General features: G+C 45.4%; 17 protein-coding genes and 1 long non-coding RNA gene across 53 annotated transcripts; 8 read left to right on the top strand and 10 right to left on the bottom strand.

Annotated features, from left to right (window-relative positions):
* Nucleotides 1-8,098: 8,098 nt before the first annotated feature.
* Nucleotides 8,099-145,875, bottom strand: TTLL5 (tubulin tyrosine ligase like 5). Of its 14 annotated transcripts, none has more exons than XM_027720031.2 (36): nucleotides 145,739-145,874; nucleotides 145,062-145,228; nucleotides 141,303-141,412; nucleotides 139,405-139,487; nucleotides 138,481-138,587; nucleotides 137,807-137,937; nucleotides 137,309-137,391; nucleotides 135,286-135,355; nucleotides 134,908-134,992; nucleotides 120,626-120,727; nucleotides 120,413-120,504; nucleotides 118,264-118,371; nucleotides 108,607-108,688; nucleotides 107,683-107,744; nucleotides 107,126-107,217; nucleotides 104,183-104,224; nucleotides 101,146-101,259; nucleotides 100,712-100,803; nucleotides 100,046-100,108; nucleotides 99,075-99,113; nucleotides 97,976-98,121; nucleotides 96,640-96,952; nucleotides 92,533-92,653; nucleotides 90,759-90,905; nucleotides 88,456-88,556; nucleotides 84,445-84,578; nucleotides 83,741-83,854; nucleotides 82,933-83,343; nucleotides 80,930-81,120; nucleotides 62,480-62,634; nucleotides 33,108-33,285; nucleotides 25,613-25,833; nucleotides 18,502-18,587; nucleotides 8,932-9,048; nucleotides 8,614-8,647; nucleotides 8,099-8,531 (listed from the first exon to the last, which is right to left on the bottom strand). In XM_027720031.2, the coding sequence occupies exons 2-36, from the start codon at nucleotides 145,139-145,141 to the stop codon at nucleotides 8,501-8,503; spliced, it is 4,137 nt and encodes a 1,378-aa protein (XP_027575832.1). In that variant the 5' UTR covers nucleotides 145,142-145,228; nucleotides 145,739-145,874; the 3' UTR covers nucleotides 8,099-8,500. The 14 variants fall into 14 exon arrangements, 11 of the variants coding, with proteins under 11 accessions (XP_027575832.1, XP_027575834.1, XP_039245618.1 ...); XM_027720033.2 differs by having other exon boundaries at nucleotides 96,640-96,931; nucleotides 145,739-145,872; XM_039389684.1 differs by lacking the exon at nucleotides 145,739-145,874 and adding an exon at nucleotides 145,644-145,664.
* A 145-nt stretch (nucleotides 145,876-146,020) lies between these two features.
* ERG28 (ergosterol biosynthesis 28 homolog) lies at nucleotides 146,021-148,551 on the top strand. 2 transcript variants are annotated; one of them, XM_027720046.2, is made up of 4 exons: nucleotides 146,021-146,232; nucleotides 146,405-146,495; nucleotides 147,799-147,858; nucleotides 148,028-148,551. In XM_027720046.2, the coding sequence occupies exons 1-4, from the start codon at nucleotides 146,100-146,102 to the stop codon at nucleotides 148,176-148,178; spliced, it is 435 nt and encodes a 144-aa protein (XP_027575847.1). In that variant the 5' UTR covers nucleotides 146,021-146,099; the 3' UTR covers nucleotides 148,179-148,551. The 2 variants fall into 2 exon arrangements, with proteins under 2 accessions (XP_027575847.1, XP_027575850.1); XM_027720049.2 differs by having other exon boundaries at nucleotides 146,026-146,232; nucleotides 147,740-147,858.
* Nucleotides 148,552-149,286: 735 nt separating this feature from the next.
* FLVCR2 (FLVCR heme transporter 2) lies at nucleotides 149,287-187,192 on the bottom strand. 8 transcript variants are annotated; one of them, XR_005566593.1, is made up of 12 exons: nucleotides 186,542-187,192; nucleotides 174,842-174,983; nucleotides 173,505-173,645; nucleotides 168,443-168,510; nucleotides 167,557-167,660; nucleotides 160,741-160,851; nucleotides 160,204-160,309; nucleotides 159,610-159,721; nucleotides 159,139-159,194; nucleotides 156,107-156,203; nucleotides 151,586-151,712; nucleotides 149,287-150,616 (listed from the first exon to the last, which is right to left on the bottom strand). XR_005566593.1 is itself a non-coding variant. In XM_039389689.1 (12 exons), exons 1-10 carry the CDS (start codon nucleotides 187,055-187,057, stop codon nucleotides 156,120-156,122), a joined length of 1,440 nt encoding a protein of 479 aa, XP_039245623.1. In that variant the 5' UTR covers nucleotides 187,058-187,192; the 3' UTR covers nucleotides 150,550-150,616; nucleotides 151,694-151,712; nucleotides 156,107-156,119. The 8 variants fall into 8 exon arrangements, 6 of the variants coding, with proteins under 6 accessions (XP_027575845.1, XP_039245623.1, XP_027575846.1 ...); XM_039389689.1 differs by having other exon boundaries at nucleotides 150,550-150,616; nucleotides 151,694-151,712; XM_027720044.2 differs by lacking the exons at nucleotides 151,586-151,712; nucleotides 156,107-156,203.
* A 10,309-nt stretch (nucleotides 187,193-197,501) lies between these two features.
* Nucleotides 197,502-207,584, bottom strand: BATF (basic leucine zipper ATF-like transcription factor). 2 transcript variants are annotated; one of them, XM_039389681.1, is made up of 3 exons: nucleotides 207,503-207,584; nucleotides 200,582-200,686; nucleotides 197,502-198,163 (listed from the first exon to the last, which is right to left on the bottom strand). In XM_039389681.1, the coding sequence occupies exons 1-3, from the start codon at nucleotides 207,551-207,553 to the stop codon at nucleotides 197,957-197,959; spliced, it is 363 nt and encodes a 120-aa protein (XP_039245615.1). In that variant the 5' UTR covers nucleotides 207,554-207,584; the 3' UTR covers nucleotides 197,502-197,956. The 2 variants fall into 2 exon arrangements, with proteins under 2 accessions (XP_039245615.1, XP_027575979.1); XM_027720178.2 differs by lacking the exon at nucleotides 207,503-207,584 and adding an exon at nucleotides 202,444-202,509.
* Nucleotides 207,585-214,549: 6,965 nt separating this feature from the next.
* Nucleotides 214,550-236,409, bottom strand: JDP2 (Jun dimerization protein 2). 2 transcript variants are annotated; one of them, XR_005566589.1, is made up of 5 exons: nucleotides 236,318-236,409; nucleotides 225,006-225,229; nucleotides 220,325-220,429; nucleotides 218,639-219,490; nucleotides 214,550-214,637 (listed from the first exon to the last, which is right to left on the bottom strand). XR_005566589.1 is itself a non-coding variant. In XM_039389680.1 (3 exons), exons 1-3 carry the CDS (start codon nucleotides 225,204-225,206, stop codon nucleotides 219,305-219,307), a joined length of 492 nt encoding a protein of 163 aa, XP_039245614.1. In that variant the 5' UTR covers nucleotides 225,207-225,229; the 3' UTR covers nucleotides 218,432-219,304. The 2 variants fall into 2 exon arrangements, 1 of the variants encoding a protein (XP_039245614.1); XM_039389680.1 differs by lacking the exons at nucleotides 214,550-214,637; nucleotides 236,318-236,409 and having other exon boundaries at nucleotides 218,432-219,490.
* A 41,088-nt stretch (nucleotides 236,410-277,497) lies between these two features.
* FOS (Fos proto-oncogene, AP-1 transcription factor subunit) lies at nucleotides 277,498-280,197 on the bottom strand. Its single transcript, XM_027720191.2, has 4 exons — nucleotides 279,905-280,197; nucleotides 279,247-279,486; nucleotides 279,029-279,136; nucleotides 277,498-278,898 (listed from the first exon to the last, which is right to left on the bottom strand). The coding sequence occupies exons 1-4, from the start codon at nucleotides 280,043-280,045 to the stop codon at nucleotides 278,290-278,292; spliced, it is 1,098 nt and encodes a 365-aa protein (XP_027575992.1). The 5' UTR covers nucleotides 280,046-280,197; the 3' UTR covers nucleotides 277,498-278,289.
* Nucleotides 280,198-303,059: 22,862 nt separating this feature from the next.
* On the top strand, nucleotides 303,060-319,128 carry TMED10 (transmembrane p24 trafficking protein 10). The gene is made up of 5 exons (XM_027720015.2): nucleotides 303,060-303,356; nucleotides 307,400-307,520; nucleotides 311,930-312,003; nucleotides 316,306-316,432; nucleotides 316,882-319,128. Exons 1-5 carry the CDS (start codon nucleotides 303,108-303,110, stop codon nucleotides 317,001-317,003), a joined length of 693 nt encoding a protein of 230 aa, XP_027575816.1. The 5' UTR covers nucleotides 303,060-303,107; the 3' UTR covers nucleotides 317,004-319,128.
* A 3,847-nt stretch (nucleotides 319,129-322,975) lies between these two features.
* Nucleotides 322,976-350,948, top strand: NEK9 (NIMA related kinase 9). Of its 2 annotated transcripts, none has more exons than XM_039389683.1 (22): nucleotides 322,976-323,288; nucleotides 324,453-324,630; nucleotides 327,593-327,648; nucleotides 328,525-328,595; nucleotides 332,448-332,553; nucleotides 335,484-335,615; nucleotides 336,250-336,360; nucleotides 336,925-336,989; nucleotides 337,894-337,944; nucleotides 338,672-338,864; nucleotides 340,079-340,223; nucleotides 341,203-341,403; nucleotides 343,092-343,138; nucleotides 344,020-344,103; nucleotides 344,487-344,595; nucleotides 345,131-345,292; nucleotides 345,669-345,839; nucleotides 346,054-346,113; nucleotides 346,651-346,841; nucleotides 346,995-347,159; nucleotides 347,842-348,054; nucleotides 348,428-350,948. In XM_039389683.1, exons 1-22 carry the CDS (start codon nucleotides 323,100-323,102, stop codon nucleotides 348,548-348,550), a joined length of 2,823 nt encoding a protein of 940 aa, XP_039245617.1. In that variant the 5' UTR covers nucleotides 322,976-323,099; the 3' UTR covers nucleotides 348,551-350,948. The 2 variants fall into 2 exon arrangements, with proteins under 2 accessions (XP_039245617.1, XP_027575814.1); XM_027720013.2 differs by having other exon boundaries at nucleotides 322,977-323,288; nucleotides 343,948-344,103.
* Nucleotides 326,344-331,367, bottom strand: LOC120324904. 2 transcript variants are annotated; one of them, XR_005566591.1, is made up of 3 exons: nucleotides 331,286-331,367; nucleotides 326,972-327,089; nucleotides 326,344-326,457 (listed from the first exon to the last, which is right to left on the bottom strand). It is a non-coding gene; the product is annotated as an uncharacterized LOC120324904 (long non-coding RNA). The 2 variants fall into 2 exon arrangements; XR_005566590.1 differs by lacking the exon at nucleotides 331,286-331,367 and adding an exon at nucleotides 328,947-329,058.
* Nucleotides 350,949-352,627: 1,679 nt separating the features above from the next.
* Nucleotides 352,628-356,017, bottom strand: ZC2HC1C (zinc finger C2HC-type containing 1C). The gene is made up of 3 exons (XM_039389670.1): nucleotides 355,846-356,017; nucleotides 354,145-355,184; nucleotides 352,628-353,472 (listed from the first exon to the last, which is right to left on the bottom strand). Exons 2-3 carry the CDS (start codon nucleotides 354,973-354,975, stop codon nucleotides 353,203-353,205), a joined length of 1,101 nt encoding a protein of 366 aa, XP_039245604.1. The 5' UTR covers nucleotides 354,976-355,184; nucleotides 355,846-356,017; the 3' UTR covers nucleotides 352,628-353,202.
* Nucleotides 356,018-356,199: 182 nt separating this feature from the next.
* On the top strand, nucleotides 356,200-357,407 carry ACYP1 (acylphosphatase 1). The gene is made up of 2 exons (XM_027720026.2): nucleotides 356,200-356,341; nucleotides 356,758-357,407. Exons 1-2 carry the CDS (start codon nucleotides 356,258-356,260, stop codon nucleotides 356,971-356,973), a joined length of 300 nt encoding a protein of 99 aa, XP_027575827.1. The 5' UTR covers nucleotides 356,200-356,257; the 3' UTR covers nucleotides 356,974-357,407.
* Nucleotides 357,408-357,762: 355 nt separating this feature from the next.
* Nucleotides 357,763-377,997, top strand: MLH3 (mutL homolog 3). 4 transcript variants are annotated; one of them, XM_039389668.1, is made up of 13 exons: nucleotides 357,764-357,936; nucleotides 358,488-361,848; nucleotides 364,807-364,905; nucleotides 365,569-365,639; nucleotides 366,676-366,780; nucleotides 368,691-368,763; nucleotides 369,415-369,486; nucleotides 370,458-370,566; nucleotides 373,631-373,790; nucleotides 375,006-375,029; nucleotides 375,231-375,312; nucleotides 376,597-376,748; nucleotides 377,483-377,997. In XM_039389668.1, exons 2-13 carry the CDS (start codon nucleotides 358,560-358,562, stop codon nucleotides 377,588-377,590), a joined length of 4,344 nt encoding a protein of 1,447 aa, XP_039245602.1. In that variant the 5' UTR covers nucleotides 357,764-357,936; nucleotides 358,488-358,559; the 3' UTR covers nucleotides 377,591-377,997. The 4 variants fall into 4 exon arrangements, with proteins under 4 accessions (XP_039245603.1, XP_039245602.1, XP_027575819.2 ...); XM_027720018.2 differs by having other exon boundaries at nucleotides 357,764-357,944; XM_027720019.2 differs by having other exon boundaries at nucleotides 357,764-357,968.
* Nucleotides 377,998-378,347: 350 nt separating this feature from the next.
* EIF2B2 (eukaryotic translation initiation factor 2B subunit beta) lies at nucleotides 378,348-384,010 on the bottom strand. The gene is made up of 8 exons (XM_027720024.2): nucleotides 383,833-384,010; nucleotides 383,158-383,278; nucleotides 382,460-382,608; nucleotides 381,581-381,744; nucleotides 381,203-381,298; nucleotides 380,191-380,328; nucleotides 379,502-379,568; nucleotides 378,348-378,835 (listed from the first exon to the last, which is right to left on the bottom strand). The coding sequence occupies exons 1-8, from the start codon at nucleotides 383,993-383,995 to the stop codon at nucleotides 378,678-378,680; spliced, it is 1,056 nt and encodes a 351-aa protein (XP_027575825.1). The 5' UTR covers nucleotides 383,996-384,010; the 3' UTR covers nucleotides 378,348-378,677.
* Nucleotides 384,011-393,740: 9,730 nt separating this feature from the next.
* PGF (placental growth factor) lies at nucleotides 393,741-399,662 on the top strand. 2 transcript variants are annotated; one of them, XM_039389723.1, is made up of 7 exons: nucleotides 393,741-393,851; nucleotides 394,023-394,062; nucleotides 394,711-394,907; nucleotides 396,352-396,428; nucleotides 398,116-398,145; nucleotides 398,235-398,254; nucleotides 399,025-399,662. In XM_039389723.1, exons 1-7 carry the CDS (start codon nucleotides 393,786-393,788, stop codon nucleotides 399,087-399,089), a joined length of 495 nt encoding a protein of 164 aa, XP_039245657.1. In that variant the 5' UTR covers nucleotides 393,741-393,785; the 3' UTR covers nucleotides 399,090-399,662. The 2 variants fall into 2 exon arrangements, with proteins under 2 accessions (XP_039245657.1, XP_027575875.2); XM_027720074.2 differs by having other exon boundaries at nucleotides 398,235-398,297.
* A 5,284-nt stretch (nucleotides 399,663-404,946) lies between these two features.
* On the top strand, nucleotides 404,947-412,948 carry RPS6KL1 (ribosomal protein S6 kinase like 1). The gene is made up of 10 exons (XM_027720071.2): nucleotides 404,947-405,375; nucleotides 405,689-405,813; nucleotides 406,627-406,719; nucleotides 407,551-407,598; nucleotides 408,322-408,454; nucleotides 409,763-410,632; nucleotides 411,440-411,529; nucleotides 411,683-411,765; nucleotides 412,058-412,153; nucleotides 412,273-412,948. The coding sequence occupies exons 1-10, from the start codon at nucleotides 405,138-405,140 to the stop codon at nucleotides 412,381-412,383; spliced, it is 1,887 nt and encodes a 628-aa protein (XP_027575872.2). The 5' UTR covers nucleotides 404,947-405,137; the 3' UTR covers nucleotides 412,384-412,948.
* Nucleotides 412,949-414,163: 1,215 nt separating this feature from the next.
* Nucleotides 414,164-431,510, bottom strand: DLST (dihydrolipoamide S-succinyltransferase). 2 transcript variants are annotated; one of them, XM_027720073.2, is made up of 15 exons: nucleotides 431,410-431,510; nucleotides 426,995-427,028; nucleotides 425,654-425,702; nucleotides 424,581-424,636; nucleotides 424,145-424,219; nucleotides 423,694-423,749; nucleotides 422,872-422,983; nucleotides 422,186-422,347; nucleotides 421,816-421,901; nucleotides 421,050-421,147; nucleotides 419,125-419,255; nucleotides 418,487-418,560; nucleotides 417,546-417,629; nucleotides 416,838-417,005; nucleotides 414,164-416,372 (listed from the first exon to the last, which is right to left on the bottom strand). In XM_027720073.2, the coding sequence occupies exons 1-15, from the start codon at nucleotides 431,476-431,478 to the stop codon at nucleotides 416,238-416,240; spliced, it is 1,389 nt and encodes a 462-aa protein (XP_027575874.1). In that variant the 5' UTR covers nucleotides 431,479-431,510; the 3' UTR covers nucleotides 414,164-416,237. The 2 variants fall into 2 exon arrangements, with proteins under 2 accessions (XP_027575874.1, XP_027575873.1); XM_027720072.2 differs by lacking the exon at nucleotides 431,410-431,510 and adding an exon at nucleotides 430,731-431,156.
* A 4,178-nt stretch (nucleotides 431,511-435,688) lies between these two features.
* On the top strand, nucleotides 435,689-438,879 carry PROX2 (prospero homeobox 2). Its single transcript, XM_039389697.1, has 4 exons — nucleotides 435,689-437,224; nucleotides 437,747-437,854; nucleotides 438,305-438,499; nucleotides 438,601-438,879. The coding sequence occupies exons 1-4, from the start codon at nucleotides 435,689-435,691 to the stop codon at nucleotides 438,784-438,786; spliced, it is 2,025 nt and encodes a 674-aa protein (XP_039245631.1). The 3' UTR covers nucleotides 438,787-438,879.
* A 16,633-nt stretch (nucleotides 438,880-455,512) lies between these two features.
* YLPM1 (YLP motif containing 1) lies at nucleotides 455,513-493,364 on the bottom strand. 6 transcript variants are annotated; one of them, XM_039389718.1, is made up of 21 exons: nucleotides 492,318-493,364; nucleotides 486,861-487,103; nucleotides 485,698-485,892; nucleotides 483,754-484,490; nucleotides 478,607-480,853; nucleotides 476,152-476,257; nucleotides 473,847-474,327; nucleotides 472,623-472,715; nucleotides 472,063-472,237; nucleotides 471,769-471,914; nucleotides 471,230-471,384; nucleotides 470,565-470,627; nucleotides 470,156-470,275; nucleotides 469,697-469,873; nucleotides 469,395-469,478; nucleotides 469,086-469,169; nucleotides 467,573-467,659; nucleotides 464,516-464,567; nucleotides 459,361-459,491; nucleotides 457,437-457,616; nucleotides 455,513-457,074 (listed from the first exon to the last, which is right to left on the bottom strand). In XM_039389718.1, the coding sequence occupies exons 1-20, from the start codon at nucleotides 493,353-493,355 to the stop codon at nucleotides 457,470-457,472; spliced, it is 6,561 nt and encodes a 2,186-aa protein (XP_039245652.1). In that variant the 5' UTR covers nucleotides 493,356-493,364; the 3' UTR covers nucleotides 455,513-457,074; nucleotides 457,437-457,469. The 6 variants fall into 6 exon arrangements, 5 of the variants coding, with proteins under 5 accessions (XP_039245652.1, XP_027575856.1, XP_027575855.1 ...); XM_027720055.2 differs by having other exon boundaries at nucleotides 471,230-471,417; nucleotides 473,847-474,090; nucleotides 492,318-492,909; XM_027720054.2 differs by having other exon boundaries at nucleotides 471,230-471,417; nucleotides 492,318-492,824.
* Nucleotides 493,365-493,837: the final 473 nt, after the last annotated feature.

Raw genomic sequence — 493,837 nt, 5'->3', positions numbered from 1 at the left:
GCTCTAGGGCCAGCTCCATTGTGCAGAAAAGGCTTCTTGCCCACTCCAAGTGTTTTTAGTGGCACACAAAACATCATATCTATAGTTCTGGCTTGTCTTCTCTAACAGGTGATTGAAAGGCAATGAAATCAACCAAGAAGGTAAAGTTTTCAATACATATAGAGTCAACAGCACTCTATCTACACACTTGCAAAACTATACTAATTTGTGGTTTTATGGGTTGCCTATAAACAACATGAATTGTGGTTTAGAGTAACGGCAGCAATTTGGATATAGCACAAGGAGCAAAATCTGCCATCTAATTCTTTAAAGATAACATCTATTAAATTTTTACTTTTACATTCAAAATCACTAGAAAATATTGGTCAAAAGCTATATGAAATTATTATGTTTAGTAAAAGAAAACCTGGACTTTCAGATCTCTGCTTTACCAATATTTTCTTTTTGTATACAGGAAGTTGTTTAAACTCTGGTTCAGTTTCAATGCAATTCCAGAAGTGAGAGATGGAAATAACTAAGCTCAGTGTCTCTTGTCCTTTTTTGAAGAGAGGTTTCAGACACCCTGTACAAATGCAAGATCCTTTATCATGTAACAAGTCAATCTAGAAGAGATGAGACAGTTTACTCATTGGATAACAGATTGTCTTAGAAATTAATTCTGGTATAGCAACAAGAAATACAGCAAATGAAAATTGCTAATTAATGGTTGCCATTACCCTAAATGATAGTAATGCATTTGAGATGCCACTAATGCCCATAATTTCAGAAAGAATTATGGTACAGCACTTTGGATGTCACAGTGTGTTTCCAGGAAAAACCAGTTTCCAAGATTACAGACCTCAGCTATTCATCTGCTTTTAGAACACCCTTATCTAGGGCTAGGTTGCTTTGGGAAGATGCAAAGGTGGTGGTCTGAAGGCATTCAGTCAAGCAGCTGGGCCTCATACTGGGCCCAGTATGATTTCAAGGAAAATACACTTAGGGATAAGGACCTTTCTATCTAGTACAGAATAACGGTTTATTTACAGCTGTGGTTTGTGGCAAAAAAACCCCCACAACATATGCTTAGTTTCCCATATCCTGCAGACTTAGTGAACAGCTTTCAGGCAGAAATTCTGTCCCCTATGGTTTATGCTGGTACTGTTGAACTATTACCCAGGAATACCAGTCTTTGAAGCGGTACCTTCTGAAGACAAAGACTGATTTCTCCCCCTTTCAGGGGCGCAGTGGTCTTTGTGCAAGGTGATATTCTTTGTCTCTCATTCCACCTGGTTGACTAGGCAAGATCATAGAATCATAGAATGCTTTGGGTTGGAAGGGACCTTAAAAATCATCCAGTTCCAATCCCCCTGCTATGGCAGGAGTCACTAGACCAGAGTGCTCAGAGCTCTACCTAGCCTGGCCTTGAACACCTCCACGGACAGGGCATCCACAACTTCTCTGGGCAACCTGTTCCAGTGCCTCACCATCCTCACAGTAAAGAATGTTTTCCTAATATCTAATCTAAATTTACTCTCTTTTAATTTAAATCCATTTCATTTTATCCTGTCACTCTTCTGACGTGCTCTTGTAAAAAGTCCCTCTCGTCTTTCTTGTAGGCTTCCTTCAGGTACTGGAAGGCCACAGTTAGGTCACCCCTAAGCTGTCTCTTTTCCAGGCTGACAAACCCAATTCTCTCAGCCTTTCCTCATAGGTAAGGTGCTCCATCCCTCTAATCACCTTGCTGGCACTCCTCTCGACTCGCTCCAACAGCTTGATATCCTTCTTATGCTGGGGACCACAGAGCTGGACACAGCACTGCAGGTGGGTTCTCACCAGAGTGGAGTAGAGGGGCAGAATCACCTCCCTGGACCTGCTGCTCACACTGCTTTTGATGCAGCTCAGGATACGTTCAGCTTTCTGGGCTGCAAGTGCACATTGCCAGGTCATGTCCAGCCTCTCATCCACCAGCACGCCCAAGTCCTTCTCGGCAAGGCCGCTCTCAATCTGTTCCTCCCCCAGCCTGTACTGATACTAAGGGTTGCCCTGAGGCAGGTGCAGCACGTTATATCTTGTCAAACCTCATGAGGTTCCCATGGGCCCACATCTTGAGCTTGCCCAGGTCCCTCTGGATGGCATCCCATCCTTCATGTGTGAGGGAAGAAAAGGAAGATGATACCTCATTGCTGTCCACAGAGGCCAATGCAAGAAATAATTAACAAGTAGGCATTGGGCACGCTGCAGAAAGCAAAGGTGACTTCCTTTGTCTGGTCTGCCAACAGTCAGCCATTTCTCACTACCTGTTTAGATACTCATTCATCAGATACAGAAATCAGCATGAGGCATTATAATAATATATCATGGCCGGTGCATGTACATCATTTGATGAAAGAAGCCAGCTGGGTGATATCAAACCAGAGATTTCCTGACATTTTTCAGGAAGGATTTCTTTTTCCTCCTCTTCAGGAAGCAGTCAAAACAAAGATTTGCTGTGCAGCCAGGGGCAAATCTTACAGGATTTGTGCAATGCACATGGTGTAATGACTGGGGAATGTCTTGGTAACCATGTTCTGGTCCTTTCTTGAAACAAAAAATTGGTCTTTTGAAGTGCCGAAACCCTCTTGCAGGTAGACTAGATGCTTGGGAGATATCCATTGTTTTCAAGGATTTGTAAGAAACTCCACTTGTGGAGGAAAGCAGTAGCAGACAGTCTGACTCACAAGAGTCTTTGGAAGACACCCAGCTTGCAACAAGCTGCCTTGCATGACACAATTTGACATCTGGAGACTTGCTACAGAAATTTCTGAAGTATGGTTCAGGATCTGAAGATCTCATTTGGACACTACCATGCTAAGTGCTCTATCATGCTAATCTGAAGAACTAGAAACAAATGAACACAACAACAAAGAGAAACAAAACAAAGGAGATGGCAATAAAATCTCAGGGAAGGATGGTGTGGCAACAGTTACAATGTGCTAACACATTTTAAATTGTCCTAATTTTTATCCATTTCACCTGCCTTCAGCCAAGTCATCATTCAAAAGACCCAAGAAACTTGCTGGGCCACAATTTGGCAGGAACAGTCAACAATTTTTATTCTTAGATATTTTTCGAAAGAAATTTTTAGTAAACATGTGGAGACCCGAGTTTTGTAGGTCTGTGGATAAGAAAAAAAGATTCCTAGCTGGTACCATGGACAAAATGTATACATGACATTTTCAGAAGATCATATAAATAAGGCAAAACCACTTGAAATCCATGAGGTAAACCTTATGCAGTAATTACTGGAAACAATGTGGAAAAATCCCTTGTCATTTTTCTTCCTCAATCTCAGAAAAAAAACAATTTTATAGGAAAATGAGAGAGTGACAGTTTGGACTTGGCAGTACAGGAACTTTTCAAAGATTCCCTCCTGACTTTTGACATGATAGTAGTCAAGACACAGGGATTTATTCAATCACCCCAAAACATATTTTGGGGAGATTTTATGACTTTTCAACATAACTACACCAAGTACAGTAACTTGTCTCCTCTTAGTGTGCAGGAAGGAGACTATGCTTTACCCCTGCTATAACTGTGGTGAAATAAGATTTTTTAAAATACTCTTGCAGGGGCACCAAATTGAACTAATGTTCTGGAGTTGTCTTTCATTGCACATCCCAGAACAGGAGCAGGCAAAAGGCTAAGCACAGTGCTGAAATTGTTTTTAGAGATAACAGCGCCTCTTTCAGCTGCCTCAAACAAATTATAAAAATTTTGTTAATAAAAGATGCATTTTAACAGCCCCTAAATTCTTAACAATTTCATCAAATTTGGCTTTTTTAAGGCCAATTTGATTTGTTTGTCTGATAGGTTAGATAAACAAGCCACTTCTTTTCAAAGAATATAAGATTTCTCAAGCTCATTGTGTGTGCTGTAGGCATGAACTTGTAGAGAAGAGGCTCTGTTAAGTATACTCTTCTCCCTAGGGAACCCCTATGATTCACTGAATACCACTGGCAAAAGCCTCACACCAGGGTCTCCATACTGATCAGTGATTCTCTCCTTTATATTGGAAACAGCAGTGAAAACTCTGTTTCAATGAGGGCCAGTAAAACATTTTTTTTTGGTAAGGTAATAGACAGAGCAGACTCTTCAGGGCAGACTTGGTGTCTTCTCACCTTTAGTTCAGTTGAGTTTGTCCTCCTGCATTACAACTATACAGGGAGACTCAGAATCCAACAATTTTGAGATCAGTCTGTGTTTCCTAACTGCTCATCTCTAAGTCAGCAGGGAAACTTCATTCTGTGGAAAAGACAGCATGTTCTAAAGTGGGAAGAAACCAGTTACCAGGTTCATTAAGATGTTTCAGCTTTAGAAACATAAGGTTCTAGAAAGAAGAAAAGGAATTCAAGTCCCATATTTAAATAAAGCCTCAGAAGCTTCTTTTGGAAGAAACTTATGACAGATCCACAGGAATAATGCATTCAGAAAGGAAATGGTATGAAGAGGATTAATCAGCCATTTACTGCAACCAAAAATCCAACTATTTAAACAGCAGCAAGTAACCTATCCAGATTTAAACAGTGAGCCCAGGATTATTATGAGCAGCAAACGTAGGACTGACTGAGGAAAAAAGTCCTTGGCAGTTTTATCAAGTAAACCTTAAAAAAATAAGTCAGGAGCCAGACTACTTTTGTTTCTAGCAAATAATCCAAAATTACTGGAAATGTTGTATTAGTACAAGGTACAGGCCTGAAAAAATGAGGGCTGAGAATCCAAGTCTGTTCTGTAAAGTCATCTGTAAGTCAATGATCTCCTTCACAGGTAAAGAAGAAGAATGGTCTAGCACTGCCAGCCATTCAACTCCATGCACATTGAAACTCCATATTTTGATATGAGGAAGAGGCACAGCACTGAAATTCCTACTCGTAAACAAAGGTCTTGATACCAAAACCTCCTTTCACAGTGTGGAACCATTATCGGAGATATGTATGTCAACCTTTCAAGCATCATAATGAGGAGCATTTCCAACAAACCATGATTGCCCAAAAACATTCTATTCTCAAGACTAGATAATTTCAGGATGTCTTGCTGGCATCCAAGACTAAGTGCTCTATCTAGTGTCACGTGCTCTCCCACTGATGGCACTCACATGACTTGTGAGGATGTTTTAAAGGCCAAGATAAAACATGTAAAAGGGAACTTAATACTTCATGTAGTGAGTACAAGTCAGCTCTTCTGGAGAGGAGAATCTAATACCTCTCCCTTAATTTTTATGTTGTAGTATGCTCATCAGCTAAACACAGCACAAAATGCTGCGTGAACTCTGCATTACCTCAGCCTCCAGGACTCTGATGTACACATTACTCCTTTCAAGACTAACAAATCTGATTCTCTGTCATTAGAACAGGGTGCATAATTTAGAAGTGATGCAAACATCACAGAAGAGGAGAATCCCTCAATTACATTATTCAGTGTCACCATTGAACCAGTTTCTAAATGACTGTTGGGGCATTCTACTGGTAATTTTCTTTTCTCACAGTAAAAAAAGGCACTTTTGATGAAACTCGTTGATGAATACAGGGAAGTTAATGTCAAAAAAGTAAAGAAAAAATAATCTGCACTTGAGGAACACATATATAATTCTACTCCCCTTGTGCAACTATTATAAATCCAAAATGCTTTGCTATTCAACTTTCCTCCCTTGTACTAGAAGACACTTCCTATAAAATGCCTGCTCTCCCAAGTTGTGTGGGAAACAGTTCTATGCCTTCCCACTGAATCTCTTAACTGAAGCACGCTCTGAGAGGTTTTTGAAAAGGGACAGACATGGAGGTAGCAGAGCTGTGAAGAGACAAAATGCATATGTTATCTTTCAGTAGCAGCACCCACCATGCACAAAGACATATATGGACTCCAGGCTGAGGAATACAGATGGATGGAAAAATAAGAGACTGGAATCACAAGATTTGTTCCTGATTCTCTATTGCACATGATCTCAATGTAACAGCATTTGTGCTCAGAGCTGGGATCAGCAGATTCCCAAGGCAAAGGAATACTGCTATGTCCTTTGATGCTCTGGCTGCCCTAACATATCCTGAGAATGAACAGCAGTTTAAGGTCTAGGTGTTTGGCTTCAGGTAAACGACCAGTCTTGATACCCCTAGGGGTTTTTTGTATTTGTTGAAAACAAGAAAAATTTTCCAGGGGCAAAGGATGCAAGGCTTCACTCTCCTGATGCTGACAAAATTCATCCCTTCAAAATGATGGTCATAGACTGCACTGTGCATTTTTCTGAATACTTAAAAAATCTTAGAGACAGGATGTTTGACATACTGCTACTAAGTCATCACAGTTACAGGTGTGAGGTGGGCTACATCTAACATGCAATGCAAAGAAGTTCAGAAAACATGGCTATAAACTGAGTACAAATTATTATCCCAAAATGAGTGGGTGGGAGATTGGCAAAGCTGCAAAACAATTAACCTGTGTTCATAGTAAGTCAGCATTAACTGGTAATTTTCTTGACAAAGATGTAACAATGCTGCTTCTGCCAATAATTCTCTTAAGACAATCACCTTTCCTGGGCTAACTGTATTTAAATCTCTGTCCTTCAAACATCTCTATAGTTTTCAGTGGTGACTGTGATAACCTAAAAAAACAAACTAGAGAACAAAAACAGACATGAGAGTTCCACAAGGATGTATATCCTATAGCTACTCAATCCTGCACATGAAACCCAGTGGAATAAGGATAACTCAGATCCTTCAGGAGGAAAAAAGGAACAGAATTGTTATTTACTGAAGCTAAATCTTATAGGGAAGTAGCCCCTCCAAAATCTCCAGAATGGAGCTGGAAGGTACAGCCAATACCACACATAGCAGAGTAGGCTGTGAGAAGACAGACCCAAGATCTTGAAGTCCACAGCTGCTGAGGATGTGCAGAAGTCTGAAGTAACAAACTCTGCAACCAAACTTTCACTAAGCATGAGCCAACAATTTGATGCACCAGTAGAAACATCTATCTTCAAGACCTATGGGTGGAATTCAATGACTACAGACAGAAAGGACATGGTCTGAACATAACTTCACAAGATTTTACAAATCTCTTGGTCACTGATGATATGTGATGGCAGCACAGGCAGCAGAAAAATGCTGTAGAGATGCATGAAGAACACAGCTGAAAAAATGCAAAGAAATCCCGACAGGATCATGACTGTCTAAGAGAAATGAAAGATAAGCCAATGAAGGAAACAGCTATATCAGAGAGCTGTATTTTGGACAAGTGAAGTATTCAATGTGTTTCATATGTGTGAGTGGAACAGAAAAATTCATGCTTTAAGCAAGTGATGGTATTAACATAATTATTTAATCTTCCCTCAATTTATCTGGTCTTGAGTGACAGAAAATATGCAGAATTCAAGAGTGGACAGGAACACAATCGTTTCAAGAGAAAACACTTTCCCCTTCTGACATGGTTTCTTCTGTCAGCCCTTTGAGTTGATCATTATCTACTTGCCAACAGATTAGAATGATCTCTTAACACTGACTATACAGGCTATAACTGATAGGGCAGCTATGGAATAAGAAAAGAGGTCAAACAGGATGTTGAATCCAATCTCAGAGGACTCTGATACAAGCAAAGGGAGATTCTGTACCCTTTGAGAATTGAAATCATACTCCTTGGTGTTGGACAAGGCAGAAGTTGCAAAATAATGAGTTTTCCTTTATCCGGGCACCAACAAAGAGCCAGAGCTGAAGCTGCTTCCTGTTCATTTTAAGGATGGATGGATCTTCTCTCCAATACGCTTTCCAGCTGCTGATGTTGTTTTCTAACACAAGCAAACTAACTTTCATAATGTTAGGCAAATTTTAATTTAGTGGCTGGAGTGCTTCACCAAGCCACTACTGCAACTGATAAGAGCCACCTGGGCCTTAGGATTCAAGCTTGGGTCTGAAAATATCAGCCAATTAAAAAAGTTTATAAAGCCTAAACAAACAGAAATCAAAACACAAAATAAGCCACACAGAATATAAGCATCCAACAGTGAAACATAAAGACAGATTTAAAATCCTGTCCAGTAAAATGACAGCAAATATTTTGGGGGTGCGAATTAATAACTGAAATTGCAACCAAAACAAACAAATGAAATTACTTTATTCAAATGGATCATTTCCATGGCTCTGTGCCAAAATTCAAGATGGCAACAAACACAGATATCTCCAGTCATATGTTCTAATATTTTTCTCTGCTGATGGTTGCCATGTGATGAAAGCACAGAATTGTGGCTGTTACCAGACTGGGACAGACTGAAATGGCTGAGCAAATGAGATTTTATGTTCAAACCTGGACCTTAGGAAGAACAGCTGGAGGAAAGATTTCTTGTCTTACAGAAAGATCTCACAGTTAGTGATCACGAATAGGTGGAAGGAAGGGACCCAAAGACTCAGCAGCAGAAGCTCTCAGAGGCAATCATTCACCTCAGCTTGCAGGCGTATCACCACAATCTGCTTCCACAGATGTTCAGTGGGTTTTCCTCTCACCAAGGCCTCCTCTTCTCTCTTTTCTGGTTGTTAGGGGAGTGTGGTGGCATGAAGTCACTGCTGCTTTTTCCTTTACCCCATACTTGAAGCAATGCTCCAGATTCCTCACCTGGTGTGTGTTAATCCTTCTCTGCGAGCAGAGGCTGGAAAAAAACAAAGTTTTTTTACTCAAAGATTTTAAGTAATCATGGAGGACTGTTATGTGTGGAAAAACTGCTCTACTGCTCTGCACATCTCAGCCATTACCAGAAATCTGGGTCTCCCTATCACACAAAGTCTCTCTGCCCTAGTAGAGGAGATCACAAATCAATATAACAAAACTTAAATTCATAAACTACTGTGTGAAAAAGTAGTCTTGGTATTCCTCTTGAGCACCAGAATACCTTCTTCACTCTTTGCTTCTGACTCACATGACTCATCTACTCACATGCATCCTCCTCTAAATCCTTCTTCCATATCAGTATGCTTTGTCTTTTTTCTTTAGGTCTTTTACTCATTTCCTTGTATGGGAGTCTACTTCCCCACTCCAAGACATGTTGAGGACCTTGGTGCAGGAGAGATGGGGGGTATAAGAAGGCTGATCTTTAAAAGAAACCAAATGGGGATAAGGAAAAATAAATTTTCTTCCTGTTATTATAAAGATATATTTTTGACTTCTACATACTGCAACATTCTCCTATTTAGGCATGTTATGGGGAAAAGCCAGTATCATCTTCACTTCTTTTACTTAAACATCCTTATACAATCCTTTAAAAAGAAAAATCCAAACCACTTAGAAATGTACGAAGTTTATTTTGGACAGTTTGCATTTTGCAGCTAATCTAGTAGGTAAAGCTTGTCCTGTGTATTGGCACATTGGCTTGCTCCTAAACATGAGTGACAGTTGTTGAGAGCTGTTTATTAAAAATATTGCTGTATCTTAAAAAATACACTCTCCTTGAAAGTCCAGCACAGAGCCAAACATCACAGAGCACAGAGGACCTGGAAATATGTTTCGAAAGCAGGATTGCCAGCTATGTCACTGCACAGAAAGTTTGGAAACTGAATTAAAAATCAAACTGTCAACCATGTGTATTAAGATAGGATACCAGTCCAGAAACTTATCCCTTGGCAATATGCTGAAATAAAGGAAACAAAGGCACATGAGAGGCAGCCAATTTCAACCTCATTTCCCTCTTTTGAAGAGACCTTTGAGCTTTCCTATTCCTACAGAAATGCACAGTACAGTTTGTCTTTTCTCACAAACTGAATTAAAATCACTTTGCTCGAGCTCTTGCATGGCTACCTTGAGGACTGAGCACAGAGAGGAGCATTCCTATGTCTACAAGCAAATATATAGGTTCCTAACATGAGTGCAGCTCATGGTCAATACAATAATTTCATAAATATTAATGTGTATAATTCTATGAAGTTCTATATTTCAAAGGTACTGGTGAGCATTTCATCTCCTCTTCTGGTTGAGTAAGTGGAACAGAAAAAAACCTCATTCCTGACAGGAGCCAGTATTAAGGGTTGATTCTCTCCAGTGATAAGAGTCATTGCAGTGAATCACCACATAAAACAGAATGAATTTCCTTTATTCTCTGCCTGCCAGGAGGTGTTAAAATATCTGCCCGTATGTCTGTCCACATGTTTACACACCATTATGTCATACATGAGTGCACCTCAAAAACTCAGAACAGTCACACAGTGGGAAGAAAAGGATTACCTCCATTTTATGGATATGTTCTGAGTTACAAGGAAATCACAGGAGTTCTGTAAAGTCATTTAAGAGATGCCTGCACACTAAAATTCAGTGCCATATAGACTTTCCCAGCAGAGATGTACACAGCCTTGGTCACACACCAGCACCTAATCTACTGTGCTTCCAAGCTGCAGGAATGAGACAGAGCAGAGAAGAGCACTAGGCTAGATGACAGTACTGGGTCAGGGACCCATGCTAATATTTTTTAGAGCTAGTTTGGGCTGTTTCATCATATCTACAGAAAGTTTGCGGCAGAACTGAGAAGCATGTTGAAGTCTCATGAATCTAGTGTTGAAAGCAGGAACTTTCTTTCTCCCTGAAAAGCTAGGATTATCCTAGAAGTTCAGATTTTTTTTTTATCCCAGAGCAGAGGGAATTTCTAATCCGAGTGATGCTCAGCATTCTCTTGATAATATACAGTGCAACTAAGAAAGGCAATAAATAAATGGGGTTTATTTATATCCACGGCTGACTGACACTAGCAAGCAAGGACAGCTGAAAACAGAAAGACAGCCCTCCCTCCCCCATATTTTGGGCACAATTTCAACCTGCCTTGCTGGACCAGGCAGGCCAGAGAAAGCACCAAGTCCAAGTCATGAAAATTTTCTTGGGGGCGTGGGAGGTGGGGAGGGTGTGTGTGTGCGTGGGGAGTGTGATGTACGTGTGTGACACAGACAGTACACGCAACTGTCACAAACAGTATAAACAACTGTATTCCAGTGAAGTCTTCCTGCACAAAAAGAGCAGCAAGCAGACTCATTCACAAGAGAGAAATAGCAGTGGAAATCAGCATGAGCCTTCCTGCTTCCCATTTTAAAGAGACTGTGTCTTTAACACATACACACCCTGACTGCTAATGCCCTTCTGTACTTGACAGCCTTCATTCTAATATCTCTCATTCACCTCCTTACTCCCCAGTTTTTTGTGGCTCTCTCTTCTCTGGCTCTTCCCCATGTTTCATTTCATAATTTCACACTCCTTTTACCCTATTCACACCCATTTTGGCTTCTATTTTTAGTTCTCAATAAAATAATGCCAGATTAAAACAAAATCCAATTTGGATGGGCGAAATCATCCTCTCTATAGGTAGCTTAATGCCAAAGGGCCAGATGTGAGACAGAAGTAGCCAAGATATTATATAACCTCTCCCCAGTCTTTGCACACCTGATCTTGAATGACATTTCCAACACAGCAAGAAAATACAGGCAGTTTGTCACCACCTCACTACTGAGAACAAGCAATGATCAGCTGCCAGTCAGGCAAAAATGCCAATTGCCTGAAGTCATTACTTATCCTGCTTCAGAGTTTTCTTTGAGTCTGTCAGAAGTGAAGGCTCCTAAAATTCAAGCTGGGTTCTAGTTCTTAAACAGGAAAGCCAATTTCTAGAGACTGTTCTTTCCTTTTCCTCCTGCTTTCCCAGGAGAAGTCCTGACACTTGGAATGTCCTTTCAGTGGCATGAGATCAGTAGCAACAGGAAAAGCTCCTTCCTTTCATAAAAGAAAGCCAAAAGGGTGAGTAAAGGTGTGAGAGGCAGGCTGCTCTCACAGGTTAAGGAATAAATGTAATTTCTGATCACTAGAAGTGAACACTGACCCTCAGATCTACCTGAGAGGCCATGGCTGAGTTGGACATTGTCTTCTTAACATCATCTGAGAAGGGCCTGGAATGCTGCTTCTGGCAGCACTTTACACTCTGCTGAGATTTAATGAGACTTACATACAGTTTTTTCATAACTGGATAAATTCAAACATAGTCATGTCCTGTTGATGACTTCTATCTATTTTAAAGGTACTGATTAGAAATATCAATATTTGCTCATTGCTAGTGATAAGGTAATGTTCCCTGCCCCTTCAAAGAGTATTAAGAAATGGGGTAAGAAGAAGGTCTTTTTTAACCCTCATCCTTTCCTTTCTGGTCCATCTGGTACTACAGGCTTGTGTGTCATTATCTGACCTGGGACTGATGCAACAACTAAAGCAGGGAGAGGAACTATTTTTTCCCCTTCCTCTTTGCCCCCTTTATAAAACTGTGGAAGTCAATATGGGTAAGAGAGAGACGATCCAGGATGTTTTGGTGATGCATGAAAGAACAATGGATTTAGGAAGATAATTATTAGAACAAATATGAAACTAAATATCCTTTCATTGTGACTGATTCTTTGCCCTCCCATAAAGGGAGGCACAACAGTAGGATTCAACTCAAGCTCCACTGCTTTCCAAAATATGATAAAATGAACCAATTCTGTTTCTCAATAATCCTTTCTCTGCATGGAGACAGCACTACAGAGAGATGCTGACAGAATGTTAACTGTTAACAAAAGGCTGCAGGGCGAGAGGCCGCACTGGAAAAATACAATGCAAAGTGCTGGATATGACACTGGAGTTCCCTCTTCAGTGACCCACCTAGAGCTTCTCAGCCAGATAGGTGTGTCTGGGAGGATTTATGTGGAAGAGCTCATCATTACTCCATTCCTGGATTAGGGTAAGTAATGAGGTGATATCAAAAGTTGTTCTGTGTCATAAAATATCTTGTGCTGGAGATGCCCAAGTAGTCTGAGGTCGAGGTTACTTGAGGTGCCCATTTGAAGGTCACCTTTTAAAGTGAAGACCACTTGTGCAGTCAGTCACAGCAACAACAGAGAGAACCAGGAGGGTGGCAAATGAAGACTGGAATTAACAGGATTAGTGAGAGGGAGGAGGCGTACCAGCAATGTGCTGTGCAGAAACCTGAGTGATTTCTTTTCCCAGCTGCTCCTGATGAAGGATTTGGACAGTGTGGTGAGACCAGCTGAAATCATAGCCAAGGTTCCTCTTGGGAATGTGGTAACAACGTAAAAATAAATACACTGGTGTTCAACAATCTATTGCCTTCTGAGACTACAGGAAACCTGGCAGAAGCTGAGGAAGCCTGGACAAGGCTGGGCAGCTGGGAATTCCACTCCAGTGCAACAAATGGCTGTGAGTCTGAAACAGGCCATGCACAGTGGTAACAGTACATATTCCATCCCATTCCTACCCTTTGTCATCCAAGAGAGTTGAGAGACATTGGCTGATAAAAGAATCTCCAAATTCCGGGCATTTTTTTTCTGTTTAGATCTGGCAAACAATATGAAGTGATTATATATGTCTTGTTTAAATGCCTGCTGTGTTTACTTGCCTTTTTTTTTCTGGTTCAGAACAATTTTAAAGCTTGTACTTTTGCATACCTGCTAAACCAATCTCTATTTTTCCTTAGGCTCACATAAAAGAGGCTGCATTTAAGGCATGATGTTAATTCAAGCAGTGGGTAGACAACAGCCAGTCAAGGCTTAGCACAACCAGAGTTAACTCCAATTTCAGAACCAGACATACAATAACATGACCTTCTTTTGAAGGACCATACAGTAATCTTGAATATAAAAAATTTTAGAAATACACGGTCTACCTGTAGATTTTCTGTAAAATGAAAAAAATCTGGAGCATGCCAGATGGTGAGAAGAGGAAGTACAAAAGTGCTCCTTACTGTCACTAGTTTGCAAGCAGGCTCCATTCATTGCTCTAAACTGGACCACACCACTTGTTCATTCTTCATACTTGGATGGCATTCAGACACTGCTCTCCACCTTAGCCTACAGAAGAAAATTACTAGAAAACAAAGAACAGCAGCCTGCTTTCTGCATGGAGGAGATCCAAACCAGCTTATTAATCCCCATATTCTTCAACTAGTCTCTTGGTAGTCCAGGATCCAGTTTTAAGTCCTTATAGATGATGATACACTTTATTTCAAAGAGTTGCATATTTTCAGGACTTGGCATTCATGCAGATTTGGAGGCCAGGTGAATGTCCAAAATAAACAGACAACTGTGCATCACCCTGCAACTAAGCTGAGACACAGACCTAGGAATCACAGGGAATAAAATCAAGTCTATACCAAATAGCTCAAGAAGTTTCCTCTCTAGTTTCAGACTGAGTTTTGACATTCACTTGTATGACGTATTCTCAAGGGAACTAAAACATAAATAAATTAGTTTTGGACTCATGTTTTAAACCAGACTATGCAGAGATCCAAGACTTTCCATGAATTATTGGTCTTCACGGCTGTCAAACTCAAAATGCACATTACCAATTTTTACCTCCCCTAATCAGTAATTCTAATGTTTTTTCTCTCCTCCCAGCACACACAGTGGAAAAGTCATGTGGTCACTAGTAAGGTAAGCATTAGCACAATAAAACTGCATCACTGTTAATCAGTCTGAGTATAACAAGGTGAAAGTCCTATCAAGTTTGGAGTCAGGCATCAGTCTTGCCTAGTTTTAATCATGATTCATATTTTTTTGTTATTAGATAGGGTATTAGTGGATTATGGTTTTACCATATCAAAACAGAACCCCAGAAGCATTCTGTGTTCTGAAGTTTTAAAATAAAAATTTCACAAACTCTCAAGAAGCTGTCAGGAAATGAAGGGGAAAAGCCTAAAGACAAAACATAGATTTCACTCATACAGTAACTCAACATTTGCTGTTACCTTTGCAAATGAGAATGAGAATCGCATTTTGAGTTGGAAGGGACCCACATGGATCATCAAGTGAATGGCCCATACAAGGATCAAACCCTCAAACCAAATAAAATCAACTTGTGCATCTACTCCACAACTACACGGAGGGGTTATCCATACTTCCAGATTGTTCCTGTCTGCAGGCTCTTGCAGAGAAGAGTACAGCTCAGGAACAGAGAAGCTGCGGTTACATTTCTGTGAAGTGCTCTTCATGCTCTATTTTCCCTAAAACCTGCTTTGTGTTAGCATTTTCAAAAAGGAAAAATAATAAATATAATTAATTCCTAACTGTGAGGTCCTACATATAGCCACACATTCCTTGGCATTACTTTCCAATTGTTCAAACTGGAAAATTCTAGTGGAAAAATTATATCTTTTTCACCTAGATCTTCACTATTTTGAGAAAATGAATTCCCACATTATTCACCTAATGGCACTAGAGAGAAACAGAAAATAAAGCAGCAAAACACAAAAAAATGTCTCCATACACCTTACATTTTTAATATATAAACAAAAAATGACAAGTCTGACCATCATCTGAACTCATCATATCAAGCACAGCCTCCTAAAGACAACCTGGAACTGAACAACCCACCACAGCACTTAGCTTAGCTGTTACTCAGCAAGTTATATTCTGAAGAAGACTTGGAGAAGAGAACTGATTTCTTACTTCACAATCACCCTATTTCAATAATACTAATTGAATTGCTAAATTCTGTGAAGCAGGAAACATTCAGTGTAATGCTGAGGGACCCTCAAATTAACACAGAATAAAAAAAGTAATGCGATTATGGCTGTATTTTCAGAAAGACTGACAACCCACCAGTGGCTGAATTTTCAACTTCAGTGAAAAATCATGTTAGATGCATTTTGAATGCTCCCTAGAGCTAGTGATTCTTGGTATTTCTTTAATAGAATAAGTCCTGTTAAACTTTCAGGAATTTTGATAAGAAACTGTCTGTTCAGACACTACAAATAACACCCCAATGATATCTTGCAGATTTAGCTTCCTGTCTGTAGATAGTAATGAGGATCTCTGCCTTCTCTATCATTACATCAATGGCACATAGCTCACACAACTTCTGCCTCCTCATTAAATGTAGATGAGGCCCTAGGAATCAGAGGCTGCCACACTGTCTTCTAGCGGTGGCTTGTTTCAGAATCCTGAGCTGCTTTGCAGAAACGTTGACTTTTACTCTCCCTTTTATGTCAAAGGATCTGTCCTCAAGAGACTGAGCCCACTGCACAAGTGTCTACAACTGCTATTCTGCAGTTGGCAGCACTAACCACCAGTGAACTGTTTTTTGGATAATCTGGTTAAAAGTTTCCATACTGCCTGACTCTCTCTTCCACTGAGCATCATCCTGACTTCTGGTTAGATGACTTATGACACCTTCATGCTGCTTCTCCACAGAGGCCCATAACTATTCTCAGAAAGGCTGTTAGAGAAGAAGGCCTATCCAAGCTTCTCAGACATTTTTGAGTATTTGTTTGTGTGTTTATACAGAGGTTCTGCCTGGTTCCTCTTTTATCTCTGCAACTTTTCAGAGCCTTCTATCTTTAAATGCTTGCAGTTTATGATTTGTGTGTCCAACCTCTCTAGTTGGTATTTAGGATACTAAATATATGTGAAACATAACCCCAAATAAGCTGTTGCTGAGGGGAAATTGGGGCTCTAGAGTAAGCAATCAATGGAGAGAGTGAAGAAGAAAACCAGATGTTCCTACAGCAAGGACCAGAGTAGTTTCTGAGACACACAAACTGGGCACCAAAGCCTCTGACGCATACCAGTGGCATGGTGCAAAGCAGAAGAAAATATCATTCCCCAGTTTCCAAGAACAAACATTCTGCTATAGTTAGTTTCATCATCGAAACGCTTAGCACTGTTTGTGGAGCTATATACCTCTTCTAGCAACAAGGAGGCTTTGAGTGACCCATTCACTATGGTGCTGCTAGCCTACCCCTAACCAAACTAGAGCTTTATGTAAGCCCTGACACTCTTAGCTACATGGCAGGCTAAACCCTTTGTTTGAGCTTCAGAGAAGATAAGTTTAGTACAGTGCAGCCAGTCTAGTCCTACAGGAGGAAACATGAGTTGAAGTTCTCAGTTCTCACTGGATTAAGAGTATTCACAGAGAAGGTGACTACCCTGAACTTTGTAGTTCTTATCTAGCCTATATTCTTTCTCCAGCTCTGACTGTTGCCTTCCAGCATTAATACAATCAACAATCCTCATGCATGCGCTGAATAAATACTCATAGAAATGGGAAAGGACAGCAAAATGCTACCTATAGTTATCATGGACACATAACAACAACAGTACCCAGAGAAGATGTAAAGATTCTCTTGCAAAAGTTAAAATTACAGCGGGACAACTGTGACAGTGCCCTTTGAAGTGTGAAAAAGAAGGCAGAATTCAGCACACAAACACCTTTCTCTAAGTCCACTAAACAAACAAGTTTCTTCAATATATTGAGAACTCCATTTTTACATTTACTTGCAAGTTTGTCTGTAACCTTACTTAATATCTGTACTAAAAACTTAACTTGAACTATATAGTAGACCAGAACTTCTGCCTCAGCTACACATAATTTTGTTGACATAATTATGTTGACATAATTTTGTTTATTTTGATAATCCCATCATATGCCAGAATACATTGTCACGTTCCAATGTGCTGTAGGGTCTTTTTTACTGACTAAGGCTATTCACCCTATAAAATTTCTGGTAGGAATTTTTGGCAGGTGGTAAAGTGTGGGAGGCAGTTTGGAACTGTACATTAAGTGCATTAGCTAAAGGATCAGCAATAAAATCACCAACATTAATAATGAAAATGTCATCTTTAAATTTCAGAGATAAATATCGAAGAGATGAACTGGGTAGTTCACCCCTATGCAACCTTTTCTTTCAGCCTATGAAAACACACAGATCACTGCATTAGTGATACTCAAGTCATATTTTCAGGGTTTCACAGCAAAACAAAAGGTCGGAAATACAATTTTTCAAAGCATTCTAGAGCATAATTTGTCCGTATATTCCATTACAGCACTATCGCAAATTACTGTGGGCCGTGGATAATATGGGTTCCTCAAGACTACATTCGACCTGCCAACAGGTCTGCATCCATGAAAAATGGATTTGGGTCCTCATTTGCTGAGAACTTAACAGCATATAAACCTGTTTGAATTAAGTAGCCATTAGGGAACAATGAAGATTTGATTCTGTAAGTCTCTGATTTTCCTTTGGGAACTTTCACCTCTACTGATTGACTTCTCTATGCAGCTGACTCACAAGTCTCAGCTATGTCTTTCTGAACTCAGGGGCTTTTCTGCAACAGTGAAGAAAAATGTAAAGAATGTTCCAGCCCTATATTACAGGCCAAGCTTAAACAACAGAGTATCTTGAGCCAAAGCCTAGAGCAAAGAGGAGCCATTTTAGCCAAGGTGCTTTTTTGCCCCCCAGCCACATTTTAAGGAGTCTTCCTCTTCCAACTCTATGAAACTCAGCCTTTGCTCCCTCCTGTTTAATCTTTTTTAAACCCAGGAAGAATAAATTCCCTGCACAGCTGAACCCAGATTGTTACCTAGGAACCACTACATGCAGAGGAAGCAGCTGTTTCTTCTTGCTGGGAAAGTTTTTTCCCCACCAGTTCTTGAAAAAGATTAAAGCATCCCAGCATGCCCACCCCCACTTTCCTGGTCTTTGGCACTGGCACTCACCTGTGGAATTTGTCCCTGGCTCACGGGATGCAGCACTGTGAAGGCTGTTCTGGAATCCATTCAGTTTCTTTTCAGTGGAGGTCACCCTAAGAGGTAAAAGCATCAAATTAGACAGTGATAAGAAGTGATATATCAAGGAGGAATGAAACTCAAACAAAAAATTGAGAATTCTCCCAGTTTACATCATCTCACTGGGATTGTAACTATGAAGCTGTGTCTGAACACGGTATGAAAAAGGCAGAGACAGCAACTGAATCCAAAAAGATAGAGCAAGACAGATGAACACTCAAGCCACTAGCAAGACTTCCATGTGATTAAAACACTTAATTGTCTCGTGCCTTGGAAGCTGATTCTGGAGAATAAAGACCATAGTAAAAGGTACCACCAAGGTACTACTTGTAATTACAACAAGTAATGCTGTGGTCTTCTTATTCCAGTGATTTGAACTAAAGTGATTAACTAACCTTCAAGCAGAAATGCATATGCTGTCAAAAACATGCTAAATCCAAAGTTAAGTCCTTGCATCTTGCCTCAGCAGAGAGAACTCATCTAGGCAAGGTTTCTTACTTATCTTGGAAACTGGGACCCCTGGGATCCATACAATTTCCAGTAGTCCAATGCCATTCCTCAAGCATTCCTCAATGCAAATCCTCCTGCATTGATCTTAGCATCTGACTTACAGCAAAAGTATATCCTGTGGGCTACAACTGCACTTCCTTTAACTTACAAAGATTCGTTACCAAACTGAGACCACATCTTCCTACATAAAACTGGGTCTACTCAAAATGGAAGGGTAAGCTATACAGCTGCAAGGATCTATTCCGTCCTTATAATCTATACAATTATTCACCTATTCCTGGTTTGTCCTCTCCTCCCTTATTCCTCCTTGCCTTTCTTTCCTCCTGCCCAACTCAATTCTGATCACCGCAGACTTCTGCGTGTACACTCATCTCTACCAGAGTCCTTCTCCTTCACTCCTTCAGCTTTGCAGTGTTACAGTTACTGTCAGCTCTTCCCCAAAAAAGCACTGTCATCTCCAATCCCCATGTGATGCCCTGACAACTAACAGACCCAGACACACCTGTGCAGTTTCTATGGTTTTATCTGAAACCTTTTGTTTTCAGATTTCAAGGTCAGCAAGTAATCCAGGTGTTCCTGACAGCTAAAAGGCCTGTGAGGGACTCCTATATTTTATCACAGCAGGATTTCAGTGAAACAAATTGGAGTCCATACAGGAAGGGGGAGGATGCAGATACATTTGTGTAACACAACCCCTTACTTCAGTCAGCCTTAATTGCAAATGCTATTGTCAAATGAAGGGCCTGTTTCTATGTTTATTGTCTCTTGGAGAGAAGTTTGGATCTGTATTTATCGTGTCTTTTGCGCTGATACTGCACAATCCTTGTAGGAGCTAAGAATCCAGATGGATCTTTATCCTTCTTACATAGAGATTCCATGCATACAATGAGCTAGTCCACTTCGTTAACACAGCACAACTGACAGTCAAATTCAGCTCACCCTTCTGTCGGTAGAATGCAAGACTAGTGGTTGAAAATGTCATCAAGAATGCCAGCAAGTATAACAACACAAAAGCAAAACAGAGAACAGTCACACTTCTACCTTAAAGTGTGGTTTATGTTCTCTCTACAGACTTGCCCTTCTTCTCTGCCTACTCACAATGTACCTTGATTCTTGCAGTTTCAACTGCCACCTCCAGACAGCTCATTCTCAGCATTGCTCCTGGGATCTCATCCCTCACATTTTCTGTTGTGTCCTGATGGAAGCTTCAGTGGCAGAACATATTCACCACTTAAACTGACTTAATCCCTTTCCACTTTCTTCCTCCTCGGGTTGGCTGAAATCCAACTGCCTTTCTCAGTTTCCTGCTTTTTAATGTCTGTGTTGTTTTTGCTTCCAGTTCTCCAATTGTTATATTCTCCATTTCTCCTTCTTCAATACTAACAAAAGCACTCTCCCCACTGTCCTCTCCATTTAAATATCTGTCACTGCCCTTTTCTGTCTCTTATACAGCTAACCCCTCCTTGATACTAAAAAAGTTCCTTCATTTAGGCACTAGACCAGCCCTAAGCTGCTCAGCCTTGGACTTGTTCCACAAGTGACAGAGAAATACTTTTTTGACTAAATTTTGAAGACGTTTGTTTTAACAACCTATTCCTGGGATGTTCTGAACACATTTAAAGATCCAGTGGAACCAGACAGAATTGACACTAACATATTCATATCACAAAAATCCCAGGTTTAACAAGAGGATAGCAACAGATGTAAAGTCCCAGGGCAAGGGAGTCTTTTTCCTCTTTGTTGTTCTTGGACAAGGTATCCCTGCATGTGTATCTGTGTGTATGACCTGAGGCTAGCCAAGGGCTATGAGCTACAGGTCTAGTAAGCCCAGCTGTGTCGGGGTGTTAAATCAAGGCATGTCTCTCAGATGCACTGCTTTTGCTGCCAAAAATGTCTAAGGGTCAGGCAGCCTGATTAACCCAGCTACTCAGGAGCTGAAAAAACAAGCGTGCCGCAGTACAGCAGTAGCAAAAGGTAAAAAGGTTCCAGTAACAGTTACATGCTTGTTCTCCCACTGCCTGTCCTCTTTTCAGTGGCACTCATTTACATATGTGATGTACCTGGCTCACTTAAGACACTTCACGCATGCCTGTGAATGAGCACGCATGGGCAAAACAGGATATAAACCAGAACCATAGTATTTTACAGGGCTTACTCTGTGACCATCATCTACTTTTGGCACATTTGCTAGGCTTGGCCAGCCTGTCCTAGAAAAGCTGGCTACTGCTGTGTCCAATTGCAATCAGGACTCTACCCTGCCCTGGGATGGACTTCCTGAACCCTGGAGAAATGCATCCCCTCTACCCTATTTCTGTACTAGTTACAATATAGGAGAACTTTGGCTCTTCTACTGCTGGCACAGTGGAAAACAATTATACAAGGGAGAACAAGGCAGAAAAATTTTTGTGCTGTGGTGTTGGGACTTGAAGGGAATATTTGTTTCAAAAGGCTTCCTGAATAGAGTTATGAATGACATTTAGAGCAACGTTCAGCACAAGAAATTACGCCACGCTGATCAATGTCCCCAACAGTTTGTGATGTTTCAGCCTACTGCTGATAAACTTGGTGACCTTCTTGGTCTCTCTTTCCTTGATAACATCTTGAACTATATGCTCCTTTTCTCTACATAGCATTTCCTCTTTTTATATACAGTGGTATAAAATTGACAGATGAATTTTTATGACATCTTGTCTTTGACTAATACTTCTGTTCACAGGTTCTTCAAAGCCTCGCTCTACCTGATGCTGTCACAGTTACAGAGCAGGTTTCTGAAAAGTTACTAGTGCAGAAATCTGTATTTACTATGACTTAGTCATTCTAAAAGCAGAAAGATTTTTTGTCTACCATCTGTACCAGTTCACTCTGGGTTCTGACAGTTGAGCTAATATATTTTTCTATTTTGCATGCTGTCATTAGTAATATGAAGATTCCATACATCAGATGCTGCTTCCAGGAACATCTGCTTCATTCCATGGCTTATGAATACTATATCTATGATCTGTCCCAAAATGTTGCTCTCAGCTATCAGCAGTCTCTTCACGGTTCACAGACCTGCCAATAGTAGGTCTGAGCAGTGAGCAGTGGGGAAAGGTCACAGCCTGGCTCTTGGAAAGAAAGAAGAGCTTGTTGTGCTAGCTGTCCAAAAACTGTCTTTCTACTTGTGATATGAGGACATTTAATCAAAACTATGGAGCCCCATGAGACCATTTTATGGGACTGCATTTCAGCATAGAGCTGCATATTTAAACCATTTCTCCCAGTTAGTCCTTTTTCTGCACCTTAATATGGGCCCCAGTTTTCCACTCTGTTAGTTCAAGCAAGGAGTCTGCTTTGGACACAATCCATTATAAAGTCCACCTACCACCTTTTACAAGTTGAGAGACTAAGAAAACAAGAGAGGCCAGGAACTGAAAAGACAAGATGGAATTGTCTGGCTGTTCCATTACTTTTTTCCTTTATGTTTCAACCAGGGAAGTGTCCAAGTTACTAGATAGTTTTTGAATTAGTCAGTAATGTTCATCTTTAGCATCTCATTCTGTTTATAGTTGCGTTTTCTACTTATTTCTTCCTCTTCTGGAAGCCATGTGTGCTGGCTGGGAGAGAATTGATAATGCATGCAAGGAGGAGATAGGTCAAAGAGACAAAGTTGATTTTAGTTTGTGTTCACAGTCCAGCCTCTGGAGAAATTCTACAAACAACTTTAAAAAGATGATCTTTATTAAGATGTTAAACAAAAGCCAGGCAATGTGAGAGCAGACACAAATAAGGTCTAACTTACTGAAACATATGGGGGGAAAAGAAGAGATGCGAGAGCTTTAACAATAGAATGGGATTAGTTTCAGTGAGTCTCGTGGAAATAATACATAGCACTAAGATCCTCTTTCAGGAAAGAGATCAGGAAAATAGCCAAGAATTATCAGGGGGTGAGAGAGGGCAGCAAATGAAAAGTGACCAGACAGACAAATGAAGCAGCCAAAAAGATGTTACAGAGAGGGATATTTGCTATGTCATAACCTAAGGATATGGCAGTCCCACACTGGAAAAGTACAATTCTGAGTGCCACAATGCAAGCACTCTGATAAACTGAAGAAAATACAGTACATTTAAGACAACTAAGGACTTGGCAGGTGGAACTACTATCTGAGGTGAACAAAACCTCAACAAGTCTAAGCAACATTAGGTTACTCCAAGAAATAGAAGGATATTCAAAAGATGGAGAGTATTCATAAGGGAAAGTGTTCAGGGTGGTTCAGGAAGGAGGAACAAGATACAACAGGATGAAACAAAGGAAAAATTCAGAGAGCACATCAGGAGAAACTAGCTGATAATAAGCTTGTCTAGATTCTTAAATAGGCTGTTATAGCACACAGTGGAGTTTCTACCACTGGACTTTTTTGAAAGTAGACTACACATGGTGTCCAAGAATACTTTGTACAAAATAATCAGGGACTGCAGAAAACAGGCTGGAGCATGCAAAACATCTTTTTCTTCTCTAATCTATATTCTTTTGACACAGAGGCTTCTCTCCATTCACCCCCCCGATGATGCATATCTGGTCTTTTCCTGACAACAATGAATGGATTAAACTGGCCTGAGACATAGCAGCTTTTAAACGACCAGCCAGAAATATATGCTGGAAATATAGCTGGGCACTGCTGTATTCCATGTAAGTGAAAAAATGTTACTGTAAGATCCCATGAATGGCAAGAATGGGTTTCGAGCCTTGTGTTGGAGACTGAAAGGCAACTTGGAAAGTATTTCCGGAGTGGCTCCTTGCAGCCTTCGATACTTGGATTAGTTTTCTGAAATTCTGAAGGAATCTTTTGCTTTTTTTCCTCCCTTCTGTGCATTTTTGGTGCTGAACTTTTTCCGGTTTTCCCACACTCCTGCCTGTCACAGAGCAGAAACCACAAAAATGCAGCAAAGTAAAGTCTGTCCAAGGAGCTGCAATTCCATCTCACAAGGATAAACATTTCCTCTGCCAAGAAGTGAGCACAGCACACCGGCATCTTCAAATACACATCCCAGCTGCCCAGCAGAGAAACCCACTGACATAGTCTGTCACCTGTACTAACATGAGCTACCCAACATAAAAGAAATCAGATAGCAAACCTACCAGCATATACCTGCCAGACCTGATGATCACATCATTTGCTGAGTTGACAAAGTTCATTAACACCTTGTTTTCCTTTTAAATAGATTTGGGGGATTAATTCAGTGTGCTATCTCCTAAGATGGCAAGAGTACAGGCAGGAAATACAAGAACTTCCTCAAAGCAGCTCTGTTCAAGTTCCTTAAATATGCTTTGCCATTTCAAATTTGATCCACACACACTGACTGTGCCCTAGCATCTTCATAAGGTGTCTTTCATTAGTAATCTTTTACTAAGTAAAACTTCTCTCTTTAAACAGGAAGGGAACTGAGATTCAGGAAACCTCACAGGAACTTGCTCTGAAAGCTTTACAGCTCTGCTGGCTGTAGAGTAAGTACAAGGGAGGAAGTTATGAATGCAATTTTTTAGAATGAAATAAGTCTGAGGATAGATGAGGAAGAATCTAATGAAGGACTTAGTCTAAAGCAATTCTGTCATTTAAGGGGAGATAAACAAAGAACTGAGGAAGCTGAAAACCCAGAAGTCTTGCTCACATTTTCTCATAATGCACAAAAGAGAAGACACACAAAGAAATGGAAAGGAAGAAAACTTACAGTCAATTAGCAACATTTCATGGGGAATATTTTTGTTTGTTTTTAAAGGTAACACATGCCAAATCCATCCATCTAACTTAGAATAGCAAGCACTATATAACTAAAAGCTTACTAAAAGTTAAAAGAAGGATTTCTACAGATAATGAGGAAAGCTATCATTACATCAGGCACAATATAAACACTTTAAATGAAATAAACACTTGTGCTTGAAGACCTAAGTCAAACATTGTATGTTACATTTATGGGAAAACTTGGTTCAAGGGTAGATTAGCTTGTTAAAGATATTGGATTGCTTTGTTAATTTGTTTTGCAGGTTTTTTTGGTACCCTCTTCTGACACATCAGATTCTAGCCCCCATCAAAGATTAAACATGGAGCAACTCAAGTGCCTAAACACAGATGTCTAGTACCACACTTCATACTCTAAAGCTATTTGAGACATCTGCATGAGACTGGCAGATGCAACACAAGATCTACAGAAGACCTGTACTCATCTGGAACAGCAGCTGGAGGTCAGCTGGAATAGCCCTATGCATCTAGAATGTAACTAGCAACCTGCATTTAGGTTACTGAGTCCTACCCTGGAATCAGTCTGGAAGTTCCTATGTTCTTATGTTTGTATTACAGTTTTACCTTCCTTACCATTGTGAAATACAAAACTGCAACATAATGCACAAGGATTTCAGTACACACACCTCAAGAGAGATCTATCTCGGACAGCACAGCAGACATCGGTCAAAGTCAGATGGAGACAGGTTCTTCTCCGATATTTATTTTTGGGAAACCAGTGCCAACTCCCTATTGTGGATGGAAGAGATAAAACTTACTTGGAAATCCTCTGGGCTGCAGCCTTTCTGATCACTGCCTGTCTGTGGTTTGTTGGAGGCTTTGGAACCAGCTGAGGAGGTGTACTCTGGGATGGCATCACTTTGTGCAAACTGGCTGCCTTTTGGATACTACAAGTGGCACTTGATGTCTTGTGGGCATCAGAGCCAGCTGGCATGGACATATGGCTGGTGCTGGATTGTGAGTAGTTGGCAAAGAGAGCCTGGGTAAAAAAACAAAACAAAACAAAACATAGTAATTGGTGATTACCTCTGTGAACATTGCTGAGAATGCTGATGGAGGTGGGTGACGTTTTTGTGGGGGATAACATCTGTCTGGTGAAGGCATGGGACTCTCCCAGGGCTCCAGTGAGAGTCCCACGCATAAAAAGAAGAGTTAAGTGGTCAAATCAGTAAAGTAGTTTTTAGAGCTGAATTTTATGCCTTTGGAAGCTGGGACTACCTTCTAGGAAGGCAGACAACCTTATTACTGCCACAGAATTATATTATTCTGGATTAAAAAACATGAGGTCCAATCCTCAATCTAACCTTGCAGTGGGCTTCCACCCACAAAGAAGTAAAGCTTTCATTGTGTTGACTGACTTTCTGCATTTATCTTGCTAAATTACTCTTTATGTGGGAGGTGGGACTGAGATACAATTCTAGGAAAGAAAAAGGTTATAGGGTAGATGTTACAATGTCAGTTATTTGGTCTAACCCTATACTTCGAACAACAGAAAGGCTCTAGAGTACTTTCTTCTGAAAAAGAGACTTTAGGTCCACTTCTGACAAAAAGAGAAATCTCCAGTAATATCAGGGGACAAAAAATATTTCTATTCTACAGCACGTGGGAGAGTAATATTGGAGATTTGACACAGGGGACAAAAGAACTTGCATGTTATGACACACTGGAGAACTGAGCTGTGGACTGGCAAAGCAGGGAGTGGAGAATGTTTCCCTACGGCAGCTCTGCAGACTGCTAAACTCTCTTCAGAAAGGAGCAACCTGCTGGGAGTTCTGCCTTGTCTTTCCTCGAAGTCAGTCAGATTCCCAGCACAGAAGCAATACCATAACCTTGTAGTTTGGCAGCTAGAGGTCAGCGATAGGAGATGAGGGGAATAGCTGAGCCCTGGCCAGTTACCTCAGTGTGACCCCGGGAGCAGTGCCCTTCACTGAGTTTGTGCTCAGTTTCTTCTCTGGTGGAAAATACACAAAGCCACAGCGAGTGGGCTCCGGGCTCCAGCGAAAACCACAGTCTGAGAGTTGGCTGAGTCTCAGCACACAGACAGGAAAAGCCCCTCTCCCCCGCAATTCTCTGGCAAATGGCAGGGCAGTGGAGTGTGGGAAGGCGTTTCTGACAGGCAGAGCTCTAGGGAGAAAAGGAAGTGCAGAAGCCAAAACAGGCCTGTTTCCTAACTAGAGCTCACTGACAAGATGCCCTTGGGCTCAACCTTCCTTAACCTCTCCCTTCCCTGAAGCTCTACCTTGATTGCAGCTTTCAGATTTCGAATTAAGTAGCTAGTACAAGTGCAGAAGTCTGGAAAATAGCAGTCACACCCCACTTCCCCCCAGCAAAATAAACTAAAATGGAACTTGGTTTACTCTTGCATCTCAGAGCCTGACACATCATGAGCTTGGGATGGAAACCCTCAAGTCACTGCTCCCACTTCTTCCTCAGGGATGACATCTCACTGTGCTGTTTGGTATTATGCATCTTCCCTGTAAGTTCTTTTTCTTTAACGTTATTAAAATCACTAAGATCCTGGAGTCAACAAAGTATACAGTCATAACCCCTTCCCTGCGTTAATATGCAGTGGCAAGGAGATCCACGACTCTGAAGAAATAGCAAGCATGGATGCTCTAACAAAGTCTGATCAGCAAAAGCTGGGCTCAAATCTGCCTTAAGAAAGGTCATGGATGTTTTTCACGGGGTAACAGACTTCCAAAAAGGCCTTTGTCTCTACACTGTCCCGAGATTCTGGCTGTCTTCCAGGCAAGGATGGGGAGACTGGAAGCTGACATGGACCATGGCTTCTGGATTCAGCTACAAAGTATACTGCCCTGCTGTGAACTCCATGGGGACAGGACAGGAAATCAGGAGAAGCCACTGTGCAAATAAAGAGGGCAGCTGGGGAGAGCAGAGCCTGGCCACACAAAGGAAGGGTTGGGAAGAGAATTCAGCACATCCAAAAAATAGGAGACAAACCTCATTACTCAGGATTCTGAAGGCTAAGGGTCTAGGGAGAGCAGAAGCCTAGCCTAGCCTAGCCCTGACAGACACAGTCCTGAAGCAGGCAGCACTCTACAGCTATTGCTGCTGCAAGTAAAATCTTTCAATCACACGTTGCAAGCTGGCAGATTTAACTTGATGTCAAGGACACATTCACTACCCTAACAAGTTCTTAGGGCTGCAAATATGAAAAATAGTAAGAAAGCTATGAGACTTTTTAGCTAAAAATCCTCTAAAGCATTAGTGAGTTAATTCTCTTGCACAATTCATCGGGGAGGTAGGACAGCATTAACCCTGTCTTGCCCATGAAGAATGTTAGCACTGACAGAGAAAGTGCTTTTCCCTAACCCACAGACTGAGCAATATGAAAAGTTAGGTTGAAATGTTTGAAAAGCTGTGAAAAGATCCTAACTTCCAAAACCATATTTGCTTCATTAGACCACACCTCTCCTTGCTTCCACATCTACACATGGATACCATACACAAAGTGTTAGTTGTACAAAAAAGAGTAGTTTCTAATTAGAAAATCTCAACATGTAGAGCTTGTCAGTAAGGAAGATGCACATCTAAGAGTATTAGCCAGCAGCAGCTAAGCTTGGGCTGTTAGTGATTAAAAGCAGAAAGGTACTGTAGCACTTTGAAGAAAAGCAGATATATTAATGATCTTCAAAAACAGAAAGAATGTTCCTGGCACTTACTATTCCTGTATCTAACACCCATCCCTAGCGCAGTAATGGAGCAAATGTTGCAAGCAAAAACATGTTCATTGTGTGAGCAGGAGGTAATGAAGCCCATTTCCTGAGAATCTGTCTTACAGTATCTAATACAAAGCATACCCCAAATTATGCCTCCCTTCATGGGTCTGGGGCATTCTTGTGTTGATTTTGTGCTGTCTAATTAGGAATGGTCTCATGCTGCAGCCTTTGCCTTAATGGGAACAGTAGTTTAATCCCCTTCCCAGATATACAGCTCTTTATTTTAATGAAATTTGTATGAAACATAGCTTTGAGATTTCTATCCCGTAGTCATTCACTTTCAATTGGATCAGCAAGTCTGAAAAAGACAAGACTCAGCAGTGTATGAGAACTGACAGACAGATGCTAACACACATGTACTGCATAAAGATACATGCAGCTAGTTCCAAATCACTGGTGCTGGAAACTGAGATGTTTATAAGCAATAAACAATAACAAGGATTTAAGTTAAAAAAAGAAAAGTAAAGTAAACCCAACAAAATAAACCCCACCACTTTTAGAAAAGCAACTGTGTTTCAGATAACATTGCAAAAATACAGAGAATTAATAAGCTTGGAAGACCTTTCCAGTCATACAAATGGTTTAGTGAAAATTCTTTTGAATACATATTAATGCATTCAGTTAAATCAGTTTGAATGGAACAATCAGTGGAGTTGAAAATTCACAGAGTGACGATAAAGAACAGACTTGAAATGTACTATTAACTACCATTGTGTTAAACTGCAGTAAGAGGAGCATCTTGGGGTCATTAGGAAATTTAAAGAAGAGCAAACTCAAGGTATGCATAGACTGTCCTGATGCATGTCCTCCTTAGTAAATTCTTCAGAGCAAGGATAAAATACACTAAAATCAATTGACTTGGTGCCTTCTCCTTTATCTCTCTCTTGGTACTGATAGCTCTCTGGGGCAAGGATTGGGCTATATCATTGTATTAGAAAGACAGTTAATACATCTGGGCATTACCATAATTCTAATAATAGTGACAGGATCAGAAACATGGAGACAAAATTTCAGCTAGTATAAATCAGCACAGACTACTGCTTTTAGGATGGTTGTTCTGTTTTACTTAGACTGAGACTTTGACTCATCAGCATCACAAGACTCAAACAGGAAAAATGGCAGTTAGCACATTTAGTGGGAAAACAATCTGAGGGAGAAAGCTGCAAAACAAGAATGAACATGAAACTGAAGGGAGAGATACTGCAAATCTGACAGCAGTTCAATATATAACAGCTTAGAAAACCGTTTCATGATGTTTAAGGCAGCATTCAAAGAAGCCCTGTGTCTTCAAATAGGAATAATGTAGTTCTAGGAATACTAGGAATATTATTCTGAGTACTCAACATTCCCAGTCGGATCTAAATAAACTCTAAGGATTTCAGAAGAGAGTCACAAACATCGAAAGAAAAAAATTTGCTGAACTCCATAAAACGAGGAATATTTCAGAGAACATACTATTTTTAAAAGACAGAGCAGAATTATTTAAGATTAACTTAGCCCAATGTTCTACAGCATAAAATCTACTTAAACTTCTCATTGAAAATGTAGTCACATAACTGCCCACACAACTGACTAACATGATTCATGTCTTGTTTAGCATAAGCCTTTTTGATGTAAGTAGGACTGATGGGGATCATTCCACCATATGATTGTACTTTTCTTGTTTTAATTTAGCTTTTTTCCCATGTGAAATGTTTGGCATAAAATTCTAAACCCAGTAGATGCTAGGCTAAGCAGACAGAACATAGCCACACAGAAAAAGGAAACTCCCTCACAGCTAATGGCATCCTTCCAGTACAGGAAACAATTAGAGAGTAAACAATGAGGGTGTATTAACTGTCTTGCCAACTGCAGTGGTGATACTAACATCTAGGTCATAACATGTCACATGAAGTCTCCTTTAAACATTAAAAATACTGCTATAAGCCTGTTTTTCTTGTCTTTTGGTTTGATTTTGTAATTCTTTTTCCTTGATTTTATTGATATCCAATTTAAGCTTCTTGTCTTCACGTTCAAACTCTTCCCCTTTCTATTTTCTTCTCTTTTCTCAGAGTGTCTACTGTCTCTGTTCCTGGTCCATGTCACTCTACCTATTTGTCAGATTCTCATCTGGTCAGTTTGGTCTTTTTCTTTTTGTCCAGTGAATGAAGTACCTATTCTGTCATCAAAGGTCTATTTCAACTGTACTACACTGCATGAACTAACTTGCCCATACAATGAGTGAAAACTGTTGGTTGTTATTCCTCTTCTTCCACCTACACAGTATCTGCTACTCCGCAAATTGTTAAATGCCTGGAGAAATCATCATCATTCTTAAGTGTCTGGAAAGTGGTCAACCAAGAGTGGGTGCTGGAACAAACAAGTACACAACAAGCCTTCATGATAAGATACATCCACTGCATGGTAGATGGGGCTATTTGTATTACACAAATACTTGACTAGAAAAGCCTGCGCTTTCTAATGCATCCATCTCACCTCCAGCATATTGAATTGGTTAATGTACAAGAGGAAGCATTTGCCTGTATTATTAAACATGGTGCTTCTGTTATTTGTTCATATATATATATATATATATACAGTCATACATATGACCAGTCCCTTTGTCACAGACAACATGCATCTAGTCATGTTGCATGGTCATGTCACACTCAGGGTGTGCCTCGAGATACATTAATTAATAGATGTACTTCAGCGACTGACAAATGGCTATCTTGCCTTCTAACCATAACAAGAACTTCAACAATCAGATGAAACAGGCTCGGAGATACCTTGGATGCATTTCCCAAAGCAGAGATCATGACACTCTTTCAAGTGATAGGCCTTTCCAGCTTGGGGGATATATTTCTTCTGTTGAGAGGAGGCTGATGAACTTGAATACAGCAGGCAAGACAACAAGGATGAAGTAGATCTCAATACATGGGAAGGAACAGAAGGGAAACAGCAGGCAATGGGAGGTAGGTAGCTTAGGTGACACTGACTAGGAAATGTGTAAAGCCATGCAGCCTAGATAAGCTACATCAACTGCGGCTAAAAAGAGAGGACAAATGAGGGCCAGCATGAATGGTGGGGCAGAAGTCAAAGCAGTCTGAGTGGGAAGATGTAGGGCAGGGAACACATAAGCAGCAGAAAAGAGAAGGTAGTTCTTGGAAAAGCCAAGTCAAAGGACTGAAATCTGAGAACTTAAGTCAACAAAGTAAAAGGTCAGTGATAGGAAGATAGAGAGGGTGCAGGTGATAGATGAAGATGAGGATAGTGCCGTGACTGGAAGGGGCATCAGAGGATCAATACAACTGTGACTGGAAGAGGAGGGCTGGCTGGCTGGCTCCATACAATGTCAACTGGGAGAGGAAGCGTCCAAGAGACAATCATTTTATCAAGATGTGGTTTTCCTGACAGAAAGTCTGAAAGCCCCCAAGTTCAGCAAATACCTTTTTTCATTAATGACAAATTCAGTGCAGCCTGAGCCCTTGAGCATGGCAATGGCCTCTCCAAACTGCTTGGCTCTGAAGGAGAAGGGAGGGACAGAAAGGAGGGGGACGTTGTGGGTGTAAGAGGAGGTTTAACAAAGAATTACTTTAACAGAAACTCCTGAGTAATGGCTCTGCCCTGGCCAAGAATAACATCAGCTCAATGTCAGCAATTAGAAGAGGGCTCAGCCAGGTCCCATGGCCAGTTCCAGCCTCTTCACAGGCACAAGCCATTTTACAGCCCTTTCCTGAGCTCATGAGCAGCCACAAGTGCCCACCCATGGATTAAGATGAAAGGAAGACCTCCTGCTTGAAGGAGGAACAAGAAGATTGTAGGTGAGGAAAGCTGAGGTGGAAACTGCATGGCTAAGTAAGGGCCTTAAAAGAAGGAGTGCAAGGGGCAAAAGCAGAAGGGCCTCTCCTTCAAGATGCTCCCAGAAAAGGATGAGGGCAATTTGCCTATAACCTTTCTCAAAGACCGTGACTAATGACTCATCTGCTTCGCAGGAGGGAGGGTGGGTGTTTGGACCTCCACGTGTTACCTCTGTTCACAGGAGTCCAGTCATACCAGACTGCCCAGAAAACAGCTCCTTACTAAGGGAGACCAAACTCTTTTGAGTGAAGGTTTGTTCACCCAAAGACTTCCTTCACTTTAGCAGGGAAGCCTTTTGGACATCACTCAGAATATATCTCTCTCTCCATAATAACAAAGTAAGGTAACAAGTGTATCAATGAAGTCACTGTAACCTTGGAAGATTCCACAGGAAGGGTGGAAATGCTGTTCAAAACACAGTGGTCCACCTTTGGCATCCAGAACATCATTAATACAAGCTCTTAGATGCTAATGCAATTGAAGAAGCTATTGGGAACTACAGCATCAAAATGCTATTAAAATCACTGTAGGTAATATTAATTTCTTTGAAACACACTTTAAAAGCTACTTTCTTCACGAAAGTTGTGCCACATGTACTGTCTCTGGGTTTGTTCTGCACATCTAAGACTCAGTCAGCAGTGCTACATCCCAGGCAGGATTTTTTCTTAGTTACCTGTTGCCGTGCTTGGTTTTGCTCTAACAATTGTCGTGATTGAAGTTTCTGCTGCTGAAGTTGCTGCACAGCAAAATGAAGCTGATAGTTGGGATGTGCCAGTGGACTCTCTGTCACCCTGTTGTAGACACTGTTCTCCATCTCTCCGTCACAGGCAAAATGATGGTTCTCTGGAGCCCTGAGAAAAGAAGAGCCATCATGTTTTCACCACTCTCCGTATAAGGACTCCTGCCTATAAGGCACTGCTGCTTCAAAAAAATCCCTTAATACTTAGCCAGCTATGAATTTGCAGTAAGTGGCTTTAGCAAGCACAACACCTGCTAGAGGTGCCATGTGCCAAGTGCAGTCTTGCTAAACACTTTAACGAATTCCAGTCTGGGACTATTTTACTGGACATTCTCTTGAAGAGAACCAAGAAAAAGAGAGTAAGAACTCTAAACTGGAGCATTTCTGTGGCTGATTAGCATTGATGAGAGGTAGAGTTGCAGCAGGAAAAGAGCTAAGGATTCCCATCACTAATGAGACCATTATTTATTTGGATTTGTAGATATTTTAATATACTAACACAGGGCTTACACTAAGCACACACATGCTGAAGTGAGAGTGGAATAGAAGAAAGACACACAGTACAATATCCACAGAGGATAAATGACTGGCTGAGTGAGGTTGCAATTAGGATACATATTGACTCCATACAGTTACAATCCAAAAGACGTGGGATGAGTTAAGATAGGTTCATTTCTTTCATCATCAGACTAATGCAAGCCTTTCCCAGAGGACAAAAGGTCTCCCGCAAAGAGACAGGAACTCTTAACAACCCAGGCTTACACGGTGGGAGTTCAGCTGTGGCCTGCAACATGATAAATACCAAAAGGAGCTCACTGGCTTGCTTTGAAGTTTGTAAGCCTTGGTGAGAAGGCAGCAGCAACACAGAAGGCCGAGGGGCTTTGCAGAGAGCAGGTGGCCGACTGACAGGACCACAAGGTGTCCTGAAGAGGCTACAATGGCCCAGCAACTCACACATTCTGTGCTCACAAGACAGTATGCCATATGACCTACTGAATCCTGACACTCTGGCTAATAAACCCCTCAATCCTCAATGCCTGAGCTTCCCAAATTTCTGTTATCTCTGTCATTCATCTCTCAGCCACTCCTTCCACTCCTTCCATCCTGCCCTTTGGATTCTCAGGGCAGACTTCCCTTATATTTCCTATCCTCATCATAAATAACTAGGATGTAAAAGATAACTGGTGTCTTTTATGCCACAATTTGGAGTGTAGGTCATGGTTTTGGCAAGGAAGTTAACTGCAATCCCTTTGCTTCAGGATCCTATTAAAACTTACAACCTACATTCTGTGAACATGTCACAGCTTCCCTTGAATCTGTTGCTCCTTCCTCCACAAATTTTTTCATCACTGCAAACCCTTAAAATATTCAGAAGAATGTTTCAAACAAGACCAGAGACAACTGCCAGCCCTATTTACTCTTCCTCAAAAATAACCTTTCAAAGTAAACTGAGGACAAGGACTCCAAACACTAAAGGGTCACGCTCCATACTCAGCTCCTCAGCAACAAAAGAGTATGATAATTCAGGAGAAAAGGAGTTCAGCAGCATCTTCACCTTCCACCCTCTGGACCTCCCCCCTGCTTAGAGCACCACTACTACTTTTGCTCTTACGGGCCATGAGTTGTAGGTAGCTTTCTCTAGACTTACCTGTTCAAGGGATCCCACCTATGTTTCTTCATTCCTTTGCTTGCACTGTACCCCAGTGCAGCACTAGAAAAATGACTCTTGCTCCCTGCTACCTTTTGCTAGAAGATTCTCAGTCTTTCAGTTCTTTTCCTTTCACCAGTACTTGGAAAACTGACAACTGTAATGTTGCTGACAGTACTGAGGACTTGAAACCCAAGGTCTGAAGCTGGCTTTGTGGTTAACCTTGGAAGAGCTGCTTCCCTCTTCTGAACCCGCCTCCCTCTCTTCTGCCCCAGTAATGAAGTCATGATCCTCTCTCTCCTACTGTGATTCTACCTGCAGTTGCTCAGCTCTGGATCCATGGGATGTGTGTGTGGTGCTGGCGCCCCAACACTGTTGCCTACTAGGCACAGGATACCACAAAATGCACAACTTTAAAGGAGGACAGGACAAGGAACAAAGAATCTTTGAAATGATCCCTAGCTGTCTCCTCCCCAATCCCACCAGCTCACCTGCTGGGTTATCAGCAGGTTGCTGTCACTTGGACTCATCCCAAGGGTCATATCTGCTCCTTCCACTGCATAGATATGGACTCCACTATCCACCCTGATGTTAAAGCTCATTGGACTTTACCCTTATGTGAAGCAGCTGGACTCTCTGTTATCCTTCCAGTAAAGTCAGGTCACGCTGACAGGTGAAACGCACAAAGGACTGTGCTCAGACTGGGATGCAGCCTTTGGGAGATGGCTGGGGATTACTGCAGATCAGCCTTTGAAACAAACATTACACCAGATACAAAGCTGAAGAGCGTTCAGGAGCCCCATCAAAGTCATGTTAGTGCTCAGTAAATGACCTGATTAATTCCTCATCAGAACTTATGAGAGATTATGATCTTCAATACCTCTGTTTTGGACTAAACAACAACTGTATTTGTCTATTTGCCTAGAATAACTTTTTCACACCAGCTTTTCTCAGTTGAGAAAATTAGGTTAAATTCAGTTACAACGCTCCTAAATAAAGTAAGCCAACACAGGATTAAGGGGTAACTCTTCTGGATTTTGTAACTAGTTAAAACACATTAAACCAGAGCTAGAATAAATGGACAGTTTCCACAATTACCACGGAGGTTCCAACAAGAACCTGTGCAATGATCTCTACTTTTCAAAGATTTCTAAGTGATCTGGGGGAAAAAAGAGTGAAATAATAAAAAAAAAAATCTGCTGGTGAAAAACTGAAAGCCACCGAGAAGTGAGAAAAAAACATCATGTTACTGAATAATCAGATTAAATAGGTAGATGGCATTCATTTTAGTAACTACGAAGTCATGTACCCAGGGAAACACAACCCTAGTTTTACACAGTGACAGACTTTGAACTAGCGTATTGGGTTTCTGTGGCCAGGTTTTGGTAGCAGGGGGCTAGAGGGGAGGCTTCTGGGAGAAGCTGCTGGAAGTTTCCCCCATGTCCTGCAGAGCCAATGCCAGCCACCTCCAGGATGGACCCACTGCTGGCTAAGGCTGAGCCAGTCAGGAATGATAGTAACATATTTAAGAAGGAGAAAAAAGTTACTGTGCAGATGAAAATTGCAGCTAGAGAAGAGTGGAGTGAGAACATGTGAACAACAATGCAGACACCAAGGTCAGTGGAGAAGGAGGGGGAGGAGGTGCTCCAGGCACCAGAGCTGAGGTTCCCCTGCAGCCTGTGGTGCAGACCATGGTGAAGCAGCTGTGCCCCTGCAGCCCATGGAGGATCATGGAGGTGCAGAGATTGCCCTGCAGCCCATGGAGAAGACCCATGCCGGAACAAGGGCCTGGCAGGGACCTGCTGACCCATGGAGAAAGGAGCCCACGTTTGAGGAGGTTTTCCTGGTGCGACTTGGGGCCCTGTGGGGGAATCCACACTGGAGCAGCCTGTGCCTGAAGGACTGCACCCCATGGAAAAGTGACTCACGTTGCAGTGGTTTCTGAAGAACTGTTGCCTGTGGGATGGACTCATATTGGAGAAGTTCGTGAAGGACTGTATCCCTGGGAGGGACCCCACAGGAGCAGGGGAAGGACTTCCCTCTCTGAGCAGTTGCAGAAACAACAACTGCCCATAACCCTCATTCTCTGTCTCCCTGCACTGCTGGGGGAGGGGAGGTAGAACTTGGAAGGAGAGAGGGGTGGGGGGAAGATGTTTTTAAGATTTATTTTACTTCTCACTATCCTGCTCTGATTCTGTGAGTAATAAATTTAACTAATACCCGCACTTCAAGTCTGTTTTGCCCATGACAGTAATCAGTGAGTGATCTCTCCTGTTTCTTAACTCATGAAACCTTCGGTATGTTTTCTCTTCCCTGTCAAGTTGCAGAGGGAAGTGAAAGAGTGGCTTTGGTGGGTACCTGGCATCCAGCCAGGGTCAACCCACTACAACTACTTATTTTATTCAGGAAGGAAACCTTATAACTATAGCTCTAATAGATTTTTTTTCTACGAAAACATCACTTAAATCCTCTCAAAAAGTAAATTCAGTGTAAGGATTTACAAGGAAAGGCATAGAGAACAAAAACACTAACACTACTATGCTACCATATAAACCAAAATTGCATACATCTCTTGCACATTGAAGATGGTTCTAACTCCTGTCCCTCCTCCCTTCTCAAAAAGCACACAGTAGAACTGGAAAAAGTACACAGAAATGCTGTAGAGATGATCAAAGGTAAGGAACAACTTATATATTGAGGAATGACTAAATAAGTAGGGATTCTTCAGCTTGGAAAAATGACAACTGAAAAAAATAGGAAATACATCTATAAAATCACAAGCTTCAGGGAGAAGGAGAAGAGGGAACAATCACTCACCTCTCATACTACAAAACATAGGAAAAACTGAATGAAGTCATCAGGTGGGCAGGTTAAAACAAACAGAAGGAGGCAGTTTTTCTCATAACACATAATTAAACTATGGATGCCTTCTTACTACGGGAAGTTAAGGATGCCAAAAATTTAAAGGGTTTCAAAAATGATTAGACAACTCACAGAAGCAAGAGCCACTAACACTATTTATATACAAAGATATCATCTCCTGGCTAGAAAATCACTGATTATCAAGTCCCAGAGAATACTGGGGAAGTATGACCATTCTGTAGCATCACCCAGTGCTCTTCCCACAGAATCTTCCATGGGCCTGTCTGAGCAGGACATTGAACCAGGTAGTCATCTGCTCTGCAAAAATGCAGCCAGTGTTGTTTATGCATCAGGGTTCTGAAACTAAATCTGTTTCAGGTCTAAGAAAGAAGTTAGAGAATTCAGACAAGCACACTTTAAGGTATTCATTCAAATTAAATGATTAATTCCAGAAGGTAATGTCTATTCCAACTGCTCTCATATCTACCTCCAGCTCAGAACTTGCAATACATAAAATTCATCCTCTGATCCAAAAGAATGCTTGGGAAGCTAAAGACTGAGTGATTATCTCTAAAATGTAAAAGTCAAGACAAAATAAAGGAGGCAAAACTGATGTAAATGAAACTCCACTAAAATCAGACCTGCTGATAGCCAAACTGGCTTTGTGCCACATGTACGACATACAGTGATTGCAATGTGAAGGCCACTACTTAAATGGCAAAACTTTATTAACATTTCTCTGATCCTCAGTTCTTTTGTTTTGAGATATCTGGCAATGGATGAACTGTTATGCAATTACAAAAACCTGAAGACTGATTTTTAAAAATGCACCAACATTCCTGCCTTTATCCAACCTTTGTCCTTTGTTCAATGAACCTCAATGTTTTCATTTGGTTTCTAACCTGTTTTAACCCACTTTTTCTGTTTTAACCAATATATGATCTATATAGCCCAAAATAAATTCTTTAAGACATAATATTGCCCAGATAAGTTTAGTTTAAATTACCCAGGAAAGCATCATTGAAACTATGTTATTAAATCTTCACAAAGAACTACCTTTAAAAAGACCAAATAAAACCTCAATAACTTTGGCTAACATATTCTTGCAGCACAGTCTTGTACACAACTCCCTGCAGTTCCAATACCTTCTCTCCACATGACAAAACACAAGAGAACTTACTTTTTTTCTAGATACCATATTGAAAATGCTGTTGCTTGCCTAAATAGATTTTACCCTCACGGCCAGCAGAATCCTTCTGGATTAAATATGCTTCTGTTGGCTTCTAGGGGTTTTGCTTCTTTATAGACAAAAACTGACATAAATTGACATTATGTTGCATTTATGCATTATGTTGCAAAACATAACTTCAACCTTCTATAATATAAACATTCAATACTTGACAATAGAAGGCCAGTGCATTTGCCAGTCTTAAGGTCACTTTTGTAAAGAAATGTTTCATCTGCAGTTTTAGGAAGTCCTCACATAACACGTTATCAAATGCTGATATTACATCTAAGGCAAATGTTTGCCCTGGCAGTGAATGGGGCTTAGGATCTGAGACTCAATACACTGCTGCCAGAGAAACACTCCAGCTCTCAATCTATTTCCCATGTTCACAGGAACGCACCATGGAGCATCTCCTATTCTCTGTCTCTGCCTGTCGGATGATTTATGGAAGCATGACACCTTTGCACCCCTAAGGAGAAGTTGGCTCTTCTGCCAGCTGGCTCAGCACCATAATGAAGGCTGGGAAAAAGCTGTAGAGGACCTCACATTTTAATAGATACTAAAGAGTGCACATGTTAGGGAGAGTATATAAATACCTCAAACTGAATTATAAGCTTTTTCACAATTCACACTGTTTTAGGCAAAGCCAAAAATAGCCAAAAAACCTCTCCACGCTCCCAATGGAAATAAGGATTGTAGAGTCAATAATTCAGGATTATTGCTTGGACTAATAATGATTGACTGATTATTCAGTTCTTCACATGTACAGACAACAGAGCTAGGCAGAGACGCACACACACGCAAATGGGAAATAGAAATTCCTGCCTGTGGCACCAGAAAAGATTTGGTTTCATTCTGTCAGCCAGGCTGGTTGTGAGCAATCTTCTGACAGCTTGCTCAGGATTATTTTTGAGTTGCTTAGTTTAGAGACCTGGCCAGGATTCAGGCTTTCACTGTGTACAGGAAATCACAGCTTTTGGCATTATGGCCCATCCTTTGTAAGCAAGATTCTGTCCTTCCAGCAGCTCTTCAGGCTACTCAGTGTTTTTGGCAAGAAACCCACTGTGTTCCTTTCTTTCAACAGTAGTTTTCAGAAAGGCTGGGCCAGCATTCCCTCTTCCTCTTCACTGACAGCAAAACCTCCCTGCTGCAATTTTCTGCATCACAAAAGATACAGGTTTGCTTCTGAAACCATCTTCATGAATATGTCAACACATCTCCATGCAGTTATGACTGGAACCTAGTCTATAAGTGTTAGAATGCCATACATTCATTTCTAGATTTTCTGGTTCCAAATTACCTTTCTGTTCCAGTTCCCTTTTCCAATTCATTAGTTCTATTCTAATGCAAGCAACCCTTATGCAATCAACTACCTACACCCATACTAGGAACTAATGCCAGTGCACTAAAATACTATATACTAACAAAATACTAATAGATTTATTCATTGACTACAGAAAAAAAAGTCTCTATGAAATCCAGTCTCCATACAGAAGGGATGTGGTTATCAGCTCTTACAAGAAAGGAGAGAGCTGGCTTCTGTTTCCAATTCAAAAAGATTTGAAGGGAATTCCAAGGACTGAAGTTGTAGACAAGACTAAAGCCCAGAATACCAGCTACTGAAAATCTCATAGTTGCAAAGAACTGTAGGACATACAGCAAGTCTGTACTAAAAGAATGACACTTGTAACTAGCAATAACCCACATTCCAGCACCCATCACTGCTAAGGAACTTATTCAAACATCTGACAAAGCAGGGTTTACTATAACACAAGCACTGCTGGGATGAGTAATACCAGATATTAAAAGACAACAGTAGAGAACAGCACAAAGAAAAATATGTGAAACTATGAGAAAATAATCAGGAGAGGGGACAGCAGTGCAAGAATAGAAGGATTTAGAATATAACTTTTAATGCACAATTTACATACAAGTTGGGTTTAAAGCTTCCAATGGTCCCCTCAAGAATTAAGGATTTTTAAGTCTCATAAATACTACAAATTGGCCTTCCATTTATATTTCGACTGAAGCCTTCTTCCAATGGCACAGCTGGGCAGTTGTTTGATACCAGCTCCTGTGTGGCAGGCAAAAATACCAATTCGTGAAGTACACTGGTTTTCCCCATATAGCACTCACTAAGCAGGCACTTTTGAAGTATTTGAAAAGTGCTTACACTCCATTGAAAGGCAGTGCAAACTAGGCTTAAATTACTTGTGTAAATGAAGCTTCAGCATTCTTGAAGAATATTCCTCTATGCTTAAACCTGCTTAGTTTCTGTGAACTGATAGGATCACAGCAAGAATCAGTATAGCTGAAGGTCTAGCAAACTCAGAAAAGAATTATCTTCCTTTTAAACAAGGAAACAAGCTGACAATGAAAGTATTTTGCATCTTTTCCTGTAAAGGCTGGGGGTTAGGATGAACAAGAGCCATTGCTGACAATAAGGGAACCCAGTGCATTTATAAATCACTGCTCCCACCTTTCCATGGAATGTCAGACAATCTGGGGCAGCAGTTTCTTTCCCACAGGGCATTCAGGTGGCACCACCAGTCTAGAAAGCTTTCAATACAAATCCTCTGTGAGCACCAGCTGCTAGAAAGTAGTTGGCATAGTAACTAATGATTCTGTCTAGTGTGGTAGCTCCCAGGATCCTGCTGACTTATGCTCAGGCACTCAGAAAAACACAGAACATTTTCTTTGGCACACCACATGCTTCTTCCATCCCTAACAATAGGCCCTAGATTGGGGCTTGGCTATGGAGCAATGATAAACAGAGTGGGATAAAGCCCAGGATGCTGGGGGCCTGGCTGGGATGCAGGACTGTTAGGCCTCTCACAGGGCCACTTGCCTCCAGGTCTTTCTTTGTCTTTCTCCCTCTTTCCCTCCCCTCAGCTTCCAAAGCAATAAATTAAAAATTGAAAAACAGTGCAACAAGTCTTTGAGAATGGTTTGCTCCTGGCCTCTACTGTTATCAGGAGTGTGTATGGAAGAGTGACTTTGGTGCAGTTTAGTCAGCAGGAGTCTGTAACATAGCAGGAGCTATGTAACAAAGATAAAGAAAATAGCTTCCCAAAACACCAGGGGTAAACAAAGCATTTTGAATATTCCTAAAAGAGCTCAGCCTGGGACTTTGGAGATCTGAGGCACAGGGAGGGAGCTGTCCAGAACTTGCCATGGTGCAGGTCCTTAGAGTCTGTAACATAGCAGGAGCTATGTAACAAAGATAAAGAAAATAGCTTCCCAAAACACCAGGGGTAAACAAAGCATTTTGAATATTCCTAAAAGAGCTCAGCCTGGGACTTTGGAGATCTGAGGCACAGGGAGGGAGCTGTCCAGAACTTGCCATGGTGCAGGTCCTTAGAGACAGGGAAGGGGCAGGAGGCAGCTGGTCTGTATAAAATGAGGATGCCAGCATCTGACCCACAATCTGCTTTTGTGCTCTGCAAGAGAAGCCAAGGAAAAGCTTTTAAAGTTAATGAGCAGCCTTTTAAGGCTGCATTGGCACTATAAACTTGTGGAACTGCATTCTGGGTTCAAATCCAGTTCAAAGTGACAAGTACAGTCTCCCACGGCAGAAGAGCTGCAGAGATGTAGGAGAGTTTCTGTCCCAGACCATCAATTAAACTTTCCCTTCTTAGTGATAAGGCATCTTGAAACAGTTTCAGCCTTAGTTTTTCAGCTCCCCACTTCCCCAGCAGCTCAAGTTATTTCTATCTACACCACGGCTCTTACCATCAGTATCTTTGTGCCATGAGACAACAGAAGATGTACAAGGTCCATGTAAAAAGCCTTGGGACTGAGTTGGTTTAGGCAAAGAACATGAGAAGTTTTGTGGATTTAACTATAATTTCCAGATCCATTCACAGCTTAACTGTAATAGCTACCAGAGGCACAATTCAAGCGTCCTAGCACATTTTAATATGCATAATATCTAGCAAATGTCAGGAGTCCCTCTCTGCTATTCTTACAATTCCCCCTTTCAGCTCTGAGAATTGATATTGTTACAAGAATTTTATTCAGAAACAAAGATGTGAGCAAAAGCATCCAACTCATCTCCTTGTGGTGCAGGATTAGCATATATTTCAGTGGCTGCAGGAGTCCATGTGTCACACTCAGCTGCACAACTCCATAGGCAGGTACACATTCAGTGTCAAGAATTTTCCCTGAGATTCCCAATAAAACTTTTATTTTCTCTGTTTCATTGTGTGACATTCCTCTTATTTCAGGACTAAACCTTCACTACCAGAGCTATGCCTCCTTTGAGCTCAGCCAGCCTTGGCACATTTAACTCCCTTCTCTTTCCTCAGCTCAGTCCCTTCTGGCCTTGATTGCATATCGCTTTTATGTGAAGTTTTTCCACTTTATTATTCCAGATGTGCATGCACCATGGCTACACAAGGAAAGCCCACTGCCTTCTTGCTCCTTCACTTTATTCTACGAGTACTATCAAAGTTCATGGGCTTCCTTCTTTTCTGGTATATGTTGCTGTATAATTTACTTCCTGCTCCCTGGCTTCTGAAAATGACTTGCTGCTTTCCTGCCATTGAAAAACCTGGGTTTTGGAACAAAAGTATTTTCTTATAACCAAGGCAATGCAGATCAGGAATTTAGTGCATTTTACATCTTAGGTCTCCATATACAGACAAGGTCATGAATGTTCATGTCTAACGTGCTAGGTTAGAAATGAGGTGCATCAAAACAGCCTTGTGACACTCTAGCAGGGGAAGGGCAGGGTGAGAAATTACAGAGCACTGAAAAACCTCTGCAGGCAAGACCTAACCTATCTCTACCATTCCTGGATTTAGCTGGCATTATCAACCTCTTACTTTCAGAAGCACTAAATTTGCCAGTCTCAGCAAATTAAATGAAATATTTACACTTTAGTGGAGCCAATTTTTGTCAGGCCCACCATCCTTGGCACCATGCCAGTTACAAAATACTGTCAGTCTCTGTAATTTGAGGAATACTTGGCAGGTAAACATTGTATTTTTTTTCTTCTCTTTACACATGGCAGCTTTGAAATTCACTAGCAGAAAGGCTAAATCAAGAAGATAACAGCCAGCTGGCTGCAAACTTCAGTGTCTTCGTCCTACTGTGGCTCATCAGGTCAGTGGAGAAGCAATGAAGGCAACTGAGCATATCTCTGCCAAGTGATCTAAACAAAATCACATACCCTTTCTACCTTCAATTAGTGCAAACACAGGGGTGAGCTTTACTGAGTGGAAGGTGGTTTTGACTTCATGTTGTATTCAGAAACAAAGATGTGAGCAAAAGCATCCAACTCATCTCCTTGTGGTGCATGTATTTCCACACCTGCAAATACAGTCAGAGCCTGCCAAAATATTTTAACAGCAAGACATATGCACAATAAGACTAAAACAGAGATCTGGTATCATTTTGCTCTCATAAGGAAGTTTTGAGGAAGATTACCTGTTTAACTCTGACATGCACACACCACTCCACCCCCAATCTTCAAGTATTAATTAATTAATTAAGTTCAGACAAAGCAGGTGGACTCAATGAATTTACCTCACTGTAAATCATCTTGTCCGGGAGCTGCTTTATGCTGATGACGCTGCCCTTGTGGCCCACACAGAAGCAGCTCTGCAGCGTTTAACATCCTGCTTTGCAGACACTGCTGAGCTCTTTGGGCTGGAAGTCAGCTTAAAGAAGACAGAAGTTCTCTATCAACCTGCACGTCAAGAAGTCTTCCATCATCCCCATATCACCGTTGGCCAATCAGAGCTCAAATCAGTCCAACAGTTTAATTACCTTGGTAGCCTCATCTCCTTGGACGGTAAGATCAACAGGGAGATAGACAACAGGTTAGCAAAGGCATATAGTGCCTTCGGAAAACTCCATAAAAGAGTTTGGCAAAATAAACACTTGAAGAAAAGTACCAAGATCAGTGTTTACAAAGCCATAGTGCTGTCTACTTTTTATATTGTTCCAAATCATGGGTCATCTACCTCCACCACCTGCGTCTCCTAGAACGCTTCCATCAACGCTGCCTCCGTACAATCCTAAACATTCACTGATCAGATTATGTGACCAATACATCTGTTCTAGAACAAGCAGCAGTCACAAGTATTGAGGCCATGTTGCTGAGAACACAGCTGTGATGGGCAGGGCACGTTTCCAGGATGAAGGACCACCGCCTCCCTAAGATCTTGATTTATGGTGAACTTGCCACCGGCTGCTGCAAGAGAGGAGCCTCGAAGAAAAGATACAAGGACTCCCTGAAACAACATCTCAGCCTTGGCCATATTGATCAACATAACTGGTCTACTCTGGCCTCAAATCAGGGGGCCTGGAGACACACCATCTATAACGCTGCTGATGCCTTTGAGAACGCACGCAGGATCACTCTTGAGGAGAAAAGACAACGCAGAAAGAATTGTACCTTGCAGAATATACCACCTAAGGAGTCTTTCTGTTGTGTCTTTTGCAACCGGACATGTCTATCTTGTATTGGCCTTATTAGCCACCAATGTGCTTGTAACAAATGTGGATAGAGCCTTTCCCAAATCTTCATTCATGAAGCCTAGCCATGATATGATGATTGTCTAGATCCTTTTTGACTACGGTAAGTCATTCAACTTAGAACATGTGTTAAGTGCCATCTTAAATTTGATCACTTGTCCTAGCCCAGGCAGACCTTCTGGGGTGAATATACGCACGCCACAGAATTCAAAGTACCAGAAACTTAGATGCAGTATTGCACCACTTAGAGATGGGAAAGGTATTCCTCACTAAAGAGGTTCCACTGTAAAACTTTAACACGGATCAAGCAGATCAACTTGATGAACATGATTTGTAATTATGTTCTCCTACTTTTTCACTGTAGACAAGTATATTAAAAACCAAACTGGAACAGACTTATGTGCTTATTTATTTCTAGACTTAATACCTTTTTTAGTGCTTTATGCAAGCAGACTTTGCTTTTTACGGGTGGATAGCAGCAGTAGCACATGAGGATAAAAACAGTAAATGGTCACTGCTATCTGTCTAGGATATGCTCATGATCAGGTCCGTAACTAAAATCATTAATCTCTCCTGCAAACCCATATTCCTTACCTCTGCCTAGAGAGGCAGGGGTTAATTCAGGACCACTAAATTAGCCCCGCACCCTGTAATGACTCCTTTGAAAAGCCACTCACGAAGTTTACAGGGAAAGAGTGAGAGCATAGCTGCTGTCCCAGACAACATTTGGTTCCTATTACAGTGAATAAATCTCCCCCTCCTCCTTTTCTTTTTTTTCACCCTTTTTATATTAAAAGTCCATCAAACACATTTTTTCTCTTTCATATTTTCCATTAAGTTTCCTCCAGCACAGGCTTTCCCAGAGTGTGGTGCTCCTTGCTATCTGTGCTCAAGCAGCAGCTGCAAGATCCCAATGAATAAGAAAATGGGGAATAAAGAAAGCAACTCAGGCTCCTTCTCCAAGTCCCGAGAGGCAAGCGGAAAGTTACAATTGGGCTAAACTGGTGAAATCTAGAGCACTTGAGAAGAATAAACAAACAAACAAAAAACAGGCTGTTGAGTTTTGCAGGGTTAGGATTCATGAGATGGGGGATAGTACTTAAAGCACTGCCCCTGCCCAGAGCTAGATACCCCTGCCACCATCAGCCTCCCAAAAGACACACCACAGGGCCTTAAGGACACCCCCAGGGTTGTGCTGTCCAGGTCTCTCCACTGGAGGCCCAAATGAATTTTTTAGTTCCATACGACCACAGAGTAGAGACATTTCATGCACCTAACTCTGGGTGTTCGTTGTCTAAACATTAAATATGAGTACACAGAGAAACCTCTAAAGAACGTGTCAAGCCTCTAGATTACAAAAAATTTGCACTGAAATTCATGAAAGCAACCAACTTTGCTTGACATCCAGTAGACCTATCACCTTATGTCGTAGATGAAGACCCTCTTATGAGAGTCTCAGAGAAGACTTGATAAATCTGGCAGCTTAGATGGCCTGTCTACAGGAACAATGCATGCTGAATATACAGTTCCCTGACACCATGTCTGTACATTTCAAGCCCCAGATAACAGAACTTCATAAAGGAAGCAACAGCTCTACATTTATAATATATAAAGGAAAGGCTAGAATCTGTTCAGCACTTCCAGAGAAAGCATCTACAAATTGACTTAATCATAGATTGTGGAAAGAGTCATCTGAGAGCTAGCTGGACACAGTCATATTAAGATAAATGTTCCAGGTAAAGGAGGTAGAGTAGCAGCATGACACCAGTAAGATGCATCTGCTGCATTGCCATTCAATAACACAATTAAAGCTGTATAAAATCTAGCCTAGATGTTAAACAAGACAAAAATACAAAACAAGAACTGAAGGTCACTTCTTTGGGTCCTAGCTGTGAGGCTGTATGCTTGTGGTTAACAGTCTCTTGTTTTTGAATAATTCCCCAAGCACTGACAAAAGGGCAGAGTAAAGGTCTTCAAGAGACCTCTTCCCTTACACAACTGAAATTTATAAACCTAGCTCCAATGTAATGAAGCTAAACTAGTTTCCTGATAAAAAGATAAGACTTACACAGTCCCTTGGACCCAATAGCACTTATATGCTGACTGAGGAGGTGCCTCTAGCATTCTTATCTTACCCATTTTATAAACTCAATTCTGTATGTATGGGTAGTTTCTGCTTTCCTCGTGCCTCAAGTGGATTTATAAGGTAACAATGTATAACATGAAATAGACTGTATATGAGTGTGATCTACCTTTTAAACTGGCATTTTTTCCTCCTCAGTTTCCTTTTACAGTTCTGTTATGCTGGAGTTAAGGAAAAAATTCCTTTACTTCCTCCTCCTGTAAAAAGATCCACTCACCTGCTGTGGCTCCCTGAACATTTAACAATGAGTTAGAGAAAGAAGAGGAAGAAGTGACTGCATCTATGTCAGCACACACTTTCTAAAGTCTATAACAAAATGATTACATAAAGTATAATTAGGGGGTGTTGATGGAATATGCTCAGCTACACTGAGAGAGGACAATAATAGCACGAGTTGTTACCTATTGAAGAAGCTGACCCAGTAACTGTATATGCTACACAGGCAAGACCATCCTATCATATATATGGCAGGAAATTAAAAAAAAAAAAAAAAAGGCTACTTATTACAGAGACCGCAGATAGACACTACAGAAAAAACCATGATATACAGACTTTCAGCCATCCTAAGAGCAGCATGGCACACTGACACCAAAGCAATACCAGGGTTGTGGTGCTAGCTGATTTTCTTAAAATCTCTGCAAGCCTCATTGATGGTCACAAAGCTTTGTATTTGTATTGTAAAAGATAAGTGCTATTTTTCACTCCATCCAACTTCCTTAGAGGTAACAGATACTTTATGGAAGTGCTCATTATTTTGACCAAGGTAGCATGAATTACTAGCAATGCTTTTCTCAAGCTAAAACTGTCAGAAGTTTTTCAGGTCTGTAGCGTTCCTTCTAAGAATCTTCCACAGATCCCCTACTTGCAGAAAACTACTCTTCAGAAAAGAACAAGTATGCTGTATTTTGATGATAGCTAAAATCTAGCCTAAAAATTAACTTCGGAGCTGAATGGCAAGTTTAATTTTGATTTAGATGTTATATATTTTTAATACAGAAAGACAAAATATTTTAGAAATTCTATAGTCAGTACTGCTACAAAAAAGGAAAATAAATGGTGCCATCTCCTTCCCAAAACTTCCTATGCATCTGTCTGCCTCTATTGCTTCCAGAAATGGGTGTGACATACCAGATTTTGATTATAAAGAACTACAAGAAAAGAGTGCAAAGACTTCTATTTTTATAAAGCCTTACCTGGAAAAGCTAGTACTGCAGAGCAAGAATCTCCCCATTTTTTGACACTTTGTCCTCCAAGGATTAATACCATAGAAGCATACTGCCTTACCAGAAAAGACCATTCCAGATTACAATGATTTTGGCCTCCTTGCTGGTCTTTTGTTTTAAGCTATACAGATATAGTCCCCGTTGCACTCCTACTATTGGGATCTATCTACCTCTACACCTGAAAACAAAGCTCACTTTCCAGCATTTCCAGTAATCCAATGTTTCAACAAGAAAAATCACAGAGGAGTTCATATTATCATAAAGAAATTCAATATTAGTGGAATAAACTGAGTTATACCATCTTATTTCTGGTAGAGAAGAGTTAAGGGAATAAAGGGGAAGTTCCCAGCTATCTGCCTCCATGAGATATAGCAGAGTGGTGTCTGTCCCTGCTTTAACAGAGACTTTATATGAAGCCTTAGTTTAGCCACATTTCTCTGTCTCTCTCAATCCCCATTGAAAAGATGATCTAGTCCCTCTAGACTCAGCAAGGAGTTCTGGGACATCACAGATGTGAATCTCTGCCCATTTTATGTGGGCATTACAGAACAAAAGATTAAAATTACTATGATTATTTGGGAAGCAGACAAAGCAGAAAAGGTAAGAAAGCAGCAATGAGAAAGGCAAAGAAAACTGAAGTGAAATAAATTCATTATTCTAATAGGCCCAAGCAAGTGCAAGGTGCTTCACTGACACGTGGCACAAGGCACTACAACTCAAAGTGTAAAATATAACAAAACAACACTATTGCTAATGCCCAAGTTCTTGGCTTAATTAAATTTATTTTATTTCCTTCTCTCCATTCTGGCAGTGTAAAGAAGAATACACTGCATGAAGGCTGGGGGCACAGGTGCTGCACAGGGCTGAAGGCAGCAATACCTGGCAGCTGCTAAAACAGAACATCAAAGTCTCAGCTCCCTTTCAACACCCATCAGGCAAGAATCACTCCTCCCCTTCAGCTTCTTTAGGAGCTGGTACACTTAACCACTTCAGCATGTTTGGCAGTTCTGCAGGCACTTCCGAGGCAGGTGGTGCAGTGGAAAATTATGGGAGAGTCCCGAATCACTCAGTTCTCTCCTCTCTCCCCAGCGGGCAGAAACACACGTGCTGACCAAGCAGACCAGCTGACAGAACACAATTAAACACAGAGAACACAAAGTTTGTGTGACCTCAGTAAACTGAGTCAATAAAATCTTTCTTCAGGAAACTGATAAATCTGATGACAGACAAAGTCTGTCATTAGAGGAAGATGAGTAAAAGGATGTTCCCATAATTATATTTTATAGTATCAAGAGATGAGATAGCACACTCTAAAAGGCAGTTCCCAGACTTGTCTAGTATTTGTTAAAAGATCCCTGTCAGACCTTGTCTGCAGAAGATGTTCAAGTTGCACAAAACTTACTTGGATCACCCAGTGCCTGAAGTCTTTTACATGACATTTCTATCTGCCTACAACTGCAGGCTAGGAGGTAGCGACTATAAGCACTAGTTTTATTTGCAGCACCTAGAAAAAGCTTTTAGATTCTCTCCATTTGAACAGGTACCCATATCTGTCACATTTCCTCCTCCAGTATGGACAGAAGAGTCTATGATGCAGTTGTGCCAGCCTGGATGGTCATCCCAACTGCATACGATATCCATCTTTTCTCCTTGAGGTTTGAGAAGAATATGAATGCAGGCATGGTGCTGTTTCCTTAGGGATTCAACTTTGCTGGATTCATTAATGACTGATTTTGGGTAAGCCTTTCAATTGCTAGGTCTTTTGGACTGTATATGGGTGTTGAATATTTCTACTGACTCCAGAAACCAAAAGCCAAGAGTAGGTATCTTCAGAGGAAGTGCAATAGCTTTCACAGGAATTTGTGGTTAAACATGAAAAAAAGTTACGCAATCCTATATTCCAGTCCAACCCAATCCCTTTTTCTGGAGCCAAAATGGAATTGTTTCCTATGAGTACAGAGAAAATTGTATAAATAGTCAGAAACTCCCAGACTCAGGAACACAGATGGGAACCATGGAATCACTACCTCAGGAATTTCATCAAGTGATTGCATGTAATTCTGAGCCTGAGCACATCAAAGATGCAGATGCTAAACCCTTAAAAGGACAGACCAAAATGTTCCAGCCACTTGTGGAATAATGTACTTTCAAGACTACCCTCCTAGCATAGATAAGGCACATCAAGAGAGGACAATAACAATAGTGTCCACCGAGAAATCTACATTATACACTGTTTCTTTATACTTGATGCCTTTCATGTTTTAGCAAATGTTCTAAATAGAGTAGACTTTTCTCAAAGGCCACAACTGGTACATTTCACAGAAAAACTGATCTGTAGTACAGAAAATAGAATCCAAACATGGCCTCCAGAAGGCTCAAGTAACATTTGCTAAGAGGTTAACCTTCATGTTGTGTACTGTATTTAAGGCTCTTGAGACTAGCTGGAGTATAAGACAGTAAGCAAGCTCTCACATAAAAGTAATAGTGTTAGAAAAAACCTGAAACTAAATGACAAGAGTAGTTGTTACCTAGTTTTGCTACCTGACAATACACACCATAAACACCAGAGTGAGATTTTGACAAACAATACCCAGACAACTGTGCATTTTGTAGCAACAATCAGGACAATTCACAATTGAAGTTACATGATATCACGAGTTTAGATAATTTCAGAGGGAGACATGCAAACAGCAAAATATCCAGCACCACATTTCTTTTCCCTTTCACAGAAATGCTTCTCAGCAACACAATGTTTGCTGCACTCATATTCAGGTTCTGCAATGCTTTAGAAATCCTAATATGTTAACTTTTTTTTTCCTATTTAAAAAATATCAATAAAGAAAACCATTGCACTACATGAATCACATTCTGTCTCTTGCACCTCAAAACAACCTAGAAATTGGTGCATAAATTTTGTTCTTTTTACACAGATAGTAGAGGATACTTTCATATTTAAATCATTCGGGTTACTATCAGCAGCAGGAAAGTGGAATTTCAGAAACAAATGAAAACATGACTCTGACCTTTGAAAAAAACAAAATCAGTTACGCAAACAATGTCCTGAACAGAAAAACAAAATATTTAAATGGATAAAAACGTATTGGATCCAAGTTTCTTGAAATATACCAGAATAATCCTATTATTAAAACTGGGTTTTCAAAATTATTTTACTAGTACTTATTATTTTATTTAATACTTTAAAATGTATTATATGTGTATATTTATATAAATAAAAATAAAAAATAAAATATTTGTGAACTTGGATAACAGATAAAGTTATTATTTCTGTGGGTTTTTAATGAAACTAATTCTACATTAAACACAGCTCCTTCTTGAGGCTTTTCAGCTTTGAAGAAAGATAAGCAACTTGTCAATATTCAAAACCAAACTCTGTGAAAGGTAGCTTTTCCAAAAAATCTTTATAGAAATCCTTTTTTGGAACTGTTCATAAGGGATAACTCTAAGTTTCCTTGATTTTTTAGTAAGGAATTTTGAAAACAGAAGGCTAGTGGGATCACTGTCAGTAGAAACCAAAATCTCATTCTCTTGGAAAATATTCTGGATATATCATATGAAGTTCTTTATTGGAAAGAGATGTGTTTATCAAGGCACCACATTTTAAGAGCAGAGAAGTCCATGAAGAATCACTTCTGGGGCTGAGAATTTCAAGAGCCTGTGCTTAGATGTTCCACAAACATTGTTTTCTTTGTTGATTTCTTCACAAAAGATGAGACTGTGTTCTCTTTGCCATGTTGACTGCCTGAATTGGAAAGCCTTTCATTGTTGTTCAAATTATCATCCACCAGGAGATATTTAACGGAGAAGTCAAAATCTTTAGCATCATGAGACTGTCAAAGAATCTTACGCCCAAGAGTCTAGTGGAGCCAAGATGAGAAATTTATTGAACAGAACACTTTCTAACAAGTTATTTCAAGCTTTTACTAACACCACAGTTTGGGATCTTTTAGGAAACAGTCATGGGAGGTAGAAGTCGCTACACTAAGGAGTATGTTGTCTTTAACATACGAAAAATTCTCATTTCAAATTCAGAATATGACTGAAAAGTTTTTCTGATCTAAGTACCAGTAGCAAGAAACAAAATTCCTAAACTTACTCATTTTCAAGTCTCAGCACCTCCAACTTTTCAAAATGCTAAGAGGTGTCAGCTTATCTTCATTTTACTCATCAGCACCTTTATTCCGGTATTGAAAAAGAAATAGATGGTCCAAGACTTGAGGTTTCCTCCTCTTTTTCACATGCTCTACCAAACATGAAAGTTTTCTGAACTGAATTTTGAAGAAATCTCATATTTTCAACACTGAAGACATTCATGGCCCAGTTTGGCTACACTCTTCACAGAGAAGATTCTAATTTTTTTTTCCAACAATAAGCAAATAAAGAATTCTTTACGGATACAAAAGGTTTGGACCACATAAGTCACAGCCCTTTTGCTCCAAAGGATGACTCTTGCCCAGGCTAAGCACCCCGACAGACAGCTGCCAATAGCATGTACAGCACTGCCAGATCTTCTTTGACTAACTTTTCAGTTAAATCCGACAAGCCAGATTGCAGAAAGATAGAAAGGGTAGTGAAAGACACTTACTGAACCAGATGCAGTCAGAAATTCAAGCAAAGAAGTCAAGCAACATAGAATCATATAACGTCCTGAGTTGGAAGGGACCCAGAACGATCATCGAGACCAACTCCTGGCCCTGCACAGGACGGTCCCAAGAGTCACACCATGCGCCTGAGAGTGTTGTCCAAACGCTTCTTGAACTCTGGCAGGCTTGGTGCTGTGACCACTTCCCTGGGGAGCCTGTTCCAGTGCCCAACCACCCAGCAGCTGGAACACAAAAAATGTCTTTGATAACGTTCTCTTACTTTGAAACTCCTTCTTCTAAAGGTTGTTGTCTCAGTGCCAGTTTTAAGTAGATTTGGATTAGCCAGGCTGGTTTGGTAGCCCCCCACCTGGTTTGCTGTGAACAGTACTTGGATAAGAAATGTTAATAAAAATGCAATGTGTGCAATACGAGCATGTCTGGAAACTGGCATCATTAAGCACTATCTACTTTTTTTTGCTCCTTCTCCCCTCCCTTTTTTTTTTAAAGAAGATATCTTTCACCTACTGTTACAGAATGAAATCCTAGAAATAACTTTCCTGCTTTTGATAAAAGATTCTTGGTATTCCATCCTGACATTGCATAGCCTAGCTTTAACAGTGCACTTCATAATCTTTGTAATTGGCACTGGTTCTGGACAATCCAATAACAAGCTTTTCTAAGTGACTAAAATGCTTTCTTGCTCATTACCAACCAAAGTTCTCTTATTCAGAGCATTCTGGTCAAATTACTCAATGGTTGATAGTATCCAGTGTTGGGTAAAGACTCAGAAAGTACTACTAACCACAAACATACTCATTATTATAAGTCACGCTATTCCCTAAACAAAAAGTTGGTGTTCCACAGTGGAGTTCTGGTTGACCCATCTTCAGATTACACAATATACATACACCTATGAGACAGTAAAAAGGATCACCAAGCAGAGCTGTCACCAAATACATAGGGAAACTGAAATAATCCTGACTTTTTTACATTTTCCCCTCCCCTTTTTTCAAAAGAGGTTTTTGTTAAACAGTGGATCCCTGCATGGTTCACAAACAGTTGCTGCTTGATACCTGCAGCCCAGAGAAACCCTGGAGAATAACAGACTGACATGGGGCCAACAGAATGCAATTCAGAAACCGGTGTCAGCTACAAAACTTCACCAGCCTGAAAGCTGGGGAAAATTAGGTAAAAGCAGGATCTTCGCAGGAAAGGCCCACTAATACTTTCAGGGATAGGAAAGGGGTTTCTTTGTGCTTTTGCAGGGAATTCCCATCTATATCACAGTATAAAACACCAGAAAGAATGCCATGTTCATCCTGAGCAAGTCAAGCTAAAGCATGACCTCGGCCTGGATGGAAAATACGAATGTGCATTGGTGGTGGAAACTCCATTGTACAATGGAAGGTAGCTCCAAAACAAATCCTAGCAGGAAGGAAATCCCTTTGGTCCTTTTTGCTACCTCCTGCTGTGGCATTTGTACTTGGTCACTGAAACCCTTAACTCTGAGCTTGATTCCAGGCCCTTTGGCTGCTGACTTCAGAGGGTTGTCCAGGAACTGCCCCACATGAGGGCTGCCTTCTGGACAGGCTTTCTACATGGATCTCAGATCACACCCTACTTACAGCATCTGACAGGCTTACTGAGATAGCAACATAATCCTGATCTAATTTCTCCTTCTCGGCTGCACAACACCGATGTCTTCAACATAGCTGTTTAAGACCTTTGCTCTCACCAGTAATCAAACTTCCCTTTAACACTAGCCTAAAGACACCTCCATTTTCTTGAGGTGAAAAGGTACAGGGCAGACCTGCAAACCTTCAAAATATTCACAATAAATTCAACTTCAGTACAGTGCTGGAGAGCATAAGGCAAATGAAGGAAGAGTTGCTAACCCCATCTTGCCTTTCATAAGCCTGGCTTACAAAGGGAACTTCCATTTTTACAAAGCAGCATTCTGTATGTCTGGTAGGGAGGATACGGAACATGCAGCTCTGAGATTTTGAAGTGTGACCCATGGGAATAGCACAGTTCAAAGATGGGCCCATTCAATCCCTCTGTTCTTAGGCCAGATGGACCTGCCCATGCCAGAAAGGACACTCTTCTGGGAACCTTCCCAATGCCCTTCTCAGCTGCACAATGTGAACTAATTCCAACAGCTATGGCATGGTAGCACAGCTTTCATTTACACCTCACTACCTGTAAGGCCAATCAATGGATAAAGCTTGAGATCCTTGTGTGGGGAAGAGTCACAGATGGATAAAAATATTATTAGAAAAAGATTTTAAAAAGGGGAAAAACCAGACATTCGTGGGATTCCCTGCTCTGTGCAGAAGGAAGGGCTGGGCTGGAAAAAACAGGGCCCCAGGTTCCTGCCAAGCTGTCTGAGGCCCGTCCTTTCCAAATAGCTCAAAGAAACAGCCAAGGCTCCCTTGTAACCCTTTCAGAACTCCTCTAGAGAGGGAGGCTGCTGAAGCCAGAGCCACTCCCACAGAGCACCAGACTACAGGGTCCCCTCATTCCTAGAAGGCCATAAGCAGCAGAGTAGATCTCCCCCACAAGAGCTACAGGCACATTAACCCTCTGAATACCACTATTTTAACAACTATTTTAATGGTGAATTGGAGGTTTAAATAAATGCAGAGGAAAAGCAGATCTGCTGGTCACTTTGCAAGATGAAATACCTAGAACCTACACAGCATATTTGAGAGACATTCGATATCAGGGATAACAGGAGGAGATTATGAGTCAAGTAGTGCAAGACACTAAAAAATTTCAACTTGTTCTATATTGAATTAGATATTTAATAGAACAGAAAACTGCAAGTAACTCATCACAGCCAACAAAATCCACCCGTGGCAGCTGGAAGTAGGAAAAGGAGAGTTCACTACTGAAGAAATGGAAAAAAAGAAAAAAAACAACTGCAAAAATGAACTGCCTATACCTGTTGCTCAGTTTGACATTTACTGCAATAATCAAAGAGAAACAAGTGCATATTAATAAAAATTTCAGTGTTTAGCATGGGCAGAAGCCAACAAGATATTGGTATATGTAAGTTGAGTTAGAAAATAAAGATACACTAGTGTTACTTACATGAAATCAATGTTTTACTCCTACTTGATGTACTATTTTCATTTCTTGTCATCTCTATAAAGATAGTCAGACAATTACTAGAGAGTCGGGAAAATTTCCATTTAGAATTTGAAAAGAATGGGACTGTTTAGTTTAGAAGAGACAAACAAGAAGGGAGATGATAGAAAGATACAGGATAAATAGTGCAGAAAATAAATCAAGCATTTCTGTTTGCCTTCATGTAATCTTATTATAGGTACAGAGACTTTCAGCAAATTTTGGAAAAAAATTAAAAATGGAAACTTTCGTATAATATGAAATTCACCTGTGGAAACTCACTGCTACAGCTTAACAGGACTATATTTTTTGCAGAAAGTAAAAATATATGATTAACAACAATATCCACACCAGACTATATAGAACAAAGTATTGTGAGAACTACAAGCCAGCTGCTAGCCGTTGGAGGGCAAAATCAAGTTTTCCTCCAGACAGGGAATTTCCCTGCTGCCCATCAGAACGTTCTCTGAACTTCTACTGAAGATGTTGGTGATAGTTGCTCTGAAGCACAGGATATGAGAACTAGAGGGACTAGTAGCCTAGTCCAGGATGGCAAATCCTATGTTTACATTAGAATAAGGTCAATTTGTGGAGGCAGCTGTAATGAGAAAACCCAAAAACATTATGCAGTACTGGCTTGGGGGAAGGTACAAGACCCCCATCACTCCCATCCACCTGTCAATACGGGTTGTTTGCTTGGAACAGTAGGAAAGATCCTCATCTCTTCTCTGAAAGGAAGTCATGTAGTCAAAAAGAAACCTGTCCCCCCACAAATTTTTATTTGCAAAAATCGTAATTGTCCAAGGCCAGCAGATACAGGTAATGCAGACACTGTGGCCTCTGTGCTCAGCCACAGCCCATCCAAGGGAGGCACCAGGCTACAGCTCCAGCAAAGCCTCCCAGAAGCAGCTGAGCAGAGTCCACACTCACACTACTCCACTGGTGCCCTGTTCTGCCCTGCTGCGAGGCCCCAGTTCTCGCCTCCGGCTCACAGCCCCAGCACTGGCTCCTATAGTCTCCCTCCAGGCAGCACAAACCCCCTTTGCCTCTGGAAAGGGTCCTGTGATTAATCTCACTTATTACTTCGGAAAAGTAACAGTGCAGCGGCTGCCAGCCAAGTCCGACTCAACGTGTCTGGGGAGCTGAGGCTGCAGGGCCAGGCCTCAGACTGTCTGGGCAAGTCACGAGCTTTCTGCCTTTCCTCTCCTGGAGGCTCCAGACAGTCAGAGCCAAGGCCTAGCTGTGGGAAGCAGGGATCCTGCAGGACTGTGCCAATCCATGGTGCTGAGGCTCAGGGCGATTTCCAAGCAGGATGGAGAGCAATTGGCCCTGACATCACAAGTTTCCTTAGTGTGACCAAAATATACATAGAAAAAAAAATACAAGGCAAGTCATGTATTTCTAAAGTTTAAGTCAGCCAATTCACTTCCACAGTTAACAAGTTGTCACTGGTGACCCTGGAATACGTGTGTGGAAATAAAATAGAAAAGATAAGAGGTTGTTGCAGAAGGAGAAGGCTGTTACAGGCACAAATATTCGTGGTTGCACGAGTAGAGGAAGAACATGCACAAACTAGAAACAGGATGAGTTGCAAGAACATACAGGCAGTAGTTCTATTTTTTGCCTGCCCTCCTCAAACCTCCTCTGAGTAGAAGGTAATAACAGAAAACTCCAAATTCAGAGCTCTCAGAAGTGCTGCCTCTCAAGGACGGCAGGCAGTGTCATCATGACAGAGCTGCGGAGGCGATGCAAACAGAGGTCACAGAAAAATCACTGTACCCACCCTCAATTACTCCTCTGCCGCGAATAAAGAAACTGAATTACTTCAGGCATTAAGGTAAGCAAAAAGGGAAGAGAACAAGCACTATGGGGAGACAGGAACAGACATGTGGCTATGCTAGCAGAGGGCTGGACTCAGTGCTGTTGGGCTGCTGCTGCTCTGGCACTTCTGTACTGCTCAGCCAGGGAGGTGTTACGGTCAACGCAGTTTGCTCAAACTGAACTGAGGGCTTACTGTGTATCCCTCAGTGCTTGCTGCTTTCCCCCTTCATTTCCTCCAGAGGCATCACTGCAGCACGGCCTCCAAGTTACCTTACACCTAGATGCTGTGCAAACAAACAGGCTGTGAACACTTGGCAAATGCAGCACAGGACAACAGTCAGGCAGCCTCGACTTTGCAAGGAACTGCAGGGAGCTCAAAACAAATGATTTGGAAGAGAATAAAAGTCATTATCAACCCAGAACTACAAGGCAACACATATGTAACACAATCAGCCCGTGATTGCTGTCTGGGGTCTTTCAAGCAAAACTCAAAGATTCAATGAAACTAGAGAAGCCAAATACACCACTGCAGAAAAAACTCTCAAAAGACATCTGGGATTCTTCCTCACAAGTCCAAAGGATATATACTTAGTATGATCAGAACAGAACATCTGAAACCTAGAACGTGTCTTACATGTACCCATAGCAGTAAATGAATTCTTGGAGGAGAAATCCACTGTCTTTTGCAAAAAACAAGTGGCATAGCAGCTGCAAATTCCAGTGTCAGAAGCTTCAAGTAACCTCTGACCGCCGTCCCCATTACTAGGGGTTATGCAGCACTTTGCCAACAGGTACTTTAGTTTATGTTCTGAATCAACAAGCTTCACTCTGTCAAACAGCTGATTTTTTACCTTTATTATGCATTCAAGATAATGCTTTATCAAGAGCAGTTCTAGTGCGGTCTTGGCTTCAGTGACTGGTAGTTTCACTGGATAATGAGGAATTACTTCCATATTTGTGGTCCTTAGATTACATTATTAAAATTGTGATAAAAATAATATATGGCAACCTTAAATAATTCTACTGCAAAACATGTAATCACGTTTAGTGCCTTTACAGCACAATGTGAGGGGGTGACAACCCTACCCAAATAATTGAGTGAGAACTCAATCGAGACAGAACTGAAATAGGGCACTGAGACAGGACTAGGATTAGAGTGGGAGAAAACAGATTTGACATAAATTCAATGACGTACAGAGGGTAACAAAGGCAGGTCTGCAGTAAATGTGGCAGATGCTGACAGCCATGTTACAGTAGTCAAAAGTAAGCCCACATACAACTTGGAACATCTCACCTGTTGTGGAGCTCTGCAGGCTTCTTTGTTTGAGGTGCAGCAAAAGACTAAGCCATCATTTGAGTGGGAATAGCACCAATGCTTATAGAAAGTGACAAAAAAATTTTAAAATGCACAGCAGTGTAGATTTATAAAACAACATTTTAACATATTCAGAACTGTCCTCTGTCTCCACATTACAAACCCAAGATCTCCTTTGCCTTTTGGCAATAGGACTACTAATTTGGCACCTCACCTCATACAGCCAAAAGAATTCAACAGAAGGAGTCCTTCTGAGAAACATTTAGATAAGTCAGTACTCAGAGAGTGGGTATTAAAGGGGAGAAAGATTTGTCAACAAGAATAGTCCAAATCCTATAGATTGCAAACATCAGACCAAAATTTTCAAACCAACCTCAGCAGCACTAAAATGGCTTAGATTTACCACAGAGTCATACAAAAACTGTAGGGACTGCATTTCAGAGGCAGATATTTGAACTGGAGCCAACTGCAAGCCAGATAAGAGACCCATTTACAAAACATTTTCATCCTTGCCGAATTCTGCAAGTGATAGACCAGAACCTTAATGGAACAAAACAGAAAGCTTTTCTTCAGTTATCCAGCACTGAGCACAGACTGACACCCATCAGATGACCCTCTGTGAACTGCTTGCTCCAATGTAACTAATCAAGTAGCAAAAAAGGCATTTACAATACAAGATAGCAATCTCCATATATCATGACCTTGATATTCTTTTTGGAATTCTCTCATAAAATAAAAGTTCACAGACCAAGTAATCCAGCACTGCCTCAAGAATGCCTTTTTTTTTCATTTCCAGATTTACAAAAAACTTTTAACTCACAGTATTCTGGCCATTCAATAAAAGCATCCATAAAGATAAAATAATTCAATAAAGAGTCCTAAGACATCTTTCTGTCACTTTCTCTGAGGACAAAAACCAGAGCAACTGAAGTACTGAAAGACTAAATGATTCATAAAAGGTTTGAAGATGGAATCTTTTATCTGTTGTGACGGGAAAATTCTGAAGCATTTTCAGATTGCTGTGGAAAATAAAACAGAAATTTTAACTACAAGCATTAAACTATGCACACAATGCTAGATGAGGCACAGCCCTGAAAGTCATTCAGAGCAGAGTTCTGGGCATTAAATGGTGGGGTTTGCAGCTATATCTGTGAGCCCATGAAAAGGTGCAAGCAGAGTCAAGAAAAAGAACGGAAGCTCTAGGACAGCCTGCATGCTGTTGCTCTCCCAAGCCGTGTAAGAAGAAAACGCAGTTTACACCTATTGGGTAAGTTCTTTATTTGGATTAGGTAATAGCTTGCCTGGCTGGGCTCCAAGAGCAGAATCACTACCACCTCTCTCAATAACTTTAAATCCCAGAGGCAAACATTGTCCTGGAACAGAAACAGGCCAGGAATTCATTTCTCACATTCTTCGTCTTTAGGCAGGGTGAAAAGCAGTGACTGATGGAATAAGAACAATTTTACTTGAGCTTTCCAAATCCCATTACAATTCTCCTACTGAAGGACCCTTGTGGGAAAGGATGACCACTCTGGTCACATGCCTTCTCCACTGTGTGTCTCCCTCTCTCACCTCCCTCCATTTTCCAGCAGCATTCAGATGCCAATGACAAGAACCAGTGTTTTCATGTGTACGGTGCTTTCCAGTCCTAAACTCATGTGCTGGAGAAGCTCTGCTTCATTATTCTTTTTAAAAGACAAAAATGAAAGCTTAGGCAAAGGAATAAATAATATTTACTGGAGTGGCAAAGGAAGAACTCAAATCTCCAGCAGTTCCGGGCTTGTATTCAGCCTACAGCAAGCTTGTACACAGCAAGCTTGACTTGCTCCTAGTCTACAAGATCTAGACTTCTGTGAGTCAATCTTGCTACTCTTTCAATCCCAGGAAGAATGGTTTTACTGCAGAATCACAGTCCTCTGCCCTGATTCCCATGAGCATACTAGCTATAAATATAAATTCCAACGTCCAAAATTCATATGGAGCATAAAGAAGCCATCTGGAAAAGAAAATCTAATAAACACTGCTCTATCTATGCGGTTCTATCTTTGAACAATCTAAACTTGATATTCACAGAAAAAGCATGAAGATGAGGACATAGTGGAGATTTTTGCAGCATTCTGCATATATGTCTCAACACTAGCAAACTTGAACTTAAAGATGCAGAGAAATCAAAGATAGACATTTCCCTCTCAGCCTACATGTTCATCCAGGCCCTTATTTCACCGTGAACCTGACAGCTCTGGGAACATAACTATTATCATAGGCCTAGTTTCCCGATCTGAGAAGAACGATTACTAAGCTCTTAGATAGAATCATGGAACTGTTTATGCTGAAAAATACCTTTAAGATCCTCAAATCCAACTGTTAACCTTAACACTACCAAGTCCACCACTAAACCATGTCCCTAAGTGCCACATCTACGCATTTTTTAAACACTTCCAAGTGGCTCCACCATCTCCTGGGCAGCCCATTCCAATGTTTGACAACCTTTTTGGCGAAGAAATTTTTTCTAGTATCTAACCCAAACTTCTCCTGGTGAAACTTGAAGCCATTCTTCTTGTCCTATTGCTTGTTATTTGGGAGAAGAGACCAACATACACCTTGCTACAACCTCCTTGCAGGCAGTTGTACAGAGCAATATTGTGTTGCCCCCAAGACTCCTTTTCTCCAGGCTAAACAACCCCATCTCCCTCAGCCACTCCTCAAACTTGTGCTCTAGACCCTTCACCAGCTCCACTGCTCTTCTCTGGACACACTGCAGCATCTAAGCAAGAAGCCAAACATAAATTATAAATGAGCTCCTGAGTACATTGCATTCTTCTTCCAAAAGCTAGAGCAGCAATTTTAACTTACCTGACTGCTGAAGAGACAGATCTTTTGTCAGCTCTATGAGTGTCTGACTGAACAGCCCACAGTGACCCTCTTTTGTTGAGTGGTGACCGGTAGCTCTGTGGGGCAGCTGCATTCCCCTTGCTTATAGCTCCACTTGCCAAGTTCAGGTTTGTTAACTAAAGAGGCAAAAAAAACAAAACAAAAACAAACCCAAACAAACTATCAGAAACATTTAAAAGCCAAGAAAAGAGTAAAAGGCATCACTATGTAAATGGGATAGAGCATTTACTAAGAAAAGGGAAACTGCTAGAAAAGGGAAATTTTCAGACGCAAAAAACCTGTGCTAGTTGCATAAAGCAGTGGAAGAGATGACATCAACAGACACTGTGCTTGAAATGAATTCAAATGCTAGCATGAAAATTCAACCCTTCCATTCACAGAACAAAGAGGGGAGAAAAATCCCAAAGTAAGAAAGCAACATCATGTTCCTGCCATGTGAAAAAAATTAAATCCACGTGCACTAATCAAAAGCTAGAAGCTCATATTACATTGAGCAGAGACCAGACTAACTCTCCAGTCATCATGAGCTGTGTAACTAAGCCAGCAACATGCACCTGTCCTCTCCCTATCCCTCTCTATACATACATACATACAGGTACAACACAAAAGCATATGTATCTTGGATATAAAATTCAAAACCAAACTCGACCACACACAAAAGAAGCTTCCCACACAACCACTTGCAAACTGTTCACACAAGTAAACATACTGAAATCATGTTAGGTGTATGTTTGCTAGATCAAGCTCTAAAGAAGTTATCTGTGAGTTTTTAAGCGTATAATATGTATCTGTTTCTTTCTCTGAGCATTCTTCTTGAGTTGCTTAACTTCTTGAAAGACCAAACTGCAGGCAGATGCTATCTGTTAATGTATTGAAGAAAGCCTAAATACACAACACAATGGATCTACTACAGCAGTGTAATGGTTTACACTTGGGGAAAAAAAAAAATGAAGGTCACAAAACACTACAAACATTGAAAAGCTAACTCTGTAAAGGCCTCCCAGTCAAGCCCTGCCAGAATTAAGTTTATGACTCCCTTTAATTACATGATCACGTGTTACTTTTTAGCAGTGAAAACACCCAGTTCTGCACCAAGACTAGGATCAAACAGCAAACAAAACTTACCCATGTTGGCCCTCCTCACTTTGGTGGCAACTGAAAGGCATAGAGCCAATGAAACATGAGACACAGACAGAAGAGTCTAACAACTAGCCCTGCACCTGCTCCAGATCTCAAAGGTAATTGTTATTAAGTCACTTAAGGTGTAACTTCAGCATAGCTTAACAATGCTCTTTTACCAGAATTTGTAATTGAACGAGTACAAACCAGCTTCATTAAATAACTACACTCATACTTAAAATGGACTTGTTCAGGATTACAGACCTCATATCCTCTCACTGAACTCCAGAACGTGAACTAACATTGCAACTGAAGTAGGTTGTCACTCCTTTTGTGGTTTAGTAGTACAAGGCACTAAGCATTTTGTAAGTTCAGAAATCTTTAATTCATTCCTACATCAAGTTCTGGACAGAATTAAATTCTAGCGGTAACACACTTGGCTTTTGCCCACTTTTCCAAAAGCAGCCATCCACTTTCATCTCTTCTCAGCTCTAGTCTTTTCTCATTCTTTCTTCTCATCTGTGTGTCACTATTCTCACCTAGTCAGTTCCAGCTTCTGCATGTCAGGTGTCATTCTCCTTGTTTTTCTCAGTACAGTTTTGTTCTAACAGATTTGCAGCACTGTCCTCCCTACTAGTTCTGGCCTATGAGACACACCATTTCAGGCCTGAAACTTTCCACAGGAGTAGTTACTTGATCTGTTTTTCCACACTTCCATTCTTAGTTCCTCACATATCCTATTATCCAAGTGGTTCTAGTTCTATTCCCCTCCCTAGTCCACTCCTTTTGCTAACTGTTCTTTCATCTGAATGGTTCTCAGTGTCTTCTCCCAAATTATGTCCAGGCACAAATTTCACAGCCTCCTTGTCCTAGCTGTTCTCCACACCGTGGCAGAATTCCCACTCCTTCTGTACTGAAGTCAGACAAGTCCCCAAACCATCAAGGACCAGGTCACTGAGAACGCAGGAGAAAAGGAGTACACTAGGGATACAAATACAGAGAAATTGAGTTTAGCATGCTCAGTGGGGAGGGAACCTTCAGGAAGTTAAGAAGGTCTAGCAGGTATTGCTGAGTATATTTCACTTGAAGCTTTTCAAACAACTACTGTGCAATCAAGCTCGGACAAAATTTTAAATTCCAAATTGCTATTTCAAAGCATGGGAGATCCAGAGATTTAAACTAAAAGTTCTGCAGATATTAAAATGCATAAAATATTTTTTTTAATCCAGCCTTGGTTTTGTCTGGAATACTTCATCTTGCCTGAAGTGTTCTGAACACTGAACAATAAACATAGAAAATATGAATCCAAATAGATGATGTTTCAGAACACTACAATTAATTTAAGACAAGATCTTACAGTGGGACATATCAGGCAAGCTTAGTAATGGCAGTGTTATCCACCTTATATGGAAAACAGCATTAGCTGTCATTTTGGTGCCCATACCTCACCCTTAAACGTTGTTGTGTTCTGTAGAATTTAATTAAAATTTTAAGTTTCTACATTGCAATAACAGAAAGCTTCAATTTAGGTTTAGTTCTGATTGTGCCAGGCACTATACAAATACCTAACAATGACAGTTGCTGGCTACAAAGAGTTTATTGTCTGAAAAGAAGCAAGAATTGTAATGATGCAAACACAGAGGGCAACATGGTAAATTAAACAGGTTATATACAATTCTTAGCTTGTCAGCAACAACGATCACAACTTTGCTAACATTTTCTCTTCTCATCATCTTGATACTAAGATGCATTTAGTCTGATGAATTACGGCCTCAGTCCTGCTCTATTATTGTGACACGCTTACATGCTTTCCTCTCTAATATTGTATCATTGTTTATTTGAAAGCTGTCTCTCTAAGCAAAGCAGGTGAGCAAATAGCTTCCCATGGGTAGTAGGGCCATTTCACACATTCCAGATAGACAGGTGTTTAAAGTACAGCAGATTAAACACAGGCAAGGGATTCAGAATGAGAGAGCGAATACCAGCAAGGTTTAGCTGCAGCCAGTGCAACCAGTCCAGCCAGACGGGTGTTACTGCTTGTTACTATGCCATGCACTGAAACATTTCAGCTGCTATAATTAGCTTGCCAGGATGTTGCATTGAAGTATTGCTGAGACACCCCCAACACATCCGTGGTCAGCAGGGGCTTCATTTTCTAGTCTTCCTGTGCACTTGATGGAACTGCATTATTCCCTTCACAGAGGCAAATACTTAGCAACAAATCAGTTGGTATTTTGGTGTAAAAGAAGGTAATGTATAGCACCTGGACCAAAAGAGCCATAAAGAAGAGCTTGTAGCTTCAGAAATTGTAACAATGGAGCAAAAAACAAACGAATTAAAAAAATACCCCTAAACCCTAGAAAGTCAGGCTAGCGAGCTCAACAGAGAAGGTGGTTATTAGTGTGGATCTACAAGAATAAAGTTATTTTTCACACTGAGTTGCAACAAGATGGGTTCAAACTCTCCTGTTCCTCATTAGCAGCAATGGAGTTTAGAGTATTTTTCCTGACACTGACAGTGTGACAGGAGACCTGTGCATGCTGCAGTGCACACTTCAAGCATCCCTATTTTCAAACATCTCTCCTCACATGAATGCATTCTTCATGGAGTCTATAAAAGGCAAGACAATACACAGCTAACACCTCTCAAGACAGAAAGATTCATAAAGTTTTGCCACAATTTTTAAACTGTCTGGGACAGCAAAACCATCAGAAGCTGAAAAGAACATGCTGACAAAAGAACATCATGGGATAGTAAATACCAAAGAGTTCTCACAGAAGGAGAAAAGCCCACTTAATGTACTTCTATTTAACATATAACACAAAGAAACAGGGTTGTCACAGCCATATCAATAAATAGAGCCCTGTGTTAGAAACAGCACATATATGCAATGTTATACTTAGTTCAGTAGAATGCTAATAAGCCAAAAGACACATTATTGCATAATGCTAAAATACATTTTGTCCTGGATTACACAAAAATTCTGGTATCCACCTTTTCTTTTTCCTCCTAATATGCCTTTTTGGTGTTTTGCCTTCTTTAAAGAGACTGAACTGCTAGTGATTCACTCACTCAAGCATTGGACCACCTGCAGTGACCGCCCAGGTGCTGTAAGAGACTGGACTATTGGTGCTCATGGCTCAATCAGCAGTGTGCTTTGCTAACAATGTCCAGAGTGGCCACCCAGGCCAGGGGCTGAAGACGTGCACATCCAACACCTCAGCCTACAAACTGCCCGTTAAACAAGATAAGGAAAGAAGCAAACCCTAAGAGGTGGGGTAGTGCTTCTTTTTCCTTACATAGATTACTCAGCTGTGATAACCCCCAAACATTCACACCAAGCCTGAAGGTATTTATCTCTTGTTGACAAGCCATAATGGACTCACCTGCAAAATCTTAGAAAGTGTCAAAGACTCCCTAGTATCCCACTCACAGTATTACATCATCCAATGCAAAACTCCCTGCTCCAGGGGAGGTATTGGAGGCATTCCTACCTGAACCTGAGTGTATATAACAGTTTTGAGGCTTCTACCATCACCTTGATGGATCCAGACTGCAACCACCACTTCAACCAATAAACATCGAAATTGCAACAACCAAGTCTTGTTGTGGATCCAACGGGTGTCTTGCCGGTCCTTCCAGTCACCTGGGGGGTCTGCAGTCCTGCCCCAACTGCCTGTACCGGCACTGCAGCCACTTCCTGCCAGCGCTGACTCTCCAACTTTCCTGACAGGATTCCCAGGCATGGGGAGGCAAACCACATAGAAGGGCAGCCATCTTGTCTCTGTCCTGTGGCTGTGGTTTTCTTCCAGGTGGAAGAGACCAGCCGCCATCTCGATTTGGTCTGGTGGGTGGGGCTCGGGAAGTTCCTCCTCATCAGTTGGTTTAACTCAGTTTTATCAGTATTGTTATTAGCATTCATCTTGGTACAGAGTTATTTTTTCACTTACACCTGGGCATATTTGGTATCTCTCTCTCTGTACTGGAGAAACCAGAGGTATTGAATCTGAGACTTCTTTTTGAGGTCTCTGCTTCTCCAAACTGTTTCAAACCAAGACACCTTTTTACATTTATTTTTAAGTGTTACAAGGTAAGTTAATGACTGCAATCACAAGGAAGAGTCAGAAGAAGAGCTTAATATCTTTAACTTTTCTGATCTACATTATACTAGTCCTTCCAGAGTTTCCATGATCGTATTCAATAATCTTGTTTCTATAATAAAGTTAGCATTTTCTTTTTGATCTTCTCTAATGGTTCAAAGAAGCTAAATCAGTGAATTATAACAATGACCAAAAAAACCCCACAACCAATAACTAGTGCTACAGATCAGCCTCCACAGATTCAGGATAAGCCTCCCGAAAGCCTGAGTGTTTCTCTTGCTAGTTTACGGGAGTCAACCAGGATGAATAGGTTGACACATCATCACTAGAAGTTGTTACTCTGCCCCTATTGGCAGGCAGTGAAAAAGTTACTTAAATTTTCATTACCAACATCCTGAACAGCAGATCCTGACTTTCACTGGACTATGTGTTACAACACTGAGCAAGCAGTACACTACAAAAATTGCCTACTTGACCCTCCCCAGGTTGGCAGTTTTAGCATTTTTCTGGCAGAAGCCAGTCATATGCCTATAAAGTGCTGGGGATTCGAGATCTAAAAAAAACTACAGAGTCTAAGATCATTTCTCTTACTTGGAGACACACTTGCATCCCCTCCAGTTCACACATCTCACATTTCCATTTGGATCTTTCTGACTAGTGAGGAGGAAAAGATTTCCAGAGTTCAAGCCATATCTCAAACATCAAGGCTAAGAGGTATGCCAAAAGAATGCAGTAATTTTTTGTCTCTTCCAAAAAAACCTTCAAAATGATAAAAAGTTCACAGTCAGAAACGGGAGAAGACAAAGTTTTCAGCACAATGTAACCTATCAACAAGTTTCAAAGGTATATATAAATGAACAGTTTATTAAGAAACTTTTTTGTTTAAAGAAAGATTGGACAAGGATCATGGTAAGATGCACATAAGATCACTGCTACTCTACCTTATGACCAGACCAGAATCTTAAAGTTTTGATGTGTCAGACAGGACAAGATGACACTGCATCATAAGCTCAAAGAGGGAACCATTCCACCTGAAAACTGAAAATGTGCAAAAATGTCTCAACATTTGTAATGTGTTGTTTTCCTTAGCCCTTTGATCTATTTCTACACATGTGCTCTCTCTGCACATGTATCCATATGTTTACCCAGTCTGACTCCCTCAAGAACCCTTCAGTCAATCCCTAATTCTCCATTTTATTACTTATTGTTCATCCAGCAATGCCATCTTTTCCAATAGCTTGTAAATGAAATGTGTTTTTTCTTTCATTACCTGGCTTCCTTACCACTGTAGTTGATAGTCACTTCCTTATCACTATAGTCAAGCCTTCCTCAGACAGATACATCTAAGGCTTTCAAGATCAGTAAAATTTTGAACAAAGAGGAAGAGCTAAGAACTTGCCATTTGTAAAAAAGAAAAAAAAAAAAAAAGGAAAGAAAGAGAATTTTGCTTTATTCTTTCAGTTATATTTTTCTGCCTTCAGAGATGACTATGACTAGATGCTATAACAGTATAAATACTCACTGTTAATCTCTTCTCTCCCCACTGTATGTTGTATTTTCTTGGCTTTACCACAGAGCTCCTGTCTACATCTGTGATCTAGCGCAGGCTAGCATGACTTGGTCTAACACAGCACACAGGTCTGCCAGTACTACTGGAAACAGTCCAGCTGCCTTGCCTTCCTTAATGCAACAAGATACTGAAGGCCATCCCAGTATGGGAAATAAACACCACTCTCTCTTAAGAGGCAAAGGAAACCCCAAACCATAAATAAAACACACACACAATCACTGTCTGAATAGTGGCACAAAATATCCCACTACAAATTCTGTGAAGAAACCACGCAATACAGATCTTTCTAGAACCACCTTTTTGTTACCCAGGCCATCTTGCTGACCATACCCCTTACTAAAGCACCCTCATTTTAAGTACAGACTTAAATTTGCAGGAGGAACCAGCCAGAAGAGAAGAACTGGGGCTAGCAGGCTAGGAAGTGTGAAATCTGTGTGTTTACCAAGGCTGATCTGGCCAAAGGCCTGTGACATTCCTTCTCTGCTCTCTGAGCCTACCAGCTTACAGGATATACATATGCATACAGAGCACAAGTGTTCCAGTCTCCAGAAAATGTTCCAGACAAAGACCTGCCAGAGACATTCCTGGGAAACCTGACAAACTTGCAAATTCCTTTGTAGTGTCTCCAGCATATGCATCCACTTAACAATGAAAAAAGAAAACCCAAGTTAGCGCTGCTGTTGTGGATGGCTGAACTCCCCTCTTCCTTCTCCTGAAAAAGTCAGGCTTTCATTTAGACACTCTCTGTCTCAGAACTTCCCAGTGGAAGTGATTTTTATAAGGCACAATCCTGCCAGAAGTTTGATGATCAGGGTGTAATCTTTCCCAACAAGAGTTCTAGCTGCTCAGCCTGGCCTGTTTGGTGACTATCTACAGATGTTGCTGTATAACAACAAAACTCTCTCCTCCTATTCCCTTTGGAGCCTCAGAGCAAAAGGGGTTCAATTTGAGCACTGCAGAAACTACATTGATATTTTCACTTCCTACAGCCTCTGCTGAGATGGTTACATTACTGCTGATGCTACAAATTAGTAGTACTAAAAGTAATTCCAGCTTCTGTGTGAACAGCTGGGGTGAGAAGGGGATGGGGCCCTACACCAGTACAGAGGTATGTGAACAAGAGGAGAAGAATGCCCCTCAGACTTTATGTCCTGCCTCTTGCTCCTCTTCCTACAGTAAGATGCCTTTTTATTTTACACTTCCCTTCCTCTCCATCAGTGGAAGGGTAAAAACCAATGAAATGGTTATATAAGGAAAATAATCTGATTAAGATGCAGGTAAAGTGGGTTGAGTCAAAGCAAGGGCTTATCACTGAAAAAAACCCAAAACACAGCACCTCAGTGGGAAAGCATCCCCACCAAATTCCTGTAAGTATTTGCTGCACCCTGAGTTTATTGGTCTTGTTGCAGTCACCACGTTATGCTGTTCAGCTCTAGACATGAAAGAGCTGATATCCACTGGGTCCTGTACAGTGTGTTTTGGCAGACTGGCAGTTTGCTTTGTGGCACTTTTCTTCTGTTGAGGATAAGGCAGGCCAGGGTACCACACTGTGCAAAGACAGGTAAATGAGGAGTGGTGTGGCTTCCAATATTGTCATAGCTGATGTTTAACATGATGAAGCTCGTTATTTTGGGATTCCTGTGGCACATTTCCACAGGACACCATAAAGCGTTCCTTTCAATTCTTCCTCACTCCCTCTCCCTGGTCCTAAGGTTTAGTAAACTCATCTGCTTCTTGCTAATTTCAACCTTCTGTCCAAATAAAAACCATACAATAAGATAAGCGCCCCATCCTCCTATGGATCTGTCAGTATGTTTGCAGAAATCCTGGCTGCTGGATCTTGGGTACTGACTGTTTGCATAGCAGAGATGGAGGCAGCTCTGTATAGCGTTTGCCTGGGTGGTCTGATGTTATCCCTGTGATTAAACTCCTCAACTGCAAGAACTGGAGCTATTCCTGATGATAGCTGGGACCTGAAATCTCACACTCTCCCTCACAGAGAGGGTCAGAATTCCTACCACGTTTCCCCTCCTTCTCTTCCTCCTCCTCCTGGTGAAGCTGGCCAATTCAACACATTCTTCAGTTCACTAGCATTAATAACTACAAAGTACTATAGCCTGGTAGATATCAACTGTAGCCCTCCCCACCAGGAAGTGATACAGACCTCACACAGATATAGCATTGCAGAAGAAAACCTTCTTTTTACCTTACAGCATACTTCACAGAGAAGTAGCATGCTATTCACAAAGAAAAAACCCATATGTATCCAGGATCCAGCCACCTGGCTCTAGATCTACACACACGCTGTGCATTTTAATGTCCTCTCTGTAGAAAGTCCTGCAGTGCAAGCACATGGAAATATTTTATGCTAAACATACATGAAATTTAAAATTTAGACGTTAGAATTAAGGCTTGGTAAGAAACACAGCAGAGAGAAAAGTAGCCTGGATGATTTTGGTCACAGTCTTCCTCCATCTATCCATCATGAAAAGCCAGCAGCTAACAGTAAGTACAAGCAAAAAAACACCCCCGTAGTTCAGCTGTCCAGAAGTCACATAGTTAGCCAGTAAGATCCCTAGATCACAAATGAAGGCAAGAAAGGCAATTAAGTCCCTATCCAATGAAAGGGGCTTACAAAACTGTATCTTCAGGTCTCATTCCCCAGCTCAACACCAATGTACCTGCCTTGATTCTCCACCTGTACTGTTGCCATCTTAGGCTCATGCAGGGTAACTGGCAAACTGAGCAACAAAATTTCAGGACAATTGAAAACTTGTATTGTTAACATGCTGACAACACTGCGGGTGAATCACTACACATACTGACAAACACATCAGCGCTCTGCAAAAATAATTAGCAATCATTTGATTGACATAACTAGGGAAATCACTAATTTCAGATACTGATTTAATCACAAGTGTCTCAGTAACCCACTTGCCATAAAGAAAATACTTAGCTTGACTACACTAAAGCAGTGTAGCAAAAAAAATTCTCAAATATGGAAGCAGCAGCATAGCCCATGTTCTTCAGTATACAAGATAAAAGGTCAGTTCAGAGCAACAGCCCAGCAAACTCGCTATCCCATCTGACATATCTCAGAAGATGGAAGAAATTTAAGCTTCCATGCATCTAACCGAAACATTTTATTGATAAGGAAAATGAATTTGTTATTTCTGTATGTTAAAACCTAGGGACTTATCATTTGCAAAATGCTCATTATTCTGTTTGAGGTAACTACAGCCTGTTAAGTTTTCAGCCTTAATGGTATCCTGTTGCAGGGAGTTTCAGAAGGTAAGTATATTCTGTGACAATAACTATTCACTTTTATTATCATTTTTTATTTCAGTATCTTCCTACTAAACTGAATATCCCCTTCTTATTATAAGAAACATGAATAAAATCAACTTTATTTACCTTGTCTTCCACTGCTTGGTATAAGTCCTTCATGCCCATCTCCTCCCTAAACAAACTTATTTTCACTTCCTCATTAAAATTTCATTTTGCAGTTGATTGTTGCAGTCATTCATCTGTGAATCCCAGTTATTTTTCCCCGAGTTCACTTAAGGAATGGCAACCAGAATTGAAAACAGTTTTTAAAGGGAGGTTATGTAATTCATGCTTACACAATTACATACTATTTCTTATCCTGTTCCTTAAACAATTAAAAACTTTTGTTTGCTGCCTTTACTGCTTGACTTAGAACAGGTATCTCCACTGAGCTTTCCAAAATAAAATTCATTTTTTCTTTCCTAAAGAAATAAGCTTTAGATTAGTCATTTAAGTGGCTAAAATTATTGATTGTCATACTATTTGTAAACGTTGAACTTCATCTGCCAGTGTCTTGTCCAATTAATGAAGCTATTAAATTTCTCTTAGTTTTACTAATAATAATCAACAAAAGAACACAGATGTACTGACAAATTACCAGGAGGTAGGCTCAAGTCTGAGTTTATAGCACACCCCTAACTTCACAGTCATTGAACACAGGACTCTTGCAGCCCACATTATAATGAAGGACAACGAGCTATCTCATGTAGCAAACACGAGCTGCACAAGCATGTGTTCACATGGATGAACACTATAGAGTAGTTAATCTACTGTAAATTCACACTCCATATCACCTTGCAACAACTTGTTTTTATTTTCATTCTTTAGGTAATAAAATGTCAGTCCTTGCGAACCTCCTCCTTTCAAACATTTAATTTTACACTCCATGTACATTCTGTATTCTGTATCTTCAGTTAGCCACTTGCAGTGTAGCAAACTGACTAGTTACTCTTTTGTTTGTTTTCTGGTTTTTTTTTTTGATCTGTAATAAAACTTTCCAGACACCTTGCTGGCTTAACAGTCCTTGCTAAAGTTGTAAAAAACTTTTTAAAAAGTTGCAATAGTTCCACTGGATGTTATTTTTCTCAGTTCAAAGAATTCTAATAGATAAGACATGGGTTGGGTGTTTTGGGTTAGGGTATTTTGTTTGTTTTGTTTGGGTTTTTTCCCCCAACTTACGTTTATCTCTGTGAATTCAAATTCTATTTCTATTTAATATATATCTCCTAGTGGAGCAAGACTCATTACTTTAATTTATAGGAAACTTTAGGATCCTTATTACAGAAAGGCACATGTGGCCTTTCTGTCCTATATACCAGCTTTATGACTGATTGCACCTTTCAGCAGAAACTTTGCCACTTCACTGTTGTGTTTCTGAACTCCTGAATGTATACCATCCAGCCATAGAAATCTCACAAAGCATTTTTTTCTTTTTTTTTTTTTTTTACTAGGAGCTTAATTTCATTACCTGGCAAGAAAATGTATCTCCTCTTTACCTACTACAGTGAAAAATAATGCAAAAGAAATTATTTAGTACCTCTAATGCCCCCATCCTCCAAATTTATTTTTCTATAGACCTAGACTGTATTCTCACTGCAATAATAAATTAATCTATCAATGGCATATTTAAAGAAATCTGATTTCCTATGGCACTGCCACATGTCTCCCTGGCAAATAACCACATCATTCACAAGTCTGCTGCCTATGATATCTTCAAGATCTTTCCTCCCCACATCCTCCTAACTTACAAGCAAGAAGCAGTACACATTGCAGCAAGTTCCAAATTAGACTCTTGTTCACTGCTAATTAATATATACATTCTGACTGGCTAAGCAGCAGCTTAGAGCAGATATGTTGAACTCCACTTGATTTTACCCCTCAACTGAAAGACTCTTATGGATCTTGCACTTCTATGCACTTAACATCTTTCACAAAACAGCCAAGAACATACTATAATTAAGGCTAATGTAGTCAAAACAAGGAATTTCAACACGGGCTTTCTCTTTCTTACTCATTTTCTTACGACCTTTTGAGATCAGATACCTCCTTATCATCCTACTCAGCCACAGACTTACCAGGTTAATGCTGGATCCTCAAAGGCACATTTTCGATAGAGATTCTGTGTTGCTTGCTCCCAGACATACCAGGCAGTTAACTAGAGGCACACCTTTCTATTTCTGGATGCTGTGGAGTACCACAGTTAGCTGGTGCATAATTTAGGCAAAAATTAGGCAGTGTTTGAAAGATATGTTATGGATAGAGGTACATAACTCCCACTGTTGTCATAATCTCAGATTTACTATAGATTTTATGTAATCACAGAAACATCATAAACCTGTGGTTTTAAATAAATGTAATTGAATAAAATTCCTCAGAAGTAAAAGCTAACATTCATTGTTAACAGCTATATTTAACAATAAATTCTCTCCCTAGACACTACAGTGTACACATTAATTTTTAATGCTGAATATTTATCATAATATCATAGTATCATTTGGGCTGGAAGGGACCATAAAGATCATTTAGTTCCAGCCTCTACCAGCGTGGGCAGGGATACCTTCCACTAGAGCAGATTGCTCAGAGGGTCCTATCCAACCTGTCCTCGAACTCTTACAGGGATGGAGAATCCACAATTTCTCTGGGAATCTCTTCCAGTGTCTCAACACCCTTACAGTAAAGAATTTCTAATATCAAGTGTCAAGTTCGAAGCCATTCCCCCTTGTCCTATCACTACGTGTCCCTGTAAAAAGTCTCTCTCCAGCTGTCCTGTAGACACCTTTTAGGTACTGAAGGCCAAAATAAAGTCACCTCAGAGCCTTCTCTTCTCCAGGTTGAACAATCCCAACTCTCTCAGCCTGTCTTCACAGGAGAGGTGCTTCATCCCTCTGATCATCTTGGTGGCCTTCCTCTGGACTCATTCCAACAGACTGATGTCCTTCCTGTGCTGGGGACCCCAGAGCTGGACACACTACTCCAGGTGGGGTTTCACAGAGCAGAGCAGAGGGGCAGAATGATCTCCCTGGACCTGCTGCCCACACTTTTTTTGATGCAGCCCAGGACACAATCGGCTTTCTGGGCTGCAAGTGCACATTGCCAGGTCATGTCCAGCCTCTCACCCTACCAGCACTCCCAAGTCCTTCTCGGCAGGGTCACCCTCTATCTGTTCATCCTCCAGCCTGTATTGATACCAGGGGTTGCCCTGATCCAGGTGCAGCACTTTGTACTTAGTCTTGTTAAGTCTCACAAGATTCCCATATGCCCACTCCTCAAGCTTGTCCAGGTCCCTCTGGATGGCCATCCTGCTGAGGGTGCACCTGATGCCACTGTGTCACTGATGAAGACACTGAATAGCACTGGTCATGATACAGACCATATCCTTCATAACATAACTGAAGATTGTCATACTCAAATGTGTCCTTAAGGCAACATCTTTTCTGCTCTTACCATTAAAGACAGCTACAGAAGTTACCCAAACAACTTCTCCTTTTCTAGTCTAAGATAGAATAATACTACTCCACTTTTCTCTCTATTCATCTCTCATTCATTCCTGCAACTGGGCAGTAAGGCATTGTACAGTGATACAAAGGAATTAAATAATGATTCTTAAGGACTCTACATCAATTTTTCTATTGTATATCACTGTGAAGGCACTCTTGTTTTCTCCAGGTTGCAAGAATGAGGATGCACTAATGACATTTCATACAATATAATGGAAAATATTTTTTAAAAACACAAATTAAAGGCAAAATGTTCTCATACGCTTTGTGAGGACTGAAAATTGAGTACAATGGAACAAAACCACACATCAGGAAAGCTTTAGCTTCCTACCATCTCCATCTCCCATATACTAAGAATTGCACATTCTGAGTATCAGTGTGAAGTTCCCATCTGGTGTTTCAGAAGTGAATGGAGAAGGCTGTCAAGACAGAAAGCTGATGTAATCACAAAAATCTTGTTTTCTTAAGAGGACAGATTTTAAACATCTTATTCAAACTCCATCAGACACTTACACTTAAAATTTTGCCTTTGAACATCAACATTTCGGCAGTCAATAATAATATAATATCAATAACTAATAAAAATCTATCAATAAAAATAAATAAATAATAAACTAATTTAATATAGAGGCTAAAAAACAAGAGTGTAAGAGAGGAAATATAAAACAGGTGCTTTGGACATGGGAAGGGAACAGTGAAGAACAGCAGAGATTGGAGAGGGACAGAGGTGGAGTCCCAGCCAGAATGACAACATCATTCCAAGCACAACTGCTGAGGCTACATTCCTGGGAACCCCAGAGACCTACACTAGTGCATGGATACCAGAAGCAATTCTCACAAAAATGGGAATGGAAAACAAGCTTCCCAGCTGCTCTTGGAAGAAGGTATGCATTCAGAGCACTCCAGCCCCCAAAATCTGGGCACAACAAAGGGAACCAAGGCACAGACAAAGACATTCAACTCTTACATAGTTCTTGCCCTTTGAAAAGAAACACACCCTACAGCAACAGCAGTATTTTCAAGTCATATACCCCTTCAAATAAATGATCCTAATCTTATCATGAAACATAATTAAATTGAAATATCAAGTCCCTTTCATACAGGCACTTACAAACAAAGCGAACTAACTCCAAGTTTCTGGAATGGTTTTAAACAATTGTACTATTTTTATTATTTAGGTAAGTAATGTTCTCTTCCAGGGATCATCTTCACACCAATTTATTTTAGAATGCTTTTTTAAAAATACTATCATATTTCAAGTGGTGTAAACAGAGGACTGAAAAGGGGGAAAACAACAATTCAGAATCTCCTGTCTAGAAATGCATAGGAGAGTAGTGCCCTGTTTAAGTCACCTGGTTACGAGACCTATCTCTCACCTTCTCTCAGTTTTCAATCCCTTAATTGTCTTGTCCCAAAGCCACCAGTGTTTCATAACCCAGAATCCCCAAAAACTCCCATCTCAAGCCTTTCCCCCTTTCAGCCCAGACCAACAGTCTTTTGACTTCCCCATTCCCTCTAGCTGTTTACTAAATCCTCTATCACATGTTTCTGTCTTTTCTGCCTCCATTTTCCCCTTCCTGGTTCAGACCAAATCCTGGTCTGCCCAAATCCATGATATCTATCATTCTGCAAATCACCTTCCAAACTGCCAGCCTACTCTGCAATACCTGCATTTCTGTTTATTCAATCTCTCTGCTTCAAATCCACACCCATGCCTAGTAGCTCAAAACCAGGTGTCCTGGTTCCAGGTCCCTCAACAATAAGCCCAAGCCTTGCTTGGGTCCTCCAGTTTTTCCTGTAGAGGTACTTGCTGTCATACTATTATGCTTTTATTGTACGCCGATACCTCTTATTGCCCTTCAGTGTCATGGCAGCCCTGTCTTCTCACAAAATCCCTTGGTCCTTGTTGCAAAACAGGCTTTAAAAGTCAGGCTGGATGAAAAAAGTAATCAGAATGACTCTTTGATGACAGAAGAGTAGAATGCATCTAGGTTAAAAAAAAAAGCACAAGTAGTAACTTGTATGCGTTAGTTATGTCCATCAGGCTTTGCAGCTACATCTGAACTTTTTAAAACACTGCTTTTTCAAGTGTGACTAAAATAATGGTCTCAGCTTAGAATTACTATGTGCCATAAATTCTGTACTGAAGAGGCAGATTGCCTTAAAAACTGTCCTCAACTGAATCTGAATTTTCATACTAAACAAGCTTCAGATTTCATTTCTCCAAAGGAATCATTTAAAAAACATGGCCAGGAGAACCACAGTAGAGAGCAGAAGTCTAGAAATGAAAGGACACAGGTTCAGGAAGGAAACTCATTGTCAGACAGAACTCCAGCTCTAAACTTTTCATTGACTCATGAATTCCTTTCTACATGGATCTTTTTCATGATGACAGAAGATGACAAATGCAACCCAAGCCATGTTTCTATATTTCACTACTGAACCAAAGCCTGTAAAAACACTGCATAGTCAAACACAAAATATATCAGTCAGAAAACCTACAATGTCTAGTAGGAGCTGAGGTGTCTATTGTTTGCTTGTCACAAAGAAGGGAATTAGCACCTCCATTCTCCTACTACACATTTCCCACTTCTTCTGTGGTTAATATCTTGGAAGAACTTAGAAGCAAAAAGCAATGCAGACACATTTACTATAATCAACATATTTCCAGAGCTATCCCTGTACTTCATAGCCTGTTTCAGACTTGAGTATACTGTTGGGAGAACAAAGATTGCGTGTGCACAATTTCCTCTGCATTTCTGTAGGCCTTGTCTTGGCATAGCTAAAGCACAAACAGTAAAAGAAACTGCGTAGCTAACATGGCTTCAGCCCTTGAAGTTAGAACAAAGGAGGATCAGTGCCAAGGTGAAGGTGGAGTTTCAAGAGGGTAAACGTGTGCCCTCAAGATCATATGGACACCTGTTGTAGTCCAGTTAGCACTGGACAACAAAGTATGTTTTTCTTATGTACCCAATACTGTAGAAGAGGTGATCATGCGTCGGGATGTAGAAGCAGTAAATAATGAGTATCCTTCTTGTAATAAACGGACATTTTGTTGATCATATTGGTCTTAGCACAATCTGTCTCTATCCCCTCCGCTGATAGTACACCTACACTGATTGCCTGACTGACAGCTAAACAGGTTTCAGTTGCCAGTGGAATATGTTCCTTTGTCACTCAAAACAGCTGTGCCCAGGAAGCTACACTGTCCTTCCCATGCAGAGCTTTGTGAATTCCTCTCTGAATTCCCCTTTCTATTCTTTCTAATTTAACTAGCAGCAAATAGCCATAGTAGGAATAGAGAAGTTTAAAAATCATTTAATAGCTACACAAATGGCTGCAAGAAGACTCCTTGGTTTCTCCAGATAGACCTAAGAAACCAAAGCAGAACGGGTAATGAATGGTTTTAGGGAAAAAGTCCACGAATTTATTTTTAAAAGTTCCTTTCTGAAAAGACTGAAACGAAACAGACAAATTTCAAATTTTTTCCCAAATATTTGTTTAGATACTAACTTTTATCCGTGGAGGCAGTTTCCATCATATATTTAGCTTTCAACAAGTCAGCATTTCCTGAATGAAAATGTTTCACTACCAAGTTTCTTCGAATAGTTTTATCAACAAACTTTAACTTAAAACCAGCTGAGAACCAGACTGACAGCTCTGAGTATTACCGGACAAGCGAACAAGAACAATTTGCCTAAATAGGATCTGGCCTGGTACAAGATCAGTCCTCAGCATCACTAGTATATTCAGTGCTCACATTCTCTGCTGAGTCCATCAACATGAAGGGGCTGTGCTTTTGTGACTTATCCGTTAAAAGGTGAAGACCTATCTGCAAAGAAAAATCATTCAGCTTCCTAGAGTTATAAATGCATCCCACATTTTGAAATAAACATACTGCCAATCATTTAACCAGATATTAAAAATCCAAACATATATCAATAAAATTGAAAGAAGCAAAAAGAAGCAAATAGCAGCAGCTGTTGCAACTATTAAACATGCCTCAGAAAACTTAGCAAAACATAAATTTAAAACAATACTTCCAAAACCAAAGAATTAGAACAAAGACATTTAAATTGTTTTTCTCTAGCAGATAAAGAGAAAAAAAATTATTTTCCAAGGCAAAATGCCTATTCTGGAGAATCTCCAGTTGGCAGCTTAATTAACTAAGAAATGTCCAACTTGAACACCTATGACGAGCACAACTACAGTATTTTATGAAGAAAAAAAGGTCTACGTGTGCAGCCATTTAGGACATAACTCAAAAAGAAATATGAAACTAAGTGGAATTCTACCAGAACTCAATGTAAGTTTGATATATATCACCACATTTAACAAAAGAATTATCATTTCCCATGTTAGTAAGTACTTCATTATGTCTTTATAATGTTATTGGAATATAGAATTTACATCAGAACCCATTCTGCAGACTTTCATTCCCAGCACTGTGATGACACACTGGAGCAATGAGGAAGCAAATTGCATGGAAGCCCAAATCTGAAAAGACTTGGGTTTATTGTTTAACAAGACAAGGCATGGATTTCATTTTTATAACATATTTTCTAATTCTCTGCTCAGTCTCACTTTCTCCTATAAAAGGACTTCAGCAACATTCTTGTAATCTCACAGAAAATTAAAATTTTGGTTACTGTAAACACTTCAAAACAACAAGATGACAGAAATCAATTTTCATGAGATTTACTCCTTACAGCATGTCTCATCCCAGCCCAGTGCTGACACAGAAGCCTGCAACAAACTTCTCTCTTGCACAGGGACTCCAGCTTTAGTGCTTACATACCTGCTGTGTAAGGAGACTGACGTGGCTTGGTGGGGAATACTGACAGGCTGCTTGCTTTTCTGTCAGCTGCTGCAGTTCTGCTGCTGCCATACTGGGGCCATGACATTTGCTCTGGGAAGAAGTATATTCAGCTTCTTTTTGCATCCTGGCTGAGCCCACACGCTGCCCACTTGAACTGCGATGGCACAAACCTATCAAACAAACATTTTGATATGCTTACCCAGCGGTATGTCAGACTCAGCCTGCTGATCGCAGAGACATAAAAGCAGATATGCCACTAGGAAGAATACAGAATACCTCTATTCTTCATGGGTATTGACTCTATGAGCAATTATCAACTCCAGACCTGTATTCCCTTCATTATAATATATCTAGTAGCACCCAATTCCAGAGAACACTGGCTGGTGTTACCTAAGTTAAATCTATAATGTTTTTCCTAAAGGCAAATGGATCTCTTCAAGTAAGCTGTTCAACTGGGAAGTAAAATTTATTTTAATGCCAGAAAGCTCACAGTCTTCAACTTCCTCCTGAGGGGAAGAGGAGAGGCAGGCACTGATCTCTTCTCTGTGGTGACCAGTGACAGAACCCGAGGGAACGGCCTGAAGTTGTGTCAGGGGAGGTTTAGGTTGGGTATTAGAAAAAGGTTCTTCACCAAGAGGGTAGTTGAGTGCTGGAACAGGCTCCCCAGGGAAGTGGTCACAGCACCAAGCCTGCCAGAGTTCAAGAAGTGTTTGGATGATACTCTCAGGCACGTGGTGTGACTCTCAGGGTTGGTCCTGTACAGGACCAGGAGTTGGACTTGATGATCCTTGTGGGTCCCTCCCAACTCTACGTATTCTGTGATTCTGTTGTTATTATATATAGCAACCCTAGTGAACATGTGCTGACCCTGACACACAACCTAAAACAAATACATACCATCATTCAAAATACAAAAAATTAGGTATCATCAGGACCAAGCTCTTAGCCTATATGTGGTTCCCAAAACTTTCCAAATAGATTAAAGTCTGCACCCAAATTCCTACAGTTTCTTCTACCCTTCACATTCCTTACACTCTAAATTTGCATTGCTCAACTGTGTTCTACCCCAGCATGATAGATTAGAAGTCTCTAAATCGTGGTTTTAGGATACTCTTGGATATGGCAGTGCTGAAACATCCTAGAGAATGAGTTTCAGTAACGAGTCATTCAGATCTTTCTTTTTTGGAGGTCTTGACACACTTCTTAAGTATTCAACACCTACAAGGTTTCATTACAAGATTTCTATGCTTGATAGACAGCCAAAGAACTAAGAACAGCACATAGAGAGGACAGGGCTTCTGCTAATAAAAACAATATTAAAATCACTAAAATCATTTAAAATCACTAAAGTGAAATTATTTCAGTAATATAATAAAGAAAATATACAATATTTAATTTCTCAGCTCTTTCTGAACAAGTTCAAAGGCTGAGTTCAAAGCACAAGACTGAGGGGAGACCTTATCACTCTCTACAACTACCTGAAAGGAGGTTGTAGTGAGGTAGGGGTTGGCCTCTTCTCCCAAATGACAAGCGACACGACAAGAGGAAATGGCCTCAAGTTGCACTGGGCAAGGTTTAGATTGGATATTAGGAAAAATTTCTTCACCAAAAGGGTTGTCAAGTACTGGAACAAGCTGCACAGGAAAGCGGCTGAGTCACTATCCAGGGAGGTATTTAAGACACATAGATGGAGCTTTTAGGGACATGGTTTAGTGGGGGACTTGGTAGGACTTGATGAAGGAATTGTTGGACTTAATGATCTTAAAGGTCTCTTCCAACCTAAATGATTCTATGATTGCCTGTTCATCTGGTCAATAAAAGGGTATCTCTGGCAAAACAAGGGCTGCATCCTGCAATCCTACTTCCTGTGAGAAATTTAGCACCATTCAACAAAATTCAATTCTGGAAACATAAAATTTTTACCTACTCCAGAACATCTCTGTACTCAACTAGCAGGTTATTATGCATCCCAGAACACTCACCGACTTTTGCAGAAGATGGTCGGGACAATCTTTGGCTGTAGATCTGAGCAGCTCTCTGAAAAGACGAGAATGGGCCAATGGTGTAACTACCAGGACGACAACGATGTAACCCTGCAAGGCTACAAGTCTCACTGGACACTGAGTTTGTGAAAACAGAAGAGCCGTCAGAAGCTGTGCTCTGCAAGGAGGGTAGTGGGGGTGGGGACTGAATCAGCCTGGGAGCAACTGGAGGAGCCGGCAATGAATGGTGACCATCCACCTGCGAATTTTCAGAGGCTGCAGGCTGAGACGGTACCCAGGAACTGGTACTTCTCTGGAATGTTGCACCAGAAACAGAGGAAGAAGCACTAGAACGGCTGCATCGAGGTAATTTCACTTCAGCATTTAAAGAGAAGGTGGGTCCTTCTGGAACTACAGAAAGATAATGAATACACTAGATGAGAAAAAGCTGCTTTTTAAATCCTTCGATAATATCAATACACATATGCCTCTATTCAGACACACTGAAGCCAAAATAACCTTATCTACCAGCAGACAAGAAAAGGCTCTACATGACAAATATCCTCTTTCAAGGTCTGCCATATTCAGATCTTCCCCCAACAGAGAGGCAGTTAACTCTTATCTAGTGCCCACTTTACAGTATCTTCTACTGCATTTAAAAGTAAAACCTGAAGAATCTTCCCCAAAATTGGGCATTTGAATCTCTCAGTTTGAACCCAAAGGTTCCAACCTTAGTTTAAAACTGTATTAAAAACACTATATGCCTTTGATTTTTTTTCTTGATGATGATTTAAGCCAGTTCACTTACAGGTTGATTTAACTTCTTTGGGTTTATAGCCTTTTAGTGCTCCTTCTGCAGGCAGATCTGCAACTGAACTTTTGGGATGATCACCTTTTATTTTTTCCACCACCTCAGGATGCTCTATAACAAAATCAAGGAGTTAGGATGTAGAACATTGCAAACTGTGGTATCATCATCAGAAGACTACAGAATTAACCTTGCCATAATAGACTTTCTTGCCAATATTTCCTGTAGACCACGCAGCTTTATTGATGACAATTGAGCTGTCAAGTATAGTAGTGTGGAGTACTGGATATATGTCTGGCACTGTTCCTGCTTCCATGAAATGCCTAATCAGGCTCAAATATACAGTTTCAGCCCTCCAGTCAGTATGCTCACTGTAGGCAGCACAATTCAGGCCTTGATTTCTTTCATTCCTTACTTTGATTTCAGGATTCTCTGTTCATTTTAATTCTTATGGGCTTCAGTTTGCACATTTTCATTTCAGTCATGACCCACCATAATTGCCAGTCCAGATTCATTCCATTTCACTTCAGGCAACAAAGTTAGGAGTGCAGTTACCCCAGTCTTCACATAACAGTGAGTTAAAAAGAAAAAGATATGCAGCCTCAAAACTGAATAACATTATGGAGGGGTTGTTCTTTTTTCAGACTGAAGTTAAACTGGATTTGTCTTCGCAACATCATCTCAGAACTGTCTGCAAAACTTACCACCTCGGGGCTGCTTCTCTGCCTGGTGACTGCTGTTCCTGTGTTTTGTGCTTGTGGATTTTGCTCCTAGGAAGATACTTGCTGATTTGTTTTTGTGTGTGTAAAATGTCAGTACTTCCTCCAGGTCACTTTCACTACAACAAAGAGAGAAGAATGGATGTAGAGTGAGGATGCTACGCTTTTTTGCATTCATGTAAAAGACAAGAAGTGATAACGAGACTCAAGAGGTGAGTGGAAAAAAAAGGTGAGACCAGACAAGCTAATGCCTTGCTCAGTTCCGCAGGGTAAGAGCAGAAGGAAAGCAACATGCCTTGGCTAAACCTGAGAATCCCACTGAAATGCCATCTTCTTATGCGGTAGAAAATTCAAGTCTTCCCAGGATAAATAAAGAGCAAGTGAACACTCCAAACACATTTGGGGAGATCGGGTCAACACGAGAGATTCCATTCACAGCTAAATTTGTGAATCTTCCCCAGGTGCCCTTTAGAACAAGCAGCTACCTTTTCACAAGAGAACTCAGCTCAGCCTCTGTTTTATAGTCATCATTAGTAGTTTCTACTCAGCAGTGGGGGGAGAAGAGGAAAGAGAAGGAAAAAGCTTGTTAATAAGCCAAAACTGCAGGACAAACAGAGCAGGCAATATTTTTGTGTAACTTAGAAAACTTGCATATGTTTCTCATTTTCTTTACAAGAAGAAAGTACAACTGCCCCAGTATCCTAAACACCTATTGGTCCCAAACCAGTATCATTTACTTGGCCATTCTAATTAGAGCTTATGCAAGTTGTAATTCTAATTGTTTTGATTTGCTTTCCTTTTGCTTTATAGTGTTGCCTCAACACTACTGAATGGCTATATGGCAGAGCAAACACCAAAAGCACAAAGTACAGTGCCAGTAACACTACAAGAAAACATAAAACAGGAATATAAATTAGAATAGTAACAGTTAGAATCCTTCAAAATATCCTCTGCATATTACATGTATAACTAGTCTTAGCTAGCCTGAGTTTTGGTAACAGCAATGCCTAAAGCTGATACATTGCAGTTTGGACCTTCAGGGCATGCTGCGAAGTTCACCTTTTCTCCCAAACCAATGAGAATAGAGGTGAAAAGGAAATGTAAGAATGAGAAGTTGTTGGTGAAAAGGTGCTGTAAGCTTTTAAAGCAAAGTTAGCAGTGTAAGTATACGCTTTTACAATGCACTAAGGACATTTAGAATCAATGGTCGTAACATATGTGTAACTAAACACAGTGCCATCCATGTGGTATCAAAGTTAGAGAGTCAAGGAGACAATCTCAATTAAGAAGCAACATTTTTCACCCATTTTCTCCACTGTACTGCAGAACAAACACTCAAAGTGGAAATCTATCCCCTCTGCTTTGCTCCAAATGACTAGCTCACTGATTTTAGCTTCAAGCACAGTGCCAAGTAGTGTCAGATACCAGAGTTTTCAAACATACCTGATACTTAATAAGAAACAGAAAGATCATCACCAGAAATTGTCTGATCATTGGCAAACCATTCTTTATCATTCAGGCAAATGATCTAGCAAAAATCTCCATCCTCAGCCTAGATTGCGCATCAGGCCACAATGGCATGACAGCCAATAACATGGAAACACAAGAGTATGCAGTTCTGTCCCATACAGCCACCTCTTAGCTTTTCTGACAAAAAGGAAAATGACCTGCACTAGGACACAACAGACATTTTAGTGGCCAGAAAGGTCAGAGGAGCAAGAGCATGCCATAGGCCTATGTAATATGCATTCCAGTTAGAGGAGTAGATCCTGTGGTGTACGGTAGTCAGACATCTTTATCTGAAAAGCAATAAGATTTTTCTGGGAGCCTATAAATCTGTTAGAGTAATGACTCCATCAATTATATTAGCAAAAGGTAAAATTACTTGTTTTCATGAGAATGTATCATCAACAGAGACTGTGAAATCTCCTGAACTTAGTTAAGACATCTCAGATATCACCCACTTCTAATCATTCACCAAGAGCGCTATCTGAACACAGAAAAAGAAAGAATGGTTTCATAACTGGTCATGAAAAAGCAGCACTGACCATCAATCTTCCAAGAGAAAACAGATGAGCATAAAATCTACCTGTCCAGATATTGACAGGGGTGTCCTAGTTAGGACAGCTGAGACCAGTTCATCACTGGATGGGTGTAACCCAAAACTGTGTATTCTATAGCCTTCCATGCCATTTCCCAGAAACTGTTGTCAATAGACTATTCGCACCCTCTGCCCAGAGCAGCCTGACTCCTCAGGCTACAAACTAGGTGCTAAGAGGCCTGCCAGATAGAAGGGTGTTTTTGTCCTCACGCCCATTGAGGAACCCCCCGCCCTGAGGGAAGTACTGAGCATTCCTGCCTGAACTGGAGAAAATATAATCTTGGAGTCCTGGGACTTTTTTAACCACTCGTGTGATCCAGAGGAAGACTGCAGATCACCGCTCTCAACCAAACTGCAGACCACCACTCTCAACCAGACTGCAGACCACCACCCTCGACCGGACTGCAATCACCACTTTTGACCAGACTGCAACAGCACTCTCACCAACAGGTTTTTCCCCTCTCCTTTACTTTGGACTCAGGGGGCCCAATGAACACCACTCTGTTCATGCCCCAGGGTGCTGGGTTATACATTTGGGTTTTGTGGGTTAAAACCGATTGTTTGTCTGTATGATTGTACTTATTGTATTATTTTATTAAATTGTTATTCTGACTTATAATCTCTCTTTTGGGTTGAGTTCATTTTCCCCTGCTGGTTTACCTTTAAACCAGCACAAGGGGTCATTGCCCATATAAGTATGTAATACATGGGTTAAATAATGGAGTCAAGAGGAATTACTTTTAGTGCTCAAGAATCAGAGACTTAGAAAAAGTAATTCCAGTTCACTGAACAATTTCAGACCTCTCCATAGTCAGATGGCTGTAATAACACTTGGTTTTCATGCAATGCTACAGGCCTTAAGGAATACTTCACAGAATCACAGATTATGCTGATTTAAGAGGGACTCAAAAGGATCATTGCCTCCAACTCTTGGCCCTGCACAGGACCATCCCTAAGAGTAACACCACGTGCCTGAGAGTATCATCCAAACACTTCTTGAACTCTGTCAGGCTTGGGTGCTGTGACCACTTCCCTGGGGAGCCTGTTCCAGCACTCAACTACCCTCTTGGTGAAGAACCTTTTTCTAATACCCAACCTAAACCTCCCCTGACACAACTTCAGGCCATTCCCTCGGGTTCTGTCACTGGTCACCACAGAGAAGAGATCAGTGCCTGCCCCTCCTCTTCCCATCATGAGAAAGTTGTACACTGCAACAAAGTGTCCCCTCAGTCTCTTCTCCAATACTTAACTATTTTCAAAATGTGCTTCCTACTAGACTCTTTTAAGGCAGACAAAGCTCAGAGACAGAAAATGCTGCTTTTTCATTGTGAAAGTAACTGTTTGCACTGAACTGCCTTAGCAGGCCAAATAAGAGGCCTAACTCCCATCCTTGCTCATCTCAAAGTCCAGACCTGGAGACTTCCTGAAGAGAGGGAGCAAGCATAAGAGAAGAAACTTAAGCATCAGAGCCATAACTACTGTTTGGCCTCAGCAGCTCAAGATTATCTGAGCAGCAATTCCAGTTTCATTCTCCTTCCAAAGTATTGCCGTATTTACTCCAGTGTCACAGAAAAGGAAATCATTAGTTCACCAGCATCCATTTGAAATTTACACAGGCCAGGGCAACCACTGCTGTCCTTTGGGAAGCTACTTAATGGTCAAAACATCTATCGTATATCCTTCTTTATGCACCAGACGCTGATGTTACAAGTGAGGTTAGGTTGCTGGAAGGAAGACAAGAGAAAAGACAAGTTCTCTACTCCCCAGCAGGAAGAGGTCCTAGAGTCAGTAAAGGTATCTAAAGGCCTTTAGATCCATCGAATCATCTTTAGAATAACCTCATCACCTTCAGGGCTTGGAGATCCTTTATCAAAGCAAATAAAATCTATTCTTACCTTGCTTTGGTAATAAAGTTCTGAAAACCTTCAGGATTCACTCCCTCCTCCTCCTCTTCCTGTTTCTTTTTTGATCTTTTCTGAACCATCTGCTCCGTTTCCTGTTAAAAGCAGTATCAGTAAGTGTCTCTATGTTCCATGGCATATCTACAGCTCCAAGAATACAAAAAACAGTTCCATGGGATCTAAGAAAAAAGAACGTCAACGCCAAAGAGCCAAATTATAAGTATTTCACTATGCGCAAGAGCATGAATAAATAAAGAGAGCCCCCTTGACAGCATCCTAAGCATACACTAAACTCTTAATTCTTCCACCTGACATAATTTATTTGCTGAGAAAAGATCAAGCCTTCATAAATATGCGTGTTCCTTCAAATACACTCTTTGCTGAGACATAAGGAAGTATGGAGGAGAAAAAAAATTAAAATCATTATTTATAGATATTAGGTCCCCTCTCTACTTTTGTTGTTTATGTCACAAATAGAGTTCCTCAAAACAGCTTTTATTTGAGCATTTGTCCCAAAAGTAGACAGATATTCAGGAAGGAGGGAAAAAATATAAAATTATAATAAAGAAACCGAATCAAGGATTTCTATTGATGACATCCACATTTTCCACTGTAAACTGTATTTCTCTTGAGTTAATCTCTTTTGTCATGCAGCCAATTGCTGAGGGCTTATATACATACCAAAACCACACTGCTTTAGCAAAAACTAAGAAAGTAAAACAGTACAGCCTGTGGCAAATATGCACTTATACACTAAAATATACTGGAGTAAGTGGTAAGCCTTTGCACGTGAAAATGAGAGCAAGCTCTCAGATACAAATGATCTATTTTACACCAGTAGAACTGGCTGACACTAGTGGTTGTACTAACACAAATATTTTTATTCATTAAAAAAAAGCTTCAGGCCTGTCTGAATTACCAATACCAGTTTAAAAGCTATCTCTGACCAGACCTCCACTTCATTTCTGCCTGCTGGTACCCTGAGCATTCCCAGAACAAAACAGTCAGATACATCTTTCGAAAGATAACTCAAGACAGGGAAGAAAAAAATCAATATGGAACATGTCTCTACCCTTCACTACTTAAGTAACTCTCTGGACAATATGTGATACTTTTTACTTAGTTTGCTGGAGGTAGCATTTTTTTCATTACAGAAGATACATAGTGGCTAGTAGGAGTCCCTACTAAATCTGAAGTTACAAGTCAATGAAAGAAGTCTGTATGCTGGAATCAGACATCAAAAAACCTCACAGCCTAACAGTCTCTCAGTGGCTTAAACATGTATGCCCCAAAACATCAAGTGATATGTTCTCACTTGTTCTGAGAAAATGTTTATGCACTGATTTATTACCAGTTGCACAGCTTTATTTTGTGAATTTACTCAAGAGTTAGCAGAAAATCCTAATGTTTGAATGCAATTTGAGTGGAAATTATATTCAAAGCAGCTGCATTCTTCACTGACCACAGAGCCACCCAAGTGTTTTGTGGTTACTCCTAACACAGTAATTCAGTGAGCATTAGGCATACAAGGCACTCCCTGGAACAGATTTGGTTCCATACCAACCTTGCTTAGACAGATCAAGTTACCAGATGTCAATTCTGACTAGCTAATGTAAGTGAACATCCTCTCTCCTAATGAGTAGAAGCTTGAAGGCCTCAAAGCAAAATTTCAATTACACTTGTTCTAACACTAAAGAAATGCTAGGGGGCAAAGGAAAGGGGAAGCTGCCCTTGCAAAACAAGGAGTAACATGAGACCACTATGCTAAGAACAGCATCTTCTACGTCTAAAGATGTGCGAATTATTTAAATTATGACCTATGTGTCCTTAACACTGAGCACACAGAGTCCCTTACTACAGATAGGTAGCAGTCCCTCACTACAGATAGGTAGCAGTCCCTCCATATACCAAACAAATAGTAAAATACATATTTCATAATGTTCTGTACAAAAAAATTATCTCTAAAGAAGCACCATACAAATAAGAAGTGGGAAGAGCCATTATAAAGCACTAGAATCGAAGACAAGGCAAAGAAAGAGCAAACTGCCAATTAAACTCGTCTTCATTTCTGCACCTCTTTTTATGCATATGATTACTGGACTGCATATATAATGTACTAATACTGTTGTCTATCAGACAATTTGAACAGCAAAGTACCATTACTGGATGCACAGCTGCAAGCAGGTCGCGTAAATGACAGAACACTGCCTTTGATACAGCCTTCAGAGACACTTCGGAAAAAGAGAACAGAAATCAAAAGAGCTACCAAAAGAAAAATTAAGAAAAAAATTAGTCACCTTGTTATAACAGATTATGAACTCGCCCAGCTGGCGAGCCAGGATACGACGACGATCATTTAGTCCTAAACGACGGCTGGGGAGCAGCAACCTCAAGGACTGACGGAGATTGCTGGCAGCTCGCTTCAGAAAGCGGATCACCAGCTCCTGTAAGCAAGAGAGATGGAGTTAACAATGGACCATCTGCAAGATGTGGGGAGAAGAGAACAGAGGTACTACAGCAGCTAACGAGTGGCAAGAACGAAAGATATCTCCTGAGAAAACAAGACGAAACTGGCAGACAAAAGCATTCTGCAATACATGTTTTTAGTATAGCTCTACAAAACCAAGTTGGGAGAGGAAAACGGTGTGCCTTGCCTGAGGTGGGTCAGAATTTCGAACACTTGAGAAGTGCTCGTTTGAAAAGCATGATAAAGGAAAAAAAAATAACCAAGCAGCAAAAAGCAGCAACAACAACACAGAACAACCTGTAAATACTTTAGGAGAACATTTCCATAAAAGAACTTGCAATGTGTTAAAGGAGGCCTGTGATAAAGTGTACTGACATAAAAACCCTCTCAGCACTACCACAGGGAAGAAGATCTTTGTCAGAAATCCCCACACATCTCCACAGGTATCACTCCACTGGGGCAGCCTCATTTCATCACTTTTTATATATATACTATTGCCACATTCTCTCCACAGTAATATATGACTACATTTACAGCTGTGTAATTTCAATCCCTCACCATGTCTATTTGACCTCTGGTGGGAAAAACATATGGCAAGGCAGATCCTAAGTCAAGATGCATCTTGTGGGTGTTTTGAACCCCTTCTGTCTCCCCTCTGGATTTGCTTTTGCTTAGGAGTTCTATTAATGCATAAATGAGCAGCCTCACAGCCAAACTATTGGATTTCACAGCTTGCCTCTCACTGCCATTACTCCAGGCTGGTTTGATCTGTTATTTTAAACATTATTTTTCACAGTACAGCAGACAAAGTGACTCTCAAAATCCAGTTTTAATTTCCACTTGGAAAGAGTAGAGGTAACATTTTCCACTGAGTTGACTGATTATTCTTGACATGCAATTTTATCTCTGAACTGCATTGGCTGTTTCCCTGCAACATGCACTCAGTGAAAATACATTTGAATATGCAGAAAGCTCAAGAGTCTATTGTACAAAGCTCTTTTAGGAAGGTTTGTGAGGGTATCTGGGCTTGCAGCACTCTTTAAAATGCATACACATCAAATACAGGGCCTTAAAACACTGCCTAGAAAAATTAATCACTTTTATTTTCTCTTCTCAGTGGCTTTTACTTTCATTTCCTCTACCTAGAATGCAAGGAAGATTCCTAAGTGCAGATGTCTGGATACAGTAAAATATTGCATAGGAGAAAAAGCTTAACTGGGTCCTGTTCCATTTGAGTAGATGTATATTTTGTTTATCGCAGTAGAAACCAGATCCTGACAAGTCATCTTAAAGAATCTTTAAAAGAAGAATTCAAGAGCAGGTAAGCTCAGACATCAATGGAGGAGAACCAGCAAAAGATCTGAGCAGTGTGAACACCAATCACACTCCAGTCACTAAGAGCTGTGTACTCTATCATTGCTCTGAGGTCAGTCCGCAGTCCTTTCTAATCTGTATATTAAAAATACAGCACTGGCAGCTGGACAAAGATAGACAACCACCATCTCAGTTGGATTTCTATTCTTGCAACGATGGGAACAGACCTCAAAATTCTCCAGGCAGATTTCAGCTTGGCTTTTCAATCTGGCCAACACAAAGCTTCTTACCATTTGCTCATCCTCTTTGGCAGCCCAGGCAGGATTCTGGATCTGGTCACCAGCCTCCTTCATCAGTCGGAACTGAACGTGCTGTAGATAGGCAGAGAAAGCCGTACGGGCTTGCACTTTGCTGTGGGCCAAAAGGATCAATCAGCTATGTTCAGAGTAGGAATGGGAAGAATTACAGAAGTCAGGCACAGCTTATGGTCCAAAGTGCAGTCAGCAAGGACCTCCTAAGGTGCATTAATGCTGATGCTCAAACAAAGGGGGACCCCTTCACCCCCACCAGCATTTTCAAGCAGACCTTCAGTTCACTAAGATAGGATAGGTATTGCAGGAGATATAAAAGACAGCAGATACTCTTAAGTTCTAAGATCATTTCTAAAAATGGAATGCTCTTCCTGCCTTTTACAACCTTAGTTACTCTTCTCCAAAAGGCAGTAACATGAACATCAGCAAAACTGTGTATTTTTAAACCAAATTCAAGGCTCTGCTGGGCCTCTGTCTTCACAAACATTTTGAACACAACAACAGACCATAAAATAAACAAAGGGCTTGGTACTGGTGCCAGAGTTATAACAAAGGCCCTGTAATTCCCATTAGAAATGAAAGAATTAAATCTGTGAAAGTGAGCTCCTCCCCTGCTGGCCTAGGGACACAAGCCAAATTTCATTGAGCAAGGCACCACTGAAGAATGAGAGAACATCAGCAAAATGTGCTGTGCAGCTGGCTGAACATGTTGGGAAGCTGTGAGCATGAACTGAGGAAAGAACTGGGAGTGACACATCACTTCTCATTCCCTCACAATGGCAGTCATTTTAGCATATGCATTTGTTGTGAGAGAAATTGCTGAAAGCTTTACCTAATTCTGTTCATCGTCATCATGGTCTAAATCCTATCCTCAAGCATTCTGCTCTTGCAGTCTCTGCTCTTCCTCATAGTTTTCCCCATAGTTGCTAGAAGCTTTTCATAAGGATGTAGCAGCTTTAGTGTCACAGATAGATTCATTCCTCTTTCTATCACCGGCAATGTCCTAATATTTTCTAATAAATTATCAAGTTTCATCTCAAAATAAACTAGACTTTTGAATCCATTACTTTCCTGGAATATTACTCCAGAACTTACTAGTTTTGTAATTAGGAACCTTCTTTTACTACCCAGCCCAGCTTCATTCATGAACAGTTTATATTTGCATTTTCTTTCTCCACTTTGAATGTATTTATGCACAGCAATTATATCCCTTCATAGTTTTCATTTTATTAGGGTGAACTATCCACACCTTTCAGTGTCTTCTAACAAAGCACCCACACTGGTGGCACGATGAGATTAACAGCTCACCCCTGACTGCTCCACTCACAATTTACCTTCCAGGAATATGAGTGATAGTGTCTGTATACAATACTCCACAGGAAGTCTCAGAAGTATGTCAAGTGATAAACCCTAAATCACATTTGGTGTTTTTATGTGTGAGCTAGAGCTCTGCAAACCTCCTGTGATCAACCAGCATCCAAGATATTTTTCCTTATAATTAATTTCCAGTTGATGAACATCTAGTCGACAGAATTTCTGCTGCAAATTATTAATTCTTAAAAGCATGCCCTTGCAACTTGGTGCTACTGAATTTCATCCTAGTTATATTATTCCTATCCTCAAGGCCATCCAGTTTTTCTCATATTTATTCCATTACTTTTCTCTCATGGTAATAACTCCCAAATCTTTTCCATCATCAAATTTCATTAGCACATTTCTACATTTTGTGTCATTCTTGTCTTGATTATTAAAATCAGGCTCAGACTGATTCCTGAGGAACCTCACCATATTTTCTCTACTTGTTCTCTGCTTCTTAGGAATATTCACAGATACTTACATGATCCTCATAACTCCATGTACCTGAGTCTCTCAAATAGCACTAAAAACTCCGTGCAGCAATTTAGCCTTTCTGGTTTACAGTGTTCCACAGAAATCATACAACATAGTAGCACTTAGAGTGACCAATGCATCAATTTTGGTAAGAACTGAAGTTAAAATAAAAGACGTCGGAAGTATCCATACATCTGCTTAATCACCAACTTTTGATGCTTCTGGAAGACCATACCAGGCCAAAGAGAGGCTAAGCAAATGATAAGTTCACAAGAGTCTCAAACTAACATCCTCTGTGGATAGCTGTACCTGTACTATCAACTAAAACCTGATGAAAATACCTGGTTACAATTCCTGTCTTCCAGGAACTTCAGACAACTCCAGAATGCACAGTAGGCCTTGTAACACCTCTGAACTCCGTATGCTGCTAGTCACCACACATACCTTCTTTTTCCCCATGTGTGGAACATGAGGAGAACACACTGAATCCTAGCTAAGAACCAACACTGTCTACATCAGGCCACACTATATCAGAAAAGGGTCTTCTTCTCAGAGGTTTGTAGGGCTGCCAGGTTTGTTTTAGGTGCAACTCAAACATCTCATGATCAGGAGTTCAACTAGAAATTAAGGAGCCTCTGTTATCAGCATCAGCACAATGATACAGTTCTTTGCCTGCACCTGATACTTCTATGACTAAAAACTGAAGAAGGTCCTTGTATAACACTGCATCTCCTATCATGTGTAGGATATTGAAACCTGAAGTCTTAAATGCAGAAATACATAAATCCCTTTTCATTTTATTTCCTTGGAAATGGCACAGTTGGGGGAACAAGTTTCATTTGACCGTCACCTCTTTATCAGTAACACCCCATGGGTGGAAGATGGAGAAATTTCCTCATCAGGCTGACTAAAGGAGAAGGAAGTCCTAGCACTTACAAAAACTGACCAAAACAGGCCTGGTTTCTCTTGAATGAAAATTTCATTACTTCAGCTCCTCTGTTGAACCCACAAGCAGAGTTTTCATCAATGACAGATCAGATGGGGCCAAGCCCAGCACAATCTTGGAACATGGGGTCAACCACAAGCCTTACACATCTCTGTGGGGAATCCCAGCAGTGCTGGGTGCTGAGTAAGATTCTGCCAGGAACATCAGACAGAACTTACATTCTTGGCAGGAATCAGTTCTATATATATGTAGATATAGACACAGCATTGCTATGTTCATCCTCAAAACAGGTTTCAGAGTTTTCCCTGTCAGAAGAACAAATGCCCTTGCCACAGTAAGACATCAGAATAATCCCCAAATCCACTGGATAATCCATAATTTCTCTCAGAAACTAAACTGAGAAAGCAACAACAAGATGCATTTATTTTCTCTACTTTTGGACATTTTTCACAGAAAACATAATACTGCTTCTTGTCTTACATCCTCTTACACAGATATACATGATCAGGCCTTGTTAGCCTTTCTGTCCATCTGCAATTAGACAGTTCTTCTATCCACATTCAAGTGGAGGATCAAACTTCAAAACATCTAGCAGGACCCTGGTTGGTGTTACTCCACAAAATCTCCTCCAGTACCTCTCTTTTTTCCAAGCAACAGAGCCAGGCATCAGAATATACTCTGTTCTACAACGTCATATTCAACAACATGCAACGAGATGTTTCAGTCATTAGTCACTCTCAAATGACCTCCTAATCTTGCTCTCAAGCAGGCAATGACCTTGAGCAGAAATTATTATCAGAGGTAAAAATTCTATCAAAAACAAAAATGAGAAAACTAATTTTATGGAGAGAAAGCACTGAGATCGGTACTGACATATTCTTACCCAAGTGTTCTTGGAAAATTTAACATATATCTATATCCACTTCATGGCAAATGCAAAGAATGAGAAGACAAAGTTTAGAATTCAGTAGCAGGCATCTTGCATTAAGACAGAGGCATTTCAGAAGTCTGAATTGACAAAAAAAACCCAGGTTACATCACCAGATTAAAGAATAGCAATGGAAACTACGAGTTATGCTTTCTACTGATCCAGCAGGTCAGGCATTTAGGTAAACTGTCAGACTTGGCAACAATCTCCCTTCTGTGCCAACGAGTTGTTAAGGTAGCCCACAGTAAGACAAAAATCCAGGCCCCTTTTCTAATGTCTTATCTCTTCACAGTTAAAATGTGGCACTAAAGGTACATACTCTGTATTTTAAACAGTATCAGCTGCAAGTCAAAGCTAAAGGCAAAATGCAGCTATCTCTCACCTCAGGTTTCCATGCTTTTGAAGAATCTGAAGCAAGTTAAACCGAGATTGTGAGTCTAGTTTTTGCAGAAACAGCTCTTCTCCATCTCCAGTTTTCTTGTCAAGTTTCTTTGGTAACCTCTCTTTACAAGCAGTTTTCACCGAGTCAGAGAGCTTTGGCTTGTTTTTCACCTGGGTGTCCGAAACAGAGCAAACAGTTCTATCTAGCTCTTCATCTTCATCTGCATCCACCTCCTCTTCCTCCTCACCTTCTGTGTCTGACTTGAGGGACAGCTTTGTTGATTCTGATATGCCTGTAGTAGAGGAGAAATCACCTATGCTAGTTAAAAAAAAAAAAAAAAAAAAAAAAAAAAAAAAAAAAAAAAAAAAAAAAAAAAAAAAAAAAAAAAAAAAAAAAAAAAAAAAAAAAAAAAAAAGTGGAAAGGACTTTCCTTTGGTTTAACCCTACACTCTTTTCTGCTAGGACAGAACACCACCATTATAGAACATAATCTTAAGTATCACTGCCCTATATTATCCTTTCTGTCTTTCTGCTTGTGCACTGAACAGTTGAGAAGACCATTTTCCCAATATCAGAGAAGACAGACCAAGATTCTTGTTTTAACTTTACAAATGGAAAAAAAACCAAAACCACAAAATCAAAGAGACAAAGGTATTTTCCTATATTTTATCCTGGTTCTTACATGTTTACTGGCATGTACTGACCCATACTTAACATATATATACACTCATTTTTTGTATTCGCTGTATCAAATAAACCAAAGGCACAAATCTAAATTTCCACGTGTCAGGAAAGATCATATACCTCAACATAGCAGCAAAAATAATTTTCTAATGTACAATCTCTCCCATTGTAGCCAGTATCACACAGCTACTAGAAAGAGTTCAGATACTGGCTTCAGGAACAGTCACCTGTGAGGATCATTCACCTCTGTACCCTTTAAAGTTTTTTTTAACATCTGCTTGGATAAGAAGGATTTCTCTTTCCAACAGCTTAGAGTCACTGCTATGTAGGAGAACCAATCTGCAAGGTCTCATCTTTCTCTGAAAAGCTGGAGAACTACAGAGGCACATATACAGTTGAATTTTTTACCCAAAATGTAACCACAAGCTCAGCTCCAAGCAAGTACTGATTCCCTTTAATCATATACACATGATGTGGAAAGGTAGGAATGAAATTTTAGGCAGTAAAAAACAAGAAGCTCAGAAGAGGAATGAAGTGAAAACTATTAACACTTGAAACCAGAACAACTCCATTCACACACATTTCAAATGAGTAAGTCTCTTACTTGCTTTCCTTTGACTAGCTGCTCATCTAAAACTCTAGCCATGCATACCTGATGATCTCATCTGTGCTGCTCTAGCCTTGCCATGACATCGCCGACGCTTCCGTAACTCCAACGAAACAAGCTTTCTCTCATAAAACAGAGCGTGAGAGCCCACAGTTTCCATCCTCATATCCAGCCTTCCATTAAGACCTGCTCTGGGAAGCATAGTACAGAGACATCCCTCAATCTCTCTTTGTACTTCTCTTACTGATGATACAAGAGATCTAGTAGATCAAATTTCTTCGAGAAACTTTCTTTCCTGATACAGGGAAGAAATATTTATCATCAGTCTAACTCTGCTCTATTTAAGTCTACAAATGTTTGCAGAGTTTTGCAAGTACTTTACAGAACATCATCTCTCAAAGCCCCAGGATGCACTTATCTAGTGTCATGCTTTCATGACTGAATAGTATCTGTCCGTCAGCAGCTGGAAATCAGCAGCAGCTACAAGGCACAATTAACAGGGAAAACTGAATTGCAAGAGTACAAAATAATGGAGGGGGATGTAAAGAGAGCACATGGACCTCAGTCCAATCATCTGAACCATTTATGTAGATCGCTTGTTCTTCACTGTTTGGTCAGAAATAAGAATTTTAATATAATCAAAGCGGAAAACGTCAAACTTTCTACAAGCTCTGCCTAAACCAAGGGACAAGGAGCTCTGCCAGATTTCTTAAGGAAAACATACAAGAGTAACAACTTTCTGCCAGTGCACAAAGTTCCAGAAAAGTGCTCTCTATGATTTAAGTGTAAACATCAACAGAAAATTCTTGCTACTTCATTTATCTTTTAGATCTAACAAAGTATGGGTATACGAAGCCCAAAACCCTCATGCACTACAGGATCTTTTGAGAGAACTCAATGATGAGGCTTATAAATATGGCAGGAATACCAAAGTGGGAAGAAGAGCAATTTTAAGGTCCAATCCAACATGAGCTCTCCACATATGGGTGTATTCTTTTCTCACTGTATTTATGTTTCTAAAATTATTTTCATGGATTTCAGGCAGAAAAGGTGTTGACACACAGATTGAAGGATAAAGTTATGCAAATCTAAATTTAGAACAAGTCCTACAAAGTACAAGTTATTTAATTAAGACACCATTTACCGGGATCTTCCAGTGATGAAGTCTCTTTTCATCTTGCCCCTATAAAGGGAAAAAGATCAAAAATTACCTTCCATTCTGTATCAGCCTGGATTAAAAAGCCTACATAGTCTTTCATATGTACAAAGAAAGGACCAAATTTACAGAATCACTTGAGTTCTCTGTTAAAGGAGAAAAAAAAAAAAAGAGCTCCAAAAGAGGAAATCTGAGCAGCTGTACTAGAACTGATGCTTACATTTGTCAGGCTTAAGTTGGAGAAGGCATCATTTGGAACTATTCTTTAGACACATCCCTGAATGTACACAGAGAAAAAAAAACCTGTACACTGCTCATGCAGGAAGAGTTTCTGTAAATATTGTGTCCTTTTTCAGCCTCCTTATCCTTACCTGGTAATTACTTTATAGTGGATCTCAAATTTGGGTAAGAAGAACTATTGAGAAGGAAGGGCATTAAACAGAGTGAAAGATACTGCGTACAACTCTCAATGGAAGTTCAGCTAGTGGCATGAACTGTCTTTTCCACCCAAGCACAGTCCAGAGAAACAGGCATCAAATCATGCTTGCACAGATCAAGACACAGGGATACTAAACCATTGGAGGAGTCAATTTCAGTGCTTACTTTACATGAGGACAAGCTCTAATGTAACTTGAAATTTGACACAAAAGGTAAGCAAAGACCTATAATCCCTTCATAGTAAAACCTACGTGCCTAAAGTTTTCTCACGTCTATAGTAATCTTTGTGCTCCAATGATTCCCATGACTTGTGCATTGTCCTTTGTGCCTCTGGATTCAGAAGTACAACACGTAAATATGAGAAACCTCCACAGTCACCTCACACGCACAGAAAAGATGAGCAACTATCACCACCCCTGTAAATCACAGAATGATGTTTGTAACATTGGATAAGTGATGAATCAATCCTTTTCATGATGTTCATGCCCTTTACCTCGCTCCCAAACAGAAAAGCTTTCTACCTGTCCTTAAACAAACGTGTAGCCAGCATGTAGTTCATTGATGTCTTGTGCTCTAAAAAGGATCTAGAAAAACAAAATTCAGGATTATCAAGACAGAGCTCAACACAATGAAAGGTAGCATAACACAGAAATAAGTGACCTGTATAAAACATCCCAGAACTGGATTCAGATGACATGCTGTACCGTAACAGAAAAGAGGAAAAGAGGAGAGCTATCGTTTTTCAGCTAAAGTTCTTGGTGATGCAAGAGACAGAAAACATTACAGATTGCAAAAATAAAATCAGAAAAGTCTACAATAGTATCACTTTCAGAGTGAGTGAGTCCTATATGGCATTTAGGGCCTAATGACAAGAGTACATAGTATGCAGCTCTAGGACATAAAAGTAGATAGCCACAATGGATTACCTGAAGGGAAGACACTTTTATTCTAACAGAAAAGCAACACCAGAAGCAATTTTTGACAGCTTTCCATGGGATGCAGTTAGGCAAAGCAGCAGCTGATAAAAACAAGGGATCAGAAAAAAGCTTCCTCAACACTAAAATAAGCTCTACCAAAACTTTCAATATGTCTTTTTGATTACCAGGATGGGTGATCTACATATACCCAACACAGAATATCCCTCAACACAGAGCATTAGTGCTATCTTAATGGATTGTTATTTTTACCCATAAAGGTCCCATGTTAATGGGGTAGGGAATATCCGGATGAAGCCTCCTCTCCGTTCATTTTCCTCTTTCACTCTCCTAAGAACTTTTATCTGGAAAAAAAAAAGAAAGAAAATAGCCAGCAAAACAGATAAAATCAAAAATGAACCTTACAAAAATCTCTGAGTTTCAGTCAAGGGGTTGGGCACATATGACATCCTTAAGAAATTTTGTCTCGTGTTTAAATTCCAAAGGAGCCTATCACTGCTTCAAGCATACCTGGCATAATTGAGGGCATGGACAGTACCAGCAGTAAAAGCAAGCAATTCTGTTTTTAGAATTATACATCTTCTGTCATGTTTTTCATATACGCGCACTTGCTCTTTGTTGAGCAAATAACCCCACATACTGAATGAAAGCCAAGGTAAATAAAAGTAATATAATAGTCTACTTACCTCCTCCATAGACAGGCCTACCACAGAGCTGCTATGCTTTCCTGTTGCTTTTTCCCTGCCTAAGGGCATCGAGCTTTTAACTTCAGCATCGCTGGCAGACAGAGGACGGGTACGCTGTAGAGACAGTGTGAATCCAGATTTTTCTCTTTTCCTCTCTCTATTTTCTTATTAAAAAACATTACATTCAAATTCCAGGACTCCATTCCCAACAGGAACTACGCTCCAGAGCATCACAGTCAGAATTCACAATTCCACACTCCAGTTGTTGAAGAGTCCACACCCCAGACAGCACTGAGTGTGAGCATTCACATTATTGGATTTTAGCACAGCAATTCATGCATTGGCGCCAATATTTACACCCCTGGCCCCTTCCAGGAAAACATGAGACATACCCAAAAGCAGCAAAGTCAGGATGTCATACAGAAAAATTCTCACCCATGGGGCACTAGAGCCAGCATCCACAGGTTCCAAATACACTTAGATTCACACATCAATGGTACCAGAAGCCTGATTCTCTGTTCTAATTGTGTAGCTACAGTAGAACAACAGAACTGTAATTCACTGATGAGATAAATGTTGCAGGGAAAAGTTCACCACCTGTTATTCTTTTGTTACTATACTGCTAGGATGTCAGCTTACTACTTCTTGCACTTAAGAGACAGATCCTGATATGTACATAGACACATCATGCAAATTTGCATAATTATGCAAATTTTTTAAAATTAGAAAATCAATACTTTGCAGACAGTCTCACTAAGCTTATTCTTAACCTGATGTGCAGTCGTGACCAATTCTAACAAAAGGAATTCAAAATGTCTTCAAATTATCAGGATTATAAAATCTTCAAATCTGAGCAAGACTGAAATCTTTGAACTTGTTCTCAAGTACTAGCCTTAGGCTCATTTCATTAAAAATAGCATTTCAAGATTCTAGCTGAGAAGGTCTCAGGCATTTATACCAAATTAAAATTTTCTTTTAGCTCTGTACTGAGTACAGAATGCACAGAGGGCATTTTTAATCTAGAAAGAAAAAAAAAATGACAGAAACCTTAAGCTGGATAAGTCCAGGGGAATATTCCATACTACTCAGGTACAAATAAAATCCATAGCAAGATCAGGTTGCATCTTTATTTGTAAGGACTATTAGAATTGAATTTCATTCTCTCTGTTTCATTAGATATTGCAAGTGGCTATGCAATCTGTAGATGAAGCAACAGCAAAAGCAACAGGCATTGCACTAGAATAGGTTACACTGCAGTGACTGGTACAGAAAGATCCAAGGACAAAACAGATATAGACGGTGCCAGCTGAAACATTGTCAAGTCTAATTAAAACTGATTTAAAAAAAATAAGAGAAAATTACACAATCTGGAAGACAAGGTAGGAGACACAAGCATTTGCAGAAGAAATAAAAATGCCAGTAATCAAACAGGTTTGCCTGATGCTGTAGATGATACTAAGTTGAAAGGCTTTAGTCTTTCTTCCTAAGCTTTCCTCCATTTCAAATCCACAGCTCAACAACTTCGCTTCCTCTAGAATCTCCTGATAGGTAACCTTCTCTTAAAAACATTTCCTGGCACTAATATAACAATCATCATCATGTGAGAACTGCTGCTCAAAGAGAATATTACAGAATTTTTTCATCCTATTAGATGAGCTACTTTACTAAAGGAACACTTGAATACAACAGAGATGATTTCACTGATTACAAACAGAAAATATATGCCTATGTACTGGCAGCTCTGGTTCCTATCTGAGAACAAAATTACACTGCTGTCAAAAGGCTAGAGAAAAACTCTAACTTTACTGGGCTTCCTGCACAAATACTTTTTTCAGTGTTTCACTACAGAATACCCTCTGGCTGTAGCACAGAAATGTCTCCAGCTTCACAAAGAACTTGTTTCCTCTTTGACCCAGCTTATCTTTAGAAGCACAGATAAATCCAACCGCTCTGGTATATCTCCAAATTCTGCAAGTATCCCTAGTTCCCATATCATGATTCTAATTTTACTAAGCACTGACAGCACTTGGCACAAAGATCCTTCCTATTCTCTACAAAACCTCATTATTCAATAAGACTCTTTCCGCTAAGCCTCAGCTAAACTTACACAGAATGACATAAATAGCAGTGCATAGAACGAATTAGGTTCTCAAGATGATTCCATCTGTCCTACCTTCCCTTCCTGCTGGGAAACCTTATAAAAAAACAAATTAAAATAATTCCTATTACATTCATGCAGGAAGCCCAGCAGCAAAATAATACCTACCATGTCCCCACACAGCCAGGTGCTTAGAATTGTAAACTATCATTGATTTGTCCATATGGCTTGTATGAAGGGTGCCAAATATGACATTTAGAAAGGTAAATCAGTCTGACTTATGCTAACAACAGTCTATATTTTTCCATTAACTTTAAGAAATCCTTCTTATCTCTATTTTAAGCCAGTTCACTCTCAAATTTTTACAGCGTCCTTCAGATGACTGTCTCACAGAAAATTATTACTTCTTTCATAGGGCCACCTGAATTTTGTCTGTGCAGATTCACCTGTGCTTTCCTTATTCCATCCCCTACAGTACAAAGACAAAAATTCCTACTCCTCCCTTTTGGTGTGACACTCCTATTTGCTGCTGGTTTTACCAGTTTCTCATTGGTTTTTGCACTTTCCTTTTCAATGGCCTACCTACTGTGCTGCCAGTGTTTTCATCATTTGATGATCAGAGTGACAGCTTTATCTTTAAACATCTCTAACAATGTCTTTAAAATGCAGTTCAGAAATACTTGTAGTCTCTCAGCATAACTCACCTACTTTTTTTTTTTTTTTAAGCTGCTATTAGTGTTTTAAATATTTTTCCAACATTTGATTTTGCCACATGGAAACGTATGTCAGTCCATCTTCTCTTGTTGACTTTCCTCCACCCCGCACCAGGCTATTCTAGTTGTAAAATATAGTTAGGGCCTAATTGCGCCAAAGCATTGTACAAGGTAATGTTTGAAATTGTCTCCCTCATATTGGTGCTGGGAGCTGAAGGGTACTCACCAATCTGGTGTTTGCTGTTTGTGACTGTGCAGATGCAGGACGCTGCAAGAGACACACAAAAAGAATAAAAACCTTGTGCTCTCGAAGACACTCTCATCCTTGCCTGAGTAGCAGAGGAGTGGCAAGTACCCTAAGCAAAACACTATATAAGCAAAGGGTGGTGAGGCACTGGAACAGGTTGCTCAGAGAACTTGTGGATGACCCATCCCTTGAAGTGTTCACGGCCAGGCTGGATGGGGCTTGGAGCAACCTAGTCTAGTAGAAGGTGTCCCTGTCCACAGCATAAGGGTTGGAACTTGATGATCTTTAAGGTCCCTTCCAACCCAAACCATTCTTCGATTCTATGATAACTGAAGTCCAGAGATATAGCTAACCACTTCCACCATCTCAGTTCAGATCTTCCTCATATCCTGCACAAACATATCCTATCCCCATTCCAAACACAGCACTAATCCTAACCTCAGATGTGTTCAGCTGTGCAGAATGCATCTGGACATGCAATTTTCAAAAGCATACAGAAAAGAGCTCTGAACTACGCTACAATGACCAAAACTGATATTTTTGTAAGACGAGAGTCACTTAGATAAAAATATTTAATAGCTATCTATTAAGCAGAAACAGATGCTGTCTAGTAGAATTGTTCATAAAACAAAGAGGATTAAAAAAAAGTAATAATCCTGAAATTCCACAAGACATTTCATTTAAATAGCTCAACAATATTCCAGTTCTTGTGGAGAAACAAAATACTATTTAACATTCTGAAACAGGTGCAGAAACATCATCAGAATATCAGAAAATACCCTGTACTACTGATCTGGCATCAGGTCCACAAGCAAGACCAGTTTAATGACAGAGGCAGGTTCAAAAGGAAAAGATTATCATAAGAGCTTATATTTTTCTTGTCTTCAGTGGTACTCAGGCTGTCTCCTCTTCTCCAATGCCCAAGAGGTGCAACTGGTGTAAGAAAGGCTTCTCAAGAGACCTAACTGTACTACTGACAAGTTCTTCTCTACAGCTGGTCTATACAAAACAGGTCAAGGCCCCTTTATTGCTTACAATTAACTGAAAGAGCTCCAACCCAAATCAACAAGATTACAAAGGAAGAAGCTAAATTGTTCATTTCCCTAGAGGGAGAAATGCTCAGAGAGTCAAACCAAAGGAATTGCACAAGAAACTTGCAGTTCAGTCTGGTGAAACCCAGAAAACAGAATAACTATCTCGGGATACTTATTCAAGAGAGTCTCTCAAGAGCACTGGTATCAGTATTTCTTTCCCAAGCAGCAATTTTACAATGATTAAAGATAGTCTGTGTGAACAATCAAAACTCAAGACTTCATGAAGGAGGAAAGAAAAACAAAAGAGGTTCAATGTACCCTTTTCAACTGAGAATGGGAGAAGGTATCAAAGATCCAACAATCTGAGATAAAGAAGAAGACAAAACATTTCTGAACAATGGGAAGATCTAAACATCTATGTAGCCATGGAATTTCTATTTAGGTACATAAGAAAAACATGCTATAAAACTTTATCACTGGATTATAAACCTGTTCCTATTAAACATAGGTAATGCGGACACCTGTCCCAAAAGATAAATTAATCCCACTTCATAACCGTTGCTCTCTCATATGAATCTTTGCACATTTCAACTGGCCAGGCTTTACATCTCTTTGTGGTTTTTTTTTTAAGCAAAATAAAGTTCAAATCCTTAAAATTCAATGCTTCCCAGCAGCATAATTTTCTGAGACTGTCTTGTATAATTCTTTTCAGATAAAAGATGTCAAATCATCAGGATCTGATCACATTACTCTCAGAGAGAGAGGGGTACTTTTTCTGGAATGGTTCCTAATTTATCTGATGTACCTTTAGTCTGCTACAAAGAGCACCTTTATGGTCAGAGGGATCTGTATTTAAAACACTATCTATTAAATTGGCCTTAGAAGTTTTGGACTCAGACACACATCCTATAGATACTCAAATCCCATCTTACCAGCTATTCATCTCTCTCCCAGTGACTAAAGACTGAGTTTTACAAGAAAAAAAATATTGCAACTTCTGTGAGTTTTCCCTATACCAAAATGGACAGTGTATTGGTACACTGTCACTGAACAAAAATGACCTATCATTTCCTAACTGAACTTGAGCTACTCAGCCATGTTCACGTCCCTCACAGCAGCTGTTAGGGTGCACCATTTGCCTATTTGCCTGAGGAGAAACGTGTTTAAAGTCCAAGCGACGTACCAGATCTCCCTGCCTTTTGTGAACGCTCCATTTCCACAGATATTTATGGAATCCATTTCATAGCCAAAAACAGATAGGAAACAACTGCCATTCAGCATTACAGTGTTAAGAAAGCACTACCTCAGCAGAAAAGGCAACGGGCAGTCACAGCAAGCCACATGAGGCCTCAGTCCAATGATCCATGGGAGAGGAAGTAAGAGACTCCAAGACAGAATCGGAAAAAAGTCTTAAATTTCAAATGCAAGAAGCTTTTTCTGCCTAGAAGGAGATCTCGGAGACATTCATAAAGCTCTAGGGTTCTGGAAGCTTGTTACCCACAACAAAATGAAAGTGGCTGAATAACTCAGGTGCATAACTGAGGTGCATCCCCTGAGTCTCTTAGAATCATAGAATGGTTTGGATTGGAAGGCACCTTAAAGATCATCTAGCTCCAACACCCCTGCCATGGGCAGGGAACCTCCCACTAGACCAGGGTGCTCAGAGTCCCATCCAGCCTGGTCTCGAACGCCTCCAGGGATAGTGATTCCACAAACTCTCTGGACGTGTTCCAGTGCCTCACCACTCACACAGTTAAAAATTTCTTCTTCTGTAGTTATGCTAGAAATCCAGATCATCTCCCTCACTGCCTCTCTCACCAGTGAGTCAACTTCAATGAGAATGACTTTTTGCTATCCTTCTCAGCTCTGGCTTGTTAAAATCACTTACCTGCATCTTCTGGTATGGATTTCTCCTGACAGATTCGGCTGAATGATAAATGGCCCGGCTTGACCGCTGGCCTGGATCCTGGCACACAAAGCCTAGGGGCATCAGGAGCCAGATGAGAACTTTAAGACAGGCAAACCCTGACATATAAACCTAGCATTCCTGTTCACAGTCCCAGTCTGTACACAACCTTCTTGTCCCTGCCCAAGAACCAATAAGGAAGCTTTCCATTTTCATACCTTGCTTTGTTTAATCCCAAACTGTACCTTCCATTACATTTTTTTAATAAAAACTGTAGCTTGCTTCAAAACCAAGTACTTAAAAAGAGTAGTGTCTTCAACTATGAAACTGGGGACTCTTAATACCATCTAAGCATAACAATCAGACAGATTATCCTGAAGTTGAAGTGTACACATACCACCTCCTAGTGCTAAATACAACTGCTTTCCTTAACTGGAGTTTGCCTCCATTATACTCATCTAATAACATGCAGCTCCTAAACCTACCTTTTATTGGTCTTAAATAAGGGAAGGATCGAAGGAGCTTTTTGCTACACTCACCTACAAGAGTGAACATATCTGAGAGCATGCTAGCTTTGATCTTCAGGTCCAAAGGAGCATCACTGTCCCCACATGCAATAGAGGACAAGAGAAATTATTTGTCTGGCATTAAATGAGAAGAATGCATCAGCATCCAGTGTATCTCCCAATACAGTTTCTTTGTACTGATTCTTAACAGAGGCGAAAACAACATTGGAAGAAAACCAGGCAATTTTCACACGTATAGGTAAAGATCAAACAGCAACAATTAATCTGTTTATCCTTTTTCCACAGCTTTTAGTGTCCTAATGCAGACATGTACAGCTTTGTTTTAGCTCTGCTTAGCTAAAGACATTTTCTATGCTACATTTCATGAAGTAGATAAAAGTTACTGTCATAGAGTTCTTAAAAACCACAATTAACTACACCTCTCACAAAAAAATCATAATTGAGAAACCTACAAAAATAAATCCCCAATTTTCATTAGAGCATGAGGGTCGGCATAAGAGTCAAGACAACACTCACTCTTTAGATTTTAGCTAAAGAGAGTACTAGGCCAAACATTTGAGCCCAACCATTCATCTACATACTCAACATAATGACTGAACTCTGCTTGGACTCCATAACCTTAAAGCTTCTATCAGTCAAGCAGATTGAAATCCCACACAACGGTCTGCAAAGTTTCAAAATTCATCTACGATGGGAGATTATGATGATGGACTGTGAAAAGGAAATAATTAAAAAGAAAATGGAATCCCAACTGAGCTCTTTCAAAACTTATTGCTGCAACAAGTTTGTTTATGCAAAGGAAAAAGCAAAGGATTATCCTCTCTGCCAATCAGCAGTGGAACAAATAACCTGCAGGTATCATGAAATCATGCCCTCCTAGTTTCAAGGACAATCATCTCCAGCAACAGTCCTCATATGAAACTGGAAATCACTTACCAGGCCAATGATGGGGACAGGTTCACTTCCAACAGCCAGGGTTTGAGTGTGTCATCAATAAGGACATCAAAACCATACAGCTCTGAAAACACAGCAGACACTCTTAAGTTCATCTTACTATATCTTTAAGCATTCAGGTAAGGTCCAACACTAGTCTCTATCAAGTCATTCCTAAGTCATTTATGTTAAATCCAGTGAACTCTCTAGAGCTGAACAAATAACATTCCACAAGGGGGAATTTTCACTTCCTCAGAATCAAGATTAAATATATTTTGTCTGTGGGGGAGAGAAGGGAACAAAAAAGGAGTCTTAGGGAAGTATTATACAGGAAAATAAACTATTTGTTGCCCACAAACCGTAGTTAATGCAAAACTACTACTTGTTGTCACATAGAATTGACACACACAGCAGGTTCAATCTACTGGATCCTGGAAACAACAGAACTTCATTCTCCTCTTCACTTTTTAATCCCTATATTCATTGTTCCAGTCAGCTAGAGACAATTTGCTTCTTTTAAGCATCAGCTTCTTTTCAATTATTCCTATATATTTTCTGCAATATCCTCATGGGATTACAGACTTCTAGGCAGCCCCATCTACATGGACAACCTCCCATGGACAACCCGTTAGCTTATTGACAGCTTGCCACTTTGCAGCACACCATGATAGAAATATTTTTTCTTTAGTTTCTAAAACATTCTACAACATATTATATCTGCTAGATGTGTTCTGCTCTACACAGGTCTGACTGAAGCCAGCTTCCCATTCCAAGACTGATTTTACTATTTCACTCTATACACACTTTCTCTCTAGTTTGGAAAGAGTCACAAGAAGGATGCTATGTAAAAATGACTATAAATCAGAAGTTGCCATTTATGCAATTCCCCCTTCCAGCATTAAGAAATACAGTTAATTATCACCAGGGCAACTTAGACAATTTTTTTTTTTTTAAAACACCACAGAAAAGGGTACTGGCAGAATAGGAGGATTTCCATGGAATTAACCAGTTCCCTAGTGATTGGAGTAAAAGCAGGAAGTTTCTTTGCCATACTGCTTTCCTTGAATTCTGGCCTTGGCCTTTAGTTGCCTGCCTGACATTGATTCTGGCTCTGGGGAGTTGGACCGCTTGACAAGATCTTCATATGCAGACAGCTGTGCAAAAGCTCATGTATCTTATAACGGGAAGTTAATGAGCTGTGGGGGGGACTTGGAAGGGGGAGAAATGGCAGCAGAGTGAGCATTGCGTGCTCACTTTTCTAGACTCTGTAGCCAGACACTGAGTGGGAAGCAAAACAGCAGAGAGTTAAAGAGCTGGTTCACTCCAAAGAAATGAGGCTGAATCTACATTTGGCTCTCTTGCTCCCCAGACAGGAAAGGTTGCAGTAGAGGGGAAAGGAGGAGGTGGGGACTGTAAGTGTAAACATTAGCAAAGCACTTTGACAGGGGAGGCTTCTGATGACTTTAATACATTATTTCAAAATATAATCTCAGATTTGATGAAGACCCATGACTCTTAATGGCATAGAAAACTCCAGTGGAGAGGCAGCTCATGGCCAAGGCAGAGAAGCCAATGAGTGGGCCTGTAGCAGCTGCTGATCCACAACCTCCCAGCCCCAGTCAGGAAGCAGCACATTTTGTTTTGACTAGCTGTTGCTTCTTTTGCTGCTGGCCATTCCCTCCCTTTGCCCCTCAAAGGAGCTTTGCTACATTTTGGCTCCTCTGACCTGGTCCTCCTCTCCCACACAATTCTCTTGCAATCACTTGCTCTTTAAACTTCCATCTTTCCCACCCAGTTACTCACTCTGTCCACTTTTACAAATACACAGGGGAAACCTCTTGACCTCAGCTAGCCCTAACCACGCTGCTGGAGCTTTACATTCCTTTCCCTTGTGTCTGCCTTGTTTATTAGGACAGTAAGCTCTTCCGGGTATCCCTGTTGACTCAATTCATCAGACATCTAATGTCATCTGCAATGCCTCACGGTCTCCTAAGAAGACTCCACTGACACTTCATAATGCCCCAAGTTTTATGTATTCTAGGTCAAATCTACAACCCCTAGACAGATGTCTCTGATACTTCATGGCATCAGGAGCTATGCAATATCCATGTTCTGGCAACAGAATCAAGCCTCACAGGTTCCACATAGGACTTAGTACAAAGATGTGCTCAACAGTCAGAAGTTTACCCAGAAATATGTCCTTGGCCCTCTTCCACATTTAGAAAAGACACTACCTAGATTAAACACAGAAGTAAGTAGTAGTATCCTTTCCACTGTGAAACTCCACTATCATTTGTAAAAATAAATACATAGGCAGAACAAGAAGCATAGCCAGATCGAAAGTATATCCTCTGCAATTACCAACTTAAGCAGGACTGCCATTTCCCTCTGCAGAGAGAGTAAAGAAAACAGAATAACTGAAAAACACACTTCATTCTGTGGCAACAGTACATTCATGACATCCCACCTACCCACCAAGTGCCACTGTTATTTGTAAGAGAAGAACAAAAGAAACTAAGATACCAAGTTTCCATAGTGCCTTCCCTTGCTCCCCTCCTCTCGCTACTACAATCCACAAAATGTGTTTCACCGCTGCAGTTTGCTAAAGAGACTGGAATTATATCAGGAGGTACCAGCTGTTGCCAAGACACAGCAGGAACAGCCTGTCTCTCCCCTCTAATCCCCACTGCTGACTGAGCTTCCCATCCTCCCAAAAGAAGGCCTATCTTCAGACTAAAGTCTAACAGCAACAGTTCAGCCAGAGATTTTTTTGCAAATGACATAATTTAAGACTAAGAGGAAGGCTAGAGATACACTCTCAAGCTTTTTGGTTCTGATAAACTTCCATGTATTCCAAGTTTAGTTTATAATCCTGTCCAAGACTACACCGGTACTCCCTTTCACAAAATATCCCCAAAGAATTTGTTATTCTCTGTAAGTCTAGAAAGTAAGTCACAAGTGATAGCATGGTAGCACAAACAAGTTTTTCACGATTTTGCATAGAATGAATAAACTCAATTCCTAGGGGGTCACCGTAATTCTGGTCTTCGTTTGCAGCTTCTTCCCTAGGGAAAAAAGCAGCTTTACTGCAAAGTACATATTTGGCAACTGAATGGAGACAACCTGAAGTTATGAAAGGACGCAAACAGAGTGAAAAAAAATTTGTGGAGTATGCAACTACTCTGGTTTTATAATAAAAACCTGATCATCTGATTTTATGCAGGAGCATATTTACAGACATTACTAATGCAAGGAATTACACCTTTGCCACTGAAATTCAAGTCTTCCCTTATTCCTTCCTACTTTTTCTGTCCTTATATAAAGGTATCTTGCAAACTGTGCTTACAGACAACATGAATAAAGGTGTTAGGAAAAAAAAGAAGCTGTTAAAAAGTTAACTGTGCTACAATTTCATCCAAAGCAGCAACCAGTGTCAGGGAGAAAGACTTCCAAGAGTATAGCGACGGCCATAGTGCTTTGCTGAACATGCTGCCAAACTTAACGCTACAGAGACCACACAGTATTTTGTAAATGAACTTCATCCCTTTACCTAGTGATGGTACAGTACCTGTTTCAACTCAGTTACAGGGACATGAACAAATCCACATGTTGGGGGCTATCACAGTCAGGTCCCAAATCATTCCTGTTACTCTTACAGAAGACCAGCATAATAATTTATGCTTTGATAAGCAAAAGGTCACACTGTCATATCAAGTAATAAAATAGAAGACTCTACTCTGTACACCAAAGGCTTTGGGGAAAGTACTGGTGTTGTAGTCTTGCGCAGGAATTTGCCTTGCTCTCTAACTAATACAGCTTAATTCCCTTTTTTACAGAGCTTTATTTTAACAGATAAAGGTTTTATCTCTCAGCGTTATTATAGGAAAGGACCCAGCAAGAGGGAACAAAATTATTCCACACGTTGGTGTTCTTGTCTGCACCATGAGATGTGGCCTGCGTCTGCCAGAGTTTGTCGTACTAGTTTGGCCAAATGTGTGATTGCCTTACTTTTCTGCACTATAGGTAACCAGAGAAAGCCCATCACTCATAAGATGACTTTGCAACTTTCTTTCCTTCTACTGAAGCCTGAAGGACACTTAGTCACATTCCAAATAAAAGTCTTCAGAAGTGGATTAACTTCACAGTACATACATAGGGACATAGAATAATTCACGTTGGAAGGAACCCATAAGGATCACTGAGTCCAACTCCCTGCTCCTTGCAGGATTACCTTAGACTAAACCATATGACTAGGAGCATCATCCAGACACTCCTTGAACTTTGACAGGGTTTGTGCTGTGATCACTTCCCTGAGGAGCCTGTTCCAGTGACTGACCACCCTCTCAGTGAAGAGCCTTTTCCTAACGTCCCATGTCAACTTCCCCTGACACAGCTTCATTTCATTTTCTTATGTCCTATCACTGGTCACCAGAGGGCAGATCAACACCTCCCCCTCCACTGCCCTCCTTAAGAAAGCTGTAGACTGCAATGAGGTCACCCCTCAGACTTTCCCAAGATCAACAAGCCAAATGACCTCAGCCACTCCTTGTCAGTCTTGTCCTCAAGACCTGTAGTGGGTTTGTAACCCTCTCTGGGAGAGAAACAGAACTAGGATAGGTCACCTGATGTATATTTTACCAATAAGCTATTCCATACCATGTTACGTCAGCTCAGATATAAAGAGACGAGAAGGAAACAACTTCCTTCTTCTCTTCTGGGACGGTTGCGTGGGATAGACGGCTGTTTCTGGAGGAGGAAAACACCCTTCCTGGGGAAGTAGTCTTTATTGTTAGTTTTCCCTGTGTGTATAGTGCTTATAGTTCTTCTTTTTCTTCTCTATGTAAATATAAAACCGCCTTTCTCAGCAGCCTCGGTTTTGGAAGTTTTTTTTCCTTTCCCCCTTCCCTCCTTCTTCTCCCTCTGGGGGGCGTTGGGCAGAGTCTCGGTGGACACAGGGTGTTCAACCAAACTAAACGATAACAAGACCTTTCACCATCTTGTTTGTTCTCCTTCTACATAAACCACTACTTTCTTTGGTGAAGAGAAGATTACAGCTGAGCTGAGCTCATCACCTATACCAAAATCAGACTCAGAATCATCCTTCAACCCTGAAATCAGAAAAGCTAATAAGGCCACCTTCAAGGCTAACATCAAAGAACAGGAGTCTTGGTGCAAATTGGGCTGCCTTTATAATCCTAATCTTACTGGGTAAAGAATCACCCATGAAAGAGAAACATTTTCAACCCAGTATGTGATATCATAGTGAGCAAAGAAGTTAATATCCCAGAAACCATTTCTGGACATCTTATGATGTCCTTATGACACAGAGGAATATAAGAGTAGATGTGCAGCTGTCCTCCACAAATATAGGTGCCTAAATTAACAAAATGTAGTAGCGGGTTGATCACAATAAAAGTCAGCTGATTCCATAGATAGATGGGTACATGAGGTGAAGGAGAAAGCGAGCATGTTTCCTGACCTTATTAGCCCAAGTTCTTCTGATTTTAAGCTCCCAAACTCCAAGAAGGTTAGCTGCAAGAAAACCAGGAGACAAGAATAATCTGGTGTTCCTTACTTTCACGTTCTTGTCTATCTGCCAAAGACCTTAATGTCACTACAAGAACCAGGGGCAGTAGAAGATGGAATGAGAAGCCAGGACTGATTCAGACTTTGGTAACACATCAGTCCACTGATGATAAATTGGCAATGCTAGTCATTTCTTTATGACTGTTTTTGGAAGATTTAACTCTTTCTAGGTATACCCCAGCATCCTGAGAGAGAAAACTGGTGCTACCAAGCTGAGGACAGTTTCCTAAAGAAACCAGAAAGCTTCTGCAGCAACAGGGATCTTGAATCTTTCAGCTGAGCTCTGGGTGCTAAATCACCAATAATCAGTTAGGTACCGTTTAGAGCCATGAAGTGATGAGTAGAAAGATCAGTGCAGGGATAGACCCCCTATTCCTATAGTACCTATGACTAAAAGACCTATCCTTTGAAGTCATTTTACCTCTCCAGGTCAGCTGACAGTTTTGTTAAATTTGAAGATATAGTTACATGACAAAACCTACTTTGCTCATTAGATAATCACAATACCTGTCTTGAAAAGTACAGGCCTCCTGAATCTGATCATAGCCAGAGGACTCTAAGGACAACCTTTTTCAGATTCCAAATGGCATCTTTACATACCAGCTTTAAAGCAAAGACTGATGGTAAGGCTATAAAAATAGAATGAATTAAGCTTTGCAAAAAAAGGCAAGGGAAGGGAATCCTTATTCAGCTTTCCTGTGACATGTCATCTAAGAAACCAGAAAAACATAGGGAATATGCATAGTATATGTATGGCTGACCCAAGTCACTAAACAGAGACTTACCTCATGTCAAGCAAGTGTATACAGAAATTCCTTAAGAATATCAAATTTTTAGTGCCCTGCAAAAGTCATTATGGAACAGGTCAGCATTGTTCAATCCTACAAAAGACTTCCCCCAAATAGGTCAACTGCTACTATTAAGAAAATAAAATGTTCATGAAGAACAGCAATCATAGGTGCTTGAGAAACTGGTGATTAGATATAAATGAAGACTTTTTTTAAGCATTTAGCTCCAGGTCAGCACCACTAAAGTAGTACAATAGTTTATTGTTTGTTCTATACCATCTTAATGTAGGTGTGATTACAAGCATAAGCCTGACCAATTTGGCCTTAGGACACAGAAGCAACTAAATTAGAAACTCATTGCTCTGGTGGGATCAATATGCCCATTACCCTACCCTGCCTTCTTGATTGCAGAAGAGCTCAACAGCGTCACAGCTGGCTTGACTAGAACTGTGAATAAATCAGGGGATTTCAATCTATTGCTTCTTCAGGCTCATATTTCAGTGAGTGCAGAAAATCCAGCACTGGATGCTGGCAAAAATGTGCTGCATCCAACTGCCTTCATTTCATGCCCTGCTAAACCATCCTACAGGGAGATTTTTCAGACTGTCTGAAAGCAGGCCTCACTGCCTTTTCTAGCCTATCCAGAAGTGCTTACTTCAGGAGGGAGAACAATGCAGTCTTTAATTGGCTTGGGCATATGCATTGCTATTGTACCTCCTGTTCTCACACTGAGACATCACATCCCTCAATGTCAGTGCAAAATCTAGCTTCCTCTTAAAAGAAGGCTCCAGAGGCAACCAATAACTCAACTGGTTACGAACTTCAGGACAATGCAGTGGTTTGGAGACCTGCAGGATGCCCTCCTCTGGAGCTACTTACTCATTAAGACAGACTTTACTAGGAGCTTAATTTTACATGAGGTATTATTAGCTAATTACAAAGAACAAAATAGAGGTTTGAGATCACTTTGTTAATAACAGTGCATGAACAGGGCAACAAAATCATGTAGTACTTGCACTGCTTCCTGTGATGCACTTCAGAAGACCAAAACTGAGCATCCCAAGTCTTCTGAAAACTGGTTATTTACTGGAATGCAGTAAACAGCTCACGTTACATAGCCAAAATGGGACTCACTACAGTCTTTCAAACTGTCAGCAGCACTCCACTTTGACATTAAAAAAGAATCATCCCGACCTACCACTCTCACTTTCTAGGCAAGCATTGGTAGTTGAAATCAGACTATCTCCCTGGTCTTATTTTAGAAAATGCAGAAGGCATGAATGAATTCTTTTCCTTTAAATCTAGAAAACAAGTACATTACACATAAAAACATCTACTTGGAAAAGGACTGAAGAACCACTAACTTGTTGGAGAAGTGGTCAACCTCATCTAGACAAATAATAGTTATAATTTAATTTTTAGCAAGAAGGTGGCAATTGTACAGGAATCCTATTCCCTAGAACAGCTTTACAAAAACTAGAGTAGAATACACAGTTATATTTTTTAGAAGTTTTCCAAACAAGGTCCACCTCTGCATTTGAATCTCAGATAAAGGTTTCTGAAGTCTGAGATACTTTTCAAATGATCGGCCCTTCTCAGGGCACACATGCAGTTCATTGTTCACACCCAGAATGAAAAAAGAAAAACTAAAAGAGTTGTGAGACTCTGCATGCTGGCCTTGAAATCTTCATTCCCAGTTTTCTCCTTTCCATTAACAGCTAAGCACTGAGCCATTCTGAACATCTCCAGCTAGAAAAAGTGTCTTTTTACAACAGGGTTAAAAGTGGCACAACCAAAGAGTGTCAGAACAAGAAACACTGGTGACAAACGAGCCGTGCAGCATGACGACAGTTCAAATCCTTGGGACAAGGACCCTCACTTAACTGTGGGGGAAGGTGGCAAAAAGTACTGAGCTCTGGAAATGCCTAAGGCTCCCTAGGGAAGCAGTATGGCTCCTACTTAAGCTCTCTTTCCTGGGAAGCTCTTAATTTATGTTTACACTGAAATAGATGGAACAAAACAGTTTATTTGCGGGGGAGCATCTAAGAGGGTGGTTAGTGCAGCCCTGGGGAGGCAGCAGGAAGTGGGATAACCTCAGAGCCAGGCCCACCAGAAAGTACATGAGGAACATTAGTTTCCATATACACAGCTCAGAGGAACTGAGAGACACAACTGAGGGAGGAAAAGGGAGAAGCCAAAATAGAGGCAGTTGAAGTTTCTTTGGTGTGCTTTTTTTTTTAAATCCAGTTCTTGATAGTTCAGGAGTAACCAATCAAGTGCTATTTCATTGAAACTATTATTTAACTCATAAATCTCCATGCATGACAAGGTCCTTCAGCTTGGAACAAAGACATCAGGATCTGTCTCATCACCCCCAAATATCCAAAGATAACAGCATTTACACAGGAGTGTTGAAAGCTACAGAAGTGTCAATATCTAAAGTGCAGTGCAAGGACCACATAAATGGATTTACTTTACCTGTCGCAGCTAGTTTACCTGATACCTAAACACTGGATAGCTTAAGCCAAGCTTGGCCTTCGGCTTAAGCATTGACTGGGACTCCATCTTTGTGCATGTATCCACATGAGCAAAGGATGGCTATGAGCAGAAGGAGGCCTCTTTAGGAAAGGCTGGGAAGCAGCCACTGGAAAGTGGGAGAAGGCACACTGTGGTACCAGCCGCTGCTTTCTGGACCTCGTCCCAGCAGCTGCTGCCAGCGAGCTCTCAAATCCCTTGCCAGCACATAGTTGTGCTTCCAGCGCCTGCCAGGAATGGGCTCTGACGCCACCCTGTGGCCTTCTCGCACAAGCACAAACCATTCACCACCACCATCATTCCAGGCACCGCGCTTCACCTTTCTCCCTAATCCTCAGACGCACGTAGGAAAATGCAGAACTACATTGTTTCAGGTGGCTCAACCAAAAATATCAAATGCTCTAAAAGTGTGTTTAATCATCCACAGCAACCCTTTGCGAGGGCACTAGTGGGTCAGTAACTTCAACTTTCCAGCGCTTCCCCAGTTCCCTTTCAAGTCCCTTTTCATCACCCCATTTTCATTTTCTATCACGAGATTTTGATGACTGACACTGGTACAGGGTCAACTAAGATCTAGCATCCCCTGCCCTCAAAGAGGCCTATAATGAGGAGAAATAAAATAAAAACAAAACAACCAAAACAGTTTCCAGCTTTCTAGAATTACAAATTGCATATTTCTCTAGCATCACAAAGCTGGAGGTTTCAAACAGTAGTCAAGAGGCAATCAACAAAGATGTCCCCAATGCCTTACCAAAGCAGCTGCCACGATGTGAAAGAAAACTTTTACAAGCTGAGGCAATGGACAGCTCAGCAGAAACTACAGTCTTGATAATCAGGTCCTCCACGTTGGCCATCAGTGCTGCAAGGAGGGGAGGAGAGGAGAAAAAAAAAGGAAAAAGTAGATTGTGAAGTAAAACATAATATCTAGAAAGGCATGAGAATACACATATGGATAGATACCTTTGTGAATCAAAGCACATAAGAGCCTATGGATGACAAAGCAATGATGTTTAGAAATCCATTCAAGCAGAAGTATATAGATACATGCAAAAGTATGCTAGTGCAAAAATACTCACAAATGAGAATGATAAATGTGAGTATATGTACAGTGCAGGTAAGCAGAAACATATGGCAAATACATCAGCACAAGTCAGCTGGAGTATGACCACTGCCCACTCAGAGGATTAGGAAAGATTAAACCAGAGTGGGTTAGTGAGATAAATGCTTAAATTACAGAAAATAAACCATAGTCTCCAAGATATAAAATTTTTTCTTGTAGACTTTCATGAAATAACTGTTCTGTGATGTTGCACCTTCCTCTAAAGCAGCTGTTCATAAATCTTTTCAAAATTATATGACTGGTGACAGCTTCCAGTCCTGCTGACCTATAGATAACCTGCAATAAGAAAGCATTTGCAGCTCCTGCATGAGCCTATGAACAGAGCTCCGGAACAGGAGTCTAAGCAGACAGAGAGAGGAAAAGGCAAGAAAAGATGGATATTAGATGCAGACCTGGATTCTACACTGGGCTTGGGATGAGTCATGCAATAGAAGGAACACTACACTTAGGTTCTGTTTTCAAGGACAAGCAATAGAGAAGTGAGAGGAGAAAGGAATGAACAAATACTGGAGTCCTGCTCTCAAAAGTTAGTAAGGATGAAAGGACAGCCTTCCCCACCCCTCAAAGGGAGCACAAGCAAATCCACGCAGACAGAGGTAATCCCTACTTCAAAGAGAATCTACTACAAACCACTTGACTAGAGAGTTTGCTTTAGGCCTAGAATTGCTTCTTCTCATGCTCAGATGATGACATGCAGGGACCTGAGCAATTACAGAAGGAGCATACAAGCAAATTTAGATGTGAATTTCTGTACTAGAAGACAACTAAGTGAAGCCAACACAGCATAGAAACATCCCAGTGCACATAAACATTCTAAAGCACAAAAATCTTGCCAGCCCAGACAAGGCCAGCATTTTCCAGCCAGCATTCTACCTCCCTATGACCAGAATCAGATGCATCAGAGAAAGGTGCAAGAAGCCTTTTAACGTATAGTTAAAGAAACCTGTTTGCATTGCTCAGTAGTTTACTTAATAATTAGGAGGGCACATTTTATACTTCAGGTTGGGGTGAGGTGTGGAAACGTATCAATATAAATAACTATGTGCTCACGGCTTGCTGCATACATATCATGCAAGTGATTGGACAGCCATGCACACACATGATGGAGGAAAAAGCCTACTTCCATCTGAAAGCCAGATTCAAACCCCTTTATCCAACATCTAAGTGTTCCCTGGCAACATTTGCAATATGGGCCATAGCTGCTACCAGTAGTTTAACTGATGCCTTAGTATCACAGGCAATTTATCCCTTAAAGGATATACCCGGATTCTGCTCTGCAGATGCATTTACTCCCAGCAGACCTGGCAAAGGTGTGGAAGAGGGAGCTGTTTTATATGAAACACAGACTGAAATGAAAACACTCAGCAAAAACCTGAGCCATGGAAAGATGACACCACATCCAAGAGTCATTCAAACTGGCACAGTTCTCCAGAGGTTGGTCACTCATCAGACTGAACAGGCCATGGGAGCAGTAGAGGGAGGGAAGCTTTTAGAAGGAATGGAATGACCTTAAGAAACGGGAAATGTAGGTAAAACATTAAGAAACACACTCTGAGGAAGTCTCAGAATACTATTTGCAAAAAGGAAGGGGTTACGCCTCAACTCTGGGGATAGGGAATAAATGCACGGCTCTAATGCTAGAATAAGGAACAATGCTTCCCTCCACCCTTCTCTGGTGCTAATTGGGACTCACTGGGGCTCGTCCTTGACTTTTTAGGATTCACACTAGTGAGATGATTAAGATCCAACAAAGGAATAAAAGAACAAGATCTGTACTGACCTGCAGTGTCTCTCCCCTCTTGTTTTAAGTACCTCAGCATTGCACTCATGCTCCACTTGTTTCCATAATCCTCTACTTCAGGATCATCACAGCTAAAAATAAAAGAAAGAAGCAGATTAACACCACTGGTCTACCTCTATGGATCAGCATTAAACCAACTTAGGTAAACTGACCCAACCTCTAGAGATCAAGTTCCATTTTCCAGCCAAGTACCTGACATAATCTCCACTCTTCTTGTTGACACTGTAGTTGGTCAGATGCATGAACTGGTTTTTAATGTTCTTGGATGCCTGGTCATACCTCACTGTTGCAAACCTGTAAAGAGGGATAAAGATTAAGAGTCTTTCTTAAAGTGGCATGCTTGCTAGGTACAGCAAGCATGTCACTATAGACCACAGAACACTAAACAGACCACTCAACAGCTAGGGACAGAATGCATGCAGTGAGACTTCATTAAATGAAACCTCTCCACATAAAAAATATAGTTCATCCTCAAGGGACACATCCAGGTGCATTTAGTTTGTTTTCCAAGGTCTTAGAGAAAGAAGTTTTTTCTCCTAGGAGCTTTCACAGTTCAACAGTCTACACATCATGCTAGACATTTTTTAGATTTCCTTAATTTGCAGTCCCTGGACTTTCTGGCCAAATAGGCCACTTTGCTTTAGACAGTAAGTGCCACAATAAGACCTACCATGAATACTTAAGATCCACTGGTCCTGGGAAACACACACATTCAGAGCACTCACACTACATATGCATACCACAGTCAGTATTTCCTGAAGCCTCATACAGGCATGGGTCAGTTTTTGTGAACTCTATATGGACATCTTAGGAAAGAGGGGAAACAGATTTCTACCACCAACAACTACACAGCCTACAACTGCCAATCCATTTTCTCAAGAGGCATCCACAAAACCAAGTACAACCTAAATGCCAGACCAATTGGTCCAATAAGGCAGCATCTGCTCCAAGATGCTGTCATTCTTAGGGACTATGCAGCCCTTCATATCTCAAATATGTCACCTAGATGAGTACAGGGAAGATCACAATGAGGAGTAAGACATTGCTACAAGCTTATCTGAGCTCCATATGAACCCTGCTACAGTCAACAATTACAGAGTGAAATCAGCCTGTTTACTGTAGAAACAGTGGCAACCTCCTGATTGAAAGGTATTACCTTATAGTGTAACCAAGTACCCCACCACCACTCCCTTAGCCATGCCCTACCATCACAGATGTTTGTGTTGAAATGAATCAAATAATTGATTCAACTGAAAAATAGCCCAGGATTTTGTTTTGTAAGGTTTTGGGGATTTTTTTTTTTTTTTTTTTGAGTTGAGGTGCAAGGCAGAGGGAATAGAATGTAAAAGGGAGAAGGATGCCAGGGGACAAAGCTAGATCATGCTCCCTGATCTGGCTACAAAGTTAAAACTTTATAAGCATTTTTTTCCTATTTTTCCAGTGGCCACTGGAGCTATCCAAACTCCAAACTCTTTCCTCAGCTATCCATTTTCATTTTACCTGTACAAGAGCATCTGTGCTGCACAGCAAGCCATCTAAAGCCAGTCTTTTTTACTGAAATATGTATTAAACCAGATCAGGCCACTGCATGGGTACAGAAACGCTTGTGGTGACACAACACAGTGGACACCACAAGCCTCTAAAAGAGCACAGGAATAGAGCACAAAATTGCACTGAAACAATTTAGTAATCTTATCAACAGGACATCTCTTTAAGAAGAGGTCGAATGAATGTTGAAACAATATAAGCTTCTGGGGGAGGAGAAGGAGCTTCCTGCAACCAACTGCTAGTTGCTCGTGCTACCCCTCCACTGCCATTTGCAGCCAGAGGAGAACCGATCATATACCTGTGTCAGAAAAGGAAAGGGTCAAAATGAGAATGAGAACAGCGGTCTGGAAGAGTTTTCTCTCACGAAGAGTCCTCAGGAAGGACTGTTTCTCTTGATAGCCATGCCAATTTAAAATGTTTAAAATTACATCTTGTGCAAAAGTTGCTTTCTAAATCTGTAGTTGCATGATCAGCCTTTGTCAGCCTACAGATGTACTGCAGCTGAAAGCTCATCACCTGCTGAGGTGCACACTCCAGACACTGTACTTCATCTGCTTCACAAATCAGGTAGCCACAGGCAAGTCAGATCACTTCACAGATCTGACTGCACAACCACTTGAGCATATTACAGAAAGATACCAATTAACTTTCAATCAGATGCAGGTACATCCTCTTTCAAACATAACAAAGGACAGTGTTAGGATACAGAGTCAGAACAGAAAGTGGGCAGTGCCTCCATTTACGGTCAGGTCACCAAACAACTTTAAAAAAAAAAAAAATCAAACATTAAGCAGATGATAATACTATTTGTGGTGACATTTGCAAAATCTTACATCTAGACAAGGACATGTTATCAAGTTAAATGTAATGGAATAGAATGTGAATATAATGTAATAGAATAGATGCAGCTGGAAAGGACCTGCAATGATCATTCAGCTCAACAGCAAGCATTTGCTTATGCTGCATGTAATCCTGATTCAATACAGATTTTAGGTCTCAGACTTTGGAGAAAAATAAATAAAACAAAAAATTGAGAGCAGAATCCAGGGCATCTGGTTGGAATAATAACCAGTATAAGACACTGATAATCACCAGAGATCTAACAGCAAGTATGTTCCAGTTCAAAAAAAAAAACAAAAAACAAAAAACAACAACCCCAACCAACCACTAACAACCAAAAAACAAAGCAAATTAATGAGAGGAAAAACACCTTCACTCTGACAATCCTCCTGTCCCACAACAGCTTAAGATGCCAATGTCTCAAAAGAGAAAAAGTGGAGTAAGAAAGGGTAAAGTCAAACACATGCTGTCCAAAGAAGCCCCGGCAAGAGGAAAAGTATGTACCACAGAGGGCAGGGTTAGCTGCAATAAAAGGGGAGTAGATATGGGTGAAGCCTCAGTGCAGGAAAAAGGAGTGTTCAAGAAGAATGGAAGAGGAAGAGAGGGAGGGAAACTTGGATCACCTGGTTATGCAATGAAGTTAATGTCCAGAAAAGAATGCATCACCAATTTGCTTTATTAATAGTCATCTCTCTTCATCCTTCCCCTATTATTTTCCATAGTTCAAAAGAATCTGAACTATAAAAAGACATCTAACAAGTTACACCCAAAAAAAAAAAAACAATCCTTCCTTTAGAAAGAACTGTCAAAAAACCAAAGGTTTTATTTCTCGATGAAAATGAAGCCACTACTTCCCTTACTTAGTAGCCATTTTGAGAAATAACTTTCCACAAGAACTATACCAGCAAATCAACGAAGATGCTCATCAGATTAAACTTATCCTTAAATACAAATGTGGAAGCGAGGGGGAGGAACCCTCCATGATGTAACTAAGTGGCAAAGTTAAGAGTGAAAAATATTTTGCACCGTATTTTTCCCAACTTTAACTACATTTGAAATCAGAGCATCTGGCAACAGAAAAGAGTTTGGAAGTTTGGATCCCCTTTCCACATATTTCCACAGCTTAAAGTATTTGAATTTCTTCTCAGTTTAACCGAAAGTTTCCAGGATTTAGCACTTCTGTTTTGAAAACAGTGACAACAGTCCTACCATGTATTTTGTTCTTTATTATGATTTCATTATCTCCATCTTAACAATAATTTATTGAAAGCATATGGAAAGCATTTGTTGATTATATACTTTCAGCCAGATCCTGGAAGATACTGAACACAAATAGTAAGCCATGACAGGAAGTCATGGCTCCCTCAGTACTTCAAAGCAGAGGACATTTAGGTTTACCATGCTTTTTGGCTTATGTTTTTAATTGTTCATACTCAGAAATATAAGAATATGAACCCTGGCAGACACAGACAATACTCTAGAGAACAGTATTTCTGTACCTTGCAAATGCTTGCATTCGCTTCCTTCTACAGAGCCCATCCTTTATTGTTAGGTGATCTGAGCTCCATGCCCACAGAATTTACATTTCCATGGGGACTGACTATTCAGAAGGTATTTCATTGTGTTCCACAGTTCTCAGTACAAAAACTTTCTCTTTTATTAGGATGCTACCATCTTAAGGGACATCATGGGCCACCTCAGCAATGCATCAAAAAAACCCAAAACAAAACATTTAATAACTCAAATCTACTATCAAAAAACCCCCAAGCTTTATACAACAGAATTCAATGCCAGCTTTAATACATTCACCCAGAGCTAGTCTGACTAGCCTCATGCTAAGTGCAAGTCTGCAAATAGAAAATACAAGTTATTTCTAGAGCTTCTATCAATAGTCTCTGGATGTCAGAATGGTAACAGATCACAAGTACAATGCTGGCAATAGTCCACACTCCTTATACTTGTGTTTTGTACTTGCTTTGGATGGAAGGCTGTTACTACCTCTGAAATACCAGTTACAATTACTGTCAGTACTCTATAGCTCTACAGCTTTTCATATTATACTTTACTGTACCTTTCTTCCACTGTAGTAACTAGGCTACTCATCCACCACACTTGCTCTCTCCAGGAAAGAAAAGGAATTTGCATGCTATAGAATGTCTTGCATCAACAGAAACTTACACGCTATTTTTGGAGAAACCAAAGTCATAGAAAAAGGCCTTATAGTAAGAGCGAAAGGTAGGAAAACTCCAGTGCTTGTAAAATCTTCACGGTGTTAACCTGAGATTAGAATAAACTCTTGAGAAATCTTGCAATCTTTTAGAAGATGATTCTATTTCAGGGCTTTGCTCTTTTCCAATTTCATTCTGGGTCTCTACTCTTTTCCAATTTTATTCTGGGCCACTACTAAGAATAGAATATGTGTCACTTAAAAGATAAGGGCCAAGATCCTAAAAGCAATTCAGAAACTATATGCTAACTAGGCACAGAAAATCAAGGGCGAGCTTGATGTTTTCCCAGTAACAAAATTTACCACAAGCATATGCTGCAATTTCTGCACGAGCTATTTTCATAAACACTAAAGGCTTCATGCCCAGGTGTCTCATATTGCTTTAATCCAGCCAAAGTGATGAAGGCACAAGTAAGTGAGTCCAGATCATCGTCTGCCAGGATAGGACTGTTTTGAGCCAAAGCATTACTCGTGGATGCTGCTATGTGGGAGCCTGCAATTAGACAGGAATCCAAGAGTACTCTTAAACCAGAGGCTGGATTGTCCACACGTGGAGGCACATCTTCAGCCAAAAGAGTCTATTTTATCAAGTGAAACTCTTTTAAACACTATCTTCTGCTTACTAATACCATCTCTTCTTGCTCTGCTTCAAGCAACCGTCATTTTCCCCCCACTGTGATCTGTTCCTGTCCAAGTTATGGACTACTCCATAGGCCTTGCAATGCACAGACCCAAACAGACTTAACAGGCACTGTTGATAATGTGTGTGGGCTGAATGGTTCAACAACTGGATTCATATTGCTTTTAATTCTTAAAAAGAATTTTCCTGTAGGACTTGTCAAGTGAAAAAAAAAATTAGGAAAAGCGGAAGTTTTCCACTATTAGACAGGAAGGTCTTCTGCCACTTCACTGCATTCTTCTGACCCCACTTCATCTAAACCAGAAAATCTTACTGTTAACAACATGAAATGTTATGTAGGTAGCCAAGAAAGGAATGAATGTCTGTTCTATATCCACCATCAGAAGGGTATCAACTCTGTTTTGACCTGAATTCAGATTTGCTTTCTCCATAATGCAAGTTCTAACCACCAGTTTTCAAAGCTGAATCACTGAACTTTCTTTAACCTGCCCATGTACTTAAAGAATGTGCAGAAGAAACAGGTAGAGGATGCAAGAGGAATGGCCCCTATCACAATATCAACCTGGTTCATCTCTATATGTATTACTCAGAGATAATACAGCTTACAGCAGCAAGAACACAGGAAGCACCTTCCCATGTCCTGTTGTTATGTACTGCTTGTATTCACTGTCTAAACTGAATGACATGATATTCATTTTCATTAACTTGTTTACCTGGCCTTACTGCTCAAAGATCCTCCCCTTGTAATGAATCTTATCCTTTCAAAATATGAGGAAATGGATAAGTTAAGAAATTTAAAGGACACGTATTAACATGACATACAAGAGATTAGATTCCGAAAGCCTCTAAGCAGAAATAGGGTAGGAGAGCTTCTACCCCAAAACTACAGCTGGAGACAGGAAAGGTTAAACTGAGGTTGACTGTGCACTGTTCAGTTTCCACACAAACTGCTGTCAGTTTGTAATACAGTAATACAGTCTCCCAGGCAGAAGTAGCAGCAATCATATTGTGTGAATAGTCCTGGCAGTCTCTCTCCCTTTCACTGCATCTTCGTTCCCCAGCAGGACAGAAGAGATGCCCTTCATTTCTGAATTCAAAACTTAGAATAGAGAAGTGACACTCGTACTTTCCATTGTTCTGATACACCTCCCCGTGTCTCAGCTGGTCACAGCCAAGTCACACTGGCATATGTCAGCTTGGATGAAGACAACAACCAGTTCTCTATATCAGCAACTACACACCGCTACAGAGCTCACCTTCAACAATAGCACATTTGCCTTCCCTCTGGTTGTACTTTCTCTTGGAGAGGGAGACAGAGCAATCAGAAGGGTGGCAGTAATAGCAGCAGGCAGCCAGGGCAGCACAAAAAGTAAATCAAGGGAGAAATCCTTATTAATTCCTTCAGACTCCAGAACTACTCTCAATCTCCAGACTAACAGTATACTACCTAGAGATATCCCCACTCCCTGCCTCCCTGTCATGCTTCAGTGTGACCTTTGGTATTCAGATACTGACAGGTTACTGCTCTCCTTCCCCTTCTTGTAAGAGTTCATTATAAGCCTAATAAACAAGCTTAAGCTCCACCTTCAATAAACCATCTACTCCACAAGTGACATGCAAGCTTTTTCCCTGCTCACCTAGCAAACTACAAAACACTTCAAAGCTCACATCGGAAAATCCCCAAATCCACCCCACAAAACTTTGGCCCTAATCCACACCACACACTGCCTTAACCCAAAGAACCTACCCTTTTACTGTCACAGTTTCAGGCAGGACATTACCTGAGGGATTGTACACCACTCTTTGCCTTATCTCCAGCATTAGTTCAGGAAATTATTTGACCACAAGACTAAGTTTTGCACGTAATTTTGAAAACATGTAAACTGGATCATTAAATATTTACTCAAGATGTTACATGGTTTTACATGAAGCTTGGTAGCTATGTAATGCTTAGTTGAGGCATCTAGTCAGGGCCTGGGAAAGGAGGAGGAGAAGATAAAAGACCTCAGAGTGGGAAGAAGGAAAGAATAGTTAATCCCTTTTCTCTCAAACAAGTGCTACAAAAATTATAAACTTTTCCATGACTGCACATAGAGTTCCTGCATAAACGCCCTGGAAAGAGTCAGTGTAGTGTTTCTACAAGCATGCTCCACAAATTTTATGCTTGGAGTCACTTTCCCAGTCCCTCGTGTCCCACACACACATTAGACTTTAGCTTCCCTGTTAGTCTATTAGCTGCCACTTTGTTTAGGGAACCCAATTCCCTTACAGTACAGGATGGAAAAAGGAAGTCTAAAGACCATCACAATCCCCTTATCTCCAAATCTCCTACATTAGTATCTTTCACAGCATCCATCTGATACATCAGCTAGCAACTGAGTATGAACAGAAACTAAAGCTTGTAAGGGAATTACTAAACATAAAAAGAAGTTTTGGTGACACCAAAGAGTGGCAGAGTTTCTTTAACTAAAGCTGAATAAAATTATTCAAGCAGTTCTATGTTAAAGAGCAAGATCCAGGAGCAGTTTTACCAGATGTCTACAGGAACAGGAAAAGAGAAGACTTTTTTCCCCCCATTTATCTTTTCACAACAAACTTGCATGTTTCCAACTTATGCATTGCCATAGCAGGATTTTGAACCTATACAGCGTAAGGAAACACCATGAGGGTGACAAAGCATGGTACAGGTTTCTCAGAGAGGTTGTGGCGTCTCCCTCCTTGGAGATATTAAAAAGCCATCTGCACATTGGTTCTGAGCAACCAGACCTAGGTGGCCCTGATTGAGCAAGGGGTTGGATCAGATCCCTTCCAACCTCAGCCACTCTGTGATTCGGTGTTAAACATTCTCTAGTTCAGACTGTCACCAAGAGTTGACCGGCCCTTATGATTTTTAGTACCCTGTCTGTTAAGCACGACAGTAGGGTCATGTAGTTATACATATATATACATACACATATACACATATATAACATACACCCAGTTATGCCTGGGTAAACCAGTCCACTACTCAAAGACTCAAAGAATGGTGGGAGAGAAGGAATAATGTGAGGAATGAAAGATGAGGTGGGGTCTATGGAAGAGATAAAAAAATAATTTGCTAGTTAGTGTTTAGCGACCTTTCCTTCAGAATTTCCTAAAACATGACATCAAGAAGACAGGTTGCTGGAGCTGACAAGGCACACATCTTTTTACTGGATATGCTAGGTCAGTACTATAATTATATCTCTACAAGATACACAAATATGGCTCAAGGAGCCATTTTTCCATTTTTTTTTTAAACAACTCTTTCAACCAGAAAAGCAGTTTTGATCATGCTCAACAAGAGTACCTTGTTCAAAATGAAACTCTTGTACAAGAATCACATCCTATGCCACAGACAAGTGCCTAGTTATCTACCATGGGAATCAGATTTAACAAGGTCATGACTTAAATATGATTTAAAAAAAAATTAAAATACTTATATTGCCCATATATATAAAAATATATATAGTAAGTTTAGTTGCAACTCTCAAACAGTAGCAGACTGAGGCACAACTACCCCATTTTAGAGAAGAAAATTCACGGTAAAAAACACGTATCAGGTAACAGGTGTCTGTGTAAGCAGTAAATTTCTATTAAGAGACATATAGAGATAGACAGATAGATCTTAATTAAAAACTAAGGAAGCAACATCCTGGCTTGATGCACTATCCACTGGCCCAAAGTCCAGCAAGTACATCTAGCAAGTAACACTGCTCCACAGCATCTGTGCAAGGCAATGTCTACTGAAGTGGTTGTAGCCAATCCCAGGTGTCCATGCAGAAATGAGTTACGCTCCCTAAGAAGCAGAGGCCTGTTGGGCAAGGGTTACTGCAAGGGGGATGGGGCTACTGCAGCCAGCTTGGCCAGCTCTGGCCTAAGTGCAGCCTGTGAGGCAATGTGAATTCCTTGGCTCAAAGTGAACACCTGAATTCTTTGGAAACCACAAGAATCCAGCACAAAAAAGGCAAATAGCCCAGAGAGGCCAGTGTTAATTAGGAAGCAAGGCTACCGAAGGAGGGAGTGCCACAAGGCTGAGTGGTGCGAGCTCAGGTGGCAGCATGGCAGCTGGTTGCAGCTGCTGTCTAACCCCAGAGTGAACTCTCGTGTTCCTCTGGAAAATCTCCCCAGTCTGCTGCTCCTTGGGCCCTTTGCAAGAACATTTGGTTTTCAGCTCAGTTTTGCTTTTTTTTTTCCTTTAATCTATTTTTCAGATTCAGTGTAAATCTGAATGAGAAGTTCCTGCTGGGCTAGGACCCTTACAGCTATTCAAGCTCAGAAATAGGGCTGCCTAAACAAGGTAGTTTAGCAAAAAAAGTAGACTATAGAGAAGTCCCCTCCAAACAAGGAGCCATTTCACTATGAATTCCCCACACTAAGTGTCAAGCCCTCATTATGCCTGCAGGTACCAAGCAAGACAGGTCCACCAAGCTCTTTTCTGTCCCATAAGGAAGTACACAGAAGGAAGTTAGACAGGAGAGAGAGTTGACAAAACAGGGAAGGCTCACAAACAGCACAAGCTATTCCTGGCCCTATGTTCTCTTCAGCTGTACTTCAGGCATAAGTCAGGCTTGTTATTCTCTACTTGCATGAACACCCCTCCAAAAACCAGCATCATCCACCAATTCAGCAGCTGGTTCTAAGAGCTGCCTTGGGACTCCCCATAACTGGGCTTGGTGAGTCACCTTCAAAAGCATGTCAAAGTTTATAATTAAGTCTGCAGTTTATTAACAATGTACCTCTTATTCAAAATAGGATACAAAAGGCATGCAATATATTTATTGAAATCACCTGTTTTGGAAGTCTCAAATAAATAAAACTACCTAGATGCACGTATAACCAGATGACTGAATTACACCTTCAGGTAAATCTGGACCAAGCTTGCCAAGATCATTTCATTTTCCAAACCTACACTTTCGATGCAAAGGTCCCAGGTACAATTCTCCAGGCTGTGAATCACAGACGACCAATCTAGATTATATTTGTCCTTTCCAGTGGAAAGTTACTAAATATCTGCCAATTGAACAGCAGCACATTCTGTCTACTTTTTTTTTTTTATGTACTAGAAAAGTGTTCAACACGTTTTTCAATCCAACGGGAGGATCTTAAGTCACCCAGTGCCACAAGAAAAGCTGAAGCTGAATTGTTATACACATCTGGGTACATATCCTTCCCCATCTCCTTCAGAGGAAACTTTTCTCACTCTTCCACATGGAAAATGAAATACAAGGTACAAATGTTGGATCCATAATCCCTCAGCTCTGAAGCCTCAAATTCCACTCTAGATCATGTCATGACACGTCTAGCTGTGCCAAAAGAAACTAGGTCTAATGAAGTATCTAGTCAAACATCACGAATGTGTGTTATACCAAGTCTGTTCCTTTTAAAGATGACTACATCTTACTATTTTCTGATAGCACTCCTTTTCTGATAAGGTCACCAACTTTACTGAAACAGTCAGGTTCCTCTTGGAGTATGCAAAGCATAACACTGGAAGGGAACATGACCTTTCAGACAGACTAAAAAAAAAGAAAAAAAAAATTAAGAGAACAACCCAGAAGGTCACCCTTACTACAGTTCAGAGACTACCTGCCTTCAGAAAGCAAACGCAAAGCATGGAAGTCACCACAGTGCACCAAAAGCACTAGCAGAGGTTGCAAAACCAGATTCCTTTGTTCTGCTGGTGATTTTCACCTTAGATTGCTTCAATATCACCTTTGATTCTAGATCCTGATATTACCTCCCAATTCTCTGCTAAAAATTACTTCTACTCCTAAGCAGTGTAAGTTTTTTTCTTAAACAAAGAATTAAGAACAGCTTCCACTCCAAGGTTAAAACATTTCCCTCTCCATGCACAGCTAAAGTTTTGTCCCAGCTTTAAACCAAAGCATTACATGTGAGCAATAAAAGGGTCTCTCCGAGCACTTAACTTGCAGTCAAATGGAACACAAAAAGGCCAAATAGGAAGCCATAATCCAGTAGCTCCAGGTTCCTTAACTCTCATCAACTGAATCTGCAAATCTAGAGCATGGGGAAAATCCGAATGGCTAAAGCTAAAGATCACTAGTGCCATCTGGAGGCCATACAGAACACCCCACCTGATGTTTTGTCAACCTCTGCTCACCTTGAATGTTGTCCTCCCAAGAGAGCTTGGACAGCACTTGCTGCACGAACACATCAACTCTACAGTCACAGAAGATGGGAAAAGCTTAAGAGTAATTAAAGATACTGGTTGCAATAAGCTTATACCTATCATGTGAAGCCAGTCAACTACAAGGCTGACTGTAGCTGACACTTCAGCTGAAATTACTCAGTGGGCATTGAAGCTTAGTAACAGAACTAGAACTACTCTCCAGAGTCAGGACCTTGGAAGAGAGATAACATCTCATTATTTCCTCTATACCAGTTTCCCAGTTATACTGGTAGAGCTGACTTATACCACAGAATATATTAAGATACCTAATATCCCATTTATTCTCCATATACTATCTACCTCTCACAGAGAGCTGTAAGATGGGATGCAATTTGAAGGAAAGGATAACTACCATTAGTAATACTGTGGTGTCCTGTTCCACTTCCCTTGTATGTCAACACCATGTGCTTCAGATTTGATTATCATTTAAACAAATGGAATCTAAACACACATAAAACTGTTCAGGATTTCAGAATGCTGAAAAGTGATTTGCAAGTATTACTGCCACACGGGATCTTAGCAAGATGGAGAGTCCAAAATTGTTGAGACTGATGCTTCTGGATGGATATCCAGAAAGAAAGTTTAAGTTAATTGCTCAGGGTTGACTACAACACTGTTTCAAGCTCTAGAATTGAATTCTCTGACTGTCAAAAGAACAAAGGAATTCAGCCAGACAGTCTCCAGGTTATCAAGCACAGACTATGGCTCACAAATTATCACAGAATCATAGAATATCCTGAGTTGGAAGGGGCTCACAAGGATCATCAAAACCCAATGCCTGGCCCCACACAGGACAGCCCAAAGACTCACATCATGCACCTGAAAGTGTTGTCCAAATGCTTCTTGAACTCTGGCAGGCTTGGTGCTGTGACCACTTCCCTGGGAAGCCTGTTCCAGTGCCAAACCACCCTCTGGATGAAGAACCTTTTCCTAATATCCAACCTAAACCTCCCCTAAGAACAGATCTAACTGTTGTGTTCAACTCCTTAATGCGTGGGTATAAAAACAGAGCCAGACTTTTCTCAAAGGTGCATAGCAGGACAAGAGACAACAGTCAAACTGCAACAAGGGAAATTCTGGTTAGATATAAAAAACGCAGACACAGTAAGAATGATCAAATGTTGAAACAGGTTGTCAGGAAAACTACAGAAATTCCATTCTTGGAAGATACTAAAAACTTTATTGTATAAGGTTGCAGAGCATGTGCCCAAACTTTGAAGGTCTTAAGAAGGAGGTTGGTCTAAAAAACTCCAGACTTCCCTTTCCACCTAAATAATTTGATGATTGTGTCTTAAGGGATTCACCAGAACTGTCTAATCAGTGTATTTCAGCAAGAAAAATATACTTATTTCCTTCCTCGCTTACTTCCCCAGACCTCTAATATTGGACTGGAATTGTTAAAACAAAAACAAACAAAAAACCCCACATCCCAAACCATACACGGCCCCATTTACACTTCCTCCTTCCCCACCACAAGGAAAACATGTTACTCTACTGTCAGAGATAAAAATGCACACTTATCCTCAGAGTAGAACACTTGTGTTTATACAGATGGATTTTTCCAGACGTAAACTCCTACAACAAGATCAGCAGAACCACCTTTAAGACATTAACGATGGTGCAAATCCTATTTTGAAGGCCTACTATGCACTGCCCATTCTGAGAACATCCTGCCAAAAACTCTTTTTTCCCCTCTCCACTTTCCAAAAACATGCAATATTAGCAATTAACAATTTAATTGCCAATTCTCAAGAGAAAAGTCTTGCATGCCACATATGCTTAAGGCTCCCTTTCTAGAGTGAATATAGTTGTCAAGCTTTCCACTGATGAAGATGAGCTTCTCTGTTCTGCCTCCCTTTAGGGAAACAATCTCTTCACATTATTTTTGAAGGCAGAGGCACATCACAACACACCTGAAGGGTATTCATCTATTTAAAGGGCGATATTTCTTGTGGGATCATTATTAATGTATTCTTTGGGATTCATTATCTGCTTTGGATAAAGATAATTTGGACTGAGTACCTACCCAAGTCAGAACCACGGCAGGCACGAACCCTAGAGATATTCATTCTGAATACATCATATGCGCTTATAAGACAGATACAGCATTACTTAAAACTGTGCAGAAGACAGTCCTAAGGTGCTCTTTTCTCTAACATAACTATACTTAAAACTCTAATCTGTTGGAAATTCAGAGGGGTGATTGCTTCAAATTTATTACTTACAGCACCAAGCCTGTCTGAGCTCAAGACACATTTGTACAACGCTCTCAGGCACGTGGTGCGATTCTCGGGGTGTCCTGCGCGGGGCCAGGAGTCAGGTTTGATGGTCCAATGGGTACCTTCCAAATCAGCATATTCTATGATTCTATAAATATTTAGCTAAACTTCTGTGATGAAGAGAAACAGGTCCTTTTGGTAGATAAGTACTCTTCCTGGGGAATTTTTGGTATCTTTCATGAAAATTAGTATCTTGCAGAGTAAAACCACTGAAGTAGTCTAAACTCACTTACTGGGTACTGCAGAAAATACAAATACTGACTTAGTATTTAGAAGAGTAGTTTAAAGTATTAAAACAATCACCAATACAGCCATCAACAGTTCTCTGACTGTTCTTCTTTTTTAAGATAAATTTGAGAAAGTCTGGATTCCCTTCACCTTGGAGAATGGAGAAGGGGCACAAAGGCACCAATAATCCAAAGAAGTTTCAAGAAGAATCCAGCCTTGAGAATGAACATGCCAATGATGATGTGTTTGGCCATTCAACCTTTAAGAGTTGAAAACTTGCTTTATTTATTACATATGTAATAAAATTCCTCACTCAAGATCTAATAATCTATATAAAGAAAACTGATGGGAAATGGCATGATGAAGTATCATATATATATAAACTCCGCAGAATTCCCTAACTGGCACTTCCCTCATTTACTATTGTTTCAGGGGTACAGATCCAAGACATGTCTGGATCATCAAGTGCAGGTACACTGAAATAGAACAGTCGTCCCCTACCTGGCCAATCCTTCCTCATAGAGATAGATGACAAGTGGATCGTAGGATGTAACCAGAACATAGAGGCGCACATCGAATTTGAAATCTGAAATACAGTTGTCAAGAGTCAGTGACTGCAAACATCTTTCAGACATCATATCCAGTTGAGGAATTTCAACAGACCCTGAGACTAATAAACCATTATCTGCTGCTGACATAGGTGCCTGAAGCTTTCCCAGTTGAAAGGTTTTCAGGTTTTAACGAATTCTCTAGTTACATTTTTCTGGTACTAGTCAAAGTTAGACCACTCAGTTATTCAACTAAATTACTGTAAACGTTAAAGAGATCCTCAGATGCAAGTTGGGGGAAGAGAGAAAAGCAATTCCTAAGCACACTCACCATCTATGAGCAGGGGGTTGTTGATGTAACGAGAAACCAGGATGTTGTCTTCCACAACAATCTGGCTTGGCTGCAGAGGAACAGAGAATTCAAAAGTGAAAAAACAGGAGGCTTAAGGAATAAGATGACAACTAGACCAAACTCATCATTTTTTCCAGTCTTGCCCTCCTAAAGCCACCCTATACCAATCACTACATCTGGAGAGGGAAGAAATAAAAACAAAATGAAAAAACTTAACAGTCAGTCACAACATATTTAAGGTAATTAAAACCCACCCATTGAATCTTCCAGTGTAATGTTCCTTAGAGTAGAATACAGATTTAGCAGCCACATGGCAATGATGTAAAATAAGCAGGAAAAAAGACATATCTAAGAAGTGATTGTTATTCTGTTTGCTCCTCAAGGGTTAACCAAACACATAAAGGAGGGGTTTAGAAGACACTGGAAGGAGCATGTAGCTACAGTTGGTAAGGAAGTCACAAGTGAAGAAAATGATTCCTCCTTTATAACAAATCCTGGGCTGGTATCCAACCTTCTTGCCTACATGAATAAATACTGTCTACAGAGGCTCAGTTCAGGGCTCCTGTGCCAGGAAGAAGCTACCCTTTAGGCTCAGAACAGAAAGCTCTAACTATGACAAACATACATTGCAATGTCATGGGATCTGTTGAAAAGGCTTTTACTTTTTGCTGTAGGCAAGCCTTTCTTGGGATCAGTTTTAACTAGTCGTACAAACAATTTCTTGTACATTTTCTTGTCTTCAGTTTGCAAAAGAGCCAAGATAACCACATGATTCTGCCTTTATCCAATTTTGCATGTGTTCAGCCACAACACCAGCATCATGAGCAGGAAACCTAAGCATATAAAGTGCATTTATACAGTGTGAGGGAACAAGCTAAACTTCCCTCAGCACATTACACAAAAGTGACATCCTGTTCTATTATGGATCAGAGAAATGCAAAGGTTTGTTATTTTGTTAGTGGAGGAGGGTCGCTTTTAAAAACTTTCATGATGAGATTCTAGAAGACACTCCTTTAATGGCATCACACTGAAGGAAACTGGCTTGTGGGCTAAACTAGCTGAAGTGTTTCTGGAACAGAGATAATACACAAAGGGATATTGGTCCCAGAAGGGTCTTTTCCCCAGGTCATGGTGAACTGCCATTGAGCCTGAGCTCATTCCTCCCTTTCAAGCAAAGAAAACTGAGTGCAGCTCTGGAAATACTTACCTCATACACTTGGCGAATTGCTCCCTTATTTTATGGGAAATGATCCAAGTAGAGAACAGATGAGGCAGCATGACCCCTTCAGTGCAGGGAAGGCTAAGGGGCTTTGAATGAGTGGGGGAAAAAAAAGGACTCAACAGTCAGTTTCACTGCTGAGAATATTTATTAGAATCCCCTCGTGTATTTGGCTCCTTTTCAGATGTGTTTGTTACCTATGACAACCTAACTCCCTGCAAAGCCCAATAAGAGCAGAAGACAATATAACCAGCATATTAGTTCAAAGAACTACCCTCATTACACCTCAGGAAGGGCACACTGGCCTTTAGATAACAGCTTTAAGACTGACATACTTCCTACTGTATAAGGTTTCCTTTTAACTAGTCTTTTTCATGGGAAAGAGGGAGACAAGGGGTCTGTTTGAGGACTGTTCAGGTCCTCAGGGAAACAACTAAGGAGAGAGTTCTAGAAATCTTCCCAAGGCCAGCCTACTGTCAGCCACAAGGAGAGCATGAAGCAGCACAGCTTCCCAAACTCTCTCAGGGAGTATAAACTTACTCCTAATAAGCTAAGACTTGAAGGTAGATTGCAAGATAAGCACAGCGTACAAAGAAATAGACTGCTTTTGGTTACACAGCACAGGTCCAGGTAGGCTTTGCCAGCTGCTCAGGGCTGTTGAACTGCTTACCAACATATGCTTGAAATTCAGAGTAGGGACAGTGTTTGGTTATGTTGGCCTGGAAGCCAACATAGTTTTGAACACAGCGTTACCGAAGAGCATTCCTTTTGCTGAACACTTACATTGTTTATCAGGTAAACACCTCGACCCCTGGAAGAGGCCACGGGCTTCACTATCCATGGTCCTCTGTCCTTAGAATAGGTATCTGGTTAAAGAAAAACAGCACAAGTCTGAAATATCTTCCATTTTGCTTATTTGCAGAGAAACAAGAATCAAGAATGTTGCCTATATTCCTAAGCCCTAAGTCTCCTTTTGGCACTTCTCTCTTCAGTTCTCCCGGACATTAGTCAAGGATATTGTGAAGCTGATCATCAACAACCCTGTGCACATAAAACTCGATTTTGGAGCTTGGCCCACATCAGCTTCTTGAGGACTTACACAGGCACAGAGCAAGCAGCAGAAAGAAATCATGTGGGCTTTTTCCATTGTCTTTCCAGTTTTCTTTAATTTTGTCACCTTAAACGCTGGCATAATCAAAAGGCTAGGATATTAAAAGTAATTCCCTTTCCCTCACCCAGTTATTTTGCTTTAGGTCTGGGCATCACTAGCCATTCACTTACTACAGAAGTCCTGGTACTCTGTCGGGAGGATAAAGGTCTGAGGTAAGATATGGAATGTCTTGAATCCATGGGCCAGCTGCATACGAGTGACATTCCTGTACAGTCTGTCCTTTCGTGTCAGTTCATACGACCTGAAGTCCCAAAAAAAGAGACTGTATCTATTTTTTTTTCCCCAACGTTACAGCAACTCTTTATCCTAGATATTAAAGTATCTTAGATATTAAAGCCCTATAAGTTGTCTAAACCCTAACCTGCAACACTCAGTAGTTTTACTGTCCTATCACTGTATTAATATCATTTGTAGCACTTCTTGAAATTCCCAAGACAGACTGAAACACAGCAAACTGTTGGAAGGCTGGTTGCAAACCTTAAAATGGGACATATGACTATCTGTAACTGAAAACCCAAAGTCCCAAATACTTTACTTACACCATCAAATAAAGAAAATAAAATTAAAAATCCAATAAATCCAATATTTGGGCTACAGACAAGCACTTCAACTCAAACACTATCTCCCCAAAACCCCAAAGACCATTTAGAATGAAGACAGCATGTGGCACAGGCCCAGTATGCTGGGACGTTATCATGTATACTCTATTTTTTAAGGTATCTATATTCAAAGTTTTGCAAATCATCACAGAGATATTCAGCAAAACATGATATCAAGGCCTTACCTAGGGAAATGATTGACTTTCTGAATATCTGTAAGGGAACGCAGCAAGTAGGGCTTCAAGTGTGATCCTGTCCACATGAGATTATAATCAGTGCTATTAGGGTGAACCTAAAAAACAACATAAACACACATACAAAACCACAGAACTAATGAAAAGCAACAGCACTGGTCCTTAGGTCTATGAGACCAAAGTAGTTCTAGTTTAAGACCATCTCCTCTACGCATCTCTAATATAAGAGTAACTCCAGCCAAACTCCTGCCCTAAGCTATTTCCGTCCTGGGAAATAACCGTGTCATATTTTTCTAAACAAACTTGTGAGTTTGTTCTTTTTGTAAACTATTTAAACCCAATTTTTAAAGCGTTTTATATCTCTTCAGGAAACTTGTGAGACCAATTCCTTAATCTGGTGTTATTCAGAAAAAAATCCACCCTAAACACACGTCTCAAACTGTCATTAGGGGCATACAGGAGACTTTTTAGAGAAAGATAGGTGATGGAAGAGAAATGTGGAACTCTACACCAATACTTCTGTGACCTTGTAAAGGCTGAGAGATTAATTCCTTCAGATCTTTCCAAGGGTATGAGATGAGGCTTTAAAAGCAAAAAGATTAAAAACACATTACCAAAACTTCATCATCCCTTTTTCCTCTAATTTTGCAGGCTTAAGACTAAAGGGTACTCCTTTGAGAGTGCAGAATCATGACATATTTTCAGTCTGACCGTCAGAGTACTTTAAAAAGAAAAAAAAAAAATAAAAATTCTCGAGGGGGTCCACAGCAGCTTCCTGGTTCTAACCCTGCAGAGTAAAAAAAAAAAAAAAAAGCCAACCCACAAACAAAACACAAAAAACCCCCAGAATAACATCATTGTCATCATCACCTCCCAGCCCAGCACATAACCAGATGAGAAGTTCATGGTACTCACCTCATGGAACCCATGGGCAGTCAGAATGCTTCGAACCAGCCGGCTGTCTGTTCGCACTATCTTGTAGGACATGTGGTAGCGCTCTGTTAAGAGGCAACGAGACATGATATTAGAGTCTACACCTAGAATAATAAACCAAAGTTACTCATGTTACCAAAGAAGAGAAAAGGACTCAGCATAGTACAACTGCATTTAATTCACAGAGAGTAACAGCACATAACAGGGAAAGGGTGATAGGAAATGCCTATCCATCTCTTGGAGCATTAACTCCAATGATGTCATTGAACTAACTTATCCTTAGTTATAAAATAGTTGCACCACTGAACCCTACTGTATCAAAAGAAAGCACAGGACATCCTAACAAATACACGAAGTATTTTTTTAAAACATCCCTGTATATAGACTGCTTTATAACACTCCAAACATGATTTTAGCTCTTTCTTCTCTATTCAAGATCAGTATTTCTAGCTAAAAGTAATCCTCATGCCTCTTACTGACACGGCTAGCTTATATGATCACCTTTTAGATCACAACAACCCAAAATAAAAGACTGAATTTTTGTTTACACCTCATCCACCTGTATTGATCTTCCAACAAATAACTGCAAAATGTATCAGGATATAAAGTAAATAGGACAAGGAGATAAAAAGATAAAATCGATACCCAAGTAGAAAGTCATAAAAACAAAAGCAGTAAACTCTACTGGAGGTATAAGGTAAACTGAAAGCAAGTAGCAAGACTAGAGGCCAGTTGTCATATAAAAAAATGTGGCATCCATAAAAGTTCCAAGAGAGAAGACACAGAAATTGCAATGCTAGAATGACTCAAAAAGGCACTTTAAAAATTGGTTCAAACTGAGAATAAAAAGGTGGAGATTAGATTAAACCTCAGGAAATATGTTCTATCCACAAAAATAAGTCAAAAGAGTAAGAAGTATCATAATCTGGGACCAGACAAAGCAGAAGGAAACTTAATGAGTTGCACTATTCAGCAGTAGACTTGTTAAATCACTTGAGAAAAAGCAGAAGAGACTCCACACTCCAGTTAGAATACAAGTTACAATTACCATCGGCTTCTGCCACCATCCACGTATGTTTCTAACTCACATGAAAAGGATCAGGAGTTTCCACATATAAATCACCTTCTCCACCCCTTACCCCAGTGAGCCAGAAGCATTTCTGCTTGGATAGCATATTAGAAATGAAGGCATCAATTACCTAAGAAAGGAAGAAGCAAGAGAGGAAAGAAGTGTCAGCACCTTCACAGAAAGAAGATTTTAAGGTTTTCTCCAACTCAGCACATCCAGAATACGCACCCAGCTGTACACACCCAAAAGTACTAACTCTCTCAATCCAAAGTGATTGTTTTTAACAAGCTAGCCTCTTATTTAGAGGCTCTCCCTTATTTGACACAAGACAGGTTTGGTCTCCCAGTTCAAGTGCTGCCAGTAGTCATTTTGCTTATGGCCTTCTCTCACTTGTGAGGCTGTAGATGCACAGACCTGTTACTACAGTTTATTACTGTCCATACAACTGTGGGGCTGGCTGCTTTATTTCCCAGTGAAACCCCCTCAAAACTCACTGCAATGACTGATTTTAAAGTTCTTAGCTATAGTGAATTTATATTCTGGTTCTAAATTCCAGCATAGCCTCCACGTTCAATTTGAAAGCAGACAGTTCCAACTCACAACACATCAAGAACCAATGGAGGGACAAACACAGACACTTGTCACAATCCAAAAACATCATACACATTCACCAGTGAATCAAGCATTTCTGAACATCTCAGTGCTCAAGAGACAAGAGAGGATTGCAATTTCCGTCCTCTTCCACAACACAAAGAGAAGAGACTTTCACCTCATGCCTTCAGGCCAAAACCTCCCACATAGTAACACCCACCTCCAATGAGGCGGAGGTAGCTGTCCTTGGTCAGAATGGCTTCAGCATGAAATACCAAGACAGGGATCCGCCTGCAGCCACCACCGGTCCACTTGATACATGGATGATCCCTGAAATGACAAGACAGTCAGTATAAGCAACTGCTGAGCCTCATACACGCAGTTACTTACAATGAGGACACAGCAATTCTCCGTACTTGCCCATGTTTGCCTACCTAGCCTTTGGGCAGGACACAAGCAAACACACCATGGCAACAGAAGGATGGTGAGGAGGATTGTAAACACAGCTAAGTGACTTGCAGCTTGGATGTGGAAAAATACATGTAACATTCTAATTGTTGTCTATCCTGGTGTGTTTGACAAGTAGGACATCTGTGGTCAGATAACGCAGGATCTAATAGACTCTGAGGCACCCTACTGAACATGCCTGAAATTCCTGTCCTGCTGTGGGAAAGGTCAAAGCATAGTGGTAAGCTACATCTGCAAGAATCCCTGAAAAACAGGTGTGAACAGCAGCTTCAAGTGACTCTCTAGCAAGGACCAAGCTCCACAGTGCCTGTATCCCTGCTTGAATGCCTCTGCCCAGGTGCTGCTTTGGGGATCCCACAGTTAGCAAGGTAACGAAAATAAATTTACTCTCTGCATTTTGGCCATGATTTCATGGTTGCTCCCAAGCCCTGCCTGTGCTGACTTGCATACCCACACACACACTAGGCATCTGTGGTGGTTCCAGGTCCCACCCTAGCTGGATACCAGGTACCCACCAAAGCCACTCTATCACTCCCCTCTGCAACTGGGCAGGTGAGGAAAAATATAATGACAGGCTCATGAGTAGAGAGAAGGGCAGGGAGAGATCACTCACCAATTACCATCATAGGCAAAACAGACTCAATCTGAGGAAATTAGCTGAACTTACTACCAATCAAAATCAGAGCAGGATAATGAGAAGTAAAACAAATCTTAAAAACACCTTCCTCACCACCCTCCTCCCTTCCCAGGCTAAACTTCATTCACAATTCTCTACTTCCTTCCCCACGGTGGCAAAGGGAGACAGTGAATGGGGATTACGGCCAGTTCATCACACGTTGTTTCTGCCACTGCTCAGGGAGAGGAGTCCATACCCTGCTCCAACATGGGGTCACTCCCACAGGAGGTAGTCCTCCACAAACTTCTCCAGTGTGAGTCCTTCCCATAGGCTACAGTTCTTCATGAACTGCTCCAGCATAGATCCCTTTCCACAAGGTGCAGTCCTTCAAAAACAGGCTGCTCCAGCGCAGGGTTGCATGGGGTCACAAGTCCTGCCAGTAAACCTGCTCCAGCATAGGCTCCTCTCTCCATGAGTCCACAAGTCCCTCCCAGGAGCCTATTCCAGCACAGGTCTTCCACAGGGTCACAACTTTCTTTTGGGCATCCACCTGCTCTGGCATGGGTCTCCTCCAAGGACAGCCTGCCACACCGTGGTCTTCACCACAGGCTGCAGGGGAATCTCTGCTCCAGTGCCTGAAGCACCTGTTCCCCTCTTTCTTCACTGACCTTGGTGTCTGCAGAGCCATTCCTCTCACATATTCTCACTCTTCTCTGAGCACAATTACCTCTGCACAATAACTTTTTCTCTGTTATCACAGAGGCACTACTACCATCACTGATGGGCTCAGCCTTGGCCAGCACCAGGTCCATTTTGGAGTTGGCTGGCATTGGCTCTGTCAGACATGGGAGAAGCTTCCAGCAGCTTCCCACAGAAGCCACCCTGTAGCTCCCCTGCTAACCTGGCCACGTAAACTCAATACAGCATCCTTGGTACTCAGCTATAAAGGGAATCTTCCAGATCACCCTCTTTTTGGGTTGTTCTTGCCAGCCTGAGTTCTGTTTAATTCGTATTTATTTTACTGAGTACAATTTGGGAAAAATCTCACGAGCTTCCACAGCTACAGTTCTCTGAATGTATAGCCTGAAAACAGCATCTATAATTCAGGATAAACCACAACTGCTGGTATCCACACAATCAGCCCTTGCAATGCAGGTTTCAGCCTCCAATTTCAGAACTGCAAATCAGTGTGGTCTGCCTGGTTGCAATCCTGGACTCTGAAGTGCACAGAAAGGCACTAATGCAGAGTTTGAGAGACTAGAACAAGCTTGGTTCAACACAATGGATAAACTTGTGTGTTCTTCCTTTTTAATTCCTGTCAGATACAGTGGAACGCAAGTCCAGAATTCAAGAACAATGTCCCCAGTCCGCCACTCAAGCCACAGGCTCTGGGATACGGTCATCAGTTCTGTGCAAAACAAACAAGACAGCATTGGGAACTATCGTCTCCTCAGAGGAATTAAGAACACATCAAAGAAATTAAGACCTGTCACATGAAATTCTAAGATCACCCAAAGGAAACCTGTCAACCTCCCTAAGCAAATAAAACAGGCTGCTTATTACTCACTGCGCAAGGAGATTAAGAAAAAGTTAACAAAAAACAGAGACTGAGGAGTTGGAGAGACATCTTTATCTACACTAACAAGAAGAAATACAAAGACTGGCAGAGATACACAGAAGCATTTGTCTAAAGAATGTGCAAGATCATTGTCTGCCAAAGGTTTGGAGAAACTAGAGAAGACAAAACACTTCCAACACTTAAAACACATGAACAGAGATAAAAGGGCAGTATTCTGGTGGTGGTGCATCTCCATCCCACCTCTTCCTAGAGCTAGAACAAGGGCTCTTAAATGTAGCCTTGGTCTCTTAACCAAGTTATTACCATTATCACCCAGACAAATTAACTTCATAGCACTCCCATGTGCTTCCACTACCTCTAAAATATAGTTAAAAAAAACCCAAAACCTACTACTAGGGTGTAATTAGCTGTTAAGACTGGAAGGGACCCAAGAAGCTTCCAGAATTTACACTACAAGCCAGAGCCTTATGTAAGTGGGCAATGAGCTGAGGCAAAAGGACAGGAGTTTATATTAAGCCTGTCCTGAGGATTTGCAGCAAGGCTCAATCCTCCCACTGAAAGTCATTCATTTCTAGCATAACCCTTGGCCACTTGATGCAGACACACTTTTAAAGTTACATTCTAGGTGAAGTCAGTTCTGGACCTTTCCATCCATGAGGATCTAGCAAGTCCAAGCCAACCACTTGGTATGAACTAAAATTCCTCTAAATGCCTTCAGTTGCTGCAGTTTGTAACTGGGCACTTAGGCACAACGTGCACCCAAAAGAAAACTAACAGGACATGTTACAGCTGAAAAGAAAAGGGATGCCACTCTGGCAAAGAATAAGGGAGCAACTTCTTCATAAGCAAAGATAAAACAGGTTAGTAAACAAAGCTGGAACAAACATAATTACTTATACTAGTAGTAACAGGAACTCTAGCAGTTGAGTTCTCACAAGACAGTTTTTTGAAAGGACATAGAACATTGTATATCATTCTACTGTACAGATTTCTATTCTCTGCAGCAGTAAAAGCTAAACCAAAAAACGAAACAAACAAAAAAGGACATAATAAAAAAAGTTCCCAGCTTAGGAACATGACAGAAAGAAATCAATGAAACTGCAGACTTCAGAGCAGCCAAGGAAAAGCTGCACGTCCAACCCTACGATGGTCTTTTAGGCTACCAATGTAGCCTGCCCACAGGCTTGAGGCCCAAACCAACCATCTTCCACTTTATAGGTAGGAGGGTAAGAAATGCATCTGTCTTTTCAGATTAGTACAAATCCTGCAGGAAGCACAGACACATAAAACAGTTCAAAGGGTTTTTCCCTACTTACTCCAGTCCATCTATAGCATCTTCCTCCTCCTCTGAGGATGAGCCAGTTTCCTCCAGATCTTTAGCCATCCCAACTGGCATTTCCTCTAGGAGTTTTCATACAGCCCAGTCTCGGTAACCTCCAAAACTCCTTCCTGAAGATTCAAGGGCTCTTGCAAGAGTGATCACCTGCAAAAAAGATTAAAAGCGCGAATGCACAGCTGAGCAGGGCAGCGAGAGAAGCGAGATAACTCCCACCTCCTACCAGTACATATTTCTCGCAGGACAATCAGCGAGCGTATTACAGGCTGTAAATCACCTCCTAGCCAGGAGAATAAATGAAGAACCATCACCGTCTAAGAGATTACTCCCCACCTGCCCATGAGGGCGCCTAGAGCGCGTACCGCTGAAGCACGTCCCGTCCTGCCCCGTCCCTGCCCTGCCCTGCCCTGCCTCTGGCCGCACACCCGCGCCAGGCCGGCCCGGCCCAACGGGAAACGCCCGCCGAGACCACCCCTTCGCCCGGGGCCAGCCGGACACCGTAACGCCTCCACCGGCCCAGGAGCGGCCCTCCGGTCCCAGGGGCGGCTGCGGCCCGGCCTACCCCGCGCCAGGCCGAGCACGGCGACACCCGGCGACCCCAGAAACAGCAAGAACGGCGGGGACCCGCACGGCAACAAGTCGCTGTGCTCGCTGTACCTGCCCCGCGCAGCCGGACCGGGCACACCCAACGACCCCGGCCCCTCCCGCCGCTTCCCCGTTACTACAACAACCGACGGGCGGCGGCCCCGCCCCGGCGCGCAGGCGCCCCCCGCCGCCGCACTGCTCAGGCGCGCTCACCGCCCCCCGCCTCCTTCCGCGAAGGGGGCGGGGCCGGGGCCGGGGTAGAGGTGGGGCCGCCTCCCTCGCTGAGAGGGATCCGATTGGCGGGGGTGGCCCTTACGTCACGTGGCGCGCGCGTGGAGCGGAGCGCAGCGGCCAATCGCAGCACCGGGCGGTGTCGCGCGCGGGGCGCTGCGGGAGCGCCGTCGGTAACGGGCCGAGTCCGAGCAGCGGGAGGATGAGCCGGTTCCTGAACGTGCTGCGCAGCTGGCTCGTCATGGTGTCCGTCATCGCCGCCGGGAACACCCTGCAGAGCTTCCGCGATCACGGCTTCCTCTCGGAGAAGCTGTACACCGCCAGCCCCGGCCTCGGTAAGGGTCGCGCCGGCCGCCCTGGCGCCTGGAGCTCTCCTTCCAGCCATGGGCTTTGGGCTCTCCTCTGGTCCCACCTGTGGCACCCGCCTACTGCGCCGCGCCGGCAGGACTGGGGGCGGCAGGCGGGGCCATGCGTGGTCTCCATGTGCTCCTTCCTTCCTTTGCGCAGTGAACGGGCTCCAGGCTCGGACCTTCGGCGTCTGGACTCTGCTGTCGTCAGTGATCCGCTGCCTTTGCGCCATTGACATCCGCAACAGGACGTATGTAAAGAAACGCCCGATTGGTTTGCTTACTAGTCATAGCCTCAGCAGCTAGCTTAGAGGGCAGCGCGGAAGAGGTGGGAAATCAAAAGCTATTCCTAAACGTCCTGTAGTGTTGACAGCCTTCCCCTGAAAAAGCTCAAACACCAGTGCAGGATTTGCGTGATAGCAGCTGCTCCCTTCTGCCTCTGTGGGGACAGCCTGTGCATTTGATTTCTGTTCTTAGCTCAGGCAGAAATCGGTAGATCTGAGAGCTTCTTACTCTCACAAGTTTCTGAGCTCCAGCTTGAAAGCGTTTTCTGATGGTGTTTCTGTTCTGTTGATGAAGCAATTGCTAATGCTGATGCTCAATACTTTTTGTACTATGACAGCTCAGCTGAAGACTGTGGCAGGTTGAGGCGCCCCCTTGCTGTGGCCTTAACCCACTGCCTTCTTCCCTACACTCTTACCGGGGGCGGAGGACAAGGCCTGAGGTGCAGCCTGGTGCTGAGGTGGGAGGCAGGCCATTTCTCCCTGTGCTAACAGAAATGTTTCTGAGAGGGATTTCCAAGCAGGCTGACTCAGGGTCTGTGCTAGGCAAAGCCTTTCTTGGAGGTTGTTAGAACACACTCTTTTGTCACTGCTTCCCTAAGCTCCACAGCAGAAGTCACTGTTCACCTGGCAGCACATCCTTGGATTGCCTAGGCTTGTCTGAGGTAGGGAGGTGCAGGGATTCAATTATATGTTTTTAGGGTGTGGTGGCAACACCAAATCCCATTAAGTCGGTTGTTCCTTTGAGGGATTTGATCTTGGATCTCTTGGACCTGCTCCCTTTCATCAGCTGTGGGCCCTAGGGCATAGCAGAGCACAGGTGGGAAGACATGTTGGGTGATGCAGCCTGGAGTCAGCCAAGTCCTGTCACCCCAGTTCTCTGCTCACCCTGTTGTCACCCTCTTTTTGTGGTTTTTGTGAGAAGTTGCACATACTTCTCACTTCACTAGTGCCCTATTCGTGCTCTCCTCTCTTCACCTGCCTTCAGGCCAGATAACGCCTGTGACTTTCAATGCACCACTGAACACTCGGCCCCATTCTCCCCTCTGCTGTTGCCCAGGGAGTTTTTGCACCTCACTAGGCAAGGGACCAAGTGCCCTCTGTGCTGACAGTGAGGGCAGAGGGGACAGCATGCAGGTTTGCCTCTTTTCCACTCAGCCATACTCATGCCCCTAGTATGATATGATAACCTGCTTTCTTCTGCTCTCCAACAGCCTTTATCACATCACGCTCTTTACCTTCTTTTTGGCCCTTGCTCACTTCCTCTCCGAAGTCTTCATTTACCACACTGCAGCCTTGACAATTGGAGTTATGGCACCTCTCATGGTAGCAAGTGAGTATTGCTCTGTATCCTCCCCCCACAAACTCCCCTTGGAGCTATGACCCCCCAGAAAAACTCCCCATTCAGCTACAGGCTACGGGCAGGGATGGGACGGTGGGAGAGAATGCTTCATCTCTTGTCCAGCATTTTCTACACAACTCATCCTGTATCTCCATCACAGGTTTCTCTATTATGGGGATGCTGATTGGGCTGCAGTACCTGGAGGTAGAAGCACTATCACAAAACAAGAAGAAAAACTGAAGATGAGGGCTCTGTATAGGTCAGCGTCATCCCCGGTCTTCACTGCCAGACTTCCACTAAAGCTCAGCTGAACTTCTCCAGGACACCAGTCCCAGTGGTGGATCAGTGCTGGACTCTGTCAATCACTGTTCATTACCAAGTCTTTTTTTCTTGTCCAGGCAACATTTCAACTGACTGATGTCAAAGACCCAGAGGAGTTTGTGTCAAGCTTGTGGGGGGCATTTGATGACTGACTCCCTGGATAGCAGGCAAAGTCTCAGGCATGCCCAGTGCACTAAGGACTTCTCTCCCAGTGTAACTGTAGGGAGAAGGTGCAGGGCTATCTAGGATTCACTGAACACTTTGGACCAGAAAGAGAGAATAGGTGCTACCCCTGGCACTGCCGTGTAACTTGCATGTATGTGTTCATCAGGGGCCATTTCTAATAAATGACAGAAAACTGCAGCATGCTATGTTTGTCTTTCTGCTACACAGAAGTGGGTAGAGGATCAGAGCCTTGTACTCTATGTTGCAGGATACATCATCTCTCTTTACAGCAAACCTACCTTTGCCTGACTCCTTCCCAACAAAGTTCCAGGTCTGACTGCTCACATCACACACGTGAAGAGGGTTGCTGCAGCTCTCCCTTCCGCAGCATGCTGGTGATAGCAAATTTGAACTGTATGCATCTGTGAGCAAGGACTGACCTACCTGTGTAGTGAACTATAACTGTAGAAGATGAAGAAAACACGAGCAGGTTGCTTAGACCTAGACAAAATAATGCCCAAAACAGTGGGCTGCACACAGAAAGTAGGAAACAACCAGCAGGAACTCCTAGCTGGGAAGACAATTCACATGCAGAAGAAAGAGAGGAAAAACACGGAAGAAAAGAGCACAGCAGTAGCACTGGGCAGAAAAATGATTTTTCCATTCTGCAAAACATTTCAGCCTGTTAAAAGAGCTACATGTAGATTGTTTCAAATATTTAATATGAATCTGTCAGGTTTCATTGTACACTTCCAATGTTTTTACATTAAAACTTCTATTTAAAATCATTCTAAACCCCCATCCTCAATCCCAAACTACCAAAGATAGGACTTTAATCATAGAATCTGCTGAATTGGAAGGGACCTATCAGGATCATCAATTCCAATACCTGGCCTTGGGCAGGACACCCCAAGAATCACACCATACACCTGATAGCATTGTCCAAACACTTCTTGAACTCAGGCAGGCTGTATCAAAATGCAATGTATCAAAGACTGTTATAATTTCACCCAAAAAATATTTTGTCAAAAATGGTATGTCAGAGAGCAGTATTTTTAACTGTTCCACCTCAGTGCAGTTTTTGTCCCCTCCTTCAAATGATAAATGAATAACTGCGTGATTTAAGGACACTTGATGTCTCCACCAGGGGTGGGATGCTGCAAATGAAGGAGAAGTGATGTAAGGATCTGCATTTATGTTTAGAAGATAAGCAGCATACAGATGGGTAGTGTCTATAAGACACAAATGCTGGTAAGAGGGCAGCTTCTACACTGGAGCAAATCTGGATTCCCATCATACCCCTCTCTATGGCTGTGAAAAGCAACACAGCCTTGGCTGGTTTTCTTAATATAACACTTCACAAAAGTTTCTATGTACTGTTGAAACATGCAAAAGGCACTTTTTTATTAAGATGGAAGACAGTCAAACTTGTGGTTTGACTCACTAATGTATTACTAATATTACTAATGTAGTGACGAGCTAGGCTTAGGTTGCAGAACTAGTCTTGCCTCCAGGTAGAAGGAGGCATATTGGTATCTCTCAATTACTCCTAATATATAGGGACATCAGGCCAACCCCAGTGAATTCTGAGCAGAGGTTTATCCAGACTAAGAGTGCTTCATCTGGGAAAGCCAAATAATAAAAACAGAGCTGGCAGTGACTGATGCACTGCTTTTCACTTGCTGGTGATGTACTGAGGCCTCCACCATCACCTGTGCAACACAGAGGATCACAGGCACCGAGGCAGAGCAATCCCTCTTCCCGAGACCTAGCTGAAAGCTCTTCCAGGTCTACTCACAAAGTGTGGTCCAGCTTCTGCATTTCATGTCCCAGTTTGCCTGTGAGAGGAGGCACAGCCACAAGCAACGTGCCACCCTCATGTGCTCAGGGCTAGCCCGGTACTGTGGCTTTTCTCAGCACATGTGCTTTTTCCAAGCACACATGGTGGGATGGGGTGAGACACAGTGGGTTTTCCCAACTTTTTCTCCCAAGCAGCAAAGTCTCTAAAATAGCAAGATGCAAAGGTATAACTGAAGAGAGCAACGCCCTTCTTGTTTTGCTCTTTCACATTCTCCAGAAGCAGCTCACTGGGCTCCTGTCCTGATGCTTCCTCCCGACCATGGGGCACATGTCACAGGAGGGTGGTGCGGGTAGCAAAGATGGGAATGAGGAGGGCTGCATCTCTCAGCTCTGCCACCCCTCCATTTCACAACCTTGATTCCTCAAGAACTATGGGATTAGTGTAAGCTTCTGGCAACACTTTCTGCAAGTCAGACAGAAAAAATAATATGGTTAGGATCCTGGGTGGCCAGACTCAGGCTTCAGAGACATCAGCTGGCCAGAGCCTGCCTAATTTTTAACTCCCTGCTAGTGTGCAGAAATCCCCAAAGAAGAATCACCATCCTCAGAGAGTGCAACTGGTTCCCTCTTACTTTTCCAGACACTTTGACTGCCCAAACAAGGGTCACTGGGGCAGCAGAGCAGTGCAAGGGTCTCACTTCCATTAAGCTACTTGCTGCAGTCCTCAAAGCACTGCTAATACACTGTGGGGCTGATACCTTCAGTGGTACCAGCCTCACAGCCAGCTCATCAACAACACTTCACTGTGACACAAGCTCAGCCTCAAAGCAGTGAATTGTAGGGCCAATTCCCTGGGCAAGGGAAGGCACTGGGAACTCTATGCCATGAGGCAGCACAGTGTCTGTGCAAACACCAGAGAGAACCCACATCCTGTGCATCCTCAGGAGGCTCAGCACAACAAATAGCTTCTCTGTGTCCTTCCTCTGGCATGTGTGAGGCCTCAACTCCCAGACACATTGCTGGTTTGCTCATCCTCAAGTCTTTTTGTCCCCACTCACATTGCCCATTCAGGGCTGGCACCCTCGGTCCTGCTTCTTCCCTATCCCCAGCTTGGATTTATGGCTGGGATAATTCCACAGAGTTATGCCTTCTAAGTTCCTTACTCATATCTTAGAGAGCAAAGATACACAAGTTCTTTTTCTTCATAAATCCTGTAGAAGAACTAGCCTGATTACTCGAAACCTTAAGATGGAGGGAACTGTAGTTATTTCCCAGGGGAAAAGCAAGGAAAACAAAGACTGCTGCCCAATTCCCACCACTGTCACAATTCCAGTTCAGCCTTCCTGGCTGGAGCTTGATGAGCTCTTCTTCTGAGCCTTTCTGGGGTATGTTAGGATTAAACCTGAGACTTCTCCCAGGGGATTTCTGATACCTCTCCGAGTTCTGATTCTGCCCAGCTGCCACCAATTCAGAAGACGGCATGCAGACTTGTAAGGGTGAATGTGGAGCTTCCTGCAGCCTGGGCTCTGAATTTACTCACTGTGGGGTAAGACTGACATCTGAGGCAGAAGTCAGAGGCGCACGAGAAAGAGGATCACATCGCCAGTGCAGTTCAAGAGAAGTCCAGGCAGCATGGAAGCAAGAGATATGAAACAGTTTCATTTTGAGTATGCTCTTACACAAACTGCAGGTGAAAAGGGTTTATAGAGATCAGCAGCAATATCCCAAAGCAGAGGAGTGAGATCAGGAAAGCTTCAAAGACATGTCTGGAAGCAAAAGCTGGGAAGCAAAAGCCAGGAAGTGCAAAGAGGTAACTTCTACAAGCAGGAGGGGTAGGGGAATGCATGCTGTAATGCTACACTTAGGAATAAGGCGAAAACTGCATTTAGACTTGGGAAACTCCACTAGAATGCACTATGGAAGCACTTTAGCAACTCTGAACAGGCTCCCCAAGAACCTCTGGTGTCTGAGCACCACTGACCTGCTGTGGAGTTACAGAAGCAGAGTTTTAGGAGATCAGTCAGTCTGCAAGGCTCCATCACCTTAGGAAAGGAAGGCTGCTCTCATAGCTGGCAGTCACAGTAGTGGAAAAGGGCACAGAGATGGCCTGCCTATGGCTTTGGGACAGTTGGAGAAGGCTATTTGCCACACAGTAAACATGAAAGGGAGGAGGGAAGTTTGGAAAGCAGAGGATGGGTACATTGTTTGTGCCTGCTACACAAAATTCCAGCATTATTTTATTGGCAGTATTTCACTAGAGACTGAGCATGGTGCAGCTTCCGAGGGAAACCAGTAAGCTACTGAGGGTGGATGCTTGTCCTAATGACCTAAGCCAGCCTCTAAATCACACTGGCTTTGGAAGAAAAAGCAACATGCTTTTGGGTATTCCACTGCAATCCAACAGATGCATCTTTGCATCCAGGCAAACATACAACCAGCAAAAAAGGTATTTGGCACTGATTGAGTCCTGACTTATCCTCTGTTATCAAGAATATGTTTCTCACACACACAAAAATCAATTTATCTACTACTCTATTAGATGGGCAGACAGGAGTCTCAAGTGCCCTGAACACACATTAATCAAATTTGCAAGTTTCAAAGAGGCCTAGCAAAGCCCAGTCTGAACAAAAAGACAGTCCTGCCATTTTAGAATCCTGCACTCTAAATGATAGCTGCTTTCCTAAAAGCCCTCAAAACTTAAAAGTATTTCCAAACAAACATAGCCTAAGACTCTTCTTGAACAATTCAATCCTAAGTCAAAAGAAACCAAAAAGTATTTCCAAGCAAACATAGCCTGAGACTTGAATAATTCAATCCTAAATCAAAACAAACTGTAGCAGATCAGCAAAAGTGCTTTTTCAAAACGCAAAGAAACAATGACAGAAGGTTTGCATGGATGCTGGAAACCAGGAGAAAATGAGCCCAGGCAGTACACAGTATATTAATGAGTATAATGTGTGTGCTGAATCAACTGACACTACTACAAAACCTTAAGGCACAATGTTGGAATCGCTTCAGATGCACTTACAACAAAGGTAGAACACAGAGAGTCTCATTATCATGTAAAATAGGCACTTGATCCAAGTGTCCTGAGGTTGGAAAGCTAACCCAGATGGAGCTCTGGGAACTGAGGTAGACAAAAGTGAGAGGATTGTTGGGACCATACTACAGTTTTATTAATAGAGGACAAGGAGTACACAATGCCATTAGGCTAATTTAATCTACTAACTGCAACATCTGTTCAATTATAACCATTAGCAGATAAGGGCACTGATAGAAGACAAACTGCTACACAGCCAATGGTACAGTGCTTCAGTGGGAAGTGTGAGGACTGCACAACTCTACGGCTCTGCATGATCTGGAAGCTCACAACTGACTCTTAAATGTCACTCTTCTCCTTGCAACAACCACAGATTCACAGAATTGTTTAGGTTGGAAAAGACCTTAAGATGACCCAGTTCAACTATTAACCCAGCACTGCCAAATCCACCACTAAACCGTGCCCCCTAAGTGCCACATCTACATGTCTCATGAATACCCCCAGGGATGGTGACGCAACCTCTTCCCTGGGCAGCCTGTTCCAGTGCTTGACAACTTTTTCAGTGCAGAAATTTTTCCTAATATCCAATCTAAACTTCCCATGGAGCAAATTGATGTTTCCTCTTGTCCTGTCACCTGTTAGTTGGGAGAAGAGACCAACCCCCACCTTGCTACAACCTCCTTTCATGTAGTTGTAGAGTGCAAAAAGGTCTCCCTTGAGCCTCCTTTTCTCCAGGCTAAACACCCGCAGCTCCCTGAGCTGCTCCTCATAAGACTTGTACTCCTGACCCTTCACCAGCTTCATTGCCCTTCTCTGGACATGCTTCAGCACCTCAGTCTGTCTTGTCTGAACACAGTACAAGAGGTGCAGCTTCACTGAGTACAGGGGGATGATCCCTTCCCTAGTCCTGCTGGCCACACTATTTCTGACACAAGCCTGAATGCCACTGGCTTTCTTGGCCACCTGGGCACTCTGCTGGCTCATGTTCAGCAGCAGTCAACCAACAGCCCCAGGTCCTTTTCCAACAGGCAACTTTCCAGCCACTCTTCTCCAAGCCTGTAGCACTGCATAAGGTTGTGACCCAAGTGCAGGATTCTGCACTTTATCTTGTTGAATCTCATACAGTTGACCTCAGCACGTGGATCCAGCCTGTCCAGATCCCTACGCAGAGCCTTCCTACCTTCCAGAAGATCAACGCTCCTGCCCAGCTTGGTGTTGTCTGCAAACTGAGGGTGCGCTTGATCTCCTTGTCCAGTTCATTGATAAAGATATTAAAAAGGGCTGGTCCCAATACTGAGCCTTGGGGAACACCACTAGTGACTGGGTGCCAGCTGAATGCAACTCCATTCACCACCACTCTTTGGGCTCGGCCATCTGGTCACATTTCTACCCAGAAAACATTGTACCAACCCAAGCCATGAGCAGCTAGTTTCTCCAGGAAAATGCTGTGTCAAAGCCTTTACTAAATCCAGGTAGACTACATCCACAGCCTTTCCCTCATCCACTAAGTGGGTCGCCCTGTCATAGAAGGAGATCAGGTTAGTCAAGCAGGATCTGCTTTTCCTTGGGACTTGTCGGGACCTCATTGCTGCACAGCATTATTGAAAAATCAATAATGGATAATAATCTGAGGGTTGTACCAGGGGAGGAAGCTTTCTCTTCACATCTTTAACCTTGGCCCCAGGAAAGCAGCAGACTTTCCTAAGAAGTAGGTCCAGTCTGCATACTGGGCCTTCTGTTCTGTTCAGAAGGGAGTCTCCTATGAAGATGACCAGTCTTTATGGAAGCAGTTTTGACACAGGGCATCAATACCTGAGCCTAATACTTGAGCTTTGCTTGCAGTATCTGTTTTGCAGCTGAGATGTCAGTGGTAACACTGGTAACTGCACCAAGCTAAGTCTGCTGACAAAGGCGATGACATAAACTTCAGCCATCGAAAAAGTTCCAGTATACCCCAAGTGGGTTTGCCCAGCTCATGCAGCTACAGCTCCTCAACTACTTGGTCCCAAATCAATACCACACATGCACCCTGCTAAAACTGCCAGACTGCAGCATGGAGACAACTTCAGAAGCACTCAGCCTGGAGAAAAATCTTTCCCTGCCCATGGGACTCTTACACTTCCATCAAAGCATAGCAGCTTCATGGTCCCTGTAGCACATCCCTTAGTCTTAGCAGGATTAAGTCTGGATTTCCCAATGGATTCACTCTGTTTTTGCCTGTTAGTCCTGTTGGCTGTGGCACTAAGGGACACACACACTCTACAAACACCTTGAAAAGCAAAGGGTAGCAAGGTTAACTTGGCAGACCAGCCAGCCATGTGAAGCAGGGGACAGTGAGTAATAAAGCATACCACACCAAGCAAGAGCTGAGCAAATGACAAGTGCCACTGAGATTCACAGACCAGCAAGCACAGTGCTTTGAAATTTTCAGGAATTCTTATACCAAATGGCACGAACCCAATGACTCTCTTATTGCTAGATGTTTTTAAACTTCCTTCTTGAAGTTGGCCATGCACCTTGGCTGCGATCAAAGCCCACTCTCTACAGGGTTCCTTATATCACCTCCAGCCAAGAAACTGGACTGTAAAAGTAACGTCAAAGAAGAGTCTGCCAAAGTCTGCACCTCCTCTCCCCAAGAACTGACTGATAATTCAGTTCTCCATTTAACCCAGCACCAGGCTTTGCCTCGCTGCACCTATTTGAATCTCTATGACTCTATCTGACATGAGTCTGGTGGGATCTGCACTATGTCCTTGGATGCTGTCTTGTCTTTCCTCTCAGATGAGTACCTGAGAAGGCCAGAAAGATTCTTGATACTCTATGGCCATTGCTGTCACCCCAGAAGTGCCATTGGCTTGGTGCCTGTGCCACCCCGTGAGTGTTCAGAGAAGTAGATTAGTGCAATTTTCCTACCTTGGTGTATAAACTAGTGAGCAGGAGTGGGAATTGATGGGTTACAGTTACAAGCTACAGTCCCATAATCCATGATCTGATTGCTGCCTTGGAGTCTCTGTAACAACAGTCACAAGTCACCATCCCTGAAAATATGGAGGCAAGTAGGGAAGGAAATGAAAGTGGGGCAAAATAAGAAAGAGAAACAGGCAAAGGAAAAAACCAGTAAAATCACCCAAGCATGTGTAAGGCAGCTGTGCCACATAGAAAAGCTCCAATACCTTACTCCATCAGAACTCTCCACAAAAGCAGCACACAATGCCAAAGCCCAGCTGGCTGATCCCTGGCTGAGCCATCCATTTAAGTGCCAAACACCAGATTCAGCCTACCTTCAGTTGGTTGAGCACTTGTGGTTGGTTGTTAAGCTTGAGAAGTAGCCAGGTGAGCTCAGCCATGTGGAGGCCACATTTGAGACTGTGGAGGGTGTCCATCATGACTTCCTCAAAGCATGACTCTCAGGGGAAGGAGTCTTGACTGACTGAGACCTGTTACCTCACACACATCCCTCTGGTTCTTTCTACTCTCAGTTCTGGAGGCTTTTAGGATTATAAAAATGACACCTGTGCCACCTTTGCTCTGGTTTCAGTGCTCTCCCCCCTCCAGCAGCAAGCTCTTACAATAGTATTTAGACTGAAAAGATTTATACTAAAAATGGCTTAAGCAAAAATGTACAATTTGTCTGGTGAGAGAAATGTCTGACAAACAGAAAGGACCTTAGTACTAGTAGGCATCACCTTCACTGCCAAATGACCTTGGGTCCATTCCTGGGCCTTCCACATACATGTTATGAATTAATTCACCATGCCACCAGCACCTCTCATTACAGCCCTGCTGCCCTAGGGCTTGCAGAGGATGGTTTGGCCTTACAATTCATCTTCTGCCTTTGACTTCAGAACAGTTAATGGAAGGATACAAGCAATTGGGTGTGTATCAAAACAGACTGGTCTTTACTCCAGCTCAACTTAGCTAAGTGTGTTCCAGTTAGCTGCATTCACACCAGGATTCTGGGAGAGCAGTTGTCTTCTAGCTTGGTCCTGTAGACCATGATGCTCACCACTGCTAAAATCAACCAAAGTTGTAAGCCTCAGAGCAGAAAAAGAAGAAGAAATAATGTTTTACTTATTGCAATGGGGGGGAGGGGACTCCTATATCCAAATTGGATAAGTTGTACAGCCTTTTTTCATCCAACTAGTCTAGAATTATAGGTACAAGAACTACTCAAGGTAGCATGAACTCCCTTACCCTACTGTACCAGGGTGAATTTATGCTGATACTTTTGGTCTGTGTTTGGCCCAGCCACCTGTGACAGTCTATTCTTTTCCTGCCAAGTTATGGGAAAACAAGCACTGATAAACGGGAAAGTTGTCCTTGAAGAGAGCTTCTTGTATAAACTGTTTTAATTGGCGTTCTGTGATCGGCTAGTTGTCCTCCAAGGGCACTTGGAGGAGAAAGTGGGGAAGAAGATGAGGAAGGCTCGCCCCCAGACTCAATTAAGAAAGACCCCCAAAACATACTGCGCGTGCGTCAGGGGATTTCCGAAGTTCTCACGCGTGCGCAGAAGAGATGCACTTACATACCCGGGAGGTGGTGGGACTGAGGGCCTCTGGCTGGGCGGTGCTGGCCACACCTGGGAGGTTGTGGCCACTCAATTAACTGTATAAAAAGCAGATGGCGCTTTCTTGATGGGAGCTAACTTCACACCAAGGACAACGTTGCCTTTTGGCGGGGACGCCTGCCAGTTTTGTGAACTTACTGACTCTCCAAGGATGCAGCTTCTGCTATGGGTAATTATAGGCATGCTAGGTCGGTAAGATAACTTTATAGGCAACAGCTGGGTAACTGAGAAAGTCGTGCTGGGGGCTTATTTCTCTCCTCCTTCCTCCCTTTTGGCTTTGTTCGTTTTGTTGGCCACCTCTTGATAATAAATATTTGCTTTATTGAGTTCTTACGGTGTCTGTTTTTTCACATGTCTATATATCTCGGGTCCTCCCCAATACACCTTACCCTCTGCATTTGTGCTCAGATAGTTCAGTAAAAATAAAAACAAAATAAAAATCAAAAAGCATGTATTTTGTAATTGAAAATCCACCTTCCTGAGCAGCTGGTCAGAGAAGACCTGCTTCTTGGACCTTCTGGTCTTTCTCCAGACTGGACTGGTTAGATTCTCTGGACGAGGGCAGCACTGTCTTCTGAATAGAGCTGACTCCAGCTGGCAGAGAACTGAGATTTACACACTTTGCTAGTCATGGTCACTGATGGCTTCCTGAACATTGAGTGGATATCTCTGATAACGTCGTAGAAGAGGAGCCCGGAGGATTAAGGAAAATAGCCTCTAACAACCAGTCTCCTCCCTTTCCCTGCAGAAAGAGCTTCTAAAAGTATGTGTGCAATTAGTTCACTAGAGGCCCCCTCCCACATGCAAACAGCTGCATTTATTGCACAGCATGTCACAGGGACATCATACCCCGAGTTCTGGTGAGCAGATATGAACTAGTAGCCTTGTCCTCAGCACTCTGCAAAGTGTAAGGAGCCAGGCTGCTCAAGCCCTCATTTGGGCTTTGTAACCCAGCTTCCTCCAGTCACATATACTGAACCCCACTTGGCAGCTGATGGCAGAATAAGAAGAATAACCCTAGGGGCCTAGAATAATAGTTAATCAGCTCTAAAAAAGGGCAAAGCACTGAAGGGCTCAACACATTTTCAGGGGAGAGAAGTGAGTACAGCACTGCCCTACATCTGGTTCCAGCCAATACAAAAATGTGTGAAGCCCTGCAGACTCCCAGAGGACCAGAGCCTATAGATTCTGCGTGACATTAACAGTGAGCAAACACAGGCCTCAGCAGCTGGATGTGCTGGGATTACATCCACCCGTCTGAAAATGCCAACAAGGAGCTTCCCCACAAGCCAGACCCTTTGCTAGAAAGGAGAGAGGTTGCGTGTTGTCCTGAGCTAGTAACAGGGACACAGCAGGGGTTGAAGGGAGGTTTACTCACTGTGTGTTCATTTTCCAAATTGGCCTGTTGTCTTCGAAGATCAGCCTTAATGAATGCTGGAACAGAGGGAGGAAGAGAGATGTGAAGGCAGTTAAGTCACCATGCAGAGACCAAAGCAATTTCCCCAGGATTCAAAGGAGTAGCAGAAGCCTCTTCTGTTATGTTATGGTGAGCAAGGGAAACCATTCTCCTGGATGAGGCTGAGAGCACTTCTGAAACAAGCAGGATACAGATTCCTTATTGCAGCATGCAGGAGGTGCAACCTTGAAACCCAACCAGCAGCCAGAGCAAGAAGCCTTGGATCTTTTTAACACAGATCAGATGCTTAAAGAAGAACAACAGCATTGCTACAGGACTGCTGTGTGGGTTCTGGCCTTTCCTGAAGACACCACAGCACACAAAAGCCCTTCAACCATATGCCAAGCTCAAGGGTAAAAGTCAGAGCAGAAGAACACTGAAAATTTTAATTACCTGTCATAACGGTCCCCAGGAACAGGAAGGAACAAAGAAAGAGGTTTCCTGCCTTCGTTCCAAAGCGATCCATGATTTGCCCTTGGCCAATGGTGAAAGCAATACCAAAAATCTACAAACAAACAAAGCCAGTGTCCAGCTGTACTCCTATTATAAAGCAGCCCAAACAGCTTCCCAGCTTTACCAAAGTATCAGAGCATACAGGCCAGTCAAACAGTTGCCCTAGTGAGGCTAAAGTTTGGTTATAAACACATCCAGAGGCACCTCCTTGCCACTGATGGGATGACAAATGACCTTTAAGGCTGGAATCCCATCTCTCACTGGAGAAGAGCCAGGTCCTAGGCTGTTAGGAGCAATGTTGGAAAAGGCAAGGGCGACTGGCATCCTGATGGATTTTCTTAAACAGAAACAGAATGTTTCTGTTTGTCACTAGAGAAATGCTATGGGGAACATAAATCAAAAAGCCAGGTCTCAGGGTGCTTAGATCTACAGTACATTACACTAATAATGGACAAGAAATAGAAGTCAAGGCTTGGAACTACAATTTAATCTCTGCCTAAAAAGAGGCAAGCAAAGGGAAAACAGCGCACTTACCTGTGCTGAGACATTAAGGAGCCCTGATGATGTTCCTTCTGATTCTGGGTATGTCAACTCTGCAGCAAACTCAAAGCCCAGGGGAAGGTATCCTGTCATGAAAAAACTGTAAAGAAGCACACAGAAAGGAAGACTCAGCAACTGTCAGAAGGAAGACTGAAGAGGCAGACTATGGCCCATAGCTCTAAGGGGCATCACCCCCAGCACGGTCAAACAGCCACTTAGGCAGACATGCTTTTCGTTCTTGTCCATTGGTCATCTATTGGGCTGCAGTATCCCTGGCTTTCCAAATGTTTCCACTTGATTGCCTGGAACAATTAAGGCAGATGCAGCTGAGCAGGGTCACAATAACGTCCCTGACTCTAATGAAACACATACCATACAAGTGAGAGATGGGAAGAGCAGATAATTTTTTCCTTAAACCATGCAGGAGCCATGCCCATGCTATGTCTCTCCCCAGTCCCTCCCACACCATCAGCTTGGCCTCCCTGCTCATCCCCTAGCGTGTCGAGGAAAGCAACCTGCACATGAACTTACCCCAGCGTGCCAGCAGTCACAAAGACCACCCAGAGATGGCCTAGGCTCAGAGTGAAGGTGTAGATTATCATTCCCACTAGAGACATGATATAGACGACTAGTGTTGTCTGTCTGCAAGAAAAAGCAGTCAGGTTTTCATTTAATCCAGTCCTCCTTTTTGCCCACAGATCTTGGTATAGCTTGTAGCACATGGTTAAAAAAGAAATTTTAAAAAGTTGTACAGCTCTCTCGCCATTCCTACCAGACAGAGGAACTGGACTGACAGAGAGCATGAAAGGACCTGTGCACACAGCAGGGCAGTAGAAGGAAAATCCTACCATGGGCTGACAGGTGCCTTGTCATGTCCTGTACATGCCACTTGACGGGGAGAACAAAAGCCAAATAAAACAATCACTAATCTTTCTTGGGCACCATTTGTACTACAACCAGTTGAACACACAGGAGCCAAGGAGATGGAGCCCTCTCAAGCAGGAAAAGCAAAAGAGATGTCAACACTACTGCAGTCTTATGGCCATATATTTTTCAGTGCTGTCCAAAACAGCTTAATTGCTGCTCCCTTCTGTTGTTTAAACTGCCTGCTGTATTTGGAGAGGTGATGTGCAAGCTGGGTTGCCCTCACAGCCTCATCCTCAAGCCACGGGACAGTGCTAGTTCCACAGCCAATCGCAGCTGAGCCACAAGCTCTTGTCTCTGTGCAGAGGAGACAAAGAGACCTTGTGCTCAGGAAGCATGCCAGGCAGATCCTGGGAACAGCCAAACCTGCAGCCAGGCCACGTGAGGATCATCAGTGGACTCAGTACTGTGAGACACATGCAGCAGTCCAGGCCAGCTTTAAAAAATTCAAAACGTTTAGCAATTGTCATCCCTGACTAAACACCAAGAAAAGCCTTCCCACATCAAAAAGACTAAGGCTCTGTTTAGTACAAGAGGCAGCTAGTAACTTTTCATAGTACATAGTTTTTAGGAGGGAAAGGAGTATCCTTTACCTGACTCAAATTCCACCAGGATTTTGATAGTCGAACAGATATCAGAGTTAATAGAACCTTTTTACCACTGTCTTTTAGGAAGAAGTTAAAGGTATAACCATGAGCTGCTTGTTTACTTTCAACCAAATTTTAGTCTTAATCCATCAAAGAATGTGTTTGATACCAGTTCCTAGAATTCTACTGAAGAAACTAAAACTCAAACTATTTTCACTTTTCCTTTTTAATGCAAATGATCACTGCCAAAACTCCAACCCCAAGTGGGCAGCCAGTATTATAATGGGTAATAAAATGTTTCCAGTACACTGAATTACTACAGATAAATCCAGACTGTTCTAGCTAAGGTTCTGTCCTCCCTCACTGCTGCAATGACTGCAGTCAGTGGGGTCATACTCATATGTCAATTCTTATCCAAATACAGGCCTTAGAAGCTAATTTCAGGCTTCAGCTATTGATCCATACTTACAAAGGTTCACCAGACACATTTAATGTATTGAAAGGCTAAACATTTTGCTGTGACAAGTAATGTTGTTGTGTATCAAAGGAGTAGTTAAATCCCTTAACCTCCAGAATACATTCTTTCCAATGTTTTCAGAGGAAAAAAGTCATCTGTGAAGGTGGAATAAAGGGATGGCTTACTTCTGTTATAATTCACTGCAGAGAGCTGCTACATGGCTGGCACACAGCCTGGAGGCTGTAGAAGAAGAGCTAAAAGATTGACTGAGCAATCAGAGAGCAGCCCCAGAAAGTCCAAGAGATATGAGTAAAAGCCTTTTTCTGCTCAATACAGGTTCCTCAGGTATCTCCCGTGAGTTCTTATGTCTCCCAAGCCTTAACAAGCAGCCATGGAGAAAAGAGATGATTAGGAAAAGACCTCAAAGCTAGAATTAGAGCTCTGTGCTTGGGCTACACAGACCAAGCTTGAACTGGGTGCTCCTTCCATAAACAGGAGTCTCCAAACTACACAGCAGTAGTAAAATACACAGCAGTGCTAAAATACAGTGCAGGCCTCCAAGAGGTGGCTGTGGCCCTAAGAAGTTTAGTTGCTGCCAGCAGCGACACTCAGCTGGGGTTTTGTTTTGTTTTTTTTTTCTCCCCACAGCCCGTTTTTGGCTCAGTGCACAGGTCTTAGGATAGTCACACAACATCTCACTCAGTTTCCCACGCTTATGATTCAAGTATTCCATGTGATTTGTATCTGATTCTGTGTCATGACAGTTGCCAAGAGTTGCACTTTGCCGCTCATCTCCAAGCAAAGGTGATGAACAAGATAGTGACCGGATGTGGTTGGGACTTTGTTTCACATTAGTGCTATGTCATTAGTCAAGGTGCAAGAAAGAAGTTCCCAGAACATACAGTGCTCCACTGAGAACTAAAACAGGCAGGCTCACAGAAGCAGACAGCTCTTGAAGGTGTTCTCCACTGAAACTGCAGAAGTAAACGGGGGGCACAACACAGCAAACTGATCTTGCCATGGGTACCTCATCTAGCGCACATTAGCTGGATCTAGGGGACTAGAGTTTTCCTCACTGACCTCCCTGAATCATTAGGCTGCAGAAGGATAAAATGTATCAACAGACCCTTGTGAAAAAACAAGACCACAGGCTTGAGTGCTGTGGGAATCACAGACCGGGAAGTGCCCTGAGGCCACTCGCCTGAGCGCTGCCTGCTCAGGACAGCCGCCCACAGGAGCTGAACAGACAGCCCTGGATGCAAGTCCTGCTGCAGAAAACAGCCTTAAGCACACAAGCAGACTTCTGCTGGACCAGACTTTAGCAAGACCTTGCTCCCCCGAGCATACCACTGATGACAAAAAAGGAGATTTTTAGTACTCAACAGTCCAAGCAAGACCCAAAAATTTTAAGAGGGTTTAACTGAAATACTGGCAGACACTGGTGAAGAGGGAAACAAAGAAACCACCGGGGAAAGACAGCGAGGCAGGGTGTTTCTCAGGAAGTGGCCTTTGTCACTAGAAGACAAGAATGCTCTGTGACTCTGGGGGCACTAGGAGATGGGAAGAATGCCAGTTTAGCTTAATAAGCCTCTTATCATAGCCATAAATCTTATGGGAGAGAGAAAAGCACAAAGGAGAAGCAGATTCACAGAGGACATTGGCACTGCATTCTGGTGTTTTTAGCAACCTGTTCTCATGATGGCTTCATAGAGACTCATTATTATTGTCTGGAAAACTCACAGCCTACTTACCAGGCTGCCTAGTGCAGTGTGTACAAGTTAGGAAGTTAGGCATCCTGCTACATCACCTTAGGAAAGCTGGGGTTAATCCAGCTCTGTGCTCTGGGGTTTGGGAATGAAGCCCCGCGCACCCATGCGGAAGCATTGCTCCAAAGGCACTGGTGCCAAGTCTCTGTGGCAGTCAGAGGAAGATCTGTGAAGGAGCCAACATGCTTGTCACTTAGATGAACCTAACCTGCCCTGACACTCATCTGCCCTCCCAGTCACATTCCCTACCCTTCTGAAGAGGCAAATTAAAGAGCTCACGCAAGGGATTGTGAGAAAAGAGAGACCTTGGGGGAAAAAAGCCAGACAGGGCCAGCATGAGCAGGGAACAGGACTGCAATGAAGAACAACTCCTGCTGTTCAGTCAACTCCAGAGGAAGCCTCAGAATATGCAATGGGCATGGCCCAGCCCAGCCTTGTCTCAGAGGGTCACTTGGATGAGGAAAGCCAAAGTGACAGGACCAGACTCACAGGGGACTGACTGCAGCTGCAAAAACACAAGTCAAGCAACGTCTGAAGCAACAAATGAACAAGCTCAGGGAGGGAGGGGGTAGAGGTCACAGCCACGTGCAACAGTTTTAGCTGCTCACTGGGATGTTGTGTGCAGCTCCAGAATGCTCTGCTGTACAGACTGGGATGACAGATGGCCTCCACAGGCTTTGCCATGAGGACAGCACATTCCAGGCTGCGCAAGACCCTGAACAAAGGCCTTGTCCCTGTGCTTCCAGAAGAATCTCATTGCTGAAGACACTGAGGTGTCAAATGCCGGAGAAGAGACAAATTGGAGAAGGCTGGTTTCGTTTTCACCACCCCCTCATTCTTTAGCACTTGGTTTTATGCCACTTTCTTCCTGTATAAAGGTCACAAAAATGGACAGCATTGGTAAATTGTTTATATAAAACACATGGCAGGACAGGGCGAAGACATAAGCACTACATAAGGACTAACCTGGGAAAGGGCTACAACAAGAAGGCTCAAATTGCTGGTCAGGTTGGGCTGAGAGAGATCATTCACCTTTCAGTGGAAGAGATCCAAGTGCCCCATTCTCCATTATGTAAGTCTTTCCTCCCTCCCCCACATTTTAATGCACTTTGGACCTGTACAGATCTAAGTTTAAAACACCACTTGGGGTCCTCTGCCTCGTCAATGGAGAGATGGATATTTCTGACGTCTTGCCTTATAGAGATGCAGCAATGAAAGCGGAGAGTGCTGACTGCAACCAGCTGGATGTGAGGCCATGGGAACACTGCACTTAAAACCAAAGCATGGCCAAAGAGAAGTGATGATTAATTCAGTCCCCAAATACTTCATTTCAAGTCAGACTCCCCTACAAATAGCAATACACCCAGCAGTCCCCAGGTGTCACAACGCCATCCCTCCTCTGAGCCAGGAACCTGAAGGATGCACATGGAGCCTCATTTAACTTTATGTCAAAACTTTAAAAATCTTTTCCTAAATTATTCAATGATTCTAAAACGTGTTCTTTTGAAGAGGTGGGCTGCTCTTAACAAGCCATAACACCAGAAACAACCCTAGTTCTGGCACTGCTCACTCATCACTACGTAACTAACGTATTTATTTTTATTGACCAAATTTGTGCCTGCTAATTCCAAAAGCAAGAATGGTGCAGGGGCTGCTGCAGGGATTTGCCTGCCAAATAAGAGCAAGAATGAAAGGCCATTTGGTGCTCAAGCATGACAGATGGGGAAAGCCTGACTTAGCACAGCTTCGCCCTTTCAAGGAACTGCTGATGGTACAGTAAAGATCAAACACACATGTAGAGCTCTGCAATTCCTTTTGTTATTAACCTTCCCCTGCTCCCCTCAATCACAGCTGGATCCCATTCATTTGCTTCCCTCTCTCTCCAAGCTGACTAAAAAAAGGACTTGATATCTCTTTTTCCTGATTTTCATGTGCTTACCACTTCATTCTTGACACTATCTCAGAAACGGAGGGAAGGGGGAGGGTACCTACCTAGAACATCTGGCATCTTGACAGTTTTTTTAAATAGACTTTTAAATGGGGCTAAATAAAGACTCTATGTAGCACTCCGAAAAAAAATTTGCTAGTTTCACAGAATTCCATTTTGTGGGCTGCAGTGGAGAACAAATTCTTAGTAGTGCTTTTCCTCACCTAAGGCTAAATCTATCCCCAGATAGTCCCTGGGGTCTGTAGGATAAATTCCATGGGTGGCATAGTCCTATTTTTCTGCACTGTCAGCCAGCTCTGCCTACTTACGTGGTCCCTCCATGGAAGCAGGGGACATGGAACAAATACAGGATTTGTGGATTTTTCCCCTCACCCATTCTGCCAAATTTCAAGTCCCAGCTCTGCCTGGTGAGTGACAAAGCTCTTCAGGCTTCTGTGACGCAACCTACCCTCACTTACGGAGAATCAGGAAGATCATCCAGTCCCAGCTGAGGCTACCTTACCACTAGCCCTGGGCTGGAAAGAGACACAAGTTACGTTGAATGGTTAGCTAGTGCAGTTCTAATAGTTCCAACAGTTGTGTTTCTATGTCTCAGGACTGACAAATGAGAACTCAGTGCCACACAACCATCTAGAAACAGCAACAATCAACCTGCCGGTCTTCGTATTAGTCATCTAGTCCTCTTTCCTATGACCCAGGAGTTCTCACCAACCATTCTTTCTTATTAGAGAAGCCAATTTTCTATCTATTTTTGATCCCTGTAGTTTACAGCTAGGGCCAGAAGCCACTTCAGAAGTTGCAAACCCACAGCTAGCCAGATTAATCTAAGCTGTCTACAATGAGAATGTGCTTTTCTGAACCAAGACACCAGGTAGGATAATGGCAGTAGGACTCACCCAGATGAAAAGCTGCTGCAAAGAAAAGAACTCCAAAACTGCCTTCAACTGCCTTCACCAGCACATCACCAGTAAAGCCCCGTCTCACCAACCTGCTCAGACAACAGGTTATAGCACAGTTCTCAAAGACAGCAGAGAAACCAAAAAGCTGATTACATGGACCCCAATGTAAGACACGAGAGGCTCTCTACATTCCATGGGGTATCCTACAGAGGTCTGCCAATGAGATCTGAGTGCCTGAGGACTGGGAGCTGCAGGACAAGCAAAGACTTAACCGTCTCTTTGCATATGGCAGGGTATGCTGGCCAGACCTGCCTTCCCAACCCGCCAGGCAGCAAACTCAGAATAATCCACCAGCAACCCCAATAACCCTTATGCCTGCCCTAAATACAGCAACGCACCCTCACACAATGCCTCTGGGCACTGGATTCAATGTGCCTTTTATTAAGCTGGACAAAGATTCACAGAAGCTGGTTTGTAAGGGCTGAGAAATGGTCCGGTACTGTCTTGATTTTACTTGCGTCAAGAACTCTCTCATCCCTAACAAAGCAGCTGCTGGGCCACCTCACCCTCTCCCTATGTTTCCCTAAGGTCACTGTATGGGCCCAGTACAGACTAACACACAGCTCCAAACTTCACTTTAGACTAACTGGATTTTGAAGAACCATATTTTTCCCTACAAATCCTCCCAAATATTGTGCCCCCAGACTCACACAGTATGGGGGAAGAGCACAGTCACCAGGGACACAGAGGCAAACAAGGGACTTACTTGTAGGTTTTGGTTCTGTCCAACCAGATGCCGGAGATCAGAGCCCCAACTGTCCCCGACACTATAATGGTGAGTCCAATCCTGCCAGCATTCACCTCCTCCCCCTGTGATGAGACACACACACACTCACACAAATGCAGGAGCTAAGTCATAGCCAACAAAAAGCAAAATGCAGAAAACCCAGAGAAGAAGAGACATCAAAGTTAGCTCCCTACATGTTTTCTGCTGGTAACACAATAACCAGAAGTACCCTTTGCAAGAACACTTTTGGGCCCACTATGAGCCAGTGTATTCTAGTCCAGTAAGAAAAGTGGTTTGGCACTTCTCTCTGAGCCAGCCCAGAGAAAAAGGTGTGCACTGGCCAGCATGAACAGATACTTTTAGAGGAGTCAGCATAAACCCTATGAAGCTTGCTCTCTGGAGTTAGGATTTGGGCCAGATTGACTAGGAAATATTAGGACCTACTATAAGGCAGCACAGAAAGGAGCTCTCTGGCATACAGCACCAGCAGTAAGCTCTACAGTAGCTCAGGTACTGAAGCACTCCACTCTTCTGCCACCAGAGCACCAGTGTGGGCAGCCTCCTGGAACAGATGTCTTAGCAGAAATCATAATCAGGAACAAGGGGAGTCAGTTGCTGGAAGATTTTCTCAGAAGTAAACACTTTCATTCAGGGTGCAAAGGAGCTGTCTTTGCTAGAGCTCACTAGCTTTTGCATGGGGTGGTGTAAAAGAGAAAAAGGAACCAATGCTCTCTTTCCAGCCAGCCAACGTGTGCCAGAGCCAGCCAGAAGTGCTGTGACATCGCATTTCTCACAGACTCTCCTTTGGCAGCCAGTGCTAGACAACAGCAAACATCAGAGGACCACGAGGGTTGGATACACTTACTGGGTAGTGGTGGATCACCATGCGGTTCAGCAGAGTGGACAGGGCGTAGAAACAACCTGCATTCAGACCTAAGAGGGGGATAAAAATGCAGCACATTCAGAGCCTGCTACTCTCCTGCTGGGTTGTGGAAGGGTAGAAAAGCAGAGAGAGGAATCTTTGGGAGCATCAATCTAGTACAAGGCTGCAGAGTCTCAGGAGACTCAGCCAGAGTGGCTAGACATTAGAATACTGAAAGAAATGCAGACATTCAGGCCTCAGCATGCAGGAGGAAGCACCGTGCAGTTTCAGGATGGTTCTTACCTTAGCAGCTAGAGGAAGGGCTGTGCACATTTCTGGTACTGAAAGGTCTTGCAAGTCCCTCATGGGGTCTCAACCCTTCCTCACATCCAGATCCATCTTTAGCACTGGAGTTTTCTCCTTCCCCCCCCAGCCAAATCAGAATACTAGAAAAGCACCTGCCTCAGCATCACACCTTTAACAAGGACCCGGGATTCAATTAACAACAGTGTCATTGACCTGAGCATTTTCCTTCCAGAGAAGAGCCTGATAGCATTCTCCCTGCTGACAGCCAGTAAAAAAATATTCTCTCCAAGCCAAGAAACAGCAGAAGGCAAGCAGAAGCAGAGCCGATAGTGAAGCACAGACAGCACTACCCCCAGGCACCTGCTATGTGTGTGTCTGCATGGGAAAATCTTGCATTTTAAAAGATATCACTGAGGCCTGAAAAAAACCCAACCATGAAAGTAATTGTATTTCTGAAAGGGAAGTTAGATTAACTGTTACACGCATCGGCCAGCTGGTGAAGGTTTCTCAGTATCACCCAAGGTGAGAATGAAACTGTTGGGGTGATACTGGTCAAGCCCCATTGAGACACACTGCTTCAGCTTACATGCAACTCTCTTTGGTTAAATGCCTTCTCAAAAGGGCACAAAATCCAAGCGCTTTGCTAAGAGTAGGCAAGAACATACGCACGTGCACTGAATCAGCAGTACTGCAGTGGCTACACTCTCACCTTGGGTGATACTGAGAAACCTTCACCAGGTGGATGAGGTCTGTAACAGTCAGCACAACTTTCTTCTCAGAAAGTCATTTACACTTGCAGTTAGTTTCTCTTCAAGGCTTCAGTGATCCTGAAGTAGGGGGGTGGGATGGGGGACACAGATTTCACCACTGCAGCTCACACATCTACGGGCTCCATAAGGAGGCACGGTTTTAAAAAGTCTGGGACAGATGCCTGAAATCCTCACAGAACAGATATGTGTCAAGTTCCCACTTCCTACTTTTCCTCTTTCAGCCTCAGCTAAAAGCAGAAACTCACAATACATGACACAGAAGTGCAGTCTAGCAGGCAGAGCATTAACACAGGGAACAAACCCCTGAGCTCCCCTAACTCTGAAGTCCTCTAGCTCCCCTGATCCTTAATTACTCAGCAATTCTGCACCTAGCCCAGTCTTCCACTAAACACTGAATACCCGTTGCACTGCACAGCTCATGGAGTACTATGAGGAGCCACAAGATTGGCAGCTGGGATTGGCAGCTGAAGGGGACATCACACTTCCTTTACACACCATTATAATTTATTGTGAGGGTGGTGAGGGACTGGAACAGATTGCCCAAAGAAGTTGTGGATGCCCCATCCCTGGAAGTGTTCAAGGCCACACTAGACGGGGCTCTGAGCAATCCAGTGTAGTGGAAGGTGTCCCTGCTCACGGCATGGGAGTTAGAACTAGATGATCGTTAAGGTCCCTTCCAACTCAAACCACCCTATGATTAAGCAAAGGTCACTCCCCAGTTTTATGGCACACAGAACAGATGAAAACTCTCATTCAAGTGATCCTAAATAAGCCAAGTGCCTGTGACAATGCTTCCTGCTCCAAAACCACGTGTCAGAAGGTTACAGGAGAGGCTAGTAAGTTGAGTGACATGCTCTTAAGGCAGGAGGAATCTAGCCAATGCTTTCCAAGAGTTACTTGAGAAGGTCGGAAACGCCAGCAGAGCCAGCAGAGATGGGGGAGAACAGTTGGAGATCTCACAGCAAGGAGGCGCCCTCTAGCCTTGAAAGCTGTCTCTTTGCAACACTTTGCCGTAGCAAAACAGTTCTAGAGACCGTAATTCAGCTTCATCCTATCTCCACCTCTGGATCACCCCACTCATTAGGAGACATCACAAACTGCACTGCCAGGACATGGGAGTATGGCAGATCAGCACAGTCCCTTCGCTACTTCACTTCAAAGCTGGGCGTGAACATAGACCAGTCATTTGTGCACCTCTACTTCTCACCCAGCCAAGAGGACAGCAGCCTTGTGAAAATAGACAGATGCTGCTCTGGTAGTTGATGCTGTCAGTACAAAAGCTTCACAGCAGCTCTGTGATGCATATGATTTCCAAGACTGAGAAGGGCCCCTACTTCCAAGCTGGGCAGAAAGTAATGCAGAGTTGGCAGCAACACTTGGCACCACAGTCAGGCAAAATATTCTAAGAATCAAGACAGTGTGCCAAATTTGCATATGCGAGGGTTGGCAAAAGCTGTAGGCACTTTATATGTCACAGCTGCTCCGTGAAGTTTCACCGAGAATTACAGCTGTTTGAACGCCCATAAAACAGGCAACGGTTGTTTCCAACAGGGCAGTGGCCATTTGCCCACGCAGATGAGGAAAATCAGAACTAGTAGCTGGGAGCAGGACATCTGAAGGTCCACCCCCACCTGATTCATTAGCTAGTTACCATGGTTTGCTTGTAATGTGCTGTAGAATAGCATTTTTGAGACCTCACAGTGTCTCCTCTATTTTATAGAGGCCAGAATGGGGAACTTTATTGCCTATGGCTCCAAAAGGAGCCCTTATTAAGCCTCAGACTAGAACCCAGGTCTTCCGTAGGTAAGCAGCCTATTGCTTACATGCCAGACTCCCGGTTTTCTTGTCTTCACCCATGTAAGCCTGCAGGACAATGGTTCCTTATGCAGATCTTGCTGCCCTGCCTCCTCCTCGCTGCCCCATCACCCTTCCAAACCTTGATGCTTTGAGACTGTCTCACCACTCCCACTTTACCAGCCTTTCCCACCCTTTCCTGCCTACTGCCTCCCAGTAGCAACATGCTCTCAAATGCAGAGCCCAACTCAACAAACTCGGACATTTCTTAATGTCCATTCCATGTTATGCCTCAGCTTCATGGAAGCAATGTCAGCAGCCTTAGGAAAAGGCTATCTGAGGGCTTTCCTCAAAAACAGTTCACTAGTACTGACACAGAGGCAGTGGCACCAATGTTTCCAGCACTGCAAGTCTTACCACAGGAAAGGAAATGACAGCTGCTAGTAATATCAAGACCTTAGAGGTCTGCAGACCTGTTCTGACCTGGCATCATGGAAGGGTCCCCATTCTTTCTACAGCCAGGGGAGATGAAAAAGCAGCAGGTATCCCCCTCCCTCCCCTGGCATATGCTGTGTTAACACAGAAGCTGAAAGGCTGCAGGTATCTTTGTGTTAGCTAGGCAGGATGATTCAGTTGCACTCATGTGGCTGCAGATGTCTTAAATCTTGGCCAACATAATTTTTGACTTAAGTAGGAAAAACTGTCCCCATTTTAAAGCCAGAGAAGTTTAAAAAAAAGTTTCACTGCATAGTTCCCTCTCTGAGCAACAGTCACCATCTCAAGTCAAGCTGTAGATTGACATGACGCTGACACAAAGAGGAACAGAATAAATGCACAGACCAGCAGGAAGAAAAAATAAATTATGAGCCACTGAAACAGCTTTTCCACATTGTTTGTGACTGCCGGAAGGGAATTATCCAGGACGATCAGATTCTAAACATGCTCTTCTGTACTGAGACCCCTCCTCTCTCCTCTAGGACTCGTTGCCTATCAAAATAAATGCTTTCACCTTCCCTTTCCCTGAAGCATAACTGTGTACTGTGCAGATGGCACAATCCAACTTCAGACACAGTCTGCCTGACAATTTTTTCTGTCTTCACTTTCTGAGAGGGCATTGTGTGCTATGGGGGGGGAAAAAAAAGCCAAAACAAGCAGCTGCAATGCAAACCAGTGGAGTTTAAGAGCAATCTGAGAGGGGCATTTCTAGAAGTCTATTGCACTGAGAAGGAAAGAAGCATAGAATTCAACAACCCCAAAGACCATTAGCACCCTCAGAAGGTACAAAGCCACTATCTCATTCTCTCCAACCTGGTTACTCATCCGCCAGGTCCTTCAGATACAATTGCTGGCATAATGGTAGAACTTTCAGCAATATTTAACTTTCTACCTGAGGAGCTTCCATAGCAAGACAGTAGGAAGAGTAAGGACACAGCTCCCTGCAGACTAGCTGGCTACAGTATAACTTATTATGCAGCCAGGCAGAGACTACAATGGCCTTTCTGTTAAAGAGAAAAACACTGTTCCATATGCCAATTCAGCATCAGGGAATAGATTCAACACAGTACATTGCCCTCAGAGAAACAGACTGAGACTGCTAAAGAGAAGCAAGCAGCAAATTCAGAGTGCCAGGACAGATGGCATAAGAAGATGTTCTCCAGCCTTTCCTTCTATTTGTTTCATAGGGACTGCCTAGGAAGCTGACGAAGTCTGCACATCTGCATAGTCCACATGACCTCTACTGGGATGCCCAGCAGTCATACCCTTGCCTTGGGAAATGACTTTCACTCAGTGCTGTGACGTGCACTTAGACACTCCGATATATTTCTTAGGTAAGCACTTAGATTGGCTCATTGCAAGTAACTAAGTGACTAGGAAAAAAGAACAGGTTAAGGAAAAAAGAACAGGATAAGGAAGAAAGAACAGGATAAAGAAATCTCCTGAGCAAAAAACAGCCAAAGTTTGGGAGAACAGTAGTGGGGGTATATTGTCCTCTGTGTACTTGCCTTGCTTGTATTCTTCCCTAGGCATTTGCTTGTAACTACTGCTAAGAGTACTGGGCTATAAGGATTCCTAGTTTGTGGCAGGACAGCTATCTTCATGCTCCCCTAAAACAACTCTGGCCAGTTACTGCTCCAGCAGAGCACAGAGAGGGAGGGAGGAGTGATAATTGCACAAGGAGAAAGGCCAGACCTTACCGTAAGTGACCATAAGGAGCAAAAAGTTGGCATTGTGGAGCAGACGGAGGATTGATTGCACGTAGGAATATTCTGCCGTTGGTCTTGACTGGATCAAGGCCTGAGCTCGGCTTGGAGGGTTCTGGGGCTTCTCCTTGAATACTGAAATCAGACACAAAGTATACCTGTTTGTAATGGTGTCATCAGGGGCCCTGAGCACACACTGTGGGTAGAGACATTTGAGGGATGGCAGAGAGACTAGTAAAACCAAGCATACAAAACACACCAGTGTCCTTAAGCTTTGATCTCCATGCATGAACTCATCCAGGAACAGGAGAGCACAGGCTCCCTCCAACACTAACTCCTCCCACTAGGAAAACGCCTTGCATTTCATTCCTTTGTCTTCAGAAGGATGATCAGCCAGCTGCTAAAATATTATGTGGATTTACAAATGCCAAAGCAAATTAGGAAAAGTCAGACAGCAAAGATGGCCTCTGAAGAGTCCAGTGCCTGGTGAGCAATGACCTATGTATGCCAGGTTTTATTTCAGGCCTGGAACTTTTTAGGCTGGCCAAGTCATCTGCTGTCCCTTACTAGCATTAGCGTCCAGAATTGCCAGTCGCAGGCAATTCTGCTGTGCCAGGTGCTAGACAGCCATTCTTGTACCTTGTCTATTCCCTGCCCCAGATTCTTTGAAGTCTACATCTGATTCAGCCACCGGCAACATGAACAAACTGGCAAGAGGAGCCTATCCAAAAAATTCCACGGAGTTCAGTAGACAACGTCTGCTCTCCAATGAGCATGTCAGTCTTTCATGCTAAAGATTTGGCTTCTACTTCATGGATTAAGCATGAAGTAGGAGAATTGCACCTCTGGTCTCCTGCTACTGCCCTCAGTGCTTCCTTCTATCCACTCATAACTAGTTACCTTTTTTTCTCTTAGGAACAGCTTGTTCCTGTGATGCCATATAACCTGCCTCTTTTTCTCTACCCTGAGGAGGTCATCAGGTCCAAGGCACAACCCAAGGCCCAGCACTCTGTAGGGAAGATAACTGTGAAACTTGGAAGACTTCTGTTGGTTTTTAAAGGATTTACTCATGCCATGGTTTTATTAAGCAGGCAAAAGATGAAATGAACAATTTGGCAGGCTCATTCACAACCTCTTATACTCCCCTTCACATGTGCAGTTCATCAAGGACTTGAAGCAGCAAGATGGGGTATTGCATGACCCTGTCAGCTGCATGCTGCATCACCAGATGACCTTCCCCACCCATTTCCTGGCACACAGCCCCCCCCCCCATCCCCAGGTTGATCTTCTCAGTCCCACCTGGTTTCCTGTGCATGCTCCCACCTCCTTACCTAGGATGACCAGGATGAATAGGGCTGATGCCACACCTGCAGTCATGAAGAACATGATGCTGATGTGGTAGGCCAGCTTCTCCACATCCTCCACATTAGGAATCAGAACTGGAGGGACTACAAAGCCCACAGCGATACCAAGCTGAGCAAGAGAGAGAGGGGATAAACAGAGGCATGATATGAAACCACAACACTGCCACCACCCTATAGCTCAGTAAAGGCTCAACTGAGCCTAATCCGATTTCACAACCAAGATGAAAACCTTCCTTACCACCCAAAAATTAAGAGATAAAGCCAGCTACCCTTTGCAATTAGGCCATAAGAGAGGTTCCCCCACTGCACTTAAAACTGTCAGGATATTCAAGGCAAGGTTTCACAATAGAATTGAGCAGAACGAACACTTGCCTCCATTGAAATGGAGGTCTTGCTTCCCCTGACCTCCCCCATGCATGTATGTTCCTGTCCACACACACATCCCACACATCCCACCTGCTCCGATGCTGGCCGCATTACCCAGTAATCCAATTTTACTCATTAAAAATGACAGAAAACAAGACCATCAAAACCCACTACAATTTTTACTAGGTTAATGAGTTGAAACAATTCATTTTCCAATCGGACAAGCACAAGGAGAAAGGGCCAAGAGAGAAACCTGCCCACTCATAATAAGTGAGATATTAATCTGGCTCCGTCACTTTATGACACTGTTACAAATGAGCGCCCTCCCAAGACAAGACTCACCCTATGACCACCAGGAGAACCTAGAAAAACATCAAGGTTGAAATCAAAAGAAGTGCTGACAGCACGTATCCTACACACTGAGGTTGCTTTTGTGATGGGGTTTGGCAACTGACCCTGGTAAAATGCTCTGAAGGGCTACAAGAAGAAACCCCTACAGCTACAGTCCCTACTGTGCCAAAAGCCCCTCATATGTTCAGCTGAGAAGCTCCTGCAGTGGCAGCATGCAGCCTGGTGAAGATATTAGGCCTTTTAACTCCACAGCTATTTCTTCAGTTCAGCAACAAAGCAATGCAGCACGACAGGCTTTGCCACACACTTTGCAATGAGAGCGACTGACAGTAGCACAGACCTTCAGTGCCACCCTCAAATGGAAGAAAGAAGAAATCACTGCTTCAGTGCTTAGGAGCACACTCTTCTTTCCATAAAGTGGGAGCCAAAGTGCACTCAGCATATTCATGAGTACTCCAAACTGCAGAGGAGCCTACAAAAGCCATTTTTCCCTCACTCCTTGAGTTACACTGTTTGTGCCTGTATTTCAATCACCATTTGGTTTCCAAGGACTGTGTATTTACCTGTCCCCCCGACTCTTCCCAAGCATTTGCAGGCATCTTGGTCATCTGAAAAAGAGGCATGCTAAAGCTCAACTCCCACTTGCTCTCAAGGCTCTGCACACTCACCCACGTTTGGGGAAAAAAACATTTTTTTGTTGTTTAGCAACACCCTCACTTAGCAACACAGGCCTGATTTAGGCCTATATTTGCTGTTGTGGACAGTGACCAGGCACACACAAGAGCATTCAGTAACTGGAAGGACTGAGAAGGCATCCAAGAAAGAGAGATACCAGGTGGCCATGCAGCCATTCTCATTCTTGCTTGAAACAGAGATTTCCAATCTCTTTTGCAGGCTACGCTATTTGCCTGGAGACAGGAAAGCACTAACAGTAGCAGCATAGTGCTAACTGAACCAAGACTGAATAGCAGCTTAAAAAAACAGTGGTTATTCATGCTACACCAATATAACCTCTATAAAGCCACTGAACTCATCACACTATGAGTAAATGAGGATATAGTCAAAAGTCCACTGCATTTAGTGTTTCCTTATGGGAAATATTAGATTGATGGGAATCAATTAGCACAACCATGACTCATTGTTCCAGACTGGAGAGGATACTGTTTATGCCTCACAGCCAACTGAACAGCAACAAGACAGCCCCACTAGCCAACTACTTCCCTAAAGAAGGATTCTGCAGTGCTCAATGTATTCACAGTCACTGGAAAAGGTCTATGACTCTACAGGTATAGAAAGTAAGGACTAAGAAAGGCAAGTACTATGCTGCCCATAAATCACAACAAAGCACATAAGCTACACAGATCAGATGTCCCAAGAGCCCTGTAATCCAGGCATGAACTCAGACATGTTGCCCAGGTTGCCTTCTAGCAAAACCTCCTCATGCTTTCTGCATGCTTTCTCTGTCATATCTCCATGTTTCTCAAATGCCTCATTTTGGAAGGCCCACTCACTGGCCAGGATAAAAATCTCAGACCAAATACATTTCAGTTGCCATATCTGACAGTTGAGATAAAAGTCAGCTTGTGCCATCCAGCCCGAGAAAACTCTCCACAAAATGCCTACTCCTTCATCCAGCTGGTGGATTTTTGAGACAGGAAGAACACTTATGTTTCAAACAGAGATATCTGCTACCCTCAGACACCCTATTTAGCTTACAAACAAGTAATTTTCAACCATGTCTGGCCAAACTTCTCCTGTATCAAACAGTATGCCCTCCACTGGGACCTGGAATAGCCTGGGTAAGGATCAGCAACAGATACCTGTGCTAAATTCATTCTTGGTGCTGGGACATTGCAGGGAGCCAGGGGGAGTAGCCACCAAGAGATTACAGATGTGCCCCATCAGTTCAGGGTACTGTCAGGAATGAGAACACTTGAGCCTTGGTTACGTGGACTGAAGACAGACGCAAGTTGTGCCATCAAGTCAAGCTTGGACTGAAAGAGCTCAGGAGGAAACTTAAACCATTAGGAAGGATAAACCTTCCTAACACCCACACAGCATAGATAGCCCCTGACACAGGACCAAACTTGCCAGAGCTCAACTTTGTTCAGACATGGTCTATCCTCAGCCTCTCATCGCAGCGAGTCAGGCCAGCTCTCCTCCTCTGCACTGCCCACTATCAGTGAGCACGACTATCAGCTGGCTTAGAGGCTTCAAGCTCTGATCCTCCTCAGATTGCATGCCTCCCCTCCTCTGCACAAGCCTGCAGCTGCACAGAGAGAGTAACTGCATTAAACACAGAAGCTCACAGAGGGGCAAAAGCCTGCTTGTCTCTGCAGTGCATTTATTTTGCTCTGCTTGTGGCCAAGTGCAGGCCTGTGGCTCTGGTGTGCGTGGTCAGCCCAGGATAGAGCCACCCTGGGCTTCACTCCTATCTCTGTAGCATTCCCAAAGGTTCAACCTTAGAGGAAGAGACTCTCAACATAGCTCCTTTCCACTCAAGGGAAGAGTCCTACTGCCTCTTACATATCAGGTCTCACATGTTCCCTACACCCTTTAACAAATAAGGTCTATAAACACCTTTCTGGAAATTGATCCTTTGTCTTACCACTGTTTAATTCTTGGAAGAACTAGGCTGGATTCCTGTGCTACATGCTTCTTGGCCTACTTCTCTCTGCAATCACACACTAGCCACATGAGCTGCTGAACAGCAGCTAAACAACAACAGGAGATCATGCTTTATTCTGACTTTTGACATAAGTTTCTCCAGGACCACAGTTGAGATGCAATCTTTCTGGTCTCCCTCTAGCTGTTCCTTCCTGAAAAAGGATCTATCTGATATACCTAGCAGAGAAGGTATTGAGTGTCTGTTGTGCAAACTGTTCAGAAATCCTTTACTGGGAGGTCCTACAGTCATAATTTACCCAATGTGACACAGACTTAGCATTTTTGGACACTACTTGTTGCCTTTTCAGAAGACCTGAACAATTTTTCTAACTATAAATGGATGTTTTGTCCTCTCCCTTCTCCTTCCAAAAGAAAGGAACCACTTTTATCCATTAAGAGTTCATTATACCTTTGGTAGTAGAATGAACAAAAAAATCATAGCAATAGGAACTACATTTTATATTTCAGAGCAACTGATGCTATTAATTCTGTGAAGATGAATCTCCCTGACCTGGCCAAAACTGAAGATTTCCTGAAGGATACTCAAAAACCCTGGATTAGTCATAACATTTTTACCAATGAAGACAAGCTCTCAACAACATGAAGAATATTATACTGCACATATTTTACCTTTCACAAGGAGATTTTTAGCCTGGTTCTCAGCAGATCAGTACCCGCATCACCATCAGCCCACAGACAACACTGTAACCGATTAACCAGAAAATTCAAAAGGTAACTTAGAAAGAGAAAAATAACTTTTCTCCCTTCTCCACACCTTTCACATGAGGGAAAATAAAGCAATGTAAAACAAAGGTTGGTTCTGCAACAATCTGTTTTACTTTTCTTACAAAGACCATCAGTCATAAGGGATCATAATGCAGTCCCTCTTACCAGCATTTCCAACCTTTATATAGGCAAAAAGGAGTCCAAGACCTATAGAGATAGGCTCTAGTTCCCAAAATGTGGCACATCACTCAACATCCTCACACTCAAAACCCCCAGGACTGCCCTGATCCCCAAGGATCTCTCTTCAGGAACCAGGCTGCTGGCACTTTATTTTAAAAAGGCTTTGGGGTAACTTTTAAACAGACTACCAGGGAATCAACAATGACAACAGAGTGCACTGTTCAGACAACTTTTTATTTAAAGGCTGGTTAAAGACAGAAGGAATGTATTTCCTACCTGAATTTTGTCAAGGAGCAGTCACAACAACATCATATTCAAGATTCAAGTGTATACAAGAATAGCCAACAAAACCAAGACCAAGTAGCTAAGAAGATGGTACAAATGTACCCAAAGCCTTGAAATGGAAAATGAGATCTCTTAGGTTTAGGTGATTATATACTCAAAGTCTGCTGAAGGAAGATAATCAGTGGTATATCAGCATAAAATCTGTAAATGAATGATCGATGGAAGAGTGGAGGGTGGGAGGTGGACCTCCACCTCAAAAAAAACTAAGAATCAGCAACAGGAATACAAAAGCCCTATGAAATTCCATAAGTACAGATGTTGACAGAGGAGACCACCAAACCCAGAAGGTCAATTAAAATGTTAAAAGGTCGAAAGAGAGAGATGCTGCAAAAGCAAAAAATATACAACAGTAAGAAATTTCAACAATGCCCTTGCAAGCTAAATAAGTGTCATGACAGGGATGATGCAGAGACTGCAATTTTTGGATTCCATAAATACTCTTTTCTGAGGAGAACTTATAAGAGGCAGCACAATTTGTGATTTAGGCCTAGAGCAGCACAGTGTGACTACAATCAATATTACAGAATGGTTCTGCGCTGCACTCAAATTCAGCTTCCTTGCAGCAGTGACAAAAAAAACACCCTCCAAAGCACTATGGCAATATATAACTCACAAGAGGAAGCTGCCTAAGAGGAAAGAAGTGTGTTAAAAGGAAATTAAAAAAAAAAAAGCCTAAAAATTAAATGCTTGCAAGTGGCATTCGGACTGTGCAAAGACACTGCATCAGAGGCTCATTGTAAGCCTAAAGCATATTAGCAAAATATTTTAGAACAGAATAAAAGAACTACAGTTAAGTAAAAAACAAAAATTAAAAAAACAAAACCACAAGCAAACCAAAAAAACCAAGAACATAACCTAAATCAAAAATTGAATCTTATTCCTTCAAGAAAAGAAAAATGGCAGCAAGCTGGACTGGTCTGACGTAAAACCATAATTAAACCAAAAAAGCCAGCAGAACAACTTTACAAACCGAGTCAAAACTCTTCAAACACAACAAAATCAGAAAACATGACAGAAGGTCTGTAGGGCCAAAAAATGATCACTGGGGAAGGAGAACATTCAAGAAAGAGGAGGTCTTCGGCCAGCATTCATGACATGATAATTACTGGAGGTTTCCACATCAACAGAACCTCTTTACATAGCAAAAGTCAGAAGCATTACGAGTAGAAGATATTAAACAATTTATTTCAACTAATTTTTTCTACGAAGCATCAGGACTACCTGGTATTCATCCAGGAGTTCAAAAGAACAAGTCAACAGAAAATCCACACCACTCATACACAAACACATCAAACTACTCTGTTACCAGATATTCAAATCAGGAACGGAGGAAGGGAAAGTGATGTGAATTTTTAAGAGGCCTAGCACAGGCAGGAGTCCCAGGAAAGCCCAAGGCCAGCAGCCTCCTGGTTTGGCCAACTGGGCAGAAACTGCAGCAATCAAAAGATCTTAAGATTATGCACTGATAAACACCAATTCAACAGGCTTTTCAGACACCATGATTTCAACAGTCTTAGCAAGTTTCCAAGACAAGACTTTGGAGAGTTAGGAGGATACACTCCACATCACACTTAGATCACCCCTGGATTCACCCAGGGAAGTCCCTTGAGGAGAAGCCTATTCTAGAGCTCCAGAGCCTATTCCACAGACTCTTCCTCTACTCTTGTCTGTGTATCAAAGCTCTGCCTTATGGTGCTCCCTCCTTTTCTAACTACGGGTGCCTCCCATGCTGTAACCATGACATTTCACAGGAAGAGCTAAACTTTTGGACCCTACAACTCATGTATCGCAACGGGCAGAGAGCAGCCAGCCACCCGCTTCTCACAGCCCGTGATTCCAATTGCACATCAACTTCCCGATACTTTGCTATGAGCACAGGTCTCAGCTGCCTTTCTATACAAAAGGCTGCAGTAGAACTGAAAACACACAACTGAGGAGCTATTTAAAGCGGGAGATGCCAGTTCCTACCAGTATACTTTTGTATGGATTGCTGCCCAGAATATGCTTCTTCCATACCACTGAGAGCAAAATTAAAAGAGACTGTCGAAATCCAGATAGTCAGGAAGTCAACGTACATATTTGCACAGCTTGTATTTGCACAGTTTAGACAAATTTCTTGAAGTGTTTTAAGAAGCAGAAAGGACCCAAGTTGTGAAAGGAAAAATTGTAATCTAGCCTTGTGATGAGATAAGATAGGTCTTAGGCTCTTTTTACTCTCCCATTGATGTGGAAGACAATTTTTTTCAAACTTGTCTGAAGATTGCACAACCAAAGCTCTTCTGTAAGCAAAGCAAACTCCCTTCCTCATCACACTTCTGCTTCTGTGGCATCATCTCATAAAGGTTAATATGATGCAACACTGCACAGTGACCTATGCAAGTCATTCAGGGCCCGTCAGCCTTGAATGCACCTTCCCCCAGTTTGCAGGGAAATAAACAAAACACAGGAAAAAAAGCAGCAGTAGACAAGAGAAAGAACAAAGTAGAGACGGGTTTCAGCTCTGACAACTACCTCAGCTGCTGCTGGAATCCTCAGCGAGAATATAATACTTTGGTCAAGGACCTATTACAGTCACAGAATAAAGCCAGTCCCACGGATCCCTCAGGGCAGGTGCTGAGGGTGCCATAGGGCAGGCCCTCCCAGCAGAAACACTGCAGGCATTCATTTAAACTCACATGCAGAACTTCACCCAAAACCCAATGCTTTGATGAGGGAGAAGGGGGAGCTGCCTTTGGTGTATGGCTGGGAAGAGGGCACCAGATGAAATGGGTAGATTAAAGTTCATTTCAGGCTCCCATGTCCACTTATAGAAAGCCACATTGCTATTTGGTCAGCACACCCTCCCACAATGAGCCACATCCAGGACCTTGGAGAGTTGGCCACGTTGCACTCCTTGTGATCCAAGTGTTCTGATCAACCGCGCCCTTTTTACAGAGGGAGAAAGGAGACAGGGCTGGAGAATGTCAACCATTAACTACTGCCACTACAAGCTCCTCTCTGTTCCTTGCTAAAATCTTCTCTATTCTAATAGTTAAAACTCTGGGAGGTACAGGGCCAAGCTACAGAGGACAGTGAGGCAGATCACCACCTGCCTGTATTTCTAACAGGGATCAAATCTCATCTGTAGGGATGGGGAGCCTTCAGCAGATAAAGAACAGCCAAAGAAATCTAGAAGTCAACTGGAGACTGGAAGACAGGAATTCCATAGGACATGCTCCATTTCCACAATGCTTCTAGATTTTCGGATACTGCCTTCCCTAAAGGACAAAAGGTACAGAACAGAGTTATCAGGGAGGCATCAAACAAACACATGCTCGGCAAAAACAGCACTGCAGGCTCACCAGCACAAAAGCAATGGCCATTCACATGTTGCAGACCAATTACACAGGAAAACCCACCCCACCCTTTACCCCAGGCAGATTCTTTCCCCCAATTCAGAATAAAAGGAAAGGACCCATCAGAAGTGAAAGAGAGAGCATCTCCCTGAATTTCATTCACAGCTCATCATCCAGTTTGTCCACTTCAAAAGCCACCACCTAATCACTGCTAGACTGGCATTCCCAGCAGGCTGCAGATATCACCTAAAAGCTCTGCCTCAGGTCGTTTCTGTTATGGAAGCCCTAAACCTCTGAACTCACATAGTAGCTGCATCAGAATAGGGACAGACCTAAAGATCAATAAGGTGCTACATCATTTGCCCCCAGAGGCAGAGCTTAATATGAGGCTGAAGTTTTCTTTCCTCGAAAACCACATCACCACCTTCTATCACCCTGCTAAAAAAGAAAAAAACAGGCAAAATCACTGCAAAAAAATCATTTAACACCCCCACATCTTTACTCCCACCAGCTGCTTGTTTCTCTTTGTCAAAACAGCAAGAACCAGGAACAAGGTCTCCCTCAATAGAAAAAAACCCCAACACTGGTGGTAAAGTAATATAAAGTCAAACCCATAAATGTTCTTTCTTTGTCCGTGTGCAGCACAGTTATACACTTCTCTGCATGCTGCCCATGTCCCTTGCCCATCAAGTGACAACATTGAGATGAACTAATAAGAGACAGATATGCCTAAAACAGTAGGCACAGCAGTCCAGCACGCACTATGGCAGCTGAAGAAGAGAGCTGGTACCCAGCCATCAGACTCCAGCTTATAAATTTCAAAAAGCCATGAGAATTTATGGCTCGTTATTTAAACATCCCCACCACTGTGTTAGTTCTGTCATGCCACAGCACCATGTGCATCCTCATCGCCAAAAGACAGAAGAGCAAGTGTGCTAAAGGAAGGAGCAAGATCTGCTGTTCCAACAAGCACGTACAACCAAATGCTATTACCTCAGGAAAGCGTTTTTTCCCACTGCGGTCATGTCACCAGAGAGAATGAGAGGACAATCTCTCTCCAGTGTAGATGTTAGAAGTCTGTTTAGACCTCTCAGGTTGGTCTGAACCAGGAACTGGAAGCAGCTGATTAATCAATACACCCAAATGGAAGCATGGCCTTATGCAAACGGCTCTCCCCTACCCACCCCTTGTGTGTGGGGCTTCATGCAGACATCCAGCTCTTCCACAAGTAACACTGCTGACATAGCAGGCACACTACTACTGATGGCTGTATTTCAGAAGCATGTCAGACAAATTCCTCCCAATATTCAAACAAATCTGAAGGACATTTCTGTAACACTTCTGCATATTTACCCCAGAACTTAAGCCTGAACACGACTCCCCATATAGATTTTTCCTAGTCTTTCAAGCACTGAGAAGTGAGTAATATTTTAATAACACTACTACAATAATGCCAAAGCATCCAACATGCAAACTCCATTCTATACTTACCCTTACATGAACTTGAAGGAAAAAGGAAAAAGGAATAGAAAAACACCTGTGTATCTTCTTGTTAGAACGCAAAAAAGTAAAATGCTAAGAAAATCAGCAGTGGGTAAACAAGTGAATGTGATCACCTCCTCCACAAATGTTCTAGAAGCTCTCCAGCATGTATTCAAGTGTGCTTAATCTAACCTTTCTTTGTACTTCAGATATCACAGCCAACACATGGCCAGAAACAAGTGAGGTGATTCTAATACCCTACTAGGGATTGTTTGGTTTTTTAAAGGATTTTTAACACCTGGTCTGATTGATTCAATGATTTACTGTTCAGGGCTAACTTTGAACCTAAAGACTACCATCACTCAGCAAACAACGTCTATTATACTCTTTGCCAACACTCCCTAACACACACTCTTTAACTGCAGTCAGGAAAACTGGATGCCTCTATTTCTTCCCACTGCCCAACATCATCAGTAAACAAAATAGCTACTTTCATTCACTGTGATTCTGCATCTCAGGACCCTTGACTATGGGAATTAATAGGTCTTTCCTATGGAGTATGCTCCATAAGAGGAAAGTCTGAGCTTACAAAGAAAAGACTATGTACTGAACTGAAGTCTCACTGTCACGTCAGTTCAACTGCCAGAGCAGTGTGGAGCACCAAAAGTGTAGCCAAAGTTTGCTTTCCACAACCGTTATACTAAACTGCTTCTTTTAGGATGATGAGGATTCCACACAGGCATATAGTACAGGCTGACAGCTTCACTGTTTAGATTTCTTATGCACACTGTTGAGTAATTCCACCTGAATAATTTTTAAAAAGTCTGACAGCAAAACTCTGAGTTACTTATTTGCTAATGCCAAGTTAGATGCCTTCCACTCTAAAGATTCATTTAAAAACACATAAAACCCAGCCCGCTAGAATGGGTGATAAGAGCAAAAAGGAAAGCTTAGATGCACTCAGAGAAAGATAAATATGTTTTCTCTTTTCAAAATGTAAAGCGGTCTCCTTAATTCCCTAGTGGTGTTCTGCAATCTTCAGTCCTTCAGATACCATCCCCAAGCATTCACCTCTTTTTCCCTCAGCAGTATTTAAATAAATACAGAAACACGGGAAGAAGCCTGCATTAGAAGCTACCAGAACTGCAAACCATTCAAATCTGAATGGCAGCCACTCACAGGCTGAATGGTCCAGGGTGATGCACAGAGTCACGTGTAGGGGAGTACCTAGGTGTCAAAGCAAGGGGAACAGGTCCAGTGTATCAGCTAATGCCAGGTTCTGCTTCCCTCTTCTTCATGTCAGGGCTGCAGAGCCACATTCATTCTACTTATGCCTCATTGCATCAGTATTGGCCTATCCGCTTCGTTCAACTGGTATGATTGCGTTTCAGTGCAAGGGTCAAGAAGCTATTTTCCTGATCCTTTCAAAGCTGTGTAAAAATGTATCTCCTCTGAGCTCTAGCTGGCTACAAGAAAAGACAGTCATAGCTTGAGCAAGTGTGGGTCACGGGCCACCCTGACCCACGCTGATGCAAGAGTGCTTGGGGAACTGACCTCACACTAGCCTGATGGAACTTTTCTTTTTTTCAAAGCAACTGCTTTGAAAAAGCAGAGGAACTCTGTATCTACTTTTAAGAGGTATCAAAGTGCTAAAGTCCTTTTCCTCCAGGGCTCAGTGACAATACTGTTTTCAGCAGACAGATAATCTCCTTTGCCCCATCCAGTTGTCAGCGGGAAGAGGATATTGCAGTGTCAAGTCCAAAGGCAACTGCAGATCCGAGGTTTGAAGGACACTGCCTAAAGCATGTTTCTCAGCACTGTGCATTTCCCTCCAGCCCATCCATGATTTTACTAAATCACAACCCTGGACTGGAGATTCACAAACATGGGAAGAGGAGAGCACTGGAGAAGACCCTGAGTCAAACATCTCTCAAATCCAGAATAATATCCAACCCCCATGCTGCCCCAAACTTTGTAGACTTAGGTCCCGCTTGCCTCTGTTGTCAGCATCAGCCCACAGCGGCGTTTTTCCAGGTACCAGCTGCATTTCCCAGCGGGAATTTCCGGTAAGTGCCTCTTATCGCTGCTGCTGCCCTCCTGGCCCCGTGCATCTCTTCCCCCTCCCTGGTTCTCCCCCTTAGCACTCCCAGTCCCCGACAGGTGGGTGACAGCCAGCCCCACATGCCTGGCCAGCCGAGAAGCAGATGCCCATTACCTGGTTCCCAAAGACCGCGATGGAGCAGGCGGTGGAGACTTCGTGGGAGCCAAACCAGACAGAGGCGATGCGCGAGGGCATGCCCAGGATGAAGACCTGGGCCAGGGCACAGATGACCTGCCCCAGGACGGTGACGGGGAAGAGATGCGGCTTCATGCTGCCCAGCTTCACCCAGGCGCCCACAGCATTCAGGGCCGAGCCAGCCAGGGCGACGAGGCGCAGCCCCCTCTTGTCCAGCAGCCAAGCGACAGGGAAGAGCAGGGGGATGTAGACGAGCATGTAGCTCATGGAGAGCCAGTCGATGGCGAAGGCGCTCACGTCGTAGAAGCGCACGAAGACGTTGTTGATGCTGCCGTACTGGATCCACTGGAAGGCGTTGCACAGGGAGTAGCTGCTGAAGAGCAGCAGCACGGCCCAGCGACGCCGGGACAGCTGCACCTCGGCGGGGGCAGCAGCAGCAGCCCCTCCTCCCGCAGCCGACTGACTCCGTGCCCCGGCGGGCTCCTGCAGCACCATGCCGGCACTGCAGGCCGTCCTCGGCTCGGCTCGGCTCGGCTCGGCTCAGGTCCCCGCCGGTACTACCTGACCCGGCCGCCCCCGCCGGGCTCACTGGCGGCCGCCGCACTGGGAGGCGCCGGCGCCCCCGCCCGGCCCGGCCCGGCCCTCCCCGCCCACCGCCCCGCCCCGCCCCGCCCTGCCGCGGGGACGGGAAGGGCCCGGGCCGCTCGGGAGGGCACGGGCAGATCTGCCGTCACTGCCCAGCCCCGCCGAGCGGCCGCCCTGGCGTTCCAAGGGCCTGTGGCACGAGAGGCTGCAGCCGGCAGTGATGAACGGGCTGAGCAGAACTGTGTCCTGGGGGAGACTGTGAGTGGGCTGTGCCCGACCCTGCCAGAGATGCCAGGGTGGAGTCCTGGAGGAGGAACCGGTTTGGGTTTCGTTTGGGTTGGCCTCTGGTTGTTTTTTTCGTGACGTGGCACACTAGAGAGTGAAAACATCCAGTGAAGTGAAAATTAAAACATCCCAACCCAACTGAAGCAAAAGAGCCAAAAGTGATGTTTGTTTCCATCCTCACGGGGAACTCGCAGTTAATGAGTCAGCCCTTGTTTTCCCATTACTTTAGCAACAAGCCACTGGCAGATGCCTGCCTGGAGATCATTTATGATCTACAGTTCATTTAATTAACATCATGTTACCTGAATTGCATAAACATTCCTCAGTGCAAGGGCACAAGATTATTAGTGTTGTTCAGCTCTCTTACAGCATTTAACACAGAGATCAAAACTAATTTGAAAAAATGGCAGCAGTGTCTTTAGGGTGTTGTATTCCTGACAGAAAGACTTGGGTCAGAGAATGAAAAGGTGAAGTTTCTCTCGCTTGTATTTACTTGGTAGCTACATTATAATGTCGCCCTTTTACATACTTGGTGGAACTTGTGGCATGCTCTTCACAGTGGTACAACATAGTCATTATGTAGCCCTTTTACATAATAAATAAGAAAGACACATTCAGAAGCCAAAGTCAGAAAAGAGGTTTTCAGTCCAATTTATTATTAAGTTAGGCAACCAAAGTTACTCTAAGTTTTCCACAGAGACAACAGAAAGAACAGAGTAATTTGTTCTAATAAATTTGTAATTTTATGTTATCAGGAATGCAATGAGTGATATTGGTGCAGAGAGGGCAGAAGTGAAAAAAGAGAGCTGGAAAAAGACTATCATAGTCCAACAGCTGCTTAGTCTGAGAACTGTGAGGTTGTAACAGTAAAATAATGCATAAAATTAACTTTTAGGTTCATCAGATTTGAAAAGGCCTTTACAAAATTCTCAACAATATTATACAGAAATTGAAGAGATAATCATTATCATTGATTAAAGAGCAGTTGAAAAGCAGAGATAAGAAAAGAAATACACAGGCAATTTTTAGGATGGCAAACTGGGTTTGCTCAGAAGACTAACATTTATTAATAATTCCTTAAGCAGAGCAAAGAACAAAATTTGCTGATTTTGCAGACGTTATTGAATTACTAAAGCCTAACTTAAATATGTCACCTACATGTTGCATTTAGTTCTGTAGCTGTAGCTATCTGTAGCTGGAAGTGTTATCACAGTCCATGGCATCTTTAATTTGTAAACTCAGATAAACACAGGATAATGGAGTTAGGTACTGTATGGCATCTGCTCTAATCAAAGGTCTCTGGGCAGCAAAGAGGAAGATATCCAATGCAGTTTTCAGACTTAAGTCACAGAAAAAGAACAAGCAGAAGGAGTATAAAGAAAAAATATTAGGAGTTGAGGAGACACTGACACACATTAGGAAAACACTGACAACAGTTAAATTTCTTTACACGTGACTAAAGAAACAACACACACATAGACAAATCTTTAGCTATATGGGAGACAATTAAGAAACACAAGTTTGATCCTTTACCTCCCACCAGCCCTACTCCAGACTGGGGTCAGAAACAGTCTATCATCTTGTGTTTTGTTTTAGCCCCACCTTGAGCTCCTAAATTTCTCTTAAAAATCCTTTTATTCATTACCAACATAGTCTGTAGCAAGTCAGAGCCTGCCAAGTAAGGAGTCATTTGCTCCAATGTCTTAATCCTATCAGAAAAGTAAAATGGTAAATCAAGAATGACTAAAACACAGACCCTGCTGAAAATAACACCTGAAACTAGATGCATGAAAGTGCCCAGCCTGTCAATTGATTTTGAGCCAGACAGGGAAGCAACCCTGGCTCCCCAAAGCCTATTCAGACAAGTATTTTTCATACCTATAGGCCTACACTTCCCAGAACTCCTGTCCTCTGATTTCAAGGCTGATTTGTTTTGTTTCTGGTTCTGTGAACTGTTCAATCACCCCTTTACAAAATTTGCCAATTTCCGGACTAAAACAAAATCCCTGTGCTTTGCAGTTCTTCCTCTCTCCATTGCCACATCTGTTTCTACTCACATGAGCCTCTTTTCCTTCTTGAAGCAACAGAGCAGCTGCTTTTGGATTTCCCTCATCAGAGCATCTTTATATAAAAATTTCGTAGCTATGAAAAATTATTTATATTTCAGGACGACCCCTTGAATTGGATTTTAAAGCTAGAGAGAAATCTCCTTTACATGGAGATAAACATAAGTGCTAAAAAGCTTATAGAATCCTGTAGCCAAAAGTATCTGTGAAGGTTGGAAGGCATTAAACCAGAGGCAGAAGAAAGACCCACATTAAATGTAATGGTACAGGCCATCAGATAGAACCTAACCTCTCTGTAATCTTCTTCCCTACTGATGTCAAGAAATCCAACATCTGACTCTCTTGGAATATATGCTGCCTTTATGACCAATGAGTACATGAAATTCCTTTACGTTCTGTAAGGACTGAAGAACTTGCCTTCCAACAAGCTCGTTATTCTCAAAGCCCACCCAATAAGTATAAATGCTGGGGATGATGATGGCAATGATAATCCAGCTTCCTGATTTCTGCATGGCAACGGGGCTCAATGACAAGCAAGACAATATGAATGGGTGTGGAAATTGGCTTGGAAGTTGTGCAGAAAGCATCATAGAAAATTATTGTGAAAAGAATAATTCCTTGATGTCTTTTCTACCCCATACTGGATCAGAGGTCCAAGGAGTAGGTGGACAAAAAATGAAAGTTGCTAGGGAAAAGCAGGTATTTGAGGATCTACTGAATCTTCCACTTATGCAGTTCTTTAGGCTCCATTTAAATGTGAAGTATCTAAGCTCAAAGGATCACAGGATGTCCCTTGCTTTCAAACTTGCAGCCTTGTGATTTCTGTCTCTAAATTTCATCATTGCACTTACAAAGCCTAACTAGTGCAGCTCTTGGGCAGCTCTATTGCATTTTGACTGATAGCGTTTAGGTCTAGAGGAGCTGTCAGCAGATATCCCATACAACCTTTCACAACAGACATCACAGGGTTAGTGGAGGGAGAAGGTTTCATATTGGGTTCAACACCCAAACTGCTTTAGTGGAATTCTTCAGAGGTTAGGTAGTTGTACCATAAGACCAAATGGCAAGACTCGAATAGCTGGCAGAGCCACTTACTTCTGGGTCACACTTGGATGCAGTCCTCAGCTGGAGACACACGGTGCAGTCCGTGGCAGGGCTGCGGCGCTGAACAAAGCCAGCAGTGTTCCCCTACGGAGCAGGGAAGGCTGCGAGCCCTCTGCTGGCACCTATAGCTTTCTGCATCCCAAGTGCCACCAGAAAGCAGGACCCAGTATACAGCTTATAAATGCCGTGGGTTAGTTTATTACTGTAGATTAGATACACCCTAAACCCTTAAGAATCTTTCCTGTTACATTTCTAGTGTAAAGATCTGGGTACATAGGCAGTGATTAACAACTCCACTCATTACAATGCAGCATGCAACCTCTTCAGCACTCAAAATTTTGTAAAAATTACCTTCCTCTACACAAAACACAATGGCTTGGTTGCACACTCTAAAATCTCATCTAGAGAAGACTGCAGACCTCAGAACCATCAAAGTTGTGCAGGGGCTAACTTTGAGCACCAAACCTATCCTGTTCAAAGTTTAAGGCCTTTCAAAAGTATAACTCAAGGAAGGGAAATAATGTTTTGCTCCCCTTCAGCATATTTCATGTGTAGCTCTTGCTCTCTAAGAGCTTTACTGGGGACGCATCACCTATGTCTATTTTACAGGGGCACAAGGAGTTACGGTAATTTGCCTGGGTGGTTTGCCTGTGGTCCTGCCAGGGGCGTGACTGTTTTTCCAGTTTGATACCTTCCAGCCTGGGCTGCAAGGGCTTTCCCAACAGCAGCCTGAAATACCACCTCTTTGCAAATCCAATCTCCCTGTTCAAAGCCTGGCTTTAACACAGCAATGGCCTTAATTTAACTCTGTCTAGTTCAGGTGTGATGTTTGTGTGACTAAATCATGCAGGTCTGAACTGCAAAGAGTACATGGGAAGGCATGACTGAAGTGCTAATTCACTGCTGCCTTTTTGCAGCAAGAAAAAGGTGTAAAAAGGAGTGTGCAGTATGGAAGAGCACTTGCATGCATGGTACCTCAGAAGTGCCAGTTTTTGGTTAGTGCACACCTCTCCAGACTCAGGGCAGTTACGCTACCTCTGCATGGCTTTCTGCAAACAGATATCAACTTGCTCTGCCCCATCTCTGGTCTGGCCGGATGAGAACCGGCTCTAATCCAAAAACTGTGTAACTGTGGTTAGTCTGCTGTGCTTCTTGAGCATCTCAGCCCAGCTCTCAACTCTTGCTTTTGAAAAGCTACGGAGATATAGGCAGCTGTGTGGAAAGCTGTGCATAAGCTCTGTCGTTGGAGCAAACCCACCTCACTCCTCTGCTGTGTACCAGGCACACACATGAGACATGAAAATCAGAATAAAAGAAGTGAAAAAGATCTAGTTAGACTCAAAACTTAGCCACAGTCTAGATTTTCATCCCCAGTCCAGATCAGGGTCACAGATTAACCCCAAATACCAAAGCTCTAAGTTTATAAGCCCTTCTTACTCAGCATTCTCCAGCCTCCATTTCAGTGAGTCATATTAGTTCATGCCAATGACATAAAAAAAGGTTTTCATCTTCTATTTCTTGCAGTTGACATCAATTGATAATAAAAGAGTGCTGGAAATGTGCATGGTCTCACTGCTGAACTCAGGCATGTGCCTCTTCTTTCTCCCACTCACACTGCAGCAAAAGAGACAAACTTGGGAAAAGTCCTGAGGATCATGACACCAAACCATCGCTGTTGTAAGGGCAGAAAAGTTGATTGCATCTTAGGAAAAGAGCACAGAGCTGGTTGGTGCAGAAGTTGGGAGGAATGTGTGCTCTCTCTGCATGGATGTCTCTGAAGCAGTAGGACTTTGAGGAGCTGCTGTCTGCAACCTCAGCTGCAAGAAAAATTACAGTCTCATGTAATTTTGTAACTCTGCCCTGGCAAGCAATGAATATACATTCCCTACCATTTAATTGGGTAGATTTTTTGATTAACCTAAAAAAACTTTATCTATACCCATGTTGCTCAAATCCCCTCCGGATCGCTAATCAATAAGGTGGCAAAACCACGGCAGAACCCAGACAAAGTGAGCACAGTGATGTTTGCTAGGAAAAGTCTCACCATTTCATGCCATGCTTTGCTTTTTCTCTTCTTGACAGCTTGTGATTTTTAAAAATGCTTTGTCTCTTAGCAGTGATTCCCGATCTTCTTTGATCTAGCATCCAGGCAGCAATTCTTGTATGACAAGTGCTGCTTTGGACACTATGATCATTGTAAGAAGCAGAGAGAGGGTCTCTTTTGTGGGTTGCTGCTTTGGTCCAGTATGCAGCAGATTATCCTCTTGCTGATGCAGGCTGGCAGCTCTAACAGAAGTGAATTCTGAGATGGGATTTGTAAAACAAGTACATAAATACTTTGGAGCCACAGCAAAATGGGCAACAGAGCTGCTTATTCTGTCCTTTGCCAAACGGAAGATGTGCCTCTACTTTTCTTCTGACTCCATGCAAACAGTGCTTGGGTATTACCCTTTTTGTACCCCTCAAGAAGAAAAATTCACATATGAATCAATTTAGAGAAAGGGCATCACAGTGATGACACCTGAGTTCATAAAACAGCCCCATACAGTGGGATGAATGCACCTTCCCCTGGACTGGCTAGCTCTGTGTCTCCCCACCTTGGCACCTGCCACACGGAGAGCCTGCAGCTGAGCTGAGGAGTATGAAGCAGAAAGGGAATACCAGACATAAAAGATTGCCCTGGGCTTCGCAGCGGGAGAGATACATTAAGATTATGTCAGCACTGAATGTCCTGTCTTTATTTATCTTACCATAAAAGCATGCCTGAAATGCTGATACAGGTGGCTTGTAAAGTGCTGAGCCTGTGATTTTAGGGGGACGGAAAGAGAGAAAGTTACAACACCCCCTGTGCTTTGTGACTTGCTATCCTTCTGCACAGTTGCCAGGATTCCTCGATCCATGGGAGGTATTGAATTTCAGTAAAGGCCGTGAAGGAAAATGTAATTCTCTTGTTCCCCAGTTGCCTTCTCCATCCTCTGCTTGTATCAACAGATGTTTGCCACACATCTCTGTTTTCTCTGCAAAGAAGACACCAGTCAGCAAGTGAATGTGGAGGCAATGGTCACTAAGGCTGGAAAAGCACCCCCGGCAGCTGCCTCATAGTGCCACATTACACCTGCTCTCAGTTCCGGCCGGCTTTGCCCAGTATGCAGCAGAGCCCCAGGGACATGGCTGTTGGGCACAAATACAGCCCAAGTGCTTCTACAAAAGCCTTTCTGGATATCAAAACACTGAAATCTACCATTCTTATCTCAGGTCCTGGTGAAGGTGATTATAGTTAATCAGGGCTGCAGTCAGATCTGTTTATTTTAGCAAGTAGCTCCCTCCACCTGTGATGCTTTTCAGGCTCAGCCCCCACATCCAGCCCAGCGATGCCTGCAAACACCTCTGCAAGCCCCTCGGGAGCTGGGGAAGGTGGGGAACACCAAGCCAAGCTCCTCATACCCTCATGCAACAATGGAAACATGCTGGGACCACAAAGCAGAACAGGTCCCTGGACCAAGAACAAGATCCTTGGCTAAGGGAGACTATAGACTCGCTCTTCCACTTGGACATGGACATCCCCCTTCAGGCAGCCTTACCCAACACTTGCCATCACACACATTAGCCTTGAGCCGCTCAGTCCTCCCTCTAGTCTGGCAATAGCCAGGCTAACAACCTTCAAACCGGCTCTGCCAAGAAGAGTGCAGGTGCAGGCTGGGAGCGCTCAGCTTTCGCCCAGCAGAGGCCAGCACGCAAGCAGTGTTTCGGCAGGCTGTGCTCGCAGAAGAGCTGTCTCTCTCCCCAGCTGGCCTTCCCCGGCTGGGAAAGAGTCTCTCAGCCTCCTGTGACTCCTCATCTATGTACTGCTTGGAGAGAGGTTTTCAGTGAGGGACAGGTAGCGCCATAGACAGGCGCAGACGTCCTGCTGGGTAGGGACAGGCTACCACAGGACCAGCCATCACCCGGTTTATCCAGTTGTGTTCCCAGAAGCATCCCCTTCCCTTGGAATAGCCAGCACGACAGTGGTCCTGCAGGCTGGGCATGGCCAGGTACCACAGCACTTGAGAAATGCCAGACGCCGTGGAAATGAATGTCGAAAGGAATTGCACTGCTGGTAGGAGCAATCGAAAGCAATCGGGGATAATTGCCCTGGCCACCTCCCTGCCCTTTGCTCCTCTTTTAGGCTCATTTACAGTTCATTTGAGGACAGCGAGGGCCACACCGAAGAACAGGCACTTGGCTACTTCGAAATCTAAAAGAAGTTGCTTGAAGAGTGGAGAGTAGAGGCCCGGAGCCCAGGAAAAAGAAGCAAGAGACAGCGCCGGTACAGAAGTGAAAGAATCTCCTCACACAGCCTAAATAAGCAGCTTGTGCAGCTCTGCAAATAGCCTCAGGAAAAGATCTTTTTCTCAGCCACTGGTTGAAAGGGCTAATGGCTCTGAAAGGATCTGTTGTCCGATGCTGCTTGGGTGATAAGGACATTCCCCCAGGAGAATCATTCTTCATAACAAAGAGAGACTGCCTCCGAGACACCTCACAATCACTATAAGCAAACAGAAGTCAAAACAGGCTTGAACTGTGCAGATCATCTTCTGTGATCAGGTTTTTGAGGGCAAGACTGGGGCAAAGACAAGTCAGATTGGAAGATATGTCTCCTAGCACCAGCGGAACACCCAGTGTTTGGCCAAAACGGCTGAGCCTAGTGCTGCTGCTAGGAGGCCTTCCAGCTCACAGCCAGCCATGCAGAGGAGAGACAGCTTAACTGAATGTGCCAAGAACATTGTTTAAGTTTTGGAGAGGATGTTGTTGCAAACCTGTCTTCCAGTCTCACCACTTACCGCTTATTTTCGTTCTGAGTCGCAGTAATAGGTCTGAGACGTTACCAGTGAGTAGTCTAGCAATTCTGTGGGCATTATGTGAACCCCACCCAGTATGAAGGATCTCAGACCTCGACAGCTCTGCAGCAAAAATATTGGCTTCATGTCTGCGTGGGCATAGTTGACATATACATCAGTGTAGGACCTTCTCCACCTGCAGTTAAAACCAAGCTTAGCATTTTATAGGCATGAGAAAACACAAAGGGCACAGCAAGGATGGAGATCTCTTGTTCTAGGTGACACTGTTGTCAGTGCAAGCTGTGCTAGGGCTCAGTTGCATCCTTCAGTGAGGAGCGTGAGCCTGCAGTTCCCTGCACAGCAAACCCCAAGCAAGGTAGCCAAAGCTTTTTTCTGTGACTGTAACCAGAAAACATGGAACCATCAGAGCCCTGAGGAACACCGAGTGAAGAATCCAGGAGAAAATCTACCAAAAGCTGAAGGAGCAGAAGCAGAGCCTGTAAAGACAAAGGCCTCTAGAGCTGGAGGACAGTTGTCTCTCTCAGGCTTGAAAGGACAAATCCCAGAGAAAAGCACTTTGGGAAGAGCCTGTGTAGCCTGGGTGACTGAAAGCGTGGCCTGTGCAAGGATCGGCAGCTCTATTTGTTGAATCAGTGGATGGAGTGAAGCCTATTGGTGTGAGATCCAGCACAGAGGGCTGGCGTAAGACACAATGAAATTGTTCTTGTAGATGTATTCTGCATGTCCTGTATGCAGAAACTCAGCTGCCTGGCTGGAACAACCACCATCCTTCCCTATGTGTGCACATCCCCCTTGGGGCAAGGGGCAGACCTGCACAGACAGGGAGGGCCAGTGCAATTACCCGTTGCCTCAGCACTGCTTTTGTAGGGTGGTGGTGCCCACACCCATGCCCACGTGCTGACACTAAGTGTCTCTGACTACAGTGCTTCCCATGCTGGCCCAGAAACTGGAGGCAGAAGCACCTGAATAGATCATGGAATGAGAAATCACAGTGCTACCTGTGCATCTCCTGAGGGCAGCTTGCTGAGGCATGGCAGTATTTGGTTATCCTCCTGCTAGTGCAAACCAGAGAGAAAATGTGGGCAGCACAGCACATTACAGACTTATCCAACCTCTCTTGTGGGCTACGATGATGGGCCAAACCCCATGAAATATGCTGTTTCCCTGCGCCTGAAAGAAGGATATCTACGAATTGAATCTATTTCTCTCATTTAAAAGCCTGTGTCAACAGCACTGCTTGTGCTGAAAAAATTGCAGCTGATGTTCCTTTAAGATGGCAGCAGTCCTGAGCCACCATTAGCAACAGGACCTGCACCAACAGGTGGGCTTCAGCTTTGTGTATAGAGTGGGGGTGGTAGGTGACTGCTGGCTGGTGGGGTATAAGGTGTAGAGACCATCTGTATGGACCAGTTTGTGTTTCCAGTAGATCACACCCAGCAGTACCAACCTAATCTTCTCTGACCTTTCAGGTTTCATCTGTTTCAATGCATGAGGTAGTGCAGTAGTCTTTTGTAGAGCTATGACTGGTTGGGCAAGGGGAAACAGCATAGGCTACAGCTACATACCTTAGCAGGGTGCCTTGAAGCAAGAGTCCTGCTAGGTCCTACTTCTCCTGTGCACTCCAGCACAGCATCACCGCTTCCCTCCATGCCTGAAGGCTCCACCAGCCCACCAAGAGCTGCGTGTGAGCTACCATGATATGGCAGTGCACCTCCACGCATGCAAGGGGAACATGTGGAGGTATAGCCATCAGTAGCAGGGAGCCAAGAGGGTCAGCAGGGAAGAGACCTGTGATGTTACATGGCACATCAGATTCATTAGCCAAGTCCAGCCCTGCAGCAAGGAGGGACCCATCCTCCCCAGGGACCCCATCACTTCACAAACCATTGCTCCTCAGCCTGCCTAGCCTATGCACATGGGCCCCCATTCTAAATGTGAGGCTGCAGTTGCTGGCCCTGGATTAGACCTCTGCATATGCAGGGCTGTTTCTTGGACTCCTAGCTCTCCCTGTCCTGCCACCTGTGTCTTCACTGTATCATGCCAGGATTCACTCAGACCTTATTTTGGAAACAAAGAGTTAAGAATTTTCAATCTTTATTTTACAAAAATAAACCAGTTTTTCCCTGATACTCTGTGGCCCCCAACCTCCTCCACCCCTGCTCCCATTCCTCTTCCTGTAGCTCCGGCTGTTGCATGTCACATCCAGCCACTCTTATGGAGGCTGTCGGTGCTGCACGCTCTTGTGAGTGTGCCCAAACAAGCACCACAGAAGGGGGTTGGTGCCCTTTTGTGACTGCCTCCTCTTCTCAGGATCCAAGCTGGAAACTGTCCCAAGATGCTTTGTGGTGGCTCTGCCATTTCTGTACAGGAAGTAAGTCTTAGGCAAGTCACTCAGAGTACACACTTTAAGAAGGAATGTCCACTTGTCCAATTCCTTCCCTTGGATGGAAAAGTGAGCCCCACGAAGTTACTTCTTGCCATCAGTGGAGCTGGCAGGCTGTCGTCCTACTTCCAGCTCAGTGCTGGAAGCGTGGGGAGCTAATGTGGGGCTGGTGAAAGGAGTGTGTGGCGTAAAGCACTTCTGGAGGCGGTGGAGGGGATGTCAGGATGGAGCAGAGTGGTTCATGGGAGCTCAGCATCGAGGTGAAGTGCTTCATCTCCTCTGTCAGCTGCTTGATCTCCCGGCGCAGGGCAGCGTTCTGCCTTTCCAAGTCTTCGCTCTCCTGAGGACAGAAAACCACAGGGACTTCCTCAGTGTGGGAGCCGATGAGCTAGGGACAGGGGGGTTGTGGTCCTGCGCCTCTCTGCCCCACAGAATTTCCAGAATGACATATTTCTGGTAAATTCGTCACAGAGCCCTGCCTGGGCAAACCCTCCTCCCCCAGCTGGCCAGACCGGGTGCAAGTGCGATGCTGGCGGCCCCAGACACGCTCCCCAGTGCCGGCTTACGAGAAGTGACTGTGGCTTGCTCCCGCCCAGGCTTTCTCGCTCCCTCTCATGCACACGCACATCTCCGGGTGCTTCCCGGGCAGCCCAGCCCCCGGGGGAGAGCGAGCTGAATAACCGCCGTCTTTAACCAGAAAACCACCTGTCACAGGAAACCTGTCATTGCCCTGGAAAGAAGAGACTCACTGCTTCCTGCTAGCAGCCGGGGAAAGCAGTGGCACGGTGGGGAGGAGGGGAAGACACTTGAGTCAGAAGAAAAGAGAAACTGAGGCCTCAGAAGAACTGAATCAATACTGTTATTAATGAGAATAACAACAAAGGGGTTAATAAAGATGCTCAGCCTCGTCTCAACGACACTGAGAGCATCGAAGCCTTTGCTACCTCACCTTGTGAAGTTCAGCCAGCTCCAGGTTGGAGCATCGCAGGCACCAACTGACCATGGAGCCAGCAGCCTGGGCAGGACCAGAGGAGGGAGGGAGGATGCAGCAGCAGGCTTTGCAATCTCAGCCGAGACAGCTAAAGCAGGACTCAGCACTTTGAGGCCCTGGAAAGCTGCACCACCACCTTGGCAAAGTGAACATGTCATCCCCCTGCTCACCCCTCCGCTGCCATGCTGACTTCTGATGGCACCTGCTCTCTGCGCACAGGTGAAACACACCTACCAGTTACAGCTGCTGTCACTGCAGGAGTCACACAGCATCTCAAGGACATGACCAAATTCTTTGGAAATCATGACTGCTATGGAACTCAGGAACTGATGGGAATCACCCAGGGGCTGGGAGCTCCAGCCTCCCCATGACTCATTCCTCTCAAAACACAAACTACAAAACCCTGGGGCAGATGGAGCTGCTGGCTCCTTTCATACCACCATAGCTTAAGCTGAGCCATGCTCTTCTGGGCAGAACCACTTCAAGGAACCAAAGTCCCTGATTCAGAATCGACCAAAGTCAAAGAGCGCTCAGGGAATAAACCCAGGAGCAGCAGGCGTTCACTATCCACCAGGAAATGAAAAAAAAAAAACTAGCAGAAACTCACCATCCATCCTCTACTTGCTTCTCTGCATTTTTACATCTGTCTGTCAGGATCCAGGACTTAGCTTTGCTGCTCCCATCCCCATGGGAAGGCAAGGACTGTGTGCTATCAATGCCAGCTGAGCGGTAGTAATCTCAAATGATTTGCTATCTGCTCTAAGAAAAGCAGTCCAATTCTCGGTGCACAGCTAGGTGGGATTTTCCTGGGGAAGGAACAGAGCCCATATCTACCTCTAGGATTACCTTGGAGAGAGCACTGACCCCAAGGAAAGGGTATTTCTTTACCCCTCTCAGGCACAGTCACCCAGAGCCACTGCTGCTGGCAGATATTATGCAACCAGCCTAGAGCCATGTCAGCTCTAGAACGATCATCACTTACTGAGAAAAGAGTGAAATCTCTGCCTTAAACCCAACTCCAACCATGCGATGAGGCCACTATGTCAGGAGGAAGGTTCAGGACTGAATTCTCAAGAATTATTCCCAAAAATTGGGATATGGGGGTATATGAAGATCGCTAAGTCAAAGGACGGTTTTTTGAACATGAGCTCAACTACCACTTTTCAAATGACAGCCAAGCCAGTGCAGGGATAAAGATGGTCTCTGTCCACTGCAGGTTGTGTGTTCTTCATCCTGCCCACCAGTAGCCCAAAACATATGGGACTGCACTTATCACCGTGCAAAATTCAAAGGATCTCAGCCCACCAGAAGTGGCCATCCCTTCTGAAAAGCAGACATCTAATTCTTCGCACCAAGAAGAGCTGCAAGGGTGCCAACAGTGCCACAGAAAAGCATCCCTGTATGCTGTTACATCTCTGCATAAATGATGGCATGAATCACAAACCCAGGGAAATTCAGCCCGGGTGAGACTGTGCTTTCAAAGAGCTTCTGAGTGACTCACTCCGAAGAGACTGGAAAAGGAAATCAGTAATGAAAGACTGAGAGATAAAGATGGATTCAAAACTAGGTGCAAAACTAAATGCTTCAGTGGCAGTCATCCTGGGCTGTGTGCTCTTGCTGTGAGTGCTAACTCCTGCATCCTGCCCTGGCCTCAATTCTCCTGTCCTGCTTCCACTGAGAATCTCCACACCAAGTCCCAGGGGAAAAGCACATTGTGTCCTATGTGAGCCCTCAGTACTGAGGACAAAGAAGAGTGGGAGTGCTCACCAAGTGCAGTGTGTCTGCTTTCTGAGTCTGCCTCAGGCGGCTCTTCTGGGCAGCGATACGATTCTTCTCCCTCCTTTGGACTTTTCTCACGTCATCAGAAGAGTCCTAGGGAAACAAGCCATAGAAATAACCGGGGCATTCCCTCCCTCGCCCTTCTCCTGCAGAGCAGTAAGTGGGAAGGGGACACAGCAGATAACATGACTGAAGCACAGGACATGGGATACACACCCTCCATGCCAGGATAAAGCCATAGCCCAGGGACGTGATGGTTTTGGCACCCTCGTTGTCCAGGAGGGGCACATCTGATACCCTTAGGCATCCCAGTACTGCTGGGAAATGACTACTCTCCCTTCACCAACACCCAGGCCTGGGATATGGATTGATGGACCAGAGTAAGGACCTCCTTCTGGAAGAGAGACAATTTGAATTCTCGTACAGAAAACCTTTCCCTTCCCTGTCTGTCTGGAGGGTAATGGCAATGTGGACATTTCAAATCCTTGGATAAACCGTTTTTTCCAAAGATACAGTCTGTGTTTTCCTCCTTTCACCCCTGTAGGTCCCTCCTCTCTCCATCACCCTTCTCCCTCAGGCTTTATTTCTTGTGGACCCTACCAATGCAATGTGGCCCTTGCTTTGTTTGACTAGACAGACTCTGAGCTTTTGTTTTTAACTCAGATCTCATTTGCTTCAGCTCTCTGATTTCTGTGCTTGCTCTTTCCTGGATTCTCTTGGTAGCAATGCCTGCAATGCTGACTGCAACACTTCCTTTGGCAGGGAAGAACAGATCTCCAGGCTCCAGGTCATGAGCTTCACAGACCAGCCATTCTCTGCTGAGATCTGGTCCTTCTGCTGCCTTCTGACAGTTGAAACTGTCAAACAGTCTCTTTCATCTTCTATTTTCATATTGCACTGCCCCTTTTGTGGACTCTTTAACATCCACACCACCACTTCTCCACAAGACTACAAAAGTCAGCCACAAAAGTTATCTTCCCAGCCCATCAATCTGTCCACATCCTCTCCCCCCTCCCCCCACCCAAGATTTTTTTTCTTTGAACCTAACCGTTTTGTCCTTGCTTTCAAGACCCTGAAAATATCTCAGATACAGAATCTTGCAGGTTCTTCATGAAGTCCAGTCCCTATCCTTTGGCAAACTCTGTGCTTTATCCCTTTCTCTACAAGGATGCCTCCTCATCCTTGGTTGCAAACCAAAAGTCATCTGCCCTGATCATCCCCAAGATTTCTGAGCAAAGTCTCAGGTACTTGCCATTGTTGCCAGCCTTAGAGAAATGGCAAATGACAGATATAATAAAGCTTAGCCAGAAAAGGCAGTGGGAACATCTTGGATTTGTGTCAGTATCTGCCAGCAAAAGACCTGCATTAAAGTACACCATGCAACAAACCAAAATCCCTCTGTCAAGCATTACTGAGATGAAAAATCTCTGAGGCTGAACAGAAGAGAAAGCAGACCCAAAGTGTCAGGGCCCTGAGCTGCCCCAGTTCATGGACAGGAGGTGCCTGCACAGGCTCCTTGCCAGAGCACCAACTCTCATGATGAAGCTTCCTGCCTGCCTGGCATGTGTTGCAGGATCCACCATGCCTGGGGTCCTGGCCCCTCAGTTGCCCCAGCATAGCCACAGGTAACCAGGTCTTCTCTCTCCTCCTTTACCCACCTCAGTGGCTAGGGCTCCTGCCAGCGCCCTCGGCTGAGTCCTGGATCCCTCTCCCCACAGCTGTTCTTAGAAAGCTCTGCCATATTGTGCTGTGAAAACACCAACGGTGGGTGCCACCCTACCTCCCACCCATCCATGGCCCACCCCAAAGGACTCTCCATCTGGGAGAGCTGGGGAAGGTCCCTACTTTACCTGCTTGCTGGGAGGGGGAGACTGGCTGAAGCTGCTGGAATCACTGCTGTCGGAGCTGTGGGGCATGGCTCCTGGCTCTGGCTCCCAGGGTCTCTTCAGCTTCCTTTGTCCTCTTGGTGTGCCTGCCTTCTGTCTTGCTTCTCTGCCTCTCCCCACCCTCCTCTGTCACCCCTGAGATAGCCCTTGGCTTCCCTGCTCTCACCCGTCCCAGAAGCACACTGTCCTCCTGCCCAACACTCCAACACTTTCGCTGCCTCTCCTCTCGGAGGCTCTGCACCTTCCCTTTAGGTCTCAGCCTCCTGTGGTTTCTCAGAACCTCGGGGATGTAAGCTGAAAGTCACGTGGCCGGAAACTTTAAGGCAAAGAAGAAAAGTTACAGAAGAAAAAAAAATTAATAAAAAAGAAGAAGAAAAAAAAGCACATCTGGGAAAAATGAGCTTCAAAATAGCCTGAAAAACCCCCGAAAAACACCTTCAGGCAGTTGAAAAACAACAAGATGGGTTTTCTCTGAGACAAACAGCAGAGATGGAAAGGAAGAAAAGCCCCAGCTCTGGCTGTGAAACTTGGACCCTCAAAGGAGGGCAGTGCGGAGGAGGTGCTGCTGGGAGCCCCAGAAATTCCAGGGGCACTGTGTGCCATGCCAGCCCCACGCAGGCAGGGGGTCAGTCTAGGCCCAGGCAGCCTCAGTCACCCCAAGCCAGCTGGGGAAATTCCCAGGTAGCCACATATCTCCCCACAACCCACCGCCTCCTGCCATCCCTGACACCATTGATGTGGGTCCTGAGGAGGGGACGGGTACCCTCAGCAGGTGCCACGTAAATGCTGTTTGTGCAGATGGCTTGCATGGGTACGATGAAGCACCAGTCCTATCTAAGAAGGCGGCTCAGGATCATAGAATATTTGGACTGGATTTGGTAGGACTAGTATTTTCTATAAAGTAAAGATATTTAGCACTTTAGAACATTCATCAGTATGTCACCACTGGCCCATAAGGGGAATATTAACCCTGGCAGACAAATTAAAGTGCCGTAAATGTAAGGATCTATGGATCAGCCCATGCAGACAGGAGTAAGGAGAAGCTGCTTTGCATCCCCTTGTTTGTCCCCTGGGCTGTGCTCTGTGGGACTACTTCCATCCTTAGCATGAACCTCAGAAGACTGAAGACATGCAAGCAGCCCTTGGGACAGCAGTGCTTCAGTGCTAGTGGCTCTGGAGGTGACAATGCGGGAGAAGGGAGTGCCAAAGCAGGGACCATTTATTTTCTCATCTGCTCATGTTATCGGATCCACCAGGATGAACCAGGAGTACACACCAACACAGACTCTCTACTCTCAGACAGGAGCACATATCTTTGGAGTGACTATGTTCTTGCATGCGCTGTAAGGAGCAGATATAGAAACAGGCATGAACCCATCCACAGTAACCCTCTCCTGTGGAAAGCAGCAATTCACAGTTCCTCCTTACTGGTTTTTGTTGCATATTGGAATTCTGTTTGAGTTTCTCCTGCCTAAAGAAGGAGCAGCTAGCAAGTCTCAGCAGCAGAGCATCAGCAAGGGCACTTGAGATGCAGTGGTCACTACAGCAAGAGTATTGGCAGCTTTGGGTTTGCAGCCATATTGCAGCACAGAAAGTGCACGTGCTTGGAACGCAGTGCGGACTTGCATGGGCATTGCTGGCATTTCTTCCCATCCTTGCCACTACTCATAGAGCCAACACATGGGCAAATGTGGGGCTGAAAAAGGACCACATGGGGCTGGCTGCAGGCTGAGCAGCTTGGTGAAATTGTCTGGCTTAGCTCCAGTAGCAAAACTGCTCCATTTTGACCCATTTCCCTCTTTAGAAACATCCTGTGGCACTGGTGCCCTACCCTTGGCTCTACTATCCAAACATTTCACAGCCTGGAGTGTATTTTTTCTCCTGGTGTGCTGTAGAGAAATGTTAGGATCCACCACACTTTCTAACATGGCTGCAAGGGTTTGCTTGTTTGGCATGAACCACCCTGAGGGACCTGATCTCCTGGCAGTACAGCCCCCCTGTAGTAGGCAGGGCTCCTCTGGTGTGGCTGGCTCCAGGCATGAAGTAGCCGAAGGCATTGGTGAGATGAGGGGCATTGAGTTCAGGTTTCCCAAGGCACCAGATAGCAGCACAACTGTTGAAGGATCCATTCACTTGCTCCATTGCTACACTTCCTCTGAACTCTGCAACCCTGAGCGGCACTTCCTTTCCAGGTAGCACAGTGCTGGATTCCCACTCTCCTGAGGAAACCACACTCCTCTGCTGGTGAGTGGGTCTCAGAGACTGCCTGTGGGTCTCAGCCCATCCTGTTCTGCATGCTACTGTTACTCAGGGCAGGATGGAGGGAGCTTCTTCCTCAGAGAAAAATATCCTTGTTCCATTATTGGGCAAATAAACTGAATTCTTTCCTTTTATATCTAGCAAGGCCAGTATCTGAAGGGAGGCAATCGGGAAGGTGGCGGGTGTGTTGGCAGGAGGTGGTGCAGGGAAGCTGGGTGTCCTGGCAGGAGCCGGACAGTCTGTGCAAAAGTGTCCAGAACGTGTCTATGGCAAAGGCTATTCTTTGATCCACAGGAGGAAAGTTTTGAGCTGCACCTTGGTTTGCCCAGAGCTGGGCTTTTATTAACAACTGATGGAGACACCTCAGGAGAGAGCAACAGCAGGGGAGAGGGCTTGGACACTTGGTCTTGCTGAGTGGGACTAAGAGAACATCCCTTTTTTTGCCTTGCCCAAACACACTCCTTGCCCTCAAGCTGGCTACAGTGCTAATGAATTCCTGTCACTTATGAGTGAATAAGTGTGCTGTGAGACAGTATCTCCTGGTGGGAAGATGGCAGAGCCTTCACAGTGCTCCTCTGGGCTGGGCAGGACCCATGTTGTCTCCTCACAGGCAGTGGCCCGTGCCATTCCTCTGGTCAGAGATGCAATCCCCCAACCCAGAGCAGCAGAAACGACCAGCATGGCTCCACCAGCACCTGCTCACAGCTCTGTGGGAGCTGCCCTTGGCACCTGCTGCAGGCTGGGGAGCTGGTTTCCTGCTGCCCCTCCCCAGGCTCTCCCCTGCTATGAGGGGGAGCCTCAGGAGGCACTCTCCTAATCTTGGTGCTTGACATAGGTGACTAAATTTACAGTGAATAACATCCCCTGAGTTTCTCTCTGGGATCATTTAGGTTTCTTGATCTTGATCACAGTAGCAGTGAAATCACTGTTAGTGGCATTGGATGAACTTGCAAATGTTAGGTTACTGCTGGACTAGCAGCTTGATAGAGAAGGGCTAGTTCCAGAGAGTTTTAAAGGAAGTATGGGGCCATCCAGTCCTGCATTTGTCCCTTCTGAATAACAGCACGCTTAAGGGAGTCCTGTTCTTCTGGGACAGAGTGGCTACAGGGACTCTGGAGGTTGGGCTTAATGTGATCTCAACTGCTGAAGAAATGGAAAGCAGCAAGATGCAGTTCAGCAAGAACAAATGCAAATATAAAGCAAAGCAAGATGTAGATAGAAGATCTGGGGAATAACCGACCAGGGCAGCAGAATAGCAGGGAAAAATCCAGGGGCTGCAGAGCATTGAAAGCCAAAGCTTTGCCAGCAGCACAGAGGTGTCGCAAAGGAGCTGGGTACAGGTCTAGGGTGCTGGGACAAGGCAGAGGAGATCACTGCCCTGTACTGCCTGTGCAGGGCCAGTACCCATTAAGAGTCCCAGGTCCAGAAGTGGAATAGTCCAGAAGAGAACAATACAAAGGATAAATACATAGAAATATTGCACTAAGAGAAAGGAGTGAAGAAGTTGGGTCCATGTAGCCTAGAAAAGAGAAGTCTTGGGGGTGGGAAGTGGGTGGGGAGGAAGGAGTGGTCTTTCATATGTTGTAATGGAAAGGGTGGTCAATTGGTTTCTGTGCAGCCAGAGCAGGGTAAGAAGCAACAGGCTCCAACTGCAGCAGGAAAGGTGTAGATCTGAGGTTCAAAGCAAGATGAGCATAGGAAGACCTTGGGATGGGCAGTTCAGGAAAGTTATTCAAGCCTTCCATATGAAGTGGCTGGGAAAAAAACCTCTATTGGAAAGGGTAGAGGTTGAATCCTGCCTCTGTAGGATGTTATGTTTCCAGGGTTTAAACAAGGAAAAAATGAAATTTAAAAAAAAAAAAAAAAGGGCTCCTCAGAGCCCAGAGAACACGTGGGCCATTTCTCAGCCTTAGCTGCAGCCAGCACCTTTGCCTCCAAAGTCCATGTCCCCCTGTGTAACTAGCTTCCTCAGCACGGGTGGGTGCAGGAGTTTCCTTTCAAGCCCTCTCGCTTGCTACAGGCTTATGACAGTAACATTCAAAACTGCATCTCATCCCATCCATCTCACTCATCTTGTTTGCACAATCATTCAGTGCATAGTGCTATTTAAAAATCAAGGCTACAGCAGCTACCAACTTCAGCCTCCTATAAACCACTGAGGTTGTTTCTGCTTCGCATGTAGCATTTTATGCAAATAATTTCTTACAATATTTGGACAATTGCAGCAATTTCCTTATCATTCCCCACATGAGTTTGAAGACCTTTGTGTAGAAATCAGTGCTGATAAGAGATGTCAAGCAAATGTCTGTGTTGAACAAAGTCCCTGTTCTCTACCAGATACTTCTGCTGTGTCCTGCTCTGTCAGCATGTATTGGTCCTGTCTGTGATGTGGGCAGCTTCCCCAGTCTCAGTCACCAGAGCTATTTCATCCTGGCTGAGCTGAATGAGTGTGAGAGGGAGGTCATGTCAGGAGAGCTCAAGCATAGTCCCAGCAAATTCATCCCACCCAACAGAGAGCAAACACCCATCACACCAGCACTTTTAGTCCTTACTGGATGCAACCTGCCAATGTACAGGAAACAGGCACTTTACAATCTGAGTGTCTGATAAATTACAAGTACTGTAAATTAAGCACTCAAAAGTATGGAAATCCCAGAATTAACTCCCTTAAACACACTGTAATTACACCCTCATGCCAAGCAACATGCTGTGCTCTGTAACTTCATGACCCGCTAAGGTTTCTTCCCTGGGAAGGCTGTGTTACCTTCATTGCTGTCCTGCAGTCAGAGACTGCTCCAACATCCTGCTTTTCCATTTCTTCATGGATTCTTTCTAGTGCGCATTGCTTCAGTGCTGAGTGAGTTCTTCAGGGTTATTAATTAATCTATCTTCTCAGCCACCTTTTCAGGTTCAGGGTTGGGGGTGGAGTTATCCCTATTTAACAGGTGCAAAAGAAGAGACAAAGAGAGATTCAGGTTGTAAGTACTTCATTTTGTTTTGAACATGTTTTGAAACAACCAGAATCTAAATTTTTCAGTGGTTTTGGCCCTATATAACACTTAATTTAATCAAACCCCAGATCCTCATGTCTGTGACTGCAGCTGCAAACTTTTAGCACTTCTGTAAAGCAGCTCTGGCAAATGAGGAAGACGCGGCTGCTCCTGTGAAAGCTCTTGCTTATGTGGCTTACCAACTTACAGAGTAACTTCGAGGCAGGGGTAGACACAGACCCAGCTCTCCAGGGAGGCATCAACTGTCTACCAGGAGACCCTCCTTTCTTTCTGCAATCCCTTGCTTCACCAATTGCATGGGAGTTTCCCAGACCTGCTAAGAAAGGATGCAGCCTAGCTGACCAGCTTTTTGCTTTCTCCAGCCAAGGTCCAGTCTGGGTGCTGAAGAGGTGGCAATCCAGGGCAAAATGCAGGAAGTAATCATATACACAAGACAGCTGAAGTTAGGTTGCCCAGGCAAACCATTTCTGGCAATTTCTAGCTCTGTGGTACTTGGCTTTGCCAGTTTTAAGGGGGGGAGGGGGTTGAATGTCGTTAGTAATGCTTTCTTTGGTTCATATTTTAAAAGAAGGAAGCTATAGAAAGGAAATGCCAAATATGTTAGCTTTCCAGATATGGACAACAAGCTCCAGGTAGCTGGGGTACATCTGACCTCACCGGAGGGGGAAAGCAAGCCTGGCTAGAGCTCTCAGCTGAAGGATTGGCAAGAGGTTGTCAGGGTCAGACTTCCAACATGTACTGGAGTTTCTGTGTCAAGACACAGACTTACTAGAGTTCACCCCAGGCTATTTTGAAGAGGTGAACCACATTCTCCTGTCCTATACAAATAAACTGGTTGGGTAATTAGTTGAGCAACCTCTAATCTTTTCCTGGTAAGGACTTTGCAGCTCATGAGCAAGTACTCAGATGTGCACTTACAGGAGTCTCCAGGTTAGCAGATCCCAAACTCCCAAATAGAGTACATCTATTTAAGGCAAAACTTTCTCTCACTGCCTCCACAGGCCCTGTCTAGCTTCTGGGATCTTGTCAGAAATGGACCAGATCACCCAGCCACACTTGGGACACTGAAAAGGCTCAGCTGCCAGACGCCCCCCAGTCAACCAGGGTTCCTTTGCTTCCGCTGCCTGGGCTGAGCCCAGCAGTTGAACTATCCAAGCGCATGGACGGGGCGTGCGGAGGGTGCAGATGTTGTCTGACAGTTTGACTCATCTCGGTGGCAGTCTCGTTCGGTGATGACGGGGAAGGCCCAAAGAGGAAGGGCAGTGACCCGTTTAACCAGAAGTGCTGATCCACCCAGGGGTAGACTTACTGGTGTTGGTAAGTGGCTATAGCCCCAGCATCCTTCATGCTGTCCAGCATGTGCATTTCCAGGCTACCACAAGAGCAGGAGAGGCGCATGTGGCTGTCCAGCCCTGCCACAGTGGCAGTAGGACCCAACTCTGGGCCTCTGCTAGTGCTGCAGTGAATCCAACTGAAGCGACCAAGCAGCAAAAATTGTGCTCCCAGGGGATGACCACAGCCTGATGGAGGATTTGATGTTTACTGGGTATTGGTTGCACCCATGATGCATGGCATGGGGGCGGACGGTGAATGTGTTACTTGTCTCTTAAATTAATACATGATTCTTGAGCGTATTACGTTGCTGCTCCATGATGCTATTCAGAGGAAAATGTTCTTCAACACCACCCATCACCATAAAACATGTCCAAGACTCCCAAGGATTAAGTACAGCTTATTTAGGGCATGTTCTTACAGCTAGACTCCAAGACACCCACCTCAGCAGAAGATGGCTGTAAACAACACTCATACCAGTACTGTGTTCCCACCCCAATGGGATCTGCTTCAATATTGGATTACATGGATGTTTACACTAGTTCTCCCTTCTACCCACCCCATTTGGTGGGAATGAGCTTCCGAAATACTTCAGCTCATGCAGTGTAGCTGGAGGAGGTATTCAGCACAAGTAGCTGCACTGATGGTTGCACATGCAGTGAGCTTGTGCCCGGGCATGTGTGAGGCTTGTACAAGCAGTCCTGGAGCACAGCACGTCAGAGGCAGCACGGGGGAGCATGGACTAGACAAGCTGTGAAGGAGAGCTGTGCAGAAGGTACAATGTGCAAGTAGTGCTGATTGGCAGTACCACACTGGCAGAGTTATCAAAACACAAATATGTGTCCAAGCCCCATCAGCCCGGATGCTCTGCATTGGCGCACACTGGCGCACCCACGGCTCTCTCATGCTGCCAGCTCTCTGGGAGACAAGCCATCCCACAGCAGGCTGCCAGGAGAGGCAGCAGCAGGGCTGAGCCCCTGTCCCACACCTGGTCCATCCCCTGGAGCCCCTGCCCAACTCAGGGCTCTTCAATGCCTTTTTGAGAGAAACACGAGGAGGGAGGGAGGCTCATGGTCCAACACCCAAACACAAGGGAGGACCCATTTAGTGCTGGCTGTTTCAGAGGGCTTACAAAGTCCCACAAGTTTCCTCAGGGGACTTAGAGCAGCAGAGGTAGGGACAGAGGGAGATGGATAGTTTCACATGACCATCAGTCCTGTTCTTTCCATCCTCACACTTCAGTACCCTGGCACGAGAGACAAGCTCCATAATCAGCCTCCTGGGGCATGGCTACTTTGCCCACAGCTTTGGCAGCGGCTGCTAACACCAGTGCCCAGACACAGGTGACCTGCACCTCATCCCTGACAGTGCTTTGGAGGTGGGATGAGGGAGAAGTGCTGTACTCTAAGCCATGCCAGTGGTGCTGCTGCAAGGCCCTGACTTGAAGAGTCAGTCCTCCTGACATAAATAATACTGTCAACATCGGCTTCAAAGAGGGGACAGAAAAAAGATGGAAACTCCTTCCTGCCATTCTTTACCAAACTCCAAACTTGATGTCCAAGAATCATGCCATCTTCTGTCTTATTTAAGCCAAACTTTTTAACTTCAGTTTTGGGTATCCTTGTTTTTCATGTTAATACCTGGTTCCTTGTGAGCCCTCTGAAATTGTTGGCCAAAAGGGCATCTTGTCCACCTGCACAAACCACTTTGCTGGCTCTGTGAGAAGTATGTCAGTTTACCAGTCTGAAATGAGTTGTCTTTCCATTTCTTTGAACATCTTGTGAGGGGGTGAGCAAAGGAACAGACTTATCTCTGAGCCAGGCATTGCTCTGCACATCTCTATCATATGGCATTTCACTAGTTTCCACTCTAAACTAGTGGGACTTTTAGTCCCCGCATGGGGAAATTTTCCTGCAGCCCTAATTCAGGTCAGCACCTGTCTTTGGATGTCTCCCAACTGTCTGCCACAGTGGGGCAGACAAAAGCAACCACAGCATGCCAGGGAAGCTTCCTCCCTTGTACCGTGGCATTACAGTTATAAAGGATGGATTTTCATCCCATTCGTTGTGCAGCCTTCCTCCTTTCCCTGCTGCTGCACAGTGAGAGGGACCCATCAGGTAGTTCTATCCTGAATTTGGAGCACAGCCTTGTACCCATTGGCACTCTCATCTAAACCACCTATGTGCCAGCTGGCACTTAGGCATGCTCCAGAGCATGGGTGGGAGAAATGCTGAAGTGCTGCTACCCCAGCATATGAATCCAGCTGCTGAGCAATGCCAGACTTGTGGCTGCAGCGGATGGTTGCTATCAGATGTAGAAATGTGCCCCTAAGTCCTGCCTGAATGAGGTTCCATCTCATGTGCAAGTGGCCAGGTAGGGTACACTGGCAGTTTGCATTGCTCTTAAAACTTGTGCACGTGATCAAGTGACCTGAGGTGTCCAATAGGCAGCAGAACAGATGTCTGCTTCTGCAGCACAGACACAGAGAACACCTTGCGCCTGCAGCCAAGGGATTTTGTTTGAACCAGTGAGTTTGGTTCTGCCAGTCTGTTACACTGGCAGCATGGGGTGCCATCATCCTGCCTGGTCACACAGCAGTGCCAGCATGCAACCAGCACCTATCAGCTACTCATCTATTATCTGCTGGCTGAAGCTGGTGAGTGAATCAGGTCACTTTGCTTGTAGGGAAAGTCTGCACAGAAGAAAAGGGATGCCTCACTCAGCAAATGTCTCCGCAATGCAGCAGTGCCTCTGTCTGGCACCCAGAGAGCTTGCCTCTGTCACAGAAGCCAGTAGCCCGGGTACTGAGAGGCACTTGCAGATACCCACACAGTAGCTCTAGCACAAACCCCCTCTTGCTAACTGGTCAACAGGTGTTCAGCATCACCTTGCAATGAGCTGTCAGTAGCCATTTTATCCTCAATCAGAAACTATTTGTTAGCCTGCCCAGTGACTTGACTGGATTTGGGAGCCTACAGGCCTGCAGCACAGCCTTGCTTCCCACTTCCTCCTGACAACTCCATGCAATTTCAGGACAAGCAGTTGTCCAGCAAATCCAACCAGCCCAGATAATGCTGCTGGAATTGGGGCTATGGCAAAGCAGAGGCAGGAACTGCAGTGTCAGGAGTCAGGACTTCCCCTGACAGTGCCACAGATGACAACTCAGCAAATTCATTCTGCAGAAACTAGATAACATCAGCACAAGGTGGTGGTTACTGGCAAACAATCCTGTTCCTGAAGCTTCATCTGAGACGTGACAGGCAGCAGTGAAACCTCGTTGTCAAACAGTCCCAACCTCTGCTTTTGCTGAAACCTGTGCAAGCTTCTGGAAGTAGCTTCTTGCTGGTATTTCTTAGGAGCTCTAGGTTTGCAATTCTGGGAGCCAGGGTTGGAACGGGGCCTTTTTGTCCAGCAGAGTCCCTTGGGCTGGACAGGGATGTGGAGCTATCAGTCCTACCCACATCCTGCCTTGAATGGCAGGAGTTTTTCCTCCTCCAAGGGGCTAACCTTTCACCAAAACCCATGGCACCCTGCACAGACAGCAGGATACAGGGCTGAAGAACCAAGAGTCAGTCGCACAGAAACATTCAGAACAGCTAAGCTGTATTAAATTTGGAAGTGATTGAAGTTCAGTAAACCCCTTGGCAGATGGTCTTAATCAGAATTAGAGCAGTCCTGATACAAGACAGCTCACTCCCTCCCCTCTGAGCAGGCTTTGCTCACAAAGAGCTTATCACCACATGCCATCATACCCACTGCCCACTCTGCTAAATGCATCCCTGGTCTGGAGTCCACTTGAGTTGGTCACTCCAAAACACCAAACCAAAGTAAACCCATTTTAACGCAGCAGCAGGGCATCTGGAGGAGGGTTTTTCATCACCACACCAGCCCATCACTTTAGCTAATTGGGAATAACTTCTTGAGCACCAGATGCAGAGAAAAGGCAAATCCCAGCCATGCTGTCCGAGGTGCCAGCCCTTCCCGGTGGTCCTGCCTAGCGAGAGCCAGGGAGTCCTCCTGGCTGTAGGGAAGGATTTTTTCCTCAGATGGAAAGTGTTGGTGGCAGAGACGCTGACAGCAAGTCCACTGCCAGTGGGTGCAGCTATACCTCCAACAGCACCTGCCCTGCCTGCCTCCATCACTCAGACAGGAGATGACCCTGGCCACCCCACCAACTGCACGGTGTGTGGAGAATCACGCCCTTAATCAGAGACAGGTAACCCAGCCTGCTTTGCCCTCAGGGCAGTTTCCGGAGCCCAGCAGGAGCATGGTGCCTCCATGCAGGCCCAGGGCCTGTACCTGTGTCCCACTGTCTCACGCCCATGCTTCAGTCACCAGCAACCAGTGATCACAAATAAGCGAAAAGTGTACAAAGGCATGGGGAACCAAGTGGTACTTCCAGGCTCAGGGAAGCACTAGTTAGTTTTTCTCATTTCTCTGCAAATATCTTGGCAACATAGTTTTCCCTGGCTCCAGTCCTGCACTCAGTCATGGGCCATGCTGGTGCCAGTACTGCTCAGCATAGTCTGGCATGCATGGTAACCAAAGCAGTTTTCGCGACTCTTGGTAAATATCAAAGCTGGGGATTTTTGGGGCTTATTTTACAGCAAGTTGAGTAGACGAACCAATAAGGACAAAGATAAATGAATACCTGTTGCCCTTGGCTCAAAATGAAACAAGAGAGACAGGTCACTGGCAAAGGTTAGTTAATATCACTTACCACACTGTCACGGAGTCGCCCTTGGCCCCTGACGAGAAAGGCAGAGGAGGCAGTTTTTCAAATACAAAGTGAGAACAATACTGTGAAAAACTGCAAATGGCCTCCAAGCATCCCTTGCCTGTGACCAGCTGCAGGCCAAGGGAGATGTTGGATGCCTTTGCTCCCAGGACAGCACACAGGGACTCTCACCTACAAGGGGACGGGGGCAGCAGGTGGGGAGAGGCTGAGAGGAGGAGTAATGGAAGGGAGCTAACACAAAGCTTTGGGAGCATGATGCGCTGCTCATGATTGCAGGAGAGAGAGTGAAGAGCTGGCAAGACCAGGGACCCTTCTAGGGAAACTGAGTTCCTGCTGCCCATGGGCCCTGCCACTTCTCAGGGGTCCAGCAAGAAGAAGGGAGTCAGGTGTGCAGTGTGGAGCTACAACCTACTGTAGGTGGATCCTCAGCCCAACATACCTGCAGTGCCTCAGGCCTGGTGCTTTGAGGCAAAGTGGCACCTACCTTTCCTTGGGAGAGAAGAGGTAAGAGTGGCTTTGCAGAGGAAACTGGGGTAGTATGTGAAGGACACCAGGGAGCTGCGACAAGCATCTAAGCAATAGAAAAGTGATGGGGCTCACCTGTCTGGGATTCAGGAAAAATATTGTACCACATCATCCTGGGGAGAGCTCTGTTCTGAACTAGGGAGTATGGGAAGGAGCACAAGGGTTATGACCTGAATGTAGATCTCACAAAACAGGAGATAGGCATGTGCTAGATGAGGCTGTTGGCACATCAGGAGTTCCTGCTGGTGGTCCTGGTTCTTGAGGCACCTCAAGTATCTCAGAAGCAGAGGGACCTGCAGGTGAAATAGCCGGGAAGCATTAGTGTTGCTGAGTGGGGTTATGTCTGACAAGAACCATCTGACACCATGGGGTGGCACCATGAACCATAGAATGACAGAAAGGTCTGTGTTGGATGAGATCTTTAAAGGTCATTTAGTTCCAACCCCCACCATGGGACACCTTCCTCTAGACCAGGTTGCTCAGAGCTCCATCCAGCCTGGCCATGAACACTTCCAGGTTGAGGCATCCACAACTCTGGGCAACTTGTTCCAGTGCCTCACCACCCTCATTTTAAAAAGTTCTTATATCCAATCCAAACCCTTTTCCAACGTAAAACTGTTGCCCCTTGTCCTATCACAACAGGCCGTGGTGAAAAGTCCCTCTCCAGCTTTCTCATAGGCCTTTTAGGTACTGGAAGGTCTCTACGGTCTCCCCAGAGCCTCCTCTCCTCCAGGCTGAACAGCCCCAGCTTCCGCGGTTTTTCCTCAAAGGAGAGGTGCTCCAGCCCTCTGCCCATTCCGGCGGAGCTGCTCTGGACCCGTTCTGACAGCTGCCCCCCGGGCCGAGAGCGGTCAGCACTCGCAGCGCTCTCCCCGGCCGCGCAGCACGCAGGGCGGGCGCTCCGACACCCGCGCCCGACAGTGCCCCAGCGGGAGCGGTGCCGGGGCCGCCCGCCCGGCCCGGCCCCGCCCGCCCCGCTGCTCCTGCGGCCGCGCGGCGCCTCCTGCCGGCGGTCCCGGCTCCCGCCGCCTCCTCCCTCCCCGCCGGAGCGCGGGAGCAGCCCTGCCCGCGCCCGGGGCAGCAGCGGGGCCGGGGGCAGCCTAAGGAGCACACGCGAGCGGGACACGGCGAGGCCACCAGAGCGGCCGGCACGGGGGCACAGGGAGAGGGAGAAGAACCGGCCGCGCAGCCGCTGCCCGGTGCCCAGGCACTGGAGCACCCCGCCCGCCGACGGGCTCCTGCGTGCCTGTCTCCAGCCACTTCGTGTGCGGATTTACGTGAGCACGAGCGAACCTCTGGCTGGAGCAGCCAGCGAGCGAGACAAGAGCTGTGTGCCAGCAGCGGCTGCCGTCCTCAGGGCTCCTGCACCCAGGGCCAGCAACTGCGGCTCTGCCTACAGCCAACTACAGCCACCCACGGAAGGGATCCACGTGTGTGTCTGTGCGCTCATCAGCATGAGGGGTGCAGCCCCGACGACAGGCTGGACCGGGAACGTGGGGCTGGCAGCAGCCCCACATCTATCAGGCTATCGGCTCCAGCACCACCGTCAGCGTACGAGATCACATCAGCTCCGCCCGGCAGCGGCCCACAGCGCACCTAACACAGGATGTGGTGGTATGGAATGGCCAGGAGGTGCTTCCGGCCCTTTGAGAAGTGTCCGTTGACTTTTCCAAGCCAATCCACATTACCAGTCCTCGCCGTACCTTCCAGGCGGGAGGACACTGCCACAGGTACAATAATTGCTATTTTGGTTTGGAAGCATGTTCTGGCATGCAGCAACATAGGATGTGCCTGGCATGTGCCTGCTGCTCCTCCCCAGGCCCAGAAGATGCCATGGTAAATGCACCAGCCTGAAAGGTGTTCAGTAGGACCACCTCTCCCATGGCAAAACTTGTAACACTGCTAAGGTGGGGGCTGGGTTTCAAAAGGACACGTGCTACTAGACTCAGGAACATCAAGTAGCCTGTCTCCTACAACAACCAGGAGGGATTTGCAGCCCTCAGGACTACACAAGAGATGGAGCCTTTTCCATTCAATACTCACAGGCTGTGGCTTAAAGAGGAAGAGGCCCAAACTCTCTACATTAACTCCAATGGGTTATATCCTAACCAAGCCTCCTGAAAAGAAATACCTAAAGTTTGAGTGGCAAACCCCTTGGTTTGCAGTAGAATGGAATGCAGCAGAAGGTTGTCTGGAGGACAGAATCATGGAGTGGTTTGGGTTAGAAGGGACCTTAAGGATCATCTCATTCTAACCCCTGGGCATTGCCAGGACTCAAATAGCTCCTGCCCAAGCCTTGGCTAAGCATTAAACTGATCCATCCCTCTTCAGCTACTGCCTTTGCCACTGCTTCTAGCATGCTTGGTTTCAAAGGGCACCTTATATTTCTCATCCAAGCCAGCTGTTTTCATAGCAGAAATTTTTACTGCAGTGTGGCTATTTGCCAGAAAAGGGCCATTGTCTGCCTCCACAGCACTGCCACTGCTTCTGGAAGGTATGTGACAGCTGACAAGCTCTCCAGGTGAGCAAAAAGCACAAGATGCCTGTAGCTGGATCTGATATTCCACAGGGAGCACCTGCTGACCACAAAAGAGGAAAGTGATACTTGCAGGAGTCTGGAAATTCATTACCATGTACACTTTGCAGAGGGAAATAAAGTCCTGAAGAGATATGCAGGCCCAGCAAGGGCTCTGTGTCCTTTCAGCAGAGCTTGATGAGAGACAGAGGTATCGTATTTTTTTCAAAGTATGAAGATTGGCTCCTGACAGCAGCTGAGGAATGGGTCACATCTGAGCCACCTACTCCAGGATCTGGGCAGAAGGAACAGCAAACATACAGCTGCCCAGCTTCAAGGGCTGCACAGCAGGCAGTGGCAGCCAGGCCAGACGCTGTTTTTCTCCACCAGCTTTGTTTCAGGTCCTGCCCTTGCTTATCCCTCTAGAGAACCTCAGCCAACAAGTTCTCCTAGGGCAAAAACCTTGTCTCTAACAGATCTAACATGCTTCACACTAAATAAGGCACCTGGCAGCATTTTGTGAGGTCTCAAAGGAAGAAGTTATGGAATGGGAGGGGAAATCCAGGAAGGAAGTATGAAGAAGAGAAAAGACTAATGTCAGATATCCCCAGAGGTTAAGGATTAGAAAAGGGGGCTACAGAGAGAGAAACATTCACTAGAGAAGTAGTCATGCTCAAGGAAGACCTCCTCCCATGCTGTTGTCACCTTTAGGTCAAGCTCATCTCAAACTGCTTCAGTGCTCCTGGCTGGAGAGTGCATCTGTACCAGATGCTGAAAGTTTCTTTTCACTTGCAGTTTGCATCAAAGTAGCCTCATCCACAGTGGAAACAGGTTGGACACTAGGAGAAGACTGGGTGCGCCACTGCTCCTCTGAGAGCCCTCAGTGGTGCACATATGTGAAGATGGGGTCTGCCCCAGTCATACCTTTGAGTCAGGAACATAGCCATACTGTCAGGGCTTGGTTATTCATATGGGGATGCTGATTTTTCAGTTCCAGCACCTGACTGATTATCTTCTCAACCTCCACACTCCTGTGTTCAGCACCAGCCAAAGCCCAAGGCAAGATTTCAGGAGCTTTCCCAGCATGTCAGTTAGGGGCAAGGCTAGGACCTGGCAGGGACCCAAAGGAACTATTCTATACCTCCATCCACAAAGGGATCACAGCCACAAAGACATCATGATAGCTCCCCCCTCTCTTTCTCATCCCTGAAATGAGTTCAAATTGCTGTAACTGGGACTGAAACAAGAAGGACCGGGTAAGGATGAGATGGTCTCCCTCTGCCTTTCCAGCTGGCAAGCCATGCCTGCCTGTCCTCTTTGGTGCAGCACTGAGCTACTTCTTGCTTGACAGCAGTCAGAGCTGCCTCCAAGGCTCCCAGCTTCTCTAGGGTGAATTCTCCCAGCCCACAAGTACTAACACAATCACAAAAAACAGCTCTGGGACCTGCTCTACCATGCCACTCAGCCAGGAATGCACCCAATGTGTTCAGCCCTGGCACATGCTGCCACAGTGCTGAGATCTTCCCAGAGCCCACTGTGGCCTGACCCAAACAGAGGTACGGGAGGACGGCATACACAAACATAACATTTACTGAGAGATACAGAACTGAATATTATGAAGGACATACATGGATGGAGAGGGTAGCGACACCACTGCAGAGGGCAGCTTGGACCCCCTTCCCAGCATGCCAGGAAAGGAGCTGGATGCTACCAGACAAGTGACAGAATGGAGATAACTGCGGCATATGTGTTTGTATCAAACAGACCATCATAACATACATTTCTATGGGATCACGTCTAGTGATTATATAAATCCTTATAGAGATTGCTGTATAAAAACTTTGTAAAAAATACTTTAAAAAAGTGTAAAAATGTGCATTCAAAAGCACGGCCGACACGGACAGCTGGGCTGTAAACATTATACTGAGTGTGCTTGTGAGGGGCGCCTGCGCCACCAAGCCCCGAGAGGCCTGCCCACCAGACGGGGCTGCATCAAGTGTTTGTGGTTCTTGGGTTTGGGTTTCCTGCTGGAGCATGCTCCAGGAGCAGCAGCAGCCTCTGGGCAGGGTGCTAGTGGGCACCGTGCAGCTGCCACTCCTCTGCCTGCCGCCCCTGCTACCCACGGGGTGTGTGGTCCTTGCAGGACATGTGGCATCGTGGGTCCCCAGGGCTGCGAGCAGGCTGGAGGGCTGTGATGAGGTATCACAGGGAGGTTGACCTCACTGGTGCCACTAGCCCTGCTCCCAGGTTCAGCCTCAGAGTACATGGTTGGCAGGTTCCTGATCTTCTCTGTCCCCATATTTGGTCCATAGTTCCCAAGGAAGCCCACTGGGTCCTCACTGGGTCCGCACCAGGTCTGGGTGCACAGTTCTTCATACAGTACATACATTAGAGACCCTGGAACACCCTGCACCACTGTCTCCTCCTCCTGGCCCAGTGCCACCTTCACTTCTTCTCTAGCTGCTCCAGCAGCGGGTTAGCTTCGCTCTCGGGAGTCTTGATGCTGTCTGTCCGCACGATGCAGGTGGGACGGTGCCGGTTTAGCATCAGGATCAGCTGCTGCCTCTCCTGTTTCAGCTCTTCTATCTGGGCCTTCAGTTCAGCATTCATGAGCTCTAGACGCTCAGACTCCTAGCAGGACAGGAACACAACCACATGTGACTTTACTCCAGCAGGAAGAGATACGAGGAGAAACAATTTGGCCAACAGGCCACCTCTGCTCAGTGCTGCCCCTCAGCCCTTGCAGCATGGGAGTGGACTGAAGACCTGCCAAGGCACCAGGTCCCTCCAGGCAGTTCATCCCCAGCCCTGCTGCCTTGTGCTACCTAGTGCCACCACAGGGAAATACACAGCCACTGCCTGGGGCAGGTCTCTGCTGCACCACAGCAAAACCTCTGCCTGGCTGCTTTCTGTGGTCTGGAAGGGTGCTTGGGAACAAACCTATGTTTAAATTTTCACCCCCCCACATCTGCAAGGACCTGCCCTTGTGAAATGACTCCTTGTCCCCCACTGTGTCATTTGCCCATGTTTCACCACTCTTTGCAGAAAAACAGCAAGGTGCTGTGACGATTTTTCTGCTTTGGAGTCAGGGGTGAGTGGGCATCTGGCTTTGAACAGGAAGACCTTCAGGAATTCAGGCAAGGGGCCAGCACGGTGCCAGCCTGTCCTGTGCCATGCTCATGTGGGTGCTCCTGCTCCAGCACTGAGGCAGGAACACTATCATCCCTCCCCCACCACAAGCCCAGAGCCCTACTCCAGCCCTGGCACCACAGGTAAGCTCTGCCTTAGCATATACATGGCCACCACCTTCAGAGCCTCATGAAAAGTGGGGGCCTGTATTTTCCCAGAAAGAGGCACAGGAGCAAGGGGAGGCTGAGGGGCAGTTCAGGAGGAAACGTTGCCTACAGCTGTAGCACCTTCCTATGGAGGTCCCTGCTGTGCCCTGGGACAGACTGGGGCACCCACCCGCTGCAGGAACTCCGTCCTCTCCTTCTTCTTGTTACGACATCGTGCTGCTGCTACTTTGTTTTTCTCCCGGCGCCTTTTCCTCCTCTCCTCTTCCTCATCCAGCTGCAACAGGACAGAGAAACCCAGGTCAGAGCCAGCAGATGTGGGTTGGGGCAGGAGGTAGGGGTAAGCATCTGGCAGCCCCACCAGTGGCAGGGCAAGATGGCAGCCACCCATGTCATTGGCCTCCAGTGACGTGATCTAATCCTCACCAGGAACCAAGTGTGCTGCTGCTACTACTCTGTCCCCACAAAGTGCTCTAACTCCACTTTGTGGGGACACAGAGAGGGAGACCTGTGCGGCATCCACAGCTGAGGGCCTGGCTGGCAGGGGACAGATAACCCTTCACAGGGCTTCTCCCTTCCTGAGAAAGGGCAGAAACAAGGAGAACGGAGCCCCTTCCCACAAAGATGAGCACTGTTTGTCACACAGACATCTATAGGCACAGCTCTGTGAGCACAGTCATTCAAAGCATCACACAAGCAGCCAAGGGTAAGAGGTAGAAAAACCTGAAAGATCTGCCAGCTGGGCCTGACTGTTTCCCCCATTCCAATGCCTGGGACTGGTCTGCTGCAGCTTCAGTGCTGGCTGAGTCACAGGGCAACCATGGTAAAGTGGGGACAGGTCCTGCATCCCCTGTAAAGAAGCAGGACACAGCAGTGCCTGCACTGTTTGCTATGTGCTCTCTGACACAAACCACACAGACCAGGTCAATAAGCCCTATGGGTTGGAAACCTGTAATCAAAGTATTTAGGGATATTTGCTACAAAGCCTGTGTAAACAGCCTATGGCATGCTTACATCCAAGAACCCAAGCCAGCTTCTTCAAGAAAAATCTGAGTGCTGGAAAGCCCTGTGAAGTCAGCATCCAGGTTACACTTAGTAGCATGGATAGAGATCAAAAGGTCCTCAGTGCCTTCATCCACATTTGGCCTGGGACTCTCAAATTTGAGATGTCAGACTGAACTGCCTCACTCCTATTGACTGATACCTGATGGCCAGATCTACCCACATGTAGGTGCACCAATAGTTCCTGCTGGTAATGAAAGCTGCAGGTTCCATCATCCACAGTAAACTGTGCACAGTGCTAACATTCACCAAGTCCAAAACCCACTAAGCAAAACATCTCAGTGTGATGTGTAAGGACTGGATGAAACATGGACTCAGCAAAGGTGAAGGGGTACCTCAAATAAGCTGCATATCTGATACACAGCATGTGGCATGCTTTAGAAGGCAATGTCCAAGTTTTATAGCACAAATAGATTTTGTATCTTCTCTACCTTACTTCTCAAGCATTATACCAAAGTTGCTATTTGAGCTGGGGCTAAAATATTAAGCAAAGTCAGCACAAGCTATACACAGACTTCCATAATGCCAGGCTGCCACCATTCCTTTGCCAAGGCAGTGTCATGGGGCACCATGTACCACACTTAGGAGAACTAGGATGGGAATTGCACTGATACCCCAAGTCTAGTCAGAAATGGATAGCTCACACTATAACCACATAACTCAGATGTGACGGGTGACAGCAGAAATTATCAGCTCTTAAAAAACTTCCTCCCAGAGTTTAAGAGGAGGTGGATATCAGGGTAGCCACGATCCCCCTCTGCACATTTAACAACCACTCATCTCCCCCTAAGACGGCTTCTTGGCCTTTTAGTTCAAGGATTATTGTGAGGGTGCAGAGAAGGAACACGTGCTCACAGCTGCAAAGCTCAAGAAGCACCCCCAGACTTTGCTGAAAAGTACATCTTGGGTTGTAACAGGAACTGGAAGACCAAACAGCAACTGCACAAGCCCTGGGAACTGCCTGACATATTTCCATGCCTCATTGCTCCATTCAACAAGAATCACAGAATAAGTGACTGTCCCTGTCCCCTTCAGCTTCCCTCCACCCTGCAGAGGGCCCAGCTGTGAGGGGTGTGTCCTTAAGATGGAGTACAGATGCTCAAGGAAGTTGGCTTAGCACAGATAGCGGCCGCTTGAACTCTTGGCTCTGCTTTTTGACCACAGCTCCTGTAACTTCATAGAACCATGAAGGTTTGGGTTGGGAGGGACCATAAATATCACCTCATTCCAACCCCCCTGCCATGGGCAGGGACACCTTCCAGTAGAGCAGGTTGCTGAAAGCCCCACCCAGCCTGGTCTTGAACACTTCCAGGGATGGGGAATCCACAACTTCTCGGGGCAGAGTAACTCTCTTCTTCAAGAAAACAGGTTTCCTCCTGTCTGCTTCTGCTTGATTTCAGTTTAGAAAGGTGACATGGCCCTGGTGCTGGGGGTTAGGACTCTACTCAGAGGCACAAGGGCCAGTGATGGTATATCACCAAATGTTATGTCTCAGCAGTTGATCTCCAGGGGATCCCTGTGGGAGGTGTGGGGATGCCTCCTGAATTGCTTCAGTCAGCAGCCTCAGAGACCGAGGTGATCATCCGCCCGAGAGGCAGGGCTCTGCCCCAGAGGGAGCACCCTAGGCAGGTTGCAGTAGTGGAAGAGCCCAGCAGCACCTCTCTACAGCTACTCCAAGAAGAGAGCAGCTTGCCCAGTGAGGCTGTCCATCACCCTGTGGGGAAGCCAGCACCCAATACCCACCGGGTGGGTTTTGTGTGCACTCCCAGGCACAAACACCCCAACACCAGGAGATGCTGGTGCCCCCAGCAGAGCAGAGAGAGCTGCCTGTGCCCAAGCTCACAGGGAGCAGTCTGCCCTCCCAGGCACCACACAAAGCATGGCATGCCTGTTCCCAGTGCTCATGGGCTCCGGCTCCCTGCAATAGGAAAGTAGCTGCAGGCTGCATTGCAAAATTATGTGTGGGCAGCTTCTTGGCTACTCATGGGATAAGCAGCTACCGCTTTATCTCCCTCAGGCTTTTGCTGCAAAGCCTTGCCAAGGGCAGCTCCATTTGCTGTCTTCAACTCCTCAGATTCACAGGTCATGTAGGGGAGGAACCAGCTGCAGGGAAGGCAGTCATGCAGGGGCTGTCAGTGGCTTTCCTCTTATCTTTCCTCCACATGGTGTCTCAAAAACTGGCTCAGAGGACACTCAGCACTTTCAGTACCTACTGTGGGGCAGAACTGCCCTGTCCCTGTTAAGCAGATGCCAGTGAGATCACATGCCCATGCCCACAAAAAGCAAAAGCAGCTGTTGCAGGGCCAGCTCAGAGGTGCCTGAGATGCCCCAGGAAAGGAGCTGGGCCCAGGAAAACAGCATAGCCACAGACTGCTTCTTTCTTCCCCAACCCATGAAGCAAAGTGGGCATTACAGGCCCATTTGCTGTAGGATACCCAGGCCAAGAGCTTGCAAGAGAATTTGGCTTCAGCTGCAAATCCATGACTACTTTGTCCATGGAGGGACCAAAGCCACTACCATCCCCCAAGCCCTTACAATGTCCTCTCATGGCACCCTAGCCCAGCTCCTTCCATTGCAGAGCTGCCCAGTCCTTCCTCAGGTGATCTCCAGGCTGCACAAGCTGACTGGACACTCCCTTGGGCACGGAGCTCCTATGCAAGGTGATCAGATGGACTTCATCGTACCCGCTCTCCCTGCAGGAGTCCACATCAAGGGGCTAAGGGGAAAGAACAGGGACCCTCCCCACAGGTTGGCCTGGCTACTGCTCTTCTGCCAAAAGAGTTGGGCTACATTAAGTGTCAGCACCATTTGAAGAGTGGGTTGCTCCCTGGAACTGCTATTTTACCCCCTTCAGCTCACAGCTCATCACAGGCAGCTTTTCACATCATCTAGCACTTCCTTGCTCCTGTCTCCAGAGAATACACATCACCCCATCCTCACATGGCATCATCCGAAGTAACCTCACATACAAGCACTGTTCAGAAGGGCTGTTTATCGGACCTTCTGAGAACACCCACCATCCTCACCAACGTGGGACCTCTGAACTGGTGGGTTTCCAGCTCCATCTGCAGGCAGTGGGAGGTGCAAACACTCACCACCTGTACAGCCAGAGTCAAAGACTGGAGAACCAATATATAGGACAACCACGCAAGGAAAACGCTGTGCAAGTGTCTCCCTAGTCCCTTCAGCCTAATTCTGATGTGCCAGCCTGCGGTACCAAGCAGACATCACCCACCTTCCCCATGCTAGGAGACTCAAGGTGAAGCAAGGGCCCACCCCAAGCAGGGGGGGCAGGGACAGCCCCCACAGCACAGGCTGAGTCACTGCTGCCACTTTGCACCACTTGCATGTCATCCCCACTAGAGAGGCAACAGCAACGCCAGAAGCACCAAGGCCTTGGTTGGCACAGGTGACAGTTTGTGCGACTCCTCCTTTGGGTGCATGCCCCAACCTAGGGACATGATGGCTGCACCAGACCCCACTCCACAGGCAGGGTTTGAGTTCAGCCAGCTGCCAATGGCTGCAGGGGACCAGTCAGGTCTGGGACAATGAGGCCACCACTGCCAGCCAGTATTGCAGGGACAAAAATTCAGGCAGGTGGAAGAGGCAGCTATGAGAGCAGCTACCAACATGCATGCACATCAAACAGGCAGCGTGACATGCTTATAAAACACACTGCTGGCCAACCTGGCAGAACAGAAAAGCACAGGCAGGAGGGAAACCCAGTCAGGTGCAGACAACGACCCTGCAAGGTCACCTGCAGCCAGCAGCCCCTCCCCGCAAAGACTCACCTCACTTTTCACAGACTGGGGTCTCTTCCCAAGCTTCACCTCCAGGAAGTGGAGCGGCGAGATCATGGCCCCAATGTTGCGGATGTCGGCGCACTTCAGCTCCTCGGCAGTCAGGGCTGTGCCAGGCAGTCCTGTCAAAGGGCCGAGCCCAGGCAGCGCGCCAGCCGTCAGGGACGGGTCGGGGATCTGCCCTGGCATCATAGCAGGGGAAACAGCTTCGTAGGCTGGAGGGAGAGTGAGACATCTCATTACAACCCAGCCTCATGACACAGCACAAGACAAATTCATTCTACAGTCCCATCACCTAATGGAGTGAGAACCAGGGAAGGGAGACGTCCTTCCCCAGGGATAGCAAAGGCAGAGACTAAGCAAAACCTGCATGACAGAAACCAAAATATATTAATCCTGCTTGGAAGAATAGGCTACTAGGATATAGATCAGGAGTATGGCCAGTCTGCACGAGCGAAGATTTGGGAAAGGTCATTACCCTTCGAGCCTGTGCAGTGGATTTTTTAGGTGAGACACAGTGTGCGCTGAACTGAGCCCCCCCTTTAATCCTGAGGTTCATCTGCCGGGGCCGAGCAAGCTTGGACAGTGGCAGTGAGGTCCTCTGGACGTAGGTTTGTTTAGAGTGACCTTCTCTTAGATGGATGGCCTTACAGGGCTGACGAGCTCCATCTGCCCGGGGGAGTTTTTCCCTGGCCGGAATCGAACCCGGGTCGCAGCGGTGAGAGACAAAGCAACAGAAGAACAGGAGCTGGCTGCAATGACAGTAATGATCCCACAGACTACTGGGTTTTGGCACATCTGGTCAGGGCTGGGACACAGCACAGAAAGACCACAGATAAAACTGCAAGATAAAAATCTGCCACTGTACAAACATATCCCAGCACAGATGTGAGGAAGCAAAGGCTGGAGGGGAAATGGAGCAAGGTGAAAAGACTTCTTCTGTCACAAAAGAAAAACAAAAAGTTGCAGTGTAAGTGAGAATAGGATCAGGACAAACTTTGGCAAGTCACTTATGGGCAGAAGAAAGGAAGTTATCAAGAAATATGAAGAACAAGCAGCAAAGAGATAAAGAAATAAAACTATACCTAAAATGGGAAGCTCCCAGAGCTGGAGCTGTTACATCAGTCCAAAAGCAAAGGGAGCAGATGGTTATTGGCTGCAGCACAAGTACATCCCTGCTGTGTAACTGGCCTGGGATACCTACAAGTCACCTATTTACAACGCAAGGAGTCAACTTCTGTCTGCACAGCAACCATTTCCCACCCTTCCTCAACTCAACATGTCCCAGTGTGTGTGCACTGCTCTCCTTGCTCTGCCCAGTCAGACCAGTCCCAGCACACTACAGGAGCCTCCAGACATCCACCCCATCCTGCCCCAGTGCAGGAGGCACTGACACAGCTGGGATGAGGACTAGCAATGTCAGGAGAGATAAGCAGGCTAAAGGAGCAAACCCAACCACTGTGCAGCTTCCTGAAATCACAAGAGCTAGTCACAAGGCAGAATTCAAGGAATAGCTGGGGAAACTCATGGAAGCTCTCATAGCACCAACTGCCAGAATGAGGAGGTGCATTAAATGAAGGATAACATGTACTTGCCCTGCTCTTTCCGAAGCATCCACTCTCAGCTGCTGAGAGACTAGGTTAGAGGTGATATAGACTTTTGGTCCAGGCAGTATAGTTGTGCTAAGCAGAGACACACACACACTTTGCCAAGCCAGCTGCCACAGTTGCTCAGCACTTGCCATCCTGGGGTGACAAATCTATGTCAGTACTAGAATGAAAACTTGAATAAAGCTGCGTGTGACACAGGACTGCTGGGTCACAGAGTCACAGAACAGTTGAGGTTGGGCGCAACTTTTGGAGATCACCTGGTCCAGCCCCCCTGCTCAAGTGGGGTCAGTGGGAGCAGGCTGAAGAGGGTTAATCATAACAAACAGAGAAGTTAAGGATTTCTTGGCACTGACACATCTCTTTACCTCAGAGATTATATAACATATTTGTTAGTGTGAAGGAACAGGAGATAAGCAGCAGAAGGGAAAGAAAGACAAGCATACATGTTAGTCAAGGGCAGAGAGGCTAATGCAAGTTCCTGTACAGACAGGAGGATTTGTAGCAGAGTGCACACAAGCCTCAATGAGCTGTGAGCTGTCATACAGTCTAACCTGCCACCAAAGAGGTCCAGGTGTCAGCACGAGACATCCCCTGGAAGAATTTGCTCAGCTGTGACCAACAAGACTTGAGAAAGAGCATGGAAAAGCAAATGCAGCAAGATAGAGATTATGAAGTGGCAAGCAGGAATCAAGCCCTCTGCTCCAGTCACCCTTTAGGAGACCAGAAAGGGGAGAGCAAACCAGCATTCAGCAGTGCCAGGAGCCCTGCTGTGGGGAGAGGAAGCTGGGCCCAGGGACTGTGATCTGCACAAGATCATTAAAGCATGAAAAAGAGAAGATAGGAAAGAGAGACAAGTAACTTCTGAAGTGAAATGATTCTACTTGATGAAATGGACTCTGCCCATTTGGTGACAGAAAAGAAAGAGAAAATATTTGGTAATGATACTTGACCTCAGAAAAGACTATAGGTCAATTCCTTGAGATTGCAAGGACCTAAACTGATCCAAAGTATTTGCCTTCCACAGTGATTTCTAAACCAGTTGTAATTCCACATCAGCAGTAGTTGCCTTGTACGCCGTCTGGAGATGCCGATGCAGCAGGGCTCTGAAGCTGCACGCTACCTCCCTCCCCCCCTTCCTTTCAGGCCTACACATGACTAAGATGCTTCATCTGTCCAGACACCAGCACCATCATACCCTTAGGCTGCCCTCCAGACAGAAAAATGCAAGTTATTGTGCCTGAATCCCTACCGTGTTCCTCAGAGACTGCCCCTCTCCAGCAGAAAAGCACTAGGTCAGTGAGGTGGCATGGCAAAGGGGAAGTGACCCCAGAGGCTCTTCCCAGGACACATTGCCACAGGACACAGCTGTTGTGGCATTAAATTAAGTCTACCATTTTGGGATAGCTGCACACACTGCAGATCTAGCCATTTCTCAGATGCTGCCACCAAGGCAACATGCTGTGGCACTGAGGAAGACACCTGCCAATAGCAACACACCCTGGGCCAGCTGTTGCACGACCCTCACCAGCAATCCCACAGATGTCCATACACAGTTTGAACACCTTGAGTTTAAGCAAAAATTTAAAAAATAAAATTAAATTAAAAAAACCATCTGAAGTCTCTATCCTGCAAATACCATGTGAGCTGCCATGGAACAAACTGATTTGGGGCCTTGACCCACCCTTTCACAGGCTTCAGGCTGGAATTGCCTTGAGCCCAGCACTGGATAATGAAATCCATTCTGAACTTGGGGGATCTAGTTTTAATTTATTCACAGAATATGCTGAGTTGGAAGGTACCCATCAGGATCATGGAGTCCAACTCCTGGCCCTGCACAGGACAATCCAAGAGTCAGACCATGTGCCCAAGAGCATTGTCCAAACACTTCTTGAACTCTGGCAGGCTTGGTGCTGTGACCACTTTCCTGGGAAGCCTGTTCCAGTACCAAACCACCCTCTGAGTGAAGAACCTTTTCCTAATATCTAACTTAAACCTCAGCTTCATGCCATTTCCTAGAGTCCTGTCGCTGGTCACAAGAGTAAAGAGATCAGTGTCTGCCCCTCTGCTTCCCCTTGTGAGGAAGTTGTAGACTGCAATGGGATCTCCCCTGTCTCCTCTTCTCCAGGCTGAACAAACCAACTGACCTCAGCTGCTCCTCATAAGGCTTACCCTCAAGGCCCTTTACCATCCTTTTGGCCCTTCTTTGGATGCTCTCTAATAGCTTTATGTCTTTTTGATATTGTAGGGCTCAAAACTACACACAGGACTCAAGGTGAAGCTGCACCAGTGCAGAGTAGAGCAAGACAATCACCTCCTTTGATGGGCTGGCAATGCTGTGCTTAACTGTCATCACAACATGCAGCTGACAGCACCCAGGCTGGACAGTACAGGTCCTCAGCCAGACTGAATGCAGAGTCACTGCAATTTATGAAATAAAGAGCAAGGAGAAATCTGTTTTCCAGACTGTGGCACAATCTGGCCCCTGAGTATCCTCCCCCCTGCACTCCTGAGCCTGGGGCAGCTCCCTGGGGACAACTGGCTATTTGAGGAAACAATTTTCTCTGGCACATCTTTTCCTTTTACATCTTTGATCTGGTAGCTTAATATGCCTTGAAAGAGCCTCTGTACCAGTGTAACATATGGCACAGGTCAGAGTGAAGGAGCTGGCCTAGTATCCAGTATGCTCTAAAAATGTATCCTGGATCCAGGGACTGCACTGCTAAAGCCCACATTATACCTGCATCAGCGTAAACTAAACCTAAAGCTGATCAAACAAAAGTGCCAGAAGTCACCTGGAAGAACATATTAAGATGAGCTGAGAACTAGGTGGAAAGGGGAAAAAGTGACTTCTACAAACAAGACCTTGCTCAAGGGTCAAGAAGCTCAGAAGCACATTGAGAACTCCCAAGAGACAAGTGCTTGGAGAGGAATGTAACACCATTCCCAGGCAGGGCTATAACCACAGACAACTAAGAGAGAGATGTCATCCCTCTCTGCAGAGCAGGGGTGCAGTAACAGATCATCCTGCCCAGTTCTTGATGGCCCTCAGCCCCAGGCATTGTCACTTCCTGCTGATTGAAGGGACTCTCTTGTTCCACTCCTCTTTCTCATGTAAGCACAGCTTTTTTTTCCATCCTAAGTCCCAGATACTTTCACATTTTTTTCTGGTTAGTTCTAGAGGTAAGAAGTTGTACTTAGATCATGTAAAAAAACCCCAGGGCATGGAATTCTCTTTAATACTTCAGTCTTCTTCCTGAGGCCGTTACCCTGGCAGACATGTCTACCTATAGCTCTAGCATATTTCTACCACATTCACCTGGTAGGGCAGAAAAAACTTTGAAGTTCAAGATCTGAGTTTAACCTTTAAATTGCAGTTTTTCAATACCACATCTTGCTGGATGGGGTGAATATGGCTGGTGCCTTGCCAATTCATAATTCCTTTCTAGATATTCCCTTGCAGTGTTTGTTATTTCTAAGGCACATGAACCAACTCACCTCTGTATTCCTTCACTTTCTAACACAGTGCTTTAGATAGGATTCTTATTAGATTTTTTCTGTTCAGAACTGACTCATAACACAGCCTTTTTTCCTCAATGCCAGGCAGTCTTTCAAAGTCTCCTTACATGAGCTTGGAAGTGTCATGTCTCCAGCAAAACCTAGTTTTCTGCTGTCCTACAGCTGAACCACACAATTCTTGCATTGTATCAGCTATGCTTTTTCACATAATGAAGCCAACAGCAAAACAGCAAGGGGAAAGAGAATGTGCAGTCTTACATACGACCCTGGGATCTGCATGACACCAGCTGCTTAAGTTTACATTCACCGTAGCTATGCCTTCTGTTCTAATACTATTCATCAAGATGCTCCAGAGTGAATTAAGAGACAGAGAAGCCTTTCTTACAACTTCAGTTTAAGGATGAGCATCTTATCTTACTCAATGCTCTCTTCAGCAACTATCTTTGCAGCAAAAATCTGGTCAACACTTGAGTTCATGGGTCAAAATTCAGTTTGTATATCCTCAGATTGGACTCTACACTCTCTTTGTTCTGGTTAAAATGCTGTAACGCAAGACTTGACCTCTTGCCGAAATGTCTGTAAACCCTCCTAACTAATGCAGTAACTTTTGCATCCTTGCTTTGGCACTGTTCTTCTTGTGTTCTCAGTCAACTCAGTCATTTTATCAGCAGTCTCATCCCCAAAGAGCTGACAACAATACAGCTTCCTTTGTTCACCTTGGTTTTGCTGCATCTTTCCTACCAGTGACAACTGTTTCTGTGCTTTGTCCCCCAATTTTGTCCTTACGGTCAGCAGTCTGTGACACTGACTGATTTAATATTTCTTAAAAGCAGCAGACATTACTTAGTTTTTCTCCTATTGCTGGAGTCTGTTATCTTCTGGAGCCCACGACTTACAGGGAAGAAGCTTTATGAAGTTGGTACTGTCCCATACAGTTGCTCAGCTTCCTCAGTGACACTGTCCCCATATGTCCTCCTATTCTTTCTCCTGCAGTTCTAATCTTCATATGCTTGGGTGCTTTTTTGTGTTGTTGTTTTTTTTTTTCTTCCCATACTGATTTTGTTGCTGCTTTTTCAGGGGACTCTTTGTTTGGTTTTTGGTTTGTTTTTCTTTTTTTAAAGAAGCTGATGTTTGCACAGCAGTTACGGCATAAATCTAACATGCGTAGGCATAATTCACGTAACCCAGTATCCCTGGGGGCTTGTACTCTGGTTGCTAGCCTGTATTCACACCCCTCCTGCCACCTCCTCACTGCTATTCTTACCCACAGACTAAAACTGGCACAGGAATGCCTACCTGTGTTGAAATCCTACGTTCATTTCCTTGTGCAGAGACTGCCTCAGTTTGTATCCACTGTTCTCCCACGACTATCCTATGCATCCTCACTTATCCAGAGGTGCTGTTTGTTTCTGTACAAACCCAATGCAGGTGCTACTGTTGCATCAACAGCATCATCCTGTAGAGAGGACTATGACATCCCATAGCAGGCTCTGACAGCCACATTTCAATTTAAACTGCCATTACTGAGTTATCTCTGGTGTCAGTTTCCTTGGCAAGAGTGAAGGCTATTTGCAAATTTATTTTCAGTTTTGCTGTTTATAATATAATCGCAGTTTCTTACAACATAAGCTGACATCTGCAGTGGTTGATTCAAGTACCCTTCCGATGCTCAGAGAGCCATTCTAGCACCTAATATTGCCAGCCAGTAGATTCTGACATTCTCTATATACCAGCATGTTTCTCTTTTCCCCATCTTAAGCACTGCACTAAGGCACAGTCTGTCCTACTAGCCCTCCTCTGTGCTGCCTGCAGAACCAAGGCCACGCTTGCCTGCTATTCTCTCACTCCAGGCTCGACCTGGGTGCCTACTATTACTTGTCAGCTGCCACACATCAGAGCACTGCCAAAGTCTGCAAGTCACCATACAAGCAATCTTTGATCTCTTCATCAGTGTGTTAGCACCTAACATACTATCACCTTTTGTATGTACCTTCTTGGAGCATTTAAGCCACAGCAACTGGCCTTTCATATGCTCCTGACCAATAGGCAACAACAATTCTGCAGTGGAGATCAGAAGCAGTGCTACCATCCACGAGAAGCAACTTCTGGTTCCTTAAATTCTACTACAGCTTTATTGCCATTTTTAAACTTTTTTTTAGCTCTTGGCTATCAAATTAACTCAACCTGTGTGTGATACATTGATCTTTCTAGTTCCTCCTGTTAGCAGAAGGATGATTTATACAAAAGCCCTTTCCTGACATACCCAACTTCTCATGCCCCAACAATGTAACTTCCTAAACAAAGACAGGGCAGTTGGCTACAACTCCTTCTCTGAATCACTGAGCCACTTGTTTTTTTTCCATCTAGACTCTTCTGTCTGAGGAGACTGCAAGGTGTTGAGCGTCACTGTAGCCTACAGACCTTCTTCCATCTCAAGGTTTAGGTCCCAGTGAGCACCAAGTTCAGCATGACCAAGTTGAAGGAAGAAAGACTCCGTGCTCACAGTGCCACAAGTACCTTGCCATGCAACTATGGCTTTCCTCTGTTGTCTAAAATGTGATACTCTCCCATTCCCACACAACTGCTATCTGCTTTAGATGCATCTAGTTTTGAGCAGCACTTTACAACAGGTCATCTCTCTCCTGTCTAGCTTCTTCTGGACTGCACTGTTAAAAGCAGTAACCTGAAGGGCCAGTGCCAAGGGGCATATTGCTCAATGTCAGTTATTTGCCAACTATCAGAACACAGCAGCAGACAAGCCCTTTGGGGTAACCAGTCTTTTTAGATACCCATGCAGTAGTGCTGGTAAACATGAACTTTACCAACAGCCGCTGTGTATTCATTCATTCATTAGTTGAACCAGTTGATGCAAAGGAACCCACCACCTGTAGCATACTAAAGAGCTGTAGTGACACCTGCTGGGATAAAAATGTGCATGCTCTCTCTTTACCAAGGATCTGACATTACTGTTTAATGCCATCGGGGAAATTGCCCTTTATTTAAAGGCCAGTTAAAGGCACGATCATTGCACAGCCTACCAAGTGGACCAAGGTGGAGCACACCGCCTCAGTAGGCCAGACACCATAGTTACCTCACTATCTCCACACTCCACTTCCATTCCAAGACGGAGAGACAGCTCCTACAACCCAGGTTCTGGATTTGCAGGACCAAAGATGCATCTCTGCCCTTCCCATAGACACCTCTGGCTGCCACCCTTGCTGTTCCCTTCCTCCCAGAGGCAACCTCATGTGGTGGGAGAAGAGTTGCAGTGTTTGTGAACACCCACTTATGCAACATCCCACCTCCCAGTTCACAGAGTGGAGTGGGGGGCCACAATGCTAAAGAGAGGAAGGAGCTGTGAAGAACTGTACCTCAGGAGTTGGAATTCTAAACCCATTTCACGAGTGGGAACATTCTGGCTCGGTCCTGCACATCTAGCTGGCAGGAGGAACATCCAAGTCATTCACAGACAGAAAGCTATGAAAAGCTTTCTAAAAACAGGAATGCAGAGAGCCTTGCTGCCCTTCCTCCTCTCCTCCGTTAGGGAAGCTCACAGCTCCCTACACTGCACGCATGGGGCAGCCCAGAGCAGACAGCCTCTCTTTGGCAGAAATGCTGTTTTGCAGCCCCCCATTCAACGGAGTACCACCATTAGGTCCCCACACCTGCCTGTCTAATGCTTTACCTTCTTACCCTTTTTATGAGGAAGGGGGATGGTGGTTCTCCAGTCCTCAACTTTAGAATAACCCTCTTTTGCCACTAGCAAAGCAGTCAACTCACAGTCCTTCTTTCTCCCTGAGCATTTTCCTCCATATCTTCACAGGGTAGTAAAAAGCTCTAGTTTTGCTGCTCCAACCACTGCAATGCAGCAATTGACTTGCAAGCAACCTGTGACAGCAGGGTTGTGTACAGCACCTATCATAGCAAGGCTCCTCTATTGCAATAACTGAAAAAAAATTGCCATTGATTATCACATTATCTCAATCAATTGAGATTGCAATTAATTATTTTGGGGTTGCACCGCCATATGATGGCAGTATGGAGCAGAAAGGTAAAAGCTATCCTATTTCTACTTGAAACAGGTCAAAGGGCTTTGAGGAGGAAGGAATATCCTGGTCTGAGAAAGGCTGCAGCTCAGACATTGAGGTTAACAATTGACTTGTTGAAATTCCTCAGGATCTCCCATAACCACATGTGGTCAGGGCTAGAATCTGCTTCAAGAAGACAACCCTACCCTAGCACAGAGCTCTGCCCCAGGGGACAAGGATGGCATCAGAGATGAAAGGCCACCCCCTAAAAACTCTTCAGAATTATGCCCTGAATGCTAGGGTCATTCACAAAGACCTCTAATCCATATAAAGACCAGCTCTGGCTAGTTTGCCCTGCTCAGCTGAGAGGCCCGTATGGACCTTCAGCTCCCTGGCTGCATGTTAAAATAGCCTCTGATGTTTGGAGTGATACTTGGACAGTCCAAGCAACTGAGAAATGCAACTAAAAACAGATGGCATCAGGTTTGCTGTGCCCCCTCCATGCTGCACTGGTACTGCAGGACACATGTGTGCTGGCAAGGAGTCCATGCCGCTCACCATGGCTCTGCCTCCTTTGCTCTTGGGGCCAGGCCCACCACAAAAAGCCCACTGCAGTGAAAAGAGCCTCTTAACAGCTTCACACTCAAGACATTGCATGCTGCCAAGTACCTGGCCCAGGCAATGCAGCTGAAGTAGCAAACACTAGCACAGGGAAGGTGACCACAGAGCAGACGCTCAGCACTGCCTGTGCTTGAGCAGCCTAGTTGGAGGAGAGGGCAGGAGGAGACAAGAGGTGTGAGGGAGTATTTACTCTTCCTTGGCAAGGAATAGAACACAAAGACCTTTGCATCCTGTAAGGAAGGAAATGCTCAACTGTGAAGATGCAGGAAAAGCATCCATAGGTGTCTCTCCAAGGAGAGAGAAGCAGCAACCTGCACACTAACTCGGCAGATTTTGTTCATCCTCCAGACCCCAGGAACAACCAATTGCTGCATGACACAGGGATGGTATGGATAGCAGCTCCTGCACCCACACACTCAGCCCCCAGATGGGTAGGTTTTTGCTTTTTTAAATCACTAGGAGTCATACTAAGAATCTGAACTCCAAAGACTGGCATTCCCAGATGCCCCCACACAAGCATTCACCAACAAATTCCCAGTACAGACTCTGGCAAGAGCCTCCAGATAGAGTTTTTCATGCAAATTTTCCTCAAAACTAGCTAAAAAATCCTGGTCTGAGCTGCAGAAGCATTTGTTTCTGCTGAGCTCTTGGAGTCCAAACACACACACACACTCACAGTTTGGCAGTGGTTGTGTTCCAGGGCTGGTAATGCAAGCCATGGAGCAGGCTGCCAAGACAAGCAAGAGAACGAGCCAGGCCCCGTTTCATTGGCCACCATACACTGCATATGGCCCTGGAACCAGCCAGCAGAGTGTTCTCACCCTCCTTGAAGGCATAGGAGACCCTGTGTTTTCAAATACACCTCCACAGGGCCTTCATTAAAGGAAAATGGAAACATAATGTAGCTCTTGCTCCCTTGGTATTTCTCCCTTTCCCCCAATTTGCTCTCAAACCTATTTCCCTTCCATGGAAAAAGAAAAGTGCCTCCTGGAGCAGACCGTGCAAAAGAATGCAACTTCCATTCAACTCCATGCCTGACTGCTAAAGCGGACTTGGGACCGCGCGGTGGGGGCATCTCCAGGGCCCCTTTCCTTCCCGGGGCCCCGCGGGCTGGGGGCACGGCTCAGCGACAACCCGCCTCCCCGGCACGGACCGCCGGCCGGGGGGAGTCCGCGCCCCTCACCTGCGCGCCCGGCCGGCAGGTGAAGCGGAGGCGAGGCGGGCGCCCGAAAGCGGGGAGAGGTCGCCCCGCAGCTGATCAGTGCGGGGGCAGCAGCGCTGCTCTGAGCCGCCCATGCGGCTCTGCGCACCCCCGCGGAGGGTCTCCGCGCACCTCCGCGGTGCGCCCGACTGCCCGGAGGGCAGAACCCTGCCCGCTGCCGCGAGATGCCGGGATGCTCCTGCGGGTGCCCTCCGCCCCAGCCCCCGTCGCCGCTGTCCGCCACCCCCGCGGAGCCCCGCGCCGCCGCCCGCCCCCTGCCGCAATCCCGGCCCGCCCGGCGAGCCCCCCGCCCGCGCTCACACCCACCGTGCAGGGGGACCGGGCTGCCGGGGTACCCGCGGGGCCCGGCCGCAGGGGCCGGGCGCGGGCTGCGGTCTCAGCCCCGCCGCCCGGCTGCGCGGCGCTGCCCCGACCCCCGGGTGCCGGTGCCGATGTCGGTGCCGGCAGCCGCCGGGGCGCCTTGGCCCACCGCCGCCGCCGCCGCCGCCGCCGCCGCCGCCGCCGCCGCCGCCGCCGCCGCCGCCCCCCGCCGTCCCGGTGCGCGCCTCCCGCAGGCTGTGGCAGGCGACGGGGTGGGTTGCATCAGCCCCGGTTATATAGCGGCCCCTGGGCTGCGGGGAGGGGTCGGGAATGCGGAACCGGCCGGGCTGCCAGCGCCACACGTCAGGGAGGGCGGGGGAGCGGGGCCGCGGGGCGGGGAGCGCCGCGCAGGGGTGGGACCAGCCGGGACACCTCGACATCCCGTACCTCGGCATCCCGCACCCTGCACCCCGTGGCGCGGCGTCCCGCACCTCGCGGCCCGGCATCTCCGCATCCTGCACCCTGGGACTCTGCACCCGCCACTCCTTGGCACCCCAGTGCCCCTGCAGGCGGTATCTCCAGCATGCTCCGGCACCCCTGGACCGCTCCGCACCACGGCGCCTCGGCACCTCGCACCTCCCGACAGGGTGCGCGCCTTACCCCCGCTCCTATTTGCGCCCCTCCACACTTTCCGCCCCGCGCCTCACCCGCCCCCTGCGCACGCCAGGACCCGGTGCCGCCACAGCCGTGCCCGAACCAGCCCGCTCTGTGCGGAGCCCCCGCTTCTCAGTCCTGCGCCTGGGAAAAAAGAGGCAAAGACCAGAGAGAGTATCCAGGGCAACAAGCATCCCCAGCAGCAAGCCCACCTCGCCCAGGGCAGCAAAGGCATAGGGGCAGGGAGGGCTGCAGGATCACCCTGTTGTGTGGGAGGCAAGATACTTCTCATGCCATCCTAGCCCAGCCTGGCCTGCTCACGCCCCACCCAATGCCATCTCCCTCATACAAGGGTCAACGACTGTCAACGCCAGCTCCACCAGACTGGCATGGAGAGTAGCCAGGAGGAAGCAGAGGGGTTTAAGGCTCCTCTGCCCAGCTGCTTTGTTTTCTTCCCATATCATCACTGGGACATTTGGGAGGGAAATTGCCTGAGGCACAGGCACATTCATGGTGCCCAGTGCTCTACCACCTTGATGTCAGATGGAGATGGTGGAGCAAGTGATATACTGGGCCTTCCTGATAACTGATTTGTGTGGATTTGATTTCTCCCTCCTCTTTCTGACATCGGCCTCTTCCCACCTGCATCTGACAAGACTGTTCTGGGATGCAAAGCTCTTCACAGCCACAGGACCATGCTAGACCTGCCATAGGTACTAGATGCTCCAGGGCTGTTCTAAACCCTTTCAGAATAAAAATGCTCATTTTTCTTTAGAATGAAAAAATCCTAAGACAAGTTAGCAAACCAGTCAGGCTGAGCAGCACTACCCAGTTAAGCAATAGTGCCACCTCTCTGACCCACCCAGCTGCACAGAGAGGCACCATCTACCCTGCCTGTTTTCCTTCCCCTGTTTTTTCAGTCATTGTTTCTTTTCAGCATTTGCCAATTTCATTTTTTTTTACAACTGACAATTCACACTATTCATCATCCACAGGGTCTCGGCATCACTACTTCCAGCCTTGTCCTCTTCATCTGTATCTCAGCAAAAGAAAGAGAATTCAGTTGTGGAGAGCTGGGACTGAGCAGGAACAGGGGACCAGAAATGCTGCATTCAATATAGGATATAATCTGCCCAAGTTGTCCTACAGAAATAGGTAACAGCCTGGCTTGGCAGAACACTGCACACATATCCTCATTCTTATTCTTCTCATGCTGTGCTTCTTTTATTATTTTTGTTTTTAGAGAGGCAAAATACTTTTTATACACCTTTGCATACAACCCCAGTATTTATTTAATCTTGGCACCTCATCTTGCGGGGAAGGGAGAAATATGAGCTGAGATATATTTTTTCCATATGCATTCCTTCACCCTCCTACATCAGATAGGACAGATTTTTCTAGTGCCTTAAGCTGCAGGTATCCCAATGTGGTTGACAAATAATATCTCTCTCTAGCAAATAAGAAAAGTTGCCTTCAGGGCATGGCAGCTCCCTCACAACTGCTGCATCCTGAGGGAAGGGAGAGGGCAAACTGGGGGGGATTTCATAAGAGGTGGATGACCTGGCTGAGCAAGGTCCAGTCCAGCATATAGTTCCTCCTGCAGCCCTTCCCTGCCCTGGGGAAGGTGGGAAAGTGCTATTTCCCCTTCTCTGCCAGGAGCTGGAAGGAAGAGAGCTCTGTCTTCCACTGTTTTTCTCTTTTTCATTTCCCTTTCTCTAGTGGGTAAAGCTGAGAGATCTCATTGCAACATAGACATCTATTGCCCCAGCCTTGAGTACTGGTCCCTTCCCTCCCAGCCAGCCCTCACAGGACGGAAGCAGGGACCCCACACCTACCAGTCTGTATATGACCAGCACTCAACAGCATGTTTGCAGTGCACAGATTTCAACACTGTGCCGAAGAAGGTTGCGGACTGAGGAGGAGAGCCCCTCAGCCTACAATTTTTCCTTTCCTGCTTCCCCACTGCAGGTCCTGGGGGCAGCTGAGCCTCCCTTATTATAATAATCCAAGTTAGTCCTAACTGGGACTTGTTTAATTTAACTGTTGAAGAGCTAGTTCCAGGGAAGCAATCCTTGTTTGGGACAGTACTTACGCACATGTTTAAAGGGACAAGCTTGCATCATTTTTTCTTGACTTGGGAACTCTTATCTCACAGGGGAGTTTTCCTCGTTCTTGCAGCCGCCTGTGCTTGAACTGTTCTTTTCCCGAGCTGGTTTTGCCTCATGTAAACACCAAATATGTTTACTTTTCAGATAGTTTCATTTTGGCTACGAAAGGCATAACAATTCATTAGGAATTTTTGGCTTCAGTGGATAAAAGTGAACAGAAAAGTCACCAACAACAGGCTGCTTGCTGAAAGATGCAGAGTGGTCAGATAAACACGTCTGGTCCTACCAGAGCCAGTCAGTTTTGCTGCTTGCTGACAGAGACAAATTAACCAAATGAGAATGGCAGCATCTGCAATGGAGACAGAAGCTGTTGAGAAAGAAAGCAAAAGTGCCACTGCACAGAACATAAAAAGGCTGCCAATACCTTGCTGCTTGGCAGATGGTTTTCTCTTCAGATGAAAGGGATGATTTGCATATTTTTGTCCAAAATAAAGTGTGTGGAAGGTGAAGGCTCATGGATGTGGAAACACAACCCCTGCAATACAACATGGGGACAGAAAGTTATCAGGAACAGAGCGAACTATAGAGCAAAACACAGCTGCACCAGCACAGGAGTTTGACTGTAAGGATGTTGCTCTCAGTCCTTGGGAACAGTCATTGCTTTTCACCTCTGCCTTCTCTACGTGGATGAACTGTGCAGCTCATCGGCTGGATTCAGGCATAAGCCAGGACACCAAAGGACGGCACCTCAGCCATCCTTGTTCTTCTCATCCCTCTCTTCTGGATTGGCTGGTGGCCCTCTCACAGCAGGAGTGGATGCTGCCTGGAGCAGGCCTGTGTCTTCTGAACATGGGCAGGGAAGGCAGAGTCAGTACTGGTCCCTCTTGCCAGGTTTCTCAGCATCACTCTTCCTGTTAAGCACTGTCCATGGCACGGTGATGAGTGCCAGAGACTGACAAGGCTCCTGAGGGTCCTCAGCATTTAATGTGCCATGTTCAAATGCACTGAGAGCACATTTAAGACCCCAGCAATGGTAGTCCTTTGCTTGCTCTCTATACTTTCCTAATGCCACCAGTAGTGGAGATGAGCTCCCGGTAATCTGTCTGGGACATTCTTAGCTAACAAAGCCAATGATACACTAGACCTAAACATCTCTGTTGCATGTCCAAGCACAGTTTTACATGCTTTAAATTAAGTAATATTCTAAGTCTAATCATGATGCTAGCCACCCCAGTTCACCTTCTTTCCGTAACCTCTTGAGGGCTGACTAGCACAACAACATGTACATGGGAGATGCCTGGGAAACATAAAGCAACCTGGTGTTCTACATGTAAAATTCTCTCTGGTAGTTCCCCTCTGTGCAGGCTGACAAGGTTAATGATCTCCTCCCACCCACTGAGGCTCAGGAAGCTGTGCTGTGGCTCTGCTTAAGTGGGATTCCTCAGACCTGTTCCTTGCTCCCACACTTGCCATCTAACATTTGCTGCAGGAAATAGTGCTTTTCATCTGTTGCCCATCCACTTAAATCACACAAATCTTCATGAATCTGCTTCTTTTTTTCCTCATATTTGTCTTCAGTATTAGTATGCAATCCTGATGGCCAGTTCTGGAAACATTCACTGAAGGACATGACCTAGGACTTACACATTCAAACTCACATAACTCAAAGTACAATATCTATCTGCAGCAAGAAAGAGCTTCACCCTGCAGGAGAGGATGGTGGTGATGCAAGTAAAGATGTAGCTGCCCTTCGGCCACCTGTGGCTCCATGTCACACAGTCCCCAGTGGCCACAATTCAGTTCTGACTTAACTGTTCCCTTCATGCAACCGTACCTCTGGTAGGGTTTCTAGTCTGATTTCTCTTTAAAAAACATTACTTTCAGTCATTTTGCAGAATTGGTCTGGAAAGTGAAGGGAAAAATCACACAGGCAGTAGAAGTGAGAGGATGGTAAACTGCCCCCACGTCACTGGGATAAAGCAGCTGTCTGAGCTGGTGGCAGTGCTGAGGCCTGAGCAGTCAACACCACAGCGGTCAGACAGCACCCTAGTGGACGTACGCTGATGGGCCAATTGATCCCCAGGCTTCCTGTTTAAAAAAATGGGACTGATTTGATACTGGGGCTGACAAATGCTGTGCAAGAGCTTGTCTCTGGCAGTGCTAGATCCTTAAGTTAAATAATCTTTATGTTGGACAGTTGTGGAATAACCTCTCCAGAAAGGAATTTCCTTCTTATCTTTGTCAGTTAGGCATTGGATTAGACTTTGAAATATGTAGTATTTCCTAAAAATGTTATAGTTCTGCCTAATTCATATCCCTTCCCCATGTATCTTCTCTGTAAACTGACATGTTGTGTTCCTTGCAATCCCTGCTCATGTGGAAGGAGTTTCATCTTTTTAGTAACTTTCTTTATCTGCCTGTATCTCCCTATTTTCCCCAGCAAGGGTGATGAGAAGCACACAAGAGTGTTCCAGCAGAAGGTCTATCCCAGACTCACTATTGTCTGGATTAGTTTCCATTCTGCTATAAGGCCACCCTTGCATGGTTCCCAGGGACAGGCTGCTCTGACTCTTCAAGGACTATGGTTTCTACATCTTTGCAGTATTTCACCAGTGCCAGCACAAGTCACCTTGTGGCCACTTAGCCTCATCAAGAAGTTCCTGTGAAAGACACTGCTCCCAGCTTTTTGAACATCCACGTCCTGCTGTTATTTCCTACAGCAGGAAACACTCCATAACTTCTAGCAGCTCCAGGAGTATGATTTTCCTTTGCAGACAAAAGTGAGTTGCAAATTTATTGCTGCAATGTAGCAAATCAGGTGAGTGTGGAGGGGACCTGCAGATCCTTAATGAGCACTCCTATGTCTGCAATTCCTTGCCTCTCTCTGCCCTCCCCTATTGCTGCACACAGCTGTTGCTCTCTACCACTCTACTCCTCAGGTGCTGGTGCCCAGTCCTGGGGACTGTTGTTTTCTAAGACATCAGCCTTTGCTTTTAGAAGTTCTCACTGCCTGAGGGTGCCTTCTCTGTAGCAACTGAGCTGCACTATTAGGGGCATTTGTCTTTTTTTCTTTCTGGTATACGAATTACTCAGCTTCTCTGCAGTGCCTTAGCTGCTCTACTTTCTTCCCTGCTCCCAAAACACATCAGCCCTCTCCCAAACTTCCTATGTTCAACAGGCTGAATGAAGGTCCTATAATTTTTTCTGGGTCTTTATGCTTCACATTTTCTTCTTACCTGCCAGACTTCCATCTAACATTTTCCCTGGTGTAGCCTGTGCACCTACCAGCTGTTTTAGGCTTAGAATCACAGAATCATAGAATAAACCAGGTTGGAAAAGACCTCCGAGATCATCAAGTCCAACCCTTGATCCAACACCACCGTGGTTACTAGACCATGGCACTAAGTGCCACATCCGCTCTCATCTTAAAAACCTCCAGGGATGGTGAATCCACCACCTCCCTGGGCAGCCCATTCCAATGTCTGATTACTCTCTCTGTAAAAAATTTCTTCCTCATATCCAACCTAAACCTCCCCTGGCAGAGACTAAGACCATGCCCTCTTGTCCTACTGCTGGTTGCCTGGGAGAAGAGACAGACGCCCATCTGGCTACAACTTCCTTTCAGGTAGTTGTAGGGAGCGATGAGGTCTCCCCTGAGCCTCCTCTTCTCCAGGCTAAAGGATGTTCATTTTCTGAAGGATCTCTTTGCCTGGAATAACCTCTTATGCCTTGTGTCCTAGACAGGTTGGGAGCAGGGAGAGGTGGGGATTCCTTGTCTTACTCTGGATATTGCCGTTTGCTGCAATAGTATTATTAAAAAAAGAACCATTGAAAAACCTCTCCTTGATATTTATCCAAAACTCTTTCTCTCCACAATGCCCTCTATCCTCCTTTCCCATTTCATTTCTCCACCATCTCTTCCTTACCCTGCTCCCCTGCACACTTTTCTTTCTCGCTTTTCTGGCTTTCTTCATCCCTCCCCTTGTACTCCCTCCTTCTTTCACTGCCTCCCTTCTTCCCTCCCTCTCCTTGGCTCAGTGTTCAAAATCCCTGCCCATAGCGACGAAAGGAAAAACAACAACACAACACTCCAGCCTGAGGAGGCCAGAACACGGGATTCCTTCCGAGAAAACTCAGAAACCAGGGAAAGGAGGGAAAGCAAACAGTGAGACCAGGACGAATGCTGAAGAAAGCATGGATATTTCAAGGGGGAGGGATGAGCTGGTATCTCAGGGAAACTTGGTGGGGTTTAAGACAAACACAGAGGCATGATCACAGGTCCAACCCAAACACAGCAGAGCAAGTTCTGCTTTCTGGGAGAAGGAGCGGGGTCAAGAATCCCAGTTCACACAGAAAGAGCCCCAGTGCACAGAGGACAGAGATAACTGGACAGATGGGAGGAAAGAGAAAGCAGTGACTTGCTCTAGGGAGTGAATGGGCCAATGCCCTGAGCCACAAGCAGGAGAAATCCCTGTAGTGGAGGAAGAAGGGCTGACTTCCCCAGGAATGGTGGGGAATTCGTCCTACCAAAGGGAGACTGTGCACCTGGGGCTGAAGGGTTAATACCCCACAGGAGGGCCCCAGGGAATCCACTGTAAATAGGTGTGGTTTTCTCTGAAACTCCAAGAGGTATTTTCTTTCTGTACCAGTCTGGACAGGTGAGAAATCGGAAGAAGTTGGAGCCTGTGCTTCCCACTAGCACAAAGCAGGGCTGTTAGTACAGGTCTCACTGTTTGTTTGCACACTCCAGCCTGGCTGCTTAACTCCGTAGTACCCAGTGCCAGGAATCTCTGGCAGTCAGCATGGTGGTCCCCTGGGTACAAGCACCTGCCTGTTAATGGAAAGCCACAGATTAATGGAGCAGCACAAGAAGCCTTAGTGAGTTACTCATTGCAGAAAGGATAATTCAGTGATAAGCAAAAGAGCCAGATACAGCATATGCAGGAACAGCAACTCTCTTCCTTTCTCCTCCTCCCATACCTCATGAGCCTGCACCCCCCACCCCATGACTGCATTTGGTCCTCCTTCCTTGCCTCATCACTCACAACTGCCCTCCCCATGCCACATCTCCACACTAAACTAGAGCAATTTTGTTTCTTTCCACAATCCACCCCCCTCTCTTGCTGCCTGCTACTAGGCAAGAATCAGTTTTCAGTCTCCTTTGCTCCATTTTTCATTTGTAATGCAGACCATTTGAACCTTGAGGATAATTTTCTCTTCTTCAAGTGAATTTTAAACATAGCTGGCTCCCAGAGAGGTAGAAGAGACGCTGGATCACTAAATTCAGACACAAGCTCTAACAGCATTACTTATACAGTCCCCTTCATAAACTAACCAGGCTAGATCTTGAAACCAACTGGAATTTTGCTCTCCCTGTTCCCACTAGAAAGCTGTTCAAGGATCCTACTGCTTTGAAAGAAGAAATATTCTGTTAATCTCCACCCTAAATTTGCTCAGGCAAGGAAAGACAGCATTCATGCAGCAAAGTGCTGGGTAGAACAGAAGCCTCAGAAGAGAATTCAAACAAATCCAATTGAATCACAAAGAATAACACTGAGGAATGAAAGCAGAACTGTTTGCAAAGCAATTAATCTCAGTCTTGGAAGTGCTGATTCCCCCAGCCATTTCAGATCCTGAAGGCTCCTCAGCCCTAAATAGTCCCCACATGCCTTCCATTCCCCAAGTGCGGAGTAGAGCCATGACACCAGTGTGTCTCTGACCAACAGCTCTTTTGAAAACTACTTCCAAGCAAAGGTATTTGCATGAAGACCTAGCCCCCATCCAGTTCCCCTAGTCCTAGCTAGCACAGCTGCTGCCAAACTGCAGCTGAGCTTCAGCCCAAGAGAGCTGCAGGAAAGGAGAATGCCAGTGTCTACTGAGAGTAGAAGGTATATACTGTGCAAAGTTCAACATATAAAACAGCAAAGTTATGTTACAGAGGGTTGAAAGCTTAAGGATAGATACTATAAAGCCCTGGGAAACAGAAACTGCAGGTATTGAACCTTCCTTTTGTCCACCACTGCTAGACACCACTGCAGTCAGCAAGAAGTTGTTTATTTTGGGCTTTTGGTCAAGTTCCATTTTCAAGAAGCCAAAATAGTGATGTTAGACCCAAAGGCATGTCACATCCCAGCAGAAACATGGCTCCCCAACTTACATGGGTAGATGCACCCAGGCCACAGATACTTGCACTGAATCATAGATTCCTGTCATCCAACTGTGGATGAGGATAATGGGAAATACAACAGAAGAGAGGGGGTAACCATCTGCTCCTCTCGCTTGATTGCGCTGTGAAACTGTTGGCTCTGTTTGGGATAAACCAGCACTTATTTCCAAGGCAACAAATTGCAGTATCATAAACAACAGAGGACCGCGAGAATCCTGCAGGTTGGAACTGAGAGAAAGATCATCATTTGTGGAGGCACAGGTGGACCAAGCACAGATGAGGCAGGACTCTCAGCTCTTGCACAGGGTGCTGGTTTTGCCAATGTCACCATTTGAGACCTCTTCCCTGCTCCTCCCAAGGACAAGGCACCCTTGTGGTAGGGTCTCATCACCTTGACCACATAGTACAGCTGGATGTTGTCACAGCCACAGAGGGGCTAACTTGCCTTCCAGTCTTGTGGGTGTATTTATCTACAATGTGACTGAAGGAACAGCCATAAAAACCGTAGGTGCAGAGGGTCCTTTTGGTGCCCAGCATCTAGAGCTACAAGCAGTTGTGGCCAAGCACAGCAGAGGCATTACTGGGATAAAACCCATGTATTCTGCTGCACCTTCATATGACAAGTGCTCAGACCTAAGCAGGGGGATCATAAAGCTGGCTCTGATGGCCTGACACAAAGAGGCAACTCTAGGTTAAGGCCCAGAGAGAGGCACAAGGTAAACATAAGCAGAACGCATTATATTAGCATGACTTGCTGTAGGATTGTCCTCTCTGCCATTTGGTAACCGGTCTGGACCTGGGGGAGACTGAGTTGGATAAAAGCTGGAGGAATAAAACTGCAGCAGAAAGAGAAGCCTTCCTTAGGGGAGGAATGAGGCTGAGCAGGAGGAACAGGAGTGATAGGCAAAAGCGTCACTGATTTAGGTAAGGCGCTCAGTGCTAGAGAGATAATGCCCTGCAGAAGAGTACAATCAGTTCAGGAGAAAAGAGATCAAAAGGAGGAGAGCTGAGCTATTTACTGAGGATGAAGTATGTTCTCTGTGGGGCAGATGGACCAGGTAAGCACATTTAAGTTCAAATCACGGGGCTAAATGTGGGGTGCAATGAAGAGAGAGGAAGCTAGTGGGTGAAGAGAGAGAAGCCAAACCAAGAAGAGGAAATAGGAGTGAGACTGTAACAATAGATGGCAGAAGCTGTAATCACAGGAGATATGAGCTGCAGGGATTCTGACAGCTTAGGTGTCTGTTTAAAATGCAGACTTAGGATCCAAAAGACTAGTCTCTGTTGGTCTCTGTACATGCAGCTGCAGAATGGGGGTGCCTTAAATGGCAGGGAGCTTGATGGCTGGTGTGCATCTCTCCCACTGTATCACTGCTGCAGTTCCTGAGATGCTCACCCCATGTCCTCCCAGTGGTCCTGGGATTCTCAATCCTCACATACAGCACAGGCACTCTCATGATGGGACCAGGTGAGTTCTGCTCCTACATAGCAGAGAGCAAACCACAGAGCTGAGGAAAGTCACTCTGTACAGAGGGCAGGAGGAGCAGGAACAGAGGGTTGGAGAAGCTGCCCTGCTAGGGCGCTGAAGAGCTATAGGTAAGAAGAGGTTCATGTGTATGAATATACATGGGAAGAATCCCAGGAAGTGACAGAATGAAATGGAGAAGGGTAAGGGACAGAGGTGCCACAGCTGACCTGCTGAGGTTCCACAAGCCAACAAGAAACCCTAGAAACTGGAAGACGAGAGAGGGAAGTGCAGGGGTTGCAACTACCCACAGAGAAGGGAAGACAGCCAGCGAGAAGGCATACTTGCTCACAGGCAACTTTACTGAAGACTCCTCGAAAAAATCATTAGGAGCAGAGTCTCAGAGTAAGAACAGTTAATGGGTTACAGGAAAGATCCCAAGGCAGAATTGGGACGGCACAACCAAAAGATCCCATTGTGCAAGTTCTCAGTGTGGTGAACTACAACCCCTTGATGAGTCTGAGAGTGGAACAAGGGGCAGAGGAGAGAAGAAGAATGCTGTCCCTCGAGACACTTCAGCAATCTGCATGCTCTGGAGTTAACAGGCTGCCAGTAGGGACTGCGTGAGCCAGCACTACTGTACAAGCTGGACTGGACTTTCCAGGAACCAAGGAAAACCACAAAACATCTTCATGACATGGTCAAAACATGTGGAGTAGAAAAATGGCTTGGCTCATTACAATTGATAGCCATCAATCAGTTTCCCCAAAGGCCAGAACAGATATATCCCATGTGAGACTGGATTCTCCACTGCCACCAATACGTAGGAATAATGAAACCAATTTTAGCCTATGACAGCAAGAAGGATTCACTGGCCCCTTATGGGTTTTTCCCCTGAGCAACACACTATCTCCATTTTGGAGTGGGAAACGTTTCTGCCCTTCCTTTCCCTGCTCAATTCTTCCATACAAACACCTTCCTGTGTGCACTCTGTGACTCCATCACGGCTTCCTATTAAGAGACACTGTGAAAAAGGAAGTCTTCCTTTTGTGCACAGTCAGCCCTGTGTCACTGCTTGTTGGATTCATGTGCCAACAGGCCTGAGGAAATCCAGCCTGGGATGTGGCTAGATGCTACAGATAACATGGCACATAGAGACAATATACAGCTTGCCCTCAGGTGTGTGAGGGGTTAAGTCCACCAAGAAAATGCTTCTGCTGCTTAAACAAAAATTACTCTTTTTCTTCTCTTTTTTTTTTTTTTTTTTGTTAAGGAGTTCATGAAAAGGCAAAGAAAAAGAGATGCTATTTGTTTTGCCCCTGCTGGAGCCATGAAGGGAGCTCTGCAGAGTGGACAGTACAGTCACTGTGGCATCGCAGCAGTGAGGGAGCTGAACCGGGAGCTGTGAGGTGAAGGTCCCTGTTTAACAGCTTTCCGTTTGTTTACCAAAAAAATATTGTTCCATCATAAAAATTCTCAAAATAGTTCACATCTTGACAGACTGACTGGCAGCTACCCAGCTCTGCAGGATCCTGCTAAATGAAAGGAAATAAAAAGAGCTAATCTGGTACCCACGGCCCAGTGCTTGCAGATTGGGAATCTGCACAGTCTCAGGGCTCAGCTGTCCCAGTAGGTGCGGAGTAGGGTAGAGAGTCCTCCGATCAAAGGACTGGGTTTACTAATGGCATCAGCTTTTCCATGGGTGCTAGGCAGGCTGGTGAGGAAGGCAGTGCTCACCTTGCAATGAATAACCAGCTGCTGCTTTATTTTTATACCAAGGGTTTTTTCGCCTCCCCCCAGCTCTGTAAAGCTTTACCTTCACAAGACAAGCTGCCCCACACTAATGGCTGTATCTCTCCAAGGTCTTCTATTCCTAAGAGCTATCAATGGCTCCTTTGGGGGAATTTTCATACAAGCTTTGTTCTGAATCAGTTTGACTCCTGGCTAGCTAATGTATTGCTTGCTGCTGAGAAGATCTTAGGATGACAACCTACTGTTGCTGCAGATCCCAGTGATCTTATTATTTATAAATGGAAAGTATCAAACAGCACATGGCAGCCAAGTCAAAGATAGTCATCCTCTCTGTAAGAAGAGCAAAAGGCCACTGTGAGGCCCTGCAGCCTGCCACAGTGACCAAAGAACCGTGCGCACTGTGACTCACAGCACAGAGGAGCAGCAAACCCAGATTAGGTCATGCAGAATTAGCAGCCTCTGTGGAAAGAACCTATCCTCGCCAAATCGCAGATGTCTCCCCAGCTGCAGAGTTAACTTCTCCATGGCCCCCATGGCGCCCAGGGCAGGTCTGATTTAGGGAGGGAATGAGGGAAATTTGCACTCCAGATCATTCCCAGTATTTGCCTCATGGGACTCTCCATTCATTCCCTAGACATTTTAGTATCCAGCTTTCAAATCAGGTCAGGCTCTAGCAGCAGAGTTGGGGGATGATGGAGAGACAACCATTCCCCTCAGTGCTTGCCCCCAACAGTGGTCTGCAAAGTCAGGCTGGCTTGTGCTGTGGGAAGGGTCAAGGCATATAGGGCTGGGCTGACTGTGGTGGTTCCTCTTCTTGTGACAAGATCAATTTTGCCTCCCACTGCACGACATTCCTGAGCAGTGTCACACCAGCTCAGCAGCCAGATATGGGAGCCGTTTCAGTACAGATGAGCTCAGGGCTTGCTTGGTTTAGGTACCCCTGTCACGAAAGAGAGCTGAGCTGGTGGAACAACTGGTCAGCTCTCAGCCAGGCCATCCACAAGCCAGACAAAAGTGACAGGTGACATTGCTAATGGATTTCACGCAACTCTGAGATTCCTTTCATACTGCATATGGTGTGCATGCTGCCAGTTGGGGCTCCCTTCACCTATCTGTTGCACCTGGGAGAAAAGCTGACCAGTTTTGACCAGAGGTATGCTGCCATTGTAGCTGGCTCTGTCCCAGGATGGGCCACTCTTCTTGATCCATTTCCACACAGCTGGTGCTGGGTAAGCCGTATGGGTTCTTATGATGGAAAACAGACCTTAGAGCATTGGGTACTACTTCCATCATTTCAGCCTCAAGGGCACAGGGAGCTGAACCCTTCACACCACAGAAAAGAGCAAAAGAGCCTTTAGTTGAGGAAGGGCCATGGAGGAAGAGGGGATATAGTTTACATATCAGGGCAAGTTGGAAGCATCCTTGGAAGCCCTTATAAGCAATACACAGTTTGTAGCCACCCCTTACAAGTCCAGGAAAGCAAAGAGCCTCCATGAGCTTCCAGGTGGATCTCCAAGCAAGCATGCTATTCTTCTCCTGCCCAGACTGGCCACCATATCCAAGTCAGCACCCACTCTTTGCCTTTTCCCCTCTGCATTCAGCTCCCACAAGCTCTACATGGGAGTTTAACAAGTACCTGGCAGGAGCACACAGGGGGTGTTTCATGGGTGCAGACAGCAGGACTAAGAGAAGAGGAAGTGTCTCTGAAATGATGCAGCCTATTTTGGGATAACTGTGAACAATAGCCTTGCTTATCTGAGTGTTGAAGTGCCTGATTCTTATACTTTATTTTTCCTTTGTGCTTACTTTCCTATAGATTGTGAGTGGACTCCTTGTACAGCTGTGGATGTACTCTGACAAATGTGCTTCAGGATAAAAAGTGTCTTCAACCACCAGCCCCTTTTCTTGTCTTTCTTCCCCATGTTTGCCCGTGTCTCACATTTGCACAGTCAGGTGCCTCTGGTCTGACATTTTTGTGTGGTAAGGCTGCTGTAAGGCAGGGCTGGAAAGTGCTCTCCTTCAGCCCTCACAGAGCTTGTTGGGGACAGAGAGTCACCACATGGATGGCATTCAGCCACTCTCAGCCAGGACCCTGTAAGGCAACTGCCACTGCTGTGCTTCCAGGCCCTGAATCACCCATTTCCTCTTCCACTGGTGGGGCAGGTGATGCACAGGACTGGCACAGTTCTCCCAGAGCCTCTGTCATAATCTTCCTCTTATCTTATGATTACCGTTTAGGGCATAATCATCAGCAGACCAAGCAGGTAAGGGCACAGGTGAAGGGTGTTTCCCTTTCACATTTTAATGCCCCAGGGCTGGCACTACAATTCATGCTAAATAAAACCAAGGCTTCAAGTTTGGAAAGAAGACAAAATGCTGCCATCTTGCTCCTGGGTTACCAAACCAAATCAAGGGCTCATCAGTCACCAAAAACAAAACTCTCAAAACATTGGCCTTAACCCCATCTTTTTGAGTGGTGTATACATTGGAGATGGTTGCTAGTGTCTTTCCAAGAAACTAGCTGCAGAGAAACGTGTGGGCTTGGCCCTGTAATCTGCGTGTCTGGGGCTCATTCAGGTCCATAGACCTAGTTGCTCTTCTCATCTACAGCTCTGCTTGCTCTGTAGGCAGGGCTCCCTTTGCCAGGGTGTTTATAGTCTTGGCCACATCTCAGCGGAGATGATTCTCACATAGTCTTGGATGTGACTTGTCCATTTAAGACCCCATTCCAGCCCTTGGCTCATATCACAGAACAGCCCCCAACCAAAATATACATTTGCTTTTCTGCATTGTTTGCTGGGACATCCTTCTACTCCGAACAGCATGTGAGTGAATCAAGCTGTTGGGGGCAGGTCTCTGGGATCCCACTGCCAGCAAACAAAGCACAAACTGATCACTGCTGTATCAGACTTCTCCTTCAAATAAAAAAGCTCAGAGAAGGGGCTAGGAATTGAACTTACCTCTGCTCTGAAGTACTGAACAAACAAAAGCCTGAATACAGGCTTTGTGGCTCAAGGAAGTCAGCAGAACTCCCAGGTGCACCCTGTCAGCGTCACAGACCCCTCAAGTCCCACCCTGCTCATCCCCTGGCTTGTGTATTTGGTTGCTATCAGAGAACTCTAGCTCTTTATCAAGACTCATTTTACATTATTTGTTATTGTTACATAGCAAGTAATCAGATTCATTATTGCTGTTTCCATCTTGCTAGATATGGGACTCCCACCCCCTCCCTGGGGAGACACAGTTCACTTCTAGGAAGTATTTTCCTGATGCTCAGTCTAATTTTTCTCCTTTGCTAATGTAATCCCCATCTCTTCACAGATGTTTGGAGACAGCAATGCTTCCTCCACCTATGTCATCTTTTGGCTAAACTGGTTAGCATTATGCTCAATCTATCTCCCCTGTCTGTCAACACCTCCAATTACCCCCAATTCAGATCATAGTATTTGGTGAACTGTTCGAGAGAGATTCTCACTCCCTTACACAAGAGGAAAATCACACTGGCCTTTCCCGCAACCATAACGCAACACAGCTCCTCTGCCTGATTTGCTCCCCACTGGGGAGCCTTTTGAGGCTGCACTCCAAAAATTAGTGAAAGTTATTAGAAAATCGATTCCATCTCTTATCTTTCTGTTTCCATGTAGACAGGACCATGCTTGCTACAAGTTGCTGCTCACAAGCATAAACAAATTATCACAGCCCTTTTTCAGCCAGTCTGCAGGCAAGTGTCCATGCTGGAATCAGTGAGTCCAAGACATGAAGTTTTGTAAAAGCCACAGGGAACAGTTATTACCTGTTTCTCCCCTTCCTTGAATTGCCTACAACTTCATCTCTTTTGCAAGTAGGAGGGTGAGAGCTGATCTCATCCATCACAGATTGCAGGAGGAAGACCAGCCCATGCATTAGGGAAGGGGGGAAGCAAGACTGTGCATTGGCAATGAGCAGCTGGCTACAGGAGAAAGCTCTCCCATCAAAGCAGATTAACAGGCCCTATTTTCACTTGTTCTCAGCATGACACAGCAGCCCAGTCAGTTTGTTGTAGGTCTTGTTGCATGAAGCTCCAGAGGGAAATATTTCACACACATTCTCTACATTCTGGTTTGAGAAAAATCACAAAGATAGTTGCCTAGTTCAAGCAGTCCCTGGTTGACAACATTCTTCATGCTCCTTGTGCCATGTGGAGTATTGCTTACTTAATTCACATCAACTGGCTCCGCCTTTGGGCTTCTCCTTCCCACTCTCCCAAGGATCCTGTGACAGTGGGTGGATCAGGATAAAAAAGCAGAGCTGAGAGCACCTAAGCGATCTCTGCATGGTATCACTCCCCACCTCCAGAAAAGAGATGCTTTCTTAAGCAGCAGGAAGATGCACTGTGCTGGCCACAGCTACGATGAACAAGGAATGTCTTATAATCAAGCAGATCCTCATTGCACGACTTGGAAGGGGCTCTGACAAGGGCTAGTGGTCATGTAGGGCAGCTGTGGGGTATGGAGAGCTGCAGAAACAGAGCAGCCACAAAGGAGAAGTAGCATGGGAGAGCTCCTGCAGAACTAAACCTATTTTTTGCGTGCTCTGTGGCAGCACTAAAAGCACCATTGCTTGTTTATCTCTTCTGGAAGTGGATTAACAAAACTGGAGAATGGTATGCAGAGTTCAGTGTCCTCGCAGAGAGCTCATGCAGAAGAGCCCACTGCTCTCACACTCTTTGCCCTCAGCATTCTCTGCTACGTGTGGTAGAGAGATTGCAGCAGCAAGGAGAATTAAAAAGAGAAAGAACCATCCCTTTTGATGCCTGGTGGTGAGAGAAAGCCATTTCCAAGCAGAGTGATGAGCATGGGAAGAAGGAGTATTAATTCCTCTCTTGTAGAGATCTGGAAAGGACTTGTGAATGTTTCCTGCGTTCTGCCATTAACAGTTCTGCAGGGTGATATCATCGGGGCCTTTTCCAAACTCAGAGCGTCTCAGACATTACACCACCAGGTTTTGGCTGCCTATACATATCACCAGCTACACCCACTCCAGCCCCCTCCCTGCAACACCCTCAGAGGGACCAGTGAACCCTCTGCTGCCAGACTCACCAAACCTCTGCTCAGCACTTCAGCAGTCACAAGCCTCCAAGACCTCATCCCCAGGCATTGTACCTACACCTACACAACAGCTTTCAAAAGAAGCTCAGCTAAAAATAGATTCTAATTGCTCCAAAGAGTCTAACATTCTGAGTCCCATTATTTTTAAGCCCAAGAAGGCAAGTGGCTCACGATGCCAGGCATCAGGATGCTGACAGGTGGGTTTGGAGGTAGAAGGAGGAAGGAGGAGAGCAGGTGCCTCCGAAGAGTATCTCCAAACAGGCCATGGTCAATGCAAAGGTCCATTTCTCTTGTGCTATAGAGCAAGTACTGGGGAAATTAACAGCTCACAGTTGAAAACCTGCTCTTGGTGAAGGCACTTGCAAGCTGGAGGAAGGAGAGCAGCTCTCCCTAGTCCCCAACAGTTACGTGCTTATGTTCTGCACTTCAGCAAGTTCATCTCTGTTGCGCAGATCTTGCTAGCTGCAGCAGGGGAGAGTTGCAGCTCTCCTCTATGTATGGTGGGGCTCATGTCCAAACTAGTTCTGTGCCAGCATAAAGAGGAAATGTCTCCACTGACATTAATGATATTAGTCCAGAGTGTCAAGTTAGGCCAAGTGAGAGCAGAATCTGGGTGTGCTGGAGATTTGCAACCACATAGCAGCCTACCAGCACAACAGACAAAAACAGTGTGTCAGCGAAGATGTTTTAGTTTCAATTTGTCCAAGAATCACAAAAAAGCAGCAGTCATTTAAAAAATGCCTGAGCTGGGTTCCTCAAAATAGTGGGAGTTTCGTTTAGTGCTTACCCCAAGCAGTGTGTTAGCAACACGCTCAGGGCGCCTTCTGTAGCGAGCAAAAGTGCCAAAGGCAGAAGAAAAATAAACAAATAAAATGCCTAGGCTGTTCCACTGGCCAGTGCAGATGTCAGATTTGCTGTTAATAATGCCGATGATTTGACCTGCTTCCCTGCCTGCAGTCACGTCCAGGAAGGTGTGAGGAGCCCCACAGATGCAGAGAGCATGTGCTTGAAGTGTGAGATGGTCCCCTAGTGGGTTTGTATGACAGCCTGGCAGCTCTGCTCTACAGATGTATTCTGTCAGTATAAAACCTCCCAGGGCTGTCAGCCTGCTTCCAGCAGCCTCTTCCACTCCCCCTTATGCTTAAGGATCACAGAATTGCAAGGCTTTCTTCTGTTTACTGTAAGGACATGTTGCCTGGATCCTTTTTGGATGGAAACTCTGCTACTTTGCTCTCTAGCAACCTTGGTCAAGGTTCCCTAGAGCTTTTTCCAGCCCACAGGACAGTTTAGTTGCTCCAAAACAAGACTGGTTTGCTTCAAATCCAGTATTTGATCCAATGGCTCAGCTGCATTCCTGCTAGGATATTGCCCTTGGTATCACCACTCTGCCTATTTAGCAAGCAGTCCACAGATGAGAAAGACAAGTGCATGCCAACAGTTACTGGGTTCACCAAAGCAAACTAACCACAAAGGTCTAGAGCTGGCAGCCTTTCATCAAGAAGAGATCTGCTCCTAAGGCTCTGCTCTTCCATTGCTCTGGCAGCTTTCTGCTGCTATTGTTTCCCCTCTCTCTCTTTAGAGATTTATTTTAGTACTGACAGGGACACTGCAAGGACCTTTCTTTCCTTTCTCCATTCTAAGGCACTTCCTTTTTTCTCTCTCCCACCCTCTGTGTAGATGAGAGGGCCCATTTCCATGCTGTGATTAATTCCTCTTGGCCCTTACAACTCAAAACGATTTTCTGACTGCCGGTTTTGTCCCTCTCTGATTCAACATGCACCTTGCATCATATTAAATAGCTCCAAGCACTTCCCCTTGGGAATATGGGTTAAAATACGTCCTGAGTCCTCGGAGTAGACACTCAGAGAAGGACATGGGGAGTACGGGTAAACACTGATGCCAGTGCACAGCACTGGCAAAAGCATTACTTCCCTGCTTTAAAAGGGATGTTGACCGCTGGGGAATGGAGGAGGAAGACAGATTCCAATGGCTGAGAGCTGCACTATTTGCCCCACACTAAGCTCAGCCTGTTTAGCCTCTCAAACAGAAGAAAGTGCCTTTATTCCACTGTAATCCCTGGGAGTAAACATGGGGCACTCAAAAAGTCTTTAATCTCCTGAAGAAAGGAAAAACGGGAACCACAGCCAGATACCATAACCAGGCAACCTCTGATTAGAAATAAAACACTGTTTTGTAGAGTGTGGCTGATCAGCCTGTGTACATGGTAGATTCCCTGTCTCCATTTGATTCTGCACTGAGGCTGGTTAACCTCCCAAAAGCACTGCTGGCAAGCACATATTATTGGGTGTGGTAACTACTTGAAATGAAGGGGCCAGTCTTATACAAGAGGTGAGGCTGGATGATTGCCTGTCAAACTTGGGGAGTCTGTGAATTGCCAGAGCTCTCGTTTTGCCTGTGGCATTTCTGTAAACCTGCCACTGGTGCTGGTTCAGTGCTGGCACATGTCCTGGAAGCACACTTTCTCCGAGCTGTTCATTGTTCCAAGTCTGCCGGAGATTTAATTTGCTCCCATGCCTCTGGCAAGAAAATTTCAGCTTTCCTTGTATAACCTTGCAGAAGCAGGGGGCATGGTGACCAAAGGGGGCTGGCTGCACACTCGAGTCACAGACAAGAAACCTGATCTAGCTGGAGAGGAGGGTGGCTAGTGAAGGTAACCCTAGAGTCACAGAGCACACGGACAACCCAGCAAATCAGCTCAGATGAGATACACTGCAGTGTAGCACAGATGAAGGAGGCACTCCCACAGCATGCAAATAATCGCAAGGATCCACTGGCAGAAGTTGTACAGCAGGATATCACCTTGTGAAACTGAGCTACGGCCCTTCCAGGGTAATGTGGAAAGGTGCTCCACAAGGCAAAAACTATGGTTCCTGCTTGGGTATGAGGTTGTTTATGCCCAAAAAAAAAAAATAAAAAAAAAGGCAAACATACATAAGGCTGTGCATCCACAAAGTTTATGCATAGGCAGCACCTGCGGGAAACTTCAGCTGCTGTGTAGCACCCTCTTAGTTTTTGTTGCCGCATAGATCTGGTGCAAGGGGGCAGCATATACAGACAAGGCAGTGAGGACTTCCCAAGCAAAGAAGCCTTGGAAACTTGCTAAGAATTGATGGGTTGCACCTAAATCCCTGCAAAGTCTCTCAGGATGCAGGCACTGCTTTCAAGCTTCAAGCCAAATTAAAGAGGAGCTTAGGATGCAGCCAACCAAGTGAGTCTCACACTCAGTGCATGAAGCTATAGAGGTGTATCTAAACTTTCACTCATGAGCACAGACTGTCTGGATTTCTTTCTGGAATTAAAAAGCACAAGCTGATCTAGATAAGAATCTTAGTACAGAAGAAAACAGCTGGTGAGCCTATTTCCATATTGATGTCCTTTGCCTTTCCATATGCCTCTCCCACACTACATTGATCCTGGCTTCCTCTTCGCACCTCTCCCATCCCCTGTTCTGGCTAGTCCTGATGTATGTGTGTGCTGGCTGTGATACCAACACACACGCCCTGCGTATACAGGTCACAGTTGCCAGACCAGGGTCCAAACCATCTGCACTCTCCATGCCTGTGCCATGGCATAGCACTGAAATGGGACTGATCCTTCTGTGCACCTGTAAAGCCTCTCAAAACCTGTAGAAATGTAACAATCTTGGAAATTTCTACTCTTCTCTCAGATTTGGTTGAAGCTGTCCCTCATGTTCAAAAGTGGCTGGAAGGGCTCCATGGTAAACAGCATGATTACATAGGCTTTGTCACCTTAGGAAACTGTCCAGAAACAGCCAAGAGGCTCATACACTACATCCACAGCCCCACAGGTATCTTGCTGCAAGAGCACATGGCAAGAAGGTGCGCTTTGAGCACAGAGCACAGGCAGCTGCCTGCCAGTGGTGCTTTGCTGCCTTTCCATCTTACCTGCGCATTGTAACCTCGATGAGAAATAAACTGCTTATTAGGCAGCGACCCCAGGTTAGTCTGGTTTTGTTGATGGTGGGTGTCGATCTTCACTGAGATGAGTCATGACTTGACACTATTTTCTGTGCTCTCCCTCTGTCTCCAGCCAGCACACCGGGCATCCTTGGCTCCCAGCCAGGGTGCAGGGGGGAGAGTGTCTCTCACTTGTTTATTGCAGGACTGGAGGATGTTTAAAGGAGGGTGGTGATGGGAATCTTGGGAATTTCACAGCACACATAATGGCAGCTGCAATCCTTCCTGCAGCTGACAAACTCCGCCCAGGCCAGAGTATAGAATTTTTTTTTTTGTCTAAAGACAAATCCATTGACCAGCTACTTCTGGAAATGAAGGCACTCTCAGGGATTGTACTAGTTTCAAAGCAAATTTAAAACCCATAATCACTCATGGCCTCATCTTTAAAAGGCACGAGTCCAAATCAAAAACTATGCGTGCAGCTGCATGCTTAGTAGACACATGCAGCTACCATGATTGCCTGCACAAAGAGAAACACTTTGACAGGAGAGAGTCTGACCTAACCTGTGGCAAAACCAGGTCCATGCTGAACCACGCAGCTTCAGTGGTGATGGTGTCAGAGTACAGTCACAGCTTTAGAATAAAAAATTCTCCAGTCATTCATTTAGTAAGGAAGCCCTACAGATTATTACTAAAGCTGAAAGAATTTGTTTAGATCCATGCTGTGTTTCACTATGAATGTTTATTTTCTTTCAGCACTTCAGCTTGGACAATGACACTAAGCTAATTAGTTTCACATGTGTCCATACTTTTAAGCTTTTCTCCTTTACAGGATTTCATGACTGCAATACCAAGGTTGTAAGCATGATAAGCAAAGGCATATTTGGGTTTTTTTTGAGAAAGTCTTTGCTTGATCAAGTGATTTTCATCAGTTATTTTTTATCAAGTGATTCCAATAAGTTTGCTACTAGCTAAAGACTACACTAGAGGGTCGAAGCTGATCTGATCATGTTTCCTTAATTAAAAAAAAACCAAAAAAACAAACAAACAAAAAAAACCCCAACCAATCAGCCAAAAAAAACCACCTGATTTTTTTGGGGAGACTGAAAAACTTGCAAGCAGAAAAACTCTTGCAGTCAGAGGAAGAGGAATCAACTCTGACATGATACATTATTATTTTCAATGCCTTACTACTCGAAGGTCAGTGGTATACTTGAAGCTTGGAAGGGCACCAAATGCCAAGACCCAGCAACACCACACCTATCCACATTTGCAGTTCAAGACAAAAAACACATTCAGGGGCTCTACAGGCCTGTCTGTTAATTATCCTTTTCAAAAAAGCACTTGGACTCCTTACTAGAGTCTCAAATACAGGAGTTTGGGGAACCCCTAAACAAACAATGCACTGGAGTTTCTGAAGCTCTTTTTTTCACAGGCAGTTCTGTCTGAGAGTGCAGCTAAGCACTAGTTCAGTGTTGAATTGCTTATTTTCTGGCTATGCAGCATCAAACACAGGAGGTCCAGATCCATCACTGGCCATGAGTGTGTCACACAGGACCACTTAAGAAAAGAAAGAACCTGAAAGGCAGAAGGAGCTGGGCAGCAGCAAGCTCTAACTGCTGCATGTGTTTTCCACACTGACATCACAAGCACTACTGTCAGGAGCAGTGGCACAGCAGCCTGGGTGCTGAACACTGCATCACTTTACAGGATCTCAGTTCACCTTACCAGGGACCTGTCATAGCAGTGGAACTCCTGTAGCAGAGCTGACACCACATGGCATCCTCGAACTACCAACATGGATCAGCTAATTCCACAGGATAATTCTCAGCTGCATGCTTCTCCCTGGACCCACACCAATAGCTCCCCATAAAAGCCAATGTCACACCTCCCTTGCCGTCCTGCAATTACTCCGTACCAATTTTATTTTCTTCTCTCTGCTTCCTTCCCACATTCTGCCACAGCTTCTGTGTCTTGTCTTCAGTAATTTCTACTGATGGACAGTCCTGTTACCCATCAACACCAACCTTTTGGAGAGTAAAAGCTCCATACAGCTATAGCACAAGCAACAAGAGATCCTACATTGCATCTATGCAAAATCCAGGGACCCAGCAACTGCAGCTGTCGTTACACACGAGAGCTGATCCATGCACTGGCAACAGCCACCTGTCCGCATATCAAGGGGCTAGAGGCTGCCACTGCTATTGCTTCACTGTATTGACCTGTGCCACAGCTCTGGCCAAATCACTGGGCTCAGCAGATTACCCACAGCAGCAGTACAGCTGGCAAGTCTTACCAACTCATGGTACAGCATCGGGGTGACCAGCTGCAGGAGGAGATGAGTCCAGGTAAATATGTACCAGCTGACACTGGGGATAACTTGGAAACAAAGTCTAACCTGAACATCACAGAATCTGATGAACCTCTAGAAAAAGGTCCTTCTGACTTGCCTAAAACCCCCTAAATATTCCTCCTCTGCTGAAGCCTAAAATAAAGAAGAACAAGAAAGTGAGTTCCTTATAGCATAAAGCAAGAGACAAAATTCCCCCTAGAAAAAGTGCAGTATTTTCCACACTGGTGGCTGTCTCATCATGGAAAGACATCTGAGACACTTCATTAGTCACTGCCTGCAGTTTGCCTCTTCAAACACATCCCCAAAACAGTGGAGACCAAAAATAAAATGAGGAAAGAGGAATCTCTCTATCTCCTTGAAAATGTGGAATTACCTGGAGTGGCAGTTTAGATGCCGGGCAAAGCATTTTCTTTGTATGTTTTATGGGCCAAACCCTGACCTCTTCTCCAGTGCTATTTTCATCTGCAAATATCTCCTCTAGAACAGGGGCCAGATCCAGAACTACACTGCTAAAAAAACCCAGAAGTAATTTTCTTCAAACAGGTGTCTTTACTAGTAAGTCCAAATCCTGAAAATAATTTAAATCTGCCAGTTCTCAGTGGAGCTTCTCTCACAAGTTTGGAGATGTGCTGGTAAAGAAGCTCACATGCTGAAAGCTAGGCTGGATGTAAGTATTAAAAGTCCTGCCAACTGTGCCGCTAAAGGGGGATGCAAGTCTTCACTGGCAGGGTCAACAGAGACCACTGGGAGGAGCCAGAAGAATGGAGAAAGCAGGAGGGGTGGAAGAAGGTACTGCAGTACCTAAAATGCCAAGAAAACGGCTCAGTATCTTTTCTGAACTCTGACAAAGGGCAAAATCACTATGTCAGAGTCTTTTAAGCTCCCTGACATTCTATGGTTTTTATCTGTCATACACTCATCACTTCAAAATCGAGGAATAAAACTGGACCTGTCCTTCTAGCTCTGGCAAAGACTGCATGTGAGAATCATAGAAGTGTTTAGGTTGGAAAAGACCTTTAAGATCATCAAGTCCAACCATTAACCTAATACAGCCAAGTCCACCACTAAACCATGTCCCTACGTGTCATATCTACATGTCTTATAAATGCGCTCAGGGATGGTGACCATTTCTCTGGGCAGCCCGTTCCAGTGCTTGACAACCATTTCAGTGAAGAAATTTTTCCTGATATCCAGTCTAAACCTCCTCTGTCACAACTTGAATCCATTTCCTCTTATCACATCACTTGTTACTTGGGAGAAGAGACCAACTCCCACCTCCCTACATCCTCCTTTCAGGTAGTTGTAGAGAGCAAAAATGGTCTCCCTCAAGCCTCCTTTTGTCCAGGCTAAAAAGCCCCAGCTCCCTCAGCTGCTCCTCTTAAGACCTGTGCTCCAGACCCTTCACCAGCTCCGTTGCCCTTCTCTGGACATTCTCCAGCACTTCAATGTCTTTCTTGTAGTGAGAGGCCCAAAACTGAACACAGTACTCGAGGTGTGGCCTTAACAGTGCTGAATACAGAGGGACGATCACTGCCGAAGTTCTGCTGGTCACATTATTTCTGACACAAGCCAGGATGCAATTGGCCTTCTTGGCCACCTGGGCACACTGCTGGCTCACATTCAGTGGCTGTCAACCAGCACCCCCAGGTTCTTTTCTGCCAAGCAGCTTTCCAGTCCCTCTTCCCCAAGCCTGTAGCACTGCCTGGGGCTGTTGTGATCCAAGTGCAGGACCCAACACTTGACTTTGTTGAACCTTGTACAGTTGGCCTTAACCTATCAATCCAGCCTGTCCCAATGCCCCTGCAGAGCCTTAGTACCCTCCAGCAGACCAACATTCCCACCCAGCTGTGAACTGACTGAGGGAAAGGGTCTTCAGAGCCAGCCAGGCTCGCCAGAGCAGGCAGATAACTTGGCAAGGGGAAGGCAAGGTTAATTCACTTGTCCTGGCAGTCAACCCACACTCAGCTCTTGCGTGGACATCCCTGCCTGTGACTGACGGAAGGACAATTCCTGTCGACTAAGCCAGGCTGCAGAGCACGCCGACGGAGTTGCGAGGCAGCTGCCCGCCCGTGCTCCCCCGGGTGGGGGCAGTGCGGCGGCGGGGGCGACTGTCTCCTTCCCTCCCGGCGCCCACAGCCCGTGCCCCGGCCATGCCCAACAGCTCCAGCTCCAGGGCCGCTCACACAAGCCCAGGCCACGCCGTCACCCCTGGCGTTCCCGAGCCGCGGCCCGGCTGAGTGGGCCGGGATGGGCACCGGGAGCGGGAGGCGCGGGGTGAGCGCGGGGCCGGGACCGCCGCCTGCGCCCTCTGCCGGTCACCGCCCGCAGCCACCACCGTGTCCTGGGACCCGCCACGACACTGCCAGCGCTGGAACGGGATAAAACGGGATGTGGGGCGCCTCATTTCAGGCGCCACGAGTGTACCCACGTTCTGGACGGGGCACAGCGGGGAGCTGCTAACGCCACCGCCTCCAGCCAAGCCTCTCTGCCTCCTCTCACTTCTCCCTGGGCCGGGAGCGCTCCACAGGCGAATTCCACGTACCTGGATTCCCCTTGCAGAAGAGCAGCAGCCCCAGCTCTACCAGGGCAAAGGCTTTGCTTTTGTTGTTACAGCCACTGCAGGCTCCTGGCTTCTGTCACCAAATCTTCATTGCGGGGTACTCATCAAGCCCCAAAACAGTGTCACTTCCTAAACCACAAGGCCTGGAGCTCACTTGAAGAGCAAACATCCTGCCACCAGACCAAGTGTGTTCATTTTGGTGTGACAGCCTTCACCAGCACAAAGACTAAACCTCTGCTTAGACACTTACATTGCCCTCAGTTTTCTGCAGCCTCAAAACAGGATCCAAGGAGCTTCCATAAAGGAAATAAGGCAAGAAACATTGAAAAGAGGGCAAGGGAAACAGTGATGAATCATTTTCCTGGTGAGCTAACACCCATTAATTGATCAGCTCCAACTTTCTGTGGTGGTGAGACCCTATACAGGTGCACAGCAGTCCCCACAGCTGGCAAGCCATGGTCTCTGCAGGACAGTCTGCTGTGGGACACACATTATCAGCCTCAACACAAACAGATTTGCCTTTTTCCTCACCACCCTTCTCCCACAGGGCAGCTTGTAATTCCAAGATGCAGTTAACAGCAGCCAGTTATCTGGAAATGACTAGCTGCGATTTCAGGCTATGATAGATGGCACTCACTGGTAATCCTTCCCTCCCTCTCTCCATTAATATTCCTTCTTCCTCCAGTTACCAGAAAATACAGCAGTGCTTCCTTCTGCCTGCCCCTCTCCCCTCCCTCCAGGCCACTCCTTTGGAGAATTGGATCCACAGCTGGATTGTAAAATAATCCAGCTGTTCCTATGACAACGTGCTGGCAGTGGGCAGAGATGACGCCAGCACGCAGTGTTGGCCCATTCACTACCAACACCCAACACTGTTTTGGTTTGGGAAGCATTTGTTTTTCTATGCGGGCAGCTCTGCCGAATACATTTCTGAAGGCCGGAGGGGCAGGAGGAGCCACAATCCCAGAGACGCCAAGAAAGTTGCTGGCTCTGTGATTTACCCTTGTTTTGTTTTGTTTTGTTTTTTTGCCCCAGCTCCATCTGATGTGAGGATAAAAACCCCTCCAGCAATCTTGCAGCTGCACTCAATCTTTGCAAGACTTGATCCAGAGCCTGATTTGAAAGGCACAGTGCAAGACTTTGCGTGTCAGGCTTCCACAAGAAGAAAAAAAAAAGGAAGAAAAACCTTGGTTATAATCAATAGGGGCCACACAGCCTTTATTTTAACATCTTGCCTGTCAGCAGAAGGTTTGCAGGGTAGAGGGAAGCAAAGGAAAAGCTTGCTCCTTGTGAAGCATTAGCCAAACACCTAGCTGGACTCACCCAGCCTCTCCAGCTTTGACAAAAGGTAGCTCATGTACTGAGGGATTTGGGCAGAGCCCATTAGCAGGAGCAGAAGGACCTTGCTGTCAGGCTCAGCAAACAGCAGAGGCTCCTCAGGTACTGCAGCTATTAAATCTCCTCAGCAAAGCCCCCTCCTTCAGGGTCGCTGAGGTAATTCTGCACGCACAGCTCTGCAACTCCAATGACAGGGCTCCAAAAGGGAAGAGTAGGAATGCGCTTGACAGTCCTCAGGAGAGGAAGACAATTTCCCTGGGACTAATGCCCTCACTCACAAGGAAACTCAGTACAGCAAAACGCCCCTGCTCCCAGCATCAACAAAATAAGAGGTAGCATTTTTTACTGCCTGAACATTTCACCGTCTCCATTTTTATTCTGAAGGTCTTGAGAACAGAGCAGAGTTTATAAGACAGGCAGGACTCTGTAGCTGCATAACTGCTAACAAACTGTTTCCTTTCAAACCCAGGTAATTAGCAACCATTACATGCACAACAGTGGCCATTTCTATTGCAGGACTGCAATGACCAGAGCTCCCACTGCTCTGCCATCAACATGCTGAATGTCAGAGGATAGGGGTGCAGAAAGGTGGTCCTCAGTGAGAAGATAAAATAGTGAAGTTGCTCATGTTTTTGAAGAGAGATCTCCATGTGCCTCTCTGGCAACAGGACACAAATAGCCAATTAACCCAAGCAAGTGCAATGAAGGGATTGTATCTCAAACTACACTCTGACCTGGCATGGCGAGCAGCTGGACATAGCAGGCTGTCAGGTACAAGGGAAGTCAAGAGATCAGATTAGCTTAAACCTATAGATGCTTCTTTGATGAGAGCAAGGGAAAAAATACAACTAGAAGAATGACTGTTTCTGGAAATGCCTTAGACATTGCAGTCCCAACAAAGCACCATAGTAGCTATCACACAGTTGTCAGTTGTGTTTGGATAGACTTTTACAGGCTCAGGAAGCTACTCTTCCAGTGCTGCACCTGGCATGGCTGTAACACTGATGCTTCAGGGTGCCTCACCTCCTCAGATGACCACAGCCACTTCCAAATTGCCCTCAGGATCTGTCCCCTGCCACTCTTCAATTATGTAAAAGTTCTGGCCATCAGAGACAGCAACAGGTTGCTGCCTAGTTCAGAAGTCTTGTAACTTGCCTCTCCTCCTCCACTGTCAAGGAGGAAAGACAAGCTAACTTTTAAGAACTGGTTGCAGTGCTGCTGCTCTGCTGTACACTTTACCCAAACTCTTATCCAAGTCTTAATCCTAGTTTCCCTTCTCACCACACAAGGATTTCTGTCCTGGGTTCAAAAGATCAGAAATAAATGTCATGAGCCGTATGTTGCCGGGCTTTCTTTCCTGTTATCCATTTTGCAAGGACATAAGTAATTTAATAGCAGTGCAGAAGTTTTGAGGTACCTTCCAGCTGGGATGTATTTTCCTACATTTTGACTTCCTTTAGAAATGACTCACAGTGTTTCAATCCAAGAAGCTCTACAGCCTCCTCTGAGCCCTTCAGCCTCAGTGCCACCTGAACATCCAGCACAGTAATTACAGCAAGACACTCCTTCCAGGATCTAGCCTCTGTCCACTGTTCAGTAATGGGGTCTCTCACTGGCCCAAGACAGGCTTAACCCATGATCTCCCTAAGTCCTTTCTGTAGAACACAGCTCAAAGAGTCAAAATCCAGTAAAATAAAGAAAAGCAAGGCTCTTCCCCTGACTAGCATAGACTGTGGGAGTCCAAGTTCCTTTGTGCTGTGCTTTAGTCTTCAGCACTTCTTACAAGTGCCAGATCCCAGCCCCACAGTCTCTGCCAGATCCCACTCTACAGTCTCTCTCAGACTTTTTACTATTTCCTAGGGCAAAATCTGATAAGAGGTTGCCAGGCCCCTGGTCTGTATGGGGTTTACAGGAACAGACCACTCTGTCCAAAGCTTCGTTAGATAAACTAGACTCAGTATCAGCACATGTACATATTTGAGAGGATTAAGAACAAGATTTCATCAAAAGGTATTTAAATTATCAGACTGCACAGAAGATACACAGCAAAGCAAAGGACCCTGAGAGCAAGTCTGGCCATGTATCACCAACCTGTCTGTTCCATGAAAAGTTTACCTGCCTACTTGGTCCCACCCCAGGAAGCACCCTTGTGAGGTTTGGCAATCGTGAGAAAGCAGATTGGTGAGAGAAAAGAGGCAGCCTTAGAGCGGTGTGAGTGCAAATGGGAGATGGGATGAGGTGAGTGACTGTGGTAGAAGTTTTGTGGAGAGGACTAGAGGGTCTGTCTGGGGCAGCTGGCAAAGCAGGCTGCTGCACTGGGGATGGAGCATCAGCTCTTTGGTTCTGATTGAGCCAGCAGTTGACTTTAGTGAAGCTCTCAATGCCACCTACCCTAATAACCTTAGAGCCAAATTAGTGAGATAGTCACATATTCACCTAATGAATAATGTGGTGGGTTGGAAACTGTACAGATCATCATGTTTAAAGCCAGTCAGCACTTACTAAGTCCAAGTGACAAACAGTGGACTTGAGTAGCATCTCTTAAGGGTCAATACTGGGACCGGTACTCTCTGATGCCTTTATTAACATCCTGAATGATGTGACAAAGCTTACAGACAGCAAATTAATGCACAACACCAAATCAGTGGTAGTGTCTGACATGCTTAGAGAGCAGTGCTACCACTTGGAGGAATCCAAATAGGCTGGATGAATGGCTGATAGGAACTTCATGAAGTTCAAAAATAATCAAATGCAAAGTCCCCCACCTAGGAGGGAATAGCTCCACACAACAGTACTCAGTGCCACCTGGCTGAGGAGCCACTTTGCTGAAAAATTGTTTGGCATTTGTGAAATATTTGGGAGCGCAGCAGGGAAATACTAACTCCTCAGAAGTTATGTCCCCAGGATCCTCATTGTTTATTGTAAGGCAGATCAAACACTGGATCGAGTTGCCCAGAAATATTGTAGAACCTTCATTCCCAGGGACATTCAAAATCCAGCTGGACAACACAGTGAGCAACACACTCTTGTTGGACCTGCATTGAGCCCGGGGCGGCTGGAGTAATGACCTCTGGGGTCAGAGCATTCTAATCCAATACTCCTTAACTAGGACTAGTCGCTTCTGCTTTTCTCCCCCAGTGCTCAGCTTCCCGGAGACCAGCAGGGAGCAGTGAAAGGCGAGAAATGACGATTTACCCACCAGACCAGCAGCATTCCTGCAAGGCTGCGGACACATGCCGGGACCGCCCAGGGCTGACGTTCTGAGTGCCCAGCCCGGGGAAGCGGGGCAGGGCCCCGACCAGCCATCGGCCAAGAGAGGGCACTGCGGGATGCGCTCACCGGGCACAGGGCACGGCGGGGAGCGGCCGCGGGGACGCGAGGGACCGAGCAGCCGAGCGGGAGCGCGGGTGGCGACTCTAGCGGGGACCTGGCCAAGGGACGGAGAGGCCAGGAGCGTTTTTTACAGCTGAGAGGTCGGGCGGAGGGGGCTGCCCAGCCGGCTCCACCCACAGGTGCCATCCCACGAGCCAGATCCCCAGAACTCCTGAGATCCGTCCAATATTGCTGCTGTCAGCGTTGGACGTTGCTTGTTGCTTCAAGTCTCTGGAGCTACAGGGTTCGTATTGCCTAAGTCTCCTCCTTGATCTCGAGATCTAAACACTGCTTAACAAACCCCAAAATTTAAACTCTTACATAACCACAAGACTCCAGGCACCGGGATGATGAAATCCCAAGTAGCAACAAGACTCTTCGACTGACACTGGACCTGGAGAGGGCTGCCAAAGCTCAGGAGACACGGGCAGCCCCGTGCCATTTTACTGGATGGCTTTGCTACAGCTCAGGATCATCCTCACATCCATCGTGGAATTGAGCACCAAGGCCACAAAGACATTTGCACACTGTTGTCAGTGCCAGTATAAACTATAGCATGTTGGTGTAAGCTATAGCATTTTATCCACAAATGACAAGCATGGAAAATCAGACACGGGGGGAAAGAAACTCCAGCAAATGGATGTCTTGGGACTCCAAAGATTTGGGTTTACAGGTCTAAAAATGCTGCCTCGGGGGTCTGACTCTGAAGTGGGTGACTCTGATGGGGTGGTTTGAGGCATTCCCATGCAAGTCTCTCCATCCTGGTCTCCTGGCCTGGGTTAACACACCTGTTCCAGGGGAGACAAAAAGAACGGGAAAGTCAGCCTTTGTTACTAGGCATCAGGGAGCTCTGCACAAACCCTTTCCTCAGGCAGTTGGTTAGCTAACAGCACAGGGAATGGGTAAGGGTACAGCACAGGCTATCACCCAGGAGAGCTAGCAACCCACTATAGACAGCAAAGATGGTATTTTAAACTGCTAGTTAAACCTGTCAGAGCGTGTCATCCAGATCTTGGAGATGCTTATACATATACATAGAGCCATTTCATACATCTGGAGTAGGTCCTTGCCACAAACCCTGTTACTACTCAGCTGCTTTCACACACACCACCAGCACATTACTCTGCTCTCCCTGACCCAACTGATCCTGCTGATCATACCCTCAGTGCATCAACACAGATTGGAAGGGGTCTCTGGATGCCACCCAACCCATCCCTGCTCAAAGCAGGGCCAGTTAGAGCAGGCAGCTCGGGGCCTCAGCCAGTCAAGTTCTGATGATCTCCTAAGCTGGAGGTTTCTACAACCTCTCCAGGCAACCTGCTCCAGTGTTTGACTACTTTCAAGGTAAAACATAAGGATTTTAATGCACGCTCTGAAGAGTGAGCACTCCAAATTGAATTTAGGCAAACCACTTATACCCTCGATATGCTGTTCCATGGGAGTTTATACAGTTCTGTTAGCTACAGCATCTGCTTCTTCAAGTGCTCTGGTATTAGCACTTGACTGGTACTGCAGTAACTTTGGGCAGGAACTCAAAACAGCTGGAACTTAACCCTCCTACATAAATACATTCGTTGTGCCAGTGTAACTTCCTGAACCATTTCATTGAGAGGTCAGACAAGTAACTGTGTAGAACGCAGGAATAAAACAGAATCATATATGGGAACAGAGAATATAGCAGGACCACACATGTAGATTGATTAAGCTATCATGAAACTGTAGTTTCAGTGCCTCAATATACCTGTCTATTCTTCACCTGCTTCATATGGTTCGGAGGTACAGATAATTGAGTCAGTAAAAAGTAAAGGTTCTCACCTTCAAGGCACCAGTGGCCTGGGACCAGCAAAGAAAAGAAGTCTCCTGAAACACTGAGATAGATAGTATGCAACAACTCTGCCCCTCTGGCACAAGAGGACCCTGCAATAACATAATATTGGCCTTGGCAAGAGACACCATTTTCCAGTGTTCTGTCCAAATTTGGAGAATGAGCTCCCTAGGGATCAGGGATCCTTCAGTACCTGCCTGTTCACACTGCAAAGTATGCTGCTTTCACCTGTAATGCAAACACACTGCAACACAAAATCCACGGGGGGGGGAGAGGGGAGGGAAGGAGAACCAACCACATATTTGCATATTAGTCACTTCTGAGGTTAATAGGAAAGTGCTCAGATGCTGCTTTGAATGGTTCATGGTAAGCTGCAAACTAGAACAGAACACTTCAATCATTAGCGCCTATAAGGAGCTCCAAGATCCTCAGGTGGAAATCATTATATAATAAATACTTTGTTCTCATAAATACAGATGATTATTTCAGTGCATAATGTATCTTAAAAGGAAATACAAACCTTTGGTTAAGAGTCAGAGCTGGTCTTTACCACGTTCTGTGCCTGATCACCTGCAGGGCACAATCTGTCATGCAATATCCAGTAATTAAGCTATATTTATGACAAGATTGGAGGCTGTGAAGTCATTCCCTGTGCTATTACACGTGCCTTAAATTAGCTATGATAATCATTCTCACATGCACGCAACAGTTCAGGCCTTCAGCCACAGCCAGTGTCTGATGTTACAACAGCAAGTGACAAAGTGGCACAGAGCAGAAAAATATTGCAGACTTTGGTGATAAAGTGGTTTGGAAAAAGGAGATTTTGCTGGGGTTTGACTGCATGGAGTTATACTCTATTCCATACATCCAACAAATGAAATTGGTTGGCACTTTTATTACAAATATAGAAGTATCACCATTCCAGAACCATCTTATTTATAGTTACTCTATAAGGAATCAGCAAATAAGCTGTGTTTATTTTTGGCCTGAAAATACTTGCACAGTAAAATCCTTCTTAAATTATAGGTTCTAAAAATTACGAAAAAATATTTAATTCTGAAGTGCTAAAGTTTTCTTGGCAAAGATGACTTATGTTTACACTATATGACAGGTTTATCGAGAAGCCACGTTAACACTGCTCTGGTGTAACGAGCAAGAGTCTTGCACTCCTGAGGTGCCTTTCTGCAAAAAAGACTAAAGTGACAACAAAAGGAGTTTCATTAGGAAGGCAATTAAAAGTTTGGGTCTTGACTAAATGTGTTGGGACTGCGACCCAATGAAGCATTTGCCCTCAATAGGGTCCCTTTGAACCTAGAGGTGTTTAGAGTATGCATAAAACTTCTCTCAAATAAATGTTCCTAATTGGGACCATCCCTTCTGGGGTAGGTAGTTTGTGTGACTATCATTTAGTGGTTCTTAAAGCTGTAGAAACCACCCCATCAGCTTGCCATGCCCCTTAGCTTAGCTCAGACAAAACAAAGATCTTGAAGATAAACAACCAGGTAGAGTAATATGTTTCCTTGTGTGTTATTTCACCGTGTTTGTCTCCAATTATAGCTACATATCCACCATTCAGTGAAAACCATCAGTTCATCTTTCCCTTAAGTCCCACCCCACATTTAGGATGATTTGGAGATAGTTTACCAAACACCGCGATCATCAGGATTCCTTTTGGAGCACTGAAGGTGTTACACAACCCTTCCAGCTTAAATCCTCTAAGCTGCCAGAACTCGTCTATAGCCTGACACAGGCACCATCTACAATGCCAAGTGAAGCTGTGCCAGGAACTGTTCTGTGGCGTAAGGGACAGGCGGTACACTCACCACATCCACACTACACAGCACTTGATCTGTGTCACCTCTGAACTACATGTGGTGTCAAATAAGTATTATTTGAGGGGTGTTACTTCAAACACTCAGAACTGAATAAATGATGGCTGTGCTGTAGCCCAGAGGGGTGATTTACAGCGTGAAGCTAAAGGACCTGTCATATATTATATACCAAAGTGCAGAGGTTTGTTTGACAGTGTGAAACCTGCTAGGATATTGCTGCATGACCCAGTAGTCTGAAGGAGGCCCATTTTCACACAGTCTGGCCCACTGCTCGTCGGCCACATGCTACCTTCTGAACTACACCCAACTTTCATCTTGGAAACTGCCAGTTGACACAGGCCAAGACTGTTTCAAGGACCAGAGTTATTACTGTGTAATAAAGCAGAGTGGAAAATCAGCAGTCAAATGCCCATGTTTGTTTCCTATCCCCTTTGATTTAGCAGCACAGGCATAGCCGAGGAACCCAAGCTCGTGGACCCTGGAACTTGCTGACAAATAGCAGGAAAACAAACAAACAAGGAGGGGAAGGATGGGAGGATCTGAGACTCCCATGAATAGTTAAAGTTTTGAAGAGCTGAATTCTTTGCAAGTCTTAGAGTGAAATCCTTATCTGTGCTGAAAACCCATTCTTGGCTTTGCACTCAGTTCTTATGTAATGACAGCAAATTACTTAGGTTTATCTTCCCTGGTGTCCTCGAGGTTAGTGACACATCATCATTAGGTTACATTACTATTTTAATTCAACTGCCATACCACATGCCTAAATGCTGTAACAGATCTTGTCCTTCTCTCTAGAGTGCACTACTGGCAACTGTCATTTTTCCTACAATTAGAGTTCAAACACTTCATAGCAGGAATTGCATCATTCTCATGCTGAATACTTCAGAGCAGTGTCAAAACAATGTTTTACTTAAAAACCTAAATAACCTTGCAATATCTGAATCCCACGTACCTTTCAGATTATATGCTCTAAGACTAACACTGATACTGTATTTTATGGGCTTTACAATACCCTTACCTATTCAGGAGAAATATTTAATTTCACAAACAAAACCAGATAAATACTATAAGTTGGTTTCACTTCCCTTATTCCCTAGCATGAGAAGATTCAAGATGGGCTATTTAAAAAGCACTAAATCCTCACCAAGTGAAAGAGGCAATGCAATCAGAATTAAAATTACTCCCTTAATGTTGCAGCTGGTTATCTTTAGCCAACAGAACAAGTTAAAAAACATTTATATAGAAACAGAGTTCAAATATAATCAGTGTAGAGGAGCTGTAAATCTGTTGTTCTGCAGACTAAAGATTCTGGGGGCGCAGGGGGGGATGGGACGACACATGACAAAATGCGAGCTCCTTAACTGGAAATAACAAAGATATATTGTCCACATGCTCGTTACGACCTTCTTTTGTTTTCCCATGATATCCTGTTGATATAATATCCAGGTCCCTTGTGAACATCCGCTGTTTCCAAATGAGAAGAATGAGTGTTGTTGGTTTCACTTCAGCACCTCACTGGGTCACCAGTCTACCTATGCCTGGAAGGCCTGCCGGAAGCACCGTCAGAGAACAACCTTATCTGCAAAAGATCTGAACAGATAAGGCGCATGGACATATGACATCACATCTTGTGGTAATTTAAACAAATTTCAAATACCATTACAATAAGGCAGCACAGGAAAGAGCAACAGTTTGGCTAAATCCTTAAAAACCTACATAGAAATAGTCGTATTTGATGAGATCAAGCACAGCTTTTGCCCCTCTCTGTTACCAGCCACAGTCTTCTGACACTATTTGGCAGCAACCACCTGAAGAAAGTAGTAAGGATAAAGTCAGGGTGTAGTGCTGCCTCCCCACAGTATTCTCTAAAGCCCCAAAAATTTCAAAATCAGGACTTCCATGGCCAAAAGGGATATTTGTGTATTTAATAGTCCTCACTAGCTTTTCCTTGTGTTCATTTTCTGGACTTTTCATTCCCAAAAAAACCCTCGTAGTATCCACAAAATCATGCCATAAAGTTTACTACAAGTATCCACAATGTGGAATGAGCAAACTTGTCAAGTTTGGTTTTATCCCACGTCTTCCCTAAGCTTCATTTGTTATACATCATTCTTGCATTGAAAGAAACCTCCACTCATTTTTAACTCTGTAAAGCTGAAGAGTCCTAGTTAATTTACCCGTTTCTGACCCAGAAGTTGTCCCACACCTCATAGCACTCATTTACTTCTCTGCACCTCTTACATCCTTCTGAAGATCAGAACTGTAGACAGGATTCAAAGCACTGGCACACTGTGGATTTGTCCTGTGCCACAATGACACTCTCTGCTTTATTCCTTTCCTCTTATTCCTTATCTCTTAACATTTGATTTGCTCATTTACCAAGCCTTGAGCTGAGGTTTTCACAGAACTGTTATTATGCCAACATCTTGTTCCCAAATGACAAATCAGCTGCTAGGTTGTTTCTGTATGTTTGAAGTTAGGATTGTTTATCTCCCATTTAAAACACTTTACATGTATGTACATCAAATTGTATTACCCACTCATTTTTTATTGTGACATTTTACTACCTTTCCTTTCAGTTCACAAGCTCCAATTCAGATCCTTTTGGAACTTTGCATATTGACTCCTACTGAGAAACATTTTTGCTCTGTCTTGCTGACACCTGGCTTTAATGCAGTGTCACCTACCTGTGTGAAAACTTCTCGCCTTATTCGACAATTTCTTCAGAAGCTTTTGCTGATAGATTTTTTTTTAAATGCTTTTTAGAAACCCAAGTAGACAATATCAGCTGAATCTCTCTTGTCCACATGCTTTGCTGACTCCTCACAGGACTCCAATGTGCGAGGCCAGGACTTCTCATTAGAAAAGCTCTGCCAGCTCTCCTAGTACACTATTTTCTCCCTGCACCCACTAGCTCACGTTTTTAAACAGTTCTCATTAATTTGCCTGGTACAGATAACAGGCTCATTGCTCAGCAGCTCTCCAGAACTTTTCAGGATTTTTTTTTTTTTTTTAATTGGCATATTAACTATTTTCCCATTCTCTGTTATAAAAGCGCTTCTAAATACAGTGTTATACAAAGCTATTAGTAAGCAGTTCAGCTATTTAAGTCTTGACTTCTCTTAGAACTCTTTGATGAACATCACGAAGTCCAACTGTTTGTTGCTTTTTATTTTAGCCATTGGTTACATAACCTTTTCTACGAGCCCTTCACCTTGAAACGTATCCTCTGATAAATCTTTCACAAAATCAAGTATAAGCACAGGAATCTTCTTAAGTACCTCTACAGTGAGCACAGATCAAAATACTAATTTTATTTTTTCCCAGAACTTTATTTCCTCTGAATAATCCATTTATTTTTGACTGGCTCTCACAACTTTTTTGGCAGGCTTCCCGTTCCATTTTGACCAAAAGCAGTAGAGTCAGATTTACTGGCAAAGCAACAACAAAACAAATGACATGAGAACCGGCAGAGCAAGTGTTCAAGGATACAGGTGCCTGGTCACCTGGTACACTGCAGTCACAGCTCTTGTGCTATGTGTATGTAAAAAAAAAAAAGGTAATTATTTTCTCTCACCTAATGGAGATAAAAGCCAATTGTTCATTATGCCTTTTTATTTTTAATGTTAAGTCAAATTCCATCACCTTTGATTTTCCACCATCACAGGTCAATTCTTCCAGCTCAGAGCTGACTATGGAGATTTCCAGGTGGAGGGGTGCTGCCAGGGAAACTTAGGGACAGCAGGAGCTACAAGCCGTTACGCGTAAGCCCGTCTGGGTCTCAGCACCCAGCTGTGGGAAAACCCCCGTTCCTTCTCCGGACACCTCAGCCCACAAAGGGAACAAGAGTGCCGGCGGGGGGGGAGCGGGGACCAGGCTCCCTTGTTAGCCCACCGTGGGCATCCTGGGGCGGGGCCGCCCGGCCCGGTGCCCCCCCCCCCGTCCCCCCGCGCTCCCTCCCGCGCCGTTCCCGCCTCACGCGCCCCGCGCCGCCCCGGGAAGCGCCGCGCTGCCGCTTTGCCATATATGGGCACGGCCGGAAGCGCGCGCGTCACGGCGCTGGCTCGCGGCGTCCCCGCGGGGCGCGGGACGTCACGTCACGTCCCTGGCGCGCCCGCGCGCGCCGCCTCGGCAACCAAACAGTAAACACGGCGGCGCGCATGCGCAGAGGGGCCGGGGCGGGGCCGGGGGTGTGGGCATGGCCCGCTCTGTGCCCGCCCTGTGTCCGCAGCTCCCGCCGGGAGAGCCCCGCGGGCTGCGAGGGGGCCTTCCCGACGCCGGGAACCGCCGCGCTGATCTCAGGTACCGGCAGCGGCCGCCCCGCCGCGGCCCGGGGGCAGGAGCGCCGCAGGCGGGAGGTGGGGGTTCGCAGGACCGTGTCGGGGCTGCGGCTGCTGCCAGCACCGAGGCAGCCCTGGATCTGCAGCACCCTGCGGTACCCGGGGTGGCTTAGCTGGGCAGCCCGTCTTTATTCTACCATAAACGCGTTTAAGGATCTTCATGTTGGTTTACAGCTCTACTTTTTGTAACTCCTGGTAACAGTTATCCTGTTCCTTGTGTTATTCATGTTGCAATTACATTTCTAAGAATTAATTACCCTACTGCCCTCAGAGGGATCAGGAGCACAGGAGGTGTCAGAAATAACACGAGCGTTTCTTGCTTGCCTTATCTCGTTTCACTGTTTTGTTTCACAAAGCTCTGTGTCGGTATCTGTGTGATATATCAGATACAGATAGTAATTGAAGCACATGCGTGCAATCCACTGCAGGCAGAGATTGTTGCTCTGTTGAAGTTAGTGGCAAGATTCCCACTGATTTAAGTGCAATTGCACTACATAATTCTCAAATTCTAGGAAGCAGATAAATCACATTCATGACACACCATAAATTTTATGTAGCGCATCCTGAATCCTGGGTCATTCATGTCTGAAGGCAAGGAGTAGGGCTGGAGCCTGGGGTTAGACATGTCTCATGTAGTGCCACCCCGAGTTCGACATCATTGCGTAACAAATGCAAAAGCTGACACACTTGGCACTTGCTGTCACTGCTGTTAAAAAGAAAAGCCTTGGTTAGGAGGCAGGACTGCTGTCTCTCCGAATTCAACACTAGATTTTGCTTTAACCTTTCCAGTGATTGTGAGAGATGATGGGGCCAGGATCACTTTGAGGGGAGTGTGTGGTATTTTGGGACTGTGTGGACCCCTGCTCCTTTCTGCCTCTGCTGGATGTCATGATTTCAACGGCATGCATGGGCTCTTGAAGACCTCTGAATTCTCCAGCTCTGAACCTGATGGTCTTTCAGCAAGATAGCACGTTGTGATTCCAGATTTACTGACTTCACGAGGTTACTTGTCACATAAGTCTGACCGTCTTGCAGCTACACCTACATGATTGCTTCATGGCTCAGTGCTACTGTGCATTTGTTGCACCTGGGTGTTGCCCACATCAGCTCAAGTGGCAATGTGAAAGTAGCTCCTTCTCAATAGTGACTGGGGTTATTCTTCATCACTTGTCAGCTCTGCCTCCAGATTATTGTTGAAAGACAGGAAGCTGCAGTGTAATATTTGCTTTTGCACAGGGCAGGCCTTGTTGAGCAAGCCATGGAGCTGCAGTATGCGCTATTGAGATGAGGTACATCCTGTGTGTGTTCTGATTAGGGAAGGGGTGAAAAAAGCAGAGCCTGCTGCAGTGACCAGGAAATGTGGAGTTATAGAAACCCAGCCCTGAATACCAGCCTGCCAAAATTTCCTGAGAGCATGGTGTCAAGGTGGCCTTCAGCTGGACACACATGTCAGTGCAGGTGGCATCTTTCCTTTCGTCTTGAGAAAGGAGTTCTGAAGCTGGAGTGACAGGGCTGGGGACTGTCAGCAAAGCCTTGCTGCTCTCATGGGATTCTTCACGTGCAGCTATTAGGGAGGGGGCAGACTCATGCTCTGCATGCAGGGTGGACCCGGCCCAGCTGCTGTCTGCCAGAGGGGCACAGGTTTCACTGCACAAGCAGCAGGAATGAGGGAGAATAGCAATCCCCCCTAAACTAACTTAGGCAGGAGAGGCAGCACTGCAGAGATCCCAGGGAGGAATTATGTTCCTAGAGTGTGTTTGTGCCATTTGCTCTAACTCATTCACTCAAGGACTGGGTTGGCTTTAATGGAAACTGAAGGGCAAGGGCAGTGGTTTGCCTTATACCATTTAGCCTAAAGTGAGAAGCAAGTGCACAAACATTTCTCCTCCTCTCCTGTCCCAAAGAACCAGACCACATCCAGGGGCACCCAGAGCCGGGGTGCATGCCTACTCTTCCAGAGGGAGGAGGAGGAAGTTGGGCTTGTAGGCACATACAAATGATCATAGGGGCCCCAGCCTGGACATGGCCTTCCTGATTCAGAGGCATGAACTTTCACCTCCTTTCCAGCAAGACCTCCAGCTAGTTGCTGAAAGGCCACAGCAGGTGACACACAGAGGCACAGGAGGGGACCAGAGCCAGACAGATCAGATGGGAAAGGCCATAAGGAGTGACCCTACTGCCCACCAGGATGGGTGGGAAGGGGTGTAACCGCAGCCAGCCCTGACTAACACTAGGACAAGGGCAGGGCTGGCCTAAATGGTATTCCCACCCTGATGCATCCTAAGCCTCAGGCAGCTAGCAGCAGTCTGCAGTTTATAAAGCCCAGCCCAAATTAGAGGCTGGGGAACTCCTTTGAGGTCACAGGCAAGCAATGCAAAAGGTAACACAAGGACAGGTCCAGCAGTCAACTTAAATGCTTTTATTGACAATGTTTCTGAACAATAATAAGCAAACAATGCTTAAGTTTCATCCAAATTCACTTTCCACATGTCAAAAAAGACCTCAAGGTAGAAAAAAATAAAATAAAAATATAAATATCTGAGAATCCGTCTTAATAAATAAATTAAAAACACAATAAAAACGTTTTCATGGAAAACTTATGTCAGAACATTCAGACCACCTCAACAATGCATGATCAGTAAAGTTACAATGAACATCAATGTAGAACTACAGTACATGGATATAGCTATTTATCTACCTACTAGAAAATAAAATAGAGTCTCTTTCCCCCCACGTAAGATGGGTCATTGCTAAGTCATCAGAACACGATATTGCCAGGAACACAGTAGTTATTGTTAATCAGCTGCACTAGATACGAGTTGGAGATACCCAGCACCAGGTTAAATTCCAATCATTTAAAACCAAGAGATTAATTAGTTAATGCTAGTGATACTAAGGAGGGGAGGGAGTCACCTACCCAGCCATGTGGGACATGCTACAGACTACCAGCTCTCATGGATGGGCCACTGGGGACAAGACAAACTCCATGCGATTTGCTACATCTCTGGAAGAGGTGCGAGACCTCGGTGCATGACGCTCTGCCAGGCCCCGGGGCACCAGGCCAGACAGGGGGTGGTGGTGGCAGGGCCCTCCCCAGGCCTGGGGAGCCCCTTGGGGCACAGCTGCAAGTCCGTGGGGGTACATGGGCAGCGGATGGGGCCCAGCAGGTCAGTCAGTGCTGGAGCCCCTCACAAGGCAAGGAGGGTGGGGGAGCTGAGGGAGTCAGACGAGGGCTCATTGCTGCTGCTGCCCTTCCGGTGCGCGGCAGCACAGCTGGGGAAGGCGTCTGCCTCGGGGTAGGTGAAGACGAAGGTGGAGGTGTAGGTGCTGGGACACGGGGTGCAGGTCACCACGGGGGTGCAGAGGGGCTCCAGCTCACCGCTGGTCCCGGCAGTCAGCGACTCCCAGTCCGACGGGTAGAAGGAGGAGGCTCCAGGCAGGTCCATGTCAGGCACGGAGCGGGAGGCCTCCCGCGGCCCCGTGGAGAAGAGCAGCTCGTCGAAAGGCTCGGCCTTGAGCTCCAGCCCGCTGCTGCCGGTCTCCTTGGGCGGCACGGCCGGCGGCGCTTCAGGCATCAGCGGCAGAGCAAAGGCAGCCTCCTCTGTCATGGTGGGGCTGGGGGTGCCCAGGTCTAGTGCGGTGGCAGCCCCCAGCTCCTCGTGGAAGCACAACTCCTCGGGCATCTTGCAGGCGGGCCGGTGGGCCGCCAGGATAAACTCCAGCTTCTCCTTCTCCTTCAGCAGGTTAGCGATCTCCGCCTGCAGCGCAGACTTCTCCTCCTCCAGCTGGTCGGTCTCCTGCAGAGAGAGCAGGCTGTCAGCCAAGGCCGGCATCGCTCCCGGCTGGAGTCCCCCTCGTCTTTGCCACCCCCGCCCCCCGGGTAGCCCCCTCTCCCCACCTCCCCGCCGCGTCCCGGGCAGCACTTACCGCCTGCAGCGTGTCGGTGAGCTCCCGCCGCCGGTTGCGGCACTTGGCCGCTGCCATCTTGTTCCTTTCCCGGCGGATCCTTCTCTTCTCCTCCTCCTCCGGGGACAGCTGCGGGTAGAGAGGGGCCGCTCAGTCCCGCTGTTAGCCCAGCCGGGGCAGTCCATGAGCCGCGCACCCCCCTGCCCCCCATACCCCCAAGAACTCCAGTCCCCACTCACCTGTTCGACTTTGCCCCGGCGGCCGATGCTCTGCCCGCGGCCGCCCGGCGCCTTCAGCACTGCGGGGCGGGAGTAGGTGGTGGGCGCCGAGACGCCGTAGGGGTGCCCGCGGCTCTGGGAGGGGGCCACGGAAGAGATGAGAGTGGGCTGCACCAGCCACTGCAGGTCGGGGCTGGTGGAGATGGCCGTCACCGTGGGCACGAAGCTGGCGCTGGAGGCGGCCAGGTCGGTGCAGAAGTCCTGTAGGTCAGAGGAAAGGGGGGGTGCCGTCAGCGGGGCGCCCGGGCCGCTCCCCGCCGTCCCCGGGGCCGCGGCGCCGCGCTGCCAGCGCCGGCTCCACACGAGAGCGGCCTGTTATAAATATCTCTGACGTCTGCGCTGACGCAGACGCTGCTCCGGAGTCTCCTCAATGAACTCGCGTTTCATCAATGAAGCCGCTTTACACACCCGCCGCAGAGCGCGGCCCGAGCCACGGCACCCCCCGCCCGCCCCGCCTGGGCACCGGGGCCGCTCCCCGCGCACAGTCCCCGGCCTGACCTCCTCCGCGGACACCGCGAGCCCCGCGCCGCCCGCTCCCGTCCCGTCCCGTCCCATCCCCTCCCCTCCCGAGTGCTCCTGCCCCGCGGCGAGGGTGCAGCCGGCACGTTCGGAGCCTCACCTGTGGATTGACGGGCGATCCCATGCTCGAGAAGGAGTCTGCCGGGGAGGGGTAATAGGTGAGACTGTCCCCGGCCGGGGAAGCGCTACTGCAGCGGGAGGACGCTGCCTCGTACTCTCCGGCGAATCCCTGGTACATCATGTCGGCACGGTGCGTGCAAGCCTGTGGCGAGAGGTGACGCGACGGTAGTGAAGCGTCCTTGGGGATGAAGCGAGGAGGAGTCGGCTGCGTGCGTCCCTGTGCCCGGTCCGCGCCGCGCGTCTCTCCGCTTCACCGCCGGGGCTGCCTGGGCTGCTGGAGTACCGCGCCGCGCCTCCCTTTTATACCCTCCCGCCGACGTCACCAGGGCCGCGCCACCCGCGGCCGCGGGGGTGGCCGCCTGCCCCGCGCCCGCCCCGCGCCTCCCCGGGGCCGCGCCGCGCGCCGTCTGCCACCGCCCCCCGCGGGAGAAACCCGCAGCGGGGGGCGGGGGGCGGCCGCGGGGGCACGGAGGCCGCAGGGCAGCGCGGGGGGGGGGCGGTGGCGGGGCTTCCCCCCCCGCGCGGAGTGGTAGGGCCGGGCTCGGGAACCCACTGACGCAGATATCCTTATATGGGATACATCCTGTGCGAGGGGGCGTGACTGACGGGAAGCGCTCCAGGCTGCAGCCAAGTGCGGCGGGCGGGCGGCGCGCGGGACGGGACGGGATGGGAGGGTTCGGGACGCGGCGGCCCCTCCCCCCCTCGCCTGGCGAGGCCCTGCGGGGGTTACGGGGCATTGACACTGCCCCCGGGGGCGCCGTCCCCGCGCAGGTGACCCCTTCCCCTCGGCGAGGCCCCGCACAGCCCCGCCGCGGAGCAAGGTGCCCCCAGGAAGGCGGCGAAGAAGGGGCCCGGCCGGGCAGGGGTACGCTTTGCGCTGCAAGGCAAGCCCTATCGCCAGCACTGAGCAGGGTCTGCCCGTAGCTGGGCACGGGTACTCGGCGGACCCTACGCACGGAAAGCCCAACCTACCCCCTTTAGCTGCAGCGAGGAATGCGTTACGCTCGTGTGTCACTTTTGACTTGTTTATTATGTACGCGAGTAATGGTCGAGAGTGAGGGTCCCACCGCACAGGGCGGTGGGAAGCCCTGCCAGGGAAGCCTGGGGGGCTGCAGCCCCCCGGGGAGGTTGGGAGAGCTTGGGAGCAGCGCTCCTAGGCGCTGGGATAGCCGCCAAGGGCATGGGCAAGGGGCCACCGGGAAAACACCGACGAGGAGAGAGGGGTGAGGCTCGTCCTTTCCTCCAGTTTGGGCTTTGTTTTGATCCTCGTTGTAGCGAAGCCCGGAGACACCCACCCACGATGGGGATGTCAGGCAGCCCTGGCTCAGGTCAGGCTAAGGTGGGAGCCAGACCGCAGACTCGCCTTGCACGGGAGCCAAGAGATCGCGGCTATAGATAGTAACAGGGAAGCTGCAGCAGCGAGCGTGTTTACAGCAACAAACAGAGCCTGCAGCGCAGTCTCTAGGCAGGAGCGTCACCCAGCCAGGCTGGGATCCTGCTGGCAGCCTCTCCCTCTGTTTGAGCTCATGGGCTAAATGCAGCGCCTGATGCTGCTGCTGTGCTGTTGCTGTTGCTGCGCGAGCAACCTCCGTTCTTAGAGATCTGGGCCACGGGGGCGGGAGAACTGGGCCAGCTGCTATTTCTGAGCTGCCCGTCAGAGCAGAGGGGACAGCCAAGGACTGCCGCAGCTCACGGCCCACACCGCTCCCTGGGAAAGGACCCACGGGGGCCAGTGCTGCTCTCATCAGCTCAGCACTGGCCCGTGGGGTAGTCCCTCTCTGGGCAGGCATCAGCCACCCAGGTTCCTGTGCTGCCAAGGGTTCTTCACCCTGACCAGCATTCCCCCCATGCTGGCTGACGAAGTAGCGAGGCGAGCATGGTCTCTTCAGTAGCCCCAGGCTGCAGTGAGGAGGTCCCCCCTCAGTATGGCCCAGAGAAGGGATGTGCCAGCAAATTAGCAAAGCCAGGACCCTGCCACCCCTGCCAGTGGTGAGCAACAGGCCAAACGTCTGCAGCTATGTCCCCAGCAGGGCCTAGGTAGATGCACTGGCTCCCAGCAGGGGCAAGAACCTCCAACACAGTCCAAAGTCCCAGATATTTGCCAGGCACATTTCAGAAAATCCCTGTTTAGCCCTGCTGCTGTCTGCAAACTGCCCCAGAGCCTCTCTAGCCAAACTGCCCTCCCCAGAAGAAGTGTCTGGAAATCAGGGAGGGGAACCCACTTCAGCAAAGCCCAGAATATTTTTGTGGTGCCCAAGCAAACCATCTGTTGCCATCTCTGCTAGCGACCAAGCGTGATCTGTTTGTACCAAACGGAAAGTGCACGGACGCCGCACATTTCTAACACGTGAAAGCAACGAAACAGAGAAAGCGAAAACACATGACGTGGGTTTGTCGTTTGCTCCAAACACGGGGTGTGCACATTTTACCGCAGTGTGTGTGAGAACAAAAAAAGGAAGCAGGTGGTACCACAGGGACAAAACAGAGTGTGAATCCTCCTGTCTGGGTGACAGGGCTGCCCTCACTAGCATGCCAGCAGAGCAGACTCCTCGACCCCCTTGCCAGCCAGGAATGAGCAGAGGCATTAGGCCCTCACAAATTAGCGTGATCTGAGGAATGGACCATGATGGTTCTGTCAGGGCAGAAGGACAGCACTCATCCAATGAAGATCTTATCCTACATACCAGTGGGACCCCTCCACCTGCCTGGCCTCCACTTTTCCTCCCACCAAACAGGGAGATGGGAAAGCTTGCATCTCTGAGTCTTACAACAGAACAATGAGCTCCTCAGCCCCCGAGTGCAGCACTGGAACCTGGCCCTGCTTTCACACCCCTCCTCCATCTGAGCTCATGACTGAACCTGGCCTAGGAAAACCATGGCAGAAAAGCACCTGAGGTGTGTGGACCAGTGCAACCCACACAGCCAAAACCCACTTTGGGCACAGGAGATGGCTGTGCCTAAATTTGGCCACCCGCTAGGGGAAGTTCATGCCAGTGGCATGGCCCTTTGGTAGCCACATGACAGTCCCAACCCACTCTCTGTCAGGAGTGCTGATTGCAGCATGGTTCTATGTTCCCTCTCCAAGCACACAATGTCTTGGACACTGCCTCCAGCTGACCAGAGGCTGCTGGGGTGAATGGGAAGGAGACCTGGGAATCAGAGTCCAGCAGCAGGGCTGGCACAAAAGGGACACTGCTGTGGACACCAAGAAGTAGCTCCTCTGCACTGAAAAGCCATCACTGCCTGGCCAAGCAACCTGCCCTTACTATCAGAGTATCTGCGCAACAACCTGAGCACCTGTTGCGGTACAGACTTTAAGGGCAGGCTCCAGGGACATTATTGAAATTCCCATGGCACACCCACACACCCACTGTTCCCACTTTCCTCCACTGCATTCACTCTCAGGGACCCCCTCCATCCACCCAGCTCCAGGGAAGCTTGTGGAGCCAGGCAGGGTCTGCAGGTGTCAGGAGAAAACAAGATGGAAAAGCAGGAAAGGGGTCTGATAAACCAGCAGTGGGGGCCTGCCCCCTCTGTTGATGTGGCTGGGGGATAGAGGGTGGAGGAAGGGCCCTTAGTACGTTATCCGTGGGGCCTGAGTTCCTCCCAAGACACACTGAAGCTATCACCCTCCCACCTAGCCTGGGAGCCTATAGGAGGGCAGGGCTCCCACCTCTGCAGGTCTGAAAAATGCAGCACATATCCAACGCAAAGTATAAACAGTAATTAATATTCACAGCAGCTCGGTGTGTGACAGGGACATTCTAAAGAATAAACACTGCAAGCAGAGACATCCCGGCATCTCGTGGTCGCACAGCCACATGCCACCGGCCACCAATTACTGCAGATGATGCAGCTGAGCCATTCCACCCATTCTTACTATGCTTTGCCTGCACCATGGTGGATGCTAGCTCACCAGGCACGGCTGGACCTTGTTCCACACACTGATGGACCCGTGCACCATTCACAGCCAGCAGGTCTGAAAGATGGCTTTGCCCATCACAGCACTTCCTCCGCACCCCTTTGCCCCAGGGCCAGGCTGGCAGCCATCACCCCACAAGCAAGAGTTCATAACTCAGAGTAATTCAAGCACAAAGTTCTCCAGACAAAACTCCAAAACTCCTGCCATTGCCGCCAGCTCGTGCGACAAAGCCGGAACACCGTGGCCAAGGTGATCTCTTATCTCCCCGCCAGCTCCAGTGCCATAGGCCCATCCCAGGGCATTGTGCATGCTCACGGTTATAATCCCAGGGCACTGACCAACTAGGAGGAGAGGAAACACCTGTAACAAAATGATCCACACATTTTGGAACCACTCAATATTTAGAAGTGAAATCCCTGAAATGAAAAGCAATAAGCTTGTGCTGAGTTAGAGGCAGCACGTTCAAACCCAGTGACATACAGGACTGATGCAGGACTGATGCAGGACTTTTCTGATAATCAAACAAGATCCAAACAAGGCAAGCACAGCTGTGATTTCCTTGATGGAACCCCACAAGATGCCTGCAATAAAACCTCACACAATCGAGAGAAAGCTTGGGCTTTCTGTTACGTCCAAGAGCTTTCTGAAGGTGGCAGCTGGACAGCCATGTTGCACAAGCTACATGGGCAGCATGCCCAGTCCTGTGGGACTGGGCAGCAGCACCAATCCTTATGCCATGGACTGACTGGGGTCTGGGTAAAGGGACTACGGTCTGGGTAAAGGGTCCTATTCCTCCATTGGTGCAGTGGCTCTTGAAGAAAATGGGCCAAGGGTAGCAAAGAAGGAAGTGCTGAGAAGAAGGAGGAAAAGGCCACTGTGCTTAGCTAAGGAGATTTTGTTGCAGATGGAGAACAAAGCAGCTGAAGTGAAGAGAAGGGACAGGATGTTGAAGATTGTTTAGCTCAGAAGCCTTCTAATTGTTGTGACTGGGGAGTGCTCTGGGAAAAGGCTCAAGTGGGCTTAGGACAAACAAAGGATCACAAAGCTGAAGATAGCCTAGGAGGGAGAAGGACAATCTGAGCCTTTGCCACTGCCTGGAGAAACAGCTCTGGAGGTAGTCCCCAGATCACCTTCCTCCTGTGCTATTTGGTGTCAGAGACCAGCACACTGGGCGGACTGCCCCAGAGGACAGCCATGGACACAAGCAAGGTCTCTCTTTTTGAGTCTTCAACTCTTGAAGTGATGGGGCTGTTGCAGGGACTCACAGACTCAGCCTGCCCTGGCCCCAGGGCACTCACATTCATTTGGTGCTGCTGAAAGTAAATGTCGAGATTTGAAAGCAAGATGTTTACTCCCTGATCCGACTGAGCTGCACCTCTGGCTGGGCAGTCAGGCTGCACTTGAGGCAGAGGCAGAGCCAAAGGAAGCTGTCAGCTCTGTGGAAAGATGCTGCCACTGCAGGAATAGAGACCCCAGTAATGAAGCAATAGAATAAATAATAAGGCATGGCTACGCAGTGAGTTGGCCTTCTCTGCCCTAGAAAAAAACATTGGGAATACCCCAGGAAGCTGAGGTTCCTTAAATGGTATTTAAGAAATGTAGCAAATAAGAAATTCAATATTATTAAATTATCTGGGGTTAACAGTGCCATGAATATACATACATGTAAACAGTGCAGAGCACTGCCAGCCCAGCCCTGAGGCTTTGATCCTTCCCATGGGTCCAGATCTGTCAAGCAATTTGGTTTGGCTACGAGTAGCGGCTGGGAGGGGAAACATCTTTTGTGTTAACCTGTTCCTAAGTATCTGCACAACCAGTGCTAAGCATATGCTTCTACAGAGAGACCTGGGAGGAGTAGGACATTTACAGATCATCTGGATGCTCTGCTCCATCTCTGTACAATGAACAGCATCTAGAGGAGAGTCTCTGTTGTTCACTGCTACCAGCTCACAGCTTGTTTTAAGTTGAGAAAAGCACTTGCCATCATCCGGACCCATACCAGCACCTCAGTACATCACCCATTTCATTCCTCATTGAGGTCATATGGAAAACATGAAGACAATAGACATGCCAGAGAATATAGGCCTGGAAACTCAAAGACCTCCCATAGAAGAGGTTCAGCGATCCACTTTGGGACTGTTTGACTTGGTGATTGCAAAGGGAGGATTTGTCCTCTGTACTCTCCTCCTGGGAGCATGGCTGCCAGGGGCAGAACTGCCAAGCCAGTGGGGTCAGGCTAACTTGCTTTGTCCCTCTTTGCTTTAGGATCTCAGCAGAGGTCAGTTTGCTGCAAAACTGGCACCTCTCATCCGTGTGAGATAGCACTTGACGGTGCTGGCCTCCCTGTGCCAGTGCAGGTGTGGGTAGGCACCAGCCTGGAGAGAAAGGCACACACAGCCCAGTAAGGTGACCTGGAGGGCTGCCTGACTCTGGTTCAGCTCAGGAACAGGGGTTCCCTCCTGCCTTCCTCAGGCAAACCTGGCATCTCCCAGAGAGCTGGAGGCAGCCTGGCAAGAATGACCCAACACTGGTGAGGAAGTGGAGCATGGAGCTGTGAGTTTCGGCTCATGCAGCTGAAAAGAAGTGTTGGTCACCGCAACACACACCACCCTCTCGGGGCCCACCACCTCCCTCCTGCCCCACAGAAGGGCTGTGCAGGACCCCTCCAGGCTGCTGGAAGCCCCTCTGGCACACCTGCACTGGCCACTGGAGTTTTGGGGTGCTTGCTGATGCCAACATCCCAGCCAGGCCTCCATTCTCCCTGCCCTGATGGCCTGCATGTTCAGAGTGGCAGGGTGTGTGGGACTGTATGGGCAAGTACCCAAGACAGTGGACAGCTCCAACATACCTTACCCCTGAAAAAGTGCAGAATTCAGAAAAACTAGTAAAATATTTTAAAAAGCTGTGCTGTCGACCTGGCAACCCCAGAGAGACACAAATCACTTCAATGTGTTAGGGTCTGGCATTGGCCAGCGGGTGGTGAGCAATTGTACTGTGCATCACTTGTTTGGTTTTCCTTTCCCTTTTTATTATAATTATTACTACTTACCATTATTATTGTATTTTCCTTTGGTTTCAGTTATTACACTGTTCTTATGTCAACCTAAAAGTTCTACCTCCCCATTTTACCCCCCCCAGTTTTACCTCCACCCATTCCACCGGGTAGAGGGGGAGAGAGGGGAGTTGAGCAAAGGGGTGCGTGGTGTTGAATTTCCAGCTGGGCTTGAGCCCCGACAGTCGTGCTTGGCCGTGCTTGGCCGTGCTTGGCCGTGCTCGGCCTCCCAGGCCCGGGGCGGGAGGCAGCAGGGACCACTGGGGACACAGTCCCGCGCCGCGCACACCGCGCTCGACGCTCCCGGCGCGGCCGCGGGGCGGGGGCGGTGCCAGTCCCGACACGGGCCCCGCCCCCCGCAGCCCCGGCCAATGGCGCCGCTGTTGCCGGGGCCGCGCCGGGCGCCTGACGTTGCCCGGGAGACGGCGGGACGTTGACAACACACAGACCCGTGACGTCGGCGCGTGGTTCCCGTGGTAACGGCCCGGGACGTCATCGCCTCCCCCTCCCGCCCCCCCCGCCGGAGTGCGCGTCAGCCGCGCGGCAGGGGCGGGGCCTCGTCGCCACGGCGGTGGGCGGGGCGCGGTCGCCATGGCAGCGGGAGCGGCTGTTGTTTGTTTGGGGGGCGGCAGCCGAGCTCGGGCGGGACCTGCGGTGGCCTGGGTCCCTTGGCCGGCGTCCTGCCCACGCGGCTGCCGCCGGGGCACCCCTGCCTGGCCCGGCCCGGCCCGCCCTGGCCCCGCGAGCAGAAGGGAGAGGTGTGCGGCGGGGCCAGCGGAGGTCCCCTCAGCTGGCAGCCCCCCGGGCGGCTTGTGGCTGCTGGGCACCCCTGCCCCGTGCGCCAGCAGGGCGCAAGCTGGTAACCTGAGAAGGGAGATGGGCCCAGGGTTAAAAATAATGCCGCTGGGAAGGAGGATTTATTTTTAATTGGGGACCTGGCCGACAGTGCCAACAGCGCAGCTGCAGGAAGAGCTCGGGCCTGAGATGGGTCGGGAAGGACAAATGGATGAACGGACAGATGGATGAATTGGCCGCAAAGACCACGCTACTCTGAGAGGAGTGAGCATGAGCTCTTGCCGTGCGGCAGGTGCTGGATGAGGACCCCTAGCACATGTGCCACAGGTCTGCTATGCCTGTCATCCAGATTGCTGGGGGGGGAGGAGTGAAGTGCATGTCCAGCAAGCCTCAGAAATCTAGCCTTGAACCAAACAGTGAGAAGTGAACCCCAGATGTTGCAGTGTTTTCTGGTCCATCTCTTGAAGAGTGGCCTGGTCCCCTCCGCATCCCTTCCTGGAAGCAGCCTCTGAAAAGCCTGCCATGCCAAAATCACCCAGCAGACCACCCAGTGTCAGCCATGCTCCTGCCACCGGCAGCGGGGGTGCCCGGCAGAAGCCAGACACACTAATTACTTCTCCCGTGCCGGGGCCACAGGGGCTGCTCCAGAGAGCCCTGCTCCTGGCGCCCTGTCTCCTCTCCGGCTGCTGGCCCTTGGGTGTGCTTCGGGCTTCTTTCCCTCTGACATCAGCTTCCTCCCTTACAACGTGTAGCGGCCAGAGCCCTCCTAGGTGAAACACCCAGCAAGGAGGGCGGATGGAGGAGGGACCCACCCAGCGATCCCTGGCCTGGGGGAGGCCGGGAATGCCGGTGGGTGGGCCCCTGTGGCGGGGGGCTCCCCGGAAATCCTCAAAGCTGTGTTTGATTTGGGGTTGCTCAGGCGCTGCTGGCAGGCGGCAGAGGAGGGAACCTCAGGGCCGCCCCAGCCTCGGCGTCGGGTGCCTGCGGGGTGGGAACTCCCAGGGACTGTTCCCGCCGCCGCCATCTGCTGAGGCCAGCAAACTGGAAACCAGCTGCTTGCCCAACCCTCGCCAGCAGCCAGCCTGTTGTCATTGCTGTTTGCTTTACATCAGCTCTGTTTAGTTTGGCAGGCTGAGGGCAGCAGGTTCAATCCGGGCGATTTTACAAGGGCTGGTTCCTGTCCCACACCCTCGCGGTGAACACGGCGTTCGTTGAGGATACCCTCGCCCTGCAGCCCCAGGGCAGGAAAGGGTGCGGCTGAAATTAGTGTTTGCTTCTCAAGGGCAAGCCTGAAGTGCCGGTATTTGGGAAGGTAATCACCGGGCGTGAGAAAAGGCTTTCTGCATGGTCACGGCAGCTCCCCGCATGCTGTGGGTACCCGGTCACCTGCTCATGGAGACTGACGGCTGTGTGGGAAAGTGTAGGTAGGTGGTCAAAGGCAGGGATCACACCTGGGGTCTGGTGGCTGCAATGCAGAGCACGTCCAGTCACCTGCCAAGGCAACTGAGGCCAGTGAGAAGGATGTCCCGCCACGTTTTGTACCCTCCCACAGACCTTGCCCCAGGCAGGGCCTGCTACTGACACCCGCACTTGGAGGATGCTCCATTTCCATCTGAGATGCATCCAGGCAGCTGGTACCCATGCTAGGGGGGTGGTTTCTCCTCCATGTTTCACCCTGAAGTGAGAAAGGAAACATGTCACTAGTTACTCCTGCTGTTCCCCTTTTACCAGAACAGGCTGTCTGCCCTCTGGCCCCATCCCATCCGAGGGCACAGGCAACAGTGCTGCTGGCACAGGCTCTCACAGCTCCTGGGCTGCAGGGAGCCACAGAGACCCATTAGCCGAGTACCCTTATCCTCGTTATCTCCTGCCTCATCTCATTAAACCGGGCATTGCCAGTGCCCCATCCTGCCAGCCAGGACTGCCACAGTGCCACCACCCTGTCTGCTGCAGGACCTCACCTGAAGGAAGGGAGCAGTGGGGCAGAGGACAGGGAAGGAGCAGCAGGGCAGAGGACGGAGTTCAACATGCAGTAGCACCTCTGCCCAGCCCTGCCCCAGCTGCTCCTTCCCAAACCTGCCCTGCCCCGTGGCGCACAGGCTCATCTGAGTGATGATGAGGGATAAGAATGAGCGGCTGGAGACTTGAGCTGTGAGGAGGCAGCCATGTAGCCCTGTGTTACTCCTGGTCCTCTCCTGCCCAAGTCACGTATTTCATTCTCTTGCTCTAGACATAGGAGCATGCAGCCATGTGGCAAGTCAGTTCAGAGAGCTGACCTGGCTGGAAACAGAACACTTTATTTCACCAGGCTGGAGATCAGCTTGAGCTGCTTGCTGCTCAGGCTTGCCATGGGCTGAGTTTCTGCCAGCGTACTCTCCTCACTGCGGGACCCCATTCCCACTCCTTGCTAGGTCCAGCTCTCAGCTATGGGGTAAGGACTCTTGTGCAATGCCAGCAGAAAACCCTTTGTCATTTTGTCAATCATTCTTCCACCATTTTACCATTTACTGAGAGCAAAATCAGAAGTCAGCAACCAGTGCAGGGAGAAGGCTGGTCCCATGCCAGGAGGAGTGGGAAAAGCCAGCCTACAGCGGCTCAGTTCAGACTGCTGTGGAGCTGCAACCTGGGCGGATGGGCACTCGCCTGTGCTGGAACGACAAAGGGTGCAGTGCTGGCGGCTGTCCAACTCCCTCTGTATCAGCTGATTGGAATCTGGGAGACACAGCCAGCACCTCCTGAGCTGAGCCAGGGTGCACAGTGCTGTTCAGAAGACTTGCAGTGAGCTGTGCTGGAAGACAACTAACCCCATGAAGACAAAAGATGATGGCTTTTCCACCAGAACAGCTCCTGGATATGGTTTGCCAGGCAGTTGTGAATAGTGTTATGCTGGCACAACAGAGAGGATGTGAGCAAGCTCTGAGGAGCTGGGATTCCTTAGACCACTTCAAACAGCCTTGGCATCAAAAAAGTATAAGCATGGCCACACAGGTGACCTCAAGCTAATAGGGCTCCATCTCTCTGCAGTCTTTGTGAGTCCAAGCCTGGGACAAGTCTGTTCTGAGTGGCTGCACTAGGACAGGAGCGCTGGAGCTGAGCTGTTGCTGAAGGGCTTGGGGGTGTCACCTATCCTTTCACACAATATTTGAGTGTGTCTACGCTTCCCTGCAGAACTGAGAGGGGGTGAGTTGGCTGCTCTCCCATTCCAGTTTATCCAGAGTCCGTGACATTTTCACTCCCTGAAGCATTTTAGTTTCTTTGTGCATTTCTTGGTTGCTCTAGTGCCAGTTCTGGAGTTTTTTAGTGACGTCACCCCCAGGCAGCATTCACGGTGAGGTGCATCCACATCAGTGTTGGAGGGGGCTGCATTACTGTGTTACTGCATAACAGTCCTGTCCTGTCCCTGCTCCCCATCGCACACTGCCTGGCCAGGACTGTAGGGGATTACAGGGCTGCCGCACTCCCCACAGAAATCACACACTCCCTTCACACACACACACTGAATCCACCCGCATAACATTCAGGATGCTCCCCCGTATCCCAGGTTGGGCTACACTTCTCTCGGCTCTGATTGTCCTCTCCCTCTCCAGCAAGTAGGATCACTCTGGAGTGAACTACTCACTGTCATCGTGACTGTTGTGAAACAGTTTATCTTCCTACGGGAGCGGCAGCCCTTGCCTGTCAGCCTGTGCCTGGCGCTCACAACGCCTCCAGCACTCGCAGCCCCGCTTCCTTCTCCCTGACGTGCACATATGCACGCTCCTGCACGCACACCCCGTCCGTCCTCCGGCATGCCTTCTGCGCCCGCCGGTTTCCTCGGGGATCGTGCCAGCGAAGGGGATGCGGTGGTGTGCTGAGGGAACTGGGGCTCCTGGAGCCAGGGAGGGGATGCATGAGGGACAGATATGGGTCCTTTTGAGGACACCCCGAGGATGCAGATCTACGAGCCCAGCCAGCAGCTCCTTGGGTGGGTGGGTGGTGGTTGCACGTAGACCATAGCCCCCTTGCCCTGCGGGTTATCCCTCACCCAGCAGTGCCTCCTCGGGAACGGCCAGGCGGCAGGTATGGGCTTTCAGACAGGCACATGCCCGGAGCGGGAGGGAGTCGGATGCCGTGACCACCGCGGAGGCTCGGCGGTGTTCCCAGGAGGTGACTCTTTAGGAAGTGGGTGCGTCCTGCCGGTGCCACGGCGGGAGGCCCAGCGGGAACTGCGTGGGAGTGAGGAGAGCCACGGAGCAGGCTGGATCCTGGCCTGACCCCCCCGGTCATTAGGGAGAGGACGGCTTTGACGTGAATCAGCAGTAGACCTGAGCACAGGGTATGCAGCACCCGGAGACTGGAGGAGCAGGGAGGTGCCAATCGACATCGTGACACGTCCTAATTACTTTAGCTTCCAAATCCACGTTGTGCTATTAAATTTGCTTGCTTGCACAGGAAACAAAAGCAGGAGGCATTCCCCAAAAGTCCCTCCAGGCAGTGGGCTCTAGCACCTAACCTAGATGTGGGCAGACTCTTCCTGTGCCAGACAGAAGAAGGAGTCCCAGTCATGCTGCCTCCTGCCAAAAATTCCCAAGCCAGCAAGCCCAAAGTTTGTTGCCCTCACCAGCCTGGGACCAAGCGTTGGAGCATCACTGATGAAGACACCACCCGGGAGGCCCCACACGGGCGAGAAGCCCTGCGTAATGCCTCGGCCCCCTGCAGTTGGGAAATGGCTATTGCGCGGAGCCTGGGCTCTGCGGTCAGCTAGCACGGGACAGGACCGCCGCCGGCTGCTTACCACGTCGTGCCTTACGTGTGGGAGGGAGGTCAGCCGAGGGAGCGGCTCCTGGGATGTCACGGGGGCTCAGCCAGTGTCAGACCAAGGGACCACAGAGCACCAGAAAGTACAGATAGCAAGGGCAGGAGCCCTCCACAGCCCCTGCACCCCATGGCAGCACGCTGCCCGGCTCCCAGTGCCAGGTGCTTGGCTGGCCCTGCCGAGCTCCTCTGTGGCCCCACGGGCTTCCAGCACACCTGCAGAGGTCCAACTGGGAGAGCAGCCTCCTGCTGCTGCTCCTACTGTGGCTGCTGCTGCCACCTAATGGAGCCGTTCCTCCGGCCCGGGTGAGATGAGAGCGTCAGTGCTCTGCGGCAGCCGGCCACAGCTTGCACGTCCCGGGCAGCCTGTGCCCGCTTGACCCTGTGCACGTGTGATGTGCAGGCGCTGGAATGGGTGAAACCCCTGGGCGCACATCACACTGCGCGGCAAGGAGGAGACCCAGTGTCTCCCTATAGATGTTCACTCTTGAATCCCGTTGACACGCTCTGCCTCTCCATACGCACGCACACTTGGCACACGCGACACACATGACACACCTGGCCCACGCGGCCACAGCGCGCATGGAGGTCTCGGCTGCCGGGAGCGAGCATCTGAGCCTCTGGTTCTTGGCGGCCAAGACAGGGAATGCAAAGCAGCTCCCAAGCGACGAGGGTCACGGCAAGATGCTTTATATAACCCACAGCCACAGAGAAAACCAAAATAGCTGCCTCCCTGCTGCTCAGTTCGTCTCTCCCATCAAACACAGATAAAATTAGAGCAGGCCATGACGTGGAACTACGTCTGCGCAGGGACTCCAGGGAGACAGAGGGAGCCGGCTCAGGGCTCTGCCATTAGTGGCACAGCCTGCCAGAGCTTTCAAGTAAGATCTGTCAGCGAGGCTGGTGTGTGGCCGCAGGGGATAGATGTGTGGAAGAAGAGGAGGCAACAGAGGGGAGCACAGCTGCCGAAGGCTCGTGAGGACTGCTCCACGCCTCATCGCTGCCTTTTGGGAATGTAGCCTGAGTGCTCACACTCAAGCTGGGCTTCAGCGCTGCACTGACCCTCACTTTTCAGGCACAGACACCGCCGCGGACAGAGCAGGGCTTCTCCGAAGGCTCTGGATTCATAGTCTCTGAGGCCGAGCCCCTGAGGAGAGAAGTGCTGGAGCAGGAATACTTCTGTCAGAGCTTTCAAACAAACCTGCTTCTCTGGGCTGGGACCCAGAGCTGCTGCTGTCCTCTGGAAGCTGACACGCAGAGCTGGCCAACCCCCCTTGTCTGCTGACTTTGCAACCTAGTGGAGCTACAGGATATGTAGTACTGGAGGGAGGTGAAAAGCTGACTCAGAAAACACTGTATGGAGACTCAGACTCCTTTAAGAAAAAAAATTAACAGGAAAAAAAAGCCAGGATAAAAGCCTAGACTAGAAGCTGGAAAACAGTCACCTACATCCCTGTAGACACACAGAAAAGATCTGAGCCTTTTCCTGATGACACGAGGAACCTCAATTGCTCAAAGTTCCTGATTACTAGGTAAAAATAATAGTGTCATTGTTCAAAGGACGTGCAGGTGAAGGTGTCTAACTCTCTTTCGGACATGTTGGTTTTGATTTTTATTGCCTGCTTTACTGGTCTGAACAGAGGAGAGGGAGCCAGGAATGTGTTTGTCCACTACTCTATGACATTGCTCCAGTCTGTGACTTTGGACACATCTTTCCCTGATGTCCACATGTCTGCATGGGTGCTTTGGTGTTGCATCCTCTTCTCTGGGGCTAATGGTCTTCATCCTTGTTCAGCTGACAAGGTAAAGGTTTATGAAGGTGAGCAAATTAATATTTGTCAAACAGTAAAGATGACAAGAGCCCCGGAGAAAATCTCTATGTTAATCTTTATTTATGGAAAACCAACAACAACAACAAGGACAAAAGGTTTAAACTGCTTTCCTGGCCTGAGGGACATGTACCACTTATGAAGGTAATTTATGCCCTGTCCCCTGGTGCTCTGCCACCTTCCCCCTCCACCTCTGTCACATGGCACTGCTGGATAAGTTTCTTTTTGGAGAGGTGGCTCAGCTCCCAGGCAGAGCCTGGAGGCAGGAATCACAGATATATATGGCAGCATGGTAAGAGGTGAGGTAGGCAGTCACAGCAGCAGTTCCTCAGGCCGGGCTCAAAAAAAAGCCCCAAAACCACACAGAGCAAATGAAATCTGTTCATCTCTCCCATGAGTTCCTGGAGTTGAAAGGCTCATCAGGAGAGAAGTGCCTGGATGAGCGGAGGAATATCTGTGTCACGTGGTGGGGTCCCTTCTCACTCAATTCTGCCCTGAGCCTGGTGAGACCACCTGGAAGTTGCTCACACACTGTTTGCTGAGTATCCATCACTGCCTGTTATCTTACCTCACTGATCTCTAAGGAATTGCCCTGCTGCAATCCAAATGTCAACCATACAGTGCAGAACACCCAGTGTGCCCCTGTATCATCCGTTATCTTCTTCTCCTTGGGCCCTTGACAAGTTCACAGGATGGGGAGTCACTGAAGTGGCAGAGGCTGGTTTTGCATTTTCACTGAGGCAGTTCAGAAAGGGTGCTGGGGAATCAAAGGGCTTCATACGACTGTGCAGCAAAATCCAGCTTCCCTGTGTTGGTACCAAAGTCTGTGTGACTCCCCCCAAGCCACCAACATCTGTGTCTGCATAACCTTGTGCCCCTACAATGCTGCCCTGAGCAGGATCCTGCCTAGTGCTGCCCAACTTTGTGTGCAGGCAGAACTCCCAGTGCTGCCTGCCTGCTGCTGTACAGGGAACATTCATCCTGTGGCTGCCCAGGTTATCAGGTTCCTTTGTTTCACTGAAAGTGCTAGTTTATTCATAGTAGAAAGCTTCTGAGAGAGCAGAGAAGACAGAGGTGGAAAGGACCAGCAAGGATGGGACAGAACAGAAGGGCCTACAAAACATGCCCTTTCCCCACAAGCCACAGGTCACCCCTCCTCAAGCCAGGCTGGCTGTTGCAGAATAGTTATGAGACAGGTGAGGCAGCCATGGACCAGCTGCTGGGAAAGTGGAGAGAGGGTCACACAGCTCCATGGCACAGAATGTCAGAAGTCTTTGATGCTTCCACTGCACTCACACCTCGCCTGTGCCTTCTCCTTCACACTGAGAGGAATGAAAGAAGTAACACATGAACATCAAATATCAGGGGTATTTGTTGCAGGCAAGGGCAGGAGAGCACTGGGATACAGTCTGGGATTCCCCTTGTGGCCGTTGGAGAACTGGTTTTACTAGCAGGATCTCTGCTGGGATGAGATGAATGGGGAGCAGGATTAATTTGCAATCCCTCTTACGTCAACACTTGACGGAAGACTTAATTACTGGGATTTCCCTCTGATTATCCTGGGAGAATTGGAGATCATTTTACAAGCTCTCACCCAGCATCAGGCAAGGAGCCATTCTCAGGCTGTTTGAGTCTTTCTAGATGTCAGGAATAAAAATTGTTTCCTGTGAGCAGCAGCAAGCAACATCCACAACAACTGCGGTCTGCAAAGGATACTTAAAACAGGAGCATCTTTTTCCTCAAACCCTCAGCACATTTCTCTTTCATAACTGTTCTATAGCTCAAAATAACCTGTCCTGGCAGCTGGTGTTACTTGCATAAAGAGGAAGCCGAGGCCCTCAATGAGGTCAAAGGGAAGAGCACCCTGTCTAGACTAACATCCCTGGGGATTTCAGCCCCTGCCTCCTGGAAACCCCCCTGGTCCAGAATTGTCCTGGTGAGTCAACGCCACTTGCACAAAGCCAGCACTGAGGCAAACTCCAGAGCTATTCCATGACTGACAACTCTTGGGAAGGCTTCTGCAGGGCAAAGGAAATTTCCACCTTGCTCTTACTGCTTGATCCTTATCAGCTCTTCCTAGCCATGCTGCAGGCTGGATGAGAACCTGCAATTACACATCCTTTCCATCCTCATTGCTTATTTCCTTTCCCTCCAGCTAGAAGGCCTTCCTTATGCAGCTCACCAAAAGGCCTGTCTACTGATACTCTCCATATCAGATGTTGCAGGCAATGGTCAGCCAGGTCTTTGATGCTTACTGAGCCTGGCACACTGGCAAGGCTCACATGGCCCACCGACCTTTGGCACGATGTTTAGGAGTGACTTAGTGACTTCTTGTCTATGGCCAGCAGTGAGAAAGCCAGTATTCCCAAGCTATTTCTTCTGTGGGTTTTGGGGTCCCTCCTGCACCCCCACAGCTCGGTTTGCCCTTGCAGAAGGAACTCCTCTATGCAGAAGTTGCCCATCTGCACTGAGTGGTTGTGGAGGCTGTGGTTTGGGTGAGCCATCCTGCCCCCAGAAATCTTGCCGTAGAGGAGTTATTAATACTCCTGTTGCCCATGTGCCATGCTGACTAGCTTCCAGAGATAAGTGCTCTGCTCATGTGCCTGTGGAGAGAGGGGACTTCCCAGGCCTAATTCAATGCTTCCCATTCCTTGCTTTCTTACACACCAATCTCTGCCGAGGCTGCTGAATCAGTGTTCATCCAGCCAACTTCCCTTTTTCACAAGGGGAAATATTTATAATCTAACACTCAAGCCACCACGCAGTGCAGCTGGTGGAAGACATCCAATAAACATCCCATTTAACTGCTGCCTTTGCTGCCAAGCCTCCTCCCAAGAGCTGGCGTCTTCAGTAGCATTCAGCTGCACTGTTGTTCATATACAGGAGATAATACTCGTTATGCCCTTTGTTGGATGCTGACCGCTCTGACGAACTGCAGGAAGGAATGCTCCTCATGTTAATCTTCAGATAATCAGCAAGGTTGTTCTGAGCTGAAAAAAATCATGTCAGTGTGGAAAAATTCATTAAACTTTGTCCTCAGTGGAGAACCTGGCTTGGTATTTGCCACTGAATCTAGCATGAAGATATTTTTGGAATAGGTAGTGTTGCTGTGCATAAATATCCTCTTTTTATTATTACCAGGTGATATGAGGATAATATCATTCAGAAATTCTGGCTCCATAGCTACAGCTGAGATTGTGTTTTAAGTAGAGATTTGAGTACTCTCCTGTTTGATGTTCCCTCCTCAGTGTTCTTATACTTACTTGCTATGTATAAGAAGGAAAGATTCTGAAAACAGACAGATACAAATGTTAAATAGCTGAAAAGTTAAAAATAATTAAAATTAGCCCTTGAAGAAATACAGCCTCTAGTAACAAACCTTTTTGATGTTTAATCATCACCATAGTAGAATAATAAAAAGACTTCAGGCTTCCTACACAGTAAAAGCTTCCTGCTATCATGTACAAAACCTACACAAGAATATTTATTTTTTTAATTCCTGGGTATTCTTCACATTACTTATGACATGTGAAAGTCTCTCTGACTGGTTACAGTAAGAATTCAGTTCAGAATTTTTCTTTTAAAAATGCCACCGAAGTCAGAGCTTGTCTTAAGTGGGGATCATTTGGAAGAGTTGCCCTTAAACACACTGATACACAAGCCTTTCCTCGTACCTACTCATCAATTTCTCTCAGTTGCTGTCTTCTCACAGCTTAGGCAGCCACCTTGCTCGAGAGTGAATGTGACTATATTCCATCAGGTACACCTGGAGGACAGGTTCTGTGACAAATAGGCTTTCAGTTCAAAAAACTGAAATCGATTTTAATGAAATACCTTCACAGACATTGGACAGCAGGTCTGGAAACCATCTGATTAAAGAATTCAGAGATATTAAAAAGCATTGAATGGCTGGCAGGAACATCCATATTTTTAAAAGTGAATGAATGTTTTAAAAAGGATAGTGAGACTTCTTCTGAGGGCCTCTGGTTAGCTCTAACTCATAATGTTTTGACGCTGGAGTAAATATGTCCTGTCTTTCTGCTGTGGGCTTGTCCATGGTCCTATGTCATGTCCATCACTAGCCATTATCAGAGAGAGGACAGTGGAGGAGCTGATCTGTGTGGTCTGGGAGCTGGTCTGGAGGTCACCAGCAGTTGGCAGCGATGAGGTGAGTCAGGACTCCAGCTGAGCTGCAAGGAGGTGGACCTACCATGGCCTGCCACCTCTTATTTAAGAGGTGAGGTTCATTGGGTGAGTAGACAGCTCAGTCAGACTTGCACAGAGCAACAATACACAATGTAACTGCTGATTAGACCTCTATGTCAGCATAAATTCAGTTTGAAGAAACATGGGGTAGAATTTACCTCACCAGATTTGGAAGTCTGGTTCAGAACAAGATGACTTCTCCCTAGAATAACCTCTTTCTCTCCATTGCTTGGAAAGGGGATGCAGCCCCCATGCCTCATGAGATAAAGAGATGTTCATTTGATCAGATGAATCTCAGCTTTAGTCTTTTAAGAAAAAGTAACCATGAAGTTACGCTCCAAACCTTAAATGTATGCTCTTTTGTGTTGTTGTAAGCTTGCACTGTGTTTCACAACTGAAAGAAAAATAATGGTATGACAACATTGGGGAGTTCACCTGTTGAGACATGACAATACCCCAAACTTCTAGGTAATTTTTAGAGTTGTGGCTTAGGTAACAAAACTGTATGCAACCTTTTGTAGAGATTCTTGAAACCCTGTGTAAACAGCAGTTTGTTACCCTACCTGAGCAGAGGTATGTGTGTTGCAAAGGTCAGAGGAGAACAGGATGAGGGCTGGGGGGTTGAGAGGAGGTAAGAAGCCAGTTGCTTCTTGCAGAGGGTGGAGGTTTCTAGGTGAGCTCTGTATTGGTGTTTGCTGGGAAAGTTCATCCCAACTCAGTTGCTGGTGAGCAGGAGAGGCCAGCAGGATTCTGAGGGACAGGGAAAGGGTGTGCTAGATGTGGCTGGGGCTGTGGGAGAAACAAGGCTTCAGCTGGAGCTGCCTCCTGGGAATGGAGAAGGAAACTGGCTTCTCTTGAGCTCCAGGAGTGCAGTAGGTGAAAGTTGCTGGGAAGTGAAGTGGGAGGTTTCCTCAAAAAGCAAGGAGGGAGCCTCACTAGCCTGTTAGGCTATTGCATGAAAGCTGAAAACCTGCCTAGCAGCAGGAAAAGCACTGGGGGAAGATGAGAGGAGCATTGTGAATGCTCACTTCCTTAAAGTGGTTTGTGTATGACTGAATCTGGGCTGCCTTTGATGAAGGATGTTTTGTTCCCCTAAATGAACTCGTGTTTTAGATCAAGCAAAAGTAATTAATATTCATGCATGGTTTTTTAGTAGTTTAGGTAGAAATAACTTTAGTCACTGGGTGAAATGGAAACAGATATGTATAAAGATATTGTAATGGTAGTCTGTGTCCTCAAAGGAGTTAACTTATATGCTTCTTGATGTCTAAAGGTTATTTTGACCCATGCCTCTTATCCAAACATATAGTTTAGCTATATGGCCAGCACACAGTATCTGGGGTCTCTGGGACATATTACAGGGAGGCAGAGCAGTGCAACACTGTTTTATGGCTATTTAGCCACTGATTTATTTTTAGTTGATTGGGTAACATCCTTATCTGGATTGTGATCATGATGGTGGCTGTGCTAGTTATATCCCAGCAATGAGTTCAAACATAGCCCCTTAAAAGAAGTGGCCTAGCACTTTCCAGAAGTGATGGATGAATAATTCTGCATGGTTAGTAAAAACAGTGATTAGCATCATAAAGCATAGGCAGTTTTTATAGAAGTTTCTCAGTAGCTTGTAGTGGATTGCCAGGTGCAAGGCAGAATGAAAAAGGATTAGAGCATAAAAGTAAGGTCAGAATAGTTTTTAAGAGGAACACTCAACTTTTTATTGTCTAAAAGAAGAAAATGCAGAAATGCCACAACAGCTGACGCAGAAACAGTAAAAAAAGGGTCTGATTATGTAATTCACACACATTCATCCACATTGTTTCACAGAGACAGCAAATCAGTGTTGTCTTCTGCCATTTACCGTAGATAAAAGATACATTTTGGTATGGCAAGAATTGACTACTGGTAACACTCTGTGAACTTTGTCAGTTGAGAAAAAATTAGAAATTTGTTGGGAAAGGGCATATTTTCCTCAGTGGCCTTTGCTGCCTCAAACTGCAGAGATATCCAAAGGTTTCCAGGGCTTCTTTGCTAACACAGGACTGAAAGCTGAATAATTCATTGCTCTCTGCATCATTTTCAAGACAGCAATGAAATTGCATTAGGGATATTTGGAAATATAAAAGACATATACAAAAAAAATTGTTTAAATTTTGGCAATGTGTCATGATTGGTAGGTGACAGAGTAATGTTTACTTTGGGGATACACCCATTTCTCTGTGGATTAGCAGCAGTGAGAACGAATACCTGCTTCCAGCTGGTTGCCGAGCTTCCACAACGCTTAACAGAAAAGATTAATCTAAAATAGGTCATCGCTTCATCTGGAAAGTTGTGTAACAAGTTATCAATCTCTCCCTCACCCCTATTAAGTGTTTCAGAATTACAGGAAGCATTTAATTTTGCCAGCCTCCGCTATGTGGAAATGTTAAGGCATGTCCCTGCAAGACTGTTATTTCCTAACCTGCAGCTGAAAAGATCTTAAAATGCTTTCTCTCTGCTGTAAATTACTTTGCACACTCAAGGGAGATTGCCCCACTGCATGTTTAAGTGCTTTAAAGAGCCAAAAGCTGGGGATTGTGAAGAGACTCACAGCAGCTCTGTACTATTTTCTTTCACAACATGCTGAAGCACCAAAGCATCTCTAAGAGGGTTTTATAATTAGATCTGAACTTGCCTGTGCAGCAGTTTCCAGCATAATGCATCCACATGAGAGAAGGCTACAACAGAAACCGAAGATAAATTTGTTTGTCGTAAATGTAACTCATCTAAAAATGGACCATGACAAAACAGCCACATTTGGAAGGGATTTTAGTCAGTTACATATTCCGTCTTGATGGTTGAGTTCACACATTGATTTTAGAAAATCAGGCTACCTTAACATGAATGAGCCTCTTTCTCTAAAATTTCCCCCAGAAAATAAGGCATTATTGAATGTTTTAAATGTGCTAGAAGACTGGGATGTATCACTGGTATGAGGACTGTTCTGCATGACGAGATTTGTCCTGCTGTGCATGTTTTATCAGGAACTTTATGCTACAATATTACGACATTTCATATCTTCATATTCTAGTAATGTATGTTTCTTAAAATTTTTATGTCCTTCCAAGCGAGGAGGTCACTCCATCACTGTACAGTTGGTCTTAGCGCCTGTTCCTGCATATGGAGGGCTTCAGTGCATTGTCTCAGTATGAGGATGTGAAAGCTCTGCAGATGAAGATCCGGGCATTAAGTTTGATGCTTTACGCCTCTTAAGACTGAAGTTTGTACTGGTTACTTCTTGTCATTAAAGACATGTTTTGCCCGGAGAGAGAACACAACTGGTGATGTTTGAGGAATAAAAGTGGAGCAATGGTGCAACTTTTTTTTACTCAAGTTAATAGAAATAAAAAAGCTATTCTGCTTTCTAGCAATGTTGCTATCCATGTCTTTCTTCCTGCTTTTCCTTGTATATACATATTTGCAGCTGATGCCAGGAGCTGACTGCAACTGTGGGATCATAACCACACACCTCTGCAATTTTCCTCCTCCCTGTCTGCCTGTGTGAAGGCAGGTTACACCACAGAGCAAGTCACTGCTCGAGCTTGTGCATGTTGTCCCCGGCAGTTCCACTCCCAGGATGGGAGGCTGAGAATGGAGAGGAGTCGATGGTGTGGTGCCAGGGATAGCAGAGGCCCAAAGCTGGTCAGTGGGTTACTCAATGCTATCTTCCTAAAGAGTAAAATATACCAAGAGGAAAGAAAAAAAAATGGATCTGAGCATATGCTGGAAAAGAAGAGGAAAATAGTAATTCTCTGAGTGTCTTCAAAAGTCATCATAATTTTATTTGCTGTCAGAAACACTCAGATACTTCTGTCGAATGGTATTTGCAGGGTGCTGGTGCAAAGAAGCGAGACATCTGATAAAACTAAATTTTCTTGGCTGAAGAAGTCAAAATGGAAAATACTCAGAAATTAAAACCCTCATAAAATAAAGAGCAAGTCCCTCTCCCAGCAAAGGACTTCAGCTGTAAGGCAGTCTCTGAGGAAACTCAGACTGCTTGCCCACCCTCAGTATGCTCCTCTACCTCAGAGCACAGTTTAATTTTTTTCTAGTTTTCCAATTCTTTAACGAGCGAAATCATTATTACTTATTACCATCCGTTATTACTGGATGAACTTCATTAATCATTTGTTTCATAACTAAATAGCTTACTCGAAGGGACAAGCTTCAGTACCTTACGGCCGGTACCCCTACACATGAAGGAGGTGGGTCAGGAGGGCACCGAGCCCCGTTCATGCGGACTCGCGGGTCGCTGCTCCCGCCCGCACGGCGGCCCCAGCCCCGCATCCCCCTGCCCCGCATTCCCGGGTTCCAGTCCCGCACACCCCGATTCCTGTCCCATGATCACTCAGCCCCGCATTCCTCGGTTCCACTCTCGCAGCCCCCGATTGCAGTCTCGCATCCCCCGTGTCAGTCACGCACGCCCGTTCCCGTCCCATATCCCCGGCTCCAGCCCCGCAGCCCCGGCCCCGCCCCGCGGTGACGCAGCGGCGGCGGCGGTCACGTGCAGCGGAGGGAGGCCCGGCCCGCCGCACCCGGAGCGGCCGCCATGCCGATGCCGATGCCGCCGATGCCGCCGCTGCCCCTGCCCGGCCGCCCCCGCCTCGGGCGGGCCTCGCTCTTGCCGCTACTCCTGCTGCTTCTGCTCGCGGGTCCGGCGCGGCCCATCTCCTTCCAGCTGCCGGGCAAGGCGCGGAAGTGCCTGCGGGAGGAGATCCACCGCGACACGCTGGTCACGGGCGAGTACGAGATCGGCGCCCCGCCGGGCTCCTCCACCGGACCCTCCGCCAACCTCAAGGTGCGGCTCCGGCCGGCCGGCCGGGGGGGCGGGGGTGGCCGGGGCGGACGGCGCGGCCCCGCCTCCCCTCCCGGGGCGGGGAAGGAAGGGGTGACGTTCTCCACGCGTGACACCGGCCACGCGTGGGCTCACGGCCCGGGCCGCACGGCGGGACTCGCCCCGTGCGAGGGGACACCAGCCCGCCCAGGAGCTCGGAGTTTGGGGCAGCGAGGGACTAGGGCAGCACTTTGGCCTAAGCCCAGTACGAGCTTTTTCTCCCCAAAGATCTCGTCGTCTCGTTCCGTCCCATCCAGGCAGCTGCCGTGTAATCCGCACACGATGCGGATTATCCGGCGTCTGGCGAGACGGGCCGCTGCGATAAAGCCGTACTAAGGCTGCTGGCACCGTGTAAGTGGGAGAGAATTATGGTGACGTGGCCTTCCAAGGGCTCCCTCCCCACGTAGGGAGGGCCTGGCACAACGGGATCCTGGCACAATGGGATGGGGTCTGAGGAACCACGTTTCGGTGCACAAAATGGCTATTCCCATCTGGCTGTGTCAAGGCTCGCCTGGATTTTAAGGAGACGGGCGTTTGGTGCACAGAAGAAAATGATCCTGAAGGATCTTTAGGGAGTACAGAGTCAGCAGAATATACGGGACTAATACACCTATGTGACAAGCAGTTAGCAAAACTTAAACAGCTTCACTTTAATTCTGCCCACAATCTGCCTTTCCTAAGCTTTCTTCAAAATTCCCACCTAGGTGAGTAAGGTTTGTTGCTTTGCAGTCAGTTCACGATAGCTTTCTGTCCCTTTTTTATTTCTGTCTACATTCCCAAAGTTTTCAAAAGTAAGCATGCAAACAAACAAACAGGATGGTCTTCTCAGGACACTTTGAACTCAGTGGTAATGAGTATTTTAGACCTCCTGAAATCAAGTTGCTCTTCAAGCATCTGCCTACTGATGCCTGAAGGCTTTGGGTTATTGGCAGTTGTGCTTGGTTATGGCTAGAGAAGGCTGTTTCTGGAGTCTTGCTTTTTAAAAATTGTTCTGCTGTTCCTGCATCATTTCTAAGAGAAAACTTGCCTGTGCATAGGCAGAGCCAAGCAACATTAATGCTTTAAAATGCTGCTGGAGTATTTGCCTCATAAGGCACATGTATTTCAGTTGAAGTGCTATGTTCCTATCTGTCTCTTACCACTTGGTGACCAGGCTTCCTGATTCTCAAGTTGCCCACTCTTAGGTCAGCTGACCCCAAAGTCTCTTCCAAAACTCACTTTTATGACAGAGGACTTGTCTAGGGAGATGGTGGTGAAGCAATGAATCCAACGTTCGGATCTTAGTCTGGCTTTGCTGATGAAGCTGGTATCCACGTAGTACTGCTCATGGAAGTTCTATTTTGTTCTAACTGTAAAATAAAATAAAATTAAAAAGTCCTATATTAGTTTGAAAAGCTACAAAGAAGAAATAATAATTTATGTAATTTTTGCTTTCCTTCAGGTATGCTGTGGCCTTCCAGTATGCTGGATCTGTTATAAGTGCTGAAACCCCTCTGCTAGGTGCCTGCTTTCTCTTTGGTTTGTGTGGGAAAGGTTAGTTCAGGGCATCATGTCTGCAGGTAGTCTCTCTCCTTCTGCACTGGATGGTCCTGCCTTGCCCTCCCGGGTTGGGCCATCGAACAGAGGAGTTTGGTAGTTAATTCTGTCCAGGCTCAGGTGGGTTTCTGCCAGTGAGCTGAATTTATGTGTGTGTGATACCCCAGCACTAACAGTGGCACCCTCTGTTTTGGAGGAATCTGCAGGCTCTGCCAGCTGGCTGCTGAGGGCCCTGCCACGTGCCTCTGCCCCATTGTCCAGGCTGGCATTTTGGGGAACTGTCTCTGTTTGTCAAGAGCGAACAATGCCCTGTCTGTAGGGTTTCGCATTACCGTAAGTAACTTTAGAATAGCGTGAAAACTCCCTTTCAGGTCGACTCCCCCACAGGCCGTCTGACTGCGCTATTAGCAGCTTCTCCCGCCCCCGCAGGCCCGGCTCAATGGGCAGCGTATTTGGCCGATTTGGATAGTGCTATTCAGTTCTGATGAAAGCGGATAGCAGAGCTTTTACTGTCCAGAATCCTGTTCATGAGCTGCAAAGGGCAAAAATGGATCAAGCTGCATAATATTCTCTGGATAAAGATTAGCTCTGGTGTCTACAAAGCCCTAAGGGAATAGTGCTCAAAATAATAGGGACCTCTGAGAGCTGAGTTGTTCTTGGGATGGAGAACCCAGTGTGCAGAGTGTATGGTGTCATGCCGATGAGGCATGTTGGTTAATTGGGACCACTCCACTAAATAGCGTGTGCCATATAGTGGCCAAACCACAGGCTTTTACACTGTGTCTGCATGGTCAGACATGGACAGTCCTGTACTCCAGCCTGCTCACTTGGGCCCAGTGCCTCCCAGTGCCTCCAGACAGGAGGTGGCTGTTTGCTGGTGGCGTGTGGCAGGGGGGTGGTAGCACAGCTGGCTGTGCCTGACTGCGCAGGTGTGCTTTCATCTGCTTGCTGCTTGCAAACATTTAGAGCTCTGAGCAGGAACTGCAGCATAGGAGAAGACTGCTCCTTGTTCTCAGATGCGAACAACGTATGGTGCAGGGGCAGCTACAACAAAGCCCTTAACAGACAATTGTGGGATAATCTGTATGTAGAGGAAGCTTGTTCCTAAAGTCTTGCCTGCTATGGTTTATACCGTCAGGCCTGAGGATTTATATACTTTCTTGTTTTTCCTGCCTCATGCAGCAACTCTAATTATGCATGAGAAGGTCCACGTTTGTTTTAAGTCCAGCAGGCTACCAGCATCAGTGGTATCTCATGGCAGAGAGTTAATTAGGTGTTCTAATAAGAATAAAGGGTGTTTCCTTAGAATAACTCTGGGTATGTAGCCCTTTTGAAAGGTCTTTGTACAGGGAAGCCAGGCTGGTTTTCCCTCATAAGATGGAGTAAAGTCTGACCTACCTTTTCCATAGCACAAATTATTTTGTGTACTTTTATCTTACATACCCTTAAAATTATTCCCAAGATTTTTAGTCTCTTCATCTCTAAGACTTTCAAAGACCCCTAGTAACTGTAGCATTTGTGCCTTTTCAGACATACCTGTTGATGGATAGAGTTGAGGGAAACTGGGAGGCATTCCAGTGGAATCACACTGTTGATTTTCATGCAGTGTTGTAACACCTCCGGGTTTTTCCACCCCTCTTCAAGGTCAGAGTGTTTCAACTGGATGGAGCCTCATTAATTGAGCAGTTATTCTCAAGTTTGTGTCATGAAATGCATGTTCTTTTTTTATACTCTTTGTTGAAGCATTTTTATAGACCTTCCACAGTTTTTGCCTATTCTTAGTAGTTTTATAGACTTAGTGCAAAGCAGTCATTATTCTGTCTGCGTAGTCTAAATAGTCCTCTGAAGTGGCCACTTTTATGGATCTTGGCACCCAAACCTTGTCTACCTCAGAGCCACGCTCATGATTCATTTCAAGAGGAATAGATGTGCCCTTCTCCATTTCATCTTCTGGGGAATGAGTCGTCTTTGTCCCATAAGGCTTCTCCATATCTCTGTTGCTATGGGAGTTCATGGATTTTGCTTGCAAAATTAAGGCAGTGAATAACCGTTTGGTTCAGCTAGAGTTCCTACATGTAGTCTGTGTTTGGGGTTTACAGGAGGAAGAGGAATTAGTGTGGTTTTCAGTTTGGGGTTTTTTTTTTTGATTGCTTGGTTAGTTGATTACTTTTTGGTGGTAGGGGTTTTTTCTTTGGGTGTTTTTTGGGTTTGTTTTTTTTTAATCTAAAGAGTCAATAATTACTTTAGAGTCACTCTGGCTGTCAGCTCCTGGAGTGGGGATTACAAGCGGAGGAACTGACGTAGTTGTGAAGAAGGAGGGAAACTGTTGAAAGGAGAAAGCATCAGATCCAAGGGGATTACTAGGATTATTTTTCCTGCACAGGCAGCATGAACCTGTGGCAGCAAAGTACTGTTACCATCATTTTCTCTCTTACAGATAATATTTCTTACCCTCATTGTCTCTCTTATAGATAACTGACTCAGCTGGGCACATCCTGTACGCCAAGGAGGATGCCACTAAGGGCAAGTTTGCCTTCACCACTGAAGACTATGACATGTTTGAGGCCTGCTTTGAGAGCAAGCTTCCTGTGGGTAAGTGAAAGATCTGTTGGCTGCTTCTAGCTTCTGATGATAACGTGGATTAGGGATACAGGTAAAAATGATCCTTAGCATGGTCCACAGAATACTGTTTGACTTTTAAAGCTGATCCTCAGGGTGTTGTGGGCAGTCTCACTGCAGAGTATCTGCTGTCAGTGTTGCATTTGAAGTTTAATAATTCTCTGTGGCTGTCGTGTAGAGTGCTTGGGTTTCCTCTGAAAGGGGAATCAGATGTTCCTCCCACAACAGTCACCACAGTTTCAATAAGTGGCAGTACCAGGGAGCAAACCACACTTCTTTTGCCAGTTTCATGCTTCTCCCCATCTTGCAGTTGAGTCAGGACAGAGCAAGGTGCCATCACCTCCAGGACCTGTCTTTCACCCCTGCTGGCCAACTCTTCCCATTTGGTAGAACTTGATCTCTCCACAAGTGTGTACTTGGCAGCTATCCTGCAATAGGTTGATAACCATTTTCTGGGGTTTAGCTATGTGTGTATAATGAATGTGGCCTTGATTTGCAGTGGTCAGTAAAGGGAAGGGGAAATGAGCAAGGACGTCAGCCTTGCATTTGTGCTGCAAGGATGGTTGCCTAAGGAGTGCTCAGGCTCGTTTCCTATGAGTGTGACGCATGTGTTGCTTTGAGTGGCTGCACTCAACTTCAGGACAAACGTGCTGAAATTGGCCAACGTGTGGGCTCTCATCTCATCTACAGTGGTGTGAGTGTGTGCAAGTTTGTAGGTGCTACATCTTTTCGTTGTCAGAGTTCTGCTCCCTGGACCCAGTCATTCTTAGGTCTTATCCTAAAAGATCCCGGAGCATTTCACAGAGCAGTCACTAGCAACATGCCTCGTATCTGTTGAAAGGCAGACACTGTTTTGCTGTTCTGCTCCACGTATAAGATGCAAATAGTTTGCAAGTTGCAGAGAACTTTCCAGAAAGAGAAGGCTATATTCTTTACTGGGATTGGGAGGGATCTGGCTTGTAACACCTCTTCTATAGTATTTTACAGATAAGATAGTGACCCCCAATGTTCAGGATTATTCTTTTATTTTACTCCAAAGGTAGGATTTCCAAATGTTCCTTAACACATTGAGACATGCAGGCACTAGTGACTCATGTGGGAGTCACTCATGCTGTTTACTTTCCAACACCTGGGTATTTGAGAAGTCTCCAGACAGTCCTGCAGATCCTTTCATAGCTTGCATGTGATCACACACTGAGGTGGGAAAGGCTTCTTTCTTTAGTTGTGTCTAGACTCTTAGTTTGGTGCGTGTGAGCAGCAGTTTCTTGCCTAGACTGAGCCCCTTACAACTCTTTTGATTGTAGCAAATGTTTATTCCCTGGCTCCCTAGTTGCAAATTTGTTTTAAAGTTTTCAATACTGACGAGGATAAAATATTTCTAAATGCAGCTTCTACCCTGATGATCTGTAGGGCACTGAGGTGCCAAAGTCTAGTGCTCTTCAACTGACCAGCTGGATCCTCTTCTGGAGGCTTTCTCTTTAGGGGCCTTCAAGCTGCCAGTTTTTTTTGGACCTAGGTGCCCCACATTCCTTGCCAAAGGGAGATACTGCATGGGGAGTATCTCCAGATTTCCCATGTCTGCTGGAAATCAAGGAAATAATGAAGTAAGGGAGGTGGCACTGTGAGGCTTGATCATCTGCAGGACTTGGTTAAGGTACTTTGAAAGAAGTAACCAGGTCACAAGGAAGTGCCTTGTATCCTCTGTAAGATCAGCATGGGAATGGGGAAACTGACCAAATGTTGTTTAATCCCCATGTTTCTCTTTAAAGTTTAGGGTTTTTTTCACAGTCTTATAAAGTAAGTGGTCAGGACTTGTAAGGCGGCAGCCAAGGAGGATGTTGGTGGAGTACCGGAAGAGAAAAACTGTTGGTAGAAGACACCCAGAACCGTTGGGACCTGAAGGGTCTAAGCAACTGGGATTTCTCAATCCCTAACCACAGAAATGAGGAAGAGGAAGTAAGAAGGAGATCCTGTTTAGAAGGTCCACCTTATCAGAGTGGAGGAGCTCTTAGGGTGCTTCTTGGAGCTGTGGGTGTTTGCAAGACAGGCTTTTTACCCTCTTCCAGGGTAAATGGTCCTGCCTTCCTGACCAGTGCTCTGTTCCCAGGCACATTTACTCTCCCACCCAATGCTAATCTCTAAAATGAACAGCCTGGCCTCACTGCATTCTCCCCTCTAGGGCTCTTCCTGTGGGCTAATCTGTAACTCTTTGCTCCTTTGGTAGTCCTTCTCTTCCCAAACTTTCTTAAGAGTGTCAGGATTCCTTTTTTCTGGAATTCCTGTGGGAAAATTTTTGACATTCTGTTCAACTACCCTGCTTTTCCACTGACTTTGCAAATTAGAGCTCGTCTAATCTCCTGGGGAACAGTTCTGTACTCATGTGAGATAACCTTATGAAGACCTGGAGAATGTAGGTATCAGTTTAGTTCAAGATCTCTGAGTCTTGACTGTTTTTCTCTTTGCTGCTGATCCAGCCTGCTCTGGTGAGCCCTGGCTGCAGGAGAAGCAGGTGGTTACTGAGGTATGATGAGTGCAAAGGGAGCTGCCTAGTGACTTGGGCTCAGTAAACTTGTAGGAAGAGCAGCTTGAGTTTTTCCAGGCCAGTTCCTGACAATGCTAACCTCTTGCAGAATGTCTGCTCTCCATCCCTTTGCACCCAGGACTTTAACGTTTCTGATTTCTTACTGCCTCTTGGCAGCTCTCCTTTTCAGCCTAACAAATTAATTCTTGCAGTTCTGTTCTTCTTTTCGCTGACTTTTTCATCTTTCTCATCTCTTCCTGCAAGCTCCAGCTCTCCACCCAAGTTGCTGTAATTTAAGCAACACTGGAAAAACCTCTCCCTGAACTGTGTGCTTTGAATTTTCCTCTGCAACTACTGTTGGCTGCCAGTCTCAACACATGCTGGTACATGTATGCCATAAGCAGTCAAAACTCATGGTTGGAGAAAGGAGCACCAGGTGGTTGTATACAGCCTGTCTATTAAAGACCAGTGCTGTGATTTTAGTTTGGTTTGGGTTTGGTTTTTTTTTTACAGTAACTGGTCTTTTATAAGAAAACAAAAAAAATTAATCCTAATCCTAATTTATCCTTTAGGCTCTTAAATAGTGCATTTCCATCAGGAAATTCAAGAAACAATTGATATGCACCATCTTATCAGTAGGTTATTTATTGTTCTGCTGGCAGTAGAAGGTGGAGGTGATTCTACTGTGGTGTTGAAGAGCTGTTCAGTGAGTTGGTAGAGAAAAAATTTGGGGATGTTGTATCAAAGATATGGAGTATCTTCCAGTATCCAATAGGAGTGACCCAGCATAACCTGTAAGTTGAATTTTTTTGTGAACTGAGGGTATGTCTACCCGGCAGCCTTTTGTGACAAAATATGAGTGTTGAACATGCTCCTGGATAGACACTCTGAAATTCACAGTTTAAATTCAGACACTGTATTTTGCTGGAAGCCATCTGAGGACAGCTATATGCTCCAGCATGCTGGGCTTTGGGAATGTTTTAGGTACAGACATTTTCTTGGTGGGTGGTATAGTGGAGTGTGACACTCAGATCAGCTGACATGCTGCATTTTTTAGAGTATCTGATATGCCTATCCTATATATATATTGTCCTCGTGTGAACGTTCTCAGATGTGACACTTTGTAGCAGTTAAAAGAAGCTGTAAGCCATAGGTGTCCCTAGCCTGGGGGCTACAGCCTTGAAAGATACCTACTGTGCTGTTGACTGCAGCCTTATGTGCTGTTTGAGTGGCTCCAGCTGGCAGTTCTCTGAGGCAGTGCTTTCCCAGCTTCAGAAGCTTCTTGATGTCTTGGGGTTTGCATAGCAGCGTGGTTCTCAGGTATCTGAGATCATTGGTAAGGGGATTTCCTTGGTTTCTGCAGATACTCCAGCATGTGAGGGTCGGTAGTCCCCATATGTCATATTCCTCAGTTGGAGCAGTTTATCTTCTGCTCCTTTTAATGTAAAGTCATTTACAACCCCAGTAACCTTGACAAGTTGCTGGTTCACTTCCTGTTAGGAGGAATGTGAGCCCCCAGTTGAATATTTGTCCCTCCGATGACTTGTCTTTCGCTAGGCTGTGTCATAGCAGCTGGTGTTCATGTTCTAATCCTCTGCAGTTTTTACAGTGATTTGCATCCTATACACTCTCAGTGGTTTTAGTTACAGCTTGTTCTCATTATCTCTGGGAGGCTCTCCTTCAGCCAGGATTTATTGTGAAGTCTCTGTATTTTTAGGCTGGACTGTGCTGCCTCCGCAGATAGCTGCAGACATGGAGGGAGGGGAGGGAGTTGTGAGTTCTTCCTCAGTGGTGGGAAGAGCTGATGATTTCCTGGCAGGCTGAATGTTTTGCACAAGGAATCCTTTCATTATGCTTCCAGGAACAGGGAGGATGCCGGACCAGCTCGTGACTCTGGATATGAAGCATGGTGTTGAAGCAAAGAACTACGAGGAGGTATGTCCCCTGGCTGCCTGCACTGCAGGCTCCTCTTTCCCAGTACTCACGTGATGGTGTCTGTAGATCTGGGGCTCGTGATGGGAAGCTCTTTTCCCAGTGGTGATGAAAGCCTGTCTGCAGCCTACAATTGCAGTGAAGCTTTGTGTGTTATGGGAGAAAAAAAAAGACAAACATCAACTAGAATTAATTCTGTACTCTGGGAACTGGAGCCTAATATGTGAATTTCTTTGCTAGGACAGCGTGACCCAGCTTCTGGGCATAGGCATTAGAGGCAGTAAGGGACTGAGAGGTGAAGTTTCCCCAGCCCCAGCAGCAGAGGGCATTTTAGGTTAACATCAAATCCTCTTAAAGGTCAAGTTGCGATGTTACTGTTCTTACCTTCCTGACTATAAGATGTACTGGCTCAGCGGGCCTGAAATGACGCTTGTGTGTTTCTAAGAACTGGCAGTGTATCAATATAAAGGTGTTTGGCAGAGTAGTAGCTGCTGTGTAATGGGTATTTGGTTTGAAGGCGTGACACTGCAAATAGGCATAAAGCCTAAACATTTACATCTTAGGAGGGGGTAGGCTTCTTAGACCCAAGAGCTAGCTGTGTAGAATAGCAGTTGCTTTGTGGCTGAGACAGTCCTGGCTGGTGTGGGTGCTGAATTTTGATGGCAGCTACCATGCTTTTGGCTCACTAGAATTTGGGATCAGTCAGCCCCCAGTACAGAGCCTGTGCCTGAGACAATGAGAATTGCTGTTGGAGAAAGATTCCCACAAATGATTGCTGTGTCCACTGTGCACAAGAGCATGGGAGATTCCTTAGGGAGGAGAGTGGGTAGCAGAGGAGGCTGTGCATGGTGCCAGTCAGAAAATGAACAGATTTCTGAAGTGTTTATCATGGTGTTTTTATATCCTTTTGAACTTTGTGCTATCTAGCTCTCTGTTGCTTAAGTCAGTTGAGAGCACATCCTATGTGGAGAGTAAGAAAGTGCTTGGGGTCAGGGAAGAGCAGAACAGTCATTCCTTAAGTCAGTCTGGAGCACATCCTACATGGAGAGTAAAAACGTGCTTGGGTTCAGGGAAGAGTCCAGCAGTCATTGGGCCAGCTGTCTGTCAACTGAAGGATTGCAACTGGGATGAATCCCTGGGAGCGTAACTGGGAGGATTATGTTGGCTACATTTACAGAATCCCTTTAAATAGCACTCCACAGTATAGTCTAGAGTTGATTACTATAGTGCTACCTAGAAGTCCCATATGCAGAAAGGTTTTCTTATGCCCATGTATCTATGCACTCTGGTTATACTGATAAAACTATCTTGGAATAAAGGTATGTATCCATTATGCTCATCAGTGTAGTTACATTGATGGAAAAGTTCTGTGGACAAATACAGGAGAAGAATTTAGACTTGCAGTCCCACCTGATACCAAATGCGGATCTTGGCAGCCCTGGCAAGCATCCTTGACTTGTGAGGACTTCTCATAGTGGCAGGCAGTGTTGAGCAGCATATATGCAAAGGACTCAAACTGATTTACTGTTTGTACAGCTGCTATAGCTGTTTAACTACGCTGCTTTGCAGTGCGTTTTCTTCCATGCTCTCTCTTGCCAGGTTACTGTAGTATTTGGCTTGATAGGTTGCTATAAGGCCTCAGAGGGAAGGACTGTTGCTCAGATTTCTCTCCTAGAATTGCAGCCTTTTTGAGCCTTTTGCTTGTGACATTCATCTGCTGTTGGGTACCAGTGACCCGTTGTATCCCCCAGTTCTTCTTGCTGAATTGCTGCAAGGAGACTTGATTAAGGGAGTTGAACGAGGGTCACTAATACTGTCCTGCTTGTGCATGGATATATACTGTGAGAGGAGGGGTGGTGTTCAAGTGTGACTTCATAAGCTTTCATAGATCCAGATGTTCTTAGAGCAAAGCAGCTGGAATAGTGAGCTGGGTTAGAAAATCTTACTGCAGTGTCATGCCTTAGTTCCCCAGGTTAGGGAAGAATAACTTTATCCGTTCAATAAGTAGAAATTAAGGTAGGGAAAAGTGAAAAAACTTGTGAGGGCACTAAGAATGCTTGGCGATCTAGGTTCTTTTCCACATCAGCTACTCCTTGTCAGTTCTTGACTACAGTGTATCTCCTTTTGTGCTAGGAAGTGCGTTAGACTTCCACAGATCTTTGAATGACCCCTGGGAAGTTTGTGGGAGTTGTCTCAGTTCTGATGTAGAATGTTCCTTCTAGGATGATATTGTTCCACTATCACAGGTGCTTGGTGGGCTTTTTACAAAATCCCTTGGAGCAGCTTGGCATATTGACTTCATTAGGGATGAAGGAGGCTCCAGGACTGCCCAGGGAGGTGGTGGTCACCATCCCTGGAGGTGTTTAAGGAAAGACTGGAAATGTCACTTAGTGCCATAGTCTAGTTGATAGGGTAGTGTTAGGTCATAGTTGGACTTCATGATCTCAGAGGTCTTCTTCAATGTAATTGATTCCGGGATTCTGTGATTCAGGATATATGTCTGGGAGCACATGCAGGACTAAAAGTAGGTATTGAATGTTTGTAGCTACACCTACTAAGAGCAACTGAAGGGATGCAGGATGGTTTTTCCCAGTGGAACCCTTGTAGGGTTCTGTAGGCTTCTTTGAATGAGGAAACGGGCCCTCAAGGAAGATAATGGAGCTGGTCAGTGCAAGGCTAGCTTGTCAGTAGAGCTCCCCAAGTCCTCCTGTGTGATACAGACCTGCTGCTCTAGCTGTGTTAGCAGAGTCTGGGCCAGGTTTTCGGCAAAGCTCTGCTGGCAGGTATGTGTCCAGGTCACAGGTTTTGTCATTACAGCCTATTGGCTAGAAGGCAGGAGGGGGTCAACCTACTGCTTCCTACCACTCCTGACAAACGCACTTCGAATTGCTGTGCTGGCAGAGCTATAATATACAGCTCACCTCAGCATAAAAATCCCCAGGTGATTGTTTGATGGCTTGCTGCTTGCAAGCATACATGTGTCACATGGAGATCCTTCAGTGGAATGGCTGATTAGCTAGCACTGGCCTGGTCACAAGCATCTCTGCATCTCTTCAGCTGGGCTCTGACGTGCAGGCAGCTGCCTCTGGAAGTGGTGTTTTGGGGATGCTTGCATGCGAGGTGCCCAGTTGCCTGCCTGTCAGCAGGGACCACTGAGGGATGGCATCCTGCAGCTTATGTCTGAGAAATCCTGCGTGGCTGTGAGGCTGGTGGTGAGCTGCAGGTGCTCTGTGTGTTCTGTGCAGTTTTCTGTAGCACATCTTTCCTCTGCTGCATTACTTGGGGACACAGCATCTGGCCTTATTGCAGCAGCCTGTCATTTGTTGGTAATAGTGACAAAGTCTGTGCAAGATGGAGAGTTACCCAAATCCTACACTGTAGCAGTGGCAGGAATTGGAATTAGCTTCCTGTGAGTGTCCTTGTGTCACAGGTTTTACATAACTGCTGTGTCAGTTTCGGTCAGGACTGGGGCAGGGACACGTTTACATTTTCAACTTAAATAGTTGCTGCTGTTGGCTGTGCTTTCTAACTGAACTTTTCTGTGGATTTTTCTTTTCGGACGCCAAGCGTGTGACTTGTTGGGCGGTGGGCCAGGTGTTGCCCAGAAGCTGGGTCCTGCCTGACCCGGCTCAGTTCGTGAGGGAAGCGGCCGTTCCCGAGGGGAGCCGGGCCCGGCCGCGGCCCGGCAGCGCCACCTGGTGGCGCGAGGCGGACGCAGCGCTTGGTGCCCGCGGGGTCCCTGCCAAGGGCAGGGGCTGCCCTGGAGGGTCAGCCCAGGGGTGAAACCCCCGAGCTCTTGTGCGATACTCAAAACGTTGCTGCTGGGAACCGGGCCGCCCGGGCTTTCTGGGACGTGTGGCAACAGTTAGCAAAGCTAATCTCGGTGCTAATACCCCGTGTGCCTATGGAACAGTATCGTATGCGTATGTAAGTTAGTCACCTGTATCTCAGTCCATGACTTATATTCACTGGAGGTTTAGTCATGTGGCAAGTTCTTCTACCCACTCCTCAGAAGCCAACTGTGAATAAGCTAACATTAAGCCGAATAAGGAAGAAATGTGCTTGTATGCATGCTGTGCTCCTCTGTTGTGTAGGAGGGGTAGTAGGAAAGTGTGTTTCAGAGAACAGGTGGGAGAAGTGATAGTGTTTTATGCAATGGTAGTTTCTGGCTTGTAGAGGTATTTCCCGATGGGAAGGATGCCCCAGATCTGTAGTATGTGGGGAGGAGTGGTTCAAACTGGCAGTAAAAACCCATGTGGGAGCTTTTCTGTTTTGGCTCACTGATTTGACTCTTCTGTTTTCTAGATTGCTAAAGTGGAGAAGTTGAAGCCTCTGGAAGTAGAATTGAGGCGCTTGGAAGATCTTTCAGAGTCCATTGTTAACGACTTTGCCTATATGAAGAAGCGAGAAGAGGAGATGAGGGACACGAATGGTGAGAGACTGTGTGCCTCTTCAGAGGGCTGGAGCTCTAAGACCCCTTATTTCTGCTAAATGTGTTATTAGGACAGTACTTGGAGATCGAGTAATTATAGTGGTCTCTGCCTGTTCCTAGTAAGGGAAACCCAAAGCAGTCACTGAGTCTTGTGTGTTCTGTCTCCAGAAATCATTTCTTTCTGTCTCCATTCCTAATGTGAATTAATCTGTACTGTTTAATGTTGCCCATTAGCCACATCTTCACCTTGTTCTCTCTCATTATCCTTCTCCTTGTTCCCTCTGCTTTATTCTCAAGTACTGCTGGTTCTCGGGTAGCCTTGCCTTCATGCTGTATACTGTCTTGCCTTTGAAGTTTTGCATGGGGAGGAGAAATCCTGGGAACTTTGCCATCTTGGGGCACATCCTGTGATGTCAGACTCCCGTGCAATGGTTTGTTATCCGTTTCAGAGTCGACAAACACCCGGGTTCTGTACTTCAGCATTTTCTCCATGTGCTGTCTCATCGGACTGGCCACCTGGCAGGTTTTTTACCTGCGTCGCTTCTTCAAGGCCAAGAAGCTGATTGAGTAAAGGAGCAAATCCTCCTCCCCCTCCTCTCAGACCCAGCTGAACACCGCTGGGACCTAGCCATGGCCCCCTGGAGCCATCTCACAGATGATACCCACTGACTGGAGCTTTTCTGGAGGAACTTGGACCCTAAAGGAGGAGGGGAGCCTAAACATTGGAGACAATTGGGGACTTGTGAAATCCTGTTGAATGTTGAGGGTGGGGGAGGTCATGATGGGTTTGGGTATTCCTGGGACAGCGATTAAATAAAAAAAGATGTTTCCATGACAGCTGCAGCAAGTTTTTGCGCTGTCTGTTCTCCTTTTATAATCATGGCTTGATGATGTCTCCCATCTGTCTGTGACTGCAGTGTTACTCAGAGCCACTTGACCCTGCTGCGCTCTTTAGGTACCACACAGCTCGCACTGGAGCAGAGCAGGGGATTCCCTGTTCTGATCATCTGGGATCTAAGCCTGCAAATGGAGATGAGTGCAAAGCAATAGGATTCATCATTCCATCAGGACCTGAGGATAGAGAGTCATCTAAGGTTTGGTCCCTGTTGTGGACTTCTGTGTTTCTCCCTGTGGGAGCTGATGTCTTTGTGCTGACAGGTCAGGGCACTTGAGCATACAGTGATTCAGCCTGGAGGAAGGGGAGCCTTGGAAGGAGGGCTTGGGAATGTGTTTGAGCTTGGAAAAAAGCCTGCTTTGCTCAAATAAGCTGTCCAGCCTTGGTCCCACCCTTGCCCCATGTTTGTCTTAGATGTGCCTCTCTTGCTTTGAAATGATGCAGCATCTTTCTTGAAAGCCTTGGTCAGGAACAGCCTTTTGTATAGACAGGAGGCCTCAGATACAGTCACAGAGCAAATGGGAGCAGGTCGTGCTAGGAAACTTGGTCTTACATTGAGCAGGAGACTTCTCTTCTGTCCAGGCAGCTGAGTCCAGGCTGAGTGTCATTTTCTGAGACCTCAAAGCAAGGTAAGCTGATGTTCACACGAAGCATAAGGGCATGTGCCCTGCATTGAGGTCTGAGGGTACAACAGTGCTGTGCAGGTTAGCAGAGGAGTTGAAAGAATGTGGATGAACTAAAAAAAGCAGTACAGGGTAGAAATAGGCTAATTCTACGTCTGGGGGGAGTCTGAACTGTGCCCTCAACAGAACTGTTATTCTCCTATGCGGTACTAGACAGCAAGAGCCAGCAGCTTCTCACCATTTCTCAGCCATCCAGATGGCATGATGTTAAATAAACCAGGCTGGATAAAAACAGGCAGGTTAACTTCCTGGACTTAACCTACTACAGTTTTTAGGCAATGATAAAAATTCTTGCACCTTCTCTGCATTCCTCCAAAGCAAGTGGTTCAGCAGCACAGCATTCTGGTGTCCTGTGTCTAGACAATTCTGGCTAGGGAAGGGGTTGTCATGGCCCTGGACCCAGCCTAGCATTTTCAAAAAAACATAGTTTTATAATTTCTGACCTGAGTCTGATCTACTGCTAAGAAGGAAACAGTTGTCCAGGGTGAGGCAATGGGAAAGAGGAGGTAAAGCTGACCTCCTGTCATCTAAATACGTCAGTACTTTGCCTCCTCTTTGCCATTGCCAAGTTACTGGAGTTGTTAGTTCCACTGGCAAGTGCTTAGATTGCTTTTAATTTGTTTGGTTTTTGATAAAGCCATATTAGGAACCTAAGTCTACTCCTCTGCCCTTGCATCCATTTTATCCTTGTACATTTTTGAAAGCTGTTACAGTGCAGAACAGCTGTGATGCCACAGGACTGAATTACAGAAGTCATTTGAAGGTAGTTTTAGGTCCTACAGTTTGAAGCCTGTAGATCTGTTAAATTTTTGCTTTTGTTTTTATATAACTTGAAAAGACATTACGAGAAAGGGGCTTTTCCAGTCTGTTTTGATATCCTCTCCCCATCCTTATGTGAGTGCAAAGATATCTTAAAAATGGTGGCAAGGCCTTAAGTTCCCCAGGTGTCTGTTACACTCTCATCATTCTGGTGTTATGTTTGGCTCTTTACTGTACTGGCATGGTTACTGGGGAGCAGATGTGGGCAACTGGCGTGGATTTACCTGTGATGACTGGTTGGGGGATTTTTGTCAACTTTCTCAAATAAAATTTCTTTGGGGAAAAACAACCCACCTCACCTTGTCGCTGTGAATCTTGTCCTCTTTGTGCATCTTCCTACAAACTGTTGTTTCCTGCAAGCTGACCAATCGCAGGAAGCAGCAAGTACGTAAACTTCCCACAAGCCTTTGGGTTTCTTTAGCAGTGGTTAGTTTCTAAAGAATTTGAAAATTCCAGACTTGAGAAGCATGCTCAGGCTTCTCTGTGGAGTGGGACCAGCACAGATCTACTACAGGTTACCATTTTTTGCCTTTCTCCCTCCCCCCTTCCTAATTGTATCTCTCTGCATGGAGGAATTTTGAGGCTGATAGTGAAACAGGGCTGGTGCTCTAGAGTACAAGATCCAGTTTTTCACCATCAGCTCCCACATAAATTTTAGTTTATTAAGACAAATGTAAGTACATTACAGTTTTGTACTTTAGAGGAAATTTTAAATTGTGGCAGATACTGAAGAGAGTGATTAGGTATTTACTGAACTGCTGTCAGATCTCTGCTGACCCTGTAAGCCTTTAGTCATGCAGTAACCAAGCGAGATATGCCACATAACAGGACTGGGGGTACATAAATACTACACAACTAGTTAGTATTATCAGGGAGAATTTCAAGAAGGGAAATTCCCAGATCTCTGGATAAGGTTTAGCCTCTGCAAGTTCTTTCCTGGATGAATATTTGAGTATGTGAAATCGTACAGCTGTTCTCGTGCGGTAGGTTGGCAGTGGGTCTGGGCTGTTTTACAGCACTGTGGATGCAGAGCTGGTGTCTTCGTTCCATTTCACTTCTGGGAAATAGGCTAAAGTTGAGCTGTTGCAGATCCTTGGGTCTGAGCCCATCTTTGTGTGTGACAGATGCATCACTGGTAGATCTATAATTGCCTGTAGCAAACTGCATCAGATGTTCCAGCCTCTTCCACCCACTTGTCAATGTGACTAACGATTTAATTATCACAGTACTCACGTGAGCATTCCTAAGTAAGGTATATCTTTGTGTATTCCCCCTCCTGCTCTGCCAGCGTAGGCTGCACCCTGCACAGAGTGCCCGCCGCAGCTGCTGTTTGTGTGGATGTGTGAGGGAATGAGCATTTTACACACTGTTGCTCATTTTTTACAAGCTGCTCAGGTATGTGAGAAGTAACCCAAGTGAACAACATCTGTGTAGCACATCAGAGACATTTGACTCAACCTAGTTTGGCAACTGGTTAAGATCATGAGGGGATTCCCGCCTGTAATTTCACGGGGTCCTGTGGCAGAGGTTTGGCAAAGTAGTGTGCCCTCTTTACCGCCTCCAGTTCATGTGATATATTTCTTTCATATCTTTAGTTGTGTCCCTCTTGCTGTACTTGTCTTTCAGATGCATGAGATGGCCATGCCTTTAGTGAACAAAGTCTTTGGGAAATGAAATTCCCTTATGTTGAAGGTGGCTTGTTGGGAAAGAGACACGACAAACCTGAAATGGAGAAATCTTTCAGAGGGAAAAAAAAGTTGGGTCTGGTGAAGACTGCAGGAGTTCAGCATTGATAGTTTTTTTTCTGCTGCCCCTTCTTCAAATGAAAAATTTGTCAGGCTTGTGCTTTTTCTGTTGTTCCTCCCCCAGATCATCAGTGGTGGTGGTATGGTGGGTCTGGCAGGCCACCTTTCTCTGAGGAGGGTGGAAGGAGAAAAGCATTTAGAAAAACTGCCTGTTAGCTTTTCTTGGACCTTTTTGTACACCTGAAACAGGTGAGGCCAAGCTTTTGCTGCAGCACTAAAACACTTATATTTGCCCAACAGTGTTTGTAGGAAGCCTGTTTTGCTTTGCACTGGAAGTCTATTGCATTGGCAGGAGCTAGGAGTTGCTGTTTCAGCTGCAGCTGAAGTGACTTAAACTTTCTGCAAAATGGTAGTAACAGATTCCTGATGCTCCTTCCGTTGCCAGAGGTCTATGCAGTTTATCACCTTAAACTCAATGCATTAGCTTTGGCACTTACAGCTCACTGACACAGCCTTAATTTCCTTCCATAGCTGGTACTCTCAAGATACCTTTCTCCTGAGTTTTTAAATCAGTTGCATTATGTGATCTTTGTATAAACTGCACCAAAATGTTCTGTTGAAATTGTAATGATATGAACTTGTTTTTTCTTGGTTATTTGGTGGATGCTGTTCCTGGCAGCTGCCATGTAGATGAGGCAAGCTGAGGGGAGGGTGTGCTTGTGTTTTCCAGCTATATCCCATGGCAGCTCTGATCTGCTGCAGGGTTTTACCCTCTAGCAGTTTCTCACCCATACCAGCTGCTTGGGCTTATATTTCCCTCAAATATACTTTGTTTGGAGATCTTTGGGGTAAGGTAGACGCTTGCTATGATTTGGTTTAAATGACAGTTTTCCTACCCTTACCTAAATTCATCCTTCAGTACTGATTTTGCAGGAGGCAGAATGGCACATTGCCTCTCATCAGTCTGATTTCTTTAAATGCTTGAGTAAAAAACACAGTGTAAAGTCGGGTGTATATTCTTCAGTCATATTCCAGCAAACCTGAGTGGGCAGTGGCTGCTACTTCCCTTACAGGCATCTTGCTGTGAGAATTACTGTCTGCTTTTTAAAGCATAGTAAAGGCAATGCTGTGGGACAGCTAAACCTGATTGTAGCTACTACTGTGAGCATTTTATAGAAGAATTTGTATGATACTGTAGTTAATAATGGACAAGATAGCTCTATTGTTCAAATAGAAAAATAAAGATTGACTTTTTCAATTAGTATTCTGATTTTCTACAACTGTTCCAGATTCCTTAATCCCATTTTCATGAGATTTTGTCACCTGTTTTTTTTTTTTTAAATTACTACTCTTTGCCAGATGACATTTTGCCACATACTCTCCTTGAAATGGAGGGAGCGGATGTTCCTTAGCAGAACACATCTGACCTTTTTTCATCCATTCCTGCAAGCTCCTTTATTATAAAACTGACATGCTGTCTTTGCTGCTTGTAAGGACATCATCTTTGTATGGAAATAGTTATAATGCACAGTAAATAAATGTTGATGTATAAGTTACTTGCTTACAAATAGGTGCGTATAATGCTGAGCAGCTCTTTAACCCTCACCACATTGCAAGGAGCCCTGCTTGGTTTGTTTCATGCTCTGAGCATCTTCCTGAGGTAGTGAGATAAGAGCTAACAGGGCCTTGTCGTGCCTGGTTTCAGGGATTCGTGCTTCAGCTCCTGATGTCTCCTGTAAGTGTTGATCATCTGTCTTAAAGTGAATGTTCTCCATCATTCAACTTCGCTTTCCTGCCTATGGTTGTGACTGCTGAACTTTGAAAACAGAACATCGAAATGATGGTGTGCATAATCTATGAAGAAAATAAATCACTTTTCTAAGATTAAGGTTACTAATACTTCTTTATGACAGAGAAGTTATTGCAGCTCCAAAGCTAAAATATTTATGAAGCTCTCAGTTTATTTCTTGGTCAGAGAGAGAATCCATGAACTGTGAGTGGCACGGAGAAGAACACCACTGCATTTTATTAATGGTGTGAAATGTGTACCCACTGCAGGTGCCCTCACCTCTCCAGTAGATCTTTGTCCACGGGATACAGTCGTGGTGTTTACCCGTGTGTGTGTGCTCCGTTGTGCCAATTATTTTTCAGTAATGTATGTTATGTGTAGCACAGTTAAGCAAACACAAAAAATAACATCTGTACAATAAGAAACAGTAATTACTTTTTTGATATAAATCAGTTACTTCAGACAGCTTTTTATTACTAAAAGCTTTGTAAGAAAACAACTACGAACACCTGACTCCTTGGGCGCTGAGGCCGCCTCCAGCCGCGCTTCCGCACGCTCCGGGTCCCCTGCGGGCGGGGCGGGGGCCCGGCCCGGCCCGGCCCGGCGGGGCGGGAGCGCGGAGGTCGCGGCGGCCGCGGGAAGCGGTTCCGGGTCGCCATCGGGAGCCGACATGGAGCCCGTGGGGCCGCAGGGGCCGCGCTGAGGGAGCGCCGGGCCGAGCGGGGCCGCCGTCGCCATGTCGTTGGGCGAGTACGAGCGGCACTGCGACTCCATCAGCTCCGACTTCGGCAGCGAGTCCTCGGGCAGGGGCGGCTCCCGCGGCGGCGGCGGCTTGCCCGGCGAGCAGGAGGAGCTGCACTACATCCCCATCCGCACCCTGGGCCGCGGCGCCTTCGGCGAGGCCACCCTGTACCGCCGCACCGAGGTAGGTGGGCTGCCCCGGCGGCGGGAGAGGGGTCCCGCTCCGCCGCCCCTGCGAAGGGGCCCGGGGCCGCTGTCAGGGCGAGCGGGGCGGTCGCCAGAGTCCGGTGCTTGGAGGCCGCGGTGCCCGAGGAACCGCAGCGAGGCTCGGCCCCTGGGGTGACCGACAGGCCCCTGGGTGACACCGACAGCCGCCTGGGGTGACCGGCAGCCCTCACGGTGACAGCTCCCGACGCCGCTCTGGGAACACCCCGGGTTCGAAGTGGCAGCTTCAGCCCTCGGTGTCCAGGGGCACAGGGTCTGGGGTTTGGCGCGTTTGAGCACTGTCAGTCTCTCGGTCCCCTGAAGTTTCACAGGGAGATGTGGAGACTCTTCTGATGCTAATATACTCCTCATTTTTCTGTGTTTTGTTCCAGTCACAGAAAACGTGGGGGCATCTCATACAGGTAACTCTCCCACGTGCTCAGTGTTTCAGCATAATCAGGGGAGACAGGCTGAAAAGCCAGTCCTCCTGTTGCTCCCAAGTGGTTTGATCCCATCCAGTTTCAATTGTAGTTGAGGTTTTTAGCGGCTGTCAAAGAAAAGCGCTTGACTTAGTTGCCAAGGGAAGTTTTTTTTTTTTTCTGGCCGCCCTGAGGCGTCATGGCTTGGGCAGTTCTAAGTGAAAGCTGTTCACTTAACAGATCACTCATAGCATGCCTGACAATGTGGGTGGGCCTAACAGGGGCAAACTAAATTTATTCTTGTTTCCTTGTTTTTTTTCTTTAGGCTTTTTTTTTTTGTAGTATTTGTGACAGCTTATGGTCTTGTACAATATCCTGCAGTTATAAGGTTGGAAATACACTGTTCTCCCTTTATTGAACTGGAGTATGTTTAGCTTTTATTGAAATAAAACTCTGTGTCTTTCCCTTGGTTTGGTGTTTTGTTTTTGTTTATTCCCCCCCCCCAGTGAGTGTTGGCCATCTAGAAAGATGGCTTCAGGCCATCGGTATTTCTAATGACAAACAGCAAACCTCAAAACTTATGTTGTGAAGAATATTTGTCTGAAATCTGTAAGAGACAAGAAAGTCTTTTACCTTCCCTGAAATTTTAATTTCCTACTATAAAGGCACATACTGTTGTCTTCAGAGCAGTGTGTTTTTAATTAAAAGATGTTTTTGTGTTTCAGGATGACTCACTTGTAGTGTGGAAAGAAGTGGACCTGACCCGGCTGTCAGAAAAGGAACGTCGTGATGCTTTGAACGAAATCGTTATCCTTGCCCTCTTGCAGCATGAGAACATCATCGCATACTACAATCACTTCATGGATAACACCACGCTGCTGATTGAGCTGGAGTACTGTAATGGTGAGATCCCTGCTCCCATTTACAAAGAGGCACCTGCCACATTTCTGGGTCGCCTTCCTGTAGAACTTGCAGGGAGTATCCCTGGGGGTATCTGGGGAGCAGAGGAGTGGAGGTGAATTCTGCTGTGTACTTCCTTAAAAAGAGATTGAGAACGCTGTTGATTTGTGTCTCAGGTGCCAAAAAAAGAAATCCAGTAGTTAGTGCAGTCAGTTCAGGCAGCAAATGATTTCCTGAGTCTTCTGAATGGCTGATGTAGTGGAAGAAGTGGGATATTGGTAATGTACACTTTGGTGCACCTCGCTATGCTGTTTTGGGTGGGCAGTGGGAAAAGACCATGAGAATAATTGAGCCTCTCAGCTGGTACAGAGCAGGACTGTTTTTTGCAGTCACTTTTTTGTGTCACTTAAATAGGTTTATAATTAATCTTAATTATCTCCTGTCACACTGCAATCAGGACTTTTCCTGTCTTCTGCTTTCAGCTTCGACATTTACTATTAAAACAAGACAAAAAAACAGCAATAAACTGGGTCCTTCTGGTGGTGGCGAAAATTTTAAAATTCCATCCAAAACCAGTTCAAGTGGTGGTGTTTGGAGTTTGCAGGGGAAACAGTCCCAGCTGGGAGAGAGTGATAGAAGGGTTTGGTATGAGGTTCTGACTAGCAGCCGCTGTTAGGCAGCAGGAAGAGGAGGTCATATACAGGTAATACTGCTGGAACAGAATACCTGTCTAGAACTGCAGTGTGGTTCCTATTTGGATGAGTAAGCTCCCCTAGCGAAGTGTCCAGTGTATGTATAGGGCTTACATTGTTTTGGCTCATCAGCAGAACCTGTTTTTGCTGGAAAAGTCTATCATCTTGTTATTGCCTTAGATTGTCTTCACTGGAACAGGTTGGGGAACACAAGAGTTGTGCAAAGTCTTTTTGAAGGGTGTTAAACACCCTGGTTGGCAGGTTGGCTAAAGCTGGTTTTGCTTCTCTGCTTTTTGTTCTTATGCAGGGTGGAGTCCAGTGCAAGAGTAGGGGAGTCTTAGCTCTTTGAGGCACCTCTTATTTTAGGGGTACTCTCTCTATGTGAGTTACTTATCTGCCCTGAAAAGACTGCATGCTTGGGGCCATTATAAATTTGTTGGAAGGGACAGAGAGAAGCTGGTTAGGACCGATGTCTGTGCACATTTTGGTTAATGCTCTAAGCTGTTTTACTTCAGGATAATAACCAAGAGATGAGTATACAGCCTTCGTTGCCTTAAGGTACCGAACAAGGGACATGAGAAAGAGGGAATCTTAGTTGGACTTATGCATAATGGTTCTGCCAGTACATTAATAGTTGTCTCTGTGACCTCTTTTACAGTGTACAAGCCCAAGATAATTTGTGAGTAATTTTTAAAGTAAGGGTAGACTAGTCACTGTCAGACACTTCTCAGAATCCAAAGATTTTACTGTTTAGCTTGCACATCTCTTCTGAAGATCTAGAAAATAGTTTCAAATTTGAGTAAATGTTGCCCCCATTTTACAGAGCAGGAAGCCAAGTTATTGATTTATTTGCCTTTAGTTCCATGTGTATCATGGTACCATAACACTTGGATTTACCATGGGACAACATCAGTGAATACATCTGAAATAGATTTGGGAAGAAATATCCTATAAAATACATTCGTTGAAGAGAGAATAACATATGTCAGAATGTTAGATGTGATTAGATAAAACAAATAGTAAATTAGTTTGATTTTTGTATATGTGTATTGATTATATGAGTCAGGAGCTAACTTGACTCCTTGTGTAGGATTTTGGCAATGTCATACCTATCGTGATGCTCTTTGGTTCAGAAAAGCTGTAAAAAAAGATGGGAAAAAATGAGAGATGAGGAACAGAATTGACTAAAAGCCTGCATAGTCTGAATCACTAGGAAAGAGGTTCATAAGAAGAGGCAGACGTGAATATTTTGGTTAAATTATGAATGTGAAGAGTGATTTGTAGATAGTTTGCAAATGTGAACATAGGGCAGAAAAAAGAAATGTTGAGAAGTTATAGCAAAGCTGAATGAGAAGAAATTAAGTGAAGGGAATCTTAATTAGGAACATTTTCCTAACAGGAAAGTCTGAAATAAGTTCCTCAAGGAGGCAAAGGAGCCATTGTGATCTGCTTTGGCCAGGGAGCACTTGACAGGCCCATGGAAATCATACAGCCAAAAGCTGTCTTGCATCATACCTGTGGGAATGGGGAAGGTCCTGGTGATCTGTTATTGTTAGGACATAATATATGATAATTGGGAACTGGAATAGCAACAGGATGTGATCAGAGATTTGGGATTTACTGTTTGGATGCTGATCTGACAGTCTCACTACCTGCAGCCCTCAGCATTGTTTCTTTTAGCTGTCCTTGATTTTCAGTCTGCCGTCTTGAAATTATGAGGTGCTCTGAAGATTCTTTGGTGGTGCTGCTGTTGTCAGTGCTTTGTGAATTCTGCATCCATGTATTTGGCAGGGCAGATGAAAGAGAGGCAGGTCAGAGCTGGACAGTAAGTCGGGAAAGGCAGTAAATAGTGCTTTCAGGGACTACTCTGACCTTAAAATTGCTTTATTTCTCTTTTCTTATTTATTTATATATAATGCTGAGGAGGACCATCTCACATGATTTGTTGTACAGGTTGTACATGCTTACATACCCCAAGAAGCACTTACAGGTAAAAAAGTAGGGACTACTAGCCTAGCTTACTGATTTTCTTTTCAGAGTATAAATGGTGGTGTTAAAGAATCATCTCTGCTTAAGCTTAAATACGCCAGTGAAGTTCTTAGGTGGAAGAACTTAATTTTGTGAGTACCGGTCCAGTTTAAGTGAAGAGTGCTGAGAGAGAGCTGTAGTGGTTGATCAAATCTCTTAGGGGATTTGAGTATTCCCAGCAGCACTTGAGCAAAGTAACTGCTGCCATTAACCTCTCTATCTTTTTCATTAACTTGTAATTACAGGGGGGAACCTCTACGATAAGATTCTGCGACAGAAAGAGAAGTTATTTGAAGAAGAGGTAATTTGGACTGGTTTGAGGGAGCAGTGGGGCTGACCTAATGTTCTAGGCATCTGTGTAGTTATTTGAGTATTTCTACAAAATTTTTTCCAGAATGCTGGTAGGGAATTTCTGTGTTTATCTGGGGGCTGGCACCCTTCCTCTCATGTTCAATATTGCGAGCATTTATGGACTGTCCAAAACTTCTTATTTTCCTTTTTGACTGTCTGTAAGAAGTACATATTTCCAAAGGAGGAATAATGAAAGAGAGCAGGCTTTCATCACCTTAACATCTTGGCAAACATTTAACTTTAAAACCTCTTTCTGTGTTTCTTCCTAATTGGTACTTGATTTCTCTCCCTTCTTAACCATTTTGTAGGTTTTTTTCAGAGTAATTTCCTTGAATCTTTCTTGCTCTTTTCTTTTTCTTTATTTTATTTAAACTTGGTTTTTTGCTGTCTGCTTTCATCACATGCTGAGGTGAATAATGATTACACTTACTTGTTTTATATAGTGACTTTTAAGGCTTTCTGGCTCACGGACAATATTAAATGGTCAGAATTCGTATTTTGGAGAGCACAACTGTAGATGTTTCCCATGTGGTCATTAGTTGTCATTTCCAAGTCTTTTCACTTATTGAATTCTGTGACACTTGTCAAGACAGACACTATGAATGGCAGTAGCACAACTGACCTTTTGGAATATCTTTTCAGAGATTTCCAAAACAGGAAATTCTAAATTTTCATACTCTTGAAAGAGCATCTAAATGGTATGGCCAGACCCTCTTGCTGTGCCTCAGTGTGACAGGTGTGACAGGGACATGTGGGGTTTTGTGGTGGGTTTTTTTGGGTTTTTTTTTTTGAGCCTCACATAATACTTATATTCGTATCTGTGCAGATGGTGGTTTGGTATCTCTTTCAAATTGCATCAGCCGTGAGCTGCATTCATCGAGCAGGAATTCTTCACAGGTAAGTGAAGCAAATGCAGCAAAGCTGAGGTAACCAGTGCGATTCATGGGTGTGAGTGAAGAACTCCTTCGCTTCTATGTTTAAAGCAAGCACTGAGCTTCTCTCCAAAGTGTAGTTGGACTGCCTAGGTGTTAAGTACCACTTCTGTAAAGGAATTTTATTGGGCTAGAAACTGTGTTGTGATAAAGGTGCAGGAAACCTTGTATTTAAAAATGGGGTTGCAGCTTTGTGAATAAAGAGTTTATCCATATAGGAAGGAAGTAAATTTGCCCTTTATTGCTATAACACACAAATGATGTTTGCTAAAGTGGGTAGGAAGGGCAGTTACCACAGGCCAAAGGTACTTCCTACCTGCTTCACAATTAATGGCTTCAAGGCAATATGTACATCCCTCTATAATTCCCGGAGGATAACAGTGATGAAAACTTCATGTTACTGCATTGCTGTAATATAACCATACAAAGATTTGTCCTGCATTTGGCTGAATCTTATTTCTTTGGCATGTTATTTAAGGAAGCAGTCCAGTCTGTTAGCTGGTAGTGGTAATTTTTTTGACAGTGACTCTTGAGATTTTAATGTGTAGCTAATTACCTTTTTTGTTGCCCTTTTGTGTTTGGTAGCAGTAAACTTCATGGCTTATGTGTGCTTCAAGGAGGCTATGATGTTCTGGGCAGTGTCACACATGTAGACAGCCACTTCCAGCACAGCTGGATTGTGTGCTGCACTAAGTTACGGGCATAGGTGTGTGAGGATGTTTTGTGTAGGATAGCATCCTGGTTGCTGCCATTCTGAATCTTTGGTAATTGGCAAGCCTTGCTAATGAAGGATTGGTGTCCTATACTCAGCAAAGTAGCACCTGAGTTTTTGACCTGAAGCAGACGTCATGTCTGTTCTGCTTTGCAGTGATTTCCTGCTTACCACGTCTGGACATGTGTGGCCCTAAATCCTTCCATAATAAGGAATTGCGTTTGCAATAAACGTTTGCAGTGATTTCCTTCTGCTGCAGACATTGTCAGAGTAACCCAGTACTTTGTGATGCCCCAGGTGGATGAATGCAAAGTGCTGCATTACTTGGTGTTATCCTGATTTACACTTGGAAGTTGCTGATGGTACTTTAGGAAAAGAGAGTGTTATGAAGTGTTGGCCATGGGAAGCATGTCATACAGCGAGGGCTTCCTTTCCATTGACAGTCTCTTATATTAATCTGTGAAACTACATATAGATTATTCTGTCAGGGAGAAAGTGTTTTCAATGAATTTTGGAGTTCAGCATTTTTGTGGACAGCAGCCTTTTGGTCTTCTGGGCATAGTATGTCATAGAATCTTGAAATCATTAAGGTTGGAAAAGATCTCAAAGATCATTGAGTCCAACCTTTGACTGAACAGCACCATATCAGCTAAACTACATCACTAAGTGCCATGGCCAGTTGTTTCTTGAACACTTCCAGGGATGGTGACTCCACTACTTCCCTGGACAGGCCATTCCAATGCTTAACAACCCTTTCACTGAAGAAATTCTTCCTGATGTCCAGCCTTAACCTCCTCTGGTGTAGCTTGAGGCCATTTTCTCTTGTCCTGTCGTTAGTTTCCTCTGAGAAGAGGCCAACCCCACCTGGCTACAACCTCCTTTCAGGTAGTTGTAGAGAGCAATAAGGTTTCCCCTGAGCCTTCTCCAGGGTAAACAACTCCAGCTCCCTCAGCTGCTTCTCATCAGACTTACTCTGCAGACCCTTCACCAGCTTTGTTGCCCTTCTCTGGACATGCTCCAGCATTGAGGTCAATGTTTTTCTTATAGTGAGGGGCCCAAAACTGGGCCCAGAACTCGAGGTGTGGTCTCACCAGTGCCAAGTACAGGGGGACAATAATTTCTGTGTCCTGCTGGCCACGCTATTTTTGATACAGGCCAGGATGCCACTGGCCTTCTTGGCCACCTTAGCACACTGTTGGCTCATGTCCGTAGCTGCCTACCAGGTCCTTTTCTGATGGGCAGTTTTCCAACCACTCTTCCCCCAGCCTGGAGCACTGCATGGGGTTGTTGTGACCGAAGTGCATGACCTGGCACTTCACCTTATTGAACCTCATACCACTGGCCTCAGGCCGTGGATCCAGCCTGTCCGGATCCTCCTTGCAGGGTCTCTCCTACCCCCTAGCAGATCAACACTCCCACTCAACTTGGAGTTGTCTGCAAACTGACTGAGGGTACATTCAATCCCCTCATCCAGATCATTGATAAAGATATTAAACAGGACTGGCTGAAATACTGAGCCCTGGGGAACCCCACTATTGACTGGATGTGGCACCATTCACCACCACTATCTGGGCCCAGCCATCCAGCCAGTTTAACCCAGCAAAGAGTGCATCTGTCCAAGCCATGGGCTGCCGGCTTCTCCAGCAGCCTGTTCCTGCACCTCTTAAGATTTCCTTCTTAAAGTATGTCCAGCCTTCCTGGACCCCTTTGTTTTTAAGAGCAGTTTCCCAAGGGACTGTCTGGACCAGTGTCCTGAAAAGGCCAAAGTCTGCCCTCTAGAAGTCCAAGGTAGAGGTTTTGTTTACTCCCTTCCTTACTTCACCAAGAACTGAAAACTCAATCATTTCATGGTTGCTACCCAAGACGGCCTCCAGCCTCTACATCTCCCACTAGCCCTTCTCTGTTTGGAAACAGCAGGCACTGCCCCTGGTAGGCTTGCTTACCAGCTGTGTCAGGAAGTTATCTTCCACACATTCCAGGAACCTCCTGGACTGCCTCCTCTCTGCTGTGTCAGGTTTCCAGCAGACATCCAGCAGGTTAAAGTCTCCCACAAAAATTAGTGATTGTGACGTCAGCCAGCTGCTTATAGAACATCTCATCTGCCTCTTCATCCTGGTTGGGTGGTCTGTAACAGACTCCCACCAGAATGTCTGCCTTGTTGGCCTTCTGATTCTCACCAATAGGCAGTCAACCTTATCACTATCCTTCAGCTCTACAAAGTCAAAACACTCCCTAATGTACAGAGCCACGTCAACACCACACCTCTCTTTCCTCTCGCTTATGAAGAGCTTATAACCATCCACTGCGACACTTCAGTCATGCAACCACATTTCCGCGATGGCAACTGTGCCATAGCTTTCCCGCTGCGCAATGGCTTCCAGCTCCTCCAGTTTGTTATCCAAGCTGTGTGCATTGGTGTAAATGCACTTCAGCTGGGCTATCCATTTCATCCCCAACACTGGCATGCTGCCTCCAGGCTCATCTCTAGCAAGCCTGGTCTTATCTCCTGCTCCCTTCAAACCTAGTTTAAAGCCTTCTTAATCAGCCCTGCCAACTCATGGGCTAGAATCCTATGTCATATTATAAAGCACTGTTCTTGAGGGGTAAGGACGTTATGCTGAAGTTCTAGAGTGGCATCTGTTTCACACCCTCCATGTGTGTGTTTATATTTGCATACATACATATTCATACTTACATTTATGTTTTTAGTGAGCTCGGCGACTTCTGGCTTGGGTCTATTTATAAAACCAGGAAAAATAAGACCTGCTTCATGACCTTCATACAAGAAGAAACTGAGAGGGGGGAAAGAACTATCTTTGATCTGTGGCCTTTACATAGGTTTTGAAGACTGAGCTTTTTAAACTGTGTTGTATTTGTGTGGGAAATGTGATAAAACCTGTATAACTGCAGTTTCTGCCCTGGTATTTGGGGTAAAATTGCCTTTGGAAAACTCTGTGTGTGTGTGTGTGTGTGTGTGTGTGTGTGTGAAGGCAAGTGCTGGCAGAGTAGCAAGTACTTCATTTTGGGGGAAAGGTACAGTAATGTGTGGAAGACTGAACTCTGCAAATATATTTGAGTGTTTGCATTTCTTTTTTCTACTTTCAGAGATATAAAGACATTAAATATCTTTCTAACCAAAGCAAACCTGATTAAATTGGGAGACTATGGGTTGGCAAAGAAGCTGAACTCTGAGTACTCTATGGCTGAGACTGTGAGTATCTGCCTTCTTCACAACACAAATTGAGTTTTGTTTTTCTTTCATCTCTGCATGCCTTGCAGAAGACCAGGGATGCTGTACATTCTTGCTGCTTGCTTTCTCTTATTTTCCTTTCCCTCTCCCCTCAATTTCCCTCAATGTTATAGAATCATAGAATTGTTAAGGTTGGAAGAGACATCTAAGGTCATTGAGTCCAACTGTTAACCCAGCACTGCCATGTTCACCACTAAAACACATCCCCAAGTTCCACATCCACACATTTTTTTTAACACTTCCAGGGACAGTGACTCAGCTGCTTTCTTGTCTTCTTCCAGTACTTGACCACCCTTTCAGTGAAGAAATTTTTCCTAGTATCTTATCTAAACCTCCCCTGGCACAACCTGAGGCCATTTCTTCTTGTCCTGTCACTTACTACCTGGGAAAAGATACTGACCCTCATCTTGCTACAACTTCACTTCCTAACTTTATCTCACTAACATTGGCATATTTGCTGATGTGTTACAAGCTGCAGTTATCCTTGCTCCCAGATTACCTTTTGGAGGTCTGTCTCTCTGCAGAGCAGCAGTAGACTAAAGATAGGTGCCTCTGTGGGCACAGAATGGTGCCAGTATAGCTGTGCTAGAGAGCACTGCCCTGCTTTCCCCTAGGCATGGTACTTCCAAAGGTGAATCTGTTTAATATGAAGGCAGTGCTGGCTGAACATACAGAGACAACAGTGTAGTCACATCAGAACAGTGCACTCCTTCTGGGCTAGTTAAGGCCAGCTTAACAAATAAAATTAGTTTTGTCATGCTGCTGGGCTAACAGGTAAATTTTGCCTCAGGTGGATCTGAAATAGCTTGGATGTGCATGCCTGACATTGCCCTGTTTCATAGGCACATCTCCTATCTCCGTAATATTCAGTCTCTGAACTGAATTGCAAAGAAGCAAAAAAGGCACTTACAGCGCTTGGTATGGTTACCAGGTGTATGGCTTATTGGTAATGCTGCTGGAGGGGGGCAAAGCTTTGTAGGAGAGATTAATTCTACCAGAAGGCTGTCAAGCTTTTCTTTGTTCCAGACCCTACCAGAAAGCATTTTCACAGCCAGAAATGTGACACAGGGTAAGCTGTATTGCAGGCACCTGACAGGCTCAGCTTGGATTTCCCAGCTCCATTAATTTCTGTAGTGAGCGTTAGGCTTGGAAAGGGAGACATTGTCTGGAGCTCCTATCTCCTAAAGACCTTTATTATAGTTTAGGACACAAGCCAACTCACACTTCCCCTTACCAAGCTGTATTATTAGATTTAATGCCAGGTGTTGGTGTTCTGCTAGGATGTGTAGTTAAATATTTGCCAGTCCTCCTTCAGAACATGAGCACTATTTTGCAGTTGCACAGTAAGTGGTAATTCAAGGCTACTGCATAAAGCTGTCGCTGAGCTGCACTGCAGCAAAACCACTTCTGTTTCATCATGCTTTTCATGGCCTTCTGGCTTTCAGAAAAAATGTGGTCTGTGCTGTGAATTTCAAGGTTTGTTTTTGCCTGTGTTGGCTGTGATCATCTACACCTACACCCACAAGCATTTTTTTCCTTTTTCACATATGAAAAATTTTGAACTACGCACTTTCAGCTGGATTTCATTCTGTATATGCTGACCGTGTTCTGGGCTAGTTGTTCAATTTGTGATCTAATGACCAGTGGCAAGCTGGAAGTAATTTTTTAGGAAATAAGTGCAAAACATGTTGTCAGTATTTGTAATTGTAACAGTAAAATTGTGATTTTGTAGAATGTTTACATCTTGCTTACTAAACACTGATTTCTTAACTTATTATTCTTTCTCTCATTTACCAAGAAAGATAGAGAAAATATGTCTGTGCCTTATAGAAAGCTTACATTATCCTTGGCTTAAAAAGGGTTTGGGTGCAGTATCCTAGTTCTCTTTGTGATACTCCAGCTGTCTGGGCTTCTAAACCTTCCTGTGGCTGGGACTCACAGAGCTCTGTAGCTATCACACTGTGTAACAGGAAATGGAAGGGAGATGGCAGATTCTGAAAGTGCCCATTAGGTAAACAGTGAACTGCAAAGGCTTTGTAGCCCTTGGAGGTTTGCTGAGAGAGTTGAAAAGAGGGCATCTATAAATATTTCCCCTTTTTCTAAATTGTGTCTTCCTCATTTTATTTTTCTGTCTAGTTCCTTGCTAAAGAATGAGCTTCATTCATCTGGAAGCTTCATTCTTACATCCTTTGCCATGTTTGTTCTGTGTCTCCTTGTAACTTTGAGCTATGCCACTATTTCTGCAGTACCTGGGAGGCTTTCTGTATTTGGGTGCTGGGTTTTGGATTTTGTGTGTTGGGGGTGTTTGTTTTACATCAATTGTTCAGGAATGACCACTTCTGAAGTGAAAGCCTTTCAGATGAGATTCCACCCAGCTTTCTACATACCGACCCAAAAGTAACCCCTCTGACACAGAGCAGCCTTTATCTTGGCAGTGTCTTGTGATCAGAGTGGCTTCATAGACATAGGCTGACATCTGTATTTGAAAGCTTTGCTGGCTACCTTTTCCTTCAACCTCTTGTTAGAGTTTCTGTATGCCTGGTCAGTATGTAAGGCCCTGATTACTTCTAAATATAGTATGTTTAAGAGAGGGGCAAGTCCTTGCTGTGTTCTCATGACTGCTCTGTTGAGAAATATGTATCACATCAGGATCTGAGTAGAGAGGTGTTTAGGATCTTTTAAGAAATTCAGGAACAGGCTTGTGGATAAGAAGGGAAGAAGTGTGCTTGTTCCCACCCCTCCAGAACGTTGGTGGAGTGTGTCACTTCAGTGCTGTGTCAGAGCAGTGTCTAGCTCAGATGCTTATGGTCCTCTGTGAATGTGATGGATACAGAGCTCCTGAATTGAAGGCTGCTGGGTCACTTCTGATTTTTAAATGTTATTTTTCCTAGCTGGTGGGAACTCCATATTACATGTCCCCAGAACTCTGCCAGGGTGTGAAATACAACTTCAAATCAGATATTTGGGCTGTGGGCTGTGTCATCTTTGAGCTGCTTACTCTGAAGAGGACCTTTGATGCTACTGTAAGTCTGCCAACCAGGATGGATTAAGTAACCTTATTTTTTTTCATCCTAAGATTCATACTTGGCTCATAGCTTTCTTAAGTCATGTTTTTCTTTCATTGTTGTTTAAATCTGCTGATTAAGGAAACAGTGGCCAAGAGTGACAGCTATAGCCAGAGAAAATTTCTGCATGATTTTCCTTCGTGCAGGTCACCTTTCTGCCTTCATGCAGAAGCCTCTCTGGCTTCTGCCAAACCCATCCTTGTCTGCAGTCCAGGTTTACCAGATGCAGAATACAAAATGTGCTAGTTGCCATAATGCAAGATTTTGTAACCCTGAAAGACACGATATGAAAATACCATCCTTCCCTGACTTTCTCTCAATATGCTGCATAGGAGATTCCATGCAGAGAGAAGCCTATCCTCCTTGCAGTGTTGGAGAATTTGGTGGGAAGCTGGGTCTTGCCACCAAGTCCTGGTTATCAGAGGTACCATTTCTGCAGGAGTTATAATTAGGTTTCTAGGGAACCTGCTAGGCAGGGAAGAAGAGAGATATGTCCTGATCAGAGATGGAGGAAGAAAATAATAGGATCTCTCCCCATTGGACACATTGTCCAGTTCAATTCCCTTACGGCTGCTTTCTGGCTTCTGCCTAGAATCCCCTGAACCTTTGTGTGAAGATTGTACAGGGAAATCGCGCCATGGAAGTCGATTCCACTGTCTACTCCCGGGAGCTGATCCAGATGGTGAATTCCTGCCTTGATCAGGTTGGTAAACTTTTTAATTTTCAGACACCCTTTCCCAGCTGCCTCAGCCGTGGAACTCAGGGCTGAAGGGGAATGACATGCCTGTTTCAGCATGTGGGTTGTCGATGCAGGGTAATTTTTGTGGGGCCTGAGGCATCACTAGTGCTGGGCTTTCTCCAGTCCTCTGAAAGCATTGTCTCAAGGTGCCATTCAGTCCTGCAGGCTCTGGAGGGCTGCTGGCTTTACTCTGAGGACAATTATTGAATGGGCTGGCAGAAGCACTTATTTTTGAATGCAGTGCTGTCAAGGTGGAAGTATCATCTCAGTAGTCTCTTAGGGTTCTGCCTTTCCATGGGGAATTAATTTCGTGAAAGCAAACATAGTACCTTCAGAGCATGGAAGTCCCTCCTGCACATCCGTGGCATTTATCCCTATTAATTCTAAATATTTTAATTAATTCCTTTCCCTTCTGAAGGTCGTCAGGGAAGGAGGTCCATGCAGACTTGAATGAGGTCTTCTGGACCAAGATTTTATTATAGATTATGAGTATTTCCCAGAGAATTAGTGGTTGCTTCCTTCTTTCAGGACCCAGAGAAGAGACCCACTGCAGATGAATTGCTTGAACATCCCCTTCTCAGCAAACGCAGAAGGTAATCAGATGGTCTTGCCTGAAACCTGGGTGGGTGTCAGGGAAAACGGGAGGATTTGTGCGAACTAGTGAGGCAGTTATTGAAGTACTTCATCCTCTTTAGGAGAGGAGTGCATTCTTACAGTCTTCTGACCTGATGTTCTGTTGCTGCATGGGTAAGGTGGGAAAGGTCTCTACATCCTTTGTCATGGAAGCTGTTGTACTGAGAACCTTGAGGCATTCTTTTCTGAGACCCTTTTGAGGAATGCTGGTTCCCTCTCTTCAAATCTCTGAAGGAACGGTCTCAGAGATCCTCCTATGTTCATTGGAAAAAGCCATTTTGAATATATGTATTCAAAATATCATGCAGTATAGAGGCTCTCACTTTCTCCTTTTGTCACCTCCCCCTTTGGGAGAGACTTGCACTGAAAGCCCATTTTAGCTTAGTTTGACCATCAGCCTGCACACACTGTCATTTTATGAAAGGTGGACCATAATTCTGGGCTGTTTCAATCCCACATTGGTTGCTTTGGGAATGGCAGACTTTGTCCTTTATACCAATATTCTTTTACTTGGTGGTCAGCAAAGTTTGAGTTTGGTCTTGCTGTTTGCACTGTTAGAAGCCCAAATCCTGATAATATTTAGCCATTTATGGTTATTCCTGTGCAATATGGGTATTGGTTGGCCATATTCTGTTACATATGTAGTTTGTTGCCCTCAGCTCTTCTCGAAGTTTGTTAGCTGTGTGGTACATTACTTCTGCCCTAGTTACTCTGTATTGCTGCGAGCGGGTAAACAGCTGCCACATTTCCTCCAAGAGGGAGCAGCATTTTCTTGGAAAGGAAAGCAGTCCGTGTGTGCTGCCTGTCAGTAAATTGCATTGGGCAATGTTGCTGTTTCCTAAAATGCTTTTTCTCCTTTGGCAGGGAAATGGAAGAGAAAGTCACGCTGCTTAATGGGCCAAATAAGCGACCAAGGTAATTATTTAGACATGTATTTGAAAGGAAGTATGGAGAGAACAGCTCCCTAGAGAGGAACTTTGCTCCGAGTATTAGCCTGAGACAACTGTAATGGAACAGTAGTTTAGAAGATCACTGAATGCCAGGAATTTGACACAGTTGTCACATGGTTATTGTCCCATGTTTTACTCTGCCTTTTATATCCTGCTAATATGTAAGGTTGGAGCCTTATCTCAGCAGGTCCCATCCAGCTCTACCCTGTACTACTGAGGAGGTAATCTTTACAGCCTGCATATCTAAGGTGTAATGTAGATCACTCCTTTCACACAGATTCCCTTCAGCAGGAGGAATATGACTGTCCAAATGTTGACTATTAAAGTATCTTCCATAAAACTTGATAGAGCAGAGGTTTTCCACAGTTCCCAGCAAGGAACTGTAAGCAGAGTTGCTCTGCGAAGCAGGTAGCTTCTGTGACATGTATAGCTGGTTTTCTGTTATTTGTCAGATAGAATATGACCAATTTTTCCTCATAAATTTGGAAGTACTATCACTATCTGAGCACTTTATGTGAAGTTGTCCCAGTTTATGGGTTGTTCAGTTTGTTGGAAGAACAATTTGTGAAAATAAAAACCATGAGTGGTTGTGAAGAGGAAACTGCTAGACAACAGTAGGAAAATGAGTGATGACAATGAATGCAAACTCATTATTAAAAGCACGTGTGTTTTATCGGGGGGGTCTTGTGCAGGTCAAGTACCATGAACGAGGCTCCCATTGCAGTGGTGACTTCGCGCACTAGTGAGGTGTATGTCTGGGGGGGTGGTAAGTCCACCCCCCAGAAGCTGGATGCCATCAAAAGTGGCTGCAGTGCGCGCCAGGTGTGTGCTGGTAACACTCACTTCGCTGTGGTGACAGTGGAGAAGGAGCTCTACACCTGGGTGGTAAGTGAGAGAAACTGCAGGAAGGGGGTAAGGGTGGGAAAGGAGAGTCCAGGTCCACTGCTGATCATTCACAAGCCTCTCAGAATCAGATGGGCAGGAAACTTGGAAAGTGAGAAATCTGATTGTAGGGGACACTGTGAGGCCATCTGAGTCGGGACTTACCCAAGTCTCCCAAGGCAAGTGGGTTATGGAGAGTTTTCCACTGTGACAGGAAGGGTATTGGAGACTGTGCACTTGAGGATTGTAGGTGGTATTCTTGTAGGCCCAAACACTAAGTCAAACATCGCTTCATTCCTTTCCTGACTACTAGAAATGCACTGGAGGCTTTGTGATGCTCTGTTGGCTTTGTGTGTTTTTGAGGAGGGTTTTCCAAGATCAGAATAGGTGGGTTGAGTGACCTTTTTGTAATATGGATGTCATCTGTGAGGCAACTTGTGGATGAAAGCAAAGATGTCTTATACTAAACAACTCTGCTTTTTATGATGAATGGAAATTCTGTAATAATTTAGAGTGAATTAAAAGTGTTGGCATATAATGCATTTTGAACAACACTTGAAACATCTCAGGCTTAGATGGTCAGTGACATGGAGGTATTCTGTATTTCCAGGCTTCCATGAGCTTTTGTATTGATTATACAAAATCTGTTAAGACAGGTTAGAAAATACTGGTAGGTTAGTGAGAAAAGAAAGAGATCCAAATGGAAGGAGAGAAACTTGAAGTAATTTGCTGGATCTTCTTGCAGGAATGGCCACTGAAAACTTTCATCTGGCTATTACTATTTTAGTTTTAGTTTCAACATTATTTGGTTTGTTTTTCCTGCATAATTGCTAGGTCGGGCCATTTCAGTGACATTTGTTTCACATTATGCATTTCTTTGCAGCCATTAGGATTTAGAAAAGTAGGTCAAAAAGCTGAAGGATGAATTTCAGCCCTGCAGCAGAGAGCGTTCTGTAGCCTTGCAGGTGAGAAAGGATTCCTCACCAGCTGGTGACCTGAGACTGGATCACTCCTTGTTAGTGCATAACTGCCTGGAAGCCTGTGCTACCGTTGAGAACATTGCCTGCTGTTGTGCCACATAGTCTCTTCCCTAGAGTAGCTACCACACTTTCTCATGTTCCTTGCTGTCTTCTGTTGTTTGTTTGAGGTGCTGTAACTACTGGCACCATCTCTGGGGTTGTGGATATGTAACCTCACCAGATATTTCTGTCTTGCAGAATATGCAGGGAGGCACCAAGTTGCATGGGCAGCTGGGACATGGAGACAGAGCTTCCTACCGGCAGCCAAAGCATGTTGAGAAGCTTCAGGGAAAAGCCATTCGCCAGGTGTCCTGTGGAGATGATTTCACAGTGTGCATCACAGGTGAGAGCTGGAAGTCCTTTGGCTCAGACTGTTATGGATGCGTTGGCGTTGACAAGTCCCCTCACTTTGCAGTGCTGTGGAGGTGTTTGCCTTCACCATAAGAGTAGCAGAGCAGCTTTGTGCGCAATGGAGAAAGCCCCATATGTTACTCATCGCTCAGTTTTGGGGATAGTGTTAACATTATTACATTTGAGATAGATCAACATCATTACACAGAGGAAGATATTGACTCCCAGGAAGGATGGGTGTTTTCCTAAGGATGTGCTTGCTCCTTTTTGATGATGAAGCTGGGTGTTTAGTACAGCTCCTTGTGGCTGTGCAGAGTCCCTGCTTTTACCAGTGAACGTGTTGCCTCCACGTATGCTCATACTAAAGACAAAATAGCCTGCCGTCAAGAATGTAGATGTGTTTCAAACTCTTTTTGGACTGTGTAGGGAAAGAATCATCCAATGATGAAAGAGGATGTGTGTCTGGGATTTGCTGTTCAGTTCAGAGTGCTCAAGTCCTGCAAGCTGCCTCTAGTTCTAACCCTGCTCATACTTTTAGAGATGTGTTAGCTGTGATGTCTCTTATGGAGGAATTTGAATCTGGCTTTACTCATGCAAATGATTCTCAGCAAGGTAGTTTCAAGTTTATTTTGCCAGTGCTGGAAAAGCAGAGATTTTACAGAGAGAAGCTTAGATGCTTTGTGTGGTAGTGAAGTGACATAGGAAGCCACAGGATGAATTTGTGTGTTTCTGTTAAAGAACTTTGCAGGTCCGACCAAAGATTTTTTGACACTGAAATAGCTGCAGGTTGTCATGTAAGATCATTCATCTTAACATGACCAAGAAAGGACTCCTTAGTATCCTGATGACATTCTTGTGCACTAAAGAGGATGATTGCAGAAAAGAGGTTGCTCTGGCCATGTCTTAAGAGGTTAATATGCAGCCTAACACAAGCTCTGTGTGCTGACTAAGCTTTCCTTTGTGTCCTTCAGATGAGGGCCAAGTGTATGCCTTTGGCTCAGACTATTATGGATGCATCGGTGTTGACAAGGCTTATGGCTCTGAAGTGCTTGAGCCCCTGCAGCTGGATTTCTTTCTTACTAACCCTGTGGAGCAAGTCTCGTGTGGAGATAACCACGTGGCAGTGCTGACCAGGAACAGAGAAGTGTACACGTGGGGCTGTGGAGAGTACGGTAGGTAGAGTCTCCTCGAAGCCTGAAGGCACTGAGCCTGCCTGCCCAGAAAGTGGCTTGGTGCAGGTGTGTCATGCGGCACCTGGGTGAGGGCTGCCTGTATCCCCTGGGGGAAGAGAACTACAGGCCTGTCAGCCTGACCTCGGTGCCTGGCAGGGTTATGGAGCAGATCATCCTCAGTGCAATCACACAGCACCTTCAGGATGGACAAGGGATTAGACCCAGCCAGCACGGGTTTAGGAGGGGCAGGTCCTGTCTGACCAACCTGATCTCTTTTTACGATCAGGTGACCCACCTGGTGGATGAGGGGAAGGCTGTGGATGTGGTCTATCTAGACTTCAGCAAGGCCTTTGACACTGTCTCCCATAATATACTCCTGGAAAAGCTGGTAGCCCATGGCTTGGACAAGTGTACCCTCTCCTGGATTAGGAGCTGGCTGGAGGGTCGGGCCCAGAGAGTGCTGGTGAATGGAGCTGCATCCAGCTGGCAGCCGGTCACCAGTGGTGTTCCCCAGGGGTCTGTGTTGGGTCCAGTCCTGTTTAACATCTTTATTGATGATTTAGATGAGGGGATTGAGTCCATCATCAGCAAATTTGCTGATGACACCAAACTGGGAGGGAGTGTCGACCTGCTGGAAGGCAGGAGGGCTCTGCAGAGGGACCTGGATAGACTTGAGAGATGGGCTGATTCCAATGGGATGAAGTTCAATAAAGCCAAGTGCCGGGTCCTGCACTTTGGCCACAACAACCCCCTGCAGCGCTACAGGCTGGGCACAGAGTGGCTGGAAAGCAGCCAGGCAGAAAGGGACCTGGGGGTACTAATTGACAGGAAGCTCAACATGAGCCAACAGTGTGCCCAGGTGGCCAAGAAGGCCAATGGGATCTTGTCCTGTATCAAAAATAGCGTGTGATCCTTCCCCTGTACTCTGCGTTGGTGAGGGAGTAGTAGTTCTGGGCCCCTCAGTTAGGATATTGAGGTGCTGGAGCGGGTCCAGAGAAGAGCAACAAGGCTGGTGAAGGGACTGGAGCATAAGCCTATGGGGAGAGGCTGAGGGAGCTGGGTTGTTTAGCCTGGAGAAGAGGAGGCTCAGAGGTGACCTCATCACCGTCTATAACTACCTGAAGGGAAGTTCTAGCCAGGTGGGGGTTGGTCTCTTCTCTCGGGCACTCAGCAATAGGACAAGGGGGCACGGGCTTAAGCTCCGCCAGGGGAAATTTAAGTTGGTGTGTCATGCCCGGATTCACCATCCCTGGAGATTTTTAAACGCAGATTGGACGTGGCACTGAGTGCCATGATCTAGTAAATGGACTGGATTTGGACCAAGGGTTGGACTCGATGATCTCGGAGGTCTTTTCCAACCCAATCGATTCTATGATTCTATGATTCTATGAACATTGTTTATTTGGGGTTTTCTTTCCGTGTAAAAATAGGGATCTGGAGACTGAGCCTTTAGGACTTTGCTCTGGGAGGCTCTAGGGTGCCTCTTGGCTTCCCTGTGTGTAGGACAGTGGTTCTATGAGTGGCGTTGGATTCCCTTGAGGATTGGTGGGTGATGCTGAATGTAAGGCAGCAGGTTTGTAGTTCTGTAGGGAGATTCTTTTGGACTGTGCGGAGACAATACCAGTTCTTAGGGTTGGGATGGGCACTTTGTGAGGCCATTTCTAACTGCAGTGTTTCCACTCACACAGGGCGCTTGGGCTTGGATTCAGAAGAAGACCACTACACCCCTCAGAAGGTAGAGCTATGACTACTTCTTCTCAAAATATGCCTGGATATAAATCCAAATTAGTTGCTGTTTGGAAATATTAACTCTGAGGCTCAGGGTTTTTTTCTGAGGTACCATAGAGTTTGTGAGGCTTTTAACTTTGCTTCCTCACTTCATTTTTCTTCATTTACCCGTAGAGATCATGGCAGAGGGGCATACCACTCCCAAACCAGACAGCATCATGACTTAGAGCTTCATTGCTATGAATCTCCATGATTGAACTAGAAAAACTAGCTTAATGTTGTGGAAATCATAGTGGGAAATACCAAATGGCATACGTGGGGTCTGTAGAGGAAACTCACAGCAGTGCAGCTGCTGGGAGTCTCTGAATTTGACCTAATGAGTTAAAGATTAGTTGAAAGTAAAACCCTATTGAACTACAATACTGGGGGTAATTGAAGTATTCTAACCTATTGGGGCTTAGAAACCTATAAAGATGTGCCCAGTATCACACCCACACAGCACAGACACAGCCCTACTTGCCTAACTAGGTCTGGTGCTTGTAGACCCCAGCTGACCAGGATGCTTGTGTACCATGTTTCTGGCTCCTGTGCTGGTCACTGATGTCTGCCTTGAATTTCCACATTGTGACCAGAGTTTCAGTGTGCTACAGACTTTATGATCCTCTTACGCTTTCATTCAAAATAACTGCATTTGTTATTGTCAGTGTCCAGACTAGCTGTACCACTGCTTTAACCCTGTATGTTTTCCATGTGCCAGCTTCCTGTGTAGTAGGTGTTGGGATTTTTATTTTCTTGGGATATGTTTCTTTCACATAGGTGGATGTTCCAAAGACCTTAAACATTGTGTCCGTTCACTGTGGCTGTGACGGAACTTTCTTGCTCACCCAGACAGGCAAAGTCTTGGCATGTGGACTCAACGAATTCAACAAGCTGGGCCTGAATCAGTGCACATCAGGGATAATCAACCATGATGTAAGTGCATTTGGATTCCTGGCTCCAGCTCCCAGCAGTCAGTATTATATGGGGAAATGGAGGTCCTGTGACAAAGCGTTCATTAGCTTCGTGCCAATTTTTTAATTCCAGTCCAAGACAATGGATACTGGGATTGTAGGAGGGGCAATTTGTTCCTCAGTTTCCTGTCTGCCCTGTGGGCTTATGTCAGATCTGAGGTAATGAAACAGAGCGAGCTGCTCTATGGTGATTTAGCCAGTGATATGGATCCTGGCAGTTCTTTACCATACCTGTGTTGGGACTGTCTAGGTTTAATGTTGTGGTCTGCCAGGACCTACTTGAGGAGGTCTTAGCAGATAAATGTGTAATCTTTCACTCTGTGCTTACCACGTGTGTTTTCTCAGACATACTGTGAGGTGCCATATGCCACTTCCCTCACTTTGGCCAAGCAGCTGTCTTTCTACAAGATCCGTACCATTTCTCCAGGGAAGACACACACAGCTTCCATTGATGGTGAGCCCTCTGCGTTATGAAGTGAATGCTGGTTGCTGAGTTATGTTACATCAACTTTGCCCTTGACAGAAGCCAGGGGGTTCACACTAGGGGTTGTGTTCTTGGTAGCAAGGCTCATGCCTGCTCCAGGAACCCAAGATTCCTGTTTCTCAGCAGTATTGTTTCCTGGCCAGCTGAAGCAGCAACATCAGCCTTCTGTTTTTTAAAGGGGAAAAAAAAAGTTTTGGGAAGACTCATGCTCTGGGCTAGCGGAGGAAACATTTATGACCAAGTCAGGCTTTGCCCAAGTGACATCAGTCAGAGGGCTGTGAGGAGTCTCAACGCCTAGCATCAGAAAAAGGAAATAGTGGGAGAAGGAACCGGGGAGATATTTCCAGGCTGAACCCATTCCTCTTGGCTGGCACTGTCCCCTTCCAGCCTGGCTGGCTGCTCAGTAGAGTCCTTCCTGGTCATGGGCTGTTGCTCATTCTCTGTATGCATGGCTGCTTCTGACATTGGGCCCTTGCTGTGACTGTCTCCTCATTCCTCCTCTCAGAGCGAGGCCGCCTCCTGACCTTCGGTTCCAACAAGTGTGGACAGCTTGGTGTTGGGGACTATAAGAAGCACCTGGGAATTAACCTGCTGGGAGGCCCCTTGGGGGGTAAGCAGGTGATCAGGGTTTCGTGTGGAGATGAATTCACCATAGCTGCTACTGACGGTGAGTGGGTCTTTGCCGAATTGTGGTGGGTTACTTTAAGCTTGATCTGCAGGGTGGTTAACTGGCTCCCACTGAGCATTTCCTAGACCACCCCCACGGCACTGTGTTGAAATAAATAAGTACTCCTAGAATGGAACTGTCTTGCCTCGTTAGTTGTCTCAGTGCAGCACCAAGTATTTGCTGTCCCTGGGGCCGCAGAGTGCTGACTTAGTGGCTGCCTGTTAGGTTTGTTGTTGGTTTGTTCTCCCACTGGCAAAATGGAGCTGATGGATTAGATACTTTGGGATAGCATTAACAGCAGAGAGGCTGATTCTTACAGCAATTACATGCCAAGAAGGAGGGAGGGAATTGAGCCCCTGAATTTCTTTTTCCTCAGACAACCATATCTTTGCTTGGGGTAACGGTGGGAATGGGCGTCTGGCAATGACATCGACTGAGAGAGCTCATGGCTCAGATATTTGTACCTCGTGGCCTCGACCAATATTTGGATCATTGCATCACGTTCCAGACCTGTCCTGCCGTGGCTGGCACACCATCATCATTGTTGGTAAGTATAAGTTTAGGATGAAGGTTTGGGATCTTGTTTATGATGATGTATCCCTTGCAAGGACCTAGAGTATAAATCCTGCTCGGGAACAGGCCAAATTGCTGAGGGGAATGTGGGAAGCTGCTCTGAGCTATAGGCCAGCAACACTGGCTTTGTAGGAGTTGTCCTTCTTTCTATGTGGCACTCAACTGAAACCGTGCTTCTCTCCTTGCAGAAAAGGTGTTGAACTCTAAAACAATCCGATCCAATAGCAGTGGCCTGTCCATTGGTACTGGTGAGTAACCTGCCCTGGGGAGCTGTAGTTTAAGTCCTGAGTGGATGCAGTCTGGGACTGCAGCATAGTTTCTCTGTGTTTGAAAGGCCTCACAGAAGAGCTCAAAGGGAGGAAATCAAGTCGGTGCTGTACATGGGAAGGGAGGGCCCAAAGCCTAGAAAGCAGCAACTGAAACAGAGGAGAAAGAACATGGTGCAGAGACGCCTTTGTAGTTGTGGAACTTCAATTTTACAAGGAAAAGCTGAGAGGAATTCATTGAAGGGAGCTGATAAGGGAAGCTGATAAGGCAGCTGCTGGAGAGTTGGAGTCCAGTTTCTGGGACTTGTGGGATGGCTGGGGCCAAGAAGCTGCAAAAGACTGCTTCACACAAACCCGTGTGGGGAGGCCTGCAGGGAGTGTCGAGGGAGACACCATTATCATGTGCCCTCACCATGACCCTACAGCAGAAATTTTTGCATCTTCTCTGCTCCAGCTGGGGTTTGGCAGCAGGAATATCAGAGGTGGGAAAAGTATAAAGTTTTCACTCTTGTTTGCTAGTGGCTCAGAGCTGCACAACTGGAGGAGGAGAGGAAGAGGATAATGAACAGGAAGCAGAAACCCCGAACCCCAGTGGAGGCTTTCGGGGAACCATGGAAGCTGATCGTGAGCTGGGGGGCTGGATCAGCACCTCAGAAGCTAAGGGAGGCAGCAGTGCTGACAGCAGTTCCTGCCCTGGTTGGCTGCGGAAGGTAACGTGGTGTCTCAGAAATGCCTTAAAACGGGGAGCCCTTAAGGCCTTGCTGCCTTTTTAACCACAAGAGGGTGTTGGTGCATTTGTTGAGAAGATGAAACGAGCTGCAGGAAGTTGGCAAGGCCTAACAGTGCTGCTTTTGTGTATCCAGGAGCTGGAGAATGCTGAATTCATCCCCATGCCTGACAGCCCCTTTCCTCTGAGCATGGCATCTTTAGAGCCTGAGAAGGAGACTCTTCCTTACCAGAAACTTCAGGGACTCAAAGTAGCCTCTGAGGAACCTGTTGGATTAAACAAGCCCAAAACGGAGCCCTGGGTAATGTTATCCAAGTGAATGCTTGGCTAAAAGCTCTTGGGGACCTTAAATGGCAATGTTTAAATTATGGGGAGAGCTGGAAAGAGGCTGTTGGATTGGCCTAATTCATCTGGATGAGGAAAAGAGGGCTGATGATAATCAGAGATGATGCTGCAAAGAGAACAGTTCACAAATATCTGGAACACAACGCTGGGGCTTGGTCAGATTTAAAGTAAGGAGGCCAGTTCTGTGGAAAAATGTCGTTAATGCAATTGTTAAAAAAAAGAGAAGCCAAGGGCCCAGAAGCCTACCAGAAGATAGAAATTTAGAAAGCTGAATTTGCTGTGAGATGGGAAGAACTGATATAGAAAATCACTGAGAAATTACAACCTGTGAGACTACCTTATTCCAGGAGTTTTCTGTGCCAAGAGGAGGCACAGATCCCATGTGTAGGGAAAGGAGGTTAAACCAGATGGATTTTGGTGATAGGAGAACAGGAACAACTTTCCCAGTAAAAGGAGGAAGCTAGTGATTTTGTAGTAAAGACAGAATGACTAGTAGCTTGCTGACCTTGTCTACTAGAAGTTTGGGAAGTCAGGAAACAAGCTGGGATGACATTCTGGGCACGTTTTTTTTCCTGTGGCATATACAACTCTTGGCCTTGCGCTCAAATCTGGCTTGACTTCCCTCCATGTCTCTGCAGCCTACTTGCCTGAGTCCAACCTTGCCGTGTGGTGAAGGGAAGGATGCATCTCCTGTGGCAGGCTGCATGTGCAGCGCTCTGCAAGTGGAGGTGACGCACCTCCGAGGCCTGGTTTTACAGTGTCTGGAAGATCAGAAGAAGCTGCAGCAGGAAACCGTTCGTCTGAATGCCCAACTCCAGCGGTTCTGTAGGGGGACAGAGGGAATGCAGCAGGTGAGCGTCCGTCACTTGGGTGCACATCCGTGCTCAAGGTTCATCATGCTCCTGTGTAGATTGTGGAGGTTGTGCAGAGGGAAGCAGCTCTTAACAGCCGCCTCTCCTAGGGCAGAATGGGAGACGGGGACTGAGCAGCTGATGCTGCCTCTGGTAGTAGCAAAACAGGAATGAAGCCAAGAAGGAGTTTTCTATGAGGACAGCCCATTCTTTGAGGGACTTGGGATTCCTCTTTATATCTCCTCATGAGAAGGGATGGGTAGTCAGAGAGTCCCAAATGGCTGTGGAGAATACAAACTGTGCCTTGTATAACTTCTAGCTTTTTAGCAGCTAGTCCTAGAACTGTTTGGGCAACTGCTGCATGTTTTGGCAGGTGGAAGTTCATTCCAAAGGAACACAGACAGCCAAAGAGGAGGTGGAAGTGGATCCGAAACCTGACTTGGATTCAGATTCCTGGTGTCTCCTGGGAACGGACTCGTGCCGCTCCAGCCTCTAGTCTCCTGAGCCCACTGGGATCCATCTAACTTCACAGCACACTAACCGAATGCAGAGAGCGGCTTTCCTGGCTTCAGGTCACTCGCAGACAAGGAGCGAGGCCGGAGGCTCCAGAGCAGCACCCATGTACGTTTGATATGAACTAGGAGTGAGTTTGAGAGGGGAAGGGCCCCTGAGCTCTAGGCCAGCTCAGTGATTGAAGCAGCAGCAGCTCCTCTTTGTATACCTAATCTGTCAATTCTACACGTGAGGCAGAACGGCCCCATTATGGCAATGGCTCCAGTAGCAGCTTGTGGCCCTTTCATTGTTTCACTGTTTTCTGGGAGCTGCCTTTGGGACCCCAGTATTCATCACTGCACCTCTAGATGAGAGGAGGAAACATGTTTTGTACTGAAGCTGGCTGAACCCTAAGACCCGCCACCTTCACTTCAGAGGGGTGAAGGGCTAGGATCCTCTCCCTACCACATGGTAAGGCCCTGCCGGTGAGGCTGCTTCCTTCTGCTCAGGGGCAGAGGGACCAGCGAACGTCTCATTCTGGAGGCAGTGGAGATGTTCCTCTTAGGGAGGTAATGGTAGACAGCATGTCCCCTGGCCTCGAGGCACAGCTTCTGGTCATATGGCTGTGTCCACTGGTCTGTATAGACAGAGTTTAAAAGGCTTTGTTCTGGGCGCTGAGGGCTTTCCACCTTGCAGGCAATGCACCAAGATGAGTGAATCAGGTGCCGTTTCCCACAGCAGTAGCAGGGACTGTCTGAGGTGGGATCTCTAGTTCTTAGTTTCAGACCACCTGCTTCCCAACCAGACGCCAAGTGTCTGGCGCTCAGACTAAGTTACCCATTTTTTGCTCCAGCTGTTCAACTTGGTTTGGGTGCCAGAGTTTCTGGTTTCTTGGCACAAGCCTGTAGCTGCTCCCTGCTTGGCTTCTTTTCTGTTCAGCCCCTATGCCTACACTCTCTGTGGGTGTGGGAAGAATCCATGTTTTTCCACTGAAGTGTTTTGATGAAGCTGGAATGCCGTTTCCTACCCAGAATAGGTCATTAATGCAGTGGTCACAGTATGCAGCCTTCCCCGATGACCATGAATGATCAAATCTCTGTCTGGAATTCACCTTCCTTTAAAAAGTGAGAGGCTTTCCCAAGAAAATTGGAGATGGGGAGAGGTATGGTCTGATGCTCAAGATTTCCTCATTTTCTGTTAGAGAATGAGGTTAACTTTATTCCCCTTAAATTTGTTAGCAAACTGACTTTCTAGTAAGCTTATGGGATTGGTAAGATCCTTGGGAGCAGCTAGCCTCCCCTGCCTTACGTGAAGCCTCTAAGGAGTTCTGAGTTCCTCTCACCTTTGCTGTGAGAGTGGGGTTGTGATTTCATCAGGCTTAAAACATCCTCATCAATGGCATGCTACTAGAATTGCCTTAGGTCTACTGGAGGTGGTTATCCTGTCACCTCTGCTAGACTTCTTTTGAGAGACTGTTCTGGGGAATTCAGCGTTCCCCATTTGTCTCTAGAGGTGGATACCAAACCATTTGCTTGTAACCTAATGCTCCTTAAATACTTCTTTGATGCCTATTGCTAGTGTCTTGGAGCTGAATCAAGTGCGTTCTCTCCAGTGCAGTGTCCAGGGCAAGGATCATACCAGTGTGCCTGTCCGTTGCTACCAAAGGCGGGACAGGAGGAGAGCCCTCCTGGGAGGTGTGAGTGTCAGGCACCCTGGTTCGGCCATGGTGCTTGGCTGCCCTTGTGACTCTGCTCTCCTTTCCCCCACGTGCCTTGGAGCCAGTTCTCAGGTCAGGGTCCCAGCTTAAGGGTTGTTGGTCACATTGCAGCAGTGCCTTTGAGGAGTGAAAAGTTGAGCCTGAGCCATGTCCAATAAGCAAGCACCAAGCTGATGGGAGTCGCTCTCCTGCAGTGCACTGCTATCCTCATTTCTCAATGCTCTGCAGTTGGGAAGCTAGGTGCACAGACTGGATTCCCCTTGGATCTAGTGGAGGATTAGGGTTCCTGACAGAGGATGCCCTGTGCTCCGCAATCTCATATGTGCCTTAGAGGATTCACACTATCCAGGTTGTGCCTGTTACAGACCACAGATATCACACCAGCCAGCTACGCAACAAAAAAAGCAGTTTAAAGCCAGCACTTTCGTCTCGGGCTGAATACGGAAAGGCAAGTGGGCAGAAGTGCCTTTGAGCAGTTTCAAACCCTTTTTGCTTCTCCCCTTCATGCAGTGCTAGCTCCATATGTGTTGGTCTCCTGCTAGTGTTGCTCCTGAGTTGTTATAGTGGAACACAACTTATGCGTGCTCTGACACTGGCTGAAAACTAGTTTGTCGTTGTCTTTTTTTGAAAGGTTAAAGGGTGGAGTGGTTTGGAGTTTCTGTTTAAATAAATGTTTAAACTCATACCCCTGTGTTTGGAGTCTTTTTCTTGGGGTTTTTTGGTTTTTGGGTTTTTTTCCCAAAAGAGTAAAGGGAAATATGCATATAGTCAGCTGGCTTCATGGCATTCTGTTTTTTATTATTTTCTTTTGCTTATATAGAAAGAGGGCCGAGAGGCTTGCAGGTTCTTTGCTATGGGAAAAAAAAAGTCTGTTTCTGTGTCCCTTCATTAAAAAAACCCAACAAACCAACTCTTTTCTCATACTGCTACATCTCCGCCTAGTGACGTCAGGAGCTTGTGTGTGTGTGTGTGTGTGTGCGTGTGTGTATGTGTATGTGTTTATTTTCACAGTTTGAGTGCCAAATAGGGAAATGAGTAACAGGAAGAGAGGCTCAAAGAGAAGAAGTACCTGTTTCTCTCAGAACAGCTTCTACTGAGCAGTAAGGCCTACAGAAGAGAGAACCTGCCTGACACCTGCTCAGCCAACAGTTCCTGCACATTGTGCTTAATGCCTGTCACTTTTAACTTTTATCAGAGTTTTTATTAATTGTGAAATATCTCAAGAGGCAGAGCAGTGTTAAAGACTTAAAGTTCATCAGAGATTTGGGTGCTGAAAATGCATCATGTCTTTGAGAGGGGGATTGTACTGCAGGAGCAGAAGAGGAAGCTAAACTGGCGTGAATAATGTACCTTGAGTAGTGTCAGGGTAACTAACCCTGATAGCAAAGCAGCACAGCAAATCTCTGCGCCCAGCCTGATACTTTGGCTAAACTGTTACTAAGTTTTAAGCCAGTTATCAGAGACTTTCTGGATACTGAAACAATAGCTCAGCAAATAGGGGTGAACTGCCCATGGTTAGCTCTGAAATGAAGCCTGGTAATTTAATTTCACTAACTTTTGTTTAATCTACAGTTTCAATCTCAGCATTAGCTCTTTGCCCGTCACTTATGAGAAGTCCCCAACAGATGGGTTTATTTTATGACATCAAATACTTTGTGTGTATCCATGTCACCATTTGCACTCTGCTGACCTTTAGAGTCCACTAAATACAGTCAATAAAACAGTGTAAGGTAAACAGTTAACATTACAAGACAGGAAGTGGTGCTGAATTTTTTAGCTACTGTGTTCAATTATACCTCTCATGAATTCATGGAGGCTCGCATAAAGATTCCAGTTTACCCTTTTCCTACCTCTTGTCACCCCTTGCTGTCCTGTTTTTTGAATATCTGAAGTTATTGGCCTTGTTTTTCCAATCAGTGTTTGGATACAACAAATTATTTTCCCTTGTTTAGAGTCTGTTTTTCCTCTCAGGTTTGTACACACATCACTGGCTGGCACAGTGCAGCACTGACCCTTTCTAGGACCTTCATGTTTCCTCAGGTGTGCCAAGGGATTGAGATTTCTGCCCACATATATATAAGGCAGAAGCCCTCCAACTTCTTTCAGGAGTCAGGTTCACCCATTGAAGACTGGAGTATTTCTGCATATTCAGCTTCTGACTATTCCAGCTTAATCTAATTGCTTTTGATCTTTTTGTAGGTTCCCATGAGCTGCTGCTATGTTACCAGAGGACTTGAAAAAGGAGCTGCTGGAATTTTCTTGTTTGTTTGCTTCTTGTTGCAACTTTCTCATACAAAGTAGTCATTCTTACTTTGAGAACACAGACCACTATGTGACCATTTAAAACCACATTTACACAACAGAACCAGTTTAATATATTTAATAATCTGAATGTAGAAAAATAACATCTCAAGAAGAAAACAAAAGCAAGGTTATGTTTTTGTCATAATTCCCTACCATTGCAGCAACCAAGGTGAAAATAAGCAGATGATTCAAGAAAGGGTGCCAGCTTTGTTTTTAGAGTTCCCTAGAAATTTGGCCTATTTTTTTTATATTAAATCTAATTATTGATTGTGATGGTTGTTCTGTTGCCTCAAAGGTCTGGCTGGTTCAGAGTACCTCTGTTGTTCTATGCACATGAATTGACATATGGATTCAAACCGTAAGTGCCTGCTACTGCTAGCTTTTCTGAACCCCTGAATGTCTGATCCTAAGCTTCTTGTGCTGAGGAAAGGGGCGTCCCACGTGGGGTGAACCCAAGGGTACAGGTCAAAGTACACAAGTTCTAGTATTCTGCTTATACATCCTGAGCTGTTCACTAACTATACACACAAGCTTGCAGCCAGTCTTGAGACTAGGGAAAGCACAAGTGTCCATAGCTGGAAACCTGGCAAAAAAGAGGCAGGGAATCACAGCAGCAGGTACAGTTGGGCACTGCCTCAGCAGCGCCTTCTCTGTGGTGGGGGTGGGGGCCTATTCTTTATGGTTTTGCATTTGGGAATATGTCTCTCAGCTGCTCGGGGAGCAAACTGCCGTCCACAGTAGGTGCAGGCAACATAGTCTGAGTTTTCCATGGGAGGTAATGGAGGCAGGTCAGACACCTTCCCTCCCTTAGTGAGGACTTGCTGCAGCTGGCGGGCCTGGCACACAGTCTGGATGAGAGCCTCATGCTTCTGTTTCCAGTTGTTCCTTCTGGGCGGTGTCTCACTCTGCAGAAGGGAAAGGCAGTCAGAGCAACTGGGACCACTATCAGCTTCCATTCTCAATCTTGCATTTAGAGCCCAACCCAGGTCACCTGTCCCTGGGCATTCCTTGTTGATGTAAAACCCTCCCTGAGAAGCTGAGTCCCACAAAGGGAATCAAGAAGACCAGCACCAAGGAGGATGTGAAGGAAATTCTGATGGAAACAATAGGACTTCGAAAGAGCTTGAAAGTAACCAGAAAAACGAGCAGTGGGGCCAAGGAACTGGAGAGGGTTGCTATAGCTGCTTTGCAGGAACAGAGCTGCATGTTTCCTCTGTATTCATTTTAAGAGACTGTGTTATTACCTGGATTTTCATTCAGCTCCCTGCAGCTCCTGATGTCATAGAGCTTTACTGCAGCAGAGCCAGTCTGCATCTTAACTACAGCAAGGAGTGAGCTTTCTCCAGGAGTACATCCTTAAGACATTATAAAGACAGGACTGCCACCTCCATCTATTAGATTTTAAATGGATCTATTTTTCCATTTGTCATAAACCTTTTAGAGGCAATAGCTGGACTGTATCCCTTAGCCCTGCGTGCGTGTGAAGGTGCTCATGTCTCACTCAGAACTAGAAGCTGAGATGGACTGAATGCGAGCAGTAGATGTGGACTAAGGGAGGCAAATGGACTGCACATTACCTGAGGACTCCTTGCGCTCTTCCACTGCTGGTACTGTTCCAGTTCTGTTCCCCTAGCTCTGGCCTTGCTGGAGTCAAACACTTTCCTCTTGGAGACTTGGTTCTTGCCACAGATACTCATGTGTTTCTCAAGCCTGGAGCAGAGAAACTTACGATTGCAGAAGCTGCACTGTCCAAGCCCCTCCTGCTGCACAGCACTGGCAGCCTGCACATACAGCATCTCTGCAGACAAGTGGTCGCCAGAATCTTGGTCTGAGAGGGCAGAGGGAGAAGGGCTATGTTTTGGGGCCAGCTTTGAACAAGAAGCTAAACGCTCCACGGGTATGCTGTCTCGCATTTTGCTGTTGTTGGCCACCAGCTGCTCCTTCCTGAGTTTCCCCACAGCCAGCTCTTGGGGGTGGTGAGTGGTGCCAGGCTTGGGGATAATGGCCTCTGCAGACTGTGCCCCACCAAAGACCCCACCACCTGGCCTCACTGCAACTCTGAAAGTTTTCTCTTCAGGGTGCCTCGCAGCCTTTTGCTCATGGGTCCTCTCAGCTCCACTGTCTCTTCTCTGCTCTGCCTTGATAAGCTTCTTCTCTCTTTGAATCCTCCTAAGTGTCTCCTTTGTTCTCCTCAGTTTCTCTTCGAGAAGGGCCTCTTTCTTTTGAATTGCCTCTTCTAGGTTCCTTCCATCTGCCTCCAACTTTAGGATGTAGGCCAGCTCTCTCCTGTATAGATGGGGGGTTGATGGTTCAGGCTCTACTGTCCAAGGACAGAGTGCTGAAGATCTCCCTACTGGAGCCTTCCCTTTGCTTATTGAGCTTGATTTACTATTTGGAGTTTCCTGCATGTATGGGGAACTTCCGAGTTGTGCTGTGTTGACCACTGGAACACTCACACTGTTGTGGTGAGAAATTGGTTTCAGAGGATATGCACGGTCCACTCCTTCTTTCTGTCTGTCTACTGATGTAGCTGACAGAGTACAGGCCTGGCTGGTGAGGTGCTTACTCTGTAGTCCAGCTGAACAGAAGCCTCCATGCCAGTATTGAGTGTTTTCTGCTAAAATAGAATAAGAACATCTTTGGCTCTTTTGGGCACAGGGATCCTTCAAACTTTCCTCTTTGTCAGTTATGAGTTCATGCTGAAAGTTGTTTTTCTGGTGTTTTAGCTGGGAACCAGGAACAATCTTAGTAGCTGCCACCACAGGAGCCACCGGTGGAAAAAAAGCCATTCAGTGCCTGAGAAAGAGCCTGAGGTTAGAAGCAAAGCCATTACAGACTATCTTATCCAAAACTGGACAAATTTTCTCCTAATAGTCTATGCCTGGAGGCTATAGTGAGAGGTTATAATAAGTATTAGGAAAGGTTTTGTAACTTTTCTGTGTTCTATAAGTCTTTACATTCCTTCCATCTAGGGAGCTCCCATGCCACCTTTCCCAGTCCAAATCATTCATGCAGCCAGAAATAAGAAACACTTTTATTTCCCTTTCTGCCTGAGCCCTGCCTTATCATGGTAGCAACAGAAATATGCCGCACTGTCAGAGGAATTGTTACACTCCCCAGGATAACGTGTCCCTTCAGTTTTGGCATTGTGATCCACCTGTGTGCCACACGGGTCTGACACGCAGGCGTCCGCCCAAGCTCGGCACAATCTTCCCATGGCTCGTTCTACATCTCCCGAGGTGTGCCGGGCGCACACGCCGAGGGGCGAGCGGGGTTACCTGCGGGGCCGCGCCCGGCGCTCCGCCCGGCCTCCCTCCTCGGCGAACTGCGTCGGCCCGAGAGCCCCGGCCCCTCCTGCCGCCGCCGCTGCTGCTGCCCGCGGCCCCCGGGGCCCCGGTATGGAGCCGTGCCCGGCGCGCTGTTGCCTGGAGACTGGCGCGAGACCCAGGATCGCTCCCTCGCCGCGCGAACGCTCTACCGTGAAGGGGGCGGTGCCTGCGGGCGCCCCAAATGCATTATTCATGAGGGGGTGCCGCTGCATTATTCATAAACGGCGAATGAGCGATCGGTCCGGCCCCGAGCCCGCTCTTCATTGGCCGCAGGGCCCAGTGAGGCCTCGCCCCCAGCGGCGCGGCGCAGGCGCAGCGGGACGCGGCGGCGGCAGGAGGAGGCGGTGGAGGACGTGCCGCCATGGCGGAGGGCGAGGCATTGGTGTCTGTGGACTACGAGGTGTTCGGCAAGGTGCAGGGCGTGTTCTTTCGCAAGTACACACAGGTGCGTGCCGCGGGCCCGCGGGGCGGTCGGCCCTGCCTGCCAGCCTGCGCCGCGCCCACTGCCAGCCCGTCCTGTGGGTGCCTCCGAGGGGCTGAGCCGCGGGCGGGCGGGTCGTGGCCGTGGCCCCGGGCCGGGCTCCAGCCTCTGCCGCAGCGGGGCCGGCATCGCGGTGCTGCTGGCAGCCCGGCCGGGTTATGTAAGCATGGCTGAAGTGTGCATCTCAGCCCCAGTTTTTCGCGTGAAAGAATATAATGAGTAGTTGGGCAAATCCTGTGCTCCTTTCCTGCTGCCTGACCCACAGGAACTTCCTTGGAGGCCTGTGCGTCACCAACAAAATTGGCTCCTGTATGTGAATGTCGTTTTGTTGCTCTATTACAGTTTGGATAACCTCATTTTGCTCTGCATTGTCTTCTCAGGGGGAGGCTAAGAGACTAGGACTCGTTGGCTGGGTCCAAAATACCAGCCATGGCACTGTGCAAGGGCAAATCCAGGGCCCAACTGCCAGGGTGCGGGAGCTGCAGGAATGGCTCAGGAAGATAGGAAGTCCCCAGTCCCGCATCAGCCAAGCGGAGTTCAGCAATGAGAAGAAGATTGAGGCTCTAGAGCACAAGGATTTCCAGATTTTGAAGTGACTTTGTCCAGAAAGAAGCAAAATCTGGAGCGGGAGCTATCCTCACAGAACATTTCCTCTCTTCCCTGCTCATTCAGTCAGCCAATATTCAGCTCTAGAGAGTTTTATTTTACTACATTTCTAATTTATTGTTTTGCTGCACTGTTAGTCTGACGCTCAGCCTGTCACAGAATTCTAGTGGGTAGAGGAAGAGCTGTGCTGTCTTTGTTAAAGGGGCTGTTGAGGGGCAGAGCCTCTGTTTCTAAGTGCGCACAGTGTGTGGGGTCATACGTGAGTGGAATCTGTAATGTGTAGAGTGTGGCGCTGACGTGAAGAAAGTCACAGGATCAACGCTGACACAGAAAATTGCTAAAAACATCATGTCTGTGCACTAAATGCCTGAGAAACAACTTACTTTGTTCACGTTTTCTGTAGAATAAAGTTGCCTGCAGCTCACCTCCTGTGTGGAATGGGTGTGTCGCTTGGGGGGCTGACTGGATGGCAGCCCTCGGAGCGGGATCTCGTTGCAGATACTCGCCCTGGTGGGAGAGCGGGGTTGTCCCGAGCAGCCTTGCGGTGCCGCTCTGCGGGAATGGCCCGGGGGAAGGCGTGTTTCCCACAGCCGTGCAGAGCTTCCGGCCGGGGCGGGACTACAACTCCCGGCGTGCCCGTCCAGATCCCCCTTCTCCCCCTCGTTCGCGCGCAGGTGCGCACGCGCCGTCGGCCTGTGGGAGGAGCTGCACGCGGGCCCGGCGGCCCGGCACGGTTGGTCTCGCGCCGCGGCGGTTGCGGGAGCGCCCCGGTCCGGCGGGTGCTGAGGGAACGGGGCCGGGCCGGGGAGCGGGAGCAGAGGGGGCTCTGGACGTGAGGGGAGGGCGCGAACGAACCCGGGCAGCGCGCCCTCCTCAGCCCCCCCGGGTCAGGGAGCCTCTGGAGTCCTGTCACAGCGGCGGCACCGGATCCCCAGAAAGGGCGAAGGCCACTAGTAAACCAGTAGGCGTCAAGGACTGGGAAATAGTGGGTTCCCTTTTGCATTAACAGCTTGCTCACTGCCTGACACCCGTTCCCGAGCCTGCTTTAGTCCTTTCCTCGACAAGTAGCAACAGATGCTATTTGATGAGGATGAGGCACTGTGAATTTATGTGGGGACATTGAGATAAAAACTAAAGGAAAACAGCTCTCTGCCCAGTTCTTGGTGATATTTATGCGATAATTCTGATGAAAATTACAGTAAAATACTCTTGCTTGCAAGTCCTTTGAGTTTTTCCTCATACGGTAGGAGTTTGGTTTGGGTACATTAAGTTTGAGAACCAAGTATGTTATTAGTGATGAGCTTAGATTCTGGCTCTGGCCATCTGCCCTGAGGGCACTGACAGAGCCTGAGCAGGAAAGTAATCACAGAGGAAGCCTCTGAATGTCAGGAAAACTAAGAAAAGTATATTTATGAGAGTGAATGCAAAAAAATGAAAGGTTTTTTCAGGCCTTCAATTTGTATTTCTTTAATTTTATTTTTTCCCCCTTTTCTCTCCACCCAAGGTGTTCTTTTAAGGAACATGGAGCAGTGAGCTCCCCACAGTTTCTTGTGTTTCTCATCTATCAGATTTTGACATGATCAAACCTTTGGTGGAAGATGTGCGAGCCAGGCTGCGTTCTGGAGTGACCGTCAGCTCCCTTGGCCAGTGTGTTGAGGAGCTTGTCCTCAATAGCATTGATGCCAAAGCAACATGTGTAGCTATCAGGGTGGATTTGGAAGCTTTTAAGATCCAGGTGGTGGACAATGGCTCTGGGATGGGGAAAGAGGACTTAAAGGCTATTGGAAAGAGGTACTTCACCAGCAAGTGCAGCTCAGTGGGAGACTTGGAGAAACTGACATTCTATGGCTTCAGAGGGGAGGCTGTGGCAAGTATAGCCAACATGGCCAGTGTAGTGGAAATTTCATCTAAGACCAGCAGGACAGCCAAAACCTTTGTGAAACTATTTCACAATGGGCAAGCACTGGAAGTATGTGAAGCTGAATTGAACAGACCAAGTGGTGGAACTACAGTCACTGTGTGTAATCTGTTCCATCAGTTACCGGTGAGGAGAAAGTGTATGGATCCTGTGTTGGAATTTGAAAGAGTGAGACAGAAGATAGAGGCTGTTTCGCTAATGCATCCTTCTGTTTCCCTTTCTTTAAGGAACGATGTTTCTTGTTCTATGGTGCTTCAGCTCCCTAAGACAAGAGATGTATGCTCTCGTTTTTGTCAAATTTATGGACTGGGCAGATCCCAGAAGTTGCGACAAATAAATCACAAGTCTGGGGGATTCGATATAAGTGGTTTTATCAGTACTGAGGGACATTACAATAAGAATATGCAGTTCTTGTATGTGAATAGAAGGCTTGTTTTAAAGACAAGAATACATAAACTAATTGATTTTTTATTAAGAAAAGAAAGTGTAATTTGCAAAGCAAAAGGTGTCCCTGCAAGCCGACAGGCTGGTTCAAGTCCTGGCCACCATCGCTGTGGGCCAGAGTTGTATGGGATCTTTATTCTCAATGTGACCTGTGCATACAGTGACTACGATGTGTGCCTGGAACCTGCAAAGACTCTAATTGAGTTCCAGAACTGGGATGTTCTTCTAACTTGCGTAGAGGAAGGAGTGAAAATATTTTTGAAACGAGAACATTTATTTATCGAACCGTGTAGTGTGGACATCAGAGAATTTAATGAAGATAATGACTTTTGTTTGCACAACGCTCCAGTTCTGAAGGCCTCAATCCTTGACAAGAAGAGCATCCAAGAAAGTTTCAAGAAAGCGTGTGATGAAATTGTGGATTCCTATGAAATGTGTACCTTGCAATCGAAAGATGTCAAAAGGAAGGCCATTACTCGAAAAAAAAATTCCAGTCTTACAGAGGCAAGTAAAAATGTACAGGAAAATGAAATCACCTCAAATCAGAAGACTGTAGAGTTATCTAACCCATTTAGAAACAATAAAGCAGAGATTCCATTGCCCGATGAAGATGACACAGCTTCTGATTTAATTAAATCAAATACCTCAGAACAGGAGCCAAAATACACTAACAGTTCCCAAAAAGCATCTGATACTCATCTGAAACCTTCAGAAAGTCTTCATTCCTCTTTCAGTGGAGGGGCCAGATCAGAAATAAGAGAAATAGACAGTTATGGTGACCTGCAGGATTGTGCTCAGAATAACATAAAAGATGTGGGCAGCCACCAAGGCAAAGTAACACAGAAAAGCAATAAGGTCTGTGTTTTAAATAAGAATGTTATTCAGTCACTGCCTGAGAGAGAAGACCCTACTGAAACAGCAGTGGGACCTGAAACTGTCTCTGGAAATTCAATGATGAGACACTGTAATGCAAGAAGAGGCAGGGAAACAGCTGAAGTGATAGATGATGCCAGAAGAGGGGCTGTTAGTTCAATACCATCAAAGCTGTCCTCTACAGGCCTCATAAGATGTGTTATGCAAAGTGAGCCCCCACATGATTCTGAACAAACAGAAGCAAGTCTTGCATTAAACACACAGTGTAGGCCTGGCTCTGTCAGTGACAAGGATATTTTTGGCCACAAATTGAATGTTGGTATTCAGTCTTTAAATGATAGGGGTATTTCCAGTAATACAAATAAAGAATATACAGCTTCTTATACCAGAGAAGCATGCATGACTGATGGTAATAAGAACAAAACTTCGTCTCATCAGGTGAGGGGGGAAATAGCCATGCCTACTGCCACTAGTAAAAGAGGTTATGAAACGAATGATACAGAATTGCCACTGCCAACTTCCTCAGGTATTCTTCACAAGAAAATTGTTATAAAAAGCACTAGAAGGCAAATAACTGTGCCAAGGCCTCAATCCTCTAAGAAACTGAGCATGTCCACGCAGCTGGGTTCGCTAGAAAAGTTCAGGAGATATTATGGGAGTGTCAAGTCTATGCTACCAACACCCATGTCAAAGCAAAGTGAATTAGATCTCACGGTTCTTAATTCACAAACTAATTGTGACTTTTCAAAGAATGACAGTGTCAATCGCAGTAACTTGAGCACTTGTGAAATTCCACCTGTGGAAGGTACAGATTCTAATAATACTAGCCAAGCTTTTGGTTCTTTGGAAAAGACTTTATTTTGCAGTGGAGAAACATCACAGGACAAACGAACCCTTTGTCAGAGTCCTTTGACATTGTCTGATTATTCCCTGGTTAGTAAAAAAAACCCAAGTTGTAAAAGATCTTCAGGATCTTTATCATCCAAACTGTCTAGAATGAAAACTGACCACAAAGAAGTAGAACAACTTGGTGAACAATTCCAAACAGACTCAAATAGAAAAAATGACCACTCTTTTGATCTTGAATCCTCAGATAGTGATTTTTTGTATAACACTTGTCAAACTTATAAATCCTCAGTGGAAAAAGTGGGAGAATGTAATGACAGTGTTTCTGAGGGGATTGCGTGCTTGCAGTCAGATGATGCGGTAGCAGAGTCTGTGAAGAGTTCTGTCAGCTCGTCACCACTCAGCAGTGTAGAAGGGGAGTACACAGTCTCTTCAGGCAGTATTTTATCACTGCCTGCTAAAAATGATTGTACTAGCACGATCTGTAAAGATAAAAGTACATTAGATGAATCCTCAGAACAAGATAATAAAGATACTGAGGTTCCCCATGTGACCTTACAAAGTAACTTGGAATTCTCTGCAGACAACACAAGCACAGGCAATTCCAGGAGTGATTTGTGTTGTTCTGTCTGGCTGCAAGATTTTGATGTTTCTTCGGGTAAGACAATATACATCAATAAAGCAACTGGACTGAGCACCTACGGCACTCCTCCTAGTGAAAGATTTCAAGCTGCCTGTATTCAAGATATCACAACAATGGCTGTGAATGTTGTTTCAGAGAATGGTAAGAGGGGTGGTGGTGGTTGTAAAAATGGGATGAGGAAAAGTGTGTAAAATAATCTTGCTGACAGCATCTGGGAATTTATACTGAAATAGGCACCGCCTTACATGTAATAGCTGCATGGAAAACAGGAAAGTGTTGGGAACTATGGAGACAGTAAAATATTAACGTTAAAGATATAAAAGATAATTTTTAATAAGTGGTAAAAAAATGTCGGTATCACACCAATTAACAAACAGCTGCCTAGTTATCACTGGGCATCATAACATTCACTGTGATCACAGTTATGTGTAATTGTTGTCATATATAATGTGAGAAACATATTTCAAAGTAAATGTACCAGAAAAATACTGTGGTTTTTACCGTTTTGTCCTAAACAGTTATGTTTCTGAGAATATGTTGTTGCAGAGAGACTTGTATTAAAATGATCTTTTTTCAGTTTGCAGATAAAATTTAAAGCAACCCTTGAAAGATGAACAAAAATCTAACTTCATTGTGAATGTGTAGTTTCCTTTCCATGGAATTTGGAAGGCAGGCTGTTCCTTCACAATTTGTAGCAAGTGTTGTACAGCATTGTTGCTGGCTTTTCCATTAGCAAAAGGACACTGCTTTGTATTGGTTTTCCAGGGGTATGATGTTCATGAGTCTTCATTGATCTATGTGGCGGGTTTTGACTTTCCACATCCTTCTGATCTGGCTCAGCAGAATACTGTCTTTGATAATTTTCCCTTCCAGGGATATATCTGTATTTTCAAGTTGTTCTTTGTTCTGTCTATAGGCAATTTTTATGAGCGAAGATGCAGCCATTCCTCATGTAGACTCTATTTTCTACTGCATAATTTGTTTTGAAAAAGTAGTTTGGACTTCTTTCTAGATCGTTCTGTAAAATATTTGGCTAATCAATCCTCATAGCTTCTGGTTTGTTCCATTTTTGTCTGTTACTTCCTTCTTTGTCACTAGTCACAGAAACACTGGTGCAGTAGTGTTGCAATTGATAAGTTATTCCCTTTAAGTGTAATAATTGATGCCAGCAATTTTTAATATATATTGTGTTCCACTGAAGAAAATTTCATGCAAGTTTTTATTAGGTAAAGCTACTTGCAAGCACAAAGATACACTCCTTGACTAACACTTTTCATTTCTGTGGTTTGCCAATTTTATTGCTCACAGTGGTGTTTAGTAGCTGGCCAAAGCCCTGAGTTGTAGAAGTTGACCTTCTATCCAGAATGTTTGGATAGTGCATTCAGGTTTATAAAGAGAATACCTCACCTACCCTTACGCTTTCAGATGATGTATAGTCTGTAGGCTTTCAAGATTTATTAAGAACAGCATCTCATATACAATTTTAGGGAAATTAGTTACTGACAGGTAGAAGGAGGTAAGAATAATGCATATCTTCTTTTCCGTGACAGCAGTAGCCATCTGCCATCTTTTCCAGTCACAAGCCACATGCTCAACAGAGATGCTAGATTTTGTAGCGATTAAACTGATTGCTACAGGAAATTTTATCAGGCTTCATTTCACCATCAGATGCCTTTTTGAATAATGCATTTGTACTAGGATAACATCCCAGTTCAACTTCGTCTTTGTTGCTACACCAGCTATGTTTGCAATTTTTGTTACTTACATTATTCTCTGTTGTTACACTGGTATATCCTAATGATCTAATTGAGGCAAGTGAAAATGAATGCTCAAGTATGGTAATTGTACGGGGTTTGCCTGTATAAAGTAGATACGTTGTTATCCTCAACACCTTTTTTGATGTTACTTGTCAGAAGAATCATATTAATTATATCTCTGCCAGCTCTGAAATCTCACTGGCCTTTGAGCAAGAAAATCAATCCTAACTTTATGAACAATTTATATCCTGTACAAGGATTTTCCCTGCAAGAAGAAACAGGGAGATGACTCTTTGTCTATTACATGTATAAAATACTGGACTTGTGTTGATATAAATGATAGATTCTTGAGAGTTAATATCTTTCCATGACAGTAGCTATAAAAGTTCTGTCAAAGTCTGAATTAGGCAGCATTCTTCAATTTGCCACAGTTTACCAGAAACTATGTCAGGCCATCTTTTTGTGACATTGGGATACTGAGTTACTCTCCGGTGCTGGGCTGCTGGTTTGGATTCTCAAAGGACTCTCAGTCCCCAGGGTAGGACCGTCACTGATCCTCACTGGAATGGAGCCAGCAGTCAGGAGTCTATGGCCTGGTCTAAGATCTCATAGAGCCTTTTCACACTGAGCTTATCAGCACGCAGCTGCTTTTCTTTGGCGTTATCACTCTGCCACTTTTCCTGAATGCACACCCTTAATTTCTCAGTAGAAAGGAACTTTATTAATTCATTATTATTTCACAAAGAATAGAAGTCTGAATTGTACTAAAGGAAGGGTGAAATGTTTACCACTGTGCTGGAAATCTGAGCCACTTTTCTTAATACTCTTGATAACAATACAGGTTTGTAATATTAAATCATTTCTGGGTGGTAGGAACATGAGGGCTCACTGACTTGTAGTTTTCAGTTTTACAAATTCCTGATAACTGTATTAAATACTGATAGGAATGGTGATATATTGACAGTTTTGCTACTCCTTGATAGAGGGAATTCAACAGTGTTTTGATCTCTGGTAGACTACTATATGCCTCCTCTTTTTCTTTGGGGATGACACTTCTGATTGCACTAATTCTGGAAATAATTGCTACCAGTTTAAAGCAGCAGCCAATTTTAAAGTACAGTCCTGCAAAAGCCATGGTAATATTTCTAAATATGTTTTCTGATGCGGGTGTGTCTGATAATTCTCAGCTTTTTACATATGTGTCAATATTGCACAACCTGTGGGATGTTCTAATTTGTGTAGGGCTAAGCACGTGCTGCTTTATAAGAATATAATAATCGTATAGCTTTTAGTAATTTTGCATGCTGTTGATTCTGCAGCAGTAAATTTATTTTGTGTTTAGGGTTTCAGTTCAGATGCCATCCTTTTAGAAGTGAGATTGTGTTACCCTTCCTTCCTAGACCTCAAAATGAGAAGACTCAGGCAAGCCAGGATCTGAGAGGTAGGGCCAGCTTTCCAGGACATAGTGTTCTGTGGTAAAAACAAATCAAAGAATTCTCCCAGATGTCCCAACAGGAACCCAGAATTACTCAAGGTCTGTTAACAATGGGACTGTGTGAGTCATCTCAAATCTAGAACTGGGAAAAAAAACTTTTAGGGTTGAAGGCAGGTTAGGGGATACTTATTTACAGGATGAAATACCCAGTTCTTTGTTGAATTCTGTCAGTAGTTTAAAGAATAATTACCTACTCCCTTCTTTGTACTCATTCCAACTTTGGAATGTGACAAATAGCTTCAATCCTCACCTTTTTTTTTTTTGCAGTGGAAAGGATGAAATAATCTTTTTGGTATGTAACTTTGTCCAGAGGGAGTGGGTAGCTAAACAGGTCTTTCTTTCCCTACACACTGCCCCCCCCCCCCCCATTTCCAGGCCTGTTGAATTGTGCTGCAGCATTTTTAGGAGTCAGAAAGCTGCACAGTACCCTTCCTAGGTAAAGCAGACAGTACAGAAGCCTAGTCTCACGTTCCCTTATTTGTTTGTACACTCTCCCCCTTTTTATGGAAGTAAAAAATTAAATAGCACTTGTGTGAGATAGAGGTACCCAACAAACCTTCTATTGACAGATGGTGATAGTCCCTGTATTATCTATGTGTTCTTTCCTAGATGTTAAAGGGGAGTCTCTCCAGTCATTGCTTTTGGAATGGAATAATCCTGTTTTTGTTCCCTGCCCAGAGGTAGGTATTACCCTGCGTCTCATGCTAAAATCATTTTAACCTGTTATTTAATTAATTTAACCTATTATTTAATTAATCATTTAGGAATCATTTTAACCTGTTATTTTCTGACATTGGGACCAAAATTGCAATTATTGTAATTGTTGTATATAAGTTATTCAGAGATATATTAGACAATAGACCTGGCAGTTTTGTGTTTTTAGAGACTGTTTAGATGCAAGTCATTGTTGTGGATTTATTCAAAGTCAGAGATGGGGGTATCAGGCTAATCTTTTACCTTATGTCGTTTCAAGAGCAAAACATTATAAGCTGTCTTCCCTCTACAAACATAGTTGTCTTAAAATCAAAAGCTACTGAATGGCAAAATAGTGATATAGTGTCTGTCCACTTTGTGGACAGAGCTAAATAACCCAGGTTTCTTTCTCTGGTATGCAACAGGTCTTAAAAGTGTATTTTACCATAGCTGTTTTTATAGCCTGGCAGGATTACAGCCTGTGAGAGAAAAACAATGTTGGAGCTTTCTGAGAAACTTCCTTTGCTGTCATGAGGTAGCATTATCTTTAATCCTCATGTTGTGTGCATATAAACATATGTATGTAACCATTTCCACCTGCAAACAATAGGAATGGAGCAGCAAACCACCTGCTGGTGAGTTTCTGGAAGGGAACAGTTCTGTTCAGTCCTTTCAGTGACGTGTGCTCTGACTCATTTCAGGGCAATACAGCTTTTGTAATGAGATCCACTGAGAGCTCACAGCTGATATTTAACTTCAGCTTTGCTATAGGTACTTGAAATCAGCTGAATGCATTGAAGTTATCAGGTAATATCCAGGTGGGAAAAACATTTGGGGATAGAAGCAGAGGGATTGCAGGATGGTTTTTTAGCTAGTGTTATTCTTGTGTAGAAAACTCGGTTTGCAAGATACAGTTATTTCCAGTTTTTTTTAAAACTGGGTTTTTTTGAATATTCAATATGTGTTTGGGATTTTTTGATATATCCCTTACAACCTGTTTGATCTGTAATTCTCTTTTTACAGATTGCAGTTGATGTGACCAGTGGTCAGGCCGACAACCTGGCTGTGAAAATTCACAATATCTTATATCCTTATCGTTTCACCAAAGACATGGTTCATTCAATGCAGGTACAATATAATCTATTCTTTTATTACTGGTTTTATTGTATTACTAGCTTTCACCCACAAATTCCCACTCAGCATATAGGATTTGCTGATGTTTGTACCTGGTAGGAAAGACATATTCAGGAAAACAGATCATATTGCTAATTTTCACAAGCACTAGCAGAATTCTTGGTTGCTGTGTGATGACAGCAGACACATATGTCATGCCAGATATTAGTATCATTTCATGGTTAATCAGCTATCTGCAAGTGACTCTAAAATTACTTGACTAGTATGGTTAAGTCAGAATCAAGAGAGAGCCCTGCTACTGTTGCTTGGAAACACTAACTAAATGATAGCAATGGACAGTTTTTTATATTTGTTGTAGGCATTTGTTTAGTTCACATTTATCTGAAATCTCTGTCCTGTATCTTCCATTTTTGTTGACCTTAGAAATTTAATTCCCCAGCAGAGTGATTTCAAAAGCAAATTCCAGATTTAATGGAAAAACTTGAAATTGCACCTTAAGATTTGTATCTGCCCTTAAAAGTGATTTTTAAATATGGCAAAATGGCATCATAACATCAAGTTTAACTTAATGCTTTTTTTATCAAATGTTTTGAATATTAACTTAAAAGCAAATGTAAATGTATGGCTTCAACTTACATTCTTTGATAGTTTGCCTGGGTAGAAATGCCAGAGTGGATTCCCTCCCTTTCTTGCATCCCAGTGACAAAAGGCTTACAGGCCCAGTTAGCATTATTCTTATGGAGTCAGGTTGCTGACTTCAAGATTGCAGGTTCTGACTGTGTGGGGCATGGTAATGTTGATCTCCAGGGTGGACAAGGATCCACATGATTCCCTTAATTATGTTGGGAGTGCAGGAATAACAGGAGTAAATAAAGTTACTGTAGCAAACAGTTTATGTTTCACAAAGACAGGAGAGGAAAGATGGAAAATGGAAGGTACCATTACCACTTCCCATCTCTGAAAAATCTGAATACTGCCTTCAGTACCCTATAGCAATTTTGAGAATATCAGTAGAGAAGACCAAAAGCACAAAACATTGTGTCATGTGACAGGAAAAGAATAAAAAAAATCATTAATGTCTTGCATCCCTGCAAAGAAATAGAATCATCCATTCGTTTTTACCTAGCAGATGAACAATGCACATGTTGTGAGACAGAGAATTCAGAGTGAGCTCTGTCTATATGCTGGGGAGAAATTCCTCTGAAACATCACATCTGAATATTTGAAATCTAACAATAAGATACTGAAAGCATTGTGCACCCCTTCTCAGTTGCTCTGGTTGATTTCTGATGCTTGAGGGGAAGGTGAAATCAAGACACAGAAGCAAATTCTACATCAAAAAATGAGGAGGAAAAACGTTTCCTGTCTTCTGCAGATGATCAGCAGGTTAAAAAGGGTTGTTTTCATTCTTTTTTGGTGGTATCAACAATTAAAATACTCTGAGTCACTGTGCACAGCTTTCATTCCCAACTCAAGGAGGTTTCTACAACCTTCAAGAACAATTAGCACACTTGCCTTAATGACTATCTTTGAAAAAATTGATCCAGAATTATTTTTTTTTATATTTTGAAACTTTCTGTTAGCTCCAGATGAAACTTTCATGACCATTTAATGGTAATTTGATCTTCTGCTGGTATTATGTTTTAGCTTAAATAATTTCTGCCTTTTCCATGTTTAGTCCCCCACTGTATTTATAAAAAAATAACTACATACCTTCTCAGTCTAGTTTTGCTAGGCCAAATCCTTTAAGCCTTTTGGGTTGGGAAAGATGTGGTTTCCACTCCCCTAGTCATCCTGCTAGGTATTTGTTGTTCTTGATCCATTTTGATTGTTGTTTCTTTTGTTTGCCTTCATTTTAAAAATAATTTTGCTGCTCTGTAATGATTTTTATGAGTATCTTACAGGTTCTTCAGCAAGTGGACAATAAATTTATCGCTTGTTTAATTAACACTAGGAATGAAATGGATAAAAAGACAGGTAAGAGTGGTTGATAGCATGAAGCTATGTTGACTGTCAAGTGTGGTTAGATTGCAGAGGGAACACTGTTCTCTTTGTAATCTCTTCTTGCTCTGGGATGATATTCTGAGTAGAGGAAAATGTTAGGCTTCGCTTGAAATTTCTTGGATCTTCTTTATCTTTATTTTGGATGTTGTTGAGTGTTCCTACTGCCTTCAGATTAATGTTATAAAAATAGATTGTACTCAAATTGCTAACATCTTTCAGACTCAGTTCACAGTGTCTGGACATACTCATTGTTGAAGCTCTCTGAAGCTGTACAAAAAAGGCATTCAAAATCAGTAGGTTTTGTAACATTTTAAAAGATTGTATTAAACAGAACAGTTTGTGGATGACTCAGCTTTCTTTATGAAGTTAGATGAAGATGTCAATAGACAAGAGTTTCTGACTCAATTTAATTACCTTAATTTAACCGCCAATTTGGATCACTAAATTTCTGTTCTATAGTGACTTTATGTTCTGCCAACACAGCCTCCTCCTCACTTTGTTTCTGTGAAACAGGCTGATAGTTATCTTCTAAATGTGGCCCCTGGGAAGTGGTTATTCTTCCTGACCCGTGCAGTTGTCTGGTACAAATTTGCCTATTTCTCATCTGTTGTGATACGTTTTTAGATGGAAACCTCTTAATTTTGGTGGACCAACATGCAGCTCATGAACGGATCCGCTTGGAGCAGCTTATTGCAGGTGAGAATTCAGGTGGTCTTAGAAAAAAAGATAATCAGAGCACAGAAAAGTACAGATGAGCTGTCTAGGGTGTATGGAACCAATAAGATATTCATTTGCCATCTTTATCCTGATCCCTAGGAGAGTGCAGACATTCAGTATCTGTAGCAGTCATAATATTGGCAGCTGAAAATTGTTACAGCATTTCCAAAAATAGAAGATATATTCCCTACCCACAAAACTATTGAACTAAAATAGTCCTGACATAATGAAAGAGCAGGAAGACTGATAGGAAAAACAATGAAGAGGAAATAGAACAACATCAATAAGTTTATGTGGTTATACTGGGAAGAATAAGACACGGTATGCAGAGTAAAGAGCATAGTTCATTTGGTTCCTTTTTAGCTGAATACTGTGCTTAAAGCTTAAAATTTCCGCAGTCTGAAACTGTTTGCAAAGGGATAATAGTCTTCTGTGTAAGCTCATTAGCCATTGGTTTCAGTGTTAAAAAGCACAATAGCCATCCATCAAGTACTTTAAAATCGTTGACCTTCTCTTTCATCAACAAATACTGCGTAGTTCCTGCAAAGAGTGTTCCAGGAACTCTGCTCTTTTTGGTCAGGTACTGAAAAAATTAAAGACTGAAGGGAGAAATGCTTAATGAATAGTATTTTAACTCCATTTATATTGGACTTTTCTGTGAAAAAATCGCTCCGAGTTGAACCAAATATATCAGTGGGGTTTTTTTTGCTATTTAGGGTGACTCTTTTTTGAAACTGGTGGGAAAAAACAAAGTGGCATTAACCAGCCCTTCCCCAGAGACTGGATGTCTGGTTTGTGACATTCCCAGTCCTCCACAAGTTTCAGGAGAAGGCATTCTGTGGTCACTTTTTAATCCAAGCAGGGGATTACAAGCCAAACCAGAGGGTCATTAAGGGTAATGCCTGCGTAAATACTTTAAGAGGGGATACTTCTAACTGTTTCATTCACAGATTCCTATGAGAAGGAAACTTCAGCATATGGCAAGAAGAAAATACTGTCGTCCTCCATCTCTCCCCCTTTGGAGATTGAAGTTACAGAAGAGCAAAGAAGATTTCTACGGTTAGTAATGCCAAATAGCTCTAAATTTTTGGGGATGTCTCTGTTGACCAGGAGGATCTCTGTGTATTGCTGGGTTACCATGAAGCTCAGGAGAGAAGTTGTTGATTCTTTCCTGAGCCAAGCCCAATTGGCTCTGTCTGTGCTGAGGAAAATAGATATGCTTCTTCGGCACGTTGTTACAACATCTCGAGTCAAAACCCTGTGGTGTGCCATTTCTGTGCCTTTGTAATGTGCTCTGATTTCCCTGGGAAAATAAACCTTCATGTGTGGGCCAAAGCAGCCTCCAACAGTTCCTGCTGTCTGGGGCTCAGGACTTGGAAGTGCACAATGGAGTGTAGTGCCCATAGTATCAACTTAGGTACTGATTTTACAGACAATGTTTGAGAAGATAAGGATGAGGTATGGAAAGTTTGTATTGTGAATCCTTCAAAAACACATTCCTTATTCATAGGCGCCTGCCAAGAGTAGTTAATGAACACTGTTTCCCAAATGTTTCAGAATGGTGGCCTCACTACTATTAGGATATTTAACTTTAGTACTGCAACAGTTTAGATACAGATTTGATGTTGGGCTGTAGAAGATCGATTGGACAGTAATCAAACTTTTTTCCCCCCAGATCCCTGTCTGTCACGTGCCACATGCACTTGTGGGGGTTTTTCTCACTGCATTGTTCGTTGTTTACAGGTGAAGTTCTATCAGGACTACCTCATTACTGCTCTTTTTTTCTTTTTTGGGATGCCTCTAGTAAATTCAACAGCTTCTAAATCAGACCTTATTAAGATTGTTGCCTGTTAAACGCTTGTTCCGCGTTGTTCATAGTTCAGTAATATTTAAATGCTTTCATCGTTCCCACCTCTTAATGATGATCTTGCTAACATTACAATATTTGTAATGCCTTTTGTTCAACTTTGATTTATTTTTGTGCTCATCTGTGAGTGTCTTCCATTTCTGATATATCTACTTTTGAGAATGCATGGCCAAAATTGAAGACAATATACCAAGTGAGAGTATCCCATTGCTTCATACAGTAGCTTTTTAGCTGTGCCCATATTTTTTATTTATTATATCCACACCTGATATTTTGTCTGCTTTTTTGGCTACTGCTGCTTGCATGAACTGTGTATCTATTGATCGTCATGACAGAGAAACACAGAGTTGTGGGGGTTATTTTTTTAATTTTTGCTATTTATGTAGAAGCCAACCAAAAGTAAAAATAGATTAAATTATTCTGATAATTTTTATCTATTTTTCTTTAAGAGCGGTTTTTCTGTCATTTTTCATTATTCCTTTTTTGTTCATCCTACAGATTTCATTCATCATTTTTCCACTTGTTTTAAATTCTGATTGAGTTCAACTTTGTCTCTATTCTCAGTTAACCTAAATAATTTCATGTTTTCTATAAATTTGCTTGCTTGACCATGTCCTTTTTCCATATCATTAATAAAGTCACGAAGATACACATCAAGATTCATGTTGACCACTGACCATCTGTTGCCAGCATACCTTCTTTCCGTAGTTGCTAAATCATGACAAATGTTACTTCTCTGTGCATGACGACTTTTTGCGTTCCTTTTTTTAGCTGCTTTTAAGAGGCGGCATCAAAGTGTTTTTGAAAGAGCTAATAAATTCTGAGAGCTACTTTTCTTCATCAGCTAAATCACAAATGTTCTACAAAAATCAGTAAGAAAGTACATCAGAAAGGCATGTCTTTCTTTTAAGGGCAGTGGTTGAATATTCAGCACAGGGGATGCCAGTTGTGATTTTCAGTTAATGCTTAAGATAATTGATTGATAATTGATAAGCAAGAAGATTACTAGTGGTGAGCTGTACTGGTGCTGGCTTACTAGTACTTTTATTGTGTGACTTTATAATTTTTTAGTATGTATTAGCAGTTCATCCCTTTGCAATCAGTCTGTGAGACTATCATTACTAAAAGGTAATGAATTAAAAGTATAATGTAAAAATCTAAAGTCTGTTGTTATTGTTACTGGCAGACTATGAATGTATTCTGTGGTAAATTTTGATGTAATGAAATAAATTAACATGTCTAAAAGACCTTTCTCTTCAGCTATGGTTGCAATATAATAGTTCAGCTGGATCTCTGGTTCACCTGCAGCTTTGGTTCTGTTTGTTGACTGAGCATTGTAGTAATGCATTGTTCTGTTGACTCTCTTGAACTTCCTTCTTTATTTTTTCCCTTAATTAAAAAAAACCCAAACCTGATTGACTTCAATAGCTGCTTGGATTTTGTCATTTTCCTACAATGGGCTTTCTCTGTCTTTCTGTGCGCTCTTCTTTTTTTGGCTAGAATTACACAAGCCATCTCCATATGGAGGCTAATAATTGTATTATTCTCGTGACTGATTTTAGTAAGTTTAGATTAACTTCTTCCTTTGTTCAGAGAATCTCTTTTCTAAAACTGACCTTTACCACCTTTCGGTGAATATTTCCTGAATTAAAAAAATAAAGTTGTTTTCATTTTGAAGATAAGTTCTCATCTGACTGTGAAGTCTCATTTTTGTGTGTATTTTTCCATCCACAGGTTGACATATGTCATCATTAGCTGGAGGTTGTTCTTCCCTGTGTTCTCTTTGCTTATGGAATATAAAGTTCATTAAACCATTATAAATTTCTTACAGTATTTTTTCCATTTTAAGTATTTGCTAATACATGTCATTTGAAACCACAGTTGTTTTAGGTTAAAGCAGTCTTAATGATGTGTAATTTTAATATTTGGAATGCTTGTGTGTTGAACCAGGCACCTTGTGCATCTTCAAAAAAGGTAGATTTATAAATTTAGACATAAAGCTTCTCTCCAAATAATACAGGAACTCTTAGATCTTGTGCTTGTGGAGCATGAAAAATACATATTTGATTGGAGTGGAAAAACATGGCTGAATGTAGGCTGAAAGGGTAAAAGTACTTGGAATCTCATGATGCATGGATTTTGAGATGGGAAACTGTTACAGGAAGAAATATATGTGGAGTACAGAAATATTTACCTATGCTGTGAAGACATAGCTACTGTGATTGATGTCTTATTTCTGGGGTTTTTTTCCCTCAGATGCTGCAACAAAAATTTGGTGGACTTGGGTCTTGAATTATTGTTTCCTGAGGCAAACAGCTCCTTGATTCTTGTGAGGAAAGTGCCAATGTGTTTTATGGAAAGAGAAGCCAACGAATTACGACGGAAAAGACAACCTATTACTAAAAGTATTGTGGAGGTCAGCTATGGATATGGGTGAAGTTACAGTACTAGGTCTTGTTCTGTGTTAATGGCCCCGGGTATTACAGTATCTCCGTTAGGAGGGAGATGGTGTCCCTTGGCAAATGCGAGATCCATTCCTTTCAGTAGCTAAGTAGTCCCACAATGGAAATCACTGAACTATAACTGAAATGATAGGAGACTGTTTCAGACTTGGATAGTGGAAAAGCTAAGAAAAATTATACATAGGACAGATGTTTCAACAGTTTACTGCTTGTGAATGCTGAATGAACAGTAAATGCTTGAAGGAACAGTAAAATTATTAAATTCTAACAAACAGTATTTATGTATCAGCAATATTAAACTTCTTTTCTTGAAATCTCTCCATGGGCAGTGCAGCTTCCTAAAAAACACTGTTCCAGATGTTTTGCAGTGTGAGGGAGAAATTTCTGAACTGATTACTTGCGGTTTCCATTGTAAACCGTCCTCCACAATCACAGCTGCTCTTAAACTTCTTAAAAATTGTTTCTGGAGTACCACATTCAGACACTGGGCTGAGTTGAGAATCTGTCCAATCTTGCCATACATCTCTTTTGATATGAAAAGAAGAAACAGAGAAGTTGATTAATTTGATTAAATTTTCTTTTCCAACCTTGCTGTAATCGCTGAGAACTCAAAATGCACTCTCCTGATGTGATTTGGGAGTCAAGAGTATCAGAAGTGGCAGAGGAGGGGATCAGATGTGTGCATTACGAGCACTCGTTCTTAGCTGATGCCTCAAGATCTCATGAGCATTTTGGCAGATCTATTCTGCAGTCCTTTTTATTTTAATTAGATCTTATGCAGCTATTCAGGATTAATTATGAATTCATTGCATTTTAGATATCAGAAATGAAATCCACATGGACTAGTTATTATCCAAAGAAGAAAGGGCAGCTATTCAAAGATAACATGCATTTTGTGGCACTCCGAGAGATGAGTTCCATTATGCCCATTCTGCAGATAGGAAAGTGATGCTGAGAGAAACCAAGTGATTGGTCTGAAGTCTGATAGGATACTTGTGAGAGGTCAGGACTTCCACCTAGATCTTTCACACTGTGGTCAGTGTACTATCAAAAGCATAATTTTTCCTGGTTCTGGCAGTTACACAGTAAATGATGCACAGATGTGGACAAAGTAGGGTAGAGGGATGAAAGGGAGAAATAACAACTGATACTACCTTTTTTCTTTTCAGGAGCTTATTCAAGAACAAATTGAGGTGAGTTGCTCCCTGCTTCTTAAGTTGACTGTAACAATCCAAAGCTTACTGCATGAACCAAAGGGAGTGTGTTCAGCCTCAGGTGACAGAGGTGGACTAGATAATCCACTAGCTTGTCCTCATTTTTAGTTGCTTTTGTGTTACAGTTCTTTGTTCTCATATTAAATGGAAAGTAAGATAATGTTCCCTTTCTGCTTTTAGCTAGTGCAGACCACAGGAGGAGGAGCACGAGGGACACTGCCTCTGACGTTTCTGAAGGTGTTAGCTTCCCAGGCCTGTCATGGTAGGGAAACTGTACTTTTCTTTCATTCTTCTCTTTCTTTTTTTGAACCTTTCTGTTTCTACACTACATCCTCCCTGGGGCAGTGTTTTCAGGATGTGTTTGCAGATATAGCAGGAAAACAGACTGTGTATTTCTTAGGGATGAAGAGGTAATAGTCTTATCGTGGACAGCACTGAGGGACAAGCAGTACTCCTCTGATTTATTCGTGTATGGGCCTAACATACTTTTCAACCTTCACATGAAACAGAGGTAGAATACAGTTCTGAGACACAGTCATCTCTGTGAACTCTGAACCATTCAAATAACAGCTCTATGAAGTGCCAAGGGGGAATGTGCTGAAATCTGCTCGAAAGCAAGTGGGAAAGAAAACTTAGGTGCTCTTTCCAAACTTTTTATTTCCTTTAAGTATCAAAAGTGCTAGTTTAACTCTGCCTATGACCTCTCAGGTACTTTTGGAAGGAGTGCAGTAAAAATTTACATGTTCTCAGGGACTGTCACTTTCCAGTACCTGGCAATGAGCAGACCTTAAAGGTGTAGACTGCAGTAGCTCCAGGCTCTTGCAGCGGTTCCGATGCTATAATATCAACAACATCGTGCTGTAGGCGTAAACATGAACCGCAAGCATCTGTTTTCTCAAGTGTCACTGCATTCTACAATTGGCAGTCAATACATATTTTTTTTTTTATATCTAAAAAAGTCCCATAGCTGGAAGGCAGATTGCAGATGGTCTTGTGCATCTGTGAAGGCTAAAATTTGCAAACACCTCTAAAATGACTCCCTACTGTTCTGCTTGGATTTCCTCTGCATGCCATTAAGTGCTCACCTATGAAAAAGGACTGACTGGCAGGGCTAGCATTTGGTCTCAGAAGTGATGCCTGTCGGTGGCAGCCACACAGAACCAATAAAGCCTGTGGGACTGATATTAGCCGCTGTCTCGGTTTAATACTTTTTGATATGTGAACTGGTCTTCAGCCATAACACACACAAAAAAGCAAAAAAGCCCACTTGCTTCCTATGACATCACCTGAAAAAACAAAACCTAATAATTTTACCATCCATTGAACGTGGGTTAGGTGAAAGTTTAGGCCATGGAAAGCTGATCCTTATGCATCAGGCTGTTTAATTGACCCAAGCCCCAAGTCTGCCATACTGCAGCCTTTGGGTTGCCTTTGCAGCCTACCAGCTAATCTTTGGGAGATGCCTTGTTTTAGTGAAAACCACAGTTGCAGAGGGAAGTGGAATTCTCTTTGGCAGCATGTGCAAGAATTTGTATATATTTTTCAGGAGCTATTAAGTTTAATGAGCATTTGACTTTGGAGGAGAGCTGTGGGCTTATTGAAGCTTTGTCATCTTGCAAGCTGCCCTTCCAGTGTGCTCATGGAAGACCTTCCATGCTACCTCTTGCAGACATAGACCATCTACAGCAGGAAGAACAGGTACTGTGTTGGACTCACCTCTGGTAATCTGCACTCTGGATTATCAAAGGCACATCATGTGTTAGTGTGTTAGAACTAGAATGGGCCAGTTTGAAAACCCCTCCACTGGCTTTATATTACTTGACTTTTTACATATTGTTACCAGTCAGAACATTTTAGAACATAAATCATCTGTCCTGTGAACACTTTAGCAAGGATTTTACCATATATCATTGGAATGGTCACATTGACTTGAATAGTGTCCTTAAGGTTAAGCATACATTTAAAGTAATGGCAGTTTTTAAGTGTAAAACTTTGAAAGCATATGAATTCTGATATTCTACTAGTGGCAAAGATGCTAATTTAAAAAAAAAAAAGCCTACTTTCCCAAAGTTTAAGATGCTATAAAATGGGGAAAAAACAAAGGAACAGCAACACTTATTATAAAATCATAGAGTGGTTTGGGTTGGAAGAGACTTTAAAGATCATCTAGTTCCAACCCCACCTGCCATGGGCAGGAATGCCTTCCACTAGATCAAGTTACATTTAAATTTAAAACAAAATCATTACTCCTCCCTTTTGCTATTACTGTGCTTATTGTTATTAATTGGATTCTGTTGAAAGTCAGATGGGACTTTGAATTAGATATTAGAAAAACTTTGGAATGACAGTATTAGGGCAAAGAGTATAGAAACCTTGAAGCTCATTTACTTACTCACTGATGATTTAGTGCTTCTTAATTTTTCTCCCTCCAGCCTAAACCTAATTTGACTAGGCTGCGGAAGATGGTGCGAGCATGGCAGCTATTTGGAAAAAAAGGACCCTATTCAAAAAAAGTTAAGACTGTAAGCTGCAACCTCTAGAAGTGTTGGTATGATCCGTGAGCCTTGTTGTTAAACAATATCCTGTGTGGAGCCAAGTTCTGAGCCAGTGCATTCACCAAAGTTCTGCTCCAGGTACTGACCTAAGAAGCAGAGACCAGCCAGGAGAACATGGCAGGAGAAGCCCACCCCTTGTAGCCTGGAGAAGCATCTTCAACATTAAGGAATTGTGCTCTAAGTCTGGGCCCTATGTCAGTGCTTGACTCGCGGATGCAAGGAGTTGCAGAAACTCGCAGTTACTAAAGCAAAGCACTTTTTTCCTGCAAGCACAGCATGATTCTGCATAATAGAGAGAGGAATTGAATTTGTGTATTTTATGAAATAGTGTATTTAATGAAAGTGCTTTGAAAATTGGGAGGTATTTCTTAATAAAATTAATACTAAACTCACTCTTTGGGCTCATGGCAGTGGTTAGAATGAGGACCGACCAGCTTCATAGTATATATAGGCCAATTTAGAATCAAAAGAACATTTAACTAGGCAATGAATGACACACCCAGCTGCTTTCTCCAGCTCCTTGGAGTTTGCACTCTTGAGTGAGAGATTTATAAATCCCAGTATAACCCCACAGAAGTAACTAAGTAGTTAAATATCCATTTTGAAGACAACTGCTAATGGATTCCCATTCCTATCACATTTGCATGTGGAAGCACACCATAAAGCGTGCTGCTGCATCATAGGTGCAGGCAACTTATTACACTGGTAAAACTCCTGCTAGTTAAACAAACAAAACAACTGCTTATGGAAAATGTGCTTAACAGTGAGATCACTGTAAACAGCCTTTATTGCAGCGTACTTTGAAGTAACAGCTTACCTGCCCCAGATTTACACATATGCCTTGCTTCAAAATCAAAGTGGCTTAGCAGCTCCACACAGTTTCTAACAGCACAGAAGTCAAAATCTGTACACAAGCTCTGCCTTCTGCTGCTTTTGGGTAGGAAAGACATTGCTGAGCAAATTCCCCACTGCTTTCCCACAGCAACCTGTCTTTGTAATGTACACTTGAATTAGCTGTTGTATCTTTCTAAAGATAAAGGGAAGAGTCTGGAGAGTAAGGTGCTTCACAGTATTAGAGTTCGTAGTCATCTGGATGGTAGAGCTCGCTCATGAGGCGGTAGATATAAGAAGGTGCATTACCCCCAATGTTAGAAATGAAGAGAGTAATGAGCTCTGGAGGGACATAGTCAAAAACCGGGCAGTGAACGTTGATCTTTGCCAGGATCTCCCCTGTAAAGTGAATAGCAGCAATATTAGACTTGAAGTACATTTAGCCTTCTGCACATCTTCCTGAGCCCCTAAACAAACTGGCTACGCACGTGCCACCCTGAAGTTATTATTTAAAGAAATGCTCACAAGGCCAAAACTAAAAACCGGTGCCGAGCCTGGTGTCTTCATTTCAAAAGTCGTCGTAATGTAGAAGTGGGGCTTTTGGAAGAGACTTTGCTATCTGAAAATGGGCTTGGGTGCTGATGCCTTTCTAAAGATGGTGCTTGTGTGGGAAGCTCACTGCAGAGATACTGGGTTTCAAAAAGTTAACACAAGTTATAGGAGAGAACGGAAGCTGCCCTCAGTGTTGGCCATCTGCCCTCTCCCACAGGAAACTGCCACCGGCCTGGCATCATTATCACCATCCTATAATAAAACACTATTTCAGAGCTGAAGCAAAACTGCAAAGACAGTGTTCAAAAGAAATCCTTTTTCTGCACTTTCTGTAATAGAAAGTTACAAAATTAGATGGTTCCCAGCACTTTTCTCTGCTAAGGACAATAGGAAAGGATTTTCTGTCCTGGGTTATAGGACAGTCTTACACTTAATTTTTATGTGAGTTATTAAAAAAAATTAAAAACTATAGCCTGAAGCAGTTTGACCAGACATATGAAGAAGAACCAGTACCTTCTGTGAATGGCAGCACTTCCTGTGGTGACACAAACTTGTGGAATGAGTCTTCTTCATTAGGGAACTAAAGAAGGAGTACAGGAAGGTTAGGAAAAAAACAACCTACTTGATTATCCTAGTGAAAACAGGTCCTGGCACTGGAGCGAACTACTGGGAGAGGAAGATGACTTGCCAGGTGATATTACATCTGTTTACAGTAATTACATAGTGTCTATGTCTAGAACCTCTCTAACGTCTAAAGTGAAAGGTTTTTCCTCAGATCTTTTAGAGCCTTCTGCAAAGCCTACGGAACTGGAACAGTGACTTCCTCAGTCTGCAACTTCATCTGACAATACTGAAAAAGTACTGAGTGTAAGAAACAGTTTTGAGCATCTCATTCTACCTACTCTGCCTTTCAACACTAATGGTATAAACTGAAATCTGTTGTGGTTGAGGAAAAATAAGTACAGTGATGTCAGTCTCTAGTAGGCAGTGGTCTACATCCTTATACCCAATGCTCTGCTTTGCACATGGGGCAGAAGAGGGAGCTTTAAGGAGATCCTGAGGTGTGCCAGATTTGTCTGAAGGAACAGTGCCAGATGGGGGAGATGGCTCATTTATCAACCTTGACAGATAGCGCTCTCCAACCTAAGCTCCCACAAGTAAAAGCCCCTGCAGGTACGGTCCTGAAGGGCTGCTGTACTTACCTGCGGTGAAAGCTTGAACATGGGAGCACACACGATGAGCGGAGTGGAGTGGTGTTTAGCTGCCAGTGCCAGAGTGTGAGTCCCACTCACAGCAATCAGGGCACCATTGGCCAGGATTGTCTTTGTACCAATGATGACCTTAAAAGGGCAAATCAGCATTAGAAGATAGCATGTTCCACAGCAAACTGGGGAAGGAACACTTCCTGGCTCGGACCCTGACAGATGAGCTGGAGGAGGAGTGTGTCAGAACAGCCAGCCAGCCAAAGGCTGAAGTTATAGGGCAGCTGGATGCCTGATCTGTTTCATCTGGCACTGGCTCTGCACTGAGATGTTCCTCTCTAACAAGAACATGACTCCAGCATGGCGAAGCCAGCACAGAGAACTTCAGAGGACAAATGTATGTTCTATTGCAGGGAACACCAAGCCAAAACTGGGCTGTGGTCCCTGTTGTTCTGCAAGCCTACAAAATAAACTTTGTACAAGTAATTTGACTGCTTGCAGTAAAATGGGAATAATGTAAAGCAGCTTAAAATATATAGAAATGAATTAATGTGGCTAGATTTTAATGTTACTAGTACTTTTTTTTTCTTTTTTTTTTACTTTGGGGTGCCACATCTTCATCTCTATAGAAGTACAGAACAGGTCTGTTCGAAAAGACACACCCTTCACCAGGGTGATTCCCTTCACCAGCCATCTTGTGTTCCAGGCAAGGGGGGTTTCTTCCCTTTGGAAATGCTGCTTTTTGTTCCATCTTCTTTAAAAATTGAGGTTAATCCTTTGAGGTTCTCTTGTAACTGTTCTGCCTGTAAGCCACTAAACCGGAAAAACCTATCACCATGCATTCCGTCATCATACTGACTTAGGGTTCCAGACAATCTCCACCCCAGCTGTAAACAGAGACTATTACAATTTTGAGTCTTCAGAAATATATCCATCATTGCTGAGACCTGCATTTAGGAGGCATAAGCACTCAACCTGCCATTAATCCCTCCTCTAATGAAGCCCTCCTTACCTTGTTGACTCGAGACATGACAGCAAAAATAGCTGCATCACTCATGACAGTAGTTTCAATATTCTCTTTAGATAGTCGGACAGCCATTTCATGACCCTAAAAAGAGGGAGAATCCAATTGGTCCCCTGGGACATAGCTCCTGCAGTTCAGTTGTCGAGATAGCAGCACTCAATTCTCGTCTGAATTGCAAAAATACCAAGCAATGGAACAATTACAGCCCTCTGACTGTAGGATGCTGGGGTAGGATAACAAGCTGTCTCCAGCCTCTCAACTGCAAAGGAACTTCCATAATGTTCAACTTGCCTCTAGGGACAAGCTTTTAGTAAGGATGCGCAGGACAACATGGTGTCTGGAGAAGACAGCCAGCCCAGGCCTTACCTGGCAGAATGGCGCACACTCTGCCACGATGACCTGGAACTTCCGCTTGCGGGCAGCTTCCTTCAGGAAGGCCTCAACAGTGCGCGAGTAGCCGATGGTCATGATCACCTCATTGGAGTGGATGTGCTCCAGCGCCTGCATCGCAATGTTATCAGTGGTGCCCTCTGCGACAAAAGGAAGACGTAGGTGGAAAAGCAACACTTGTGCTGCTAGGACTGTCCTCCAACAAGATAATTTTTCACTTGAACCATGCTATGAGCACTAGTAGAGCAGGAACAGCCTTTCTTCCCATTCTTTTTGCCAGGGGAGAGGGACCAAGAAGCTGGCCTTTGAATGCCCCATGCGTCCTAGCTACGCATAGAAATAGCTCTATTGAAAATTCTGTCATGAGGGGAGTGGATTGTGTCAGCACTACTCTAGATAACCACCGTGCACATAGCCCTTCAACAGTTTTGCAGTTCAATAGCAAGGCAACCTGGGCCTCAGAAGGCGAGTCAGGTCCCTGATCTGTCACAAGTATCACAGATAAAGAAAAATGTATCACGGTGCTTTGTGACAAGGGTCAGGTTATATGTGCAAAGGGATTAAGTCCAACCTTGGCATGTTTTTTAGACTCTTCTTCAGAGGACTCAAGACTTCTCAGAGGACCAAGAGCACAGGCCAACACCCCCCATGCTGTTCCCTCCACAATGTTCCACCCATCTCCCTGTAAAGCAGAGGACTTAGTTTAAGTCCTGGTAGCAGCAGGGCTTCAGTCCCTTAGTTCCTTCAGATTAAGCCTCCCATATCCTTGCTGTTTTCTTTCCACCTAGAGAAGGGGGAAGCATCAGTCCCATCCCATAAGAAGCTCCTCTCGGAGCAGTTCAGACCCAGTCGTACCTAGCTCTATCAGCATCTCATTAATAGCTTCAATAACGTTAGCTCTGAGGGAGGGATAAGGGGTTCTGAAATCCTCGCTCAGTCCTCCAGAAGTCAGGAGTTTGTGCAGGGATTCCTGCTGATCACTTTCCTCGCTGCGCCCATGAAGCCTGTGGAGAGAAGCAGCTCTTCAGCCTCAGGAAAGAGCGCAGGGCCACAGCCAGGCTGAGCAATGTCCCCACAGCACAGCACACCTGGATGTGAGGAGACAGGAAGGAAAGCCACACAGAGGAGGCACACCACACCAATAAGCTTCCCTAGCTGTCTAGGCAGAGAGACACTCAAATCTCTGCCAGAAGTGCTGCCTTAATTCATGTGCAAACACTGCTGTCCACAGATGAGAAGCAGGCTCGAGGCTACTGCTCCAGCAGGATGGACCCTCGTGGGAGTAGGAGAGAACAGCCCAAGGTCAGGGCACAGACTGTTCTCATGCACCCACAACACATACACCAAGTGGTTTCTATAGAGGAAATGTCATCAGCCACTCTGGAAACAACAGGCTTGCCTTTGATGTTAAACTTGCTAAATCCTTCTCTAAGAAAGAGGGGAGAAAGGAGTGATGGAAACGAACGCGGTTTCACAGAAGCAACTGAACATGTTGCATGGAAGGGCTGTTCTAGGCTTCTAGAGAGATACTGGCAGCAAGAGGGAAACTTCACCTGCCATACTCCTCACGAATGACCTTCAATACTCGTCGCACCATGTTGCCCACAGTTGTCTCTGACGGCTGCGCTGCCGTCATCCTCTGGCCCTCTGTCCGGATCAGATCCATGAGCTCCCCTGGAAGAGAGGAGGGCCTTGGTTATCACTGCCCAGAGCAAACCCATGTGAGCATCAAACCAGCTCACCCCCTCAACATCCCAGGGCCAGCGGCTGCTCCGGCACGGGCACCTCAGCACCGAGAACAGCAAGGAGCCCCTCACAGAGCTGTTCGTCCCACGGCGGGTTCTGCGGTGGGAATCCCTTGGACACAATGCGGACTTAGGGAAGACCATAAGCGGTGCATTTAGTGAAAGAGGAAACCACGTGCTGCTGGAAAGGTCCGTGCTCGGACTGACGGCGCTGGAAAAGCCAGGCTGGAGCGAGGCAGCTCCTCAGGCAATGCTGCTCGGGAGCACAGCGGGCTGCGAAAGGCCGCGCGGCGGCAGGACAAGCACTGGGAACCCACTGGCCGCTGCCAGCGAGGCTCCAGTTCCCGGGGGCTCCATCACTGGCCCTGCCCCGGCCTCGCTGCTCCCTCCGCACTGACAGCCGCGACCGGGGCGCCGGGCCTCGCAGAAGCTCCCCCGCCACTGCCCTCCCGCCGCCGGGCCCTGCCACCACCCGGCTCTCACCGGCCCGGCTCCATCGCCCGTGCCCGACGATCTTCCGCAGCAGCGACAGCGTCTGCCGCGCCGTGTCCTCGGAGCGCGGCCGCTCCCCACCGCGCCGCAGCCGCGCCGCGAAGGCCTCGATCTGCTCCGAGAGCTCCGAGCCCCGCTCGGCGGCGCCCGGCATGGCGGCGGCCCTTCCGCTTCCGCCACGCCGCCGCTCCATTGGCAGGGCTGCCGAGGTACGCCCGCCCCCCAGCGGCGGCCAGCCAATGAGCGGCGGCGCTGCCGTTTCCCGGAAGACGGGCGGGGCCCGGGGCCGCGGGTAGGCCCGCCCGGAGGGGTTTACTTTGGACCAGGCGGCGGGCTGGGGGTGAAAAGCCAAAGCAAATGGGCTGGGAAAGGCGCAGTTCCTGGCAGTCCAATTGTTCTTGCTGGCAGAGACAGAACCGGCCCTGGATAAGGCAGGAATGTAGCTCCTTTGTGTCTGGTTCCTGGAGCAATGTGTTCAAGGAACAGGCAGGAGCCACGGAATGATTCTCATTGCCGTGCTGCTTTACTCTGTGGCTCTGATCTGTGTCCTGTTGTTTTAGATTAGGAAATCAAAGCAAACTGGCTTATGCTGGAAGTTTTCAGCAGTTGCTTCATGCAGAGGCCTGTGGGGCCTTGGATGTTCCTCACATCTTTTTTGTGCTTGTCTGGTCCCTTTAGGACTCGCCCTACAGCCAGCTGCCATCCAGCGACTGTTGGGTCTCCGGCAAGATACCAGCAGCTGGTGTGCTGGCTCTTCAGGACTTAATGCAGGTGATTTGTCATCCAAAACCTGAGGTGGACTGAGAGTCCTTCCAGACCTCTCTCCTCCTCCTTCCTCAAGTGCCCCTGTATGCCTGGAAGCCAGAGCACCCGGCAGCCTGGAAAAGGAAGCTTGCCACATCCCTCCAACACCTGGCAAAAGGCTATGCTTCTGGATTTGGCTGGATGTGCTTGCAGGGGACTATGGCCCTGACTGGAATTCAGAGTTTCCCTCCATGAAGAGCTTGTCTTGTCCTTTGCCCCTGGAGAGAGTCAGTGGAGAGTGACAGGATTTGCCCAGCTATTGGCTCTGCTGTGCTGACTGGCCACGTCCTGCTTCCCTGATGCCTTCTCTCCTCCTTTTCTTCCTGTGAGTGTCTGTTTTCTTCCATCACATGTAAATCAGAGGCTTCCTGGAGCAAGGCCTGCCCAGCTCTGCATCTCTGTGGGGAAACCCCATCCCCCTTTGCCCTTCTGCACAGCCATGTTGCAGGTAGGGCAGGGCAGGGCTGCCTGTACCCATCAGCTGCCTGCTGCTGCCCCTGGCTGTGCCCATGCAGTGCTGTGTGCCAGCTGCCTTGGTGAGCAGAAACAGCTCCCACACGTGCACCCGGGGACTGGGACATGCAGTGAATTAGCAAAAAAAAAAATCATTGCTTTGGAGCTTTCCTTTGTTTACTTATCTTGCTAGTAAACAGAGCAGCTCTTGGAGATTAGGCAGGACAGAGAAGAGGAAGGGAAACTGGGCCCTGAGGTTATGACCTCCTTGTGGGTGCTGGGCTGTTTACATTCCCTGCTCCAGTCTCAGTAACTATTATGAGACAGTTTCTTCCCAGTGCCTTGCCAGGCTGCACAGCTTTTCCCCTTTTTGTGCTGTTCTTGCCCTGTTCCCTACAGCACTTTCTGCTGGGCACTGCTGCCACAGCTGGCATAAGAGAGCTGGCAGTCTGGTGTCCCCTGAGGGGCAGAGTCCTGCACTTGGTCTGTTGCCTTGTGTTTCATGAATGAAAGCCTCCGAATGGGGATTTCAGGAGTTGTTAGCCTTGCATAGCTGAGCTGAGCCAGAACCTGTGGCTCTCTGGAGAGCTGAAAGGCAAAAGCCAGGCTGCTCAGGAGGACCATGGCTACAAGACATCTGGTTGTCATTAGCCAGCAGCTACTGTCAGGACCCAGTGAGTTAGACAAGGAGTGCCCAGGAGGACTGAAAATGAGAGTGAGGAGGAGGAGTGACAGCAAAGGCAGTGCAGGGACTGTGGGGCAAATGGAGAAGGCAGCTGGAAAGATGCATGTTGGTGTCCTGGTGTACAGGACACAAAAATCTTGCTGCCTTGTAGGCTGTCCTGGCCACTGTGGCAGAAGCAATAAGATGGGGGGTGTATGTGTGCATCCGTAGGCAGCTGGAAGGAGTCTCACCTGGTGGTCCACAGCTGCTGAGTTTCAGAGCAGGACGCCCCCTCTGCTGCTACAGACACAGCCTCCTCCACAGCACACCCTCCTTCCCTTCCTGGGTGTACCCAGGACTCTGGGGCAGAGTCGATGGCTTCAGCTTCCCAGCTGGTGCATGAGCAAGCAAGGAAGCTGACACAACTGCAGATGGTGCTGGTGCTGAAGACAAAAGAGCTGAGTAGGGGATGAGCTGGCTGGATAAGCATGGCAGCACGTTTTATGGGCCTGCAGTGGGGCTGAAAACTGTCTCACCTCCTTGGAGAGCTGCCAGCCTACCCAGGACAGCATCCTGCTCTGTACCATCAGGGATGGCTACTGGAGACACTGCTTTCCTCCTCCCAGTGAATTCTGCATCCCTGGAGGCTGAATGTCATCCCCCAAGTGCTCATGTGAGGGAGGACAAGGCAGGATAGAGGCTGGGTAGAGCCTGGGAGCACTGGAACATCATGTACTGGGAGGCTGTTTGGATTAGAAACTCTCAGCGGGTAAGTGCGCTGGACGAAATGCCAGGGAGGGGAATCAGTTTCCTGAGCTCTAGTAATTGGACTCGTCTGCAACACCAAAGTGAGCTGCTCACGCTCAGCACAGGCGAAAGGAAGGAGCCAGGAGAGGAGAGCCAGCCGAGCCACGGCCCAGCAGGAGCAACAGTGCAGGCTGTCAGCACAGCATGGACTGTGAAGACTGGATGGGCAACATGGGAAGAAGCAGTGTTACTGCTAGGTGCCTAAGCCACTTGCTGAGCGCAAGTGACTGAGTTAAGAATGTCACAGTGCACGGGAGTGGGGGGAACATGAAGCACAGTCTAAGAGGAAGGATGCACCAAAGGTATCTTTGGTGTGACATGATTGCTCTTTGGAAAGTCCATGCTCAAATGCCTGAGACAAAAACAAGTCAATCCCAAAGCTCTTGCAGCCACCGATGTAGAGGCAGGAGTGAATGTGGTGAAGGGCTGAGGGAGCCCAAACCAGTGTTTTCGGCATGCTACGGGGGAGAAAGTAGATCACTTAGTAAGTCAAGGGGATGAAAATAATGAGCTGAACTGAGTGTGGAATGCATGTTTAAAACTCAAGCTTCTAGGAAAAGAAGACAAATCCCCCAAACAAACAGCTGGTGATCAAATGCAGGTACGTGAATAGCTGGAAAGCTGACCTCTGCAGCTCTGCAGGCGCACGCACACATTGTCTGAGTCATCAACAGTTTTGGCATGCTTGAAATTCGCATCTGACGCTGCAGGTACCAGGGCACGTGTTCTGCTGGTCTTCGCTGATGACCCTGGTAACAACTGTCTCCTAAACTGGTCATCCTCTGGAAAGCCTGGCTGCCATAACTGCCTGGGTGGCCAAAGAGAAACAGGCAGGGCTTGCTTTGGGGAATAGCAGGATGGATTTAGTGCCTCAGGTTAGTGAAGGATTTGATGCAGCTTTTGCTCGGCCGCCCGTGTGTACGTGCGCTTGTCTCTGCCTGGAAAATGGCTGCTGTCTCATCCTCACGTCAGCACAGCACCCACAGGCAGGCTGATCCCATAGCCAGACCCTTGCAATACCAATGGAGTCCACAATCCCCATGGAAAATGAGTAGGCGGTTCTGAATTTGGCTCAGGAACCATCTCTCCTGCCAGCAAGTTTGAATTTGCACCCCACTCCTTTTAGGAGCCTTAAAAATAGAGACCAAGGCTGGGAAGCAGGAAGGTTTTTCTAGGGCTTGTTGTGGAAGCAGCCCAGGGTGGGCTGTGTCTCGCCCTTCCCGGCCCCTGGGAGAGGCATGGGAAGCTGGCGTCCGAATGCCTTCCCTGGATGTGGATCCTCACTTGTCGGCTCATTCAGCTATGGCAGTTGCCCAGGTTTCCTCTTGGGATGCAGGCAGCTGGAGGCAGCCAGTTCAAAGGCCAGGCTGGTCAGGAAGAGATGAGGGAAGTGTGGGAAGTCACTGCATGTCATGTAGGAAAATGAACCGCAACAAGGGATGACGGAGCAATGTACAGAGCTGGGCAGGAGGTGCTGTCCTCAGCATCACTAGCAGTGTGCTGGGCCTTCATACCCTGAAAAGGCGTTGGCTTTGCCTAGTGCCACCAAAGGCACAAGGACTCAAAAAGCTCAGTGGCATTGTGCAGGTGTTGGCTATGGCTCTGTCACTGCTCAGAGGATACATGGCAGGCTGGTTGGGCCACAGAGGAGGTGATGCTGGAGGCCCATCCCTCCAGGCCGGCTTCAGAGAAGCTCTGGAGCAAACCTGGTGCAGCTGCAGGAAGCCAAGCCCTTGGGGTGAGACAAAGTGTGGCCTGGATGCTTTGTGGTCACCAAGGGGGTCCGTGACACCAGCAGTCTGGGCTGCTTCCTGGTCACCAGCCAGCTCCCCACAGTTCCTCTGCTCACGCGCTCCCGGCAGTGCAGCTGGCCCCGGGATTGCTTTGCTCATTGTCTGCTGCGGGTGATGGCAGCTATTCAGCGGCTGCCAGGTTTCAGGGAAAGGGAGAGATGAGCCACTCCTCCACCCACGTTCTGGGAAAGCCTCTGGGATGAAGCCCTGCCGATGCACACGTTCATTCCTCAGCAAGGAGAGTGTGCTGTGGAGCCTGCATCCCCCTCTGTCCACATCCCACAGCCCCCTTATCAGCAGGCATGATGCAGGGGAGCAGAGCTTGGAAGCAGCCCTGGCTGCTGCCCCATCGCACATAATAGTGGCGTCTGCTGCTCCCGTCTCCTTGCCTGTTTGCCTTCCAGAGCTAGGCAGAGTCTTGCCATCACTATTATTTTGCTTTGTGTCAATATTATGACAGCTAAAAGCAGGAGAACTGCATCCACATGATAAGCAGCCAGAAGCTCTGGGCTGGGTGTGGATCGGGTTCCAGTTTGGCAGGGGAGAAAAGTGCCTGGCAGCCCCTGCCCACTGGCTGACTGGGCCTGGAAAGCTGGGAGGTGAGGGCCAGCAGCAGAGCAGCAGGCAGTTCATGCCTGGGTGCCTCTCCTCTCCATTCAGTGCTCACTGCCCTTTCCCCAGGGTAGATGAAACATGATAAATGTGCAGAATATGCTTGCTTCTCTGGTGGAAAAGTAACCTCTATCTGTTTCCTGGGGAGAGGGCTGCTCTGCTCCCACTGGGAGAGTCTCACCCCTCCCGCGGTTACCGTACCCTGTGCCTCCCGCCCCGTGCAGGCCCAGGGTGTTCCATCTCTGCTGGTGGCGGAAGGTCACACACACTGCTACACCAGTCTGTCCTGGCCACAGTCCTTGTTTTTCCCAAACAGCATTCTGCAGCTGCTGGAGAGAAATTTGTGCAGGCTTTCTGGGGTTTGGAGGCTCAGGTCCCACCCGGGGCTTCAGGAGAGGAGCTTGGACAGAAGAGGGTGAGGTGTGCTGTGAGTGCTGTGTCACTGTGGACTCTCAGCAGCTCATGTGCAAGGGGCTGTTGTTTTTGCATAGTGACTGCACTTGCTGTTGGGGCTGCTGACAGAACACTTACCTGTAGGCACCCACCTATGCTCAGGGCTGCAATTTGGCTCCTCACCCTGCTCCTGGTTGTGCATTCCTGCAAACACCCATGGTCTGGCCAGTCCCTGCCGCATGTGGCTGCTCATCCCCTGGACACTGAGCATGGGTGCCCAGCAGGGTGTGCTCCCTAGTCCCCTCCCCACCAGGCACAGCTGACTGATGGCTGGGCTGGGAGATGGCTTGTGGTCATTAACCCTCCCATCCACTGCTGGCATTGCTTTGCCATCTGCCCACAGCTTTGCCCTGGTGGGAAGGCAACTCTGTCCCCTGCCCCAGGCTCAGTCTCAGCCCTGAACTAAGCCTGTGCTGAAAGTGGAAGTGCTAAGCTGAGCAGTACTGGGTCGACCTGTTCCTGGAGCACTGGCTGGATGAGGGCCACGGCTTCCCAGGGCTTGGATCTGACAATGTCAAGGACCTCCTCCTTGGTGGCATTGTCCGTGTCCCCATGGGGGATTTAAGTCATGCCTGGAAGCAGCATCCAGGCTTGCCACAAGTTCCCATTGCCCAGGTCCTCTGCCTTGAGTGCTCTCAGATAGCCCTTGTGCCCATCCCATGCCCCTCCGAATCTCTTGTATGACCTAGGCCAGCCCCCAGTGCCTGTGACCCATGGGGACCAGGCATGCTGTCCCAAGGCATGGGGCTGGACTGTCAGGTGCCTGTGGTTTTGGTTGTGGGTCCCCAGGGAGGCTGAACTCCCCTCCCCAGGAACCAAAACAAACACCAGAGTTCCTGCCACGTGCGGCCGGGGCTGACTAAGGCCGGACGCTTCCGTCTGCCGCGGGCAGCAGTGGCCGGGGCTGTGAGCCACCACCACTGGGGTGCACGGCACAGCCCATTTCCCCCTATTGTCATTCTCCCCCTCAGCAAACACATCCCCCTGTGCACCTGGGCTGGGAGAGGCACTGACGCCACCGTGGCCAGCCGCCAGGGATGAGAGATGTGCTGCCAAGGGCATCTTTCGGAGTCAGATCTGCTGCAGCAGAGCTCTGAGGAGTCCTTAAGGGCCCAGGTGCCCAGGCAGGTTGTTTGCAAGTTGTTTCCTTGAGGAGCAACACTGACCATCCAGGGGTCACTGGTGCAGCCCTGCTTGCCTGCAAGGGCACTGGAGAGCCCCGCATTTCCCATAAGTCAGCAGCAGTCTTCTGGCAGAGAGGTCTAGGTCCCTGCTGTCCTGAGGCTAGGGCTGGGGAGGCCCCTGCCAGACCATTCCCATCCTCATTCTTACTCTCAAATGCAGGTACAAACAGCTCCAACAGCCAGTCTCAAGCCCCTCTGCCTTTCACCTTGCATCCCCACTGCAGAGACAAAAGCTGCAGATGATTGATCTGGTTTACCTCATCATTAGCCATTGGACCAAGCCACTGATAGTAGAGATTAGGAGAGTCTCTTACGAGAGATCAGGGCCAGGGAAAGCAATCAAATGAAACAGCAAGGGTGAGACATGGGTGCTGTGGGATAAAGGGTAGGTGTGAGGAGCCCAGTGCCTTACATCCTTGTGCTGCTTTGACCTCGGGGCTGCATTCACAGTGCAAGACGTAGGTAGCTGCTGGAGGGGCTCTTGCCCACTGGGGTCAGCCACGTAGAGGGTGACTGTGCCAGGCGCTAGAGCATAGAAGGTTTGGCACTTCCCTTGGAGGAAGCCTAAAGCTTTGATGAGACTGACTCTGGTGTCCTAAATAGCAGTAGAACAAAAATAATGCCCTGAGGATTTCAGAGGTGGGCTCTTTCTACGTGAGATGCCAAAGGTGGGATTTTGCAGGGGATAAGTTGCCCACAAAGGGATTTTGATGCTGAAATGGGGCTGTTTTACAGAAAAGGTGACTTAGAGGGACCTCACCTGTGATGCACAGGGTGAGGTTTTGCAGGGGAGAGCAGCTGCCTGCTCTGGGCTCCTTCAGTGCTCATGGGCAGCCAAGGGTCTTGCTCTTGCCCCTTACCCAGAAGATGTAGGCAGCATGGAGGTGACGCTGTTCCCTCGCAGGGATGTGCCATGGCATGCTTGCAGCCGGGTGCCAGGGCTGGCCTTCCCCACTGGACAGCCAGGGTTCACTGGCACCAAGGAGCCACAGCAAGCTTTGTGAGCAGGGCAGGGAGGTGGCACAGACAGGCAGTGGCATATTCAAGGCAATGCTCTCATCCAGCAGCCACTGCATGGGGCTCACCGAAGGGGAGGCATCTGCTCTTTAAGGAAACATCTCTATTTGCCTTATGTCCCTGGCTGTCCCTTGAGCCTCCTCTGTCCCTTGTTCCCAAAGTGCGTAACGCTGCTCCCCAGAGCCGGGTGGGAGGCGGTGCGAGGGACATGCCGGTACATTTATAGAATCGACCTCCAGCCCTATCCTGCAGCTGGGGAGGAGCAGGTTTGGCCCCAGGGACGGAGCATGGCGGAGGGGAAACCAAGCAATTGTGGCCCTAGCCAGCTGGATGTTTCTCCCATAGGCAGGAGGATGTTGCTGGTCACAGGTTACCAGTGTCCAAATATTATTTCTCTTCTCCTGTCTCTGTTCCATGCTGCCTAGAAAGTGGATGCTCATCCCAGGAATGTAAACTCTGCCCAAGGCCTCTGAGGAAACAGCTTCAGACCAGGAACAGGATTGCACTCGGCAATTAAGGGCTGGTCTCCCCAGCCACAGGGCTCCTGGGGGAGAGCCCTTTGCTCCAGCGCCAGAGGCTGGCCTTGTGTCTGAGAGGTGGCCCCAAGGGACCTTCCTGCAAGGACAGGCGTGAGGCCCCGTGTGGTCACGGTCTTTGCAATAACAGGATTCTCTCTGTCCAACGAGTTGGAAGCAGCTGCTGCTCAGGGCGGCCTCTGCTCTTAGGTGGGAGGAAATGCTCCCTTCACCCCCATCTCACAACTATCCCTGTGGAAGGTGTGTGGGGGGGTCCCCTTGGCCCAGGAGAGTCCATAGGATGATAGAGGGAGAGCATGGGCATGCTCCAGTCGTGATGTTAAAGATGTTACCTGCTCCTTGCTGCTGAGCCAGTGGTGAGAGTATGAACAGGCACCAAAGCCCCCAGCAGCTGCTGAGCTGGTGCTGTGACGCTGAGTGATGAACTGCAGCGCACCAGGACCCGCAGTGGGGCTGGGATTTCTGTGTGCTTATCTCTCCATCATCTCCATGCTAATTTGCCAGGCTTTGCTCCAGCAGCTTTCTCACACACTCAGTAGTACCAACGCCTAGAAGCTCTGGACAGAGCTCAGCTCCCACTGACGCCTGAGCCGCTGCCACCTGCACGGCCCAAGAGGGCTGAGGACAGGCAGCTGGCATGTCCTGCATACCCACAGGTATGCTGTGGGACAGGCCACTGATGTCTTCATGCTGCAGGGACGGACCTCACACAGTGGTGGGTAGGGAAGCCCTGGAGCAGCCTCCCCACTCTCCCAGGAGGACAGAAACATGAATCCTGGCATGGATACAGAGCCCATTATTTCCCTGGGACCTGCAGCCCACAAGGGATCGTGTTGCGTGCTGGCATCTCTTCACACTTCCCTTAGTTCCAGAGTCCCTGGCCGCTGGGGCTTAAAAATAGAACAGAAAAGGCCACAGAGCTCCTCTGGGCTGGCAGCAGGATTAGGGCCCAGACCCACTGTGCACCCTTCCCTTCCAAGTTTGAGGGACCCGCCATGGTGGACAGAACCAGGATGCCGTACTTGGGGCTAGTGGTGGCTGGAAATCCTCTGAAAGGGCTCCGGTGGGGCAGGCACGGGGCAGTTTGCCCCACGGAATGGGGTGGGTGGACGGTCACGAGATGTCTGAGTGGGGGGACAGGACAACAGCAAGGGAATGAGAAGGATGGGTGGGGAAGGGGCTGTCGTGTGGGCACAGGGCAGCCAGGTAGGCGCAAGGTGCGTGACGAGCATGGGAGCCCAACACAGCCCCGGGGCTTCCCGCCCGCCGGGGATGCACCGGGCACGGGCCGGTCCCTTGAAGCGCCAGGGTAGCCCGATGGAGAAACGGCCGGAGGCAGCGCGGGGGGCTGGAGGAGGGGGCTCCGCCACGCCCGGGGGCACCGGCCGTCCCCGCGGCCGCCGGGGCCGGGCACCTGCTCCCGCCCCGCGGCGGGGCCGGGGCGGGGCCGCGGCGGGGCGGTGGCGGTGAAATACGGCGACAGAGCGGGGCGCGCTCCCATGGCCCGGCGGCGGCAGAGGCGGCACGGCGGGGCCGGTGGCCCGGCGGCGGGGCGGCTATGCCGGGGGCGGCGGGGCGGGAGCGGCGGCGCTGAGTCGGTGCCGTGGCGGCGGGAGCGGCGATGCGGCTGCTCGGCGCCTTCCTGCGGCTACTGGTGGCCGGGACGCTGGGGGCGCCGCCCGCCCCGGTGAGAGCCGAGGGGTGGGAGGGGAATCGGAGCGGGGGCAACCTCGTCCCCCCGGTGCCGCTGCTCGGGGTGGCCGTGACGGCCGGGGCAGCTCCTCTCGGCGCTGGGCGGGGGAGCGGCGGCGGGTCGCCCCGTGCCCCCCCGCTAGCGCCCGCCTTTCCCTCCCCGCAGGCCCCGGAGGAGCGGGGGACCGCCAGCGCGGAGTCACCCGGTGAGTTGGCTGTGGGCGGCCGCCGGTGCCCCGGCTGGGAGGGGGCGGCAGTCCTGGGAGGGCTGCGCGCCGGGCCGGGGGGCGCTCGGTGTTCTCTGGGGTATTTTGCCTCCAGAGCCCCGCGGCGACGCCCGGGGAGGCAGCGGGGAGCTGTGCCGGGGTTCGGTCCCGCAGCTGTTTCCCGCAGCCCGTCCCGGGCGCTTGCGGTACCGGGCACCGCCGCGGGCGGGAGCGGAGCGCAGCCCTGTCTCTGGCTTGCCGTCACTCCGATGCCGGCGTGCGGGGTCCCGAGTGGGAGCGCTCTGCTCCAGCTGCCTTCTGCTCTCCCCTCTGGGAAGCCCGAAGGGGCGGCTCTCTGCCCGAGGGAGGGCTGGAGAGCGGGGGAGCCCCGCCGCTGCGGGGGCCGCGAGTGAGCAGAATGCTTGGGGAGGAGACGGAGCTGGCGGGCAGAGGGAGAAAGAGCCCATCGGGGTGGCTGTGGTGGCTGTGCGAGCCCCCCGCACCAGTAAGTGATGGACTTACTGGGCAAAGGGGGTCCTCTGCATCCCTGTGCCCCATGATGGCTGTAGGACCCCACCGCGGCTGCTGCACCTGCCCTGGCGGCCTCTCTGGACGCCTCCTTATAGACCCTGTCCCGGTCTCTTGCAGTCCTGACTTTTCGGGAGATCTGGAATCGTAGTTTCTGCCGGCCGCTGGAGCAGCTGGTAGACGTCACTAACGAATTCCCCAACGAGGTGGAGTACATTTTCAGACCCTCCTGCGTCTCCCTGCAGCGCTGTGGAGGCTGTTGTGGGGACGAGGGTCTCCGCTGCGTCCCCGTGGAGACCAGCACGGTCACCATGCAGGTACGCGCTGCCCCTGCGGGGCCGTGGCTGCTCCGCGGAGGTAGTGGGCTGTTCATCAAGCACCGGGAGGGTGAACTTGCAGACATCGTAGCAGCATGGCTAACAAGGGAGGGGGCTCACAGCTGCTCAAATGCATGCCAAGCCAGGAGGGTCCCTCTGCCGGCTCTTTGGGCTTACCCCTGAGGTCAGGCGTCACCCCTGGTGGTACTGGCCTCACTCCCTGCTTCCCTGCCCTCTCCTTTTTGTGTGGGCCATCTTGCTCATTGCTGTCATCTTTCTAGACTTTCCCTGTCTTGTGATGGTGTTGGGTGTCTTCCACTTGCCCATGACTGCCTGCTGGGACAAAGCGGGCGCTGCCCCTGAATCGCAGGGAGAAGTGAGGCTCTCCTGTATCAGATGATGCCTGTGGTGGTGCTGACAGTGAATGCCTCCACGCTGAGGGCGTGTTGAACATGAAGGGCTGAGCCAGCCACATTTTCAGTCCCCACTGTGAGAGCTGTGAGATGTGGGATGGGACATCCTGGGCTGGTCGACTCTTCCCCAGGCATTGGGCAGCAGCTGTCCTCACTGCAGCCCTTCCACTGTGCTGCCAGAGATCAACCTGCTGATGCTTCAGGGAGCAGGGAAAAGCTCTGCTTTGCCATGGATGACAGATTAGAGTGTGCCTGCAATAAATCATCAGTGATTTTGGTCCCTCAGGGTTTGAAAGTGTGGTGGGAAAGGCAGGGTGGGAGTTTCCAAAAACTCTTGGCTGAGGTGGAGCAAGGGCCTGACATGAACAAGAGGCAGCTCCCCAAGCATAGGTCTCCCTCCATAGGAAGGATCCTACTACTGTGCACAGGATGGCAATGCTAGACACTTCTGCAGGGGCTAGTGTGAATCACATTGATAATGAACATACTCTGTGAAGCCCCTGGATGTCTATCCTTAACTTCAGGCTGGGCTGTGGAGTGACACGTGATAGGGCAAATCCTGTACTTCTGGATGGGAGAGTCACTGTGATACTGACTCCAGTCAGTTCACACTCAGTGCTGTGGGAAAGGGAATGGGAGGAGGCAGTAGCAATGGGAATGGTCTGGAAAACCTGCCGATGGAGGATATTTCCTTCAGAGAAGGGAGATGTGCAAAGTGGTCAAATATGGGAAAGCTTTCCACAATGGCAGACACAGAAAAATATCTTCTAAGGCTGGGAAATCCCAAGACCATGGGACTTAAATTAAAGCCCTGAAGACATGGAATGGCACTAGCAGAGCCTCCCAAGCTGCTGGGGCAGCTGGACCTGGCCGGTGCTGCCTACGTGTAGAGATGGAGTCTCTGTTGTTGGAGGTCCTGAGGAACAGGTTAGACATGCGTCTTCCTGGGAGGCTGGGGTGGCAAGGCACTGGCTCAGGAGCCCTTTCAGCCCCCTCCTGCTGCTGGGAAGTAACCTTTGCTCCTCTTTCAGCTCCTGAAGATAAAACCAAATGGGGAGGCACCCTACGTGGAGATGGCGTTCACTGAGCACAAGCAGTGCGAGTGCAGGTAGGGACCCCTGGGCTTGTTTTACACCTCCAGCAAGAGTGACCCTGCCAGCTCACCCTGCATGTGGGACAGGAATGCACTGGGGGCACCCTGTCTGTGCTGAGACCCGTTCACACTAGGGTTTGATGGTCCTTATGGCCTTTGTTCAGCTGCAGGCTGCACCACACCTCTGCATCTGCTCCCCACAGCCAAGAGTGTGTGGCATTGTGCCCCAAGGTCAGGCACCACACACCGACTGCAGGGCTGAGGCAACCGTGGCTCTGTGAGGAGGCATGCCTGTGCCCCCCAGCCCTGCGGCTGCCTTGGCATGCCTGTGCTCCTCTGGCCAGAGGATCTGCCTGTGGCTAAAGGAGCAAGGCCAATGGCTCTGAGGCAGGTGTTTGGTGTGTCCAGGCTGGTGGCTCAGAGGGAAGTCCATGGCTTGGTATGCTTGAGTGTGACTATGGCCCAAAGAGAAAGCTCAACAGCTGGGCCTTGGGCCTCCATTTAATGGATACTGCTCCAGACAGAGCTGGGAAGCAGAGGTCTACATCCAAGCCAACAAATGAAAGCTTGAAACATGCAACACCAACATGGCATGGATATCCAGCACAGGAATGGATGTGGCACCCGCCTGCCACATACTCCTGGCACCTAGTCAACCCCTTGAGGTGCTCACTGTGTCCCAGAAGTGGTGAAAGCTTGGGCAGGATGGGGCCTCTGCCTGGAGACTGCAGTGCTGTGGGAGCAGTCAGCAGCTCTGGTGCTGCCCGCATCTGGTCCCTGCCACAGAGCCTCTCCAGTATTGTCTGCGTGGAAAGTCCTGGCAATCACTCTCCATGATCCAAAGGTGATTTAGTATTGCAAAAACTGGGGGATGAATGTCCTGCTGGGCAGCCATTAGACACAATCCTTGCCTGGAAGAAGAGCCTGAGGATCCCCGAGTTGGTATTCCCCTGCAATTTTATGAGCAGATGTACTGGAGCAGACCCAGCTCCATACTCTCTCTAGAGTGTCTGTCACTGAATGCAGAAGGGAGAGTGGGAAGAAGCACATGTGTTACTTCCCCCCCTTCACTTCCAGCTATTTTCCATGCAGGGAATTTCCTAAGCTTTTTGTGGTTTTTCTACCTAGGGTAACTCCCAGGGGATCTCCTATGAGCACTTGTGTAGGCTGCCTTAGAATCTGTGAAAACTTCTTGCTGCAACTGCTTTTGGCTTCTCCTTAAGCTTCTTCCACACCTGCACATCACTCCTTTCTGTAGTGCAGGCATGGTAGATGTCCTTGCCTTGACCCCTTAAGGGAATGCTTAAGCCAAGTGTGTTGTGGCTGAGAACCACTACCGAAACTTTGCAGCAAATCCCACATGTCTCTTACTCAGGATGTTGCATCTTGTTTAAGTATGAGCTATGAAAGCTGTTGCTGAGAGCAGCTGAGACTTAACTTACCTCATTGGCAAAATGTCACATCCCCAGGGGAGTCACCAAAGCTGGCCAGCCCCTTTGCGGTCTCTGCCTTCTCTCTGCCTACTGTAATTAGCTCCTGGCTGAGGAGTTGATAAAATGGAGAGAAGTGATATTGGGTCTGTTTTAAGCACAAATGATAACAGGTAGATTGTGCTATGAACTGGGGCATGTCAATAAGCCACCTCCTGCAGCTCAACATGCAGCACTGCCCAATAACCACTCCACTCTGTCTTTTTCTGCAGGCCCCGGCAGGACCTGATGAGGTTGGGAAGGTAAGTAACATCGGGGGAACATTACTGGCTGAAATTGTGGGTCTCGTCTCCCACACATCAGCCCCTCTTGTGGTACTTTCCTTTTGAAGGAGGAGGTCCAAGAGCCGAGGTAAGAGAAGACAAGACAAGAAGGGACGGAAAGACTGTGAACTGTAAGTGAGCAGGGGCAGGTGTGGGTGCTGTCTTGTGAGTTAATTTCTTTGGGATGAGCATCTTCTTTAAACATTTAGATCTTTACTGACACTGTGAGAAGTGAGGGATTTGTGCAGAGCAGACACAGAAGAAAGCAGGAGGGGACAGTGGGCAGCTGTGGGGAGATAGGTTTTTTACTGAAGGCTCAATCGGTGCTTCATAGTCTCCAGGCTCAGCTGCTCAAAGCTGGATGGGGTGGGGATGGATGGACTGTTTGACTTGATGGTGCTTAGCTCTATCACCATCATAGACCACACTAGGTTTCCTGAATCCATGAATTTCCAGTTTCAGCCTCATGTTGCTGCCAACTGTGTCTTTCCTGCTGTCCTTGACTGGTCATTGTTTGGGTTATTCTACCCTTTCCATCCTTTAGCTCACTTTCTCAATCCTCTTGCTATGACAGCACAGACTGGTCTCATTGTGGGCACTTCTGAGGTACGTCACCTGTGGCTGGCACTTTCCTCTAGCATTTCCCCATTTTGTCTGAAGCCTGCTGTTAGGGGCTCAACCAGCCCCAGCCCCATCGCTCTCACTCCTCCCTGTGAAGAGGCTGCCTGCAGTCCCTACCCCTGCAGTTCGGTGTCAGAGGGGCCAGGCACAGAGAAGGGGAATCCAGGGCAGGGCCTGGGGGTCCAAGTGTCCCTCTATTTCTGGCAGTGTTCACCCCATGCCATGCTCTCTTTGCAGATGTGGCACACCACGAAGGTAGCCTCTGCTCTGCCCCCAGCCTCGATCTTGCTGCCTGTATTTGAGCCAGTTGCATTTCCCCCTGGCATGGGAGACTTGTGGAATCATGTCCCTCCAAGCTGCACTGGGCAGCAGAACTCTGTCAGGGAAGAGCTGACTGGACTCTTGCCTGACCTTGGTGGGAATACAGCCTGGAACCAAGGACTCCCTTGCCCCATCTGCCCTGTTGGCAGCAGGACAAAAGGACCCATGACCAGGTCTGGGGCTGAAGATGAGGAGCTCAAGCCGTGTGTTGGTGTTCAAGGGCATCCTGGGGACAGCGAGGAGCAGAGCTGGTGGATGTGCTGCTGGAACTGGCTGGGGAGGCCAGCATGATGTGGGAGCAAGCAGAGATGGCTCACAGGGCTGCAAAACTTCTCTGTCCTGTCCGTGCTCTGCAGCTGGGGAGGAAGGAAACCTGGGGCAGGCAAGGCTGCAGGGCTGCATCTGTCCCAGCCTTGGCACGGGACAGCCCAGGAGGATGCCAGGGAGCTTGCTTGGGAAGCTGTAATGGTGGGGAATGGGAGGGAACTGGGCTCCTTGCTTGCAGCCACATCCCAGCCTTGCCCTGCTCAATAAAAGCTGGTGGTGAGAAGTGAGAGCTGGCAGTGTGAGTGCTCCTATCTGCTTTCCAGTAGCTGCAGGCAGGATGCTTCCCCGTGGGCACCCACCCAGGCTGGAGGAGGGCAGTCCTGCAGTGATCCAGGGCTTGTCCCCAGCACCAATCCTTCAGCACCCAAGGGACTGCCTTTGGTTTAATGCTGGAGATGGGCAACCAGCAAGTCAGGACCAAGTTGCTGCCCATGTTGGGACGCTACCCATGTGCTGGAATTCAGCTAGGTACTGGGAGACCTTTGGGGGAACTGCCGTTCTCCTCTATACTACGATGTGAAACTGGTACCTCTTCCTATTTACCATCCTGTTTCCCCCACCCCGTCCAAATGTCTGGCTCGCTGTTCTGTCCTCCCTGGCAGGGCTGATACAAGATTTAGGGCAGTGTGGGGCAGGCTGCCCATGGGCTTTCCCACTCAGGAAACACTCCACCAAGGCTCGTTTACCTGACATGGGGGGGCAGGCTGGGCTGGGGCCCCCATATCTTACTGGGAATACCCTGAGTGTACAGGGAGCTGGTGGCCCTCATTGAGGTGGCTGCGGGTGCTGCTATTTTCTACTTTCCCCACTCAGCCAGCCCTGTGCCCAGGTCTGGTGGGGAAATCACAGCCCCTGGCTTTCCATGCTTTGAGCAGTATTCCTGGGGCTCTTCCTGTCTTCCTTCCTGCCCCTGCTGCAGGGGCTGCCTGCCAAATGCATCGCATACTGACCTGTGCAAGCCATATCCTGAAGCAGTGCATATAGCTGGAAACCCTAAGGTTGACTTGGGTACCAGCATGTTTGTGGGGCACCCCTGGCACTGGGTTAAAACAAATCAAGGGTCATTCTTGAAAGCTTCAAGCAAAAGACTGGAGGGCAAGATCTACAAATGCTTCAAGATTACCCTCAAATGATGGGACCTACAGTTTATCCTGCTCTGAGGAGCAAGAGCGGAGCCTAGTGGAGCAGAAGTTGGGGTCCAAGGCAGCTCCTTCCCACATCTGACATGGCTGCATGTAGCAGGGGCAGGCTTGCTCTGAGCTGTAATGCTTGTGCTGCCTGGGGCTGGCACAAGGACAAATCCCAGTCAGGGAAAGCTGGTGGTGGGTGTTGAGGAGATGTGAACCTCCATGCTGCCACCATGTAGCATGGCATGGACTGGGTGAGTTGCACCCATGCAGCTGGGCGTATCCTTCAGGAGCTTGCTGGATCCCCTTTGGATCCCATTTCCAATTCTGGTATCCACAGTGTCCTGGAGCACAGCCTACATAGGCTCTGCTTCAAAAATGATCCATGAAGTTCCTCCTTCACTACCTTGTGGATGAGGGGGACTTGTTGCTTCCCTTCCCACATTACTCAGGGTCTGCGTGGGCCACATGGCGCCCTAGCTCTGAGGCCTGTCCTGGTCCATACAGGCTCTCCCATCCCTGTGTGCCATTTCAGCCTGGCTGGTTGCTCTCTAAGGCCAAGGAGAACCACACACAGCACTTGAGGATGTACATGACGGTTTCTATATTGTTTTTAACATTAAAGTTTCACCTCAGTACTATTAAACTTTTAAAAAGGAAGTTACATAAATCCAAGTATGTTAATTAATAAAAATAAATTTATCAAAAGTGATTATTAAAAAACCCAAACAAATTCAAACACACTCATGGCCAGCAGCTTTTCAAAACAGTTCCTGGTGTCTGGTGTCACCTCTTTGACTGCTGCCCTGCACTGAGATATTCCAGGCAGCTCTGCCCATCAGAGTTGGTAGGGCCAGGAGCCTGCCTTGCATGGCTACCCTGTGTTGCTTCTCCCCCTCCATCACCTGAACCACCTGGGTGCTCTGTGTGACCTTGTCCCTTGTTCCTCCGGTGTCATGGGGTCTTGGACAACAAGGACACAGGTGCCTGGGATGGACATGGCTGTCCCACTGAAACAGCAACAAGGGCAGGGAGCAGGGGAAGGCATCACTTACACAGGAGGTTTGGGAGCTGCATCGTCCAGCCTCCCTCTAACTCTGGGGAGGTAATGGGAACCAAATGAGTCCTAGCACCTCCCTGGAGTTCCTGTGGCTGCTGCAGGCATCACATACTCAGTGAAACACCAGCTCCCTTCCCTGTCCCTGCCAGAGGGGAGTCCTGCCACTCCCCTCATCCCGAGGGGGCAGGGACTTCCAGCAGGACATCACACCCAGTGGTGGTATGAGGATCAAGGTGGGGGGCTGCTGCCCCAAGGGGAAGAGCACGGCTCCTGGCCTCAGGGCTTGTGTCCACCACTCATGTTTCCTCTCAAGGAGACCAACCACTCTCTGCTGGTCCCCACTCTATTTGTTGTGCCTTTTTTAGAGGCTTCCACCACTAGCTCCTGGCAGCCCTCCTTGGCCACAGCAGATGTGTTACCTGAGCACCCTGACAAGGTCAGCTACATCTACAGAACCTCATGTCCCCCAGGTGCTGTAGAGCCAGGCTGTAGGAGCAGACTGGTGCCATTGTAAAGGGACCATGACAGACCTCAACCCCAAAGCCAGTGGGGTCCCCCATGGCCAGGTGTAAAACATGCCCCAGCTCTGGTTCTCCCAAATTCTCCATCCTTCCCCTGCCTGTGTAAGCCTTGAAGACAGGCAGCTGTCTCACAGGAGCAGCACACACTGTGTTATCAGCATCCCTGGGCTCCCTGTGTCTCCCAGCCTTATAGAGCAAAGGTTTGTTTAATAAGGCTTTAGGAGTCAGAAGTGCAGTAAAATGGTTTAGAAGAGTTATGGGGGAGACAAAACATAAACCAGCCTTATGCATCAGGAACAAAATATTACATATTTTTGGGGAAGTACCTGTAAAGGTGATGTGGAGATCGGCCCAGAGACATAGTGTCATAGCTGATGAAGCCCTGACATTAAAGCTTATCCGGTTACCTCCAGCCTCCCCAGTCTTAGGATGCCACTGGAGTGCTGCCTCCCTGCAACTTCTCCCAGCACATGCCAGTGCAGATGTCTCATGTCTCCATGCAAATAAAGATTCACTGAGGTCTTAACCTCTCACTTTTGACTTACAAGACTTTTGCATCTGAACAAAGTTGGATATAATCCTTCTGCCTCTGCAGTCAGTGATGTTTGCAGTCTCAGCATGTTTTAAGCTTTTGCCAGCTCTCATGCATCTATTTTAGGCTGTAAGAAAAAAAGGCAGCTCTCACTTTGCTCCCTGTTATTTGTCTGTGCTAGTTTTGTTTTGGGAGTTCCCACTTCCCGACAAGGGCCACAAACTCTTCAACAGGTTAATCTAAAAGTAATCCCCCAAATTTAACATCTTCCGTCCAGCACTGACACAGGAACCTGGAAACCCACAGGTAAGGGCAGCTGTGCCTCAGGACTGGTATGTGTCTTCTCCTCTTGCAAGGCTCTTCCTTGCAGGCCAGTCCTTGGGGCACTTCTTGCTGATGCCTTTGGCTCACGCTCTTCTGGCTGCTTCAGAGGTGTTTGACGATGAACTCAACAGTTTTGTTCCCCTCCTAGCAATTCCTCTTCACATATCTCTGTACCACCATCACCTCAATATCCACACCCCTCTACAGATACATTGCGCTGGATTTTGTAATTTACCTGTGCTCTCTGTCCTCTCCAGGCCCACATAGATCTCCTGAAGTCAGGCAGGTGAGCTGTGCCAGCAGCACCCCTGCTCTCATCCAGGGCCCCATCTCACTTGTTTCCTGCTCAGACTTTCTCTTGAGTTTGAAGGAGAAGCCCCCAGGCTCTAGTGAGAATTAAAAGGCCCCAGAGACTGGGAGATATAAGCAGACTGGGCAAAAAAAGTTTATTTCTGTGATGTAGGGTTTGGTGGGGAAAAGGAACCTGGAAATGTTTTGAGGAGAAATCAAAGAACCAAGCAAGCCAATGATGTCTGGGCAGCTGGTTGCCTCACAAAGCAGACCCCTTTTTGTCCTCCCAGACCTGCCCTCTGAGACACAGTTAATACTTTCATACTCCCGAAGAAATGGTCTTCATTAGAGAGAGTTTGGTTGCTTTCCTGTTCTGTTGTTAACCGACTGGGCTGCATGAAAGAGCTGCCTGGTGGTGCTGAGCCAGGAAGACCCCCTGCCATCAGTGTGCACAGGGTATGAAGCAACCACAGGGTAGCCCCACAGCAAGTACTGGCTCCAGCAGCAGCTGAACACAGGGACCGACCAGGCTGGTGTGGCTGTGATGGCACAGGACAAGGCCAGCTCCTGTCAAAATGAAACTCTCTTTTTAGAATCACTTCCTGTTGGAATGGGACATGCTCATAGGTTAGCAAGGGATGGACAAAGATGCAGGTGCCTCTCTTTTCCCAACAAATCTTAGTATAGTTTTTCTTAGGATATCCCTGGGATTTAATTCCAGCCCTCCTCCCTTTGCAGGTCCCCTGTCATCCCTCTGGAAAGGTGGTTAGTCAAACTGGGACCAATAATCCAACAGACACAGCAAACCAGTTGGCCTGAGCAGTAACTAATTGAGCACTCCTGGTTCAGCAAATCTCCTTTGCTAATAACTGTATCGATCTATTGGGCCCTGCAAGGCCTTTCTGGCCTTCCAAAAAAAAGCGAAGCCAGGAGGGCAGGAATACATGTTTCTAGGCTAAGACAGAGACTGCTATTTTCTACATACTAAGTGGTACTAACCACCAGCTGGAATCTCGACTACGATGTCACTTTGCTGTACCTTTATGCATTTGTGCTGATGTTCCCTGTTCTGTACATTTGAAATAAGTTTGTAAAACTCAATGAGTCTACAAGAACTGGTAGAAGGGCCAGCTGAGAGCCCGGCGTCAGGGGCAAGAGCACCCACTTGAAAGATGAAATCGGGAAGAGCCAAGGGTGCCCTGGGCTGACCGTGATGAAGCGGCAACACACCCAGCACCTTAACTGGGGCAGCGGGGGGGGGGGGGGGGGGGGGGGGGGGGGGGGGGCTGCTGGAGTGGGTGCACCCTTCGGGGGCTGGCAGAGGCAAAGGCTAATTAAAACACGGCTAATTAAGCGTTATGGGAGGAAGGAAAGGCAGCGGCAAAGACAGCACTTAACGAACAGGAGCTTGGTTGATTAAGGGCAATAATGGTGAATAACGATGACAATAAAGCAAGCAGAGCGACGGCGCTCACCGCACGTTAACGGAGCGATGGAGCGCCTGCCTCGGGCGGGGGCGGGACCCTGGTGGGGAGACCCGGGCACAGACCCAGCCGGAGGGGCGATGATGATAATGATGATAATAATGATGATGATGATGATGATGTCATCCGCAGCCAATCAGCGCCGGCCCTACCCGCCGCGCCCCTCCCGCCCCTCCCGCGGTGCCGGGATGCTTGGCGGCCACGCTGCCCAGGTGCGGGACCGCGGGGGGCGGCGGGGAGCGGGCCGGGGGGGCCGTGCTGGTGAGCAGCGCTGGGTGGTGCCGGACGAAGGGGCCATCGCTCCTCGGCTGAGCCCGCGCCCCCCTCCCGCTCTCCCGCGGCGCAGGGCGGCGGCGCGGGGCTATGAGCCGGGCGGAGGCCGAGCCCTGCTCCCGGGCGCTGGCGCAGGCCCGCGTGTACCTGGGGCAGCTGCGGAGCCGCGTCAGCCCGGCGGGCCCCGAGGGCGGCGGGCGGCGGGACTACCTGGTGGAGGCGGCGCGGCAGCTGCGGCTGGCGCTGGAGCGGGACGTCAGCGAGGACTACGAGGAGGCCTTCAACCACTACCAGAACGGCGTGGACGTGCTGCTCCGCGGCGTGCAGGGTGTGTGCGGCCTCCCGGGAACGGGGCACCGGGGCAGCCCTCCGGGGACACCAGCCAGGGGACCAGGGCATCCATCTGGGGAGTGCAGTGAGGGGGTCAGGGTATCCCCCCAGGGAGGATGACAAGGGGGACCGGGACGTCCCTCTAGGGACTGTGATGAGGGCACTGGGGCATCTGTCCGGGGAGTGCAGCCAGGGAGTGCATCCCTTCTGGGAGAAGGGTGAGGGGACTGGGGCATCTCCCTGGGGACTGTGGCCAGGGCACCAGGGGAGCGTGGCAGGCCCCTCACAGCCACTCTTTGCGCCAACCACAGTTGACCCCAATAAGGAGCGTCGGGAGGCCGTGAAGCGGAAGATCACACAGTACCTGAGGCGCGCCGAGGAAATCTTCAACTGCCACCTCCAGCGGGCTGCAGGGGGTGGCAACACCACTGCCACGGTGAGAGGCTCATGTGGGGCAGCATGGGTGGGATGGCAGCGAAGCTGCATCACTGGGAAACCGTGGGGGACACAGATAGAGCAGCCCCAGTGAGCCTCTGCCACATGCCACAGTATGATGGTGTAGAGAAAATGGCATACACATCAAGCTTCCAAGTGTCCTGGCGTGCCAGTGGCTGTGTGGGAGCTGGCAGCTCTTTGCCCTGCCTGGATCAAGGAGCTGACATGGGCCCAGCTTTCCAGAACCCCTCCCCGAAAATGTGTACGCTTAGCTTGCTGTCATTATAGTGAATATGGCCATTTTTGGGGAGACTGAAGCCACTGCAGGTAACCACCTTGTCAAGTGTTAAAAATGTCATCTTCCCTGTCATTGTTCCCGTCTTTATGGAAACCAATGGCTGCTTGCTGAATTGTGAGGAGGAGGTGGTTAAAGAAGGGAGAAGGGAGTGAGGCAGGGCAAGGTTGGGGCTTGGTAAGAAGGATGAGGGGAGAAATACAACTACCTTTCATATAGATCCCTTTAGTGATGAAGCAGTTCAGGTCTAGCTATAAATTTTGAAGTCATTTTACCTCTGCTGCAGGTACAAGCTTTCCCTGAAAAGTTCAGAAATCCAGGGACTGGCCAAGAAAATGGTTCAGCTGATGTTAGGAATGAATCACAGCCATAATTCATTCATTTGGAGTGTTGTCTCTGAATGTTGACCAGGTAGGCAGTATTGCTGCCTCCTCTGGAAAATGCTGGGATTTCTCCCACCCCATGTCATGGACAGTAGCATCTCTAAGTCCTTCATCCTCTTCTCTCACTGCCTTGCAGGGCTATAGCAGCCTGCGCTTCCGGCCCATCAGGACACTGAGCTCAGCAGTGGAGAACCTGAGACGGTGTAAGGTTGTGGGAGTGATTGATAAGGTAATGACTTGGTGTGGAACTGGGAGGGTGAGGCTGCGGCTGGACCAAAGGGAGTGTAAACTGGAGGGTCCTAGCAGCTGGGATGGGGGTGCTAGCCCCTAGCACGCCCACCAGGGAATGTGGGGTTATCCATCCACACCATTCCCACCAAGAATAATTCACAGGACTGGATTGAAGACCCATTAGGAGTTAATTGTGAAATCTGTTCATGTCCCCATTATTTTTGCTTACCAGAGCTCCCAGGTTATTTACAAGGAGGTTGATACGTCCAGTTCTTTCCCACACCTGGAATCATAGTTGATGATAGGTGTCGCAATGGTAGATTCCTGTGGGTAATCTGGACTTCAGCAGAAGATGAGCTATCTGGATGAATAAACTAGTTACTAGTTTGTGATCTCAGAACGAAGATGCCAGGCTTACTGACCCCATACACACACTACACATTGCTCTCCACTGCTGTTCCCACATCTCAGTTTGTCCGGACTGATGTGGTCTTCCTGTCATGCTGAGGCCCAGGTTTGAGCCCAGTGCACTCCAAAGAGCTCCTGGAAGGAGCACTGCAAAACCCTTTGGTGTGAAGGAAGGAAAAATGGCATGGGAGTCACCTCTTGGGTTTAATTAACTCTCTGCTTCCTGGCTGCATGGCTGTCTCCTTGCTAATAACCTTCATTTTGTCTTTCAAGAGTAGAGGTTTGAGCCCCACCAAACTCCTCTAGTTGGGTGGTAGTTTTTTAAGTTCCAGAGTTAAGTCTCTTGGGTCATTCCTGTAGGCTGTGTGTTGGGGTGGAAGCAGTGATTGCTTCTGACAGGTACTGTGAATACTGCTTCCAGGTGCAGATCGTCCAGGATCCAGCCACTGGTGGGACCTTTATACTTAAGGTGAGTGTTTTCAGTTTCATCTGCCTGTTTCTCCCTGTCATGCCAGGGCCTCCTTGTTCAAGTAGGTGGCTTGTACACCTGTGTGGCTTCACAAAGCTTCTTCTGGCTGCCTCAGCCATCCTTTGTGATCAGAAGGGAAGTGGTTCTCCTTGGTCATCTGTTTCTCTGCTTTGTGATGCTTCAAGCCAAGACTTATGCCCCTGTTAATCTGGTCAACCCCTGAAACAAGTTATGGGTGAGATGTGCTCAGTGCAAGTTCTAGAGCATTTTCCAGTCCCCTTGGAACTAACAATAAAGGATTTCAGTAATTGGACCAGGAGGATCTGGCATGACAGGGAGAACCATCAGTTCCAGGGGAAGAGGAGAAAGGGCTGGCATAGCAGGTTCCTACCTGAAGGGAGCAGGGGTGGTTGTGGGGTGGTCACTGCTCTGGACCAGCAGTGCCCTCTGGATCCCACAGTACAGGTGGGGAGTGCCGTGCCTTGGCAGAGCTTTGCAGAGGGCTGCCTTATCACAGCTGAGTGCTGGGGATGGACAGACCTCTCCACAAGAGCTGCGCGTTTCCACACATGGGGAGTTCCATTGCAGGCGACACAGTCGAGCAGCCATGGGGCTTGGAAGACGGCATGCTGCCTTCTGGCTGGCCTCCAGCCCTGCCACGTGCTAGGCAGCAGGGAGTCCAAGTCCCTCTGCTGTAACACACATTTGCCTGTACCTCCTCAGAGCCTCCCCAAATCCCATGTTGAGACCCGTGAACGACAGACCATCATCCCTCATGGGGTCCCCTTCATGGTCAAGCTGTTGTGCTACTATGTGAGTGAGGACTCCATCTTCCTCCACCTGGAGCACGTGCAGGGTGAGTGGAGACAGCCTTGCCTCCTGTCTGTGAAGCATCTTGGTTTATCCCTAACCTCCCTTTCTTTAAAATCCCAAATACGTTTCTCCTACTGTTTTGGAACTAATTTTTATAGTGACAGTGCAAGTCTCCTTCATAGGAGGGTGGTGGGTACCAGGGCTTGAAGACTCTGTGGATGGAGCTGCTCACATGTAGTAGGAATTCTGGAGATTTGATAAGAACTGACTGGGCATGTAACCTAGAAATGGGCTTGTGGAGACCTACAAGGAGAAAGAGGTTGTGTGTTGGGGGATGTTATATGGAAACTAGCCACCTTGTCTCATGGGAAGGAATGCCTTTAGGTAAAGAAGTTGATGTCATCCAGCATCTTTAAAAGAAAAAAACTCTTCATTTACTGGCATTGTCTGAGCATGACAGGAAAGTGATGGAGAAGGAGAATAAAGTGAGGTAGTTCACCTGGATGTTTTAGAACAAAACAATCTTTTGACAAGACCTTTATAAAACATTTTTTTGGTTACAAAAGAAGAGATCACACTGGATTGTGAGATCAGACCAAAGAGAGGAGCTGGAAAATTGGACATAAAGATCAGGGAGCACATTGGGGTTTGGGTACAACAAGGAGGCATATTTGAGATTTGTCTCAGATCCTGGTGGAGGCTTGTCCCAAGGAACTTCTTTACTCTCTACAGGTTGAATGGATGTGTAGGGGAGAGCAGCTGGAGTCCAGCAATGACAAGCGGAGGCTGATGTGTGTTGGAGCCTCAACAACTCGTGCTTTGCTGTAGGATGAATTTGCAGAAAGCAGCCAGCACTGGATGTAGCGAGGCTGGGAAGCCCTGGCAGGATGCTGCGGGCTCCAGGGCTCACTGCTCTGGCTCATTGCTGACCCACGGGGTCTGGGACATGCTGCAGGAACTCTGGCATCTCTGTCACACAGGAAGGAAAGGATTTCAGGGGAAAGTGGGGATGGCAGTGGGATCAGGGGCATCCATGAAGATGTGGCTGCTCTGTGACATGGAAGTGGCAGAGCTGGGATCAAGGAGGCTGTGCAGAATGGGGAGCAGGGCTGCTAAAGGAGGAGACTTTGATGTGCTAGGTCCTTGGGGGAGGTGTGGTGTTGAGCATGGTGTGCTTGTAGGGCTAGGGCATATTCTGCATGGACTTGAGCTTTGCTGCAGGGGAGATTAATGATGCTCAGTCACATCCTCAGTATGTGGGCCTTGGCCTGTGCTTGAATGGGCTGTGTCCACGGTGGGAGAACCAGGGATACTTTGTTCCTCATCATTTGTTCTTCTTTCTGATTTCCAGGGGAGACACTGTGGTCTTACCTCCGCTCCAAGTACTGCGTCCAGGAGGACTCTGATTCAAACACCATTCAAGCCCTGAGGGACTGTAGCAGAGAGGATGGTGTGGGAAGCTCCCAGGGTAGCAGCCAAGCTTGGTTAGGCAGTGGCCTCCCAGGCTCTGTGACCCACCAAAACACTGATGCTTCACTCCCTCAGGAGCAGTCCCTTGGGCCCACAGACCCCAGCTCAGGAAACCACCGCCAGCTTCTCCCGGCTCCTGCCAGCAGCATGAGGGCAGCACCTGGAGGACACGATCCAAGCATGACTGTGTCTGGTGTCATGGACTATTTTCCAGCAGCATCAGCCAAATGCCCTGGCCACCTCGCTGGTCAGGGCCTGGTTGTCTACCTTTGGGATGATCTAACCAGCAGCACAGGCTGCGTATCAGAGAGAACAGCCTCCCAACAAGACTCCAGGCTTCCCCAGGCCCTTGCCCCTGGATCAAAAAGAAGGGGCCAGCCAGGGTCAGGGGAAACACTGTCTCAGAAAGTGTCTGAGGTCTCCTGGGCTCAGCCTCTCCTGATCTTGGGTCAGAGGCAGCTTCCTGCACGAGTTGCCCTGTCCCGCTCTGGCAACCCCTGTGGGCCTGACCCAGCAGCGTGGGAGCCCTCACGAGAAGCAAGCTTGACCTGTGGCCAGCTCAGCAAGCAGCAACCATCAGGACCATGCAGGGCTTTGGCTTCCCACAGGCAGAACCAGAGAGCATGGGCTGTGAAGGAGGAGCAGGTGCAGCTGTGGGCAGCAGAAATCCTCCTGGCCTTAGAGGGACTTCACCAACAGGGTGTATTGTGCCGGGACCTCAACCCCAGGAACCTGCTGCTTGATGCAGCTGGTAGGTAGTGCCCCATGCTGCTGCTCCGAGGAGGACAAGGTTGGTCTCTCAGCTGGGAGACTGCTGCTTGCCCCATTTCCAGGAAACATGGACTTTTCTTGAGTTTCCTTTGGAGGAGGATGGGAGTTTGGAGAGGTTTGAATGTTCCTGAAGTTGGAAGTGCGATCTCAGGTTATCCAAGTGGTTAGTACAAGATTTGGCTCTGCAGGAGGAGAATCAGGGGCTATAGCCACAGGAATGCATTGCCCCTGCTCCCACATGGGGGCTGGCTGCTTGGGAAATCCCAGCATGGGAAACCTGAGACCAGCTGAGGTTAATGGGACTGCAGTTTTCTCCTCCTAGTTACTGCCTGCTGGGGTGTTCTGGAGCCTTCCCATCCTTTTGTGCTATGGGTACCGCTCTGAGTGCAAGTCACTGCTCAGCTGGCAACATCTGGGGCAAACATCTGGAGAGCTACTAATTGCTTAAGAAAAATGCAGAGAGTTTTGCAAGAGGAAAGCTAACCTTCCCCCTCATCCCCCCAAAAACCCCTTCTTTCCTCACCACAGCCTGCACTGAGGTCTGTTAGCTTGGAGCCCACCTAGCCAGTCTCTCCAGCTCCAAGTGCTGCATATCCCAGGCAAGCGCTGGAAGGCTGGGGGGGGGTGTGATGCCAGGGGATGCACAGTGCCTCTGTGTTCAGAGCATGACAGGGGCCTAGTACCCTGGCTGTTCCCGGTGTGGGGATATGGCTTGGCTTAGTGCTCCAAACAAAGTCCCTAGTCTTGTCCTAATCTCCCTGCTTTTGGCTCCGGTGCTGCTCTGCAGGTCATGTCCGTCTCACCTTCTTTGGCCAGTGGACAGAGGTGGAGCCCCAGTACTGCAGCCAGGCACGGGAAGAGCTGTACAGTGCTCCAGGTAAGGGATGTGAGCCCTGCCTTGTCCTGCCCTCTGCCCAGTGCCACCAACTGGGGTGAGGGAGCTTCTGCAGGCAGTGAGATGTGCCCAGCATAGTATGGCCATTTGTGCTCCCTGCCTCCCCCATTAACCCCTCTCTGGCTTTTTCTGCAGAAGTTGGGGGGATCATGGAGCCCACTGAAGCAGCTGACTATTGGAGCTTTGGCTCGCTCTTATATGAGTTGCTGACAGGAGTGGTAAGAGGCTGAGCTGTGCAAGGAGGGTGGGGGAGGAGGAGGTGACACTGTAGCACAAGGGCTTCCTGCTGTGCAGGGGCTGGAAGGCTGCCTTGTCCTGCTGGCACCTCAGTGATTTGCCAGGTCGCTTTGGACAAGTGATTCCTAGTGCCTGTGCATGGTCTCTGGGTGTAAAAGGCCCTGGGTTTTAAATCCTGCTGTGTAGGGCTGGGTTGTGTAGCAATGAAGGCTCAGCGAGGTGCTCCTGCGCTCCTCTGTGCCTCTGCTTACCATCACCCTCTGCTTCCTGCAGCCACTCTCACAAAACCATCCGGCGGGAATTCAGCCTCACACCCAGCTACATCTGCCACAGGGGCTCAGCCTGGCTGCTACATCGCTGCTCACCGAGGTGAGGGACTTTGGTGGATGGGAGGGAGGACAGGGCTAGAGGCTGGGGAAAGGCAGACTGGATTGCTTTTCCAGTGTTCCCATCTACCCCTCCTGCTGTCCCATCCCCTTTCTCTGCAGCTCCTGCAGTACAATCCAAAGCAGCGCTTGGGCTCCGGAGGAGGTGGCATGGCCAAGCTGAAGTCCCACTCCTTCTTCAGCACTGTCCCCTGGAACAAGCTGGTGAGCTAGGCAGGCTGTGCTTCCCTTAGGGAGCTGGGCACCGAGCCTCTGTCCCTGGCACTTGTGACCCCAGGTGGCACTGGCAGCTCTGCCTGCTGGGGAAAGTTTGCCTCAAGGGCTGCCCTGGGCTGGGGTACACATGAAGTTTTGCAGCCTTACATGGCCTGTCTCTGCTTGTTGGCTTCTCCAAAGAGGAGGCTGCAGGCTGGGCCAGGCTGTCTTCTCATCCAGGTCCTCCCTAGTGGGAAAGGGAGCCCAGGGGTGCTCACCCCCAGGGAGAGGCCATGTGCCCCTTCTGGGGCATCCCTTGCTCAGCTTAGCACCACACCCTGGAACTCCTCATTTTTTATCTCTGCTGCTACCACAGTGACCTTCCTGCTCTGTTATTTGTTGTGGCTTTCAAATACAGCCCCCCTGGGTACTGCTGGCTGGAGCCCAAGTTCTCTGCCCATCCCTTACTGCATGTCTGTGTGTGTGGGTAATGCCTGCTGCAGGAGTGAGATGGGAGGGAACCCTCTGCTCTTCTCCCCCTCACCCTCTGAAAAAATAAACCACTCATTATTGCTTGAAGAAATGTTCTTTTGTTTCTGAGCTGAATGAGCCAGGCCTAGGCCAAGCATGCTGAGCAAGGGAGAGCCCCAAATCTGTTTCTCAAACCTGCCTGTGAGCACCGGGTTGGTGTCATCCCCTGGCCATCAGCACCATGCAGCCAAAATCCAGAAGCTGGCACCGAGTGCCTGGCCATCTCCCCTTGTGTCCCGCTTGCCTCACAGCCTCTCAGGTTTGCACAGCCAGGGGGCTGCAGCTCAGATTTGGGAGAGATGCAGAGTGCCTGTGTTTTCTTCCAGCCTTGATTTTTGTCATCATTACCTGTTGTGGCTCCAGCCTCCCGTGCCTGGTGCTTCTTCCAGCTGGCAGGACAGCAGCCCAGCCCTCCTCATTGCTGTGCTTTGAACAGTCATCCCTGGTGGACCAGACAGTGAGGGCTTAAAGAGGTGAGCTCTGAAAGCCAGCACAGATGGAAGGAGGCCAAGTATACATACATTCAGGATGGAACAAAAAGTAGCGTGAACACTGGTGTCTGCTAACAGCCCAAAGCAGAGGCTGCCGTGCTCAGTTGTGCAACTCAAAGCCACTCAAAGGCTGAAGGACAAGCTTGCAATGGCAGCAGTGTAGTTCTGGCCCTCCTCTCCCAGCACTCCCTCACACTGTACACTTATCTCGGATAGTAAGGAATTACTGGCACCAGTGAAACTTCTCTGTGGCTAGCTGGTTCCAGCTCCTGCTTGCCATCAGCAGTAACACCTTGCTGGCTGAGCCTGGCTCTTGGGAAGCAGTAGGAATGCTTGTCCACCAGAGGGAAGCAGAGTCTGGGAGAAACTCATCTGCACCAGCAAAGGTAGGGACACCTTAAAGGCTGTGACAAAATGGGAGGACTAAGCAGGGAATGACCACTGATGCCACAAGCAGGCCAGAGAGCAGGAGCAGCTGAGCCTGGGGCTTTTCCTCTCCAGGGCTACCTGCACTGTCCGAACTGTCCAGCTACAGGCTTGTACCCTTGTCCACCAGCCTCCTAGTCCTGTGATTCAGGGGAGGTTCAGGATGAAGGACCCTGTGGCCAAAGTCACGGCATGGCTTCCTGCAACTCAGTGCCATGGGTGTCACCCAGGAGGGTCAAAAGAAAGGAAGCTTCAAGCATGACCCTCTACAGTGAGCCCTGAAAGGGCTGGTTAAATAAAGCAGTTTGCTAGGCTGCCTCATTTTAAAAGCTTGACTGTACATTCACTCCTTAGTTCAAAGGCCTCATTTATTGCAGCTCCAGGCAGAATACAGGCATTGCCCTTCCCCCGGCTCACAGGCCCTCCATATCCTAAACCAGCAAGGAGGGCTTGGAGCTAGCAGCATTTTTAAATCAGAACCTTCTCTTTCACTCATTTGCAAGAACAACTAGACCCTTTGCCCTTCCAGAACAGGGAAGGGGTTTTTCCTCTCCTTCTAACCTTGTACCTCAGCCAGGGTCAGGGAGAGGAAAGCTGACTCCACACACTGGTTTATCCCTAGCTGCCAAGAAAACGCAGGCACAAACTGCTCTCCCTTTTGTCAGCCTACCAGCTGTGAGTGCTATCGTTTTCTGTTAGAAGGGGCTGCCCTCTTCACCCGTAGCTGGGAAGGGCAAACCATTCTCTGAAGTTGATGTCAGAGCTGGGAAAACCCTGCCATGATCCAGGAATGATTTTGTATTGTTCCAACAAGGACAGTTCCTTGGGGAAACACTCAGCACCACAGCCAGCTTCTGCTTTACAGTTCTTTGAGCTCCTTTGAGGCTTTGAGCCTCCTTTCTCCTTCTGCAACTCCCAACAGCCTTTTCCCCATGTGCATGATTTACAACTCTCCCCTGTTGTAGCAGTGAAAACCCAACCTGGCTCCATACCTGTACTTTATGAGCCTGTCCCAGGTCTCCCTCGTGGCCATCATGCCCTTTAGCAAACAGTGGGAATTCCTCACCATATGTAACAATTCTGTTGCTAGACCAAGAAAAGGATGATTTCCAGCCCTGAAAACCTCATCTTTGCCGGGAAGAGCCAATTCTTTGGCAGGGAGTTAAAGGACAGTAGAGTTCACAGGCAGAGAAGCCTCAATTTAGTACCACCACTGGTGGGCCCAGCTCCCATTGCCTTTTTTCTCTCACCACCAGGTAACAGGTTTCTTACACTACACAAGGGATGCTGCTGATTACTGAGTCCTTGTCCAGGAGCCGCTCCCTCAAACACACCCCACCTTGCAGTCATTGCCCACTTTTATTTCATTTAAAATCCGCTGTGTTAAATATTTTAGTTACAAGTTCTGTGTAGGGGGTAAGAGTAATAGACTCTGCAGGCACTAGCAACCCCCTCACCCCTCAATACATGTGTGCGCTATCAGATTAAGGACTGACCCCTCCCCCCAAAACCAGCACCCATGGGCTGGGATATACATTACAGTGAAAGGCCTGGCCCCCCCAGCTGTGTCTGCTGGAAGCAGGCCAAGCCCCTGCACACAGGAAGCCAGCAGTCAGATCCACCACCAGTGAGCTGTGATTCAAGGAGAGTTGCTGGGGGCTCGTTCTCACCCCCATGTCAGGCCTGTAATGGTGAAAGGGTTGTCCCAGGAACAGTGCTACCTCCACAGAGGTCACAGGTGCTGCCCACCTGGACAAGAACATTCACGCCACAGTGACCAGGCTGGTGAGAGACAAACAATCTCCAAGGGAAAGTAGGGGAGCTGCTGCCACCACGTTACTGTCTGTGGAGGGAGTGTAACTAGGGCGCTGCCAGAAGCATGACACCGACCTCAAGCCCTGCTCTGATCAAAACCTCTGCTGCAAGGAGCCTGGGGGTCCCCCAGACTGCCCTTGCAAGGCAGGTGAGTGTGAAATATTTTCAAGCAAAAAATGGACAGGACAGTAGCCTTTCCTTTCCTCTCCTTCCCAGGAACCTTAGTGCTAGGCAATAAAGCTGAACCCGTCATGGAGGGGCGGGGAAAGTACCCTAGCACGGTAGCAGCAAGCAGTTTCCAGTGGTATTGGACAAGCTAGAGGTGAGATTTTGGTGCTGTGAGGGAGAGGATGCTGTACAGATATCTCTGGAAAGGCAGTGCCATTCAGTGGTTGGCCCACTGCATGGCAGTTCTTGAGAGATACTAAACCTTCATTAAACAGAATAGGAAAGGAGGTAGGAGCTATCCCTGTAATTCCCTCTGGGACAGCTCTAATCACAGCGGAGGGAGAGAGACTGGAATGACCCTTGCCAGTTCCTGAATGCCCTGCATTGTCCCTGCTGGTGCTGTGGCCTGTCCTGGGTGGGTTGTGTGGGGGTGTGACTGCTCTACAGGTCGAGCAGCAGCACGCGGGGATCCTCCACCGCTGCCTTGATCTTGCGCAGGAAGGTCACTGCCTCTCTGCCGTCGATCAGCCGGTGATCGTACGTCAGCGCCACATACATCATAGGCCGCACCTCGATCTGAGAGGCAGGAATAAGACAAGGATTAGTGAGCTCAGCCCTACTGCCTGCATGATCCCCTCCTGTGAATTCAGGGAAGACCCTGAATCCAGGGCTCAAGCCCTCCTGGATTTGTACTGCCTGGCAGGATTACCTAGCCACTCGCTCAGGCTTGGTCCACGCCACACACAAGACTAGGTCCCTTTGTGGAGCTGTTCCCTATCACAAAGGCTACAACTTCCTCCTCTCTGCACCTAACCAGATTATGTTCAGTTCCACCCCTCATAGACAGGACAAGGCCCCCTGCACACCTAAGGCAAGTACAAGGGACAGCAGAGCTGCCCTACACCCATTAGTCTCTGCTTCTCCTTCACAGTAAAGCCTTTTAGAAGTTGACAACAATCCCTTAGAAAATATGGACTATGGTCCTCAACTCACTGAGCCCTTCCCTCTGTTCACTAAAACCTGCAGTGCAGGTCCACCTACCTTGCCTCCCACAGCCACAGGCCTGTCAACGATGGCATGCATGCCTAAGATGGCAGACTGGGGTGGGTTAATGATAGGTGTCCCAAAGAGTGACCCAAAAACCCCTCCATTGCTGATTGTGAAAGTGCCACCGTCCATGTCTTCAATGGCCAGTTCGTTCTTCCGTGCCTAGAAGAAAAAGTAAGGTCTTAGAAAGCCACAAAGATCACAGAGAGCAAAGGAAAGGGTTTGGACGTTCACTCTCTCCATAAATACTGATTGCAAGAGCTTTGCTTATTGATCTATTCAGCTGAAACCCAGCACAAATTAGTTGAAAATGCATCTGTCTTTAGAGCTGAACATTTAGTGGCTTTAGGGAAGGATTCTCTCGCCTTTGCTTCTAAGTCCTGTTTTTGCAGGAAACAAGACACAGGGACTTGTATCCCAGGGCAGTTAAGCCTCAGCCTCTAAAGACAAAGGTGAAGACACACCATGCCACTAATGCATAGTTTGTGGTCTTCTGAAAGGACAACAAGTAGATATAGGGCTGTCCTGGAAGGCACAGGCACAGCTACAGATGTAACTGGATCACTCCCCACAGCGCAACTCAGTATGTCAGAGGTCCGAGATGACAACACAGAGAGACCAAATCAATTCATGCCTATCCAGCACTCCCAATTCCTCCCATGCCTCCCCACCTTCTTCAGGAAAACCTCCAACTTTCCTTACCTTCTCCCCCAGCTCGTGGATAGCGCGCTCTATGTCAGCAAAGTTCATGTTTTCTACGTTCCTAACCACAGGGACCACCAGACCCTGTGGAGAACCAAATTGCATGAATAGCAAATTCACTGCAGCGACACACAGATAGCTATTATGGGGCAGGAGCCTGGCTGCAGACCCATAGAGTTCCTGCCTTACCCTCAGTGCACAGCAGGTGGTGGGAAGAGCTGCCTTGCACCCTGGCAGCCTGACGGGAAACCTGGCATGACACACACCAAGGGCTGACACCATAAAGGATATCTCTGTCTTCATTAGCCTGTCTCATAAAATCAACCAGGTCTGTCTGGATCCAGCTCCACATTCATAAAAGCAGGTGAGGCACTGGACAGATTTCAGCTGCCACCTCTTTTCTCTGAGAAGAGTGGAGTCCCTTTATGCTGGGCCTCCCCTAGACTTTGGGAGCAGTGACAGAACTTCAGTCCTGGTCCAAACTCTGCCTCACAACAGAATCTTCTAATCAAGAAGGTAATTCACTAATTAACACCTGTATCTCCATTCCATACTCTCCCTGGAGAGGAACATTTCTGTGCAACAGCACAGCAGTGTTAGCCAAAGGACATGACATGCAAAGCTTTTACTATCTATGCTATACCCCCATGGATCCATGACAAAAAAGGGTTTCCCTAACTTAGCCCTACTCATTAACAACTGAGATCTGTATTGACCCTGTTACCACATCTCCTAGTAAGGAGGCAGAACACTCTTGGTCCACCATCTTCTCTCAAAAGCTATCTCAGCAGTCCACAATGTATTAGATGTCTCATTTACGCAATCAGTGTCATCACTTAATTTCTGCTGCAGCACAGTGCAAAGCTGAGTTGGCTCAAAGTATATGACAATCCCAGACCGAAGGCTGCAGGAAGCAGAGACAAAGCAACCGAGGTACCTACCCGAGGGGTTGCTACAGCAACACTGATGTCCACATAGTCCCTGTACACAATCTCTTTGGTCGTGTCATCAATCACTAGAAAGAGAAGAAAGTTGGGCTACACATGCAGTATCCAAGATCAAGGGTTCAACAGGCCAGAAGCAGCCACAAAATCATAACGACTTGCTCATGCCTAGCTTAAATGTAATTCCAGAGAAGAATAAGCCCTTGCTGCACCTGTGGGAGAAGCATCAGGATAGACAGAGGAAACCCAGTCCACATAGGTCAGCCCTCAGTTATTTTCCCTTGGTTATTCCGCTCCTCTAGATTTCAGCAAGCGCCTCTGACACTCCCAGGAACCGCATTGTGCCTACAGCAGCTACATGTACACCAACCAGCAGGCTCTACCCTCTGTGGGCTGCATACGCATGGCCCCAGTCCCACTCCTGGCCACCCCTTCCTAACAGAGCCCCCCTCGGCAAGCTGTCCTCTATCTACTTGAAATCAGCTGCAGCACACAGGACTGTCTCCCTTTTTCCTGTGTGTTTGACTTGCTTGTCCAAGCTATTAGTCCTGCCATGGACCTGGCCATTTGCCTTCCCCAACTCCGTCACATTCACTGGTGAGACATGCAACTCACCAGCAAGGGTCACCACTCACCTGCATTCACAACAGGCTGGTCCTGCAGAGCAAAAGCTGCAGCTTTCACAAAAGCTGACATGAAACCTAGCTTCAGGTTGTGCTTTTTCAGGAAGGTATCCTTGTGTACAGCTCTCATCTCACGGATGTTGCTGCAAAATGCATGATAATGCTGGTAAGCAGGGAGTCCAAGAAAACACTGTTCCCTTGCTCTGTAATAGATTTCAGTGCCAGCCCCAGGGACTGCAAACCTGCACCAAGTGGGAAACCACCACTCTGCTGGAAAACCCTTTGAATGTCATAGGTACTGAACGTGGCTCTAAAGCTCCTGCCAAAGGATCAACATGACAAGGTTAACCTGCATGGCTCACACTGCCAGGCACAGAAACATGATGGGGCATGGCACATTTCCTTCTTAGGCTTGATGTTGCCACTGATTCTCCAGGTAGGAGTGCTCATACCCACGCGGCATCACAGACAGCAACTGCAGGTGTGGCTGGGCTGACACAGAACGGTGAAAAAACAGGAAATGCCAAAAGCAAAAAAGATGCACAAAGGAAAAGACCTCAATCACTCTGCAAGTCCAGTACCATCCAGCACAACACAACTTCTGTATCTAACTCTCTGAGTTGACTCTGGGAGTTGAGTGAATATGAAAGAAATCTTCCCTGGTGCTATGGTAGTAGGCACCAGCCCAATCACAGCTCTCAATCAGACTAATCACGTTTTCCCACTGTGTCTATTTATCAAAATTGAGGCCATTTACAAAAAGTCAACCAAGCTGTGGCTACAAGCTCTGCCTATTCCAGGCTAACACCAGACGCTGTGGAATTGCATGGTCCATCCCTCCCCTCTTCAGACACCTTGAGTCTTTGAAGAGACAGTTTCAGCAAGGAGCATGGTTCTCCATGGTTCAGTGTTTGTTTTCCTGCGCCTAACCTTGTTTAGAGCTAGGATTACTGCCCAAAGACATTAGTGCCTCCCAAGACACAACTGCATGACTGCAGCAATGAGGAGGTGATTTGCTATGAAACTGTCTCATTATGGCCTCCTCCTTTCAGACACTGACTCCCATGGGAAGCAGGAGGCCCCAGCACAGGTCCTCACAAGTCAACCTCCCAGCAATCTATCCAAACTAGATTACGAGATGCAATGAGAGCCCTATGCTGGCGTAAAGCGACACCTCAATGAGCCTCTGAGAGGAGATAAAGCTGCAGCACTTCCCTCTAATCAAGACTATTTTGCCAGCCTTATTGTTCTGAGACCCAAATATTTACATGTTTTGTCTTAAGGAGCAGAATAGGATTACAAAAGGCAATTTGATTTGGGCACAATTTCCCCTTAATGCACTGTAACACAAGCTGCCCACCCTCCAAAGCCATTAGTGTGTTCAGTCCACGCAAGCACTTGAGTCAGGAGACCCCCATCTGCTTGGAGGGGATGGGGAAGGATGCTAGTTTGTCTTCGGAAAGCTGTACCATCTGACAGCAGAGACCTCGGACCTATGCAATGCTCACCCAAAAGGCTGATGAACTCTGGAGAACCACCTCACTGGGAATTAAATACCTCCAAAAGCAATAACCTGGCGGGGTGGCAGAAAGCAGATGCTACATCTTGCTGTCTTCTAACAGCCATTACACAAATGATACTAGTCCCTCCTGGTCTTCTGCTTAACATTTACCAGTGCCCCACCAACAAGCACACAGAAGAGGAAGCAGACTACCCCTTTTACAAGCAGCAGATGACTCCTGAGGAATAACAGGAAGATAAGTACCCCTCATACTGCAACACTAACATGGCCCCAAAGAAGCTGTGCAGACTGTGGTACACACCCAGGAGAGAGGTCCCAAAAGACATGTTGCCAATCTCTCCAAAGAGAATCAGCAAGGTTTTGACTGCCTTCATCTGTTTCTACTCATAAAGGGAAAAAAAGGTCTGCTCCTCACCTCATATCGATCTCATTGAAAGTGGTCAGCATGGCACAAGTATTCTGAGCCTCTTTCAGCCGCTGAGCAATACGCTGGCGCATCCTATTCATTTTCACCTGAAAATTAAAAAGGTATAAGCAGAAGCTGCCTCAAGTTCATCCAAGGGGCAAAATACACAAGAAACTCAAAAGGTCCTTCCCTTGCCATCTAGCTGACTATTAATAGATGCCTAGGACCAAGGTTTTCACTCCAGGTCTCCCAGAGGAGCACGACGGGCTGAGGAGTTGATTTCACTGCTCAGGTCAACACACAGTTCACTTGAAAAGCAGTGCTGAAATGCATCACTGTATTCTGTGTTCCTTGGGACCTCCAAGCATGCCTAGCTTTCCAGCATGTGGCTAATGTGAGAAGAGCAAGACTGCTAAAAAGCAGGTTGCTCAGCCATGTTCTCTTAAGAATGCACAAGGCAGCTGCAGCAGCCTCAGCCCTTTGCTGAGGGCTTGTGGACAGACCAAGCAGATCACATCAAGTCCTTCTGTCCTCAGTCAGCAGAGCTCAAGACAAGACTTTTGCCTAGAAAAGACCTGTGTCGGATTGGTCCTGGCTCTTCCTCCACCACACCTCTAAGTGGTTCCTCATGCAGAGAATTTCCCCATCTGTCACACTCACTGAGCGGGGTGTGTACAGGTAGATATGAACACATCCGGAAAGCTCAAGGCTTATGCCAGAACAGATTATCACCCAGCAACAGAAGCGCTGGCAAGATCCCATTCCCACAGCTTACCCTATGCTCTGATCTGACACCTTTGGTGGGCGCTGCCTCCCCAAGAGGGGCTGCCGCTGGGGCTGCAGCCGGCTTCACCGCAGACACTGAGGGGAAAAAAAACCATCAGTCATAAAGGGAAGTCATGTAGAAAAGCTCTGAGGAAGAAAGCACGTTCGAGCTCCTTGCTTAAGCAACGCAGCGCAGGAGCAGCCTTGCACTGGGCTTGGACAGTTCCATGAGCATAGCTGAGTTCTCCACACTGGAGCATTCAGGGGAATAATGCAGGAGGCCTTTGCCATAAATGCCAGACTGTGTGCAGTCTTTAATCTTACATGCTCTCCACAAAGAAGAGAGGCTTGAGAACAGGAACGATCAGCTGTTGCCTCACCTGGTTTGCTGTCAATGGGCTGAGTTGACACAGGCGGCACTGGTGGCATTGTTGTGGGAATTGGTGCTGCAGGAGGGGGAGGGGGAGGAGCAGCTGCAGCTACAGGTTCAGGGGCTGAAGGAGGAGGAGGGGCTGCTGCTGGTTTAGCCTTGGCAGGAGCAGCTGAAAGACAAGCAAGAACCATGGTAAATGCAACAGCTTCCAGTGCCAGGGATCTGAGAGTCCAACCAACTTGACAAAAGTTAACCCTCCAGCAGAACCAATCTGATAAAACCCTCCAGCAGAGTGCCTTTATGTTCTCAGCACTACTGAACTGACAAGAGTCACCACAAGAGAAACTCATGGTGAAAGAGTTTCACGCATCAACACCCTTGATCTCCTCGCTGTCCAGGAGATTGGATGCTACAAAGAAGAGGGCAGAGAAGGGAGTTTTATTAGGGGAATTCTCAGCTAGTTTTAGCTTAGAGCTCAGTCTCCTCCTGAGGGAACAGAAGTTCCCCCCTCAGAAGAATAAAATCATGCTTTTCTAATGGACAACAGAATAGGAGAATTTTCTTCCAGCTACAGAGGCAGACGGAGGAATTATTTAACCTCTCTCAGGATCCCTCTAAATGCTTTCCTTTCATCTTCAGAAAAAGATTGGTGGAAACAGGAAGGCCTGTGCAAGTTACACATGCCTGACTTACCTCCAGTTTTCCTGAGTTTGAACAGAGGTGTCCCTCCTTCCACTTTGCCACCATCGGGTACCAGAAGGGCTTCAATCACACCAGCTGCTGGGGCTGGAACTTGCACTGATGTCTGAAAAAAGAAAAATCAGTGAAATTCCCCCAAACATTGGATGGACAACAAGTGCCCAAGAGAAGATGCCAATATCTGCAGATATGCATTGTAACTTGGCACAGAGAGCAGCTATGTCTCACATCATTTGCACCAGTTTTCACACTCTCCACCAAGATTTTGTGCCAATGAAGTTTCAGGAGATGCTGGCAGTGCAACATATAGCCTGATCTCCAGGGTACAGTCAAGAACTGACCTGCTGCCAGAATCTTCCTGACAGCAACACTGAAAGCAGAACTTGGCAGAGAATTTAGCAAGAACTTCAAAGCTTAACAGTCCTTTAAGGGGTGGGTAAATTTAAAGCCTAAATTTAAAACAATTTGAAGACAACCCATGGCTTGCAGTTTTCTTGTTTGTTTAAACACAACACCTGTTTAAACAGGTTTCAAAGCTTAGAGCACTCTTGGAATTGGAAGGAGAAGTGGAAATGCACCTCCAACAAACATCAGCACCACTGATAATTAATCAAATGTATGAGTAAGGAAGAATTATTAAAGAATTCTCACTCAAGGAACAGCCAGCTCTCATAGTTGATGAGAAAAGCTTTTCTCCATAAAGGGAGCAGGAGACACAGTCAGGGCCTGCAGGCTGTAGGAGCTCTTAGCAGGAGAGGAACCATACAGGGTATCTGCTACAGAACTAGAAAAAGTTTTGGTCCAGAAAACTCCTACCTTGTCTGTTTCAATCTCACACACCACTTCATCTTCCGCCACTGTGTCTCCAACAGCTGAATGATAGATATGAAGACCACTGTGAGGAGGGAGGTGTGCTCTGGCCTCCCCTCTTTACCCACAGCAGTGTCCCACACTAACCCAGAATTTTTTCACCTCAGCTCTCCACAACTTCTAAAGAAAAGACTAGCTCAAACAATCAATCCACTGCACAGATAAGAGTCTGATTCCAGCTTAGACATCTCCCTTCACCCAACATCACCCATGACTAGGAGTGACAAGGCAGTAACTGCAATCCTTATCCCTTAGGAGAACTGCAATTAACTGCCCCATTTGTCACAGACCGAAAGGCACACAGCAGGCTGTCAACCAATGAACTACAATGCACCCCTGAGCTGTCCAATGCAGCAGCAATGGTGCTGAGAATTTCAGGGAAGAGGCAAGTGCTTACCTTTCTCCCACCTGACATCTCCTTCTGTGACTGACTCTGCAAAGGCTGGTGTGTTCACTGTAACCACGTCATCCCCTGTGAGAGAGACAGATAGATCTGAATGCATTCAAAGCTCAAAACTTATGGCATTGCTTCGTTCTTGTCATCATAATTCTGCTAAAGGGGGTAGGTCATCAGACATCAATTGCTGGCCTTCTCTTTGCTTCAACACTGATTAACATTTAAACAGCAGAGAAATTTCCATTTGACTGAAAGTCACACTGTGACAGAAATGCCAGACAAAATCCTTAGGGCCCCAGGGATATAAACCCTCAGCTGTCCATGCAGGCAGAACAGCAGTGAGCCATGACCAAGGATGGAGGGTAGCTTCAGCTGTTGTCAAGACAGCAAGAGGTACCAAAAGAAGCATACTGCTAACTCCTGACTTTTTACTTACTACGTACTGCAGTGGTTCTGAAGTACCGGACAGTGAAGACACTGGAGCTATTTACTCTGCAGGAAGAGAGAAAGGTATGAACACAGAAGTAAGTTCCTATGCAGGATGCTAGCACCAAGCTCAAGTAAAGAATTTACATTTGCTTAACTGATGTGACAGGCTGCTTGTCTGTTCCGATATATTTTTTCTAAGGGACTCCTACTTACTGCTCAAGCTGCAACAATCCAGTAAGAAAGGAAACATCACATCCTACCATCACTAGTGCTCTCAGAAACTCAGTAAGAACTGACACACATGGAATTTTAATTTAGGCAGACAACTCAACGGAACCCCTGTGGTTTAAACACTGATCAAAGGGTGACCAGACAGCCCACCCTAAGTACAAGACTAGTGCAGTTACCATTTTTTTACTTCCAGATTAGGACTGTCATCTCTACAGAAGCTGTTAGATTGCTCCAAAAAAAAAAAAAGGAAAAGCACCATAAATTGCCTATGGCAACACATCCGAGAGACGGATATTTCTCTCCACCATGTTTCTTCACAGGGAGCTGGAAATTCCAAGCATTCCAAAGCATGATTTTTATATCTACTGACATCACATTTGGAAAGCTGAAACAAACATGCTTTAGCATTTCCTCTAGCACAGGCTACTTCATACAAACAGACCAGTACTTCAGGCTTTTATGCATGTGCTCTTATGATTATTTACCCAAATACATTTTTACAAGACCACCTTAGCAATGCAAACCCTGTCATAGGAACGAGAGCTCTGTAAATGACCCCATTTCTCCTGACAGAAAACCAATCAGAAGACCATCATAGAGCAAACACCTCTAGTCACCAGTTTCCTGATTCCTGTCCCTTCCCTGCCCTTGGTATCTGGTTTCAGACAAAGCTTCTTTTCAGTTCCTGACCTGCAAAACCTAGATTTTGTTAGGGCTATCTCCACGCTCCTAAGATGTGCAAAAAGATTTCATGACAGCCAACCACATTCTGTTTCTCAGCCCCCAAATCTTTTCACGGCTAGAGCAGCCCCAGTCTCTCCACATTACAGCTTTCCTGGGGATACTTACAGAAGCTTCCTGCTGTTTGTGTAAGCCAATCCCTGGCTCCCAGCCACACCTGTGAATGAGAAAGGAGTTACCCCACAGGAAAGTTATCCAGCCCTTAAATGTCCCTGTCAGGTAAAAGAATGCAGAGGACACCGGTGTCCACCCTGAAAGAAGCTTGGGACTAATAGCCATGCAGAGACACCTCGGTGCCATCAAACCTGCCCGGAGCTTGCCAGGAACAGTGGTCTTGTCTTCATCTAGATTTACAGGGATGGGAAAAACAGTTATATCTTGATCTCAAACCTAATAAGGATAACTTTGAAAAGGGCAAACTAAGCAGCAGCCACCTCACTCAGAAGGAAACCAGGAAACAGTCATGAGGAACACCTCCAGGACTGCTGAGTACAAAGGGCAGGAGCGAAGCAGCCCCCTAAGAGGCACCTCCCAGGAAGCCTCACAGTCGCATGGACAGGTAAGGAGGAAGAAAGAATGAAAAGAGGGTGTAGGGCAGAGTAGCCAGCTACCATCATTCCTCTTCTCTGTCCACCCCCTTTCCAGAGAATTTATTTTCCGAAACTCAAAGTAGTACTTGCATAGCTTCTCAGTTTCACATACCCCACTGTCCCCTTCCCACACTGCTCACGAGCCCTGACACTGCAATTTTTATTATGAACTGAACTCCCGTCCTTTGTCTCTTATAGGGCACTGGGCAATTTTCCAGACTGATCTTAAAGATCAGTCAGAGTAGTAACTGGAGAGTATAATTACCTCAATTACACAATGCCAGAAGGAAGAACCATTTCCCCATTTGTTTTTTTTTTTAAAAGCAATATAATTTTTACACCATCTCCTACTAAAGAGCTGAACTGGAACTCTAGAAACCAAAAAAGGTAAGCAGATTTAACTGGTTTCTCAAAGTGGAATCAGAAGTGAGTGATGTAATGCTACATAAACACAGTACAGCTAGAAGAAACAGAGCTCTAAGGAAAAACAGTTTAGGCATCAAAGTAGAGTTCACAGGTGAACCAGATTTGATACGTCACGATATTCACCTATCATTTCCAAGGGAGTTTATTAGCGACCTAGGGCTCTGCAACAGCACATGCTTCAAGCATGTGCTTGAAATACTGCTTGAAATACAGTGCTTGAAATACTCTGTGCTGTGCTGTTGGAATCTTCACCAGAGCCAAAGGGATCGGGCAGCAAGTACATTATGCAAGGGAGGCACTCAGAAACTTAGCTCATTTCACTGTTTCTTCATTACATGACTGATTGAAATAAACCCCAATAAAACCTATTACCAACCTCCATCATCAGCTCTGTTCCTTCTAGGTAGTTTGTAAATAAAAGCATTAGACTCACCAGAGAGAGAGCATCTTGCCAGAGTACAGTTCCCCTGCAAGAGAGAAAAGGATCTATCAGTGTTACAAGAAGACAGACCCATCCTAGGAGGACTTTGGTTTTCCCATGAGATCTGAATCAGACACAGGACCCACCATTCCCATGCTCCAGTCTGCAGGCATGCTACTTTCCCATAGTGTGCTAGAGAAGGAGATGGTGAGAGCACCTATACCCTTCTCTTTGGTTTGACTCCTTCGAGGGTGCTTTCTGGTGACAGTGATGTTAAATTTGATGCTTTTGGTTTTCAGCTGTGGCTTCAGCTGTTTTGACCTTCTCATGCACACTTTCCTCTTCAAGAAGGAACAGATTTCTAATAAAATTTGCTATGAATGAAAAGGTCAAGGGTAGCTACTGGATATGACGAAAAAACATCCCACGATGTTTACTCCTACAGTCACAAATGCAGCATCTAGGGTTTTTCAAAATTTGTTCTAAAGTTATGGAGCCTTTGAACTCCAGAAGGCCAGAATTGCTCTCAATGGTAAAATTTCTACCACTATCAGAAAGACAGGAATTCCACCTTCTTTTGATGTTTCACTGCATACCCACGTAATCATTGACTGCACTCCTAGCTCACCATAACAGTCCTCAAAAGACATTTCAAAGATATTCCAGTTACTTTCCCTATTGTTATTATACATTTCTCTAGCATCAAACCTCAATGTCTGGAGAACCTAAGAACTCATTAAAAGCAACAGGAAAATATCACAGTGACTAAAATGCAGTTGACTGGTTTAGAACAAGTCAGATACTCAAGAGCTCAAAGCACCCTTATCCTCCAGCTAAGGAAAGAGGTAAAAGTCAGATTTCCTTCACACCTTCAACATCTGAAGTCTGCATATAAGCCCTGATTTCAGCTTCAGCAGAGCAAGCAGGACAGGATATAACTGATCTTACATATCAGAATAATTTGGGGAGCTGTGTGGTAAGACAACATAGAGACTTAAGCTTGGCACACCATCTACAGGACTGAGTGCTGTAGCATAAAAAAATATATTCAGTGTATAGTTCATATCAAAACTACTAACAGGCCTGGAATTGACCCATTGGCAGTTTAATTATCCAAGCTTATCAATGGATTTAGTTTCTTGGATAGTCACACAGAGTCAACTCAGTGATAGATGGGCATTTCAAAAGGGTTATGATTAGCTGGGCTGAGGATGCAGGCAGCCAGGCTGACTTGTTCCTAAGGTCCAGCACAGCACCATGCAGCTACTCTGCTTTCTGGTCCACTGCAGAGACCAACGATCCTGGAACAACAGTCCTGCAAAATCAGCTTCTGTCAGGGCTCACTGGAGCCCCTGCCCCAAGTCTACCTGGGGAGGGAAAGCAGGAAGCACTGTGCAGACTTTGCAGAGTCATCTTGAATGCTACGATGCTTAATCTTGGTGCAGCACTGGCCCCTGCTAACTCAGATCTGGTTTGTGTAGAGCCAGGCCTAAGCCAAGATCAGTAAGACAAACTTCAGCTGAACTCCAGTGGGTCAGCTATCTAAAGCGCCACAATCCTCAGCACATATGGTAGTTCCTGTGTTGATCAAATTCTTCCCACTTTCCAGAGTGTCCCAAATAGAATACCATGTGACCTAAGTTCCCCTCTGCCCACTAATGTTTTCTGGGTGCTTTATTAAAAAAGTGGTTAAGGGCATTCCTAGCATACTAAAAAAATAAATTGTTAAGAAAGGAACAGCCTCAGAATAAAGCAAAACCAGACAACTTTATTTGCTCAGGAGTAGTTTACTGTGAAGTTAAAACAAAAAAAAAAGTTCAGAAGGACTGTCCTAAAAACAAATCGCTGTGAGAAAACACATCTGCGGCTCTCTTCCCAAGGCGCCAAGTCTGTGTTTCACAACTGCCGCAAAATGAAGGAAAAAATCGGTTCCACTCTATCCTTCTATTTTCTAGGTTAAGAAATGAGGGAAAGGGCTTAATGTGAGAAGGAAACCACTAATGAAAAATCCTGAGATTTCTCTGGCTTGCATTCTGCAGAACTGCCGTGTGCCTGCCTTTTAACTATGGTACCTCAGAGATGACATGCAGCTCCAGGAGATGCCTGATAGAGCTGTTCCCCTTCCCTTTTTCCATGAAGGAATCACTGTCATTGCATCTGTTCTGGTATCACCTGACTAAATCTGCCTGCTATTGGACCTTTTCAGTGAAAATGGAAACATTTTGGTTTTGCTACCTGGCATTAGCACTTTAGGTCATTTTAAAAAGACAGCCTTCGCTTGAAGAAAGAAATCTTAGTCTAATTAGCTAGTGACTCATGTATCAAGTGATTAATTTTTCCCCCTCGTTTCACAAGACTTCTCAGAATTGTTTTTACAACTGCTATTATGCCAAAGTGACCTTGGTACACATCGTCCCAGGCCACACCTTTCAAGGAGCTATCACCTTCCAGTAGGTCACTACACACTGAAATAAATTATGGAATACATCAGCTAAAGCAACAGCCTGTATACCAACAGTGAGATCAGGGACCAGTTCAGGTAAGAACTTTGATGAACAGGACAGTGCAGCTCATTTCAACAGAGGCAAAACAGAAGCCCAGTGCTGGGCAGCTCCAACAACAGGCAGAGCATCAATCACTTCTCCAGCCATGGCTTTTTCAGAGCAAAGCAAATGCAGGTTCGACAAGGATGAGCACAAACCACTGCTGCACACGAAAACCCCACTGCAAAGCCTTCATGCATATCAACACTATTATATATAGCATGGGGGGCAGATGTCAAGGTGGGATGCAGATAACAATGCTAAGTGGTGAAGGATACTGTTACTAAGACAACAGGCTGAGAACTCCTCCAGCAGAGAGGAGGATCAAACAGGGAAGAAAAAGTTCTTTACAAACACCTTTCCAGATAAACAGGACTTGATTATCAAAGCACCAAATGCAGCTCCTGATCAAACCATTCTTTTTCAGACTAGCTCTTTTCTGAACTTTTTCAGGTCATCCTTCAATGGCTGCCTGCCCCTGCCCTGACTCTTACATGCTACAGGTTACTGATGCACATTCATGATTTCTACTTGATATATGAATTCAGGACCTTTTTCTCTTTTACCAACCGCCAACCCTTCCTCACCCTCACTGACTCTACTCTTCTCCCATTCAACCCTCTGTTCCTGAATTTTCTACATGTCTACTGTTCTCACTTTTGCCATCAGAAGTTTGCCAAGTTCTGGCATTTCTTTCTGTTTCTCCAAAGAGCTTCTATTATCCCTGTCTAAAAACTTACTTCTTACCACTCAACTTTTCCAGTACAACTAACAGGTTAACTAAAAGTATCTCACTTTCCTAGCACTCGGCTAAAACCTCCCAATTTGCCGCTTAGTTCTGTTTTGAATAGTCCATCTCACTTCTCCCCTTTTCTGTATAATTGCACAGCACCACTGAGAGCCGACAAAGTGTAAATATTGCTAAAATGCCACTTAAGTTAGCTTGTTTTAAACTGCACTATAATCAATTTGTATCTACATATATGTATAACAAACTATACTATACAGTTAGCTATAAGTTGTTTATAGTGCAGTTTTACATGTTTATAAACACAAACCTATTTGTCAAGCCCAAAGACAAGCATTTACCACAGAGCAACCCTATGGGGAAGCATAACTTAGTTAATCAGCTGTCAACACTTGCTCGCCTACATTTATACAATGGCTAAAATCAAGTCCCATGCTCTAAGGCTCCAGCTGGTCACCTGGAAGAGAAGTGGTATTTTTCCTCCTGTAGGTGTGCACGTACATGTGTGCACAAAAGGCTGTGCATGTTTGCTATTTAAACGGAAGATGTGTCCAGGAGTCATCGAACAGCAGGACCCAGCTGGCCAAGGGCAGCCCCAGGGTTAAGCTGCCATCGGGCTCTGCCACCCGCGGTGTCGCCAGCGCAGGTCACCGCCGTTTGCCACGGTTCAGTGGCTGCTCTGAAGGCCGAGCACAGAAATCATAAACCAAACCAGACACCGGTTCGTTGCCGCTCCTGCCCCGGGCGGACCCCGCCGGGGGGTCTGTGCCAGCGCAGGCCAGGGGCTGCCAACAGCGGGGGCCCCAGACGCTGCAGCCGCCGGCGGGCGAGGGCGGCGGCGATCGGAGGCCCTGCCCGGTGCCGCCGCCCTTCCCGCCAGCCCGGGCCTGGCCGGGCCGGGCGGGGCGGTGTCGGGGCAGAAGCACCCGCTGAGAAGGGACAGCGTGGCGCCCACCGCGGCCGTTGCAGGGGCAGCCCTGCCGCCCCTCCCCGTGCCCCGCCGGGCCGTGCCCCGGAGCGGCGGCGCCGGGCAGCAGGGGACGCGTCCCGGTGTCCTTGGCGCCGCCGACCTCGCCCGACCAGCCGCCGCCCTCCCTCGCTGCTCCGCTCCCCGAGGCGCTGCCCGCGGGCCGTACCTGTCGCAGGGCGCGCAGCGAGCGGCCCAGCGCGCGGCCGAGACAGCGGGACCGCCAGAGCGGCACCATCGCGGCGGCGGCGGCGGCAGCAGCAGCGGGAGGGGCCGCAGGGCGGACACCGGAACCAGGCCCCGCGCGGCACGGAAGCGCGCGGGGCCGCACCAACCGCCGCAGGACGGGGGGAGCGCGGTCGGAGGGGCGGAACCATCGCGGGAGGGGGGGGGGCAGAAGGAGAAGAGGGCTGAGGGGCAGGGACGGGGCAGGGTGGGGACGGGGGTGTAATTGTAATATTCCTACGTATCACCAGATATGTAATGATAATATACATATATAATAGGTATGTATTGCATATATACCTATAAACACATACATTTGTGTATATACATATTACTACATGTCATAATATATGTACTTGTAATAATAAATATGATAAATACGTAATGATAAATAATCCTCTGTATTACCAAAGGGTGCCGTTTCATGACACACTTCATTGAATCAAAGCTTCGGATTGCTGGAGGGTAGCTGTACCAGTGGTTTTCCTGCTCATCATGGCAAACCGTGGGACTCATGTGGAATGACATTGCCACGAGCGTCAGCCACTGGGATGTTGCATGGTTAGAAATGGGCAATGAAGTCATCTCCCTGTGGCAAACTGGCAAATGAGTCGACTAGTAAGCCCTGTTCCTCAGATGTGATCTGCATGCTGAAAATATTTGAGAATCCCCCAGCTAGTTTCTGTTTTCTGCCTGCTTCCAGGCGGGGAACCACTGGTGGGAGAAAACCCAATGAACCTATTTGCAGAACCTGAGAATTAGCCTGGGATAGTTATAAACGGCTGTCTTGCAGCCAGGCATCTCTCAAGGAGCCAAGTCTGGGTTATGCACATGTCCTTAATTTATCCATTGCTTAATATATGAATGGTGAACCGCAACCTTCAAAATATGGGATCATTTCCAAAGGAAAGAAGTTGAATAAAAATCAACAGGGGATAGTCCCTGAGGCTTTGAGGATGTGCTGACTGCTTTAATAAAAGGCAACTGAACCAGAAAGGCTCTCTGCCAGGGATTTCTCTGTGATCTGTTTTTTGACCACCTGATGTCAACTGCTTTTAACCACAGCCTCCTCTCTATCCAGTGAATACCCTAAACATTGCCATGATCAGTAAGCATGTGAAGGCAAAGCAGATGAAGTCCCAGGAGTGGCACATGTGGCTCGGCTTTTGTCCGCCCACCTGCAGCTCCTGCACGAAGTTAAGCGTCTGACAACCACATGTGCCCCTGGGGCAGGTAGTTTGTCCTGGGGCTGGTGTTAGGGCGTGCTCAGCTGGGAGGGATGCCAGCTCTGCAGGCTGTGGCACTGTCTCTAAAGCACCCTGTGACAACGGACCCTGTATTGCTGCTCTTCCTGTGTTGTCCCATTTCTTGGCCATGTCCTACACTGCAGACCTCCAGTTCAGCCAAAACGCATCTGTGTCCCCATGGTGGGGGAAATGCCTGGGCGCTTTCCATGGGAGATGGGTAGCACCTGGGCTCTGGGCCAGCTCCTTCCTTGCCTGTGGCATTGCTTGTCAGTCTGGTGTATTTGCACTGTCTCACCAGCGGTTCACCATCCTGGGTCCGGGATGGGGTTTCCAGGCCAAATTGTACGGAGGAATTGCTCTTCTGGCTCTCTGCCCACTTGGGCAGCCAGCAGTTCAGCAGCAGCCCTTGCCTGTCTGACTCCAGGGGCTATGAGTGTGGGAAATGGCCGCGGCAGGGAAGGTGGCTGGAGCCTGATGCTGGACCTGACCTCCTGGATGTCCATCTGCATATTCAGAAGTCGTTCCCAGCTGGTTGGCTGCCTCCGGCCTCCCCACTCCCTCTTTAAAGGACCTGAGCGCAGCAGGAGGACGCGCTGGCTCTGCAGCATCCCACGGCCCCTGCCTGCGGGACACTGCAGGACACTGCGGGACACTGCTCCCCGTGCCCCTGGAGCCGAGGTGAGTGGGGCGGAGAGGTGTGAGCTGCAAGGGTTGGGGACTGCCGGCTGAAGACAGGGGGATGTGGCGGCTGGGGAAGGCTCTGGGGGCATTTGCAGTGCTGGAGGGGTGGCACGGCTGTCTCACTGAGGAGCACCTGGGGAGCCCATGTGGGTTGGCTCCAGTCTTGGAGAGGGTACACTTGCCTTCTCTTCTAAGCATCTTCACTTCGTTCCTCAGTCTTTTTCTTCAGGTAAGAGGAGCCTCGGCCGCTTTGTAGTGTTCCAGAAGGTGGCAGTGGTGAAGGCTGGTAGTAAGAGTAGGAACCGAAGCACGCATCTGCTAAGTTGACCGGGAAAGGGCTGCATCAGCAGGAGCAGTTTGCTTGGGGCAGCACCTCTTGGTCCCTGCGGTGCTGGTGAGGCTGTGAGGGGGAAATGAGGCCACCCACAGCGAGCTGCCACAAGCTGGGACCGCAGGCTCTGCTCCCTCCCTCCCTCCAAATCTCCAGCAGAAAGATGGTGGTGCTGGAAACCTTAAGCAAGTGGAGGGCTCCTTGCTAGCTCTAAGTTGATCTGCTTACAAGGGGTGTATTGCCCCGGGTTCCTGCGGCTGGGAAGCCTCAGCACAGGGGACAGGTAAGCTCCCTGACCCTGCTGTTGAACACACTAGAGGTGAGGAATTGTGAGCAAGTGCCAAAAGGTGTTTCTGTCACAAAACAAGTGAGGTAGCAGGACTGGCTGTCTTGTGCCCATGCCTTTGCAGAAAGGCTTAAGGGGGGATGGAGCCTATGGCTGCAATGTGTTTGCTGTGTGACTTTCCTGGATGCAGCTGGCATGCTAAGTGGCAACTGCAGGCAATGGTGAAGCTTGTTACACCAGGGCCAGGTGTGATGCTGAGAGCTGCCGGCAGCCTGGCCTTGCACCGGCCATTGATAAACTGAGCAGTTTGAAAGCCCCCACAACAGACTGTTAGGAAAATGAAATCCTACTGGTCAAGAGGGGTGGGTAGACAACACAGGACAGCAACAAGTGGTGTCAGATAACCCAGAAAAGACTTGGTTTGTAAAGACTAGAGGTCCAAAAAAGGAAGAGCTCTCCTAGACACCTGCCTGGAATACAGGGCTGTTTGAAGAAAGGCAACCTGCTAAAAAACGGTGAGAAGAAATCCATTTTCTACACTGCCTGGAGGACTCGCCGTGGAGCAGACAGTCATGGGGACAAGAGACTGATGGTGTTGAAAATGATCAGACATTTCTGGGTATAGCAAAAGAATCTCAGACTTTAAAGATGTCTGGAAAACACACAAGCTGTCCTAATTCAGTGGTGCAAAGCTACTGCTAATTAATGTGGATGAGAAAGAAGTATCCCAGAGGAACAGTTACTGTGTAATTGCCCAGGATACGAGCTTTTACACCTTCTTTTGAAAAACTGCCTGAGCGAGGGAATGAGTGGAGGGGGTGGATCCCTGAGTGGAGTCAGCATGACTATATTAAGCCCAGGGCTGCTGGCTCAGTAGTTTTTCTCTTCCTTGATAATCCCTATCCCCATTCCTTTTATTCATTGTTTTGCCAAGCACTTAGGAACCCTGTGCTGTGTTAGCCTGAACATCTCAGTGGGTCCCGCTCGCAGCAGATCACATCACACTTTTACCCTCGCTGTGCCCCTTTCCACCAGCCTGTTTGAGCTGGCCCAGCCCCCCAGTGCTGCCACCCATCCCCATGCCCTGGTGGCTCTGCTGGTGGGTGCTAGGGGCTGGCAGAAGCCAGCAGCAACCATGCCCTGGCGTGAATGCCTTCACCAGGGATGCAGCTGCTGTTCTGTGCTCTGTCAGCACCCAGGAGCACCCAAAACCACCTTTGCCCAGGCATATGTGGCAGAGGGTGCTCACCTCCCTTGTACCTGAGACCACAAGCCCAGAAGGGAGTTTCCTCAAATGCCTCTGGTGTGGATGCAGCTGGCGGTGTGTTGCCAGGCACATCTGGGGCCCAAACCAGGTAAAACGTACTCTGGGCACAACGAATGCCTGGCTGGTAGGTGGGAGCTGTGGCAGTGCCCAGGGCATTGCTGCTGTGGTGTGACATCCAACAGCCTGCTCATAGGTTTTGCAGTGCCTGGAGGTTTCTGCCTGGGTCATTCCCTGGTGAAATAATTTCTGCAGGGGAGCAGTGATGCCACAGAAATCTGTGAGGAAAAATATCTGGCCGTGTGCATGGAGAACTGCTGTACGAGGTCCTGTTTCTTGCTCTTTCTCCAGTTCCACACTGCTAGCAGGCTGAAACATCTAACACCTGGGAAGCCTGCTAGTCTGACGCTGAAAATGATCCCCAACCAGCTGAAGGTCAGCTCTCCAGTTTCCAGGCAGGAAGAAGACAAAATGGATGGCAGGACTGGCTTTGAGCAGGACAGAGGCCATGCCAGTTCAGGGCATGGCCAGGGGCTGAATTCGGAGCCCTATTTCCAGACTGACTCTCTCTTGCCTTCCTCCAATGCATCCCTCATATCACAGTTCCTCAGCCACCCGATGTTTGGCAGGAGCCTGGATTCCACCATCCTTTTCCCTTCCTCTCAGGCAGTTTCCCTGCCTCAGGACAAGTGTGGTGCATCTCCTGGAGAAGGAGCACAAGCCCTGGCTTTCCCCAGGACCCGTGCCTCGGCTCCCATGCCCTGTGCTGGTGATGGGGACCAGCTCTCCAACCAGCACCTACGAGCCAAGAGGGCCAGGGTGGAGAGCATCATCCAAGGCATAAGCCTCCCACCAACCCCTCAGGCATTTGACACTAGCCTGGAGGCAGCTTTTAGGCATGAGAGGGAGAGAGGTAGTGAGATACCCCCGGAAAACAAGAGGAAGCCGAGGGTGCCCCAGCAGGGCCTGGGGGTGGCTGGACGAGTGGCCCCCATGGGTGGCAGCTCCCATGCCAAGGGCTGCCAGCAGCTGAAGGAGCAGCTCTGCTTTTTAGAGCAGCAGCTGAGGCGGCTTCAGGAAAAGTTCTACCAGGTCTATGACTCTGCGGATGCTGCTCAAACCCAGGAAGATTCCGAGAAAGTGCAGCCGCTTCCTGAAAGGCCTAGAGACAGACTGGATAAGGACAGTGCCACTGTCACCAGCAACCCCTGCAAAGCACCTCTCTGGAGGAGCATCCTGGAGGTGTGTGGGCTGGAGGAGGACGAGGACAAATGTGATGCAGGTGGCCTGCCCATGGCAGTGAGGGTCCTCTCGCAGGCACTGAAGCATGAGCTGGCCGGGGTAACGTCCCAGGTGGTAGACTCTGTCCTGAAGACTGTCTGGCCGAAGGCAGCCAGCCACCTCCAGCAGCAGCACAACAGCTGCCTGGTGCTGAGGCCAGATGCCAGGAGAGAGTATTTTACTGGTGGGAAATGCAGAAAGCCACTTGCTAAGCCATCTCCCATGAATGCACCGGGCTCACTGGGCTCAGCTCAGGCTAAAGTCCTGCCAGGAACTTTGGAGAAGAGCCCGGGCTCTCATGCTGGCTCCTTCAGTTCAAAGGGCATCAGAAAATCCTCTCAGATACCCAGCATGGGTTATTCACTGGGCCCGGTCACCCCTGTCCAGGACAGCCAGCTGTTGAGCCAGCTGTTGGACTATGGCCAGCACAGCCTCTGGGGCACCGACTCTCGTGGGAGCCCATCTGCTCTGGAGAGGTGTCCTCCAGAGCCCCTCAGCTTACACTGGGGAACCGTCAAACTGAGGTCATCGGTTGTGAGACAGCAGCAGCACCATCCCCTGCCCCTGAGCCCTGCCAACATGGAGAGTCTGGCACTGCTGCCGGCTGGCAGGGATGGCCACAGCGACCTGCCAGCTGCGATGGATGGAGCACCCTTTGCCTCGACTCAGATATCCTTTAGGGGCAGCTAGAGAGGTCCCTGGAGAATGTGGTCCCCTTGTCCTTTGGAGCCACAGCTTGGCACAGCCCCTGCCGGTCTGTGCAAGGCCAGGATCCCTGCTGCTCCACAGGGGGCTAAAAGGGTGTGAGCAAGAAGGAGGTCCTAAGCCATTCCGGGGCACTGCTGGTCCTCAAGGTTGGTTAGATGCTGTAGCATAGCTGTGGGTCAGGAGCTCCCAAGCCTGTTCTTAGGCCATACTAGTGGTCCTGTAATCCTATGCTATGAACAGGTGTCTCATGAAAATCCCTGTTCCCATTAGCCTGTACAGTGCCAGGGGACCATTAGCTTCTTCAGGGATGTTGAAGGAGAAATCCAGTGGCTGCTCAGCCAGAAATGAACCCCCTGTGCCCTGCTGCCAGGTTGTGGGGAGGAGTTGTCATGGGCACTGGGTATGTGTGTGTCAGGGCTGGTGCTCAGGGACACGCTGAGCTGGGGGGCTGCTGCGTGCAGGTTTTCCTTGACCCCAAGGCAGATGCAGGAGGCGCTGACCCCTGGCCACCTGAAGAAGGCCAAGCTGATGTTTTTCTTCACTCGCTACCCCAGCTCCACTCTGCTGAAGACCTACTTCCTTGATGTGCAGGTAAAATGGCAGTACCCTGGGCTGATGCCCCCATGCAGTGTGGCACTTAGCCTGCCTCACTGGGCAACCATGAGGAAGGGGCTACTCTTGTGTTTCCCTGCCTTGCTGGCAGGAGCCAGGGGACAGCACCCATTTCAGCATGGGCTGCCCTGGAGCAGGTGCTCAGGGCTGTGGCAGAACTGGGTTGCCAAGTCTTCACTCTGTTCAATTGAGGTGTTGGGATTAAAGTATATCATGAATGTGTCTTCCCACTTCAGGGCAGCTGAGATCCAAATCTCAGCAGGGAGAGCACTGTGGACACCCCTGTGTCATTGTCCCAGCTGGTGTTTTGGCAGGCCTGAGGCAAGGCTGGGTTTGGGCCAGGCCAGAATTGTGTAGCGGGGTTTGTGGGGGCTCATGCGTAGGAAGGCTCCAAGCTGACATAACTCATCCTCCTTCTCTCCCTGGCAGTTCAGCCGCTGCATTACCTCCCAGCTCATCAAGTGGTTCAGCAACTTCCGTGAGTTTTACTACATCCAGGTGGAGAAGTTTGCCCGACAGGCCCTGCTAGAGGGTGTTGCGGATGCTTGCACCCTCCAGGTCTCCCGCGACTCAGAGCTTTTCCGTGCCCTTAACATGCACTATAACAAGGGGAACGACTTTGAGGTGAGGAGGGGGAGCTGGGGGATAGGGATGGTGGGGTTTGCAGGGGTAAGGAGGAGCCAGGAACATGGTGGTGCCATGGGCTGATGCCCATCTTGCTGCAGGTGCCAGGGCGGTTCCTGGAGGTGGCCAGTCTGACGCTGCAGGAGTTCTTCAGTGCTGTCAGGGCGGGCAAGGATGCCGACCCCTCCTGGAAGAAACCTATTTACAAAATCATTTCTAAACTGGACAGCGACATCCCGGAAGGGTTCAAAGCTGCTGGCTGCTCCCAGGAACTGCTCCGCAGCTGAGTCTCTGTGAAAGCAGCCCCAGGTCCTGTGTGCAGCCATCATGTGTTTAGTACCTCATGGGCACTGTGCACAGCATACATTATTCAGAGTACTCTCTCTCTGACAGCTCCTTGCTTGAGGCCTGTCACTTGCCTCAGGAGCTGGGATTTTATGCTGTGTTTTCTATTCCCCTGCTCAAAGCCAGTGGGGACCTGCAGAAGGAAGAGACAGAGATGAAGCCATCAGGTTGGAGCCTGGGAAGTTGCCCTCCCCCAGCTCTCCCCGTGACCTTGGCTGAGCACCTTCCTTCTCTCTTCCAGAGGGCCTCAGACCAGAGCAAACAGACCTGCTGTTTATAAAGCAGACAGATGTCCTAGTAGTGGGCAGAGTTTTCTTGGCACAGCAGACTGGTGGATGAGCCTGGTCCAACAGCACAACTCAGTTTCTGTCCAGATACAACACACCAGTGTCCAAAGAAAACAGCTGGTGAATTCCAGCATTTCAAGCACCCCAAGGGGATAGCTGACTCTGTCTGGGAGATGTAAAACCAGTGTTTATTGTAGCCAGCACAAACAACATTCCCCCCTGCCTCTCCTGTGCTGTTTGACAGGAGTTTGACACACCTCAAACAGCTGTGTACTGTGGCCAAGCAGTTGAGTGTGTGCTGGTTGCAGGACTGACTGCTTCCCAGCAGTGTTATCCGTGATGCTGGAAGAGAGCAGGGTGCATGGCTGGCACCGCTCAGCACTGCAAACAGCCCCTATCAGCCTGGGAGGACCTGGGAGAACAGCCCCACATTAAAAACTCACCCATGTCCCCTCACATCATGTTTCTGCAGGCAAAACTGCCCCAAGTATCTCTACTTTGCAACGTGTCCGTGATGAAAGAGAAGCATGCTATTTGGGACCCATCAGTCCCTATGGGTTTAATACAAGCTGGGGAGCTGGGCCCTAAGATCTGCAGCCCCATTGATGTAGTGGGTGTAAACCCAAGGAGATTTCTTTACCCTGTGACCAGGACTCAGTGGCCACTTTTCCATGTGATAGAGCACGGCAAAGCATTTTCTGTTAAGGGCTCTCTAATCCTGACAGAGGCGGCAATGGGGAGGGAAAGGCTGTGAAGAGGAGGGAGGTCCTGGGAGAGGCACAGCAGGGAGAGCAGCGATGTGTAACTGTGGATGAGGAACAACATACACATGCAAAACTCTCAGGGAGAAGAAGACTGGGAGGAGGCCAAGATGATTTTGGGTGTGCCGCAGTGTCAGCTGTGTACTAGTGCACAGCAAGTGACTCGGGAGAGAAAAATCACAGGTCTGGTATCAGAAGAGTGCATGGGGTGATCTGTAGGCAGGGCATCTGCAGGAGTAAGGAAGTGTGTGGTATCATCAGGGCATGATGAGAAGGCTCTGGAATAGGGGCAGTTTTACAGTGGTTCCCCCCATTGCAAGTGTGGCCACCCAGATTTCCTGCCTCTGTTTGTATGTTTATTTCTTCAAGTTTGTATATTTTACAACATCAAATTTACTTGACTAATTTTTAAATAAACACATGGTGTAAATTACCCTTTTACATCCCTAGAGACCTTTTTGATGACTTCTATTCTAAAGCATTACACTGAGAATTTCTTGCTTCTTGTTGGGAAAAGACTAAGACTGCAGCAAAAGGGTATCTGCTGGTATCTCTGTGGGGCCAAGCAGCCCCCACTAACCAACATTAGCTCCTTTAAAACCCAGTGCCTCGTGGTCATTCTGCTCTGAAGTGCAACTTGTTGGGAGGATCAGGAATGGGGGGCTGGAGGCAGATGGAGCCATATCCCAAAGCTTAGGGGTGCCAGACTCAAATGTTCAACATCCACTAAGTGCTGCTGGTGCTGTTTGTGCAGGCAATAACTACCTCAGAGCTTAAGTAATGCATTGGGTAGGCAAAAACAACACTGCTGAAAAAGGAAATGATGGCCTGGCTCAGGGAAGGGTCAGTAAATTCATCTGGCCATATAATTAGGGAACGTAAGATACAGGTGTACTGGAGGCATCATGCTGACACAAAGCCACTACAGCTCCCTGGGGGGAGCAGTTTCATGCTTCCTCTGGTAACATGCAAGTTCATGAGTGTCAGTAAATTAGCAGGTGGGGGACTAAGGCAGTGCCCTAAACCACAGTCATGCAGTGGCTGAGGTTGTAGGGGACCTCTGGAGATCATTTTGTCCAACCTCCTGCTCAAGCAGGGCCACTGAGAGCTGGTTGTCCATGACCATATCCAGACAGCTTTTGAGTATCTCCAAGGAGTGAGACTCTACAACCTGATCATTAATAAAGACGTTCAGAGGATTGCACAAAGTATTTGCAGCAGTATTTTTGCTCCAGCATTTGCCATATAACTATGAAGAAATGGGAACTAGAGAGCTGTATATTATTCTAGCTTCCGCCTGTTTGGGGAGTCTGGGGTGCAGCTGCCTCCTCTGGGGCCAATTGTTTGCTTGGAGTCAGGGGGATTGCACTCAGGCAGGCACAACTCTGCTGCACAGTGCTAAAGTGGGGGAGCTGAATCACAGCCTTGTGCTCCCATGAGAGCCTTGGAAAGCAGCAGCCAGCTGGCAAAGAAGTTAAGAGGGGACTCAAACTGCCTTCCCTCAATCTAGGTCACAGAAGCACTGATACAGAGAAGGCAGCACATCTGCTAGGAGGTGAGGGGAGCTGGGGTTATTCTGAGGGCGATGGAGCCTGAAGCAGGAGGGAAATAAGGTGTGAATTCCACCATGCCCAGTCACTAATGGGGTTCTCCGGGGCTCCATCTTAGGCCCAGTTCTCTTCAACATCTTCATTAACAACTTGGACGTAGGATTCTATGGCATACTAAGTTTGCATATGATGCTAAATTGGGAGAAGCTGTTGACTCCCTTGAGGGCAGAGAGGCCCTGTAGAGAAGCCTCGACAAATTAGAGAGATATGCAATCACCAACCACAGGAAGTTTAACAAAGGCAAGTGCTGGATTGTGTACCTGGGATAGGGCAACCCTGGCTGTGTGTATAGACCAGGGAACGAGAGGCTGGAGAGCAGTGCTGCAGAAAGGGACCTGGGAGTCCTGTTCAATGGCAAGCTGAATATGAGTCAGTAGTGCCCTCGAAGCTGGGATGGACAACCGTGTCTTGGGGGTCATCAGGCAAAGCATCACCAGCCGGTCAAGGGAGGGGATTGTCCTGCTCTGCTCTGCACTGATGTGGCCTCACCTTGAATACTGTGTGCAGTTTTGGGCACTGCAATATAAGAAAGACATTAAGTTGTTAGAGTGTCCAAAGGAGGGCAACAAGGACGATGAAGAGTTTGGAGGTGAAGCCGTGTGAGGAGTGGCTGAGGTCACTTGGTCTGTTCAGCCTGAAAAAGAGGAGACTGAGGGGAGACCTCATTGCAGTCTGCAACTTCCTCATGAGGGGAAGTGGAAGGGCAGATACTGATCTTTTTTCACTCTTGTGACCAGTGACAGGACTAGAGGAAATGGCATGAAGTTGAGTCGGGGAGGTTGAAGTTAGGTATTAAGAAAAGGTTTTTTACCCTTTATAAAAGGGGTTTGGCACTGGAACAGGCTCCCCAGGGAAGTGTCACAGCACCAAGCCTGTGTGAATTCAAGAAGCATTTGGACACTGTGACTACAGTTTTGACTCTTAGGCTTGGGTGGGCTCTTGCTTCACTATTTCCCACTAATTACCTGAGGAAGCAATTTGGGTAGTGCACTCACCTACTGCTGATTGAGTTTCATCTTTAAATAAAAAATCCTTTCCTTCCCTCTATCCAAATTTCTGTGGTATATGCAAAAAGCCCACAGCCACCTTTAACTGTCTCTTCTGGGAACAATTCCTTAAGGCTATCCCTTTACATTTCCAATAACATTCATAACCCAAGCACAGCAATGCACTCAGTCCATACAGCTGAACAGCACCAAAGGCTGCTAAGCATTAAGAACTGTCGATTCCTGCTCCAGGCTGTGGCAGCCAAAAGAGAGAGATGTGACCACACTGACAAGGCCCGAGAGCCCTTACGTACTCATCTATGTTAATATTTACCATGAGAGCCCTTATTACTCACGTGCAGCTAATTAGAGCATTAAAAAGTTCCTAGTGAATGTTCGTCCTGTGTGTCAAAATAGCTTTGGGGAAACTGACAAGCAATAAAATACACCTGGCTTTTGTTTTCTTCCTTTAATGACTTGGGCCGGTCTACAGTGACTGAACAAGCCCTAGAAGCTCCCAGCTTAAGCAAATGTTTTTGAAAGGGTCCTTCTCTCAAATACACATCTCAGATCCTTATTTGGCATGAGGGAAGCTCATGCTCCAGATAAGCATCCCTTGGTGAGCCTGCTCATGAAACACTGCTCAGCAAAATTTGCTGTCCTATTATATGCATCAGAGGGTCAGATTAATCCAGGTTACAGTACAATTACCACATTTGAGAGATCAGACATCACTTTTCATCTCAAGAAGACAGCCCTTCCTCTGCCTCTTGTGCGCACAGCTGCCCTGTGCTGCACCACCACTCCTGGGGAAGGTGATGCACAGAGACTGTGGAGATCGGTATCAAAGATAAAACAGGGTCCACCAGGGCAGACTGGTATCTCTAGCTGATAGCAAAAGCTTTTTCCCTTTGCGCACCATGAGATACAGTACTAGCGTGAACCATGGACCATGCCCAGCACCAGCTTCACAGCAGCAGCTACATGAGCTGTTCTTTGACTTATAAAAAGCCCCATTTTAGTGAGACAGTGGCAATGGAGCCACGCAGCCAGGGCTGCATCCTCTTTTTCGGGGTGCCCCAGCTCACCAGCCTGCTGTAGCAGCTCAGGTGGAGATACAACAACCCAGGTGGAGAGATGAGCACGGTGAAAATGAGAGCTGTTTATCTGAGAGCTTCACCCAGACAGGGCAGTTCAGGCGGGCACTGAGACAAGGAGGCCAATGCGTGGCCCAGGGACTTTTGCAGGAGATACTTACTCTGAGCAAGGGCGCACAAAGGAGTGAGAGCATAGTCAGCCTCTGATGGAAGCTGCACGCAGACTTTCCTCCACCACCCAAACCCCATAGGTTGGTGCTCATCTTGGTGGGGGGGCAGCTGGGGTAGGAGAGGATAAGAGGCAGGCTGCCAGAGAATAAACACACATGTCTTTGCATATATAAATCCCAAACCAGTAAACCCATTTTTAAAAGCAGGTTTGAGAATGGCTATTCAAGTAAAAGCAGGGAGAGCTGTGCATGGATCTCAAGGAAAAGCAGATTTAGGTCACCACTCAACACCTGTGAGGATACAGTCCATATATATATAATAATTCCCTCTCATCTAACTGTACAAGGAGGTGAAGTCCCATGTCATAAAGTCCCACAATCAACTTTTTTTCTTTTTTTATGGTAACGTACAAGCATTACAAATACCTAAAATTTGAGAAAGTTTCTATTTTCTCCTTTTGAGATGACTTTCGGCATTTTTACAGCAAGCAATCACACCAACAATCAACTTCTACAGTATTTCTACAGCCTTCCCAAATTTAGTCATGTTTTTTAACACTAGGCTTTTGATTAAAAGTTCATAGGGTAATTTTAATTTCGTGTATAAGAGTCAAACAATGTTCTTGTTTTTGCTAATCCAATAAAATGGGCATTGTAGATTACCTACTAAGCAACTCTTAATGATACAGCATAAAGTCCAATTAGCATGAGCCAAATGTGGCGGTTTCCTTCCTGGTATTTATTGCTTTCTCACTATTTGTTCTACTAGACTTAAAAGGATTGTTTTTAAAAGTGCCAGTCTGTACCCAACAGCATCAATCTTTTTGTCTTACCGCAATCATGGAAAATAAGGAGCTAAAATCAAGTGGTGAAGTGAAAAGTGGGAATATGAAAACTACAAGACAGAGGAAAAAACCTGACTTCAAGGAAAATATTTTACTGGATATCCCATAGCATATAAGTGTCATCCATAGCTTTACACAAAGAACAAAAATTATAAAAAATACTTTATATTATTTAAAAATAAATACCCGAGAACATGTATGTGTATCTACATATCTATACATCTCTATATAAAACCTGTTGTCATTTGGTTCTCAGAGAGCAAGCACAGAATATTCAACAGCATAATTGTTTTCCATTTCTAACTTCCAGGTCTGTGAGTAAGAAACAGTAGACATAAGAAGAACATTTAAAAACACCAAGAATTCATTCTCAAGGAAAAAGTAAGGCCAGCCCTGCACACCTCTGTCTGTAGAGTCCCTATGATTGAGTGCAACCTGTGTTCAAATAAAAACAATTACGAAGGCTGGTTTTAGATAAAACACTTTCAGAATAGTACCCACAGTTACAAAAAGATCATGCTGTAGAAATGGTATTTTAAAAGCCAGAGTGCTCTCCCCTCTTGAGCAATCACTATAAAGCAGAATTATCATCTATTCATATTTCACAATGTCACGGGCTGCAGCTGTGAGCCCAGAGATTTTTCAGTTTGTTCTTTTGTGGTAGGTCGTTAGAAGGGCATTTCTAACTGAGCACAGAACACCAGGTGCTTTTTAGTTGGCAGTGGACTCTTCAAATAACTTGCAGAGCACAAGCTCCTATGCAGCATCCAGAGTCACTGCTGTTGTCAGAGCTTCACTGCATTTCTCTCTGTGACTTCAAACAAACCATTTATTCTGCAGCTATTTCTAAGCCCTGAGCTTCAAAGCAATCTCACCTCCATTTCTGACTAAATTTTTAATGAGCAATGTTATCCAAAATACCAGCACAACCTTGCAGAACTGGCAGCATCTGGAAGTTGAAAACACCATCTTAGTAACAGTCCAGTCAGTGAAGGTCTCTGCATTCATGGCACAGGTTCTTGGCTGTAACAAGATTGTAACAAGCAAGGCCAAGGCTGGAGTGTTTAATCTGGTGATGAATGTTCTGTTTCAAGAACTTCGTGGAGCTTTGATTATTTATGGAAATGTAAAGGATAACAACACTATACTCACCCATATGTCAGCAATTAACAACTGGAGATGTCCACTAGCACTGTATGATTTCCTTGTGTAAGCATCTTCCATACCTGCAATGTAACCAGGATGCTGGTGGCAACGTATTCTGCATTTGAACAGTCATATCGACCACAGAAACAAAATCCTTGTAGATCCTGGGTTTACTCATAAAGATGTTTGCATGTCATTTTTTAGAAGGGATCACCTCATCCTAGAAGGAATTATTTTTGGACCAGTTTTTCTTGAGCAGCTACTGTGGGGAAGACTGCAATGGCACAGAGCATCTGTTTGGTGCAGAACAAATTGTTGCCATGTGAACTCTTGAACAACAGAGACAAAACTACAGAGTCGTCTTTCTCCTGAGCTGCTGTAAGGTTGTTTCTATAAAACTGCTTTCTGTATTTCAAGCAAAAAGATAGCAATTTCTTTCCTTTGCACATTTGGGAACACCAACGTGCGTCCTGTTCCCTTATAACAGCCCACAGTCTGTCTATATCAATACACTCGTAGTGAAGCCCACCATCTCCTCATGGTATTGACCTACTCTGATCACACCACCATCTATGACTATTTGCCCCCAAATTAACTGATTGTGGAAAAGGTCTAACTTCTAACTTCAATTCTCCAGATCTGTCTCTTGACAAATAATGGGTATTAAGGCCTCAGTCAGTCAGTAGACTCACAGTTACCGTCAGATGATCTTACCTCTCTTAATACTACTGTATGGGCCATTATGTCAGCCAATCATCAGCCTCAGGGCCATCCAGCTGTATTTTCTGCATATGTTGTTCTCTGGCAACTAGCAGCAATCCTTTGAAGATCAGCTCCTCTTTGCAAACGATGGTGGAACCAGCATCACCTGAAAGCAGCATGTAGAGTCCCAAAGGTCTTTTCTGAAAAATTTACTGGCCCTTGCATCATTCCTGCAACATACTCCAGTGATCCAGGGATCTTGCTACTTCAGCAGTTTGCAAAATTCAGTTCACCATCTCACAAAGTCTTCTAGTGCCAGTTCAGTTGTCTTTATTCAGTATATTTTTGAATGGCCATGTGTTTGCAAGCATTCAGTGGCTTTTTCCACTGGAGATAAACCATAGAGTTCAGAGCCCACATCCAAACCACAACAATACATTCTGGAAGCTAAAGTTGAGAAAGGATTCTCAGACATACAAAATAATTAAGAAAGCCGGGGGAGAAGGCAGCAGAGAGGACAGAGAAATGCAAGTGTTGTATATGTAACTCTGATATCATGCAGAAAAGTAATGGAGTAATGACAAGGTAAATATGGTGTTACAAAAAAAGTCAGGCCCTACAGGGGAAAGATCCACATGATAGCCCTAAATCTGGGTGCAAATAAAGAAGCACTGAGAATTAATAGAGGACGGTTCTATACAGACACCTCTCCAACGTCTGCTTTTCCCATAAGACATTTAAACAGAACTGTAGCACTGGGGAAATCTCCTACCATGACAATGCAGTTCTGCACTGTTAAGATTTAACATACAGTTATGTTATCAATTCATAAGAGTGTAGTATAGCTTCAGACATTCAGTGTGCCTCAGCACATGAATCCACACCACAGAATTCAAAATTGCATCAAAATTATAAAATTACATCCACCAAACCCACATTAAGATGTAGCAGCCCTCCGAATGCAAAGTGGAAGAGGACTGACTCACTAGGGTAAACCTCTAGATAAAAAAATCAACTTAATTATTCTATGAGGAGTTAAAAGGCGATTTCTGAGAAGCATCCTTGAAGATATGCATCCTTGTGCCATTCCCGCTCAGGTAAGAGGGCTTATCTGCTCCACATTAACTGTTCAGAGCTTGGCTCAGACTCATCTCAGGCGCAGGACGGAGTCCCTGTGTGCATAGGGTTCAAGGGCAACATGTCAGTGACGCTGCCAGAGGTAGACGGCTGCTTCCAAAAGCAAAGCTGCTCTAAACTAAACCAAATTCTGTGACAATGACATCAGCAAAAAAACACAGCCAAAGAAAAAAAATTCCAGTTGGTAACAGTGTAAGTCAAAAAATGTCTAATTGCAAAAGCAGTATTTTACATGTCATCTATTTTCGAAACCTGTCTTTTATCACAGTTAGTTAAAAAAATAAAGAGGAATCTGACACTGAATGCTGAATTCCAATTCTTACATTGTGAAAAAGTATTTCTACCCTTTTATACTTTTCAAAACTCCCTAGAATACTGTCCAGTCTTGATTTTTCTCCTAATTTCTACCCTTTTTTCCAGGGAAGGTGCCAACCTGCTGTGTATTTGTAAAAATATATTAATAACATTAATGACTTTAAACTCATGATTTCCATTATTGCTGGTGTATCGAAAGTGGGGCACAGTAAAATCAGAAATGATAAAAAAAGCAACCTACATCTTGCAGATAGTTAATAATGTTCCTACAATATAAGGGTTCCATCTGTACATTCAGCTATACTGTACTCTACTTGTCAGGCCTATGCAACTTGACATGAACACAGAGAAAAAATAAATTACAGTAATGACTGAAACTTGAAAAATAGCAATGCAGAAGGCTCTGGAGGCCATGTACAGGTCTTAAATCCCTGCTAGATTGGACTAATCCAGCTGGAAAACTGAATGTAAAGGAAATTGACTTCAACATCACACATTTAAGTTTTATATAACATATATATGAGGCACATTACACATTTGTTCATGATCTGTGCTAGAAAATGCAGAAAAAAATGATGCCCAATTAGGTTAATTATCACAAGGACTAGAAGTTAATTATTTGTCTCTCCTGTGCGTTGAGGCTAACTCAATGTTAGCTATTGAAAACAGATGTCCCTCATCTTGATGCACATAGCCAAGGACAAGTTAAGATAGAAGGAAATGCCACAATAGTCCAGAAAAGGAAAATCAATGTGTACTATAAGAGATAAGCTACTCATCTTTATCTTAGAAAGGTAAGTCTCCTAAACTGGAGGAACTAATATACCAAAGTCTCAACCTAAAGCATTCATTCATCAAGGAAATTCTGCATAAAGAGTATTTGCCAAGGCAATGACATTTGAAATCAATCACCCTGTGAATAAAAAAACTGAGATGAAGATCATATATAAATTACACTCCTGCAAAAATGTAGTCACCTCAGTACTAACCCTGGACTTCACATCAGTTGTGCAGACTAGTAAGTATGTGTATTTCTGAAGTTCTGTTTCACTAGGAATGACAAACAACCATCCATGCACAAGAACACAGCATCCATATTTTCTGTTTACAGAACTTAACACTAAAATGCTGAGAAAAAACTCTGAATGAAGAAAGAAATGTTGCAATACTCCTCAAGAAAGACAATCTGTGCGAGATTGCTTAGCTGTAACAGGCACTGTTGAGGTTCTCATCTCCAAAATTGCCCGCACTGGATGCTGCTGCATCAGAGTGTGCAGTGAAGAACAGCCTTTGAGAGAGAAATTCTCTGGACAATTGTAGCCTTTCAAATGAAATTCAAGCCTTAGATGCAGAATACAAAAAACTGTCATAGTGCAAAATGACATGATATTGTCAGCGTTTTTGCATAAACAAAGCATAAATTGTGCCCATCGACTTCTAGATAGTCCTTTCCTTCAATGTAGCACATTTTAAGTCTTAGCTGAGGAACAGGAGAAAGATGGAAATCCGCAGACTATCTTCTACAAGCCAGTACTGGACACAACTGACAAAGGAGGTGATGGAGAAATATTTATCACTGAAGGTCACATGTTTCAATAGCTCCTCAAACTGAACCAAAGACAAAACAGGTAAATCTAGCTTTTTAGTTAGATTTTTATTTTGCTCCTACTTCATCTTCAAGTAGGAAGTTACAGACAAGCACTGTTGCCATACTCCTAGCAATGCAGCATACTCACCATTTTAGTGTCTCTTCCCAACAGATTTGTAGAATTGTTTAAAGGGTACCTGAATATTCTTCTCAAGCTATATCTGAACGATATATACTGCAATGAGGCTACAACAGAGAGACTTAAGTAAAAATGAGGAAGTTTACACCCAAGTTTACTTCAGGGCCATCACTTCAGCCTTACAGCAGATTTTCTCTGCCTAGTGGGAGAAGGGAAATACAAATCATTATATTCCTAATAAAGGAACATGTAGATTGTAAACTCCTTAGAAAAGGGTATTCACGTTCCTCCTTAAAGTACGTGGTGCAAAATGAGAAGAAATCACATCATACATTTTGGAAACCTATTTGGACTGAATCACATTAGAGCTTCAGGTACATTTCATTGTGACAGATCTTTGTAGTGCCTCTGATCAAGCTGAAGTTCCAAGATTTCTTAGCCAGGGTAAAGTTAGCAGGTTCTTCTGTGAGAAGTATCTTTAGTGCTTTGATTTGGATATTTATCCTTATTTTTCTTCATACCAAGAAGAAAAATAAACCCCACAAGCAATGCAATAAGGAACCTTGTAAAGCTTCAGAAATATTATTTCTTGCTACAATATACTTAAAGACTTTACACTCCAAAAGCAGCTATTAGCAAGTTAAATCCCGTTTTCCATTAGATGTCAGCAGTTGTCAAGCTTTTAATCAGGATATAAAAAGACCATTTAATTTTGATGCCTCTCCTTAAAGCAGGAGAAAGATCTTGTTCCATGTTTATACAGACTGTAGGTTCAATAGAGCGCAAAATCTTGACTGTGGACTGCAAGTGATACTCCACACAATGTTAATCCACTGACATTTTTTCCACAGAAAGGTGGTCAGTTTCTTTCATGAAGTGATTGGTTTAAAACTGTATTAGGCAATATGAAACCACAAAAATTAAATTATTGTGGAATCAATATCAAGTTTTTCTTTCTCCAATTTAATCCTAATATGAACTCAACACTTTAGTGCCATCTGGTTGCCATTATCTGAAAAATCTTGATTTCTGTGTGACTCTAATTGAAGAGTACAATGAGATCTACTACCAGACAAGTTAATCTGTCCATGTCTTTTTCAAAGAAAAGAATTTGGCAACTGCAAGTCAATGGAAATGGAAAAACGAACACCTCAAAGCATAGTAGTAAAGACTCATCACTTACACAAGTTTTTAGCACCGACAGATGAGTAAGTTGAAATAGTGTAGGTGTTTGTCAGTAAAGGTGTGTTTTCTGTCCTTCAGACAGTAATACAGTCTCCTAAAAAACCCATAAGCTACACGTATGAAGAGGCTAGTACCTGGATCAGTTACAGCAGTCAAACAAAACTCTTATTACTATCTGCATCAGACTTACCAAAATAGAATTAAAAAAAATAATTTTTAAATGCTGCTTAAGAAAGCTTGTCATCCACATATGATGTATGTCACCATTAAAGTTGTCGTCTGTACCTGCAAACACAAATATTTATTTTTTTGCCGTTTAAGCCCATCTACACCCTGAAGCAGGGAACAGCTGCAGCTCTGTTCCCTTTCTGTGCTAATCCTCAGAGAAGTAACATCCTACAAGATTTAAACAGAAGAAATCTTAGACTTTTTATTTTTTGGTAATATTTCGGTTCACATGTAATATATTAATGGCTTGAGCCTTTAAAGAGAATTAAAAAGTATTTTAATAGAATCACCCTTAACAGGCTTGTTAAAGACAAACTGCTTTTTAAATCAGCTGGCTCAACTACACTTTTGACCTACAGGCAAAAAATGGCAGGAATTAATTTCATTCTCCTCCATAAATATATACGTGCAGCCAGTTGCTAAAGCAGACATCTCAGACAGCAGAGCTGCTAGCACATTCTAGCTGCACAAGACAGATGTCAGCTAAAATAATCAGAGTAAAACTACCTGAATTCCTTTTTTTTTGTTTTGCTTTGTTTGATTTTGGGCTGGTTTTGGTTTGGTTTTTTCTTCATTTAGATGAAGACTTTTCACTTCTCAGGTGTTCTTTTTTCCAAGGACCACTGCAGTTATAACTTCTCTCCAAAGACAGCAACATCACAGGAATTGGTGAAGTGATGGCCATCTTGCAGTCTTCATGTATTCCCAAGAACAATAACTGTTCAAACACACCAACTTCATATAAGGAATATACTGGTCACAGCAGACAGTTCAGATGCCATCCTAATAAAAAGCATCAGGAATTTTTCACGTAAAGCTGAACATTCATTCATACACGTGTACCTCAAGCAGTTATGGAAACAAACATTGTTCCTATACACACATATAAGGGAAACAGTATGGAGAAATACTTGAATGACTGACACACCAGAGCACAAGCCATAGGGAAAGGCCACCCCTCCAAAAAAGATTCCACCTGAGAGTTCCAAGAGGCAGAAAAATATTAGGAAAAAACAAAACTGTGCCATTTCACCTGAGGCAGCTTTAAGGTTTTGCATACTGAAATATTAAATCCTACAATCCAAAGAGCCCAGAGACTCCTGACTAGAAGCCAAACACACAATGGAGAACATAAGCAACTTCAAAACACTTTTGCCTCTCCACTTGCAGTAACCTGCCGTGCCTTTGTCTGGTAACTACTTGCACTTAACCAATTTATGCAAAACGATGAATAAAAGAGCACATTCTGCTTCCAAACAGTATTAATCAGCTAGAAGGTGATAATTCACCTGAATGAAATATTGTCATTACTAATTTTCCAACCTACGTGCATGAGGAAGACTTAAGGCTTCCAGGCTGCTGATCCAGTACTGTGCAAATTTGGAAGCAACTTTGCAATTGCTGGAACACTCCATTGCTAAGAACGAAACAAAAGAGTTTCACCATGAAGAAGGAAGTTATTAATCTTGAGCAAAAATTAGAATAGTTACTTAAAGAGTCCTTCAGTTGGTTTAAAGATTCTGACTCACATCTGAAGGAACGGCTAAACAGGAGAAAACTTTGATTCAAGTTTTATGAGAGAATAAAGATGATTGCCCTAGAGACTCAAAACATATTTTAAATTCTAGGAAATTTCTGTTCTTTCTGTTGTCATTTCTACTATGACTAGAAAACTAAGTATAACCACAGTTTAAGACCAGTTGATGCTGCAAGTGTGCAGATCTCAACTGAGATGGCCACCTCTGCTCCTCAAATACATTATCTCATAGTATGCAGGTTGTCCCGGTGCAGTTTGATCCCAAATTGTCAGTGGACCTCAAGTTCCAGAAGTAATCTGGGAAACATACGTAATGAAGAGAGACATAATAAAAAGGACTCATGTACCCATCAGTATTTGGCTTCCTGAGGATGCAGGTCATGTGAACATTCTACAGGCAAAGAAAACTCTAAATACTGCTTCTCCTTTCCAGTTCATTTATGCTGAGTTCCTGGGTTTCAGTTTAGTCAACTCACAGTTAGCTAGCTGCATGTTGGCAGAAACAGTAGGAACTTCATAGCAAAAAAGCAAAAATTTGCCTCCAACCCAGCCCAACCATGTTTTCTTCAAATCCCGAGGTTTGACCAGTATTGTGTGGGTTTTAAAAATTTTGTGGCAGCAACATTAATAATAAAATGGCACAGTATACTAAAAGGAAATTGTGTCCAAAGGGCACGAAATGAGTCACCAAGATAGCTTCATTAAATAAACGGACAAAGAATATTTTTTTTTCTGGTGATGATAAATTTCTTTAGGTGGCAACATGCTGTCCCACAGGCAGAATTACTTTATGTCTTTGAAAAGGATTCTCGGAGTATTCTAATGATGTTGAAATCTCAAATTGGGAAGAACTGATTTTATCTGGTGAGGTCATGTTTTTCTCTTACATTTAAAAGCACACTAAGGACAGACTATTCTTCTGCAGGGAGCATACTATCTAATGTGACTTGCAACTCCCAATTCTACGATAATTTTTAACTATTCAACTGGATTAGGCGTGGACTTTGGGGGATAGGTTAATATATCTGTTTCAGTGTAATGTCATAACTCTACTTTTCTAATTCAATCCTTTCAGAAGAGCCACTACTGAAATCCTACTCAGTATCTCCATGGTATCTAAATGGTTGTTCTGAGATTAAAAAACTTCAGAAAATAGTTAAAACAATGCCTAACAAACAGACAATAGCAGTGATGTATGTTATGTATTAACAGACAGGCAAGGAACAATTAAGGGACAGGGTTCACAAAGATGACCGAGGCAAAGTCCAAAAAATGCCAAGCCCAACCTGACGAGTAAACAGTGAAACTAACTTGTACCAAAAGCAATTTTTCCATTCTAAAGAGTAGGAACTAATAATTCAAGGTAAGTTATTTATCCATGTTGATGTAAACATTTAAGAAAACAGAAAACTGAATTTCCAGAACTGATCTAATACTCTCTGTTATAATTTCACTCTTTCATATGCCTAATGAGCAATCCTACAGTAAAACAGAAGGTGGCTGAAGATGACAACTGTGCTCTATTTGCGTAGCACAGCACATTGCACATTCCCTTGTAAAAACCACAGGTACTTCTATTATGAGACAGGTGGCTTCAGTATTAAAAAAGCAGATGGTCTTGAGAAAAACTGAAATGTTATAAGAAACCATAATTCACGGAAAATACTGTTTTAACACTCAACTTTGCTGAAAAGGTGGCAGCTCCATTCTGCAGCAGCTGACATTTTCAGAGTTGTATTTTTCAATATGATGCACTGCACAGAAACAGTCCAACTTAAGAGTTAGCACAGTTGCATGGTGGTCAAAGATGGATCATTATACAAGAGTGCTAGATACATATTTTCCTATGTAGTCATCAATGCAAGTGGGTATTTTTTTCTGCTTAGTGCTGTGAAAGATTCTGCTGTCAATATCAGTGAGCAAATAATGAATAAGAACTAAATCAGGATCAAGACTTAATGGATTCTGTACTGAAGGATTTTCCAGACAAAATCAAAATCACTAATCACCAAGCTCTGACTATGAGCCAAGCAAGGGACTAGCTAGATATTCTCAGTTCTACCAGCAGCAATGATGAATTTTTCCTTTTTGTTAGATTTCTTCAGTCACTGAAGGACTAGACTATGTATAATCTGCTGTAGGATGCACTTCTGGCATATGTTGTTTTCTTTCAGAGCCACTTTCCATCAAGCAGTTGAAGACTGACCTGCTAAACATTCAAACCAACTGAGACAAATGGCAAAGATTATGGAATGATATTTCTGTACTAGAGAAATGGAAAAGTTCTGAACTTCAGGAAAACAACAAAACTCTTCAGCCTGTTCTGATCAAACAGTTTACAACGGTATGTTTTCCTAACTGAATTTTGCCCTAAACTTGAAGATTTATATATTTTCTCTCTGTTCTCATCAGAGCAAAGTACAACTTTATGTGTGCTCTCTGCTCATTTCTCTTTAGTTCTACACACACCACAGAATAAACAGCGTGACTTCTCTCAGAGGTATCTGCTAAAATAATTTCAAAATTATTAAAACCGATAAACAATACTATAACTTCTGTCACAAGTTATCCATTTGCACGCTCCAGAAACAGTCTTTAGTCTGGAAAGAAAAATGTTAGGAAAGGATCTGGTTCAATTGTATTAGCAAAAATACAGACGAAATCATTATCAGTTCTTAAAAGTCAAGAAACAGAACCAATTAATAATGATGGTGTGCCACAAGAACTTCAGTTTTGTTATGGAAAACTGAGTAAAGACTGAAAGCCATTTTACACGTACCTGAGAGTAATGTCTCCAAGGTGAAGCTCACCTGATTTCCACAGCAATACACAATGCTGATTTTTTGTTAACTATTAGTTTCCATTTGTCAACAATTCTAAGTCAGAATTCAAAGAGTGCTTAGCAACATTTTGAAAAGAAAGTATGTATGCTATGTAATAGTACATGTACAGAGAAAATGTGTATTTAATACCTTCCATTTAAAAATGCTGCATTCATGGAGCTCAATTTTCTTCTAATAAACATATTCAGGGCATAGCACAAGTTCAGCTATTCTTCTCCTTTAATAAAGAGTTTTTAGACATGTACCACAGACAAAGCTGAGAAGCATCCAGTAAACCAAAACATTAGAATGGCAAACAAAACCATCTGTTAGAACCATGCTCTCCTTTAACAGAATGAACTACCACCACACCAGAACTAGTTGATTTACCAACCTAGATGCAAATCACAATGTAATCACTCAGCAGAGCAACAAATAATAGCAGAGAAGGAAATTCAGGACTTCATTTCCTTCCCTCAGAAAGATCAGGAGAAAAAATTCAATTCACCATAAAAACACCAATTATCTTCACATTTACACATCTTGTCTGGTTACAACATTGTTAATGCAAGGCATTTGCTTTGAAACCTGGGAGGACAAAAGAAAGTTTTCATCAGCAAACCTGATGCTCTGCAGAAGTGATATACCAGCATCTATGAAGAATCTGTACCACTTTTAATAGTGTGGACTGCTATTCCTTTATCCTTTTTTTAGCAAGTTTAACACATTTATTAAAGGAATAGAAGGGTATAACTTCTGGTCTTTGCTGCTTCCTTTAATGATGTTTCTCTATGAGACAGTAAACTTATGAATGGAATGAAATACACTGAAAGGGATCAGCGTTGACTAAAAGACCTAACACCAAAATGAATTTTCTAGGCTGCCCCTTCAGAGAACTCTGTAGTACCTGTTTTCACATTGAGCATTAATGAAAAGTTTTTCATATGTTGCTACCTTGAGTATTACAGAGCCACCCAACAGCATTTATACTCACGTAGTAATGAAAATTTGACATAACTGAGAAACTAGGATCCAAAAAATAATAATTCCTGCTCTCCAGGAACATGAACTTCTAAAGGCCAGCAAGACCTGAGGTCTTAATGGAACTGTCTATGAGAAGAAAAGCAGATGGAAAATCTAGAAGACAGAACACATTCCAGAATATGAGTACAGTACCTCTTCCAGGTAAGGATGGTTCTGAGCACTACCAACACGTCAACAAAGACCACATTTAAAATGTCAAACAAAAACCATACTATATGGTCCACCAAGAACACCGAGTTTATAGTGAAATTTATTGTTCTGCTTCCTAATACAATAAGCTACAAGGTACATACAGTATAAAACGAGAACAGCCACAGAGCAAAGGTGATAAACATTCTGTGATGGTACAGTGGAGGTAACATCTGTCTAACCCTTCCACTTTATCCCACAAAGAGTAGCTAAAACTACTGACCCTTCCCCCCCACCCCTCAAAAAATATTAAAAAGTAAACTGTCTCTCTCACTTAGGAGCAGTGGGATTCAATGAGTTTTTGAGGGCACTGGTTCTCTGCCAGTATCTCAAGAAAATTGCTGAAACTAAAGTAACAAGGAAAAACTGTGAAGGTGGGAGTGACACGACCCATGCAAGATGCTCATGACACCCTGGTTCACTTCTCCTCAGAGCAAATGGCCTGTAAAGAAAGGAAAAGTTTGTTACATCAAGTAAACCAGCAACTAACATCATCAGAATTAAAATAAAGTATGCAAAATCTGAACTACACAGGACTAGGAATACAGATAAACTATTCTTTTAATGAAACCATAAGCTTCCTCTTAATAATGCTGAGGAGACTGATAGCTGACAGTCCTTCTCCCTTTATTGTTAGATGCTGTGCAGAAGGGTACACATTAACATAGGCACAGCTGACACCTGTTACACAAGGTTCCGAAACAAACAGTCTTGTCTGAGAGAACTCTAACAATGATGTGAACTGCAACCTCAACTCTTAAAAAACATCAAGGCTATAAACACACAGGAAGACGGGATACTTACCTTCAAGGCACAAAAATCCACTTAACCACTTTTTCATATATACTTGGTGCGGTTGAGGGCTCTCTCAGCAAGGTGACCACTTTCATCTGTTATCTTCTCCCAGTCTGTTTGTCCAACAACAAAACCGATGGCCCTTTTCCTGTCGGCATCTTTTTTTTCTTCTAGATCTGCCCACCGCACCTATGGAGAATACCTTATCAGCATAACCTCTTAAGAAATCCTGATACAAATCTAGGCTTTCCACTGCAAGTAAGAGCATAAGAATACTAATTTGTATTCATTTTCCTTCACAGGTAAGTATTAATCTGTTTTCCAATAGGTAAAGATGAAAATTGCATCAGTTACATTATTTTTAATTGAATACCCCAGCTGTTCTACAGAGTAGAAAAAAGGTACAGATGATCACCCTTTTCCGTTTCAATAACATAATTCTAAGCATTGAAGCGTAATTACTACAATTATTTCTCTGTTCAAAGCAATGCTTTCTGCAGGAGGAATTATCCAAGATTCATTTAGTGTCTTTATTTTCTGTGCAACCTGTATTTCAATTGCACAATGGAAACATCTAGAAGAGAGCTATGAAACTACAGAAAGATGGTGTTAAAAAGCAACTCGGCAATGAACAAATGAATGAAGGACAGTTTTCTTCTCTATCTTGTGTGATATATTTCTATTTAAATACTTCCACTATTTTTTACACTAAATGAACTTCTTCATACATTTGTTATCTCTCATCTTTACAGTTCCACATCTCCCCTGTAGCTCTTCATGGTAATGCAGATCCCTTGCATTTATCCTGTTCAAACATATACAGTGACACCCACAAACTCAGACCCCGCTGGGAGTGAGAACAACAGTGAGAAAGGAGTGAAAGAGGTGATGACGAAAGGCTGCAGTCACTAAAAACCTCACCTGTAACACACCATTGCAGGACAAGAAAAAACAGTAAGTGAAAGAGCTCTTCCCGGACATACTCATTAGTCCCATTCAGGCCAGTGTGTTACTCAGGGACATAGCCTTATCAACTGTCTGCCAGCACCTCCCTATCCACAGTCTACCTGGATTTCCCCAGACATTCCTACTGATAAGCAATGTCAGCTTTCTTCCACCATCACCTCCTCTGCCAATGCCTTAGGTATCTCCATTTCTCTCAGGCATGCTGTCCAGTACTGTTTGACATTACAGAGCAAAACAATGCCCAAACACTGACAGTTAAATTACTTTTAGTGGCAAAAGCCAGTCTTTCTATTTTGAAGGAAAAAAAAAAAGAAAAGAGTATTACCTCTTTCTATTACCTCTCTTTCATCTTCTGTGATTTTTCCCTTTTTTCACAATAGCATGTGAACATATGGCATTTTGTTTTCAGAACAGAACTACATATAGTTATACACATTATCTCCCAATGTCTACAAGACATAATTGATGTAAAACCTACATAACTGATACTTTCCTGAGACGAATCTTTTTGAATACCAGAACAGTGTATTGTTTCTCTGTCTACTTATAACAAAACTTAACAAAAAATAGCTTAATAAAATCATCATCTTCTCTTGGAATCTCTAGTGTATATCACACTATCTCACCACAAAACAATACAGCATAAAAAAGGACTCTGTGGGTTGCTCTGAAATAAAGTGCATCATCTCCTTTAGCAAGAAATGGGATGATTCCATTTTCAGTTTCTAAGCCATGCCCACGCACAGTTAATCTGTAATTCCTAGGTTTGTTATAATTAATATGTTTACCTCTGAAAAACCCTACTTGCAAGAATAATCTCTTACAGAATCTAATGGAACAGCAAAATGAAAAGTGAGTCAGTGAAACTCCCATATTCATAGATGTTGAATGACTTGATACTAACTCTCTTTCACAGAGACTGTTAAATCATCACATACAGACAGTAAGTCATTTGAAAATTTATTACCCTTTTCTTTCCAGGTTCAGAAGCACGTGTATCATAGTCATCTGGAAGTTGCAAATAATCTTCCATTCTGCTGGCAATTGCTTCCCAGTCACGTTTCCTTTTAGTGCCAGTCCGCAAACCATCCAGCTTGTCTGAGAACAAACACAGAGCCTCAGCGTTAAAGGAGAATTTTTTTCTAATATTTACACACACAAGATGAGAGTGGAAAATTTTTCAAAAGAAAGAGCAGCAGAATTTGTACATCCAGCTTGTCTTGACAGGTGGAATGATGAGACTTGAAATAAATTAGAGAAGACTCAACACAGTTTTCAAGTTTTATTGATCTCTCATGTTGACTGTGTGGCAATAACAGTCTTGTTATGTATGAGGGAGAAAAAGCTTGCTCTTCCAGATGGTCATATTATATGGAGTCTATGCTTGCAGGTACAATATAGCCAACAACAGCTAGGAACCACAGATTCACCTTTCTATATTTGAACACAATACTAAAGCTGTAGCATTTTTCCAAATTTGGGGATTAATACTGTGTCAAACATGGCATACGTGCAGTATCAGGGAACAAGTGACAATCATATAATTGAATGCAAAGACAAGTTTTTGAGATATTGTTTCTGCTAAACAAAAAGATCCTTGGAAACCCTGATCTCCCCCTTTCTTTTTCTCTCCCCATAAGGCAAACTACTTTAAAAATCCTCCAGAACTGGGAAAAAAAAAATCTCAGAATTTCTTCTTTCATGGTGTAAGAGGTCAGTCATGAATATTTGAACAGGGCATTTGTCCAACAGTCATCATTTTCTTTTTTTTCTTACTGAACCGATATAGCATGAGGAGAAACCATTCCTACGTTCTATAATTGTGTTCCTCTTTGGACATTTATTCTCAGTAAAAAAACCCCACCTTCTTGAAATCATGTAGCAAGCTGCTTTTGGACAGGAGATGAAGCATTCATTGTAAGATTACAAATAACAAAAGCATGAAAAGGAAAAACAGCTTTACAAGTCAAAGTAAATTCCATTACTTCTATGTTATGGTATGCTACCATTTTATAAGCCAACAATTCATGTATGTGTAGAAGGAACACCAAGCTTGGCAATTATATTCTGCAAACCATTTCCAGAGATGTCAGAAATATTGTTTCAGAAGTCACCATTGTAATTAAATTCACCCACAAAAGGCCATAGAAATAAACTAAATACAAGACAGCATTATTTTCTGGGTAGCAGAAGACAATGTTCAAAGGTATGCATTTAAAGAAGTTTAGTTCAGAGATGAGTTTTTTGACTTAATATGGGAGAGAAAAGAGTAACAATGGAGATAATGTGATTGTATGTACAATGGCACTGTAGACATGCTAGTATAATTCAAACGCCATAAACTAAGGAAGTTATTTCTCCCTCATACAGCTCTAAGATTTTTAAAGACTCCATCTTTGCCCCATTTCCTGAAACAGATACAGAATTTCTTCTAATAAAACATTTTAACCCCCCTCTGCTTTTTTAAAAAGCCAACATTTAAGAAAAATGTTCAGAATACTTGTATGTGTTACATGGTTCAGTTAAGGTTCTTCTTTTGCTCTAAGTTAAATCTGCCAAATTTGATGCTCAATCTCCACAGAAAGGCGACACTCTCTCTAGAAGACAAAATTGATTTATACAATATTCCTGTGTTACTTCAGCATGTAGTGTACTTGCACTGTTTCTCAGTATTACTTTCGATCAACGCAGATCATTCATAATGTTAAGGGTTTCCAGAAAAAAATTAACATTGAAAAGGAAATCAACAAATGCATTGTGGAGCATTTAGGAATATGAAAAACTGAAAATTGAGGAGCTCTCTGTTGGCATGTACCTGTAGACAGCCATATTCCCGTTGGAAGCCAACATGCTACGATGCAAGCTCACCTCATTACCAATATGAAAGCAAGTTCAGTCTCTCTCTCCCTGCTGCACACAGAACTGAAAACATTGCCAAGAAATATGTAATGCTCAAGCATCAATAGAGGAGTTCAGAAGGCATTCTGAGTATGCAGTTCCCCTGTCCCTTTTTGTTACTGCTACACAGAATTTATTTTAAAACATTCTCTCTCTCCATGTTTGAAGTTGGATTGCTTTTCCAGAGGAGTCTGCTTCCATCCATACTATCATGGTTCAAGGTACATGTATCATGCAGTAGACACTACAGAGATGTCAAGAGCCTATCACAAAGGATTATTTCAGAATATTCTTTTCTGAAAATGAGACAAGGTGTCACTTTGTAACACTGGTGCTTTTGAATATTTATGGCAGATGATTATTTAGTGTTAAACTATTAGATATCATTTTACCATTTCAATTTTTAGTAACGAAATAGCAGCATTTCTGAAAATCCACAGAACTTAAAAACTCACCTTTAGAATTTTAATAATAAAGCTTCTGAAAGTAACTGAGTTAATTAGCTCCTCCAAAAACTGAATGAATCAATCAGCTAAATTTTGCTCTTCTGAGACAAAAGCCACAAAGTTAAGTAAAATGTTATTTGCATTCTAGACCAAATTTTACAATGGTATCAAAGCTTAAGCTATGGCAGAGCTTGTTTCTCCCTTCCTGAAAGTTTGTAGAAATCACCACTAAGACGCACCTTGAAAAGGGGTATTGCACTAAACACTTAGCATATAGTCAAAGTTTAAAAGTGAGAGTCCATTACTTTAAATTTCAATAGAAGAACCCATGTGCAATATGCACCGAGACAGACCAGCGGTTAGACTTCAGAATAAAACTGTGGCTGTACACAACACATAAGACGATGATAAACCACACACATACTCAAGAGGAATGCATCACTCCCGCCAAAATAAATCTGAGCTAAAGCAAGAGCTCTGGGGCATACAGCGATTGTCACAAGTCAGTGTTTGCAGCTAAAGAACTCAAACATTTCAGACCTTTTGTGACATGTATTACAATCAGTAAGATCTTATTGTGTAACAATATCTACTCATAAAGAAAACAAAAAAGCAAAACAAGACTTGGTGTTGTTTTTGGAGTCTGCACTTACACCAGCTTCTGTAAATGTGTGCCCTCTGGGACTAATGCAATAAACCCAATGGGCAGGCCAGCTCCCAGGAAATAACTCAAACTTGGAATAACAGATGCATAGCACAGTTTACATGCCTCTCCAGAAATAATTATAACTGGTCATCTACAGACTCTTATTGCGAATTAATTAGTAAATAGAATAATTCTTACTCACAGACTGCAAATGTTTATAATGCATACCTTGAGCTAAAAGTTGCCTGCCCTGACAGAGCAATTTTCCAAAGAAACCGCATTTATTACATAGGAATGCCTGTTTTATTAAAAATGCATGTTTTGTCAGAATTTACTTTTAATCTATAGTCCTATATATACATATAAAAATGAACACATACTAGAGGGTAGTTATAAAATTGTGAATACAGATTTAATAGAAAGCCATTCTTAGCACCTGTATCTGTGTTTTGCAGCATGCTAACATCCAGCTGTTAATGAAGTTTGACTGTTAAAGGACTACTGCAATAGCCTTGCAAATAACTTACTTCAGCATAAAAGTGACTCTGCTGCCTGCTCCCCATTTTACATTTAAGTGGTCACCATATAAAAATCCTGAATTTTATCTTATGGAGTTTTTATTGCATAAGAAAACACAACACAGTTCTTAGTTTCTATTTGCTAGCAGTATCTTGAAAGCTACTGTAAATTTCTGCTGCAGTCACAATCTCCACATTGTTAGAAACTACACTTAACATCATGTATCAGAGCATTCTTCAACAACACAGGTTTCCAGTACTATGATTTCATGTATAATTGGAGAAAACTCATTATAAACTTAAGAAATAATTTTATATTATTAAAAAAAATTATTGTTTATAACAAAAATTCAGATCAATCCTGATATAATACTGCCTAGCTGCCTAGTTATTTGATATTTCAAAACAATTGAGCAGAAGGCACCTCTGGTTATACTGCAGGTGCCACAACATCAATATATTCCACAAATATTTACATGACTTAAAAGAGAGCACAGCAGCAGAAGAGATGATGTAGCTAAGCATTTAATAGCAAAAGATGAAAGACTGTTTTATGTAAGCCAGACCTTCTAATGCTATTTCTAAGGTGCAATTGTGATTCTGGTCATTGAAAAGTAATGACACACAGGGTTGTACCACACATGCAGGAGCAAACCTCAGAATGTTAAGACATGCTGTATCCCATTCAGGTATTTGTTACTTCTCATAGACATGACAGAAAAGAGCAGTTTTGTGCAGACTGTCTTATAAAATCTTCACTTAGAACCATTATTGTTCGGTTAAAAAAACCCAAAACAACTGATCGTAATGACCAGAAACCCCTTCCCACGTATACTCCTTTCACCATAGCCATGGTGAATGCATTTCTGCCTGAAAGTTGCTTTTGACTTTGACAGAAGCCTAATGTCAGCACTTATGTTTAATGCAATCATCAGCACTATTCAGAACAAAGAGCGCAGCAAAAATAGGGCTCACGTGCTTCTGGAAAGTCCATTTTGCATACTACTAAGAAGAATTCTAGTACTCTTCTGGAACTGAAAAGCATAATTAACTTTTCAACACCTAAGCTGTTGGAAAGATACAGTGTCGCCTAATTATTCAGAACCAACTTCAAAGCATGGCACTACTTTGTCCTTACAGATGTCAGTTTTGGAAAGTGAGAAACATCTCCAATACAGGTAGGTATGAGGCATGTCTCCAAGAATGTAAGAAGTTACTGATGACACTTAGGCTTGAAAAAAGGTATGCAGTATGAACAAGAACACAGTGCAATGTAAGTTGACTCTTTGCTTATATCAAAACTATAAATATGGAAGAGATGAATAAAGAATAAAATACTGCTTTTTAAAAATTTTAAGACAAAGTACTTTCCTTGAACAGATGGAAGAACAATTAATGAGTATATAAACCAGGGATGATTAGAAAGTAGTAACTCTCTTGCCTCTGGCAGAAGATAAATTCTATTTCTGTATAGATGTTTTTGCCATTTCAGACACATGTATGAAATCAACACATTTATTTGTCTTTGGTAGGGAGGCACAGTAAAAACAAAATTTCAGGTTTTGCAAACATCATTAGATATCAACTATAAGAAACAGGAAAAAAAATACCCACCTAGCTTTGCCTCAGAAGTGTCCATCTCCCATTTGCTTTTCGGAATGTAACCCTAAATCATACACAGAAAGAAGCTCGGAGGATTAGAGAGAGACACACATGCATATCACTTTTGAACTGGAAACAGCATTATAATATAGGGAGCAAAAGGTATTTCTTTTTGTAAGGCACAATTCTCGTTATCAGATGAAGGAGACCAATTACTCAGTATTTCAGAACTTCTGCATCCACTTCCCATTCAGTGATTTTAGAAGCCTTTACAAATCATAACAAGAGTGCTGCCCTTTGCAAACAGAGAACTCCAGAATGAGTCTAACAGGCAGCGAAGGTGCTGTGTGCACAGTTACTGTATTGTATCACCCCAGGTGGCAAAGTTATTGCAACACAACTTATCAGATATAAAGAATATTCAAAGTTTTACAAGCACAAATGAAGAAGTTACTGCAAGTTTTTATGAATTCTCAGATTTTCTACACACAAACTTCACTTACTCCTTTTGAAGGGACATACTAAATTCATGTATGAGTGGTTAATTCAAAATTAAACAAAATTTTTTTTTGTTTAAAAGAGAATATCTGCTGAGTCACTAGGATTTAAGTATTATTTTTCATTTTAAAATAATGCTCTTAGCTCAATGATTCTTTTAAAACACTTTTCCCCTATAAATAATGTCAGCATGTGTAATGATTTTTAGCCAGTTTATTCTTTGTAAATCCGCACAATGATATTAAGTTTAGAAAAAAGGTATTTATTTTAGTTATTTTCTTGTTATCTTCTCTTTTTATACTCTTTGACAAGTAAATCCTTACTAAGCAATCCTCATTTCAGCTGTTCAGATTTGGTATAAAAGCACTTATGTTCCTCTGTAATCACACAAAAAGCTCAGTGTAGTGAGTGGAAGGCCTGTGAGAATTCCATTACTTTTACAATGTTTTTTAATAAGGAGGGAAAAGAACTATTCTAGAAGATTTCAAGAAAAAAACAAACAATCTACAAATCAGTTTTATGTCACTGACTTCTTTCCTGCTCTATTTATAGGTCGCCTACATTGTGGTAAACATACACATATTTGTTAATGCTACATGTTACTAAATCAGTGTATTCCAGATTAAATTCCAGTATATTCCAGAGAGCTACACTGCATTTGATTATGCTCAGCATTGCTCTTCCAAAATCCTTGAATGACCTTTTTTCTATCAAGCATATATCAGTGACTTCAGGTTATCAGATCTCTGTATTTTCTTGTTTTTAATCAAATCTGAAATTAATGCAAACCAAAACAGTTTGAGCTGCAATATTTCCTTGTAAGATATAAATAAGCTTCATGTATATATGTATATTTATACTTTTAAACCAAGTTGCACATTAAAATTTGCTCAGAAAGTTTACACCACAGCTAGAAGCCTGCATTAAACGAAGTGACGTGTGATGCACTGGTGAGAACACTAAGTTAAATACATCAATAATTCATACCATCAAGCACAGAAAAGCAGGAATTGTCTGAATGCCATAACCCTATGGGAGTTGATAATAGCAAGAAGAGTGACTTTGATGGTGTGAAATGGCCTATTGTGTGCTGAATCTATACAATATCCCAGTCCTCAGATAGGATAAGCAAAGATTCAGACTTTATCCATTGGTACAAGACAGTTGGATATTTCAAGGATATCTGCCAGATGGCAGGAGCTTCAGACCTCCCTTTTTCCACAGGACTAAATGCAGCAAAATGAATTGCAGAACCCTTACCAACTGCTCTCAAGAAGGCAAGAGATACCAAATACAGCGTAGTGTTCCACCTGTCTGATGTAATTCTCTCAGATCAACTATCTGACTGAATACCAGAGACTACATACAGCAGATAATTCTTTGTTATTTTTCCTGTCTGAATAGAACACATTCTTATACGTAGATTACTTTTAGTTACTTAATAATTTGCACAGTTTCCATACCAAGCTTTCTGTCTCATAAAGAAAAGGCCTATTGTTATATGTGCTGTATATTAGGACACTCCCCCAAACCCATAAACACACATGTACACACACACATTTATGCACAGATGTTTCAAAAGCTAAAGACAACTTTCTCTTTTAGCTATAGCTCATTTCCAAGAAATGAGACAAGCAGCCATATTCTTGTTAACATGGATGCATCTTTAAAATGTTCTAACCACACTTTATGAAGTCTCATACTCTGCGCCAAAGAATAATTTAGTAAAGAGAATGAGTCATGTTGCAAAAAACAGACGTTTATTAAAATCCACTTTTCCTAAGCCTTTTAAAATTCTATATTTCAACTGCTTTCTAAGCTGCCACTCCTGAGGAATAGTAAGTTTCCATCAAGGAAAAGCACTTCGCTTGTCCCAGACACTTTTGGTTACTTCCTGTTTATTGGACTTTAACTGCTTGGTTGTGGGAACCAGGGTTTGAGACATTCAACTCATCGAGCACCGAACAGTTGCAGCTCCAACACATACCAAGGAGTTACAGCAGGAAGCCTTCCATAGCCTTTTAAATACATACCTAAAAAAACCAGCCCTCAGGGCAATTCTATAACCTTCATTTATCCAAGAGACCTAAGCCCTCATCTTGGAAATACCTCCTGACAAACAAAGCCAGAAAACTGTGGCAGAGAAAGCAGTCTTCATACATGTTGTCAAATATTGTGACAGTTGAGTTCTTTAGACATGTGAAAGGAAATAAGATAAATTAATCTTTGTCTATTGTTCCCATCCCTCCACTTAGTGTAATTCTTAGATTATATGGAACACAGCACTATAGTGTACTGCAATTTAAAAAGTCTCTAAGAGGCATTTTGCCATGCTCCACTGATAATGCTGTTTGTGGAATATACTCACATATTCTTACAAATAAATTAGGAAGAAATAACATGATTTATCATTAAAGTTCTCCTAGAAATGTTTAAGGAAAAAACGACTAGAAACATATGTATTAAGATTGCACTGCTAAGAATGGCAATGAGTTGGTGCTTGTAAGCCTGAGATTCTTCCTCAGACACATTAATGAAAAATTTGTTAGAGATGGCTGATGTGTCTCCTACCAGTTCACTTTCTTCCTCCTCTGCTGTGTCCTTCTTGACTTCTTCTTTCTGGTCTTCAATATTTGCATCAAAATCCTCCATCTCCACCTGTTCCAAAGCACAAGTACAGACTTACAAGGCACTGCTTGACTTCTAAGTATTTTCTTTTTAGCAGAGTAAGTAGAAGATTCCAAGTTCAAATAGAAGAGAAAAGAAAGGAGTCATCTTCAAAAGTATGATGTTGCAATATATATGAATATTGTGTCCATTCTGCCTTTCTTCAGAAGCAGGTTCCCTTCTAGCAACGAAGTGACAAACTGTGGAAAAGTAATCATTTATTCTCTTCCTTGACATGCATTCCTTGCGCTACCAGTACCTCTAACAGCAAGATACTTCTCTTGATTCCCACACAATCATATTTCAAAACTCGAAATCTCAGAAAAATATCTTAAACTTGCCATTTACATATCACTGAAATGGCTCTCTCTGCATAGAGCATCTCTATTGAGGCTTTATCTTTTATATATTTTAAAATTGCAGTAAAGAATAATAGTAACCACAGAGATCAGCCTAACAAAATACATGGATGCTTGAAGACATACAGCTAAGCCTGCTCATCTAATGCAATACCTTCTGGGGTCCACAGCTCTAACAGGGTCTCATGCGCATACTGCGGAATACATAAAACTCTCCAAGTATGCATCATTTCTTATACCATTTGTAAAACCTTGTAAACCCAAATCTGCCTTCTCTGAGTCGTTTGCTGTCCTCTTAAAGATTATTATTTTCCAGTACAAAGAATTTGGAGATTCAGAAATAACCTGCTGACACCATGACAAACCGCAAAGACTCTCTGTCTACTTCAGCAGTTCACCAGTTTCTGTGGTCATTGCAAGAGCTGTTCTAACACAGCAACAAGCACCTAAGGTACCTTCACGAAGACGATATGATTAACATATACTATTCCCAGAGCTTCTGACACAACTGCCAAAGAATGCAGCAATACAGAAAGCTGACACACCAAAGATGTATGTCACGGCAAGCTGCAAATGGAATAAAAAGGCAGCATACTTCTACAGCTACCTTTTATTAATTTCTTCGTTTCTCCGCTACGTGTCTGTATTTATCAAAACAAAGACTGAGTTCAAATTTCTTTCCTTATTTTATCCAACTAATTTCTCAAAATATGATCAAAAAAATCCAGTAGTCTGCAAAAAGTGCTGAGTTGCATCTAAGCGAGCATTAAGATTCTCTTTAATCGGTACTCAAGAGTTGCTAAGAGCAAAGTGGCTTTGATTCTTGCTCAAAAAGGCGATAAAAACTTGCTTCAAAAAGGTGATAAAAACTAACAACATACCTTCATGTTTGGGTAACTGATAAGAATAATGGAATACACTTACCTAACACAGTGATTCTGACTTTCTACAGTACCCACTATAACTGCCTTGTTGTGACCATATCTTTGTCTGCTTTGTATTTTCAGTATAGTCACATTGACATAATTTGTAGTTTTAACAAGCACAGAAGTTCCCACCTCTTCGATAGCAGCATCCTGCAATAGAGAACGAATGTCCAGGCGCATCATGTGACGTGGTGCTGCCTCCCAGTGCTCAGACATCTAACAAAACACAAACAAAAATATAACAGATTCATTTGGTTTCTGATCACTAACAAGATGTATCTTTACTTAAGAAAAGCAATTTCAATCAATCCCATGAAATAACTACATGTTCTTCTTATAAAATGTGTAAGCATTACGCAGTCTACAGTTTTCAAACAACAGCAGGCCCAAAAGCACAATGAACTTATAATTAATCCTATGGCTGCAAATGTATACAGTTACCCTGCTGATATCCTTTAGCTTGCGTCCATGAATATTCCTCTTGGAACACGTCTGGTTATCTGCACTCATTTCAGCTAAGTACACCTAGAAAGACAAAGACAATATTAAATACTGTAAATCAATTTTTAGAGCTCTTTTTCTACCTGGTGATACACTCTGCAGTTGTACATTTTAAGAAAGGTAAACCTGTAACTGTACACCACAGCTTTTTTCCTGAATGTGGGAGACACTTTGCATTCAAATGTTTAGAAATATCAGCATACAGCTACCAGCAAGTTCAAATTCTATTTAGGCTCCATTACCTCAAACCCCTTGGTTTTTGCAGCACTCCAAAACTGTTCAAAATGTCGCACTCTATCATTGATAGCGTCAAGGATAATGAAGGGAAAGAAGCCATCATCCAAGGTCTTTTTGAAAGTTTTAAACATGCTGGTACGATAGGTCTCTTCCATATCAGCTTCATATTCATACTCCATCACCTTTATCAAGAATAAAAGCATTTAAGAAAGAGGACGTCTGTAAAAATGCTAATGTTCAACAGCTGAATGTCATGACCACAAAGCACACTAGTATGAGAAAAGTACATTTCAGGTCAGCTTTTAAGAATTTGCCCATACCACCCTAAGTTACATTAACCTGTTTTGAAAAACTGCCCATAGACCTCTGCACTCTTCCCAAGCCACAGACTGAAATTTTGATTGCCTCTGTGTTTTTCCAGAATGCTGTTTCTTTGTCAAGAAAAGCAACTGAATTAAGAGTACCTTCTTTTTAACTTTTTTTCCTGTATCTGGGTCTCTCTCTTCTTTCTCCACTTCAGTGATAAAATAGTCATCCAGGCTGAGCACTCTTGGTGCAGGTCCTCCACACTCTACTTCTTTATCCTGGCAAGAAAGCAAAAAGAAAACATATACTCTTGCTGTAAAAATTCCATTTGCTACACAGGATCTTCAAAACACCTGTGGCCAAAAGCAGTTCCCTGCTCTGTATTCAAAACAAGAAGAGAGCAGTATCCCTCCTGCTTGGTGATAGAGGAGGGGAGTCACATGCCACATGAAGACATGGAACATGAAATAACAACAGACTTGAATTCCAGGCAAATAGAAAACCAACAGCAGAGGAAGCACATGTAAAAGACAAGCAGCACTACACAGTGAGCAGTTGTTTACATACCCTGATGAGTTTTGCTACATGTGTCTTTCCGCTGCCAGGCAACCCTCTCATTATGATCACAATCTGAAACAAAGATCATGTAACAGGATACTGGACTATATTTAAGAGAATCTCTTGCAAAAATTTTCTTCAAGAAAATCATGTGCTGTGGGCTCACACTTTTGCATATGATCAAGCAAAGCCACTACCACACCTCACTGTCTGTTTTACAAACCATGTTGTGAGGAATGGTAGTAGTTCACATAATTCAGAGTTTTTGATGTTAATCATCTCAGCAGCTTAGGTTGCATAAGATATTATAGATCTGGTTCAGTTTTATAGCCTGAATTGTGTTCTTTCTTATATTATATGGTGTACTGCCAAATCTCTGACTCTGTGTAAAGCCAAGTCTTTCCTCTGATACATCAAAAACCCAAGTGAAGATCTTCTAAGAGTCCAAAATACCTTAACATTACACACTAATTTCCTTTTAGCATTCCAAGAAGTTTACATCTCCTGCAGACTCCCAATAGTTATGCTACAACACTAAGCATTTGCAAGGAACCAAGCTAATTTCCAGAACTTCCTCAAATGTACACTTGTTTGCAACATACAACACCCATGACCATTTTGTCTGAATACAGACAAAGCAGAAACCAATTATTGCTTTCAGAATGCATACTCACTCTCTCTGGTCTGCTGTCCCGTCCTGGTGGCTTTAAAATATCATCTACATTTTTAGATTCTGGCTTCCTTTCCATTCTTGGAGCAGGTGGTGGCTGACGGGGTATCGATGGAGCAGAAATAGGAATCCTTTCCTCAGGGTAATTTCTACGATCACCTTCAAATTCCAGTGTTTGGACAGAAGAATTTTCTTAGTTCAGTAAAATAAAAAAATTAAGATGTTCATACACAGCTGAGCTGATTTAAACAGACCTTCATTATTTTAAATTAAATTTACAGATAAGTCCTCAAAATAATTCAAATTTCTGATCTTGAACATATTGCAATCAAAGACAGCTTTTAGCAGAGTATATCACTGTTTCATTCATGATCTCGTCATCCCTGAGAAACAAAAATGACATCACCTAAATAAATTTTCCTGAATTATATATTCTGAACAAATAAATACTGCAAATCAATTAATCTACCAATTAATCTTCACCTCTGCAAATCCATATTTTTCATAATATCCTAGCATGACTTCAAGATTGAGAAACTGTACCTCCAAACATGGAAGGCCCATGATCATATGCTGGGCGATCTGTCTTCCGTTCATATGGTGGTCTTTCAAAACCACCTCGCCTGGAGGATGGATGGTCTTTCTTGTCACGGTAAGACTGAGTCCTTGTAGGTGTAGTAGGAAGAACCCTGCCAAAAGAGTATTTTGTGTATTTTTAGAATTTCCACTATGGATTCCAGAGCGAAACGAACATGCACCTCACAGGCAAAATGGACAGTCTGATGCACAATACACCCTCAACTGCATTGATTCCAATAGCGTTCCAAAATCACATACCTATCATCTCTGGGATGCCTCTCTTTTTCAAATCTCTCTCGTTCATAGTCCACAGAACCACGGTCTCTGTGCAATTCCCGCTCTCTCTTGAAATCCCGATGATCTGTGTTGGAATTACCTTGACGCTCAAAATAAGGCTCACGATCTCTTTCTCTGTTGTAGCGACCTGGATGCTCTGAAGAAAGAAACCCATGGAAATCCAAACTACTAATTTTGAAAAAAAAAATAAAGCAACAACCAAGAGTGCAGGAAAAGTGTATAGAAATACATGATATGTGGGCTAGGATGGACATAATCAGACACTGTATCTCTTTTCCAAACTGCAATAGACTACCATACCATGCAATCCTACTTAAAGCTGCAAAACTGAATTTTTAAAGTAGCTAGGTTATCGACTGCAGTACTCCTCTTGACAATATAACCTGTTATTCCTATGGGCCTCTGAAGAAAATAAAGTGGTTCTGGCTTAAACAAGAGTTACTTAGTTTAAAATATGCCTTTAGTGCCTTACAACTTTTCTTAAGAGCTAACTAACTGAGAGCTAGCCAAGCACTCCCTACCTTTTTGAAATGTTTGCCTCTCCGGTAGAGGTTCTGGACGAAGGGTTACCCTCTCCCCATATGGAATCTGTTCCACTTTACTGGTAGTTATATCTGGTTGAAAATAATCATAAAATAATTAATGTCTTAAAATACCTCTCTTCCATTTCCTTTCCTCTGTCATGAGAAGCAATCAGTCAGTGGCATTAAAAGTGACTGGAACAACTTACCAAAATTTCTACTAATGGATAATGCAAGAAGAGCTACACATAAATAAACAACACTATGGCTTTGAAAGACTGAAGTGGGTTTGTGTGTGTGTGTGTGTAAACCATTTCATCTCTAAGAATGGGACTTCTGCCTTTTAAGGTGAGTTCAGGTAGCATGCAGTGTCAGAAAACTATATACACTAAAATGCTCTGAGAGTTTCAATAACTCATAGAACTACTGTAATATCAAGAATATTAACTGAAAGTCTCACATCAGTAACAATTTTTCTAATAGCTTTTAGTAAAACATCTATTAGTGGAATTGATATGGCTTCAACTCATGCCATGGCACCTCAGAGAGAGAAAAAACACACTTTAAATGACAACCCACAATTTAAGGACTTCTTTATGACATGATTTCACTTTTGTTTAATTCTATTTAAAACCTAGTGTTGAATTTTAGCTTTGATAAGCTCAATACTAAGAACCAGAGCCCTTCACTGTTTGTGTGTTAAATGCCTGCTTAGGGTGCACTCCCTTCAGAAGGAGACTTTGTTTTCCTCCCTGTCCAGAGGGTACCTCACACCCATTAAGCAGTATAAAAATAATGCAAACACCAATCACATTCTGCTTTAAGTTACTAAGTCACACCAAAGAACTGTAACCATGCAAAGTATCTTCTAGTACAGTTATTTCCATACTCATCCACAAAGGGGTTGAGGGAAAGTATCAATATCAATCTAAATATAACACATTGATGTGATCACATCAGTTGGTGTTCATTAGAAGCAGCCATGGCTATACACCATTCAGTTCACATGAAATAGCTCTTTCTATGAGTATAGAGAAAAACATTAAACTCAGGGCTGGAGGTCACAGATTCCTTAAAACTGCACTGCTTAGCATCACATCGCAATGGATGCCGTCTACACGCCAACTGCAGAACAAGCACACTTTGCATGGCACACTCCTTTAGCAAGAAATTAGCAGGACTGATTGGCTCTTTGTTACAGATCAAATACACTGTAATACCCACCTCGCCCGTGGCCATAATCCACAGTTTGCTGAATGACAGGTGCTTTAGGAACTGGTGGAATAACTGGAGAAAGGGACACTGGTACAGATGATGGAACAGAGGTGTGGACAGAAGGTATTTTCACAGGCGAGGAAACAGGTGGAGGCATCATTGACTCCTGTTTACGTAACTCATACTCCATATTTGCACCTTTATCCTCATTTGTGTCCCACAGTCCATGGAAAGAATCCTCATCCCAGCGTTCCTGTTCCACAGCAGAATGTGATGGTTTTAAAGACTGACCATGACTTGGGGTTGTAGTTGGAGTAGAAACTGGAGCATGTGGCCTTGTCATAGGTGTAGTAGGCCTTGCCAGGGGGGCACTTGGTCTTGTCACAGGGGTGGGCTGTCTGAACAACACGGGAGGCTTTATAATAACAGCAGGAGAAGGTTTAATAGCTTGGGCTTCTACTGATGCCTCTGAAGATAGCTGAGAAGAGACCTAGATGCAGAAAGCACTTTTAATGTAGCTCTGTAAAACTAACCTTCTCTCATCCTCTGTTAAGTCAGTTAGTGCAATGGCAATCAGTTATCAAATCATACACATTTTCTAGTACCTCCATCAAGGTGCTACAGGTAGGAGGACTATTTCCAAAAACTGGTGGCCTGATTTAATTTGGCATTTGTTCACTATGTGAAGGTTTAAATACTACTTATTTTCTTCTTCAAAATAACCTCACCAATTTAAGGTCTGGTAGGCCTATCTCAGTTAAAGTGTCTACTGTTTTATTCCCAAAGACTCCTGCTGTCTGCAAAGATTCCTGCTGTCTGTGAGAAGGCTGACAAAGTCTGAAAGTAGGGCAGCTTGGTGAGATGTAGAAGGATTGATAAGGCAAGTTTCTTTGCGGAAGTCACTAGAAAAATTCACAGAGAGCAGAAATATCTGGAAAACCCTTAATGAAATCAACATCAGATGAACAAAGAAATTGAAAGGTCTTGCCCAGCAGAAAAACAAACCAAACAAAACCAAACCCTTCATGAATCAAACATCTTCATGGAACCCTGCATGCCTCAAGTCTTTTCAGCATTACAGCAAATGACAAGTTACAGGCAGCCAGCCTTATTAGCAACACGCAACAAAAATTGCAGAACGGTTGTAGATACAAAGCTGAACTCTGTAAAAACAGCTGAAATTCACAGCAGAAATATTTGAAGGCAGGAACCCTTAGAAAGACAAGAGCTGTTTGAAAACCACTAGGCAGAGGAGTGAAGTAGTCTGAGATACTTCTGCTCAACTTGGATATTTTGTAACTTCCTAAAGGCATCAACATACCTGCAGTTCTTGGTAGCAAATCACTTCCATTATTTTACTTTACAGACACTGCAAACAAGGAAGAGGTCACCTAGGCAAAAAGAAAACTTGCAGTGCCTCATTCACTGCATAACATTTCTCTGGAGGGAGGGACAAACAAAGCTTGCTCTGGCTAAATGTCAGACCCAGAAGACATTATGGCTAAATTTACTGGTATTAGTAACTTTGGAGTTAAGATGTGATGAAGAATAAAGACTCCGCATCAACTCCAATATATATTTAACAAAACTGTTTACTTGTTCTAGAAGGGATTTATAAACCTTAGTTAGCATGACTGCAAGAAGTTCAGTTGATTTCTGACTGGATATGAATTATCAAAAAACCAGGCATCTTAGAAGAGTTCCCAGAATTAAACAGGAGATGAGGCAGCAAAGAAGTAACTTGCATCACAACAGGAGATGAACTCATGGAGGTACACAAACATGAGCTTCCGTGCACTTTATATTATAGAAGGTCATGAGAGTTCCCAATAAAGACAGCAAATAGAATGCTAATGCCCATGTTACGTTGAAATATCTCGGTTTCTGATTGACTTATCCTCAAAATTCTCTAACTTCAAAGAGAAGAGAGCTGTTGAAGTAGGAAAAGTACTATAAATTGTCAGAACTTAGGCAAAGAACAGCAGAGTCTTTTTGTGAGCCTTATATCCCTGTTTTGGAAGAGCTCACCTGCTTTTGCACATCACCCCACAGAATCTAGACTGTTGAACCTCACGTGCTACTGTCCCCGATAGGTCATGCTCAGAAGACATAGTGGACTGACTGAGTAGAAAAGGCTCTGGAAAATTTAAAGAAACTAAGAAGTTGCTTTGCCTCAACAGAAGACTGATGAGGTTGTAAGGGTTGCTGGGGAGGCATTTCACAAGGAATTTTAACCATCGGTGTGTAGAACTGGTTGGACATACACATTAATTGTAATAACTACCAGCGTGCTATTAACATAAGACAAATATACCTGAAAGGCACCCGGCCTTGTGCTTGTGTTCTGTGATCTTGGAGGGTCCTGTGTGGAAATGTCAGGTTTATACTCCTTCAACTTCTGTAGCTGTTCTTTTTGCTCTCTGCACATGCATCATAAGAAAATGTTATCAGTCTATAGGTTAAATAAAAATAAGAAATTAATGCTCAGTAGTGAAAACACATTACACTAGAATCAGGAGCCAAGTCCAAAGAAGAAAAGGACACAGTAGGCTTAACATGGGCAGTACTGTGATTCAAAAATCCCTGTTTCACATCCACCTAACCATGGAGGTATTTAGTGTATTAGCTGCATGCTTTTTGATCACAGGTTTCCTGAGAAATGTAGTTATGCTTTTGTGCTTGACCAGAACCACTCCACTTGGACAGTAAAGAGTAAAGCTGGATTATTAGCTTCTGCCAATACCTTCTGGAAACAAGAAACCCCTTGGAAATGCATGCATAAATGCTCTCAGTTACTTGGCCTGGTTCACATGCTAACAGGATTGAGTCTGCCAAAGCACAAGAGATTCCATTATTAAAAACCCAGACAGTGATTCCGACTTTTGTTTCCTTGGTTTATATATCAAAATGCTATTTAATATACAACAATACATAATCTACAGAGCAGAGACTTAAGGTCAGACACGAGTACTACAACCACTAGATTACAAAGTTCTATTCCTTTCAGGTTTTGTTAGCATTTTTAACCTAGGCTTTTTAATTGCTAATAACTCGGCGTATTGAAGTAGTTCCTAAAGAACAACTAAGAGTGGGATCCCTCTGTAGGAGAAACAACAGAGATCACCCAGAATAGTAATGCATCTGTTCGGTGTCCAGCAGAAGGGGAACTTGGCTCACAAAAAAGGATCCCCAGTGCTGTATTAGCACAAAAAGTAAACCAAGCACTACACTAGATCACTAATACAGAACAGCATGCAGCTGAGAGTATGCTGTTCTACACACAATAAAAGCAAAGCCAGATAAAGGCTTTACTTCTGGAATGAAGGCAGTTATGCACCACACTTCTGGTACAACTCTTGGCTCGAAAAAAAGTAATTAATAAGCAGTCTCCTTAAAGTTGTTCCCACTATTCAGACTGGGGTCACCTGCCTATAAGAACCTAATAAGAAGTACCACTATAACTAGTTTTAAGATTACCCTCGTATTCAACTGAAAATCAGTATCATGTTTATGTTTCCCCTTTTTACTGGCTTAGAAAGATATGCATGTAACAACTTTCTTGCATAAAATAAGTTTTAGTTCCTATGTTTAAAACATTTCAGTCCTAATAAACTATCTACTCTGGTAGTGATTCCCAGACTACAGTCCTTAGCTTAAGTCCACTAGCTTGCAGCTAATCACATTAAACAACAAAACATGTGCCCAGCAACTGAAGCAATAGGGAAGTCAGGAAGCTGAAAATAATCTGTTACTCCAAACTTTTGGCAAATATTACTTTATAACACAGATTTCACAGTTACTAACACTTGTTGAATTAATTTAATTGCAGTGAATGATTAAATTATTCACAATAAAAGTTCTTCCTTTTTAAAAATAATTTCTCTTGTATTTTGGCATGCTATTAAGACCTTCCATATGGGACAGATGCTTAGCAATCTTACAAGTCTGAAAACAAAACAGCCTGAACAAAAGTGCAAAATGTCTCTACCATGAAATGGTTTGGGTTGGAAACGATCTTGAAGATGATCTAGTTCCAACTTCCCTGCTATGGGCAAGGACACCTTTCACTAGACCAGGTTGCTCAAAGCCCCATCCAACCTGGTTTCTTCTATTACTGATTTTGTAATAAACATCAATTAAAGCCTTAGAGAGTCTAGTAACTGCTTTCTAAAAATGTGGTCTTGATGAACTCTCACATTCATATCCTCCTAATAGTTATTACTGCTTTTCTGCTGATCCTCAGAACTAAGATCAACCTAACTTGACAAAATTATTCACTGACAATACTGGATTTCAAACGAGAGAGCACTGTAAAAATAAAAAAACCCCACACATATGCTTTAATTAAAAAGCAAGCAGTATCCAAAAAATTAAATAGGTTTTAGGAATCACATTAATGTAGGTGTTGACAGGTAAGTATTAAAAAGTAATTATTATTGAGTTTATCTGACACTAACAAAAAGATTGAAAAGAAATTATCGACAAGCTAATTTGAGGATAACAAAAACATTGGTCAGGTGATGGGATAGATCTCTTCCTGGAAATTAACAAACAGGGAATGCCACATTCATGGGGAAAGGGACAACCATCTATGTGAGAAGAAAAATCCGTCTACAAAAGTTGTGATGGAGGTACTCCAAATAACTTGTTACACATGAGCTCCTACTATCATGCTGTGGATGAAAGAAATGAAGCCATTACTGTGTCAATTTGAATGAATCCCACTGAATGGGGATTCCCATTCAAAGTCACAGAACCAGGCAACTCACCGAAGCATTTTGAGCTCCTGGGCAGCCTTCAGAATTATCTCATGCTGTCTTTGGCTAAGGACCATCACTCCTCCCAAGGACTGGTCAGAGTCCAGGTTTGAATCTGCTCCCAGCATATCACAGGAATGTGAAGGTGGAGGAAGGGATGAATCTGAGTGGTCATCCAGAGACCGCAGTCTCTCTCCATCATCTGGATACCACCTATCCGACAACCGTTCCCTCTCCCAATCAGTCCTTTCAGGAAGGTAGTCTTGCTTTTCTCGCCATGTGTCGTATCTCTCTGGATACTCTCGAATCCTAAGCTCCCCCCTGTCTCGGAGATCTCTGTCATAATGATCTCTGTTCCTATCCTCCCTCCACCTATCTTCACGATACCTGTCCAGAGGTGGAAGAGGTGGTAATGGTGGTAGTGGAGGGATATCCAGGTCACAATTACCCATTTCTCTGTCATGCATAGCTCTCATGTCCCAGTCTCTATCCCATTCTCTGTCTAAATCTTGATCATAAATATCTGAGGATCTTCCAGTTCTATCTAGATCTCTCTCTAGTTCCCTTTCTCTTGGCCTTTTCCAGTCATCCCACCATGAATCTCGTCTGTCATGATCAGATGATAAAGGAGGTAGTGGTGGCAGAGGAGACAATGGAGGCAGTGAATGGTGGGATTGCAACCTGTCATCTCTGTCATATGCATCTACAGCATCATCCTGATAATCAGAGTTGTGATCTCTCCAGTATTGTTCTCTTTCCCAGTCATCCAATTGCTCATGCTCCAAAGAAGGGTCATCTTGACTATCTAAAGGAAATTCTTCTTGCATTCTATCGTCTTCATGACCCCAAGAACCCCTGAATGTTTCATCTCGATGGTATGGAGGCAATTCATCAGGGTCATCTCCTAGGTGAAGGGGTTTACCCATATTGCCTGTTTCAGGTCTTCCTGCTTCCCTCTCATGGCTACCTCCCCTCCTGATAGGACACCTCTCACGGCTACCTGCCCGCCTGCCCAGGCCCCTCTCACGGCTACCTGCTCGCCTCATGGGGACTCTCTCCCGGCTACCTGCACGCCTGACAGGGACCCTTTCCCGGCTACTTGCCCCCCGCATGGGCTCTCTTTCCCGGCTACACGCCCGCCTGACTGGGCCTCTCTCCCGGCTTCCTGCCCGTCCCCTGTCCCAGCTGCCTGTCCGTCCAGCTAGTTCTCTGTCTCGGTTAGAGAATACCCTCTCATGACTATCTGACCGTCCACCCGGGCCCCTCTCTCGGCTGCCTGACCTTCCATCTGGCATCCTCTCTCGGCTGCCTGACTGTCCATCTGGCATCCTCTCCCTGCTGTCTGCTCTCCTGAACATTCCCCTGCCACGGATGGATGCCTGCCTAGCCTGCCCTCTGCCTCTGTATACATATCCTCTGCCACAGCCATCGTCCATCCTGCCCATTCCCCAACCACTGTCCATCCTTCCCATTCCCCGGCCACCATCCATCCTTCCCATGCCCCTGCCACGGCCCATTCCCCAGCCACGGCCATCCCCCTGCCCTCTGCCACGGCCCCTTCCTCTGCTTACTGGTCCCTTGCCTCTATCTTCATGCATAAACGGCCCTTTCCCTCTGCTTTCTGGTCCAGGTAAGCCCTGGGTGCTATCTGAAGCAGTCAACTGGCCATCTGGTGAATCCAAATCCTCATTTCCTGTTACAGGTGTTACAGTATTCTGGTTCTGAGCAGGTGAAGTAGGTGCCTTTGACTCTTCTACTTGCTGGTTAGGATCATGTGAACTCCATGTCCACTTTTTAGGAGGGTCTGAAATAGTTTCTTTGACTTCAGGTTTGGATGGTTCCTGTTGAGTGTCTGTCAGGTCCTCATTTGGCTCAATGGGACCTGCAGTCTGTGTATCGGGAGTAGACTGTGTTCTGCTTACAGTCTGCTGATCACCAGTTGTGTCTGTAAAAGGTTCTTTGTTTTCTGACTCTGACTCCGTCTGTGCCTGCTGCTGCTGCTGTCCCAAGTGAGGCCTGGGCCCCATCCACCGTGGGCCACTAGGTCGGGAACCATGTCCATGTGATGCATTTGTCGAAGTATAAAATTGTCCTGCTGGTCCTCGCGGGATAGACCCCCATCTACTTGAAGACTGTCCATCTGTATTCTGCCTGTCAAAACGTGACCTGTATCCTTCTGAGCGCTGAGAGTCAAAACGAGGTCCTCTCTGTCTTGAGCCTTCAAACTTGTCATATCCTCTTCCTCGGCATCCATCAAATCTATAGATGACACAATAGCAATTTTATTCAAATGAACATGTCATATTAAAATTCTATAGATTCATTTTACACAAAGTCCAAACATGTCCAAAGTCTAGTTGTTTGGATGTTTGGGATTCATATTCGTACATCACTGGATGGGTCAGGAAGGCCAAAGCATGGTTGGAGCTGAACTTTGCAAGGGATGCAAAGAGTTACACGAAGGGCTTCTATAGGTATGTCAGCCAGAAAAGAAAGGTCAAAGAAAGTGGACCCCTTGGACAAACACAACTGGTAAACTAGTAACAATGGATGAGGAGAAAGCTGAAGTACTCAACAACTTTTTTTGCCTCAGATTTCACCAGCAACCCTATAACTCTTGAGCGGATGGACTGCAAGACGGACTAGGGGAGCAAAGTCACTCCCATTATAAGAGAAGATCAGGTTCATGATGACCTGAGGAACGTGAATACATGTAAGTCTATGGGACCTGATGAGACACATCTCAGAAGCCAGAGGGAATTGACTTACTGTAGTTGCCAAGTCACTCTCCATGATATTTGAAAAATCGTGGCAGTCAGGTAAAGTCCCTGGTGACTGGGAAAACATTGCATCCATTTTTAAAAAGAGTAGAAAGAAGACCCTGAGAACTACTGACCTGTCAGTCTCACCTCTGTGCCTGGGAAGATCCTCCTAGAAGCTATGCTAAGGCACACAGAGGACAGGGAGATCATTGGAGACAGCCAGCACAGCTTCACCAAGGGCAAGTCCTGCCTGACCAACCCAGTGGCCTTCTATGATGACCGGGGGATAAAGGAAGAGCTGTGGATGTCATCTATCTGGACTTCTTTAAGGCCTTTGACATGGACCCCTCCACGATATCCTTCTGTCTAAATTGGAGAGATATGGATTTGAGGGGTGGGACTGTTCAGTAGATGAGGAATAGGCTGGATGGTCACATCTACAGTATAGCTGTCAATGGTTTAATGTCCAGATGGAGATAAGGGAAAGTGGTGTCCCTCAAGAGGTCTGTACTGAGACCAGTACCGTTTAATATCTTCATCATTGACACAGACAGTGGCATTGAGTTGACATCCAGCAAATCTGGAGATGAAACCAAGCTAAGTGGTGCAGGTGACATGCCTGAGGGACAGAATGTCACCCAGAGGGACCTGGACAAGTCTGAGAAGTGGGCCAATGGTAATCTCACATGGCCATGTTCAAGTCCCTGCACCTGGGTCAGGGCAGCCCCTGGTATCAATGCAGACTGGGTGATGAAGGGATTGAGAGCAGCCCTGCTGAAAAGGACTTGAGAATGCTGGTGGATGAAAAGTTGGAAGTGAACAGAAAATGTGTTCTCTCAGCCTAGAAAGCCAACCACATCCTGTGCCTATCACAGCACATCACTGAGCTCAAAACCAATGCACATACAGGACATGCACTAGCAAGTAATGAAAACAGTCTGTTCAGAACTGTACATTCAAGAAATCCCCATGACCAGAAACAACACTTTTTAAAAACCCTCAGGAGGTACAAAATTATTAATCTATAAAAAATTAATTTATACTGCTAGCAATTCACAAATTATTATTCATGAGTGATCACTTATTCATGAGTTCACTTCAAAGAGAAGGGAAATAATGATGAAGATATTATTGTAAAGTCTAGCAGAGTATGCAAGGATAGAAATGATTGAACAGAACACCACTGTTCTTTGATTCAGGAGGCATCCCATCAACCCATCTTGAACTAATGATCAGACAGAACAGATGTTGTTTTTGCAATCTGATATCACGTCAAGTATTAAAGAAAACCATTCCAAAACCATATAGCAGGTAAAAAAAAAATCACATAAAAGACACACAGAACACTATATTTTAGAATAGCTTTACATTAAAGCCGTAGGCCATCCATCTGACAAAATGAAAATTTACATTTTAACAAAACTGTATCTTACCAAAAGATAAAGACAGCACCTTTAAACCCAAGATCATCACAATATAATGCAAAAGAAAAAGTGACAAAGAATCCTGATGCTAAGATCCTAAGGCTCAAATCTTCATTTTTCCTTCTCTCTCTTGCTTATAATTGTCTGAAGGCTAAGTAATGCTACATATGTAGAAAACCACTGATTTGTACCTAAGACAAGCACTGCCTCCTTATCAAACAACCATTTTGAAAAGTGCACTGAATAGGACACTAACATAGCTGCAAAACACACCAGAAGTTCAAGTACTGGTGAACAGCTTTGAATTTTCATTTCTTTCTGCAATAAGTGTTGGATTACAAACAAAGAGTACTTTTTATCGTTTCTAAAAATAAGTAGCATCTAAATTGTCAGTAATTTGCTATGTTCATAAATTCAACTGAATACATAACTGAATCCCTTTCACAACATCGACATTAAAGTGCTACCATATATAGCAACACCTTAAAAACAATCCTTCGATGTTTTTTGCTCCAGATTTTCCTAAACTGTGTTCCAAGTACCACAGATAAAATGATGGGAATATAGATCACTTTTCATGTAGGATCACTCTTTCAAGTGTGAGTTATCATCTTCAAACTAAGGACAGCAAAGACATATCCAATATTTAAAACAGTTTTCCTATTTTCAAAAAAGGAGTACTGTGTTTCTGGTAATTAAAAGGGTGCAGCATCCTCAAGCACTTTACCAGAAAAAAAGTGCAATGTACTCTAGATAATACTCAGGTGAAAGACATCTATATATCCTTGCTTTAAAAAGGTAAATACAGAGAACATGGTGTACATATATTAAAAACAAAACTTCCACCAAATAAATACACACACTTCACACAACCTCAGGAAAATTTGAGAATAGGATATATGTTTCATTTCTTAATACATCACTGAAAGTCTTGTAGCCTGGAACAAGTATAAATCAACAAAAACATCCTTACCTAGGGCCTCTGGGGCCTTCAAAACGTGCTGATCTAGGAGGATCTGGAAGCAATCCACCTGACCTCACTGGTTTATCCTGCACAATAGATGTGTGTGTTGAAGACACTGCAGAAGTGCCTTTCAGTTCCCCACATCCTTGCTCAGATGAAACAGCTTGTTTACTAAGATGAACTTGAGACTTTCCGTGGTCTGATGAGCTAAAGGATGAACTTGCTTGAGAATGATAAGGTGAGTAGACAGTTGAACTAGCTATTTTTGATGCATAGGTACCAGGGGTGGGAAGCAGAGCTGGCCTTGGTGTCTCAGAAGATTGACTGCTTTGAGAACTGGATCCTGAAGGGACAGAGGAATTGGACAACTGAGAAACAGAAGAGAGAGGTGGGGGAACCAGCGGAGGTGTAGTTGAAGGTAAAGTTGGAGGCATAATAGGAATGCCACTTTGACCAGTTTGAGAATATGGAATAAATGGAGGTGGCAGGGAAACATTTGCAGGATACTGATTCTTCAGATTTTGGAGTGAGGTCACTTTCTCCTGCAGGTGGGACTGAGTGACCTTCATCTGTTCATCCCACGCTTTCCACTGTTTCTCATACTCCTGAAGCTGATCTTTGTGAGGGTAGGTTTGAAGCTGATGCTGCCACTGTTGGTTCATTGATCGTTCCCAATCTTTATGAAGCTGCTGGAATTGTTTTTGCTGTGCCTCATAATGCCGCAGTTGCATGTCCACTGACATTGTCTGCAATGAGAACACAAGAATAGCTTCATAATACCATCTTAGTTACTTTCAGAGCCACATATTTCAGTATCACTTGTAATATCACAATTTCAGACTTGAGCAGAAGCTTGAGGAAGAACTACACTGAAACAAAAGCAAACACCAACTGTGATGCCTAAAGTCATTGTGACAATTTAAACATTTTATGACTAGAGGACATCTGTGTATAAGAGATTTTAACAGGACAGCTGAAAAAAGCAATAAGTTGCATTATTACTGAATTCTAACAATGGCTAAAGCCCAGATTAATCTTCACATGTATACACGGTATGTGGTTATTTCTCAAGGTTTCAGCTTCTGCTATTAACCTGCTTAGAGCTGCCTCAGCTGTCAGCAATTATTTTTCTCTAAGCCTTTGCCAGATCTTCTTATTTGCACAGTGAAGCTTCTTTCAAAGAGGTCTGTCTTTCATTATGTGTAGATAACCTAATATTCATGGTTTGATCTTGTCTGAGATTTTTAAAGTTTACCTGAACAGATTTTTTTTTAAAGTAGACAGCCCAAACTACAAAGAAATACATAATGTACAAACTCCACCAACCCAGCAAAAGCTGACTCAACTCTCTAATACAGTAATCAACTTCTACTTAAAAGCTTAAAGGTTGCAACACTAGTATAATCATCCAAATTTTTTAAGACATTTTATTTTATTTCACTGATTATTTGAGTAAAAATAATGTGAGATAGTGATTTTCTTAATTCTTTTACTACATATTTTTGGCATCTATATTTATCATTGTACATATTTATTTTTGTACTAGTCGATGTTGTAAAAAAGAGCAGCTACCAAACTACTCTTGCAATCATCTGTTTACCTGACCTTTCTGAATTGTTTCTCCGGCAGTAAAACGTTCAAAGCTAAGTAAATTCAATATTGTGTTTAGCTTTCCTCTTTTATCACCCAGGTATGTCCGAAAAATTTTATGACAAGTGTGAAGTCTTGTACTTCTCATCCTACTGAAGCTTCATCACCATTAATCAATTCTTTTTTCCTTTTGAAGTTGAGTGACATTAGGAAAAGGGGATATAAACAACTGCCCAAGCAGAAAAAGTAGCTAGACAAATGAGTCAAGCATCACAAATTATTCAACTATTTATTTTTCAGCAGACCACGAGTGTTAGGTCACCCAGGAAGTATATCCCGGGTGATATGTCCCTAGTGTCTCACCTCTAAGTGTGGAGGCTGCTGCATGACCTGTTGATACTGCTGTACTATCTGCTGCAGCTGAGCATGCTTCTGCATTATTCTCTGATACTGAAATCCAACCCGGTGATGGGGGTGCTGCTGCCACTGAGCTGCTGCTGCTTGCAATTGCTGCAATCTCAAATCTTCCTCAGGGTCATCAGGAGGTTCAATATTGAGCTAGAGAAAAAGGCAGATACTATAAATAAGAGAAAGTTGCTTCTGTCAGAAGAAAAACACGCTTGGTCCCTACATAGTTTACAGGAACTTTAACGCTGTTCCTTATTTTATTACTCTGTATTTCAGTGTTCTGGCCACCCAAAACAGCTGATTTTTTTTTCAGCTTCCGGAAGACTGATTTTTATTTCATCTTTTCCTAATGTGAACAGTCTAATCTAAAGGTTAGGCTGAGACAATTAAGTTATTCATACATAAAGAAACTACCTAAAGGAAAGAGATTAATGAAAATCTGTTGCTCACAGCAAATGTAATGAGAAAACAGTGGTTTTTCATGATGAGGTAAAGTAACTCTGAGCGCATTATTTTTCTCCACTTTGTAGGAACCCACATACTGTAAGTTAAAGTGGAGCACATATGGCAGGGTAATTTAGTACCCTACAGTAATTTGTTCAAATATCAATCATGACCTTCACCCATTGTACAGTAACTTTTATTAAGCATGCTGACAAAAATACTCTGTGCAAAATTCTTGGCTTTCAGGCAAACTATTAACACGCAGAAAGAAGGGGAACCAAAACTCACAAACTACTAGAGAAGAATTAAGAAATACTGTCTTAAACATAGCATCTACTCAGCAGTAAATCAGGTACTCATCTACTGAGTACCTGATTTTGTACTTAGGTATCACAAAGTGTTTCTCATAGACAAAAATGACAATGCTGGGGAAGGTGCGAGGGACTCAAGCTCAGACTTGCTTGCTGCATGTATGGGTGATTATATAAGTCTATATACAAGGAGTACATTTTTATTTTTTAATTGGTAGAGTGTTACCAATTTTTTTTAAGATTGCTTTACCATATTTACTTACTGTTACGAAGTATACATGAGAATGTGATGGCATTATTTTCCTGGCATTATTTGACCCATCTGTGATTACAAATGGAGTGGCATCACTTTACAAAGTCTACCTGAGTTTCAGTGGATGTAAGAGAAGACTCATCTTCTTTGGAAGCTGGAGGCAGGGATTCATTAAGTGGAGGAGGTTCAGACTGCTGATTTGAAGCACCCATTTTCCCTTCTTCAGACTTTGCTCTCTGCTCAGATGCATCCTTCAGTACTGGACTTTTCATCTGCTGCTGTCCCTGAGCATGGGCTTTTGCCCTTTGCTGCAGGCTAAGCAGGTGCTGCTGGTACCAGTATTGCTGCTGTTCCTATAACAGATGTAAATTTTCTAAGACAGTTTTCACAAGAAAAACAAAGGAAAATAATTCATGATAGTCAGTAGAATCATACTGTAAAAAAGCTTTTAAAACTGTTTGGAGGAAAAACTCACTTCTTCAGCAACATTATTGCGATGGATGTCAGAAGACCAAATCAAATTCAGATACCACTACGTAAGGTATAGAGCCCACAGCAGAATTTACTTCCCACCTCAATAGTTATTCTATAACTACAGCAAACAATAATAACAAAAAGCTAGAAGATAGGAAATAATAAGCCAAATTACTACAGACATATTATAAATACCATGTTTATTACTTTTAGTGCTTTTTATATCTAAGATACTTAGTATGAGACTAATTTAGATAAAATGAAGGAGAAATGGAGGACAAGTACGAGTACACCACCAGTAAAGAGAAAAAGGAGGAAATACAGAGAAGAGAAGGATGAACAGAGAACATAGACATCAAGTAGACCGAAAATGACAGCTGAGAAATTGTGGTGAAGATGTTTGAATAAAGGCTATGAAAACGAAAAAGTACAATCAGAACCAGTATATAGTGAGGTTTGTGTATCATCTGAATTCTCATTAATCCCGATTCATTCAATAGCTGAAAATATAAATAGATATGGTTGCACCCAAAAATAGGATTTTAATATATTTGAGATATAATAAAGTTTTCAGTTTTAAATATTTCAGGGTAGAATTAGAGTACTCAAGACAGATAACAGTAGCTTCAAAGAAAAGTAAGCTGCCACCAACATAAAGAAAAAAAGACTAAAGATTAGTATCTCAGCACTTAAGTAGTGGTCCATCTTAAAGAGACCAGAGTAGGAACAGTCCTATATATCTTCCAATATGAGAAATATCAGGCATCCAATGACTAGCAGGACACATGTAATAGGCAGCACTTCACCTGCCACCAAAGTCCCTGCCAAAGACCACTGGCAAGGGCTAAAATTTTGTGGATTCATAGTTCCATAAGCTCATAGAAGAAAAATCTACATACTCTAAAAATGAAACCACCATTTGCAGATAAGGCAGCTCCTGCATTTTAGGGAAGCATTGCTATACACTTGATTTTTAAGTTGTTCTCTTAGCCTCTGCTTTTAGTCACTGTCAAAGACAGAATGATAAAATACTGTATTTTTTGGTCTGACCTAGTCCAAGCATTCCTGTGCTCTTATCTCAACTCTACCACCTCTGAGAATCTGTGCTCTACATCTTTTATATCTTCTGTTATTCCCTTCCACCCAAAATTGCACAGTTAAGAAAATACACCTATATAAAGGCCAGTCAGAAATAAAAAAGAATCCAAAAGATGCAGGTATTTTAAAATGTAAGTGTGACAACAACAAAGTGGTAGCTGTTGTCTGATGAGATTTCTCAAAACTGAAACATTCTGCTCATAACAGGTTTAAAAGAAGTACAACCTTTCTCTGAAATCCTAACTTCATACTCAAATCAGGTATGATGTTCTCTATTAGTAGCAAACACAAATATAGAGCTGTATTTTCTTAAAAATACTTCTGTAAAACTGTAACTTGGAAATGAGGTCAATGAAAGGAGAGCCTATGCTCCACAGACTTTAAGTTGATCCTGAAATTACTCCTGCCAAGAATCTTTTTAACAAGAATATCACTCTGAAGAGCTGTCATGGCTTTGGGTAGAAGACGTGCATTCACACTCCAGCATGGACTCTCTCAGAAATCTTCAATAACTTGCTGAAATAAGTGCAACTTACAACATGAGGAAGGAACATACTTTCCCAGCTATATAAAAGCTGATTAAATTATCCATCTCAAAAGGTACTATAAAGTGATTTTCCATCATGGTGATAGATGCTGACTTGGTGAGCACATGTTCTACTGCCACAGAATTGTTGTCTCCACAGATCTATTTTGTTTCCTCTTCATTCTACCAACTCAACAAAGGGCTAGAACTCATAATATGACCTGGTGTTCCCACAAAGAGCTATGACAATATTGTTAGCTATTTTTTGCAGTAGATGAAGTCAGTGACACACGTATTACAGATTCTATCTGAAAAGCACAAGAAAAGCAAAAAGGAAGATTCTTACAGCTTAGTCTGAGCAAAACAAAAGTGCTAATGTAGAAAATTTTGATGATGAAGAGTTCAGTTATTTGAGTGCTTAACTCCTCACAGTGATCGCCATTCTTCAAGTCCAATTACAATCCTTAAGCCCAAGGAAAACATCAGCACCAACATACACCCTTTTTCATCATCCGCTGACCAAGAGACTAGGTCTGTTGCATTTTACAGGAACACTGAAACCAGCAGTATCAGCTCATGACCACAGGACATACCACCAAAAACATCAAAGCCCACACCAAAAGACTACTCCAAAATTAACTTAGCTGACCCTAGGCTACAACGTAACACCTATTTTGGGGGACACTTGGTCCTCTTCTGGTATAGATAGCAAAAGAATGGTTTAGTGCCCTTTATAAAACTAAAGGAGCTGTTTAAAGAGTGCAGCATTCTGCTGAATGGTGATCTGGTAAAGCTACGGTAGCTTTAACAGATGTAGAGAAATGCATATTTATGGGTACAGATGCACCCACACATATTTGGTTACTACTGGAGTGCACTAGGAAGAGCACTGCCAGCAGGTTGAGGAAGGTGATCCTGTCCCTCTACTCAGCACTGGTGAGGCCACATCTGGAGTGCTGTGTCTGGGGTCCCAGTACAAGAGAGCCATGGAGCTCCTGGAGTGGGCCCAGCAGAGGGCAACAAAGATGATTAAGGGACTGGAGCATCTCTCTTACAAGGAAAGGTTGAGGGAGCTGGGCCTGTTCAGCCTTGAGAAGAGACAACTGAAAGGGGACCTCACCCATGTCTACAAGTATCTGAAGGGAGGGTGTCAAGAGGAAGGATGCAGGCTCTTCTCGGTGGTGCCAAGCAACAGAACAAGAGGCAATGGGCAGAAATTGATGCACAGAAGTTTCATCCGACCATGAAGAAGAACTTCTTTACTGCGAAGGTGACCATGAACTGGAACAGATTGGCCAGAGAGGTTGTGGAGTCTCCCTCACTGGAGCTATTCAAGAACCGTCTGGACACAATCCTGTGCCACATGCTCTAGGATGACCCTGCTTGAGCAGGGAGGTTGGACCAGATGACCCATTGTGGTCCCCTTCCTTACCCAGTCTACGATACTGTAAATAAACAGCAGAATACAGTACCCAATTATCAAATGGAACGTTAATGAAATATCACAGGTACCTTAACTAGACTTGACAAAAGATGCATCTGATTGTAGAGAAACACAAGAATTCAGCAATTTAATCCAAGTACACACCCATGCAAAAAACTACGCTAAACTCACTATATTGTTGAGGAAAAGAGCAGTATCTTAGACAGGAAAGGAAAACAAATTGCATAACATTTTTTCAGTTAAGAGAAAAACACTGATCTATTTGTCTGCAGCCACTGTTACTGTGAGATGAGAACAGAAAGAATTGCTTTTAATTGCCAGTTTAAACAAAGGCCTAATAGGGTATTATAAATGACAAATTACACTATTTCTCTACTTGGCTTTTAAGGTCATCAACAAGAAAGCATCACTAGGCTTTGCTTTTTCCTATTCCTATTGTGTAAGGACTTGTTACTCATTTTACAGCTGAAGATAGCCAAAATCGTATCTATCTGTTACAATAAATTTGTGACCAGAAAAGTACCATATTCCTTTTGAATTAACTGAATTGTGCAGGAGAGCAAACAAACTACTCAAGATAGAAGCTGTCTGTATATTCATTTACCAGACAATGTAAACTTCAGCAGTGTTCTACTGCTTCTGTGTACATCACAATAACGCATTACTTGCAACTCTTCTGGAGAGTGTTTACTGTTCTATCATTGAGCTCCATAATGTAAGAAGTCAGCAAGTTGCCTCAATACCAAATTAACACCACTTTCTACATCTGATTTCTCAAGATTCTGGTTTTGTCATTAAAAAATTTAGTAAGTCTCATCATTATCACTGTAAAAGATTAACTAGTACTGTCCAGAACCTTCGTAAAATTAAGTTAAATGAACTCAAAGCACCACATTGCTAGGCAGTAATTTGTTATATGGTGCAAATGTAAAAATGCAATTAAAAAGGTATCCCAGCAACTGACAAATTTAAAGTTTCAGTGACTTCAATATGATGTGATGGGATTTTTGCAAACTTAGCTTCAATTCAGAATCCTAAGATCAATTTCCCCAAAATAGATGTCTTTTAAACTTTAATAAAGTAATTCTAAAGTATGCACTTCAGCTTTGTTCTTGCAGCTGGATGTCTGCAAGACAACTCTAAAACCACACAAAAGCCTCGGTGATCAGCCTGACCCATGTACATAGCCGAGGGCCTCAACACACGTGTCTCCCTGTGCATGCTTAACCTTAACCCACTGGATTGTCCCTGACAATGCAGATGAACAGTCCCATCAAGCTCGCTGGAACTGTTCTCATCAAGGAAGTGAAGCATGCAAACATTTTGCAGGCATGTTGGACCTAGTGTAGGCATAAAAAGCATTAATATTTTCCACCCCAAAAGCATTTCAGAACATTTCCCTCCAATGCCCTGCACAATTTCATACTAGAAGATCAAGTACATGTAGCACAAAACGTGAATCTAAGTAGATGGCAACTATGTACTGCAACAGAAACACTTTTGAAACTATGTGTGGTAGGATTAAAACAGTCACAATTCTACACTGATCACGCAAACAACTGAAATACTACACCTTCGGAAAACGAAGAAATCATTGAAGATAAGTGACACTTATCCTGCAACGTGCAACAAGCAAACAGACTGCTGTTGTCACAACTGGCCGAACGAAGTCATCAGGGGTTACGTGCGGGTCGCTCACATATACTTTGAACACAATTCTCCAAAGACCAACAGACCCCCCTAAATTCAGCCGGGATTTACACTTTCGCTGCAACAACTCAATAGCTCTTGAAAAATGACCATTTGTTACATCCCAGCAACCACCACTGGATAAAGAAGCACTTATGCAGCTTCCCGATCCGTGCCATTCCCAGACTCCCACGGGTTGCGTCCAAACCCTCTAAGTATTATGCAAATGCCGTATGTTTATTAACCGCCCTTACTCGGAGACCTTTGCTACGCCCCGTACCCGTTCATCGCCGCCGCTGCCCTGGCGACTCCCCGCTGCCACCCGGGCCGCCTTACCTGGGGGGTCATGGTGGAGGGGTCTGGCTGCTCCGTGCCACCGCCCTCCTTGGAGGCACCCTGCGCGGCCTCCGGCTGGGCAGCGGCGGGAGGGGGCAAGGACGGCTGGGGCGGTGGGAAATGCGCCTGCGAGGGTTTGGCCGGGGGAGGGATGGAGGGGGCCAGGGCGGGCTGCGCGGACTGGGAAGGAGAGGCCTGGGAGGAGAGCAGGTAGGGCTGGGGATGTGCCATGTATCCCTGGGCAGGAGGCGGCAGGTAGGGCTGTGAGGCGGTGGCCGGCGGGGGCTCCAAGTAGGAGGGCGGGGGTTCGGAGAAGGAGGGGGGCGGCTGGGAGGGCTGCGCCCGGGGCAGGTAGGGCTGGAGCGGCGGGGACTGGGTCGGGGGCGGCTGGGCGGGGGGTAGGTAGGGCTCGGCCTGGGGGGGCGGCAGGTAGGGCTGGGCGGGGGGCAGGTAAGGCTGGGCGGCGGGCTGCGGGGACTGCGGCGGCGAGGACAGCTCCATGTCCATGGGCACCGGCTCGGCGGGCACCGGCTCGCCCCAGTCGCCGTGCCCGCCCAGTGGCTCCTGCCCATCCCGGTCCCGGGCGGCGGCGGGCGGCTTGCGGGGCGGCGGCTCGCGGTGGGCGAACTGCTTCTGATAGCTGCGGACGGGCGGCGGCACCGGCGGCACCGGCGGCTGCTGCTGCCAGTCGGTGAAGGAGCCGGGCAGCGGCGGCGGCGGCAGCCCCGGAGGGGGCGGCCCGGGCGGCGGCGGCGGGCCCAGCAGCACGGACTGCAGCTGCTTCTGGTGCATCTGCTGGAGCTGCTGCAGCTGGGCCAGGTGCTGCTCCTGCAGGCTCAAAAACCCCGAGGAACCGGCGGGCGGCGGCGCGGCGGCGGGGGGCGCGGGGCCCGGCGGCGGGTAGCTGGGCAGCGGCATCGGCGGCACGGCGGGAGGCGGCACGCTGGGGGGCGGGATGGGCAGCGGCGGGGGCGGGATGGAAGTGGGGGGCGGCGGGTAGTGCCCGGCCGCCCCGTACAAGCCCCAGGCCGGGTACATGGCGGAGCGCGGAGCAGGCACAGGCCGCGGCGGCGGGCGGCGCACAGCGCCTGCAGCGCCTGCGCGGGGAGGCCCCGCCCCGCAGGGCAGTGGAGCGCGAACGCGGGGCCAGAGCGCCCAGCGGCGCTGCTCGGTGGGGGGGCGGTGCCGGCACAGCGCCCCCTCGCGGGCGTTGCCGCCAGCGCGGGGCCGGGGCCGGGGGCGAGCCCGGGGTGCCCGGGACGGGACGAGGGGACAGCACGGGGGAGCCGCTGGGGCCTCTGTTGTGTGCAGCGGTGCCGGCAGGTGCCGCAGAGGCAAGGCTGTGTATGGCTGTCCCGGCGCTCCCGCGGGCCCTGATGGCCCTGGGGTTCACGTGGCCTCGGTTCCTTGGGGCGGCCGTGTTCCCGTGCCCGCCCGCTGTCCACGGCCCGTGTCGCCCTGCCGCTGCAGTCCCGCCCCACCCGGTTCCGGTGACCGGAGGCTCCATGGCAGAGCTGATG

Source organism: Pipra filicauda, unplaced genomic scaffold, assembly GCF_003945595.2.
Source record: "Pipra filicauda isolate LSUMZ 115617 unplaced genomic scaffold, ASM394559v2 scaffold75_size2874737_pilon, whole genome shotgun sequence".
NCBI classification, from domain to species: Eukaryota; Metazoa; Chordata; class Aves; order Passeriformes; family Pipridae; genus Pipra; species Pipra filicauda.
Note: the sequence above shows the minus strand (reverse complement) of the source record. Positions and strands in the feature narration are given on the sequence as shown.

What these genes read in the sequence shown, in the direction of transcription:
- TTLL5 (XM_027720031.2), bottom strand. Translation starts at nt 145,141, where the DNA reads ATGCCAGTTGGGATGGCTAAAGATCTGGAGGAAACTGGCTCATCCTCA. An exon ending in CAACCCCCTGCTCATAGATG is followed by an intron (nt 134,993 to 135,285) that starts GTGAGTGTGCTT and finishes ACTGTATTTCAG; the next exon opens with ATTTCAAATTCGATGTGCGC. An exon ending in CTGTCCCCATCATTGGCCTG is followed by an intron (nt 107,745 to 108,606) that starts GTAAGTGATTTC and finishes ATGTGGGGACAG; the next exon opens with TGATGCTCCTTTGGACCTGA.
- ERG28 (XM_027720046.2), top strand. Translation starts at nt 146,100, where the DNA reads ATGAGCCGGTTCCTGAACGTGCTGCGCAGCTGGCTCGTCATGGTGTCC. An exon ending in CACCGCCAGCCCCGGCCTCG is followed by an intron (nt 146,233 to 146,404) that starts GTAAGGGTCGCG and finishes TCCTTTGCGCAG; the next exon opens with TGAACGGGCTCCAGGCTCGG. An exon ending in ATTGACATCCGCAACAGGAC is followed by an intron (nt 146,496 to 147,798) that starts GTATGTAAAGAA and finishes TCCTCTCCGAAG; the next exon opens with TCTTCATTTACCACACTGCA.
- FLVCR2 (XM_039389688.1), bottom strand. Translation starts at nt 187,057, where the DNA reads ATGGTGCTGCAGGAGCCCGCCGGGGCACGGAGTCAGTCGGCTGCGGGA. An exon ending in GACAGAACCAAAACCTACAA is followed by an intron (nt 160,852 to 167,556) that starts GTAAGTCCCTTG and finishes TTTTTCTTGCAG; the next exon opens with ACAGACAACACTAGTCGTCT. An exon ending in TCCTTAATGTCTCAGCACAG is followed by an intron (nt 159,722 to 160,203) that starts GTAAGTGCGCTG and finishes GTTTGTTTGTAG; the next exon opens with ATTTTTGGTATTGCTTTCAC.
- BATF (XM_027720178.2), bottom strand. Translation starts at nt 202,509, where the DNA reads ATGCCCCACAGCTCCGACAGCAGTGATTCCAGCAGCTTCAGCCAGTCT. An exon ending in CTCCCCCTCCCAGCAAGCAG is followed by an intron (nt 200,687 to 202,443) that starts GTAAAGTAGGGA and finishes TTGTTTCCCTAG; the next exon opens with GACTCTTCTGATGACGTGAG. An exon ending in AAGCAGACACACTGCACTTG is followed by an intron (nt 198,164 to 200,581) that starts GTGAGCACTCCC and finishes TTCTGTCCTCAG; the next exon opens with GAGAGCGAAGACTTGGAAAG.
- JDP2 (XM_039389680.1), bottom strand. Translation starts at nt 225,206, where the DNA reads ATGATGCCAGGGCAGATCCCCGACCCGTCCCTGACGGCTGGCGCGCTG. An exon ending in CCCAGTCTGTGAAAAGTGAG is followed by an intron (nt 220,430 to 225,005) that starts GTGAGTCTTTGC and finishes GTCCTGTTGCAG; the next exon opens with CTGGATGAGGAAGAGGAGAG. An exon ending in GGACGGAGTTCCTGCAGCGG is followed by an intron (nt 219,491 to 220,324) that starts GTGGGTGCCCCA and finishes CTGTCCTGCTAG; the next exon opens with GAGTCTGAGCGTCTAGAGCT.
- FOS (XM_027720191.2), bottom strand. Translation starts at nt 280,045, where the DNA reads ATGATGTACCAGGGATTCGCCGGAGAGTACGAGGCAGCGTCCTCCCGC. An exon ending in GATCGCCCGTCAATCCACAG is followed by an intron (nt 279,487 to 279,904) that starts GTGAGGCTCCGA and finishes TCTGACCTACAG; the next exon opens with GACTTCTGCACCGACCTGGC. An exon ending in TCACCGACACGCTGCAGGCG is followed by an intron (nt 278,899 to 279,028) that starts GTAAGTGCTGCC and finishes CTCTCTCTGCAG; the next exon opens with GAGACCGACCAGCTGGAGGA.
- TMED10 (XM_027720015.2), top strand. Translation starts at nt 303,108, where the DNA reads ATGCCGATGCCGATGCCGCCGATGCCGCCGCTGCCCCTGCCCGGCCGC. An exon ending in TGAGAGCAAGCTTCCTGTGG is followed by an intron (nt 307,521 to 311,929) that starts GTAAGTGAAAGA and finishes TTATGCTTCCAG; the next exon opens with GAACAGGGAGGATGCCGGAC. An exon ending in GGAGATGAGGGACACGAATG is followed by an intron (nt 316,433 to 316,881) that starts GTGAGAGACTGT and finishes TATCCGTTTCAG; the next exon opens with AGTCGACAAACACCCGGGTT.
- NEK9 (XM_027720013.2), top strand. Translation starts at nt 323,100, where the DNA reads ATGTCGTTGGGCGAGTACGAGCGGCACTGCGACTCCATCAGCTCCGAC. An exon ending in AGAAGTTATTTGAAGAAGAG is followed by an intron (nt 327,649 to 328,524) that starts GTAATTTGGACT and finishes GTATCTGTGCAG; the next exon opens with ATGGTGGTTTGGTATCTCTT. An exon ending in GCACACCATCATCATTGTTG is followed by an intron (nt 345,840 to 346,053) that starts GTAAGTATAAGT and finishes CTCTCCTTGCAG; the next exon opens with AAAAGGTGTTGAACTCTAAA.
- ZC2HC1C (XM_039389670.1), bottom strand. Translation starts at nt 354,975, where the DNA reads ATGCAGGAAACTCCAAATAGTAAATCAAGCTCAATAAGCAAAGGGAAG. An exon ending in AGAGCGCAAGGAGTCCTCAG is followed by an intron (nt 353,473 to 354,144) that starts GTAATGTGCAGT and finishes TCCCTTCTGCAG; the next exon opens with AGTGAGACACCGCCCAGAAG.
- ACYP1 (XM_027720026.2), top strand. Translation starts at nt 356,258, where the DNA reads ATGGCGGAGGGCGAGGCATTGGTGTCTGTGGACTACGAGGTGTTCGGC. An exon ending in TCTTTCGCAAGTACACACAG is followed by an intron (nt 356,342 to 356,757) that starts GTGCGTGCCGCG and finishes TTGTCTTCTCAG; the next exon opens with GGGGAGGCTAAGAGACTAGG.
- MLH3 (XM_039389668.1), top strand. Translation starts at nt 358,560, where the DNA reads ATGATCAAACCTTTGGTGGAAGATGTGCGAGCCAGGCTGCGTTCTGGA. An exon ending in CTTGGAGCAGCTTATTGCAG is followed by an intron (nt 369,487 to 370,457) that starts GTGAGAATTCAG and finishes TTTCATTCACAG; the next exon opens with ATTCCTATGAGAAGGAAACT. An exon ending in TTATTCAAGAACAAATTGAG is followed by an intron (nt 375,030 to 375,230) that starts GTGAGTTGCTCC and finishes TTCTGCTTTTAG; the next exon opens with CTAGTGCAGACCACAGGAGG.
- EIF2B2 (XM_027720024.2), bottom strand. Translation starts at nt 383,995, where the DNA reads ATGCCGGGCGCCGCCGAGCGGGGCTCGGAGCTCTCGGAGCAGATCGAG. An exon ending in TGTTCAAGCTTTCACCGCAG is followed by an intron (nt 379,569 to 380,190) that starts GTAAGTACAGCA and finishes CTCCTTCTTTAG; the next exon opens with TTCCCTAATGAAGAAGACTC. An exon ending in AGTGCTGCCATTCACAGAAG is followed by an intron (nt 378,836 to 379,501) that starts GTACTGGTTCTT and finishes TTCACTTTACAG; the next exon opens with GGGAGATCCTGGCAAAGATC.
- PGF (XM_039389723.1), top strand. Translation starts at nt 393,786, where the DNA reads ATGCGGCTGCTCGGCGCCTTCCTGCGGCTACTGGTGGCCGGGACGCTG. An exon ending in TGGGGGCGCCGCCCGCCCCG is followed by an intron (nt 393,852 to 394,022) that starts GTGAGAGCCGAG and finishes CCCTCCCCGCAG; the next exon opens with GCCCCGGAGGAGCGGGGGAC. An exon ending in GACCTGATGAGGTTGGGAAG is followed by an intron (nt 398,146 to 398,234) that starts GTAAGTAACATC and finishes TTCCTTTTGAAG; the next exon opens with GAGGAGGTCCAAGAGCCGAG.
- RPS6KL1 (XM_027720071.2), top strand. Translation starts at nt 405,138, where the DNA reads ATGAGCCGGGCGGAGGCCGAGCCCTGCTCCCGGGCGCTGGCGCAGGCC. An exon ending in AGAGCTGTACAGTGCTCCAG is followed by an intron (nt 411,530 to 411,682) that starts GTAAGGGATGTG and finishes CTTTTTCTGCAG; the next exon opens with AAGTTGGGGGGATCATGGAG. An exon ending in ATGAGTTGCTGACAGGAGTG is followed by an intron (nt 411,766 to 412,057) that starts GTAAGAGGCTGA and finishes TGCTTCCTGCAG; the next exon opens with CCACTCTCACAAAACCATCC.
- DLST (XM_027720072.2), bottom strand. Translation starts at nt 430,835, where the DNA reads ATGACTCCTGGACACATCTTCCGTTTAAATAGCAAACATGCACAGCCT. An exon ending in GTGAGATTGAAACAGACAAG is followed by an intron (nt 422,984 to 423,693) that starts GTAGGAGTTTTC and finishes TTCTTTTTTCAG; the next exon opens with ACATCAGTGCAAGTTCCAGC. An exon ending in TCCACGAGCTGGGGGAGAAG is followed by an intron (nt 417,006 to 417,545) that starts GTAAGGAAAGTT and finishes TTTTTCTTCTAG; the next exon opens with GCACGGAAGAACGAACTGGC.
- PROX2 (XM_039389697.1), top strand. Translation starts at nt 435,689, where the DNA reads ATGATCCCCAACCAGCTGAAGGTCAGCTCTCCAGTTTCCAGGCAGGAA. An exon ending in CCTACTTCCTTGATGTGCAG is followed by an intron (nt 437,855 to 438,304) that starts GTAAAATGGCAG and finishes TCTCCCTGGCAG; the next exon opens with TTCAGCCGCTGCATTACCTC. An exon ending in ACAAGGGGAACGACTTTGAG is followed by an intron (nt 438,500 to 438,600) that starts GTGAGGAGGGGG and finishes ATCTTGCTGCAG; the next exon opens with GTGCCAGGGCGGTTCCTGGA.
- YLPM1 (XM_039389718.1), bottom strand. Translation starts at nt 493,355, where the DNA reads ATGTACCCGGCCTGGGGCTTGTACGGGGCGGCCGGGCACTACCCGCCG. An exon ending in TTACATCCACTGAAACTCAG is followed by an intron (nt 485,893 to 486,860) that starts GTAGACTTTGTA and finishes CTTTTTCTCTAG; the next exon opens with CTCAATATTGAACCTCCTGA. An exon ending in GGGACAGCAGACCAGAGAGA is followed by an intron (nt 470,628 to 471,229) that starts GTGAGTATGCAT and finishes TCTTTGTTTCAG; the next exon opens with ATTGTGATCATAATGAGAGG.